Source organism: Hetaerina americana, unplaced genomic scaffold, assembly GCF_022747635.1.
Source record: "Hetaerina americana unplaced genomic scaffold, ioHetAmer1.1.p SCAF_10, whole genome shotgun sequence".
Taxonomy (NCBI): Eukaryota; Metazoa; Arthropoda; class Insecta; order Odonata; family Calopterygidae; genus Hetaerina; species Hetaerina americana.
The window spans coordinates 4014239-4590954 of NW_027286070.1; the positions used below are offsets into that span (position 1 = coordinate 4014239).

General features: G+C 40.5%; 3 protein-coding genes and 1 non-coding gene across 5 annotated transcripts; 2 read left to right on the forward strand and 2 right to left on the reverse strand.

Moving 5' to 3' along the window:
- Window positions 1–8819: 8819 nt before the first annotated feature.
- On the reverse strand, window positions 8820–260328 carry LOC139699656 (glycerol kinase 5). Of its 2 annotated transcripts, none has more exons than XM_071598200.1 (10): window positions 259478–260328; window positions 200742–200835; window positions 167084–167253; window positions 147024–147194; window positions 109467–109724; window positions 80880–81006; window positions 40403–40602; window positions 37839–38002; window positions 14625–14758; window positions 8820–10268 (listed from the first exon to the last, which is right to left on the reverse strand). In XM_071598200.1, exons 1-10 carry the CDS (start codon window positions 259625–259627, stop codon window positions 10123–10125), a joined length of 1614 nt encoding a protein of 537 aa, XP_071454301.1. In that variant the 5' UTR covers window positions 259628–260328; the 3' UTR covers window positions 8820–10122. The 2 variants fall into 2 exon arrangements, with proteins under 2 accessions (XP_071454301.1, XP_071454300.1); XM_071598199.1 differs by having other exon boundaries at window positions 109467–109727.
- A 26539-nt stretch (window positions 260329–286867) lies between these two features.
- Window positions 286868–335203, reverse strand: LOC139699682 (trimeric intracellular cation channel type 1B.1). The gene is made up of 8 exons (XM_071598202.1): window positions 334863–335203; window positions 301958–302114; window positions 300116–300211; window positions 298882–298970; window positions 294873–294960; window positions 293952–294072; window positions 289245–289496; window positions 286868–288026 (listed from the first exon to the last, which is right to left on the reverse strand). Exons 1-7 carry the CDS (start codon window positions 334981–334983, stop codon window positions 289266–289268), a joined length of 903 nt encoding a protein of 300 aa, XP_071454303.1. The 5' UTR covers window positions 334984–335203; the 3' UTR covers window positions 286868–288026; window positions 289245–289265.
- An 8013-nt stretch (window positions 335204–343216) lies between these two features.
- Window positions 343217–381201, forward strand: LOC139700189 (endoplasmic reticulum metallopeptidase 1-like). Its single transcript, XM_071598774.1, has 15 exons — window positions 343217–343321; window positions 345915–346319; window positions 350325–350535; window positions 354585–354712; window positions 355748–355879; window positions 356052–356172; window positions 356787–357110; window positions 357530–357759; window positions 359794–359980; window positions 365166–365350; window positions 366889–367044; window positions 367648–367856; window positions 373008–373126; window positions 378327–378517; window positions 378763–381201. Exons 1-15 carry the CDS (start codon window positions 343310–343312, stop codon window positions 378937–378939), a joined length of 2787 nt encoding a protein of 928 aa, XP_071454875.1. The 5' UTR covers window positions 343217–343309; the 3' UTR covers window positions 378940–381201.
- Window positions 381202–518830: 137629 nt separating this feature from the next.
- Window positions 518831–518902, forward strand: TRNAG-UCC (transfer RNA glycine (anticodon UCC)). The gene has a single exon. It is a non-coding gene; the product is annotated as a tRNA-Gly (tRNA).
- The last annotated feature ends 57814 nt before the right edge of the window (window positions 518903–576716 follow it).

Sequence of the window (576716 nt, forward strand, 5' to 3'; positions counted from 1 at the left end):
TTTGACTATATTAACTATTGACTTATTTCCCAGAACTTCTCTGATGTAAGACCATATTGTTTTCGGATTGTCTTTCAAAATTTCCACTAATCTTTACCTTTTGAATTCGTTTAACGCTTTTCGAAATTGTCTCAAGTTATTCGCCCCGGATATCTTGTGATCATAAGTGATCGCATTCCCATCGTTGCGAGCGGTATGCTGCACTTAAGCTAGCAACATCATTGACTACACTTTGCACCTGATATTTCAAAAATTCTTTAATGCAGTTGGTAATCTCATTCTTTTGTCGTTAGAGATATCAATCCCAATATTTTTCATCTTGGCTTTTGGCGTTGCAATACTTTTCTAAAATCCGCGGTGTATCGTCTAGGTTCCGTTTTTTATCTTTAATAAAATTTACTGGTAAATAAATATTGGAAAATTACCGCAAAGTCTCTTTTTAGGCACAGCGTTTCCTCTCTACCATCCATAATCCGACCAACCGTGGAAGACCTCTCTCCTTCTCCCCTTTCAACGAGGCACCAGCTCGAAGGGAAGGGTGGGGAGATCCAAGGGGAAGGGGGATTGGTAATTCCTACCTCCTCCCCTTTCCACAATCCGCGCTAACCGATTGGCGCCGAGCAGTTGGCGGCCGTGGCCCAATAAAAGGTTATTTTGCAACACCAGACCGTGGACGAGGGATTGAGGTCACGCCGTGCATTTCATCTCCCGGGCACAGCCTGCGTCGGGCGGTGGGTGAGATGCATCATGCGAGGGCACCACCGACGCCTCTGCCGCTTCACGCACTCTCGACCCCCCTCACCCACACCCTCCCACGGCCGAAACCTCGATAGGACGGCGTGCGAACGGATGCCTCCGTATTTATGCATGCGCATGTGCATAGTCTTTCATTCAGTAGAATTTTGGGGTTTTTAACCTGTTTTCTAGCAGATGTGAGGTCAGATCTGTTTTCTATGAACGTTTGCTTTGTTTAGTTTTACAAATATTGGAAATCAGGATAATAGTGTGTGTGTATATATATATATATATATATATATATATATATATATATATATATATATATATATATATATATATATATATATCCTGGGAAACCATAACCGGCACAGGGAAAGGAATTGGCCCCCCTACCCTGATGTGTGAATTTCACACGCCGTGTAGGGATTAGTACTGGGTGAACTCTACCATCACCTACCAAACCGACCTTCGGGTTGATTACTGTGTTTATGATTTATATATATACACACACACACACACATATATATATATATATATATATATATATATATATATATATATATATATATATATATATATATCCCTGTCTAGGAAATATTTTTACATTCGTGATCTGCTTGATTCCGCCTTCCCCACCTCTCCTGTGTTCGTCGTTTATGTGTGTTCCTATAACTTTTCCTTATATCTGTTTCTATACAAATGAGTATTTGTTCGCCGTTTGGCGGGATTTCGTGTTTGAATGTGATATATATATATATATATATATATATATATATATATATATATATATATATATATATATATATATATATATTTAACTAACAGACCAGAGGGCCTGTGTCCGATTCCCGAGCCCGCCCCCCTGGCACCCTCAGCTTCACCCAAGCTATGTAATTTTTCGGGCACCAGATCTTCTCGAAAAACTATATCCGGCACAGTGCAAATGTCTGGCCTTCCTATCCTGATTTTTGGATTTCACGCGCCATCCGGCTTAGTATTAGATGAACGATGATCATCGCCTACTTGTATCTTGTGTCTGCATTTATAAGTGTATGTATATCATGTGAAACATATTTATCAATACAAAGAAGCCTTTCTTCTCCATTCTAACACACCCTATTTTTTTTAAACTGGTGTGAGTGGCCTTATTGTCGGACTGTCGCGTGTTTGTTTGTGCGCGAGGTTATGAATATGTATTCTCGAGGATACGCACAAGGATAGGGAATGCATTGTGAAGCAACCTCCGCATTGGGGGTTATTTCTTTCGGGTGTACGAATGTAGGCATTCGCCTGACCACTCGCATCTCCCCTGCCTCGCCCCCCCCTCCCCCAATGAGCGGGCGGGAGGGGTGGGAGCGAACCCATCATCCACTGCGCGTGAGATCAGCACACACTCCAGGCCGCTGTCATCCCTCCCTCCCCCCCGCCTCCTCTGTGCGGCCTTTGGGAGGATAGGCCAACCGCCCAAGGCGACCTCCTCCGTGAAAACGACATCAACAGCATACACACACACGCTCTCTCTCTCTCTTTCCACCTTCATCTCCCCAATCAACCGCCATTTTCAAACGATGGCACTCGCGTAGCCCTCCGATGGCGTTCGTGAAAGTATTCCCACCGTCATCGCACGCCTTCCATACATATTGTGGCCCCAAGGTTGCCAACGTTGTCCCAAGAAATCGATTATGATCATAAAACGTAATCGCGCAATCCATATATCGATAGCATTAGTAAACCGGAACCTATAAAATCGATTTATCGATAATATTAGGGAGATTAACTTATCTTCGATGCCAACTCAAGTCTTTCTTGTCAGACGTGATGCCCTTTTTCGCTAATTAGAGAAATCTAATTTGTATGATCCGCGTCTGCTATTGCTTTATTAATTTTTATGTCGATGTCATTGCTAGCGTAATTGATGTCGCCAGTATGCTAAAATAGGATGCAAGAAATGATTTTTGATAATTCAATGGCAGCGGTTATAATGCATATCTTTTAATGCGGCAAGTCTTCAAATTAATCATAAATAATTGCATCTTTCGCTTCACATTTAACACAACCGTTTTCCTTGAAAGTTTTGACCACTCTTGTTTTGTAATGTTGGATGGATCGTCAGCCAATTCTGAGTGATTTCCCTCAATGTGCTGCTGGATATGAATAAATCGCGGCCAGAATCATATGTCCGCTGAATAACGTTAAATTTCCTCGATGTTTGTTCTGGTTGTGGTGCTGAATAAATAAATAACATTATTTCTTTTAAATACATGTAATTTTTCCTAGAATTTTCCCCTTAAGCAAATATTTGAAGCCATAACTCTCTGTGGGGTTCACCTCACGACTCTCTGGTCATTCCTTAACTCTTCCCGCCTGTCCTAGGTCATAATTTACAATCCCCTCTCCCCCCGTTCTCGTCACGTGAGCTGCCCCCTCCCACGCATGTTTTCCACACTCCGAACTTTTCATCGTCATCAAACTTGACCGAACAAGATTGAAATTACCTGAAATACATAACGATCGACTCAAGGGAATTATCCACGGTGATTCGATGATCGATTATATGCGATTCAACCAAAATCATTTTGAAGAGAAAGATTAAATTAAACAATATATATTGATGGATGGTTGCATTATCGATTAATCGAAAATTGAATACATAATCAATTAGTGTGCACCATGACTGACACCCCTAATCGAATTGCAGCGCTATGGAAATTAACGTCTGCACTGAGGCGATTGTGGGTAGGAGGCGGAAACGCGCTGTTCCTCCCGTTTCGTGATTTCAGTAATGCCACGATTTGTGTCGTTAATGCGCGCCAAATAGGTGACAAGCTTATCGGTCACGGGTTTCCGTGACCGCTCAAGTTAAATGACTTCCGAGGTCTTTTGCATGAGCAGTGAATAAGTGGAAAAATACTCTTGAATTTTCGCCGTAATGTTTTCGATGTAATCCCAAATGCTAACTCGTCGATCCTTTTCTTCTGTTTTCACGTTGCTATGCGAAATAAATACACGAGTGCCCGGAAATTGTTCTGGTAGTCCAGCATTTCGTTAGATACCAATTGCGAGATCAAAAATGAATATTTTGTCCATCACCATGGCCATAGTATTACACCTACATGCTTCTCACGCATTGCGAATCATTAACTCATTATTTTGTTGATGCGTTACTATGATATTTGAAATGAACGAATAGCCGGAAAGAGTTCAATAGAGATTTGAGAATAATATCTGTGCAGATATCGATGCATCGTGTTTTCGATGTAATTCCACCTACCTACTTTTCATGCATTGCGCGTCATACAATATATATCGCTGCTCTTTTTTTCATGTTTTTACGTCGCCAGGTGAAACAAACGGGTGCCTGGAAATTCTATTACACCTTAATTTCGCTACAGATTGGATAATCCGTTCGTTTCGTCCATTCACTAATTGCTGCGATTCGGGTAATTTTCTTTGAAACAACACATTCATTAAATGCTTTCGAGTAGGAGTTTAGGTGATGTCAGTTGTCTCTCTGGAGCGTGTCCGCATAATATTGGGGAGGAGCGGCTTAGAACAAAGGGTTTTTAGTGTGTAGAGCTCCAAAACAAACGAGGGTTTCCCTTATACAGAACATATATGTATTCCTGTCGGGCGACGCGGCGGGTGATGAAATGGCCGCGCTAACGACGTGGTAAAGAGGCTGCCGCCGCAATGCCCTCCAGAGCGAGCGACCTTCGTTTCTCGTCTCCTTACTTCGAAATCTGCCGCACACTCTCTCCCATTCTTCGTACCACGCGCGATCGTATCACTAATCCTTTTTTTTTTTAGTATTACAATCCTAGAATTGGTCTCTCCTCGGGAGTTTAATGCGGTGGTTTCCCGTTGCCTTCCGCATCGCAGTACTTCGGCCGATTCCGTGAACTTCACTCTCGCCCGAAGCTGTGGCAGTTGATGCCGCGCCGATCTCCTTGATCTGCGCCATCATTACCTTTTACTGAGAGCTGCTTCCTCTCAGTAGTGGGGTCATTTTGTGCTGCGTGTAAAAGTCGTCGACCGCTGCAAAATATTCTCCCGCAAAATATCCAGAAAAATATTATCCGTGCAATGGTCTCGAACCGGCGACCAAACGAAATGAGAGTCGAACCGAATCGGAATCGGAGAGTCGAAGACGCTACCACTGGTCCACCCCGGCCCCCCATCACCAATCATGGGCAAAACTAATTACCCATTAACATATCCCAACCGGTAAATCATAATACTAACCACGAAGCTGTACCACAAATGCGCAAACACGCATCAGTCTTCTCCCAAGACTCCCTTCCCCGGCGAAGATTAACCTCGTTTCAAGTTATCACAGGAAAATCACTCACCTTCATTTATTTCTCCCAAATTGTCACCTCCTTCCATACTTCTCATCGTAGTAGTAGTAGTATTTAGAGGAGGCGACCGACAACTGAGGTCATTTGCACCATAGGAAATGGACAGGAAAGGATGAAGGGTGGAGAGAAACCCGGCGTCGGCATTAGCCTACTCTTTACGAAAGGCGCCAAGGGGTCCGCAGCTTAACGTCCCATCCGACGGACGGCGTACTCACTCAAAGTGCCCTCCACAAAGCACCTCAAGTAGGGATCGAGATACCTCTGAAAACTATTCAACACCCACGGGATTTGAACCCGGGCCCTCTGGGTGGGCAGCCAGTACGATAGCCACCGCACCATCTCGATCCCCCCATACTTCTCTCGTCACAGTCACACATTCGTGCATTCCTTCATACACACACTAGTGCCCCCGAGTATTTTGAATATCCCTCTCTCGTCTCCTGACACTCTCCTCGTCCGCATTCACTTTTCGTGAATCCCTCGGTCTTCACCTTTTCCTCCCTCTTTCAAACCATTAACTCGTGTTCTCCTCTGATTATTTAAAAACAATGCTTATTAGACTCTCATCCATTCTTTCTCGGCGTGACCAAAGTAGAGGTGGACAGTCCTCTCATGTGTACTTGTCAACGACCGCCCACTTCACGTTTTCTCACCAGGCACTCACTCCTCGCCACCCCCAATGGGTACCATTCCCCACCCTCTCCAATGAGCACCATTCTCCACCCCCTCTAATTGGCACCATTTCCCACCCTCTCTAATTGGCACCATTCCCTACCCTCTCTTTGGCACCATTTCCCAGTCTCAAATGGACACCATTCTCCACCCTCTCCAATGGGCACCATTCTCCAACCCCTCTAATTGGCACCATTCGCCTCCTTCTCCAATGGGCACCATTCTCCACCCCCTCTAATTGGCACCATTCTCCACCTTCTCCCATGGGCACCATTCCTTCTCTGCCTAACATAAATACACTTCGGGTACCCTGTGATCGCTTTATTGATTTGAAATTGATACTCCTTCCGACAGCTTTCAACTTTCGCTTCCACGCAGTAGTGTGGGGAGACGAGATCAGAAACAGCTTACAAGTACTTGACCAAACGATTCATTCAAAGGATAATTATAAGATCAAGCTGCAACTAATATGGAGTGGAGATGTTCAGCTTTGATATTTTTGCGATAGTCGATAAATATGCGTGTAAACGCTCAAACTTACACATAATCCTACAAATGAACACAGTCACAGCCATTAGGGGGATTAGAAGAGTTCAGAGGTTCAGATATTTAAATTCAAAAGCGGCAGCACAAAAAGGCATCGATTTAAAATTACATGGTAGTAAGGTATGAACTCTGAATTTCCAGTACCTTCAAGGGGGTGAACGTAGGGATGGTTTAGTTGGCGGGGACACCGAAGTACTTTTTCCATCGTGTCGAGCAATATTCTTGCCCACTCGTGCCTCGACACCCTTAAAAGGTACAGAGGTCTTCATCTAAGCGCCTTAGCAGAAACAAAATTTCAATTTCATAATTATGAGTTGAAAAGTGGCTGGCAATACAATTTAATCGCGAACAATTTCGCGGTTTCAGTTATTTAATTGTGAATCATCTTGTATCTTATTTCATCGTATCTATAGCAGATAAAAATGAGATTTTTTTTAAATTTAAAACGAAAATCCATGTATCCTGTGACTCAGCATACGTATGTATTGTTATGGAAAGTGACATCTCCATTTCGGCGGAAGTTACAAGGGGCGATTCTGAGGGAAGCTTAAGTCAAACAAACTTGAATCAATTTCAGCGAATGCGAACTTCAATAATTTTTCTATATTTATTTTGAGTTTCTCTGGCAGACGACATTTCAATGTAAGAGCATCAATCTGTAAATTTAATCTTCGCTTCTTGAGTGATTTCTAGCCTAGCTCCTCTAATATTTTGGATATGCTACTAAGTTTATCATGATTTTTTTTGCAAATCTAACTCCTACGCGCTGCACGCGATTCGATTTGGAAATGAACCCAGTACAACCACATATCATGCTGTAAATAAATACCTTAACCGTATAAATAAATGCTTAAAAGTCCGCACGCTAAGAAAATTTAGCATATTAATCATTTGCATCAAAAGAATATCTCCCAGAACTGGACTTCCTTCAAACGAATGCAACAGTCCTAGGATATTTTAAATGAAAACGTTTTTTTCTTCAACTAGGGAAGTGATTCAATTCCCTTCGGAAACTCACGTAGAACTACTGGCGGAAACAAAGGACTAACTTAGGGAAAAGCATAGTTGTCTCCAAAGAAGAAAACATCCGAGTTCAAAATGAGGTCTGACGACATTTAAAAAATTCTTGCTATTGCTATGGAATCATTTCGTGAAAAATTGTAGAACTATAGTTCAATGTATTATTGTGGGAGGAAAAGGTAAGAAAGGTTGCAGTCTGCCGCTTAAAATGAGATCCTATTTTTTTTAAAGGCATTTCAAGTGTTGTTCAGACGCCAAGTAGGTTGATACAATGTTAGAGTCGTGGAGCATGCGCGAGCAGCGGGGTCGTGTGGTATCGCCATCACTAATGCCATCTGACGGATCCCTCGCAAACCACCAAAGTTTGTACCCGAAATCCTGGGTTGCGAATCGCCTTCCTGGAAGAATTGCGCGTCTTGCAGCAGAATGAAGACGGGGACAGTTTTGTCTAGACTTGTCGATCGGCCGTCCTTACCTCTCGGCGCCAATATTCCGTAAATTCCATCCATTTAATCCCCCCTAAGCGACTGACACCATCCTCACCCTCCAGGCAGTCCCTCCAGTCCCCAGGAAGAGAGAAGTGTGTGTATATATACGAGTATCGTATAGTAGTAGTTTTGAGGGGAGGCGACCGACAGCTAAGGTCATTTGCGCCATAGGGGATGGATAGGAAAGGATGAAGGGTGGAGAGAAACCCGGCGTCGGCATTAGCCTACTCTTTACGAAAGGCGCCAAGGGGTCCGCAGTTTAACGTCCCATCCGACGGACGGCGTACTCACTCAAAGTGCCCTCCACAAAGCACCTCAAGTAGGGATCGAGATACCTCTGAAAAATATTCAACACCGCCGGGATTTGAACCCGCGCCCTCATGGTGGGAAGCCAGTACGTTAGCCCCCGCAGAGTATCGTATGTATGTGTATATATATATATATATATATATATATATGTATATATATATGTGTGTGTATATATATGTATATATATATATGTGTATATATATATGTGTGTGTGTATATATATATATATATATATATATATATATATATATATATATATATATATATATATATATATATATATATACATACATACATACACACATGGAATATGCACGCATGGAAATATGCACGCATATTTCACATGGAAATAGATATAAAGAAAAGGGATAGGAACAAAGGGAGAGGACGAAAACAGAAGAGGTGGGGAAGGCGGAATCAGGCAAACCACCAGCGCAAAAATATTACCTTGACCAGGACTTGAACACCGGATCTTTCCACTAGCTTTATCGATGCTCTAACCAGAGGTTAGAGCATCGATAAAACCCGATCAAGTACTAGTCAACTCCTGCGTGTGTGTGTGCGTATCCAATGCTTTAAATCGAACGCTGCAGATCTTTCGATACATGTTCATCGAGAGCTGAAGGTCTTCAGAATTAAGGGCAGAGGTCTTTGGAGTTGGCAGGGAAATTAACTTAAACTTCGTGTATACGGTAACAGCAATAATTTATTTAATACCTCCCTTTTTTACACACATGATGAAGGCAATAAAAAAATAAACCTTTTTGACAATACCCGCGGTGCAATCATGTTGCACACCATAAAGACTTTGGCACAAATAACCATACATATGGAATTCATTTGGAATTTTCGCTTTGTAATGCGCATATTCAAACGATTCGTTGGAATTACTACGTAGAAAATCAGCAGGTTCCCGTGTTCGCTAACAAAAAGCTACCATCTTAAGCAACAGAAGATATTCGTCGTTTCACAGAAATGCTTCCTTACGTCGGCACCCTCATATATATATATATATATATATATATATATATATATATATATATATATATATATGTATATATATATATATATATATGGGTGCATCATTAGCACTGAATAAATAGATGAGTGCATTCCTTTTCCCCAATAAACCCCTTTAAATCATTTAATCTATTATTCCTCTCGTAAGGCACATCTAGAGATAGTCCAAATATGGACTGGAAATATGACTTTCTTCCATTCCCGGCTATTTCCGGAGAGGACATTAAAGGCGAATAATATGAATCCAACGACCGGAGGCATGTATAGCGTTTGCGTGCATTTCTTGTATAAAATTAATTAAAATAATTGAGCTGAGAAAATGCACATCACAGCCAACATACACAACCAACTGGTAATCAAACATTGAAAGACATTTGATTGAATGGCCTCTTTTTTTTGGAAAATACCCAGCTCTAAAGATATATATATATATATATATAAATGTAATATAAAATCCACGTGAAGCAACAAATTCTTGCCACGGAGCATGTGCATATACGATATATACATATACATATATATTATAATGATATCGTTATTGAAGCCAACTAACAACAAAATATTTTGGTTCAATAATCTTCAGTGATAAAAGAACAATATAATGGTAAAAACGACTCCAAAACAACAGTGATCACAGCCAAGTTTTTAGATGTCTTTCTTGAAATTTTATATGCCTTCTTCATCTTTCCTCCCTTGACAAAAAAAAGGCTTCCTTTATTCATTCATTTGCCCTTCCCAAAAAAAATGGCGAAGGGCCAAATTAAATGCGAATCAAATTGGTGGATTTGACCAACGCAACGTTTTCACGCCCGTTCGCGGTTTGACCAATCAGGAGGATGCGATGGCCAGCACTGTTGCGCTGCACCCGAAACACTTCCCGGGGAAGGAGGGGCGCCTATCGCTGAGGACGACGCCAGCGAGGGGGCCGGCGTCGCAATCCTCCGTTGGTGGGGCTGCCAGTCGCGCCTTCGTCAGCTATACCACCCCATGAACCTCTCGACGGCCCTCAGCCACTGCTCCATGGTCCTCCTGGAGGCCTCGAGGGCCCTTGGATTGGGCTCGAAGACTCGGTCCACTTTGCGGTGGGCCTTGACCTCGTCCAGCGATGACCAAATCCCTTTGTTTCACAGGGAACGAGAAAGAGAGGAAAAAATGTATTCAAGTTCCACGCTGGACACGAAGTCCGGGGCGGAACATAATATTATTAATATTGTGAACGCATGCGCAGATAAAGTGTTCCGGTGCAACAAAAATCCCTAGCATCACAATAAAACTTATGGATTTATCATAACAAATCTCTACCACAAAAAATAATCAAACCAGACAAAATATTGCACCTACGGGAAATATACAAACACCAAGAGCCATAACAAAAAATCTCTATCTCATTGAAAACGGATTCTCAATCAAAAAATCCAAATTCAATGCTAGCCATTAGATAATCAAAGCAATGTACACTGTCATTGCAATTACAACAATTACACTCCATAAACCCCGAAATCACACTGTACGAGTCATTATCGCAAAAAGTCAATGCAAATTTTTGGATCCAATCTTTTGTCCTGTGGCTACCATATTCTTATTCTGAAAACTTCCAATTGTTGATGGGATGGGCTCAAATAACTCTTCAGGGAACTGGTTCCATGGCACAATACTTCTGTTTAAAAATGAAAACTTTTTTATCAATATTTTTTATTGTCTGATTTTTATTTTAAAACTGTGGATGTTTAGCCCCTTAAAATTTGTTTTTTTTTCTATTTACTTCTTTAAATGTTCGCACGCTTTGTCGTCGATAGCCATTTTTTACATCGCACTAAATCCACTCATCTTTTTTCTATTTTGCTAACTCTCTCATTTGAGGAATACCCAACGTGTCTCTTACGCTAAATTATCTCTTATGCTTACGGAATGCACATCTGGCTGCCATTCACCGTACTTTTTCTATCTTTTCAATGCGTCCCACTTCATACTATCCCGCGTACACTCATGTGCAATCCTAGAGTACTTGTCAAAAGAATGGAACCAGGAAATATGTATGTATGTGTGTGTATATATATATATTTAAAAATTTAACAATCAATATACATCCATTTCAACAATTTTCAGCTAACTCCGGAATATTTATGGATTAACTGACATCTCAGTGAATTATCGTAGCCATCGGTAATAAACATCCTTAAAATGTTCTGTGATAGATTATAGATTTGTGATATGTATATATATATATATATATATATATATATATATATATATATATATATATATAAACCATAAACACAGTAATCAACCCGAAGGTCGGTTTAGTAGGTGATGGTAGAGATCACCCAGTACTAGGCCCTATACGGCGTGTGAAAATTCACACATCAGGGGAGGGGGGCCAGTTCCTTTCGGTTATGGTTTCCCAGGAAGATCTAGTACCCGCAAAATCACACAGCTTGGGTGGAGCTGCAGGTACCAAGAGTGCCTTGCCCGATATATATACATATATATATATATATATATATATATATATATATATATATATATATATGCTTTCATAGACGTAACACGGAAGTGCCGAACATATATATATATATGTATAGTATTGATATAGAAATATATATAGAGAATAATAGATAGTTGTCTAATGCGAACAGAACATTTTGAGGATGTACTCGTATATTACTGATGTTTACGATAATTCACAATTGTCGTAACTGATGTATATTAATTATCTTATTATTTAAATATATCACTAAAACATAGTCACGCGATCAAATGACTTCGATAAGTCTATCAGTCTCTTGGACGTATTTAGTTTACCGACTGCACTCCACGTCTCGACGCGTCAGCGCTTTAGCTCGGCGTGATAAAGCGTCTTCCGAAGATTGCTTCATTGCGCTACTGACAGAGCCTTTTCCCGTCGAAATCGAGTCGAGTCCGACGAAGTCTTCGTTCCGATTGATTTCTAAATGCTATAGAAGGTCGACACATCGAACTTTGGACTCGTGGAAAAACATTTTTTTTTATCCATATCGTTTCCACTGAAGCAAAAGTTTGGTGCTCATTCTCCGGGAGACGGCATTTTTTATGTCTCACAAAATGTTGTCTCGAATAGCAATCCGTTAATGCTACGTGACAAACAGGAAACATCGGAAATCGAAAATAAATATTTGTCCGAGTTGGAAAGCAAAATTATTCTCATAGAAAGAGTGAGATCCGGGATTTTCCACAAGATATCAATGACAAAAAATTTCTGGATTATTTTAGGCAACTTTGTTGCGCCAGCCGTTGTTGTTGAACTGGATGTGTGAAGACGAAGGCTTCAAGAAAATAAGAGAAAAATTAGTAAAGGGATCTATTTGTTTGTTTTTTTTCAATTGCTAGTTGATGTTGTACTTCGCCACCACGCTTCGAAATATCTGGTTAGCACATTACTTCTAGTGTTGTTTATTTCATCAATTTCTTTTCAAGATTATTCCAAGGACAATACCAATGTTTGGTTGCAATGATTTTGCAATGCAATGATGTTGTAATGCAATGTTTTTTATTTTTCTGTTGCTACCTAATTTTGCCATTTTTTGGCGGTGGTACTGCTCAGAATCCATTCGAGCACCCAATTCAACAACCCGTTTTCCGAAGAATTAATGAGTTATCCACAGAAAAAAAAACTTTGCGCCGATTCCAATATGTGCTTTCATTTAAACAAAGAAATGACCAAATAAGCAAATAGGAAAACGACTCTTTTTACCTTTGAAAACAAGTCCCAGGAATACCAAGTGCCCATAGCTTCAATTCCTGGGCTCCCACTTTCCTATTTATCTCAAAGATGAACTAGCAGAGATATACCACCTTATAGACCCGAAGCATTTACGGCAATTTCAGAGGTAGACTAGTTCACGTGGCGGGATATGCGTCTGCTACCAAATGTACCTTTAGGAAATAGATAGTCTGTGCCCACTCGTGACCTCTCTTTTGAGTCAATATTGACTCCATTCAAGTATAGTATTATTAAACTCTCGAGCGCTTGGTTTCCAGAATGAACACTTTACTTACCGTACACTATTTCCTTTTCCAGTTTTCGATGATTTCCAATGTATATTCCCAACGCCGCCGTGCAAATACTAGCCAGTAAGTACTCTCTCTTCCCCCTCCCTCTTCGCATTGCTCCCTCAGCGAGGACGGCCTTCAGCGTCGCTCTCCGCCTCTCAACATTTCCGCAACCCGTCAATTCTACTCCACCCCCTTAAGCACTTGTCCTCTCTTCGCTCACCGTATTCAAAACTTCGTCGTTTGCCTTACTCCTCATTCGACTTCCCCATCTCCAGGCCCATATCTAAAAAAATACTGCTTCTTTCTCCAATGCTGTTCTCCTCCAGGCGATCCCTCAATCACGCCCATTTTCCACCAAAATACGTGAACTTATCCACCTCATGATCTAGCTCATCTACAATATCTACTTCAACATTTAACATGGCTGTCCTGCTTCTTGAAGGGATCATTATTTTGCTTCTTTCCCATCGTTATTAATCTTCACCCCACTTAAGTCACGCTTTAATATTGCTATGCATTGAACGATAACTGCAATCCACTGGCAGTTCGGCTAACTAATGCTTTCGGAGATCTGATAGTCAAACCGAAATACTGAGGTAACCATCTATGTACCTTCAATTTCAAAGCAAAATCCTCCCACGGAGCCCTAAAATTCCCACTTCTTCTGTCGTCGTCTTTGTTAAACTTTTGACGATTTTAACCTTCTCAAAATGACGAATTGGAAATCGGACAAGAGAGCGTCGATCAAGCGATCTCTTTGTTATTGGGCGACTGCAGTTGTTGAATCTGATCGCATTTAGTAGTTGACTGGTGAAAACGATAGCGATGAACGTGGAAGCCAGCAAGTAAGACCTTATAGCGGGCTTGATATATAAAGTCGAGCCACACCTCTGGGCTCCTTCATTGATGCCTAATTTGTGTTATTGTCTGGTATTGACATTTTTCTGGGATACCACACATGGCGGAATTAGGAATGAGTAAAGGGCACGAGATTTACACTGATTCCATTACCGTTGATAAAGGGTGACCTCTGCATTCGTGTATAAAACTAACTCTCCAGTTAATAAACTTGATATGAAATGAACCAGAGCAATCAGCCCTAAGATTTGATAGGCCAGGGTAGAGCTCCCTTGGAACTGAGCCCTATAGAGCGCGTGAAATTCAGACATTAATAGAGTGTTAATTAGACGGTACAGCCAGTTCCTTATTTCTTATTCCATTCCTTTTGCTTTTCAAGAATATGTGGCGCCCTGAAAGTAGCGCCCGGCTTGAATCGGAGTGACCTGAAATCGAACCCTGACTTTCCGGTCTGCAGCCTTGCCCACTCGGCTACCCCGCCCCACTTCCAATTAGAAATATAAATTAATGGTCACATGTGAAATGAATGATTACTCGGCAACAGAATTTGAGGGCGAAAGAAAGAAATATTTTAAGTGATTACCGGCGGAGAGTCCGGCCAAGTGCGCAGCTCCCATGACGGACGCCTCGACGGACGCTGACCGCTCGACTCGTACTCCAGTGGTGTCGGAGATCAGCTGGCAGATGAAGTCATTCGTGGACACTCCTCCGTCCACCCTGGAACGACGATGGAAGAATGAGGACGTGAGAAAGTGTTGAGGTGATGGAAAGAGAAACTAGATTCCCATGGAAACGTCCAAGGTTCATCTGGAGCCAAACAACTTCCACTAATCCCTCACGAGTGAAGCTCCATAAAAAAATATGATTCTCCAATAATGAGTTAATGATATCAATTCGATTTGTAGTTCATAAGACGCGAAATTAGAGGCGACTTGCTATCTTTCAGTCGAGTTGGCCCAACAATGTAGGTTGCCCACGCGCCAGAACACTTGGCGTCCGTTTCGACGGACGATGCACTATTAGTTCAAGTGCTCGTCCGGTAGCAATTGAATGTCCCTGGCAGCTCATGCGTGTAAACGCGTGTCGTGCGTAATTACGCTGGTCAGTTGCTGTTGACACAGCGCGGAAGATGTTCAGAAGTTACCAAATGAGGCAACATCCGTGTTGGTTTCACACGTAGTTTACACATTAATATACTCAGTTTCCAAATACGATCTAAAACCTACATACGATGGATAAATAAACCACGGAATGATTTTTCAAGGAGTATTTTCTAATGGAGAGTATTGCAATTCAACCCTTTATCAGTACATGAATAAGGTATGAACATTGGCAGACAAGTATCGGCCCAATACAGAGTGATGATGAGCAACTACATCTTTTGAATCTCCGGAATACCTTTTTGCCGTCTCTAATTGAGCAGCACGCTTGCGTCATCACACTCGATGAACTTACGAGTTACTCGTAGTTTCACTACCAGTATATGTACATATATATATATTTATATAATATATATATGTATATATATATATATATATATATATATATATATATATATATATATATATATATATATATATATGTGGGTCGCGGTAGTCCAGGGGGTAGAGCTTTGGACTGCTGACCGGAGGGGCCCGGGTTCGATTCCCGGGTAAGGCACCTGTAGCTCCTCCCAAGCTATATGATTTTTCGGGTACCAGGTCTTCCTGGGAAACCATAACCGGCACAGGGAAAGGAACTGGCCTCCCTACCCTGATTTGTGCATTTCATACGCTGTCGAGTTTAGTATATATATATATATATATAAATCAAGCACTTACCAGAGTAACCCTAAGTTTCTTTAAAATATCCGATTGAGGGAGATGAAAATTGATTTCCTTCAAGTCCAGAGCTGCGATGAAATTTGCATCGTTTTCCCTTGTAATTTCCATCGTCGTGTACGTCATTCCTTCCGCAGCAGGATCGCCGCCCCATCGTCATCACTACCGATCAAAGGCATACATGGTTTCTAACGTCGCGTACTTTTAACTTCATTAACACCTTCAATGAACATACATTTTTGGCTCATTATATTAACTATTACTCCGGAAATTAACTTATTGCGACTTCGTGACTATCTGGCGATTGGTATAAAGATGACCAGTGCTTCGTAAGCTAACATCACTCATGAATTCAAAAGAATACGTAAGTTGATAATCACGAAGTTAACTAGGTAATCTTCATCAATTAATCGTAACCAAAATGAAGCCAGTGGTGTTATTAATTTGTGGATAAAACTGCAAACAATGATGATAAGGATTTAAGGAAAATACGTTATTCATGAAGTCAACACAGTTTAATTTTATGAGTAATTGTCAATGGCAATAAAGCCAATTGAATGTCCAGATAAATTAGTAAGTTAAAACTACTTACGGAATTAAAAAAAAAGAAGATAAATAAGTCGATTATTCACGAACTGATGCATGACGCTAACATATACTAATGTTAACTTCGTGAGTAATCGACAGATGCAGAAAAAAAGAAGTGACATCGGGCGCAGGAACTGTCGAGATGACGTCGCGTCCGTCCGCGGATGCAGTGGGCGACGATTATCTCTCCCTCGTTCAGCGGTTAGCCGACATATCCGCAAACGAATTTCCTGTCGTCCCTTCCTCATCCCTTTCAATCTCCCCGCGAACTTCCCTTCCTACCCCTCCTCTCTCCCAACCATCGCCACCACCACCACCCCCGAGGAACTAGTCACCGGCGAAGGGAAGACATGCGAGCGAGATGAGGAGAAAGCTGCCGATCAATAAATTAAAAACTACTAAATTAATATCCCAGGTTATTGGTACATTTCATGCTTCTCCATTCTCTTTGAATATTTCCGCTCGCCATTTTGCCAGTGCATGTTTTTGTCATTAAAAATGGACGTAGGTGATTTCCACATTTTTCGGGCTGCGTCCGCGTATGTCGTTTAAATGTACAACAGTTTCGCCAGCTATCCTGCTGGCGTCCTCAGGTCAAGGATGAAAAGAAGCTTGTTGTCCCGTCTTATATAGGAAAAATCCGGCGCCAATACCGGGAAATTTCTTGGCCAATCAGGGAACGTCCTCATATTTGCGCGGAATTATTCGTTTCCACGCACTGTGGAGTGGATATCCATCCTCTCTGTTAAAATTTTTTGGCCTTTTAACGATTTCAATGGCCTCTCTGATTATTCTCTGGAAGTATTTTCCTTCTTTCGCTATTATTTTAGCGTCGTCGAAGAGAATAGAGTGTCCAGGTTCACTCCAGGCGTGCTCAGCGATGGCCGATGCTCTAAACTGTTTGGCCTTGGTTGCCCTCTGGTGTTCACTCATGCGTGTTTTCAGCGCTCTGCACGTTTCACCGATGTACCATTTGCCACAGGAGCATGGCACTTGGTACACGCCTTCTGATATTAACGGTGAAATTCCATCCTTGGGTCCGGGTAGGGTGTCAGCTATCTTGGTGACGCAGTTGAATCTGGTCACCACATCATGTTTCCTTAAAGCCCTCGCGATTCTTTCCGAAGTCCCTGCGATGAAGGGGATGGTGACGTAAGCCTTCGGACGTGGTCTGGAGTCTTCCTCTCTGTCAGGAACAGCGGTGGTTTGTCTCTTCTTTTCTTCCTTCTCGGCCCTTTTTTGGATCATATGAGCGCTGTATCCATTCCTTTGCAGGGCATTTGTCAAGTGTTTCTTCTCGTTGGCAATAGAATCGGAGTCACATATTTTATATGCTCGGCTGACAAGTGTGTCTACCAGTGAGGTCTTCTGACTGGGATGGTGGTGCGATGCAGCATTAAGGTAGCGGTCGGTGTGAGTAGGCTTCCTGTATACTCTGTGTCCTTAGGGATTCCGCGGGAGGTGAGTTCCGTGATGATATTCAGCGATTCCTCAATAGGGACGCTGGTGAAAAGCGATTCAACATCGAAGCTGACCATGAGATCGTTGTCGTGGATGGTGATGTTTCTTATTACGTCAATGAAATGCGTCGAGTTTTTTACGAAGCTGGGTGTCTGTCCGACGTGGTCCTGCAGAGACCGCGCCAAGTACTTGGCGAGTTGGTAAGTCGGAGCGTCAATCTGGCTCACAATCGGTCGGAGAGGTACGAGGGTCATCCGGAAAGTAGTACCCGTTCGTGCCGCATGAAGTGCTGACGACGCGAGTAGCCGCTGGACGAGGTCAGATAGCTTCAGTGGCTTGTCTGCCTTCTCTGAGCCAAGTTGCGTGACGCTAGCATTGCCTGTGTTGTTTCTGTGATTGTTTACAATGTTTAAAAAAATTGAGAACGCCGCCAGTTGTGAAGTGAGGGCAGTGATTAAATTCCTCAATGCAAGAAACGTTCGCCCATGTGATATTCATCGCCAATTAAAGGAGGTGTATGGAGACAATGTAATGGACGAGTCGTCTGTTCGGCGGTGGTGTCGCAACTTCAACATGGGGAGGGGGAACACACACGACGATGAGCGTTCGGGGAGACCGTCTGTCATTACAGACCAACTGGTGAGCTCAGTTGACGAATTCGTGAGGAACGATCGGCGCGTCACAATTGATGACATCTGTGAGCATTTTCCCAATGTTTCTCGAACAATTGTTCATGAAATTGTAAAACACCATCTGCATTATGCAAAAATTTGTGCAAGATGGGTCCCTCGCGTATCTCAATGAGCTGGCGGCGAAGGACTATGCAGCAGGAATACAGAAACTTGTCACACGTTATGACAAATGCCTTAATTTGCTTGGAGATTATGTTGAGAAGTAGTTTAAAGTATCCTCTTTCAAATAAAATTTTTTATGTATGTTAATATTTACTTTTGTGTCTTTATTTCACGAACGGGTACTACTTTCCGGATGACCCTCGTACATCCTTCTTGTGAATTTTGGGCAGGCCGTACAGTCTCGGTGGTTTCGGTGCAGTCGGAAGCAGGCGTCGTTGCTCTTCTTTTGGAATAAGCGATCGTTTAATGATAGCGCATAGGAAGACCTGTTCGAAGATCAGGATCAAGTGCTGATCAGGGAAAGAGAACTTGAAATTCTCTCAGAAGAAGAAACAGAAATTATGGCAAACACCAGCCACCTGGAAGAAAAGATTCAGACCCTATCAAGTCAAATCACCATCCTGACCCAGACTATGGCCACATTGCAGCAAGCCATACCAGCCTCGCAGCAACAAGTTACCGCGCCAACTTTCGCAGCACTTCGACCCACGACCGCACCGGGACTGGACACGCCTAGCAACCAAGAGGTACTCCAGCTTCTCACCCTGCTCAAACAGAATATCACGTCTATCCGCTTAAAACCCAGAGACGTGCATGAAATTGAGTTCGTCTTGCACGTGGGAGCGGAATATGAGCAGCTGTCTGAAGTGCTCCAAAACATTATTTACAACAGGGCCAGGCTCCTGTTAACAGTGGCAACGTACGGATGGCCGGAAGCCCTTCGTCTAACACCTCCGGTTCCGGCCGAAATCCTAAGGCTACCGCCGGGTTTCCAACCCCAACCAGCGCAGAGACAGCCCCAACCGGCACTACCAGAGACGCAGCCCTTTCGACGCAACCCCGGCAGGGGCCGGGGAACCTCAAGAAGGCGGCAACAGCGATCCTGAGTGCCCCATCCTGCAAATCCTGGACAGACCTCTCACCCTGGATGAGGATGCCCTGCTCCGCTGGGTCGACTCTGGGGAACCCGCTGACACAGAGCCCCTCCCGGCGGAGGACAGTGATTCGGGATGTGGAGAGGACGACGAGGACAACCCAGAACCGGTATCGGAGCCGGAGCAGGAGCCCGAGGACGACGACTCCGACGCAAGACGCTGGCTCATCCCAGGAGCAGCGCGAGTCACCGCCACCGCCCCTCCGGAAATCCCGGAGAACGAAGAGGAAGAGCTACCGGAGGACTTAGACACCCTCTTCGAGGAACTGCACGTCACCTCAGACACAGTCCCAGCGGTCGCGCCTATCAAGCCACGTGAGTACAATCGAGTGGTTAATTCAGTGATATCAAGAATTGGTGCGTCACTGCCTAAACCCAGGCATGCCCCGTTCGTATCCAGACCTACCCCAGTGTCGCCCGGGATGACGGTCTATCTCAAGGGCCTCCAAGAAGCAGGTATAATCGTACCTTGGAAAGTGAAATGTAGCTTCAAATGCTTTCTCATACCCAAGTCCTCTGGGGGTGCGCGTCTGATATATGATTTATCCCCATGGACAAAATTTTACGTCACCCCAAAAATTTTCATTATTAGGTCCGGGTCGGGCAATCGCGGAAATTCCTCCGAACGCCTTCTTAGCGAAATTAGACCTGACTAGTGCTTTCTATCAACTTCAAATCCATGTACAACACTGGAAATTTTACGGAATCAAGTATGGCAATAGCACTTATGCGTTCACTCGGCTCCCTATGGGACACTCTCTCTCCCCTGCCATATTGCAGCGATGGGCGGAAGATTGTACAAATATCGTGAGCAAACATTTTCAGGTCAACATCATATGTTATTTAGACGATTGGCTCATCTACGCGCAACATAGATTTTGCCCCTTCACAATCATCGATTACCTAGACAAAGAATTCGGGGTACAAATTAATATGTCTAAGAGCATTACAACATTAACTACATCCTTGAAATACCTAGGGGTAATCATCGATACGGAAGACAACACTGTGCAATTGACTAGCAGTGCGCGGAAAAGAGTTTACAGTGTAATACCTTTAATTCCCCGGTTACGTGCAGTGGACATACCCAAAGCAGCAGGCTATTTGGCCTGGGTTTGTTGGATACTAAGATTACCAACCTTCCTCATCAACCATGTGTTTAGACGTGACATTACTTGGTGGAACGAGTTGCAAACGAGCGAAATATTTAATAGAAAAGTGGCCCTACCACGGGCAACAGAAGACATCACCGTTTACACCGATGCAACACTCGCCCAAGGAGGAGTGGTGATCGAAGAATGGAACATCTCCCAATCCTTTCCCATCCCTGAGCTTTCATCTATCAACGCGTGCGAGGCATATGCCGCCTTAAAGGGTCTCGAAATGACTTTTGACTTACTAAGAGAGTTTAGACTGTTTAACATATGTATAAATATGAAGGTGGACAACTCCACCGCTGTGTATTCATTGAAAAAAGGACGTGGTATTATTTTCGCTCTAAATCCTATTCTCATAAACATGTATATGTCTTTGTTAATAAAGGAAAATCAGTCACATGCAGTGACCTGGTCACTGATTCCAACGCACGCCAATCTGGCCGATGCGCCCTCACGGGCCGTGCCTCCTACGCCCTGAATATGCGGAATCGCGCCATCTTGACGGCTTTCGTATATAAGGACGGACGCGCGGCCATTCGAGGTCGGTCCAGATAAATAGAAAATTGGCAAAACAAGCGAAGGAATCAGTGGCCAGCAGCAGTCCTCCTAAACTATTTTCATTGCTGACCTGGTTTTTCTCAGATTGCCTATTATGTGGCCTATTCATTGTTTCTTATCGTTTCACTTTTATTGCTGCCATCCTTTTTTTTAATGTATCTCCTGTGTCTTCCTCAGCAGTTCATTTCACTTTTCCTTCAACATCTTTTGCCTTTTGGATTGAAATAAATATGTACGAGGGTCATCCGGAAAGTAGTACCCGTTCGTGAAATAAAGACACAAAAGTAAATATTAACATACATAAAAAATTTTATTTGAAAGAGGATACTTTAAACTACTTCTCAACATAATCTCCAAGCAAATTAAGGCATTTGTCATAACGTGTGACAAGTTTCTGTATTCCTGCTGCATAGTCCTTCGCCGCCAGCTCATTGAGATACGCGAGGGACCCATCTTGCACAAATTTTTGCATAATGCAGATGGTGTTTTACAATTTCATGAACAATTGTTCGAGAAACATTGGGAAAATGCTCACAGATGTCATCAATTGTGACGCGCCGATCGTTCCTCACGAATTCGTCAACTGAGCTCACCAGTTGGTCTGTAATGACAGACGGTCTCTCCGAACGCTCATCGTCGTGTGTGTTCCCCCTCCCCATGTTGAAGTTGCGACACCACCGCCGAACAGACGACTCGTCCATTACATTGTCTCCATACACCTCCTTTAATTGGCGATGAATATCACATGGGCGAACGTTTCTTGCATTGAGGAATTTAATCACTGCCCTCACTTCACAACTGGCGGCGTTCTCAATTTTTTTAAACATTGTAAACAATCACAGAAACAACACAGGCAATGCTAGCGTCACGCAACTTGGCTCAGAGAAGGCAGACAAGCCACTGAAGCTATCTGACCTCGTCCAGCGGCTACTCGCGTCGTCAGCACTTCATGCGGCACGAACGGGTACTACTTTCCGGATGACCCTCGTACCTCTCCGACCGATTGTGAGCCAGATTGACGCTCCGACTTACCAACTCGCCAAGTACTTGGCGCGGTCTCTGCAGGACCACGTCGGACAGACACCCAGCTTCGTAAAAAACTCGACGCATTTCATTGACGTAATAAGAAACATCACCATCCACGACAACGATCTCATGGTCAGCTTCGATGTTGAATCGCTTTTCACCAGCGTCCCTATTGAGGAATCGCTGAATATCATCACGGAACTCACCTCCCGCGGAATCCCTAAGGACACAGAGTATACAGGAAGCCTACTCACACCGACCGCTACCTTAATGCTGCATCGCACCACCATCCCAGTCAGAAGACCTCACTGGTAGACACACTTGTCAGCCGAGCATATAAAATATGTGACTCCGATTCTATTGCCAACGAGAAGAAACACTTGACAAATGCCCTGCAAAGGAATGGATACAGCGCTCATATGATCCAAAAAAGGGCCGAGAAGGAAGAAAAGAAGAGACAAACCACCGCTGTTCCTGACAGAGAGGAAGACTCCAGACCACGTCCGAAGGCTTACGTCACCATCCCCTTCATCGCAGGGACTTCGGAAAGAATCGCGAGGGCTTTAAGGAAACATGATGTGGTGACCAGATTCAACTGCGTCACCAAGATAGCTGACACCCTACCCGGACCCAAGGATGGAATTTCACCGTTAATATCAGAAGGCGTGTACCAAGTGCCATGCTCCTGTGGCAAATGGTACATCGGTGAAACGTGCAGAGCGCTGAAAACACGCATGAGTGAACACCAGAGGGCAACCAAGGCCAAACAGTTTAGAGCATCGGCCATCGCTGAGCACGCCTGGAGTGAACCTGGACACTCTATTCTCTTCGACGACGCTAAAATAATAGCGAAAGAAGGAAAATACTTCCAGAGAATAATCAGAGAGGCCATTGAAATCGTTAAAAGGCCAAAAAATTTTAACAGAGAGGATGGATATCCACTCCACAGTGCGTGGAAACGAATAATTCCGCGCAAATATGAGGACGTTCCCTGATTGGCCAAGAAATTTCCCGGTATTGGCGCCGGATTTTTCCTATATAAGACGGGACAACAAGCTTCTTTTCATCCTTGACCTGAGGACGCCAGCAGGATAGCTGGCGAAACTGTTGTACATTTAAACGACATACGCGGACGCAGCCCGAAAAATGTGGAAATCACCTACTCATCGCCGCGGAAACCTTCGAACGAACAAAAATGGACGTATTTTGCAATTTTAGGCGTCATTGCATTTGGATGTTGCATACTCTCCCATCACTGAAAGCTAATATCTAGTTCACTCAATGCGTTTTGATTAACTATACTTGAGTACAACTTGGAAGATTCTTCATTAATTTAATTATTCAGTTGCCAAAGTGCAACCAAGGGGAAGAAGAATCCGAAAGCATTTTGGTCGATCGTCAGAGAGGTTCAGGGAAATAAGTCCACTGTTAGTTCAGTCAAAAATGCGAAAGAGTAACCAGTAGTTTGGAAAAGGCTAACTTATTACATTCCTTCTTTCAAAGCGTCTTCACTAATATCTCACCGAATGCCTCCGATAGATAACAAAATCCTACCGGTCAACCGATGCCCGATCTCGAAAGATCATATAATCGAATAGAACGGTCGCTGAAAAATATTAATCCTAATAAATCCTCCGGGCCCGAACAAATACCCGCTCGTATATTTAAGGACCTACCTAGCTTCGGAAATTACGCCGTATCTAGAAATGATATATAAAGAATCGCTAGTAGATTACAAGGATTCGCAGAGATTGGAAAACGGCTAATGCAACACCAATATTTAAAAACGGAGATTGAGAGGAACCGAGTCATCTCAGACCAGTTTCTCTAACAACTATATCATGTGAGATCATGGAACAAATTGTTGTCATTTCAAAAGTGGGTCACCTAGATAGATATTGGGAATTGATGAAAAAACAACACTGTTTCCAAAAGGGTCAATCCTACGACACAGAGCATGTGCTTTTTATTCATGATATTCTTACTTTGGCAGAGAGCAATGTTCCATTGGACGCCTTTTTCCTAGATTTTAAGAAAGCCTACGACAATGCACCTCACAGTAAACTACTCACAAAGCTAAAAGCATATGATATAGATAAAAATATCCATGGTTGGATTAAAGACTTTTTAAATGGACGGGTACAAAGAGTAGCCATAGATGGTATAATGTAGAAGAAGCCACTTCAGATATTCACCAGGGAAGTGCAATCGGACCTCTTTTATTCCTTCCTCACGTAAAAGAGATCAACTCCGCGGTAAGATACGTTTATATGCCGGTGATGCCGTGATTTACAGATATATCCTTAATCCTGAGGTTAAAGATGCTTCAGCAGATGAACTTAATGCTATACAACGTTATTGCGACACTTGTAAAGTAGAATTAAAGTTTAAAAAGTGCCCGAACGCCGACTGCACCGGGAACACCGAAATGGAATGTGTAGACTCAATTAAACCTAGGCATTTTATATTTATTATTAGGTTATTTTTTATTTTTATTATTTTACAAATTATACCTAGGCGTTACCCTCACTCACGACCTCTCCTGAGTCAAATATATATATATATATATATATATATATATATATACATATATACATATATAACGATTGTACGGAAAAACTCACACGAGCGGCACAATAATGGGCTGACACAAATAGAATAGAATAGATTCTATTCTATTCTATTTGTGTCATATTGTGTCAGCCCATTATATATATATTTATATTATATATAGATATATACAGGTTAAATTATAGATAAAATATCTTACATGAATTGGAAGGATGTGTCTTTAGTAGTGAGGTTGAAAACATATACTACCCCCAGCGTACTACGATATGAGAGATCATGATAGTAAAATTACCGAGATTAAATGTGGAACAGATAGATTTAAGCACACACCCTAGCGGTGGCTTGCAGGGTACTAAAAAACGCAGCGAAGAAGAGATATGAAAAGGATAGGTGTGTGTTGGACGAAATGAAGCGAAGAAAAAATGATGCAGAATTGGAGAATGGTTGGTGATATAGTTTTGGATGGTTAAAACAAATAAAAATATCTCCTTTGTGAATTTTTTAAGATATCCGGCAAAAGTGTCTAGTTGAACGCCCACTGGACTCCTTCATTGCTGCAAAGAGGAATGACCGATTTTCATCTTCAACGTTTTTTTCAACTCCCCCAAAACAAAAAAGCACGATAGCGGTTGCACATGAATTTTAAATGATGATTTCAGTATCAAAACGAACCGTGTCCGTATAATAACACTCATGATTGTATATTCCAGTCAGGTTTCTTGGACCAGGCGGTATACTGCGGTCTTGAATGGGGGATAAGGCTGCATCCAAAATAATCTCAGTTTTGAAACTCTTACTCTCAATTAAAATGTATCATTTTTTTGGTACAAATATATCATTCGTCGAATCAAAATATTCGACCCGCATCGTTCCCCTTGGGGCACTCCGGAACAGGGTCACAGGGTCCGCCCCAACGCGCGATAAATAGTACGCCGAGCATTGACGTCACCACACTCATTCCCACCGCGAAAATGCAATTGCCGAGTTGCCTTGGAGAAGGGGCGACAACAAAGCATTTGCTGACCTTAGCGACATTCTGTGCTCCCGCAAACAATGCACGTTTCAGCCATCTACGCCATTCCTTTTAAGGGGTCTCCTTGTGCAAAGTATCTGCAGACACATGGCCTGATAATAGAATATACTTGCGTTTCTCAACTCCAAGTTAAGGGTGTGAATGTGCCTTTCCGATAACGTCCAATGGCTACGAAAGTACATTTTAAAAGTGGGTGTCCTATGATAGGGTTCCCGAGGGAATGATTTTATCGTCGAACCGTCTCATTATGAAAAAAATGCCTCTCTGGGTACCAAATCGCTAGCCAAATTGCAAAATCTGTAAAACTCGAAGAATTATGCGCATGTTCTGTAGAAATGAAAATATGACACATGTTACATATATTAAAATATAAGAATATTATTACAATTTTATAAGTGGACTTATATCTCGATAGGTCTTAAAAACCACACGCTTGGCTTGATGAGTGAACGTCACATGAGTCAGCCCTACCCTATCGTATATGACGTGTGAAATCCACACTTTAGCTGGTAAATAAGGGGGCGGGAGCAATTCCTATCCCTGCGTTCCACTTTGATATCCTAGAGGGATACATAAGGCCCGAAAAATCTCACACCTTTGTGAATTGAATGTGTCCATAGACATCACCAAGGAATAGGATAGGAATCAGAACCAGATCCTCCCGTTCGGTAAATATATTAAAAGAGGGAAGAACTTTAAGGAAATAGAATAGACGAGAAAGATACGGAAGAATGCCAAAACAGTAAGGAGTTCAAGAAAGTGTAATGAGTTGAATAATAAACTGAGGCGGGAAAGTAATGTGACAAAAAAGCTTGGTGGAAGACGCAGTGAGAGTATATTTCAAGTTTGCAAAGGAAAGGTGACACTGGTGCGTTGTGCATGAAGGTGAAAGTACTTTCAAGTAGTAAGACGATAAAATCTGTGCATACAATCAAATAAAGGCCAGGAAAACTATTAAATGTAGAGGGTGCGTTCCAAAAGTAATGCAGTTATTAAAAAAAAATAATTTATTGAACAGATTTGGACAAACACTTAAAATTCTTCAAAGAACTGTCCTTGGGCCTCGGTCTTGGGCTTGTACGAAGAAGGATTGAACGGATGTCGAAAAAATACATAAATATATATGGTAAAAATAAAGTTCCGACCAGCTTAAACATTGAAAAAGGATATGAACTAGATGGGGACTAGAATACGTTCAGGAATACTTAATAATAAGATAAAAATTATATTAAGAGAATCGAATTCACATAGAGCTGTTGAGTAGATGGCATCCCAGTGAAAATACTCGAGGGTACAATTGTAAATTAGGATTGAAGTTTAAAAATTTCGTAGTGATGAATTTTTGGAATAAGAGCAAATACCTACCGATCGCTTATCGTATCATGAATACCGAAATTGAAAGAGTAGGCTCCAGTAAATACTTAGGCGTTACCATCACCCACGACTTCACCTGAGGGAAACACATACGGAGAATATGTGGGCAAGCTAACAGGAAATCTGGATTCTTTAGAAGAGTGTTAGGGAAATGATCATGGCAAATTGGTTAAAGAGAAATGTTACCTTTCTGGTTAGCCCTTATTTGAAATATAATACTAGTATATGGGATCCTCATGAAGTTGGATTGATTGCCGAATTAGATCGCAGGCAGCGTTAGCTAAACGTTATGACACAATAAGTAGCGTATCAAAATTATTGGTTGAGCCAGGTTGGGAATCATTCACAGAGCGAAGGTTAAATTACAGATAAATTCACTTTCATAAATTGGAAAGATTTCTCTTTAGCGATGATTTTGAAAATGTATCGTTTTCCCCATGGTACTACGGCAGGATAGATCATCGGATTACTTTAAAAAACAGTCACAAACACCCAAGCCCTATGTAGAAGAAAAACCCACCTAGCGGGCATCAAGCCCACGTTAACCCCCAAACCCCCGCACCGAGGCTGGCAGTTTAAGTGTAGACCAGATAGATTTAAGATAGCCTTTTTCCAACGAACGATAATAGATCAGGATTACGTTGTCCGATCGCGCTAGAAGGAAAAATCAAATAGGGTCAAAAGTAGTCTGGTCTGTAATCACCCTCTGCCACACACCCTAGGAGTGGCTCGTAGGGTACTATGTGATGTCATCTAATAAGTGTTTGTCTTATCCCATAATAAGGAAAGGCAGCAATATTTGAGGACTACAGAAGAATAAGTTTGATTTCGTACGCAGCTGAAGTGGTTCTCAGGATCATTTATAAGAGGATGGAGGTCAGGGCAAGTAATTACTCAAGGGATCAGTTTGGGTTCACGAAGGGGGGAGTCACCCGTGATGCCATAGCAGTAATGAGTTCACTAATAGAGAGGAACACAGAATAGAATACATTCAGGATGTATTTTTCTGTTTCATAGAATTCGGGAAGGCGTCCGATGGAGTAGATTGGGTAGAATTAATGAATATAGGTTTTGATTGAAGGAAGAGGAGTCTTATGCGCCACCTGTAAATTCCTTAGACTGCTCAGGTTCGAGTTTGGGACGGAGAGTCAAAAAAGAGAGGCAAAATGTATAGTTTCTCATTTTGTGAACCTTAAATTCCAGTTAGGTAAGACAGATACCATTTAATTTCTCAAAATTCAGATGTATATTAGGCTTCCATATTCTTTCTTTCATAGGGATATGGACTCGGTGAAACACTCCGCACATTCGCGGTTATCCAATGGCGTCTTTTGACGAACTGATATGGAACCAACTCCGCAAAATCTAGTTTTGGAGTTAGGGCTTCTTTCGACGGATCACTCGAACGTATTTGTTGCATTTGGTAGTCGTGCCATACGATCTGACAATTACATCGCGTTGTCCATAAAGATTGTTTCAATTTCTATGCTGTAATGTTCAGGAGCCTCAAAATCGACGAACTGTCATATGGATACATTCGTCGTCATGCATTAAGGAGCCAAACTGCGAACCCTTAATTCAGATTCTTCAACGAAGCGTTCATGCGTCATGCGTTTTACCCTCCAAGCAGATGTGTTGATTCTAACTCTTGGTAGGCTTCGCGTCGTTTTTTGTCTTTCCATTATTAATTTTTTTATGGTGCGATTCGCGCGCTAAACGCTGGACAAAGGTGGCGTCTTGTGTGTTTGTGCGTGGGTGTGACAGTGCGCGCGTTCGTTCTTTCCTCGTGGGAGCCTTTGGTGAGTCGAAGGCCTCCGTCATCCGGGAGGGACCTTGGCCGCTTCAACAGGGGAATGGGGGGGGAGGCTATTAAGCCGGGCTTGAGCCCCGTCGAAGCGAGGGATTTGTTGACCTGAGTGCGTGCGGACAGAGTTTGTTGATTCTACAAGAGCGGCGGCGGAATTATACGAATGCATACATTTTTTCCGCGAGCCATTTCCTGCCTGCCGTCGGAGCAGCAGATTTCTTTCTCTCTCTCTCTCTCTCTCTCTCTCTCTCTCTCTCTCTCTCTCTCTCCGTATATGTGTACATATGGGTTCGATCGAGTGCAACGAAGAGCAGCTAGGTTTGTGAAAAGTATTAGTTAGTAGCCGATCCCGGTGGCGGCGGGGTAACGTCCTCGTCTGCCATTCCAAGGGTCGCGGGTTCGATTCCCGCCTGGGTGAGTTTTCCCGCACCTAGGGCTTGGGTGTTTGTAAATGTGACTATTGTTATCGTTGTTAATAGTTCGATGTAAAGGCCAAAATGTGCTGTTTTCGAACTCATACTGAATAAATAAATAAATAAATAAAATAAATTATCATGAACAAGTTAGCAAGGTCAAGACACTATTGAAAGAATTAGGATGGGAACCATTAGTTGAACGTATGTTTAAATAAAGATTTAATTTATTGCGTAAATTTGAGGCAGGTTAGTTATACATACATATATATTACAAGCCCCCACTTACTGTGGTATATCAGATCACCAACGTAAAATTAAGGAGCTTAATTGTAGAACGGATAGATTTAAAATATCTTTTTTTTCCTCGAATAATTAGAGGTCAAAATATGATATGACAGCGATCGTGTAGGAGATAATTTGAATTGGTAGTGTATATATTTGTTAATGTCCTGGATGTTATTCTTTTAATTTAATAGAGCTATCTTTTTAATAGATCTACAGCATGGTTTAAATGTATATAGCCTGTTATTAAATATTGTTGCATGCAAGTACTTTATTTCGTGTGATTAAGGTTTTTCGAGTGGATGAATACACTGATATTTGTGTAGAGGTAACGTGATTTGGTTTTGCATGTTGTTCTATTCTTTTTTGCGGGTGTTGACCTAATACCCCCCTTTTTATTGCCTTGCGGGTTTTTGGGTAGATGTAGATTCCGGGTGATACCCGTAGTATGGTAGACACCCTTAGCTACACCCAAGCTATGTGATGGGACACCATAACCCGCCTTATCACCCTGCATGCGTGAATTTCACACACTTTGGAGCTTTGAACTAGTTGAGCTCTATCTTAGCTTTTCCTACAGGTTATTAACTATGGTTGGTATTACTGGTTTTACTTTTACCATTACTTTTTTCTCTCAACATTGTTAGATTAAGCGTGAATACTCTACGTACTCATAAAATTCGGTCTAAGTTTAATATAATCCCTGCTTTTTGTTGTTGTGAATATATGTCAACTGTGGTGTAGGTTTGATTTTGCAAGGATTTTGTGATATCCTTAGGTATCATTCCCATTTGATAATACGCTGAGCGATCAAATTCGAGTTGGTACGTATCGTTTTCAAAATCGGATTCAGAACTGCCGTTGTAGCATGGTGAGCTATTGATTACTACAAGTTGTACTTGTGGGTCTATTTGGCCCAGCACAATCTATTATCCTTGGTTACGCATATTGAAATAGTATTTGTTGGTATTCTGCAATCAGCGATTCTGAGTGGAATACGGCAGCTTTGTAGCACCGCCGCCTGCAGTTATCCTCAATAACGGCTGTCGTCGTGAATGCATTTACTGTAATCGTTTTTTTTACATACTGGTCCTGTAATGCAATCATAAGACCCTCACTATACCAAAAATGTGCTAATATAGCCGACCATTTGCTTTATTCTTCCTCATCAAGATCTTTTTACTACCTAATTCCTTGTAGTTCCTTCCTATGGAGTGCCTCTATGGCCAAGAAACCCAATTGGTTTTTGTAGATGTGCTTTTTCTGTTATACGGACAAAAGGATTTCTTTTGAAATATAGCGTGGTAATTGTTATCAAGGCATATATTTTTATGCATTTCGGAGGAAATTATATTATTATGTATATATTTGATGGATTGAGGATATTTTTATGATATATAAAGATTTTATACCTATAACTACTCACACTCCTAAACTGTGGAGTAGTATGGTGCTATTCACGACGGATACAGGTTGGTGATGGATACATGAAGTTATTCCAGTTATATCTACTTTTAATAGGGCCACTATTTTAAATGGTGTCCAGTTGATAATATCAAAAGAGTATAGAAGGGGACAGGAATTGCATATGTACTTATAGATTTGATCATTCTCCTAGAGGACATCGTCGTGTTAGGGATATGTCTGCGTGAGAAATATAATTATTATCCCCAATTGGACTCTTGCTGGACCACAAAAAATACAAATTTACAGACTCTGTTGTTTTTTCCTTTCTTTGTGTATAAATAAATTTAATTTTTTCTGATGGAGCGCTAGTTTTTTCATACCACCAGAAGTCTTTCCGACCTTGCGTTTTTCCGCTTGGCCAACCCACCAATCACCGGGGGATTTTTTTAATCATAAACTTCCTTTTATGTCATTCCTTTGGGTCTTCCTTGATTGCAGCGATACATTTCTTCTCTTCTCTCAATTTTAGCATTACCCCGGTTTTCGTCAATACACAAACATTCCCAGTTAGTCTGGTTGATTCGTATCTTTTAAACCGCGCTGGCGTGTCGCACAAAAGAATGCAAAAGGCAAAGAGCAAACAAAAATAAGAGAAATTCACGCTAACATTAAAATTTAAATTGACGGGGATATTATTTTTTATTTAAAACAAAGTAATTTTTGGCGATTAGATTTTCATATGCGCAATGCTTTTCAGCTAAAATCAAACAATCGAATCGCCGATTGCATCCTAAATGGCCAAAACCGTTGTTTTAGATTGTGCGTCGGCTTCGTTTATCGACAGAAATGCCAATATAAAACAAAAAATTATTTTTATTGCACTGATCTCAATTCGGGAAAAAATCCTCAAGAGCCCACTACAATCAAAAGCTGGAGCTGCGAATCAAGATCGGCTCCAGGAGCAAGTTCACGTGCGCGTTCAAGACACGCGGGCGTCTATGGTGGGAGAATCCCTTACCCTGAGGGTTAAACCGCCGTAAATACACAATTGAATATTCTAAATCCCAAATATTCAAAAGCATATCATATTCTGGAATCTCATTCTCTCATTACTGATTTAAAATCTCAATATTTCACATTTTATCGCAATGTTGAATTCTCAGCCACATTACGACACTTCGCCAAAAAGATATATAATTAACTTTACCACACAATAAGGATGCAATTTAAGGTTCTAATGATTTTGCAAAGGCAATATTTTCGTATGGTTTGAATTAAAAGATTACGATAAAAAATAACATTTCATACGAAAGATTTTCAGGGAATATTGGTGCCACCTATAACATGAGATCAGTGCGCAAAATTGGCTGAGTATTTACACAGACAAATGTTGTGAACTGTATTAAATAGAGGTCAGCTAAATTCAACGAAAATGCCCGTTACTAACCTTCGTACATATAATATTTACGGGTCCATTGTCGGGAGGGCAATTATTATTGTTAGAAATAGCAGTCTACCGGTTCGGGGTAAGTTTTTGATAGACCCTGGCACTACACATTACTGAAATCATAAGCCCTAACAAACATGACTAAACAGGTCCCTAAATTTCATTATACATACAATCGCATCGCCTCCGCAAACTCTCCATATCCTCGCACGGCTCTTTCCGTCTTTTTTCCTTTTCTTCATTAGTTTCTCACTTCAGTTTATTGCTTAGCTCCTACTTTCCTCTCCCTGTTTCTTTGTTAACGTCATTCCATTTATTTATCTCATCCTTCTTCCACTCTACTCCACGGTTTCCAACCGATTTTCAGATTCACAGTTCATAATGTTTAGTTCGCCGTTTTTTCCTATTCCTTGTTTCAGATATTCCCACTATCATAAAAAAATGGTCCAGCCTTAATCAAGGCTTATGTCGGACATACCGCAAGAAAATTGAAGGGAGAAAGTAAACTAGATGCTTCACTTCGCATTTCACGATGCGTCAATTGGAATACGCGGGAATAATATTTGTGATAAAATGAGACGCATTAATAAACGAGTGAAATAAATTTCAAATCATGGCCGCTGGATTCGTGAATGATTGTCAAGGAAATAGTCGAAACTGTCCCTAGGCAACGGAAGGTTTATATGACAGGGGAGAAAAAGCCAGACGTGTTGGAGTTGGACTACTTTTTTCATGCCTGAAAAGGACATTTCTCCAATGATTTTCATAAATGCTGGAATGGGAAAATATTTCCCCCGGCACTAAAACAGAGCAGATAAGCTACATCACTGTTTCTGTTCACGAGATCCTATCCTCAACTCATGTTAAAAATTCTGCCTTAGAGGAAAGCCGGTAAAAGAGATGAAATACGTACACATTTTCGATTTTGTCACAACTGGTACGTGACACGCATGCATTTGAGTTCCTTTTAAAAAGAAATGAGAATATGACTGGAAGTGGAAAGTTATGTCTCCATGAAATGATTGTTTAATCATTGAAAGCTTGTCAATTGAAGCCAAACGATATATATTCCCAGCTGACACAGGGTGATCGCAGTTTCCCAGAGCTCAAGACGTAAGCAAGTCCTCTGCAATACAAAGGTCAGCTGAGAGACGTCAGCCATCCAGGCTAACAATCGCCATCTTGGCTCACTTTTTTCTTCATTCAAACACGGCAGGGTTACCTCAAGGTTCGGCGAATGAACGTTTTTCGTAACTTTTTCTTGTTGATTGATCACTTTTCCAGTGCTATCGTCGGAAGAATTCATAGATCACGCTGCAGCATATTTCACGTCGAACACTGTTCTTAATAAGTTCTCCAGAACTTTCATCACATGAAGATACACGTAAATGCAATGTTGCACATCCATCAAAACCATTCCTTCCTAAAACCTGGTGCGGCACGTGCGCGAATCTGCGAAAGTACGTTACGGGGGCGATTAGTGAAAGCGGATTGGGTGTTGGGACGCGTGGATCTGTCACTGGCCGTGGCAACTGAGGCGAGGAGATGATGGAGCAACCCAGAGAGCAGTTCGAAACGGATTAAAAGGGAATGGTATAAGACCGAACGTTGTTTTGACGAGAGGGATAAGAAGAGAGGAAGAGAGAGAGAGAGAGAAGGGGGGGAGGGAGGGTGGCGAAGAAGGCGGGAGGAGCCTCATTTGACATTGATATGGGTGAGAGAGTGGCTCGTCACGGGAAGGGAGGGGGGAGAAGGGGAAGGGAGGAAGATGGAGGGAGGGAGTAAAATAAACAATCCTTGGGATATAGAGCCAACCAAGGACCCTCCCCTATTCTCTTTCGTTCGGGTGAGGGAGTGGGAGAGGGAGGAGGGAAGGTGGCGAGGCCAAGAACAACAGCAGACTGTCTGGGGGCGCAGCGGAAAGGGGAGGGGGAGTGGCGAAGGAAAGAAGACACGAGGAGAGGAACAACGTCATATCGATATCGTGTCTATATCTCCTGCAGACATCGACATGAAAGGTGGCATGCAGAATGAACGAAAACGGACGCATGAAATGTTGGCTGTGGAGAGTTTTCATTGAGGACGAGTATTTCGGAATGAGAATAAGAACTGTCGGTTTCTTGAAGTATCGTTTTGGACGAACAATGAGCGTCATTCTTGTAGCTTATAGCCTCTGTTTGGAGACCACTGAAGTACAGATATTAATTCACGGCTTGAAAGTTCAGTTGAAAACAATATATTCGAACAGTTTCACTAATTATTAAGGGAAGTAGCTGACACTTTGATAGGTGATTTGTGCTTGTAGTAGGATAGGTGTCGTTTTGAATTCTATATTCCTCTCGATTAGTGACCTCATTACTACTATGGCATCCCTGGTGCCTCTCCCGTACCTGATCCCAAACTGATCATTCCTTAAGCAAGCATTTGCCCTCCTCTCCATCCTTTTGCTGATGATCCAGAGAACTATTTTAACTCTTTTTGCAAAATTAAAATATCAATAAAATATCACACAGTCAAACTGCCCACCGGATACAGCCTTCCATATGCAAACATTCCATATCCTCGCACTGCCTTCCTCCACGCTTCTTTCACTCTATTTGTTTCCCGTCTCAATTTATTGTTTGACTCTTTAAATTTCCCTTTACCTAACTCAGTATTTGCTTTCTTCCATTTCCTTCTATCGTCTAATAATCTCGTCCCTAATCCATTTTTTCCTTGTCCTTCGCCTATTTCAAGTTTTTATACGTTCATTTGCTTTTTTCGGTGTCCATTTTTTTATTTGTTCCCATTTGTCCTTTGTAGTATCCAGCATCCTCTCCTTATTCATGATTTCCTTTAAAGCCTGCGGATACTCATTTTTTGTCATTCCTGTTTATGCTCCTCAATTCCATTTCCTAATCTGTCTTCCCTATTTCATCCGCGTATAGATTTGGTTTCCGGATATCTAAAGAATTTATGAGATCTATTTATTTATTCAGTATTAGTCCGAAAACAGCACATTTTGGCCTTTACATCGAACTATTAACAACGATAACAATGGTCACATTTACAAACACCCAAGCCCTAGATGGAGGGAAACTCACCTAGGCGGGAATCGAACCCGCGACCCTTGGAATGGCAGACGAGGACGTTACCCCGCCGCCACCGGGGTCGGCAATCGAGATATTGAGAAGGGTCGAATGGAAGGGAAGGATTGCATGATTTTGAATAAGCATAGTGGGATATTTTTTGTCCGGTCTTGAACAGCAGTCCATCATACCACACCTTATCAAAGACCCGCCAAGTACCAAATAGTTCTGTTAAGCGGTCTATTTTATGAACTGTTGATGCTTTCGCTGCGAAGCCGAATTGTTTCGCTCGTAAGAAGAGGTAAAGGTAGGAATTCAAGGCGGAAAAAATTATTTTTCTAAAAGTGTACTTATTGAAAAACTACGGAAGATTTGTCTATAATTTTCTAGCTCGGATAAGGATTCATCCAAAGTCCCTATTCTAACTGGTTCGGTCCTCTTCTGTTTATTCTTTTTCGCTGCCGCTGTCATTTTTGTTAGGTAGGGATTTCCTGAGATGACGACCTCGCAAACCTTGCCTCTCCTGCTTCCGGGAGCGACGCATGGCCCATCGGGCTGAGTACCTTAGTAGTCAGGACTCATTTTCTCCATAGTGCTCATCACACAATTCTAGTTGAAAAGTAATTGTGGTGCTTTCTCGTTGCCTTCCTAAATAGTGCTTTTAACGTGACACCATCACTCAAGTGGCTGCCCCACTTGGGTCAGACGCCTTAGCAGCCCCCTCAAGGAGGAACAGACGCTGCGCCGACTACCTTTCGTCTGATTCCTACCCTTCGACCTATTTCGACCAGGAGAAATTATCATTAGTTCCCCAAGTCCCGGTCACAGTTATTACCTTTGTGCCAGCGTTATAATAAAATTAATGGCCTTTATCTAATCGTTTGAGTTTTGCGTGGAATATTCGATCTTTCAGTGACCCCCGGAATAATATTTCAAGTAAACCAAGACGTTTTCTGCTCGTTTATTCTAAGGTTGCTCGCGAAGTGGGTGGGCATCTCTCTCTCGTACAATTTTTAATTCAGAATTCATGTTTTGCGAATACAAGACACATACTCAAGGCGAGAGACCTAGTGAAATAGCATCTCTCTACCGGACCTTATCATGGTAATATTTCCCCCACCATCCATTCGTTCGCTGTAAGTATTCTTAAATAAAGTTCCCTACATTTCTTTCCTCACGTTTGGTCCTCTATAAAGTGTGTTTACAAGGTGTTTCACCAGGACTAAAATCGTTATGTCTACCAGATAATATGCGTGTAAATGTTAAAGAATTCCCTTTCCTTAACATTCAAGGAGATGTGCATTTTTTCAGATGTAATTGGAGACTTCACTCCTGACGACATTTTTTAATATTGTAATGGAAGTAATCGCAATTTCCAAAAGGTTTGCTTTAGTCATTCCTCTTTATTGTGAATTCAGGGATGACCAAGGTCCTCCTTCCTAAATTACTGGCGTCGAATCTATGGACCAGACCATTAATACCTGGTCACTCGAGTTTTCTGGGTTAAATACATTTTTTGGCGAAAACTGTTTCGACCGGAAGACAAGTTATCTGGTTTCCCATTGGATATTAGCTTTAATCAGTACCCACGTTTTGAAGGTCTTAAGTTTGCCATAAAATGCAGGATGGCGCATGTTACCCAACCTCATCATGGAAAATCCGGCAGAATTAACATTCGAAATTAATTAAAAATAGCAATTTTCCACAAAAATAAAATTTAATGCGACCGGTTTCAATGTTACTACATCATCATCAGGTGTAGTAACATTGAAACATCAGGTGTAGATGTAGTAACATTGAAACCGGTCGCATTAAATTTTATTTTTGTGGAAAATTGCTATTTTTAATTAATCATGATATTCCACCATATCACGCCTGAAACGTCTCTTTTTTTTTTTTAACATTCGAAATGTTGGCGACACGTACCATCGCGTAAACCTCCAGCGGATTCACCGTGCAAACCTTTCGTAAACTTTAGAGATTAACCTACTTACCGAATGGCTTTGAACTCCATGGCAACCTCCTTGAGCAGAACCCGGTAGAGTTGGACCACGCGGAAGGCGATCGCCTCCAAGATGCTCCTGACCACGTGCGACCTGGACGTTGACGGCCGAAGCCCGATGAAGCCGGCAGCTGCCCGATGGTCATTGAACGGCGCCTGAAACACGAGAAGAAGAAATGTCTGGAACGCGAATGAGTGACAAATGAACGGAGGCCGAGCTGTGATCCCTTCCGATCATCTGCGTGGCAACGGACCTTGATCACACCAGGATAGAGCCTGGAACATGTGCACGCTTTTTGGGCAGTGCACCCCAATATGCCATACGTATTCCCAAAAGCAGCCATTCGTTCTCCGTAGACCTACTCTCACGTGAATAATCCTGTCCCGGCTGATGATGCTTACCGCGATACTTAAGGAATACAGTGATCAGAATGGAAATGGCAAAGAAGTATTTCTATCAGAGGCAAATGGTAATTGCATATAAACGAAGAACTTGAATACGGAATACATTCTTTGTTGCAGATGTGAGACGTGGACGATAGAAGCAGCAGAGGAAAGAAGAAGGCTTTGGGAATGTGGTGTCACACCGAAGAATGTGGGGAATGAAGTGGACGGACAATAGTAATGAATGGAGAAGTACATCGGAAGGAGTGGTGGCCTATGGCATGGGACACTCGTAAGAGGAAAGACAAGAGGGAAACTAACCGGACAAACGACTCGAGGCACGATATTTTACCAAATACCACAACTCAAGGAAACAGAAATGAGAAGAACCACAGAAGAAGATCCAAGTATGAACTGATAGAAAGAAGCAGCCGATAGACAGGAACGCCGATCTGATCTTCGAAGCGGGGAATGAAAACGGTGGCGGGGAGATATACAAGAAACTCGGAAGATTTGCGCCAAACCATTCCTGCTCGGATGATACGTGCAGTATCGTTTAATCCGCTAGGGGTTTTTTCCACTCCATATTGTGGTGAACACGTGGAGGAGTCCGAAGACCTTGTCGGTGAAGGGCGTGGAATGGTGGACAGTCGGGATCCCAATTGGCGAAGACGCCGAACGGCAACACAAAATCATCCCCTTTTCCCCGGTTTAACGCTCCCCAGACCTCAAACTCAGCGATATTCCAACAGAGATTGTTTCGCCATGCCTAACCGTGAAACGTACCAGGGCATGCCGAAGGCCAGGTCATGTTGAATTCCAGAACAGAGCAATAAGGGGATAAAAGGGAGTTATTGCAAGAAAGATAGCGCTACAACAGTCTATCTTCCATTGCGGGTCTATACGATTACTTGTGTTCAGGAGTTAAAGTGGATATCTTTTCTTTCCATTTCCCTCACCCCTTAACCTTTCAATCTGATGTTTGCACTCCCTGCCAAACACCTTTTTTTAGTGGATCGTGGGATATTTGGGTTGATGTGTAGATGTACATAGATGATAGCAATATTATCTCGCGGTCATTTGAAAGAACTGAGAAAAAATGACCATACTTTCTCCCCAAATATTCTCAAGACTAGCATGAAAATCCATAAAAAATACTCAATTTCCATTAAAATATGAGTTTTATGGAGACTTCATAGAAAATTAGGGAAAATTCAATCACGGTAGGTTCTCTCGTATCTATATCGGAAAAATTAGTCAGTCAGGTGCGTACTGGATGGTCCGCGATTGCGGCTCTGACTGGCGCCGCTCGGATTATGGTCAGGAAGGCTATTCAGCATGGGCATGGAGAAATTATCATGCCTCAGCAGTGACCCACAATTTTAGACGTCACGATATTCACTGATCCCAAAGTTTGGAACTAGATCGAGTAGAGCAGCTAGGTTTGTGAAAAGTTGCTATGAACAAGGTAGCGGTGTCACGACACTATTGGAAGAATTAGGATGGGCCCCACTGGTTGACCATATGCTTAAATACAGGCTCAACTTACTGCGTAAATTTAAGGCAGGTAACTTATCTGAGGATGTTAAAGACATATTACCGGCCCTGACTTACTATGGTATATCAGGTCACCAACGTAAAATCAGGGAGATTTATTGTAGGACGGATAGATTTAAAATGTCGTTATTTCCCCGTAACATAAGAGATCAAAATAGATTATACAGCAATTGCGTGGGCGATAATTAGAATTGGTAGTGCATATATTTTCCGATATCCTGCATGTTGTTCTTTTTATTTAATATACCCTTCTTTTTTACATTTCTACAGCATAGTTTGAATATACATATACTGTTATTATATATTATTGCATGTAAGCACTTTCTTTCGTGTGATCAAAATTCACTGAGTGCATGATCAAACTAATATTTGTGTAGACGTAACATGATTTAGTTTTGCATGTGGTTTTATTCTATTTTACGTGTGGTGACCTAATACCCCCCGCTGTAGCTTACGGGGTATTATGTAGATATAGATGAGATGTTTGCGTCTACAAGAATGGAAAGTCACCGAGATGTGGCGCTGCGACATCGAAATCTATCTACGTTTTGTCGAGGGAGGGCAATTTCGCGGGCATCATTACTGACGAGGTCCCCACCCGCATGCAGTGCCCACCTGTAGTCCGGCGAAGGCGGGCACGAAGAGGGCCCCGCAGGAGTCCTCGACGGTCTCGGCGATGCCCGACGACTCTTCGGGTCTCGAGATGAGTCCCATGGTGCGGGCCCACTCCACCAAGCCCCCGCAATCGTTACTGGAGCCCTCGGCCATGTACGTCACGTCGCGGCCCACCTTCCACGCCACCTGTGGGTATATACCTGCAATGAACGGAAGTAACACGGGGATGAGTCCTCGGTAGGGGCGTGTGGCATGGGGTGTTGAGAACAACCAAGCGACCCCAGCAATCAACCCGTGGGTGTGAAGTGAATTTATGGCGAACCAAACGTAGCATATTTATGCATGAGAATTCTTTTGCGTTGGGCATAAAGATAAAAACGCGACATGATAACAGTATTTAAGCCACAAAAAAGAAATGGTAAACGTAGTGCCTGGTGTGAAAGGAGGGTAAAACTGGAAAGTGAAGTCCAATGTGTCACACACAAACGCACACAGTCTAGGGATGCTTTCTGTCACACTCAATTCAAACGGGTTAGAGTTAAGTTCCCTAAAATCCTTAATAAGGATTTTCGAGCACTTATTTCATACGGTTCCACCAGAGTGTTTTTGAAAGCGCGGCACCCTGCGGTTGCGTGCGTGCGACTCGCGGCGGAAGGCACACCAGATTGAGAGAGTGTCTTCCTTCAATTTTTATTTAGTTTTGTGTTCGAATACGATGAGGGATCTCTGGCGGTACGGGGGGTAAACACAACCTGAGTGTGTTTGTGCTTGCCACTTGACAGCGGTCACTGCGTTATTTTTTAGTATCCTGCAAGCCACCGCTATGGTGTGTAGCAGGGGGTGAATACAAACCAGACTAATTTTGACCCGGACATGACACTACCGCGGTCGGACATTTGTTCTTATGATCCTCTTTCGTTCGTGGAAAAAATGACACCTTAAATCTATCTGTTCTACGCTTGGTCTTTATACTTTTATTGAAATGATCTCTCCTACCGTAGTACGATGGGGTTAATAATACATTTTCAACATCACTGCTACAGAGACGTCCTTCCAATTTATGCAAGAAATTCAATCTGTATTTTCACCTTCGCTCCGTGAGTGATTCCCAGCCTAGCTGTTCCAATATTTTGCATACGCTACTAAGTTTACCATAACAACGTTTTACAAATCTAGTTCCTCTACGCTGCACGCGATCAAATTCAGTAATTAATCCAACTTCTTGAGGATCCCATATAATTGCAGCATATTCTAAATGAGGCCTAACCAGCGACAGATAACACTTTTCTTTGACCTTGTCGTCATATTTACCCGGTACTCTTCTAATAAATCCAAATTTTTGTTAGTTTGCCCACATGTTTCCCGTAAGTAAGTGTTTCACCCAGGTGGATCGTGAGTGAGGGTGACGCCTAGGTATTTAATTGAGTCTATAAATTCCATTTCGGTGTTCCCGATGCAGTATGCTTTCGGGAGGGAATCGCTCATTGTCTCTATACAATTGTCTCTGGAATATGTCAGTTAATTAAAGGTTGAGCTGTATACTGGTGAATGGAGAAGTAAAAGTGTGAATTGGGATCCCGCGTCAGTGCTAATTATATCCAACGTTTCTTTTCCTCTAATGGGGACTCCGTCAGGATTGAATCAACCCCGACGAAGTCTCCAGCAGACAAGAAATTATCAACACCGACCGGCCCCGGGAACCCCCCAAAAGACCTCCTTGCTTCTTTCTTCCATCTTGCTTCTTTCTTCCATCTTGATTCCATCTTTTGTCTGATGCCTTTCATGGAATGTGCATGCTCTTGAATTCAAACGCAAATCCTTTTCCTGTTTCAGCCACAAATCTATCCATTCGTCAGCTGCTGCGCCAAGCACGCCCCTCAGTGCAACACGCTCTCGTTACTGCGGAAACGGCTTTAGGAGGTGACCGCATTGACGCAGTGATGACTTCTTCTGCTCTGGGCTCTCACCAATGCTGTCGGAGGTCAAGCGACAGTGGTTCTCGGACTGGGAGTATGGTTTCCAGAGACGTCACTGGTGAGAAAACTTTTATCTATTTGCTACGATGTAATGGTCCCGTGATTTTTTTATTTCCCTAATTAGCCCAGGACGTGCGTGCTAACGTTGTAATCTTTGTAACGTCATGACAGATAGTTCGAAAAATATGACAATTACTCGTAGATACTGGCAAAGAAAATGAACGGAAATTAATGTTTATTACGAGTTATTTTTCTCTATTTCCGTTACTTTCTGAGATATGTGACTGTATTGTCAGCACCGAAAAAAAGTTTCGATTTGACGGGTAGATGTCACCCCGTACGCTGACTAATCACAAGTCATTCATGCTTTGTATAATTTTACGTTCTGGGCACGATACGCTGCTTACGCAAGAGGAAAGCCCCGGGAAATGACGATATACCCAATATCGTCATCCGGGAACTTCCGAATGCAGCGGTGGCGTACCTGACCAGCATCTACAACGGCTGCGTCAGGATTTCCTATTTCCCGACCACTTGGAAGAGAGCGAGGATCATATGTCTCCCGAAGACGTCGAGGACGGAGGTGGGACCCGGAGACTTCCGGCCCATTTCTCTACTCGACGGATTCGGGAAGATTTACGAGAGACTTCTGCTGGAGCCGATAGTAGGTTTCGTCCGAGAGGCTGACATCCTCCCGGATGAGCAGTTCGGCTTCCGCGAGCGGCATTCCACGGTCCATCAGCTGGTGAGAACCACGGACTTCATCACGGACGCCTTCAACAGGAAGATGTCGGTGGCAGGCGCATTTTTCGACGTCAGCAAGGCGTTTGACCGCGTCTGGCACCAGGCACTGCTGTTGAAGATGCGGAGACTCCACTTCCCGACGTGGATCATCGAGGTGATCCGCTCCTACCTAAGAGACAGGACCTTCGTCGTTTCCTGGTCTGACTCGTTCTCTGGGGTGCACCGGATCTCCGCTGGTGTCCCCCAGGGTTCGGTTCTCGGGCCAGTATTATTCAACATCTTCTCCCATGACATTCCCAGGAGTCATGGGAGGCACGAGGTCCTGTCACTATACGCGGATGACGCGGCGCTCCTGTGCAGCTCCCGGCGAATATCTTTCGCCGTGGAGAGGCTGCAGATCGTCGTCGACGAGCTACTTTCGTGGTATCGTCGCTGGCGGTTTGCAGTCAATGCCGGGAAAACGAAGGCAATCGTCTTCCATACCGGCAGAGGAGCGCCGACAGAAGAGGAGCTGTCGGTGAATGGAGTCACCCTTCCGTGGGAATCCGAGGTTCTCTACCTCGGAGTGCTGATGGACCGGAAACTCCTTTGGAACGCCCAAGCGCGACGTGTCCGAGGGAAGGCCTTCGCGGCGCTTAACCGGCTTCGGCCGATTATTCGTCCGGGGGTCCTGAGCTCGGAAACGAAGCGTCGACTGTACCGAGCGTGCGTGTTGCCTGTCATCACGTACGCAGCGCCGGTATGGTCAGGAGTGCCGAAGTCTACCCTCGCTCTCATCCAAGTGGTGCAGAACTCTGCGCTACGGTGCATCTTGGGATGCGGGCGCTACGCCCGCGTGGAAGAGATGCACCAGGACGGGAACATGGAACCTCTGAACGTCCTTCTTCCGGAGCTGTCTCGAAGATTCTTCGAGAGGGCTGCGGATTCAGACGTCGCCACCATCCGACGCCTCGGAGAGATCCAGGTTTCAACGTGGGACCGCTATAAGCGCCCCATTGCAAGCATGGATCGCCAAGATGCCCTCCCAGCGAAGAAGAGGCCCAGGCTTCAGTAGCAGGGATCGCCAGAACGCCGTGACAACGCAGAAGACGACGCCCTGCCTTAGAAGCCTAGGCGGCTGGAAAGGCAACACAGTGGAGCCCCGACCGGAGTAACGGGGGTCCGTCCACGAGAATTGGCAGGACGTCAAGTCTGGGCACCAGTTCCAAGTTAACTCATTTTTCAGCAAGTTTGGACCGAAAAATAGCTTAAGTTATAGGTAAACTATAGGAAGCATTGGGTAACTGTCTCTACGCTTGTTTCACTAGTGAGAGAAGGGGTAGTCGGGTTCGTTGATACTTCGACAAACGTTAAGAAATTTCGGCAACTGGTAGCACAGCACATTCTTCTTGGCCCCGATCGTGGAGAAATCTGACACTTGGCTCGGATAACTAAGGGGTGGTCCGGAGAGTTTACTTACGACCACCTTTTCCATCCAAGTTTCCGTGCCCGGTGCAGACAGATCGTTTTAATCGCTCTGTGATGGAGGCATAGAAAGGTTTCGGTGTCGTCACTTCCTAGACTGCGAATGTGCTGGATCCTGTCGTAGTGAATGAATCAGACTAGTCCCCATCAAACATGCGATAGCGTTTTATGGTTCAGAGCGAAAGGAATTATCTTCCATTCCCTTGCCCCTACCAAAACACCTCGCTTATAATTAGAAGTTCTACAATCACTTTGGGAGTCGTGGCCACACAGGGCGGCGATAACTGATAAATGACCTGGGAGTGTGGGATGTCCCCCAATCCTCGACTCGAGCGCGGACGTGTCCTGGAGGACTCTGTCGAGGGACGTAGGCGGGTTCGTCGCGTGGGAACCATCCCTACGGCAAAATGCCCATGGTGACAGTGTGCCCCAGCTACGTTTTGGCGCATCACTTTGACTGTGTAAAGGGTAAACCTCTTTGGAGGGCCGTCATGATGTCAATACGGTCATTAGTATTTCTACCACATCTTTATCCCTAAAAACATCGTATTCTGCCATCATATTTCACGGATGGCAAATATTTTCCCATCGCATTATCAAAAGGAGAAATTATACCAGGGGATTACCTGGAATTGATGAAATAAATTACAGGCTGTTAATTACTTAATTTCATTAAAAAAATTAGGAAGATGCTGAAACAGAAGGTCATTGTGAGGCAACATCTACATCTACTCAATACCCCGCAAGCCGCCACAAGGGCGTGTGGCGGGGGGTGTTCTGGCACCGCCCGTAATTACGAAAAAGTTGCTAGTCCTTCCCCCTGCCTAATAGGCAAATGGGAGTGCAGAGAATGTTCGTATACTTTAGGAATCTCGCTTGCATATTCTCATTCCACAGACTGGAGAAATTGATAATACGAGTACTTACCCAGTACTTTCCAATTTTTAAGCTCAATGATGTCTTACGTGTGATTTATTTGAGTCGTTACTGTGCCCTGTGTTTAGAAGTTGATTGGTGCTGGAATGTGGCCCATGAGAAACTCTATTCAAGGGCAATATATTGGTACGAAGAGTGCTGTGAAATTTTAATACTCGTTGATGGGTACCAATTAGCATCTGTGGATTTCAAAACTGAAACATGTGCGATACCCCTACTGTTATATCGTTACCTTTTCGTCTTGACCAGCTTGAATGAATGCGTTGTAATGAAGAGAAGAGAAGAACCATATCTTGAGAATGAATAATAATAATAATGAATGTATACATTCGCAAGCAAATGCGCATGTGCAAAGTGCATAGATGCACACGATCGAACACTCTCCCCAAACCTCTGTGGTGCCCTCTGTTGTCGCCCGTCGTCGGTGGGCGGGAAAATTGGTGGCAAAGGGGGGGACCGGGAGGTGGGCGAGAGGAATCCCCGAAAATAAAACTGACGGCGATTAATGGCGCCTCGACAGCACCACGTCCCCAACGCTTCTCTCGGAGCCTCGCCGAGGGAGGGCATCGCGCTCCCCCCCCCCCCTTGCAGCGAAAAGGAGGGCGGCGAAGAGAATTAATGGGGACTACTCTCCCCTTCCCCAATCCACTCACCCTCTTTTAACTCCATCCCGCCCTGTCCTACCCACAGTATTCACCTTCTTCACCAAGCTTAAAAAGTGTCGAGTCGAATAGTTCTCCATCCCACTCGCCGGAAGACCGTCGATTCGGTGCCCCTTCGATTCTCAACGTGCTTCCTGAGTGAGTGTCCGTACGTGAGCCCATTGCGCGGAAGGCAAACAAAACGCACGCCATCAACTCCCATATGCACGTGGCGAGAGTTGTTTTCTTTTCGTGGTACTGGCCAATCAATACCCGGTGTGAGCCGATCATTGTTTGATCCAGTCACTTAATCAGTAATCATAATCTTTCGTTAATTAACCATTATTTACATTTAGTCGTGATTGTCACCAATACTGAATATTGTTGGCTATATTTTCAAATAATCGACTCAATATTTTCATAACTGATTAATGTTTATTTTGGCTAGGATTACTGAAACAATGATCAAATAGAACATTATCTGGGACCAAGCATTGAATGCTGCGGGTGACACCGAGCCTAACTAAGCTCTGTGCTAATGTGAGATATTAACCCATTAGAAGTTTATAATAAAGCCACGGCTCTTCCCGACCGATTGACCGGCATCAAGTTCCGATCAAGCTTCAAGGGCTTACGGAGTCGTCACCAGATATAAACTCAGGCCCTCAGATCGATGATCGTATCCAGAAAACGCACTATTCTACGACAGAAATGGAACGTAAAGCACCGGAGGAACCATTTCGGTTTTTGCTCGAGAATATTCTTCGTTCTGCCGGAGAATCTATTCCAATCAAGCCTTTCACACTTTTCAACAGAAACAGTTCGAATTCTTATCTTCCAAGGAGTTTTTTGCATATCGGTATCGAATATCTTTCTTTCCAAGGATACTAATAATCTTCTCGTTCGTTTTGCTTACATCTCAATTTAAACTGATTCATCACAACAAAATTTGCCGGAGTATGTTCATAATTTGAGTGATTAACCACACTGCACGTGTGGTCAAAAAAAAGGCTATAAAATAATGCCATATTATTGGTGTAATACGCGCCTAATTACCGCTGTTGATGAGGAAGTTACGTATTTTTTACAAGAAAGTACAAGTTCGTACGTATTAATAACTTTTGAAAAATCGCTAAACAAATTAGATCTTATTACAAGGTCTGCCCCAAAAGTAGTATGACTTATGTTTTACCGGATAGACAGACGGACGGACGGACGGCGCTTTATCTGGCTGGGTTCGAGGGAGAGGAATCTCAGAAAAGGCTGGAGACCGGTTGCAGAGTTGGCTCCCCTTTGACCTAGCGGAGTGCGGATCGCTCGTTTGAGAAACCTCTATAACGTGATCTCGATACGTGCAGTCATAAACCGGTTATTGGGACAGCGCTACGCCATCAAATTTTGGGTGAAACTGGGCAAAACCGGGAAAGAGACTCATGAACATGCTCAAGACAGCTTACGGCTTACGATGATGTCGACAACCCGCTGGTAATGGTGTGTGGATGCACAAGGGCGCTGCTTCGAAGACTTGAGTGAATGTGTCAATTCTGGCAATATATTTTTATAAATCGACTCATTCCTACTACTTTTGGGACGGACTTTCTTTAGGTCTGAAGATAGAAAAATATGCATTTTTGCCTTATTTAGTTGTTTAATTTACTCTACGGTTTTTCAAAATTGATAATCAACTGATTTCACTTTTAAACGGAGAAAAACATTAAAAAATCCCCGGAATTATACGAGCCAAGGCGCCATTTTCCTCTCCACGACATGTAACTTGAGAATTTTGGGGCTCCTTAAAACATTTACGTCTTCGGAGGTTTAAAATTATGCCAAATTAAAGTTGTACCATAAACTAAAATGTTTTATCAGTATATTACTCGTTAGTTTAAAAAACTGGGGTATTGCTCCATATTTTTGATAACGTCTTTCCATGAACGTATCAATGTATCTTAACCGGTAGACCAACATTAATTTTGATATTTTTTGAGAAGTATTTTTGCAGATGGGAAAAGAACGATGAAAATAGGTTATAGAAGCTTCCAAGCCGCACCGAGGAGGTCTCCTCTCGGCACGCTGCCGAGCGGCCTGTCTTGAGAACGCCTCCCTTTTCGCTCGATGGTCGGACGCTTGCGGGGAGCGGACACAACCAGCGAAAGGATTGGGAGTCACTTGAGAGAACGCCCCCTTTATAATTAACCCATTATCCGGGGCGAAGGCGAGTGGAATCTGGAAACTGTTGACAGTCGATAGCCATTCGGGGCTTGGGGCTCGATAAGTCTCGGACGATAAGTAATGGGCCCCTTGTTGACGAAACCACGTGGTATCTGAGGGCAAACAATCCTCTGTTGACCATCGAAAGTTTTCGCTCGACGTTTATCAATTGTATCTTATCGCTCGATTAGTTGCCCGTAGTTACATGCCGAGCTGGAGCCACGGCACGCGATTCGCCTTTCGGCCCTCAACTTGGGGGGGAGGAGGGGACGTGGAGGGGATTTTCCACAAACACCTTAATACGGGCGCGCGCAGCGCAAGGAATCCGGCAACAATCAATTTTTCTGCGAATACGATATGGGAGTATCCCAGTTTCCTGTCCAGACGGTCGCCCTCTGCTCTACCGTGAATGAAGTCACAATTCGCGAAATGCTTGCAATCGAATTAGTATTCTATTTGGTGAAAGGTTTTTCTGCCTTCAAAATCGAATAACACCCGGAAGAGGTGCTCTGAATGTTTTACCAAAGCATACACGCATATCGAGTGTTTTGCGCTGCGGATGTTTTTATAATTGCTCTGTCCACGTCAGTTTAACCGTGCTTTGTTCTTAAAAAAGAGGATCGGTTTGAATGCGGGGTATTACGGACGATACGAACTGTCTTCGCCGAAAGAAAACATTAAATATGAAGGAAACAGTCGAAAGATTAATGAATGAAACAGGAATTTTATTTGTATGCAAAAATTTAAGCGCTTTCCCTTTCGGGAGTTATAAGTGTTTATATAAAGTTCCAAATATTTTCAAATTTCTCGCGTGAAGGTCAAAATGGCATCTAGACTCGGACACATATGAAAATTGTTGATAGGTTTCTCAGTTTAAACTTGAAGCAAAATGTCGACGTAGAATATTTGTGTATTCTTATGATAAAAAAAGCGCTTTTCAAAGACTAATATCCGACTTATTATCATAAACTAAATGACTTCCTCAGATAAAAAAAAACACGAGATGCGAGATTTTGAGGTCCATCTCAGCAAAGAATGATAAAAGAACTGAATGAGGGACAGAGTAATATCACCCCATTTGTGATAAATACCGCTGATGATGTGCGTACCGCACCTGAAGAGGTGGGCGAGAAGAGGGTGGTGTGGGAAAATCAAAACACACATTTCACCAGTTAGGGACTTCTTTAAGATAGTAACGCACCTAAGTGTTGCCATGGTAGCCAACGCAAGGGTTGTGTTGTTGGGGGCGATTCCATTAAAGCCTGGAAGTAATCGTTTTGCACAATAATCAATAGTTTGTAACAGTGTGACGTGTTATGCGATAATTGACTACATGAGCCTAATTGACAATAAATCAGTTACATTTATAAAACAGTATTTAATTTACTGTTACTATTCATTCCCATTATTCTTAAGACTTCCGTTTCATGTAATATTCCTTGACGTCTATAATGTAAATAGCAAATTACTCCTCAGGGTACATATTATTATAGAGAATCTACCGGCCATGGGAAGTTTTGGATGGACATAGATAACAAATTAATAAGGGCAAATATACGTATGGAACAAGATAATATAGGGAAGCTTCACTCAAGCAAAGACGGACCTAAGAGACTTCATAGCATTACCCGTTTTAAAGTCACCATTAGTGACCAGAATACACTAAGGTTAGATAGTTAGACAATAACATAATTATATATATAAACCATAAGCACAGTAATCAACCCGACGGTCGGTTTGGTAGGTGATGTTAGAGTTCACCCAGTACTAAGCCCGACAGCGTGTGAAATTCACACATCAGGGTAGGGGGGCCAGTTCCTTTCCTTGTGCCGGTTATGGTGTTCCAGGAAGATCTAGTACCCGAAAAATCATATAGCTTGGATGGAGCTGCAGGTGCCCAGAGATACTTACCCGGGAATCGAACCAGGGCCCTCCGGTCAGTTGTCCAACGCTCTACCCTCTGGACTACCACGGACAGCAGCAAACAATATAGATACACATAAAAAGAACACTCACACGTTATTTCTTAATAATTTCGACGGAAGTTAGCTCCGTCTTCCTCAGAAGAAAGGAAAGTGATATAATTGCAGGTGGGCGCAAAGATCCCTCACATTCTCTGGAAACGAAAAATAATCAGGGACCGAAATCCGTACTTTGGTCTCACTCTGTCCTCAACGTATTCAAAATGGGAGAATTAATTTTTATTCAAATCGTCAAAGAGCACAGCTGCACGGCGTTTGATGACGCTGTACATCTTTCGTCGCCGATAGCGCATTTATCTTTCGCTAAGATAAATTATTTAAAATCGTCCACGACGTTGCCCAACTTTGACGACGCACTTTCTTTTGCCGGCGGCTGTTCTTTTATCTTTTGCTGAGATAAATAGTTCGGGCGGAAAATGAAAAGGATTGGAATTGCGTGACTTTATTACACCCGAGCGAAATAAATGGAAAATGCTCTCAGAATCCTCCTAAGATTGGGATAATCTGTAGGAGGAAGGATATAAAGGAAAAGTGTGGAGGGAAATCCGGGTTGTAGCGGCTTCGGTGTACTCTCAACAGCGAAAGACAGCAAAGGAACACTCAATTTAACGTTCCATCCGACGTTCGTTGTAATCCACTCAACAAGGGTTGGGGATGTCGCCGAAAATCCCCACCGCCACGAGTTCAATCTCGGGCCCCCTGGAGTGAGGACCCGCCAAAGGGAGCCCGGGCGGGTCCTCGCCCGAATCCCGATCCAGGGGTGGTACGTATTGATACACGCATCATGCTACGTGAGAATCATTAATCGTAATCATAGAAAATGTTATCCCTTGCAGGCAAGAGTGGAGCTCACTGCGAAATAAGCCTTAGGGCGTGCTTTTATAACTAATTTTTCACAAAGTACCCTGAAAGCCACTGCTAGGGTGGGTGGCAGGGGGTGATTGCACACCAGAATACCCTAAACCCAAAACACCTTCCCTCTTAGCACGGTTGGACAACGTTATTTTGATTGAATTTTATTGACATGATCTCTCCTACCATAGTACGAGGGTTAATTATATATTTTTCTAAGTGATCACCGTATTTACGGTCACTTTCAACATATCTGAGACATTCAGCGAAACCAGGATTTGTCTTACTAAAAATAAGTTGAATCAGGGCCTGCATTATAAGCGTTCTCCATGAAATATTTTGAATATTTAATTTGAAATATTGATTAACTCTTCAATCAATTACCACAATTCGATATTATGATCCACATCTACATAGTATTTGCAAGCCATTACCAGGGTGGGTGGCAGGGGGTGATTACACAAAAGAGATGAAATCTATATATTTACTTTTCTTAAATGTTAGCTATCAATAAAAATGCAAACCATTCAAAATGATGGAGGCAATGTTAATTATAGCTACATGCCCTATGGTATCTAATGGCAAAATAATTCCCTGACGGGATGAGCATAACCACGAGAGCAGTAAAATGAATATTGAATAAATAAATGGCAGAGGGAAAAATCACATTTTGAATCTGTCGGTCCTAAACTGGATATCTTTAATCTAATTCTAATGATCTTTCCTACCGTAGTGCGCATGGGATAATGATACATCGCGTAAATTACCTCTTTCCGACTTATACAAGACATTTAACCTGTAAATTAACCTTCGCTCCGTGAGTGATTCCCAGGCTAGCTCCTCTAATATTCTAGATACGCTACTCAATTTATCAAAACGATGTTTTACAAATCTAGTTCCTCTACGCTGCAGACGATCCAATTCGGCAATCAATCCAACTTCGTGAGTACTCCTTTTACTAGAAGCATATTCTAAATCAGGCCTAACCAGCATAAAAATCTTTCTCTTTCACCTTCGTATCACATTTACCCAGTACTCTACTGATAAATCCTAGTTTTTTGTTAGCTTGTTGACATATTCCCTGTATGTGTTTCACCCAAGAGAGGTCGTGAGTGAGGGTAACCTCTAGGTATTTGATTGAGTCTACAATTTCTATTTCGGTATTCCTGAAGCAGTAGAGGTTCGGGAGGGAACTATGTAGTTCTATACCAAAAATTCATCACGTCGCACATTTTTGAAGTTTGACTCATTCTCCCATGAGTCGCACAAAATATCCGTATTCAATTCTATAGCATTCACGGAACACACATTAATATGGAGAAGGCAGTTCCTTCCCCTGTTCCGTCGATTGGTTTACCATGAAGTTCCAGTATTAGTCAGGGGTTCGAACTCGGTGTCCTTTGGCCAGTAACTGAATCTTACCCATACATTACTCACTCGGGCACCTATCCACAAACACTAGAGATTAGGGAAGGCAGTGAGTTCATTTTTACAAATTTAATTGAAACCTGATACGAATTTACCGGAGGGGAATCGAGATGGTGCGGGGGCTAACGTACTGGCTTCCCACCCAGAGGGCCCGGGTTCAAATGCCGGCGGTGTTGAATATTTTTCAGAGGTATCTCCATCCCTACTTGAGGTGCTTTGTGGAGGGCACTTTGAGTGAGTACGCCGTCCGTCGAATGGGACGTTAAGCTGCGGACCCCTTGGCGCCTTTCGCAAAGAGTTGGCTAATGCCGACGCCGGGTTTCTCTCCACCCTTCATCCTTTCCTGTCCATCCTCTATGGCGCAAATAACCTCAGCTGTCGGTCGCCTCCCCTAATTACTACTACTACTACGAATTTACTGCGTCATATACAAACGCTTAAGGAGTACCAAATTACTGCTTACCTAATGCAATTAAGATGTTTGTACATATGTAATAGGATAAAGTACTTCTATAGTGCAGTCATGTACGTACATGACATTTTGCAAGTGGAAAATTACTTTGTTAGGAGTATTCAATATCAATCCCGTCAACCATTTTCATACCAATAGATAGAATAATCCTTTTTAGTCATTATTCCAGTCGTCAATCCACCGATTTCCAAAAACCTCGTTCTAAATAAGCTCCCTTAAACTTTGAGTCTCACACCCTCGAAGCGAAATTGGTCCATCAATCCTTTCTGTAAGACAGGCTGATGCACCAAAAAAAAACCTTAGAAGTTTTGTATTTGCTTCAAATACCCAAAATGTTATTTATGCGTTTCAAAAATGCATATTAAATGTAGTTGTAACATTATTGACCTATTGTATTGTACCTTATGCAAATTATACCGTACTTTTCCATGTAAAAAATGTACAAAAATTTTATACCCATCTATTTGTATTGTATACAGACTAGAGGTTAGCATCTAGGCCGGGAATTCTAGGCTCTGATACTTTTCGGAACCAGTACTTCGGACCTCAAGCCTTGGTACCGGTACGTCGATACCGATATCTCGGGCAAGATTCCTAGTAATTACCCGGTACGGAGATACCGCTCCCCGCGTGCCGACATGAACGATAGAGATTGTGAATATCGTACGTTGGTTTGGCACATACCCTTATTGGGTTTTTGTAATTGCCTCTTTAATATGTACTGTATCTCTTTCTTGGAAGGTCTGCTGCAGAACTATAAATATAGGGTGTTTCAAAGCTAATATCGTGTTTTTAAGACTTTGTAGTAATCATTACATAAAATTACAATTATAAGCTATACATAAAGAGGAAATCAAGCAATTTTACCTGCAAGTGAACAATACCATTTGTTAGACGGCAGACATAGGCGAGTTCTTCCCAAACCTTGATCAGTGTGTGAGGAGTAATTGTTGCAACAACTGCTTCAATCCTGTGGGTCAGCTGGTAGCGGAGGCACATACACATGAATCCCCAAAGGTAATAAACACATGGTGCGAGATTGGGTGAAAGTGGAGGCTATGCAATACAAGCTCAGTCATCCGGCCCCTTGCGGCCAATCCAGCCGTCGGGTACAACGTCGTTTAACCAATCGCGCACTGAGTTATGCCAGTAAGGCGGCGCTCTTGCTGCAAAATTAATTTCTCAGGTTCAGCTTCTTCCAATGGAGGAAAGAACCACAGTTCTAGTACATCAAGATAAGAAATATCAGTTAAGAATTGATTCACCGAAAAAGGAAGGCCCATGAAATCCAATATTGATTTTGGAACATCCTGTATTATCATTCTATCAATCTTTCCGAGACTGCTTAACATTTAAATGTGTCCTAAAGTATTTAAATCCCCTAGGTCCACCGTTGTTTCCACACGTAACTCTGTTCCTCAGACTAATTTAACCGCACGCCGCGACCCCGGGCGTTTCGTGGGGCGGGAAAGTGGTGGGGGGGGGGGGGGCAGGGTTGCTCCACGACAGGGTGAGAAACGGGAGCAGGGAGGTCGCGGAAAAAAAAACGAAAAAATAATTAAAAGCACTGGGAGATGGATCCCTGGCAGGGTTGGCGAACCCGTTCCACGGGCGCACCACAGGAATATCCGAGAGCCCACCCACCCTGCATCGCGCGCCGCTCTTTTGGTCCCCCGGGGGGAGTGGGGGGCGGGAAGGGAGAGAGAAAGGGTGACTCATTTCGAAGGGGAGATCCTCTTCTCGCGGAGGGAGTCGGAAGGGAGGAGCGGGATTAATTGCGGACAGTCCCCCTTCTTCTGTTTCCACGTGGCTTGTCTCGCAGCGCGCTTAGTGGCGATGAGACTCCGCTCCCGGCGCGGCGCGCGGTCACCGCTCTTCCCTCTCGCGGCGTTGAGGCCGTCTTTTCTATGCACTCTTCGGTGACTGCATTCGGAGTGTCCATTCACGGGATGAGCACCAAGGTACTGAGTCTCGGATGAACCACGATCCAAATCGCCCTTAGGTCTCTGTGCAAACGCGTTCCTTTCGTGTTTTCGTTGACGCAAATGTTGACTGAATAATGAAAACGCCGACTCCGACGCAACAATGGGTTGTGAATATGCTCCACCCATTTAAACGACGCGCTGTCATGCGTAAGTATTTCCTCAGATCAGTCCTCCAATAAGCATCGCGGGAATATGTCTTAAATGTTAAAAAGGTAAAACCGCCATTGAAACAAGTAATAGATTCGCTCGGATATATAAACCTTTGATTTCAACCTAAGAAATAAATGATTATGGTGTACAATCAGTTTAAAAAGTATGTTGGTGACCGCCGGGTCGAGAATTGGGAAAACGAGCGCCTCCATATTCCTGGGTACTCCTATTCCTCTCTTGTGGCGCGGAAATGTCATTTCTTTTAATATTCCAAATCCCCATGTAAATACGGTCCGAAAATGCAAAGTAAAAATGAACATTCAGATTGCATATCTTCTAACATAAAATAATGTGAGAATGAAACATAATATCGAGAAAGGGGAACGTGAACTACTGTTTTGAAGGCTTAAAAAATAGAGCATCGCTTGGAAAGGTGTATCGACTTAAAAGGAGACTATGTTGGAATATAAAAATAAATTTTAAGAAGAAATGTCTCGTTTATTTGCTAGGACGGAATTTTTCAGATGACCCTCGTGTGTATTTATACTCGTATATAGAAAAGGGTATGTGTGTGCGCATATATACAACCTGAAACACAGTAAACAACCCGAAGGTTGTTTTGATGGATGGTGGTAGAGTTCACGCATAACTAAGCCCGACGGCGTGTGAAATTCACACATCAGGGTAAGGGGGCCAGTTCCTTTCCCTGTGCCAGTTATGGTTTCACGGGAAGATCTGATACGCGAAAAATCACATAGCTTGGGTGGAGCTGCAGGTGCCCAGAGAGGCTTACCCAGGAATTAATTTAACATTTGATAATTAATTTATATTTGTCATTGGAATGGAGTGCCCGGGAATTGAACCCTCCAATCAATAGTCCAGCGCTCTACCCCTGGACTACTACGACCAACATATATATACAGGTATATATACAGGGTTCGTCCGGAAAATAAGTGTACTGAGCTCAGGAAAAAAAAATTATTACACTTTTACATATCTTAAGCTAATATTCCTCAAAATAGGACCCTTGTGAGTCGATACACTTGTTCCAGCGGCGTTCCCATTCCTGGAACGCTCCCGCGAAGGCATCATCGGGAACATCTCGAAGACACGTCGTCACGGCCTCTCTGACGGCGTCCAAAGTCCCGTATCGCGTTCCTTTCAAACTCCTCTTTATCTTCGGGAACAGAAAGAAGTCCGGTGGTGCCAAGTCCGGGCTGTAGGGCGGGTGCGGCAGCGTTGCCACGCCGTGCTTGGCCAAGAAGTCCGACACGACAAGCGCGGTGTGAGACGGCGCATTGTCGTGATGCATCCGCCAGATGCCAGATCTGTAATTGCTCCCTAATAATCTCGTGCACTATTGTTTTTGGCACATTACACTGCTCTGCTATCATCCGAACACTAAGACGACGATCAGAGTTCAGTACATCGCGAACTTATCGCACATTTTCGTCGGTGAGTGTCGTTGATGGGCGTCCAGGCCGTGGTTCGTCGTCGACCTCTTCTCTGCCCTCCACGAACATCTTGTGCCACCGAAAGATCATGTTTCTGGACATGGCTGACTCCCCGTAAGCCTGGTTAATCATACCGACAGTTTCGGTAGACGATTTCCCAAGCTTTACCGCAAATTTGATGGAATAACGCTGCTCCAAAAACTTCGGCATCGCGTTCCGTGACGTGGGTCGAAGCGTGGAGGTTCGCGTTAACAGAGCTCCTCACTACACCACAGCTCAGAGCCGACTGCCTTTTTCAGCGTCGCTTGCCAACATACCCCCCTCCAATCGCAGCCCATCAGAGCGGTGCTGGGCGCGCCTGGAGCGGCGGGAAAAAATCAGTACACTTATTTTCCGGACGAACCCTGTATATATATATATTTATTTATGTTTATTCGTACATATATATATATATATATATATATATATACACGTGTATATTCACAAATACTTATTTCCTTAGGTATTGATTGCATCGACCGCTTATAGTGTAATATCGTTTCCCGCTAACATGTACATTGAGCATGTTTGTTTCCACACAACGCAGTTAAACAGGAACTTACTCCATACTGAATTTGTGGAGCCCATGCACGTTTGTTCAGGCATTTTAAGTGAGTGTTTTTCCCTTTTTCCCTCGCCCCTTAAACACCCTCCCTCTCCGTTAAACCGTTACCCATACCTTTCAAGTGGATTTCGAGGTATGTGTGTAGATGTTAATACCCTAATAAAAGGACACATTTACATGAATTTCCTCACAACACCCAGGCTAACATCCCACAAAACGTACAATAAACATCATCTCCGTGTACCTACTTCCTCCCTTCATATCGTCCAACCTCCCTATTCTATTCCTGCCCATTCTTTGTTTGCCTAACATTCTCCCCTATATCACTGTCTCCAACATCCCACTGCTAAGCAATATACTTTGCATCCATTTATCCTGTCTCCTAATGATTTCTCCCAGCACTCCCCTCCCCTCTCTTCCCCTCTTAGCATGCCTTTAGCACATGCTCATTTGTTTTACTTTCTTTCCACGTCACCTTCTCCATCCTTCTCCCCAACAACATTTCCAAGGCCTACAACCTACATATACCTATCATCCTGCTTCAATGACAACGTTTCCGCGCCGCACATAACTACGCCCCATATGAAAGTTTAACGACCCTTTTCTTAACATCCTCACTCAACATCCCTTTCATCAATTCCAACCTTCTTGTGAAATCTTCTTTGTCTAACGCAATTCTTCTTCTTGTTCCCCCACTACTTCGACCATTATGGTACCAAACACTTCCTTACTTAGCCTTTCCCTTTATCGAAAACCACATGCTCTCTGTTTCATATATATTTATTCTCACCCCAAATCTTTCGCACTGAATTTCCACTTTACTCATCAATGCTTGCCTTTGCTGACTGAATTACTAAAGCTTGGTCATTAGCAAGCCTAACTGAATTCATGAATTCCCCGCAGACTTTCATTTCTATCTCCAGTTCTTCTCTCGCCTCTTTAATCATGTCCTCCTGAAATGACTTAAACAGGACAGGTGAAAATGGACAACCCTGCCTTACACCTCTTTCTAACACTGTCCATTCGGACTTTCAATCCTCCGCTCGCACCTGAGCAGTCCGGGGCACATATGTAAAGGTGATAGATTAGCCTCCCATCCCTCCGATCTATTCATAATTTTTTGCAATATATTCATTAGTTTTTCCCAATTCACTATAAAAGCTTTTATGAAATCTAAAAAAACAGACAATACATACTAATTGTATTCCGTGTTCGTTTCTATTAGTGGCCTCATTACTGCCATATCATCACGCGTGCCTTCTCATTTGAGGGATGTTTTATGGACCCGCAATGCACATGGGCAGGTCAGATGACATGGATGAGAAAAATGAAAAAGATATGCTTGGACAGATGTAAATATAGTTTTTATTCCATTTGTCTTAGTATTTGCCCCTTAAATAAGTTGCCGCGAATAGCGCGCGGTAAAAACGATATTTATTAAAATATCTTTAATATCTATCCGACTGACAGTCTCTCTTTCTCTCTTATTTTGCGACAATTTTATTTCCTCCCGATGTAATTCCGGGGCTGAATCCAATTCTTTAGATCCGATGTCAAATCACACAATTGGTACCTTTGCAGGTATTTTAATCTTGCTCGGAGTCTTTGCAAATCTACAGACTTCGTACGACTAGCTCACGAATCTGGCCGCCCTTCTCCTTACCTTGTTGCAATTCTGTATTCTCAGTCTTTTGAGATGGATCCCATCCGCTCGCTACATTCTCCATACTAGTGAATCATTAAAGAAAAATGACGCGCTTATTCGAACTTCATTTAGTTACTTATTTTATGCAAATATTTATCAACTCATCATCGTTTGTTGAAAATAACCAAAAATATTAGGGGGCAGCCAAAGCACATCAAATTAACAGTCAACCTATAGAATCGTATTTTTTCAACTATTGCCAGCATGGCTCAGCAGGTTTTTAGCGATATTGGATGGAATTACAAAATGGAATAAAAGCTATGTTTACATCTGTCCATGCATATATTTTTTATTTTTCTTATCTATATCGTCTCACCTGCCCATGTGCATTGTGGGTCCATCAAATATCCCTATTTGGAATTGAGAAATTCCAAAATTGCATCGCAAATAGGTTCCCTTTCGCTGCACTACCCACTCTGAAGACAATAATAGTCTTCAAGCGGGCGGCCAATTGAAGCCAAAATGAATTTGGACGGCCTTCAAGATTTCGCCACCTTCGAAAGGAGCTTTTGAAGTCTTCTCATTGGCAAATTATCACAACTTCACCAATTCGAATAAATATCAAATGCATGACAAATGTAACGCTTCACGACCCCAATAAGCCGGACGGACTATTTTTTGGAGCGAATGATCTTTTTAAGTAGGCTCATACATTTTTCAAATAAAAAGAATGCAAAAAAAATTTACACCCTCTTTGAAGAAAAAAATATCCCATGTAGCAGTCATTGCAAATATTTAGGCATTTGCTTAGTTAGGGATCTTGGGTGGGAAGTCCAAGTAGATAATTTGACACGGAAGGCATTTTAAGTATTGCATTGGGTAATGAGCAATTTAAAAGGAAGTCGCGTAGCCACAAAAGAAAAAGCATATTAGGTACTGGTTATACCTATCCTAGAATACTCGTCCATAGCCTGGGATCCATATGAGGTGGGGCATATTAAAAAGATAAATTCAAATAAAAGAAAAAATTCAAAGAAAGGCAGGAAGATATGTACTCGGAAGGTACAAAAGAACAGATATTGTCACGGAAATGTTAGATATACTGAAATGGGAGTGTTTGAAAAATAGAAGAAAAAGGAGAAGGTTAGGCGCGATGTATAGAATTGTTAAAAAGGACGAAGCGTGGGAAGGTTTATGGAAAGAGATAAAAAAGCCTAACTTTAAAAGGGAAAAAACGACCAAAGTTTTAAAATAAAAATTTGGACGCAAAAACAAATAAGAAAAAATACTCTTTTTTTAAATAGAACTATTATTGATTGGAAACAGCTGCCTGGAGGTTTGTTTTTTAGCCCTTTCCATCCAATTTTAGAAGTTTTAAGTATCAATTTAAAGCAGCTACTGGGTGATAAACTTCATTGTAGTTATTTAAATATTGTTTGTATGTGATGTGGACGGCATTTTGTATGTGATGTGGTAAAGCCATTGTATGCAAGAATATTTGGTCTCCTATCTGTTTTTCTAGTGCGTGTATGTATGTATTTTTCGTTGTAAGAGTGATCATTGATCAAACTTGCCCGTAGCCACAAGGAAAATCGCCTAATTGCAACGTAATTCTGAAATAAATAAATAAAGTAGCGAAAGGAGTACAATTGAAATGACTCAATGCTCCCTCAAATGGCTGGGTTTTACAAATATAAACACTTTTTAAAATTGACATACTATGAAAACTGCTGCATTTATTGTCGCCATATTATTAATTGTTTATATTCTGTATTTTTTCGGGTCGGACCTCATTACAGTTTACCTTAAAACGTAAAGAGCATCAAAATGATTCAAGCCGCAAGTTTAGGAAAATAACGCGCACGTCTTACAGGTTGCTACTTTACTGATGCAGATGAATTTTCAATGTCCTCGATTGAATCCAGTTCAATGGACCGATTTCTTTGCTATTCGTTTTGGGCACGCGATGAACTACCACAATAAGCTATGATAAATATATTATCTTGAGCATTTATAATATGCGCTCTTCTGATATCACCGCAAAAGCCTGCAATTTTTAATCGGTGGGAGCAGAAGTAATGAGGTATGGAAATCCAAGAAGGAATATGTTTTTTTTTCTTGATATATACGAGTTTTGTCCGAAATCTATCCGACCTGCGATCACATCTCCGCATTGGTGCTAACCTTTGTCACACGGGCCTGGGCATCCTTCGAAGTAGTCCCCATTTGATTGAATCACACGCTCCCAGCGGTGCTTCCAGATCTTAAGGCGGTCCTAGAACGCGGATTTTGTAATGGCCTTTATCTCGCGAGTCACATTACTCTGAATCGTCGAACCGCTTTCCTTTGAGCGCCATTTTAAAGTTTGGAAACAACCAAAAGTCGCAGGGAGCTATTTCGGCACTGTGCGGTGGCTGGCGAAGCTGTACAATCTTGTGTTCCGCCAAAAATTGCTGCACAAGGGTCGCTGGATGCGCTGGCGCGTTATCGTGGTGAAGAAGCCCCAGTCACCGCTTGACCAGAGACGCAATCGTTTTCTTTTCACGGCATCACGCAACCTTTTCAGAACTTCAACGTGATATTCTTTGTTGATCGTCTGACCTTTTGAAGCAAACTCATAATGCAGAACACCTTCACAATAAAAAAAACGCTGGTCGGATACTTTCCGGACTCATCTCGTAAATGAAGTCCTATGCATTAATGAAGGAGGCTTGCCGGGAGACCCTATCTCCGATAACGAGGGTTTCCTATACTGGAACCCCTTCATCTAAGAATTACTGGGAGAGAAACATAGAGGTGGAATATTAAAGGGTTTCCGAAGGGAAAATCACTTACGTCCGATTAGCTTATTCAAATTATCACCCAGGAAGACCTATCGGGTGTGTTTAACGTCCATAGTTTTCTAATTTCATTGGTAAAACTTTGATCAGGAATTCGATCAAAGCCAATTAGGGGTCCTTCGCCATCATATCTCGCTCGTAGAGCCAATCGAGGAGAAAATAAACGACCCAAACACTCCCAAGGTTGCCAAAGCAACCTGTGAATACGGCACGACCGCAATAAACAATCGGGGAGGCGTATCTTTGTACGGTTTGTTTGGCAAGTTAAGAAACGACGACACCAATACCAACGGCGCCGAATTACGAGAGCGGATTCTATTTTATCGTAAGGATGGCTAGGTGAGATCTTTTTGAGAGAAGGAGAGGGGGAGAGGGGAGGGAGGGTGTGGGGGAGGAGATGGAGATCGGAAGTCGGGATTGGAAAGCGAGAATGGGGATAGCGCCTCAAGAAGACAGGTGGAGATCACCATCGTGTCCCGGGTCTCGCCTGATCCAAAAGCGGTGCCGACGAATTTCCTCCCCTGACCAAACGGCTGCGGTTGGTGCTCGTGGTCGAAACGGTGGACGGCGAAACGTTTGCGCCGATCGAAAATGTCAAGAACATTTTATTGTTCCGATTACGTCACTTTTAATGGCTCACACTCCGATTCTTGAAAGATTTCATTGTTAAAACTCTAGTGCAATTACAAACTGACGCGATTTTAAACTGAAATCGAAAAGTTCTGGCTTCTTCACGGCGAATGCAAAACTATTACAAACTCGATATGAAATACATGAGTAATAATTAAGCCACGAAAACATGAGCCAACAACATAAAATCCCAATTTTATCTTAGATGCGAGTTGTATTCCACGTTGGATTCATGCAGAAAGCGCGTCTAGACACATATGCTCTTAGAATGAAACGAATAAAAATAATTCAATTGCAGCACAGGGTATAAGACCTTCGGCCCACATCAAAGGAATGAAATAAATTGCGCAGTGTATCTCAGCCAATTACAGGCGAATTTACACAATAGGCATTGAGAATATTGCCAACGAATACTAACGATGAAGTTTATAAAACATGGTCGGGGGGGGGGGGATAGAGGAAGTTGTTGGTGGAAATCCGAATAAGGCAGGAAAAATGGAAAGAGGAAACATTGAAAGAAGGAAGGCGGGGTAGGATGTCTTCGAAGGACGCGACAGAGAGGGGAGAATGGATTAGGCAATCGGGGAGGAGAAGGAAAGATCGCCTCTTTAGAAATTGGCATGAAGATAAAACTGTCAAAGGAGACAATGTGGGACAAACGAGAGGAGGTCTACGTTATATGCGAACATGTCAAATGATTGTCACCTATACCTAATATTTGTCAGGGTCTGTCTGAAGCGTGCCTTCAATAGATAGATCACCCAAGGTGATCACGAAGCCCATACCTGAGAGAGATGGCCTCCGGCTATCAATTAACTGAACCCTTGCGAAAAGCGTTATTTATCTATCGCAAAAAGAGTTTTGCAAAAAAGAATACTTAAACTATCGTAGCATAATAAGAATTTAGTAACATTTTGAAATAAATTTTACGTTACGCATAACGAATACCTTACTTTTTGTTTTCCATATCAATCGCTATGGCGCTAGTATCGAGTATGCGAAATATTGCTCATTCCTCAAGTCGCTAAAACTCGTAATAACTATTCGTTGCATTTTTGGCTCCCAACTATCATACATGCATATGTAACCTTAAAAAAAAAACAAATTAAGAAAATCCCTAAATATATTGAGAATTCGCAGACTGCTGGTCAATGGGTTGTTGGTCAGTTGACATTAGCGTTCTTCAGCAACGATGCCAGTACCACTTCGATTGACGTCATGCGCGGTCTTAGCGTTCCTGAACTCTTATCAACTAAAGATTAAATTGAATGCTATCAAAGCATAAAGAAATGATGCAAAAAGTGAATTTTTTGTGGGGCTAATTTCGATGGATATTGATAAACATATTCAAGTGATTGAATTGTACGCGCCACGCCATCAGTATGATCGTTTTTATAAAATATATTTTGACAAAATCGTTAGTCAATATCATAATTAGCTCACCTTGATTTCTATTCAGCCAATTCGATATTAATTTGACTCGCACAAAGCTTGTGCACATAGATAATCGTAAAGCACGGATTTCCAGCTCGTATTCGAGCCAGAACCGTGACCTGAAATGTGTTAAATGGCCTTTTTGAGTTCTAATGGTGGGGATAAGCGTGGGCCGGCCGTTGCAGTCGAGGACCGTTTCATTTACCGCTAAGCCTACGGCGGAGGAGAAGGAATAAGAAAGGGCTGGGGGTGACGGTAGTGGCTGATAGCAATTTAATCTATAAATGGGATTACAGGCTTTCAGCGGACGCTTGGCCGCTTCCACACGCCGCAATCTCGAGAATGCCCTGCGGTGCGTACACGTGCCACTCGCGCACGGTGTGCACCAACCGAATGCGGCTAAACTGCAACTAAATACCGAAATATGTCAAGGACGGGGTTGTATTTCCTCAAACGAAATACTTATACAAAGACAAGATACAAACGAAGACGTAGAAACCCTCGCGGCGTTCAAGTGGGCGTCGGACTTCCACCGCTATGCTCGCGGGCATGAACAGTCATCAACCTCTGCACCTGCGACCCGTTCCTCCAAGCCATGAACCAATTTACGACTCCTCTGGAAATAGTATCCCTTTTGTGTCGTATGAAACCTTTACTCTTGCAAACTGTGTAATGCGTGAAAGTTGACAAGTGCTACGCCATTCAGTACCATCAGACGACCCCGTAATGTGTTTAAATTTCGAGCATTTGTATTTATTTATTGATATATACCCTCCAAGCCACCGCCGGGGTGTGTGGCAGGGGGTGAATACGCACCAGAATAATTTTACCAAACATGACCCTACGGCAGTCGAACAATGTTATTATGATCCCCTATCGTTCGTGGAAAAAATGGTATCTTAAATTTATCTATTCTACACATAATCTCTTTAATTTTACTAACATGATCCCTCCTACCGTAGTACGATGGGGACAATCATACATTTTCAACATCACTACTAAAGAGGCACCCTTCCAATTAATGCAAGAGTTCGAATCTGTGATTTAACCTTCGCTCCGTGAGTGAATCCCAGCTTAGCTGCTCTAATATTTTGGATGCGCTATTAAGTGTATGGTAATAACGTTGTACAAATATAAGTCCTCTACGCTGCGAACGATCCAATTCGACAATTATTTCAATATCGTGAGGATCCCATATTAAGTGACTTGATGTTTCGAGGTGGAGTACCCTGGGCCAGCTTTCTTCCTGTAACAGTCAAACCCGGTCGTGATAAGGTGGATGAAAGGGACCGAACACTGGCGGTGACTTACAGGGTACTAAAAAATACTTGTACACCGACTCTTGCTCGCAATAGCCATTATATTCGCCTCATGCAATACTGCGTTACATGTACTGACTTGCGTCTGAGACACAAATGCTGACGCATACATAATTATAGAGATGTGATAAATGGTAAGCATTAACAAAAGCTATGAATTTATCTCGATAATCACTGTGAATGTCGACAAAACATATCTTTTTTGAAATGGCTGCACATCGAGGCTGGCTAGGAATACGTGGATGGCCACGTGGAAGTAGAGGAGTGAGGGACGGGAAAGGTCAATTAATTGTGAACAACAAAGGCAAATGACCGATCTTATAACTTCTTGCCATGAAGATGCAGCCTCGGCTGGCTCATCTGGCCTTTTCCCTTTTAGAACGCCGTAAGGCTCTCCGCCGCACTTTGACCGTTTTAACCGTGATATACTGCTCAATACAATAAACATAATTTCCATAAAAATACCCTCGCCCCCCTTCTCGCAATGGCCGAGATCTTGCCGTAACCGTGCTCGTTTTAGGTAAATCGAGTTTGAGCGATGCGGCGATCACGTGACCAATCGGGGCGAATGGATTGGATGCATGCGATGAGGGCGGCGCGATTCCCTTCCAGTGATTGGGTGAACGACCTCCTCGCAGCTCGCTACCTCCGCATAAATGAGCAACAATCGGTCGCCTTGCGCTTCGTGTCCTTCATTTGTCGACATCGTCATGGACACTCGCCCGGAAAAAGCACGCTCTGCGGGGATGGGTGAGGGCGTGGCAGTCTAGTGGACAGAACGCTGGACTACTGACTTGAGGCTCCGGGTTCAAATCCCATGACTTTGGGTATCCCCTCGGTAGTATCATCCAAAACAGTTATCAGATCTCAGTGGGGAAACAGCATGCCGTCTTGGGAAAGGAATTGGTCTCCCTTATTAACACACGGTTTAGTTTGAGGTTAGCTCTGTATTCAGCTGTGATATCAACATGCAGGTTGGTTGCCATCATCACCGTACACGTTATAACTTACAGATGGCTTGCACAGGTCATGAATAGACATATGCTGTAGATATCGTGAATTTAAAACATTCACTTCCTGGAAATACTCGTCCAAATGACTCTTCATGGGTTAAGTTTTCATAACAACTCGATTGACTGAAGGTGTGAGCATTTGTACATGTATTGAAATCGTATGAGGTTCACATGATAAAGACTTTGTTTATTAAGTGTTTGCTTGTTTATTTAGACCTTTCTCGAGCAAACAGTATGCCATTATCGGATTAGAGTATTGCGCGCTGGGGTTATTGTTATTGACAAAAGTGTGCTACTATGCAAAACTGTAAACAAGGTACCAAGTCGCGACAATGCCACGCAAATACTATAATTTGGAGTTGGAACGAAGACGCCGCGAAATTTTGAATCCCACATAGGAGAGAGAATATCTTTGGATTTCATTAGAGTAAGAGAGGGAAATGTTACTTCTGTAAACCATCTCAAATCTTTCGCATGGGATTCACTCGTCGATGCATCGAGTGAGAAGGGGGAAGTCGCGTGCGAGTCGGCTATCTGGATTTTACTCGAACGATGTGGGGCGCGGAAACTTAGACCGTGTGACGCGGCCTTTAATCGAGGCGCCAGTGTGTGTGTGTCCCTCTGTTTGTCACGTGTTGGAAGTCCTTCTGGCTTGCAGATTTGCTCTGTCACCAACCGCAATGGATATGAAACGTCTGTTGATTTTTTTAAAAGCAGATTAGAGGAAAGGAAAAATAAAAAAAAAAAATATATATATATATGCGTGTGTACACACACACACATATACATACATACATATATATATATATATATATATATATATATATATATATATATAGATACGCACATATATATACACATATTATATATAAATACATATATATGCATATACACACACACACACTCACACACACACACATATATATATATATATATATATATATATATATATATATATATATATGCATATTTATATATATACAAAAAAATGTGAAGAAGGCACGAGTGGGGAGGAGCTGAGGGCGACCTCCGATGGGTCTCACGAAGGGTTTCGCAATTTCTCCTCCTTTCCGGTCTCTGCTGCGTGGATTGCGTTCTTCACTTTTTTTTGTCGTCCCCTCCTCACTCATTCCCCCCATCTCCCGTCGCTAGTGAAGTGCGTCCTTTTGAAACAAGGATTTTTCTACTTCTTAGAATACCGACCCGTCAGTTCACACCCTTAAATAGACCACAAGGGATTGCTGGAACTAAATTTAAGTGCGGGAACAACGAACGCTCTTGTTGGAACATTCAAGTTTGATAATATTCCATGTCACCGAGGAAAGAGACTTAGTCTAGTTCAAAAAAGTTTTTTTGTTTTCCGAAATTGATTTTTTACTCAAAATGCTTCGATAATAACTGTTGATTAAGTCTCAAACTGGATGGAAATATAAATAAATATGTGGAATATATTAAGTTTCTCTCTTTTAGCCAATCGGGGCCTTTCGCAACCATTCGTCTTTCTCGGTGTGACTGTCGGATTTGGCCGGGCGTGGAGGGGGATTCAGTTGGTGATTCCACGTTTCGGTCGCGTCCCTGCGGACTGCTTCAGGCGCCCAGCGGAAACTGCTGCACTTCGAGTCAAGCTTAACTCTCGCTGTCCCGCCCCGAAGCAAGACATAACACCAACACGGACACCCTCAGGGTCCTTTCTCTTTTCTGACCGTCGGCCCTAGTGACCGTCGCTTTTGTTTGCACACTCATCACCGCCTACTTTCTCTTGTTTACAGCGATGAGTGCGTAAACAAAGGTGACGACGACGGACGCTACACACGAGGGTCAGGAAAAAAAATAGAACAGGGATAGGCGGCGGTGACCGGTTATCGCTATTGCCTATTAACTTTTCCCAAGACCGTTCGACTTTGACGTGGAGCCAGAAATTTCTGTCTCCCGAATGCAATAAAATTTGATTGACCTGACTAATCACCTAGATGCTTACCCAAGGCCATACATAATCTTTGGAGGGCACGAGATTGTAATGACAAGCCGACTTCCTCTTCTCGTAAGCATTCCTAAGCCACCAACCCCTAAAGATTAACTGGGGAAGCTCATCTTAATGGTTAAGGCCCTTGTAGCGTTCTATAATTTATATTAAACCTTAATATGGCTGCAATGAAAAATTTTCCAATTTTTCTTCCGTCAATTGCTTTGATAGTATTCCATACCAACGCGTACGAGGGTGGTTCAATAAGTTCCCGTGTTTGACGACAAAGGGCATTCCTGAGGAAACTTTATGTTATCATCGTGTGCTGCCATCTATCAAACGACGGTGAAAAAAATTTCAGACTGATTTAAAGGTTAATTTCGATTTGGCAGCCATTCGAGTAAGATGTGTTTCGTGTTTCATAATTTTCGCTAACATGGAAAAAGAGCAGTACCGTTCGGTAATTCGCTTTTTGTTTTTGGATGGGAAGAAATGCGAGGAGATAAAAGCAAAGTTGGATGCTGTTTATGGGGACATTTCGCCATCTATGACCACAGTTAGATATTGGTTCAACGAATTTAAGCGTGGGCGAACATCTGTTTTTGATGAAGAGCGACCAGGACGCCCGGCAGACGTGGTTTCCGAGGAAATCATTCAAAAAGCCAACGCCATGATTCTCGCTGATCGAAGAACGAAAGTGCGCGAAGTAGCAGAGGCGTGTCGACCGGAACGGCAATTAATATTTCACATGATAAATTGGCGATGAAAAAATTGTCTGCCCGATTGGTGCCGCGATTGCTCACGGTGGACAACAAGTTGATCCGGCTGTCAACTTCGAAAACTGCATGAACTACGTTATGAATTGCTGCCGCACCCCCCGTATTCACCCGATCTGGCTCCCTGCGACTTTTTCTTATTCCCTAACATGAAGAAATGGTTCGGGGGAAAAACATTTAGCTCAAACGAGGAAGTTATCGCAGAGACAGAGGCGCATTTTGAAGAGTTCGACAAATCCTATTTTTTGGAGGGGTTAAAGACATGGCCGGAACGTTGGGAGAAGTGTATCTTTCTAAAAGGGGAATATGTTGAAAAATAAAAAAAATGTTTTTGAAAAAATGGTTTCTTCATTTCTAACACGGGTACTTATTAAACCGCCCTCGTACTATGTCAACGGAACGTCTAATTCCGTAATTATTCTGATTCAAGTTCAGCTTTTCGATTCTGAAAGAAAACGCACACATTAATGATCCGGAAAGCTCGCAGAGTTTGAATGGACCTCATTTTTTCCCGACTCAAGTGAGTGAACACGTGTACTTGAATGACTCTTCGCCGGATAGACCTATGAGGTGCCTCCGATTCCCAATGCCTCCTAATTTTCCTGGCAATGTACTCACACCGTGAAGTTGGAACTTCTTTTACCCTTCAACGTAATCTTTCTGAAGAATTACGCACGTAATTGTTTTTGAAACGTTGACTCCATGGCTGCCGAGGACGCGTCCCAAACGGATCCCTATTGCCCACTGGAAGGACCGACTAATGGTCCGTGACCCCGAGACTTACTTCTTCTGTTCGATGTCACACGTAACGACGTTATTCGCCCATCTTCTTCTTTGAACTGCCACGCACCCACGAATGCACATTTTTATAACGCAAATCCACAGTACACCCTAAAACCGCTTGTCTCTCTCTCAATTGACGTTGAATTTTGATGGATATGTTACAGCAAGCAACTGGAGAAAACGGACGATCGCACGATATCTTTGTGCACAAAACGACGCCATTTTAAGTATTTAATACGCTCCTCACTCAAGTGACAGCTATACGATCAATGTGCAGTGTTGCTGTTCAGCCGTCTACGTCTTGTCATAAATTCATAAAAAGAGTGCCCCCGTATTTTAAGGTCAACAACATCTTTCTCTTCAATCCCAGTCAAGAGAAAAAAATGTTGGGATGCCTTAGATATTGAAGGTGCATCGTGGATGGAGACTATTCATTGAGTGATTACCACTTGTAACAGTGGAATTTGGAAATGGAAAGGAAAAGTGGAATTTTATGAATAATTAGATGCATTTATCCAAAAAGGGATAAAATTATGCGTTGATTTGTAGGTCTTTCGCAAAATTTTCCTGAATGCATGCAATTGTTGTATGGAATCGATACAACTCCTTTGGCTAACATCTTGTATTCGCTAGTGACGCGTGAATCGACTGCCAAATAGACTACTGTCAATGGTGCTGTAGTTTGTAGAAATAACGTCATTCCTGAAAACTGAATTTTACATTGGCTCCATGCTGAGCGACTGACTCCAATTAAGAAGACGTGCATTGCTTTCCAACACAACTACATCAGTCGACCTAAACGTTTGTTCTAATGATTGAGGGCAAGAGGCGCTGCATACTAAGTTCTCTAAGCGTTAAATGTGTCACGTGCAACGAAGTATTTCTGAGACCTTCCCTTTTCCTGAATAACACATTGGTTTTTTTATTATTTGTTTTTTAGTACCCTACAGGCCACCGCTAGGGTATGTGTTAGGGATGAATACACTTCAGACTAATTTTGACTCGAATACTTTTATCCCTACTGCAGTCGGATAATGTTATTTTGATCCCTTATCGTTCGTGGAAAAAATGACATCTTAAACCAATCTGTTCGACTCTTAACCTCTCTCATTTTATTGACAAGATCTCGCTCGCCTAGCGTAACGATGGGAGTAATTAAACATTTTCGGCATTATTGCTAAAGAGACAACCTTCCAATTTATGCAAGAGATTTAGTCTGCTATTTAACATTCACTCCGTTAGTGATTTCCAGCCTAGCTGCTCTAATATTTTGGATAGGCTACTAAGTTTATCATAACAACGTTCTACAAATCTAGCTCCTCTACGTATATGCTGCATACGGCAATCAATCCAACTTCGCGAGGACACCATTTCATGAGGAACTTTTCATCAAATTTATCCAGTACTCTTCTAATAAATCCTAATGTTTCGTTAACTTGTCCACATATTCCCCGTATGTATTTCACTCAGGAGAGGTGGCGAGTGAGGGTAACGCTTAGGTATTTAACTTAGTCTAGACATTCCATTTCGGTGTTCCCGATATTGTAGGCGTTCGGGAAATAATTGCTATTTTTCCAAGAATTCATCACTACGCAATTTTTTAAGCTAGGCTCTAGCTGCTAAGTGTCGCACCAGCATTGCATAGCATTCAGGTCGTCTGATAAAGCTGCTGTGTCCTCAGGATTACGGATATCTCTGTAAACCACTGCATCGTCGGCAAATAAACGTATCTTACTAGTGACTACGGAGCCAATGTCGTTAACGTAAAGTAGGAATTAAAGAGGCCCGATAACACTTCCCAGGGGGAACCTGAAATGACTTCTACTGCATTGGAGCTAACTCCATCTATCACTACTCTTTGTACCAGATCATTCAAAAATCATTAATCCAACCGGATATTTTCATCTTTGCCGTATATTTCTAGCTATAGGAGTAGTTAACTATGAGTTAATTTGTCAAAGGCTTTTTTAAAATCTAGAAAAATAGTGTCCACTGGAACCTAGCTCTCTCCCGAAATAAGAATATCATGAACAAAAGGAGCAAGTTTTGTCTCGCAGAATCTACCTTTTCGGAAACCATGCTGATTTTTCATTATTAACTCCTGATTATCGAGGTATCTCACGATCGAACTAGCAACTATATGTTGCATAACCTTGCAAGAAATGAATGTGAGGGAAATAGGTCTGTAATGGCTCGGTTCCTCCTGGTCTCCATTTTTGAGTATTGGTGTTACGTAAGCTGTTTTCCGATCTCTGGGAAAACAGCGACTTCTTAAATATTATTTCTAGATACGGCGCGATTTCCGAAGCTAAATCCTTAAATATACGAGCGGATATTTCATCGGGCCTGTAGGATTTATTAGGTTTAATATTTTTCAGCAAAGGTTCTATTCCATTGCATGAGATTTCAATTCTGGGCATCGGTTGACTTGCACGATTTGGTAAGCTATTGGTGACCTTTGGTGATACATTGTTGAAGACGCTTTGATATAATGAATTTAATAAGTTAGCCTTTTCCAAACAGCTGTTTACTCTTTCGTCTTTATCATTTTTTAGTGAATTAACAGTTGACTTAATTTCCCTAAACCTCTTTAACGTACAATACTTTAATGACCAAGGAAATCGCAATTGATCAACAACGGGAAGACTGGAGTCTAGAGGGAAATCTTTGCAATGAAGCGTATTTTTGTCCATTCCTGATACTTTGTCTTTGAGACAATAGGATGGATTAAAATTGGAAGCCTTACGAGCTTCAACTAAGTGCACAAAATACCATGCAAACCTCCGGAGGGGCATTTGGCGTGGGGTGCCAGGGCACCAGGCATAAATGCGCACCTTCGCAATAGCATGCATGAATATTTAAACGTAAAATGGCGCCAGTCCGTGTGTCTTGTGCATGCAGCATGCAATAATTTGGAGTTGTTCTAGTCGAGGGATTTAAGTTTTGCTCTTGCAATCAAAGATGCCGGGGGCGTGCTTGGGTTGAAATGATGGCGTGCGAGGGGAGAGTTGAGCGCTTCAATCTGCCCAAGACTGCTACACCAGTCATCTCTCAATTCCCAGGGTGTCGCGCAGGAGGGAACTCGGTGGTCCTGAAAGTTTCGCTGGTCTTCGTGCCCCTCTATCTTCGTAATCCCTAAGTCCTCTCGTGCCCCTTGTTCCTCCAGCACAGCCTTCTCTTTCCCAGGGTAACGTTTTCAAAGAATTGAGCGGATATTCCTCAACCAATTAAAACAAATCTACTGCTTCTGCACTTGAATTTGGCCGCAAATTGAAAATCTAAGTGTGTAATCGGATGGGAAAAGTCAATTGGACGGTAAGGAAAAGAAACGAGGAAGTTCTCGGAATGATAGAGGAAGAGAAAAGGTTTTTCGCGAGAAATTCAAATAAGGAAGGAAAAGTGGATACAGGAGATGGATGGATGTATTGGGAGTCAATGAATGTTGGAGACAGATCGGGTAAGCGAGATGGAGGGGGGAAGGAGATAGCCAATAGACAGGCGCGTAGGCCGGGGAATGAGGGGAGGGGGAGTGTATGCGGAGCTGAAGGGTGGTTTATTGAAATACGGTGTGCATAATCGCCCTACGAAAGTATGAGAAATAAAAGGAAAGGAAGAGAAAAGAAGAAACAGTGTTTTTTTCCGTTGATTGAATTTCAAACAGTGCATTCGTTGACTAAGTATCCATTGTCGCAAGGCTATTCGAGATGGTTTTCCCGGGGACAGTTCTGGTGTAGGTTCTGTGTCTTGTCGACACAGTACGCCATTCAAAGTTGGGTCAATTTTTTGGCATTCCTCTCGATGAGTACTGATCTGCGAGGAGGAGTCGACTCCAGCATATGCGTGCGTGCGTGTATCTGGGCCTTGTGTAGGAGAGGCATGGAGACAAATTCTTGAGGGGCGAGCATCCGGCGAAGGGAGGGAGTAGTTCTCCGGAGGAATGTCCGGCGAAACGAGGTTGCCAACGAGGAAAATCCTCCTCCGACGCGAAAAAGCTCTCTCTCTCCTGCCCCTCCCTCCCCTCGTGGATTTTCACCCCCTCCCACCCCCTCCCGCCCCCTTCCAAGCACGTCTTGCACCGTCCGTCGCGCCACCCGAGGGCGGCACACGCGGCCGTCGGCCAATCAGGGAGACAGAAAGACGGTTGGGCCGTAAGAACTTCCTCCATGCCATCGAAGAGAATTCCACGCTTTGCGGTCGGTGGAAGATTTTCCCTAATTCGGAAGGACGGTTAGCCTAACCTCCTCCTCCCCCCCCACCCTCCTTCATTCCCTTCCTGCGGGGAAAGGTCATCCGCACTAATTTCGAAGTTTTTTTCCCTTTTATTTGTGGATTGGTATTCCTCCAGTAGATTGCGATTGTCAAAAAGGAGGTTTTTCGCAGAAGAGGCTGCATTTTGTCACTGGTATCGGACTTAACTTTGTGAACATTCATCATGAGGAATAAGACCAACTTTGTAAGTTCACGGAAGTGTATTAACACATACCGTTTTTAATATTATTGAGTGAATTGACGAAGTTTGAGAAGGCATTAGACGAGTTGCCTGAAAAAGTCAATCGGAAATCGGACGAGGAGAATAAATCTCCCGAAAAGACATCTGGCATTGGAAGAGGGGAATTAATTCGCCGCAAATGGAATCAAAATAGTAAAATGCAAGAATGGAAGGAAAGAACAATCTTCAAGGAAAACCAAGGATGCATTACAAGAACGGAAGACGGCAGCGAATAGATAAACTTCGGATGCAACATACGATTTAGAAAATTGGATTTAAAGATTAATCTCGAGAAAGTAAGTTATATCGATTAATATAGAAGATAGAGGGTTTATCGTTAAACAGGAAAAAGAACGGTTTCATCGATTAAAAACATTGTTATCAATTAATAACGGATTTATCGATTGATATTGACCGTATATAGCATATCGCCAAAATCATTGACGGAGAGAAAAGTCGAGTACCAAAGAGAAGTGTTGCTTTCACTATAGCCAAGTGGAATTCTATCACGGAAAAACGATAATTCGAAATCTCTATGGATTAGTTTTTGATTCCTATCTCTTACGTATTACTCGACTTCCAGATCGAAAGTATGGCGGTGGTCCAGTCGAGTATAGAGTATGAATTCGAGGGAACAAGTGACTGGAAATGTCCGCAAGAAAATGAGAGACGAAAAATGCACGGAAGGCCTGTGGCATCAGAATAGGGGAACCTATTCGGCCCATGTCGGAATAAATAGAGGAAGGTCACGGATGGATAGCAAGAAGTATGTAACGCCAGGGAGTAGGGAAAAGGTAGGTATCGGGTGTATCGAATATCGATAATATGCGGTTTATTGATTATTATCGACAATATTGCAGCGACAGTCTTGAGAACAATATCGTCGATAGAGAAATCATCATATTTTAATGGGACATTATCTCTATTGTCGTCAAATAGAACATTTTCGCGTGCAATTGGAAGATGAAATTGAAAACACTTATAGCCCTAAAAGGCTAAATTAACTCGACAAGCAATCTAGTGATCCGGGTTCGGATACCGTTCTTGGAGGATGGTTTTCCCAAAGCGAAAACTGTCTTCTTTTCCTGGTCTGAGGGTCACATATTGTTTTGCACAACCAGGGAACTTCCAGACGCACCCTCGCCAGCAAACACTCCGACTACAGAGGGTTCTCGGAGAAAAGAAACCGCGTGGAAATTAGCACCACCCCCTCTTCAGAGAAGTCTCCCCCGCCCCACCTCCCCTTCCCATCCACCAGGATTACCCTAACATTGTTTGCAAGGCTTTTGATCTCTGCTCTCAATTCATGCTATCTAGGGTGTTGACTTTTGCAGTTCGTCTTTGCTAATTGGTTCTCCAAATAGTATAGTGTTACTAAAATCTAGAGGAAGCCAGGAATCCTTCCAATTGTGCCCTTGGTGGTGGTTTGTGTACATTTACTTCACACGCCGAGATGGGATTTAGCAACCCATCGTGAAGTTCGCATCGATGCCAGCCAATAGCCTCGGCTTCGTTCACTTGCAACACAAATTCATTTTCCACGGAAATAGACGGTAAACGGATGGTGGGGTGGATAGTGTACTGTTGACGACTCTGAGGAGGGTCAGGGTTCGAATCTCGGTCATTGCTGAAGTTTCCACATGAACCCCGATCCATAATCGGTGTGCCACGTGCAGTGAGTGCACTTCTGTGTCAGGTGGAACGCTTAATGATGTATGACCGCTTCGTACCTCCCATTTTTAAGAGTCGGCCCAACACCGACGCCCGGCTCCTCTCTCCAACCATTCCCTGAAGCGCCGCCCCCCATTCCCTTATCGGCGCTAGGGGTATTGGCAACGGTTGAAAGAGAGAAATCAAATCGCCAAACGACAGACGGAAACGGACACAAAATCAACGCCCTCTCGTCAAAGACTGCGCGCGCGCGCACTCGGGGGTGGTGTCGCAACAATGCCCCCGCAGTGTCGCAACAATGCTCGCGCGGCCTTGGCACAATAAACTGTTCGGGTCGGGGAATGCCTCCCGCGCCACTTGCGACATTCCATGCGACGGACAGATTTTTTCGTTTACTCGCGGGGGGAGGATTGCTTCTTATCGGTCGGCAACGCCCCCTCGTCCTCCGGCACTTATCTTCAGGGTGGCCTTCTCCCCGGAAGACCATGGGGGTGGTCACTCCGAGGGCAGCAGCTGAGGACTCAAAACCCGCTGCGCACACACGGACACAAACACCCGATTAGGGGCCGTCCAGATAAGATGCCAGTGTCTGGAGGACACTCCTCGACCCCCTCCCCCTTAGTCCGAACTGATCAGTTTTCATAGACCCCCTTCCCCACTCAGGGATATACTATAATACATACTCTCTCAGTCGTTCCCTTTCAATGGTAACTCTAAATTAAACTGTTTCGGTTTTGACAGTGCTTTCCCTTCGGGTAATGTATGTATATGTTCGGATCCGATACTTGAAAGAATATGTTCAGGCTGAAAAGGTTGGAATTTCGCCTCCGTTGTCAATTACCGTAACGGCATAGCGATAATTTTCCCTCACGTGTATTATTTGAGCAAACATGGGCCCAGAGGTGATTCTGTTAAAAAACTAAAACACCTACCCATATATATATAATATATATATATATATATATATATATATATATCTATATATATATATATATATATATATATATATATATATATATGACAGATCAAGGCGCAATACAAAATGTTTCAGCATCTCTACGAGAAAATAAAGAAAAGATAGTAACAACTCTCCACTAGATATCTTTTCCACTACTTATCCAGTGGTAAATAGTTACTATCTTTTATTCATTATGTTCGAAGTCCACCACGTCACGCCCGAAAACTACTCAATTTGATCTCTGCTGGAATTTAAAACACGAGTTTTAGAATGGAAAAAGCTCACCTCCGGTATGGCGGCATGGACAATTTTCTCCTCATGAAGGAGAGGATATTGACGAAAAATATTAGACACGATACGACTTCCAAAAGAACACGATTTGGTATTCGATTCGATGAACATCGATCAATTGTGAGTCGACTACTGTTTGCATTTGGAGCTTTACTTTCTGCAACCCGCAAACGTTGCGCATGGCAGGGGATGTTACGGCCACTATCCAATGGAGAAAATTAGCATTTGGGTCATGAAAAATATAAGAGGGCAATTTTGCAGGTTTTCATTTCGGAGCACTTCAGATTTTTATGTCTATTATTCTATGCTCTGATGGAATCTGCAATCAGGTGACCTGGATAATAGTTATAAAAAACGCATTGGATCCCGCAACGCTTTTTCTTTCACGCCATTTCTTATTGTGGTGTCGGCAACCATCGTACCTATAAATATAAATCTACACTTTACCCCCGCAAGCGGCCACAAGGACGTGTGGCAGGGGGTGTTAGGTCACTAGCCTATCCAATTCAATAATTAAAAAGTAAAATTAAACAGTAAAATCGACTCATTAAAAAGGGCCTGCTGTTATGCGACGCAGTCACTAATTACCAGGTAGCATTACAGTCATGCAGGACGGCAAATTCACCAATGCATTTGATCTACAAACTTATTAATTCATACGAAAAACGAAAATGACCGACATCCGCCGAAAGGGCGTCAGCCATTAAGTGAGTTAAGGAAGTGATGTAACTTGTATATTCCAAATTATTTTCAAGAGTGCCTATGTATTTCCGTTTTAGTGTTTCTTCCTTGTGTTGTTTTCGCAAATAGCGCACAAAAAACTAAATCTAACATGTGGTACCTTTGCTATAGTTGGAATCTGGCTCTGAGAATTCAAAAAACTAAAGTTTCTTATCCGAGATCCAGTGGTTAAATGGGTGATGCTTTGTTTTCTTTCCTATGAATTTTTCAAGGTTCTGGCGGATTCTTGTTCAATTGTTCAATGAGTGTTTTTTTCAGATGGATGCCGACAAGCTCGCTAGATACTCTTTACTGGTGACTTAATCAAGAAAAAGAGCACGCCTCCTTCACTTGTTCATTGTTACATTTGCCAACTATAAGTATACTTACGTTTGATGAAGGCCAGCTGTTTTAGCGCCCCGCCGCAAATTGTTTTCCCTATTTAAGATCGGATGCGATGGTGACACAAAAGTATTTTACGTGGTCTGCAACGATCATACGTACACATTATTTAGATTGCTAATTTAGTACCCTGAAAGCCATTGCTAGGGGGTGTAGCAGGGGGTGAATACAGACCACACTGACTTCGACCCGAATATTTTTACCCCTACCGCGGATGGATAATGTTATTCTCATCCCTTATCGTTCGTGGAAAAAATTAAATCTTAAATCTATTTGTTCTACACTTAATCTCTTTAATTTTATTGACTCGACCTGGCCTACCGTAGTAAGATTGGTGTATAATACATTTTCAGCATCACTGCTGAAGAGGCATCCTTTCAATTTATGCATTTAATCTGTAATTTAACCTTCGCTCCGGGAGTGATTCCCAGCCTTGATCCTCTAATATTTTGGATACGATACTAAGTTTATCATGACAACGTTTTACAAATCTAACTCCTCTACGCTGCACGCGATCCAATTGGGCAATCAATCAAACTTCGTAAGGCTCCCATTTATACTAGTAGCATATTCTAAATAACGCCTAAACAACGAAAGATAACATATTTCTTTGTCCTTTTCAACACATTTACTCGGTACTAATCTAATAAATTCTAATTTTTGTTAGCTTGTCCACGCATTCCCCGTATGTGTTTGACTTAGGAGAGGTCGCTAATGATGGGTAACGCCAACACTCACGCGTGATGGCGACGCCTAAGTATTTAATCGAGTCTACACATTCCATTTCGGTGTTTCTGATATAGTAGGGGTTAGTTTTTTTTTTAATTTTTAAGAAGTGCATGACCGTACAGTTAACAGTATGTAAATCTAGACCCCAATCTGTACTCCCAATATTGTAAAAGTCAATGTTCATTACCTGACGATCTTGATCCTTCGCTATCTCCCTGCGGATTACAATGGTTTTTAAGTCTTATTATACTTGTGTCATATGATTAATTATTCGCCTGCGTCAGCATCAAATTTTAGTGATACAGATTAAAGTATTACGCGTTAAACCTCGGCACAGACTTCTTGCAATAATCCAAAAGTCGTCCATTGTGACCAACTCCGTCGGTTCTTCACTACTGTTAGCGAACCAGGATGATAGTGCAATTACAGTCTGCTTCACTTTCAAGTCACATATTCCATTCTTGAGTACCACATCCTCGATGGAGATTCAAGATCAGTATCTTCAAAATTGTCGTCGAAGTATTCTGCGTAGTTCAAATCGCCGTCACTTTACTTCTTATCGGATAACAAATCGAGTGAACTAGGGGAGTTACGAGTATTATGTGAGAAAACGGTATTCATTGCTTTGACAGTTCTATCGCTAAATATACTTCAGATAAACTTACACACTAAGATACGTATATTATTATTAGGTAATCTCCCGGTTAAGGTAGGTTTTTGGATGGACACAACTACCAAACAAATATTTTATTACTCCTAACAAAACACAAAATCCATCATCCTACTCTATATCAGGTCCCTCTTCATCTCTGAGTACTTTTTTCCTCCCTTCATCCCGTCCAACATCCCTATCCTGTTCCTTCCCTTTCCGCGTTTGCCTAACATTCTCCCCTCTATTACAGTCTTTAACATCCCGCTGCCGGTCAATACCCCCTTCAGCCACTTTTCCTGCCTCCATAGGATTGCTCCCAACAAACCCCTCTCTTCGACCACCATACCAAGTACTTCCTCATTTGTTTTCTTCTCTGTCCATTTCACCTTCTCCATTCTTCTCCACACCCACATTTCAAAAGCCTCCAGTCTACGTCTATCCTCCTGCTTCAATGACCACGTTTCCGCTCCGTACATAGCTACGCTCCATATCAAAGTTTTTACGAGTCTTTTCTTAACATCCTTACTCAACGTCCCCGTCATCAACTCTCTCCTCCTTGTGAAAGCCTCTTTGCCTAGCGCAATTCTTCTCCTTACGTCCTTACTACTTTGACCGTGTTGGTCCAAAACACTTCCAAGATACGTAAACTGTTCTACCTGCTCTAGTTCCCCCCCCCCTTTTTCAATGTTTATCTTAGCCTTTTTCTTTCTCGAAAATCGCATAACCTTTGTTTAAGATACGTATATATACTACTATACTTACTAATATACATTCAAAGCTATACTTACATAAATTAAGGCAAGTCACATATTATTCATAAAACCTACATTTCGCCTTATTTATTGATAAAAACTGCACTGTGGTTCTGCGGCAGCCAATATCCAACTGATCGTTTCAAATATCGCACTGAGAAACTCATAAAAATATTCGGGACAATGCGCCATTTTCCTCTTCAAGACAAAAAAAAATCGAAAACACAGGGTCCTTCTAAAAATTTGCATCGCCGGAGTTTTTTCACGCAAGAAACCCGCATCGTCCACGAGGACGCACACTGAAGATGGATTTTTTATTAATGGCTGGTTACGGGAAAACCATTGAGGAAAACGCAGCCATTAAAACTTTCAGTGGAAAAGTTATATTTATAGATCCATTGTTGAAATTCTCAGAATATCTACCCCGGTGGATTGATTGTTCGACATGAGGGCAGGAGGGAAACACCCCAAACGAGCACGTTGCATAGCAATTCCATGGCGCCGTTCATACCTGTGGCGGAAGCGTGCGGGGAGGGCCCGGTGTTGAGGTCCAGGAAGGCCCCCGTTCCCATGGTGACCTTGAGATCCCCGGGGGCGAAGCAGCAGGACCCGAAGAGGGAAGCCGACTGGTCCGAGACCTGAGCGGAAAGAAAAAAGGGGAGGAGGATGAGAAACCGGCGCTTTAGAGAGAGAGGGGTGGGGGTGAGATGAGGGAGACGAGAGTTCTCCGAAGCAGCAGTTCTCCGCTAAGGAAGAAACTCTTGAGCCTCAAAAGGGGAGTTGGGCGGGGGGTGTTAGGGCACCAGGCATAAATATGCACTTTCACTCTAACTTAAATAAAAACAAACGCTTCTCTTTTTTCTTTTGATCTAATTTATGTCATGCCTGCCAAACTAGTAGCCATGAAGGTGTAAGGTGGAGTGTTCTGCGACGATAACCTCCCTAACGTCATTTTGTTTTATCTTTTTTATGTATATCTACCCTGCAAGCAACCGCCAGGGTGTGTGGCAGGGGGCGAATGCACACCAGAATAATACACATCACTTAGCATGTCCTGAAAGAATTAAAACCCAATTATAATTCAAATGGTAGGTGAAGTGGTTTCACGTCCAAATTACCTTTGATGTTCTGTCTTACTGTTTTGAGGCATTTTAAATATTGCACCGAAGCATGAGTGTTAATGTAGTGTCAAACTAAAAAAAGTGCGTATTGATAAAGATAGTGAATTTCAGATAAAGAGCAATCCCCTCCCGAACTCTTACTGCATTGGGCACACAGAAATGGAATGTGTAGACTCCATTAAATACCCAGGCGTTACCCTAACTCACGATATCTCCTGGGCGAAACACATACGAGGAAATTGTAGACTAGACAAACTAACTAAAAGTTAGGATTTATTAGAAGAACACTGGGTAAATGTGATGAAAAGGTCAAAGAGAAATGTTATCATTCGTCCGTTAGGCCTGATTTAGAATATGCTTCTGGGATACTCACGGAGTTGGATTAATTAACGAATTGGATCGCGCGCAGCGTAGAGGAGCTAGGTTTGCAAAACGTTGTTATGATAAACTTAGCAGCGTATCCAAAATATTAGAGCAGCTAGGCTGAGTATCACTCACGGAGCAAAGGTTACATTACAGTTGAGGGTAGAGAAAGAAACTTTGCACTTTCACATAAAGATTTATAACTCCACACGACCATGGTTTCGATATTGTGCATCATCAACAGGTGACATACATGAAAAATGATGCGCAGCACCCGATGATGGTGCGCATAATCGAAACCATGGTCGTGTGAAGTAATTAATCAGTATGTGAAAGTGCAAAGTTTCTTTTTCTACCCTCATCATGAAGGCATTCCACAAAGTTAAGCCTAAAACTGTTATGTTAAATTACAGATTAAATCTCTTGGAATTGGAAGGACTTCTCTTTAGCAGTGATGTTTAAAATGAATTATTACCCCAATTGCACTACGGTAGGAGAGATAATGTAAATAAAATTAGAGAGATTTAAGTGTAGAGCAGATAGATTTAAGATGTAATTTTATCCACGATAGATAAGGGATCATAATAGCATTGTCCGACCGCGGTAGGTTCATATTTGGGTCAAAATTAGTCTGGTGTGTATTCACCCCCTGCCACACACCCTAACGGTAGCTGGCAGGGTACTAAAATAAAAAAAGAAAACTTATTATCCAACTCGTTTGCGACTCAAGCAGTTATTCACGCATTAAATATACCGGCTCTTCTTTATTTCAATTCTTATTTATTTCCTTTTGGCATTTTTACCAACTATCATCTTGCGCTCTTTTGTTAGTAACATTTACTCTCTGAAGTCACAGTCACTCCCGCTTCTGGCTGGGGGTTGCGTAAGACTTAGAAGGAATTAATCATACGTCTGACCTAAACTCTTTCCCGTCGATCGCATAGTTTTATGTCAAAGTGAGGTGTTCTTTCATGCACAGAAACATGGCCCGCCGCGAGTACGTGCGTGTGTCATGGTTTTGCGGAGTGGCGATCACGTTGCCGCTTTCTAAAATAATAATCTTTTTAGCGGAAGATTAATTTTTTAAATTTTTTGTGCTTGCATTTTTTTCATTTATGGCGTGGGATCAAGATTATCTCTCCGGATTTCAATTTTCTATGCAGAAAAGTTGATCATTGCGTTCTGTTTTATCTCGAATATATCACGACTCTCGATTTGAGAAAGGTTTATTTATTTTACCTATGCACCAAAAAAAATTGGGAATTTGAACTTAAATTGAAACAGACAATCAATTAAAATTCATATTGTGAGATGCTCAAAAATACGAATTTGAATCACCCATTATTGCATGGTTGTGAATGGAATAGTTTTAGTCGACTTTTGTGAAATTTTGCTAAACTTAGTTTGAAACGAAAAGAACCGATTTTGGTGCGCTTGCGATATGGGAGTCAAACACTATCCGGGGCGAATAACTGTCCAGTATACTACATGCCACCAAGTTAGCTTGAGTTTTAGAAATAAGTGACCCGATGATGTTTTTTCACAGAGATTTGCTATCATTGCAGAATTATTTTGATTCGAAACGATCGAATCGATGCAAACGTGAATCAGGCCAACAAAAGGTTTTACAAGGAAAGACAGTTATCAAAGGCGCAAGTGTCCATTTGTGAGTCCTCTGAAGAGAGTCTAAAATGTAAAATGGGACTATCAAATTCGCATGCAATTTGATTCAGTCAGTAAGTAAAAACTGCTGCTCATTTTATTAATCTTTAACCTTGTCGTCGCATTTCCACAATACTCTCCTATTACATATTACTTTTTTCTGGTTTGCCGATACATTGTATTCCTGTTATATGTAACATCCAGGAGAGATCTCGAGTAAGGGTATAACCTAATTATTTAATGGATATTACACTTTCTATTCTGTATCTTTGATACAATAGGTATTCGGGAGGGAGCAGCTCTTTTTCCATAAATTCATCACTACGCACTTATTTAAGTTTAATTATCATCGCCAAGGATCACAATAGCGTTGTTTAGTATTCAGGTCATCCGCTAAAGCTGCTTTATCCTCAGGATTACAAATATCTCTGTAAACCACTGCGCCTTTGGCAAATAAGCGTATCTTAGTCGGGATTACAGAGTTAATATCATTAACGTAAAGAAGAAATGTCATAGGTATACCTAGATGTTTTATCTCTCTATATGTAACCTTGTGAGTAGCCTGCCTGCAACGAGATACTTTTCAAAAGACTTTTTATCACCAGAAAAGCGTATCCACTGCAAAATATGTTCTACCGAACTCAAAGTTTCATGAAGCTAGTTCCTTATGTGAGCTGGTGTTGATCAAGTGTAGATCAGATAGATTAAAGATGCTATTTTTTCCACAAATGATAAGAAATCAGAATATCAATATCGGTCCACAGTGAGGGGGAAAAGTATTTTGGGTCAAAAGTAATCATATTGAATCATAATTACATTGTTAGACCGCGGTAGGGTCATTTTAGAGTAAAATTATTCTGTTTTGTATTCACCCCCTGCCACACACCCTAGCGGTGGATTGCAGATCACCAATTATCAATGAATGTATGAATCTATACTACATTTCCATTTGGGTAATGACGGGGGTTTCCCGCGGCTGTGATGTCACGAGCGCGTAATTGTCGACCATCCCCTATCCTCCCTCCCGTAGTACAACCCCGTGCATTGTCCATGAATCACTCGGACGTCCTACTCCCTCCTCCCACCTAGCGCGTCTCCCCTCGGGAAGGGTGCGGTGCCTGTCTGCCCCCGACAGCCAGCCAGCCAGCCTGTCTGGCCCCCGGGGCCTGGTGGTGGCGCCTCACGCCGTGGCACGCGACGGTAGTCGCCAATCGAACGGGCGCCTGGCGGAGATGTGGGGGGGACGCGCCCGCCTTCGCGTCCAAAAATGAAAATATATTAGCGCACGCCAATAATAGGAGCAAAGAGAGCGGTAACCATTGCGGAACTTGGAGCACTCTAAACAGAAGTGATACCCGTTTTTATTTATTTATTCATGTTAGTACCCTGCAAGCCACCTCTTTGGTGTGCGGTAGGGGTGGTATACACACCAGACTAATGTTGACCCGAATATGACCCTAACGCTGTCGGACGATGATATTCCAATCCCTTATCGTTCTTGGAAAATATGACACTTTAAATCTATGTTCTACACCTAATATCTTTAATTCTAATGACATGGTCTCTCCTACCGTAGTACGATGGGGGTAATAATACATTTTCAACATCACTACTAAAGAGACTTCCTTCCAATTTATGCAAGACCTTCAACCTGTAATTTAGCCTTCGCTCCGTGAGTGATTCACAGCCTCGCTGCTCTAATATTTAACAGATCGAAGAGCTATATATATATATATATATATATATATATATATATATATATATATATATATATACATATATATACATATATCTTATATATCTTCTTTCTTATGACTTCTATATCTTCAGATGAAGACGGATTGTTTCCGTCGAAGCATCAAGAAATAACGTGTGAGTGTTCTTCTTTTTTTGTGTTTCTATATTGTGTGTTACTGTGTATTGTACTATTCGGCACTTCCGTGTTACGTCTACGAAAGCATATATATATATATATATATATATATATATATATATATATATATATATATGAAATTAGCAATGCAATGCAAAGTATTAAGCAATAAGCATTAATAACAAGTAATGAGCAATAAGTTTAGAAATAAATAGCAAGGAATGTAATAAATACACAAAGATGCAATTAGGGTAAATTAAGTAGGATCATTAATGTAACAGAGAGCTTATAGTTAAAGGATAGCAAGTAAATCATAAATAAACCATTAGAGTTACCAAAGCAACGATGATAAAATTGTATAATAAATGTCTCTGTAGACTTAATAAGGGTAAGCATATGCAGGAATCCTCATAATGTATTGTATTTTATAATTCCAATAAAACGACATTTTCCTTGAATGAGCCATGAAATTGAATAAAAATTGGTTCCGAACCAATCGCCCAGGTAGGACAAAACGCCCACAGTTTCCTCCATATTTTATCGAGAAAGAGGACATCTCCCCGGGACAAGCGTCTTCAGGCGATAAATGTCGGGGTTTCTTAATGCCCTTTCGAAAGGAAAACACACGCATACGCAAGCGACACGCCCGTGCCCTTATTCCGTGACCCTCCACCTTGTCCTAAATTGCGTCAATCGCAACTCAACGCTCTCCCCCCCCCCCCCACACCCTACGTACATAAATGTCACGTAGGAAACGCTCTTCGATTGAAATTTCTGATCCAACCATCCGCCCATTATCCTTCTAATTCTAATCTCTACTATTGGCCCTCCAATCTCATTCCTTGCACGCGCCGAAGGTAATGATTGTACAGGCGAGTGATCTGAACCGGTCCGTTTGCGACCAACCACGTGCGTGTGTTGCAGATGAAGGGTAATGATGAGCCTGGCAGATGAGGGAATGTAACGCGCAAGGAAATTCATTGAATCAGCAGTTTAAATTTTGACGAATTATCGATTTTTTGAAAAGTCTCGAGGACAAAATTAACAATTAAAATGTAATTCTGTAACCCTGGGTAACAAAAACTATGAGAGATAGAGAAGGAAATTAAGTGTGCACTCATAAGAATAAATCATAAACAATTTTAAGTGGTCCTGCCCTTAAGTAAAAATGCTGTGGGGCTTCTAAACATTACACCAGAGCATCCTTTGAATGTTAACGAATCCAATTAAATATTGATAACTGTAATTTTCACTTATCTTTTCCAGTAATCTGTCCGTCAACAAAACTAATAGGCTCTGATATACTTTGCTGGTATCTTAAATAAAAAAAATATTTAAAAAGTCAAAGAATACCCTAATTTTTTTAAAGACTTATATTTATCACACTATCGTAACAAGTTCGTTTATGTATTAAAATGCACACGCCTTTCCTCGTTATTTCGGGAACTAAAATGTGTATAAAGTCCCGAAATGTTCCCAATTTTTTGTCATGAAGGAGAAAATTGCGCCGGGACTCAATTGTGTTGGGCAACTTTTGTTGCATTCATTAGTTTACACTTAAAATGGATTTGCTTGCATTGGCTGCCAAAGAGGCATTATGTATCGTGATTGTATGCATTAAAATATCCTATAGGTATATGTATGCCTATCTTTCAACATATATTTATAAAATAAAATATAATTTTGAAATTGATTTTTACAAGCAAAGAATATCATTGCTATCTTCCTTAGCAATGGTTAATAAACATTTCACTATACGGCCTCGATTTGACTGAATTTTGTAAATAAACTTTTAGGAATGTTAGAAACTTCGTTGAACAGGAATATTATGAACTATTGATTAAAAATAAATGTTGATTTTGGGTTCACAAAGCTAACTGAAGGAATGTTTAGATTCGTGGATCCGTACTTCGCAAATACTGAACCATCTTCAAGACGTCCTACAATTTCGCAAGACAGTTCGTCGCACTTTTATCAAAGCTTAAATTCGTTGATACATGCCTGCCTCGCGGCCTCCCCTCCCCAATTACGTCACGCTCTTAATCCACGCTCGCGTTATACTATTGGCAATGCTTATATCGGAGGGTCGTATCGTATGCATACTTAATGTGGCCGGCCTCGCCTCTAAATACCACTCACTCTCGAACGGACGGATGTTGCAGTGAAAGAGGATGATGGGTCTGGCCACCGTCATCCAATCACGGGAACGGCGAAAGTTCAGCCGGAACGAAACACACGAGTTAATGTCATTTGCCAGCCGCGAGCACAGAATGAATGACTTGGTGAGGAGTCCCGGGCAAAAAAGGAAGGAATAAGTGGCTGCTCGCTTTTTTAAACGTCGGAGAAATATATGTTATAACGTATATTTCTCCCCTCTAATGGCTAAAATAATAAAATAACGCCTATACCTAAAATGCGTACTACAGGATCAATTTGCAAGTTTTAAGCAAGAGAGTATAATCATCGAAATACTGAGGATACGTGGAATCGCTTCCTTGAGATCTCGCGCTCAGCAGTCAACAAATTCATTTTCAGTAAATGTATAAAAGATAGCACGGAACCTAGATGGTACAACGCGGAAGTAAGCAAATGTCAGTAGCATTGCGTCGTCGAAGACTATGTCGCGACAAGATGAATAATAATAGGGATGATATCTCTAATGATAAAATAATTGAGATCACTTATGATTACAAGATATCAAGGGTGAATGCCAAGAGTGAATTTCGGAAAGCGTTAAGCGAATTCAAAACGGCTAGTTTTACATATGAATCCGGCGTTAGCCTACTCTAATCGTAAGGCGCCTAGGGGTCCGCAGTTTAACGCCCCAACCGATGGATGTCGTGCTCACTCAAAGTGCTCTCCACAAAACACCACAAGAAGGAATAGAGATACCACTGAAAATATCTGTCGTCACCAGGATTCGAACCCGGGGCCTCTCGGTGGGAAGCCGGTACGTTAGCCACCACACCATTCCGATCCCATTATTGCTCAAGGGTCTAGAACTATGGGGAGTGAGAGTTTTTTTTCCAAATTCGCTTGGTAATAATGCGCCATAGTTGCATGGCGGTCCTTGCAGTCCACTCGAGTTCAAATCAGTTCACAATGAATTAAAAAGTAGACAATCTGAAGCCTGAAGGATATTCGTGGGGGCGGCTCTGTTATAGCTTCAAAATAAAAAGAAGGACACAAAAAACAAATAAGAAAAAATACTCTTTTTTAAACAGAACTATAATTGATTGGAACCAGCTGCCTGGAGGTTTGTTTAAGCCCTTTCCATCCAATTTTAGGAGTTTTAAGAGGAAATGTTAAGCAGCCACTGGGTAATAAACTTCACTGTAGTTTTGAAAATATTGTTTGTATTTGATGTGGACGGCATTTAGTATGTGATGTGGAAGTTTGTTTGTATGTGATGTGGAAGTGTGATTGTATGTAAAAATATTTTGTCTCTTATCTGTTTTTATATGTGTTCGTATTTAATTTTCGTTGTAAGAGTTATCTTTGACCTAACTTGACCGTTGCCACCAGGAAATTCGCCTAATTGCAACGTAATTGTGTAAATAATAAATAAATAAATATTATGTCTTGATAACTTAACGTAACGCGAATGGTGGCACAGAGATCGCATCTTACATCTTATTTCAAAACGTGGGTTAATTTCTGGACATCCCTTGCTGACAACTCGCGGGATTTTCTATTGCAGCGCACATCTTAACAGTTTGCAGTGGGCAGTGTAGAAGAACCACCGCCTGCACACTACCACAACCGAATTTGTACTGAGTGTAGGGACATTTAGACACCAAAATGGTGGCTCCAACTCTACCCACCGCCACGCTAGGAAGAACTGTAAGTTACTTTCTGGTCAGTCCTTGTACTAGTCGAAGTCATTAAGTCGCCCAATCACGGGCGAGTACCTGTTCTTCAAGTTCTCCAATCACATACGATGGAAAACAATGGAATCGGTTTATTCTAAATAGCAAACAAAAGAGAGTAATGAGTTTACGTGAACGGCAACAAACAATAGAATTTAGCAATCGAAACAATGAATATTAGAAATTAGTTCCATTCTGCAATAGAGAAGCGCTATTTAAAATGTGCTCAGTTGGTTCAAAAACAAAACATTCAGCTTAAGATGAACTTCTTATCGGTTGATGCAATAGAAGGGAAACGTTTACTTGGAAAATATACGCCACAGTTAAAAATTGCGAACTTTTCAATAGACGTCAATGCCAAATTATACAAGCAATGTGTTTACAAGCAAAGAGTCCGTGAATTAAACTACCTACTTGTATATTTATGAATATAAATATTTGTACTTAAAAAAAATACGCTTCAATTGAACGGAATACGAGACGGATGAAAAATTAAGACGGCATTCCTGAGCAGGAGAGTGGCTAGTTTTTTCGAAGATATTCCCTTCCGCGTTCACAGCGCACATACTACGTAACGTAATAGTGGAAGTAGCGGCAGGTATATGTGTGAGCCCGGTGTGATGCCCAATGTGTCTGCCAGCGTATGCTTCTTCTGCGTATGCATGCTTCTCTACAACTGGAAAAATATAAGAGCAGCTTGGCTGGGAATCACTCACGGGACGAATGTTAAATTACAGAATGAATCTGCACAAATTGGAAGGATGTCTCTTTAGCAGTGATGCTGAAAATGTATTATTACCCACATCGTACTATGGTAGGAGAGATCATGTCTATAAAATAAGAGAGATTAAGTGTAGAACTGATAGATTTAAGGTTTCATTTTTTCCGCGAACGATAAGGAATAAGAATAATATTGTTCGACCTCAGTAGGGTCGTATTCAGGTCAAAATTAGTCTAGCGTGTATTCAACCCCTGCCACACATCCTAGAGGTGGCTTGAAGGGTACTAGATTTAAAAAAATAAAATGGCCTCGCTCTTATGCTGGAGAGAGACACTGGAATATATTCTTTTAAATGTTAGTTTCACTTCTCCGTGTTACATATTTTACCATCACATGGTGTGAGCATTGATTACGAGTATTACTTTTTTACGTAGTCATTTCCAAAATCTCTATTTATTCACCGGCACGCCGAGAATTTGGGTAAAGTATAAAATCGTTACGTCACAATTCATTACCTAACAGACGCTCCGTCCTATTAGAGTGAAGTAGTAAACCTATCGCAGCCCAAGTCGCCGCCAGACTTTGCAGGTCAGCACAGCACGCGTTTCACCTACCCGCTATACTCGGCGTGCCGGGGATTACCTACAGACCTTTTGGAAATTATAGCAGTACGCATGCGCGGATGGCCACAGCAATCTGACCCTTCATGCGATGTGACCTAGAGACCTCCTCACACTTTTCTTACGAAAGAGCCGTGTAGCAGGTGAAGGCATACTCTTTGTTGTTTAATGACTCTCGCACGTTGGAGGTGTTATTATAACGGGTGAAAAGGTTTTCCAAGACATTTAAAGAAAACGCGTGTAATGGCAAAACATTGAATTGAGCGGGTGTATGCACACAAATCCGAGTAAGATTCAAATTGGAAATAATATTTCGCCCCAGCCGAAATTGGAACCCAAGACCACTTGTTTTCCTCCCTAGTGTTTTGATCTAAGCAAGAGCTATTTGATCTAAGGAAGAGAACTTCACGTCGTAAGAGAACACAATCAATATGATACGCGGGGAGTGTAACAGAGCCCCTAGGTAGCTTTACGAAGTTGGTTTAGTGGCCGAATTGGATCGCATGCAGCGTAGAGGAGCTAGATTTGTAAAACGTTGTTATGATAAACTTAGTAGCGTACCCAAAATATTAGAGCAGCTAGGCTGGGAATCATTCACGGAGTGAAAGTTAAATTACAGATTAAATCTTTTGCATAAATTGGAAGGATGTCTCCTTAGCAATGATGTTGAAAATGTTTTATTACCCCCATCGTACTGCGGTAGGAGAGATCATGTCAATAAAATTAGAGAGATTATGAGTGGAACAGATAGATTTAAGATGCCATTTTTTCCACGAACGATAAGGGATTATAATAACATTTTCCCACCGCGGTAGGGTCGGGTGTGTATTCACCCCCTGCCACACACCCTATCGGTGGCTTGTAGGGTACTAAAATAAATATAGAAATAGCTTATGCAATAGACCAAATTTTTCGAATATAGAGATCGTGGGTTCGGATCCCGGTCCATGTAAATGATTTTCTTGAGCTGTGCAGTTCAAGAATTCGTATCAAAATATGGAAGAAAATATGAGAGGCGATTCTCTAGCCGTATTGCATTCCAGCCATCCCCCCTACTCCTAGCGCACGTGACTATGCATGCACGAACACCCGCACGCATGGACATATTCCTCAGCCCCTCCTTCCCCCACAATGCAGTGAGCGCGTTCAATTTCTCGCATGCCGTCTCCTCGGGGTCTGCGTATGACATTAGCCGCGCATTAGCGCGCGCGCGCGCGTGTGTGTATATTTATATATGCATGTCGCAGGTGTGCGTTAGGCCCTTTCTTCTTCCGCATACGTATTCCTCCCCTCTGCCCGCGGCGCGGGTGGAGGAATGGAGAGACAAAGAGTCGAGAGATGGCACTCCTTCGGCGAAGGAGAGACACACTCCAGATCCACGAAAGGTCAAATTCTCTCCCGTTTCTTATTCTATGGAGAAACATGGGGAGAGACGTTGGCTTCCATAAAAAATAATTAGGAGAAAAAAGAAGCGGTCCACTTCAGAGGATTCCCCGTGGTACCACTCCCACTTTCAATAGTCGCCGAGGAAAGCCACCTCGGGCGTCAGCGGCGACAGAATTGTCGGTTAGCTTCCATTATCATTCCACTATGTCCAACCAGGAAAATGCATCAACCACAAGCAATCCTTAAATAAGGTCAACACTTCACAACATGACAGCCTAAACCTCAGTTAGGACAAAACTATGTTCACCGCTAACAAAAGCAATGCATCGTTAGGGCGACTGTGACCTCAAATCCACCGTACTGTGCGAACCAGGTTCCGGAATCGGAATTACTACCTTGATCAAAAATTTCCCGGAATTTATTCAGAAAATTAAAAATACAAGTTTATTCATCTAAATCTATATTGTCCCCTTCAAAGTAATCCCCATCGACTGCAACACACTTATGCCAGCGCTTGATCCAATCCTCGAAACATTTTTTATATTCGGTTTTCGGTATGTCCATCAGTGCTTCCTGCGATTTTTCCATTACTTCCTCTCGGCTGCTAAAACGCGTTCCCCGTAATGGTTTTTTAACTCGATTGAACAGAAAGAAGTCACAGGGAGCCAAATCAGGTGAATTCGGTGGCTGTTGGATGGTATTTGTTGCATTTTTCGTCAAAAAATTACGAATAATGATAGCACTGTGCGACGGTGCGTTATCATGGTGCAAAATCCACGAGTTTTCTGCCCACATTTCTGGTCTCTTTCGGCGAATTGCTTCACGCAAACGTCTCATAACGCCCAAATAATATTCTTTGTTTACTGTCTGGCCTTCTGGCAAAAATTCATGATGCACTACACCGTTGTAATCCATGAAAACCGTCAGCATTGCCTTCTTTTTTGACTGAAAACGACGTGGTTTTTTTGGTCTCGGCTCATTTGGTGAACGCCATTCACTTGCCTGATGTCTGGATTGCGTGTCGTACTCATAAACCCACGTCTCGTCTCCAGTAATGATCCTTTTGATGAATGTGGGATCGGGTTCAGCCTCGCAAATCATGTCTTTTTGCGACGTCAACACGGTCTCTTTTTTGCATGAAATTGAGGTCTTTTGGCACCAACTTTGCTGCTACACGACGGAAACCCAAATCATTAACCACAATGTCTTGGGCGGATCCATAGGCCAATGTTCAAGTCCTCCGCTATTTCTCTGATGGTTAATTTGCGGTTATTGACCAACATTTCTTTTACTTTATCAATTTTTTCACCGACTTTCGATGTCGATGGTCTGCCACTGCGTTCATCATCTTCGATTGACTCACGACCACTTCTGAACCGCTCGTGCCACTGGTAAACAACCGTTTTTTTTAGAGAATCGTTGCCGAAACACTTTTCCAACATTTCCAACGTCCGTGCGCCACTAAATCCGTTTTTTACGGAAAATTTAATACAAGTTCGTTGTTGCAAATTTAAATCTATTTCTGCAATTGTAAAAAATCGCCAACACACACAGAGATAGATGTACTCTTGGCTACGTAACTTTTGCAAATGTCAAGTTATGACACTAAGATTTAAAGGGAATATCAACAACAGATGTACCAATGTAACAAAAAAAACAGAACTCAAATCGGAACGATGGGAGCGCCACACGGTGGTTATTCCGGGAACTTTTTGATCAAGGTAGTATATAGCAATTATTTCTCAGATTGTCACGACAGGAGGCATTCTCAACCAATATAGATGAGTAAATTCCCCCTCAATCCTCTCGGGATAGCAACCCGAGAATGATTGGTTTGTAGCAGCTCTCTAATCTATTACTCTATAACCTTCCTACCGGAAAAAACACTCCATATAAAGTAAATTCCTAAAACTCAACATCACCGATCCCACCTATCATCACTTCAAAATGCATTCCATGCCTCCGGTGGAACCTGCTTCCCAGGGAGAAGTAATAAAGAAACACTAACTTTCCACTGCTCTGATCTCTCTTCATCGGCTCCTTGCACCAACATCTCCGTCACCGAATTTACGCGAAAGAGTCATATTCGATTAGACGCTTAGACTTCGGAATGGGTCGATCGATTCGATGTTTTTAGCGCGTGCATCTACAATTCTCCCAGTGGCACGGCGAAGGGACTTCCATTTTTTTCAAATAATTATATTGACTGTTTTCATTAATTGTATTATGTTTGACGGTACAACGATACATTTCAAGACGACTGATTTTTACACTTTGGAAATAGTTGTAATGTAATGCGCATTAAGCGGATGACTACGTTAAAAGTTAGTACTATCGCGGCATCTCCCATAATTTCTTTGAATTTGTCAGAATTAAGTGTGAGAATGTCTCAGAAACACGTAAATGATCCCTCATTCTTGGGTATATTTGTAGTGTGAAGAGGGGCATTTGAAAAACGAGATTACTCTGAGGAGGAGGGATTGGTGTGCTCTTTCCGGGCGCTCATACAATCCTCTGCCTCGATCGGAGAATCGGATTGCCGCCTTGGAATACGACCCTCAAATCTACAGCGGTTTTTTCTCTTGGCCACCTAACGAACAAAGCCCAAATTACTTTCCACTAGGGGTTTCGGTAGGAGTAACGGAACGGGTCGGTTGTCAATTGTCGCCCAGTCCTATAGTTACTTTCATGTGAGGATACAATTTGCCCATATATATTCGCGCCGACGCGTTGCCTGCAAGACTGGACCTGTCGCGTGAACGGCGATCGTAGTCCTAACTCGAACGCCGGTGGGTCTGCCTGGCGGCACAGCCCGTGATGCACTCTACTGTTGTTGCTTGCTTCCGCCCGGTTCGAGGCGATTGTGATTTTTGGAGGGTATGTTACTCTGTTTCTGGTATACACAAATACTTACCTTGATTATATGTATATATAAATATTATATATATATATATATATATATATATATATATATATATATATATATATTATTTTTTCCCTCCGTCGACATCGGCAAGACTTTCGGGAAGTCAAAGAGATAGGAAAGAATTCGCACGTAATATGAAGCTAGGACTATTTATTCTTTCTACGTCGGCGTTGCACTTAAATGGTTTGCATATACGTTATCGAAGTCTTGCGTTCAATCCTCGTGCTTCAGTGTTTCCTAATCCACTAAAAATGCTGTTCATTCAACGTAACGGGTAGCTGTCCTCTTCGTTTAATCCCGAAATCGCTCCGTATCTGAGAAGTACAGCCATTCCGTAACTTGGACACGGAGGGATATTGCCAAGTTCGCATGTTACGGCCTCCACAGAGAAGCTTCGCAAACACTCATCAGTCTGAGACAAGAACATAGACGTACTGCAATGTTCCCCTTCTCCTTGGATTCCTGTCTGCAGCCCCTGGCAGTTCCAAGCGCCATGCTCCGAAGCCCTAACCTCCTCCTCTCCGCCCGGCCACTCCCCATTCCACTCTCCTCCTCATACGTGCCCAGGTCACGAAAGAACAACTCTGGCGGCGTCAATCGCCTCTTTCGATAAACTAGTCTTGGAATTTTTCACCTCGCTCATAATACGGTTTCCCGAAAAAATCCCCAAAGATTTCAATGAACTTAAGGTCAGCGTCGCGAGCGACGCCATAGTCGGCCTAGCGGGTTTTCTCAGTTAAAAGAAATTTTAATTCATTTAAAAATATTCCGATGAAAGCCTTGAAAATACCTTGAAGAAAAAAGTATTTATTTGAATAAAATACACTCAAGCATACCAACATCCTTTGTATCATCAGCAAGAATAAACCAAAATCATATATGAGAACATGGATTGTGAGGGAAGTATTCAAAGATCCAACCATAATTCACATTGATAAAAAAAAATAAATTTCCCTCGCCAATGAGTTCAGTATATTCATCCCATTGTGTTCCACGATGCTCGCATATCTCCATGGACACAATAGAAGAATAAACCGCCTTGTTTCAGGTTTGATGGTATTGAATTTGACATTATAATAATGAACAAATACACTAGTAGTAGCCCTTTTCCACTAGATATTTTTTAAAATCACGACCGGATTCGATGTACTCCATCATCTTTAGCTGAAAGTATTCAAATGAAGCTGAAGATGATGAAGTACATCGAAACAGGTCGTGTTAAAATAACATGAGGAAAATTGCCACTATTTGTTCATTACAATATATCAAGTTACAGGAACATATCAGAGATTGAAAACGGAGGAGGAAGAGAAGAAAGTTAGCGGGGTTAAGAAATTTTTTATTCATATTCTGTCGTTTTATTCGACAGGGTCGTCGTTTTAGGTTGGGATTAGAACTGCAGCAGTGAGTGGGTCCATCGAAAACCTGGCCTTAAGGACACGACTAATAAGTATCACTCACGAAAGGGTATTGGATCATGGGGAGCGATGGTCGTGACTCGATTCCGTTTCTGTTCATCACAGAACTTATCTAACAGCTTAGTTTATGAAAGTTCAAATTGTAAGGGTCATTTGCTTTTATTCTTGAAAAATGGGATAACATTTCCTCCAACAAGTTTTAGGAGTAATGATTTTCCATTGAGGTCATGACCTCCGTGACCCATTCACACTGAACTCCCCACCGTAGGCACATCCTGAGACAAGATGAATTCACTAGGGCAGTGGCAGTCACTTGGTGAGGCGACCGACTGCTGGAGAGGTCACCTCTACCAATTAGGAAATGATAAGGGTATAATTTAGTAGGGGTAGGATTTTCAGAGAATGGGAGAACTATTTTAGCATTGTTTCATCGATCAAAAATGGCTATTGATCTGTTTCTTCGCTATGTTATACTTGATGAGTCATTGATCAGACACTTGCCAGTGGTTGAAATTTAAACGTGAGCTGCCTTATGTACCAATTTATGTTACAACCCTTCGTAATTGCTTCCCTGGAGTCATGCAGATGCTCAAAATTTCCCAAATTATTCGATAATGACCTCTAATTCAAACTGCACCTAGGCTTAGGAGCTCTCTAAACTCTTAAAAATGCTTATAAAAATGATGCCATCATCTTTGTCCCTCATCCCTGAACCTTGGACCTTAATCTTCCGGCGCAAATCGAAGAATGCCGTGTACGTATAGCTCAGCGCGCGTCCTAAAGCGCAACAGGTGGAAGCGCGGCCATGCCGGTATGGACGGGATGGGGCCCGCGAGTTGGGTTCTGCCCGGAGGAGAATCTCGCGGGCAGGCCAAGGTCCCCCCAACCCACGCAGCGCAGCGGCCGTCTTCGGAACGACCATGCTATGCGATTGCTGCAACAACAATCACGTCGCTCCTTTAGATGACACTTGCAACTCGGTAGAAACGTTGATCCACAAAAAAACATCAGATGCAGCCAAAATCTAATGCGTGTGTGACACTATCGCATCGCTGCGATTGTCAACGATCTTAAGTATCATTTTCACTTTTAAGATCAAACGCAAATTCCAGGGATATTTACGGTGAAATTTATGATTTTCCGGATCCTCATTCGATAAAGGCTGACATTATGGCCTAGTGAGTGAGTGGGGTAGGGTTTCTGATCAGAGGGTTCTGGGTTCAAAAAACCCATATTAGTGTCTATCGAATGTCGCTCGATGTCGTACTTAATGTTAGTTGGCTAGTTGCATCCTCATACTATTTATAGTGCCGTAAGTAATAGTCTTAGTGATTGGTAAACTATTTCGTGTAGTCAAGGTTATTTTTCGTTTCGTTCTATTAATTTCGGATTAACAGTAGCTGATTAAGTGTGTTTAACTCCATTCTGTATTCATATTTCCTTATTTTTGCTACGTTTTTTATATTATATAGATTATATACATTTTTTTATTGGTTGTTCATATGTCTAGGAGTCTTGGGATTTCTTTTTAAATATAAAATAACCCATGTTTTTAAATCGTTTTAGCATAGGGCATGCTGAAAATCTGACATTATAAGTTTATATACACATTTATTGCAATTTGAGTTTACTCTTAAAATTGTAATGACATTAAACGGCCTCGCCTTAAGCAATATTTCGACCACTCGTTTTTCCTCACAAATACCTCCGTGCCTGCTCAAATACAGAATATAACGCTTGACTCATTTGAACATTTGAAATCGAATTTTGTGCTTCGAATTTCGAAATATGCGCTTCGAAATATGTAATCACTATCACCGCACGGTCCTCAATCGGCTTTACCATGTGGTGTCTGCTTACTGTATCCTCGATTCGTCGTCGGTCATTTTGAAAAATGAAGTCAGTGCCGCTTTCGGCGATTTGTGGGAAATTTTTAACATTAACTTCGTGGGAAATTAATTGAATGCATGGGGAAAGGAGCTGGCATTGGAATGAGTGTACTTCGGACGTGTTAGCGCCGCCTTTGGGCTTTTAAGTTCGGTGGCATGGCGAGATCTTTCAACGCGGATCGAAACAGCTTTCAGGTTGACTTCCATGATGAAATTTAGAAACAATTGGTGTGTAACTTGGATAAATGAAAAAGAAGGATAGGCGTAAGAATTATATTGAATGACGAGACCGAACAAAAATCTCTCGAGGTTCTGAGAATATTTTTAAACTTCCATTTGCTGTGCTCAGAGGAAATCGAAATTCATAAAACTAAATGTTAATTTGTAATCTGTAATCTTATGGATTTGCGAGCTGTGAAACTAGACAGAACGTTGCTACGGAAACTTGATGCGTTTGGGAAGAAATCAATATGCACTACTAATGCATATCAATGCCAGATTGCATATCGTAAATATACGCTGAAAAAGAGTTCTAAAACGTGTACATTTTGAATAATTCACTCATTAAAACTACCGAATGTATCTTCAACGAAAACAAATCAACGGATTGCATTTTTTTGTTAAACTGAGGAACACACCAAAAGTCACCAATCTCGCATTTGAGTCAGGGTGGCATTTTCCCCTTTTCGATGGAAAATTCGAATATATTGGGACTTAATAAACACCTTTCCACCAGAGGAAACGTGATAAAGCATGTTCGTCAACTTTTTCGGAAATTCGAAAATATTAAAATAATGCTTTTAATATTATAACCGAATGTTTCGTATTTAAAATAGTTTTGACTGAAGATACGGCCAACGACTGTAATAACCCATGCTGAACGTATATCTCTTTGGGGACAAATTAAAACTCAAATTCATTTTTATAAATTTACATTCTATCTGATAAACTTTCAATTGATCCTTTGGGAATCTCATCATAATTATTATGCATCGTCATTGGTTATGCTTTATGTACATAATTTTCACCCAAAATGCATTAATTGCGGCCGTCGCGGACACATTGATAAAGTTGTAACCTGTTCCTTGCTGTTTGCTAATACTGGCGATACACAAACAATGGTTAAGAGGGGCAAACACAGTCACTTGTGCTTGATTGTTGTTACTGAAACGGTCATTAAGGAATTGATTGTTGTTACTGAAACTACTGGTCGCTCAGGGCAGGATGGCTTCGGGAGAACGCGCCACGGCAACGCCAAATGCGTTTTCTTGGTCTTGATGGGGCAATCGAACTTTTGCGCGCATCTCGAGGTGAATGATGGCTGCTTACGTGTTGAGGGATACGCGCGCGTGAGGGAGGGACGGAGGAAGGAGGCATTCGGGCCGAGGATAGGCTCACGACTGTTCCATTCCCGTCATTCAAAGTGAACTGAGGGCATTCGTACTCGTGTCCCGACCACATTCTGCGGTTCCGTCCCGAGTAATGCCGCTAGCATTAAACTGCGCATGGGATTGAATTATATTTGGTGGACTTCACCCGAGCGAAAGTTTGCCAGAGCAAATTTGCTACGGCTAAGTTGGATATATATATCAGAGGCGCAATCATACATAGCGTGCGTGGCTGGCGTGGCAATCCACACGAAGCACGCGTGTACTGACCTGAAGCGTTTTCGAACCTTCGTCTCCGCGATCTGCAGGGACCATTTCCACGATGCGAGGATGTTATTCGGTATTCACGGGGAGACGGTGTCCGGTATCATGTTTCCAACCCGTCATTATCGCGAATGTTTCATTTTCACCAGAGCAGACCTATGAGATCATTTTTCAAGGCCTGGGGTGACGGGGCCCCAGGCGTTCGCATTCATGCACACACAGCGTGAAATTGAGAATTCACGCGACCAATAATACGTTTCAATATAGGGCATTGATTTGCGTCGGACAGTGACTCATAAAAGGTGATTCGGCCTATATATATATATATAACAAGCTTTGACAGCAACAAACAATATAAGAACACATAAAAAGATCACTCACATGTTATTTCTTGATCATTTCGATGGAGTTGAATTCCGTCGAAATGATCAAGAAATAACGTGTGAGTGATCTTTTTATGTGTTCTTATATTGTTTGTTGCTGTCAAAGCTTGTTATTCAACACTTCCGTGTTACTTCGACGAAATCATATATATATATATATATATATATATATATATATATATATATATATATATATATATATATATATATATGTATATATATATATGTATATATATATAATGGGACGGCACAATAGAACACAAATAGAATAGCAACATTTAAAAGGACACTCACACGGTAAATAGTTCGAGTTTTCGGCCCTCTCAGAGGCCTTCAAGTCCTTTTTCTCCCTGTTACTTGAAGAAGGTCTCTGAGAGGGCCGAAAGCTCGAACTATTTACCGCGTGAGTGTCCTTTTAAATGTTGCTATTCTATTTGTGTTCTATTGTGCCGCTCGTGTGAGTTTTTCCGTACAATCATTATATATATATATATATATATATATATATATATATGTATATATATATATATATATATATATATATATATATATATATAAATAGATAGATAGATGATGTAGAAGCACTCACGAGAGCAATATGCCATTTGAACGGCACAATAAAACACAAAATGAAATAGAAAACACGCATAAGGACACTCACATTTTAGATCGTTTGAGCTTTCCGCCTTCTCTGTTGCCTTTTTCAGGTCAGACTACATAAATACATAAATATATAATTCTGGGGATCGGGATGCTGCGGTGGCTAATCCCTTGCTTCTCACCCAGAGAGCCCGGGTGTGGCAGATATTTTCAGTGGTATCCTGATCCCCACTTGAGGTGAATCCCCACTTTCTAAAGGGTATTTTGAGTTAGTACGCCGTCCGTCGGATGGGACGTTAAGCTGCGCACCCTTTGGCGCTTTTCGTTTAGAGTAGGCTAATGCCGACGCCGGGTTTCTCTCCACCCTTCATCCTTTACTGTCCATCCCCTATGGCGCAAATGACCATAGGTGTCGGTCGCCTCCGCTAAAAACTATTTTCTACGGCATCATTCTTTTTTTACAATTACTTGCAAAAGTAGTGAAATATGATTTATCGTTGTTAAAATTTATAACAGTATAGATACAATTATCTTTAACAAATGATATTTATTGTTGAAATACAAATATTATTGAATGCATCGAATTGATGGCGCACGGTCAAACTTGACTTTCCGTTGCTAAGAAACCTTAATGCGATTGGGAAGAGAGAAATATTCATTCCTGATACAAGTAAAACCAAAAGTATTTCAAAATAATATTATTCACAAATTTTAGTTAAAAAAAAAGGGATCTTCTCTATGTTATCATGAAAATACAAAATAGACCTTTGCCACGTAATAATGAACAGTTCGCTTAAACTTTAAAATTAGGAACGCATTAAAAATTGCCAAACTTACGTATTTGAGTTTAGGCGCCATTTTACCCTTCACGAGAAGAAATTCGAAGACACTGCGACTTGTTGAACACTTAAGAACGTGGTTAAGTGGGAATACATAGGACCATATACTTTTTAGCAAAACGAAAATGTTGCATCATTCACTTCAATATTAGTTTTCTAAAAAAAAAACCTGGACAGTTATTTTTAAAATTTTGAATTTTTTTCCGGAATGCACATCTACAAAATACCCCGCCAGCTGCCGAAACGACGAGTGGCAGGGGGTGTTAGGTCACCAGACAATCTATTTCTACTCAACTACTCCCACACTCGCAGAGAGCACCCCGTGATCTACCGAAGGGGTGCGTGGAAGGGGGTGGGGAAATGTCACCAGCCACGCAACACACGGTGCACATTACAAAAAAAATATGTACACTACTCCACTGACTACTGAAAGAAGATAAGGAGTCTCTTTAATAAGGGCGTAATAACATGCAACGCAGTCGCTGATTACCAGGTGGCATTCTAATCAAGCAGGACAGCCAATTTACAAATGCATTAGATTTAAAAATAATATATTTAGTTACACGACACCCCACCACCCGGCAAGAGCGTGCGTTGGGGAAGATGTTAGGACGCTAGCCATGTATGTATTAAAAATAAATATACGTGCCAACACGAAGAACGCAACTAGTGCTCAAAACCTCAAAATAAATGGAAACTGCACGCAAGCATCACTTTTACGAGTTGTAGTCTTACTGATAGCATCGGACTCTATACAGAATGATGGGGTCATAGTTGACTATTTCAGATCCATGCCCCAAAATCAAATCAATGTATCGATGCTACTTTGGTCAAAATTTCAGAATATCATAGGGATTTTTCGACATGAGGAGGGCAGAATCACCTTGAACCCAGGCCAATGTTGTACACAATGGAAGCCTCCCATTTGAGACGTTGTGTGAAGGACAAGGAAGGAATGCCGCTGACATCAGCTGATTGAGAGATGAGCATCCTTGGCCTGATTGTGTTTCAAAATGACGAAATATTCAATCAAGTCTTCGTGAGTCCCCATGGGCGCAGATTAATATCAGCAGATGTGTTAATCCGCTGGCAATATTGGATACAAGAAGTACCTACCTGCCCCTAATAGGTATTTTAATGGCAATCGTAATTCTTTCTTTTATGTTCAACGTCTCGTCTCGGGTCGACGGTTTTTTACGAAATCGACACTCGGAATTTCAATCCGATCATCGGCGAAAACGAGGCTGGTTTCTATGGAGATAAAAGATACTTACATCATCCGAAGTATCGGCTTGTTTCACAGCGATAGCGAAAGAGGTTTTCCAGGTTTTCCAAGAATTTTGAGATTGACGCTCATCGATTCCATCTACTTTTTTTTAATATTGGTTTTTTTAAACCGGTCGTATACATGCTGACCGGTTTTCGGCGCATTTTCGTGAATCCATGCAATAAAGAACACGTCACATAACGGGTGATTGAATTAATGGGAAATGGCTTCGTGAAGGATTAAATAAATATGTTGAAAAAAATAAAAGAAGAGAATGCAAACGTGAAATGACGAAGGGACATAGGTTTAAAAAATAATAGTATTCTTTAAGAAAGTATTTCAGCTATCGAACTTTAATTGATTTGTTAAAATTTAGTAGATTTAGTTAAATGTTTATTTGGTTAAAATGCAACAAGAAGATAATTATTTTCGTATAACAAAAAACTAATTTATTAAGTGAATTAACCCATGTTTTGAATCGAGTATTCCTCCAGCATGCATAGAAATTTGGATGTTATTTAATAGATTTTTAATAAAAAATTTTCCCCTTTCCCTTCCTCTCACATATCCTATAACATTTCCACATGGTGTTTGCACCCCCTGCCATGCACCTCTTTGGTAGATCGCGGGGTATTTATGTCGATGTCGATTACCCCTAAGGCCATACCCTTTGAGGGCACAAGGTACTTTAAGCACGGTCCTAACATTCCTCTCTATCAATTCTTTTAACGGCCCGAGAAAATTTTTTAGTTTACTCGTATTCTTTTTTTTAATAAGAAATCCGACAAATTCGCACATTCCGTGCAGACACGTCCTTTTGAGTCATTCCACATTTGATTAGGCAAAGCAAAACACGGCTTTCAGCAGAGTTGGTCCCTCTCTCGGCGACTCCTCTCCTACTCCTCCGCTCTGGAACAACCTCTTCCGCACGTTGTCTCCCTGTCCATGCTCTTTTCTTCATCCCGGACCGCTGACGTGAATTAATTTCCCCTTAAGAAGGTCTCCTCCACCACATTCATCCCACGCTCCGGCACCACCAAGATCACGTGGTTAATATCAATTTGTCATCCTTGGTGGTGGAAGGTGAGGGCGTCTAGTTCGCTCCAGAGAATTAATTCAGCCATAAATGACGTCAATACCTCCGCTGTTGCGCCATCCCCAATGGAGATGGTGGCATTCCATTCTCATCGAAGTTCTAAATAGCAAAATACGGCCAACCTTGCGCGCGGCGCCATATTTGACGTACCTTCAGGTTGATTTATTAATCGGTTTGCATTATTTCACGCAGACTTTTTTATTTTGTAACGTTTTTTTTGATCGACGTAAAAGTTTAATCTTCCCAAATTTGGTATTTCTTTTGATTTAACGACGTGGTAATAGCAATAAACCAAAGGCCAACAATGGCGCCGCCTGCTTCGTTCACCGCACCTACTGGTAGGGCTTTGGTTCTTGCGAGAGCGAAGAGGCGACCTCTCGCGGAGGAAAATACCCGCTCCCCACCCTCCGTCACCCTTCGCGTCCCGAGAAAGGGGGTGGGAAGGCGGGAGTCACTCTCGCGGGCGCCACGGGCTCTGGACAGCGTGCCTCCGCGTCTGCGGCCATCGTCGCTCAACTGATTACCCTCCCGCGCGTCTCTCGTCGTCGTCCCTGCGTGTGACCCCCCGTATGCTGGGAGTCCTTGGAGCAACCCCCTCCCACCCTTCGCCTTCTCTGGCACGTGACTCCCGTGTTTGTTTTCTTACGGCTCTATTAGATGCACACGTACATGTTTACGATCATGCATTTCCCTTCCTGCGTGGGCGCCGTAAAAAAATAACAAGCCAAGTATTTAATTGCGAAAGGAAACTTAAACACTCGCATCAAGTAATTTCCTCCATTCTGGTGCTTTTGCCTTCTGCCTTCGTGATATTGCTGCGTTGATACTTAGATCCAATCCCGATCCCAAAGATTCCACATGTCTTTCGTGAGTCTCCTCGATCCCATTCGCTCGTTCGCCTTTCCCGGTGGTCCACCCTCTCCTCTCTCTCAACATTCACTCTTACGCGGTGCCCAGCAAGCCCCCCCTAGTTTGCGTGGCGGTGGGTGAGTCAAAACTTGGAAATCGATATCAAAATAAGGTTTAGATTAACTGTTGCTTACCAGTATATTTATAAAATCTTAAAAAAACAGAGATAATTTTAACTGGATAAATATCCTTACATCTCTTTCTCTTAAGTCGAACTGTCATTTTTCAATAGGTTTCAGTAGGATGTACTCCATCGGATTCGGTCTCGAGCATCTTATTTCAATTGCTTTTAACTTCTGCTGTCATTTTTTAGTCCATTCATCAAGCGTATCTATTCCTACTTCTTCCCCATTTCTCTTTACTTCAATGTTGCTGCTCTCCTCTGACTCTTCCTAGTAAACAATGTCGGCGGAGTACGAATGTTACAGCACGCATGTATTTCCCTTTTTTTTTCAAAAAAAGGGAAATACATGCGTGTAGTTTTATTCTTACCTCTACTATTCCCGTCATTACTTTCATCCAAGTCGACTTATCCGCTTCACCTTGAGCACTCTTCTCCACAATAATATTTGGGAACTTTTCAAATAGGTACTTTTCATCTTTCTTTATGACCATCCATGATTCGTTGCTCCAAGACGACAGGCTCCAAACGAAACATTCACCAAACCTCTTTCTCTGTTTTTTTTGGAATTCCACTTGCTTTCAAAAGCCCTTTCGCTTTTTGAAAAATAATGAAATGATGACACTCGTTCAATAGTTTTTACTTCTATGGACGTTGTCGTTGATCACTTCATTACCATTTACTCTCAACACTTTTCTTCTCTGGCACATTTTTCTTCACTCCGAATTCTTTCCTCACTCTTACGACACTCTCAATCGTATTCTGTACCACCTCTAGCATGAGCCACAGTACATGACGAAGTGTGTTGTACTTGTATCTCTTTTAGTGTAAAAATCTCCCCTTTGCGTGCGAGACAGGCAGTGCCTCACCAAACGTTCCCTCTCCGTCCCTCAAGTGCTGATCCGACTCCCGTTTGGTTTCTCCCTTCGTGACCAACTCAGCGTGACTTGTTTCTTTCATGCTTGTCCATTGCCATACAATTCACATTATCTCGCGAAACCGCTCATTTCCTCCGTCTGCTATTTCAACCCAAACACCTCGGGCAAACCACACACCGCATGCATTATTTGGTCAGCAGTCCTACCCCCGTCGTTCCCAATCGCCGGACGCGTTGGCTTGGGGTTGACGCCACTACGTATATCTGCTGCTACCGTACGCTTTAGTAATTCATTTTTTTATACACTCTGCGTGCTCTGAGCAATTTTCCTCCCGGTATCCGAAAGCCTTTTAATCCCTTCATTCATCCTTACATGTTTCGTAAACATTCTGCCTAGCCATACAAAATCGTCCACCTGTTCAGGCTGAAACTTTTTCATGGAAAAAGAGCAATTCCTTCCCGAACGCCTACTGCATCGGGAACACCAAAATGGAATGTGTAGACTCAATGAAATATCTAGGCGTTACCCTCGCACACGACCTCTCCTGGGTGAAACACATACGGGGAATGCGTGGACAAGCTGACATAAAATTAGGTTTTATTAGAAGAGTACTGGATAAATATGATGAAAAGGTCAAATAGAAATGTTATCTTTCATTGGTTAGGCCTTATTTAGAATATTCTGCCAGTAAATGGAATCCTCACGAAGTTGGATTGATTGCCGAATTGGATCGTGTGATTAGATCGCGTATTAGATCAGCTAGGCAGGGAGCTCACGGAGCGAAGGTTAAATTACAGATTAAATCTCTGGCATAAATTGAAAGGATGCCTCTGTAGCAGTGATGCTGAAAATGTATTATACACCCATCGTACTACGATAGGCGAGATCATACCAATAAAATTAGAAAGATTAAGTGCAGAAGAGAAATATTTAAGATTTCATTTTTTCTACGAACGATAAGGTCTCCGACCGCTCAAATTAATCGGACCGCCTGTGGAATCTCGTGCGGTCCCCTCGGAAACCTCAGTTCACCGCTGTCGACGGTACCGACGTCTAAAGAGGGCACCTGGGGCCCACAAGTTATGAAATCGTTCCAAATGATGATCGATCAGCTCAGGAAGAGTGCACTCATTCCATTCATTACTTAATGATAGTTAATTAAAAGATATCCACGAAATTAGGCCAATCCGTGTTCCCTGAAGCAATGGTCAAACGTTTACCTTCCCATGGGATGAATTTGCTGTCAAAGTTGCCGTTTCTACTCTACACCAGACATCGCCGAACATGTCCTTCCGCTTATAATAAGTCTATAACATTCCCCTAGCAACAGTCACATGCGATAAGAGTAAAAAATCAATTAAGTCGAGGTGGCCCTGTGATGAGTAAAATTTGCATTTTTTCTCATAGATCTTTATGTATTTTTTCTAAATCGGTTTTTACCAATCACACCATTTACATTGTCCATCTAAATTAATGACGATACATGTAAATTGCAATATCTTGCATATGGTATCGTTTCCTATCCCTCTATATCTTCTGAGGGGATCGAGATGTTGCGGTGGCTATCGTACTGGCTTCCCACCCAGAAGGCCCAGGTTCAAATCCCGGCGGTTTTGAATATTTTTCAGTGTTATCTCGATCCCTACTTGAGTTGCTTTGTGGAGGGCACTTTGTGTTGTTTTGTGAGTGAGTACGCCGTCCGTCGGATGGGACGTTAAGCTGTGGACCCCTTGGCGCCTTTCGTTAAGAGTAGGCTAATGCCGACGCCTGGTTTCTCTCCACCCTTCCTCCTTTCCTGTCCATCCCCTATGGCGCAAATGACCTCAGCTGTCGGTCGCCTCCGCTAAATATTACTACTACTACTCTATATCTTCTGAGAAAGTTATTTCTATCACCATTGATCATTAGGCTAACGTGCTGGTCCTTGCAAGCCGAGGAAAAATGTTATGAGAGTACTCTGTCCAAACAAATGCATAATCCGCGGAATGTGTTGCGAAAGCGTCAAGTGGGGTGGGGGACTATTGAAAGGTCAGAGGTGTGGAATTACTTCACAGTTCTCCTTTCGGTGGGAACTCGGGTGACATATTAGTGTTTCGGGAAGGTTTCAGGCAATAGGTAATTTGCCTTGCGAATCTCGCAACCCGTACTTAATCACTTCGGCGAGAATTACGGTTTCGTGGGAACTTCACGAGTCAAGTCAAAATGTGTTTATTCTCTCCTTTTCCACACACAGATCAAAGTAAGTTATGAATAGAACAACAAAAAACACCAATCACAGCAACATATCGAACACCGATAAGAGCAACAATGGAGATGACAACAAAAACACTGATAGCAATATTTACTAGATAACTGGAACAATAAAAACGACTGACAAGAACGCCCTGGTCTAGGAATTGTTCCTCTTTATAGATTGCTCGTGAAGAGTTTTCAATAGTCGGCGTCAGCGATTGTGGGATTTGAGGACACGACATGTCTTCGGGGGGAGTACACAGGTTTAGCATGGCCGATGCTTAAGTCAATCCCACGAAGCTTGTTACCCTGCTGAATTTAATAAATATGTGTGTGAATAACTGACAATATCCATTTAAATCCACGAACCAAGACAACAGCGGGGTTGAATTTAAATACACAGCAAGAGATATGATTGTGAACCGCAGACAACAAGATACCCTACGGCCTGAATATAGTACCGGCCCCTGGATTGACGCTTGTGATTGGAGAATATTATTAGCTACGAATCGATCAATAATCTCTACTTATACTTAAAGAGCTAATAAATAAATAAATACATATTTATATATACCCAAGCTATGTGATTTTTCGGGTACCAGATCTTCCTGGTAACCATAACTGGCACAGGGAAAGGAACTGGCCCTCTTACCCTGATGTGTGAATTTCTCACGCTGTATAGGGCTTAGTACTGGGTGAACTCTACCATCACCTACCAAACTGACCTTCGGGTTGATTACTGTGTTTATGGTTTATATATATATATATATATATATATATATATATATATATATATATATATATATATAATATAATTTCCAAATAACAATGCACTAAATAGTGCGGGCAAATAACCTCTGAAACTATCTTTTCTATATTATTCTGAGCCCCAGGAAGCACTCGAAGCAATGGAAGGGAATCCAGCTAGGCGTTTCTGTTTGGCCCTGAACGCACGCGGCGATAGTGACGTCATTTCCTAAATGTACATTACACTCTGGCAACTCAGCCACGAGTAGTCGACTTTTTTAAAAGGAGGAACCGAGTGTTTTTCCCGGTGAATTACGTCCTGTTCGTTCTCATTGGCTGCCGAAAAAACACCTGTGTGTTTTGAAGCTCCCCTTCCCCATCGAACGCAGGGAACGCGGCACCGATGCATGCGATGTAGCACCACCCATATTCAATCGACTCCCACGTAACGAAATCGATTCGCATCGACTGCGTCACACGGAGCGCGTCCGGAGACTCACGTGCGTGTCGTCATTCGGATACTCACAGAGCAGCGGATTGGGATGGGGTGACCCCAGAGGGCGGGGTCGGTGGTCCCGAAGGCATCCCCCGTGGTGTCCACCACCCTGGGCAGCATGTCGCGAGGGAAGTTGAATATGGTCAGCGCCCAGGAGGCCCAGTCCATCGTGAAGGGGTCGTAGAAGCCGGTGGCCGAGGCAGACGAGGGGTCGGTCACGTGGAGACGTCTGCCGGTCATCCGGTGTAGGAGCCACGTGTCCACGGTGCCGAAGAGCGCACCCTCGTCCTGCTGCAGACACAAACAGAAGAACAAATGAGGCGATGGTATGACGAGGAAATGTGGGTATTTTTTTGCATTAGGGAATCGATATGCTCGATACTCGACAATGACACGAAGTCTCTCCTTCACGGCTAATCCTAATGTCTCGGTGTACGTGTGGGAATTGGAAATGTCCGGAGCGGAGTCGTCGCTGCTTCGACAGGTTATGTTCGAGGAACGACATCATCGAGACCTTACTGAATGATCTCCAGGGAGAATGAGTAGGCTTGGGAGATATACATTTCGGATAGAAATGATAATTAACAATAGTGATTTCCACTATGGTATTTTTATTCACAAGACCCGGGTCTCAACACTTTCAGGGAAAATAACCCGAAGTGTTGAAACCTAAGTCGTGTGAATAAATTTCTATTGTGGATATCACGGTTGTTAATTATAATTTCTTCCCAATGTGGAAAGTTTCACAAAGTTGAGCTTAATACTATACTGTTCGCTTAGAAATACATTTGTTGCGCGCACAACAACACCGTGTATAGACAACAAATAAGAAACAATTTAGGCCAATTACAAGTGTAGCGTCGCGCACTCAATTGTCAGTAGTCTTTGGTGAATTTAGCGCCGTTATGGAAGTCGCCGCACTTAATATGGATGGCTTATCTCCGCTAAGTTGACGAAGCGTTCCATTGAACTGCCAGCAGGAGGCTGTCTAATAAACGTAATGTTGTCGAAGCAAAGGATCTCAAATCGTATAAATAAATCAACGTCCAATAAAGGTGATCTGCAACTTGAGATTTATTTATTATGTCAATGAAGATGCATGGTTCATTTGAAAGATAGGAATGGAAACAAATGGATCAAAATCCAGACAGGGAAGGAGAGTGCGATCAACAAATTCATATTGTTGAAAATCATTATCGCTTTGTTATTATTGTCATATTTCCCACAAATATGGCGCTTCAAATACGTACGATTTCCTAAGTTCCTAATTCGTGGTTGGATTCTTGAATATAAATTACATTAGTGCCAGTATTTATTGTGATTTTGCGTGCTCAAATTTGAACTCAATGTTGGATGTGGATGAATTTTTATGCTCTACACAGTACTGATTTGAACGATTTGATTTCAGCCCTCAAGGGTTATATCCTTTTCAAGCATGTCCGGGTACATGCTTTAAATGAAACATATTACTAACCGTGATTGCCGCCACCAAATGGTGGAAAATATTTCTTGAATAATCGACAATTTAACAGAGATGTTTACCCTTGAAAATGTAGGAATTGCGCCTCTTACAAAATTATTATAATGACATAACGACGACATTACTCCTAATATACTACGCAATATTGCCGGCATAAGTCACCTACATCATAATACAGGTGTTTTAGAGTTCAAACATGGCATTCCCGCGCTTTTTCGAGTTACACACAATGCTACAAACAAACACCAAGGTATCGCTTTCGAAATACCAGTGTAACTTTATGATAACACAACGTGTGATAATACAATTTTCAAATGTTTTAAACTTCAACGTAATTAGCGCTTTCTCACGAACACTTAGTTGTGATGTACAATATATGATAGTCAAAATAGCAGTGACCATTGCATTCACAAGAAGTGCCGATTTAACTAGGCATCGGAAATATGTATTAACCAGGATGGTATTGTAATAAGGAGCATTTATGTAGGCGGAGCAATATTAAATACAAAGCCTAAATTCATTCACTCATTGCCAATTATATTGTCTCTCTTAAGAGTAAGGTGTAACGAAGGGAACGCCTAAATTTACTACATAAGGAGATGAATTTATCATTAACTCGATCGACCAATTAAAATACAGGTGGAAGATCGCAGGGAGCATTAACCTTTGCCGACAAGTTAAGTGGTGATTGCGAGCCATCTTAAGGACGGACGGTGTACTTCCAACTTGGGGTGCACATTGTCACGAAACAGCAGCACCCGTTTCGTATCCGTGTATTCGGAGGGGTGTGGGGTTTGCGACGTGCAAACTCGAAACTTTGAGGTTGTGGGAGACTGGGAAAGGCGAAAGAAGCCAAGAGCAGGGAGCTGGGTATTGGGGGTGAACATATTCTCCCGCCGACGAAATCATTCGAACTAGAGCCCTCGACATTGGGATACATTACGAGTTTTTTAAATGCTATTTCCCTGCAAGTCACTGATAAGGTGTGTGGCAGGGGATGAACAAACACCAGATTAATTTTGACCCGAATATGAACCTACCCTGGTCGGACAATTTTCTTATGATCCTTTATCATTTGTGGAAAAAATGACAACTCAAATCCATCTGTTATACACTCGGATATATCTAACCGTAGCTCCTACAATAGTACGATGGGGTTAGTAATACATTTTCAACATCACTGCTACAGAGACGTCCTTCCAATCTATGCAACAGATTTAATCTATAATTTCACCTTCGCTCCGTGAGTGATTCCCAGCCTAGCTGCTCTAATATTTTGGATACGATACTAAGTTTATCATAACAATGGTTTACTAATCCAGCTCCTCTACGCTGCACGCGTTCCAATTCGGCAATTAAACCAACTTCGTGAGGATCCCATACTATACTAGCAGCATATTCTAAATGAGGTCTAAGCAGCGAGGCCATTTTTCTCTGACCTTTTCGTCATATTTTTTCAATACTCTTCCAATAAATTCATCCTAATTTTTGTTTGCTTGTCCACACATTCCCCGTATATGTTCCACCTAAAAGAGATCGTAACTGAGGGTCGTACCTTCCGCTCAAGACTGAAGGCACCATAAACTAATGTGGACTGGGAAAAAAATATTAGAGAATCAATCCACCATCCGGCCGGCGCTTCTCTTTTTTAACCAAATCTACGTGCTAAAACGAGTCTTCCTCCTTCCACTTTCTGCGGAAGACAAGATGTAAATAATCCCAAACAAAGGACTTTGTCGCCTGCATGCAGACGACAATGCTGACCATATTTAAATCGCAAGGGACTTTTCGCCTCATTTGTTTGTTTTCCTTCCGGGAAAAGAAAACCCAGAACCAGTGAGTAATTGCTTCGTTTATTTTCTAAAAACTAATCTCGAGTTTAAGGCTGATTTACGGTTTTTTTACGACTCATTAAGGCTGATTTACGGCTTTTAAGGTGAAGTGCTTACGTTAGTACCGAATTCACGATATTAAAAATCGTATAGTTTAAAAAAACGGAATTGTATTAAAAAAATGAGTCTATTTTCGGTACAGAATACAGAAATATTCCTTAGCACGATCCATTTTTCTCTCCAATTTTTACATCCAACCGCCAATCACAGATGAGCACGAAACTGCCAATTGTTGGGATGCTGGTCCCTTGGCCCCGTCTTCTCGTCAAGTCCTCGGGGTCCATTAATCCTCCGTTTTGGCTAACTTATTCTAAAGAGTTAACTAACTGAAAAGCCCTCTAAATGGTACATAATACGATGATTTCCCATTGCCTTCCAAATCGCAGTGCTACAGCCGATAATGCAAATATTTCATCTTTAAAATTAACTGATTCAGATCTGACGGCGTGGAAATGATGGATGCCGCTCAATAAAATGCCAAATTTGTAGTTTTGACGAGATTGATAAAGGTTACGGTAGAGAGCATATTACGTTCCTATGACTGCACCACACGGTGGCAAAACAAGCAATTCCGTTACCTTAATTAAAATTTGTTGAAGTTGCAAGTGTTCTGAAAGCTACTTCAGCTGTAAGGGGATAATGTATATTTACCGACCCCCTTAGATATCCACCTGCAGACACGTCCTCGCCACGCGGTGGCGTGGACTCGTCTTTTAGAATGGAAGTCAGAGGTAAACATCTCAGGTATGGGTAGGGAGGAGAATGAGGGGGGGCATAAAGTGGACAGGGAGGGAGAGGAATTGAAATGAATTTTAAAGACCGTGGCGATAAGGAGAGGAGAGGCAGGTGGGTGTGAGGGGGGAATCGCCTGTTTAAGGAAGTATCCAATGTTGGTTGATATTAAATGAAATAGGTTTTAATTAACATATAAACTTAGTCTTGACGAAATCGGACATGCCAATATCATTTGCAATGGAATTTATGCATACTTTCCGATTGCAGCCAGTAATTGAGCGTCTCTCTTCTCTTACTAGAGCCAATAGGATAACTATCCACCTATTTCTCGGTGTATTGCTGAGAACCTACTCTGGCGAAATGGAATAGTGTTACATTATATTGTATCTAGGATAGTGCCTATTGCGTCACTTAGTGAAAATAGCAAACTCCCAGTCTAGTAATAGGATATGTTCGCACCAAATCATGAAAATCTGAATTTAAAAAAATTATAATTGCGCTGTTTACAGGCCACCGGACGACAAAGATAATTTGGAGCATATAAAGTTTTCAAACGGGGGGGGGTTAAAGATAAAGCTATCAGCGAATCGCTATTGAATTCTTTTACGCTGAACTCATTGAATCAACTTGTCACTTCACCAACTAGGGATGATAATATTCTTGATTTCTTAGCAACGAATATTCCGGAAGAAGACTTAACTATGGAAACTATATAAGGAATTAGTGACCACAGTGCCATAACAATGTTTTAAAAATCTAGCTCCTCTACAGCGCAAGCGATCCAATTCGGCAATGAATACAACTTCATGAAGATCTAATATACTAACAGCATTGTCTAAATGAGGCTTAACCAGCAAAAGATAACATTTCTCTTTGACCTTTTCATCACATTGGCCCATTTACTCTCCCCATAAATCCTATTTTTTTTGTTCTCTTATCCACATATTTCGCGTATGTGTTTCTTCACCCAGTAGAGATTGTAAGTTAGGGTAACGCTTAAGTATTTGATTGAGTCTACATATTCCATTTCGGTGTCCCCGATGCAGTAGGCATTTGGGAGGGAATTGCTCTTTTGCCATAAAGTAAATCACTACGCACTTGTTTGAGTTTAATTCTGATTACCATTTGCCGTGCCAGCTTTGTAAAGCATTAAGGTCGTCTGATAAACCTGCTGCGTCCTCAGGATCACGGATGTCACGGTAAACCACTGCATCGTCGGCAAATAAACGTTACTTACTTGTCATTACGGAGTCAATGTCGTTTACGTAAGGTAGAAATCGGAAGGATGTATCTTCAGCATTGATTTTGAAAATTTGCGCCTGTATATAATTAGCACCATCGTACTATGTAGGTCGATATCATTTGAATTGAATTAGCGAGATTAAGTTTGGAAAAGATTTAAGACGTCATTTGTTCCACGATCGATTAGGAATCAGAATCAAATAACGTTTCCCCACCGCATTAGGGGAGAAAAGAATTTTGTGTCCAAAGTAGTCTGATACGTAATCACCCCATGCCACACACCCTAGTGATGGCTTGCCGGGCACCATGTACGAATGAATGGGCTACGATCGCTCGTAATTGAATAAATTGAAAATACGCTCTCTCCCGTGATTGGACAACTCACCAAATTCCGACTTCAAAGACACGGGACAACCCTCGCGTTCGTACGTGGACGTGGCGAGAGGCGCAAGATGTGAAGGGCGTGTCCACGCATTACGTTCGACTCCAAATCAAGTTACGTTTCTCGAGACGAGTTCTTAACGACGGCGTCCTTCTGTGCGAGGCGGTATTAAGAGGCGAGCGCTCTTTCGGTGACGACCGGGCTCGTCTCCAGACATTTCGAACGATTTCCAATTGGAAAAGGGAACGATTTTTTCGCTTCGCCAGACATGCTGAGTTTCGTGGGGAAATCCGAATTATGAGAGGGGAGTTGTCCTCAAGGGAGGGGGTGAGGCGTATTTAATATAATAGGGGAGTGGGGGGAAGGAGAGGGGTTTTTATTAATTCTGCCCTTTTCCGCCCGTCTCCCCCTCCAAACCTCCCTATACGACACTCCCCCCCCTCTCTCTCTCTCTTCCGGTAGTCAAAGAGGGAGGGGGGCAGATAGACGGCGTCTGTTATCCATATAATTAAACCGGGTGAGTCAGTCAACCACGGCACATAAAATGTGTTTCCAGATCAAACGTAAGATATCAGGAGTTCCTTTCTCGCGGTAGAGTTAAAGCCAAGAATTGAAAGAAGTGTGCAATCAGAGAAGATATAGCCTACACTCGGAGGAAGTCGTTGGATAAGATTAATGTACTTACTTTCGCGAAACTCCATAATATCTGTATTTCAAGCAATTATTTAAGAAGGGAAACACATGTAAATTTGAAATTCTCCGGGCCAATTTTTTAAATTTATTTATCGCAAGAATTTTCGGGCGCCATATCCATAATTGTGTAAATGAAAGTTGTTCAATGTCCTCATCCCTGAGTTCTAAGCCTCTGTTTTATCATGTAATGTTTTGGACTACAAGGGTAGGAGAATCAACTCGCGTGTTTAACAACAAACATTTCAAACTTGAGATGTTGATTATTTATGCGTTTTCAATTAGCAAATTCTACAAGTATACCAACTAATAGCTGTAGATTATTCTCCTATTCCTCCATTATTATTTATGTTTTTTATATTAGTCTCTTATTCCTCCATTCTACTCCAACATTTATTAATTCTTTCCAATTCCCTCTATCAAACGCCTTTTCGAAATCTATGAAACAAACAAATACATCTTGAATGTATTCTATGATCCTCTCCATTAGTGACCTAATACCTGCTTTGGTATCGTGCATTTCCTCTTAACATCCTAGGACCAAATTGATTATCCTACAAGTAATTACTTGCCCTGATCTCTATTATCTTGTTGATAATTCTGAGTGTCACTTCTTATATATATATTATATATTATAAAACTCAAACTTATTGCTCTTTAGTCCTCATTTATGACTGCGTTTCCCTAATTTTGGGGTGGGCAATGACACACATTTAACGCAATCTTTCGACCAATTTCCTCCCTCGGAAACCTATCCTTCCTATTTTTCCTATAATTTTAAGTTGTGCAAACCCTGCCACACATCCTGGCGGTGGCTTGCAGGGTTTATATAAATAAATTAAAGTAGTTCCACAGGAATGGTATCTATATCCACGGACTTGAATTAGCTTCCATTAACGTCCTTTTCGTCTCAGATCAAGTATTCCAGGATCTAAGCCATCCCAAAATAATGCCATTCTCTCTTTTTCTTTCTAAGTCCCGTTCTTTTGCCCGAATGTTTGACTGCTTCAATATGGCATTTATTTCCTTTTTCTTCCTTCTTCCTCGTCATATACTCTGGGATTTATGACTTTCTTGCTCTATTCCAATCAACTATTCTTATAGTTTCGTTTGTGGACTTTGATTTCTCTTTTTTGATAAGTAAAAATGTACTCTCTACACTGCGAGTAAATCTCGCAAAATTATTCTCATTAAAAAAGAATTTAGAAGTGTAGGTGACACCTTAACCAGACACTCCTAAATGTTGGACGTTTCACCAATTTTTATTCTCAAGGATTTAAGACCCTAAGTTTCACAATATCAAACACTGGGCGTCGCGTAGTGATCCCTGAATCATCTCAACAAAGCAATCCTAAATGAAGACCCTTTTCGCTTCGTTATGCTCCGATGAAATAAATAAAATAAATCTTTGGCTCATTGCAAAGCTGCATCTTTTTTCTAATAAAATTAGCAAACAAGTTTTCTTAGATCTCTCGACAACCAACCCTAGCCAGAATAAATTTCCTTTAAAAAAGGTCTCATTTCCCACGCTAGCGATCAGGCGGTCGGGGGCTCTTTCCAGCGAGGGACTCGGGGGATACCGTGTGTGGTCATAATTTCATGTCCGGGGGGGAAGGAGGCGTGCTATTGGTTGCATTTTGTGCGTCCTGTCTCCTCGCTGTCTGCCCTGGATAGAGAGGGTCGCGCACACGGGGTTGGGTGTCTCGCCCTCGGGGGAGGAGGCGCCGTCGGGGCGGGCCAGGGGCGACTGAAAAGGGGGCGGCGGGATTGAATTTGGGGTCTGCGTGGGCGGCAGCCCCCCTTCGCGTGACCCACGGCGCTTATATAAAGATCCTTATCGATACATACCAACATATATATATATATATATATTATATATATTATATATATATATATATATATATATATATATATATATATATATATATATATATATATATATAATATGCTTTCGTAGACGTAACACGGAAGTGCCGAATAGTACATTACACAGTAACACACAATATAGAAACACAAAAAAAGGAACACTCACACGTTATTTCTTGATAATTTCGACGGAATTCTACTCCATATTCATCGGAAGATATAGAAGTAATGACTCCTATATCTTCCGATGAAGATGGAGTAGAATTCCGTCGAAATTATCAAGAAATAACGTGTGAGTGTTCCTTTTTTGTTTCTATATTGTGTGTTACTGTGTAATGTACTATATATAAAAAAATATATACATTTCTAAAAATATATATGTTTGTATGTTTTCATATATACATACATATATATATATATATATATATATATATATATATATATATATATATATATATATATATATGAAATTGTGTTTATTTAATAGCGAGGTGAGAAGGTCGAAAAACCACGTTGTCCACGTGATATTTATATTTCATCTGACTTAGGGACTTCCGGCTTCGCAAACACGCGTTTGACTTGTTCACTCCGTGCATCATCTGGAGTATATTTAACAAAAAAGTAATACGCAGGAAAGATCATGTCAATAAAATTAGAGAGATCAAGAGTAAAACAAATCGATTTATGATGTTATTTTTTCCGCTAACGATAAGTGATCGTAATAACATTGTCCGACCGCGGTAGGGTTCATCTTCGGGTAAAATTATTCTGGAGTGTATTTACCTCCTGCCACAAACCCTAGCGGTGGCTTGATAGGTACTCAAATGCTGACGTTTCGTTAATAATGGATGCAAAACATGTTAGAAGGAAAAATCAATAGTCATTTTGGGTGGAATAGAGGGAAGCAGGATGTATCTGGATTTAAAGAACGGCTTAGTGTAACCCTAGTAGTGTAACTTAGAGTAGTTTTATTGTATCATTCAACGCCATGTTTTTTTAGGTTATAAATGCGGTAGACATCAGGAATCCATCAAAACACGTACCTTGACCAGTTGACTGCTCTTCATAATAATATTTATGAAAAAGAACATTAACGTTTATCTTTCTGAAGGTTGTCTTGATAGGTAACGATTTAGGTCATCTAATATTAAGTAACCCAAATACAGGTTGCGGAATTAATACATTATTGTTTTATTCTTATAGGTTCTCCAACAGTGAAGTTAGATTCTTGATGAACACTTCTTCATTGGACCAGTTTGAGTTCCATTGATAAAAATAAGTATTACCATAAGTTGCTGATACGATTCTGACACATGGGGTCGTTTTCCAACAACTAAGTTCCATTAATGGAAATAAAAAGCAACCAGTACTATAATTGTTAGTTTTAAAAAAAAACCATCAATCAAGTCAACAATCAAAGATTGTTTCAGGGAAAATCGTGAATCACTATTGCAAATAATAATGAATTAAAAAAAAGGCTCTGATGGGTTTAACAGGTGATTTTTGATGGATTGACAGAAGTGTGATGAAACTGGGTCAAACTTCGAAGGTCAATAATATGGATCCTATAGCGATAACGCCGGTCAAAGAAACGTTGGCGAAACCTAAGAATGGAGTGAGAGCGTTACTAATGAAAATAGTGCCTAACAGGGGCGCGTTTTATGGTTGCATTGATGAGACCCAAATTTTCCACAAGTCACCGTGACGTTAAGAGAGGGGACCAAATTATTCTCGAGTAGCCGAACGTCCTCAACTGACGCATGTACCTCCGCCGATTCCCCTTAACGTGTCCTTTAGCGCCTGATGGGGAGGACACCACTGGCCACTGCTGTTCTTCTAAGCCTTGCATACCACGACCATAAACTCATTAACACCTTGCACTACCGTTTGACCTCTTCTTACTCTCCGCAAGAACATTCAACATCCATTCATTCCGTTCAGCATGCCTCTATTCCCTTTCCCTCTGTCCTCACTCTGCCTATATTCGCTCCTCTAATGCATCACAGTTCCCAGGATTTATTATTTTAGTACCCTGCAAACCAACTATAGGGCGTGTGGTAGGAAGTGAATGCATATGCAGACTAATTTGGACCCAAATCTTGTTACCCCAACCGGGGTCGGACAATGTTATTCTAATCCCTTATCTTTCGCGGAAAAAATGACATATTAAATATATCTGTTCTACACTTGATCTATCTAATTTTATTGAAATTATCTCGCCTGCCTTAGTACGATGGGAGTAATAATACATCTTCAACCTCATTGCTAAAGAGACATCCTTCTAATTTAAACCGTAATTTATCCATCGCTCCGCGACTGATTCCCAGCTTCTCTACGCTAATAATTTTTACCCATTACTCAGTTAATCATAAGAACGTTTCACAAATCTAGCTCCTCCACGCTGCACAAGATTCAATTCGTCAATCAATCCAACTTCTTGAGGATCCCATATAATAGCAGCATATTCTAAATGAGGCATAAACAGCGAGAGATAACATTTCTCTTTAACCTTTTCATCATATTTACCGGTTACTCCTCTTCTAGTAAATCCTAATTTTTTGTTAGCTTGTCCACGTATTCCTCGTATGAGATTCTCACAGGAGAGGTCGTGAATGAGGGTAACGCCAAAGTACTGAATAGAGACTGAACATTCCATTTAGGTCTTCCCGATACAGTGGGCGTTCGGGAGGAAATTGCTCTTTTTCCAAAAATTTATCACTTCGCATTTTTGTAGGTTTAATCTGTCTCCCCTACTATGCCCAATGCTTCCTCATATGCTTTCAATTCCGTACACTACAGTTAACACTCTTCTCCACACTCACGTCTAAAATGTCCTTATTCTATGTACTCATTGCCATACTCTAGCTCAAACGACCAATTTTAGGAGTCATAGTTGCTAATCCACGTCCTTTACCGAAGTACGTATTCGCCAGTTTCAGCATTCCTGTCTCCAACTTTCTCTTTGCAAAAGTTAGAGTGAAATATGTTGCACTTTAACATTGACCATTTCTTTATTCCCTCATATACCCTATGAATAACATAACCTGAGTCAAACTGGGGGTGTCTGAAAACAGCGGAAATCGAATCCAGGTCCTTTGGTCAGTAGTCAAGCGCTTTACTCAATGGAGTACTGCACCTTAGTATGATTCATTGGTGGGTGATATCAATCTCAAGATCCAATGGAGTAAACTACAACTTGCCATCTCAGTAGGTAGATAGATAGATAATTTAGTACCCTGCAAGCCACTGCTAGGGTGTGTGGCAGCGGGTGAATACGCACCAGAATAATTTTCACCCGTATATGAACCCTAACGCGGTCGGACAATGTTATTCTGATACCCTATCGTTAGTGGAAAAGATAACATCTTAAATCAATTTGTTACACAGTTAATCTCTCTCATTTTATTGATATGATCTCACCTAGTGTAGTACGAAGGGGGTAATAATACCTTTCACCATTATTGCTAAAATGAAATCCGCCCAATTTATGCAAGATTTTTAATCTGTAATTTAACCTTCACTCCGTGAATGATTCCCTGCCTAGCTCCTCTAATTATTTGGATACACTACTAAGTTTATCATATTCGTGGATTCATGCATGTGAACAAAAGAATTTCGAAATCGAATTCTGAGTTCTGTTCGTTTTATAATGATATGTTCCGGCCATTTTGGAATTAAGATGGAGAATGTGATAATAACAATTTATTTTTCCGGCCATCAAGATCAGCTGTTTATGTACCAGCTTAAAAATAAGTGGTCCATCTCAATTTCATCTTCAGCTGTTTCTATTCGATCTGTCAAGTTTTCCCGGCAAGAAAGGAAGATGTTCTTAGAAAAAGTTGTAAATTCAAATGCCTGGGAAATGGGTCAGTTTTACGTTAACCCGCGAAAAATAAACCACGTCGTGGAGAGCGCACATGCGCAGTGGTAAGGTGGGTGGGGAAGGCGCCAGCACGCCGACAGGTCGCCTATCGAGGCGCCACCCTCCCCCGTGAGCGGGAATAAAGACGGAACCCTTTGGCGCCGCACGCGGCGGTAAGGCTTTATTTTCATTTCTCTAAATTCTCACCTTTTATAAACGAAGTCTCCCTTTCCTTGATTACTCAAGCGCGGCTGGCATCACGTGATTAGACGAGAGATTGTCCACCCACCGATAAGCGGACTCCAATAACCCACAATTCTATTACCAAGTCCTCTTTTTGCTTCGATTCGTACAGGTTGGTAGGAGATATTTGCTATACATCGAAAAATACCGCTTTTAAAATGGACTTACATGTCCATCAATCCTCATTCAAGAGACGAAATGGAAAAATACACACTCCACCCCAAATCTTCCCTAAATGCGATGGCAATGGCACTCTTGTCTCCATGACAGTTCGTCTCACTTCCCTATTCATTTTGTCCTCGCATTTGCCATCTCCGTCCAATTAATTTCCATTCTCTTATGATCCCAAGTCAAATTGTGCCTCTCTTAACGTCTGCCGCGGTCCTTCCTTACTTGGTCCATGTGGGCCCTCAAGAATCCTCGTCGAAGCCCTAACTTCTCCATTCCCATCTACTTCCTCCAGACAAATGATTTATGCCATAAGACCAGTGCCCTCTCCTTCTTGTCTCTTGGTTCTGAGGACCATTTCCCTTCTACTTCCTTCTCTTCTTATCAAGAGTTCCTACTCTTTTCCGTCCATCTGACTTCAAATGTCTACCTCAAGCAACACGCTTTTTTTTAGTTTCCTGCAAGCCTCAGCTAGGGTGTGTGGCAGGGGGTTTCTACACATCAGACTTACGTATTTGAACAGTGTTATTCTGATTCCTTATCATTCATTAAAAAAATTACATCTTAAATCCAACTGCTCTACACTTAATCTCTCTAATTTTAGAGGCGTGATCTCTCCTGCCGTAGTACCATGGGGGTATCAATGCCAAACAGACGTCCTTCCGATTCATTCAAGAGATTTAATCTGTAATTTAACATTCGCTACGTGAGTGGTTCCCAGCCTAGCTCCTCTAATTTTTCGGATACCCTAGTAAGCTTATCATAACAATGTTTTACAAATTTGGCTCCTCTACGCTGCTGCTCGCGATTCAATTCGGCAATCAATCCAACTTCTTCAGGATCACATATACTGTTAGCACATTCTAAACGAGGTCTAACGAAATATAACGTAAACGTATCACGGTAAACCACTGCACAAACGTATATTTCTAGTGACTACGGAGTCAATGTCGTTAATGGAAAGAAGGAATAAAAGAGGCCCAAAAACACTTCCCTGGGGAACACCTGAATGTGATTCTACTACATCAGAGAACACTCCATCTATGACTACTCTTTGTACCCGGCCATTAAATGCTTTAAAGGCTTTCATTCTTCCCTCGGTTGTTTTCTTAACGTTCCATTACTGGAGGAGTGTTTTGGATAGAAGTAGGAGAGGTAAGGCGAGAGAGAAGAGGGTTTTGAGGGAATATGGTTTGGATATACTAATTAGGCGTCACTGTAAGTGAAATAAGTGTACTCAGAGGATTGGGAATGCTGAGGGAATGGAAGAGACTCGAATTTCCTTACGTGAGATGGTGTGAGGAAAAAGGAGTGAGTTTTAGGGGAAGAGCGTAAGAGTTGCGTATAAAATTGCTTCAAGACTGTCAGGACAGGGAAATATTCTCAGAGAGTCTCAGAATCGAGAAAGCATTAATTAAAAAATTTATGGACGTCACCTGGGCGACAGAAGCACTCAAAAGGACAGGGTGGAATGAAGGAAATTAGCAAGACCACTCTCTTTTTATTGGACTTGGCCCATCCCTTTTGGGAGCCGCGTTCAAATGTGCCCATGTTTTCATTCTTCCAGAGAACTCTAACACAGGGTACTCTCTGCGACTCAACGTGACGTAAAGAGGGGACAAAATTATTCTCGAGTAGACGGACGTCCCCAACCGCCGCATCTTCCCCGCCGACCCTCTTAGCGTGTGCATTGGGGGCTGATGGAACGGGTTGGCGCCGCCACGTAATCACCTCGGAGGCGCCACTACGCCGACAGGTTAAGCGAGGCGCCACCCACCGTCGTGATCGAAAATAGAGGAGAAACCCTTTGGCGCCACACGCGCCAGTGAGCGGTTTTTTAAAATTTCATTTAATCTCATAGACGACTCCTGCAGTGAGAAGAGTTGGTGATAGGACTGAAAGTACATAGTAACAGGGAAACTCGAAAATTGGTAAAGGTTTGCGTATTATCAAGCATTATGTTGACAATCAGTCAATCACTGTTTCAAAGCACTGCTGAGAGCATTGAAAAGTCAGTTTGTTAGGAGTGGAATTAGGTTAGAGGTAAAAAAAACAATGGTTATGCGGTTTCAGGGAGTGTTGAAGGATAAGATAAACTTTTTAATTGGAGTTTATAAAATAGAGGAGGTGGAAAAGTTTACCCATATCTTAAGTGTTTTCGGTCAAAATGTTCAACGCACATTGTCAGACTCGTGCAAAGGCAAAGAATTGCGTTGGGCAATGAAGCTTCCAGAAAGAGGAGGAAGTGAAGTATGTGTGTGGAGAAGGTAAAGCGGCGGGGCCGCTATGGTCTTCCTTGCGCGTATCTTGCGTATCACATTAGTGCATGCGGAAGTGACGAGCAATGAACGTTCATGCAAAACCCATTCACGCGTGATTTGTAAACAGATATGCGTAATGCTAATATCAGTTTTTAACGCACTCGAAAGAGGTTCTTTTAATATGTTAAAATCATTCTCTGAAACTTATTATGAAGCTCTTCCTTTGTCATTAATGTTTGAAATTATACGAAATCGGCTGTGCCCTTCCAAGTTCGATGAATACCGTTTAAACCAAGGTGGGTGGTTTTTTAACGCTTACATTGATTTTTTAAAAATCTTCTTTGAACGCCCACGTGTTAGCTATCAGTTTTTTAATGAGATCGACTTTTATTAATACTGCACCATAATCAACCCATGACTCATCCGTTGTAGGTATTCCACCATTGCTGCAAATAATATATTTGATTTAGATGTCGATATCTGTTCAGACTAATACGCGAAGACCACTTTTATCATCGTCATTTGATGGAGTGCGTTTAAGATGGGACAAATTCATAAAATTTTACCAAGATGGAAGAAATACTTGACATCCCCATCACCCTCCGGGAATGTCTAAACATTATAGAAGATATGAATTGCAATATAAGTCAACATGCATGCATCATAGATTATATGCCTCTAACCTACATTCACTAGGATATAGGGCCAAAATTGTTCACACACACACAAACGCAAACAGACACGCACACGTACATTGTAAGCGCAACGGTCAATACCCGCAGTATGCTTGAACGTCGGACAATGAGGTGTTAGTGCGGGTTGATGACTTCCCTGTGGCTGAACACAATAGAAGATGTAGTCTCCCGCCTCCTGCTCCGTATCTAGGACAGACTAACGCGCCCCTCGCCTGCCAACTGATATGACGTCTACCTCCAAGAGACTAGATTTTGACCCAACGTCAATCCTCCGGACCGAGCACATAGTCGCGTACTTAAAAAAGAAATTTTAGTGAAAGGGATGACATCACAGATCGCGGTAGATCTCTCGCTGAAGTTGGTCGCGGGGACTATCTAAAAATGTCTCAAATGTGTTTCCTTTTTATTCTTTTTGGTGTTTCCCATTGTGAAATTGTGATGATAAACGTTGTGAATCGCGCACTGATGGATATGTTTGCCAGTTGTTGTCCGGTTTTCGCTTTTAAATGTGTGTGAGTGCGTGTAGACACACACACACAATATATATATATATATATATATATATATATATATATATATATATATATATATATATATATATATATATATATATATACATGGCGGGTCGCGGTAGTCCAGGGGGTAGAGCGTTGGACTGCTGACCGGAGGGTCCCGGGTTCCCGGGCAAGGCACTCTGGGCACCTGCAGCTCCACCCAAGCTAAAGTGATTTTTCGGGGACCACATCTCCCTGGGAAACCATAACCGGCAAAGGGAAAGGAACTGCCCCCCCTACCCTCATGTGTGAATTTCACACGCCGTATAGGGCTTAGTACTGGGTGAACTCTTCCATCACCTACCAAACCGACCTTCGGGTTGATTACTGTGTTTATGGTAATATATATATATATATATATATATATATATATATATATATATATATATATATATATATATATATATATATAGATGATTTCGTCGAAGTAATGCGGAAGTGTTGAATAAAAACTTGGACAGCAACAAACAATATAAGAACACATAAAAAGAACACTCGCACGTCATTTCTTAATAATTTCGACGAAATTCAGCTCCGTCTTCCTCGGAAGAAACAAAGGTACTCAGTACTTTGTTTCTTCCGAGGAAGACGGAGCTAAATTCCATGGAAATTATTAAAAAATAACGTGTGAGTGTTCTTTTTGTGTTCTTATACCTGTATTGTGTGTTACTGTCCAAGTTTTATATATACATATATTAATTCAAATGTAAATAGATATTAGGAAAAGGGATAGGAACACATAGAAAGGACGAACACAGGAGAGGGGGGGAAGCGGAATCAGACAGATCCCAAGCGCAAAAATATTTCCTTGACCGGGACTTGAACACCGGATCTTTCCACTTTGCCGGGCGGCAAGTGGAAAGTATAATACATACTATATATTTTACACTGATGTATCTGGATGTGTTATGTGTGCGTGTGTATATAAAAACCATGAACACAGTAATCAATCCAAAGGTCAGTTTTTTAGGTGATATTTAAGATTATTGTTTAGTGCATCATTTGTCCACACGCGGTGGAAAATCGTGTTTTTTCCGGCGTCCAATGTTGAGGGTATGAATCAAGATGGCGCTTTTAGTCATCCCTATTTCTCACTTAAGCTGTGTGTTTATTCTGCGACCGAATTTGCCTTCGAAACCTCATAGGGTAAGAAACTGGTAAACCCCTTATTCCCCCGTAAACACATCTAACTACCAAACTCTTGTTTTTTTACTATAGCCACTCTGTCGATCATTCTTTACGTTCCAATATCAAAATTCCGATATTTAACCTTCCCAAGTCCCTTCGCGCACTCACACACTAACACGTGCGCTGCAAGCATTGGTCATACCCAGCGCTCGTGAGATTGGGAGAGCTACGCTCCGAAGTATAATTCTGTGCGAACGGTTTGGATAATTTCGGGCCGAATGGAGCGAGGGAGAGAGATCGTCGACTCTAGGAGAGAGAGAGAGAGAGGGGAGGATGATGAGTGGGTGCTCCAAAGGTTGCCGCCAAATGCCACCAAGCGCGACAATGGAGTGATTACCATGGGGACTCGATACAAATCATCTGTCTGCGCCTCACTCTCTCCCGCACGCACTTCCAGGTGGCAGCACCTATACACACTCTCGCGCGCAAAACGGCGGACGGCGGTGAAAGAGAGTTTTTTTTTTAAGTGAACGAGTTCAGTGACCCGGAACCGTGGGTGCGGGAGGGGGAAAGGGGGGGGGAGAGGGGAAAGAGAATGGGGGTGGAGGAGAGGGCGAGCCAGCGACTGCCCTCAATATATTGCTCGCCCAGAAAACGCACGCGGTCGCATATTGTGCATGTCACCCAGACAACCAAACAACCGCCTGCTTACCTCGCCCAAGACCGGTGAAAATGATCCACGCCTTGATCGTTCCCGCGATTCAATTTTTGCGGCGTTTCCTCCGGTGGGTATCCAATTAATAACTTACAGCAGAGGCGCTAAATCTGTTTCCATCAGCGATGATGCCGTGGTCATCACGACTGTTTGCACTTTTTCATTTCCTAGTAATAATTTTTCAGAGCAATTACTTCGGAACCATTTTTTTGTACGCGTGGCTCTCCTGGTAAAATCGAAGACGTCGTCGTATTCTTCGGATATTATAGATTTAAAGCGTGAAAAATAGGAGGGCGCTCATCGAAAATATTTAATTATACAGTTCCCAGTCGTCGTCCGGGAAAACACTCAGGATTCCACAACTTTCAAAAAACAGCAAAATAAGAATGCCCAGGAATTATACTATATAATTAATCGTTTCGGGCGTAACTTAGTCGAATTGTTTCTATTATGAAAAATATCGAAGTAAAACTTTGCATATCCATGTATATGGAATAAACTTCAACGCGTTAGAGTTTATTTTATATGTATTTACAAAGTATTATTTTGACGTTGCTCACAATGGCCAGGAGTTAAAACTGTTTTTGTACACAATTTGCAAGGAATTTTAATGTCAAGTACCTATATTCAAAACAAATAAACAGCGTGTTGCTAACAAAACAAACCTTGGAATGCGTTTCAAATTTGAAATCTGAACCCAACAAGGAAATCCTCTCAATATTGCCGACGGAATCACGGTGGAATCAATGAACAATACGCACTCTGGTTTTTAGCACTGGGCCACGCGAAAAAGAAAATTCCAGTGAGGAGTTTTTTATGCCGGTGAACTTAAATTAACATTTTTTCCCGGAAGCGATTTATTTAATTCTTACATACAAGACAAAATACCTACGTTTATCCTCACGCTATTATCGCTGAACAATTCAAGTTGTTATACCAAAATGATGGGTGGTAATCATTGAGCCCATCCCGTATTATAGTGAGTAAATTTACGCGAGGTTCTTCGCCGTTTCTAACGAGAACAAAATCTTTATAATAAAAAATTTCACTTTCCTGATCGATTCCTTTATCTCAAGAATTTAATTTCGTAGATCCACGCACAATGTCTGCCGCAGTGGGTGGACAGCTGATAAGACATACATCTGACAGAGGAAGATCATCATACTTTTTAAATTCTTCACAGTGGGCAAAGTTCCCACAAATATGGATTTAAGTTTACGTGAACCCTTGAGAAACATAGGACGCAGTGGTTGAGATTATCCACCGTGGGAAATTTGTGCTCGGCAAGAGAGAGGAGAGTTTTCGGACAACCCCGTCTTTGGAGGACGTATTTTAAATTGTTTCAGTGTTTTTTTTCAAGGCGGTAGTCTTACTACTGAGCGTATAGCGCAAATGAGACGAGATATCCGCTTTTGAAGGTAAACCAAAGTCAACTCTCGCATGGGTGTCTTCTCTTCTGCGCTCTACATTCCTTGTATTATAATATATATAAAACCATAAACACAGTAATCAACCCGAAGGTCGGTTTGGTAGGTGATGGCAGAGTTCACCCAGTGCTAAGTCCGACGGCGTGTAAAATTCACACATCAGGGTAGAAGGGCCATTTCCTTTCCCTATGCAGATTATGGTTTCCCAGGAAGATCTGGTACCCGAAAAATCATATAGCTTGGGTGGAGCTAGAGGTGCCTTGCCCGGGAATCGAACCCGGGGCCCTCCGGTCAGTAGTCCGACGCTCTACCCCCTGGCCTACCGCGACCCACTATTATATATATATAAATATATATATGATTTCGTCGACGTAACACGGAAGTGTTGAATAATAAATTGGACAGCAACAAACAATATAGAAACACATAAAAAGATCACTCACACGTTATTTCTTGATCATTTCGACGGAATTCTGCTCCGTCTTCATCGGAAGATATAGAAGTAATCAGAATTCCGTCGAAATGATCAAGAAATAACGTGTGAGTGATCTTTTTATGTGTTTCTATATTGTTTGTTTCTGTTCATTATATATATATATAATATATATATACACACAATACATATATACTATATATATATATATATATATATATATAATATATATACACACAATACATATATACTATATATATATATATATAATATATATACACACAATACATATATACTATATATATATATATAATATATATATACACACAATACATATATACTATATATATATATATATATATATATATATATATATATATATATATATATATATATATATATATATATATATATATATCTTCGAATCAGAACACTCTTCGCTGACGCACAAATATATAAAAACATTGATTAAGATTTTTAAAATAGAAACACAAAGAAAGGGCACTCACATACAGGGTAGGACAATTAAATCCGGACAAATGAAACTTTCGTTTAAAAGCAAATGTAAAAAAAAATATAAATGAAAATGTATATCCTTTTACATCCAAGTCGGGCTATCTGTCAAGAGTAACATTACTTAATGTAACCCCCTTCAGCTGCAATGACTGCCTCAAATCTTGTCCTGAATCGATCGCACGGACTCTTTAAAACAGCACTTTCCATATCCGCGAATGCTGCTACGATAGCGGTGAGTAGATATGCGACATTAGTGTACCTTGTCTTTTTGCTAGCTCTTTCGACTGAGCTGAAAACATAATAATCGAGGGGGTTCGAGTCCGGGCTATTCGGGGGCCATAACTCCTTTGACCAGAACATGTCAATGCTATCTGAGAGCTAGTTTTGGACTAAATAACTCGTATGAGCTGGTGCACCGTCCTGTGGAAAGACATGCGTATATACATGCGCGTGTATGAGTGCGTTTGTTCCTTAACTGTTTCCTAGTCCTTTTTCCAGTAATAATATGTGTATTTCGCCATTCTGGTTGTATTTCCTCCTCTCATTATTCGTGCCTTTAAACACACTGCAGTAAGTGGTTAGCGTTAAGATTTTTTTCTTGTTCTATTATCGTTACATCTTCAGTTTTGTTCGCCCTTCCCCTGGCAGTGTGTGTAAAGGCATTCGGGGGCCATCTTCTTGCCCAAGAAAGGATAAGTTGGTTGTACCAAACCATGAAGATCTTAGCAATAATTACACCTTTATTGATTTTAAAGTGGTCTGGGAATACATTTGTAAGTCCGTGGTTCGTTTCCGGACGCCGGAAACAGTCTTTCTGTTTGGAATCTCAATCCTTTTACCTTCCCCTATAACCTTGCATTCGTCTTTCATGGGTTACCTTACCTTAGCGCACATTCTTGAAATTATAGTTACCTTTGAGCGGAGTTTATTGTGTGTGTATGTGCGTGTGCAAATATATGTGTATATACATACATATATGGTACATATAGACAAAAATATGTATGTGTATATATACATAAATAAATGTGTGTACATATACACACACAATGAACTCGGCTAAAAGGCAAAATAATTATTCAAGAATGTACGTTGAGGTGTGTGTGTGTGTGTGTGTGTATATATATATATATATATATATATATATATATATATAAACACCATTATACACTCATAAAATAGGCCCATCCCCTCTATGGGTATCTCTCCTTAAGTGTCTTCAAGGAGAATCGGATAGCATATGTTGATAAAACCATTAGCGTTGTCGCACTGCATTCTTCGGCCACCTGCATGACATCGCCATTCCTTCGTGCAAGTAGTCGATTTCCCCACACCGGGACACATTAAGACGCTTTCCCAAGGAAAACGAGTAAACAAATTCCATTTACGTGGGAGGTTCTTACGGATGGGAAAAATGACCTTGCGCAGTTTTTTTATTTATTTGACCAGATGGATTGGAGTGTAATCAAATGCATCGGATATAAATTACCGTTCGTGAATTTGAAACTACACTCGATGAAGGAATCAACAAGGGAGGCATAGGTGCGTGTGGTGGTGTGATAGGGGGGTGGGCGGGAAGGCATTCGAGTCGGTAGGAATATCGGGCGATGGATATGTCGCCGTGAACTTACCCAATGGATTACAATAATTACGGGAGGAATTTAAAAAAATAATGCGAGATATATGGGATGCAAATAAATGCATAAAAGCGAGAGGAATGCGACCTTCAAGAAAGGGGAAGGTTGCACAATTTCAGGTTGCAAAGGGGCATCTAACAGCAAATAGGGAAACCTGAATTGTTTCGGGCAGTTCCTGTTTTTGGAAGTGTCTCGAGTGAAAAACAAGAATTTTGCAAAAGAATCGCGGCGTTTGTGATGAAACCATCCTTCCCCATAGGAGAAAGTTCACGACAGGGACCTGAGTTAAAGTAGTTAGGTAAACATTGGTGAAAACTTCAGTGCGTATTTAACATAGTTTGGCTCGGAAACGTGGCCGCCGGGAATTAGGACAAAATGGTCGCGTCCAGAATGACAATGGTCGTGTCCCTTCGGGCGTTCTAGTGCTGACGCCCACACCGTCCGATTAAGATATAGGAGTGCATTTTTGATGGGAAGCACTTTGAGCTGATTTACCCGTTCGAATATGGATCTCTAGATCTTCAAGGCAGAATCCTATTTCCCCCCATCCCCTTTCCTTCATCGCTGACTTCCAGAAACGAACGTAGACTCCCTCGTAAAATCTTGAAATCAGAGAGGTGACAAAGTGGTCTCGATTGCCTTATAAACGTGACAGACTTATGGTCATCGAGAGATAAAAGTTGAAAGCTAATGAAAGGAATGTCCCCGCTCCGAATAAGGACGAATGCGCGGTCTAAGTTGATCGCCCGTTAATTAGTAATTATGCCCACGCCACCTTATTCACTTCGAAATGGCTCGTGATTCGTCGGTTGCCTTCCTCCAAGGATAGGCGAGGTCGGCTGCCTCCGTACTTTTCATTGAAAGGTACGTTTCAACGGTGAAAATATTTTCGTCACAATGGATTCCGGAAAAAAATTGTTGAAAGCTCCAAAAAAAAAACTCCCGTGGAAATGCCTATTTCAAATTAGTATGAAAATATTGTACTCACAAAAACAAGCATCAAGCGCAATCAATATATATTTCTTTCGATTTCGAGTTTTGTTTGAATCGGGATTGTTTCGGGGTTAGTATTTTGCATCGACATTTGTTCAATCGCTAATAATTTTCTGGCGCTTATTAACCTATAATTACTGATCATACAGCGCCAACTATCAATAAATTTAATATAAATGTTGGAGTACTATCAACAGAGTACCTAGAGTGTCAGATATAGTACCTATTTTAACTAGAGGCGTCGAGACCCCCTGATAAACCGGAAAGTGGTCAAATACGTACGTGCGACCCCGCCCTTTGTTGAGAGTTCACTTTTCTGAGTCTTGCTACGCATGGGCAACACATGATGAATCGGTTTACCTCAGGCGACCGCCAAAATGAAATAAAAACCCGCTGCTCATTCATGTTCAGTTGATTATTTTCGCGTAGCATTTGTGTGTAGTGTTGGGTTGTATTTCCAGGGATGGAATTGAAACCTAAACTGAATCCCTAAAATAAGCGAGCTTCGATTTATTTTAAACACGAATATTTTATTTAACAAGTACATTGATTAGAAACAACACGTCCCCATCAACAAATAGTGCCGTTACAATAATTTACACTGAAAAAATAGATCTGTAATGACATTAAAAAAAATCCCTTAACGATTGTATTGAAATTTTGTATCGTAACACCCTCCTCTTAATTTTATAAGCACAAAGCAAACTGTCAGAGCAAAGTTAGTGTTCCTTTTACTACTCCCTCGGAACCAGGTTCTACTGGAGACATGAAGTGCATTTCGAAGTGTTAATAGATGGTTTGGTGATCTTGATTTGTTGAAATGTACTTTATGTGGAGCGTTTTTATTCAATTTTTTAATCAATATTTTTTAAATTTTATTTTAATTTATTATTTCTTCAATTTGTTATTTTTATTTATCTTATTTTTTTACTTATTACAATACGTTGCTAATAAAATGTTCTTTGTTTTATGGATTTTTTTCTTATTTTTGTTTTTTTTAAACGATTAGCGATAGTTTGGAAGGTGGTTGATGGACGGTGGGTGTGTTTGGGTTGACGTTAATATGGTCAGTAAATCAGGACGGGTTGGTTGGTATAAGATGAGGAAATTCAGATGTGCTAGGACCAGCTTGCTTCTTTTTCGAAGAGGTTTTGTTTTTGTATGCATTTTAGTTTTTGCGGGAAGGCCATATTTGGTTTATTTATTTTAGGGTAAAGGGTGGTAGATTGAGGAAATTTAGGAGCTTTTTAACACCTTCATGAATCAGCCCTTTGATTGTATGTTGCCGATTTAGGGGTAAACGGCACTCGTAGCATTAAAACGCATTTCGCTGGGAATGTCGCAAATGGACCTTCAACTTGGATATCAATGAGTTCCTCGAAGCGGTTGCTTGACGATTGCTTGCAAAACTATTAAAATTCGTCGAGTACCCTCCCATCCAACTACGGGGCATTCACTTTGTTGACATCAACAGTCGGCAAGGAGACGGGCGATTAAAAATCCATCTGCATCTAACGTACTTGGGAAAGCTGCCAACAGAGTTGCCAACCCTCCCGTATTTCCGGGATATCCCACGTCTCACCATCTTATTTTTTGCATCGCGAAAGATCCCGTTCTGTTTTCCCGCGCGGAGAAATGATCTCATTAAACACTTTTATTTGGTTTCCTAAGTTTGGCAACGAACAGTTACGTAAAAAAAGATAAATTTCAAATCATGAAAAATGCACGCTTCCTGAACAGTACAAGTATACATTAAGTGTATAGGCATAAGCATCATTGTGAAATAGGTCGATTTATACTGAGTTGAATTTATATGGCGCATTTATATGTATTGCCTTCGTTCACAAATTTATGTTAATGTCCATTATCGACGCAGTATATTGTCAATTCCTTATCTTCTTCTATTTTTCCCGAGATAAAGGTTGGCAACCGTAGCTGCCAATTCTTGGAAGGTAACGGAATACATTTTTGCGCTGCTCACACGATTGGCATTACCTCGATGCGAAGAGGCCTAAGATGTGAAATATTGTATACAAACATTATAAAAATATTTCACCAGCTTTACGAACGCCAAATAATAAAGATATATATATAGACACAGATGCAGATTTTTAAACCATGGAGACACAAAGGAAGGACACTCACACAATGTTGTTTTGACGTTTCGACGGCTCGGCCGTCGTCTTCAGAATTGATTGGTTCTAAAGATTCAGAAATTGATTCCGAAGACGACGGCCGAGCCGTCGAAACGTCCAAACAACATTGTGTGTCTTCTTTGTGTCTCTATGGTTTAAAAATCTACATTGTGTTTTTATATATTTGTGCGTCGCCGATGAGCGTTCCATTTCGAAGGTATATATATATATATATATATATATATATATATATATATATATATATATATATACCTACCTTCGAAATGGAACGCTATATATATGTATATATAGAAAGAGAGAGAGAGATAGATAGATATCTACTGGTGCTAATATGGGTTCTAGAGCATGCTCTTAACACCTCGTAATATTGGGTGTAAATGGCCCGGTTCCTCATTCCCTGTGAAGGTTTCCCAGAAAGATCTGCTACCCGATACATCACACGGATGGGACAATGAAGCTGTAGGTGGACAGAGGTGTGCCCGAAAATCGAACCCGGTGCCTCCCAGTCAACATCCTCGCATTCTACACATTCGACCACCACGCCCCTTTTTTCGCAATCATCATCGAAATGTTTAGAGAGGACTGAACGAAAGAAGTGCAGACCTGGGAGTGCAACACTACTCATGGTGTACTTGAATGAAACACGTAGTTAATTACATTACGAGTACTTAATATGAACTCATATTGGTGCGCAAGAAGGCGTGTCCTCTTTTGACTAATAAAAATTCTTGTCCGTTTCAACATAACGGATCTGGACACCCCCTCAATTATCCCCTACCCCGAGACTGTTATGCAACTTACGGACTGCCCGAGAGTGTGCCGGTCCGGTGGACGGCGGTCTGCCGCGGGGGTTCACAAAGCGGAGGGGGGGGGTTAGGTAGCGGAGGGAATGAGTGTGTTCGGGGGTGCCAAGGGAAAGGGCTATTAAAAGAAGTGCCTGGCGGTGGAAAACCCCGACGGCCCGCAAAAAAAATAATGAGGAGACGCAAGAGAGAGAGAGAGAACATATACGTATAGATGGCGGGAATGTAAAAAAGTGAAAGCGGACGCGCGCCGTGCATCCGTAAGCGGGCAACACGGGATTCCCAACAGTCCCCTCTCCTCCACCCCAGAGGACAGCTCTCCCAACAAACCGCCCGCTCTCGGATCCGGGAGTATCGGGATCAATTGGAAGCCGATTCATTCATTCAGGAGTGAAACGTGCGCCCCGTGGCCGAAGGGTGTTTTAATGCGGGGGTGGGGATGATACCACTGCACGCACTACTGCATCATCTGGAGGACAAGACAAGAAGACCACCGGGGGAGGTGGCAATGGAGGCGGGTGTGGCTCCCAAGAGACGCTGATGGTCTATTGACCGCAGGAGCAGGGATTTAGCGTATTCCAAATATCTGAGAAGCTAGGCTGGGAATCACTCACGGAACGAAGGTTAAATTACAGATTACATCTCTAGTAAAAATTGGAAGGATGTCTCTTTAGCAATGATTTTGAAATTGTACTATTACCCCCATCGTAATACGGTAGGAGAGATCATGCTAATAAAATTAAAGAGATAAAGTGTACAACAGATAGCTTTAAGATGTCGTGTTTCCTATGAATGATAAGGGATCATAATAATACTATCCGACTGTGGTTGGGGGGAGAAAAGTATTTTTATTTTTTTCATTATGAGCATCCCACTTTTTTGTCTTAATCTCATCCAACTTTAGTTATTTCCCTTCTTGTTACTCACAGCTCCTCTCGTGTGCGTAAAGAACCGTATCTCGCTTTGATACTGTAGTGCATAAACCTATAATTATCATGATAGATCAATATTCGAATTCTTTTACAGAAATAAATTGCAACTAAAATTGAGAAATCTCAATTTTATCATGATGCATGGCTGATATGTAATCACCCACGGTCACGCATCCCATCGGTTGTTTGCAGGTTAGCACGTGGAATGGAATGTGGAATAGATTTATATTGTAGCTCGATATACATTTAGACATCCTCAGTTTCAACCAAGATAGCTGATTCGAGAAACAGCTATTCTTAGGGAAGCGAGTTGTGGCAGAGGAAAGAGATATGTCCCCCGCCCCCTTGCTACCCTCCGATTAATGCGTGGACACCCCTGGCTCAGTATTTAAGCGAGCTCTCTTACCAAATTAATCTTCGGATTGATTATCTTACAAGTTTTATTCCGAAGAGAATGGGTCTCACCAATGTGGAAGGCACCTCCGATCGCATGCCAACTTTTATTGGTGTTTCTTCTCGGGAGATCGAAAGATGGCATCCTGGGTTAATTCAACGAGAGATTTTCGATCGTGGTTACGATCAATACCACTTAATAACATCATCAGTCAGGTTGAGTCGCCTTCAAAACGATTGTAGTGTCGTGTATCCATTTTTATGGCTACTCCATTAAAAAAAATTAGGAAGTACCAACTCCATTAGTGAGATCGAAAAAAAATTACAGCCACTTTTAGGACTACTTTCAAAAGTAGAGTCATCTACTGTCATCTCATTCTGATTCCCATCTTAAATCTCAAATTGCTTAAGGTTGGCAATTAAATGACGAGAGAACCGCGATGTTTGTCTGTTGGAAAACGTTCCGTTTACTCAGAAAACTGCCGACTCATGTTCAAACCCTGAAACAATTGACGAATGAACTGAAGACCGAGTTCTCATGAATCGCACGGAAGACACCTAACTAAAGCTGGTTATGCGAAGTAACGACCCGTTACGTGGCTCAACGTCACGATGCGTTACCAGTCACACTCCATATAAACACACTCGGCTGTACATAATAATGTACAAAAATTATTTTATTATTCTTTCTCTTGCCCTGGATTAAAGTGAAAAGTTCTTGCTATCTAATATGAAGGTCAGCATTGCAATAACCGCTTAATCTGTTCAAGATATACTAGATGCTGGAAGGGTGATACAATTTACTTTTAGGGGCGTTCGATTTAGAAATTTTGGTGACTATTTCCCTCTCAACAGTCACGTCCAAAACCTATCAGTCACGGAGTTATTATAGCGTGAATATTAAAAGAAAAAAATTAACCAACGCCATTCGCCATGGTTTCCATAAAATTTAAGATTGAAAGTTTGAATCTTTTCGTGTCCATTGAGTGAAAGCACAGCGGCTATAAAGTATCATCCTCTCCAGTACGTGGCCTAAATATTCGAGGTAAAATCTAAAAATATTCGATATTTCTTCAATAATAAAGAAACTTGTCGTCATGTCCCCTCTAAAACTCCAAGATTAAAAAAAATATAATTCCCTATGAAACTGATAGAAAAGTAAAATTCCTCACCAACTATATCAATTTTGTTTCTGTTGCATGGACAATGCAATGAATTAAAAGACATTTCTGACAAATGTAGACCCACCGTAATCAACTTGGACTGACTAGTGGAAGCTTCAGATAAAGGAACGATATGAGCATTCTTTTTGCTGGTATGCAAGAGAGAGAGAGAGATAGATGTGAATTGTCTTTAAACAACAGAAATGAATTCTCATAAATTTTGTTTACGTTAAACGGCGGTGGTGATTTAATATCCACGTCGGATACCTTGCACGCGAGGTCTCCAAGCACGCTTTTCGCTTCGCCAATTAAAGGGTTCAGATTAGCGCTGATAGGCGGCACTTCACTCACTTAATTGTCGCTTGATACGGAACAAGTGTTTTCATGTCGTAGATATGAATTACTCCGAACACATTACCATCGGTATCTTTGAGATTATTTTAAGGAAAAAACATTTCAACTGGAGAGTTTAAGGGATATCTCACTTCACACTTTGTATCGATTGAAGCATTAATTTGATATAATAAAACAATGTGAGTTGGTTCAAACAAATGACGGGCATACATTCCGGTTGGATACCTTTACGCACGATTTTAGTAGGAGTTCACTCATTATCAGCCGGCCCCGGTGGCGGCGGGGTAACGTCCTCGTCTGCCATTTCAAGGGTCGCGGGTTCGATTCCCGCCTGGGTGAGTTTCCCTCCATCTAGGGCTTGGGTGTTTGTAAATGTGACATTGTTATCGTTGTTAATAGTTCGATGTAAAGGCCAAAATGTGCTGTTTTCGGACTTATACTGAATAAATAAATAAATAAATTAGTTGAATTGGGGTTAATTGCTCTGGGTGACTCCGGAATTATATTCTCCGGAAGGGCAAGAGACAACAAAGCCAATTCCTTTAATCTTAATTCACGTCTGCTCAAGCGCAAAGGAGATCTTCCTGTTCATCTTAGACTCCATGTGGCTCGTTTCGAGTGCCAACGGAAATAAAATTGAAGCCGTTCGCCCTCGATGCTATCCAGACACTGTATTCATGCGGGGCCAAGTTTCCTGGGAGGACGTGAGATGTGGTGCACTATCCTAATCCACGGACCCCCACTTGCACGGAGTGGGTGACGGAAAAACCCATCTACATATATAAAATACCTCGGAAGCCGCCGAAAGGGTGTGTGGCGGGGGGTGTTAGGTCACCACCCGTAAAAGAGAATAAAATCACATGCAAAACCAATAAATTCATACCAATCTACACCCATAGAGGCGTGTATGGTCATGCAAAAACCTTTTCAACTCATACACATACAAATACCTATATTTGGAACTAACATACACATGCACCTACGAATATACCTTATGTCTACGCGGCATTTAATCTTACCTGACTTGTTAATCGAATATCTTTACTATTTTTATAATGACTTTGAATTCTTACAATTATAATTCCTGATTGCCTAGGGTAAGAACGAATATTTGTGTCAGTCTGTACTAGAGTCTATCTTCCTTATCTTATCTTTGTGCTTAGTCTATTGGCTCCCGTCCCTTTGACCAACCCCTTCATCCCCTCCCCCAATATTTTACATTATATATACTTCGGATTGCCCTTACCCTTTCTCACTTCGACTTGTGTTGTCGTGACGATTCACCTTGGGTACGCTGAAGAGGGCTACTTTGTGGCCGAAATAAGCGTATTCGTATTCACCTTACTTATCCCTTTCCTTTTTACTTTTTACCCCATCCTTGACTTGTGACGTTAGCCAACTAATATCATTTGTACTTTGTTTAGAAAGGTAAAATGTTTACGGCTATTGGAGTTTTTCATTTATTCAATTATCCTTGTAGTTTAACCTAGCCAAATAGTGTGGGGCCATTATAATTCCTTTAGAGTAATTTTTAAACTCGTTTGTCCTGAACCTTTCTAAAATTGTAAGTCTCGCTCGTTCTCCTCGCATCTCAAGCGGCTCCCGGCGTAATTCTTCTAAAAGACCTGTCACGCTCGTATTCTTATCGTAACAATTTTAGATGAATCTGGCAGATTTTCTCTGGAATTTAGCAAACTCTTTTAGCATCACTTTCTCCAAAGGATCCCAAATACTTGCTGTGTATTCCAAATGTGGCCTAATTTGAGCGAAATATCACTGAGGGGTTTGGGGGAGGATTATGGCCCGCCGCGCCGCACGACCAACTGACTCTCCCGAGTAGACGTCCGTACACACTCCCGAGTTCGCGTGTAATATTCCGTGCCAGCGGTCTCGTTGTATGCAACTCCTCTCGCGTCACCAATCCCATCGTAAGTACGTCGGTAAAATCGCATACGGCGATGCGACTGAGGGCACACTGTTATCGAGACAAATGTTTTAAAATGCTAAAACAATTGACTGAAACAATGCGCGAACTGCAAAGAGTTCTTAACTTCGACGTTGAAATAAGAAAGGAATTCCTCCTCCAACTAAGAGATCAAAATATCCATCCAATTATGTACCACTGCTTCTGTTTATACTTTAGTGGCATTATCGCACACTCACCTTGAATACGCTACGCGCAGTACAGTCAACGAGACATATGAAACCCATAAACAGTAATCAATATTATACACATACTTTTGTATGAGAATGAAAACATAGATATATAAACTTATAAAATACAAAACTATACGTTATATCTTAATTTTCCAACTCTATCACGTTTTATAACAAGCAAAATATTTTTAGCCTGTTTATGATTCCATAGGTCTCTTTAATTGAAATACAGGTACCTGTATTAATCAATCGATTTACATACATTAATCAGATCTGACAAGTCATTACACTTTCCAAGGTAGTATTTCAATGGGAAATTATTTTCCAGAGTTAGTTTTTGTAGAATTGCATTAAGGGGCGTGGAAATGTTTTAACATAGTAATCATTTCTATGCGTTCCTCTTAATCTAACGTATGTGGCCGTATTAAATTATGTAGGTAAACCAAAATGTCAGCTTTTTTGCATTTTCAGTTTCAGTGAGTCCATATTGTAAAAATTCAGGAAGAAGGTATTATTTATACGATATAATTTTAATTTTTACCATACTGATGCGTTATATTCCGCATGAACTTGTACCGTGCACATTCTAAGATTTCCTCGTCTGAACTATGGCACACTCGGCCCTCAACCCAAACCTAAATGTAAGCTAGTACATATTCAAACGCGTGCGCCTTTGACTGATACGGCCATTCCAAAATTTTAATACAAAAACACAATTTTTTAAGAAACCTTTTTTAAAAAGATATTGCGGTGATTTCAAATCTTCATAGGTCGCAATTATCATGGTATGTGACGAGAATCTCTTTTATGAGTTGAACGGTAATGTTTCTGTGGCAACGGAAAGTAAACACCGCCCCGATATGGCGAGGAATATATCACTGACGCTTCGAAAGTGACGGAAATAAGAAACGCAAAAGATAGATTTTATTTGTTTTTATTCTACTAATACTGTTTGGAGACGATTCGTTGTCTTTTCAAATTATCCATTCTCCCCGTTCATATCCCCCGTGTATGTGTATATATATATATATGTATATATATATATATATATATATATATATATATATATATATATATATATATATATATATATATATATATATATATATATATGATATGATATTTTTTTGAAGCAGTACTCGATTCTGAGACCTGGAAGTTCCTGGCATCGTAGTCCCTAAAAATGCAGACCACCTTTACAAATCTATACTTTCAGTTCCTTGTGATATTTCTTCGCTTATCAATCACCACAGGAATTAAGGATATCAAAAACACACGGAGCAACTGCGTGTATCACATGTTACTTGAGGCGTGGAGTTTCTCCAGCTCCAGCTAGTTTCCTGTTTGCTCGAAATTATTTTACTCTTCAGTGCATACTTTCTACCGGACCTCGTGCGACATAAAATAATACCCACTCTTCGCTCCTTTCTCTGTCCCACATCCCCTCTTCCCGACCCTATCCACATCCCTTTAAAACACCTATCAATAACCCCTCAACCCGTTTTTCCTACCTTATCAGGATTTTACCGGATTTCTCCGCTCTTCCCCGCCATAAACACATCTCGAAAGCACTCGATCTACGCCATCATCCTCCTACAGATTTCAGATCCATCTGGCATTCCTCTTCATATTAAATTATTTAACGAAATATTTTGCTGACGAATTTACTTTGCGCGGATACCTATCATTAGGTGCATTCTATAATCAAAGGATCATTTCCAAACGCTATTCTTCTCTAATAGCCACTAATTTGTCACCCATTTTCTGCAAGACACTGTCCAAATATGCCAACTGTTACTTCTGATCTACTTTATTTCTTGACATTCCACGTTTAATTTAGCCCTAGGTATTCTATTCAGCAATTCAACTTGACAATATAAGAGAGACAAGATAAGGGCTGGATATTGGAATGATAGTTTACGGGAAATTCATAAAATCAGTTAGGTTTTCGGATGATCTAGAATTAGTATTTCAGTCAGACAAGGGTTTCCCAGCTCTGCTGACTGCATTTAAAAGTAAATGCGATAGGTATGATATGAGAATAAATATAAATAAAACAAAGGTTATGCGCCATTAGAAAAAGCGGAAGGCTAAGTTAAACGTAGGAGGAAAATAACTAGAACGGATGAAGCAGTAGAACTATCTTGAAGTCTTTTGGACCATGATGGTCATAGTGGTAGGGATGTAAGACGAGGAACTGCGTTTAGCTGGGTAAGAAGCTTTCACTAGGAGGAGGGAATTGATATCGGGGATATTGAGTGAGTATGTTAAGAAAATGCTCGTCAAAACTTTGAATAGAGCATAGTTATGTACGGCTCGGAAACGTGGTCATTGAGGCAGGATGATAGGCGTAGATTGGAGGCTTTTGAAATGTGGGTATGGAGAAATCATAAGAAGGCAGGAAATATGGATGAAGGGTGTATTGATCGGCAGTGGGACGTTGAAGACCGTAATAGAGGGGAGAATGTTGGGGCAGACGAGGAACGGGCTTAATTAGGACATGAATGCTGGACGGGATGAAGGTAGGGAGGAAGTATACAGTGATGAAGAGGGGCTTACTGTACAGGCTGGATGCTGGATGGCAGGATATCTTGTTAGCTAGGATAAGAAGAGCAATAATGATTTCAATTTATATAATACCTCGCAAGCCATCCCATGGATGTTTGGCAGGGGGTTTTAGCTCACCAGCCATTCTACTTCTGCTCGACTACTTCCACATACACGTGGCACCCCGCGAACCACCGAAAGGGCACAATGTTCAGTAACCTATTCTATGTACGGTTTGTAAGAGCTACGCTTGCCTTCGGAGCCATCTGAGAGCACATGGCGGGAAAGATGGCACATCTTTGATGGTGAATTAAAAGAACTTGGCTGCGTGGCATAAAGTTTGGAGAATTATCCAAAAGAAAAAAATATATAATCTACTTTCCCTATTATTTGATATAGGACAGTTCGCCAAGGGAATATATTGACAATGTCGATATGTCTTTTCATACCGATATGTTCGATTCGGTTAATTATACTCGTAAGGAATCGATATATCCAGGTTTGATATGACGACATGGACCATTCCTCGATATTGAGGGGACGACATGGACGAAAAAGATTCGAAACGATACGACCTCCAAATTAAGATTATTTGTATTCGATTCACTGAAAATCGATCAGTTGAGGCTCAATTTCTATTTGCATTTGTGGATTTCTTTCTGCAACCCGCAACTGCTGCGCATGGCAGGGTATGTCTCAGTCACTATACAATTGAGGAAATTCGCAGCTGGGTCATGTGAAATATAAGAGGGTAATAGAGCAGATTTTCATTGCGGAACACTTTAAAATCCTATACCTATTATTTTATATGCTGGTGTTATCTGCAATCATGTAAGTTAGATAATAGCTATAAAAAGCACAATGGTTTCCGTGAGCATTGTCACACATAAGGTCTTGGCTACCTAATGTGTTCCCGGCATCATGCCTATAAACATCTGCACTTTACCCCGCAAGCCGTCACAAGGACGTGTGGCTGGGGGTGTTAGGTCAACAGCCAATCTAATTCAACATCCGCTATACGTATAATGAGTATACAAGGTTTGTATACAAAGAATCGTTAACAATTTTTTTCCTGACGTGTGAGTGAATTACTGAATTCAGACCATCGGTTAAGTATGCTCATGATTGCAAAACGTATTGACATTGATAATATGACAGTGCACACCATTATCACTGAAAATTTGCCGATGCGAAAGATTCGAACTAAACTCGCCCCGTAAGTCTTGACGGACGACCAAAAGCAGGGTCAAGTGTCTGATTGCAAATACCTTCTGCAACGGCATCGCGACGATTCCCCAACCCACTTACAGTATCGACTTGGCACTAGCAGACTATTCCCTATTCCTAAAAGTGAAATCCTTCCTTGAAGGACGCAACTATGGAACCCTAAGTGCCGCCAAATAAACTTGCACGCGTACCCTTAAGGATCTTCCGCAATCCGCCTACCAGGGAGCCTTCGAGTCGCGAAAAAGTCGCTGTCAATTGTGTATCGACGCCCAAGGGATCTACTTCGGAGGACTTTAAGGCACTGTAGTATTTCAATGCAACAATTTAAGAGTGTAGAAATCATTCGCCTTGACTGGGATTCGAACCCAGATCCCTCAATATCCGGTCGAGTGCTTTAGCCAGTTAAGCTATCGAGGCGTCCTCTTAAACTTAGACTCTTAAATTGTTGCATTGAAATGCACATTAGCGGATGACTCCGTTAAAGGTTACTGTTGCAGCATCTCCCGCAGTTGCTTTGGAAATTTTTCACTGTAGTATTGTTTGAAATTAATCAATTTTTCCGAAACTTTTTATACAAACCATGTTGTAATAACTAATCCACTGGCTAAACCAAGAAGGCAAACAGGGAATCTCATCAAAAAGGACCAGATTACACGCGAAACAGTCACCAGTTACCAGTTATCAATTTAATCACATAGAACGGACCATTCGCAAATGATTAAGTTGTGCAACTTTATTTATTCCCTGGATAAGGGCGCGTGGCGGGGGGTGTTAGGACGCCAGCCATTCAGCGAGTCGTGGGGGAGGGATGCAACTGCATGCTCTCCACTATTTCCACCAAAGACCACTCATGTCCGTCTTAGTTGTGTTATCTTGTATTTCTGTCACAAGTATTGGGCGAGAAAGACGAATTGTTGCATCTCTATACGTTCTGCTGCCTATCTCTCTTATTTTTTGGAATTATATGATCAGTCTGTGTCCAACAAAATATTATCTTATAAGGTAGACCACCAATAATAATAATAATAATGCAACTTAATTTTGAGTTGAGGATATTCGTGTGAACGTGTACGTTCGGTTTGTGAGTCTGATTACTTAATATGCCAGTTTCCCAATTCTGAATTTCTCCAATCACGTGATATGTATTATGGCTCGTAGTCTGGCGTCGCAGTGACCAACAATTGCAAAAGCCAGGTTTCAAAGAGTTCTAGGAGAGACCGAATTAAAGTGGAAATGGATTCCAAAATCCATCTTGACCTTTGATAGAGTGGAACAGTTCGAAAGTGGGTTCATAATACAATACAAAGATAAATACGGAATATTCTTCGATTGGTCCACAGAGACTGCGACGTAAGGGATTAGAAACGTTACAATTATTGACTGATCTTGATTGGTTTAGGTTGTACTGATCAATAGGACGATTTGAGCTCACTGGCATAATTTAATTGAAGCTACGAACTTGTCATTTTTCTCACGAATGACTAGGAATATCAGAGTAACTTTGTCCGACCGCGATAGGGTCATATTCGGGTCAAAATTAGTCTCGTGTGTATTCACCCCCTGCCATACCCCCTACTGGTGGCTGGCTGGGTACAAAAATAAATAATAAAATAGATTCAAATATAATTCACTTTTCAATCGGCTATGCGTCAATGGTAGATTCAAAATAAAAGGACTTCTCCAATCCTTTAGAAGGTGCAGATTTGAAATAATACGCAAAAATAGAACTTCTCTTCATAGGACACCGCTAATCCTAACTTATTGATTAAATCATACTCCCAGGCATATAAATTTCCTTTTACCACAAGCAGTACATAGCCACGAGCATGAGAGCGGAAAAGGTAACTTGTTTGAAATTGCGAAGATTGGGTGATACGTATTAATTTCAAATCGATTTCCACTTTTATTCGATCGATCGATCGAATTTAATCGATTCTTTTGATTTCGCGATCCGATATTAACATGGCGTTGTCGTGTACAGTTACAGCCCTTAAATCTTGGGTTTAGGAGGGGCGTGGGGTGGGAGTGGAAATGTCAATGGGGGAGAGAAGTCAATGAGGGAGGTGGAGAACTTTGTTGGTTATTGTTCGATTAATTAAAACACCCATAGTTTTGTTTTGAAGATTTGATCAACTGTGGGGTTGGAGGGTAGGAAGGACAGCCATTTTCCTGATGGTTCGACTTGGGTTCAGGATGTGTACATTATGTTTATCGCTAACAACTTAAGCCGCAAACATGACATTGAGTTGTTCGTCAACAGGGTTTCCGGAAATCCGGGTACCCGGATCTTAGAAGCATTTAATTTAAATTGACCCGAAACTAAGCGACGGTCCGTGAATATTAATTACCACTAGCCGACCGTTCGGATCTGGCGAATTCGTGTTTCACGGTGCAGAATATGGCAGGCAGTAAGGGGAAAGTTGGTTGTGAAAATACGGCACAAATTTCGTCAATAATTTGGGAAACAACCTGCAGTCTTGAGCTTCCTTTAGGGCTCCTTATTCAGGGGCCCTGGGCGTTTTTCCAAAGATCTTTACTCAATTGAAAGGTGCCCTGAATTACATGTTTTTATTTTGACTTGCATTTTATAGGCAGAGCATATTTTGCATGCTCAAAAAATCAGCATGCGCGTGAAAGATGAGAATTCTTAAAAGGTCGTCTTCAAACCGGATCTTAAAACGAGGAGAAAGTCTTGCGTCGGTCTGTTGTCAATTCACGCCCGGAGCCGGATACTAATACGTATTCCCGGTCCCGATCATAAGATTCGGATACAATCGACTACGCAGACATCGAGATCAGGATTATCCGTATATTTTCATCCCTTCCGACGAAACGCCTGCGATGGCCTTTGAGTGATGACGTCGAGAGGGGCAGTACCGCCGTGGGGGTGAAAGCGATGCTGGACACCCGAGATAGATGGGGGGGGGGCACTCACTCACCCCTCGCTTGGCGCCCATGGCCAGGACGGCGGCTCCCAACTTCGGGAAAACCTCGATGGCCCACGCGAGCCTTGGAGTCACGTGCGAAGGTGTGATGTTGAGCACGCTCCCCGCCAGGAAGCGCTTGCTACCCGTCAAGCCGTGCAGCACCCTGGAGACGCCGCGGATCGCCTGTAAGGGTTAAGGGTAGAGATGAGGTTGTGTGGCATGGTTCCCACGGGGACATCTGGAAAGGAATGACACCAGAGGGGGGGGCAATAGTAGGATGAAACTTTCCGATACACGATGCATTCACAAATAGCGGCTTTTACACTCTATTTCATTATTTCTATGAGGGTCAGTCAGATTAAAACTATACACAAACAACAACCATCAGTCCGCGCACCAACAAGGACCTAACCCAACAACTGCGTGCGCCAATGAGTTGTCACTATGTAGTTCTCCTACCACAGCGATGGCAGTATCGATGCGTAAAAATCTAGCTTCTTTCTCATAAGTGGCTGTGTGTTATGGAGGGCGCTCGGTTTTCAATTGACTGCCCCTAATACAAGCACACTCTAAACCACCACTAAGGTGTGTGGCAGGGGGTGATTGCACACCACGCATGCAACATCAAAATTTTTTCTCAATATTAAGTTATAATAAATCTCTGCAAAGTAATTCAAATAAGTTAGATCATGATTACTATAGGTACATGCACTAAGGTATCTAAGTGAGATACACCTCTCTGCCCATAGGAGATGGGCCGCAGGTAACAAAATGACATTAAATAAAGCTAGATGGGATAAAGACAACACACTTTTCTAATTAGAATGAAAAAATGAAAAAACGTTCACCCCTCCAGAGCGGTCAAATACAGTTATTCTGATCCCTGATAGGTAATATAGATTGAATCTCTTGCATTAATTGGAAGGACGTCTTTTTAGCAGTGATGTTGAAAATGTAATATTACCTTCATCGTACTACGATAGGAGAGATCATTTCAGTATAATTAGAGAGATAAAGTGTGTAGAATGATTAGATTTAAGATGTCATTTTTTCCACGAACAATAAGGGATCAGAATAACATTGTCCGACCGCGGTAGGGGTAATATTCTGGTCAAAGTTAGTCCAGTGTGTATTCACCCCTTCCCAAACACCCTAGCGATAGCTTGCAGGGTACTAAACTATTTAAATATCCCTTATTGTTCGTGGGAAAAATGACATCTTAAATTAATCTGTTCTTCGCTAATTCCTCTAATATTATGTACATAATCTCTAAGACCACAGCACGACGTCACGGCGGAAACATATTTACGTCAAACGAAGAAGTTATCCCTAATACCTAGATGCCTTTGCTTGAAGACCTTCCGAAATCGTACTTTTTGGACGGTTTAAAAAATTTGGAGAAACGCTGGGAAGAGTGTATCGAGGTAAAATGAGATTATGGACAAAAATCTAACCAAAAGAATTTGTTTTTTATTCTTGTCCAAAGGATTTTTGAAATACCTAAGTACATCCAAGAGCCACATATACTATTGTAAATACTGTTCGAACACGGTTTGTTTCGATTCATCGAAATTCGCTGTCCTATTCAGTCGGCTCGTCAAAAGACTTCTCGAATCTTCCAAATCGTTTGAATGGGACATCTAAACGATGTAAACAGCGAACTATGTATTTATTATTTGTTATAAGGAAATTTTTAAATTGATAAACATAGGAGTGAGTGGTTAATTAAAGAACGCAGGTTGGATGCAGCAATTAGAGACAAGCGGGCGTGGAGGAAGAACGATTCGCTGTTTTGGTTCTGTCAAGAGAGAAAGGTTGACTTCAGAGCTGACATTGAGCGTTCGCAAATTATATATATATATATATATATATATATATATATACGAGGGTAGAAGAAGAGCGATTGATTGGTTTGGGAGAGGTGGGAGTCAGTACTTTCCAATTTGGAGACGCTCGGCCCACGAACGTGTCATTAAGGAGGAGCCTTGCAATCAAGTGATCTATAATGGCAATTTATTGGCTTAGTCTCATCCTCATCGATTTCCTTTTACACAGACCATACTTAATTGAAGTCGAAATAATATAATTAACTCATGACATAAACAATTGTGTCTATTTAATCATGGTATAATCAAACAAATAGATTGGAATTTTCAAAACGCAATCAGCATTTTTAGAATTCATGAAATTTTTCGACCAGATAATTTACCACTAACTGAGACAAAAACTCAGACTACATTTTTCAATTATGTCATTATTTGACAGGATGAAGTTGAAGATCCTCAGTAGTGCATTTCTCTAAATCTTTCTAAGTAAGAATAGATTCGCTCAAAAATACTAGCCTCGCACTTAACACTGGTATACAAGTCAGGAACATCCGCAGCGTTTAATTGAATAAACTGGGGTTCATCAAAGGAATATATAGTTGGGGGGAAATATTCGAATGAATAATGATAATGGGGGAGATGTGTTGTTTTGTTTGTTGGTTGTTAAGACTCCTTTCCTTTAATGTTAGCGTCGTAAGTTTGGTACCTTAAGCAGGGGGGAATCATGTTGTATTAAACAGGGAAAAAGAGATTATCCGCTTGTTTTCCGAGAAATTGTTATTGTTTCCGTTATTATTGGAAGAGGTGACTTGGGCGCACTAGAAGAACATGAATTCATGTTCAAATCACGTCTTAAACTTCGAGAAAACGCACCAAAAGTATGCCCACAATCTCTTTGAATCTCTATGCCCACATATTACGCTGTTAGGTTTGACCGCCATGAGAATTTAGGGAAAATCGACATCAGAATAGGCCTACTTATCAGGAATCCCTCTCCATCGTGGTCAGAACAGTAGTAAACAGGACGTGCGGAAATGTGAACTTCCCAAAATTAAAATTATGCGCAGTTCCACTAATCAAGAATCCCTTTAACATCCGGTAATCCCTGGCATCCTGGCTAGTGGCCCCGGATTCATAACTCGTGACGTTATTGTGGCGAAATTATCCTTTGCCGAAAATGAACAGCAGTCATTGCAACATATTCAAAATTGAAAAAAAATTAAGTAATCAAATGAAAATCGACGCATCCTGATTCGTCGCCGGTGTTCCAAATTATTAAAGTTCCTGTGGGGGTTGTGGTTTCCGGGGGATTTAATTTCGTTTGGTTCCCGGAAATTTCTGGGGCAGCAAATATCCTGGTACTAATTCATGGTACACGAGCGCGGAGATTCGAAGAGCTCACTTCGACTTAGCTGGAGCAATGACGTCAGCTGGGGGTCGAACTGGGTGCGGTAAGCAGGGAAGCGGGAACGGACAAGAAAGGAATGATCGCCTCTTCGTTGGTAGAGGAGTTTAGAGGACCTCACACACAAAAAAAACTACGACTAGACTGTTCATTTAGGCGCCTAAAACGCTAATCCATGTATTTAGGGAGGACGCCATCTTGAAGGGTGTCCAAACACGTTAGGCAGAGAGAGAGAGCGCAAATTTAGGCGCCTAATTTGGCCCCTACTTTAGGACACAAGAAGCGTATCCTAAATACGCCATATTGCAATCTCATAATTCCAAGTGCGACAAGCGAGGCAACTGGTAGAAGAATAATCGCCATAGCCGGTGTGTTTTTTATATGTTGGTCACAATAAAATTGGTTTTTCTTTGAGAGAGCACACTTAACATTCGTTTAAAAAACGAAACGCTTTATTAACGCAAGGTGGGAAAAGGTTGAGCTATCCTTAGGGAAGACAAATTATGTCTTCCGCATGAATGCAATGTAGAGGTAGATTTATTTGTTTGGTACTTCATTTCATGACTAAGAACATCGTCTTTGTATCAATGCTTAGTTCGTGGGCTTGTTAAATCTTATTTGGTACATAAATATTATGGAAAATAATCTTCAAGCGCAATGCTGTGTTTGGAGGGTATAAGTATTTTTGTAATGCCCTTAGTAAAAATAAAGCGACCCGCATGAATTCATCTAGGTAACCATAAGTCGTTCGCCAAACCTTTGCTAAAGGAGTCACCGTTTCACTACGTAAGCCCATAAAGTAATAAAACCAATAAAAATGAAAAAGCACCGCCAAAGTCTAATAGTAAAATAAATATTTAACTGAAACTAAGCTTAACTTAAAAATATGAAACATTCAGCAAGAAAAGTACGCATTAAAATAAATGAACTACACACGGCACAAAGCATATTTTAAAACAATTATTGGCAATGATTAATGACCGAAAAATTACCCTGGAGTAGAATACCGTATAATAAGATAAAAAGTTTTGAATCATTGAAATGTAATATTATCTGACCAAATAATTTAGGAAAAATATAAAACACGATAAATCTATAGAGTTAAATATATAGTCCGATAAGAAAAAATGAATACGAAACTAATATCGATAATCGTCCAAGTTACTAAATTAAAAGAAAAATGGAAAACTTTCACAAAAGATTGCCGCAAAAATTGTTAAGTGGACTCAGAATCACTCAAAAAACATTATGCGGTTTTGCAACTACACACAGATATTTGCACGAGCTATCTCAAATATCACACGGACATTACATTACATGCATCTGTTTATTCCTTATTCTTAGCTACATAGACGACAGTACTACTGCGTAGGGCATCCAAACTCAAGCAGTCTTTTCATTAGGCGCCTAAGATTTAGGCACCCACCTTAAAAGCATGCTCCCTAATGCCTAATCAGTTTGGACGCGACTTAAGTCTCTCGCAAGATCGCAAGGCCACCTAGAGTGAAATCCACGAAGCTGTATCGCTTCCGAATGGGTTAGTAGGATGAAGGGTGGGGGGAAAAAATGAAAGCGATGCCGCATCCTCTCCCTCTGTTTCAATAATTCCTCGGCCTTAAGTATGTGGTTTTCCTCTCACTTGGCGCCCTCCTCCCCTCTCCCCGCTCCACCGCCAGATGAAGGCTGCCCAGTGATGCAGAGGAGGGAAAACAAGCAAACAAATGACTGGATGCAGCAGTTCTCTTCCGCCGCGTCCCCCCTCTCCCCTGGAATAAGCACGCGAATGGGCCTTCGAAAGTGATTGAGCGGAGGTTCTGCTTGATCTATTTTGAGTTAATGGATTTTCAAAATATCATGATTACTGCAAGTCTTATATATATATATATATATATATATATATATGCATATATATATATATATATATATATATATATATATATATATATATATATATATATATATATATATATATATATGCATGTATATATATATATAAACACAGATGCAGATTTTTAGAATATAGAAACACAAAGAAAGGACACTCACAATATTTTATTTGACGTTTCGACAGCTCGGCTGTCGTCTTCAGATACTGAATTATATGTTTGTGTTTTTATATATTTGTGCGTCGCCGAAGAGCGTTTCATTTCGAAGATATTTTTATATATGTATATATATATTATATATGTATATATATTATATATGTATATATATTATATATGTATATATATTATATATGTATATATATTATATATGTATATATATTATATATGTATATATATTATATATGTATATATATATATGTATATATAACTATATAACACTGTTTGAAAGGCTCACGGACGTGAATAATAATGTATAACACTTGGCATTAGTGGACACAGACAAAAACGCACAGAAACACACAGAAAAGAGACTCACTATTTTTCGAATTTTCGGTGGTCGTGGCCACCTTTATCAAGGAAGAGAGGGACAGACAGCTCTGTCCCTCTCTTCCTTGATAAAGGTGGCCACGACCACCGAAAATTCGAAAACTAGAGAATATCCTTCAAACGCATGAAATGCACCGATTTATTTTGTACACAACATCTTTGAATCAAATTCGAGTCCCGAGAAAGGAATTGGGTTACCTTAGAACTTAAAGTCACCACGGAGGAACATGGAGGAGAATCAAAATGGGTATTTTAAAAATTATTCACCAGTGTAATTTTTGTGTGCAGAGCTTACAAAATTTGAAATGAATTATTTCCAACAGTGACCATGGACATTCCTCGCGGTCTTGAAATTAACAGGTTGCACAACTTGCAGCTGGAGTCATTAAAACGCGAATATGAAAGCAATTTGCAATGCTCCATTTTCATCCTTAAGTTTTTTTTTCTCCACGCGTGATGCAAAGGAAAGCGAGACGCGATTCGCTCGTCGAGTTTATTTGTTCTCTTCTATGTCGGGATGGGGAAACTGGTGGTGGAATGAGCGAAATGAGACGAAACTTCAAGGGGAATCCAGCAAAGAGAGATATCGAACTGATGTCGAATTTCAGGTATCCCCCAAATCAGTAATTACAGTTCCTTTCTTATCGATGCTTTTTTGTTCGCCGTCGTTACCAGACCGACCGCGATGTGCTTCGGACCCCTCTTTTTAAAAGCGCGGGAAAATTCCACGCACTGGCGGTGGTAGGCACGCACTAACGCACGCGCGGGCGTCAGGTGAGCGGATGACCCTCGGCCGAGTGGACCACGTGACGCAAAGAGGGTACGACGCAAGTAAACAAAGCGACTGCCCGTTGGCAAGGCGCGGGTGGGCGTCCGAAGGCAAGAACTACCGACCTGCCGCCCAAGGTCACACCGCGACGGGAAAGAAAAGAAAAAATCGCAATTGACTATTTCAGATATAAAAAGAAATATCATGGCGAAATCGTCATTCAGAGAATTCATTGTTTATTTTCCTTATTCCTGCAGAGTCGAAGCGATTCGCAGCGAATGCTTAAGTCTAAAACGAATTCGCCACTTCGATTAGGGCGATATGTCTCGATATAAGCCCATATCGACGCTATTCAAATGACAATGCCCTTATTATCTGCTTCCTGATTATCGATAATGCTGACAAATGTTTACGCTATCTAATTGGACTCACAAACATTCTTTCAAAATTTTAAATGAACACCCATGAGCACGCTTTGCGAAGCTGATAAATTCTTTTCGGGTTTTCAGCTACGAAGGGCAGTGTGTAACCGGCTAGAGGGATGTGGAAGAAGAGCATATTAGGCGTTCATGTTGGAATAAAAAACACTTGTTATTCTTTCGGTTGATTTAAAAAGATGGCAACGCGCGTTTTACCACAATATAGCGTAGTGCATTATGCTACTAATGCTAATTATGAGTCTTCAGTTCCCCACCATGCATGTACGTTTGCATATTTGGTCAATGAGAAATTTTATCGAATTACGACGTTCCCCTTTAAAATTTTCGAGTATTCACGCAACAGCCCGATGACTTGTGAGTCCGTATTTTTCATTGTTATTATTATATATTCCTCTTTATAAATAATAATACGAGAAAAATAAAAAAATCCTCTTTCCAAATAAGATTGCTAGAAAAAAATGACCGTGTTTCCCATTGGTACACCCATTGGTTTTTTTTGCTTATTACAGTGTTTGATTCGATACAGAGGACACTGCATCAGTATATGAAATTATTTCATTATCGGTTTTCGACTGTATCGATAAAGTATCATTTATTTCCAAAGTGTGTATGTCCAACACATGGCAGTAAGGGAAATATACTCTATCACTAACTGCTCGTTTTTTCTAATGCCAAAGCGCCCAAATGTATGGAATTTACGTTAGTTATTGCAAGAACATTATTTAATATTTACAGTTCCAGTTGTTTAGGAGAACATAAAAAATAACAGCTTGTTTTTCAGCTTTGATGAATCGAGTAAAGCCCGGACGTCACTGATGTATTTCCTTCATTTCCTTAGGTCACAAAGAGAATTAAAAATAGCTCAAAGAATTGCTGTTAGTTTATATATATATATATATATATATATATATATATATATATATATCTGTATATATAAAAATGTTAAGAAAAGGCTCGTCAAAACTTTGATATGGAGTGTAGTTATGTACGGCGCGGAAACATGGTCACTGAAGCAGATGGATAGACGTAGATTGGAGGCTCTTCAAATGTGTCTGTGGAGAAGAATGGAGAAGGTGAAGTGGGCAGAGAGGAAAACAAATGAGGAAGCGCTAGGCATACTGGGGGAAGAGAGGAAATTGTTGGGAGAAATGCTGCAAAGAAGACGGGGAAAATGGATGCAATGCATATTGATCGGTAGTGGAATGTTGAAGACAGTAATAGAGTGGAGAATGTTAGGCAAACGAGGAAAGGGAAGGAACAGGATAGGGATGTTGGACGGGATGAAGGGAAGAAGGAATAACATAGAGATGAAGAGGGACTTGATGTAGAGTAGGATGTTAAGTGGTGTTTTGTAACAAAATAATTATTCCGTTGTTGCGTCTTTCGAAAACCTACCTTAACCGATAGATTACCTTTATACATATATATATATATATATATATATATATATATATATATATATATATATATATATATATATATATATAATACATATTAATAAATTTAAAAAGTCTTGGATAAAATCTGTTTCACTTTTAAAGAATTAACGGGTTAAAAAGATGCACACATGTTCATACTTAGCTGTAGTTACAACTACGCGGATGATACGCACATACAGGGAGTTAGCGCGAAGAAGTATTCCCGCATAAATCTATCGTAGCCAAAATCCAAACGCATTTATAAAGTACGGGTGGATTCGGTGTGCTCGGAACAACTTGCAGGGATTGCAGCCATCCAAAATAAAATCAAAACGTGGCATAATATAACTTGTTTACGGTAATCACTGCTGCTACGTATATGCGAGGTTGTTCTGATGTGTACATCAGAATTATGCTACAGGATGGAATTCACATCGAATTCAGTTGTATATCCGAAAGCGGCGCGTGAAATTCACAAATTATGGCAAATTAGTACGTTTTTAATGGGCGAGTGGAGAGACAACTTCAAAACTATGATTTTAAGGCATATGAAATTCATACATTCATTTTTTTTCAACCTAACGTTGTGGAAAACGTTAATTTTAATTGTGATGTAAAAACTCGTTTCTTTTCCACACAACGACGCGTTCAATGGATAGCATCACTGTCACTGATAAGAACAAGCCATTGGCATTACCACCTATGACAGTTACCTTAGTTACAATGGCCAGCTGATATTAAATGCATTTTCGCGCCTTTGAAACGCGTCCACATGAATTTCTTGTTTCATCAGGAAATGGCACCCTTGTAATTTTAACACGGGGATATCCAAAAGCAACACCCGGGACCCTCCGGTCAGTAGCCAAGCGCTGTAATCACTAAGCTACCGCGCCGCGCGCTCTTCCCTGCGTCGCCGCCCTGAATGCCCTCTTTCTCGCATCCTTATCTTCATGCGGCCCACGCATTCGCCCCTTTGTCTCCCTCTTCCCGTTTCCTCTCCATGTCGCCCACCTTTTCCTCGACCTCCCTTCCCCGTGCACTTCCTCGTCTCTCGCGTAGGCCCGCTTTCAACAACATTACGCGCTGATCGTCATTCACTTGGTCAATACTCAAGAGCGGAATCATCAATTGATTATTTCCAAAAGTCGATCGAATAATATAATCTATAGCCATACTCATTGATTTCTCGCTCGATTGGGAGCTCGTTCCAGATTGGACCAAGTCAACACTGATTACTTTTTATTTCCATTGTTGATATGCAAAACAACGGTCCAATCAGGCATTGATCGATGATCAAACAATGGTGGTTGGTCGTTGGGGAAACCGAACCAAAATCTCTGTTCATTTGGTATCCAACCAATGTCAGCATCAATTTTCGAGGGTTCCTGTGGATCTTTCGGTTATTCTCTCCCTTAATGTACATTTCTATAGTCATCGCTTCTCAACCTCTTTGCTTGAAGTACCTCTTGTCATTTTCCAATAACCTTAACTACCTACCATATGCAGTACGATATCATTAATTTTGAAAGATATCTTTCGGAGGAAAATAGATTCCCATGGAAACAACCAATTTAATCATGTTTAATACGTTCTGTTAACATATCATACCATGAGCTTTGAAATTTCACCGTTCATGTAATAATATAAACTTTAATTAATATGCCCAATTTATTTCCCATCCCCTAACATCCTCGTCGCGTACAACAGAGTAATAATTGGCGTGAAACCATTTCGGAAAATCCATGGGCAGTAGTCACCAGCACGCCAAGAATTGATTGGGGAGATGTGACAGCTTTTTCGGTTCAGAGAGTACAATGAGATAAGATAAACTGAGGCGAGTGAAAAATTAGGGGAAGGAATCGTGGAGGAAGTTGCAGTGTGAGGATGTGAAAAGTTTGCAGTGGAAGGATGAAATTGATTCGCTATTAATGAAGGAGAAAGCACTGGCAGGAAGTAAGAAGGGGGAATATCCGGAAAATTATCAAAGACTAGCCAGGAAATTTATCAATTTAATTAGAAAATATCCGAAAGATATGGAAGGAATACGTACAATAATTTGAATGGTAGACAACCATAGACATAGAAAGGGAATATGAAATAGATGTCGATATAATATGACTAGGCATTCATGATTGCGAGATAGGAAGGACATTACAATGAAAATGAAATAAAATTATGCCGTTGTGATAGAAAACATTTCTGAGGATTTACTTACGAGTTTAGGAAATCTTGGGAGGAAGGGTCTTCATGAACCAACTCGGAGTATTTATGGGATAGGAAACTGGCCGGAAGATATTGTGTGATCAGTATTAGTTCCTATCCCAAAAAAAGAAAAGGCAGCCATAAGCGAGGATTACTGAACAATAAGTTTGATTTTGCACGCAGCTAAAGGGGTTCTCAGGATCAACAAGACGATATGGAGTAGAGCAATTGATTGACTGAGGGGACCATCAGTTTGTTTTCATGAATGGGAAATGTATGCGCGTCGCCATTGCAGTAATGAGATCATTAATACAGAGGAATACAGAATACAATAAGGATATATTTTTATGTATCGTTTCATTCAAAAAGACGTTTGGTTAAGTGAAATGGGTGGAAATAATGAATGTTTTGCAGAAAATAGGAGTAGATTAGAGGGGATAGGAGACTTCTCCGCAATCTTTACGTCTCAGACAGCTCAGGTGCGAGTGGTGGACGGAGAGTCCAGATGGGCAGTGTTGGATGGAGTAGTAAGACAAGGTTGTCCATTTTTTTATTATTTTCATTTTTTATTTTTTTTACCCATTTGACCAATGGTTTCCTGGGTCCGCTTTTTATTTTACTTCAAAGTAAATTGGGGATTCCTTGAGTAATACAAGGTTGCCCATTGCCACCGGTGCTGTTCAACGTATACGTATATGTGGAGGAAATTGATAAAGAGGCTTGGGAAGAAATGGAGATAGAAATGAAAGTCGGCGGGAATATACAAATGCAGTTAAAATTTCTGAATGAGCAGGATGTTGGAAGCCGGTCAACCAAGGGTTACTATCATTGCTGATCGCATTGGAAAATAAATGTGTTAGGTATGAAATGAAAGTATATTTTAAATAAAATGAAGGGTTAAGGTGTTTTTGAGAAAGAAGAATGCTAACTTGAAGGTTATGATATGAGAAGGACAAGCAATAGAACAGAAGGAAGTTTACCTGCCTCGGCTGTACTTTGGACTATGTATAAGGGAAGCGAGAAGAAAAATATAAATTGGGCACAGAAGTTTTCACAAGGAGGATGGGATTGAATACGGATTTTAAGAAAAGATCATTGAAATATTTTATTTGTAGTGTGATTTTGTACGACATGGTCATTGAATCAAGATAATAGGCGTATTTTGGAGACTTTTGAATTGTGGGTGTGGATCAGGATGGAGATGGTGAAATGGAGAGAAAGGAATACAAATGAGGAAGTGATAAAGGTATGCTAGGAGGGGGAGAAAGGGTTGGTGGAAGAATAGAAAGGATGTAGGAAAGATAGTCACAGAGCGCTATGATAAGCAATTAAATATGAGAGACTTCGATAGAGGGTAGGACGTTAGGCAAGCATGGGAGTAGGAATAGGATAGGCTAGACGTAATGGTGGTAGGCAGGGATCATGCGGAATTGAACAAAAGTTTTAAGTAGTTTTTGGGTGTCAAGGTGTTGTCAATCGGAGCCGAGGATTGTCGCGATGTTCTATCTGTGTAATCCAAAACTGACATTGAACGGTAATAACAAAAATAACATCAAAGGCTCGTATCCTAGCACCCCCTGCTACACGCCCTCATGCCACCTCGCATGTTTTAAAGTAGACGCAGGCATAGCTTTCGCCGAACTTCGTGGCCCTCCGAGCCCATTGCCCAAAGGTGAGTTTTCTCTCCTCGGTAGGTCCTTGGATTTGAAGGGCGCCTGCGGCACTTTGCTTATTTTCCCTCGACTCTCTGCCCCGCATCCGATTAGTATTCACTTTCGTGCCCAGCACACCATTTCTTTTGTGCATCCATTTCATCTTGAAGCCCAATTTTTGACGAACCCAATCATGACGAACGCCTCTTGCGCGTCCCGTTTAGTTTTTTTTTGTTTTGCGATTGGGAACAATGCAGAAATTTGATTGAAAACGACTTCGATTAGCAGATCGATATCGGTACTTTGTAATATATATGTATGTCTGTATATGTGCAATCGGTACTGCATTTGGTGACGTGTCCACCAGGTTGATACGGATACTCTAAAAACCGATTTGACATTAATCGATAATTATCATAACAATGGGCGATATCGCTCATCGATAATATGGAGGATTTTTATCTCTTGTGGCGACGTGAACAATATGGGCGATATGCACAGTATGGGCGATATTTTCGATGTGACGAAATGGAGTATTAATCCATAATACGAAAAGAGAGGTAAGTGAAAAATGAATTAACGCGTATGTATCGGGAGACATATTTTGGTAGATATGGACGTCGGTGATAAGATATGACCATGGTAAACATTAAACTTTGCTTATTTGCCGACGACGCGGTAGTTAAGAGATATATCCGAAGTCATGAAGATAAGTATCTTTAGCAAATGACCATAATGCTATACAACGTTGGTGCAATACTTGGCAATCAATATTGAGCTTAAAAAAGTGCGTAGTGATGAATTTTTGGAATAAAAATAGCATTTCACTCCCGAATGCCTACTTCATCAGGAACGCCGAAATAGAAAGTGTAGACTCGATTTAATACTTATATGCAGCGATTGGCATCACTCACGACCTTTCATGGGTGAAACATATACGGGGAATATGTAGACAGGCTAAAAAAAATTATTATGCATCAGAAGAAGTAAGTTGGGGAAATGAGACGAGAGAGCTAGAGAGCAATGCCATCTTTTGCTAGTATGGCGAAAGTTAACGACAAGGGATAAACGAAAGACCGTCGCTAACGACCGCGCCAGCGGGAAAAATGGCATTTTAAAAAAATTTATGTAACCTAGAATGTCGTAATTGTTTTACCTATCGCTTATTTTATTGTTTTTCTTGTTGCTAGGCGGTCATCTTACATTCTTAGAGCAGTATGACTATATCGTGAGGAATCCTATGCTGCAAAAGTTGCAATTTCTGTTCATTTATCTATATTCAATTTTCATCCTGACCCGAAATCAATGATTCTCACTAATTGTATTGAATCTGCGAGTACTTTTTCTATTTACCAAACTAATACTTTGGTTTCGATGCTCATTTTTTATCTGTTCCTGTTGTTGCATCATTTTTAGCTTGATTAAATCATCTTGCTTAGTTTTTGACCATGATGATTTTGACCTCGTAAGTATACTGTTTGGAAATAACAAAGTAAAGTGTATTTATCTCTGGACGGTAAATTCAACTCATCCAGCCACCGTTTACCGATCAAAGGTCGCTACTAACGTTATGTGTTCAATATTTGACACATGGGTGACACAGAAGACGATATCGTTCACATTTCGAGATATGCCGATGCCATCGAAATTGTGGAGCATATCGATGTGACTTGTATGACTTTGAGACCCATATGAATCGAGGCGGCCAAAATTGATGGACACGTTGTCATGGAACCCAATATCGTGCAACTCTTGATTCTTGTCCGTTGACGCAGAAGGAGGCGCGTATTTCGGAGGTTTTTTTTAAGAATTGGGTGTGGAGGAGGAATGAGAAAATTGAAGTGATCGGAAAGGTGAAGAAACGGAGGAACTCCAGGAAGGTTGAGTGAAGGGAGAAATTCAAAGAAGGCGGGAAGTGTGGATATAGGGGAGTGATCGGAATGCTGGTTACTGGGCCTTGCATAGGGAGATGAATGTTGGGTGGTGAGGTAAACAGGAAGATGATAGGCAAACGGTCAGGGCTGAGGGAACGTAGGGAGGGAGAAAGCTAACGGAGGTGGCAAGGGGTTTATTGAAACGTGGGGAATTGGATAATTTATTTGGTGTCCCGGTCGCCGGAGCATGGAAGTGAAGAGAGCCTAGTAGCGCCATCCATCACAAACATACCTGTAGCTAGGCCGCCACACTAGGCACTGCTATCTATGATAAACGGAAGGCGTGGGCATAGATAAGCGCAAGGGTTCCTCACTTGTGATGATCCACGTCCACGGTCGGACTCCGTCGGGGGTCAAACTGGGTCTCCGTGAAAGGAGTGGGCGCGGCCCCTCGCAACCCGAACGGGAGGGGGGGGGGCGTCCTAGTTCTCGCCTGGAGGCGGGGTTGGCGAGAGCGCGGGTCACCACCCGCCCAAATGCGCATCGCGGCGGGAGTCACGTTTGATCCGGCGAAACGAAGACCCTTTTCGGGGACATGGGAATCTGGACATCAAAAGCACCAATCGAGATATCCGAGAAAATTAAAATAACAACCCTCCAACTACCTTCATTTGGAGTTACCTACATAGTGCCTTATATCAAAATGGAAATAACTGATGAAAAGAAATACGCAGCCTAGGTATCCTAGGCCCGTTGATGTAGAACTGTTGTTGCTGTTTTGAAGTGTAAAGCTATGCGAATAGAATTATGGGTAGCCTACAAATCAAAGGTCCATCAACTGTATTCGCAAATGTATGTATGCACCAAACACGGATATGTATCCTTGATATCCATTGGGTGTACAGACATCATACGATGTGTATATTTCACGAATATCCAAACACTCCCATTATCATATCTAAGATTGGATGTAGACACACTTGTGGACACAGTAGGTGTACGTGCATGTATACACACATATTTACTGCCAAATCGGTCATCTTTATGGACGGCAAGCACACTTGATGAACGCACTTTTAAGCGATGAACCAACAATTGGGACCGACTAATTACAACGGTATTTAGCATAAAAAATAAGTGAAATTATTTTCCAGAAACTAAAATGTTGATTTTCCTGATTTTTTATCAATCATCTTTCGTTTGATTCCTAATGTTTATATCATTGTATATATACAGATATGTATATATATATATATATATATATATATATATATATATATAATGATATATATATTTTTATATTTTTTATATGTATAGTTTTATATTTTATAAACCAAAAACCATAAACACAGTAATCCAACCCGAAGGTCGGTTTGGTAGGTGATGGTAGAGTTCACCCAGTACTAAGCCCGACGGCGTGTGAAATTCACACATCAGGGTAGGGGGGCCAGTTCCTTTCCCTGTGTGTGTATATATGTATATATATATATATATATATATATATATATATATATATATATATATATATCCATCCATCCATCCAAAGATATGATTTTGCGGCCTAGAACATTTGATACAGGTTCATCAATTACGTACATGACTGCGGATATGTGCTGCATATTTTGGATGCTCATCCATTGCGCCAAGTTGGGGAGTATTAATTCCACTTCAAATCGACAAAATACGGGCAATCGCATCAGTTTTCCCCAAAAGTGCTCGAGGGCGTTGATTTTTACTTGGAAGCGTGCTCGCCAGAGTGAGCACGCTTGGCAACCCGAGATGCTGGTGGACCAGAGTTTGGGGGCAAAGGTTTCTCGAGTCCCTCGCGCTCTGGTCGAGGAAATAACGGAGAGGTTGTCCACACTGCGGCGGGGGAAGTGTTTGGCGGCTCGCGACACGCGCGCACCCTCCTTCGGCTGCCCTTGGAACTAGAGAAAGAACGGGGTCGGAGGGGATATTGAAAGTAAAGGGGGGGGGTGGAAGGGCGTGTATGTGTGTGTGGGGAGGTGCCGATGTGGGTTTGGAAGCGAAGCAGTAGCATCAAGGAGGAGAGGGATGCGCGGAGAGGGAGTGGGGGTGGAGGGAAGGGGTTCGTTGGCTTCCACGCTTAATTGCCGCTTCGTGTTATGATCTCTGGGAAATGGGCGCCAACGGTTCATCAGGTCCCATTGCCACTACTCCATTTTCTGCAAGCGGGGCCCCCCGAACCAAGAGGGGGAGGATGGGTATTCCCCTCGCTTCGGAGAGGATGGGCGGGTGCACGACGAGTGCCCATTTTCGCGAGGAGCAATCCGCGGACGCATCCAATCGACGCGATCCAGTCGATCGCACCCCCTTCGCCGTGCACCCGACGTACATCGAAGCGGGCGGAATTCCAGCGACGTGCCGTGGCTTGTAGTAGATTGGAAATGATGGAAAATGCACGATCAACCGCTTCACAGCTTATTTAGAGTTATATGGATTCGGACGATCACGCTGTAAATCATTCGTCAATGAAATGAAATTGCGTCTTTTTTTTGCTAATTTTCAATCAGAACTCCGTAGCCGTCAAAGTAAATTTTAATCCGTTTTCTTAAAGATAATGCCCAAAAGTTGTTCGCACCAATAATTAATTAATTATTTTCAAAAAAAAAGAAAAGAACAGTCCTCTTGATATTCAAAGATATGTAGATACTCATCTTTTACATGAATATGGTAAATCTTCGCGGAATTCATCGCTCGTGAATAGCTCGTTGCATTGAATTGCTTAGTACGTGTGTACCGGAATCAGGCAAACATTCCCGTCGAGGAGTTTCAGGGTGCCTTCCAGGCGCGGCAGACACGTCTCCGCAAGTGTATTGAAGCAGGGGGAGAGTATTTTGAAGAATTTTAAGCATTTATACAAGTAGGATGAATAAATCTATTTTTCCCTGAGAACGCGCATTACTTTTATAGTAGACCCTGCATATTCTCTCAGTGAATATTCGATTCGACTTCAGCTGATGGGTTCCTGCTTCCTTCAGCTCTAGACAATAGCCCCTGCACCCCATCCAACCCGTTTGTTCGAAATCCCTTCTTCCCGTTTACGGCCTCTTCCCTCTCTATTCTCATCCCTTTCTATCCGAGACCTTGCGAGAGGCCCCCGAAGACGCCTTCCAGGGCGCGTACCGGTCATGGCAGAGTCGCTGGAAAAAATGTGTATAGGCCCAAGGACAGTACTTTGAAGAATTTTAAGTGTTTGTGCAAATTTGTCCAATAAATTACCGAAAAGAAGTAATCGCATTACTTTCGGAACGCGCCTTGTACCTCTCAATCTTTCCCCCACACTAATCTCCCGCCCTCTTCCGAATTCCACTCTCTCTTCGGCTACCATGCCACCACCAAACATCATCTCCAGTTCTCCCGTCCAACCAACTACTACTGGAGCACGGCCATCCTTCTCAGCGCCCCCACATCTAAAAATCCTCCCATCTGCGTCCATCCCCTGCGCCTCGTCCCACGGAAGATACTTAAACAGAATGGGGGAGAGGGGTGCGTGAGACGACGGAAGTAATTGCCATCCATATCATTGGATTATGACACGAATGTTGCCGGTTACTTCGTCTATTTAGAAGACGCTCGAGAGAGTCAATTTAGTACTCGGAGTTAATGAATGCAAGGCAAAGAGGGGGTAAGGAGATTTATTCGAACCTGCATGGATTGCTAACGTTCAGGGGCTTGGATGGAGAATCGGGGTGGTCAGTGATGTGCAGCGGAGTAACAAGAGGCCGTGGACTCTATAACCAGTGGTATTTCTGGAGCGTGCACCTAAGACGCTGCATGGGCAAGGGATTTGAGGTAGGAACGAAAGTGGGTGGGGAACTGATGGCAAGTATTATTGATGAAAATGTGATAAAACTTAATTTAGCCAATCATCAAAGGGATTGCATTAATTACTAAGTGTATCCAATGTGATATGAATGGAAATTGAAAGAAAGTAATCAGATTCTTTAAGATTAGGAATACGAATTTTAAACTTCCAAGTAGAGTGTCATAAATTAGTGCCGGCGGAAAATTTAGCCGATTTGGGAAAATTTATTTAGAAGACAATTAGCGTAGTAGTGAGGATATACGGGAAGAATTTGGCCAGGGAAACTAGCATTTAAAAAGAGGTGGTATTCGACAAGAGAGATATTAAGTAAAGGAAAAATTTGCTCTGGAGAAAACTTTGCCTGCTTTTTTTTTGCCTGCAATGGCTGCAGCATTCGCTCTTTGTGGATAGAGGATGGGCATAGACTGGGGGCTAATGAGACGTGGGCGCGTAGGAAGCAGGAAAGAATAAAATGGACGGAGAGGAAGACAAAAGAAGAATTGTTGGGCATGGTATGGGAGGATATAAGGCTGTTGGGAGTAATTTGTATTCAGGACAGTGCGATGGATTTCTGTAGACTGAAACAGGTAGGAGAAAACATGAAATGTTTTTGCAAATAATATGTAAATCAAATTATTCCATCTATTAAACGAGTTTAAATTTCTTACGCAGCCATTGTAATGCGAAACAGTATTGAGAATAAAAATAAAACTTACAATGCACTTTTTTCGGCATTCGGATCGAAAATATTATTGGACCGGGCGATCCCTTGGGCATGAAAATCATCGGTAAAGGTTGAATATGTTCCCTAGATGTCCCGATTTTGAACACAGACCCTCCTTTCGCTAGTCCAGGGTCCTGATTTCTGGGCAACCGCCCCTCTCCAATAGAAAAACAATCGCAAAGAAAGCCAGTAAAAAATCGGTACGAATGTTTTGGCAGGAAACTGTTCCCGGTATCATTATCACTTTCCGCATGCCCATATCAATGTACGTATTTCACCTCTGAACTGGGGATTTATTTCGCAAATACAGATTCAGCGGCTAGGACAATATTTTGGAAGCTTGCCTGCTGTTATCCGGCTGCCCTATCCCCCTCCCCTTTATAGCTGTATACATTTGAAGTCGACCTTAGCGATTGTTTGGTATTCTTACGGTCCCATGAAAACGTCCAACTGAAGTCCACAATGCTAACACATGCCGTAGTTAAACTACATCCATGACACTGTGGACAATGCTCTTTCCCTTACAATAGCATATCTATATAGTAAATCTACATCTAAAATGCCACATTTACTTGATACACTGAAAGCAGCCACGAGGGTGTGTCGTAGGAGGTGCTTGGCTACCAGACATTGAAAATGTGTGTAGTTGGTGTTCCGTGGTTTTGTTTTCAGAAGAAGTTCTGGTAGTCCTACTTTGCTTCCTATTGTTCTAGCAAACTGTGCTACAGAAAAAGAATCCCATTTCTGTGTTCGGCAGACAATTGCTGAAAACTCTTTCTTACGATTTTCCTCACCCATTTAATATTGCAGGGATAACATTATTCCCTTATTGTCAGCGTTGAATTCATGATTTATTTTTTCTAGTAGTTTGAGTCGTGCATGTAATCTTCTTGTTTCCAGTGACTCCAAACCAGTGACTATACGGCAGTGGTAATAAAGCCACCCTTTCTGTTCATTCATAACGATTCTTCAGGAACCTAACGGCTTTTTCCCGTAAATGCGCAGCCAATTCGGGAGTTCTATAAAACGCTTCGACCCCTCGCCGGCATTCTCAATGACGGACACTTCAAAATACAACGTATTGGAAAATGACCAGTTCCGATGCCTAGTTTCCTAAGAAATTCAAAACGATATCCTCTTCAAAGCAACGCATCAGTAGTGCAGTAAGGTGGGCGAGGTCCGGGCGCCTTCTCTTCCCCGGAAATGTCTTCGAGTTTCTTGGAAGCACCAGACTCCCGGAATAAATATTTCGGCATCTAATATTTCGGTCGTTAACGGTTCTCGAAACTGCTAAACCCACGCCAACGTGTCCACTCCGATTCCACGACTTGTTCCTTCTCGTCGAAGAAAAAAGAAGGAGAGAAGACGAAGAGCAATAAAAAAAGGAGAGGACTGGAATTCGCCGCCGAAAAAAAAAACGCCACTCCGAGGAGAGAATTGGCGTCGCGGTCGTGGTTCAAGCGGTCTCCACCTCAGGAATCTGTGGCAGCACCTCCCTCACCTTCATCGTGAAGCAGGAGTTCCATTGCTGCGCGTGGCGCTCCGCTCTCACGTCCTTCCACGTGATGAAGTTGTGGAATGGGTCGCCCGTGACGCAATCCCACGTCACGAAAGAGCTCCTCTGCGTCGACATCCCCAGGCAGGTGACGTCACACGCCGCCACGCCCGCGTCTGCAAGGAGAGAGAAAGGGATGGGAGCCAATCAGGAGCTGCGAACCAAGTGGGCGGTGACGTCAGGTGACGTCATCCCCTCCCACTCTGCCCTCCATTCTCCAGACATTCTCAGCATAATTAAGATTGTAGAAAAGCCGAGGAACATGTTTCGTGGTCACGTGGTTCAACTGTGCCAAAGACTGAGAACTCTTTTGGGAAAGTTGAGCCATATAATTAATTCAGTTTAGAGTGTAACAATAAGAGATTATTAATTTTATGGAAGGATGAAACGTCAGATTAACTTATACGTAAATAATACACGTTTAAAATTGAATTCCATAACACCAAGCGAATAGAGAGGTTTGGCTCTCAACCCTTCACACATGTTGTACACCGATAATCGAATGAAAAACGGCGAATAATTAGTTGTTTGAGTGTAAAAATTGCTCACCTTGTTTTTATAATAAAAAACGAGCATTGATTGAGCTGTCGGCTCAGTAGCAGTACTTTCTAAGACAAAAAAGAAGTTTTTCTCAATAGAATTCGCTCGCATCAGAAATGGCCGGTTTCGATGAATGGGAAACAAGCCGATGACGTCGTAATCGGCCCGGTCGAACAAGTAAATCTTTCCAAGAAACTGCGGGAGATGCCGCGACAGTAACTTTTAACGGAGTCATCCTCAATGTATGCGTATTACAATACAACAATTTCAATAGCTTAACTGGCTGAAGCACTCGGCCGGACATAGAGGGATCCGGGTTCGAATCCCAGTCAAGGCGACTGATTTTTGCACTTTGAAATTGTTACATTGTAAGTAAATCATTCTTTTGGGTTTATGATTTCTCTCAGTGGTCAAATTAATTTTAACTTACACTATTCTGTGGTCACCAAGTCTTTCAAGTGTTGCTATATTTGGGGCGTCTTCGGATTAATTTCCTGCTAATAGATCAAGTATATTATTTCCTCTGGTAGGTGTTAGTATTAACTGGTTTAATTGGTGTGATGTAAAACACAAAGTAGTGACTTCTTGTCCTTGCCTTCTGCTATGAAACTATAGTTTTTCCAGTCTACAGATGGAATATTGGAATCCCCTCCGAATATTATTCTTCTTTGTGTAAATGGGAATCCAAACTACTCTTTCTATTTCTAAAATTGATGTATCCCTCTGATCGGGAGTTCTGTAGTAGGCACAAATGTTCTATTCTACTCGACCTAGGGATTTAATGGAGCACCAAACGCTTTCTATCTTACCATTAGAGTAGGATTCAATGTTGCCATCGTGAATATATTTAACAGCTATGAGCGCTCCTCCTCCAATCCTATTTCTCTGTCCCTTTTGCAAATTCGAAAGCCTTTAAGAAAAAACTTCTCCTCTGTGATGCCTTGCGATAACCAGCTCTTCATACCTATAGTTATATCGGCTTCGGTACTTCTTATCATATGGCAAAATTCGGCTATTTTGTTTTTCAAACTTCGGCAATTGATTATCGCACTTCCATCCCTCGTCCCTCTCTGTGGGGGGGACCCTCCCGCTACCTGCAGCGTTGGGTCACATTCCCTACCGGTGTCCTTGGGGGAGGAGACCGTTGTATGTAGCATGTACATGTGGTAGTAGAATTTCGCTTCTTGTCAAATTCTAGCTTGCAAGTTATTGGATAAAATTTTTACTGCATCCTAAGGTGTATTTATTTGTCAGTTGATAGTGTATGTATTTGCATGCTTGTAAGTTGAAAGGATTTTTGCATGAATGTACGTATACGCCACTGTGAGCATAGGTTTGCATGGATGTGTTAATTTTGAATGTGGTATTGTTCCCTTTTACAGATGGTGACCTAACACCCCCCGCCACACGCCCTTGCGGCGGCTTTTGGGGTATTATGTAGATGTAGATCACTTCGGAGATAGCTTCATCCTTGTACAATTCATTGCGATTTCCCGGTCCGATGCTACTTACTCTAAGAATTATTTTTGCCTTCTCATTCTCCTGTGCTGTCTAATCTTTTGTTAAATATTCCGTGATTCTTGTCGCAATTATTACGTAATGGATTCGTGCAATGCTTCTTAAGTGAATTCCCACTAGTTGACCTTCACTCTAACCTATCTAGGTTTGCGGTAACCTACCTAGGTTTGCGGATGATCAAGCTCCTGTTCATCCAAGTCATCCAAGGGGTTGCAAACATTGCTGAACGCATTGAAAAGTCGGTACAATAAACATGGGATGAGAATTAATGCAAACAAAACGAAGGTTATGCGGTTTTCGAAAAAGAGGAAAGCTAAATTAAATTTTAAAATAGGATTTTTTAAACTAGGGCCGAAAGAACAGTTCACCTATCTCGGAAAAGTTTTGGGACCAATATAGAGAAAGTAGTAGGGACATAAGAAGAAGAATTACTCAAGGCGATATAGGTTTCACAAGGAGGAGGTAGTTGATGACATGGACGTTGTGTAAGTATGTTAAGAAAAAGGCTCGTTAAAAACTTGATATAAAGCGTGGTTTTGTACGGGGCGGAAACATGGTTATTGAATCAGGATGATGCGCGTAGAAGGTAGGCTTTTGAAATGTGGATGCGGAGAAGGATGGAAAAGATGAAGTGGACAGAAAGGAAAACAAATGAGGGGGTGCTAGCTGACACCTTATCGAGTTAAAACCGGGCGCTTTTGTCAAAAACGAAAACTGAAAAAAGCGAAATCTCTGTCAAAGCTTTGAAGTAATGAGTGAAGTTTAGTATTAGGAAGTAGTATTAAGTATGTCCACACCATTCCCCGCAAGCTGCCTCAAGGGTCTGTGGTGGAGGGTGCTAGGGAACTAGCCCAAAATACTGAAATATTAGCCCATACTATTGACAAATATATGAATTGACAATTATTCAAAAAACTTGAACAATCACACACGTACATACCTATTTAAGATGCAATAGTTGGTGTTTTAAAATAAATCAATGAATATCACTCTATAAGGTGTGAATATTATTCGGGCTCTGGTGTGTTCGGTTTGGTTATGATTACATATGGTTTCGAGGGAAGAACGAGTAGTTGATCTATCTGTGATGGTGTCTTTTTCTTGTTTTATCCCTGCGATCGAATCTGCATGATATAATTTGGTGCAATAATTATTCCCTTAGTGCCACAAAGAAACTCGGGGTATCCTGTACATACTTAACAAAAGTCTCACATCTCGCCTCCTCTCTTCGAGTATCAAGACACTCCAAATTATCATTCCCCCACGTATACTCTTTCCCGTAGAAAATTTTAACAAACCTAGCTGATTTTATCTGAATCTTTTCCAATTCCTGGATTAACGCTTCCTCCAATGAATCTCACAATTGATTGCCGCGTATCCCAAATGATATCCGAAGCGAAGTAACTCCTCTCTGTTGAATTTTCACTACATTATTCTGCTAAATAATAGGCCTAATGAAACCATTCTTCGTTATTTATTCCTACCCTTCCTATTCTTTTGCAGAGTCACCTCTGAATAGCAGACGTCATAGACGTACGAGAGTCTGGAAGGCTGTGAAAATATCCAACCATGAGGCCCTCTCAAATTATTCATTGGACGCGAAGCGCTTCCCAGACAAATTTTTTTCAAGTTTGGCTGCAATGGAAGTATGAGGGTACTAACTCAGGAGAATAGGGGGGATGGCCGAGCAAATCGTATCCCAAATCCCGTAGTTTCCCCATTGCCAACGCATTTTTGTGAGCAGGTACGTTTTCCTGGTGAAAGAATATTTTTTTTCCTCTTCAAGCCAGGCCTCTTCTCGCGATTTTTTTGCATTAAGCTGATCAAGAAGGTTGGAGTAATATTTGCCTGTAATTGTTCTGCCCTTTTCAAGGTAATCAATTAACAGGATCCCTTTCGCATTCAAAAACACACTAGTCATGACCTTTCCAGCAGATGCGATCGCTTTCTTTGGCGCTGAACCACCGGCTTCCTCCCACTACTTCGACTTCTGTTTCGTTTCTGGCATGTAGTGGTGGGTCCTACGTCTCATCCATCATGACAAATTGCCGCACTAAATCGTTCGGTTCCCTCTTCAATCGGTCCAAACATTGCTGCAAAAATCGTTTGCTCATTTACTTTTGATCGGCATTCAGCAAATGCGGCACCCTTTTTTGCGCAGAGCTTTCGCATCCTCAATTCTTTGTGTACAAGATGTTTCGCACCCTTTCTTCCGATGTCCCCACGGCCTTAGCTATCTCACTCGCCTTCACTTGCCTATCATCTAACAGGATATCGTGCACCTTTTCGATGGTTTCCGGTGTGGTTGCGGTTTTTGGCCGTCCTTCACGTGGGTCACCTTCAAAGGATTTGTGACCACGTTAAAATTCAGCTGCCCACATTTTAACGGTTGATATTTAAGGAGCAGTGTCCCCGTACACTTTCCTCAACTTGGGATGAATTTCCTTAGGAGTTAATCTATCCAAAACGAAGAGTTTCATCACCGCACGAAATTCAAGTTTTTCCATTTTAACGAAAAACACGAAAGACGTCTACTGCAACTATACGTGTAAACGAACAATTTGAGAGAACAAGTTGAAACTTGTCTTAGGAACTAATAACACGTGCATCCAGACAGTAATCAGATATTTTAGCTGATTGGAATGCCAGCTCTGTGTCAGGCCGAGAACATTTCACCTTACCCTCATATGTAAATTTATGTACCTATGTGACTACGGAAGGGTATTCGGAAAGTGTAGTTATGAATCGACGTGTTAGAACAGTAACTAGTCAGCGCATTCGAGGAAGATTTCGAACCTAGAGCGGAGGAAGCAGAATACGAAGTAATCTAAAGAACTCCACAAGCAAATATGTAGACTGGGGGGGAGGTGGGGGGATAAAGATAAACAGATAAGATGATCAGGGGGTGGAAAAGGTGACGCGTGAGAGCGCTCATTGCGTGCATTGGAAATCCGGTCATCGAAGAAAGTGGATGAGCGTATATCAGAGCCTCTTCAGATAACTCGTGGAAATCTTTACATTCCCTCGATGGGCACCCTGTGTAATACTCGTGTCCTACGCGTTTAGGTGGGACGAGAGAGCGTAATCGGCCATTCAGGAAATAATCTAAAATAATTTTAAATAATTCTTCTGATGTAATTCTCGAGGGTGGGGGTGGCTTAGTTTATTGAGGATGCGCGAAAACATCTCAGCCTGTGGCTTTCCCTCGATCACCTTAAGAATCTCTGGCCCCACTAGTCCCTCCTATCGAAATCACGAATGGAATCATTTAAGGAAGGGAATTAATAAAAACACGGAAAAAGGGACGAAAAGAACGTCACAAAGACCTTATAGTGGAGCAGTGATCCACGCAAGTTTCACTAACCCGTATATTCTCAGCATTCAGGCGTGTTTATTCCCGCATCCGCGGCCCTCCAAGCGTGTTAAAAGCAAGATGGCACAGGTCTCTTTCAACGAAAGTGAATACGTAAAAAGGAAAACAAAAACGACACGAAGACCCTATTCACACGCAATCATTTATAGGCTAAACAATTATTACGTATCGCAGACCCCATTCACTCACGTGCCCCGACTTTAGGGGCATATTAATTCCCACGTCAGTGTTCTTCCAAGCGGTATAGAACATAAATTAAGGAAGAGGCGCTCTCTTTTATTATTCGAAACAAAAACATGTGACGGGTCACTGGATATATATATATATATATATATATATCTTCGAAATGGAACGCTCTTCGGCGACGCACAAATAAATAAAAACACAGATGTAGATTTTTAGAATATAGAGACACAAAGAAAGGACACTCACAATTTGTTATTTGACGTTTCGACAGCTCGGCTAACAAATAACAAATTGTGAGTGTCCTTTCTTTGTGTCTCTATATTCTAAAAATCTACATCTGTGTTTATATATATATATATACACACACACACACACACACACACACACATATATATATATATATATATATATATATATATATATATATATATACATATATATATATATATATACATATATATATATATACATATATAAACACAGATGCAGATTTTTAAACCATAGAGACACAAAGAAAGGACACTCACAATATGCTGTTTTGACGTTTCGACGGCTCGGCCGTCGTCTTCAGAATGGCGTTCTCGGGGAAGAGCGGAGAGGACATGTGCGGGGGAGAGGTGAGGGAAGGACAGGTTAGGGACCAATAGGAAATGCACAAGAGGGTGGGATGGAATATGTAGGCAGCCATATGATGCATTCAGTGGGCTTGGTTCAGCTCGGGTGGTTTAAATGTCTTGGCCACCCAAATATGCGCCATCTCGCGGGTTCTCACCTCTATTATACTAGCAGATTTGGGAAGGATTTCAATCAGCAAAACGGAGAAGCATTCATCAAAAGATTGATTGTGGGAAGCAGTGTGAGTAGGGATGGGATAATTAAGGGAGGTGGGAGATTTGGTGGAATATCGGTGGTTATTCATGCGGAGGGAAAATGTGGTCGTGCATTCGCCCACATAGAAGGCAGGGCAGAAGTTACAGGAGAGGCGATATATAATATTTTTTGAGGTACAGGTGGCGAGTGGTTGGGAGTTGGTACTGAGTGAGAGGGAGGGTCTTAAAAGATGACAGCATTTGCAGCGTGGGCGGTTGCATGGTGCGGATAGGGGCGGGGGAGAAACGGGGGTGCTTGCATTTGGTTTTTTGGACTTGAAGATGTCTCGCAAGTTCGACGGGCGTTTAAACGAAACAGAGGGACAATGTGGGAATAAAAGTGATGTGGACTGAGTGTTATTAATAATTGGGAAGAGGTCACGGATTAAATCTTTAATTTTGTGTGTTCCGGGAAAGAAAGTGGTGATAAGATTAGGGCATTTTGGGCGGTTTGGTTTGGGGAGGGGAGTGTATTGGGTTGACGGTTTGAGGATTTTACTGTTCAGTAATTTTTCAGGGTACCCACATCAACATCCACCAAATCCACATCCACCAAATCCACATCCACCAAATCTCCCACCTTCCTTAATCCGTCCGTCTATCCGAGAAAAAATAAGTCATACTACTTTGGGACAGACTTCGTGGCTCGCAATATCATTGATCAGTTACATACTTAACACAACAGTGTTACTCAATTAACAGATAATTGAGTATTGATATTCTATGCAATTAGTCAGAAAAGAGAGTAATTATAATAAGTTAGGATGTGGCGTGGTCAGCGTCGAACCCATGTGCCCTCTTCCCCGCGCACTCCTTCCCGGTCGCTGTAATCTCACGGTCGCGAACGCCTCTCACTTGGTTTGAATTGCCATCGCGATTACGTCATCGACAGCATCTTGCTTTGCGACGATCGGTGGAGGGACGCGCGCGAGGAAGAACCCCCCTTCCCCCTCTGCCCCTCTTGGGGAAAACGGAGGTGGGTGGGTGACGTCACCCCGTCACGGAGACCGCATCGTTTGAATTGTGCGCGCGTGGTGCCCGCCTTTCCCGCAGACGAAACCACGGCGGGACGTGGGGGGTTTGGACAAAACGCGGGCACCCCTCCCTTATGCGGATTGGTCTCACCTCACCTCCGTGTTCGGGGTAGAGTGGCCCGTTGACCGGGCGTGGGAGCGCTCTCTTATACGCGTTACGGAAGAACAAAGGGAAGTACGGTTGAGTCATCGAAATCTACTTTGAACGATTCGATTTCCGCACTAGAATTTCTGAAAAAAATCGGTGGAAATTAAATTTTTTTGTCTAATTACTCAAAGAATTCCCTTATAATTTGAACAATTTTCTGGCTAACGACTATAATTTTAATAGTTTTCAAAAAAAATCTGGGGGAAAAATATTTTTTGGAAAACTAAAATTAGTCCAATGTAACGTGTTTCTGTTTATAAAAGTAAAAAAAAAAGAAATGGAAAAGTTTTCAAATGAAATCAGAACCATTGAACGTTAACAGTTACGATTCTTTGAAAATAAATATCGGGGAATTCATAATTCTTTAACTGAATTCAGTTTAGTCATCGCATCGATTTTTCAAATTATAAAAAAAATAAATGATTCTCGTTCGATTTCCTTCCGTCATTCAAACCCGGATCTTCCTCTCGCAATTGAATTTTCCCGGAAAGGGATTCCGCGGAGGTCGGATTCCGCGGAGCAGCTTTCGAACACGCCCCCGCCACCAGTCACTCCCCCCTGCCTCTCACAGCACGCTAAGAAAAGAGACGCCTGCGCTGAAATCCTTCGATTCCGGAAGAGGCGACGAATGGAGCATGGCAACTGAAATTCACGCACCAAATACTCTTTTCAGAAAAGGAAAATTTTTCTTATATATGAACGAGCGGGTTTGAATGTGCAGTGTGTCGAAAAAATGTGAGCCAATTTGCAGAATTTGAAGCTTTTCACAATTACGGTTTTTACCTCAAATCGAAAAAATTACTTGCGAAACCCCGCACGAGTTCTAACACAACGCCATAGGGGTGGAGCGAACTGTAGTTCTATATCAACTAGACTGCGTGGAAAACGCTGCGGAGAAACTTTCTTCGCGCCATACAACTCCAAACTGAGTTCGATATTAATATAATTATATAAAAACTAATCATAAAAGGAATTGGCTTATTAAACGAAAGAGACATTGAATATTTAAGTTTTACTAATTATTTGCCTACTGGTTCGTTGTGTGGACGTATGTAGAACATGACCATGTTCTCCATAACTGAAAATTTTTCGTTGTTTCTAGGCATGGACTTCGGGAATTTTTCACATTCCTGGCCACTTCTACAAAATAAGGGGATTTTGATGAATAAATTATTGTACATCACTCGAAATTAGCAATGCTGCCTACTTAAATATCTATGTGTTGCAGTTCACAGTTATTTTATTAAGCAGCTTACTTTAGGGTGAAAATGTCACTACTCATAAATGTCTATTCATTAGTTAGTTTATTGGATGACCAATTCATCTACATCTACATGGGGTGTTCCCCGCAAGCCGCCGCAAGGGCGTGTGGTGGGGGGTATTAGGTCACCACCCGTAAAAGGGAACAAAACCTAATGCAAAATCAATAAATCCATGCAAACCTATACCCACAGTGACATAAGCATTCATACTCGTACAAGCCTATCAACTCACACGCACGCATGCATACAATTCTCCATACATGTGGCCTATCCCAGATTTAATGACCAAGTGAGTATCCCAGTTTCGGCAGGATACACACATACAGGTACTGTATATACTATATGTGTACGTGTACAGACACGTATATACGAGTATATGTATGCATGTATATACACACACCTACATACACACCCTAATAATACATAAATTTGAAAATTACTCCGACGAGCGACAATTTAACGGTCACGTCCTTTATATGGATATTATAGTATAATCTTGAAGGGTACATTATTATTTAGAGAGTACATCATTACAAGGGTACATTATTACAAGGGTAAATTATTAAGTAGACAGCTGCCGAAAAGGCAAAGTTCGATATCCCGGATTAGACCTTTAAAAGTTAACTCCAAAAGTGTCAGATCTTTTTCGGAAAGTTACGAAATGCGTTGGTTTCGAATTATTTCTTTAAGAGGTACCTTGTAAGGTTTATCTGTTCGTTTTTTGTAATTAGGTTTTCATTTTACCGGGAAAAATCTATCTATCTGCCTGGAATCTACAAGCCACCGCTAGGGTGTGTGGCAGGAGATGATTACACACCAGACATGAAGCATCAACAATAAAGACTTTCTTAACTTTTAGTTCCGATGTAGTATTGTAAAATAATAAAAATGATGTAGAGCATATTAGCCACAAGTAAATGCACTACGGTATCAAAATTAGAGCTTTGAGCTCAAGGGGTCATCAGTACGCACAATCCCTACCACCACGTCAAGGTTGTATTCCGTTACGAGCGGTTTTTCACTTGACTTAGTTATTTATATTTCTGTAACTTATTCTTTAAAACCCATTTGTTTAAGTTTTAACAACCTTAATATATCTTCCAGCGAATAACAACTTTATAAGTTTAACTCTACGCCAGATTAATGGAAATTAAAAGGAGATACGTAAAAAAGATTGAAGATTAGAATTGTATGAATGGTTCCAAGAAGTTTCAAGACTAACCTAAATATATACCATTGGTGTTAAATTCTTCTCGTATGAAGTTTTTTTTACTATTTTCGAGGTTTAAATTCTATCGAGGTTTTGTCCTTATCTTCGAGTTTGCTCATATTATACCTGGTAACTTTACCTTATTTCACAAATCTCCCCCATGCCATAATCAGCCCTCGCATACCTCTTCCGCCTTTGCCACAGTAGCGCATGGTTTCATAAACTATCTTCGGTTCGTCTCAGACTTTGCCCCATATTCTCCACTTGCAGAGAGTCTGTCTTCGACTAAAATAACCCTCTATGACCCTCTCGATCCACCCTCAAACCATTCATTCACTCTTCCTAACTCACATAAATACATCATATTTTAGTGAATCGATTCACAATTCATTCTCTATCGAAATGCCCAGGCGCGACGCCTCTTTGCGTACAAATCCGCGATTGGCGCACCAAAAATCTATATTATTTCATGGACCACTCATTCCTCAACCTAACGCTACTATATTTCCCATAGTCCGCAAGTATCCCATAACAGATAATTTCATTTCCAAGTAAAAATAACCGTCTCTGAATGCACATCGACATCTGCATAGTACCCCGCCAGAAGGGCGTGTGGCGGGGGGTGTTAAGTCACCACCCGTAAACTAGAATCAAACCACATGCAAAACTTACAAATTAATGCCAATCTACAAACACAAAATTGTATATCTTCATGCAAAAACCATTACAAATCACACGCATGCAGATACATATACTATCACTAACACATACATTCACCTACAAATATACCTGACGTCTTTGCAATGTTTAATTTTGTTCTAACTTGAAAATTAAATGTCTTTAATGTTTCTATAGTGACTTTGGTTTCTTACTATTATGATTTCTGATTGCTCGGGTAAAGAATGAGTATTTGTATCTATCTGTACTGGAATCTATCTCCCCTATCTTATCTTTGTGGTCTAATCTACCTGGGTAGTGTAGGGCTATAATAATCCCTTTACTGTCATTGTTAAACTCGTTTATTCTGAACCGCTTTCAAAGTCTCAGTCTGGCTTTTTCTCTTCGCATCTCAAGTGGCTACCAGCTTAATTCCCCTGAAAGGTCTGAAATTTAAATAAAACGGCGGATACCGCATCTACAAGTATCGAACCCGACCACATTCGATATTGAGCTCGAATAAAGAGAGTGGGCGTGCGTTAAAGTCGACCTTCGGAGGAAGCGGGTGGAGGCGGTGGGTTTAGTCGCCCGATGAGAATGATTACGACCGGTGGCTCTGGAGTCGGGGGCAAGGGGAGGGAGAATTGCGGATGGCTTCTTATCCCCCCCCCATGGATCCCCCTACCTTTTTTCTGACGAAGGGAGACCTCCACTGAGATCGCTCTTCGTCACGCGAGCCAGGAAGGGAAAGGTGGTCACCGCGATTCGCCTGACTCACACCTCAATACGACAAGACGATCGTCGGAATCGACTCGTGTCGTATCACGCTTGGGTGATCGACTCCACGCCACGCTCCCACAAACTTGCACTCGCCCGTTTCACGAGTTTTGGGTTTGAAATTTATTTTCTGAGCGAAAACAGTAATTATATTCCCTATTGCAATCAGTTTGGATTTTATGAATTCAGTCCATGGCATCACGCAGGCAAACTTTAACGGTCATCTCTTTTTTCTACGGATACACCAATGGCATTAATTATAAAATAGCGAGAAAAACAAATTATTTTCTGACGATGCGGTCATTTAAGATGTAATTAGCAAATCAAACTGCGAAGCTCCTCCTAGGAAGCTCCATTAGTGCATAAAACTGCGGTAGATACCACGAAAGCAACTTTTTTAACGAACTCATCCACTAAATGTGCAATTACAATGCAACAATTATAGAGTGTAAAAATCACCTGTGACCTTATCTGTATGGTACAGGTATTTCGTCGCAATTTCTTGTCGCTTAAAACCCTCAAAATCTCAGAGGGTAAGAGGACACCTTGGCAGCTGAGATATTTTTTAGATATCTTAGTACCCTGAAAGCCACCGCTAGGGTGTGCGGCAGGGGGTGAATACACAGGAGACTAATGTTAATCCTAATATGACCCCAAAGGTGGTCGGACAATGTTATTCCGTTCCCTTATCGTTCGTGGAAAAAATGACATCTAAAATCTCTCTCTTTTCCAAACTTAATCTCTCTTAATTTTACTGACACGATCTGGCCTACCGGAGTACGATGGGGGTAATAGAATATTTTCAAAATCACTGCTAAAGAGGCATCCTTCCCATTTCTGCAAGATATTTAATCTGTAATTTAACCTGCGTTCCGTGAGTGATTCTCAGCCTAGCTGCTCTATTCTATTTTGAATACGCTACTAAGTTTGTCGTAACAATTTTTTGCAAATATAGCTCCTCTACGGTGCCTGCGATCCAATTTGGCAAACAATCCAACTTCGCGAGGATCCCATATACTAAGAGCATATTCTAAATGAGGCCTAACCAGCGACAGATAACACTTTTCTTTGACTTTTTCATCAATTTACCTAGTACTCTTTTAATAAATCCTAATTTTTTGTTAGCTTGTCCACATATTCCCCGTATGTGTTTTACAATTTTCAGCAACAATATTTAAGAGACATCTTTTCAATTAATGCAAGAGGTTTGATCTGTAATTTAATCTTCGCTCCTTGAGTGATTCCCAGCTTAGGTGCTTTAATTTTTTTAACTGGCCAAAGCACTCGGCCATCCAGTGATCCTGAATCCTACTCAAAGCGAATGATTTTCACACTGAAATTGTTGCATTCTAATGCATATTTGGTGGAGGACTACCTTAATGTTACTGTCGTGTCATCTCCCGCAGTTTCTTGGAATTCGCCATCTCTAGTAAACGCTGTACTGCGGACAGCTGATGGAAAGCAAAGGTAAAAGTAAGGTGGAAAAGAAATTATCTCAATAATATTAGCTCTAGGCCTGCGAAGGGAATCTCCGCTTTTACGCATTTCAACGTAGTCGGGAGATACGCTTGGCTGACTTTGATCGCGCAGACTCGAACGAAAAGAATGATGTCATGGAACGGAGCCGCCTTTCCATGACGTGTCCCATCGAATGACGTCACCTCCCCTCCTGGAAGTCAGTCGTTAATCTTCTTCCCCTTGGGAAGGCGAGCGGGCCTTTCACCGACTCCGCTGGCTGGCGAACGGCCCGCGCACCCCTTCCACTAACTCACTCCGACTCTTCCCGGAATCGTGCGCTCTTAAGAAAGCGAGCAAATCTTGCGAATTTCATCTTGGGAACGAGCCAAATGATTCTGATGGAGATCTGGCGGATAATATAATACATACATCTCGGTTTCGGGAAAGGAAGAATATAGGAGATACGAGACTTGGTTGGAAAAAAACATTGAACGGAGTTTTGAACTCGTTAGGAGAGTCTTGATAATCTCTTTTCGTCAAATAAGAATTAACTGACTATATGAAATAACATTTCCTAAAGCTGTAAAGGGTTTTTTTTACACCACTGTTAAAATACAAAAGGAAGGAAAAAATGAGATTGGTTTGGTGATTTTAAGGGGAAAGTTAATGCCTCGTCAGTGATCAGACACATTCAAAATATTAAATATGTGTGTGTGATCACTGAACTGAAGGGTTCACTGAAAAGGAAGAATCACTGAAACCGATGGATTAACTTTCCCCGTAAACCACGACACCAATGTCAATTTTCACCTCCTTTTGTACTTTTACAGTGGTGTAAAAAACACTTTACGGCTCAATGAAATGTTATTCAATACCCTAAGTCTAAGAAAAGACCGTAAGAATCTCAATTTATCTTTTCAGATAAGAATGAAAGTGCCATTTGTTGAACATAACAGTTTCAGGTTTAACTTTGTGGAATTCCTTCGTTATGAGGGTAAAAAGAAACTTGACACTTCCACTACAGATGATGCGCAGCATCGAAACCATGGTCGTGAAATATTAAATCTTCATTGTGGAAGTGTAAAGTTTGTTTTTATCCTCATAATGTCATTTATTGGTATCTCCTCCGAGCATAATTTAAAAAATTTGGGAATACTACTTTAATTTATTTGATTTTATTTATTTTAAAACATTATTCACATACAGCAGTAACGCCAATTTACAGTGAAAAATATAACAAACATGAAAGAGGACAAAATACAATAACAGCATAACAATAACAACGAGAACCGAACATGGACCGGGGAAAATTTTAATTTATTGAAAGGTGGGATAAAGCTTGTGTGGTGAAATTGTTGCATGATAAGTTAAAAGGATCGGCAGTGTGAGGGAGTGAATTCAGAAGGGAGGAGAGGCGAAATAAAGGTGAGCGCTTGGTGAGAGATATTCTAGGAATAGGCAGATGGAGTAGGGATTGGGTGCGGGTGGTTCGGAGTTAAAACGGAGTTTCTCTATTCATACCCTTGGCTCACTAATGAATTTGACGAAATGATTCGATACTAAGTGTTTCACTTCGGCACTCTCTTCGGGTGGACTCGTCGAAGTAAATCACAAAGAGAATTTTCTTTGGTTCTCGCAAATTACATTTAAGAGGAAATATACCATAAGGGCACTATTTAAATATTGTTTGGTTTGTGTTCAATGCTCAGAAGTGGATTAAATTTCGTTAGAAGCCACATTAATCAAACAAATTAAATTTGCTAATTCATCCTTGTTTCCATGTTCATTCTTGTTTACTACTAGTCAATCCGACGGAAGGTTTCAAAAGCCATGCTATTAAATTATTATATTGGGAAATTACTTGGGAAGATTTACACTTTCATTGACAATCAATTCTCAGCCCCGACAAAATCTTAATTCTGCAGGTAATGAAGTATCAATTACAAAAATAAAAGATCACTGACGTTGATTATTAGTTGCTTAGGAACCACTGCGTACTTTTGTTTATAAATAAGGCAAATGTTACACATCTTGAGTGTACTTTTTAAAATATGTCATTTCAATTAAATACAACATACCATTGAATAGTGCCAGTAATGAATATTTCTTTCTTCACAAACACCTAAAGTTCCCTCGGCAACGATGGGTCAAGTTTTACAATAAGGCCATCAATTTGATCGCATTTAATGAATTAGTTTTCATGAATCGAAATATAATCATAAAAAAAATTGCACCATAGGTTTAATTTAAATATGATTTCCACAATGCCAGTCTAAACAAATAACATCACTCGAACTTCTCGTAGTCAACCACGAAAAAACTAAAACGCGTAAAACTGGGCTGATACGTCTCCATTCTAACGAAAGAAACGCTTGGCATTCTTGAGACGATGGCGCATTCTTTCTTGAAACACACTCCTTCTTTGAGAAATTATCGTCTGCTATACGCCAAGATTCTAGAAGTCGGCGATCGATTCCCGGGCCTCAGAACCGGAAAACCAAAATCAAGTGCACGCACGCACACCTTAGGGCGAAACACGCACGCACGCCTCGCAAACAAATTCGTACAAATATATACTTGTACAAAATTTCTTGTGCAAGCTTGTATACACGCTTAACATGAGGCCCTAGCATGGATAAAACACGGCAGAGACATTTGGGAGCTGCGAGTCCATCAACGGACGAGTGCTGTGCAAATATCCATACAGAAAAGTCGAATGGGGAGGTTTTATTTCTCGATGCCCAGTCAACTCACCTTGAATACGCGCGTCGATTGTCTGGGATACATTACAAAAGGATTTAAATTCGAAATTAAAGAAAATGCTTCAGAGAGAAGAAATACATCCTATTCCTATCAATTCCTCGCTTGCCTTACGTTCTCTCTTCTATCACAGCCGTAAACAACTAATCGCGAATCATAATCTACTTCTTCCATCTTTTCTGCCTCCTTTGGATTTCTTCCCACAATCCCATCTGCTCCCCTCTTGCCTTGTACTTGCTCGCGTGTTTTACTTTCTGCACATCTTCCATCCTTCTCAACACCCACATTTCAAAAGCCTCCACCTACGCCTATCATCTTGCTTAAGTGACTAAGTTTCCTCGCCTTACATAACTACGCTCCATATCAATGTTTTGACCAGTATTTTCTTAACTACGCTCCTTACTCAACGTCCCTGTCATCAACTCCCTCCTCCTTGAGAAGGCCTCTTTGCCAAGCGTAATTCTTTCCCTTAAGTCCCTACTACTTTGTTCATTTTGGTTCAAAACACTCCCGAAATACGTAAACTGTTCCACCTGCTCTGAATTTGACCTACTATATAAACGTTTAACTTAGCATTTTTCTTTCTGGAAAACCGCATAACCTTTGTTTTATTTATATTTTTTCTCATTCCATATTTTTCGAACTGAAATTCCAATTCATTCAGCTATTCTCGAACCCCTTCGCGGACTGACAAACTAAAGCTTAAAAATCAGCAAACCTAAATGATTTTATGAATTCCCTGCAGAATTTCATTCCTATATCTAGTTTTTCCCTTGCCTCTTTAATCTTTTCCTCCAAATATGCCGTTGAACTGCACAGGTGATAATGGAAAACCCTGCCATACTCCTCTTCCTTGCAGTGCCCAACCAGGCTCTCCATCCACTTCTCGTATCTGAGCACTCTGTGTACAGGCTGCGGATTAGTCTCCTATCACTCCAATATATTCCTATTTTCCACAATTAATTCATTAATTCCACCTAATTTTCTCTATCAAAAGCCTTTTCGAAATCTGCGAAACAAAGAAATACTCGCTCATACTGATTGCATTCCATTTTCCTTTCTATTAGTAGCATCATTGCTGCTATGGAATCACGCGTAGATCTCCCCTTTCTGAACCGAAACTGATCCATAAGCTATAAGCACAGTAATAAACCGAAAGGTCGGTTTGGTAGGTGATTGTCGAATTCACCAAGTACTAAGCCCGATGGCGTATAAAATTCAACATCTGGATAGGGGGGCCAATTCCATTTCCAGTCTAAACTGATCATCCCCTAAGCAATCATTTACCCTATTATCCATCCTTTTATTGATAATCCTAAGAAACACTGAAATTGTGTGTGAAATCAAGTCTGTTGTTCCATATTCCACACGTATTTCTGCCTTCACCTATTTTTGGTATGGGAACCAAAACTGATCTAACGAAATCTTCCGGCCAAAGTCCTTCCTAATAATTCCTCCAATGTTCTCCTAAAGTCTAAAGTAGTCTCACCAGGACGATTTACATTAAAACATTCTAATTTGATTTCGTTTCCTTTAACGACCTTCCCATTTCACAATCAAGTACTTATACCTGATCCAAAGCTATTCTCATGTACATCACCTTGTGACCGCAATGTCTAAACTTGGTGGCTCGTACGCTTCCGAAAAATTATGCAAGTTGATGACGCTGTTCCGAAATCTATGTATAACCATATTAGAGTCCAACTGATACCTCCCTGAATCCTCCGGCATTTCCTATATCCATTTACCTAAGCTTTTTGTGATACCAAAACTAAGTGTTGGTTATGATTAACCCCTGTCTCCTGCGGAAGAACTCTACTGCTTTCTCTCCGCTGTCATTTCTTGTGCCTAAACCGTAGTCCCCCAACTCACTAAAATTTATTCCTTCGCCTACTGTCACGTTTCAATCCCCCATCACTGTATTTTTTTCATTCCAGGAAAATTCGTCATTATTTCCCCTACTTTATCTTATACCCTGCAAATTCTTCCTCCTTATAATCACTTTTTAGCATCATGACTTCAATAAGGACCAAGTTTGTTGGTGTATATTTTACTTCTGCAAATAATATTCTATCGCTCGCTTGATCTGTATTTACCAAGTTTCTTCCTACCTTTCCGTTAATACTATTGCAATCCCTTCCTGGTTCTCTTTTCCTCCGCTGTATATTTTTACTCTACAGCTATCCTTCCAGTACTATCCCCTTCATTCTTTCATCTCACCTCGCACAGTCTTAAAATATGAAATATCCATACTAAACACCCCCTACGCTTGGGATACCTGTTTCTTGGAAGACGACCTGGGAGGTTGGATACGACTCTCTACTTCCGACGCGGTGGGCGTGGAAGTGCGTCACTAATTCGACCACGCATTTTGAATTCGTCGGAGGCGCGCGAAGGAGGGCGTGACGATTTCTCCGTTTCCCTCGACACGCCATCTGGAGGGACGCTATTGCTCATCTCTTTTGTTTCTAGAATTGGGATGGACCACTCTCAATGTCCACGCTCTGTAAGTCTACTGAGGTAGTGGTAGTATATGAGAGGTCTAAGCCGTTGATGCGCGATGATAGAGATATCGCTGAATCGGGAGGTCGGGATCAGAACGTGAAACCCTGGTGATGCAATTATTATTTTGAATGGATCCATGTAAATAAAATCAAAACATATTCAATTTCACAAATAGTCTCTGTTGTATGTTTGCAATACAACTGATTAGTGATGACACTAATGACTGAGATGTAAATGATTAAATATGGTAATATTGATGGCGCACTGTTTTCATAACTGACTTACCGCTTCCAAGAAACTTCTAAATGAGCGTAAAGAAAGAAGCGTTGATTCCTTTGATCAATCAATTACAAAAATGTATTTTATAAATATATACCGGCATCAAGTTCTGAAAGGTGTATATTTTAAAATAATAAGGCATTCTATTCTAATAATGAACAATTCCCCTTCGTTGTACACTGTATTCGCATTAGCAAATATCTAACTCTCTTAACATTTTGTCAATACATATAAGTTAAAAGCTAGCAATAAGATGTGTCAGCCAGGATTGGAACTCAGGATCCTCAGGTCAGAAGCCCAAGGCTGTGCTCGCCATTAAATTTGCTACGCTCAGATATTCATGAAAAGGTCACTCGACTACAAATGAGATCTCAAATTAAAGAGTCTTCAGATAGATAGATATTTTAGTACTCTGCAAGCCACTGTTAGGGTGTGGCAAGGGGTGATTACAGACCATACTAATTTTGACCCGAATGAGCCTGCCGGGTTGAGACCATGTTACTCTGATCCCTTATCGTTCGTGAAAAAATGGCATCCTAAATCTATCTGGTCCGCACTTAATATCTCTGAATTTTATTTACATGATATCGCCTACCGTAGTATGATGGGGGTTATAGCACATTTTCAACATCACTGCTAAAGAGGCATCCTTCCCGTTTATGTAAGATATTTAATCTGTAATTCAACCTGCGTTCCGAGAGTGATTCCCAGCCTAATATTTTGGATACACTACTAAGTTTGTCAAAAACAATGTTTTGCAAATCTAGATCCTCTACGCTGCACGCGATCAAATTCGGTAATCAATCCAACTTCGTGATGACGCTGAGAAGGACCCATATACTATCAGCATATTATAAATACGGCCTATCCAGTGACATATAATATTTATCTTTGATTTTTTCATCAATTTACCTATTACTCTTCTAATACGTCCTATTTTTTGTTAGCTTGTCCACATATTCACCATATGTGTTTCACCCGGGAGAGGTCGGGAGTGAGGGTAACGCCTAGGTATTTAACTTAGTCTACACATTCAATTTTGCTGTTTCCGATGGAGTAGGCGTTCAGGAGGGGGTTGTTCTTCTTTCAAAAATTCATCACTCCGCACTTTTTTAAGTGAAATTCTAATTGCCAAGTGGCACACCAGCGCTGGTTTGTTTTAAGGTTATCTGAAAAAGCTCTTGAGTCCTCAGGATTATGGATATCACGGTAAACCACTTTGGGGCGTCGGCGAAGGTAATGGATGGAGAGACGAAGTCGGAAAGAGAGGGCCGCAAATGGTTCGAAATGGACCGATATGTGCCGTGCGAGTGATTCCTTGTGCATAGCGCCTCTCAGTCCGAGGGTCAATTCCCCCCTCCTGACCTCCCATCGCGATCCCGCACGCGGCGAAAGAATCGCTCCCCTTGTACGATAACTCTTTCCATCCCCTTAGGTCAACATCTCCCCCCACGCACACATCGCATCGCAGTCTTCAAAATGCCATTGCCTCTCAATATAATCTCATTCATCCACTATTCCTGCCTTCTTTGGATATCTCACAACAACCTTCCATTGTCACCAAATCGTCCTTCCAGCTTACAAAGTACGTATTTCTTCAAATGTTTAACTCGGCCTCTATTTTAACTTTTACTATTCTTCTCTGTAAATACATGCATTTATCAAAATCCTCCATTCTATGCTTATCCTGAACACCGACAGTTTCCTAGTCGAAAAATAGTACGCTCCATACCAAACATCCATAAATCTTTTCTTTAAATATCTACTTGTGGTCTTTTATTGTTAACTCGCTCACTTTGTACTACTTTCTATGGCAAAACTCATTCTTGTTTATTTTAACGGCTGCGTCGCTAACCACTGACCAAACTCCCTCACTGCTTCGTATTTGTACCCTCTAACGCTCTCCCTAAATACGCATACCGATAACACCCACGACGGGGACTATGAACTTTGTACACGTATGCGACTGGAAAAATATTTCTAGTAAATGCACCGGGTTGTTACTTGGCCCACAGTTCCTTATATTACGATAAAAAAGGCCGAATCCTGTTAAGTTCTTTTAAGCATGGAATCCACGCTAATCAAAATCTTGAATCAATCAAATTTCCCTGAATTTTTACCGATTTTCTTTCAGATTATAGCGAGCAAAAATCATGAGAAAGAACAAGTGACGTTCTTGTAAAGAAAGTCAATGCCATTTTTTACCATTTCGATGTTTTGGGAAGCATTTATCTTTTACTAAACTTAAATTGTATAATTTCGCACGTCCAAGTTGGACGGGATTGTCATGGGTTTGATTCAATCAATCGTGAGAACTTCCACCACACTGTTCGGTTCTTTCAGAGCAAAAGCATTCTAAACACTTCAGGACTTGGTAATCAAGGGCCCAGAATGAGTTGGAATATTCATGATTGAGGACAAAAAATGTCGATTTCATAAAAGATCCTGTAGCACTTCATGCGTCTAAGAAAGGATATATAATTGGAGTTAGGCAAAATTAATTTGGAGACTGTTGCGTATTTCCTGTACAGCTGGAGGAGTCAGTATATTACCTTCAATTTTTTGCAACGAAGAGTATGGAATGGGCAGTGCGACAGTGACTGACTGAAAAAATTGGTCTGGGAAATTCGTACGTATTCCGCACTGTAGTCCATTAATGCAAAATTTTGCAGGTGGAGATGGATCGAACAGTAGAAGTTGACGAACATGTCTCACCACGACGGAAGTCTAATACAGGCAGAATGTACTAAGAACAATGGGCTTTGGGAGGTATTTCTCGAGAGACCCTGGGGCGTTATGTATTCACAGTTCTTGATATTATAGCAAGTACACCATTGAATATTTTGAAAGAATGTATCCGACATCGAAATTTAATAGCATTTGACTGCTGGGTAAGTCACAAAGAGATTTAAAAAAAAGTTGTTCGCTTTCTGAACAAGACCCTGAATGACTTCTAGTTAAGAAACAAATAAATTATCCTGGAGTTGATGTCGTGATATACGGAGATCCTTCATAGTCGTCTCTGTATTTGTATTCTCTTTGGATACACTATCATCAACAGTAATGAAAAATAGACTTAGACACAATACCGGATCGATGCAAGGAATGGGAATTAATGCTAATTAATTAAGGTAATTAATATAGGTAAATGCGCCGTTTTGAAATTTTTTGAACAAAGGAAGTGGGGAGCAGGGCATAAATTATGAAATAGAAGGTTCAGTGATAACTACGGCCGATTAAGTTTAATATTTGAGGATAGTTCTAACACCACGCCTTTCGTGGGAAACACATATCAGGACAAAATGCGGATCCGCTATGAAGAAACTCGGCTTCATTAAAAGGGTGGTGGGGAAATGTAATGGGAAAGTAATAGAAAGGTGTTATTTTACTCTAGTTAGGCCTCATTTTGAATGTTCCCCAAGCATTTGGGATCCTGGGGAGAAAGCTTGGCAAAAAGAATTAGACAAGGCCCAGAGAACATCTGCCAAATTCGTCAAAAATTGTTACAATAGGAAGACGAGTGTGACAGGCCTTTAAGGGGAGTTAGGTTAGGAACCACTTTATACATGAAAAGATCAAGCCAGATAGAGACTTTGAGAAATGTTCAGAACAAACGAGTTAAACATTGACACCAGAGGAATTATTAAGTGGAGAATTTAGTAGTTGCTAAAGGGTCGATTTCCAGTGGCGAGGCACCGCGAGTAGCAGCGAAAGAACGGCACCAATGTGGGTGGCATTTGTTTTTTATTCAGTTGCTTTTTTTATTGTGCAGACGATCGAAATTCGAAGGGCGCATCTGCTTCTATTTACGCGTCGTCGCCGCCGACCGTGGAGGAAGTACGTGTTTTGAAAAGGGACTCTCGAGATTGTTTGCTCCCACGTGACTCTGATCCCACCCGGCCTTGGAAAACGCGGAAGGCACTTCCAATTGTTGCGCAACAACGAACCACTGCGATGTCTCAAGGGAAATGTTAAACAATTCCCTTAGAGGACTGTTCTATACGACGACATATCGACCAGATCGATATGAATTTTCTAAGGAACCTACAGGTATATTTCGAGGATCGATAAGTGTCATCGATATTTCCGATATTTTTATGACATGGGGAACATACGTGATCTGCCCAAAAAATACGCGAACTGGTGCAATCTGGCGGTAATGACGCGGCCTATAGCCCCGCCCACTGGCGGCGCTAGTTGCCTGAGACCCTTGAAGGGGGCAAAAGCGATATAGACTAAATTTTGCAAAATAAAGTTTTAAGGCCTTAGTTCGCGTATTTATTGGACGGTGTAGTAGTTAATTCAAATATATATATATATATATATATGTATATATATATATATATATATATATATATATATATATATATATATATATATATGTTTTTATAATTATGACATGGGAAACAGTTCATTCGAATATATGGATGGTAAAATCTAAATCGTGAAATAAATTGACGATATTGTGCCGATGAGGGCCATATAATCAAGAAGATGCTATGGGAGATATTTTCGATTTAATGATGCAGTAGACATACGTATACGACGAGGCTGTGCATAATTGTTTAGACGTAACTGTCGATACGATATAGAGGTGATACAGCATGATCGTCATTACTCGATATACCTTAAAATTATCGCCATGCTAATATATCGTCCCTGCCGTTATATTTATATAATACCTTCCCTCGGTATCGCACTATGATTGGCTCAGAGTTTCCCAGGTCTTTGGAGGTAAGCTCACTCCCTCTAGCGGTAGGTTTGCCAACCCTCGTGTGGGTCACGCCTTTTGCCGTACACCGACTTCCGTATTTATCCAGCCAAGTGCCCTCTTTCATCTTTTCACATCAGGTAAACATTTAGAACATGCCGAACATAATAGCGTCGTTTCGATAAACAACATCAACCACCGGAAAATTGGTTGAAGTGAAACGATTTATCAATCAAAATAAGCAGGGTTAAACGAGGCAAGGTCAACTTTAGCGCAGTCACTCTGTTGATGCGCGCCCAAACACGAGACATTTCACGGCGGATAAATCATTCGCGTAGACCAGCTTCCGTCAATATTCAATTTCAATCGAATGAATAGTTCTAATATTCGTGCATAGAGCGTAGAAAATGCATAATATATTTTGACCTCAGAATGTTTCGATTCAAATATTATTGAATTTAAGATAAACCAAAAACTATTTTCATGTTAAATACATGATAATGTTTCAGCCTTAGCCCACCATGTTTCCTTCTATTTTCCGACCTTGGATAAAACCTGGCTCATTCGCTTCAAGTAGGGATCGGTGCCCAGGGTAAGAAAACTAGATACTTGCCCCTCAGTGCCAATATCTATGGTAAGAATCCTAGATACCAGCTGGTTAGGTACTAAGGCATAGGACGACACAGTTTCACAACCTTTTTCGAATCGCTAACCCATTTCATGGTTGAAATATGACCCGCTAACCCTTTTCCATTTAGAAAAGGGTCCATAACTGGGCGAAATAAAATGCAAAATATGGAATTACGGGTATTTTTGAGCCTTATTAAAAAACCATGATAGGGAAACAAAATTTAAGACGGGGATTAAAAAATCAAATGCGTTTAAAAACTTAACTTTTTAAAAAGTGTGCTGTATCAGCTGGCGACACCGCAGGAAACCCTTTGTGACCCAAAATAGGGCCACAACCCATTGGTTGGGAGACCGTAGCTAAGGACAGCATTCTTAGGTATCTATGCAATCGTCTTGGCACCCCTGGCAAGGGTTGGTTAGAGTATCAACCCCCGGAATATATGAATAGGCTATGTTCACATGTTGATGATGGTGTTTTCATCCGGGCGAGACAACACCCTTGGGATGGAATGGAAAGCCATCCTTGATCTGAATGATGCTGACATTGACCTCAATGAACGAAATATCATTTTATTAGCTTTAGTCTACCGGGCTAGGGATAGGTTTGTGGTGGATCTTAGGACTATAATCTACTGTACTGCGTCGTAACTAACACGAGATCCGTCCGGAAAGAATCCAACCATGAAATATTTTCAGAAAAAACCTACCTAAAACAATGAGGCTTAAGTCCCATTGGAAATACTCCCTTTGGAACCTTCTCTATTTTATCTTATTTTTGATTCTCTTTTATCTCGCTAACGTCTAGAATCGAAAGCCTTCAATCCGTATTTATCCTCCAGTCCCAACGACCAAGTTTCCGAGCCATACGAAACTACACTCCACTTTAAATTTTTCCGAGGTCTTTTCTTTATGTGTTAATTTTTTTATTGCAGGGCCGGCTAAGCCATTCGAAATGCAAGATCGACACTGCTACCTACCCACGGTAAGAAGACTAGATAAGGATGCCTCAGGAGCAAGGTAAGAAACACGAAGTACCGACACCAATATGGTAAATGTTCTAAATTTCTGTACTTTGGTACCTCGATAGAGAATCTAATACATTTATTCGTACTTAGTGCCTACGTTCACTAGTGCTGGCACCAACTTCCGGGTGTAGGACCAAAGTTTCCTCGGTGGAATCGCGTGAAGAGACTGACCTAGAAGCCTGAATCACGTTCGTCCCTCTTCCTCTTCGGGGGGGGGGGGGCGCACTCCCGTTTGCCGCGTCCATGAGGGCAGTTGGAGGCTAGGCGATTAGGGTTCCAAATGATTTTGGGGTCCATAGAGTTGCTCCCCATGTCTGAATCGAGATTTCATAATAAGAGTCTCTCGAGTCCAAATTTCGGAGGGGCAATGACGGCCACGGGAAGGGGAGGACTGGAATCGACGAAGGAAAATGGAAGGAGGGATTGCGTCACCCTTTAGATTGGTCACACCACGACATTAACTTAGAATGAATTTTCAAAAGATGATGAGCAGATATGGAAATTAGACTCTTTCGTTTGCTAAGAAGGCCGACTTATCTTGCTCACACCATGAGAGGGATTTCCGTAAGCTCCTCTGCCCGAATTTAAAACTTCCAGAATCTCCAGTTAAAACCAAATTCCGGAGATCGCATATGAAAATACACCCCCACCCTTCTCGACTTACGCCTAATTCGAGGAAATTAGATGGTTCCACTTCCAAGCGTGCGCACGGGAGTTATTGCTAAAAGAAATTGTAATTATACACACGACTATCAGTAATGAATGGAACAAGTTTGAAATATCGTATTAAAAAACACGATCACAACTATTTAAGGTGGAACTCTCATTGCGAAATACTTTCTCCATTAAAATGATTGTGGGAGCAAAAATTGGACGAGAAAACTCAAAATCAAGGTAATGATTCACACTGCATATTTTATATCGTCCTTATGGTTTTGCATAATGCATCAGTTTTCACTAAAATAAACTTATTTAGACCCTGAAAGGCCGATTTTATGTTGACCCTCGTGGTAGAGAAACATTCTCGCGATTTCCTTTACAATAAAAATAACTGGTAGTAAAGTGAAATTTTACGATGAAGTGATACTTCCTATGCTACGTGATTCACGAAATTTACTTGAAGGGTTTTTGTGTAATAATTATACTACCATAGAATTTACTCTTAAAGCATTTGGCCACAATGTGAATTCAGCTCATGCTATCTTGGCTTCCACGTAAACAAACTGATGACGTTTCCCACTCTTTGCCACACTCTTTTGAAAGAACACGCGTTGGCTAATGGCTGTGAATATGAAGTTCAGTAAATTCCTATAGCCAAAAATAAGAAAACATTAGAAAGCTCCAATAACGTTATTTCGGTCACCCGGTGACCATTTACGGGAATAGGTAAGGGCTTGACGTCAGTACCGTAGCACTGTTCGATGTCAAGTGTGCTCTACTCTTTAGAGTTTAACTGACTAAAAAATGTCCTGGTTAGCTTAAATATCAGAGAAAACATCATTATTACTGCAAGAATATGTAATATTTAGGCAGAAATAAATTCAAGTGAGTCCTAAAACACATCATTGCTTCCATTCCTTTGTAAATGCACCTATTTTTTCTACATTTCCTCAATTTCTCGTTGCAGCTCATTGTAATATGGCGTGCTTAACCCGATTTCCTTTGAATTCCCATTAACTCTTTCGTACAGTGCGAAAAATCGAAGAATATCTCGAGAGTAATGGAATTTCCTGATTCGTATCGTGGAACATATGGGCAGCGAGAAATAGAAGTGCAGTCTGTTGCAATTAACTGCATTATATACACTTATGTCTGAATGCACAGTAGTATCTGATAGAACATGGAACATGATTACCATAGCTAACACAGTTATAATAACGTACAGTAATCTGCGTACCTGAACAATGCATAATTTTACAGAAAAAGCATTTAGAATTAATAATGAAATTTTTCAGTGAACGTTTCAGAGTGTTTTCATTTTGTTTTAAATCAAAATATTTACGAATTTCGGCATTTTGGAGTTAAAAGAAAAGGTATTATACCAACTAGCATGCATTCGTCAGAGTAGGCAAGCATTTTATGAAACTACATCCTAGAACAATACTAAAACACGCATCCAGCAGTTTATTGATCATATCAAAACACGCACCCATGTGGGGACACATTAAGGGACAGAAGTCTAACTCTAAAGAATAGTCTTTAAAGGCATACATATATTGTACTTGTACGCCTTGCGTGCATTTTTACAAACGGAATATTAAAGGAAGGAATGCCGCAAACGCATTCTCAATTTCAGTGAGGTAGATAGCGAGGACTGCAGTATCTCTCCATACTATAATAATACATACTAGTGCCTCTTACATACATACTTTAACCTCTCCCCTACCTCATGCGTGCCTTTGTAACAATGGATTTTCACATTCATAATGTTTCACGTAATTTATTAAAAATCTTGCGGTTAGAAAAGGCGTTTCGTTCCTCATATTGCTTTTCATACGCCGAAAATCACGAATCATCTGCAGGTTCAGTGAAGCGATGCATCAAAGACATCAACAATCGATTGATGACATCGGAGGAAAGGGTTGCTAAATTATCGGAAAAATGGCGTCCTACGGAGTTTTCAGCTTCTTAAATGTTGATGTTCAATTTTGAATAACCGCATTACGTCATCTAAAACACGCGTCGAATAAAATATATTGTGTTCTCAGATCCCTTACAGAAACTGTGTTCTATTTATAGTGCCCGGTTAAATTTTGATTTGAAAAACTTTTGACGTGACGATGTTACCATTCCTAATAGGGGATGCTACGTAACGATTTTGAAACATATATATCATCTTCAAATGGACCGAATGCCGTTAAATGGGTTATGGGATGAACAGACTCTCTATAAGCCTCAAGTTGCATTAAATACGAGTTGCCTCGACCGAAGATTTGCTCTGGAGAAAGCAAAATTGAAATGCAGTGGTATACAGGTGTCCTGTATGCTACCTCCATCATTACCATGGGCAAACTGAAGATGCCATTACTGCTGCCATTGGCATAAAAACCAAAGTAATGAAACTTGCCTAACATATGGATTGCACATTAAGCTAACAATATGGCATAAGATTAAATTTTTACAAAGTAAAGTATACGAATAAAAAATCATGATCACTTTCAAGAACAGCTTTCATGATTCAGATCTTCATTAACATTTCACCATCCACAGAATGTAAATAAATTTCATTTCCTGTGGGTAAACGTTTCTTGAATATTTAAACCTTTCGAGGGCAATAGAAAACCCCGCTTAACACAACGGACTATTAGAGATGTCTCGAGGGAGTTGAAGACGCCGTCTAACATCCTCGTCTGCCTATCCAGAGGTCGCGGGTTCGTTTCCCGCCCAGGGTGTATGATATTGTCAAATTGTTATATCAATGTTCAAAGTCCGACGTAAAGGTCGAAGTGCTGTTTTCCGACTAATGCAAAATAAATAAATAAGTACTACAAAATGAAGAGTCTAAGAGAGTTAAGAGGAAGTATTAGCAGAACTGATTTTAACCAATATCAGGATTTATTAACTGCTTTTTATTTGCGCGCGCGGCAAGAGTCTTGAATATTTACGACTAGAGGATAGATTTACGACTAGAGGACGACTAGACGATATATTTATTATTAGAGGAAGAGAGAACGATTATACCCTCTCTTCCGAGTTCTTTAGCCATGAGACTAAATGGGTTTATTTTAAAAAAGACCTTGAACCACTAAAACAATAAAAAACAAATATCGCTAGCTCACTTTTTCTCGTCTATGTTAATAACAGACATTTACGGACGCTGTTTGCCGAATTTCGGTGGGATTGGCACGGAATCTGGAATGGCCCTGAGGCGAAGGAGACCGCGAAATTCTCGCTCGCCTTGACTCCTCTGCGCGTGAGCGGTCGGCCGGCCTTTTTAAAGAGCCCGCATGCATCGGATTTATGGACGATTCAAACTGAACCGAATTTTAGAACTTCTGTTGAGAACTCAGCTTAGGATTTCCGTATGTGAGCTCCAAATCTCGAATCCTTCGCAGTTCGAACGTACCATTTGGCGTTCTCATTCCTTACGTCAACCAATCGGAACAATTCGCGTGTTCTTTGATGATATCTTTTGGACTTACCGTGAGATGTGAAACAAGGTCAACATTATTCATGCTCGAAACGGATTCTGAATATTAATTGCGTTCCTTCCTCGTCTTTTGGTCATACATCGTAACCTGTTTACATTGTTAACGAGGATATAGTAACTTTTGATCACTCTTGGTGTTTTATAACGCGTAAGTAACATCGCTCGCGATTGAACCAAAAAACTACGTCTCATCTTCACGTCTTTATTTGAGGTCCTTTTCATCAACTCCTTCCGCGCTGAACAATTATCTTCAGCTTTTAAGCGGTTCTTCTTATTTTAATATCCTTAATGCATCGTCCACGTAAATACATAGATCTTTTGTATAAATTGGAATGATGTCTCTTTAGTAATGAGGTTGAAAATGTATTATTACCCCCATCGTACTAAGGTAGGCGAGATCCTGTCAATAGACTTAGAGAGATTAAGTGTAGTACAGCTATATTTAAGGTGTCATTCTTTCCACGAATGATAAGGGATTAGAATAGTATTGTCCCACAGCGGTAGGGGTAAAAATATTCGGGTCAAAATTACTCTGGTGTGTATTCATCCCGTACCACACACTCTAGTGGTGGCTTGCAGGGTACTAAAATTAATACTTAATTAAATACAAATACTACCTTCTTTTAGAACACTTCCTCAAATAAGTGAACTGTTTTACATGTTGTTTGTATCCCCGTCATCAACTCCTCGTAAAAGCTTCATCACTTAAGAAAATCCTTCTTCTAACCAGTATTACATTAGGATAAGTGAAGAGCGCACTACTACAGTAAGTTATGTTTGAAGTACTCATTAACAGTATATAACATAGTGGTGATCTCGCATGAAGAGGAGCGAACAGATCGCCCCACGTTCGGGATGGTTTTAAACCCCCCCCCCCTCCCTCTTGTTACAGGGGCATCCATTCAAAGCAAATACACTTCCCAAAAAACTGATAGCATTCCTGGATTCCCAGGTTCTTCTTTCCGTGGGCGCTTTCCTTTCCTCTTATGCCATTTAAACATTTCTATCCCAGGTCAAGCCATTCAAAAATGCTAACTCGCGAAATGCCTCAAAAGTCAAGCCGAAGTCCTAAGCAAAATGCCTAGAAGTCAAGAGTTATTATAGTGTCCCAGCGAAATAGAATGCGCGGATTTCGACCCGAGTCACCGTTTCCCCGAAAAGGTGGAAGAGTGACGTCATTTTAAAGGGCCACGTTCTGCCCTGATTGGCCCCTACCCGCTTACGACGTGACGTCAGACAAGTGACTACCGAAAGGCGTCTCAGGGCGACAGCATCGTAAGGCGTCGCGTTTTACTTAGGGCTGTGAAACATCAAGCTATCTCGAATGGAAATCGACTTGTCTTGAGGCTTGCTCGACATAGGGCCTGCGATAATTACATGTACGTCGACATCGGTGTGGATGTCCACTTCGGCGTTGATAGAGATGATGTTAAATCGATAATGATGTCAGCAGAGATATTGATTGGTCAAAGATTTAAAACTTTAAAACGACATACCACCTATAAAAAAGAATGAGTGCGAATTTTGCTTTTATTGCAATTTTTATAAAGACTTAAATTCCTATGCGAACGGGGCGACACAAATGTTTCATGAGTGCCGTTGAATCCGCAGCTGATAAGTATACCAATCCTAAAGATCATAGGTTACGAGCAGTTACTACAGTGTCCAAACTAATCACGGCAGAATATTGCTCAAAAATTGAACGAACAACCTTGAAATGGACTGGGGCATCCAGAAGCGAACGCTTTTCACCAAGGTCGTCATCATGGATTTTGATGTCGATATATGTATCGTTCTCGAAATTTGCCTAGACCTAGACTTCGACATTTCTAACATTTACCGTATCGACTTGAAAATGGCTACTGATATCGTCGATAGAGGTAGACTGAGGAGGAGTCGACATTACCCTAATATCGTACGGCTTAATATACGAGTACATGTAAATCTGACGTCGAGCAGATCTATTTTCAACTTCTTCCGACTACTGCATCAATTCAAATCCACAGAGAGCTATTTGTGAAGGACAAGGAGATCCAGTCGGTTGAGGGCGCTCGCCACTAATTTCAGGGCCCGGGTTCGTTTCTGGGTGACGCCTATGAGCACTCTTAGCCCATCACCCAAGCTACAGGATGTGGTTTTTATCGGTGCATGGAACAAGGAACTGCCTACTATAAACATTTGAATTTCACACTCTGTCGTGCTTAGTACTAAGTGAGCTCTCTATCCTCGCCTATCAAAACAGCCATTCAGGTTGATTACTGTGTTTTTCTTACATCTGTTTGTTACAACCAAAACGGGTGAGTAAATTTGCGAAAATATAGAGTAAAAATCTATGTTAATCTACAGAGAATAGTAATTTAAATAAATACCTGCCATTATATTCCCCGCATTTGTTTCATCCAGGAGAGACCGTGAGTGAAGGTAACTCCAAGGTAATTAATCGAGTCTACACATTCCATTTCGGGGTGTATTTTTCACTTGTTACGGTGGAAGAAACCTGGGTGTTTTACTTCACACATGAGAGCGGCCTTCCCCTTCGCCGAAACCGCCGCAATGCAAAGAACAACCGTCTGCTAGCAACCTCATGGCAACTTTGTTGCTGGGAATGGGGTATTGTTGGCCGATTTCAGAGCTCCTGAGGCCATAATAAACGCCAACAGTATTGTGAGACCTTTATGAAGCAAATCAGATAATCGATTCAGATCCGGATATAAGGAATGATGAGCGAAGGCATGAGCCTTCTTTACGACTACCCTCGCCCCCACGTCGCGTCGCACGTCAAACCGTCGCTCTACCGCGACAACAGTCTGGACGGAACATCATCATCCCTCACGCACCCTCTAGTCTGTGTTTGGCACCCTGTGACTACCACCTGTTCCTTAAGTTGAAAGGGCATTTGTTCGGAAGGCGCTTCAACGACGATGACGGGGTGAAAGATGAGGTCTAACGATTCCTCAACGACATGGCGGCGAGATGGTGTGACAGGGGAGTACAAAATCTACTCCAGCACCTATTAGTATCCACTAAAATTAACAGAAACATCAAAATAGGGGAACGTGCAACCTTTAAAATTATGTATTATTATTAAGCAATCTACCGGTTAAGGTAGGTTTTGGATTGACACAACTGCTGATTAAATATTTTGTTTATCCTTACAAAACACAATCCAACATCATACTCTGCAACAGGCCCCTCTTCATATCTGTGTACTTCCTACTTCCCTTCATCCCGTCCAACATCCTAATCTTATTCCTGCCCTTTCTTCGTTTGCCTAACATTCTCCCCTCTATCACAGTCTTTAATATCCCACTACCGATCAGTAAGCTTTTCATCCATTTTTCCTGCCTCCATAGGAATTCTCCCAACAAACCCCTCCCTTCGTCCACCATACCAAGTACTTCCTCATTTGTTTTCTTCTCGGTCCATTTCACCTTCTCCATTCTTCTCCACACCCACATTTCAAAAGCCCCCAGTCTACGTCTATCCTCCTGCTTCAATGACCACGTTTCCGCGCCGTACATGACCTCTCTCGATATCAAAGTTTTGACTATCCTTTTCTAAGCATCTTTACTAAACGTCCCTGACATAAACTCCAACCTCCTTACGAAAGCACAATTTTTTCCTGGCACAATTATTTTCCTTACGTCCCTACCACTTTGACAATTTTGGTCCTAAAAACTTCCTAGATACGTAATGTATTTCAATAAACTTCTGTTAATGTGCCTAAAAATTAAACACCTTACTTTTGGGATCGCCATCTTAGAACAGATCGCCTATTAAGTAGGTGTTGATAACGAAGACCAGCAATTTAGTGAAAAAATAGGAAGCAGGATTCCGTTTACCGGAAAAACTTTCATGAAAAGGAGCGTATTGATGACAGGGACCTAGGGTTATTAGACAGGTATTTACCTCTTAACTCGGTGGTAATTATGTGAAAAGAAGACGAGTACAAACATTAATACGGAGTATGGTTGTGTACGGAGCCGAAACTTGGTCATTGAGGCAAGAGGAAGAGGGTGGACCGGGTGGTCTTTGAGATGAGTGTGTAGAGAAAAAGGGAAATAGTGAAATGGACGGAAGGAAAAACAGGTCTTAGGGGTTGCGGGAGAGGGAAGAGGCTTGTAGGGAGAAATCAAAGAGCGTAGGAGAAGGATGAAGGGCACAGCAAATTGCATTGGCAGGATAGCAGCAATGCGATTGCTTGGCACGAAAATTTTGGCACACAAGAGATGAAAACGTTGAGGAAGAGGGGACGAAAGATACGGCACATTGCAAGGCATGAAGGGAAGGAGAAAGTGGCACGTGGATTTCAAAAATGGTTTATCGTACTTCAGGGTGTTAAAGTATTTATTTGGATTAATGATAGGTGGAGTTCAGAAGCGGAGCAGTTCTTATTTCAAGGCTGCAATAAAAGCCTACTGTCAGAATTTTAATTTATGATTATAATTGGATTTTTATAAGTTAAAAACTCAGTTTGGAGCTGGTGGGAAGGGGGGGGAGATGTCCACTCACCGGCTAGCGCTTCCTTGACGACGCGCACCACCGACAGCCAGAGGCCCTCCGGGTCAATCTCCACGCCTCCGTCGTCCGTATACATCACGTTCACCTGTTTAAAAAGGAAAATTTTACAATTTAGAATCGAAATACGAGGAGGATCGAAAATCGGTGTTAGGTATTAGGGAAAGGCGACCGACAGCTGAGGTCACTCGAGAAATTTCAAAGATCGGATTTACAACAATTTCACTATGAACTGCTTTCCCTCTATTTATTTATATATCAACCATTCAAACACAGTTGTCAACCCGAAAGTCAGTTTGGTGTTGGTGATGGTAGAGTTCACCTAATGCTAAGCCCGACGGCGTGTGAAATTCATACATTTGGGTAGGAAGGGTAGGTAGTTCCTTCCCCTGTGCCGCCCCTTGTGTTCCGGTATTCGGAAAATCACGCAGCATGGTGAAGTTGAATGTGCCTAGGATCGTGCCCGGGATTCAAACTCGGGTCTATTGCTCCCCGGAATTTAGAAAGTAAATTTAATATTTCATTTCTGTAAGACACGGAAAATTTTATTCTGCAATTTTCTCTCTAGAACATGGAATCATAGCCACTATTATCAAACATTAAAGAAATGGATTGATGATGTAATTAAATTATTATACATAAAAACCAAACTCAATCGTAAGGACAGTATCTCTATGGTCTTTAAAATAAAATGGAGGCGTAATGAACACTGAATTCGAAAAAAGGACGAATAAACTTTAAACATTAACTCTTAAAGAAATATCGTAGTTCAAGACCATCGAATTACGCGAGAGCAGTTTATCGAAAGTACTTAGCACTTTTGGAGTTAACATTCAAATAAACAATCCGAGACTGTGAAATTTTGCAGCAGCTTATTACAATGTACATAGCACCTGCTCAGCTTTTGGCATAAATCATAATATACGTCTGCAAATGTAATAATAATAAATAGTAATTGTAAATATAACAGCTAGAGAGAGAATGCCCTAACTTAACTGTTACTCCTCATTGAAGTGTATGAACTTAATTATGAGTAAAACGTGCTGCCATTTGTGTGCGAAAAGAGAACTATTTTTATTGCTATTTTTCGATCTTAAAAAATCCAAGAAAAGCAAGACCTAATCGAATTTAGCCTACGTTACTTCCTGAATTTTTGTACCCTATTCATAAAAAAAATTGGAGCACTTATTCTGAACCGTTTTGGCGTTATGTATCTCCAAATAAGTACACAAATTATTTTTCAGATTTTTTATAAAAATAGAATGAGGATATATGTTTGTGTTTTTATACATATATGATTACATTTATTTATTTATTAAATGAAACTGTTAAAACCCCAATGGTCATAGTCTTTCGTAGCTTTAATTTCTCCTTTCAATCCTAGTGAAGAGTACGAATATATATCAAACGCATAGGTTCCCCCCCCCCTCTGTCTCTCTAATACGATTGGGAAATGTGGACTCCGGCCCAACCGTTTCCAAGGAAGTGTCGCCCACCGAAAATGATCCTGGCCCTGATTTTGCCATGCATCATTCCTCTTTCCTCTCCTCCCGAATGTCCCAAAGCATCGCTAAGAGCTCCTTCCTTTGCTCCGCCGCCCCGAGCGAATGGAGATTATTATTCTGATTACTGTCCCGGAGCGCGTTCCCGGAAGGAGATTGGCTCTGCTATGGAGTCACAAAAGGAAGGAAGTAAGGAAGGGCGACCGACACGCTCGCTGGCAGACACCTCGGCCGACGGAGGGCGCTATATTTAAAACAGTTCCCGATCACCGTGAAGAGGCGGTTGCTGTTTGTGCCAGACTGGTCGTCCCTCTCTCTCTCTCTCTCTCACTGGGGTGTAAACAAGGGGGAGGAGAAGGGGGAGGTTGTTGAGCAAGGGTTTCCCCCTCCGATGGGGTGGTTGAGGGAGTAGGAAGTGCAACGGAGTCCAACGGGATCGAAGGGCGATTGGCGTAGGATATTTTGAAATCACGGCCATATAATACTTTCAAAAGTCAATCATGGGCGACAACTTTACCGTCCGATGATATTTGGGTTGCTGGTAGGTAGCGATCACACGCAGTGCCGTCTTTGTGTAGCTCCTAGAATGGTATTCATTTACTCAGTAAAAACAATCCTCGTATTGCAGCGATGCCAATTCAACTCGTATAATGATTCATGCGGGAGGATTCAGATTTTTTGGGTCCAACACCTACGTGAATGACACTTTAGCTGTGATTAGGTGTTGCCTCTCGGATCCGTTGTAGGATACCAACAGGAATTGTCACTTCGGTTGCTGACCTGAAGAAGTATCCTGCAACGGTTGCGAACCACACCACAATTATGGACCAACACGTACCTGGACTGGCGGAGGAAGAAATATGCTTACTGAGATAAATTCGAATAAGGCGGGAAAAGAAAAACCACGGCGCAGAAGTTGAATGACAACGGAAATGCGAAGACTGAGATATACTAGAGGGAAGAATGCTGTGTACATACGCGAGGAAGAGGGACATGCTGGACGGTACACAGGGAGGGATAACGTATACGTAGTTTAAATTAGTTTCTTTGTGATTAGGAAAGGTAGGGTCAGCTTCATTGCTACCATTGTTAAAATTTGTGAAAACCGGAAAAATAATATAATTGACAGGGTTCGAGCTGGTCTTTAATCTATTTATAACATTCCGCGCCAATTAATAATGAATTAATTTCAAAATGAAACAACGCATGCCATAACGAAAGCAGAATCTAATACAGCAAAAGTGACACAACAAGAAACAACAGCCATACTTTGTTACTGAAACAAAACAATTTGAGCGCGATATTCAGCCACGTTGCCAAACTGATCGCAGAGTGTAGTCTTTAAATTTTTTAAATGAGAATAATTTAAATTTTCGGTTGATAACACGCGCTGCCATTTCTGAAAATCGAAAAAGGATATATCGTGTCTTATTTTGTTTTTAATTGCCACTTTACCGCAAAATATCGAAACCTTTCACTGTCGACAGTATCCGTTTTTATTTCGTAGGAGCCACGATTGAGTAGATTGAATTCACCACGACTCTTAATTTTTCGCCATTCGTCCATTATGTTTTCTCTGTTAAGTGACGGATAGGGCATGACGAATTTTCACTTAAGATTACTGAAAAAGTTGGGAACGCTTGCAAAAAAAATAATCGGGTTTCAGCGAACAGTTATCTGCTTATAAAAATCCTTGCGATTTTTTAATTTATTGCACTCCGAAATAAAAGCGATAGCTTAAAACCTAAAGTAAAGTTGTAAGAATAAAAAGCAAGAGGAGGTGATGAATTAGGGACTGTCCCTTCATCTTATCTAGCAGAAGTTTTATCTTTATATTAAAGAGAAAAAATTAAAATTATATTATTTATATTAAAGAGATATTATTTAATAGAAATGTAATGAAACCTGTCACTCATAACACAGATACAATTTTTTTTCCCGCAAGAATTGGTGATTGGCATTGAGTATTTCTCCGAGTTACGGAATTCTCAAGTATCGTCAAAAATTGAATGCTGTCTATTATCTTTGGCCATAAAAGGGAAAAGGAAGTGCATGTCGGAAGTATTGCGCTGACCACATAAGGTATTTTTAAAGTCTTAATGCCCACTTCAACTCCCAGATGTCGTCATCATCGGACTAGCCACCTGATTTCGCTGCAGGTGTACACGACCGCGAGGTTGTGATCACGAGGGGCGAGATGGTGGGTGGGCGGTGCCATTGCCGCTAATTAATTATACGCCGCTCTGGAGGGGGGGAGGCGAGAAGGATCCCTCGCGCCGGCAGTCATCCATGGCGGGGGAGAGGCGGAGGAGAGAGCCTCCTATATGCAACACTTGGCAACTTCTTTCGGCGAAATATTGAAGTGTTGGGTTCGAGAAGGACATTCGAGAAAAGCTTTATTCTTGGGTTTTCCCGAGTAATTCTCAAGGTAGTCATGGAGCTAGGGTGAACAAATACGGTCGTTTATTTTATACTTTTTTTGGCAATGTTTCTTTTACAATTATTCCCACTTTCTGAGGTAAAAATGTCGTATTTGTTTATTACCCCTGACTTTTGAAATGTATGCACTCGAAATGTCGCTTATATTCATCCAGAGAAGTACGAGGGTCATCCGGAAAGTAGTACCCGTTCGTGAAATAAAGACACAAAAGTAAATATTAACAAACATAAAAAATTTTATTTGAAAGAGGATACTTTAAACTACTTCTCAACATAATCTCCAAGCAAATTAAGGCATTTGTCATAACGTGTGACAAGTTTCTGTATTCCTGCTGCATAGTCCTTCGCCGCCAGCTCATTGAGATACGCGAGGGACCCATCTTGCACAAATTTTTGCATAATGCAGATGGTGTTTAACAATTTCATGAACAATTGTTCGAGAAACATTGGGAAAATGCTCACAGATGTCATCAATTGTGACGCGCCGATCGTTCCTCACGAATTCGTCAACTGAGCTCACCAGTTGGTCTGTAATGACAGACGGTCTCTCCGAACGCTCATCGTCGTGTGTGTTCCCCCTCCCCATGTTGAAGTTGCGACACCACCGCCGAACAGACGACTCGTCCATTACATTGTCTCCATACACCTCCTTTAATTGGCGATGAATATCACATGGGCGAACGTTTCTTGCATTGAGGAATTTAATCACTGCCCTCACTTCACAACTGGCGGCGTTCTCAATTTTTTTAAACATTGTAAACAATCACAGAAACAACACAGGCAATGCTAGCGTCACGCAACTTGGCTCAGAGAAGGCAGACAAGCCACTGAAGCTATCTGACCTCGTCCAGCGGCTACTCGCGTCGTCAGCACTTCATGCGGCACGAACGGGTACTACTTTCCGGATGACCCTCGTATTTTCGTGAGGCGTACCTACTGTATCACAATTCTAACGGCTATTAATCGACGATTACTTGAATGATAAATAAGAAAACTATGAATTGCATAAAAACGCAATGTAAACCCTAATCATATTTTTTCAAAATACTCTAGTGGGAACAAATAGATTAGAAAGAAGCAGCAAAAGGATATGACTCGCCTAGGACGCTATATAGTATTATTACTAGTGGTTATCTTCCGGTTAAGGTAAGTTTTGGGTGGACACAAGCTAACACCGTTACAGCGACAATATCCTCTTCTCATTTAAGAAAACACAACCTGACATCCAACATTACAACAAATTCCCTCTTCAAAACGGTGTAAATTCCTCGTTTGGTTTGTTTTTCGTATCAGCAAGTCGAAGGTCCGTGGTTCAAGTCCCAGTATTGGTAACTTTTCAACGTTACGTTCAGGGCGCCTTTCGAACTCAAAAGTGACGGAATTCTTGCAAGATTGAAGGCTTTGTTGAGCAGGGGTCGCAGATTAAATGTTTGCATCGCTTCTGATGAACTTGGCAACCCTAAAAGGGATGTGCATTGACTTGTGACCGAAAACGTGGACATGAGAAAGGTGTGTGCTAAGTTGGTGCCGTAAGTGCTCTTGGACGAATAAGAGGAAACTCGCACGCGGATCTGCCAAGAGATTTTCAACCATGAGAGTGAGGATCCAAATGTTTTAGACAATGCCCCGCCAGACTTCTTCCTCTTCCCCCGCCTCAAATCCGTACTGAAAGGACGGCTTAGTGGAAGCGTTACGACAGGTCGTGACGAGGGATCTTAGCAGCATTCCGGGCACAGCTTTCCAGAAGGCGTAAGAGGCGTGGAAAACCCGCTGGCAGCGGTACGTGGACGCACAAGGGCGCTACTTCATAGACTTTTGAATAAATGTATCAATTTTTGCGATGCATTTTTTTCTCGACTCAGTTAAAATGATTTTTGGTAACGCCCGATATCGTCTAACGGATGCTTGCGTTCTTAACGTAAAAGACATACCGAGCAGCAACAGAGTAGTCGCTACGCATCGGGTAAGCAGAAAAAAAACAGTAAAACTCTGTGAATGTTCATCTCATCTCGTGTCGTCATGGTGATGATGCCGCCAACTACAGGTACCTGTATTCGAACAAATCGACGGAAATGGGAAGAACGATTCATGTGATATTTACGAAGTTCTTTCAATCATTAAAAAAAAAATTCTCATTGGTCGTCTTAAACCACACAAATACACCTTGATGCCAATTATATTGCCTTGTATATTTCGGCGAATTTGTCAGCTATCTCCGATAACCATTCCAGCTATTGATCATTCTTAATAAATCGACCGATGGCTGTATTGTTACCTTAAATTAAATTTGCAATTAACTTTTGCGATTGCTTGATTGAAAAGAGTCATACTCCAACGGTCAAAATAGCTATCAAAGGAACTATCGTAATTTTCTTTTCTTTCGTATGCATTACATCGTCATTTGATTTCCTATTGTCTCTTTTCCGCATTGATGATTTTCCACGAATAACTTACTTTTCGGCATTCCTTTTCAACGCATTCACATATCAGCAGGATATCCATTGCATTGGTGTCCCCGTGCGCCGAGATAGTTCTTCTCGGAAGCGCGCCAATATTCTGCGAAAGACCACTTGCGAAAGATTGCTTCTTGCCAATACAATAGTTGGACCGACCTTCACTTCCCATCATTGGTCGCCTCTGCACGGCAATCGGTTGCGAATCGGTTGCCTCGCTTCTCTTTCTCAGATATGAATTGAGTAAAAGAACACAAAATCCGCCCACTTATTAATTAATACAAATATGTGCTCTCCTCTCTTGCATCATTTGTATATAAAGTATCGGGAAAATTTTCGGAAAAAACATTTCTTAAGATATCGCCAAGCCAGGAACAACAGCTGGAGCTAGCATCGCTAATATTTGGCGTGAATTTACGTCCATCTGGTACATTACTGCCTTTTTATACTGAACAAATGCAGGACTATGCTCTTCCGGTTTTCGAAATGACCATCGATCATGTCTTCAGATTAGTTGTGTTCGCCCTGTGCGTTATATTTCGAAATAGTTCGATTCTTTTGGTACCCTAGAACAACTGTTTACGATATTTTGGCTAAGTATAATGCTTCGGAGAAGTCTGGGGAAAGTTTCGCTAACCCAGCAAGGAAATCTTATTCGAGATAACGCGTGCTTGTCCGGATTTAAGCGCCGCACCCTGTAGTTAGTCGCGAAATACACCCCTCCATGACTCAATTGAGTTACAATATGGGAAACAAATAAATATCGCCGCTGGAAAAAAGGACAATCAGGAATTCACAAAACATTTATTGGTATTTCTTTCGAAAATTTTACTATGGATTTGAGTTGTTATTGAAACTGTTTCATATTAGGGCCACCTGCTGAATAATTTTTATTCATAGAGAAAATTAAATACAGGGTCTCGAGTCCGGGTATCTATTCTCAACCTTCCATGAGCTAGGTGCACCGGGTGAACTAAAAATGCCATACCCCCCGCACCCACCACCCGACAGCTGTGGCGTGCGACATTTAGTACTTCAATTGCCCGTGGGAGGGAATCTGCTGATGCGGTGACGACGGGAGAGAGATCATAAAAAGAGCCCCCGCTAATTGGCCCCTCGCCACTGACCGCTCGGAAACGACCCCAAAGAAAGGAGGACGTCGTACGCAACAATGAGGCGATTGGGGCTGAAAGGGGGGGGGAGGGAGGAAGAGAATGGACGGTCCATTCACGCTCTCGAAAGAGAATAAAATAGGAATGGGGGGGGGGCAAACAATAACGCGGACGTCACACCGACGCCGTCTCGCTTTCGGGACTCCATTGTCGGTCGATCACGCGGACTCCTCTCTCTATTAGTTACGAACGAGATTAATGGAAGACCTCATCTGACGACATTTCCGCTGCCTTCCTTCCCCAACTACCGTCTCCTGATCTGCAAAGTGGGCATGTTGTTCATAATAGAATTACCCCCAAACCCCTGCCTCGAATGGGGACCTGCCCTTCCCCTATGATCCTGTCTCTTGACATGCTGTGGGCGATGCGAAGGCTCACCGCCCAGCATCCTGCCCCGTCGCCCTGGCGAGGACGAAACACCACCGCCAGCCATTCATCAATAGCGCACGCATTCATCCCTTCCCCACTCGTAAATTGTTCGTTCTGGGCTTCTCCTTTGATTGATGCATACGAGAGGAATATAAAATTTGGACGGCACAAAACAGGACACAAAAATAAAATAGATAACACGTAAAAGGACACTCACATGTTAGATTGTTTGAGCTTTCGGCCTTCCCTGAGACCTTCTTCAGGTGAGAGTGGAAGGTCACGGATGGGGAATACGGAGTTTGGGGAGGAGGCGCAGGGTATGCTGGGAAGGGTATTAGTGATGGCGGTTAGGCTGGGAATTTCAAAAGATCGGAAAGGTCATATATACGCGTATTTGCGAGTTCGCACCTCTATATTGGTGGCTGAATCAGGTAGGGATTCTGGGCTGGTTAGGCAGAAACACAGGTCGAAGGAAAGGTTGTGGGAATTGGCGTGTGAAGTGATAAGAACAGAAGAGAGTGGGACAGCATTACAAGAGTAGTGGTGATTGTCCATGCGGATTGACCAGGGGGTAATGCATTCACCTATGTAAAATGAAGAACATTGTTTGAATGACAAACTATAGATAATGTTTTTGGAGAGGTAATTACCGTGGAAAAGAAGTGAGAGGGGCAATGAGAGGATGTATGGAGAGGGGCGCAGATCTGATAAGCAGGAATGTTTTACATCAGGGGTGCGGGGTTGCAAGTTGGAGAGAGCTGAGGAAATTTTCAGGGGGTTTGTGGATCACAGCATGTTTTTGAGATTGGTGGGTCGTCTGTATGCGAGAGGGGCAATAGAGATGAGGTACCGACATTCGCGTGTTAGCTCTTTTATTTTTGAGTTCTATTGTGCCATCTAAATGTTTTATATGCATACGAGCATATATATATATATATATATATATATATATATATATATATATATATATATATATGTATGTGTGTGTGTATGTATATATATATATATATAAATATGTAAAAACACAGATTTAGATTTTTAGAATATAGAAACACAAAGAAAGGACACTCACAATTTGTTATTTGACGTTTCGACAGCACGGCTGTCGTCTTCAGAATCAATATATATATATATATATATATATATATATATATATATATATATATATATATATATATATATATATATATATCCCTCCCCGGACTACAACCTTGACGTGGTGGAAGGGCTTGTGCGTTCCGATGACCCCTAGAGCTGTACTGGCGGGAGTAATAAAAATTGCTCCTGGTAGGGTCACCCATGCCAGGTAGGTCGAAGGTTAGGAGCCAGACGAAAGGTAGTCCACGCAGCGTCTGTTCCTCAGTGAGGCGGCTGCAATGGCGTCTGACCCCAGTGGGGCGGCCAGTAAGTGATGGTGTCACGTTAAAAACACTATTGAGGAAGGCAACGGGAAACCACCTCAATTATCATTCCCAAGAACAATGTGATGGACAATAGAGATATTTTGAGTCCTGGCAACCACGGGGCTCGGCCCAATCGGCCGTGTGTCGTGCCCGGCAGCGGGGGAGGCAAGGCTTCCGCGGTCGTCATCCCACGAAACCCTTGCAAGGGAAAACCAGCAGCAGCAGGACAGAAGACGCAGGAGAAGAAGACCAAATTAGTTAGAATAGGAACGTGGAATGTTAGGACAATGATGAGGACGGGGAAATTGGAGAATGTTAAGCGAGAGATGGGAAGGGGAAATATAGATATTTTAGGTCTATGCGAGGTGAGATGGAAAGATAGCGGGGATTACTGGAGTGATAAGTATAGAATAATATACAGCGGTGGGGACGAGAGCCAACGAGGGGTTGCCATAGTATTAAATGAAGAGGTAGGAAGAAGCGTAGTCAACATAGAGCAGGTAAATGATAGAATACTACTAGTGGAGATAAAAGCAGAACCGACGAACTTAGTTATTATCCAGGTATACATGCCACCGAGCAACCATAAGGAAGAAGAGGTCGATAGGATATACGATCAGTTAGAGGACATGATTGCATGTGTTCCTGCAGGGAAACATTTGATAGTGATGGGGGATTGGAATGCGACAGTAGGCGAAGGAAGAGATGGTGATGAGGTGGGGGACTACGGTTTAGGCACGAGGAATGACCGCGGGGAGAAAGCAGTTGAGTTCTGCAGGAGACAGGGGTTAGTTATCACCAACACTTGGTTCAGACACCACAAAAGACGCAGGTATACATGGAAAATGCCAGGTGACTCGGGAAGATATCAGCTAGATTATATCCTGGTTAGACACAGGTTTAGGAACAGTGTGATAAATTCCCACAGCTTCCCGGGAGCGGATGCGGACTCAGACCACAATTTAGTTGTTATGAAATGTAGCGTACGTTTTAAAAAGATAAGGCAGGGGCGGCGAGTTAGAAAATGGAATGTAGAAGCATTAAATGGGTTGAAAAGAAAGGAATACAAACAGGCGGTAGAGAAAATCATGGAGGACGGTAAAGAGCTAAGTACTATTGAAGAAAAATGGGAATGTATCAAAAAAGGGTTGTCTAAAGCGGCAAAAGACACTATTGGAACCGTTAACGCTAAAAGGACTCGTAAACCATGGATCACGGATGAGATGATTACAAAAATGGATGAGCGGCGAAAATGGAAGAATATAAATACAGAATTAGGCAAAATGAAGTACAAAGAATTGAACAATAAATTGAGGCGGGCAACAAATAAAGCAAAGGAAGCATGGTGGAAGACGCAGTGCGAGAATATGGAAAGTCTGCAGAGGAAGGGGGAAATCGGTGCGCTTTACAGCATAGTTAAATCTTTATCGGGAAGTAAGGAAGGGAGATCAACGATAGCAGTTAGAGATAAGGCCGGTAAGGTAATAGTTGACGCAGGAAAGATCCAAGAGAGATGGAAGGAATATGTAGAAGACCTGTATAGTAAAGAGCTTAGACCAACAAAGTTAGACATTGAAAAGGAACATGACGTAGAGGAAGATAGCTTAGGTCCAGGCATACTAGACAATGAGATAGAAAGGGCATTAAGGGAGATGAAACTAAATAAGGCCGTGGGGGTAGATAACATTCCCGTGGAACTTTTGAAATGCTTGGGAAAATGTGGGAGGAAGAGGCTATATGGGCTGATCCGTAGTATTTATGAGGAGGGAATCTGGCCGGAAGACTTTGTGAGATCAGTTTTAGTTCCTATTCCGAAAAAGGTAAAGGCCACGTCATGTGAGGACTATAGGACAATTAGTTTGATATCCCACGCAGCTAAGGTTGTTCTCAGGATCATAAACAAAAGGATAGAGAGTAGGGCAAATGATTACTTAGGGGATGATCAGTTTGGGTTTAGGAAGGGGAGAGGTACGCGTGATGCCATTGCAGTAATGAGATTATTAATCGAGAGGAATATACAACACAACCAGGAGGTATTTGCCTGTTTCGTAGATTTCGAAAAAGCGTTTGATAGAGTAAATTGGGAAAAACTAATGAGTATATTGCAGAAAATAGGAATAGATTGGAGGGAAAGGAGGCTAATCCGCAACCTGTACATGTCTCAGACTGCTCAGGTGAGGGTGGGAAACGGGGAGTCAGGATGGGCAGTGTTAGGAAGGGGTGTAAGGCAGGGTTGCCCATTATCACCGTTGCTGTTCAACCTGTACGCAGAAGAAATGATCAAAGAGGCATGGGAAGAACTCGAGGTAGGAATGAAAGTGGGCGGGGAATTCGTAAAATCAGTTAGGTTTGCTGATGACCAAGCTTTAGTTTGTCAGTCAGCCAAGGGGCTGCAAGCATTGCTTAGTGAATTGGAAATTCAGTGCGACAGGTATGGGATGAGAATCAATATTAATAAAACAAAGGTTATGCGTTTTTCTAGAAAGAAAAAGGCCAAGCTTAACATTAAAATAGGAGGGCAAAAGCTAGAGCAGGTAGAACAGTTTACGTATCTCGGTAGTGTTTTGGACCAACACGGTCAAAGTAGTAGGGACGTAAGGAGAAGAATTGCGCTAGGCAAAGAGGCTTTCACAAGGAGGAGGGAGTTGATGACAGGGACTTTGAGTAAGGATGTTAAGAAAAGACTCGTAAAAACTTTGATATGGAGCGTAGCTATGTACGGAGCGGAAACGTGGTCATTGAAGCAGGAGGATAGACGTAGATTGGAGGCTTTTGAAATGTGGGTGTGGAGAAGAATGGAGAAGGTGAAATGGACAGAGAAGAAAACAAATGAGGAAGTACTTGGTATGGTGGGCGAAGAGAGGGGTTTGTTGGGAGCAATCCTATGGAGGCAGGAAAAGTGGATGAAGGGGGTGTTGACCGGCAGTGGGATGTTGAAGACTGTGATAGAGGGTAGAATGTTGGGCAAAAGAGGAAAGGGAAGGAACAGGATAGGGTTGTTGGACGGGATGAAGGGAGGAAGGAAGTACTCAGAGATGAAGAGGGACCTGATATAGAGTAGGATGATTGATTTTGTGTTTTGTTAGGAGTAATAAAATATTTGTTTGGTAGTTGTGTCAGTCCAAAAACCTACCTTAACCGGTAGATTACTTTAAAAAAAAAAAAAATATATATATATATATATATATAATCCCCAATTCCAATTATGGCCATTGAAGGATGGTTATTGAGGCGTTGTCGACATGAGTGGGTATGGGGCATTTTTATTGCAGTATCTGTGGTAGGAGGTATGGATAATAGAAAAGAGAGATGAAAGGTGCGGAGGAGGAATGAGGATCAAGGAAGAATGTGATTTTGGATACACAGGTGATGGACGAGTAAGTGAGGAATGGAAATACATCCCTTGAGCGTCGAAACACCTGTGCCAGCGGCTTTTTCACGACTCGAAGGCTCCCTGTTAGGCGGATTCCGGAACGCCCTTAAGGGTACGCGTGCTAGCTTCTTTGACGGGTCCCATGGTGATGTCCTTTGAGGGAGGACCTCACTTTTTGGAATTGGAAATGGTCTGCTGGTGTCGATTCGGGACTGTAAGGGGGTTGGGGAATCGTCGTGATGCCACTGCAGAAGGCCTTCGCAAGCAGACACTTGACTCTACTTTTGGTCGTCTGTCAAGATCTTCGGGACGAGTTTACTTACTGCATATCTTAGCGCCAAATTTTCTTAAACAATGGTGTGTACTACCATATTATCAATGGCAGTACAATCTGTGATCATCCGCACACTTGACTGACTGTCTGAATTCAGCACTGCACGCACACATCAGGAAAAAGTTATTATCGATAATTTTTATAGCAAACTTGTACATCCCCGGGATGATTGCTCGATCTGGTATTCGAATTGATTGAACAACGGCACAAAACGTCATGACGACTGATTTCATGAAATAAGCGAAAATGAGTTAGGTTATGATCGCTCCAAGTAAGTTAGGCAGCCTTTCTTTTTACGTGCGAGTCGGAGAGAGAAAAATAGCCTCATGCCGACTGGCAGTCCTATTGGGATTAGGCCCCTATGATGGATTAAACGTCCAAGGTAAAATGTGTTATCAGACGGAAACTATAAGCCGTAGGATTACTCATCGCACGTGGGTACGTATTAATTAATTTCCTTCCTGTGCGTGTGGTAACAAATGTTAACATTTAAAAATAGATGGGAAATTTGCGGATATTTTTCTAAAAAACTTTTTTTTATCTAGTGCCGGAGAAATTTTAAGGGTATTGGGTGAAGTGATTGGGCTGGTAAATAGTTAGTCATGCAGACAAAGGGTTGCAGTTGTTTCCGAGTGCTTCAATTGAGCGATTCCAAAAGTATAACATTAGGATTAATCGCAGATAAAAGAAAGTGATCAGATTCTCTGTAAGAAGAAAGGGTAACTTAAACATTAAAGGAACAAGGATTAAATAAGGGTATGCGGGTGAGTCCAAGACACTTTGGCTGCAGGAGAGCGTCCCCAGAAATCACCCTTCCTGCCTCCTTCCGCATTCTCCCCACAGACTTCTTTCCTCCCCTAATATCCTGCCTACCCTCCGGTCCCTTTTATTTTTCCCACGCTCACCCACACCTCAATAGCCTCCATCGCATGCACTTCCCCACAATTCCCCAGCTTTCCGTGTGCGCATGCGTGAAGTGCGTCCAGCCGAAATTGTACTTGAGAACTGTGCCCAGATTCGTAATTTAGGCGCCTAAATCGCTCGATTTACGGTGGACGCCATCTTGAAGAGTCTCCAAACTCGTGAGGTAGCTGGAGGGCGCAAATTTAGGCGCCTATTTCGACCCCCAGTTTTAAAACACGAGAAATGTATCCTGAATGCGCCATATTGCAACCTTATAATTCCAAGTGCTACAAGCGAGGCAACTGGTAGAAGCGTAATCGCCATGGCGGGAGAGTATAATATATTCTGGTCAAAATAACATTGGTTTTTCCTTGAGAGAGTACGTTTTTCCTCGTTGAAAAATCGAAAGGTTTTATCAACGCAAGGTGGGAAAAGATGGCGCTATCCTTAGGTTGGATTTCTTTATTTGGTGCTTCAATTCATGACTAAGAATATCGTCTTTGTATCAATGCCTCGTTCGTGGAATTGTTAAATCTTATTTAGAAAATAAATATTACGTATATTTTTTTCAGGTAATCTAGCAGTTAAGGTAGGTTTTTGGATGGACACAACCACCAAACAAATATTTTACTACTCCCAACAAAACACAAAATCCATCATCCTACTCTATATCAGGTCCCTCTTCATCTCTGAGTACTTTCTTCCTCCCTTCATCACGTCCAACATCCCTATCCTGTTCCTTCCCTTTCCTCGTTTGCCTAACATTCTCCCCTCTATTACAGTCTTCAACATCCCACCGCCGGTCAATACCCCCTTCATCCACTTCTCCTGCCTCCATAGGATAGCTCCCAACAAACACCTCTCTTCGCCCACCATACCAAGTACTTCCTCATTTGTTTTCTTCTCTGTCCATTTTACCTTCTCCATTCTTCTCCACACCCACATTTCAAAAGCCTCCAATCTACGTCTATCCTCCTGCTTCAATGACCACGTTTCCGCGCCGTACATAGCTACGCTCCATATCAAAGTTTTTACGAGTCTTTTCTTAACATCCTTACTCAAAGTCCCTGTCATCAACTCCCTCCTCCTCGTGAAAGCCTCTTTGCCTAGCGCAATTCTTCTCCTTACGTCCCTACTACTTTGACCTTGTTGGTCCAAAACACTACCGAGATACGTAAACTGTTCTACCTGCTCTATTTTTTGCCCACCTATTTTAATGTTAAGCTTGGCCTTTTTCTTTCTAGAAAATCGCATAACCTTTGTTTTATTAATATTGATTCTCATCCCATACCTGTCGCACTGAATTTCCAATTCACTAATCAATGATTGCAACCCCTTGGCTGACTGACAAACTAAAGCTTGGTCATCAGCAAACCTAACTGATTTTACGAATTCCCCGCCCACTTTCATTCCTACCTCCAGTTCTCCCCATGCCTCTTTAATCATTTCCTCTGCATACAGGTTGAACAGCAACGGTGATAATGGGCAAATAAATGATGGACAATACATGCACTATACACGTACGATATAGGAACCTCTTCCAGCTGCGGTTCCCGTTTGTGCAATGTACTTGCATATCAAGTTCTGTGCGTGCGCTTAATACGTTTAGTGTTACAGTTCCGCTTTCTTTTCGTTTTGAACAAAGTGCAGAGAAAAATCGTCCGAAGTTATTGTGGAAATTACACGTAGTTAAAAAAAAGGTGACGAGTTAGTTTGGCGTAGAGAACGGAGAAAGTAAGCTCGTACGACAATGCAATTCTTCACTACAAACGAACATCGACATTCATTTTTCAAGTCTTCCGGTGACGTGCGTGAACAGCATTCCTTCCATTCATGCCACGCAGAAACAGCAAACACACGGAATAAACAGTCTCACATGAAGACACACGCAAGTGGTTGTTTACGGTATAATTAATCGCACATCATGCGTGAGATCCGTAGCCCGCATTAGCAATCTTGATGATATTAGTAAGCAATTCGAATATATTTATGTATATATATATATATATATATATATATATATATATATATATATATATATATATATATATGTATACATATATACAAAATATATTTGGTATATAATTATTGTTTCTGGGTCGTATTAAAAAACCCAGGCTTCATTACCAGTGATGACGTTGTCCAAATAATCAGGGCCATTTTCAGTTCGGTGCAAAAGTTCCCTTGAAATTTCTACTCGGTTGGTCTTTCGTGACACGATCGGCGCGCAGAGGTTTGCAATAACTGACGTCCCGCCGCTTCCACAGTTGGAGAGCAGTGGAAGCGGTTTCGCGGCAAAGCTTAGTGTCCCCCCTCCCTCACCTACTCCTAGTGGTTTGATCCCACTCCAACTAATAAAAGCGGTGCGAAAAATTCAATAGCATTACTTTTGGAACACACCCCGTGTGTAGGTCACAATAACATCGGTTATTGCTTTGAGAGTACAACTTTACTCGGTGAAAAAACGAAGGCTTTATTCTCTACCTCCTCCCTTGATTCCGTCCAATATGATCTCATTCTTTTCCTTCCCCGCCAACTCTCTTTCCCAGCATTCCTCCCCATTACATTTATCATCATCTTAAGCATCCGTCACTGCCTGTCAGAATCTCACTCCTCCATCCACTTCTTCGGCCTTCGTATTTCTCCCAACAACCTTCTATCATCCTCTATCATGTCGTCTAAAATTTCCTCATTTATTTTCCTTCCCCTTCCGTTTTGTTTTTCTCCATTCCATTCCACACCCACACATCCAATCTACTCTAACAAATATCTCAAATCTACTCTAATCAAGACCTCCAATCTCCTAATACACTGGTTTAATATTTATTCATCGTACATCGTTGGAAAGGTTGAGCATTTAGCTATTTTTTTCATCGTTGCCTTGACGATCAATCACTTTTTGCATCCTTGTAACCAGCTTTTTAATACCGGCGTCGTACCTTCCTCCCGCCGCGTCGCGAAGCCAACTGGCGACTGTTTCTCCGATATAAATTCATCATCATTTAGTGTAAGTGTACGGTGAGAAGTGTAGGGACATCAAAAACGTGCGGAAGTGGTGCAGGGAGTTTTTTTATGGCCGGGAAAACGTCCACGATGAGCAGCTGTCGGGGCGGCCGAGTTTGCCGGAATTAACGGTGGCTTCAATTGACGAGATGGTGCGCAATAACCGGAGAATTACCCTTCATGAGATAAAGGAAGGCCTTAATAAAGAGAGTGGCTATTTCTCCGTGCAGAATATTGTGTCGGAGGTCCTCGGTTACAACTAGGTGTCTCACCAAAGGAGTGTGTTTGCATCATGACAATCCACGTCCACATGTGTCACATCAAACGACCACCCTACTCAATGAATTCGGCTGGGATATCATCGACCACCCTGCTTACAGCCCGGACGTTAATCCAAGTGACTACCACTTGTTTCCCGCTCTCAAAAAATACCTTGGAGGACAGAAATTCAAGTCAGACGAAGAAGTGCAAGAAGCAGTCGTCAGTTGGCTTCGTGACGCGGTGGTAGACAGGTACGACGCCGGTATTAAAAAGCTGGTTACAAGGATGCAAAAAATGATTGACAGTTAAGGCAACTATGTAGAAAAATAGCTAAATACTCAGCCTTTCCTACGATGTACGCAAAGTTGAGAATAAATCTGATTTTTCGTTAAAAAAATAAACATATTTTTTTCATGAAAAATCAAATTTATTCTCAACTTTGCGTACATCGTTGGAAAGGTTGAGCATTTAGCTATTTTTCTACAGAGTCGTCTTGACGTACATGTGCTGTAATTTACGTACAATGATGGTTCAGTCTCCACGTTGACAGCTCAGTTTTTTCATCTTGAACTATATAAAAAAATATATAAATGGACGTTTACGGTACTTTTTCGACGCTTTTACAGCACTTCACATCGCGTTTCATTCCCAACGAATGAAGAATTCACGGAACAAAACACGAGCGGGTGTGGTGGGCAATTACATTAGCTAATTGATCTCCCTTTTGTTTGCGAATGTGCATTGCAAAAACCATTCGGGTGAACGATTTATCGTGAAAGTGAATCATTAAAACCTTCATAACAGAAATGGAAAACTTTAACGATATGAGTAGAAACGGCATAGCGGCGAGGTATGCTTCTGTGAAAACCAAGAATAACCGATTCATTTTTTTTACGAATTTTCAAAATATCCACTTTGAAATCGACTGCTTACGTACATCTTGACCTTTTATAGTTTTATACTAGCTTAACACTAAAGCGAAAAATCGTCAGAATATGAAGAGAGATTTAGATTAAGAATTTTCAGGGTTGTTCAACATGTCCTTCAAGAATCTACTGGTCTTCCCAAAGTCATATACAATGCAGTCTAGTTCACCACTGATGATATCAGCGAATTTCCGACCCGGAAAGAAAAATTACAATTTTGTAAATTCCACTTAATATTTAATCGTACGACCCGAGTTTCAATACATACACGTAGTATCATCCTCTCGGTTCTATTTTCAAGGAAAGGAAAAGTCTGAAAATGTAGCTATCACAAATTAATACCAAGTTCAGTTGAGGGTCTCTGGTGAAATTGGCTTGCAATTCAGGAGTTCGGACTTTTAGCTTGGATAGTTAATTACCGGATGAATTACTGGCCTCTTCCTCCTCGTGTAGAAAACAGTCATCGTATTCGTCCATACCATGTTATCACTCACATAGAGACGGACGCATTATCCGCTGTTTATGATAACGCAGTTCATAATTGTGAGTTCTTATCAACCCGGACGTTATCAGTATTTTAATGGACATATATTTCCACGCGAATTTCGTTCGCTATATGAAGCAGTTTCGACGTGGATTCGAGTTCTTAGGCCTGTGACCTCAACTATTTCGTGAACTTTAAATTTTTCCATCGATCAAAACCATATTGTGGATTTTTGTCAATCGTTTCGGAGGAAGTCATTTCCATTGGACGTCCCGAATGATATTCATCATTTTTGGATATACGGCCACGTTTAAACTCATTTAACCCATTGTAAGCATTCGTAAAAACATGTGCCATGAGCTTAATTCAACTAAACTTCACTCTCTTTCGGTGTTAATCCTTTAAATAAGAAGTGTTTAATCACTGCAAAAAACACATTTTTGAAATTTTTCTCAATAAACAAAAGTTTGTTGCTTCAATCGCCTGTACAAATTGAGCCACGAGATAGATATAGCTGAAACTTTAACTGCAGTCTAGTGAGAAATGAGGCTTACTAAAAGCAAAAATTTCCCCATATTAAGAGCCCCATCTCTTGGATTTTTCAAGGAATTATTGAACAACCCGCGAACATATTTAGAATTAACTGTAAGAGGAGAATATTTCGAGAATTCTCCTTCATTTCACTTTGAGGAGGCAAAAACTCACATATTTAATGGACCTGATTAATGCATTGCCGTCCATTATTAAATGGTTTCCTTATCTTTGGTCCTTACGACAAAAATCACCTGAAAAAACTAATGCGATGGTTACATCACGCTGTATAAGTAACTACATACAGGTATATCGCTGTACGTAAAATTATCGCAAAACAAGAGGCACCTCTTCTTGAGTGTGATAACCTCAAACGGCATGCCTCCCGACAAGATTCGAGGCGGCATTCCGCGTCGTAAATGTTAACACTCTACGCAAGGCGACCCCTCCACGCTCCCCCCCCCCTTTCCTCCTCCTCGGCGCGACCGGGAGAGCATTGTCGAGGGCGCGCACCCCGGCGTGAGTGACCCTTTATCACTCTAGCATGCACTCGCGAGTCTCGAGATAGTGGACGAGGAGAAACGAAAGGAAAACGGGCGTGGATATGAAACGCGCCAACCCCGAGGATTCTCTTCCGACGGATTCCAACGCAGCGCAAAATTATAGCGGCAGATTTACGGCCACCAGGTGATACTAAAATAAAAGAAGAGCGATAGATAGCGTCACTTAGGATAGCGTAATCGAACCTTAGAGCCCGAAATAATTAAATCATGTTGAACAGAAAAATTTGACGAATTTCTCAAGCGCAACTACTATTGCATTATCTATTCTATATATATAAAGGAGAGTGTTTGTTTGTATGTATGTAATTTGTTTACTTTTTTGCTGTCATAGAAACAGCATTTTTCCAATTATGCCAGCAGGATACTTTTGCAAGAACACTATTGTATTCAGAATTGCCAAGATATTATACGTGGAATACATCAAGGAAAGTCTTTTGTAGAAGAAAAATGGGCAACTTTGATCCTGAGAATAATATTTATTCATGTGACGCATTGGGCCGAGTCTACACAGTCCATCCTAACAACGCCGAATGTTATTTTTTAAGAATGCTTCTACTTACCATTAGAGGACCTCGCTCATTTGCCAAATTAAGAACGGTAAACGGAGAAATATGTGAGACATTCAGAGAAGCTTGCCAGAATTTAGGGTTGCTAGAAGGAGATCAACACTGGGATGACTCACTGCGAGAGGCCAGTTTGATTTCTCTTCCAGGACAAATCCGAATTTTGTTTACCATCATAATAACCTCCTATAATCCATCTAACCCAAAAACATTATGGGAAAAATATAAAGAATCAATGAGTGAGGATATACTGGCTAAAGTTCGAAGGGAAAATCCTACTTTGGATATTACGTTTAACTCCGACATTTTTAATAAAACTTTGATTACTTTGGAGGAAAAGTGTATCACCATGGTTAACAAGACTTTAGTGGAACTCGGTCTTTTCGCACCTGTACAAGATCAACAGGGTGTATTTTATCCAGATTATATACGTGAAACTAGCTACAATGTCTTAGACTTAGAAGCATACATCGCGGATAAAAAGCCACTTCTTAATGAAGATCAGAAATTCGCGTACGAAACAATAATGGATCAAGTAGATAAACAAGAAGGAGGTATCATTTTTCTTGATGCTGCTGGTGGCACGGGAAAGTTATTTTTAATTAATTTAGTTCTCGCTGAAATCAGGGTTCATGGAGAAATTGCTCTAGCCGTTGCATCTTCAGGTATTGCAGCGACATTAATGGAAGGAGGAAGAACAGCCCACTCTGCCCTTAAGTTGCCACTTAATATTTCCCAACAAGAAAATCCCACATGTCATATCAATAAAAAAAGCGGCCAGGCACAAGTTCTTATACAATGTAAATTGATAGTATGGGATGAGTGTACGATGGCTCATAAAAAATCTCTTGAGGCCCTCAACGCAACACTTCAAGATCTTAGAGGAAACTGCAGTTAATGGGAGGAGCTCTGGTACTCCTGTGTGGAGACTTCCGTCAAACTCTGCCTGTCATTCCAAAATCGAATCCAGCCGATGAAATTTATGCCTGTTTAAAACATTCTGTTCTATGGAATCATGTCCAAGAAATTAGCCTTAAACAAAACATGCGAATCCTCTTAAGAGATATAATGCTCAAAATTTTGCAAATAAACTTTTGGAGATTGGAGAAGATAGATTAGTTATTGAAGCATCTGGTATGATAAAATTGTCATCAGATTTATGTGTATCGGTGAAAACTGTCCGCGATATGATACAAGCAGTCTATCCTAACGTTAATCAAAATTATAAAAATTTAGAATGGTTGCGAGAAAGAGCCATTCTTGCTCCTAAGAACGATGATGTTAATGAAATTAATAAGGAGATACTAGCCATGCTGCCAGGAGACGCGATTGAATAAAAATCGGTTGATACCGTAGTGGATGCTGACGAAGCCGTCAATTTTCCAACGGAATTCCTAAATTCACTTGATCCAGCTGGATTTCCACAACATCGCCTTATACTTAAAGTAGGATCTCCAATCATTTTATTGCGAAATTTAGATCCATCAAAACTCTGCAATGGGACACGATTGTGTGTGACAAAATTAATGAAAAATATAATCCAGGCAGTAATTTTAACTGGAAAAGGAAAAGGTGAAATAATTTTTATTCCACGGATACCTCTAATCCCAACTGATCTTCCCTTCAACTTTAAAAGATTACAGTTTCCAGTCCGGCTAGCTTTTTCAATTACCATTAATAAATCACAGGGACAGTCTTTAAAGTTTTGTGGTGTTGATCTAAGATCGCCATGTTTTAGCCACGGGCAACTTTATGTTGCTTGCTCCAGAGTAGGTTCGCCAAAAAATTTATATATTCTTTCTCCTGGATATGAAACAAAAAATGTAGTTTATAAACAGGTGTTAAATAAAAAAGATTCTTAAATTCGTATGAAGTAGTGTATTATTGTACTTTATAATTTGTTGTTTTTATTTATGTAGTATATTTATATTATTGTTTCTCCCTAACCTGTGCAAAGCCGGGTATTCAGCTAGTTTACAATAAGAGGTAGTATGTCGTGGTTCGAAAGATTTTGTACATGTTCTAACATGTAATCAAGAAGCGAATATTTGAACTAATATGTTTGCATGAATGTTGGCCGCTGCCGTGATACCCATGCGGTCCATATTCATAAAACCAAATCCGTGGATGTGGAGTGCAAAAAAAATTGATCGCAAATTACCTCTTGAACTTTCGTACGCCTCCACCAGTGACTACTATTCATTTAACATCTAGCGTTATGCTGGGTGAAAAAAAATCATAGGTTTTCAGTGCACTGGATGTTATTCCCATCAAAAGTTCGTAAACTTCCAGTTGCTGTTTAAGTTTCTCGCAACTTGATTTAAACTTGGAATAAAACGGACTTAAATATGGCGACCCGCTCACATTAATGGCAAGCGCATTCTATTCGATTGCGCATGCGCAAGTACTTAAATGTGCAAAACAAAAAAATATGACTTTCTTATGCCATGAATATACGCTGTTATCATGTGTATGATGTTGCTATCATCGACCAGTTTCCACGAAAATTGATATCCTCTAATGTTACTTCGGTTGTGCATCGCAATATATTATGTATCGTTTAATCGACGAAATCGTGGGTGAGCCACGGCGTCCAGTTATTACCACTCCCTACGATCATTTTTGTCAATGAACCGTTGGAATCTTTTCGCATCAAATAACACTCTTGCCCACGATTATTTTACAAGTTTGTTTTAGACATTGCACGACCGTGGACGAGGAGCATCCGGGTATTGAACAGAGTTTTAAGTTCTTTGAAATAAATACTCTCATCACTTGTGTAGTTTTACTAAGCTTGCGGGAGTATTTTTAATTTTGATTGCTTCTAAGGAGACGCAGTGGAGCTATCGGAAACCCAAACATAACTCGTAGAAAAAAATAAATTATTACTAATACACACATTTTTGAGTTTAATGACGATACGGAGATGGTATAATTTGTTGTCCGCGTAACATTGGCTGGCGAAACAGCATTGAGAATTAAAAGGAACGTCGTATTATTATTATTTAGTTACAATTAGGCTAATGGCCCGGTGTCAACGGTCCAATTATCCTTATAATGCACAAGTAGAAGATATAATATTAATAATAGATAATTTATTAAAAACAATTGCACTTGAAGATTCTCGAATTTCCCAACCGAAACGATATGCCGAACACTAATCGATGTCTTCTAAAGTCTCTTCATTTTATCCGGAACAACTAACTTTGAATTAATCCTTAAAAAAAACGATTTTCGGCCTCTTGCATCAGACTATAAACATGAAATGAATAACAACAGGTACAACCGCAAACACCCAAGCCTTTGGTGGGGAAAACCCATCAAAGCGGGAATACAAGGAATACCAGCACCAGAAAGTTGAAACGTCTGTTACTTCCCAACACAATCTCCTTGAAGACGCAACACGTTTTTCGCAACGCGTATGTCATGATCCCATGGCCGTCGAGATCTCTTCTATAGGGGTACCTCTTTCCCACTGGAAAAACCGGCTGGCGATCTCGCGGGTTATTTGTCATGAAACGACGTTCGGGCTTCTTCTTTGAACTGTCACGCACTCACATTTTATACACATCCACATAACACCACCTCATGTCCCATTCAATTCGAACGAGGAATATCTCAGGGTGCGCGTTGAAACACGCGAGTGGAGTAAACGGATTATTGCGTCACGCTCTTTACTTTAAGGCACTGCCATCTGTGTTTTGTAACCATAAGGAGAGTCCGCGTATTTTAAACTGAACCGTATCTTTATTTCTACTCAAAAGTCTTGAGAAAAACATTATTATTGGAATAACTTAAAACTTGAAGGCACTTCGTGTAATGGATTATTTTTCCCGCGCAAATCGCGACAGCAACAGCAGTAATTTTCACGTGTCCCCCGTCACATTCCATCGGGACAACTTTGAGGATAAGATCCTTATGTGAAAATTACATTCCCGAAGAAAAGAGGCCGGTACCGTCAAAGGCATGCACCTAATCTATTACTGCGCATTTTATTTCTTTCATGCCGTAAGGATGAAATGCAAGATTCATTTCTCCAACTGACGGCCTCGCAGTGACCAGACTGGCGTGCGTGTAATTTCATCCTGACTCGGGCGTCATGACGAAGGCCTCGCGAGCCTTCGCCATGCTTTATAAACGATAAATCATTTCAGAAGGAGTGAAAGTGACGCGGCTTCCACGCGGGCGAAACGTTGCTTCCGTTGCGTCGGGGCAAAGGTAAGCCATGCCGTGGTAGATCCCCGCACCCCGACCCTGTCGACCTTGATCGATGAGGCGACTAATTGTCAGCGAGGAGATAAGACGCGTGCCCGGCCGATACTATTATTTGCCGCCTGTGGGCCTCGGCCCAAAAACTGATTTCCTCTCTTTCACGGGCGCGCCTCGTCATTTAATATCACAATACGCGCTCGCTTGGTTTCCCAAGGATTTGAAGTGAGATTTCTTTCCCTCGAAATAGACTTCCTTTGTTCTATCATTAGTGTTGCAATCTGAACTCAAGGCTAAGGATTCTTTCCTATCGTACGCCAACACCGCATGGCCAATGTCATTTCAGTCTCATCAGAAGATTCCTTAGCAATGGTGGGTCAAGTTTCAAAATACACCGTCGAATAGATCGCAATGTATACATTATCTCGTACGAGTACCTATTGCCTTGGCTCAGTAATATTTCCTTCAAGGTAGTGTAACCATAAGTGATGACTCATGTCAGGTAATAACCGCCTCCGTCCTCACCGTCTCAGGGGTTGCGCTTCTTGATTGGACCGGGCGACACTGGCCGCATCCGGCGTGGGCCCGGTGCCGGGGGGTCGAGAGGGGTCAACTATGGGAGTGTCGAAGGGGAATTGGAGACGGTAGAGCGGAAGCCATTCTTGAAGGGAGTTCGGCCAGGATTACCTGCGCTGATATTAGAGAAAATGCTTCGATGTCATTCCATGTCGATATTTTTTATCTTCGACATTTCAAAGGACGCTTAATTTATTTAAAATTGTATAAAATAAACACAAATTAGCTTGCATAGCGGATAATGCTATGCCGTTGACCTTGAGCTAAATACAGTTAGACCTTGATTTGCACGCGGAATAGAAATGAAAAGCAAATGGAAAATACAAGTGCATGGCCCTCCACACACACACACACGTTTCACGAAGGTGACATCATCGTTAGTACCCCCATCTGAACCCAAACTGATCAGCATCCCTTCAGAAATCATTTGGTCAATCCTCTTCTTGATAATCCTGAGAAATACTTAAGCTGCGCGCGAAATCGAACGTATTATAGTGCATCCCTCACCTATCGCTGCCTTTCCCATTTCTGGGATAGGAACTAAAACTGATCTGACAAAATTCTCCGGTCAAATTCCTCCCTCATAAATGCTACGAATCAGTCCATAAAAACTCTTAAGTAGTTCCGCGGGAATGCTGTCTACCTTTTAATGATCCTTCTAACTCGCCATCGAGTATGCTTAAGCTAACCATTTTATGTCATTTTCTATACTTAAGCTCACTGGCTTAATATCTTTACCTGATGGTAAAGATATTAAGCCAGTGAGATCCCTTGTGTATTATTTTATTTTCTCTTTAATCTTTTCTGGATCATTTAATGATTTTTACAGCTTTATATTTGCTTGCGTACACGGATTTACTCTTCTCACTTCCTGCTAGATCTTTTACCTTTCTGTGGAGTGCACCCTCTTTCCTCTGTACGCTCTCTATATCCCCGAAGTGCGTCTTTCACCATGGTTCTCTTGCCCTACTTGTTTCCCACCTCAGTTATTAGAATAGAATTAAAAACCAAATACCCTTTTACACATAACCATTACCATAATCGTAACTAAACATATAGATGAAGCGAAAAATCAAAAAAAAATAGTATGATGATAAGCGGTGGCCCACGAGATGAGCACATATTTCCGATGGAGCCAATAACTGCTAAATGGATGGACCCAAGGGTAGGATATGCTTCGCAATTGGAATTAGACTTAAAAAAAGTTCGTCGTGATGATTTTTTAGGAAAAGAGCAAATACCTCCTGAACACCTACTGCATCGGGAACACCGAAATTGAATGCGTGGACTCGATTAAATACTTAGGCGTTACCCTTCCTCGCGAATTCTCTTGGGTGAAACATACTCGGGGAATATGTAGACAAGCTAACAAAACATTAAGATTTATCAGAAGAGGGATAAAAAGTTTAAAGAGCAATTGTTATCTGTCGCTGGTTAGGCGTCATTTAGAATATGCTGCTAGATCCTCATAAAGTTGGATTAATTAAAACTTCGTATCTTGAAAAATATGAGTGAATAGCGATTGGATCGCTTTGAGAGAGGAAGGGGATTGACGTATAGGGTAATACTTCCAATAGAAGATGAGGAATATTTTTAATTACAGGAGCAGAAGAGCATGCCTGAATCAATGTTTAAATTTGATTAATTTTCAAATAAGTAAAATGACGATTTCTTTTCAATTCGCCTGCCACGAAAGGAACGGCTTGCGAAGGACGCATATCCGGAAAGGTAATATCATTACTTACAACTCTCCATTATATCGCTTGCAATAGCTGAAATATTGTCGATTCATTGTCCTTCCTTATTACTTTACTGGGAAAAAGTTCTCACTTCCACTAGTTCCCAGAGGGATTGTCCTCTAACTAAGGCTCATAGAATTACGGTAGCAATATTTGAGAAATCAGTTGTCAAGCTTCCTCTCATGCTCCTGCAATGAGTTTCTGCGAACTCATATATTAATGGTAGCCATTATTCAACAACAAGCCATATTTTGAACTCAATTCCGCTCATTATTGCGTGTGAAACAATTGGTGGACCAAGACAGAGGCAGTCGATGTGCCAACTCTCACTTAAGATAATACTTAAACAAGAAAAAAGGAGGTATTAGCATAAGCTCAATTTCATAATAGTAGTTTTAAGAGAGGTGACCGAGAGCAGAGGTCATTTGCGTCATTAGGGAGGGGCAGGAAAGGATGAAAGGTGGAGAGAAACGCGGCGTCGGTATAAGCCTTCTCTTAATGAATGGCGCCAAGGGATCCGCCGCTTAACGTCCCATCCGACGGACGGCGTGCTCACTCAAAGTGCTCTCCACAAAGTACCGCAAGTAGGGATCGGGGTACCAGTGCAAAATATCTGCCGCCTCCGGGATTCAAATCCGGGCACTCTATTTGGGTAGTCAGCACGTTAGCCACCGCACTATCCCGATCCCCCTACGCTCAATTCATTCATCGGAAACTGAAAGTCTTACGCGTGTGCAGGAGACAGGTATATTAAAAGAACACGCGTACTCTGAACTGTTGCGTAGGTGATCTCTTGTCCTCCTAAGTGGAATAATGTATGCAGAACAAGCTCGTTCATGAATAATGAATACGCGCATGGCTCTTTCGCCCAGCAGGGCCATCGCTGTGACAAAGTAGTATCACGTATACTATATCCACTGCAGGAGCAACTAAAGGATTGGGAGGAAGTATATGAATTAAGTATTACAAACGATGCGAATACAGGGTTTCTAAATACTTAAGGCGAAATGCTTTCTAGTGTTGAGGTTTTATTCAAAATTGTATACATGAAAGAGGAGCTTCTAGAAGTGGTCATAATCAGGAGTTCACACCCAAAATCTTTCTGTAATATCCCGGAATACATTTTAAAACTTAGGGTTCCAGTATCTAACTTATCACATCAGGATTACATCAGAAGGTTTTAGTGCCAGGAATAGTTTTGTGGGTCTCCGGATCATGGTTCCAGAACTTGCGATCTAACAATTAGCTCCGGGAACCAATGTTCGTAAAACTCTCACGAAGAGTGAACCAGAGAATTTTAGCAATATAAATCACGAGAATTTCACGAACAGGGTTTCGTAACCGTAAACATTTTGTGGGCTTACGGGTGCACTTTAGTGGGCACATTTCGGAACCCATGCCAACAATGAGATTATAGAAACCACGGTTCCGAAACCAGACCGAAAATAAAGGTCTGATGTTTATGTTATAGAATTCACACCAGTACCTACAGAAAAGTGTTGGTTCTTGTTGCTTCAAGGACAGCGCTTCGGCCCCATGTAAAACCTCTAGTTCTACATGTGAACAGTCTCAGGAGAAACTGGTTTAAAAACTAAACCACCTTAGGCTGAAAAATAATCCCTTGATGCACTTCTTCGATGACTAATGCATTTGGTGTCCGTGGATCGATACAGCGTGTGCACATAATCGGCCGGTGCGGTTGTCGATCTCGAATTACCTCCCGCTCTCCTTCAAATTTCTCGAAACCAAACCAGCTCAACGAGAAGTGAATCGCCTTGCGGCAAAGACGTTCACAAATAAAACAGGATGACACGCCCTAGGCAGTTATTGTTCACGAAAAATATGGTATTTTATACATCGCCAGTGTATGCCACGGTCATCAATCTGGCGATTGGTTTTCCGTCAAACACAGATTCAAGTACACGTTCTTCCCTCGCACGATACGGAATCATAACAAAACGGAACGCAAACGCCCTAATCAATTAACGCCCACTGAAATCATCCAATAGCCGACATCCCCTCTATACCCCTTGTCCGCTCACCCCTCGTCCAGTACCTGAAGATGAGTCCTTTTTTACAACCCTATGTCTGTTTGTGTTGGCAAACGCCAAATATTGGTCTCGCTCCTTCGTTTATTTTATTAGTCGTATCGTGAGACTTTCGTAGAAAAAAATATACATGTGTATAAAATATATTAATATACGAGAATATTAAATATATTAATATATATAAATATATAATTTATGTATATTAAAATGCACGAGTGGATTAATAATTACGTATGTATGACTGTTACTCTAACATCGCCCGCCATACAGGCCTAGCATGACCTTGCGACGCGACGGTTTGCGGTCAATTGTGTGGATGTGGGCGTGTGAAATTCTCGTATTGATTGGGCAATGAAGAAAGAGAGGCAAGTTCTTTTGCTTCTATCACCCTGCGGTTTAGTCTTCTAATTGACCAGGAATACGCAACTATAGGATTTCAGACTGAGGTATCGAAAAGTTTCCCGAATCCCAGTTTAGAACCCGCAAAGGAAGCGACCTAACACTTTATCCACTGAGCTACGACAAAGTTCAACCTCCCTCCAATATCAAGTCAATCATTATATTCTTGCATTTTAGATGGTTAGTTGTCATTTGATCATTTATAATAAATTTTGGTCCCAGGCGATATTTGAACCAGATATTTTTTGTAGACATTCATCTGATTTTTGTATTCTTACTTCACAGGGTTGTAATCGCATTAAAGTGAGCATACATCTCCAGGCGTCTTCCATATATCCCAGAGTGGTTTTTCAACTACATTTTTGGTACCGCTTATTTGCAATGTTTTAAATTGTAAGGGAATCGAATGGCATTGGTAACATATTATCCATGCTCTAGGAAGAGAGCGCATTAAACAATTCCTGTGTTACGAGGCATATTCGAAAAGTAAGGGCCGTTTGGTAAACAAATAAATTCGTGTGAAAAAGTGTTTTCTCTCCGTTTTGTGTTGCGTTTCTCCCCCTCTCCCATCCACATTCAGACAATCCTCTCAGATTCAGTTGCCCGCGCAACCGCAGCCACCCTCCACGGACTTCCCCTTGCACCCCTCCAACGCCGCCTTTCCTTCTTCCCCTTTCCCTCGATCTTCTTCAAGTGTCCACTGTAGATCAAGGACGATACTCAATAAACCCTGCATCCCTCCTTTCCCAACAATAAGATGGCTCACCACCTGCATCACACCTTATCATCGCCATCCGCCCTTTCTCTACGTCTGCCTTGACGTCCTGTGCTTTTCTTTGACCCTTAGGAAAGAGCACCTCTGGATATTACTTCGCTCCGCCAAAGGGGATATTTCTCTCTTTCGGGCACGCATGCATCAAAATAGATAAATCTTCTAGTTATCATTTCCTATTTGCATAAATCTAAAATTCGTTCAACTACCAATGACTACTGCAGTCACGACGACTTGTGTTTCAAATAGGCTCAAGGAAAAATTCCAAAAAACAGCGGGAGATGGCGCGACAGTAACTTTTGATGTAGTCATCGACTAATATGCATTACAATGCAACAATTTCAGAGTGTAAAAATCATTCACCTTGACTGGGATTCGAACCCTCAATCCCTCGATGTCCGGCCGAGTGCTTTAGTCAGTTAAGCTATCAAGGCGTTGCTCGACAAGATTTTGGGACGAAATACTGTGCATACAGCATGCACAATGTTAAAGGCAGTCGAAGTCGGACATTGAGGGATCCGGGTTTGAATCCCAGTCAAGGCGAATGATTTATACTATCTGAAATCGTTGCATTGTAACACACAGGCATGTTTAGCGGATGCCTCCGTTAAACGTTTCTGTCGCGGTATCTCCCACAGTTCCTTGGAATCTGTAAAAGGTAAAACACCCTTAGTGTTTAAGGGATCCGAGGGATTCGGGTTTGAATCCCGGTCAAGGTGAATGATTTTTACACTCTGTAATTGTTGCATTGCCAAGAAAAAATTCTTGCTGTACAGCTCTGTGCATTACACTGGCAAAAAGATCCTTAGCTAAGTTCTTTTATGATAAATAGGAGATCACGGAGTCTATTAAGTTCACTCATTGTCTATCGAAGGGCACTTTTTCCCCTTTTTAAGTTCGAGCTTAGTCATCCGTTGGGGATTCATTCAGTTTGATTCTGCTCCTTGTTTTATATTTGAAAGCATTCAAGCACTTTATTATGTTTACTTTTATATAATTGTGTTATATATCCACGTGTAATCCAATAAAAAAAATATTTTATCCCAATAGTAGCCATCGGTTCACGAAACGGTGGCGGGTTTATTTACTAATACACCCAAGGTTGCCAGTCCTTACAACGATAACAGCACTACTGAGCTTGAACTAAGCCAATATTTAAAAATTTCTGTGTGTATACGTTACATCAAGTAAATTACACCGATAACCTAAATATGGTTTCACATATTTTAAATCCATAAGCATTATATTCTCCACATATGCATGGTAGATAATAATTCATCCATTAAAAATATCTTATATTTCAATTATTCTCAATAAGATCCCACGCAAAATAAGTTACTTTCATATGCAAATATTAAATAAAAACAGTACGCGCAGGCATTCTTTTCAACGCCGCGTGCTCAAAGTTTGGTGAAACAGACTCGTAATTGTGAAAACGGACGAACCTCCTTGAGGGAGAGGGCTGAAGGAGAAGGGCAAAAGCCATTGATGCCGAGTGGCGATTGACAGTGAACGGACGGCGCTTTTTTTTCGACCGCAGGATGTGCTGGAACTGTTTCAAGTGAGAGTGCTTTTTTTCGCACCCAAGCCCTCATCCCCACCCCACCCTAGCTGTCATACATGCGGCTGTGTGTGTGTGTGTGTGTGTGTGTGTGTGCGCGTGTGTGTGTGTATGCGTGTGTTTCCTCCCGGGCTGCCAGATGTCATTTGGCAGAGTCGCTCAAATCTGCCGCAAGAGGAACCGCTCCGATTGGACGCGGACCCAGTCGGCCATCTTGCCATTCTAGAGAGATTGTGAAGAGCTGGTCTGAAGGGCATCTGAAGAAGAAGGGACATGATTGAGAGTGTCTTTCAAAACAGCAAACGGGATGGGATATAAATTATCTGAGTCTGCATCCGCTCAGTACCAAGCGATCCAACGGCGGGGGTGGGGAAGGGTAGACGAGATTGTCTGGTCAGAATTCATTGAACTATGGAGGAAGAAGCCTATGGAATGGGAGATTAGGATTGAAATGTGAAAGTTTTTGTTTCGATTTGAGGAGAACAATTCACATTTAATGTAAAATCTTAAGCTTAGACAAAAAAGAAAGAAGCGGAATACGAAAATATGAGTATTTTCCAGAAGGAAATTATATAATTTTAAAAACAAATCTAGGAAGGATGGGTGAGAACCTAAACCAGGATACGAAATTTATTGAATAGGCCATGTTTATCCTTTGAGTTTAAAACGATGAGATGCCCAATCACGGGCGAGAATTTGCCTAAAACTACTCCAATCACTTGATGTCCCACGTAGTCCACACCCCAGCGCCGCGAGCGGCGAACAATGCCAATACGTTCGTGAGCTATGTAAACAGTTTAGGACACACGGCAGCAAGCGAGGGAAGTGCTTCATGGATCTTCGAAGTCCATTTCTTGAGCATCAATAGTGTGCCTAAAAACATTTCCACGGTAGGTTCAAAACCAAAATAACGGACAAGAGTTTTCATTTTGGTCGACATTTTGAAATTTTGGAACAAAGGAAGTGATTAACAGGACATAAGCTACGAAATAGAGGGTTCAGTGCTAACTAAGGTCGATCAAGTTAAATATTTGGGGGTAGTTATAACACCACATCTTTAATGGGGAGCACATATCAGGACAATATGCGGATCCGCTTTAAAGAAACTCGGCTTCATAAAACGGTTGGTGAGAAAATGTAATGAGGAAGTTAAAGAGAGGTGTTATTTTGCTCTAATTAGACCTCATTTGGGCGAAAATTTGGTAAAAAGAATTAGATAAAGTGCAGAGAAAATCCGCCAGATTCATTAAAAATTGTTATTATAAGGACACAAGTGTGACATGTCTCTAAGGAGATTTAGGCTGGGAGCCACTTGAGATGCGAAGAGAAAATAGCTAAAAGTAAGTATCTAAAAAAATCACTATATAGGTGTTTATTGTACTGGAGTGTGAGTATGTCTCTGAGGTGAGAATACTGGTATTAGATTCTACTCGTATAACATAATTGGGTACAGAGTACTACTTTTTGGGTAGATGAGAAGGTTCAGTTAACACATTTTCCTTTTACTGTTATCTGTTAGTAATATCATTATCTATGGTACACTAATGAGGATAAAAGGAAGACTTTACAACCCTTTTCAAACCTATTTCGATAACACTGACAAAATAGCTATGTACTGCTCGGCGAAGTGATACGTAAACGACCTGTCACAGTTATCGCCAAGTTTCTGGGAAAGAAGATAAATTCCGGGGAGCTATTCTAAGAGTTATGTCGCCTCGGAAGCAACTCCGCAATGAATGTCAGTATTCCTTATTCCCAGATGTATTTTTTCAACCATCGCTGCCAAAAAGTGTGACAAGTATATCGCCAGAAGAAACAGACCATAAGATAATACGTCGACTCACATTTTCCGCCAAATTCTGATGCCCTCAAGACTGTTCCCATGATCAATAACATAAATGGATAGTATTACCTTGAAGCAATCGATATCTACAAGCTCTTTCCAAATAAGAGTCCCGGGTCATCCGTTCGCTGGTGGCATCAAATAAAAAATATTGCCTTGAACTAATCATTGAACAGAATCTCCTCGATTACCGCATATACAAACTATCTTATTGGCTGATCTCGATAGAGCCGAGTCATTGGGAACAATGCGAGAATTTGAGCCGACTTCAAGGCCAAGTTGACTATTTTAATATTCCGCTCCGTACATTAAATGTGACCGTTTCGTTCGCTGGTCGGGAGTTGTGTGAGCGGGCAAAATGGATCCGGCACGGAACCATTGTTCAGTCAATCAATGTCTCCAACTGACTTTGGCACCGACCTACCAACGCGATGAGAAACTTTTCACGTCGAAGTGATGCGCCATAAAGTCGCTCGATGGACTACAAACATGACGCGATGGAAGGACTTGTGCTTTCCGATGATTCCCAGAGCTTTCCTGGCAGGAGCAATGATATTTACTCCTGGTAGGGGCACTCCTGCCAAATAGGTCGAAGGTTAGGAGCTATACCAAATGTATTTCACGAAGAATCCGTCCTCAGTGAGGCAGCTGCAATGGCGTCTGGCCCCAGTGTGGCGGCCATCGAGTGATGGTGTCATGCTAAAATCACTATTGAGGAAGGCAGCGGGAAACCACCTCAATTATCATTCCTCGATACAATGGTGTACGTAGATCTGAGTATGAGTCCAAGCAACTATGGGACTCAGTCCGCTGGGCCGTGTGCCGTACCCGGCAGCGGAAGAGGCAAGGCTTCCACGGTCGTCATCTCACCAAATATTTGCAAAGCGAAATCGACAGCAGCAGCACTGAAGGCACATAAGAGGACCTTAAAAAAGGAGACAGTTAAAATAGGACTTGGGATGTTAAGACAATGTTGAGGATAGATAAAATATGAAGTAGGATATAGAACGAGTAGTTATAGATATTTTTGGGCTCTGCGAGGTGAACGAAAAGGTAGGAAGAAATAAGCATAGATCAAGCGAATGATAGAAAATTACGTTTAAGTACAGCTGGTCCTGTAGATGTAAAGGCTGAACCAACGAACTTTGTCATTATTCAAGTCTACATGCCATGAAGCAATCAATCGCGGGGATGAAGAAATAGACTGGGCATACGATCACTTAGAGGATATTATCGATTAATTAGAGGAAGTGCTAGGCATGGCGGGAGGATTTTTGGCAAAAATTCAAAGACGGCAAGAAAAATGAATGCAGAGTGTTTTTACGAGCGAAGGGATGTTGAAGGCTGAGTAAGAGGGGAGAATTTCAGGCAAACGATGAAGGATAGGGATGTTAAGACTCAAGAAGGAAGTATGTGGAGATGAAGAACTGTTTAATGTCTGCTGTGGCATTGTTTTTTGTTAGCAGATGCTAACAAATGCATTGTTTGGTCGTTGTTCAGCCTGTGTCCTTCTGAAACCTAACTTGTTCGGTAGAATAGCAAATAATAATAATAATTATATGCGATGTTCAACTAACGAGATAGGGTCCATCCATTAATAAAATACATTTGAACTGGGTCACTATTCGAAATCGAAAATACTTTATTTGGTAAAGCAGAAATTTATACTGTCTTTCAGCCTGTCGGTGGTTTGTTTTTTCATTTGGTGCCACTAGCACAACTTTTGCAACTTAATATTTGCTAGGCGCATTAAAAAGATTAGACAAATAATACATTTCATTACAAGCCTAAAATTATTAATTACTATTCAAGTCTGTTTCACTAAAATCAATTTTCAGACATTAGAAGTTTGCATTGTTAAATAATCATGCTTTACTTATCTTTATAGAACACTATAAATAAATGAAAGGACTAACTTTGTAGTTCCACACGAAAACGATTTATTCACACGACCCAGGTTTCGAAGTAAAACTTCATCATCAGGTGAGCTCTCTACATTTGCAGCCCTTCTTATATATACAGCCAGGGCGGGGGTGGGGTGGAGATAATCAGGAAGGTTTGGGAGGGGTAAAGTCAGGATTGGTTTGCGTGCCGGAGGGGAGGGCAGTTTGGCGTCCCCTCCGCGATGTTGGTGGAATGTGGAGCGGGAGGGAGAAGTCTACATTGTAGAGCTCTCGTGAGTCAGCGGATTAGAGAGGGTTAGATGAAGGGGAGGGGGGGGGTGTCATCGGCCACCGTGAGGATTGGGACTTTAAGGAGGGGAGAGTGGGAGGCATACAGAAATTCGTTAACAATATTTTCATTTAAACAAACACTATTTAAAATTTCTAAATGTTCTAAGGCGTCTAATCTATAGCCTTTGCTTTCAACATGTAAAATTTCGAAATCAAAATCACTTTTATGGTTATTATCAATCAAATGCTTTGCGAATTGAGAGTTCATCTTTTTATTTCTTGCACATGCTTGATGCTCCTTCACTCGTTCTTGGAATTTCCTCCCTGTCTGTCCGATGTATATTGCCCCGCAATCGCACTTTAGCTTATATACTCCACTCTTTTCCTTATATGGGATTCTGTCCTTTGTGTGGGAGAGCAGGCCCCTGAGGCTTGATTTGTTATAATGGGCTATCTTAATTCTACATTTTGGAAGTTTCTGACATACTTTTTGTGAAAAATCGTCTAAATAAAGGATTCTGCGCCACTTGGCTGCGGGGTCCTGTGGCGGTTCAGTACTGTAAATATCTTTCAATGCCATTTTATTAAGTTTTTTGCGGTATAGTTTCTCTACTAGCTCCTCATCGTAGCCGTTGTTTCTTGCAATCAATTTAATCGTGTTAAGTTCTTTTTTGACGTTGTTTTGTGACATTGGGACGTTCACCAACCGGTGTATCATTGAATGGAAGGCGGAGAGTTTTTGCGAGAAGCAATGTCTTGACTTGAAATGGATAACTTGATCTGTGTATGAGTTTTTCCGAAAGATAGAGAAATCAAGCCGGTTGTTTAATTTTGAAATTTTTAAATCAAGAAAATTCAGTGTATTATTTTCTTCTACTTCACAGGTGAATTTTAGGTTTTCGTTCAAAGAATTTAAATGTGTAAGAAATAGCTGAATTTGCCTTTTGGAGCCTCTCCACACACAAAACACATCGTCCACATATCGATACCAACACAACACATTATTTGTTAGTTCGTTACACGAGGAGAACAAGTTCTTTTCGAAATGGTTCATGTAAATGTCGGCCAGAATCGGTGATAGAGGGCAACCCATAGCTAGGCCATTGGGCTGTTTGAAATATTTTCCGTTGAATTTAAAATAATTTTGCGAAGCACATGTCTGTAGCAGTTGGATTAGTTCACAGATAACTGGGTAAGGCACAGAATTCTGGATAAGTTTGGTTTCTGCAATGTCTATAGCTTCTTTAGGCGGCACACTGGTGAAGAGGTTGGATACATCGAAGGACACTAGGAAGCACTTGTTGGGGATAGTCACTTTGGAAACACGGTTGATGAAGTCAATGTAATTACGCACACCGTATTTTGCTTCAAATTTTGAATGCTCTCTAAATATGTCGTTTACTCTTCTCGCTAACAGGTGGTTGGGGGCTGTTACGTTAGAAATCACGGGTCTAATCGGAAATCCCGGTTTGTGAATCTTGGGTAACCCAAAGAACCGGGGTGCTGAAGGATTCATTTGGGTTAGCTTTTCTACATCATGCCACTTAAATAATATTGAACATGATTTTAACGAATTTTTGCACTCTTGTTGAAACTTGGTGGTTGGGTCTGATTTCAGTTCTTGAATCTTGTGCTCTTCGATAAATGTATTGCATTTCTCAAAATAATCGTCCTTTTTCATTATCACCACCGCGTTGCCTTTATCTGCTTTTTGAATAATCAGCTTTTCTAATTTAAGGCTGCTCTTGATAGAATTAACTGCGTCAAACTCCGGAAATTGTCTTTTAGTTTTAAAAACTTTTTGAAGTTGACCTCTCATTTCCTGAGCGACAATATGTTTTACCCCTATATTTTCTCTTTGGAGGGCTATTTCGCAGTCTACGGCAAAGTTTTTTACGTCCTTCATCGAGACTGGAATTTTTGGAACGTACTTTAACCCTTTTTCAAGCAAGCTTATTTCATTGGCTTTAAAATTGTGCTCTGATAGGTTGATGACTTTTTGTCCAAAGTGATTATTTGCAGCGACAGGTGATCCAGACGATTTATCATTAGAAACGGATTTGCTATCCTCCATGAGGGTCACTAATTTCCGATCAATGGTGGTTCTTTTTTCAAAGGCATTCATTCTGTAGATCCTTCTCACAAGCAAGACAGCATTAGAGCTTCAGAGAAAGAGATATGCTGTACAGATGATATCTTTATTTGTTAATACGAGGAAAGGAGTTTTCTCTTACTCTCCCATATTAACCTGAAGCATGACTTTCATACGTCTTACCAGTATTTATATAAATGCGCGGTGGGGATCGGGATAGTGCGGTGGCGAACGTACTGGCTTCCTACCCATAGGGCCCGGGTTCGAATCCCGGTGCCGATATTTTTCGGTGGCATCCCGACCCCTAGTTGTGGTGCTTTGTGGAGGGCACTTTGAGTTCGCACGCCATCCGTCGAATGGGGCGTTCAGCAGCGGACCCCTTGGTGCCTTTCGTTAAGAGTAGGCTAATGCCGACACCGGGTTTCTCTTCATCCTTCATTATTTCCTTTACATCCCTAATGTCGCAAATGACCTCAGCTCGCCTCCCATAAAAACTACTGTTACCAAAGTGCGCAGTTAGCTTTAAACAGGCCTATCAAACTCAACCTTCGGGTTGATTACTGTGTTTAGTTAGGCATAGATAGATATAAGTGACTTTGTCATCGTAACATTTCCTCAGTAGGCAACGATCAATTCCTCTCAAGGCTGCCAGGGGGGGTATTAGCATTAGCAGTATATACACAAATGAGAGCGTAATTTCTTGCATCAGTCCAAATATTTCCTTGGTGCCTCATGTGCATATCACGATAAGTTAGGGCATTCTAGGCTCATGGTAGAAATTATTTTTAAAAATGAACAAAGTTCACCAGTCTTCTGATGTTTATATTATTCGCAATTTGTTATCAAGATGAGGGAAACGGTGAAATTTCCCAGGTACTGTTAGGGAGTAAGATCAGACGATGGGGCAACCCCGACGCCCACCAATGGAAACAATTACCATGAATCAGAATCGAGTTTGACGCCTAGGGTATCATCGGTGAAATATATGTGTTGACGGTGAGAAATTTTTTCTGTTAAAAATACACCTACTCTTGATTAACAAATTATATTATTACATTTTAAGTAAGTTTAAGTATTTTCACCACTTGGAGTTGAATTGGGGTTGCAATAATTGCTGAGCTCATTAGAAAAATAGGGAGAGGAATGGGAAAGGAGGTATGGGATTTGAGTAAATGTAAACAGGACCAAAGTTTGAGAGGTTTTCGAGAAAGGGGAAGGCTAAGTTGAAGGTTGAATTAGACCGGCAAAAAAATAAAAGGGTAGAGCAATTGGAACAGTAAACCCACCCAGGAAGTATTTCACATATTGTTTGCGTTAGGCAAAGAAGCTGTCACAAGGAGGAGGGAGTCGATGACAAGGAAGTTGAGTAAGGATGTTGAGAAAAGACTAGTGAAAACTTGGATATGGATCGTGATTTTTATCGGCGCGGAAACAATGTTCGTTGAAGTAAGACTGCGGGCGTAGATTGTAGGCTTTGAGATCTGAATGTCGAGAAGGATGGGTGAAGATGAAAGGGTAAACAAAGGATGAAGTACTTGGCAGGAGATATGGATTCAGGGGATTATGTTGAGTGGCAATGGGATACTGAAGACTTGTACGTATGTACAGGAGAGAATGTTGGGTAAGCGAGGTACAGTGAGGAAAATATAAACTCATGTTGGAGGGAATGGAGGGAGGGAGGAAGGAAGGAAGAAAGGAAGAATGCGGAATTTCAGAAGGGTTTACCGTAGTGTGGGGTGATAGGTTGTCTCTAGTTAGGCGACGTTCTCAAATGTCGACTTGTTGACAGTGTCCATTCAAAACCCACCTTAAACGGTAGACTATAAATTCATTAAAGTTACATAGCAGGGGTAATAAGCACAATAAAAATAACAAGAAATAAGTTGATTTTTTCTCCAGTTTAAAATACTTGTTCTGGCCAATGGGGTTAAAACAACAGCACGAGACTTTGTACTGGTGCCAATGCGTTACTGTGTGAAAAAAATCGAGTTTACATCTTGTCGCTTTGTGACGATTTGTGTCATAAAAACTTCCATTTTGCAGCCATGTTTGATTCAGAGTTTCCTATACAAGAGAGTATGAAATGGAGCAGTAACTTCGCGAAGGTCACTAATAATTTGTGATTTTCTCCAAGGACTTGTTGTCAAACTTATACCGTAATTGTTAATTGCTAGGGTACCGATAGACCAGTCACTGAGGCAGGAGACGGGGGTTTTCTTTCAGTAGTCTGTTGAACAGAAAGGAAGGTAGGCGGGAGGGTGGTAAAACGCAACTCTGCCGGCCACTCTGCCAATCGATCGCACAAGGGCGGGGCGGAGAAGGAACGACCTCATCTCGCGGGACGGTCCGGAGGCGGAGAGCATCGCCGCTCCGTTTCCTCCGAGTGCGGACGGTGGCATTGAAGCGAGCACTTTCCTTTGCCCCCCTCACTTCCTTTTCCAGGCGACCTCCGACCGCCTGTTTATTCTCTCGCAGTCGCCTTGCGAGATACTCTTCTCCCAATGTCGATGCTAGACAAATACTGAGGTAAGGACGATTTTTCATATAAATGGCGGTATTAACTTTGGGTTAAATTTTAATATCGCTTGTATCGAGAATATACTGAAATGTCGATTAGTTCGAAAAACTTTCTTATTTTTGAATCGAAAAAGCAATGATTTTGTAATGTTATTCATATCGACTTTATTTTCAAATACTCGATCGCACGACTGTTTGATAATCACTTCCCAAAAACGCCCGCCAATATTAATATCAAGTTGACGACGATTTTACGTCGAAAGGGCGATAATTTACGTACAGATCGAGGCACATCGACCGTATTGGTTATATCGAATGTATTTACCATTTCGTACATCGAATACATCATCCATATCGAGATTATCAGCAACCCAAGGGCCATTTATTATCATTGATTACTAAATGAGGAAATGAGTAAGTAATAGAAAATAAAACGCCATTGGTACCAATACTCGTATTTGTACCAATATTTAATTTCTTCCCGAATACTTCCCAGGTTTCCTCAGCAACGGTTCATTTATTTCCCTAACACGCCTTCAACATCCGAACTACCAACGCTCAGGTTGTTCAAAACTCCGGATACTCCCTGGATGGTGCGAATCAAGGACATCCGAAAAGACGACGACCTTGAACCCTTCCCCGGAATTTGCAAAGGCGCACCTCCGTTGCTCTGCCGGGAAGAGAATCTGGGGAGAAGAGAAATGGACTCCTAGGGAGATGACCTCGAAGGGAAAACAACACACAACCGGAGAAAGGCTGCGAAATCGTATTCCCGAACAACCTTCCCCAAACCCTACACTCACTTACCAGGTTATGACCGTCAGCTGGCCTCTTATTGCGCCTACCTCTTACCCTTTAAGCCCAGAAATAACGATTCCCATCCACCAAGAGGACGTTCGGCAGGTACCTAGTTGTTAGGTCATCGGTCATTAGGACTAATGATGATATAGTGGGATTAGGGAGGGTCAAATTGTCGTCCATTAGGTTTCCCATTGTTTCCGTCATTTCGTGATTCCGCAGCGGAATAATCTATCGCTTCGGCGGTCAATGTCGGTTCCCCTATCAGGCACGGAAAGGCATGGCTGATTCATTTTCGGCAGTAGCCGCGTTCTTTCGCATCTTCCACCACTTATACACGTTCGCGAATAGGATCACTGCGTATCTATATCCACCTGGATGATTTATCTTTAAGATCAACTGTTTGAAACGTTCGGTCGTCATCCTTAGATACTGTAGATGAAGTTCAACGCTTATCGAGACTACCTTATGCCCACATAAAGAAATTGTTTTAAAAAAGAAATACTTTTCCCGTTTCCTGGACACGAGTTTCCCCTTAGAGCGGAACCCGAAGCCAACGAATCTACTTGACTAACTTGAAAATTGATCCCTCTTGTCGTTCACCTTGAACGACGAACATGACCAACGGACTTCGGAAACGTAGAAGTAAGGGAACATCTACTAAATACCCCGCAAGCCCGCGTTGGAACGCGAGCAATCGTTGAGACAGGAAATGATGTTTGAGCACTGAATGCAGAGGGTGGTGAAACCCGGTCAGGTTCGCTTTTTCAGAGACGCGGGGATGGGGTGTCGTCACCCGGGAGCTCAATGCGACGGGGGGAGTTGTGTGTGGGGGGGGGGCAGAGATCGCGGACGCTTCGCCAGGCGAAAAGACTCGCTCGGAGCGTGATACCGAAACCAAATCATTCGTTCACCCGAGCCACTAATACGGAGGTGTAGGATGTTGAGTCCAGAGGCGCGTCCTCATAGCATTACATTTTTTTTAAATAACCCTCCCGCTTAACAACCCTTCGGAATGTGGTTTGAGCTATTAGGCCAAACCTTTCTGACCGCCCCCCACCCAACCCCGCCCTTCCTTCCTTCTTCTTCTCGCGTTGGTTTCCATCGAGGGATGTCTCATCAAGAGCCCCAATGCGAGAAGCTCCGGGGACACAAAATTTTCACTTGGTTTATGTACCGACATACGAGGTCTGTCTAATAAATACGCGAACTGAGGCCATAAAAACTTTATTTTTCAGAATTCAGTCTACATCGACTTTGTCCCCTTCAAAGTACTCTCATTTCAATGCAACAATTTCGGAGTGTAAAAATCATTCGCCTTGACTGGGATCCCAGTCAAGGCGAATGATTTTTACACTCTGAAATTGTTGCATTGAAATGCACATTAACGGATGACTCCGTTAAAAGTAACTGTTGCGGCATCTCCCACAGTTTCTTTGGAAGTGCTCTCAATTCGTTGCTATGAACTTATTTCACCTTCTTTCCACTCTTTAAAGCACCCTTGGAAGTCCTCGACAGCTAGGTTTTTTAGTTGTCTCGTCGCTTCTTGCTTCATTGTGTCCACATCTTCCCAGTGATGTCCCCTCATCACATTTTTGCATTTTGGGAACAGGAAAAAGGTCGCAAGGGGCGAGATCTGGCGAATGAGGAGGATGATCAAGGACGGTGGTTGAATTTTTTGCAAGAAAATGGCGAACAATCAATGCCGAATGTTCTGATGCAGTGTCATGGTGAAGGATCCATCCATCGCCTTGAGTCAAATTTGGTCGCACACGACGCCCGCGATCTCTCCAACGCTTGAGAACTGTAAGGTAGAACTCAGCGTTTACTGTTTGTCCAGCAAGAAAGTCATGATGAACAACACCTTCTACATTAAAGAAAACCAGGAGCATGACTTTGATTTTCGATCGGCTTTTTTTGATTTTTTGGTTTGATTTAATCCACTTGAAAATGGGTGTTTTCTTCAGAGCATTATCACCACAAACAGCTGTCAACATTTCGGTAATTTCTTGATAACCGTTACCGCACTTCACCATAAACTTGATATTGATTCGTTGCTCCGTGGTTTCGTCAATTTCCATTTTCGACAAAATATAGTCCGCGTCATCGCCGCCAGATTGCAACAGTTCGCGTATTTATTGGATAGACCTCGTATATCAAATTAAGATTTAATTTTCACCGCTAAATATCCCAGTATATATGTAGTGTGTTAATATTGCTACTCATTAGTAACCGACTAACTGGCATATCGACATCAAATACCTTAATATAATGCTAAAAGATAATTTATAAAAATATGATCGTATTGCTGTTGATCAATACGGGTATTATGAAATATGATCTACCATTGCTAAGAAAGTTTTGAGTGCTTGGAATAAAAGAATAATTGATTTCTAATAAATGCTCAATTCCCAAAATAAAATTTACTAAGAGAAATGAAAGATTAAGATAACACACAAAATTCTAAGGAAATAATGGTGAGCAAAAAGACCCAACTCCCACTTCAAACGCACGTAGTAGGGAAACGCAGATAGATGAAATAAATGAGTTCAGCTCCCACGGAAGCGTAATCGATAACGGTAATAGAAGCAGGAAGGCGATTCTACGTATTTTAAAGGTATTTTTGGGACGGCTCCTAACAACTATTTATTTTTAAATTCGTACCGTTTGGACTTTCTCTTTCCTAACCCTTAAATTATTCCTTTCTTCATTTATTCGTAACTTCTACCTGCCCTCATGCTATCTACTAGAATAAGCCTGCTCTCCATTCCTACTTCTTCCCCGCTTTCCCGACTCTCTCTCTTTTTGTCTCGGCCCCCATAGCATCTTAATCTCCCTCTCAATATTCCCTCTCCATCCATTTTCTCTCTATTCTTTCCAGATCCCCCCCCCCCCGGCTGCAACTTCCTCTCTTCTCTTCCGCCCCATTCGCAACTTCGCCGTTTGCCTTACTCTCCTCCTCCTAACTTATTTTCTCTCTCATCATCTCCTTCACCACACGCCCACATCTCAGGACCCTCCGATCCACGCTTGTCCTCTTAATTGCCTAAAAGACCGGGTCTCACTTACGTAAAAGCACCACGCTCCGTATTAAAGTCTTCACCAACCATGTCTTCTAATTTTTACTCAGTAAGCCCGTTTGATTATCTTATTCTTGCAAATGCCTATTTCGCTATTTCCAATTCTTCCATTAATGCCCCTATCACAAGACCCCTTCTTCTCTACATTACTGCACAAATACACGAATTGCTCCACCTGCTCTACTTCATTCCCTTTGATATCTAAATTTATCTTTCCTACTTCTCAAGAATCTCTTTTTTTTATAATCCTTGGTTTTTCTAACTCATGATCGCAAGTAGATAAACAGTACAATAAAATTGGCTAAAAATGGGTTTCGAAACAAAAATGAATTGCCTACCGACGAACAATGCGTAGCATATACTCAAACGCGGAATTTTTATAAAATCCCACGCTTGGAAAAAAATACTGACTCATGGCAATAAAAGGAGGAGGAGGCAAGGAAAACAGGAAGCAAGGCAAAGAAATAAAAAAAATTGGACGTCATTATAATGTGATTTCGGAGCAAATGAAACTAAACAAGCCGAAAAGGGGGATCGAGATGGTGCGGGGGCTAACTTACTGGCTTCCCACCCAGAGGGCCCGGGTTCAAATCCCAGCGGTGTTGAATATTTTTCAGAGGTATCTCGATCCCTACTTGAGGTGCTTTGTGGAGAGCCCTTTGAGTGAGTACGCCGTCCATCGGATGAGACGTTAAGCTGCGGACACCTTGGCGCCTTTCGTTAAGAGTAGGCTAATGCCGACGCCGGGTTTCACTCCACCCTTCATCCTTTCCTGTCCATCCCCTATGGCGCAAATGACCTCAGCTGTCGGTCGCCTCCCCTAAATACTATTACTACAAGCCGAAAAGGAATGAGCAGGTGAAGGAAGAATAAAAGGAGAGGATATGCCTCATCAACGAAACAGGGAAGGATGAGGATGTAAGTTATTTGTCACATGACACATGTAAAGAAGAACATTTTTTAAACCTGAAGGTCGTTCGTTGCTCAAAACTCTGTTTACGAGTCCTCATTGTGCGCACACAGCACGGAGTCTACCACAGTAATGGTGCAGCATCTTTCACTGCCCTACGTTAGAGTGCGTGAGGACTTAAAAGTTCGATACACATGGCTTTTCAGATTGTGTCCACTGGACTTATCATTAGAATGGCAAGTTTGCGAAGAGGACTCCTAGTCTTTGAGGCCATAGCGCATCGCTAAGGCGAGGGGTCGTTCAGACTGTGGTCGGAAGAATGATGAAGAAACCAAGCTTGAAGGAGAGGAAAACTTGAGGACGACCTGCTATTATGATGGAAGGGGAGAGATAGAATTACGTGTTGGGGGAAATCTGCCAAAGGCAGGTAAGGTGGATGGAGAGGAAAGATTGAAAGGCAGCGTACGTAAGATCAGGAAGGCGGTGACACAGAAGGGACAGGGCGTAGGGTCAGGTTGAAGAAGGAAAGGAGAATGGGCTTCTTGGGCAACAAGAAGGCAGGCATGGGGTTCCAAGAAATGAGGATGACTATATGTGCAGAGCGGTGCAAAGAAAGAGGACGTTTTTGCGACTTTCAGATTCAAATAGCCGTCAGAGGGACGCTTTCTTCCTCTGCTATTTCGTCAGTCTTTGACGGGCAGAATACGTTGAATTATTGAAAATTAATAGTTTCGCAGGCAATATTAAAATCCTTTGGGAGGGAAAAGAAAAGAGGAATTCCGATTCTTATTCGTTCACATAAGACATTAAGGAATCAATTTACGTCAACAGAGAGATGATTGAAGAAGACACTTTGCTTTTCCACATAGAATTTTGTTTATTACGACCTAGGTTTCCTTACCGGCGTAACATCTTCGGGTGAAGATGTTACGCCGTAACGAAAACTTGGTCGTAATAAAAAAAAATTCTAATTGGATGAGCGAAGTGTCTTCTTTCATCATGAAGGATTTCCATCATGTTACGCCTGAAACTGTGTCATTCATTGAAAGAAAGATATGAAGACATAGACAAGTAACAGGGATTGGCGACAAGGTTTGCGGTCCATGGAAGTTGATAATGATCAATTTCCTAACTCGAGGGCGTTCCGGCTATCGTGCGACGCTCACTGCGCGGCAGTGGATGTGGCACCCGCGGCCTCCCTTGGGGTGCGCCCAAGGCGGCTCTCACTTACGCAAGAGAGGAGAGCGCCAAGTTAACCTCTCCTCGAGGTGTTCCTCAAGGATTTCCCAGGGCTTGGTCGCCACCGAGCTCCCTTTCTCCCGGCGGAACAGCTGATTAGTCTTTGTCTCCTCAGCTAAGCTCTCTTCCGCCCGCGCCTACGTGGAAAAGGTAGTTTTCCGATTTATCCCCGCGAAAATCTTGTTTTTCTCCGATCAAATGACCCTCGATATGATGAAACCCAGTGCGTTAGCAAACTGGTTCACCTTCCGCTCCAGTGCAATGGCATTTAATATACGTATGCATGTTTATTTATTCCATCAGAACGGCTTTAAAAACTTTCATTAACACTCATGTATTTAGGTTCGGGAAATTCTTCGAGTCTTATTTTCGGGAAATTTCACTTGGGCGAAAAATCTGGACTGCGAAAGGTTGGCGATTATTATGTATGTAAGTTAATTTTTTGTACGAAAACCAACAAGGCTTTTTCATGAAACTTCATATATTCCGGTATCTGTGTTTGAGAAATACTACATTGAACTAGATCTTTTCTTTGGAAGAATTCATTTAGAAAGTGAAATACGAGGTGCGAAAGGATAGTGATGTGGGAAGTAATGTTTTTTTTTACGAGAACAGCTTCGAGGATTTGCATGAAATTTCGTATCTTTAAGTTTATGGGCAAGATAAATAGATTGAGCTAGGTTTGGGAAGATTCATGGGTGGGGGGGGGGCAAAACCGCATCAAAATGCACATGGCATGAATACGATATCAGAACCTCTTCCACCTACGGTTCCTGTTTGTGCCATGTACTAGTAAACGAGGGTAGGCATGTCAACGCGAGTTAAACAGCGTGCTGTTATCGGATTTTTACCTTCACCTCATCGTCCGAGGTGTGATGATTACCCTTGAGACGTATCTTGAGTTGAGGAAAAAAATATAAATCGCAAGGCGCAAGATCGGCGGAATAAGGAGGGTTTTGTTTGTTGTCGTCTGTGGTACCCATCGTGCACAGATTTTACGGCATCGCAATTGATCAATAGTGAAGCCGACACGTTCATTAGATATTCCAATATGGTTTGCGATACCCTTTTGAATGATTCACCAATCATTTTGAAGCAAATCTTCGGCGAGTTTGAGATGTTTATCGTCAGTGGCAGTGATCGGACGTCAGCTGCGTGTTTCATCAACAATTATGATTTTTCCAGGCTCGCAACTACGAAATGTTACTATCCATCGATTTACAGTAGACCTATCATCAGCATCGTCGCCATAAACATCCTTTAAACGACGATGAATCTCAGTAGGAGTAATTTTCCTGCAGTTAAAAATTCGATAAAAGCACGCTGTTTAACTCGCGTTGGCATAGCACTAGAACTCGTATCCATACTTCCGCTTCTCAAAATACACTGGATGAATGTAGCGACCTTAAACCTGCGCATGCGTGATGAGGGGGGATGCTACTTCCACATGCCACCAGGAGTGCTTCTGAAGGTCATTTTGTTTGTGGTCTACAAACATGTGTGGATTAATTTTCAGCCTACCCTCGTATCTAGTTTTGTGTGTGTTCTCTATACGTTTTAGTGTTACAGTTCCACTTTCTTTTCGTTTTGGAAAAAGTGCAAAGAAAAATCGTTCGAAGTTATTGTGGAACTTACACGTGGTTAAAAAAAGGTATCGAATTAGTTTGGGGAAAGTAAACTCGTACCACAATGAAATTCTTCGCTGCAAACTCACATCGACATTCATTCAAGTCTTCCGGTGACTTGCGTGGAGAGTATTCCTTCCATTCGTGTAACGCAGAATCAACGAACACACGGAATAAACAGTCTCACATGAAAGCACTTGCAAGTGGTTCTTTACGGTGTAGTTAATCGCACATCATGCGTGAGAACCGCAGCCCGCATTCGACCGCCAACCCCTTCCGGAGACGAGCATTATTAATCTCAATGATTCGGACGATTATTACACTCTTGTCATACAGAAAGACCAAACAAAAAATGTTTTACGTACAACACATTCAACACTCAGTCCTCCTCAATCATCGAATTCCTCTTCCAGTCCTCTTCCAGTCACTTTCAATACTCGACAGAATAATATTCTTATCACTTTGCTCCCTATTTTCAGCGAATCTGAGCCTCGTCAGAATCGTTCGACAGTTTTACACACCCCATCATCCGAGCCCTTATTTTCGATAGTAGTGACAATATTGGCTTTTTGCTGAGTTGTATTTATACTTTCGTCCGCAATTCTTTTTACCACGAAATTACCATTATAATTTGTCAAATATGTTAATATATCGGGAGAAAAAGAGCGTGGGAGTACCTTCAGTAAAGAATGCTGGCAGTATATACATGTATAGTACATAAAAAATTGAATGTCTTTTTAAGGCAATCAAATTATAGTCGATATGCGTGTTATTGCCCACGTATTACTGCGTGGAAACGAAACTTTGGTGTGTCGGGGAGACGAGCACGAATGACTGAATGCGACGGGTAAGTGCTTATGCATTCGTGTTCGTGGTCAAAATTGGAAGGTGAGATAGGTGAGGGGGGGAGGAAGTGGTGAAAGTATTGGGTGAGCAATGGACAAGCGTTGACAGAATGCACCTCCGCTATTAATGGACGCCTGTGAGAGGAGTTCGCGTCTTTGGTTCGGTCACGTGCGGAGAAAGACTGGATGGGAGTCGAATCGCCAAACAGATATTACATACAAGAAAGAGGGAGAGAGAGAGAAAGAGAGGGAATGGTTTGAGAAAGAGAAAGTCAAGAAGGAAGAATGCAGTCGAAGAGACGCTCATATTCGAAGTCTTTGGAGTAGGAAAACAGGCATTACACAATGATCACACGAGTGCGACAGTGGCGACAGATTGATTGGAGGGAAGAAGGAGCCAATCAAGATGAAATCGGTTGAAGGGAGGGAGAGTGGGTTCCTGAAGCAACTTAAGATTTGCTTTTTTTTCGATTTCGCCCACCCCCGAAAGGAACAGCGTGAAGTTTGTCCTCGTATTTATCACACACACATCACACATATAAATAATATATATATATATATATATATATATATATATATATATATATATTATTTATATTATATATATAAACACATTATATCATTATGTATACACATATTATAAATGCATATTATTTATATCACACATATAAATAATATATATATGTATATATATGTGTATATATCCTAGCGCTTATCCTAATCATCTGCCTAACATTCTCCCCTATATCACAGTCTGCAGCAATCCCCTTTCCTCCTCCACCATGACTAGCACTTTGTTTTCCATTTTGTCCACATGACCTTCTCCATCCTTCTCCACACCCACATTTTGAAAGACTCCTATCTACGCATATCATCCTGCTTCAAATACTATGTTACCGCGTCGTACAATACTACCCTCCATATAAAATATTGACCGAACCTTCTCTTAAAATCATTACTCAAAGTCCCTGTGATCAATTTATTTCATTACATTTAATCGCTCATCACCATAGTGAGCAAAACTCTTTAAAAGGAAAACTTTAAATTAAGCAACTGAATTGACGAGTAAAAAATATATGCGGATTTCACGAAAACATTAATAAGGTAAAATATGTTTTGTCGAACAGATGAGATCTTCGGCTCAACTTGATGAGACAGCTCGTAGATTTAAACGTGTTTCATAAAATCCTCTAGGCCTTCAAATAAGTCATTTGATTGGCTACTTCACGTGGCTGAACCTAAAGCCAATGAATGAATGCGCATTTCATTTGTTTCGTAAACAATGCTAAGCAATCACGGTGCTCTTGTAAATATGCTCTTGCAGCCGCAGCCCTTAGATTTACATTATTTTGCAATAGAGTACTTCGTGTGTGCGTATGGATTTCCTAAAATGATGATGACGGGTGATGCATATTAACATTCAACAATATCACCTATTTATTAGCCCCCCTTGCCATATCGTCGTCCATAACCACTGTGCGTCCCAGAATCCAAATCTGACTGCTCATGAAACCCATAAAAATTGACTATTTTGAAATTTCTTCATTATATTTTGAATAATGGCAGGGTCCTGAAACACCATCGAAACGATAATGCAGGGAAAGGATGCCGCTCGGGAGGATTTTCAGGACTAAGCCCCTTCCTACGTTAGTCTGGCCAAGTCCCATGCTTAAGGCGGCCGAATTTTCGCCGCTCCATGAGTATTGCATTCACTAGAGCCCTATAAAAAATTATTCAGTCACCGTGCGCATTTAGTCTGAAGTTGTGTCCTTCATTTCGTTATCGACAGAGCACGTATCTAGATTTAGATAATTTTTGAACAACACACATTGCATCATATTCACATTTATGATAAAATTACGAAAACAACTTTTTTAAAGCAAGCTCTAGATTAAAAAAAACCGTCGAAATTCGTAATTAAATCATATTCACGTTAGAATTTAGCCAACATAGGGGATGGAAAACAAATATTTTCAGCTGCAAATTTGTGTTATTCCCGTAGAAATCTTTTTATTTTAGTTCGGGTGGCACGCATGACACGGATAGCGCTTCCAGAGATACGACTGAATGGACACGTTGCGTTGATGGGGGACTACTAAATGTGAAAATGAAAATATTTCAAGGTACAGACCATGATTTGAATGACTGGATGAAGGATAGTGTGGCGGAAATTTAAGGCTGAATGAGATCAAAATTCATAAGTTATTAGAAGCCTTTCAGTGTGGTGGTAGAGTGGAGGGGATCGAGGAAATGGAGTGGGAGGAGGGCGAAGATTATTATCCAAACCATTCCCCGAACACTACAAGGTTTTTATAATAAGTAACGGTACCAATTTTTCCCTGACGTGCGCGTGAATATCTGAATTCAGACGCCGTCGGTTAAGTGTGCGCATAATCGCAGATCGTATTGGCATTGATAATAATAAGACAGTCCACATCATTATCACTGAAAATTTGTCGATGCGAAAGTCCTGCACTAAACTCGTCCTGAAGGTCTTCATGGACGACCAAGTGCAGAGTCGAGTGTCTATTCACAAAGAATCCGCCTACCAGGGAGCCTTTGAGCAGAAGGAAAGCCGCTGGCAAAAGTGTGCCGACGCTAAAGGGATGCACTTCGAAGAATTTTAAGGCATTGCAGCAATATCTGAAATGAACCTACTATATTTTTCCGAAACTTTTGTCGATACTTTTTATACCAACCTTATAAAACAGATACACGTAACCAAGACGCCATTTCGATATCGTTTATCCAGGAATTTTGTTTTGATGTCCAAAATAAGCTCAGGTATAAATTCGACGGCGGAGTGCGGAGAAACAGGGAAAAATGATCAGAAATGGGAGACGCTGAGAGCGGGTTAGGGGGGGGGGGGAGAGGAGAGGTCGGGGGCGACTGGTGTTGGTTGGCGCTTGGTGTGGGGGAGTGGAGGCGATGTGCGAGGTTGCCGGGGATGATGAGAGCGGGGCAGCGGGGAAGCCATCCTCGTCTAGGTTGGGGTTTGGACGCCAACAAGGAAATGAATGACACAGCCCAAGTCTTCGGCCTCTTCCGGTCTCCATTTCTCATCCAGATATCTACTGCAAACTGTGGTGGCCTTTGTTTTCTTTGGGTTTGTTACTTTCAGGAGCTATGCCTCAGCTCAAGGCAGATGCAAAGGAAAATTCACCAGAACCGACAGAATGGAAGATTCATTTTCGATTGCAATTTCCGTCGTTCCTCTAGAAATGACTGCCGTAAGCGATGCTAGCGCTAACTGAGGGGACTGCGAATGAATTTCACGGCCTAGACCAATGACATCGAGACCCGAATGAGGGAATTTAATCCCACTGGAGTTCGAATCGCGGGGTGAGGGATCTTGATAGAACGAAAACTCACCATGACGATACAACCTAAATGGCAGGGCACTAAACGAGCGGTCGACGAGGAATTGCTGAGTTTGCAGGGAAATGGCCGAAAGAAACGAGCGATTTTGGAGTGTCAACCAAAAGAGTTTTGCAACTTCAATCTCTTTAAGAACTCTCCGCTTCAACTCTCTCCTGCGTGCCAAACGCATTTCATTTGTTCATTTTTATTTAAATAGTACTCTGCAAGTCACAGCTAGGGTATGTGGCGGGGGGTGATTACACACCAGGCTACTTATTACGTCATATCCAGTAATAAACATTCAAAAAATATCAGGAAGTACAATTCGATAAATCCCTCGAGGAGTTCTAAAGATTGTTGGTAAATCGTTAGAAGAAGAATGAGAAAATAACTCGTATTCAGTTGAAATTTCAATTACTGATTATTGCAGACGTAAAGAAAATTACTATCATATTTCATGTTTAAAAACTGTATAAACCCATGTGAAAAAACCCCTAATATTCTAAATGGCTGCTCAAATTATAACTATCGTTAAAATGTTTTGAAAAGACTCATTAATATTGCTTCTAATTTTAAGTAATTTTAAATGTGATACGTGTTTTATTATTCTTAGTACGTAGGATGACCGCATGAGTTTAGCTTCATTATTAAGTTATACCTTTCTTGGTAAAATTGTGACGTCTTAAGATTGCTTCATTTTGCGAATTTTAAAAATAAATTCGTAAAAAAACGACAGATATTACCAACGGTTACATATGAAGTGGAATGAAAATAATATTTACAGGTCTCATTCCAATCGATTTTCTTCAGTTAGATTAGGACTTTGGACCACTGTGAGTCGCTCCGATTTCAAGTCCTAAGCGATGATTTACTATACAATCAATGCTCTTAGTGAATATCGTGTTTGGTTTCCATGGAAATTAATTCCTTTTAAGAATTGTTTGCTTGGAATGTTCTACTCTTAGGATTTTGCATTTTATATGTTGCATTGCATTGTATGCAATGAATTGGCGCTGTAGTCTTAGCTACTAAATAGTTATTGACCTACTTGTGATTTTTTTTATGTATTTAGCTTCCTCTTATGAAGTTCTACGGATCATAAATCATTCAGTTTCTTTGAATTTCGTCCAACATTTCTATAGTACGGTAGGACACGTTGTTGCGCCGACATTGTTGACCTTACGCTTGTTGTAGTAATAAATAATTAATCAATATTGCTAACTCGTTGTAGTTATTAAAAACCGAAAGAGTAATGTTGGTGCTACACTTGGGAATTAGAATTAAACTTTAAAAAAAAGTGCTAGTGATGAATATATTGGAAAAGAGCAAATACCTCCGCTGACTGCCTTCTGCATCGGGAAACCTAAATTAAATACTTGGCCGTTACCCTCATTCACGACCTCTCCTGGACGAGACATATGCAAGGAATATGTGGACAAGCAAACTAAAAATTGGGATCAATTAAAACAATGATGGGTAAGTGGACATGACGAAAAGTTTAAAAAGCGATGCAAGTTGTCATATTTTAGGCCTCGTTTAGAATACGCGGCTAGTATACTATAAATGGTGTCCTCACCAAGTTGGATTGATTACCGTATTGGATCGCGTGCAGCGTAGAGGAGCTAGATTGGTAAAACGTTATGATAAACTGAGTAGCATGTCTAAATAATTAGAGGGGATAGGCTGGAAATAACTAACGGGAAGAAGGTTTAATTACAGATTAAATATCTTGTATAAATTGGAAGGATGTCTCATTAGCATAGATGTTGAAAGTGTGTTATTACCCCCATTGTACTACGGTAGGAGAGATCATGTCAATAAAATTAAAGAGATTAAGTGTGGACCAGATAGATTTAAGATGTAATTTTTCCCACAAACGATAATGGATCAGAATAACGTTGCCTGACTGCGCTAGCGGGGAAAAGTATTTTTTTGTCAAAAAGTAGTCTGGTGTGTAATCACTCCCTGCTACACACCCTTGCGATGGCTTGCAGGTAACTACGTAATAATGAAATGATAAAATAATAATAATATGATCTCGACCACTTTGTAGCATGCCACATAAATAATGCTGGCTCAAAACAAAGGACGCGGTAACGAGAGCTGAGTAAGTGAGGTTAGGCCGAGAATGGCGGGTCATGCTAGAGGGCATCAATTTCGGCGACCCGCGTCCCCCCCACCCCCATCCGCCAGCACCCTGCACCACTCCCCGCTGGCGGTGGTGGATCGATTCGTCTCGGATCGTGCATTTCCCCGAAGCGGTGGGCGGGGGGTCGAACCCGGGACCTATCGATTCGAGCGAAGCGCGCCAGACCTTCGGATTCCCAGAGACCATTTAAGAAGGACCGAGGACACCCGCGGTGCACGAGCGCCACAATGCACCCAACCGCTAGGATGATGGCAAGGGGTGATTGATATGCAGCCTCGAAGTTAAATGCTAGTCAACCTTAGAAAATATGAATAATTCAAATGATTGGAATTAATTTTCGATACCTAATTAGCACCGAGCGTGCAAGACAATCTGCTTCCCGGGAGAGGGTGATATGAAGGTTAAGATTAAAAAATGGCATCATACAAACAATTGGCTGCTTAATAATAATTAATGACATCTTAATTCTGTCGCTCCTGCATTTGATCTCTCTGTTCTTATTTTCATTGTTTCTCCTATCGCAGTAGAGGTGACGGAGCTGTTATTACGAGGTCCGTATATTTTGGACATTGCAAAAGAGACCTGTCTGAGAGTCATGCGAGAGATTTGTTTAATTTGTAGTTATGCGATCTCTCCGTGAGTGATTCCATTACTAGTCCCTGCCATAATCTGGTTGTGCTCCTAAGTTTATCATTGCAACGTTTTTGCAAATCTGGCTCATTTGCGCTGCACCCGATCTGAATCGGTATTCAAGCCGACGCAGGGAGGAAGCGTGACAACAAAGGGATGTCAGACTTATTCCACATGCTTACGGCTTATCCTGCAGGCTGCCACGAGGGGGTGTACTAGATGGGTCGTAGGTCACCAGCCATGAGGGTAATTGGTGTTTATTAGCATTTGGAAAGTTCATTTTGTCGTTAGCCATGTTTCATACTGCTACGTTCAAGGCACTAATGAATCTTTTTCTATTTAACTACGAGGTACCATGCAAGGAACCGTGAGGGTGCGTGGCAGGGGGTGAATCAACCCGATGGTCTGTTTGGTAGGTGATGGTAGAGCTCACCCAGTACTAAGCCCGACGGCGTGTGAAATATACACATCAGGGTAGGTGAGCCAGCTCCTTTCCCTGTGCCGAGTATGGTTTCACAGGAAGGCCTGGTACTCGAAAAATCACATAGCTTTGGTTGAGCTGAGGATGCCCAGGAATCGAACCTCGGTCTACGGTCAGCAGCCGAACTCACTACCCAAATATGCAGGTATATGTATGTATGTAAATATATATAAATAAATAAATAAAATTAATATACATACATATATATATATATATATATATATATATATATATATATATATATATATATATATATATATATATATATATATATATCCCTCCCCGGACTACAACCTTAACATGGTGGAAGGGCTTGTGCGTTCAGACGACCCCTAGAGCTGTGCTGGCGGGAGTAATAATTATTGCTCCTGGTAGGGTCACCCATGCCAGATAGGTCGAAGGTGAGGAGCTAGACGAAAGGTAGTCCACGCAAGCGTCTGTTCCTCAGTGAGGCGACTGCAATGACGTCTGACCCCAGTGGGGCGGCCAGTAAATGATGGTGTCACGTTAAAAACACTATTGAGGAAGGCAACGGGAAACCACCTCAATTAACATATCCAAGAAAAATATGATGGTCACTGCAGAAATTTTCAGTCCAGGCACCTATGGGGCTCGGCCCAATCGGCTGTGTGTCGTGCCCGGCAGCGGGGGAGGCAAGGCTTCCGCGGTCGTCATCTCACGAAACCCTTGCAAGGGAAAACCGGCAGCAGCAGGACAAAAGACGCAGGAGAAGAAGATCAAATTAGTTAGAATAGGAACGTGGAATGTTAGGACAATAGGATGCGTGATTTTGTGTTTTTTTAGGAGTAATAAAATATTTATTTAGCTGTTGTGTCCATCCAAAAACTCAACCGGTAGATTACCTATATATATATATATATATATACAAATATATATTATACATTCAATCGTTCTGTATGTGTGTTCCTATCTCTTTTCCTTATATCTGTTTCTATATATATATATATATATATATATATATATATATATATATATATATATATATATATATATATATAAAACATACACACACACACGCTTCTAAAGATGACCCTAAACCATGCCCACCCGATGCGAGTGGCGGCTCCTTTCTCCTTCATTCGACTGATCTTCATCAGACCCAAGGGCAGCTCTGTTCACTCTCAGTACCCTTTTCAATCTCGAAATCAATTCCTTCCTTTCGCGAAGGCTGACAGAAACACTTGCCGGGCACGTACTGTCTGAGAGGTCTGGCCGAACAAGCCTCTCGGCAGCAGTGAATCAATTTCATTCGTGATTGCTCTCGGAGTCAAAAATCAATGCATACCGTTCCGAGGAACCCGACCCTGAGAGTGACGTCGTGAAAGTTCGCTTTAAGTCTTAAAATGCGACAGCATTCGCGAATTTGAATGGCTGCCTTGTCGTCGCGTCGTAATGCGGACGCGCGATCTTTAAGCGCTCTTCAATTGTCTTGCGTCCCCAACCGCGTGCCGTTCTGCGATAACGCCGAAAGACTGAGAACTCCCTAAGAAGCGCTTCGGCAGATAGCTCAACGAATGATCGCCGGAAACTTGTTACCGAGCCGACTCTACTTTTTTAGTGCGATTCGTGGAAGCCGCTGGGTGTAAGGAATGCGACCACGCCGATTTCTAACACTTACATGCCATTCACCCCCTGCCACACACCCTAACAGTGGCTTGCAGGGTACTAATATAATTTTTTTAAAATAGTGTGATCGAGTAGGCGTACAATCTCGTTGCAGCTTCACTTTCTGTCATCTTGGAGGAAATGGACTTGTATTCTAATCGTCGCTCATGAATTGGTTTTTAGAGCTTGGTGATGTGTAACCAATATACCAATTAATCGATTTAGAGATTTAATCGCATAATCCTCCTATGCACCGTGTGCTATGTGTACTATACTGCACTAACTCTTAGGCATAATAATTGAGCGTTCGTACGAGAGCATTAGCGTGGTTATGACAGTTAAGTAATTTGACTATTTGTCTCCAATGCCGCGCCGAAGTAAAAGCGATCAAATGAACTAATTTAAAACCCCATTCTAGCGAACACATCGCATTCTCCTTAGACTACAACTTGGCCAAGTAACGCGGCCTCTCTCCCTCACCCGTTACCGCTCGTTAATTATGAGGAAGGTATAGTCGCATGATTTATTTATTTCCTGGATTAGTCGTACTTTATTTATATTTACGTTACATGCCCTACGAATTAGTATTGACATTCCGTGGCGAACTTTAAGCATCTTGTGCTAAATTTTGTACTTTGCGATCAATTCCCTAGATACAGCCAATATTCGCCCGTGTTGCCTACTCGAGACAAAGACAAACGCAATAGTTACCGGTGGCCGTTTTATCGCAATCAAAGTTCATTTTCTCGAGCTGCAATCGTGTGAACATTCCATATCAGCCTCCAAATCCACGCTATCATTGTCCCGCTATCGCTCCGATTGCATAATCTGAATGCGTAAGAGGGATCCCGTTTCGTAAAGTTTAAAGTTTCAAGTCTACATCTGCATGGCATCCTGCAAGCCACGAGCGCTAAGGTGTGTGGCAGGGGATGGCGAATGCACGCCATCCACATTAAATATCACGCCACATCAGTTTGAAACAAGCTGAGAGGATATGTAATTCTAATGATGAAAAGAAGTTTTCTGACCGACGAGAATTCCAGTGTTCCAAATTTTCAACTGCCATTTTCCCCCCGCGTGAAGCAAACTGCTCGGGTATTTGTCAATTCACAAGTAGTACCCAAAATAAATTACGGAACTTCTAAAATAATATAAATAATGGAAAGGTGTGAGAAGGAAATCACTGAGACCGACAGACTTCAAATTGGTAAGCTAGAAAGACTTATTTAAATCAACTTGCAGCTTTAAGAAACAATACCAAACAAATCGAAGATGACTATTAAAGGGAATGTAAATTTAACTTGAGATGGAGGGATGGGTGAGGGAGAGGGAAGAAGAGATGAGGCATGTCTAAGTGTCCAGGCTGGGCACACCAGGAACCCACCTGGAGCCGATAATAAAACTTTGAGACAAGGGCCACGGCTCGTCTTGTATGAGCGCAGTACTAGTTAGAAGCTTGATAATTCCCTTTAGTGCATAAACAAACAGTCCGTAAAGATATATAATCTCATAGCTTGGCGTTACTTGGTTCCCGAGCTCTTGGCGACGCGCGAAAGGTATCGCGAATGTCCGATTTTGGAATCGCCCCAACCGCCCTTGCCGAGTGTCTCGCCGAGGGTACACGACCACCCCCCTTGTGGACGGCGCGTGACACACTTAAAAACGGCGAGATCCGGAGCATGGAGAGGGGCGCAGATCACACACACACACAAAGAGGGGGGGTGGGTCGAATGCGGACTGGCAGCCGCCCACTCCGCCAGCCCGCGCGATACACTAACCTTCTCCAGGGCCGTCCCGACGGCGCACCCGCCTTCGTCGATCACGTGACACCTCACCGTGGTCGTCCCAACGTCTAGGGCCGCCACCAGGCGCCGCCTGAGGGCGTCGGCGCCGCCCCCCTCCTCCACGCGACCGCTGCCCGGTGCCATGTCCCCCTGGCCGCACTACACTCGCACCAAGGGTGGACAGGAACACGCCTTGCCTCACTCTCTCTCTCTCTTTCTCTCTCAATCCTTTGCGATCACCCTTCGACCTCTCACACACAAAAGCACGCGAATCACACAAGCTCCCAGTCGCGTGCTCGCAGCATTCCCGGTGCGATCACGCCAGAACACTGGATGATCACGCCCGTGGAGCCGACTGACCGCAGAAGCGTCGCTCGCTCGTTCTCTTTACCTTCCGCTCTTCAACTCTCGGATGGCCTCTGCTCTCGCCTCTGCAATGGTTGCGTGCGCGTGTTTACGCGTGTAGTTGTGTTTGTGTGTGTATTATTTAGGGCTCCCCTTCCCTTCACTCCTTCGTGTGCGTCGCCCCCCTCCCTACGTGCTATTGTTGCGTCCGCGCATGCGCACTCTCCCTTACGCGGCCCCTCGGCTTTGTTATTATTGCGTCCCGTCGGCTGGAAGGGAGAGGAAGGCCGGTTGCGGTAGGCGGAGCACGATCTCCCGGGCGCTCCGTCAATACGATTGCACCTCGAGGGAATGCGGCCCTCCTCGGCGATTGAATGCACTTCCGCCGTGGTCGTAGGCGTGTCCTACTTCCGGTGTCGATTGACGAGCGCCATCGAGCACTCACTACCCTTGCGACGCGCGGTAGAGGCCTTGTCCTCCCTCTCCCGGTAGAGGAGAGAGTGGGAAACAGTTGACTGTCTGCCCGCCGTCTTCCGGGGAAGAGGGCGCTTCGGTTGTGTGTGTGTGTGTGAGGCAGGAGGCGGAGAGGAATCGAGCGAAAGAGGAGAAAAAATAAAAAGAGATCGCTCCCTCCCTCCCTCTCGGCTCGAGTTCGGCTGTGCGAGGCGCGGTGGTTTTTTTTTATTTTATATTCCTTGCGGAAAAAATGTGTGCGGAGGGCGCGAGAGTCTGGTCTCCTTCGTTGACTGCCGTTCGTGCTTTCTGTTTTGCGTTGTGTGCGTTGAATAAAGGGAGTCCCGTGGTGAGAGAAGGCATTCGGGGGAGTCGGCTATGCGAGTGTCTCCTCCCGCGACACACGAGTGCGTCCGTCCCTTGGGCCGTGTTTTGCCCGTTGCCTGGGGAGAGGAGCGTGCTTGGCGTTTCGGGGAGGGTCGCCCGCCTTAATCGTCCACGCTAGTGAGTGTGCCGAGCCCGGGCAGCGTCTCCCGGGACCGGGAAACGCCGGGAGTGGATCGGAGATCGGGTGGGAGCGCACGATTGGCCGGAGTGCGAGGCCGTGAACTTCATACCCCCCCCCTCCGCATCCTTCCCTCTCGCCGTTCGCCTCTCGTGTCCGAAATTCGTTGCTCGTCAGCCGGCACACTCGTGCTCATACACACATACTTTCGCTAGTTTGTGTATACTATATTCGCACGTAGAACGTCACGCATCGCCAAATCAAGCATCGAAGGACGTCGCATCTATGTACTCTTCCGAGAAGGGATTGTGACGTCACGGCGGTGTTTCGTGACATCTCACAGTTGTCCAAGGATGAGAGCGATCTCGATTGGGAAGTTACTCGCTGCCTAATTTCCCCAGACATGCTGCAGTATGTCTGTAATCGGGAAAGGTTGAACGCAAAAGATCGAGGAAATTTGGCAACGTAGGAGATGGATGGGGTGCGACGTCACTCTTATCTGACGGATAAGAGTGGCGAGGGTGCGACTGTAGCTATGCAAGCCACGAAACACGCCTTTCCCATCATCAAACAGCACGCAAAGCTAGAGCTTTGCCCAGTTTCAAGAAATCTGTTCCGAAAACCCTCATTAAAGTAACGGCGAATTTTATGGATCAGTTCCGTAGAGTGGCAATGGTTCGTGGAATAGAACCGTGGTTTGAATGAAGCATCGTTAAATTCCAACAATCCTTTCCTCAGAATATAACTCTCGTTCGTATTTTTATATTTTCTCGTATTTTTTTTATTCTCTCTTTATTTTCTCGTATCACTCCTAAAATAAATGATTCAAAATTGTGAGAAAAAATAACCCCGAAGAAAAGTAAATAAATATTCAAGTACAAAGGCAGTCAAAGTCAGCGAAATATAACACATATTACATATTTTTCGATAAAGATTATTCAAATTCTCTCACATTCCTTCTTGTTCAGCTGCCGGACGCTAAAGCTTGTATATAAAAAACACTTGTTAGGATTAATTATTTTTTAGACTCCGTATCCGATTTCACGAAGGCCAATCCATCGATGAAGAACGCGTAATGTTGAGGAAAGTGCGCTCTTTCCGTGGTCAGTGCTCTCCAAATCCATTGACGAAGGCTTGAAAGTTGAATCGTCGCATCGAATCCCATGCCGGTGTGAATTCCGGATAGTGAAGGGGGGGAGTGTGTGTAAGCATTAAGCGGTGTCAGCTGGGGGGAGGCGGTCAGAAGGGGAGGATTGGTGTCGGAGAATACGGCGGAGAGAGCCCTGTGTGACCGGATACACATTAGACATAGTGGGACGGGAGAGGACATTAAATTGTGACACTACCGACTCCTGAATTTCTTCGCCTTCTTCTACAAGTGACCATTTTAAAAAGACGGTTTAAATTGAGAAATCTAAACCCACCACCCCCTTAATGCCCTCCAGGAATTAATGTTGAAAGCCTAGGTTAGAGAAAATATAACTGACACTACTGACTGACGTAAGGAGAAGAATCTTGCTCTTCGTCTTCATATAATAACGTACATGGACATTACAAGAAAATGTAATTATCTAACGTATAATAACATAGGCAGGGTCAGTCATATTTTCCTTATTCTCCGTAATAGCGTTTCGTCTCTTACGCGTGCGTAGTATTTTAAACTTAAAATACTGTAGTGCGTGTAAGTAGATACGGAAAAATTTTTCATCATTTAAATTATTTAGCATTTCCTTTGGCTAGAACGTTAGAGGAACATTCAAAGTTGATATTGCATTCCTGGTGTTGAATCAACCCCTGCCACACGCTCTATCGGTGGCTTGTAATTACACTATATAGACGCATATATTATGGGGATTTGGTTTGACATTAAATCATATCCTTTAAATCTTGAAGAGCATCGTCATCTTGGGTTATCAATGCGGACATTGGTTTACAGCAGCTTTCCCTTACCATCCCTGCTCTTACTATCCTCCAGTCTCTCTCTCTCTCTCCATTTCCTTCGCAGCTCTGACAGCTTCCACCACCTGATCCTAACAGTTCAATCTTAGTCTTCTTCTCTAATACTTTTGATTCATATATTTCCTACAGTCATCAGCAAACTACCGTTCCCCAGCATATGCCCAACTAGTTTCCCTCTTCTTTTCATGTAATTCTCCAGTTCTTCCCTTCAATCAGGACAAATAACAACACATCAACTCAATTTTTTTCTTTATATTCAAAAGCAATTTCCGCTGTTACAACTGTCATCATAATAAGCATGTAAACATGGATACATAAGATCTTCTTCAGAATAAAATTTTAAGAACATATGCCATGTACACTGAATAGGTTTTAAAGATTATGTACTTAGCCCAACCCGTCCGATCTCGCTACGTGGGAATCGGGTTCGTGCGTGCACTCATCGAAATTTGATTCAACCCAGTGATGGGTTGAATGATCGGGGCGATTGAACATGCGAAACGACAGACAGAGAGAGGTATTGAACACTGGCGATGCGACATTCGATGTCGACGTGATATTGGACAGTCACGTCGACATTTGCAACACTAACGTCGACAACGATATATCAAAAAAGGGTCGATATTGTACTGATATAGTGGTATCATAATTAGCAGTAGTCTAGTAGGAAATGGGATAAGTTTGCAACTGACGCAACACGACTGCACCCTGCCGAGCTCCTAAGCTCCAACTAACACGACACAAAATATAAGTGAACCCCATATTACAATAGCTCATTCTTTAACTCTGAGCCTTTCCCACCTCCTCCCTTGGTTGCATCCAAAATATCCTTATTATTTTCCTCCCTACATCAGCTATCTTTCCCACCAGTATCCTCCGCTCTTGACGTCTATCCCACTGCCTGTGAATATACAGGGTGCGTTCCGAATGTTGTGCAATTATTTTTTTAAAAGGCAATTTATTGAATAGATTTGCACAAACACTTAAAATTCTTCAAAGTACTGTTCTTGGGCATCTACACACTTTTTCCAACCGGTCTCAGTACCGGTACGGTACTGAGACCAGTTTCGCGGGAAAGCTTAGCGTCCCCCCCATCTACTCCAAGTGATTCGATCCCACTCCGATCAATAGGAGCGGCAGAGGAAATTAAATTGCATTACTTTCGGAAGACACCCTGTTTATCCTGCATCCACTTGTCTTGTCTTCTTCGAATGTCTGCCAACAGCCGTTTCTCTTTTCTATTACCATGCCCTCTGGAACTTAATCGTTTGTTTTCCTTCCCTTTCCTTTTGTTTTTTCCGTTCATCTTCTCACGCCCACATCTTGAAAGACTCCGGTCCACGATTATTCTCCTGCCTCGAAGACCAAGTGTTCCGAGTCATACCAAACTACTCTCCATTTCACTAGTTTTTTTCTCTGCATCTTTTAATGGGTGCCTGTCATCAACTCGATAACGCTTCCTTGCCTAACGCCATTCTTCTTTTTATGCCACTAATAACCATCGAACCCTCCGAATACCCGTCTCATAGTCAGGTAAATCGTTCTACCCGGTCTGGTTTGCGTCCTCCAGTATAGCATCTATATTTTCGTATTTTTTTAGTACCCTACAAGCTACCACTAGGGTGTGTGGCAGGGGTCGAATACACACTACACTAATTTTAACCCGAATATCTTTCCTCAACCGCGGTCAACGTTATTCTAATCCCTTATCATGGAAAAAAATCACATCTTAAATCTATCTGCTCAGCACTGAATCCCTCAACTTTTATAAGCATGATCTCGCCAGCCGTAGGACGGTGGGGGTAAATAATACATTTTCGACATCACTGATAAGGAGACTAGAAACTAGAGCAAGTGGAATCCTTCATCTACTTGGGCTACAGTATAATTTGGGATGGAAGAAGCTCGACCGACATCAAGCGAAGAATAGCCCAAGCAAAGAAGGCGTTCATTGAGAAGAAGCAACTACTATGTTCACAGAACGTAAGATTGCAAACAAGGAATCAGTTCGTCAAAACGTTCGTGGGGGGTATGGCATTCTACGGATCACAGATATATGGAATATTGGAAAAGTGGACCAGCGAAGAATGGAAGCATTCGAAACATAATGCTGGAGGAGAAGACTGAAGAATAAATGGACTGATAAAGTGAGGAACGATGAAGTATATAAAAGAGCTGAAGAGGGAAGGACTATATGCAGAGCAAAGAAGAACTAGATGGATTAGACATACCTTGAGGCACAATGGATTAGTTAGAAACATGATAGAAGGAAAAATTAAAGGAAAGATCCCGAAAGGAAGGCCAAGAGACAAGTACATAGGGCAAATTAAGAAGGACGTAAAACAGGGAACCTATCAGAGGGTGAGGGAATGAACACTAAATAGGGAAGAATGGATAGCTGCAGTACATCAATCTTAGGATTGAAATGCTGATGATGATGCTAAAGAGACATCCTTCCAATTCCCATTCCATTGGGTCGTGGATGTTGTGGTGTGTCTGATGAATTTAAGGCCACCAAGTGGGATTCGTTAGTCGATCCTCGCATTAGTCACGTGAAGCCACTGAAGATTTTTATGGCCCGCGCTGTTGAACGAAGGCAAGTAAACGAGCCCTTCTAGTTGAAAACGTTTGCCGACTGCAAACAAACCAATTCACACGTGTCCTCCATGTTTACGGGGGCAAACTCCCTCACGATGCGGCGTGGTTTTTTGTAAAATAATTTTTCTGCTCCACGAAAGGAAATAGATGTTTGGCTTTCCTGGAAAATTAAACATCAAATCAAATTAACAAAACAAACTGCGTGAGTCAGGGATTAGGATGCTGCGGGTAGAATGCGAACTTAAACGTAATGGAGGAAGGAATTCCCGTGTACGATGGGGCGACATCAACGTGTTTGGGCCTGAATATATACGAGGGCGGTTCAATAAGTACCTGTGTTAGAAATGAAGAAACCAATTTTTCAAAAACTTTTTTTTTCCTTTTTTAACATAGTCCTCTTTTAGAAAGATACACTTCTCCCAACGTTCCGGCCATTTTTTTAACCCCTCCAAAAAATAGGATTTGTCGAACTCTCCAAAATGCGCCTCTGTCTCGGCGATAACTTACTCGTTTGAGCTTAATTTTTTTCCCGCGAGCCTTTTCTTCATGTTAGGGAATAAGAAAAAGTCGCAAGGAGCCAGATCGGGTGAATACGAGCAATTCATAATGTAGTTCATGCAGTTTGGCGGCGACAACTCCGGATTAGCTTGTTGTCCACCGTGAGAAATCGAGGGACCCATCGGGCTGACAATTTTTTCATCGCCAATTTATCATGTAAAATATGAATTGCCATTCCGATCGACACACCCACGGCCTCTGCTACTTCGCGCAATTTCTTTCGTCGATCAGCGAGAATCATGGCATGGACTTTTTGAATGATTTCCTCGGTAACCACGTCTGCCGGGCGTCCTGCTCGCTTCTCATCAAAAACAGATGTTCGCCCACGTTTAAATTCGTTGAACCAAAATCTAACTGTGGTCATGGTTGGCGAAGTGTCCCCATAAACAGCATCCAACTTTGCTTTTACCTCCTCGCATTTCTTCCCATCCAAAAACAAAAAGCGAATTACCGAACGATACTGCTCTTTTTCCATCTTAGTGAAAATCACGAAACACGTCTTACTCGAATGGCTGCCAAATCCAAACTAACCTTTAGATAAGTCTGAAATTTGTTTCACCGTCGTTTGATTGATGGCGGCACACGATGATAAGATAAACTTCATTCAGGAACGTCCTTTGTTGTCAAACACGGGTACTTATTGAACCACCCTCGTACGTAATGGTCATTGGCTATACATACAATTATCATTGGCGACATGAAAATCAAATTAAGACTGAACTACCGTTACTAAAAGTTACACGAGTGTATCTGTACTCATAATTATTAAAGATGTCTGTTGCTCATAGTGCTGGAAGGTAAATTGTGTAAAATACAGGATCATAGTGATGACTTAATGTGAAAATTGACTCACCTTTGCCAAGGAAACTTTAAGTTGTTTGGGGAAGTAATGGACACTAATTTCTTGTAAAAGTCAGTTACCAAATTGTATTTTATTAAAGTGCGATATGTGGGACATGTTCCTAAAACATGAATCAATTCACTCATTTACTAATAGAAAATGTACCATTTCTCTTTGGGATTAATGATTAAGGGAGAACTTTAAATTTTAAACCGAAAAACGCGTCAACAATGGCCAAAAAAGTATTTTACTCGAGTCACCATCATTTCCCCTTCGTGACGATAAACACGAAAATAAAAGGGTTTTATAAACATTCATATCTCTGGAGATAACTTGGGAGAGCGTTTATATATTTTCATTGAACCAATAACATAAAAATTTTTTTTTAATTTTAGTTTAAAAAAACTGGGGAGTCCCTTGGCAATTTAAACATTTTATCATTCGAAGACACCATCATCGATCATAGTAACACTTGCTAAACATGTTTTATCCTGAAAAAACAATAAATAGCAAGGAAAAACAAATTCACTGGAACTTCCAGTTGGTAAACATTTATATGAAACTGCTTCGGTTAGTTGAATTGGAAGCAGTGTAACCTTAAAACAAAAGAGTTTGCCTGGAACTCGATTTTTTTTAGCAAGGATTGTCAAATCGATTAAATTTGAATCGATTTGACACCAGTCCTGTCGGGAAGAAATTATTTTGAGAGTACGCTCTATGTAACAAAAATATTGCATCACTTAAAAAATTATGTTTGTTACCAGCAGGCGAATTTAAGTCTGCTACGAAAAGACTACTGACTCCGCGCATCTCCTCATGGATTGCATTTTTTTTTAAATACCCGAAGAAATTAATGGATTGATGCTTTCCCTTAAGATTTGGGATTAATGCTTTACAACAACATGCATTTGAGCCAAACAGCGAGCTCATTTTGGGTTCCAAAATTCCTACAAACATAATACATTTCGTGACCGTTGAAACGATGCTGCAATCATCTGCTCATTTGGTTTACTTAAACTTCGCACAGCACTTATTTTATTATCGCATGAAACAAAGGATAGAATCATTGAAGAATTAATGGAGCCTCGAATTCTCCCATCGAAGCCAGTTAGGCGATTGCGTCAGCCAAAGCAGAGGACTCTTAGGTCAGTATGTGTTATGACGCGTATGGTTTTGCAACAGGTGGGTAGCCTTGGGACACCTCATCTGTCAGATGCAGCGCTGCCTTATATATATATATATATATATATATATATATATATATATATATATATATATATATATATATATATTATTATTATTGTGCCGTCCCATTATTGTGCCGCTCGTGTGAGCTTTTCCGTACAATCGTTATATATATATACATAAATATATGCCAGTGGCTATTTTTCAGCATAATCGCACTCGCATTTATGCACTTGTCCTATCTTTCTTGTTGCGCCCTTATTGGCAAAGAATTCTATGCCAGAATTCTACTCGCACCTAAGCATTTTGAGACGTACAGAATGCGGATTTGCCCCATATCCCTCCAATCAATTCCTGCTTTTTGCAATGTATTCATTCGTGTTTGCCAATTCACTCCATCAAACGCCCTTTCCAAATCTAAGAAACATACAAATACATTCAGATTGTATTCTATGTTCCTCTCTATTAGTGAACTCATTACTGCTTTATCATCGCGCGTGTCTCTCCCCATTCTGCACTCAAATTGATCATCTCTAAGTAATCCCTCTCTTTTTTATTTCAATGGTATCGGGCTCAACCTTGTGAGCATTCTTCTTGAGAAATAAGACAAACTTTGCAAATTCTCAAATATGTATTTAAATGGTACTACCGGTTTTATCTCATCATGGTACTTTCAGTACCTGAAATACCGTAGTACCATATTAATATTTTTTTGAAATTTACAAAGTTTGTCTTATTTCTCCCTCTCTTGTTCTCTCAACAACCTATCACCGCAAAACGTACACGCCTCGAGTTATCCTTAACCCCACCCCCAATGTCTCTTAATATTCGTATTCCCGTTAGTTACTGCTCGTACTCTGGTGAAGATGGGGTACCGGCTAGATATTAACATCTTGAGTGAGTTTTGTTATTTGTTTACTAATATTTTACTATTTTGACGAAGTATCTCCATATGTGCGCGTATTCGTAACTATGTGTGAAAGTATACACATAAAGTATATATATATATAATGTATGTATATGTGTATATATATGCATAAAGTATATATATAAAGTGTATATACATATACTATATATATATACTATATAGTGTATATATATATATATATACTACCTTGATCAAAAAGTTCCCGGAATAACCACCGTGTGGCGCTCCCATCGTTCCGATTTGAGTTCTGTTTTTTTTGTTAAATTGGTACATCTGTTGTTGATATTCCCTTTAAATCTTAGTGTCATAACTTGACATTTGCAAAAGTTACGTAGCCAAGAGTACATCTATCTCTGTGTGTGTTGGCGATTTTTTACAATTGCAGAAATGGATTTAAATTTGCAACAACGAACTTGTATTAAATTTTGCGTAAAAAACGGATTTAGTGGCGCACGGACGTTGGAAATGTTGGAAAAGTGTTTCGGCAACGATTCTCTAAAAAAACGGTCGTTTACCAGTGGCACGAGCGGTTCAGAAGTGGTCGTGAGTCAATCGAAGATGATGAACGCAGTGGCAGACCATCGACATCGAAAGTCGGTGAAAAAATTGATAAAGTAAAAGAAATGTTGGTCAATAACCGCAAATTAATCATCAGAGAAATAGCGGAGGACTTGAACATTGCCTATGGATCCGCCCAAGACATTGTGGTTAATGATTTGGGTTTCCGTCGTGTAGCAGCAAAGTTGGTGCCAAAAGACCTCAATTTCATGCAAAAAAGAGACCGTGTTGACGTCGCAAAAGACATGATTTGCGAGGCTGAATCTGATCCCACATTCATCAAAAGTATCATTACTGGAGACGAGACGTGGGTTTATGAGTACGACACGCAATCCAGACATCAGGCAAGTGAATGGCGTTCACCAAATGAGCCGAGACCAAAAAAACCACGTCGTTTTCAGTCAAAAAAGAAGGCAATGCTGACGGTTTTCATGGATTACAACGGTGTAGTGCATCATGAATTTTTGCCAGAAGGCCAGACAGTAAACAAAGAGTATTATTTGGGCGTTATGAGACGTTTGCGTGAAGCAATTCGCCGAAAGAGACCAGAAATGTGGGCAGAAAACTCGTGGATTTTGCACCATGATAACGCACCGTCGCACAGTTCTATCATTATTCGTAATTTTTTGACAAAAAATGCAACAAATACCATCCAACAGCCACCGAATTCACCTGATTTGGCTCCCTGTGACTTCTTTCTGTTCAATCGAGTTAAAAAACCATTACGGGGAACGCGTTTTAGCAGCCGAGAGGAAGTAATGGAAAAATCGCAGGAAGCACTGATGGACATACCGAAAACCGAATATAAAAAATGTTTCGAGGATTGGATCAAGCGCTGGCATAAGTGTGTTGCAGTCGATGGGGATTACTTTGAAGGGGACAATATAGATTTAGATGAATAAACTTGTATTTTTAATATTATGAATAAATTCCGGGAACTTTTTGATCAAGGTAGTATATATATATATATACGTTATGTGTATATATATATATATATATATATATATATATATATATATATATATATATATACGTTATGTGTATAAGTACAGCAATCAACGCAAAATCTAGTACCCGAAAAATAACAAAGCTTGGGTGGAGCTTAAGGTGCCCAGAGTGCCTTGCCCGGGAATCGAACTCGGGCCCCTCCAGTCAGTAGTCCAACGCCCTACCCCCTGGACTACCGCGACCCTATTTATATTATCATATATGTATAAAATAAGTCCTCAATGTGTCCAACATACGTCTTTCTTCTACGACTTTTCCTAAAATTTCCTCATTTCTTACTTCATCTGTCCATGTGGTTGAGGCGTCCTCGACAAATAATTTACCGCATACACAATAACTAATGCTTTCAATGGGTTTTAGGAAGAAAAGAGGCCCTATCACACGTCCCTGTAGTGCGCCGGATGTTACACCTACCTCTTTTGAGATTATGGCATCGAGTAATCTTGATGACATAATCATGCCAACGGAGACAATGATAATGGAGACACATGACTTCCGGTATTCAGTTAATTACCTTTCTGAAGGATATCGTAAGGTTATAGCCATCATATCATTTTGCGATAAGTCATTTTGGTGGAGGCGTTCTTGAAATCCAAAGATACTGCGTCCTCGTGTGTATTCCTGTCCCTACTGAGGTTAGCACACCATGAAGAAATCGTCCCTTATTACTATTACTGTCATCTTTTCATTGAAAATCCGTGGTAGCTTTTATTTATAATGTTCCTACTGAACACCGAACTCTGAACTCTTCCAATGCTTTTCAAGGTTCCACTGCGCATCGCGTGATTTATTTGCACAAAATCGCTTTGAACTCGGTTTATTAATCATACGAAAATAGGTCTATAATACGCAGAAAGGATATTACGTAAATAATAACGATATCCTTTAAGTATTTGCAGCATGTCTACATAAGGGACATTAATTAATTCCAGGAATCCTCTGTTAATGGGGATGATGTGAGCCATTTCATAACAGCGATTCACTATGACTTGAGAAATATTTTTTAAGGTGGCTTGCGATGTCCTGTGGCGAGTCCCGCCAGTATTCCAGGGAGTAATTTTACCGAAGCTTTGGCTTCATATGTTTTATTGTCTCGGATCTCCTTTGTGTATTTGTTCTGCCCATCAGAAGGTGCTGGAAGGGATGCATTTGATGAATTAGAATATGTATTTTCGAGGTTCCAGATTTGTTGATTCAAGGACGTATTTACGCCGTCTGTATCGATTTCGTTGTTTTTACTTTGGTACATGCAGTTGGAGTCTCCACCTTAAGTCACCAGCGCGTGATCTGGAACGATTTTCTTGTAAATATTTAAGCAGAGGAATTTGTTTCAGAACGTACGCCGGACTTTGTACATTAATTTTTTTATTCTTTTCCTATGCTCCGTGAGTTTATACTTTGACGTTATCAGCTGGTTCTTATAGTTTTCTTTTCAAATATTTTAAAAAACTTGTATAAAACTTTCCCTGCCATCTTTACGTCATCATATATCCTCAATTGTGTCAATATATTTCGTTTACCAAATATGATTTCGTGGAAATGAATGTATTTCAAGTTGACGGCCAGACATCGACATGGCAATAACTTTTCCGTCATAGAAAGCGAAATTGAGAAGATTGGGTGTCCCGAATCATCTCAACCATTCCGCTTCCTAAAACTAGTTTTTAATAGAGTAGGAAATAATATAACTATTTTTCATAAAACTGATTCGAAGCTCTGGGAAGCACCATTTTATTTTTCCCGTTAAAATATGAAAATTTGAGTTTCAAGCTTTGGGCTAAAACCATTAAATGGATAAAGAAGGGGATCGAGATGGTGCGGGGGCTATCGTACTGGCTTCCCACCCTGAGGGCGCGGGTTTAAATCCCGGCGGTGTTGAATATTTTTCAAAGGTATCTCGATCCCTACTTGAGGTGCTTTGTGGAGGGCATTTTGAGTGAGTACGCCGTCCGTCGGATGGGACGTTAAACTGCGGACCCCTTGGCGCCTTTCGTAAAGAGTAGGCTAATGCCGACGCCGGGTTTCTCTCCACCCTTCATCCTTTCCTGTCCATCCCTTACGGCGCAAATGACCTTAGCTGTCGGTCGCCTCCCCTGAATACAAATACAACATGGATAAAGAATTGAATTTCTCGATTCGGTTCTCTAATTTCCGTATCTCCCGCAGTAAATATGCTCCCAATGCACATCGTCATTATTATACGGACTACTAGTCTTTCTACTCTTTTGAACGTGGTCACCGTAGTAACCCCCGTTTTCGCAGAGGACTCATTCTCCATTATGCAGAGAATGGCTATAATACATCCTACCCTCGATGAATGAAAGATATCTAATCAGAACTGTGCATTAAAGTAGACGCTATAAGATGAAACGAATAGACAATTCCTTCACTGCGCTTTGCTCTATGAGGGAGGGAAATGGTTTAACACCATACGGATAAAGAATTATGTTCCAGACAATTATCAAATACTGCTTTATTCTTTAAGTGAGTCATTTGGTCTTAAAAAATATTACGTCACCCTGAATGTGGGCGGGGCGAGAATCTGACGGTAGAGGGGAAGGTAATGAATACAAATAATATTAGACTGGAGTGGTGTGATGCGCGTAACCAATCAAAGAAATCCATTCGCATTCGGAGGAGGCAAATGGTCCACCCGGTCACCATGGCTACGGGCAAAGTGCAGTGCATCTGTATGATATCGTTGCGTTCGTCGTCGCCAAGCCAGAGAGCGAGCAAACAAAGGACGAGTCTCGGTGGTGGTGGTGGTGGTAGAGGGGGCGTGGGATCAAGAAAGAGTTATTTAAGAGTCTCCCACCCCAACGATCTTTTTGCCCTTATCAGCCCTCGATTTCAAGACTAAGATCCATTTTCGGAGCAAACACATGCGTTTGTGCCCATTCGTTTGTTTCACAGGTTACTCAAGAATACGTTGCAGCAGTGATGCAAGCGAAGTGTGACATTCGATAGAATGATTTCTTTCGACAGCCCGGGATCTATTCTCGGGTGATTTCAAATGTATGTGTGGATGGTGCCCTAACACTCCCCACCAAATGCCATTTTGGTGGCTTGCGAAGCATTGTGCACACGTACATATATGTTTTGTTGCAATCCTCTCATCCATAAGTACTGAAAAGAAACTAAAACCTGATTTGTCAATACAGAAACGACGCCGAGGAAATCAGTAGCCATTGTCCTGTGTGCTAAGTTTTATAGCTCGAGTACATACATATGACAATAGGCTCTCAGGGGTTTTGATAAATATTTCTATCTGTCTATCTTAGGTGGCTGCCCATTTGTTGACTCGATCTTGGCTTCTTACAAAACATTTTATGGTGAAATACCAAGAAGATATTTTGAAATTTTGCTTAAAATTGAACAAGTATGTTTAAAGTATTAGGAACTAAATAATGCATTTCTTATTTTCATGAAAAAAGATTAAATAAAAGACGATCATATTGATGGTGCATTGTGAAACTTGAAACACCGTTGCTAAAGGAGCTTTAGATGTTTGAGAAGGTGACAATAGTAATTTTTCATCAGAAAATAATGTAAAATAATAAATTCCTCATATAAAAAGAGGTTGGTATTGAAATTAATACTTTATGCCTCATTTAGTGCCGAAAAATAAACTGGTTCAATAGCAGCTTAAAATCAACGCATCGCTTTACCTTTGAACATTGAAACGCATTAACAATCGCCAAAGGTTTTTGAAACGAGTATCCACTTCCTCCTTTCACGGGAAGATATCCGAAAATACTGGGATAATATAAACGCTAACATATCGCCAAAGCGCCATTTTTGAATGGATAACGCATTAATTATAATTGTCTTTGGTAGAATGTTCGGAAGACCTGCGATTATTCGTACCTGAGGGCAGAACCACCCTAAGGTCGAGTTCGGCGTCACCTCTACATTTCTTATCAAAATCAACTATCTGGGACGATTACTCAGTAAGAAAGGACGCAAATATCAATGAACACAATGGAAAAATCTTTTGTGTGTTTAAAAGTGGCAAAATCACAATTATAAGGCTATTATTTCAAAATTGATTCATAGTTATTTAGAAAATCACTCGGCAGATAAGCGTAAAATACGCTTACTATCTGTCGACCATCCGGTGGTTTACAGAGATATCCGAATTTGTACAAATTTGCCATGCAACTGCTATTCAATGCTATACAATGTTGAAGTAAGATCTGGTGCTTTCCCGGCGTATTTGATTCGTGAAGGATTTTCGGGTCTTCCACCGGCCAATATGGAACCCTTGACCCGGTGGAAGACCCGAGAATCCTTCACTATACAATGTTGTTGACACACGTGAAAATTAGAATCAAACTTAAAAAAGTGTTTATTGATGGAATTGGAATTTAGTATTGGAATAGTTCCCTCCTGAACGCCTACTACTATATCAATAGTATTGAAAGAGAAATTATAGACTCGATTAAATACTTAGGCGTTACCCTCACTCATAACCTCTCCTGGGTGAAATACACACAGGAAATATGTGGACAAGATAACAAAAAATTAGGATTTATTAGGAGAGTATTGGGGAAATATAACGAAAAGGTTAAGGAGGAAAGTCACCTTCCGCTAGTTAGGCCTCGTTTCAAATATGCCGCAGGTATATGGGATCTTCATGAAAATGGATTGATTGCATGTACTTTTCAATATGGAGTAAATAATTAAAGAGGCATGGGAACAAGTGGAAATAGGAATGAAAGTCAATAGACAATATATAAAATCAGATAGGTTCGCAGATGATCAAGCTTAAGTTTGCCAGTCAGCCAAGGGGTTGCAAGTATATGCTGAGTGAATTGGAAATTCAGTACGATAGAAATGGGAAGAGAATAAATGTCAATAAAACAAAGGTTATGCGGAGTTCCAGAAAGATTTCTCTTCAAGCTACACATTAAAATGGGAGGGCAAAAACTAAAGCAGGTGGAGCAGTTTAAGTATCTCAGAAGAGTTTTGAACCAAAATGGTCAAAGTTGAATAAGACGATGGATTGCGTTAGTCAAATAATATTTCACTAGGAGGTGGGAAATGATGACAGGGACGTTGAGTAGGGATGTTAAGAAAAGGCCCGTCAAAACTTTGATGTGGAGCATAGTCATGCACGGCGCGGAACATGGTCATTGAAGCAGGAGGATAGTGGACTGGAGGAAAACAAACGAGGAAGTGCTAGGCATGGTGGGGGAGGATAGAAACAAAACCATTGCTGGGAGAAACCAAAAGTAGGCAGGACCGATGGATGCAGAGCACATTGTTTGGTAATGGGATGTTGAAGATTGTGATAGAGGGGAGAATGTCAGGCAAACGATGAAGAGGCAGGAATAGGGTAGGGATGTTGAGACGGAATGAAGGAATTATTCGGAATTGAAGAGGAGCTTAGTGTAATGTTAAATGCCAGGTTATGTTTTGTTAGGAGAGACGGGAATTGCCACTGTACTTGTTGTTTGAAAATTAATGTAATAAAATATTATATTAATTCCCCAGATTCTAGTTTTAAAAAAATTAGATATTCCTTCGAAGGTCAAGTAATATATTTTCATAGGTGACCGTAGACAGTGTTCTTCAACCTGGACAGCGCTATTATTGAAACTTCCGAGGGCTAGAGTGAGAGATCTTTTTGGAGAACTGTTCATTTTTTATGTTCGATTGTGGGGAATGAGCAGAGGCCGGAGAATATAACGAAGATATGAACCCTCTAGATGGTGACCTTTCCCCTCGACAGCTAAGATGAGAGAGGACGCGGTGACCACTACTCAACCGTCAAAGAGGCGACCTCCCACGCCCTCGCTCGCCCACCTTCTTTCTCGCCATTTAAGAGATTCTCGCCTTTATAGATAGTACCGTGTCAATTCGAAATGCGAACCATATCCATGGGACATACTGCATAATTGCAGCTGTGAGCGAATTCGGGTTTAATAAGGTCATTTTTACACCGTCATTTCAATTATTTCATGTATTCACACAACTGTTATCTGATTGCTCTATTTTTCAACATTATGGAGTATCATACGCTGGACGTGTATATTCCATTTCAACGAAAATCAGGAGCTGTCGTAAATGAGGAAGCTCTTGATTTTTCTGCAAAACACTTTGACTACAAACATATAGGCAGGAAATATTTATGAGAGAGTTTTGATTATCTTAAAGTTTAAAACTTAAAAAAAATATTATTTTACATTTCATGTCATTTTAAAAATTGAATGGGAATTTCTTTGGAATGCGACACCATGGTGAACTATTGTGAGGGACTCGATGAAGGCCGGAAGTGCTTTATCTTAGCTCTATGGATTGGTGTTTAACTGTAGGTGACCGATTCCGGAAGCACTGAAAAGTTTGTCTTGAAATCTAATAAAGGTAATGTTAAATCTTGGACAAGACGATTTTGACCAAATTACTGGAATTGTACATGTATATGTGAAAAAAGGTCATCATTTTGCCATTACGAAACTGGGATTCCAGCTGAAATTCTGGTGTCTTCCAAATTGAATGTCTTTGTTTAATCGTGACCCAACAAAATTGCTCACTATCTCACGTTGGGGAAAGCGTAGTTAATCATATATTTTGAATGGAGAGCAAGTAAGCATGTCTGAAATGCCTTGGCTGAGGTGAGCGAGCTGTCTTTTGGCAGACGTGAAGGAAGTCACTCGTGCAGTGTCAATCCCACTAACCACTCTCGACAGGGGTCGACCCTCCTCTTCAATTCACCGATTGACACCATTTCGTTCAACTGGGAACACATTGCGATTTAGTTTACCGCGATAGCCTCTCGATCGAAAAGCGTCCGGGCAATTTAATGTAGTCGACCTGTATTTAATGCAGGTTTTTAACGGTCCCAAAACAACTATTTCCAAATGCGTATTGCGTGGACTTTTTCTTGTTTTCCCTGTATTGTTGCCAAATTCATTAAGTACATTCTAACTCCCTTAATGCCATCAAGAAAGTCAATTCTCCATTTTTAACTCCAACCCGCTTACACGATGTTCTTTCCCTCCTGCGTCACGACTCCTTACTCTTAATGTGTATTTCCTCTCCATTCATTTTCTCTGTCTCTTTCGGATTTCTCCCACCATTTGCTTCCCACCTCTCTTCTCTTCCACCATATTCGTAACTTCGTTGTTTGTCTTCCTCTCCGACCAACTTATTTTCTCTCTCATCTCCTCCATCCCGCCCACATCTCAAGAGCCTCCGATCCACGCTCGTACCCTTGTCCCAACAGACCCGGTCACTCAACAAAGGCCTCCGCTGTTGTTGGATTTTTTATCGCGTAGCCTTCAACTCGAGCGGTAGTTCATTATTAGTCGGAGAGATCCGACAACATTGGACGCCATTTCAATCGTTACACATTGATCAAAATATTCTATAAAGGCTTAGAATAGCTGATTTCAGTGAAGAGTTCCACATGGAAATCCGTCGTTTATGTGTACACCCTTTGGAGTACTGCATTCAGTTTCACTGTCTACTGCGGTCAGGCTCGATGTTTGATGCTGTCCATTTGAAGTATACGTAAGAGGACCCATCCGGTGACCGGAGAGAGAGAGAGTGAGCCACGGAAACGCAGTCAGGTGACATTGGTCTGTGTCTCGTGCTGGGGTTCAAATATTGCATATGCACATAATTGATTTTATGCCAAAATTACGATTATCAATCATCTGAATCGTCGTGAAAATCATTACTTGTTTATCAAATCATAATGTTTAAAAAAAACAATCCTGAAACTATGCTATCCTAATACGAATAATGGGGATCCTGTAAACTGAATTTTAAACTACGTTTTGCAGGCACGTTATTTTCTCAGACTTGGTGTACCGATCGCTTTGGCGCTAGTATCGAGTGTATCTGACGTATCTGAATTTAGATGGTTGTAGGAAAGCGTAATGAAAAATAAAGAAAGAGATGTGACTATGCGTTAGTTAGGGCACATTTGGACTACCAGGCAAGTATCAGGGATCCATGGGAGAAAACGTTTGTTAAGGAGTCGGAAAAGGTTAGGTTTTCTAATATATTGCTACAAGAAGGGAGGTAGCGTGACGGGTATATTGGATGATTTAAGGTCGGAATCCCTTGATTCATGATGTGATCACGTAAGATATAAGACTTTTAGAAAGGTACATGACACCTGAATTGCCTTCGTCGACACGAAAAGAAATATTATGAACCTATCAGACATGATTAATGCATTCCCGGCAATAATTAAATGGTTCCCTCATCCTTACAACAGAAACCACCTGAAACCATTTAAATGGTTCCCTGGTCCTTACAACAAAAACCGCCTGAAGAAAGTAATGCGACGGTTACATCACGCTGTATAAATAACTACATATATCGCCGTACGTAAAATTATCTTTTTAAGAGGCACCTCTTATTGAGTGTGATAACCTCAAACGGCATGCCTCCCGACAAGATTCGAGGCGGCATTCCGCGTCGTAAATGTTAACACTCTACGCAAGGCGACCCCTCCACGCTCCCCCCCCCCCTTTCCTCCCTTTCCTCCTCCTCGGCGCGACCGAGAGAGCATTGTAGAGGGCGCGCACCCCGGCGTGAGTGACCCTTTATCACTCTAGCATGGCCTCGCGAGTCTCGAGATTGTGGACGAGGAGAAACGAAAGGACAACTGGCGTGGAGATGAAACGCGCCAACCCCGAGGATTCTCTTCCGACGAATTCGATCGCCGGGTGATTCTGAAGTAAAAGAAGAGCGATAGGCAGCGTCACTTACACAAATTCAAACACTCCTTCTTCCCTCGAACGACACACGCAATCATAGCATAACCGAAGCCTATAGACCGAAATAATGAAGTCATGTTGAACAGAATAATTTGACGAATTTCTCAAGTACAACTACTATTGCATGACTTACAATTCGAGGCATGTCGGTGCACGAGAAGGCTTATATACGATCTAACATGTATTCATGAACCAATATTTCTGCGTACTTGGCTGATGCCGTGACAATCACCGCAACACGCCCTTAAGATGACTTGTGGGGTGTTATGTAGATGTAGACAAGAAGCGGGGTGGTCACATGGTATTGGGCAAAACTGCGAGTATTGACACTGCTCGCTGGTGCTGTTTTTACGGATGCAATTTATACCCATGTAAGGAGGCATCATACCGTTTCACAGGTTGCGCATTTCATTGAGTATGCGAGGCAAAGTCCGATGATAGGAATTGAAATTTTAAATCCTGGAATAGATAGAACGTTTGCTGAAAAACATTATCCCTAAGAAATCCACAGGGCCCGATGTAATACCAGCTCGCATGTGTAGGGAATGTGCGTCGGAAATTGCGCCGAATCTAGAAATCATATTTAAGAAGTCTCTGGTAAATTATAAGTTTCCCATTGATTGGAAAGCAGCTAATGTAATATAATAATGGTCAAACTTTGCACTTTTCCACTAAATATTTATTAAAACCACGACCGGTTTCGGGGTACTTTATCATCTTCAGTTGAAGGTAACGATGTACATCATAATTGGTCGTGTAAATAATCAAAATCTAGTGGACGGTGCTACTATTTGGTCATAATTACGTTCAAATTCCACAACGTCATGCCTGAATCTAAGTAATTTGTTGGCTAATGTAACCCATATACGAGGGTCATCCGGAAAGTAGTACCCGTTCGTGAAATAAAAAGACAAAAGTAAATATTAACAAACATAAAAAATTTTATTTGAAAGAGGATACTTTAAACTACTTCTCAACATAATCTCCAAGCAAATTAAGGCATTTGTCATAACGTGTGACAAGTTTCTGTATTCCTGCTGCATAGTCCTTCGCCGCCAGCTCATTGAGATACGCGAGGGACCCATCTTGCACAAATTTTTGCATAATGCAGATGGTGTTTAACAATTTCATGAACAATTGTTCGAGAAACATTGGGAAAATGCTCACAGATGTCATCAATTGTGACGCGCCGATCGTTCCTCACGAATTCGTCAACTGAGCTCACCAGTTGGTCTGTAATGACAGACGGTCTCTCCGAACGCTCATCGTCGTGTGTGTTCCCCCTCCCCATGTTGAAGTTGCGACACCACCGCCGAACAGACGACTCGTCCATTACATTGTCTCCATACACCTCCTTTAATTGGCGATGAATATCACATGGGCGAACGTTTCTTGCATTGAGGAATTTAATCACTGCCCTCACTTCACAACTGGCGGCGTTCTCAATTTTTTTAAACATTGTAAACAATCACAGAAACAACACAGGCAATGCTAGCGTCACGCAACTTGGCTCAGAGAAGGCAGACAAGCCACTGAAGCTATCTGACCTCGTCCAGCGGCTACTCGCGTCGTCAGCACTTCATGCGGCACGAACGGGTACTACTTTCCGGATGACCCTCGTATTTAAAAATGGAAATAAGGAGGATCCGAGCAATAATCGGCTTCTTTCCCTCGCATCTATATTGTGCAAAGCCATGGAAGATATAATTGTTTGTTCAATAGTGAGATACCTCGATAGTCAAGAGTTATTCTTGAAAAATCAGCACGGTTTCCTTAATGGTAAATCCTGCGAGACAAAATTGGCGCTTTTTACTCATAATATTCTAAGTTGAGGAGAGTCTTTTTCAGTGAATGCGGTTTTTCTCGATTTTAAAAAGCTTTCAGCACCTCGCAGTAAACTACTCACAAATCTAAAAGCAAATGGTATGGAAAAAAATATTCGGAGTGGGATTAAAGACTTTTTGAATGGCCGGGTACAAAGAGTAGTCGTAGATAAAGTTAGCTCAAATTCAGAAGAAGTCACTTCAGGTATGCCCCAGGGATATGTAGTGGACCTCTTTCATTTCTACTTTACGTTAACGACATTGACTCCGTAATCACTAGTAAGATACGTTTATTTGCCTAAGGTGCAGTGGTTTACAGAGATATCCCTAAACCTGAGGATAAAGCAGACACAGCAACTTTATCAAATGACCTAAATGCTATGCAATGCTGGTACGACACTTGGCAATTAGAATTAAACTTAATAAAATTCCGTAGTCATAAATATTTGGAAAAAAGAGCAATGCCCTCCCGAACCCCTACTGCATCGGGAACACCGAAATGGAAAGCGTGGACTGGATTAGCTATTTAGGCGCTACCCTCTCTACTGCGTTCCTCTTCATAACCTCTAACATAACCGGGAAACATTTAGACAAACTAGCAAAAATTGGGAAGTTTGTTGTCGTTGCATTGTCTAACCTCATTTTAGTGAGATTTTATTGTTGTTTGCAGCTCGTCACGCATACGTAGAGGAGTATTTTACACTGAGATACCGAAGGGAATGGAGCTGTAGTTAACATTAAGTACCTATATTATTTGAAATATTCTAAATGTTTATTCGAAGGTAACAATTAAGAAAAAATCAATTTTTGATGTCGCATGTCTGGTTTTACTCACTGTCATGAACCCCAGCGGTGGCTTGCGGGGTACCATGTCAAGGACAATAATAATTGGTTAAATGCCCATTGATAACTTAGGTAATTAAAAACGCAAGGCTATGGTAATAATGAGTGTGAACACGCCTCTACTTACATTCATTACATTCAACTTCCTTTTACATTATGCAATGGCTCGAGTAGACATTAGTTCAGACATACATTGCGTTTCTACTGTGCTCACTAGTTTTCCTTATAATGAAGAATTTGCCTGGCTTTCATGCATAAAAAAGTCAAAACTTTTTATTCATAAACACTAAAATATACTACATTCGATGTATTCAGGCTTAAGTTTTTGGAAATACATTGGATGACGCCGATGCGTTGAAACTAGCCTTACGCAATGAAAAATTTGTAGGAAAGATATACTATATTGTTTTGTCTTTTTACTTGAGTGACTTAAATCAGCATTTCTAGGATAATTATGATAGGTCTCTGCTCATTAAAGAGGTTTTGGGAAAAATGTCAACAAAGTAAGTGCAACACAACTATTTTTTTGTCGATGAATAGGAGACTTAAATGCCGGGCAAATTGTAATTAGTGTAGGTGATGTTAGACTTCAGCAGATGGCGTGAAACTGTAAATTGAGATAATTTGGCAAAAAATTGTATTATTATGAATAATGAGACATTTGCATAGAATTGAACAAAGATGATTTTAACGAAAGATTTCAAGTAACAAAAATACATTCAGCTAAGAAAAACAGATATTTCTCAAATTAGTTTGTTTGCAGAGCCTTCAATTAGAAAACACATGAATGAAAAATATGTATCAATATGGTGGCAGCTTATGCATTCGTTTATTTATACGGTAAAGAGTTTTTGACCATTTTATAATACATTAAATAAAGATATAAAGGAGACGACCAAATGGTTCAAAGAAAAAAATTAAAGCTGAACTAGAAAAACTTTGCAGCAGTGCTCATTACAAGTTTGAATAGGACACAGGAAAAGGTGTTGACACCAATATTCGCGGGTGGGCAGAGGGTTTATTTCGAGTTTTTCTTGCACCCTACCTTGAAGACGCGTTGAATGCTTGGGACCCACCACAGAAATACTTAATTCTGTAATTAAACAGGATGTAAAATACCTTTCCCATGGCGTGAAGAATCATTGAAAGAACGAACACTAATCGCCGCAGACGAAAATGCAGCTAACGAATTGACCTTTCCAAATGCCATAAATCACCCACTACCAATTATTTTAATGGGTGATGACCTAACACCCCCTGCCACATATCATCATGGCGGTTTCCAGAGACAATGATGTAGATGTAGCACCTGCCACACGTTCTCGGGTGGCGGAACACATTAAACCTAGGCATTAAGAGTTTTTCCTCATTTATTCTCATTATTAAGTATTTACCGTTGCATTGGTAGAGTTACAAGAATAACCCAAAATGATAACATTATTTTGGAATTGATAGCAGGAAATAGATTCTGTTGATGAAGATTTGAAGCGAAAAATTGCACTTCGGGTTCCCACGGGCGTGACTCTCCTCTTCTTCAACCTCCATTTAATTTGCATTCTCTTCGCAGGCTCGTCCGCATGGGTGCGTTACCAAGGCCACGTTGTAAACAAGAGGGCTACATACGCGAAATCTCCTCCCGCTTTATTGCTAGATAAAACACCCACGAAAGTGGTTCTACCTCTGGTCGGGGGCGAGCCGCCGGATGTACTTGGTAACCGGATCGGTCACTCTTGGGACCTGGACGATTACGGCCACCTGTGTACGTACGATACGGGCATGGGATGACGCACGAGAAATCTCCAGTTCAAAAAACAGAGGTATGCATTGAGTACTTGTGTTTCGTGTTCCCGTGAAAATTAGTACCAGACGCAGAGGAGAGGTATGTGCATTACACCAACGATATCATAATAACAATATGTTTATTCCTCCTTTTGAATCGTTCGGTTTACAAGTCTACCATAAAATATACGCTTTCAAATTAAGGATGTCATAACGGTTTCAAAAGGATTATTTGACGATTCGCACAGCCATTTGGTGAAAAACAATTCGGTTTGGAATTGAAATACACGCGACGTTTTAAAGATTTAAAATATCTGCAGGAAGCACATCTTGATTCGAGATAGGAAAGGGTTTGAAGCACTACAGAAATTTTAATTGAGTAGCATAATTGTGTAAAATACGTATAGCCAAGAAACCATTAGCGTATTTTAAAAATTCCAAAACAGCGTATGGATCAATGAATTAATTCATTTTTCTCACACAGGAATTAAACATCCTTTGGAAGAGCAGTGGACAAGTGCTTTCCCCTGATTGGACCATCCTATTTTAATCCCCGCTAAGGTAATACCTTATGTCCTCTAGTGCTAAATTGCCTTTGGGGGTGGCTAAGATAAAGAGCCGATTGTATATATCTATATTGTATATAGAATAGTGGTTCTTTTGTGAAAGTTTCACGGACATATATAATAGGATATATGAATTTCATAAATGCTATAGTATATCCATTTTAGCATACCCCCACCCTCTGATCCTCCATTTAAACTCAAAGCAATAGAACAAGTGTTCATCTGGCTCCTGAATTCCTAAAATTGCCCAGGTATTAATATAAGACGTTAATTACCCCAATCTGCACATATTTTCATCCACCCCCATCACCTTCCATATTATCCCCAACCTTCTAAAAATCCCCCTCATAACTCTTCCCCTTCCAACTCTTCCCCTCCCAACTCTTCCCCTCGCAAACCTTTCCTCACCTTCCCCTTCCTTCCATCTTCTCAAACCCCGTCTTTTCCTCAGTTCTATTCTTCTCTCCCTTGAGAAAGGACCAGCAAAAATTCGAGACTGAGTGAGTTTCTTTCCTTATTTTGTGTGTTTCTGTGTTTTTTCTTTGTCCACTACTGCTAACTTCATATATTATATATATATATTTATTTATGTATTTGCTTATTTGTATGTATGTAAGTATATGTATATATTCTATGAAAATCTTTAGGGTGTGAGTAATAAATCAATTGATGGAGCAAGATGGCATTGGCTAACACAAATATAGGTAGAAACATGAAAAAGGCAACACATCCTGTAATTTTAGGTGACATAATCACCTTCTTCTACAGAAAGGAGGAACTGAGAAGAAGGATGAAACAAGAGGAAGGCAGTGGATGGAAGGGAAGGGGAGAAAAGGTTAGGGAAGGAAAGATTTGGGAGAGGAGAGGAAGGAAAAATTGTGGGGATTTGATGATTTATGATAGGTTAGCAGGATGTTTGAATGTAACAGAGAAGCATTTGGGAAAAAGGTTAGATGTTGGATAGTGGTTCTTGAAGATGAGGTAGAGGTTTTTTTAGGATGGATCGGGATGGAGAAAGAATATGCCAGAGACATGGGTGGCGCAAATTGATGGAGGAGGAAATGGTGTAAGTTTGAGAGGGTTTTATCAAAGGAGTCAGGATGATTGCAGATTCTGTGTCCACATATAGAAATAAAGCAAGGGATGCAGAGTTCAGTATGATAAGGGTGCCAATTATTATAATGGAGGCATCATTGTTTGTTAGTTGATTTAATATGCATAGAAGTATGTTCTTTTTTGTCAATTAGTGATATGTTGACATCTAGGAAGGTGATTGGGAGGAGGAAATGGTAAAGGTGAAGGTAACAGGATATCAAGAGAGTTGGCATGATTGCAAATTCTATGCCTGCATATGGAAATGAAGTAAGGGATGTATTGTTCAATGTGATTAGTGTGTCAATTATTATAATGTAGGCATCATTGTGTGTTGGTTGATTTTATATGCATAAAAGTGTGGACTTTTTTTGTCAATTAGTGATATGTTGACATCGAGGAAGGTGATTGGGAGGTGGAAATGGTAGAGGTGAAGGAAACAGGATGAAGCATTGGGGTCAGAGAGACCAGAGAAGGAAAATATTGTCAATATGAATACATGCTTGCCATTTGGCAGGTTTTCATGCTTGAGTGTGTGTGTGTGTGTGTATATATATATATATTATATATATATATATATATATATTATATATATATATATATATATATATATATATATATATATATATATATGTCTATTCTTCCTTGGTGGGTGAAACTGTCCCCTGACGCCATCTCTTGGCTGAAAGAATCGGGGCGCTTGGCGACATATTAGACCCACGGATCTCAGGGTAAATTGACTATCCTCGATAGCTCAAGTGGTTAAGAGCATCCGCCCGGCAAGTGGAAAGATCCGGTGTTCGAGTCCCGGTTGAGGAAATATTTTTACTCTTGTGATCCGTTCGATTCCGCCTTCCCCACCTCTATTGTGTTCGTCCTTTATATGTGTTCCTATCCCTTTTCCTTATATCTGTTTCTGTATATATGAGTATTTATTCGCCGTTTGGCGGGATTTCGTGTTTGAATGTATATATATATACTATATATATATATATATATATATATATATATATATATATATATATATATACATATATACATATATATATACACATATATATATATATACATATATATTTTTGATTATTTACTACCTTTATCAAGGAAGAGAGGGAAAGAACTCTGTCTGAGAGGAGGGACAGAACAGTTCTGTCCCTCTCTTCCTTGATAAAGGTCACGACCACCGAAAATTCGAAAAATAGTGAGTCTCTTTTTTGTGTGTTTCTGTTTTTTTGTCTGTGTCCACTAGTGCTAAGTGTTTTCTACATTATATATATATATATATATATATATATATATATATATATATATATATATATATATATATATACACTTCTGTTTCTTCCGATGAAGACAGAGCTAAATTCCATCGAAATTATCAAGAAATAATGAGTGAGTGTTCTTTTTATGTGCTCTTATATTGTTTGTTGCTGTCCAAGTTTTTTAGTCAACACTTCCGTGTTACCTCGACGAAATCATCTATATATATAATACTTTAATATCACACACATATGTATAAGCTTCCATAGGGTTGTATATATGAGTGTCACTATGTATATAGACACAGAGCAGCCCCCAATGCAGAGTTACACAATGACACCACAGTAGTTCGGGAGAAAGGAAACACCAAAAAAATTTATTTGTCACTTAATTGCATTGTGCCTTGTTTTTTAATCAAAACATCAAAAAGACAGTCACCTACATAAAATATAAAATACATGCAATGATCAAGTGTCAAATCACTTCCATCAGTGTGCACAAAACCACAACAGTCCTTTGTAGCTCTAAAGTACAAACTTCTCACTAGTTTCAGTTAATAAAACGTATAAAAGATGACAGCACCATTCAGCACACCTCAAAATATTGTACATTTCTGGGATTATGGAGGGGATGACACAAGCGTCCATTTTTTCTGAGCCAAGAGAGCCGCATTGTTTCAACCGAAGGCGGCTGGAGGGAGGGAGGAGCGGCACCCATTTCCGGCTCCATCCTCTTGGTGGCTCAGAAGTGACGTGACGCTCTATGATCACACGGCATAAGGGCAACCAGAAAACCATGTCATTAGTTGCCTCATGATTTTGCAAAGCAGCGCTCGATACTCCCTTGCATGAGGAAGGAAGGGACTAACAATGGCGATGGCAACAGTTGGCTCATTAAAACAATAATCTATAAAATGTCTATTAAAATAAAATGAAACTAAAATATTCCCAGGGGTACAGTTGTATTAGTTGGATAAGAAAGGGAATGGATAATTAAAATTTAAAAATGTGTGAACATCGGATACTGTTCATTTTTTTACGTGATGTTAAAAAAAAGAAAAGTCTGCAGACCTTCGAGTATGATCTCACACACGCATGATTTCAACATAGAACAGATGTTCAGTTGTCAAAAATTATAAAATTGCATTAGCCCAAATTAAAATGTTGTCATACACAGGTTGGATTGCACACATGCCCTCATTTCCACATCTTTTTTTGTTTTTCTAACCCTTCAAGTTGTTGTATACTGCTTGTTTCACAGTTCATGACATTGCCATATCGTATCGTATGGCATTTCGTTTTGTTATGAAATATGCCATAGAAATTTTAAAAAATAATCTTGTTTCAGTGACTAGATCTTCATCTTTGGCATCTCATTCTTTTGATTCTCTGGTTTTCTTCAATTGTTGATGTAAACATTCTCTCCTGCCAGGTCCTCTGGTCCTTTGGTTTTATTCATATTTCACCATATACTCCTTGATATCATCCTGTTACTTTTAAAAGGAAACCTGTAAGCATTTTAAATTATCATCAGTAAAAATTTACCAACCCAAACATCTCTAAATAGTGTGGGTGCAATTAATTTTTCATTTTGTCAAATTTTAAAGTATTATCGTAAAAATATTCACTTTTTGGAAACCATTTTTCTGATATTGAATTTGTTAAATCTTCTTTGATTCAGTTTCATTTGTCAATATATTTTTAGATCAATATAATCCAATTCTCAACTAGTTTGCCATTTGTATCTATATGGCCAAATATACAAAAATCATAATTCTTTTGATATTTTATTACAACACCGAAGGAAATTAAAATACAAAATGGCTAGGTGCAACCAATTTTTTGTGCAACTTCACATTCTATATCTTTAATTTATTACACAATATTAAATTTTTCTTAAAATGTGTTTGAATTTTTGGTTTAATATTCAATTCAAATTTTCAAAAACGACATTAAAAATGAAGCTTCACTTGTTTCACCATGAATTTCAATACTCCTTAATTGGGTATTTTCAAGGACTTAGTAAATATGTAATAATCTAAAAACTGATCGGCACCTGATTCAGCAAGTAATAGTTTTTGCATTTGCACTTTTGCATGATTCGTTCTTTGACCAAATGAATATCTGACGACCATGATTTGGGATGAAGGAGTTCATTGAGAGACAGAAAAACTCAGTTTCATCCATCCAATCATAAGACATGCAAAAAAAAAGAAAAAAATAACTATCGGTCAAGTGAATTTTCCTTCAAATTAAGCCATTTACTTATAAAATGAAAATACTGAGAATTTCCTATCATTATTAAACATTTCTTCAGATTGAGGTCAGTGAAAAAGTAGTGTTGAATGAACACTGATAGTCCGTTGTGGTCAAGGAAAGCTAACACTGCCATGGCAAACATGATAAAAGCAGTTATTTTTTAATGAATATGGATGCCTTTTAATTTTTAAAAGGAAAAGCACTTTGTTTTTTAGCGCATATAACTCAGAAAGTTAGTGAAAGATAGGAGAAGAGAGAGTACTGTTAAAATATTTTCGGATTATTTTCACAGAAAAAGAAGGGTGATTGCAATATTTAAACTCATAGTCAGGAATGGAAAGGAAAACTATTTGAAGGTATTTATTTGCTAGCTGCATAAAATGTTTTCCTGCTCCTTTGGAGTAGTGGTTGAGTGTAGAGGGTAGAGGGATGATTCTGGAATATGATGCAATTGATGTTGCACTCACCCCACATCGGCTCCTCCCTCATTAGTCTTTCTTTTTGGCCTCGGAGGATGTGGCTGCTCCACCGCCCCCACCTCCACTGCCTGCACCACCCCCTCCAGCACCACCCCCAGCACCACCCCCGGCTGCTCCACCAGCCTTTCCACCCCCGAGGACCCGTTGTAGCGAGTCCCATATCCCACCAAGGAACAGTGCGCAGAACAAATTCTCAAACGGCAGGAAGGGGTCATGTATACCAAGCAGAACCGAAGAGAGCTGGAAAGTAAAGAGAGATTATGTTAATGGGTGGAGGACATGGATTGGTGGGAGGTTATACATATGCAAGAGTAGAGGAAAATGAATTAGTGAAATACCCCAAAAAAGTTTTCAAATCCATCCAAGCGAAATATGAATTTTGAATTTTCCATCACAGCCGTCAAAGGCACCTTAATTCCCATTATGAGTCCAAGGAGAATAGATTTGGAATACATCTTCTGTGGTGACAAGTCTTATTTTTTGGGACCCATATTATTAATGGTCTTGTAAGGAACTTCTATGCACTATTTGGCAATATAAAAGCAGTTTCCTTTGCCTTAAACCAGCTCTCCCAAACTTACTAGAATAGACATCACATGATTGTGATATTGGCTTCCATGGTGATTCTACTCAATCTCTCTCTATCTTTGGTATTTTCTCTCAAGTTCCTAATGCTTCATACTCTTAAATCATTCTCCACATCCAGGATCAATTTCTATTTGGCCTACTTTTTTCTTGGGCCTCTGATTCTTTCTTGCATCATCAATAATGGTATCCTTGCCTTGTACAGGAGTTAGATGGTAGAATAGACTCTGTAGTCTAAATCTCACCCCAAAATAAAAATACTCTATCTATCCATCTATTTACATTCATTTGATTTCACTAACCCAATTTTCTTCTTTTGGGGTCCACAAATCTAACAAGATCTTCTTGATGAAGAATCTTATCTCTTTATGTATTGCCTCCTGCTCTCCATTTGTCCCCAATTCAGATGGAAGTGGATAATTGCCTTGTGATTCTTTTTTTTCCAATTTGTAGCATTTTCACTTCTCTTACATTATTTCCCTCTTCCTTTCACTCCACTCATCTATTCTGCAGTAATGTCTACCAATTTTCTCATGTGAGCATCCACCCACCGAAAGTCCGTGAAGTGAAGTAAGCTTCAACGTGACTGCTATAATTTATGTCATTTCTTACTGCTACAACGAGTCACCCTTCCCTCTTTCTAAAGCAGACCAATTTACCTGTGTGCATTCATTTTACCTATTCCAATTCTTTTGTGGGGTTCGGATAGTGGTGTGGCTAATGTACTGGCTTCCAACCCAGAGGGTTTGGGTTCGGATCCCGGAGATGGCAGATATTATTTGGTGGTTTCCTGATCTCCACTTGAGGTGCCTTATGGAGAGTGCTTTGAGTGAGTACACTGTCTGTCAGATGGGATGTTAAACTGCAGACCCCTTGGCACCTTTTTTTGAGAGTAGGCTAATGCCAAAGATGCCGGGCTTCCCTCCACCCTTCTTCCTCTCCCATCCATATCCATACCTAATGGCACAAATGACCTCACCTGTCAGCCACCTCTCCTAATAACTACTAATTCAATAGAATGGTTTGAAGCATCACTTTGTGGAAGCGATTCATATCGGAGGAGAAAATACTTTTTCTTCCATGTATATTTCATTATTCACAGTCTAGGTTTCGACTTACAAACTTGACCTGATAATGACTTTGTATGTCAAAACCCAGGTGGTGAATAATAAATTATACGTGGAAGAACAAAGTATTTTCTTTTCCGATAACTACTAATTCTTCATTATCTCTTTTCATTACCCTTGCCACAAGTAGCCTTATTAATCATCACATAACATTCTTCACGCATTGCCGCTTTACTTCTGATTTGAACTCAATCTTAACTTGAAGAAGTCTTCTGGTCAAACTCCTCCCACATAAGTGCTGATGAAAAAACATTAAAATTCTTCCATTAATTTTTCATAAACCCTTGAGTAATTCCACAGGGAGGTCATCCATCCATAGTCTCATTTGTCATGACCACTATAGCCTGGAAAGTATGCTGAGAAAATCTATATCCTCATTTGCTGGTCCCATTCATTTTTCCATGCTTTGTCTTGGACATTCATGAAATTATGTAACTTCCATTTTATCAACGTGGGAAGTGTCACAAAAAAAGAGCAATTATTGGCACTTTGAAATTAGAAAAATTTATTTAAATGAGTTTCTTGTTAAATTAAGGGTGACGATGTATGACATATTAAAGAAATATGATATGAAATATCAAACATAACCTCTTGCTGAAAGTGTGTATGCAAAGAATGGAATTTAAGCTGAAATTTCAATGAGGCAACAAGAGTAAATTTGGTATTCAATTTCTGGAAAATCGAGAATATCGTTCAAAAAACTACCTTGATATCATCGATCTTTTTCTATTGGAAACACATTTATGTGCATGTTTCCTAATTTCAATGAAATAAATATGCCAACAAAACTAACCCCAAACACCTTATATAAGTGATAACATTAACCCTTAAGCTTTGTGAAATGCAATTGTAGGTATACAGGGGTCACTGTGGGGAACACTTTCTTATAAATTTGATCATCTCTCACTTCAAGGACCCAGAGAATCTTCTCAACTCTATGGCCCAAACTGTTTCTTTCTTCAAACCAAGAGAGAGAGAGAGAGAGAGGGTCACACCTTCCCGTCCACAACTGGTCCCTCCCTTTCATGTTAGGGCTTGCATTCTGTCATACCACAAGACACAACCACATATTCCAACCTGAGCACCACCTTCAATAAGTAAAAATTATACGTGGTGGAAAAGCAATGAATTTACTCACACTTTGGTGTCCAATTGATCAAATTATCATCAAGGAAATCATATCATATTCATTTTTTATAACTTCTAAAAATTAAAAAAATTAAAATCTAGAATTTTAAGTTCCACTAATGGGCCACCAACAAAGGAAATATAAGGTATCTAGAGCTTTATGAGGATCTTTGTCCACCAGCTTTGCCTTTACTTATGGAAGAGATGGCGGCACTATATCACCTCTCTTCAGTACAAAGCCACAAGTATATGATTGGGCTGGAGTGACCAGGTGAAGAGTTTGATATCATGAGATCCTGGAATACATGTTATGACCAAGCACGTACATACACCAGCTATATGGCCAGCCATATACGAGGATAATTGAAAAGTTCTTGGAATGGAATAGAAATAAATGACTTGCTTCAGTGAAACTTATTTACTTTTCAATTTAATCTCCCTGTGTACTTATACACTTGGTCCAGTTATGTTGAAATGTCTTGATCCCATGTCGAAAATTAGATTCCTTAAGGCCTGCAAAATACCAATCTGCTTTGGCTGTTAGTTCTTTGTTTGAAGAGAATCTCTGTCTACGGAGGAATATTTTTTGAGAATGGGGAAGAGATAGAAATCTGATGGAGCCAAATCAGGTGAATAAGGTGGGTGATTCATATCTTAGTTCATGTATTTTTGCCATAGCAATGACATTTGTGAGGGGGGGTGCATTGTCCTGCTGAAATATGACTTTCTTCATTGCCAAACGTGGCCTTTTTTCATTTATCTTTCACTGTTGTGGGCCCAGGAAGTTAGAATAGTGTTGTCCAGTAGTTGTTTGACCAATGAGAAGATGATCCATCAGCATAATCCCTTTCACATCCCAGAAAACTGAAGCCATAACCTTTCCGGCCGACCGTATTTCCTTTGCTTTTATGATGGTGGTGAATTGACATGCTTCAACTTCTTTGATTGCTGTTTTGTACCTGGGGTATAATAGTGAACCCAAGGTTTATCTGTGGTCACAAACCGGCACAGAAAATCTTGTTTGTTGCTCTTAAAATGGGTCAAAAATTGTTCAGAAATTTACATTCTGATGTGTTTATGATCCTGCATCAAGAGCCACAGATCCCATCTATCAGATAATTTTCTCATATCCAATTCCACTGTTAAAATGTGATATGCCCATTCAGATGACATCCCTACAGCTTCAGCAATTTCAGCTTTTTCAGTCTGTGATGCTCCATGACCATTTTATGCACTTTGCAATTATTTCTGGGATAGTGGCACATTTTGGACGGATCATCATCTAAGCTGTCCTGACCAAAATCACACTTGTTTGTCCACTTGGCAACAGTTGAATATGAGTCCCCAGAGAGTGTTCTGAAAGTTGGTATGAATTTCCTTTGCTTTCATACCTGTCTTTACAAAGTATTTAATCATTGCTAGAATATTACTTTTTTCTATCTTCACAAATCACTGCACTGGAACTACAACAGAGGGACATCCGCACCACAGAGAACTGTGCATTATATGTTTACTCATTAAGGATTACATATTATTACACAGGAAACTCCTTGCTCTAGCACCAACACCTGGTGATGCTTCCGAGAACCTTTCAAACTAGCCTCGTAAATTATGGATATTGATCACCAGTGGAGTGATGTGTTCGAAAAATGCAAGGGAAAGAGTTAAAAAATATCAACCCCAAGGGAGGACCCATGAAAAAAAATGAAGAGGCATGTATCAGGCATGCAAATAACTTTTTGGCCCTAAGATGGAATAACTCTCTCAGAAATGTTTGTTTGCAGGGAAGGTTCAGATGCATCTCCATACTTTGAATGATGGTGCCGTTATTATATCTAGGCGATATTTTACTTACCTTGAAGTACACGAAGAATATCACAATGCCAAAATACACAAGTGCATGGGGAGCTGAGATCAGCTCTGTTTTCTTGTCCAAGACAAATATGATTGAGGCAACCAGGCAAGCCTTGGTTGGGCTGTAGGAATAAATTGGAGAAAATCGAGATTATCAATCCTTGTCATCAAGATAACAGAAAATCAGTTTTTACCCGATAAAATTACATATTTAGAGTTAACATTGTAGTGATATTAATTCTTGGAGGGTACATGTATATTATGTGTGACAAAAACCACTTTTCTGAAAATTCCAAGATTTATGGTTTCCAACGTTCATCTATTTTACTGAATAATTACTTCACTGGTCTCGAAGACCTCAGCCTTGATGGCAACATGCTAGAATGTTAGCAAAAATGCAAATATTATGCCCAGTGAAATGTAGCAATGCATGAGAAATCAAATAACCATGGAGTCATGTGTAAACATCACATAATCCTTGGAAGCAACTTCTTTAACATTGATAAATATCTTTCTTGCAAAGTAGTCAAATGAATTGACTTCATGAAGCCTGATTATGTTCAAATTCATGTAAAAAATGAGAGTATAACCAATTTATATGTGGTTTTCAATGAGCCCTCTTATGTGCAAGGATTTTCTTAATTTCCATTCCCCTCTAGAGCACTGTCTTCTTTTTAAAACCATGGACATGAAAATGCTAAATTATGACTCTCAAAGTATTCAAGCAAGGAAGACCATTAATTAGTCGAGACATATCAGGTTCTTCACAGATGTCAATGCACATTCCATCTTCATAATTAAAGGTTAGTGAGGGATTGAGATTACAAGAAATAACTGAGGTTTCATAATGTGTTTGAATATATACTATGGTTTTAGGATATGATTCCTTTGAGATATACATAATTGTTTATATTTTACTCACAAGCTGGGTTGCATGAATTCCATGGCAGTTGGAGTCCAGACACCTCTTATTAACCGTTCAAAGAGTTTCACAAATGCTGCTCCATTACCTGCAATAATAATTCATACATTAAGTGTTTTTCTATGAAATATCAAGAATAAAGTTGTGCATGTGATGATACTGCTGCATAAATTTACATGTATTTATGGCATTATTTATACATTTTCCCTTTTTGCTGATCAAATTTGTTGACTGTAATAGTATAATTATTGGGAGAGGTGACTGTCACTTTTAGGGACATCAAAACCAACTTCAGGATGTATACTACATATTTTCAAGGTCTGAGAACATGGTGGTGGTATTACAAATAATATAATTTAAAATTGATATCAATCTCACATCATCACAAACTTGCAAAATATTTTTTCCCCAGGAAGTTGAAAACATATCTGCATCATTGGAATTTTGTGATTTTTTCCCAATCTACCAAAAATTCCTGGAAAACAAGTTATGAACACTGTCATTTCATTTTTCAATCTTCAGTGTTAGTTCATAAAGAAATAATTATCATAAATAATCATGAGTAGTTTCCTGGTTCAATGGAGAGAAAGTTTCAGGAATGACATTTTCTGTCCACATAACCCCTGATTTTAGTAATTTGGTAAAAGGTAGGACTTTCAGGTAAAGGGGGAAGAAAGATGGAGTGAACCCCAGTGTGGGCATTAATCTAATCTATCAAGGGGAGGTCCTGAGAGGGTGACACAATTTGATGTCTATTTTGACAACTGCATGCCCCACGTGACGTACTCGCTACTGGGAAGCCAGTTAGGAAGTCCTCTTTTCTTCCACCAACACATTATACCGAGGGCTTCTTCGCACCGATTTCTTGGTGTCATTCTAGACAACCAGCTCACTTTTCAGCCGCACCTCGACTTTTGCCGTCAGAAGGCAATGGTTGCAAGGAGCCGTCTCGGCTGCCTTTCCTCCGTGATTTCTCCCCTGAATCACGCCGACAGGATGCGAATTTACAGGTCAATCATTCGCCCGCAGTTTCTGTACGCTTGCCCCGTGTTTGCCATCCGGAAAACGCTCTGGCGTCACCTTGAAACCATCCAAAACAAGGCTGTTCGGTCGTTACTCCAAGTGAGTCGCTTTACTAGGATGGCCGACGTGCGAGCGGCGCATAAACTCCCATCCGTCGCGGAATTCATTCGCTCGAAAGTCCCGTCTTTCAAATCCCGCCTCGCACCGTCTGGAAATCCGCTGCTACAAACCATCTGGGACTATGATCCCGAAGAGAAACACACTTATACACTGCCTAAAGATATTACTCGCCTATGAGTCTTTACTATGTCTTTTAATTTTAAATTTTCTTCATAGTCTTAAGCCGCTTCACGGCCGGACGGATCTCTTCCTCCGTCCTCCAAGTTATTTTAGTATTATTTTATCCACTTCACGGTCTTGCTGTCACCCGCTCCTCAAGCCCAAGTGTAATTTCCCGCTGTGGGAAATGGGCGACCCTCGCCACCGCTTCCATTTTGTACCGCTCTATGCTCAGAGTGTGCCGGTGGGCAGTTAGTGCTGTTAGTGACGTACTTTTTTTTTTCTTTTTTGTAAAAAGCCGTTCCCTGTCGGCTTTCCTTTCTTGTTAGATTAAGAATTCATATTTTATTCCTAGTTTTAAGTTTCACTTTCTCGCAAACCGCACTTCCACCTCAGCCATGTTTCTTTCTTCAATGCCATGCGTTTCTTATGTACAATTACCGGTAAAGGTGGGACTTCACTCACCGGGACGGTTTATACTTGCCCGCTTGGGCAGTCAATGAACTTTTGTGAAGTGGTGTGCTCCTGGACATTTCTGCCACCCCTGAGATTTAAACATGGTTCCTTGGGATGGAAAAACTGCTCAATAATCCTCTCATCTACCCAGTCCCACCTTTTAATATATATTTGGAGGATTCCAGGTTAAATTCTAATTCATTATCATTACATTTCTTATGTTAAAAGTGGTATTTACAGCCTATATATGTATGTGCTTGAAGCATGTTTCACTATCTCAAACAGCAAGTCATTTATTGAGGAATATTTAAGAATAATAATTCTATATACTTCTTCATAAACAAAATCAACTGAGTAAAAAAGCCCTCCTTCAGTTTTATAGTCCCTACAGAATGGATATGAAGTCCCTGAGTGAAAGCATTTAAATTATGAAATCATGGCTCATCGAGTGGTACATTCCCAACCAAAGAAAAATGTATCAGTGATTGATAAGACAGGGCATCTCAACAGGTCACAAGATCGGCGTAAGTCTATAGTATTGTCTGTCTACAAACATTAATGTGGTTTGTCAGTCAAACTCACTGAGAGTTAGGTAAATTTGAGCATTGACATCTGTAGTACAATGAAGTCCAAAACATGTAGATATGAAGAGATGAAATTTTGCAAAGTGAACAGCAAAATCTTGACAAAGAGACACCATATTGCATATTATCATGGCTGATAAAAATGATGTGTATACAAATGAGGGCAATGAGCTTATCCAGAATTTGAGGGCAATGAGTTTATCCAGAATTTGAGTGATTAATTTTCAGTACTAGAACATACTAAAGTGACAGTTGCCAATATTCCACATTGCTATGATATACCTGAGTTCTCATGATAATATGGAAAGCAAAAAGTACAAATCACAAAACTGGCAAAATAAGTTGTCATATATAAAAATGTACTAGTGGTATACTTCACCAGTATAGTTTATTTCCAAAACTAAAAAATTAGAGAGGATACAAGCATAATTTTTTTGGGATATAAGTATATTTCTTCTGCAGTTCGAGAAAATAAAGACTCTTAATTTCCCTCACCACCCATTTCTAGAACATGCTATTCAATGACTAAGTAGACAATAGAGAGTAAGCCCTAGGCACTGAATAGTTTTTTAAATGGAATATCAAGGGTCACTGCCATAGACACATAGGATGTAGTCACAATTAATGCAATTCAATAGTCCAGAATTACCAAAAAATGTTTTGTATCATAGTTGGATTGGAGGAGAAGACAACTATTTTGGACCCATTGGCCAATAGAGGAATTATCATCAACATTGATTTTATCAATCAAGCATGTGAGTTCCCCAAGAGTGAAAAAATATATATTTTTATATATGTTTCTTCTTTTCAATCTTTATTATATATTTTCAATATATATGTCTAATCGATGATGTTGAAGCACTCTCAAGAGCAATATTACATTTGGACGGCGAAATAGAACACAAATAAAATGGATAACACTTAAAAGGACACTCCCATTGTAGATTGTTTGAGCTTCCAGCCTTCTTCAAGTAAGACTGAAAATTTTCGGAGAGAGGTTAGGGGTCTGGGGGGGGGGGGAAGGGGAGGTGTAGGGAATGCTGGGAGGGGAATTAAAGATGGCAGTTAAGGGTGGGAATTTTAATTGATCGGAAATCTAGTATATACGTGGATTCTCAAGTTCTCAACTCTATATTGGTGGCTGAATCAGGTAGGGATTCTAGGATGATAAGGGCAAAACACTGGTCGAATGAAAGGCTGTGGGAATTTGCGTGCGAAGGGATAGGAAGCGAAGAGGATGAGGCAGAATTGCAGGAGTAGCGGTGATTATTCATTTGAAAGGATAAGGGGGAAATGCATTTGTGCAGCACCACAGCCACTCTAAACAAATACAACAATGCACTTCATTTTACATAGGCAAAAGGGCGAAGTATTAGGGGAAGTATATAATGCAATACTTTTTTGGTAACAGATAGGGAAGAAAGCTTATAAACTAATTCAATGCCAGAAAAGAATATTTCAGTAGAAATATGAAATTTCCACACAGTCTCTCTTCTGGAACAGCAGGAGGAAAAGTGGCAAAATTTTAAGTAACTATGCGATGATGAAAAAATATATCGTTAATGTTATTATTTACTGACTCTATCTTAAGTAAAGTGATCAATATTTAAAATAAATCTAATAGCCAAACAAGCACAACTGTGATTTATGTTCTAATTATATCTCACCTTTGAGGGTTCCTATCAATATCATGATGACATAAGCATTAGGATAGAGTTTTCCAGCATGAGTGACACCATCATAAACCTTTTTGCACCTGAGAATGAAGAGAGTACCCAAAGTTATTATGAGGAGTATCCATCCATTACACAATCCTTCACACAGCACAAAAATCTGGAGGTTCTGTTGGACTGATTGATACACAGCCCTTTCAAACTATTAAGTAACTGCTCTCTAAGGTATTACAGAGTAATGGCAACAGCATGCCTTTCCTCCGAAAAACAGTAATTTTTCCAAATACAAGGATCATTGCTTTTTCTTTTTATAGAAAGCAGAGAATTCATGCTGCCAAACTTTAAATATCATGAGAGGAATATAGCAAATATATAGACCAATAATAAATGATGAATGTAAAAGAGTCCTTAATAATCTTTCAGAAACCAGATTAAAAATCTACCAGGTCATATCGTGCCCCAGGGTCATGAGGTCACCAATACCCAAATGAGATTTTCCAGTCCAATATTGACTGTATAAAGGCAACATTAAATCAATAATTTTCAATTTTCGCACAGTTGATTCTGAGTTATATTATGATAGTAGATAATTTTATTTCCCTTTGTAAATACTGACATAATATGGCAATTTTCAATCCAAAATATTATAATAAGATTTTTATTGATATGAAATTTCCTGCCTCATTGGCAGCAGGGTAACGTCTTTGTCTGCATACCCAAAGGTTGTGGTTTGATTTCCACCTGAGTGGGTTTTCCTCCATTTAGGACTTGGGTGTTTGTAATTGTGTCCTTTGTTGTAATAATAATTGTTTATAATCCGATGCAAAGGCCAAAAAGTGATGTTTTCCAATTTCAGCTAAATAAATAAATCATGATCAACACAGCAATGTCCGTTTCTTCTGCAGTAAATGATGAATTGGCAAACTAAGTTCAATATAACTCTCAATAAATATTGGTCACCAGAGTGATAGTTCGATTCTTTCCTTTATAAGTCACATTATAATCCAGCATTTTTCTGAGTTGTAAAAAAATCTTTCTTCAAATGGAAAATAGTATTTTTTCAATAACTTTGGTGGCCTTATAATAATTTTGCTCTTAATGAAGAGAGCAAACAACTATCTTCAACTTAAATGTGAAGTCATAACCCTTTCCCTGGATAACAGACTATATACACCTATGAAAAAAATGTATTGGTAATTTACTAGTCAGACAGGGCAGTTGTTCTTACCTGTAAATTTCTTTCATCGTGGCACAAATCAGCTTTATAGGTAAAAACTTAGCTACTTTGTAGCCGATGTCAAATGGTGTGTAAAATATGATGTACCTAAAGGAAGAGAAAAATATTTATGAATGATCAGAATAAATAATATCTCAACAATAACATTACAAGCAATATCCCTTACTCCACTTGGATGGTTTGGTTTCGGATGATCCTTTGCTGTATCAAGTTACTCAAATGAAGCAGGGAGTTCCATTAAAATCGTGATTTGAAACTTAAATTTTGCAAGTAATTGTTATGTATTTATTTATTTTTACAGTTATCATTAATTTGATAATGGTCTTTTTTATGATGACTCTAAGACTTTACATTTGCTTTCATCCCTGCTCTAAGATTAGCAAAAAATTTCTGAATTTCTAAACATTTTGTCACCCTAATTAAATATCAAAATCATAATATTTAGCATCAGTTACATTATTGAATGTTGACTCTATAACTGAATAAGGAACTCAAGGAAAAACTTCTATGAAATCACTTCACATCCATCAACACCAGTAGGTAAAGAGATCACAGGTATCCCCCATCCCCAGTACAGCATACTGTTGTTGCTATTCTTATCTGTTTGGATGAGGCAAGGACCTCAATTTTTGCAGATTCAACTGAGTGAAAGCAGAGGAACTTGAGTAATTAGGATAAACAGTTGTTTATAAGTAGAGCATGATCAACTTAAATCTTTTAGAATCATGGGAACAATCCCATATATAAAAATTTGGCAAGGAATTGATTTTGAAACTGAATGCTTTGTATACTTCTGAGTAATTTAGATATTGAACGTAAAACGTAATGGACAAATTACCTCCAGGGGCTTAATTCTTCAAGCCAAAAGTCATTTTAAAATCATGATAAACGTTTTTGAATGAACTTAATAATAAAATTCTAAATCGAAAGGGCTATGAGATTCTCACATTGTAAGTGATGGGACATCTTTTTTTTTTGTCAATCAAAGGCTCTTTAAGGAGGCTGTACCTTTATGGTATAACATTAGACAAAATATTGAATTCACCACTATGAGTGGACAATTTTTAGTTTTTCAGTGCAAAATGCAGCTGAATGTGTTGCATAAAATTGAAGCAACTCCCACAGTAATGTGCTGAGAGATTATATTTATTATTTGTATTTTACCGTTCAAGGTAGGTTTTGAATGTACACAGCCTATACGATGGTACAGCAATACATCCCTCACCTCTTCATCAAAACACACCCTGATACCTGACATTCAAGTAAACCCCTCTTCAATTCCACATACTTCCTTCCTCCCTGCATTCCATCCAATATGCCTATCCCACTCCATCCCCTTCGTATGCTGAACAGTCTCCCCCTCTATTACAGTGCTCAACATCCCATTGCCAATCAAAATCCTATCTTCATCAATCTTTCCTACTTCTTTATGATTTCTCCCAAAAATCCCCTCTCTTCCCCTTTCACCATGCCTAGCACTTCCTCATTTGTTATCCTTTTTACTCACTTCACCAAACCCACATTTCAAAATTCTCCCATCCTCACCCTTCATCCTGCTTCAATGGCCATGTTTCCGTGCCCTACATAACCTGCTGAGAGATGTAAACCAACAAAGAAAAGTAGCATTTATGCTCCAGAGATTTGTCAAAAGAGCTCCGAGACTGGATTTAGGAGTTGTTTTCATATCGCATCATTGCATCCAAATGTCCTCCATTGTAAAGCGACACTTGTGGAGGCGAACTCCCGGGAATCGCGTTTGTCGGAACATTTGTTGATTTGAGAGTGACGTTCGCTTGAATTGTTGCAGGTTTACGGGCGTTTGGGTGCTCTCACCAGACAACGGTGGCCACGACCAGCTGCGGGGTGTTCTTGAGTGGTGCCAGCGGCGGCTCACCGAGCAGGGCGTTGCACAGGATCCCTCCCGCGAACACCACGAGCATCGTGGACAGCCAGCACGATATTGGGTGCTTCCTGGAGAAGGCGAGGGCTCCTGTAGAAAAAGCAGACCGTGAGGATCGGGGGTGGACGACGGTATGTTTCTCACCATCTCGTTCCAGAAAAATTATCATACCATAACTTTACACCGCGATTACAAATAGTTTAACCTACCGTACTGTCACAGAAAAATTTATCACAATTAATTCGTAATGTGTACCTCAATGTCGACGAGAAACCTCTTTCTATGTTAGCCGTGAACTCGATGCCTATGCTAGTACGCATTGACATAGTGATGGATAGACGTCGCCTATCATTTTCAAATTAGAAAATATCCCATATTATTTTTGCCTTCAAAAGAGTTGAAAACGATATTTATCTCGTTTTAAGTTGAAATGAACCCAAAGATGTCCTTAAATGTTTCTAATCTGGTCGAAATTTATTCATCACTCCCATTTTATCAATAGTTATTTCAGTAGTCAATAGTCAATAATATCGCTTACATATTTTTTCCTACAGCAGTGTCCATACGTTTCTGTAAGTGATTTGATGACAAAAGATACTCATATTGGCTGCTTTTAAAACCAGGATTTGTGTAAATTAATATATTTAATAAAATCGGATTTTCATTTTAATTGATCTAATATTTGTCATGGATGTTTGTGATGGAAATGGAAAAAATATTTTATCGAAAAAGTTATCTTTCGCTTTTAAATTAATTCTCTCCCGCATTTATATGAATTAGAGATAGGCAAAAATAAAAGAATTTATTATGCATGTATTTTTAATATTTAAACATTATTTTTTAAATTTATATTAAAATTTTAATTCGATTGTAAACATTTTCTTCCTCTTAAAATGAGTGAGACATAATCATAATGAAGAAATGAAAGCTTACTAAAGTCAAAAGAACCCTCTCCATTATTTTAGAAATAACTCGGTATGGCACTCCTGCGCCAGTATCACCTGCTTAATTTAAAATGAAGATTGTCTATTTCGGTATTACAACTCTCTTCAAAATAAAAACGAGGGGCACACAGTTTTGCGCGACGCGCAATTACTGTTGCCCACCAGCAGAAGGGAGATGTAACACTTGCGAATTTGTTAACTCTATTGCTTTAAGTCCACAAATCATACGTAGAGAATTTGGAGACACTCACTAAGAAAAACACGGCCCAGGAAATCTGAGCTCTGATTAACCTTTGCTAAATCTTCTGCATTTCGAATGATTTGGAAGTTTTCAAAATATGCATTTCAAAATGTCTTTCAAAATAAAATAAAGTCAAAATACCAAATATTGACTTGGATGGAACAATTTCATTATATAATGACAATAATAAATATTCCTCATAATATGCATGTAACGGCATAACATATATTATAACAGTGATGATTAAATATTATACAAAAATAGTATAGGTGAGATAGCACCCAACTTATCTGCATTTTATACAAGAAAGGATTAGAGAGAACTTCACTGGAGAACGGGGGGCCCAACGAAAAATCAGTATATACATGTACGTTCAGTGCGCATGGCGTTATACTCGATCTCATGAACAACATATCAAAAGTCCCCGGCGTCTATGTTTTTCCGGGACCTGAATCCCCATTGTCCCGAAAATATGCTTGGCGACATTGAGGGGCATACCTTGCCTCCAATATCAGTTCGCTTTGACATAAAATGGTCTCCAGTGGAAGATGTTTTCTAAACTATATGAAATGATAAAATACATGACTGTTTTGTGATAGAACAGCGTACGTGACGATATGTACCCGCCGAATGAAAATATTGTTTTGTTGCTGACACAATGGGTAAAGATGAAAATATGTACAAAAACTGTATTTCCCATTCATTTTCCTATACAAATATATGGTTGACTTATTTTTCTGACTAACCGTTTCGAAGCTGCAGTGATTGCAACGGCACGCGAACGCTGACAGGCACGGTGTGCGGCCCAAGAGGCGATGGCGACAGAGATAGATAGATAGATAGAGGTCTTAATTTTGGTGAATTTGAGAACGAATGGTCTCTTCTTCCATTTCACCCATCGTCATGTGCATTATATTACAGAGAGGCAGAGGATTGTGCATAAGTGTGTGTGTGTGTTCGTGTGTTAGTTTCATTTGAGGGCATCGCCAGTTCGCATTCATTTATTAAATAATATTGTAAAACGATCGTTTTCAAATCGACGCTATGTAGAGAAGAAAGAAGCGTCAGCTGTAGAACGTACAAAATCCTTTTCAATCTTCATTCTAGTGAAATATGTGTCACGTTTTGTATAATTATCGGCTATACGTGTATTCTTGTTCCTTAGTTCTCATTTATTTTCAGTTATAATTACTCTTCAACTAAGACATTTGCGTATCTTGCATGAAATACTTTCGATTTCGGTGATCTATTGAGGGTGTGCGCACGCGGAGAAAGGACTGACGATGCCGGAAGAAGCGAGCGTTTTGAGACAAGATAGGGTCGCAGATTTACTATCGTACATTTCTCATTCAAAGAGTTTTGCGAAGTTGGACGCTGCTTTCTTTCTTAGACCACTCGGAGACGCACAAACATGGTTCCAATAGAAGACGTTTGGAGATAAGAGCCAACGAGACGCGAAATTACATTTTAAATTCTCCCATAGATACGGTCGTTGCAAATTTACACTCTTAATTGTAAAGAGACTGACTGAAATTCACTGAAAATAGCTTCCTTGCCAACACTTCTTGCACGATTCCGAGGTGAATAGTTAAGCTGTGTAGATTATATCTGGATTACTGGAATGCATGTCATTGAAAGGTATTTTGCGCACACCAGGTATTGGAGTGATTTTAGCCTAAATCATTGCATGCCGTAGCTATCAAACTTGTGTACTACGCACCTATGAGACAAAGGAAAACAGACCAATGAGCCCAAGGCATGATAGGGGAACAATGGCCTTCGGGAGTTTCTGGGGAATACAGGGAAAGTGGAGGCAGAAGATTATATTGTGTGACCGTAGAATGCTGAAAATACTGATAAAGAGAGAGGAGAATGTTGGTAAAGCGAGGTAGAGGGTGGAAGAGAGACTGGGCGCGTTAGATTGGACAAGGAAGAGGGGTGAAGGCGGTTTCTTTGTAAAGTTTTGGGCGCCATTTTTAAGTGGTGTTTGTTAGACGCGCCGCATTACTTATCACCTGGGTTTATTAAAATCCTTTTAATAGATGCACTGAGGTAAATAATTAAATGAATATAGCATTAATTAGTGAATTGATGGGTTCTTCTTGTTCGCCCACGTTTTCTTTTCCCCGATAGACAGGAACAGATATTCACGCTGCGAGAATACGATAAATAGTAGAAAGCAGTGAAACACAACAGAAGGTGGATTCAGAAACTTAATTCAGGAATCACTCAAAATAGTGGAGCCATTACAAGGGCGAAATTTTAACCGTTATGCCAAAACTTCGCTATTGTCAAGGAACGACGGTTTCAAAACCTTAGCGGATTTTCCATTCAGGGGAATGATAGCAGCGAATGAGGAAAAATATGACGTCCTGATGGTTTACCAGTGAACGTTCGGTGAAGCGAAAAGAAAACATGTGAGAAACGCGTGATTGCAAAGACAACTTCCACCTTCTCTTGACCGATCACCAAATGAACGAATCATCTTTAATCGATGCGACCGATTCACCCTGAAACAATGTGAACGACTCATTTTGACTCCTCCAGCAGATGCGTTCCCCTTTAAGAAGTTCCGTCGAAAGTGTATGGATGTTTTGTAGGGGTGTCTCGTGAGTCGTACTAGGTCAGGGACGCGACCCCTCACCAGATGACAGTCGTTCGTAAGGGCTGCCCGTCTTCGTACACTGCTCGGGAAAGTTTGGAACTTCGATGTGTTCGAGAGGATAGCGGCCGAAAAGTGACGTATATTCCACGTGACTGCCCAGCTTATGAATGGCGGTGGTTATCTGGATAGCTTTTCAAGAACTGGGCTGCGAGGGGTCCGGTTTTCCGGTGATCGGTCTCCTTTTACAGATCAATCAAAGATGTCCGGGCAATATTTTGATCATTGTCTATGTTATTCCAGTAAAAATTACGCATTCATGTACGTGAATGCGTGTATTTACGCACCCTTACATACATGACAATTATAAAGCGTCCTCTTTTGTGCATCAAAATATCTCAATATGTTCCGCATTAAGAGCACAGAGATATGTTTATTCTATTAAGGTAGGTCTTGGAAATGGCGAGATCTTGACAGCGCAGACATTGTAAACTCACAGCATCGGCGAATTGTTATAGCTCAAAAAAATTAATCGGGATTTATCATCCGTAAGTCGGATTGCGAGCAGATGTGAGTGAGCATTGTGTTCACGTATCGACAAAGCCCCGCAGGCAATCCCCATCCGCGGCTGGCGTCCACAGCACCCTCTGCCATATGCCCCGGAATCGCGTCACCTTGAGGGACCGTGCGGGGGTGCTATCGCCCCCCTCGCCTCAGATAATGGTCTCTCCTATGACGATATGGCCGTCGAGGGAAGGCTGTGGCCCAGCGTCGCCGTTGCTCCAGGTTCGGGGTAGAGGTCAGTGCCACTTCGGCGCCCCACCTCCTCGACACTAGTGCCCCCAGAGACGGGGATCGATTCTCCGTTCCCCCGGGAGGGGAGGGGAGAGGGTAGGCGAGCGAGTAGAACGTGACGAGCATTGGGATAGGACGGCGACAGCGGCGGGAGTTAACTAGAGCCCTGGCAATATCAATAACGTACGTATTAGGGCAGGCATCTCGACAACAGCTAAGGTCATTTGCCTCAGCATGTTATCCGCCACATATCAAAGTCTTCAACATCGCACTGCCAATCAATATGCTCTGCATCCATCTTTCCTGCCTCCTTCGGATTTATCTCTACAATCTCCTCGCCACCTCCTTCATACGCCGCACTTCCTCATTTGTTTTCCTTTCGGTCCATTCCACCTTCTCCATTGTTTTCCACCCCCACATTTCAAAAGCCTCCAATCTACTTCTATCATCCTGCTTCAATGACCATACTTCCACGCCGTACATAACTACGCTCCATATTAAAGATTTTACAAGCCTTTTCTTAACATCCTTCCTCCCTGTCATCTATTCCTTCCTTCTAATCTTCTTTGTCAAACGCAATTCTATTCCTTTTATCGATAATATTGTGACCATTTAGGTCCAAAACACTTGCGAGATGAGTAAACTGTTCCATGTGCTGCAGTTTTTGCCTATCTGTATTAATATTTAACTTAATTTAATATCTAAATATTATGTTGCTCTCGTGAGTGCTTCTACATCATCTATATATGTATGTGTATGTAAATAGTCTTGAAGAATTTGGTTGTGGCACCGAAAATCTAAATCCTGTGTGGCTCTCTCTTGTTTGTGAGCTCTGTATTTTGTTTCTTGTGTGTCACACCTTCGAGATCACGTATCTCATCCTCTTGGGCAGTGATTTTAGTTTGTCATTCCGTACACTTCCATTGTAAACGTGTTTAATCTGACGCGCAAAATACGATGCTTGTTAGAAGCTGCACAATACTTGGACGAATGCGAAAGATCTGTTAATTCTGTCACACATTTTCGTTTTTCGATTTAACATTTTCATATTTTGCATTTCCATTTCATCAGTCATTCAAAAAAGTTGACAGATTGTGAAAAAAATTAATCGCAGAAATTTAATCTGAATTCCTAAATCGTCAAAAGTAAAGAACCTACATTTAAAAATGAATGACATACATTCTTTGCATAAAACGTATCGAGAAAAATTTATTTATTTAAGATATTATAGCTACAATGCCTCAAAATTCTTCAAAGTACATCCCTAGAGCGTCGACACACATTTGCCAGCGAATTTTTCATGGCTCGAAGGCTCCTCGGTTGACGGATTCCGGAATGTCTTTAAGGTAACGCGTGCAAGCTTCTTTGAAGGCACTTAGGGTCCCATGGTGATATCCTTTGAGGGAGAATTTCACATTTTGAAATAGAAAATAGTCTGCTGGTACCAAGTCGAGACTGTAAGGAGGTTGGGGAATCGCCGCGATGTCGTTGGAGAAGGTCTTCGCAAGCCGGCACTCGACTCTGCTATTGGTCGTCCGTCAAGAACTTCGGGACAAGTTTTCAAGGGACAGATCTTCCGCATCGCCAAATTTTCAGTGATAATGGTGTTCACTGTCATTTTATCATTGCCAACACGATCTACGATGATGCGTGCACTTAACCGACGGTCTGCTTCTGCTTCAAGCACAGGTCAGGAAGGAATTGTTACCGATACTTTTCATACAATCTTATTATGAACGTTCCGGCCAAAGGGGTCAAGAGGGCCAAGCTCGCGAAAGCATTCCTGGGAGTCCGCTGCTGGGGTTGAAAATGTAATATCGAAAATTTCGAATGTAATATTGAAAATGTAATGTAAGGGCCCCCCCTTAGAGCGAGCACGTTGTTCGTTAGAACTGGGACAGTGCGCGAGAGGAATTGAGGGTTGGGCGGGCATTGGAGACAACGGTCGGCTTTGGGGGGGAGGGGGCAGGGTCGGCGCTTGGAGGTCTTCACGTCGCCCCTTCCCTAAAGAAAAACGAATGGAACGACGGAAGGGTGACTATAACTGCTACGTTTCCTCCGCTGCATCCAATCAATCTCTATCCCCCCGGACACTCAAATCATCGTGGCCACAATAGAATCGTGTCCCTCTACACCTCAATCCCTCGCTTTGAGGGTCTCTCATCTCTTTATAGCTATTTATTAGAATACAACACATAACATATTCCTAGCACTGATTTTCTCCTGAATCTATCTCACCTCATCCTAACCCACAACTCCTCCTTCCACAATAAACATTATCTTCAGGTTAAAGGCTGTGCAATGGGCAGTAAATTCAGACTCTCATTCACAAACTTCCACCTTGGCCTCGCTGAAAGTAACTTCTTTCCGGCTACCCCCTGCAAGATCTCCTATGAGCAAGATATAAATACGAGTACCGATGATATATCCCTTCTCTGGCCAAATAGCATGGATTTTCTTGAAAAATTCATTTCCTCCCTCAATAATTTCTCTTCTCTCTCCTTAGTCCCCTCCTACTCTACCTCAGAAATCACTTTCCTCGAAGTTAATAAATCTCTCACAATCAAAACTTCCACATCTACTGCCCACATTTAACCCAATAACAAGCAACACCAGCTGCCACCCATCCTCCGAAACTTTCACGCGCCCAAACCTTCCCGAGGCAACAAATTGCCCACCCTCTCCATTGGCACAACGTACTTCCCACGAATGCAGTCACTCAGACATCTCCTCGAAGAATTCTTTCCCGTTCTGACCAAACAAAAAACAACGGCAAGCATATTACCTTAAATGTCCCTCCATCACTTTTAAACGATCAATCTATCTCCCATTTTGAAATCCGCTACACTCCTATCTAATCCTCCGCTACCCGCGTGCCAAAGAGAATAGAATGACTGATGGCACAGCTTACCTACGTATAACATGTTTTTCCAGTGCTTTTTTTCCATATTACCTGGCTTTTCGGGGTTAAAAAGCTATGAACTCAGGTTTTCCCAGTTTACTGGATAGTTGGCAGCCCTGAATAAGATAAGTATGATGTAAAATCCGTTGATAACACCAGCTATTGATAATAAAAATAATTGATAACATCTCAGGTCGATATAGACATTTGTAAAAACCAATATATCGAGCGTCGATAATAATCGTCTGTGTTACGATTAGGCTGATTTTTACGATACGGAGAGAGAGAGAGAGCGAATAGAGACCAAAAATACGGTAAAATTCAAATGACAAAAATAGATAATCTATCTACAGTGCTAATCTGACAATATTATCGATTGACGATATAATCGATGCGGGAGATATTTTCAATACTAGTCGATCACCTCATCATATCTAGTGATTTTTTATACATATTTCATATCTAAAATCGATATTGTACGACAAATATCGCAAAGCCCCACAGCCTTTTAAATCCATTCTGCCGTGACATTTTGTCTCTTTGCAAGGAACAAAATGAACTGCCCAAAGCCATTATTTCAGTTTAGTAGATCTTGCGATGATTAGGAGTATGATATTCTACTTACTATGATACACTCATTATATAAACGCGTATCCTGTCATCTATACACGCAGCATTTTCTTGAATGAAAAAAAGAGCCTAGTGTAGGTCGGGCTAGAACCTGACCGCGGGATGAATCCTTTTAAGGTTTCATGAAGAAAAAGTTTCCGCTGTTACGTGGCGATTATCGCGTAAACGAGGTTACTTCAGAGACCATTACCGCGTAGGTTTCCTCAGAATGCTTGGGAAGCGTATTCTCAATCTTAAAGGAGAAAGGATGAACTGTATCACACAAAAAAATTCATTGGACAAAACAGTGAGATTTTTTAATTGGATCTAATTTGGATTGAATTAGTTTTAATATGAAATGAAAGGCTTTAAGATTTTAAATAATTCCACGAATAATAAGGGATCAGAATAACCGCATTCGACCGTGTTGGGGAGGGAGAGGTATTTTTCTTCAATTTTCATTTTAAGTAGCCTAGTATGTTGCCATTACTTCATCTAACCTTAGTTTATGGTACTTGTTACTTATAGCTCCTAAGGTATGCTTAGAGAAGTATATCTCACTTAGATGCCGAAGTGCAGGTGACTTTAGTTATCATGATTTACATTATTCGTATTATTTTACACAACTGCACTGAAACAAAAAATAAATTTTTGATATTGTAAGCTTGTTTTTAAATCACCCCCTGCCACACGCCCTAGAAGTGTCTTGCAGAGTACCATGTACATGAAGAAACTGTGGGAGTTGAATTTTTGGAATTAGATTATAAAATACAACGATAATAAAAAATTGGCTCCTAAAATTTAAAAAAAACCTGGCTTATTCAATTGTTCCCGGCTCATGACCTTCATGGTCAGTCTTTTAAATATGTAAGATGGTACGTATACTCTTCATGTTAAAGTCTTTTACAATGCTTTCTCTCTGTTTAATATCTACATCCTTTTGTAAGTAATTCCTCGTTGAATGCAATTGACTCCGCTCCTAATGCCCTTGTCATTATTATTCGTCCATTTCCGCCCAGATAAATTCCGGTTGCCCAGGCACGAGAACTTTTCCAGCTGTTCTGCATCCATCTCATTTTCTCCAATCCCTGCCCTACCACTCTAAAGTTCGACTTAGCCTCCCGACTTTGAGTTTCTCCCAACTACCTCCTCTCAAACTCCAACGTGCTTGGCACTTCTTCCTTCGTCTTTCTTTCCTTCCGTTATATTATTTTCTCCTGATATTTCGGAGAAAGTTGAGCGAAAGAGACACTGGGAGAAATATTTCGTTGACCAATGAAGAATGTGCAAAAAAATGGATTTAAATATAGTGATAACCATAAGCATAGTAATCAACCCGAAGTTTTTTGGGTGATGATAGAGTTCACCCAGTAATAAGCCCGACGGCGCGTGAAATCCACACATCAGCGAAGGGGGGCCAGTGCCTTTCCCTGTGCGGGTTATGGTATCTCAGGAAGATCTGGTACCCAAAAAAATCACATAGCTTTGGTGGAGCTGCATGTGCCCAGAGACTCACCCAGGAATTGAACCCTAGCCCTACCGTCAGTAGTCCAACGCTCTAACCCTGGGCTCCCGCGACCCACTCATACTTTATGTAACTATAAAAAATAACTCCTTCACCCTGCCCATTCTGCTGGCGGTATACACACCTGTGTGTGTATATATATATATATATATATATATATATATATATATATATATATTCAAATACGAAATCCCGCCATATGGTGAACATATATATATATATATATATATATATATATATATATATATATATATATATATATATATTCAAATACGAAATCCCGCCATATGGTGAACATATATATATATATATATATATATATATATATATATATATATATATTCAAATACGAAATCCCGCCATATGGTGAACATATATATATATATATATATATATATATATATATATATATATATATATATATATATATTTAATCGTACTTTATAAATTAGCTTGAGGAATCTGTGTAGTGCCGTTAATCAGAAATGTGAAACTTTATTGATGATAAATCAGCATAAATGAAATGAAAATAAAGCCAACAGAAAGGGTATTTATATCCCTTGAGGCTCACGTAGTCAGACCCGGACCGCTTTAAAGAATCGCCAGATTACGTCATCACATTGACAGTGTATTCTTCTCTTGATTGGTGCGATAGGACGCAAGGCATATGCATTGTACTACTCTGGATGGAGGGGCGGTTATGAGGCAATGGGTGTGGTTGAAGAAGGCGGCTATCCAGTGGGAGGATGGAGTAGAGCATGTGATAGGACAGTAAAGGCCCCTTATCTCTCTCTCTCTCTCCCTCTTGAGATCACTTTCCACTCGAAGGGAACCTTTCAACGCCGGAGCCCAGTATTATTTAAAAGCCACGGTTATGAAATTCATTCGCCATGATGCGCCGGCACTTAGAATGGCGCGATACCTACGGTGGTTCGCTGATAACAGTGGAGAGAGGCCGATAGAGAAGCCACAGGACGCGGTGAAAGGTGTATTCGGTTGGGGATTCATCGGAGGAAAGAAAACTTATCGCCGTGGCTTTCAATTAATGAATACGTATTTTGACAGCGGGAAATGAATAAACGTTCACATTTTTATGTAGTTAATTATGAAAAATCGATTTTGAAATGCCCACTGCGTCATTTTCAATGGTAACAATAGCATGTTGTTATCTTGATCAGCCGGGTTCTGTTACCTTGAAAATGACGCAATAAAGGCGTTAAACTCGCTTGTTGATGACAAATTGTTTGGGAATCTATCGTTTTCTTTAATGCCATTAGTCACATAGTGAATGGAGGGCGTTGGACTAATGAGCGGAGGATCCGGGTTCGACTACGGGTGACGCCTCTCGGCTCCTTAGACCTCACTCAAGCTGTGTAACTGATACAGTACCGGGTCTAAGTCATGGGAAACCAAATGGTAACAAAGGGAAACGAACCGGCATCCCTCCTCTTACTACCCTGTTCATGCGTGAAATTCAAACGCCTTTGGGTCTGTTTGGTGAGCCCACCTATCGAACCAAACTTAGTTAGGATAATTGTGATTGAAGAAAATCACTGGATTCCAGGCGATAACGTACGGGTCAATCACTAGTATATTGGCAGCGTGCTATTACAGTCCTGAAGTTCCTTCAATGGAACGCAGCCCACTCCAGTTGCATGCTTGTCCAATGGACTACCAATACAATAACAGAGAAATAAAAGGCTTCCATGGAAGGCAAATGATTTCTACAGATTTCGAGGTAAGAGAAGAGAACGTAGAATTAATGAAATCTTGGCAAGTTAATGTATTGAAACTAAAACCATTAAAAACTTTAAACTTATTTTTAGATGTGCCTAAATAATCTACACAAATATAGACCAAACTTACTTTATTTATTGGCAAAAAAAATCGCCCGGAGCACTTTAAAACATGCAACCCATAATTATTCCCGCCTCAGCCAAAATATCTCGCTCTGTGACAAAAGAAAGCCGTTACTTTATTTTACTCCCGCCAAACTTTTAAGTGCTTATGATTAATATTTTTGTAGAGTCATAAAATCTTGATAAACATAACAGTTTCAGGTTTAACTTTGTGGAATTACTTCATTATGAGGGTAAAAAAATAAACTTTACACTTCCACAATAAAGATTTAATATTTCGCCGCCATGGTTTCGATGTTGCGTATCATCATTACCTGATTGATATCACCTGATGATGATACGCAGCATCGAAACCATGGTCGTGAAATATTGAGGAAGTATAAAGTTTCTTTTTTATCCTCATAATCATAAAATCCTCGTAATGGGTACAATATTATTCCTTCTCAAATTTTCGTGCGCCTAGAAATTAACGATAGCAATCATGATTCGTCCTGATGATTCTCCTCAAATGAAAGTTAAGATGAGCAAGAGATCGTCTTTACAGTATTACTCGAGGCATTCCCGATCGAAAAGCGATGGTATGCATTCACCTGAATTCAGGGGTGTGCCTGGGGTTGCCGGTTTACAGGGGCAGCGACGATTGTCTGAAATGTCCCGAACCGCGGGGAGAAAGGTCATGTCCCAACCGCATTACACGTACGTATGAGCTGGCAAATTTGGTCAAAATTACGAGGGTGGTCTGAAAAGTTTCCGACCTAACAAAGATACAAGACATTTTTTCTGAAATTTCTGAGGCCGGAAACTTTTCAGACCACCCTCCTACACATCTGGCGGTTAATCTGCCTTGTTGAAAACAAGCTAAGCCAAATTTCCAAAGAAACTGCGGGAGATGCCGCAACAGTAACTTTTAACGGAGCCATCCGCTAATGTGCATTTCAATGCAACAATTTCAGAGTGTAAAAATAATTCGCCTTGACTCGGATTCGAACCCAGATCCCTCAATATCCGGTCGAGTGCTTTAGCTAGTTAAGCTATCGAGGCGTCCTCTTAAACTCCGAAATTTTGGACGAGTATTGCCTTCAAGATTTCCCTTTTTTTCGTCCGCTGCTTAAACTTTTAACTTTAAACTTACGCGATTTAGACTCAAAAATCGGTAGAAAGCTTTCAGACAAGATATAAAATGGCAGGAAAAACGTGGTTTATTAGTTTCAAATATTAAAAAGGCACGGGGGAAAGCGCAGTATGTTTTTCACCCGCGCGAATATCGCGTAGTATTATTCGCTGCGATAACGCGAACTAACGCTGTCTAACTGAAATTATTTGGGGTACGGAGCAGGTGACCTCGATGATGGGTCCACCAAACGGTTGGCCGCCGTAGCTGCTTAAGGGTCTCTCGCAGTATCAAATATTGGACTTCGCCAAGACAGCTCAGGAGAGAGGTGAGCTAATTTACTGGTTCTTTATATCCAATCGGCGTGGAAGGAATGGCCGAGAGAGAAACACGAAAGCGTCGAAGCGGATCCAATAAGAAGGTTGGGGAAAAGTTGGCGAACCCATGCGTGAAAATGGCGAGAAGTTTATTGCGGAAACGTTTCGGGCCTTAGGAATCTTGGGTAGCAATTGTGTGCAAAGGGAAAACACTCCTCCGAACTAGGTTCTGATTTGAGAGGGGGTTGTATATTGAAAAAAAAGACACCTTCCTTTTGTGTGCCCCGTTTTATAAGAGTGGAGTTTTTTGTAAAAAATGAAAGCGTCCTTTCAGAGAAAGCCCAAACCGTGCTAATGAGGGAGTGACCTCCCTCCAGGTTTCTGAGGCGCGCAGACAGGTGCAAAAAATACGCTCATCGTTAGTAGGAGTCTTTTAGACTCGGAAGAAATATTGGTGGAACACGCGGCGCGGTGAAATACGACACTGAGTATGACTGCTTCGTTCGAAGAGTACCATTTTATTCTATCTCGTTTTCGCTCGGTTTCATTTCATCGACAGTTACAACATTGGGGAAAATAGTATGCCTCCCAGCGGGGGAGTTTTATAATGGCTTCAATCTAAAAAATTAACTTTCTCTGGAAAGACTTTGTGGAATTGTTTATTGTGAAATTTAAAAAACAGCTGGACTTTGTCTTTTTTTTCGTAAATCTTATTACTCACGATCCAGGGTTAATGCACTCTCCAGATGATGCCAATTTTTTTGGTCCAAAACACTTTCGAGATACTTCAACTGTTCCAACTAATCTAGTTTTTGCTCTCCTATTTTAAAGTTTAGCTTAGCCTTCCTATTTCTCGGAAGCCAAATAACCTTTGTTTTACTCGTATTTATATTTATTCTCATCCCATTAATATCGCACTGACTTTCCGATTCACTCAGCAATTCTTGCAATCCCTTGGCTGACTGACCAGCTAAAACTTAATCATACGCAGATCTAAATAATTCTATGAACTCCCCAGAAACGTTTGTTCCTATCTCGAGTTTTTCGACGCCTTTTTCCCCATTTCTTCGAAGTATTAGTTGAATTGCACAGGTGATAATGGATAACCCTACAGACAATTAGATGAGATACTGATTTTATCCAACATTCATCTCAATTTATGAATGCTATGGCATTGTGCGTGCCTCTCCCGTTTTAGAGCCCAAATTGCTACGTCGTTATTCATCTGCTACGTAGTTATTTTCCCCCCACTACATTAGCGTATTCAATACCCTGAGAGCAACTTAAGCTGCGTGCGAAATCATTATTAATGTTCTGTAGTCCTCATATATTGCAGCCTTTTCTTTATTTGGATGGGAAATATGAGATGATGACACCTTGCGCCCAAATTTCTCCATTCTAAATACTGATAATTAATGCGCAAAAACTCTTCCTTCGACCTTTTTATACACTTTAATATCTCCGAGAAAATGTTGTCTACCCCCATGACCTTATTTGATATCAATTCCCTTGATACCCTTTCTTTCTCGCAATCAATTATACCTAATTCTAATCTAATCATATCTACGTCATATTCTCTATCAATGCCTCAACTTGCCGGCCTTCTATGTTTACCATTTAGGCCATTTATGTGTCCTCTCCCTCTTCCTAATATTTTCCGGTTAAATTAAACATTTTCCGGATTTATCTTGGTTCGCTTGTATGGATATTCCCCCTGACATCCTGACAGTGCTTCTTACCTACCTTAGGACACCTTCCCACCCTCCCTTCTCCCTACCCTGACAGTCCTACCTTCCTAACTGCTAGCTTACCAATTTCACCCTTCCTTTGTAAACTTTCCCTATCTTCGTCTTCCACCATGCTTCTTTCGGTATATTTGTTTCCCGACCCTGTGTATTATTGAACTATTTATACTTCCTTCTACCTTACTCTGTATTTACATTCTTCCATTTCCTTCTCTCATCTGTCTTTCTAAATCATCTCGTCTGTAATCCATAGTTTTCCTGTCCTTTTTCTATTTACTGTTCCTATAATTTCGCCGGAGGCTTTCGATATCTCTTTTTTTAATATTTACATTTTTGTTTCATTGTATCTGTCTATCTTCCTCATTTCTAATTTTTGTCTACAGCCTGCTGGTACTCCTTTATTGCGGTTCCGACTATTACTTTTTCATAATCACTCTTTCTAGTGATAAGAGTCCACATCCGCTCCTGGGAAACTGTGCGAATTGATCACGCAGTTCCTAAATCTGTGCCTTACCATAATATAATATAACTGATATCTTTCTGAGTCACCTGGCATTTTCACTGTATACGTACGCCTCTTGTGGTGCTAATGCTTATAAGTGTTCGTTTTGATCAATCCCCGTCTCTTTCCGTAGTTTATTGCTTTCTCTCCGCGGTCATTTCTTTTTTATAAACCGTGTTCCCCTACCTCACCACCATTGTACGGACACGAGCTACTACATACAAATGATAGGGGATCAGAATGACTTTTAACAACGGCGCTAGGAAGGGGGGGGGATATTTTGTGCAAAAAATAATCTGGTGTGTAATCACACCCTAGCGGTGCCCTGAGGGACACCATGTCGATCTGTCGCTAATTTGTGACTTCATGAGATCATTAAATGGATTTTTCAGTTAGCTGTCTTTCTTAATGATTCAATAGGATCATCTTAATAATTCAATGGCCGGCCTCGGTGGCGGCGGGGTAACGTCTTCGCCTACCAACCCAAAGGTCGTGGGTTCGATTCCCGCCTAGATGGATTTCCCTCCATCTAGGGCTTGGTTGTACGTGAATGTCTGCAATATAATGTCTATAATGTAGGGTTAAGTGGAAGAAGGGACTATTAGTCTCAACCTCGCCCAATTAAGTCGATAAATAAATAAATAAATATAATAGCAAGCCAGTTCATTCGCTTATGAAAATTCGTCCACGCCGCATTATAAGGGCCACGTTGCCACCTTGCCACCCTGCCACCATGTCATGCTACGGAACGGCGTCGTCGGTGCAACGATTTTCGTCGACGAGAGATTCTGAAACGATTTCGAGAATCGGCCTATACAGCACTATTTTATAACTCGACAGGACTCGTTAGCGAATGTATTTGACTCGTTATCCCTCTTATCGATTTGATAGCTTGCACTTTCACCTTCGAGAGACTTCGTCGATGCCGAATATAAAGACTTGTCAGTCGCCGTAACTATTCCGTTTAAGAATGGCGTTTACGGCAAGAGAAATATTTGCTCAGTACGATGATTTCTGTTACCGATGAGCTTATAGCAAAATCTTATATTGGTTACAAAAAAAGGGCACGGTAGCGATAAATTCTCCTCAGGATTACCTCTGGCTAGTAAATTGCTGCCGACGTTTCAACAGGTGACTCGTCCATCTTCTTCAGGGCTGAATGATAGGGCCAAATTCAGTTCTGAAGATGACCGAGGGGCGTCTGTTGAAACGTCGCAAGTAATGGGGAAGGTAACCCGGCGAAAATTCCAAGAAGAATTCACGATGAGCATACGCCGGGAAAACATCAAACCCTTCAAGGTACAGCAGCGCCCGCTATTCCGTAACAAGTTAAGGCTCGTAAGGGGGATTTTTCGGTTCAACTTCTTTCTTAAAGAACTGAAAACATGCCAGCTTGTTTGCATTCAAATTTTCGTTGAAGCCGAACGTAACGAATGCAGTCACCGTAAGCGTCTTTGTCTTTCCTATCGCAAGAATGACGTAATCGGCGAGAGAGATTCGTCGATTGGGCTGATATTTTCATCTCCGATGGCGACCGAAGAGTTTTGATGACCCAATGGCGCCACCAAAGCGGGAATCGCTTTCTTGTTCTCGACATTCCGTGAAGGAAGGAGAGCAGGGGGAGATATCCCTGAGAGGGAGAGAGTGAGTGCTTCTTATTTAATGCTCGCGTTCCTCCGGTCGGCCGAAAGGAAGAAGGACGCAGTCATACGTAAATGCCCATCCGATCCCATAATATGCGCGCCACTCAGAATGCCTTGGGACTATTCTCGGAGGAAATAGTTTCGATATTTTCGTCGGAGGCGTCAAGATGCAAGAAGCACTTTCGCGTTCTCTCGCCGGATGAGAGCGGCGGACCGTTCTAGAAATCAATCTCACGGCGGCTCCCGGATTCGCTGTGGGAATGGGAGATTCGAAAAGTGAGGGTGACTAGAACCTTTTAACTCGGTGCGCAAGCTCGGGGAACATTTCGTCCTGGGGGTGTGAGGAGAATAGTGAATTTGAAGGCTTTAGAAAAGTGGGTTTTTTGTGGGGGGGGGGGGGATGACGAGAAAATTTGAATCCACGGAAAGGAAAAGATAAATGAGTGCTTTCTGGGCGTGGTTGGAGGGGGAGAGAATTTTTCATTCGGAGAAATTCGAAGAAAGTAGGAGAAGTGGATGCAGTAAATACTGAAGCTGTGGGATGTTGGAATGCTGTAGCGAGTTAACTCAAAGGACTCCATTTAACATTTTACTGAAAGACGACATTAATCTTTCACGTCACAAAGTTAGTATTAAACTCGCCGTAAATCGATGGCATCCATTTTCATATAAATTCATCTACAGCGAGTGTTGCTTCTTCCAAATTTATGCCCATTCAGTCGAATCCTAGAAATTCTAAATGAATTCAAAAGATTATGCTATATTCCCTGTACGCCTTCGATGTTTCCCAATATAGATTGAAAAGAAAGGAAAATCAGAGCTTTTAAGATGCTAATGATATCTATGCGTTAACATCGAAACCGGGCAAGTCACTTTATTAAATATTATGGAATATTGCAGTGTGATATTACTTTACGTATTTAAGTTCAACTCCTTAAATTTGCAACGCCAACCGTCTCTTTCATCCAAGGTAGGTTTAATTATCTATCCATTGAAATATGTGCATAAGATGTGGAAGTGTTCATTTACTAGTCTGAAATGAAGATATCCTCTTAACTCTTTAACACAACATCAACGATCCCACCACCTCACGATGCTTTTACTGTCCAGGTTGGTGAAATTGGGCTTTGTTTTGGGTATCGTTAAGGTGTTTAGGTACCGAGTTAGATGGGACTTCGGGAATTGTGGGGACCACCGTTAACGTGTGGCAGGCACGAGTTTTCGCCGCGGTCGCAACTAGAATGCACAACAAAACCAATGCAGAGCTCTTCAATTCCATGGCGAACACTGCCGAAATAATATTTTGAATTAAATGAAATGTTAACTGTTGAATTACGACAACTAAATTACCAATGAAGTATAAACGTAGGTAAAGTATGTACGGAAGACTTTCAAAGACTGTTTTACGGCTCGTGATAGGTTTCGGAAAGTTTTTTTTTTTGGCGCTGGCGCCAAATTTCGAGCAAAGATTGCGCTAGGTAAGCGCTTGTATTGGCAAAATTGCAAAGGCATTTCAATGTGATGACTAATTTCACGCTTGGGACGGCAGGGTTCTGATGTAATTTTTGCCATCACAATGAGAAAGCGGTCTTAGGCAGACAATTAGAGTAATGTTCTTTTTATTTAGTCACGAGAAACCAAACATAAAATAAATTCTATAAATGGAACACACATTCTAACACGTAAATGTTAATGTAATGTAGCACCAATGCAACAAAAATCATTTTTCCCAAGACTAGCAATAATAATTGGTAATATCCATTATCTCTCGGTTGAAAGTTTTAATAACTTGACTTTTCACACTAGTTCTGCCGTATTTCTTCTTCCAAAACAAGTATGTTGAGCATGCGATCATATGGACGAAGCTTATACCTACCATGAAAAACATAATTGAAAATATGAATTAATGCCCCAGTTTTAAAGAACTAATATTTAATATATTGATGTATTTTTTATAAAAACTTTATTTTATAAACTCACTTCCCACGTTACGTCTGGATATATAATTGTTTCAAGTCACCATTCATTCGAATTCCTCTTCGTGATGGGGAAAATGGCACTTTTTCTCACATATTTTCTGCGATTGTTGATTAAAAGTTTAAAATTAAAACCGTTGATATTTTATTGTAAAATAACCAGTGTGTTTTTTCATAGATTATTAAGAAAATGCGTTGAAATTGGTGATGTACTACGAAACTTGGCTCATTGCTGTGAGGAAAAGTTATGTTTTTGGAAAGAAATTAATATTTAGTACACGTAAATATAAATTCGTGGATTACGAGTATATTCAATGGATATGTTAAAAGGTAGTCATAAAACATATACCTTCTTGTTACTGCTTTACCAATGACAACGTAATTTTCTAAATTATATATGAGAAAAATGTGCAAATTCTTTAGTTAGCAATATTAAACACATACTAATGTAACTTTTATTAACAGTAATTAAATTTTTTGTATAGATTTGAAAAGAGTATTTAAAACCCTGAAGTCTCCAGAAATGAAACCCCAACTTCGTCAGCAGAGAGCCAACCTCGGTTACGTGTTGCCGTCACGTCCGCGCCACTTACAATTCGTCATTACTTACTTGTATGTCGTCATATGAAAACTATCATAACTCCTCAGTGTACCACTGCACTTTTTAATTCTTCATTTTTCTTTATATCATTATATGATAATACTTTCTCGTGACGACTGCAAAACGACAGCACTCTTGGGTCGGTTAGCGGAGTGTCGTGCAAATAAAGTTGTGGGTGTAATGTATTAGTGAATTGTCGGTCCTGCATGAACGGAATGTTACCCAGTATAAGTCTTGTTTCCTTTTGTGTCTTTCCATCTTTTATTTGTCTTATATGTTCCTTTTTTATGTCTTGTCATGTGATGTATAAAAAACCAAGAAACCCTACATTTGATGGGAAATTAAGAGTCTCAAGAGCTTGAGAGAGAAGACAAAGGCGGGAAAAGTATTGCTGAACCATACGAGGTGATGAGGAGGCGGAAGGAATACATTTTAATGGTTATTTAAACGGGAGAAAATATACATGAAAGTGAATTGGAACTAGAGAAAGAACACAAAGTGGTCGATGATGGAAAAAGGTATGAAGTACTTGAAAGTGAAGTAAAAGCATCCGTAAAAGAGATGAGGAACGAGAAAGCAACAGGAGTTAACGAAATTCCAGTTGAAATATTGAAAGCACTCTATAGGAAAGGGAAGGAAAAATTAACAAAGTTGGGCAACGAGCTTTAGGAGAAAAGACAATGTCCTTAAGACTTCAAGGAAACTGTAATGTTCCCATAGAAAGGAAGAAAAATACTAAGAAATGCGAGGAAAGCAGAACGATAAGCCTGATATCACATATGGCTGATGTAGTTTAAGAACGATCAACAGTAAATTGTATGGGAAACTAAAAAGTGTTGATGGGAGAAAAAAAATATGGATTCAGACGAGGGGGAGGGACGAGGGATGCAAATGGTCAGTTGAGAGTAATTTACAAAATAAACATGGAATAGAGCAAAATATGTTATGTTATACACTCTCACTTATAAAAAAGCTTTTGATAGAGTTAGATGGGACAAAGTAATGATGAATGTGAAAAGTATAGACTTGATTGGAGAGGTATAAGACTGATAAAATACCTGTATCTAAGTCATAAAGTCAAAGTAATAATAGTAACAGACGAGACTGGAATCGGAAGGGATGTAAGGCAAGGATGCTGCCTGTCACCAACCCTAATTAACATATATTTCGAAGATAAAACACTGCTTCGATGGAAGTAGAGGAGTGAACATCGGAGGGAAAAGAGTGAAGTGGATGAGATTTGCTGATGATACGGTTGTAGTGGCAGGTAGTAAACAGAAAGAACATGGAGTAAATGTGAAGAACATGGAGTGTTGATATGCAAGAAAAAGACTAAGGGTATGATAAGAAAAGGTAAAGGGGAAAGGACCAGCATCACATCGGAAGGCGAAGTGATCGATCAATTTGACAGAGCTTTAGATATCTGGGAAATGTCATCACTGAAGACATGCCCTGTAAGGGAATCGTGTCAATAATAACTATGGGGAGAGAGCGAATTAAGGAGAAGAAGAAACTACTGTGCAGATCTTTAAAAAAGAGCGGAGAAAGAGATTGGCACGATATTACCTCCGGAGTGTGATGCTGTACGGAGTAGAGACATTGGTTTTGCGGAAAGATGAAGTAAAAAGAATTTAGATGCCTATGAAATATGGATCTAGAATGGGATTGATGGATTTAGAGAATGGGTGAATAGAGTAAAGAATGAAGAGGTGCTGCGAAGGATTGGAAGAAGAGAGGCAATTGATAAAGATAATCAAGAAAAGAAAGATGAATTGGTTAGGACTAATTTATACGCCTGTATGAGGAAGGAGTGCCTAGAGAGGACTGCGTTGAATGGAATGGTGGAGGGGAAGAGAGGACGAGGGAGGTGCGGGGGCTGTCCAGAGAGTAACTTAAGTTTCGGCCTAGCGTGACTCTGGGTTGGGCTATGGCCACCATATTAGTGTATCTAAACGTCCCTACACTCAGTACGCATTGTGCTGTGGTAGTGTGAAGACTGTGGTCCTTCTACTTTGCTCACTGCGAACTTTTAAAATGTTCGCTGCAATAGAAAATCCCCCGAGTTGTAAAGTGCGGTCTGCGATTAGGTTTTTACCGACAAAATACCGCTAGCCAAATGAAATTAATAGGCAACCTTATGAAGTTTATGGAGACGGATTAATGAATGAAGACGAAGTGAGGCAGTGGTACATTCTCAGTTCAAAAATGGCCACGCCAATGTTCACGACGAGGACCCCAGTGGCCTTGCCTTGTGACAGATGAACTGACGGATGGCTAGTTCTGGGAAATTCATGACATTTGTCCATTCACTGTTAAACTAACAACACCATGGACGCACAACACTGTCACTCATCACTGAGTCGATGCATAGTACAAATTTCCCGTTGAATGTCAACAGCTTTGAAGTTTATTGCCAGTAAAAACCTTATCACCAAACGGATTTTACATTTGGCGGGAATTCCAATTGTATTGTTAATTTTGACTCGCTACTGTAAACAAAGTACAAGCGGCGCGGCCTTCCAAACACTGCAGCTCGAGGCGTACTGCCCTAGTATGGTTTTCTATACAGCAAACATTCGGCTCGCCCCAATTCTTCGCTGGCTTCGAACCGTATATGATGTTGGAAATGGTTAAGATTTGGGGAAAGTATGAAAGAACCAAGAGGATGGGTGAATGACTGGAAGACGTGGAGATCAACCACGAGGGATTACAGTAAAATTAAAACAGTACTAAAAGACAACAGTACTAACAGACTAAAATTGTAACAGTATTACAATTTTAGTGCGTATAACGGATGTTGCGTTAATGGTGTCCGATCGCCGCCTTCCATTTGCCTTTTCGGTGGATGGCGGGGTGCCAAGCGTATGTATATGGAATTTGTGGGGTAGATGTAGAATAGCTGGTAACGTATCAACCCCTGCCACACATCCTTGCGACGGTTACCGGGGTATGTATAAATGTGCATTTTTAAGTTTCAATATCGACATTCGAAATGCCATACCACATTAAAATGTTGATATTTTACGACCATATATAGTACAATCGACCATATCGCCATATGGACAATATCATCCGAATTATCGTATCGGCTGTAGCGTCCATGTCGTCATATCGACAAATGACTATCGACCCTCGGTGTATCGGTTCGGTAGAATTTTCTTAATCACTATAGAAAATATCGAAGAGATGTCGATATATCGTCATGCCGCCCGTCGCCAAACCCTAGGGGACTGAGTCGGAATTTGTTGTACTCTGATATGCCTGCTCCCTCGGTGAGGTGGTCAGGGTCGCACCCCTCAGATACGTTAGGGGCGGAATCCTTAGGTGGCCTGCGAGGGGTGTGTGTGTGCGTGGGCAGGGAGGGAGGAGATCTTGGAAGTGCGCGAGTGGGGCGGGGGATCGTAGTGTTGGGGGGTGGGAAGGGGAGTGCGGCCGCTCGAATGATTCGTCTCGCCGACTGGGCCCACATTTTTGTTGACACTGGAGAAACAAATGGAACTCCAGCGGGCGCAATCGTGTGGGAATCATGCGCTGGGTATTCAGCGATTAACACTTGCGTGATATCCGTCGTGCATTCATTCTCACGCTTCTGCAAACTGAATCTTGGTGGCGGGTACGTGGACCGCGGAAATAATAGTTCCCAATTATTCCGCATGAGGGGTGGTAGCACTGTTGGGCATGTCGCGCTCGGCTACCGACTGCTGGAGGCCAGCTGCGATTCAGGGTGTGAAGGGGGCACTCACTGCTTCGCCAAAGCAGCGTGATTTTTCATTTTTCGGTCTCTCCATCTTCCCGTGATTTATAGGAAGGTGGGAAAAGCACCAAGGACATTAAAATGAAAATCGCTGGTGTAGAAGCTTATACAAAGAGACAGAGAGAGAGAGAGAACAGACAGGGACCTTACCATAAACGACAAAAGAATACCTTCGCATCCACGAGTTCTTATTGTCATTGCTAATATTGTATATGGAGCTTAGTATTGTAGCTATCATTATTTTTATTGTCAGTAAAAGTAAAAATATTGTTGATAGCCTTGTTATCGTCACTATATATAGTATTATTATTGTTGGTATTGTATAACGAGCGTAGTATTTTATTGCTCGAAAACTTTGTCATTCAGGCGAGATAAGTGGCGCAGACAGGAAGTCACAGAGATACTATATGTACGTGGAGAACGATGGAAATGGTAAAACGTGACGAAATATAAAACAAACGAAGAAGTGCTACGCATGGCAGGAGAAGAGAGAATGCAGTTGTGAGGAACTCAATGGAGAAAAGTAAGGTGAATGCAGGGGATTATATTGAGTGGCCGTTGGACATTGAGGACTGTGTGATGCATACTCGTAGATGGCGAGAATGCTAGGCAAAGTAGGGCACGGTGAGAGAACTGAGGGAAACAGAAGCGTGCTGAGCTACAAAATTTCCATTGTGATGTGAGGTTATCGCGTGTATTTGTGGTGTTAGGCGAGGCTAAGAAGTCTTGGAGTGATTAGACCCTGGAGCCATCAAAAATCTACCGTAACCGGTAGATTGCTCCTTCCTAATAGTAAGAGATCTCCCTGGCAAAAACCAAATGTTGACACAGGGAAAGGAACTAGCTCCCATTATTTCCGCTAATGTGTGAATTTCATACGCCGCGACCGTTTGAGGCATAGTATTTCAAAGGAAATTTTAACTGTTTTAAAGAATAGTTAATACGGCCATTTAAAAACTATGTTGCTATTATTACCTACGTCTCTTACATACCTTCTCGATGTTCGTCTGATTTGGGTAATTATATGTTTTAACATGGTACCACCGAACCACAGTGTCTTCCTGCACTCCATTTGTAAATAAATGCACAATTAGTCGTGCCCTGACCTGACCCATAGATTACTGTGGTTGATTGATCAATTGCATGCCATGTTCTAAACTTAACCGATTCCAGAGTGACATATTTTTGCATAATTGTTCCTTTTTTTGGAAAAGCAAAGACCGGTGTGAGGCCGGAGCTAGAGGAGGGCTCCGATTCCGAGGGCCTTGCGCCGTCCATCTTAACTTGAACGTGAACGCGGCATAATCTTCATAACCGAGAGTTCGAATCCTTTTATGGCGACGGAGGCGGGAATCGCGAGTCATTAAGTTTTTTGTGAGTTTAATAATCTTTCTGATTTTTTAACACCCTAACGAGATAATTGGATGACCTCATTCAATGCCGGCACTTATTAGTGAGTGAGAGTAACTACTATATCCCAGGTGATATATGTCCTTTCCAGATTATACGTATACTTTTAACTACTGTCTTTATTAAAACTAATTATGACTCGATTGAATTCACGTTAATTATGAAAATGGAACTGATGAAACCAGACATACTATTATGTCTCATTGATACGCACATCGAAGATCTTTAATGTCATATTTACCAAATGTCTTCGAAATGTACGTATACGCTTTCAAAAGTCAACCTTACATGCATCTATAATAATATAACGTTAGGAGACCTTAATTTGAAGTCCATTGGGCGAATTCTTTCGACGATAAATCAACGGACATGTTAGGGTGTTATTAGTGAGGAAAAAACGAAAAATTTGAATTCCAAATAATCATATTAATTATTCTTTAATCCAAATTCTTGTACACAAAGTTACGCCTTCGCTTATTCTGTAACCGGCGCACTTATAGAACGTATTGTAACCCATGCCTAATTCAAGTCCATTGTATCGTTCATAACTATGCCGTACGAGCGACATACTTACGATGCTCAACCAATTAGAAATACCATATATTTCCTGATGACTTACAATTCCCCAAGTGCCAATTTACTTTAAATTATTAGAAGTACCCAACTACTTAAAACCTTTGTTTTTCCTCTCGTTATTGGCTCACATAAGCCTTAGCTTTCTCCCGCGATTGGGTATTTTGATAACAAAACTGGAACATTTCCCAACCCCTTGCGTTCGGTTATGTTTCGTGGCTTTGACCCAACACTTGAGTTTCCATTGCTTCTATGTTCATTAAGAGCCGGAATTATAAATTGTCCATTTAAATTCGCTGGGAATTCAATACTACTGGTGTGCTTTACATTTTCAGGCTTCACTTCGTGGAATTTTGAGACGTCCGTATTAAATGAGTTTGTAATTTTCCACGCACTTTATTTTCAAGTATGTACGTACAACCCGTTTTACAGACTTGCGGCATCATCGGGTACCATTGTAACGCGTTATACCTGAAAATAAAGTCAGTGGAATATAACAAGCTCCTTTAATATGGACGTCAATACTAATTGTTTTGAGCTTTTGGATTGTGGTCAGTCCTCCCCCGGCTGTGGAATTCCGATTATAGAGTGTCTCACGGCCGCGTTTCTTAAGCTCTTGCACGGATCGATGTAAAAATCGTCGCTTTCGCTCTGCTTGCTCCTGCAGGAGAGAGAGTCGAGGAGAAAGGATGCAGGAGCGCGCATTCATTCCCTTTCGTGAACCGCGTTTCATTCGCGAGATCGCGCCATTGACGCGCTTTCCTCGTCCGGGAGACAGACGGAGCCGTGAAAGCGCTAAATGAATTCATGCGGCCTCCCTCCTTCGTGGGGCTATACCCGGACGAAATGTTTACCCTATCGAAACCCATTACGATGCCTCATGCTGGACCCGCCCTCATTTAGATCCCCTTCCGACTCCGGAGTTTCGGGTCGGTGCGGTTCGGCGGCATCTCGCCCCGAGAAGGACCCGGATTCGAATCCCGGAAGTGTTGGCAGACTGTTTATAAAGAGTCATACCGATCCTTCCTTTGGTTTCCACTTGGATCACTTACCAGAGTAGTAGATATGCCGGCCGTCGGATGGGACGTCAAATTGTATGACCCCTCGGTGGTAGGCTAATGCTTCCACGCCGGGTTTCTCTCCGTCCCTTCTTCCCCCATTCCCTGATCATCCCACCCCAATCGAGTTACCCACATCCATTCCCCCATTTGTCTCAAATGACCTCTCAAGCCATCTGTCGCGCCGACACCCCCCCCCCCAATTAATAACCAATACGCCTTAAGGGCCCTCGAATTTCGATTCTCGAACCCTAGCATTTGCGCAGTCATGATGCCTCTCTGCTACGAAGTTTAATCATTTTAAATCATCAACAAATCACACGATTAAGGCACACCTCACATTGGTTTGGGTGCGCTGATGAATGCTCTATCTTCAACTGTGAGCTGTGCAATAAATATTAACAAACCTGCATTTTTGATCAGGACTTGTTGGTGCTTTGTTCTCGTGAGAATGAGGTGAAAACTACAAGCGCCATCTCTAGGATTTTTAAGGAATTATTGAACGACCAACGTAAATGACTACAGGTAACTGTGTCATCAAACCTATTTCTCATGTGACTCATTTAGTACCATCTTTTTAATTAATATTGACAGATCATTTTTCATACTCCTCCATCGTCTCAATACAACAATTTCTAAGAGTAGAAATCATTCGCCTTGATCGGGACTCGAACCCGTTTCCCTAAATATCCGACTACGAGTGCTTGTGACATTGTATGCACGGTATCACGTTACAACATCCTTTAAAGCCCCAAAAATTTTGAAGTACGAGAGGACGCCTCGGTAGCTTAATCAGCTAAAGCACACGGCCGAAAATTGAGGGATCCGGCATCGAATTCCGGTCAAAAGAATGATTTTTACTCTCTGAAATTGTTGCATTGAAATGCACACTTAGACGTTATGGCTCAGTTAAAAGTTACTGTCGTAGCATCTCCCGCAGTTTCTCGGAATTTTCCCTCCATCATGTTCGTAACAAATGACGAACAGTCTCTGTGAAAAACTAATGTATAATATGTATCTTATCATAAAGGAAGTATATTTGTGAGATTTTCGATAATATCCCGTACCGTGATGTTCTATTCTAATTTAAGGTAACCAATATTGTACCCTTTGGATTATTTTTGTACTCTTCTTTCAAGAGTACAGAGCATTACTGTGATACCCTGAGGCTTTTTTGTAGATTGAACAACACTCAGGAGTTAATAAACACAGTCCCTAATAATAAGGAATTTTGTTTCAAAATAAATTCAAATTCATTTTTTTTACAGTTGACGCTTCTTTTGTATTCCTCTGACGTCAATCCAAAATGTTTTGCGCTCATATTCTACATATTGATACATCATTTAGATTTGAAAGATAATCGTGTTGTCCATCCCACTCTCCAAATACCTTTGGGCCATCCCACCGATCAACACAAGGATCGCCTCTCTCATAGCATTATGAGAAGCGCTGATTGGCAACGAAGATTTGACGAGGCGTTTTAATATCGTATTGAAACGCTTCCTTTCTCCCTCGAAAGATTCCATCGTATGCACGCAAATAATGGAAAATTTGATCAGTCGAATTTTCAATATAAAATATTGATTGACACATGCGTACCTTTCAATGGGTTTCGCAATTCCATTTCACCTGGGTCGTGCTTCGAGCAAGAAGCGTGGCGCTTCGCCAATCACCTTAGGCTAGCGTGAACAAACCACAAACAAGTTTTCACTAAAAACAATTTCCAATCCGTTGCAGAGAGATCGATTGCCAAATCGAGGGTTTAAGTTCGAGATTCCGTCGTAATGTGGGTTCTTCACGAGTTCTAACTGATTTTGATCGGGTAAACATTTTTGCAAACGCCATCGGGAGCAGGAAACTGATGTATGCCAAAGAATTTGAATGCCCATGAACAGAGACCAAAGGAACGACCTCCACAATCGAACTTGAGTCGTGTTGTACTTCCACTGAAAAAATTACGTTTTGTTGATTTCTATCAAAACCTGATTGGTGATGACTTGCATGTTGATACTGAAAATGGTGTTTTCTGTGTGTGACCTGGTGGTCTTTTAACTAAATGACTTGTTCATGTTGTGCCCTACCGACCGGTTACATATCACCTTCCCTTGAAAAGACACGTATCGCATGACGTATTACGTACTTCGGTCCAGCGCAACAGCAATTTGCGCGTTCCTACAATACTTTTCTCTATATCAGTGTGCACATTCGCGGATATGTACGCATTAGTCAGTGACCTTTTCCTTCCCATCATATCTCCATGTTTTATTGATAAATATTCACTAATATAGACGTTGTTGCCATAAATATCATAAATGTTTTGTGGGACAAAAAGCCATTCAGTGGAGACATTTGTGCTTAAAGATGTCCTATTTACGGACCGAATTACGTTGCTCATATGAAGAAATGTTGCCTTCCTCTAACCACTGTTTTATTTAAAAAAAGCATAGGTATTCAAATGATACAAGAAAAACTAATACAATGCTCGAAGGATGTTAAATAATGTAACAAATATTTTCAACATGGCAGTACGTGTAACATGAATAATAACCAGAGTTTAACTCGTATAGACAATCCTTTGAGTATGAAATCAAAGCTGCTGGAAAATTTAAAACAACGCACCACAAATCAAAGGATGACAATTTATTTGTCGAGCCTCGATCTGCTTGTTTATTTGAACCATGGCAACAGTCAACAGCGATGATGTACTTTCGTGCCGCTTCGCAATGGAGAGTGGTAAATCAAAAAAAAACCAGGAACTACACTGAAGGAAAACGCTAAAAACCGTAAGTTCTTATGATGATTTATATCTGTAGGTGAAACATAAAGATTGAATTGAACAACTGCCAAAAGTACAGATTTGAATAGTAGATTCCTTTTCTTTTGGAATGAGGCTAACTATAAGCAAAAATAAGTTCATCACTGAACCTAGATAACATGTTTTAGCCACTATTATGTATTTAGTTGTATAAATGTGTGTGTATATATATATATATATATATATATATATATATATATATATATATATATATATATATATATAATGGCCATATCGTCGTACAATAAGTTTTGCGCGGTGAACTAGAACGCGATTACAAATATCTTTTCAGATCTCGTATCAATGACAGAGATTGACACCTTTTACTACATAATTTTATCAGAGAATGAATAGATGGTAAATAGGGGAGCACTGATTTCCAATCATTTAATTAGTGAACTCATACTGAAGATGTGTAAACTCTTGCGTGTTTAGTTTAACGTAGTGAAATAATACATTAGGTGGACATTTATTTTAAGGTTTCTCCCTCGTTTCACTAATTACTTTTTGATCAATATAATCTCAGATAGTATGAATAAAAAAGATCGCATAGATTATTCATTTAGCAGTACTTTTATTGATGTTCCAAGACAAAACATGTTCATTACTAACCGGGAGCAAATCGTAATATGAATTAATATCAATGGATTTCAAAATGGGTTTTATGTGATAATAACATCTTAAGGACGGCATGACTAAAAACAAGATTCTGGAACTATACCCATCGAGGCCATAAGGCTCATTAAGTGTAAACATTCCGACCTCAATTAAATCGATGCATTCTTAAAGAAAAAGTTGCGAATTGCAAAATTTTAATATCACTTCAAATCTTACAGATGTATTCCTGTAAATGTAATTCATAATTTGGGCTGCTCCTTCGTTTCCAGTACGATCCAAGAAAGAATTGGAGTGTTATTGAGGCGGTCTTCCGAACCCGTGTGTTTTTGATGAACGAATCTTCCGATCCGCTATCTGCTTTTCGCCAGCCAATAAGTGCTATCCACGCCGTGCGGAGACCAACGCGAGGGGGGACTGCGAGCGGGGTGGGGGGTAGGGGCGAGAGAGCAGGATATATTTCAGCATGAGTTACGGCGGCAGGATCTAATTAACGGAAATTCCCATGCACACTGGATTACGCGCAATTTTTCAGAGGACGAGTTTCTTTCGAAATCAGGCTTCGTCGGGTATCACGCCATCGCAAGGTCCGATACAGATTATTGAGCACAGTACGTATGTAATAGACTCATCCGCATCTCACTTCAAATGATGATTGCCCCCCTCCTAAAATGCCTTCACAACGCTACCGTTTACTTCTCGAAAATAATGATGATATTTCCATTTGTTGCATTGATTGCAACATATTGTCAGAGATTGATTAGCAAACAAATTGAGTTAACACATAGGACACAAATTCGTTTGCAAAAGACAAAAGACTATTTGGATAGGTTCGTCAACTTTCGATAAGGAGTAGTAGATACGATACATGCATAAATTCACAAGGAACTTCTTGGTCAGAATTCGTCTGTATACTACTGTATAACAATGAAGCAATTGCAGAGAACTTTAAATAATCGACATTATTCATAGTTCGATTTACTCACGGAAAATGCTTTTAGTTTTTTATTTCAATTTCGGGAGTACATACAATTCATCGTGGGTTCATGGGTCAAGTTATTGCAGACGATAGCTGCTCCATGGTGATGACTGCGTGCGTGGATTTTAAGGCCGAGTCTTGCTGTGGGACGAAAGGATTATTAAAGTGTCTTTGGTTGATAAGAATGGCACGGTGTAGGGAAGGAGTTAATGAGTCATAAGTTGAAGAAACTAGAGAGCAACAAGAAACACGGATTAGTAGCTGTGGGAATGGCTTTCTGAGGCCTGCTTTTGAGGGGGATATAATTATTTCAAAATGATCGTGTTCCTCAAATATTATTCCGTGGGAAAACCTCAATTGTCTGCACATATTTTTCTTGATAATTAGCCGTGTTTGATAATGGTATCTTGACAATGCGATAAGTCGACGCCCGTTGTAAGAATGAGTAAGTCCGACAGAAATGAATCTATGTAGTATGTTTTATTTAGGACTAGTACGAAGACTCGTAAATGGTCCTCGATTCTAACGAACAGTTGAGGATTCAAGATCAGCCTAGGGTGGTATTCGAGGAAATGTAACGAATTGTAAGAATGAATTCTGAGACGGGAACATCTTATTTGTGAATGCATGCGTGCTTTCCTATTAACCAATGGAATGACGCTTTCTCATTATCCAATGGAATCTTCTACTGCGACGGGCTCATGGAATATTAGAATTTTCCGGACCGTCTCAACGTTCAGTTGAACAGTCGGCACGAGTTTCAGTTTCGCATCACGTCTGGAAGTGGTCTAGAGTCGTTATCATGTTTTGAATCTTTATATACTTTCAAAAGCCTTATATCAGCATGATACATGATTCCATCCGGACGTTGAGGCTCCAGGTTGCTACTAGAAAAATAACTGATTCGGGAGAACCGCCATTAGAAATAAATAAATGCATTTTTATGTATCTATTTCAATATAAGGCCAAAGAAATGCTCTTAATGGAACAAACCAAAGATATTAATGACACTGCCAATTAGTAGTATGATAATATTCGAAACAAAATTTTAGTGTCCTTTTCAGCATGTATCCAAGATTGCCAACTGTAAAAATGCATTATTCTCTTTGGTATGTTTTATTTCCTTAGGTAGAATTAAAAATCTGTGAGGCCACATAAACAAATTATGGCTGGAATACAGGCATATTGGGATTGATTAATCGTACATTTCCTCTTCTGAAATCGTACTAGTTATAAATGTAGGTCCGTGCTATTCTCCCTTTTACTGGACCACGACCAGTGTGAGTCGTGGGGAGGCCTTCCTCCCTCACGCAGCGCCTCCCCCCTCTCCCCAGGGGCGCATCTTGGGTCGAAAATACACCCTCAAACCCCTCCCCCGACTCTGTCGGGGCCTTCTGACCTCCCCCCACCTTCTGCACGCGGGGGGGGGGGAGCGGGGGTCCGCCTCCCTAGAAATGCTTTGGCTGAACCGCGCTTGGCCGGGTTTCAAGGCGAGGGGAACAGCAGTAGACTGAGGGGAACACACTCTATGGGGAGATGTTTCAGGTGATGAAATTGGATTATAAAACTTGTCTGTCCTTCTCAAATCCTTTTCTTCCGGGCGGGGGGAGCTAATTGGTTCTACCGTCCCCACCGACCGCTAACAACTCAAACAATCCAGTGGAATCGATGCCTCAATTGTGGAAATACGCATGCACTACAACCCCATGGAAAACTCTTTGGATCGTGATTGATCATTTAATTTTTTTTTGGAACGGTAGAACATATTTTAAGAATTATCCACATGAATGCACACGCGCTAATGTTTTGACTCCGGCAAATGTTACTAAGATAAACAGGAATATAGATCATTCTCGCTCGTCTAACTTTACATAGTTTTTTTTATTCATTTCCAAACAATTAGTTTTAAATGTTTAACTTTATCATTTTGCCATTAATTATCGCCCAAATAATCAACAATTAAAAAACTAGCCTAGTCATTTCGAATCCTACGCAGAACCATTCAAGGGTACCTCTGGAGGGTATATCCTTTGGAGCAGTTTTTAGAAAATCGACAGCGGTGAAAATATTTTACCATTATCAGCAACGGCTGTCTATGTCAGAAGAAAATGAATGCACGGTGCGGTTGAATTTCAATGCAATAATTCAAATTCCGTCGCTCCTGTTTGAGCCTCTAGTCATAACCCGGTACTTTCTACTAAGAATAGCAGCGGGAGCAAAGCTGGCGGTGCTGCCGCCTTGAACTTGCCGGAAGGCACTCACCGGGGCCGAGGTCCTCGCGGACGTGAAGGGCGCAGAGCACAGAATGGGCAATGTCGAAGTACGGGAACATTTTCAACTTGGTGACCTGGTTGGCCAAGTCGAGGAAGGCTTCGGGATCCATGGCTGCGGTGTCGTTGTTTATTCCTTCCTTGAGTGTTTCCTCCTGTCCTCTACACCAACAAAAAAAGTTCCGTCCGCTTAGCCCTCTCTGCTAAGAACCCGCCCCAACGGGTCGCGCGCCCGAAGGAACACTCACGCGAGCACCACCACCACCGCGGCGGCCGCCAACTGCTGCTATCCACTGCTCCGCGAACGCCTGCTGCCGACTCCCGACGACGCGACAGCTATCTTGCTCACACGCACGCACGGCTGGTTCCGTGTTTCGCCGCGGGTGGCTCGCTGTAAGCTTTTGTAATCGATTCCGTTCGATTTACGCCGCTCGTTTGTTTACGGGAGAAGAGGGAGTTTGACATTGGGCAGTGGAAGGTAATGCTCTTTAAATATTTGGGACTACTTTGGTCAGTGCCTCTATTGCTCGGGTCTTAAAGTGAGCGGAGTGAGAGATGATTTGGTCGGACTTAGAGAATCATCCTAGCCCAAGGGATTCCTCCAGTTATGTGGACTAGGTTCATCTGTTACTTTCCAAAGGATTGTCTGTCCACAACTACCCGCATATTCATATAAAGTAACAGCCAATGCGTGTTAACGGGCACCCTTAATAATGCATTTCTATGTATACTTTTAATTATCTATTTATGCATTATATTCAATGATTTAGCAGCATGAAATAAATGTCAACGGTAAAGCCACTTATGAAATTGACCTTGTTGCATTGGTGATTACACGATGAGATGAATGTTGTTTGGCATTTTTTTGGAAAAAGAGATATTTTTGGTTTTTAATGTACTCAGCGAAAATTCTCATAGATGTACCGTATTTTCCCATCGATAACGCGCACCCAGAACTCTGTAGTTATCATGAATTTGTGTTGATACCGCGCGCCCAGAGCTTCATAGTCTTGAAGGTGTATGGATGCCGCGCATCTGTACATATACATGTATATGCGCGTAAATGTATATATGTGCGTAAAAATTATATATATATATATATATATATATATATATATATATATATATATATATATATATATATATATATATATATATATATATATATTATATTGGGTGTCAAAATACGTCGATATCCATATATTAATACATGGTAACAACCAATGAATACATGAAATCATTATTGCCTGTGGCTATATCTACCGTAAGCTTACAGAGGATTAGAGTCAGTCGATTGAAATTAATTTAAAACAACAGAAGGATAAAAAAATAAACAATATTTACAAGCCAACACAAAATGCCGCCTAACTGCTTTTTCGCTATGATTCGTTAGTCGAAACGAGATATAGGTTTATGCGCCCGTTTATTTGCTATGTAAATTAACTTTCAGCAAATCAAGCACAAAAAATAAGAGAGTGAATGGAATAGAAATTGCTTCTTTTTTTGCTTTACTTCGCTTTTTTAGTATCGGCGCTGAGCTGTTCTAGACACCCACCAAGTTCTATGAAAGTGCCGCCTACATAGTGATTGTTTCATACCTGAATTGAGTTAAGCTTTTTAATTTGGAATTTTCTCAAGAAAATTGTATGCATCGATGTATAACCTAGAAGTCACAATTTCGCGAAATAAAAAGGAAATCGCGAGGCTGCCTGGATTTATCCATTAATAAATCTTTTAAATCAAAGTTACGTTCTAGTTGGGGAAAGTGGATGATGCCTGGTATGAAAGACTACACAGAATCGGGAAAGATTAAAAGAGTGTCTTATGAGAAATAAGCCGGTGGATCCCGGAAAGTTGTCAGAGTGACTTGTGTAAAAAATGGATTTGGAAAAGCTTGCGGCAATATTTAACTTCGGAGAGTAAACTCAGTGATGTCTGAAGGGATAATAAATGCACTTAATTTATTTTATTGTGATTCAGGTGACGAATTTCTTGGATTCGTGTGATCTACCTATCCTATCATATATTTATACGTACGTGTATATAATACGACGTACTCTACGTATACGTGAAGTATTATGTATTAGAATGAAGAATTACTACTTATTAGAATAAATGAAATATAGAAATTATGTCTCTTCTTTTTCTCATGGATTTATGAGATGAAACAACTTAAACAGTAGCAGATCTGTATAAAATAGAAGGCAATTAGAAATGCATGCCTCCAGACTAATTTATATTTGCGAGACTCTTCTTTAAATTACTGTGTACACAAGTATGTAAATGTTTGGATTTTTTCAATGCCATTAAATATCGCGCATCGTCATTTTTCTCGATCATCTGAACATTTTTGTCTAGATAAAGTTTGCTTTATCAATGGGAAAATATGGTAATTACTCTGTGAAAGAAAAATTTGAAGCTTTAAAAATTTAGGATGTCATATTTGTCATTGATGAGCATTGGAACATTAAAGTAGTGGTGTTAATTTGTAGTTATGAATGGTCTTTTTTCATCAGTGGTTAGATATGCTTTCAGATATGGAATCTAATAATTCAACTTTAACCCTCTGGGTTGTATGCCGCATATATGTATATGAACACCCTCTGAACTTCGAGCGAGGTCATTCTTTGATTTCGTTATTTTCAATGCTATGGCCTAGTAATCCCCTGCAAATGGCTCAATATCACCAGGAACACTCATGAAGTTAAGCATTTTTTTTCAACATTATTCACTCAATAACAATGAATAAGAATAAAACCACATAAGGAAACTAATATATAACTGCCTTTTGAGTGTAAGAATTAAGAAGTGTAATTGTCTATAGAATTGAAATGATTCATTTTCCAGATAAAAGTTATTATAAGAGTGGACTTTGATGTCTCTTTATTTTCTTTAATCTGTTTCATCTGTGACATGAAAGCTAGCAAAGTAGGTTTAAACTATCAATTTCTTAATTTTAAAAAACCATTCCATATTGCTCTATGACTGATGCACCTTAAGTCATTATGCCTAATTAGCTATTTCCTTTGAGAGGAAATATAAAGTCGTGGGAGAGAAATGTAAACTTTTCATACTTGCAAAAAGAGCTCAATTTGTGTACAATACTGAATAGCATATGCTGTTGCAAGAAAAGTATTTCAAGTTTGTGGATGAAATTAGTGAAAATTTAGTTAGAATATTCTTATCAGGTCTTCTCTTGGTCAAGGAAGGTTTTGTATGGACTCATATTCCACAGCAGTACAAGTAAACTTGCCTCTCCTAATAAAATAACCTGACATCTGAACCTAAAATAAGCACCTCTTCAATATTGCATACTTCCTTTGAGCCTTCATTCCATCCAATATCCTTATCCTATTCCTGCATCTTCCTCGTTTGCCTAACATTCTCTCCCCTCTATCAGAATCTTTTACATCCTATTCCCAATCAATATGCTTTGAATCCATTTTTCCTGTCTTCTGATGATTTCTTTTAACAATCCCCTCTCCTCCTCACCATGCCTAGTACTTCCTGGTTTGTTCTCCTTTCTGTCCAATTTACCTTCTTCTCACTCACAACTCAAAAGCCTATAATCTACACCTATCATCCAGCTTTAATGACCATGTTTCCATACGGTACATAACTATGCTCCAGATCAAAGTTTAACAGAACCTTTTCTTAACATCTTTGCTCAAAGTCCTTGTCGATCAATCCTCTCCTCCTTGTGAAAAGTTCTTTGTCCAGTTCAATTCTTCTCCTTAAGTCCCTACTTCTTTGATCAATTTGGTCCAAAACACTTCTGATATAAGTAAACAGTTTACCTACTCTGGTTTATGAACTCCCATTTGAATGTAAATCACAGATTCAGGTGTGATCTTGTGGAACTGTTCCATAATAACCGAGATGAAAATTCTTTCAATTTTCCAAATAATGAAGATTTATTTTCGACTAGTTTTGATTTACCATGAAAATGATGTAGTGCATCAAAACTAGTCGAAAAGAAATCTTTATTAAGTGGAAAATTGCAAGAGCTTTCATCTCTGTGATCCTATTTTAATATTTAATGTAGCCTTTCTCTTTATTGAAAACTGCATAACCTTTGTCTTGTTTGCATTTATTCTAATATTATACCCGTAGCACTGACTTTCCGGTGCACTCAGTCATGCTTGCAATTCTTTGGCTGATTGACTAATGACAGCTTGATTATCTAAAATTTAACTGACTTTATAAATTCCCATCAACTTTCTTTCCTACCTCTGGTTTTTCCCATGCTTCTTGCATCTATACATTGAAAACCAAAGGTGATAATGGACACCCCTGTCTCATTTCTCCTCCTAACACAGCCCATCCCAACTCTCCATCTACTAATCACATCTGAGCAGTCTGGGGCATGTGCAGGCCCTGGATGCCTGTTAATCCTTCAATTTACTCTTACTTTTGCAACACATTCATTAATTCTGACAGGTTCATGGCATGTTCGATTCCTACCTGGGAGGGTTTTCCTTCACCTAGGGCATGGGTGTTTTTAATTGTCTTCAATATTTAAATGGGGGTCGGTGGATGAAGATGGGACTATGAAGTCTCAATCTTGCCCCAATAAAGTTAGTAAATAAATAAAATCTCCTTTTTTTTTACTGAAATCACTCCTCAAGTATGCCGTGTCCAGAGCATTTAGTTTACATTTGTGATTAACTTGGCACTTCCAAATTTGGCTTCTATATATTTATATGGGTGAGAGTACACTTTTACATACTCCCACCATCTTTTGTAAGCTTTATTCCCAGACATAAAAATCATCTCCTTGCCTAATTTTTTCATTGTTAGGACTCATTTCACAATCGTTTTTTCTATTTTCCTTATCAGACCCAACTTTTACTTCAGATGCAAGGAGTGTTATTCTTAAAACTTTATTTGAATCATGCTCATACTCTATCATCATCATTTCAATCCTTGGGTTGATTTACTGCAGCTACTACATTCTACTCAATTTGAATGCAAGGCTGCATATTCTAGGGAAAATAATATGGTGGTTTCCCATTGCCATCCACATCGCAGTACTGAGGCCGTACCATGAACTTCACTCTCGCCCGCAGCTGTGGCAACTGATGCCGCGCTGACCAACTCAGCCAGCGCCACCAGTTCCATAAAATGGAGAAACTGCTGCCTTTCACCATGGGTTCAGTGCAACTTTTTAGTAGGAGTCTATTTTTCTCGTTACCTCGTTCCAAAATACCATTATTGTGTTTTTCCTGTTGATGTGTGGTTGGTTCATTCCAAAACACCATTAGCAAGCTTTTTCTAAGCTGAAAAATGTTCATCATTCACAGCAAAATCGAGCCAGCGAACTTCAGCTCCACAGGCAGACACGCTACCTCTTGTCTACCATGGCCCCCAAAAAGCACATTAATCAACCTTAAGGCCGGTTTGGTAGGTGATGGAAGAGTTCACCCAGCACTAAGGCCGACAGCATGTGAAATTCACACGTTAGGGTAGGGGGGCCAGTTCCTTTCCCTATGCCGGTCATAGTTTCCCAGAAAGATCTGGTACCCAAAAAATCACATAGCTTTGGTGGAGCTGCAGGTTCTCAGAGAGGCTTATCCAGGAATCGAACCTGGGCCCTCCAGTCAGTAATCCAATGGTCTACCCCTGGGCTCCCGCGACCCACTCGTACTTTATGCAACTATAAAAATGAACTCCTTCACTCTGCCCATTTTGCTGGTATCATCCACTGAGGTGGAATTTGAAAGAATCTATCTAAATATTCATCTAAATCTATCTAATTCTTTAATGTGTGCAATGGAAAAGTAGAGCATTTTCTCTTGAGCCAATACTGAATTTAAACCCTTTTAGTTAAGTATGCCAAGGGTAATTTAAAAATGACATATATTATCTAGCTGCTGCTTTGGAAACTTGTAAATTATTTGGGAATGGAAAATGTATGGTTGATTATAGAGATGGATGGAGCTTTTGCTAGGCCTCATGCAACCGCTATTTATTTATATTGCCCCAATATATTTACGAAAAAGTATTTTTTATCAAAAAATCATATTATTTCATTGGACATAATTTTCAAATGCTAAATGCATGTAGTCATATGCTCTACAAAGAATTTCGGTAAGCAAATATACTATTATTATTTGTATTTTTGTGTATTATATGTATTATTTATTGAAATTTAAAAAGGGGCCCTCTGAGGGAGACATCTCAGTCTGAGGTATGAAAATCTGCCTTAGCCAGCAATGGGCAAATGTTCCAGATATGCACAAATGGCATGCTTTCATGGCACCTCATTACTTCTGCTGTATTGAGGGGGTGGGGGCAATTGCTATAAAAAACTATCCCAGATGCATGCATAATTCTTTTTTAATTCTTTTAACAGTTGGTCCTCTTAAGGATACCCAAGGATCAAGTTCATAGCTGCCTCCTCTCACTTATGTTGAGCAAATGCACTGACCAGCATCATACCAATAAGGAAGGGAATGCCAAGTAAACTGAGACTTCAAATTTTGTGCAGGGATGGCTGCCAAGACTTTCGGTGATGACGAGGCTCTATTCCAAGATCAAGTAAGTTCATTTTTGCACATTTATCCTACAATTACTTCCCACATGGCACATGGAGAAACTAAACTATATGCTAAAGTATGAATGCTCATGATAGTACAAAAATGTATTTTACAATGACTGGAAGAGCACTTGAGCAAAGAGGTGATGTTGGTAGACACATTATTCTGTGTGAGCCTATGGTTAATGTTATGTGGAACAACAAGTGCTAGAAGTGTAATGATTGTTTACCATGTGTATAATTGCTCTTTGGCTTAAGTTAACCATGTAATTTGCCATATTTGAAATGATTATATGCCTGAATAAAATTAGACGTACCTACTTGATAAAAAATCTTCGTTCATTTGCAATCATCAAGTGCATGTCCACAGTCATTACTTACATCTATGTACATCTTGCACTACAATCCACCATGAGACTGTATTGTAGGGGATCTTAGGTCACTGAGTGATAGAAGGGTACTTCTGAAATTATGGTTGTATTTACTGTCAAACTTAAATGTGGTAGATTGAAGATCCAACGAAAGGTTGCCAAATTATTATAATCTTGCAGCATTTAAGCTCCATTAACCACTGTACATGATAACAACACTGAGCTAAGAGCTAGCATTTAATTTACAGACAATATTTCACCCATGTACATTCTTTATCTGTGATGTCATTCGTCTATTTATGGTAACCATCATGTATCTAATCTCATTTATTATCTCACTCAAAATTTGATATTTAACAATTTTTGTGAATCTTTATTGATCATTATTCGCAAACTAAGATGTCTGGGATAATGCTTTAAATTCAGAGCGTTAAACAATTACTAGAATGTCATAACACTGAAAAACTCTCTTAATCAACCGCCCCTCTGAAATATGTAAATATATTTTAAATATGACATATGAACTAAATATATCCAATGTATTCTAGAAGGTGAAAATAAGTTTCGATTGTTTAACTAGCGGCAGTGTAGTGTTTAATTTGTGCACTGGATAGAGTTGATAGCAAGCAGCGCAGGGTATATTCATACAAAGCTATGAGGTCACATTTTCATGTCATAATTGATTTTTAAAGTGAGTAAATGCTGCAGTGGATTCTAAATAAAGTTGTACTTTACAATCCCAAATAATACGCTTAAACATAAATATTTATCAGGTTCCCATCCTTTCCAGTTAGCAAATGCAGCAAATCCAGAGGCCTTGATTTCTCTTGGTATTGATGAAATAGGGGAGCTCACGTTCTGGCTAAGTATCAAGTCCTACAAATGGATTTCGATAAACAGATTACCATCGACTGTCATCGTATTTTTAGCCTTTCCATTTATAGCGCCACACTGACCTCGATGGAGTGAGAAATAGAGCTATAAATCGTTAAAATAAACTAATATTAAATACTTGTAATACAACTTCACATAATTCAGAATTTCATCCGGACGTCATTAAAACGCTTCCATGTATGGCTAGACTGAACATAAGAAGGTTTAATCATGAATAAAGATACGGTGTGATTTTCGGCGTAACATAGACGGAAAAATTAATAATTAAAATGACATAATATTGATATATTCATGAATCGAATGTAATTATATTTTTCCGCTCTTCAAATCCTTCATTGTAAATATATTTAAGTAAAGGTTATGGGTGCATTTCTTATCACATTTAATAGCAGCAGTGACTCAATAATTACAGGGCTCAGTTATTAAGATCGTTGATCTAAGGATTGTCCACTTGCCGCATTTCGATATCGCATTGTCGATAAGCGGATTTGTTCGATCACTATTGGTTGTTTCATATCGTCGTTCTCTTGTCGCGCGCTAAAGGTGAAAGTCGTCTGTAACATGAGGCTATCCTAATAATTTCTTCTTAGATCCAGGAACAGGGGGGATCGAATGCTCGAAAAGCCCTAGATCGGGATGTACGACAAGGTACATGTATTTTCTTAATATAATTGTTATTTTAATTCTGGCCCTGCATCTAGGAATTACTATTTTACGAAAGTTCAGTGTTAGGATTCGAGAACGATTTTTTACTGCAGACGTGAATTTTTGGTAGTAAATGTCCATAAAAATGTTTCATGGTTGCCATCAGTGAAAAGAGGAAAATATTGTTTTTGAATGTGTACGCAAATACATTCCTACCTGTTTTCATTGATAAAAACTTAGAAACAATATGCCATTTATTGTCAACGAAAGAAAATTGTTTCTTAGTATTCCGAAAGATCTGGAATTTTGATATTGGCAAATCTGCCAAAAGATTTTTTTGTTTCGCAAATGTAGTGTTGTATGTAACATTTTTGTTCGCCGTAACTTGAATAGGATATTATATATGAAATTTTATATTTCTGGTGTTTTCTTGGAGCCTTATCATTAACTTGTATCAGTAAATAAGAATCACTTTCAAAATTACACATGAATGCTCTTCCATGCACCGGGTTTGTTGCAGTAGTACTCCTTATACATATTAAACGTACTCCTCCTATAAATGTTGTTAATTAAGAAATTATTTAAAACTCTGCATAATACTTAAGCCTGTCAAATAGCTCGTTCAGAACTGCAGTCAAAATAACAATGAATACTCTTTGCAATTTAGATTTAAAGGTGACATCTTCGTTTAATATATGTACACCCTTCATTCCTGGAATCTCCAAGAGGGAGGTAATGTAATTTGCAAAAGGAGGGATGATTAATCATGAATATCTTTCAAAATAATAATGTGGTTAGAGAGAGAAGAAATATTTGTCCATTTTGCAAGAAAGTCCAGAAAACCTTGAAAACTATTGGAAGAATTCTCATGAATTGAGGGATTCCAGTCTCTGTGGGGTTAATAGGACTTAAACTGTATTGGCTGAGGGTCTGTACTACCTTTCCAAGAGGTGTTATTGTACATTTGGGGGTTGGGTGTGATATGATTAGGATGAATAGAACTCACACCACCAGATTAGTGGATCGTGCTGCCTTCTAGTTATCATTTTCAGTTCCAAGATCAGCCTTGCATCTCTACAATTTGAATTAAAGAAGAGTATAGTCCTGTAAAATCCCTTCTTAGCTTAATTTAGAGTTAACTTTTTAGTAACAGAAGTTAAGTTACTGTTTCGTCATGTAAAAATGGTCTATTGTGGCAAAATTAGTAGGAATTAGGGATAAACATTTAGGATATTCTCACAATTATTTCTAATTAATTTATAATCAGTAATGAGGAGTAACAGAGCTGTCAGTAAATATTTTCTGCAATCCACTCAAGTTTTTTGGAAAGACCAGTACATTTATGTACTTAATTATGAATTTTTATTTCAGCAGTAGTAGTTTTTATGGTAGGCAACCAATAGCTAAGGTCATTTGTGCCATTAGGGATGGTTGGGAAAGAAAGGGTGGAGAGAAGCCTGCTCTTGTCAAAAGGCTCCAAGTGGTCCGCAGTTTAACCTCCCACCTGACAGACGTTGTACTCACTACAAGTGCTCTCTACAAAGCACCTCAATTAGGGTTTGGGATACCAATGAAAAATGTTTTCTCCAGGATTTGAACCTGGGCCCTCCCAGTGGGAAGCCTGCATGTTAGCCACCACACCATTTTGACCAACTTTTTTTTTCAGTCATAACACAATATATTTCAAATAAATTTTTTGCTATCATTGCCATATTTTGGAGGCTGAGCACTCTTTGGTTATGGGAATTGTCTAATGAAGCTTACCATTATGCATCTTCATTATTCAGTCATTTCTCTGTTTTTCATACTGGGGTGTGTGCTATAACATGTTCTTCCCTCTTATCAATATTCAAAATCCAATTGCCAATCACAATACTCTGCATCCATTTTTCCTGCCTCCTTTGGTTTCTCCAAACAGTCCCTTCTCCTTCTCACCATGCCTTGCACTTCCTTGTTTTCATTTCTGTTAATTTCACTTTTTCCATTCTTCTTCACAGCCACATTTCATAAGCCTGTATTCTATGCTTATCGTCTTTAAAAAAAAAACCTTAATGTAAAATCCCTCGAGTATAAGTCAATCTCTTTCATCAGGAATGATTTTGACCCTGTAGAATTCTTGCATTTCAGTGCACATCAGCAGATGACTCCTGTTAAAATTTGCCACATTTCAGACTTTTCTTTGAAAAGGATAAAGTTTCATGCAGATCAGATTTCCTGCCCACATCTGATTATGTTAAAAATTGATTGAGATACAGCATTGTAACTAAGTTTTTAGAAGAAAATAATTTTAATGATCTAATATGCTTAATTAAAACATAAAAATGCACAGTTTATGGATGAAACCCTGAAGAAATACAATTAACAATATGCCTGTCGTCTCATGCAATTGGAATAATGAAATTTTACCAAAATTGGAGGTTTTGATTGCATTAATTTATGTTTTATTTATAATCTTGTAAAAAAACTGCTGTGGTTCAAGGATTAATTTGAAGTTTCATTGTAATGGCAAAAGAGTGATTTGAAAATAGAGCTAAATGTATGTCCACCATGGAAGAGAGAGGTTGCTATTGTATCAACTGTGCTTTGATTTTAACAGGCTCGTCGAGGGCTGAGGTTGAGGGTAAAGTCATCTACCTCAGAGGAAGAGTCGAATCTTTTTCTCCGTGAGCCCAAAAATGGAACTGATGGGAGATACCCTGCAAGTGGGCTCTCAGGGCGGCACATCTGCAGGTCACTCTACCTCCCCCCTTTCTCGCCCCTGGCCTTGATTGTGTCGTTTGCATGCTTTGCCCTGCTCACTGCCTACATCCTTGCCATTCACATGCACCTCCCTGAGCCCATCCTCATTGAGAGTGACAAAACCATGGGTGGCAAGGAGCGCTTCATCGCAGGCAGGGCAGCTCGCCACCTCTCCGATCTGACTGCGCTGGGTCCACGCCCCACAGGCTCTCGGGAGAATGAAGAACTGGCCGGGAGACAATTGGAGAGGAAGGCAAGGGAGGTGAGTGTGTCTTGCACCATCAATGCACTGTTAATGGGAAATGTTGATACACTCCCATGCCCACAGTTTATCCTCCAAGGTTACATGAAATAAACTTTTAGTTGCTGTACCATTCTTTGTATGGATTATTGCCCAGAATTATTTTATTACTCCCCTCTACATATTGCTAATACTGAAAAATTCCTTAAGCAATCACTCGTGGCATGTACCATGCTTACTCATGGAGCAAAATACATAAACTTGAAACTGTTGGAGTGCTGGAAAAAATTGTTTTTGATGTTCTTTAATTTTCTATGCATTAATCTTGATGTGTAGTATAGAGGTGGACAAGAGAGTGTTAATTTTGCTCGGTTGGGCATTATGATATGAATCTATTTTATTCCCTTAAGTTGTGCAATTTGATGAAAAAGGCTATAAGCGGTGTAGATGGGCAATACTTTGGTAGTCAAAAATGGCTAGTGTTAGGTGGCATGGGATTAAGTATTAATAATAACCATAATATTGTGAAGTTTGTTCCAGACTTATACCACATCAGCCATTCTTTAACAGTTGAAGAGAGAATGTTTCAGTTCACTAAAAAAAGTGTGGTGTAACACTTTATAAGTTTGACAAAAAGCCGCAGTGTGATTTCTGAACAAACAAGTAAGATATGTTCACAGTGTGAAACTATTCATGTTGATTGTGAGCTGAATACAGGTCCATTGATTTGCAGCAGGGTGCTTTAGTCAGACTAGCTGCCCAGGCACCCTCTTTTATTTAGAATTTCACCTTGGTTTTCACTGGTAACTTTTATGTTTTCATATTTTTTTAATGTGTGCTCATATTTTTTAATACATATATGTAGCTGTTTTCAGTGTGAGTGTGAACAGTAATAGGACTTCCTCCTTTCATGTCATTATGCATTTTAGATAAGCCATAAAATCAGTCATTACACTGAAGTCATTAAGGGAGTTGACTATGACCGATTTGCATTACCTTGGGTTACTCTCTGACTGATATGTCACTTCAGATTCTTTGTTGAAGTGATTTTTAATAGTAACTGCGTATGTTTATCCATATTCATTTTTGTTTGCGAATATTCACACCTAATTCCTCTAAGTCCAACCCATCTACACCTCTCTTCCCCTAACATACCTAGAATTTCTTCCTTTTCCTCTCTTTCCGTATTATTTTTTCCATTCTTCTCCACACACACACTAACAGATATGATGCATTGACAAATTCTATAATATGTACTTCCTTGATGAAAATTATGATATTATATCTTCAACTGCAACTTGGTTCAAGCCAAAGGTACCTAATGATATGTGTACAAATTATAATTACAGCCTTGCTCATTGTGAATTATATACAAGAATCATTGGTTTGGTGGGGCCTTTAATTAAATCATAGGAATTTTGTCAACCTTGAAAGTTCACCTGATGAGTACAGCGCATACTTCTATATCATGCAATTGATTCATAATTATTGAAATGAGCATATTCCCAAAAATAATTGTATCTTGAGTATCAGATGCCAAAAATCACTTTTCACAAGTTTCATCACCATAATGAGATAGTATTTGTACGGCTTTCTCTGAGCTACAGATGTGCTATTATTCAAGAAATCTTTGTCCAATCTTATTTAGCCATAGCCACTCGTTGATAATATGAAGATAGCTTTCAGAGGGAGGGGGGGGGGGGAAGAAAGCCAGTTAGGGGTGTCAATAGTATTGAACGACAAGGTAGGAAGCACTGGATAAGTGAGTGATCGAGTATTATCAGTAGAAGTAAAAGCTGAACCAACGAACATAGTCATTGTTTAGGAATACATGCCACCACGCTATCATAGGGAGGAAACAGTTGACAGGGTATATGATCAGTTAGAAGACGTAATTTTGGATGTTCTGATGAGAAATTTTTGATATTCATGAGGGATTGAAGGAATTTATAAGTAGATGAGGGTAGCTTATGTCGAGGCATACTGGGTAGCGAAATAGAAAGGGCATTGAGCGAATTGAAATCTAACATGGCTGTGGGGGTAGATAAAATTTCTATGGAACTATTTACAGGTTTAGGAATATGTGGGAGGAAGAGTTTTTATAGACTATTTTGTGGCATTTACAAGGGAGGAATGTGGGTGGAAGATTTCATCAGAAGTGTTAATTCCTATTCCAGGCAGCAATATGTGAGGACTGCAGAAGAAATAATTAAACTAAATTTAGATTAAAACTTGATAAATTCAAGTGAGAGTTAGGTGGTGTCAGTATTGACTGGACTGAGCTTAATTCTAGTAATAAATTCAGTGCAAAGAGTAACATTTTCAGTGAAATTTCCAAAGCAACTTTTATGTGTCTAATTGTGCATGTGTTTACATGAACATTCATGACTTGGACATTTTTGCTTGTAAGCATTATATTTTTATAATTTGGCTATCCATTATTAATATACTCTAATTGAACTCATTTTTTCGGAGTTCAACTGCACCAACTGATATGTTCTGTTGAAAAATGTAGGTAATGAAGTAACCACCATGAGTTTTATGACAGCTGACACACAACATGGGATTGTGGTCCCATGGTACCAAACAACTGAGTAACAAAACTCACTTTCTCACTCTAGCATGAGGTGCAGCTCTTCAGTCTTTCAAAAAAAGTCAGTTTTGTTGTTTGGGGAATGATAAAATTCCAAAATATTGAATTAAATCAGTTGATGGCTATTTTAATTGCCAGGATAATTCAACAGCTGGGTTAATTTGCTCATTCTGTGGTTGAGAAAAATTATTTCCCCGGGGTGAGAGTGGGTTAGCTCCAAAATATTTGCCTCCTGGCATCTTACTCTCTTTAGCCAAATGTGTTTTCAAGTAATCGGTTCATGTCAGTTCATAAGTGTTTCTCTTGTGAAGCAAGTGCTGTAATACTCCTTTGGAAGTCTAACCTGAGGTGCAATACTTATCACCATAAAAAGGTTCAAAAGGATTTAGATTAGGGAAAAAGGGCAGCGACTGGCAGGGATTGCCAATCAGAGAGGCCCTTTCTAGCTGTATGTAACATGGCTGTTCTAGTCTCACAGTGTGGGTTCTCAGCCTTCCTGCCATATCATCTGGATGGTCGATATTTCAAACACAAATGAGACCATGGACCACTCTAAAGTTGCACACAGAGGATGCCAATAAACTATAGAACACAGTTTGCACCGATCTCTTGGGTATTAGTGTGAATACAATGCACAGTTAAGTGCCTAAGAATCTTTATTGGGTAAAGTTATCCTCCTTAAGTTTACATGATCATGGCACTGAAAAAGGGGCATTGAAACCTGCAGCTTATATAATACTAATCACCAAGAGGGCTGGTTTCTTAATTTTATTCAGTGTTGTTCCAATGAACAAGGTTGAATTTACAGTGGATATCTTTTTGTGTGGCATATTATGGGTTGAGAAATGTCTTGAGTTTGGAGTTATTGTAAGCCTTCTTTGAAATTTCAGTGGAATCCCAAAATTAGATGGCTTTTTCTTCATGCAAATTTTTTGCTCCCAGAAAGCACTTAAAATGGTAAAAGTTGTAACAAAGTTAAAAAAATAATAACTTTGAGACCCTTCATGGATCAAGTCAACTGATTTTTATAACAATTTTTTCATTTTCCTTGGAAATTATGAAAATAGCTTTTCCTCCTTTTTACATCCTTGGCAAATAGTCAAGCCAAGGAAGGCAGGCTACTGATTTGGGAAGACCTCTGCAAGAGCTGCCTAGAGGGAGAATTCCCTACTATGCCTGAACATGACTGCACACTTTCACTCTGGTTATTTTTGGGTCACTCCTCGTATACTGGGCTGGTGTAATCACCCCAACTCATGCTTAATCAAACATACTCAAGCATATGCTGTGACCAGGAAAGTGTTAGTTACATGAATGTTCATTGGCAATGACTTATCTGTATGTTTCGGAATGCAAGGCTCATTGAAGAGCACAGCCTGCACAGGGCTGCATGTACTTACACCTCATACCGAAGAATGAATCCACCATTTCAGTTTGCGAGAGTTGCATCACCGGTACATCGAGTGGAGGTGGATGTGCAGCGACCCAGTGGCTCCTTCCCCCTGCGGTTCCTGGACGGGCTGACCAATGTCTACCGCAATGTTCAAAATGTTATTGTTCGAATTTCCAATAAGAATGGAGATAAACCTTCAGCTTACAGTCTTCTTGTCAACTGTCACTTTGACACTGTTGCGGACAGTCCAGGTAAATAATTATTAATCTTTGAACACTGCATGATCTTGGAAAACATTAATTGGGAAATTGAACAAATTACGGGAAAAAGACTTGGTAAAACTGAATAAGAAGGAGCAATAAACATCACATGATTGCTACTTAATCTGAAATGGGAGTTACTGAAGCCTGGAGAAGGTTGGTTGGAATAAGAACCCAGATAAAACTTATAAAGACGGCTTTACTCAGGAACTTTAGCACTCGCATAAATTAAATTACTCCATACTAAATTGATAGATTAAAGAGTAATGGCCAAGTGATATGAATCCACACAGTGGTCGCATGGTGGCAGGACCAATTGGAAACTGTGGGAGAAGTCAGGGATATTGCTTCAGCCTGCGTAAGTGGAATTTCATAATTGAGGGATTATCAAGGGTCATTAAAACTTTTTCATTTAGGTTTTTGCAGTAACTAGTAGTTTCTCAATCTAATTTTTTCAGGATTTCCTGATGCATATTTAGCATATTTTCAAAATTTATTTTGTTTTGAAAATTTGCTCCATATGCACAGCGGGAAATCCTGGAAAAATTATGCAGTGAAAACTTCAAACCTAACAATTTTTAAGGAAGATTAGACATGTGTGGTCAAAATAGATTACTTTGATGGATAATTATTATTATTATTATTACTGGATATGGCTGTATTACTGGTCTTCAGATCAATGTAGATTTTGGGTGGACATGTTTACACAATGGTACAATGTTAATTCATTTGCCTCTCCCACAAAACACTACCTGATATCCAACACTACCAAGTCTCGCTTCAATTCCAAATTATTCGTGCCTTCATTCCGTCCGACAGCCCTGTCCTATTTCTGCCCCTTCCGTGTTTGCCTATCATTTTCCCCTCTCTCACAGTCTTCAACATCCCACTGCTAATCAATATGCTCTTTCCTGTCTCCTTATGATTTCACCCAGCAATCTCCTCTCCTCCCCAACCATATCTCTATGACCTGCTCGCTTGTTTTCATTTCTGTCCACTTCACCTTCTCCACACCTCCATATCAAAAGCCTTCAACAATGCTTATCATCCTGCGTCAATTACCCATATTTCTGTGCCATGCATAACTACGTGCTCCATATCAAGGTTTTAATGAGCCTTTTCTTAACAACACTACTCAACGTCCCTGTCATCAATTCCCTCCTCCTCATGAAAACTTCTTTGCCTAACCAAATTCTCCTTATGCCCCCACTACTTAAACCATTTTGGTCCAAAACACCTCCAAGATATGTGAATTGTTCCACCTGATTTAGTTTTTGCTCCCCTATTTCAATGTTTAGCTTAGCTTTTTTCTTGCTGGAAAACCAGATTACATGTGATTTATTTATATTTATTCTTATCCCATGTGTATCCCACTGGCTTTTCAATGCGCCAAGCAATGCTTGCAACCTTTTGGCTGACTGACAAACTAAAGCTTAATCATCAGTGAATCTGATTTTGCATATAAATTACAGATTCAGGTGTGAGATGGTGGAACTGAAAAGTAATAACGGAGATGAAAACTCAAAATTTTCCCCTTGATAAAGATTTATTATTGACTAGCTTTGATGTACGACATCATTTTCAATTGATGTAGCACATCTTTCATTTTCAATGTGAAAAGCTTCACTTGAAAATGATACGATACTTCAAAACTTGTCGATAATAAATCTTTATTAAGTGGAAAATTGCAAGAATTTTTGTCTCTGTTATGATTTTATGAATTCCCTGTCACCTTTCATTTCTAGCTCTTTGCTATATAATAATTAGTATCATCTGTTGCCATTAAAATTACAAATTTATTTTACCTAACCTGTAACATTTGTGTAAACATTTTAAATTAGTTTATCACTGACAATGTTTTAAATTTTAAATTGCTATTCATGCCAAAACTCAAATAAATAACCTTCAAGTGAGGTTTATCATTGTGAGACACACAAAAAAAAGGAACAGATAAAAACCTTCCGTCCTGTAATATAAATTAATCCCAATTTAAGCTCCTATTGCAGTGCATAATATAGTTAACATGTTAAAAGCAATTGAATTTGCGTGCATTCAATTTCAATTTTCGAAGTTGATTAAGTCTTGGGCAAGTATAGAAAAATATTGTGATTGGATTTTGCTTTGGAGGGTGTACTTCAAACCAATAGGTTCAAGAATTTGTTTTGTCCTTACTCAATTCATGATCACCAAATTAATACCAATCTCTTGACAAGTGTACTCCTCCAGGCAAAATGAACCTAGTATGGTCCAAACAAACTTTCTATTTCATTACCCAGGCAACAAGTCATTAACTTGTTAAGTTGGATTCTGGATCAATTAAGTAATTAAGTAATAAATTCATTGTTGACTATGCTACATTTCTCATTTTTCTTATAAAATGAAGTACTAATAAGTCATGCCTGAAACCATCAATTTTCTTTTGCTGTATTTATCCACAAACCCTCAGGGTCCATTGATGTAGACATTTAGTATTCACGGATCCCTGGAATCCAATTACTTAATTATTTCCCATTCCTTATTGATTCCCATGTTAATAATCACTTCATTAAATTTACATTTATTGATCTTGGATGAATACTTACATTATCATCACCTCTAGAAGATTTTACAGTTTTTGAGTAATTTTTTTTTGTTCTGTTGAAGTTCTTCATATTTAAATTTAGGCTTTACAGATAAATTGGTTAGTAAAACACAATCATTTTTAAAAATAAAATGAAAGTTTGAAGCTACTTCAGCTTTGATAATTATGTGAATTTAAATTTGTGAAAACTCCAAAAGTATGAAACAGTTGCAAAATGACAAAATTCCATCTGCAAGGTGACTGTTTGGATGAGACAGGTTAGGAAAGAATGAATTAATGTTGACATTAGTAACAATTTTTTTTTGTTCAGTGTTTGAAGTTTGATCACCTTTTGGTAAATGTTCATATGATCGTGAGCATTCCGGAATGTAAATTGATTTGTTGCATACATTCTTGTTTGTCCATAGTAGCGACAGTTTTCCATATCCATTTTCTGCCTAGCAATTATGGAAGAAGAAACAACACGTCGTGATGCACTCAAAAGTTCTATTACTTATGACCTAAATATGCATGCTACGTTACTTCCTCTCAACTTACTCCATGGCTGGCATTCTCTGCTCTTGGGCTGACTGGCAGGGTGTTATGCAAATTAAGTTGTAAGGGTAATGTATTTGTGAATTGTTCATTCTTTATGAGTAGGTTGCTAACTGGTAACCATTTACTGAGTTGCAAGTGTGTCCACCCTTTTTTATGAGTTTCTTTAGTTTTATTCTTAGTGTGGTCAGGAGAGTAGTTAGTGGGTAATATTCACAATGTGTATGATGGATCTTGCATTAATGGTGTCTGGTTTTTCCCGTTCCACGTGCCCTTATGGAGGATCGCAGGGTGCCATATTTATGTGGAAGTGGTGGGGTAGAAGAGGAATGGCTGGTTACCCCGTCATGAATTCTTGTAACAGCTGATAGGATAGTGTGTAGATGTAAATGCAGAAGCTTAAAACAGTCTCCTATCCATCAAGTCTATTTCTTTATACAATGGAACATTTTTTTATACAATGGAATGGTGTATTTTAATTTAATATATATTTAATTTGTTTTTCAGTATCAAGTTACCTAACTTGTAATCATTGAAATGAATTAGGAAGATGTTGAAGGTCAAACAGTAGGAGTTTTTAACTTGTGTAGTGTGTAGATGCCAATCTAGGGATTAGTGTGGATGTTTTTAGGAAAATTAAGCTTCATATTCTGTTTATGTTTTAGAAACCCTGCATTTCTTTGAACTATTGGCTGGATTTTCATGAAAAAGTTTTTAATGTCTTCCATGGAGGAGTGCTCTTGAGATGGCAAACATTTGTCCATGTAAGCCTGAATCAACATCATCCTTCTATCCTATATAACCCTATATCAATATGAATGGAGTACTTGTGCGACTTGGCAAGGCACACATCTCTGTCATAAGTGGCAGAAAATTTCAATCTTCCATGTACATTACCTCTTTATTTCATTGTTCATTACCCTAGGTGCAAGTGATGATGGAGCTAGTTGTGCTATCATGATGGAGATCCTTCGTGTGATAACTCAGTCAAATCATCCTCTCAAACACAACTTAATTCTTCTCTTCAATGGTGCTGAGGAAAATCTCATGCAGGTTAGTTGGTGTTCTGCACTATGAAAATCATCTTCTGATTTAGGTATATTGTAGTTTTGTCTTGAAATATTTTAGCTATTTATTAAAAAAATTTATGAATTTGTGGCTCGCACCTATGCCATGGCTGGTTTGCAGTTCCTACAGTTAATATTATCCTATATGATGAGATTTCTTCAGTATTTTAATCTAACCATAATTGTGAAAAGTTAGTATTTTTCAAGTGGGATCACTTCGTGTTAATATCTTAACCATTTGGATTGTGGGTTTGAACTGTAATAATGACAAAAAAAATTAAAAAACTATTTTGTTCATGTCCGATCACATTAGTCTCCTATTGATTAACTAGGTGCTTTTGAATGGATAGCAAACCCTGTACTCAAACTATTTGAACAAGTGTGAACCATTTTATTCTCAGGCTTTCATCAGCCTACAAAATTTCAATTTAAATTTTCAAATTTACCAAAGCCTCTTAATATTTCTGTATGCACAGATTCTAAAAGTTAAGATTATTTTCGAGCTTTAGTATGTACATTGTGTGTAATTCCCGGAAACAGTTTTAGGAGCATATTTTGCTTGTATTTTTTTCTCAGTGTACTAGAGTTGGCTTAGTTTGTATGGATCTGAAACCTGTTGAAAATTTCAATTAAACATTTAACTTATTTACCTCATACCTACCTCATGAAAGTAAGATCATAGGGGTGAAAATTTACAATTAAAAGTATGAACAGAGTTGGTGATGAATTGGGTAGAAGTGAGTTCAATAAGAATGACTCCTAGTGAATTGCTATATCATCAGCTATAAATATATTGCATGTTTTGGAGGCATTGGTATGCACTTATAATAAATTACAATTTTATCAAAATAATTATGTCAAACCAAGCTGCTTCTCAAGTTTTCTGGGAATCATTTTTCATTTCATCTGCATAGGTTTCTCTCTCTATATAGTCTCAGTCACTTCGTATTTACTTGTCCATTTACTTTGGATGAGATGTCTTTGAATATTTTCATGATGATGATTCAAGCATTACTTACAGGCATCGCATGGTTTCATCACGAAACATCCATGGGCCAAGGACATCCAAGTTTTTATCAATCTCGAGGCCTGTGGTGCTGGAGGCAGAGAGATCTTGTTTCAGGCTGGACCCGGTCAACCATGGATATTGGCAGTCAGTGGTTTTATTGATGACATCTAGATTTTAAAGAAAGAGGAGAATTGATTGAAATTCACTGATGAGTTTTTCCTTAAAATTATTTTCATTGTTGAAACCTTTGCCTGAATTGAAGTATTGAACATTTGTGATGCCAAGGTCATTTATGCCTATTTGCTCTTCTTTTTAGGCTTATGCTGAATCAGTTCCGCATCCCTATGCATCTTCTCTTGCTCAAGAAATTTTTGAAAGTGGAATTATTCCAGGGGATACAGACTTCAGAATATTCAGGGATTTTGGCAACATATCTGGTTAGTTGCACTCGTCTGTCCTTTTCCAAAGCAACGGAATCACTTAGACTTGTTAACTTTGAGGACCATGTGTCAGATTGGCCACCAATGTCTGACGTTTACAGGAATCATGTGCCTTTTTGAGAGGCCTCCTGAATTGGGATCTGAATTAAGACTTTTAAACTTGCTTACTGACATCCAAACCTTTTCTGAATGCACATGATATGTAGTGATTAGGAGTTGACTCATTCAACATGTGAATGTTGACAGCTGCTGCAATCAGAAGCTTGACTGCAATGTGGGCTCAACAATAATGTGCCCATCCATTGAACATCTTTTTATATTGTGGAAGAAATTGAATGTTGCTAAGTTTTTCTTAGCATGTTAGCATATATTTACTACTAAATTGCTTTCTAGTTGACATTTAAGGAATTTTGGTTGAATGAATCATTTTATTTTGTGACTTGTTGTTAATCAAAACTAGGTTTTTTTACCTCGGACAGCCAAAATTCTCATGGTTAACCCTTAAACCAATACAATGGTCATTGCAAGGCAGTGGAAAAAAGGGACAGACTAAAAATGCCTCAAATGGTTGTAGAAATTTGGTATGGAGTTGACTCTAATTGAATTTGCAGGTCTGGACTTTGCCTGGTCTTCCAATGGATATGTGTACCACACTTCTTTGGATTCAGCTGCTGCCGTGCCAGCTGGCACTCTCCAACGGACAGGTGACAACATCCTGGCATTGGTGCGGCATCTGACATCATCACCAGAATTAGCACGCTCAAGAAAGAAAGATCAGAATCTCTTGAAGGCTGGTCAACCTGTCTACTTTGATATCCTGGGGGCAGGAGTGGTGCGGTGGCCCATGATTGCTGGTGACATCATCTCATTGGCATCCATTGCTGCTGCAGTTCTTTCAGTCATCTCTTTTGGCCTGGCATCATCTCGTGATCAAGGTTATTATTCATTTCCTCTTTGATTACATTTAAAACATTGCTACAACCTGTAGCTCATACAATATAATGTAATTACAGAGAAACTTTTGCAGTTTGCTGCACCATTGGGCAACATGCTAACTTCTTTTAAAAGAAGGCTTTTATGACTGCTGTGGCATATATGAATTAAACCCCTTCATACCTGGACCTTGAATCAGAGCATTTTACCCTCTTTAAATTATGCCACCTAGTTAAGCCCTGGTAGATGTTGTTATAATTGTATAATTTGGAGTTGGATTCAATAATGCTATCGTATTATAATTATTGGGATGCAATCCAAGCATCCCTTGATTAAAATGCCTAAACTTTCCCATTCAGAACTACTGTAGAGCTTTTCTCAGCACAAATTTTCTGTATAACACAGCATTCCTGTCCTGCAGGCATTACATTCCGGGTGTCAGTAAGGCAGCTTGGCTTGTGCATCTTGACTCAGATTGGGTCTTGTCTGTTGACGCTAGTTGTTGCCGCCACCATCTCCACCTCACTCTCATTATTGGGCAGGACAATGAGTTGGTTTGCCCGACCAATATGGATTGGCGTATTGTATGTCATCCCTACATTGCTGACACAACTGCTCATGGTTCTTTTAATCTCAAAGTGGCAGAAAAAGGTAACATTTAAATTCCCTAATATTGATAATGAACTAGAAAATATCTAGTAACTAATGGATTAACCAGTTTTGTTTTGCAGGATTAGCCCTGTGCCATTATTTTGATGTTAATAAAATGAAATAATATGCTTCACTTCACGGAGGACTTTGTTTATAGATTGTGAGAAGATATTTAATAGAGTAAATTGGATAGAATTAATGAATTTATTACAGAAGTTAGGAGTGAATTGGAGGGATAGGCAACATCTGAAACCTCTACTTGTCTCAGACTGCTGAGGTGTATGTGGTGGAAAGAGAGTCAGGATGGGCAGTGTTAGGAAAAGGAGTAAAATATGGGTGTCCATAATCATCCATGCATTTCAACGTATGAATGTTGTTGGGTAACTATTAAAATCAGGTTTGCAGATAACCAAGCTTTATTTAGCCATCCAGCCAAGTTGTTGAAAGCATTGATGAGTGAATCGGGAAGTCAGTGCAATAGGTATGGCATGAGAATAACATTAAACAAATCAAAGGTTATGTCCTTTTTGAGAAACAGAAAGAGAAAGGCTAAGTTATGTATTAAAATTGGAGATCATAAACTAAAGCAGGTTGAACTGTTTGCCTATCTTGGAAGTGTTTTGGACACGATGGTGACAGGAGAGAAGGATTATAAGAAGAAGAATTGATTTAGGCAAAGAACCTATCACAAGGAGGAGGGAATTGATGATAGGGACATGTGGGAATTGTGAATGGAGGAGAAGTAAGGATATTGAGAAAAGGCTAGTGAAAAATTTGACTCGCCGGATGATTCTGTTTGACTCAGAAGCTCGGGTGTTGAAGCTAAATGTTCCTCATACATACAGGGTTCATCCGGAAAATAAGTGTACTGACTCATGGGCTGGGCACGCCGCTCCAGGTGCGCCCAGCACCGCTCTGACGGGCTGCGATTGGAGGGGGGTATGTTGGCAAGCGACGCTGAAAAAGGCAGTCGGCTCTGAGCTGTGGTGTAGTGAGGAGCTCTGTTAACGCGAACCTCCACGCTCGACCCACGTCACGGAACACGATGCCGAAGTTTTTGGAGTAGCGTTATTCCATCAAATTTGCGGTAAAGCTTGGGAAATCGTCTACCGAAACTGTCGGTATGATTAACCAGACTTACGGGGAGTCAGCCATGTCCAGAAACATGATCTTTTGGTGGCACAAGATGTTCGTGGAGGGCAGAGAAGAGGTCGACGACGAGTCTTCGAGAGGTTCCCGATGATGCCTTCGCGGGAGCGTTCCAGGAATGGGAACGCCGCTGGAACAAGTGTATCGACTCACAAGGGTCCTATTTTGAGGAATATTAGCTTAAGATATGTAAAAGTGTAATAAATTTTTTTTCCTGAGCTCAGTACACTTATTTTCCGGACGAACCCTGTAGATTGGGGTTTGGGGAAGGATGGAAACAGTAAAATGGACAATGGATAGAGAATGAAGCAAAGAAGTGCTCGGCTTGGTGAAAGGGGAGGGGACGGGGGATTGTTGGGAGAAATCTAAGGGAGGCAGGAAGAAGGGATACAGAGAATTCTGATTGGCAATGTAATGCTGAAAATTGTGACAGTGGGGAGGACATTGGGCAAGCAAGGAAAGGGCAGGAATAGCATAGGGATCTTGGATGGAATGAAATGAGGATTAAATGTGTACAAATTTGAAGTAGGGTTTTTGTAGTGTAGGGTGTCAGGTTTTGTCATCTTAGGTTAGGCTAAGAAATGTACACGGTTGCAGGCTGTGTCCATCCAAACCTACATAAAACTGAAGACTACTTTTATACTACAGTGGAACCTTGCTTAGGGAGCATAATTCTTTCCAGAATCGTAATCATAATGCAAAATGCTTGTTAAGTGACAATTTTTCTCATTTAAATTCATGTGAAATATGAAAATACATCCCATGCCAAAAAATGGTAGATAAATTGTATACAATGTAAATTCAAATAATTTATATAATGTTGATTTTCTAATGACAGAAATAAATCTGCAGCCAGTAATTTCATACAAATTTTGTTTTCTACAGGTATTGGGCACAGTGTGGTCTGTCTTTTGGAAGTACTTTGATGCAGCTCTGATAGTGTGGTGTGTCCTGCTTGCTGTTACTGCAGTATTTCGTCTGAGGTCAGGATATGTTATTTGTGCCTGGGTATTATTCCCTGCCATTGTGTCTTACTTGCTGCGGCTGATTCCTGTTTTTAGAGATCTCAGAGGTTAGTGTGCTCTCTGTAATAGGCTTGTTTAGTTACTACTTAAATTATACTCGTCAGGACTCCTGTAATGCTTAATAACTTTGTAAATGTCAGATTAAAAATGTACCGCATTTTGTAGAATATACCAAACTGTTGGATCACTTGGGAACTTAGGAGAAAAATAGGCTTTTGTAATATTTTAGTGCATGCCTATAAATACTAACATTGGCAATTGTTGGCAGGTGTTGGAAAATATTTAGTTTTTGTAGTGCTTTAGATCATCTTTCATATTTGATGCATTATCATTAGTACTATAGTATATTTAATAAATGAAAAAATTCATTTGTAACTGCAATTATGACATTTCAGAAGTGTTCGAGTGTTCTCATAATTTGTGCAGCTCTTGCATAGAGTCAAAGTTGTCAGCTCATGATGAAGCCTCCCATGCTAGTAAAATTGAAGGATAGCCCTGCTTGTTTGAAAGTTCATGGTCCCTCCATGCATGGAATGTCAGTAAGAAGAGGGGAGCGTGGGAGAGTAGTGGGGGGAAGGTATGGTGCTTAAAGCAGATTGGACATCAGCAAGCAAGCAGTCTTGTAATGGTATTTTGGTTAATATGTACTACTATCCCAGAGAGAAGTGGGTTGAGGGATTGGCATCAGATGGATGTCAGTGTAATAGCACTGTTGGCTACATAATCACGTGACAGCGAACAGTGATACAGTGATGGTGCATTGGCATTTTCCCGGTATTAAGCCCTTAAACATAATTTTCCAGTTCGGTGGCTGAAATATCAATAGAGGGATTCCAAAGAAACTGTGGGAGATGCTGCAACAGTAACTTTTAACGGAGTTATCCCCTAATGTGCATTTCAGAAACGCCATTTTCAGAGTGTAAAAATCATTCGCCTAGACAGGGATTCGAGCCCAGATCCCTCAATGTCCGGTCGAGTGCTTTAGCCAATTAAGCTATCGAGGCGTCCTCCGACAGTCTGTTTCTTCCTTTTTTTCTCATTGCTCTATTGTATTACCCCCTTTTTGCATGTGGTATTGATCATAGGTGAGACAACTGCTCTAAGGCCATTCATTCAATATCTGAAGTTTTGCTGGTATATGTTTTTGGATATGAGCCAGACAGTAAAATAAAATAAAAAACTATTTGGAAATGTTAGCATTGTTAGAAATGATATATTTTCTCCCTTACTATGCACTTAAATATATGTCCAATGAAAATAAAATATTTTCATGATATGTGGTACGTGGACCATAGCAAACATTTAATTGCTCTGGCGGTGTTTGTCAGAATAAATTGTTTGGAATGAATTTTCATATTACAGAAGAGGGAGCAGGCTGTAGGGCTAGGCAGTTTATCCAACACCTGCATGTACAGCTGCCTGTACACCTCATTTTAAGTGTAAACTGTGATAACCTAGTAAATAAATGGTTAACTGTTTTGCAGATAAACATGGCTGAAAGTTTTACACCCTTGAGTCATTTCTATTGAATATTTATGGAAGAGGTAATGCCCCTAAGGAAATGTCTATTGTATCTAATTTAATACTGATTAGACTACTTTGTTTAGATTCAGCGTTTGCTTTTAATTTTTGCAGTGGCTGCTCATGAATGTAGGCAGCATGTTGTAGTACCTCCCTGTTATGGAAGAATTACTTGTAACAATTTTGAGATTCTTTCTAGCATTTCAAGCATCATAGAAAGTCCGTAATGTCGTTGAAAAGTATTTCAATGAAAGAAATCCACTTAAGAATTCAAACAAATTAGTTGCAACTTTTCAGAATTCAACTTTCCAAAATTTGTGAATCTTTAGCAGCATGAGTTTTATTAAATTATTTCCCCAAGAAAACATATTTTTGGTATCAAGTATGATGCCATTTATAAAGTATTTAGCAGTGATGCTGTATTGGAGTTCTTATCCTAATCATGTCTACTTTTCATGGTGTAGAGATGGGGTCAATTGGAATGGGTACACATATGTGCTGATTAGCAAATACTCCAGATACTAATTTGTTGTATGATAAGTCCATGAATCCTATTTGGTCATTTCAGTAGATATTTTAGATTCAATTTAGATATGTATAGACTTATGGATCTTTAGGGAAGAGAAAATGTCCTCTGATAGACTTATTCAGGGCCTTATACTACCTTGATCAAAAATTTCCCGGAATTTATTCAGAAAATTAAAAATACAAGTTTATTCATCTAAATCTATATTGTCCCCTTCAAAGTAATCCCCATCGACTGCAACACACTTATGCCAGCGCTTGATCCAATCCTCGAAACATTTTTTATATTCGGTTTTCGGTATGTCCATCAGTGCTTCCTGCGATTTTTCCATTACTTCCTCTCGGCTGCTAAAACGCGTTCCCCGTAATGGTTTTTTAACTCGATTGAACAGAAAGAAGTCACAGGGAGCCAAATCAGGTGAATTCGGTGGCTGTTGGATGGTATTTGTTGCATTTTTCGTCAAAAAATTACGAATAATGATAGCACTGTGCGACGGTGCGTTATCATGGTGCAAAATCCACGAGTTTTCTGCCCACATTTCTGGTCTCTTTCGGCGAATTGCTTCACGCAAACGTCTCATAACGCCCAAATAATACTCTTTGTTTACTGTCTGGCCTTCTGGCAAAAATTCATGATGCACTACACCGTTGTAATCCATGAAAACCGTCAGCATTGCCTTCTTTTTTGACTGAAAACGACGTGGTTTTTTTGGTCTCGGCTCATTTGGTGAACGCCATTCACTTGCCTGATGTCTGGAATGCGTGTCGTACTCATAAACCCACGTCTCGTCTCCAGTAATGATCCTTTTGATGAATGTGGGATCGGATTCAGCCTCGCAAATCATGTCTTTTGCGACGTCAACACGGTCTCTTTTTTTGCATGAAATTGAGGTCTTTTGGCACCAACTTTGCTGCTACACGACGGAAACCCAAATCATTAACCACAATGTCTTGGGCGGATCCATAGGCAATGTTCAAGTCCTCCGCTATTTCTCTGATGGTTAATTTGCGGTTATTGACCAACATTTCTTTTACTTTATCAATTTTTTCACCGACTTTCGATGTCGATGGTCTGCCACTGCGTTCATCATCTTCGATTGACTCACGACCACTTCTGAACCGCTCGTGCCACTGGTAAACGACCGTTTTTTTTAGAGAATCGTTGCCGAAACACTTTTCCAACATTTCCAACGTCCGTGCGCCACTAAATCCGTTTTTTACGCAAAATTTAATACAAGTTCGTTGTTGCAAATTTAAATCCATTTCTGCAATTGTAAAAAATCGCCAACACACACAGAGATAGATGTACTCTTGGCTACGTAACTTTTGCAAATGTCAAGTTATGACACTAAGATTTAAAGGGAATATCAACAACAGATGTACCAATTTAACAAAAAAAACAGAACTCAAATCGGAACGATGGGAGCGCCACACGGTGGTTATTCCGGGAACTTTTTGTTCAAGGTAGTATATACATACACACACACACACACACACACACACACATATATATATATATATATATATATATGTATGTGAATATTTATAAAAATATATAAAAATAGACCCAGTTTTATATGACGGGTGGGAGTTAGGTTGATTTGAGTAGGTTGCCAATTATTGCCCTTCCTCGACAGTGCTAAGGTTGTGACGTCAGAGCCCAGACAATCCTTTCCAATTCTGGAGCGTAAAATTCTTCGATGCCGTGACGTGGAAATTTCCTCTATTGTCGAGACTCGATAACTTTGGAGTCCTCCACGAAAAACTCTTGAGGGTTATTTGACTGACTGCCCTTATTCCGGATGTTATCCCGAGTCAACAGAGGGTTGGAATTCATATATATTTCTGTGCCGCCATCGCCAGGAATTCTGTCGAGAGATTGGTAGTCTACAATCCCACCCAATCATCCCTCTCTAGCGCCCGTTGCCGCCTTGTACGCGGACCAGATAGCTCTCCCGTCCATCATCCATCTTTAATCGGCCTTCACGTACTTTTATCCATTTTTCTTCCTCTTTGCGACTTTAGGGACGGGGAACTCAAGTTTCTTGGTCGTATCTTAGTTATTTTTTTCATCTTCTTGCATTCCAGTTCTTCATGACCTCTCTTAGTATGGCTGCGGTCTCTCATATAAGTTGTTGATGTTCATTTTTATCCTCTCCTATTTAATTTACCTTCAAACTTCTCTAAGGATGAAAATTAACTCTTATTTAAAACAAATTTTTTTGCTAAAACGTATGTAAGTGTATGCCACCTTCCAATTCCTTTTCGGGGATTTTAAGTGCATATTTTTTTCCTTCCCTTCACCCATTAACATCCTCCGTCTCTCTTAATTTTTCAGTTCCTTTCCACCTGGTGGTTTTAACCCCTGCCACATCTCTTTTTGGTGGATCGCAGAGTATTTGAGTAGATTAGATGTATATTCTACCTTTTAAAATCCTCATAAATTCATTATGCAATTTGGCAAGCGTTTTTTACTGAAGGTTATTAGGTTTACTGAATGAAGACTAAGGTACAAGTATTATGTTTTTTGGAGGTTATTATTTAATATTCGACTTGAACGTTGAGATTTTTTATCAAAGAAGAAGCTCATTTGTTTCATTATCCATTGTAAAACGCGTTCCTCCATGAATAGATTGTCAATCGCTGCAATGGTTTGGGTCATAGTATCAACTGCCGCGTGTCAATATCGCGGGGTACGCGGTTAGATGTAGACTGCCGCCTGTTATTCCGGGAACTTTTTGATCAAGGTAGTATTAGTTAAAATGTACAGGAGTTAAAGCCCTAAATTATATCCCATTCTATACCCAATGGAGCTTCCAGGTCTTTCCAGTAAGGTATGATTGGGAAAGGGAAGGCTATGGGTGTAGTTAAGTTTCTTGTACATAAAACAGTAGAGAAAAGGTTAAAGTAGTTATTATGAATTATGGTCTGAAGTCTGAGGGTGAAGGCTGTTGTTAGAAGCTGGTTATGGTTTTTTCGACATTTGCTTATGCTACAATATAAATTTTTTAATTAGCATTCGTTGTTAATTTATATTTGTAATTTAAAAATTTGTTGCCATGTATTTGTTGCCATGTCTATTGTGCAGAAGGTTGAGATGCATACTTTGGATTGTGTTAAGACTGAGTCATGTGATGCATAAATTGCATTCTGGTAGTTCATAGATTTTTCTCCCTCTCATATCAGATTGGCGCTGGCTCGTGCTGTACCTTGCATTGTTGGTTCCACCATTTGTCATTACGTCGTACCTGGTTGTCGGAGTGCTGTCTCTCTTTGTTCCCATAATGGGGCGCATAGGCTCTGCCACCAATCCTGATGCCATTGTTGCCATCCTTACTGTTGTCCCATATTCCTTGATACTCACTTACATGGTAAGTTGCGAGTACTTAAATATTTATATTATTAAGATAAATATGCTATTTTATCTTTACTATTTTAAACAGAAAAAACTGTAAGCACTTGGAAACATCCAAGCACCAAATTTCGAGATACCTAGTTTAAATAAGGAAAAATATGCTTTTGGGCTTCCACCTGCCTTAGATGATGCATAATTAATCGTGATTTGGAGAATATAGTTGCTTAATGTATTCTAAGAAACTAGTCTTATCTACATACTTAAACAAATTAACAGTTAGTGTGAAGTGCTTTTGGATGTTAACACACCAATCCCATTGAAAATTATATTTGGAAAAAAAATATGATAGCTCTCTTTACTCGTATGGTGCATGGCTAAACAGTGGATGCATATTTAGGACTCAAAGGAAATGTAAGCATGAGTTCTCCATCATTTCCAAGACAACATTCTAGAAAGAGACTAGCTCTTTGGAAGGTGTGTGGTGATGTTAATTAGCAGGTGAAAAAAAGGTATCGTTGTTTTGGTAGTTCATCATGGCAAAACACTGTGCACTGTAGACTCTCGTTAACATGTTTCCACAGTGACCTAGAATTCTGAAGGTAGTGACTAGCAAAAGGTGCAATTAAGTCAGGGTGGACTTTCTATAGCAAGTTGCTGTTGTAACGTGGTTACGTGACATTCATTGTCGTGGTTAATTTTACCTGTTGTAACTTATTACTGTGTGCTCTATAGCCCATTGGTGATAATAAATGGTAAAACCATCCATTTTGTTGATATTATGAAATATGTACATATTATATGTATTTTTATTGATGCATTTCCTTTTCATGCATTTTTGCTTTAAATTGCTTTCTACTTACATTTTTTTTTACCTGTCTTCACCTATACAAAATATAATTCTATGCAATTTTGATCTCTATATTTGAGAAAGAATCATTTTACAAACATTTTTTTGACAAAATGCCTCTGGAATGTCTTCTTATGCATGGACAAATTTTCTTGGTCTTCCATCGATTGTGCAAAAGAGGTAACCAATACATGCTATCCATAGTTATTTACATGCATTGAGACCTTTATGAATGCATGAAGGAATGGAAGCAAGGAGAACATGCACCATCATCAAGGAGCATTCTAACGGCAGTTGACCACCTTGCATGGAGAGCGCTGGGAATTAGTCTTTGATTCATTGTACTTGTATTTAGCGAGGCTGATTATTAAGTTACATTATTGACTGTTTCATATTAATTAAGAATGCATTCTGGTTTTTGAATGAAGCCTTTCAAGGCTTAATTTCAAAATCAGAATGTGTTAAATTTGTTCCAAGTATGTTTATAACTCTTCACCTCATTATGTTGCTTCATTATGTACAGAAATTCAAAATGCCCCCGTAGCCTCTTTTCCTACCAAGTGAATATGCGATGGTTCACTCATCTAAATACAGTCAGGGCTTTGGAGGGCCTGAAACGTAGGGCCATGTTTTTGACCTCATCCAGAATTAGTCTGTTTTCCATCCGTATATGTTGTTTCTGCTTCTGATGTGTGTGTGCAATGCAGACTCCCCTTGTTGTGCTGGTTCGGCGTCCTGCAGTGGTGTTGGGTGTCCTCGGATCAGTATTCACTCTTGGCTTTGCCCTGGTCTGCTTCACTCCTCTTGGGTTCCCGTACACTGGAGATGCAAGGGCACCTGCCCCTCAACGCATCATGATGATCGTAAGAGGTTTTATTTTGCTTCAGTGTTCTTAGTAACTTGGCTATTTTTATACTAACATTCAGTGCCACCAATAGATACTCATGTGGAATTCATTAAAAAAGATTACATCCGATGTGCATAAAATTTTTAACAAATTCTTATGCTTAGTAATAATCTACTGGATCAGGGAAGGTTTTAGATGGACTCTGGGGCTGCACTCAGCCATTGGTAACATGACATAAAAAATTCTGTTGTTGTTATTAAACTTGTGATTGGGTAGGTAGCTACCAGCCTTTCAAGACATACCAACTGCTTAAATAAGTTCGTAATTAAAACAAATATTTCCCCAATTATTCATTTATATTGAATTTATTATATTTTATTACCTCAGAGAAAGTTTTAAGTTTACTTAAAAACAACTTAATTGTAGTGGTATGCAAATTGTCCATCCAGGTCCCTATTTTCATGTGCATTTATGCTAAAAATTATTTTATGTTGAAATACTATGACTGGTATGTCTTTGTAGTTGGTCTTGTTTTTGATTTACCATAACATGTATGCGATGGTTACTTATTTAGCTATCTCTGGCCATTTATGTAATAAAAGTCCTCCCTTGCCCCTAGCATTCGGATCGAACATTCCATGACGTTCAAGGGAACATACGGAGGCATGAGACTGGCTATTGGTTGGTGGACATGGACCATAACAGCCCCAGCATCTTGCAGAAGATGCACCCAAACCTGCTCAAGGGAGCTGTGCCTGTGGAGGATGAATGCCTTAAGGAGCTCTACTGCGGGATGCCTTACTTGATGCCCGTGCTCACCTTCATCTGGTTAGTTAAACGCAAATGTGCAAACCTGTTGTTGGGTTTACCATTGTAAAATTATCTGCTTCACAGTGAAAATTGAAAGGAAGAATTAATTCCATTATTCCCTTAACTAGGTCCCCATTCTTTATACCCCTCTGCTTGTACAATGAAACTCTGATTTGTTTAGACTTGTTCCCCTTCCAGGAAACCTAATTCACTCTACTATATCTACATCTACTTAATACCCAGCAAGCCGCCACAAGGGCATGTGGCAGGGTTGTCAGGACACCACCCATAGTTGAGGAAGAAAAAAAAACACCACTTGCAAAAGCCACAAATTTATACTATCCAAAAACAAAACATGGTATACATTCATGCCAGAACACCTACAACTCACACACATGCAAACACTACCAGCTACTACCAGCTAACATACACATGCACCTACAAATATACCTAATATCATTGCAATGTGTGATTTTGTTCAGACTTGTAAATTCAATATTTTTAATATTTTGAAAGTTCCTCTCGGGTCTTCCACCAGGTTATATCGTCCATCTCGGCCAACGTTTCGATGTCTGACTCGGTCATTGTCTTCAGGGCTTCTGAATGCTGTTTGCCACTTTTTCCCCCGTATATATATATGATTTTCCGCCCAATCAGGTGTTGATTGGTTGGTGGAATGGTGCGTATCAGGGCACCTTCCCATTGGCCGCCCGTCGTTTCTGGTTTCCCCCCATTGCTCTAAAGATTTGTTTCCAGGTGTTGCTCAGGTAAAAGCCCGAGTCCCTGTTAAAATTATGTTTTCGAAAGTGGATCTCGATGGCCTCATTAGTGAGTCGGTCCCAGTATGTGTTGGATCGGCAGATAATTTTGGTCCCCTCCCACATTTTTTTATGGTCCTTGGTAAAGCTATGGTCCGCCACTGCTGATTTCTCTAGTTGCCTATTTTTTTAGAATTTCATATCCAGTGACTAGTTTCTAAGTGGTTGCAGAAGAGTTGTTATAGCATAAATCATCTGATCTTGAAGATCAGCTACACAAGAGATGTAAACAATTATACCACATTAATTATGGCTTCTTACGTATTTCATGAATGCTTTTTTCTGCCTGTTAGTGGTGATGGTAAGGTCAAATACTGGAAGGAAATATCCTCTGTTCCTCATCAGTTCCATTATTGAATTCATCCACTTTACCATCCTCATCAGCTCAGCAAAGACCAGTCACACCAGAAAACCACATGTAACATTCAGGTTCTGACAAACAAAAACTGCATATTTAGTATGCATGCATTAGCAAGTGGAGGTGTGTGATCAGTCTAATAGGGCCTCCTTGCCCTCTCCTCTTCTCCCTTCTCTCAGCATGTGTACCTAGTCAGCTAGTGGAGATGTAACTAAGTCAGACCCAGGAACAATAACTGAACTTGGCCAAAATACATACTTTGAAGTTGTGAGTTGGGGATGGTGAGTGGTATGTTGCTATATGAATGCACTGATGATAATAGAACACCGACAGCCACCACAGAAAGAAACCCAAAAGTTGGTTTTATTGGTGAGGGTAGATACTATATTTCCACATATTAGGCCCTAAATGAAATCCACACATCAATATGACATTATATATGTATACAAATCAGCCAGTGGCTGGTTTGATACGTGAGGGTATAAGGCACATGATACTAAACCTTCTAAAAACTGTCTACAATCCACACTCCACACTGGGCAGTAAAAGGGGGGTACATCATTTCCCTGCATTACTTGAAGTTTCCCAGGAGTATATGGTACTCTCATGGTACCAGATCTTCCTGGCTCATCACATAGTGCAGCTAAGGGTATACAGAGGTATGACCTGGGTTTTAACATGGCCCCAAAAGAATTTCCTAGGTTGAATCCAAGTCCATAGTTCTAATCCACTTCCCACTGAGCTATCATACCTCCAAACTATTTGCTAATCAAGCTGATGATAAAAAATGCAGTTTTAAAGTCCTCTCTAAGGGCTAAGCCCTTCCCTTACCTCTCTTGTATTTCTTATCTTGTCACTACTGGTGACACACAAGTTTCTTCTCTTCAATGAGTTCACATCTTTCCTTCATTTCATCTTAAACTTGAGTGTTCAATTTCCTCTCGGTGCAGCTCATTCTAGTGTTCCTTCTTCATATCCTCATCACTGCTGCCACAAGCCAATCTATCTCCTTTTCAACTGTCCAGCCTTCAAACCCTTACATGGCACAGACCAAACAAGGGACTTAGCAAAAGCCTCCCTTGTCGCAGTTCCCATACACCTGATAGGTAAGATATATCTTTCTTATTCTTGTAATCTTGTTTAGCCAGTGCTATCCTTTTACTTCCTTCAGAATTACACCTGTTGTCCTCGTTGATAATGCCTCCCTAGTAACAGAATTGATTTATATGCTCATTTGTAGGGGGTCTTAGTTAGCATTATATTTACATTGCTTTTAGAGGTATTCTTGCCTATTAGTGGAAGTTTTGTTTTCATGACGTTTATGTTTAATTTTTGCCTTCTGGGTGTGACTGCCAGTGTATCCAACACCCCCATTCATGTCCTTCACTGAATTTGTGACAAGCGTAATATCACTGGTAAATTTTATGCTGTGAATTGGCACTGTTTATTTTTGCTCCTTTTTTTAATTTTCTTTCAAGTTGTCAATTCCTTGCTAAATAAGCACGTTGAAACAATTCTGGTGAAAGGTGGCATTCCTGTTTCACACCTTTTTTTATTTTGCTGATCTTCCACTCCCATTCAAACTTATCAGAGTGCCCAACTTATGAAGTAATAATGCAATTTTTGGGTGTCCCAACAATTGAGATCATTTGAAATGGTTCTTATGAATCTCTCTGGTCTGGCATGGTTATTATTAATGGTCAGTCACATGTCCTTTCAGCCAATTCCTACTTTTGCATACATTCAAACATCAATTTTTAATATTCTTTCCAGTATCGTTCATAATGCCAGGACTGCCTCTCTGACCCCTCTGGGAAATCTGAAACCAAATTAATCCTCAGAATGCAGCAATTTCAGAGTGTAAAAATCATTTGCCTTGACTGGGATTCGAACCCATATCCCTCGATGTCTGGCCGAATGCTTTAGCCAGTTACGCTGCTAAGGCATCTTCTTACCCTGCAAAATTTTGGGGGCTCCAAAGGAACAAGATGTTTTGATGAAATACCGTACATACAATGTCACAGGCATTCGTAGGCGTGTGTGAAGCTCCATATTCCACGAGGTTATAGCCAACTTTAAACACAATGGTGTTTTACCTTTGACAAATTCCAAGAAACTTTGGAGGATACCACAACAGTAACTTTTAACGTAGTCATCTGCTGAGTGTGCATTGCGATGCACCAATTTTAGAGTGTAAAAATAATTTGCCTTGGCCTTTGTCTTTCCAAGTGTAAGAGGATACCTCGGTAGCTTAACTGTCTAAAGCACTCTGCTGGACATGGAGGGGTCTGGTTTTGAATCCTGGTTTCTTGGAAATTAATCTTCCCTTGCATTGGGATCTCTCTTGCTTTTAATTCTTTCTAATGTTCAATAACATTTTTGATAACTGGGGTATAGGATAAAGCATTCTGTACTTAATGCAGTCCATTTTGCATCTGTATCTACCATGTCATTATTCTAAAATTGTTGTATTTTCATATAATTTTAAATGTTTTTTGCTCACATATTCTCAACAAGATTGGAGACTGTGTATTTCAAGTATGAATTGCGGGAAATTTGAAACTTGTTCTTTCACTGAATGTTGTGCTCTTTGAACACCATATAATGGCTGGATCACAATCACTAGAGTCTTCTTGCTGTTCATTGTGCTAGAGTTAATAATAGCAAATATGCCATCAGTAAGATGAGATGCACATCTGCATGGATCTTCCTCAGAAAATATGTAGAAGGTAGTGGTCACCTATGAAGAAGGAACAGTCCTGCCAAAGTCTTGTTTTTTTCCATTAATATCGGCATTTTAATTGACCTCCTTTTTTGTGTAGGTCGGCTGTTTTCTGCTTCAATGTTATCACTTGAGTGTTTTACTTATACTTTCACTGAGGTATGAATAATATATGCTTGACTACATAATCAACATTAGCTATGTTGAACTGATCCAGTTATGAAGGTAAAGCTGCACATTTTGTGGAAACACCATTCACTAAATTGAACTAAAATATGGTACTCCTCTCTGATAGTATTTTGGGGGTTTCAGTATTGCTTTCAGTTTATTTTGATTAATGTCACCTCCAAGGGGAATACTCCAGAGAACACCCTGGAAAGTTTAAGGTGTACATTCCAAAAATCTTAGATGATGCCTTGCTGTTTTCAATTTTTTTGCCTGCCTGTTTTGTCATTTTGTGGCTAATTCCAAAGGTAAAGTGTTGTTTGTGAACCTTTGGAATGAGAAAAAATATTCATGTTCAAATTTTTTATCAAGTGGTACATTTTCGAAGTTACTGAGATTTAAAAAAAATATTTTGTTTTTGAAAAGAGCAACTGCAAATGATTATTTTGTTTGCTGGCAGAAAGATTGAAGTAAGATTGGATGTAAAGGTTTGGGGTGAAGCTTGACGGAAGTTTATTTTAAAATAGTACTGGCTTTATTTTTGGTGAATGTGGCTACCTCATGTGTTTGGTTCTCACTCTGTGTGTGTGTGTCTATGTCATTCTCTTTACGTTATCTCTTTGAGTATATTCCCCCTGCTTGCCCAAAATATTGGTAGAAAACGTAAAGTGGGTTATGTGTATGCGCTTAAAAAACAATAAAAATATTAGCTCCAGAATTAAGTGCATGTGCTCTTAAAGTTCTCTCTTGATGTTAATGGTCAATTTCAGAAATGGGTTGGGGGAATATGTTCAGAGAAATATGCTATATGTGTATGTACTCTGGCTTGAATTTTTGTTGCAGGTGGTTTTTTAAATGTGCCCTCATTGGTTTGCTCTTGCTTATATTTAAACCTATTATTGTAAATACATAAGTATTGTGTATCACTACTTCAGCTAACTATTGCTATTTCTTAAAAGTAAACTTGACATTATTTTTGGCCAGTTATTCAAAGCACTAACTGATATTTGGCTTGCTAATTTCCTCTGTGTCTAATTGAATCGTGTAGAAATTATCAGTATTTACTATTCTGGTAAGTACTCTTTGTTATTTTTTTATTTTCTTAGGAAAACACATTGGATATCAGGGCCAGCCATCAACTTATCAGGCAATGAAACAAAGTTAGAGCTGCTGTCTCGAGAAACTTTAGCAGATGGCAGCATAAGACTTACTTTGAATGCTACAGGTGAGGAAGTTCTTCCAAGGGGATGCTTCTTTTATTTTTGCATGCAGATTTTTGGTGCCATTCTGCAAATTGCCAGATTTCACTAACTTCCAAGTTGCCCCACAAGGAGAGAGTCATTGGTTGGAAATTCCCTCACCTCCATATCTAAATCACTGTTTTTCTTATTCGTGAGTGAGTTAGCTAACCAGGTAGATCATGCGGCCATTCAAGGGCAATTTTCTGAGTTATGTGCTTTCCATTTCTCTCCCTCCCTTTCATCTTCAGTCATAAACTGGACTGACCCGTGTTTTACTTTAATTCAGGCTGGTCACTTATTTGGGGAAATTTGGAAAAAGCTGATAATTGTTCAATTTCTCTTAAACTTCAAGAAAATATTGGGCATATGGCTGACCCCGGTGGCGGCGGGGTAACGTCCTCGTCTGCTGTTCCAAGGGTCGCGGGTTCGATTCCTGCCTGGGTGAGTTACCCTCCATCTAGGGCTTGGGTGTTTGTAAATGTGACCATTGTTATCATTGTTAAAAGTTCGATGTAAAGGCCAAAATGTGCTGTTTTCGGACTAATACTGAATAAATAAATATTTTAAAAAAATTAAGATTTTGATTTGTGAATTGGGAATATGATGTGGCAAATGGGAATTTCTGTTGAGAGGCATGCCTTTTAGTTATGAGATCAATTTTTGTTTGCTGTAGACCGTCATGAGTGGAGAAGTTGGCAGAAACATACAATATTTGGACTGATTTCATTGATACCGCTGTTTCACAAAATGAATGTTGTGATCCAAAAAAAAATTCTCATTTAGATTCTAATTCTGGGGAGGAAAATCTGGGCAAGCAATGTCACATCATGGAGAAAATTAGGAAAATGTCAGGAATGGGAATATGTGACATGAGTGACCACTATGTAATTGCTCACTCCTGTAATTTCTCTTTGAATATGCATGTGTTGTGATTTGTTTTTGTGACATAACTGTGGGAAATTGCTTATGCTTTGCACGAATGCCACTTGCTTTTGTGTTATAATTGTCTTGGTAAGTGCAGAGTTACTCAAGTGAATGCCGGGTCAAAGAAAAATCAAGTGATAGTACTGTTGTCAGAACTGAAAAGCAATCTTGCATTTAAATATTTGAAGTAATATGAGCAGTAGGCATTTCTTCTCTTGGTGAAGAATGTTTCCATTTCATGCCTCAAAAGTTACAAAAGGGTGAATGAAACAAATAAAACAAGCACATTTTTGAAAGCATTAAACTTGGTTTCTCTTTTAGAAGGTGTCTTGATGATATCTTCACCTGCTCCACTGTGGAAATACATATAAATAATGTGTTGAGGGTATAAGTCACTCAGCTATATGACAGCTAGGCCAATAGTTTTTTGAGCATATTTCTCTTCAGGGTTTTGAGTTTATGAGTGTGAAAAGAGGCATTTACTGCTGAAGGTACATTTTATCATCTTAATTTTTAAATGTTAATAATAATAATTTTTATTGAAACAAAATTAAATGAAAGCTTTCATGAGATAGTTGAATGTTGAGGAACTGCATTAATGTGTGCGTCCCTGCAATGAGGGATATGTGTATGTGTATGTATGTCAATGTGGGTCGTGGTAGTCCAGTGGGTAGAGCCTTGGACTACTGACTGGAGGGCCCGGGTTCGATTCCCAGGCAAGCCACTCTAGGCACCTGCAGCTCCACCCAAGCTTTGTGATTATTCGGGTACCAGATCTTCCTGGGAAACCATAACTGACACAGGGAAAGGAACTGGCCTCCCCTACACTGATGTGTGAATTTTCACACGCCGTATAGGGCTTAGTACTGGGTGAACTCTACCATCACCTACCAAACCGACCTTCGGGTTGATTACTGTGTTTATGGTTTTTCTATGTATGTATATCAATGTAGAAGCACTCACGCGAGCAAAGAGGGACTCAGAGAAGGCTGAAAACTTAAACTTTCTGCAATGTGAGTGTCCGTTTATGGGTTCTCTCAGTAAGTCTATTACAAATCATTTACTGAATTTTTCGTTACAAGTGTTTAAAAATCTTCAAAATAGGCTTGTTTTGTGTGGATTCAACGGCCCTAGTAGGACTTCCAGCTCTCGAATGCATTAGGGTAGGCCTCCTTCTGAATGTCCTTTAATGCCATGGTGCAAGTTGCTTTGATCCCATCCGTTGTCCAGAAATGCTTGTCTTTTAGGGGTGTTTTGAGGCGTGGAAACAAAAAAAAGTCTGAGGAAGCCACGTCTGGGCTGGGGAATCGTTGGCACCCCTACGTTGACCAAGTAGTCAGTGATGATTAAGGCTCTGTGGGCCAGTGCATTGTCGTGGTGCCACTTCCAGCTGTCAGCGATGTCCGGCCAAATGAGTTGAACCCTGCATTTCAGTCTCTTTAGTATTTCCACGTAAATTTTGTAGTTCACAGTGGTTCCAGGTTCTACAAACTCGTGATGAACCAGCCCGTGGATGTCAAAAAACATGATGAGCATGATCTTGATCTTTGATTTGCTCATCCTGGCTTTCTTTGGGTAGGGGACGCTGATGTGTGCCACTCTGATGATTGTCTTTTGGTTTCCATATTCAAACTCCCAAGTCTCATCACCTGTAATGACATCCAAAAATTTGGGATCACATTTGCACATGTCGAGGTTTTCTTGGCATGTTTCAATGGGACATGACTTTTGATTGTTTGTGAGCACTTTTGGAACCATTTTTGGGCACACCGTCTGCATACCGATATGGTTCGTAACTATCTGATGAACTTGAGTTTTTAGAATGTTTAACATGTCGGCCATTGAATGAACACTTAATTATCGGTCTGAGTTCAACAGTTCCCTCACTCGCATCACATTGTCAGCCGTGGTGGTCATGGATTTCTGCCAGGCATGGTCCTTGTCGTCGACCTCTTCCCAGCCTTCCAAAAAGGTGTTGTGCCACTGAAACACTTGCCGATCTGACAGGGTATCTTCTTTGTAAGCAGTGTTGATTGTAGAAACAGTTTCTGTAGTGGTCTTGCCAAGTTTCATGCTAAACTTGATTGCAAATCTTTGTTTTAATTAGCGCTGTAGTTTTACTTGCACAAGATCTAAACATAACTCTCACAGACAGGCCCGGTCCCTTCATTCTTTACTTTCCGTGGTAAATGAAGTTACAAATTATCTCCAAATATCCCCTTGTGATTACATCATCAAAGTCTTATGTCAATATGACTTCTGGTTAAACGATAAGCATTGTAGTCTCTGGTCTCCAGGACGAAATTTTTAGTTTCCTGGAATATAATGATTTAAATGATCAAGTGTTTCCAAGCATTGAACATTGTTTTGATTAAATTATGAACAAGTTGCCTTTAGTTTGGCCAAAGGCTGGCATTTTTGTAATTGGGCATTAAAAGCTAATATTTGCAGGTTTTATTCATCCTAATTGTTTTTAGCAAAAGCATGCTTTGTTTTGATATTGGAAAATGACCGACCCAATTATTTTTCCTTCATCTCATCCTAGTAGCCTTTTTAACACTAACGGTAGAACCTCTTGATTCTCCACATAATCTGCTGATTTGATCCCCTCCATTCTTCTCCATGCTCACATTTTGAATGCCTTAATTTTTCTCTTATCCACTGCTTCATAAAAAAATGCGTTCCAAACTTAAGATGTCGTCATTCTCTTTGAAGGCCCCACACCCATCTCGTTCTTAAGCAACCCTTTCATCCTGTCGAATGCCATCTTTGCTATTTCTATTCTTGCCTTAGCCTCCTTGCATTTAAAGTTACATACCACCTAGGCATTTCCTCAGTTTTGGAACCTCTTCTCCTGCTCAATGCCCACTCCAGGTATTTAATCCCTATCCTATTTTCAATTTAAATGTGCATGGTTTTGATGTTTGCTTTCTATGTCCTCATTCTCTCTCACACCTCTTCTTAATCTTTTCTGTCATCATCTTCAGGATTGGATGATCTTCCACAGTTCTCACCATATTGTTGACAAACTTCATAAGTATTATCTTTCTCCCTCTGACATTCACTCCATCTTTTCACCATCTCTCCAGATTCTCTTTTGTTAATCACTTCCAGGTGCATCACCAAAGGTTCTCGTCATGTACAGCACCCCCATGCGTAGCGTACATGGTATTAATTGATATAATGTAAAAGTAAATGAAACAACTTGGCAAATTAATCATAGGTCATTATTCAATCATTATTTTGCCAATGGAGTTGGTCATTCACAGATTAAAACAGCTTCAGATTGACAGGGAAGCTATTTAACAACATCATATCAAAATCCTTGGAGCATAGGTTGTTATAAGTTGTTCCTGCATCTGTTTATACACAAAGTGAATGTCCTCTTTGCAACTGGTGTGAGGGTGGTCACTATTTCAAGGATAGCCTTCAATGTTTAATTTAATATTGAATGTTGTGGTCTCAATGTAAATGCAGGGGAAAGGGAGAGATTCCTGATCTTGAAGTGATAGTATCCAGGGGTGTGTAATTGGTCAAAGGTTAATTATTTGAATGTCTCAACTTGCAAGGGAAACATATTTCTTGAAAATAGGTCAAAGATAGGTTGATAACTGGCATCAAGATCTCAATCCTTTTCTATTAATGTTGGCCCATGACAGTCAGTGCTTTAAATCTTGAGGCCTGAGGGGTTCATGAAAGGCTAAGTTTTGCATTATAAGTGAGTGGATAGGAGTGATATGTATGCATTGGGTGGTCCAGTGATTGGACTTGAGGGCACAACTCTGCACTCATCGAGATGATGCAGAGGTAGAAGGCAGTCCTGTTGGCAGTAGCATCTCATTGCAGAAGACTGTAAATTGTCTCCTCCCTTCAGGGGTTTTATCATTAAAAAATGAGTTGAATGTGCCTGTATCTCAAATTATGCCATGGAAAACAAGGCGTCTTTGTAAAAACAGTACAAATGACCAATGAGTTGATTACTGTAAATATGCCCTTTGAAAATTGCTGTACATAGGATGTAATAGTAAAATAATGTGAAAATCTCATTATACACATTTTTCCTCTAGACATGACGGTGCTTCTCCTTCGTCATTGCCAGCATGGTAATGCTTGGCTATGCACTCCAAAATGTATTTCACTAGAATTCTCCCCAAAATATGCAAGTGAAATTTTACTGTACTTTGCTCAGGTTGGAGTCTTTAAATGCAATGGAGTCCAGTGTGGGAGTAATGATGGCATACCTCCATCTTGTCTCTCTAGGTCCAGATCACATGGGCTTGATGCTGTCTCCCGTGCACGGGGTGGCACTCAAAGGATGGAGGCTGCTGCTGCCCGAGGAGGGTGATGGTGGGCCATTGAGCGGACCAAAGTGGAATGGTCGGGACACGTACTTTGTTTATTATGGCAGGGCCTCTTCTCCTGAGCCATGGATATTCTCGCTAGACCTTTCGGTAAGTGACCCTTTGACCATTGTGCATTCTAGATTCCATGTCACATGGAATTCCATTGCAAAAGACTTGGGTTCCATGATAAATCTTTTTTTGTAAGGTCTCACCTTTAAGAAATGAGATTATATGGAAAATGTAAGGCTAAGGTGGATGAGTGACGTTAAATTAGAGCAAGCAGGGCATTTTAACTCACTGCATTTGTTACAAGTTGCATTACCTGGCAATACTCAATCGTTTTGTTCTTCCAGTTGCTGGATGGGAGACGAGCAGACTTCCATCCGTACTTGATAGACCTGGCCCTTACAGGGCACTTGATGCATGGGCCTTTGAAAATGTCTCCAGAGTTCCGAATGTTTATAAAAAAATTTCCAGACTGGACTGTGGTCACTGCATGGACAGCATCATACAAGTCATGGTATTTTTGAAGAGTTGCTGAAAAGACAATTGACTCGAGCGTTTTAGGATTTAGGTTCTTAGCATGGCAATTTTTTCCAATCTTTGCATATTGGCAAAAAGTGCTTACTAGAAGGTATAAACTTTAATTAGTCGGCAGACTCCTTTAAATTATTGTATTCCATTGAAAATAGGTTGTTTGATAACTAGGGGATTTGTTCTGGAGTCAGATTTTGGTCTAGAGCTATCTAGCCTGGATATCACCTGTTAGCTGAAATAAAGCCAATAGTTTTGTAAAACAAGGTGGACGCAAGTATTTTGAGCAAGCTAGGAGGAATTGCATGGATTAAGGTTTAGTGAAATTTTTAGAGCATATAATAGCCATGTGAAGTCTCCTCTTGATTTGAGCTTTCTGCTGAGGCTGTTTTCTCTCCTTTATTGGGTCAGTATTACATTGTTAATTCCTTTTAAAGATATAGATACTAATATTTTAGGTTAATTTTTAAATTATTGCCATTTTGGTAATTTATTCCTCATGATGTAGAGGTAGTTTATTTTGGGAGTCTTATCAAAGTGCAATTCAAAATTCTGCATTAAAATGCTATTAAAATACTTGTTCTGGCTTGCTGAGCGACAGTTTTTGTCCTCAGAATTTGGATATTTAAAGCCTTAAAATGATTTATAATAATATAGTCCATTTTGAGATATCTTGTTTGTCACTTTATGGACACATGATGCCTGCCTTAGTAGGAATTTTAGGGCATTGGATTTTTTTCTGTGGGCAAGTTTGAAAAACTGTCCAGGAAACACGTATAAATGGCTTTAATTCATCATGTTATGAATAATTCAACATTTTCAGAGCAAGTAAAAAAAAGACTGCTGAAGAGCAAATGTGGTTATGAAATAATCCTGCCAGTTAAGTGTAATGTTTCTTCCACCAACTGCTGTTGGTCCAAATCAGCTCTTTACCTCATTGGGGATTTTGAAAGAAATCATGAAAATGGATGGTTTATGTTTCCCTTTGCAATAGTGGCAGAATGAGAATTGTTGAAGGAACCTTCAAGGAGGGCAATCAGTGCTGTTGGTTGTAATGGAATCAAAGTGGGAGCGGTTTCTCAAATTCTGAAAAAAAGAAGTTATTCTGGTATCTTCTCCTGTCTTTAAGTACCATTTTGACATGATGACACATTAAAATTAAAAAATTCATGTATTATTTTTCTGCCCTTGAAAATTTTCAGGCACAGTTTGAAAAAAGGAAACATTATATCAATGCTTGTTGTATATGAGGTGTGTCCGAAAAGTTTCCAACTTGTGTTTTTTTAAATTTAATTTTTATTGTGAAGGTGCTGTGCCTTATGAGTTTGCTCCAAGAGGCCAGACGATCGACAAATAATATTAGGTTGAAGTTCTGAAAAGATTGCGTGATGCCAAGAAAAGAAAACGACCACGTCTCTAGTTAAGCGGTGACTGACTTCTTTGCCATGATAACGTGCTAGCACATTCCTCGAACACTGTGCAGCAATTTTTGGCAAAACACAAGATTGTACAGCTTCGCCAGCCTCCGTACAAGGCCAACCTAGCTCCCTGCGACTTTTGGATGCTCCCATTATTGAAAATGGCCCTCAATGAGAAGCGGTTCGACGACGTAATGACATTGAGACAAGTGACACCCAAGCTGATGGCCATTCCAAAATCTGCATTTGAAGACTGCTTCAAGATGTGGAAGCACCACTCGGAGCGTGTGGTTCAATCAAATGGGGACTACTTTGAAGGATGCCATGGCCCGGATGACGAAGATTAGTACCAATGCGGAGATATGAAGGCAGGTTGGATAGTTTTCGGACAAACCTCGTATGTTCACATCTCAGAATAGAAATCCCGTCTTCTTTGAGTCGGTTGAAAATGGCGTTTTGATGATGTTTAATGAAGTCATGAAATAAGATGGCTTAATCTGGAACAAAGTTTTCACCCATAATCAGAAAAAAGCATTTAAATGTTAAAATGAAGGTCATGTTTGTAAATTTTATGGTTTTGATTCTCATGGGTCATGTTAATTAATTGCTATTGCCATCTATAAGAATGTCAATGCAATTATCTTCTTAATTTTGCGTCAACATTTAGTGGTTTAATGCTTTGGTAAATTACGAAACTTTCATCCATTTTCTCACCGTAAACAAATTGGAGCCAAGGATTTGAGTCTAAATTTTATACTGAAAAGTGCAATGTACCTTAGTTTAAAAATTATCTCCAAACATATATGGTGCATTCAAATATTGTCATCACATTATATTTTCTTATTTTTTGCAGTTTTTTTAATTGAGTTATGCTTACAAAGTGTAAACCTTGATGAAGTAAAACCTCATAGTGCATAGCAAATCGCTCACTGAATTCTCAGTTCATAAAGCGAGAGGAAAAATGTATATCATGTAGTGTTTTACGTTTTATTACCGGTGATTTTGGTAAAAAGTATTAGCATTAAAACTGAATGATTCCTCTGTGCAAAAATTATGCACAGATTGGGATATGAATCTGGATCCCTCAATTTTTGACCCATGTGAGTTAGCTAGTTAAACTAACAAGGTGTCCAACTGATAGTGTGGCAGGTTCTGGCACTTTGCCAAAAGTTGTGATTGTGGTTTGAATCCTTACCTAGATGAATTTTTTTTATTTACTGTTTTTTATGTTAAATTCTCACATTTATGTTCACATCAATTTGTGACTCTGCTGAAATGGTTGTGTTATTTGTCGCAGGTTTTTGTTGTAATTTGCTTGCATTGGTTTACTTGATTTTGACCTTTAACAGAGATAATGCTTGGTATCAAAAGCAATAGCAGTATAAATTTTACTTGCCTTTTGCTTGAAACACTTGACAACAGACAGGGCGGCCTTAGGGTTCAAAGCTCAGGATCAGGGAGTATGCCTCTGAACTATCTCAGCTCCTCACCTGATCTGAGTGATTTTCTCACATACCGAATCTTTCTGGGAAACCTTAGATGGCACAGGGAATAAGGAACTGGCCCTCACTCTGTTAATATGTGAATCTCACACTTCATTGGGCTTAGTGCTAGGTGAGCTCTTCTCTCACCTCTCTAACCTCCTAGTCAATAATTAGCTACTTTTGGAAATTAGCTGACCAAATAACTGCTGTGGGTGTTGGTAGTTGAATCGAATTAAATTGAGATCAATAATGCGAAATACTCTGTACGACTAGTATCACAGATAAATCAAGCTAGGATAACTTAATATTCATATCTCTGTTGAATGCATCAAGTGTGATAAATTGTGGTATTTGCCATGAAGATGTTTGGAAGGAGGTCCACAGTTTACCTATGAGTAGAGCTTTACCAGTGCTGCTTTCATTCACATTTGCAAAATTGGTAGTATTTGGGCTTTAATTAAACTAGAAAAGTGAGTACCTATCTGATAGATTCTTGACTAAAATACCTTTTTTTTTAATGTTGATCAACTGTTGCTGGTCCAGTTAGGCAGTTGGTCTCATTATAGCTATGCTGAAAATCAAATGCAAATTCAAGGGCAAAATGGACCATGTGTTGATTAATAATGATTATTATTATTAATTTGTTCAAAGACAAGTGTTGCATCAACGTATGTGTAAGGCACATCATCCATATCATACATAGAAGGAACAATTGTAGCGCATACAATAAGAGCAATTTGAAAAGAAACAGTGTAGAGAAATAATATCAGTAATAACGAAATGTAAATGATTCATGCAAGTGATGCATTAGAATATAGCTGTAGTATACAGACAATAAAGGAATAACACAATGTATAGTTTATTATCTAAATACTTGCTGAATAATATTTTTTCTTCATAGAATGTTTTCAAAAATTGGACTTAAAAGTATGAATTGAGTTAATTCCTTTTAAAATCTTCTTAGAATTTATTAAGTCTCAGACCCAATTTTTCAGTACAGAATTTACTAGTAGAAGTGTTTGAATGCAACTGTGGAGTTTACTGCTATTCCTGGTTTTGTGCTTACATAATGGAGAATAAGGTGATAGTGAAATAATTCAAGTTGGTGCATATATTCAGCTAGACAGAAAGAATGTATATGCAAGTAAAGGTAGTTGCAGGTTGATGAATAATGGTTTAAATTTGTGGAAAGCTTCTTTTGCAAATCATTCCTTACATAGTTTTATACTGTTGCAAACTTTCTCTGTATGATTTTAGTTCTAATCCAAGTCAAAACCCTCACTGCAAGTAATAGGGAATCGGCAAACCAAACCTTGTGTACCAAGTATGAGCTTTGAGGACATTTGAGTCCCCTTTTGGGACATATGGTCTGCAAAGTTCAGAGATGCAGACAAAGAGTCTACTCCTTTCCTTGTGCTTACTGGGGCTTCCCTTTCATAAATTGAGAATGTAGAAGATTAAGCAGTCGTTAAAATTGATGGTAATTTGGATCAATTAATATAGGTAATGGTGGAAAAGAAAATACTGGCATTTTATGACTTTTGAGGTGTTGTTTACGATAGCTGACAGTAGAATCTCCTCTATTGGGAAGTTATGATCACTAAATGCTGCCGCAGAAGTGTAGGCCAGATATTTTATCTCATTTAAGGAATCAAATGAAGTTAAATGGTTCTCATGCAAGAAACAAAAATAATATTTTATCCCTGGTCTACAGTAACCATTTGAAAAAATCACGGAAACCTCACATTTTACTATTAAATTTTACGTAATAATCTTCTTCAGCATACTTGCCACACAAATCATTACACCAAGCATGAATGTAACTATCTTTAAAAGCTTAACTGTGCTCGTGCTCATCCAATAAATGATAATGATATGGAACCAGTTAGTAATTATAAATTATGAAATTAAAATAAACCAAAGCTGTAGCTTAAATGAAAAAGTTCTTCAGTAGCTTGCTTATGTGAGTCTTTGGCAGTTTCTAGTGTAAAATATTTTTCTACATCGGGGAACTTGATTGGATCATCAGGTGTCACATTGCTTGCTATTGCTTTTTAGGGTGATACCTTTGTGTAACTAGTAAAGCACTCTCATGCCACACATTTCAGTGATAGAATTGTGACTTCCCCTGACTCTGTGCTTGCTCTTGCTTTAAGGTGGCCAAAACATTTCACAGGGTTGCATCATTCATTAACTCATTGTGAGTGGGCAAGCATTCCTCGAATCACATGAAACTTTTTAAATTGCCAGGTTCAAGGCTGTCCTTCATGTTCTGCCATGGCACAATCAGCATCTAACTATATCTTTGATTAATCTCTGGTGGGAAAATTTGCCATGTTTAAAAAGGTTGGTGTTATCAAATGCTTTTGCTCTTCTCTCCAAGTTGAATGGCATCTCATTCAGCTGTCATGATGTCCTCTTGCCTTTTGATGGGAACAGGAGAGGGTTGCAAAAATATGAACTAGGCGAGCGAAAGATCCAAGATGTGCAGCAGTAGAAGTATTGTGTGGTGAATTGTGAATTTTGGAATCAATCATTTTTACAACTATTTATGCTGTGCATTTTCCAACATTGTTAATATTGTTGTAGCGGATTGTAATTGGTTTCTTAAATTTTCAACTGTTTTTGCAGATATTTGCCATTGATGAAACTAAAAATAATAAGTGATTTGAGGGCCTTGCAATTGCTGTATTTTTTAGCATATAAATCATAGGGCCAGTCAACTGCTCATATTTTGAACTTGCATGCTAGCGGATCCCTTGCCATTGGAAATACTTGCTGTGATGTGGCTACACTGAATGCATATCCCTGAAAGGGCTTTTATGCTATGAGCCTGCATTCTCCTTCTGTACATCGACCTTGCAAAAGGGTGTCAGTTTGACTGATCCCAATTCATAATCTCTTAATCTACACAAAACCCTCGCCAATCATTGAAAGGAGATTTCCATTGTTCATTCATGTTCCAAAGCAAAGTTGGGAAAAAGTTTATTTGGGTTTGCATGTGCCTCCTAAAGGGCTTTTCTTGGTTGTTGTTGAAATGCCTTTGACCTAAAGTGGGCATTTTAACATGTTGGTTGAATTCAAATGGGGGTCCAGGTAAAAGTTATGGGTTATTGCATACTTCTGTGAAGAGCTTTATACGGAAACAGATTCTTCATGTACATTTTTTTATTGTAATGGTGCCAAACAATAAGGGACACTGCTCACTCTAAAGAACTGACCATTTCATCAAAATAATTTTGAAATTTTTTAAATGGCTGCGTGTATGATAGCTCGTTGGTAGTGCAAACTTGAGTGCCACTTCTGGGTGAATGATGTCAAAATGTTTCGATTGAAACTGTGTTATTCACCAGAGGAGGAAAGGAGATGGGGGGGTGGTCAAAGTGCTTTCCTTAATCAGTGGCTACCACTGTTGGGACCCATTGCAAATGCAGAAAAAAATGCATGTCTGCTGTTTTCATTTTGAAGGAAATTCCTTCGTGATAGTTTTATTTTTTTATGAGAATTCAACAAACTTTTTTGTGCTTTCCATTTTTTCAGCTCTGATTGCATATATATAATGGCTGGAGCGACAGTTTCAGTAAGTGTGTGATGATGAGTGTGTGTTTGCCATAGGTTTTGAGCACTGCGACCACATTCCCGGCAATAGAGGCAGGAGGGTCAAAGGTCATAATGGTTTTCACTTACTGGTCGACTTGTGTAAAAGGTATTAGTTACATAGTTAATAATTGTGGGTTATTTAACACCAATTCACCAAAATTTTTATGGCATTTATTTCAAACTTAATGTTGCATAGGGCCTAAAAACCATGACTAAATAGTTTGCTAAAATTTTTGAAAGTATTGAAATACATTTTTACCAGAGAAATATTCCAATCATTATGTGATAATATTAGAACACCATTAGAATGATAAGTGGAAAGTTTTAAGTTAAGTTGCGCGATGAATTTGTTGGTTGATTAGTTGGTCTCATGTTGTTTATTGTTGTTTGTTCACTATTGATTTCTGTTATTGATGGCTTATATTTATATACATTGTTTTTTTAGTGCAAATTTATGGATTGTTGGCTTTATCAGGTAAAAAGATGTTTATTAATTATGAAATACTAAATATTATGTTTATCATTAAAAATAATTGATCATACAATGAGCTTTGAGAATTTTGAAGTTTTATCATTTTTTAAATGAATTGTATAGGCTGTGCGTCAGTTTTGACCTCTTTGGTGAGTACACCATTATCCATGCCTTTATGATGTTGTTAAAAATTGTTACCTGCACACAGACATATGTTATGCTTGGTAATACATATCACTACCAGAAAGACAAAGTTGTTAAAGTTAATGTATTGTTATGTTATAGTTTTAGAATAAATTATATAAAATAACATGAAATATTGGTTAGATTTCATTAATATTTCCCCCTCCCTTATGAAACCAGAACCTATATTGGGTTAACCTGGTTGGTGCTCTGTGAATAATGCTTACTGTCTACAAATTTTCACCAATGGTAATGGGTATTTACTGTCATTTAATGACCTCACTATTATTTATTTAGTTAACGATGTGGACTGATACCTCTCTCTCTCTTCAATAAATCAAGTAAGTATTGTAATATCCCATCGATAGTTCACATCTGATGTATAATGTGCTTCCGGAACTTTGCAGTTATCATTAATTAGTATAGATACCGGGGCTGTTTCACCCATTGAAGGAGAACTAGATGACGCACGGGAGGAAAGGACAGTGGGTAAGCAATCATACAACATCATAGAGAATAGGGACAGTGTGTATCATGGCATGCATAGTCAGAAGAAAGAGATGAGCCAAATTGGCCAAATACACATTCAAGCACAAAATCCTGCCATATGGCGAACAAATATTCATTCACATGGAAATAGATATAAGGAAAAGGGATAGGAACACTTGGAAAGGATGAACACAGGAGAGCTGGGGAAGGCAGAATTGTACAAAAATTGGAAATAAGCACTTAAATGCTACAGTGACTGTTGAATGATATACTGAACATTTAAAGTCACTGATGCTTCCTTAAAAATTCTTAAGTCTTCAAAGAGTAGTGCAATGGATACTCAACTGTGAAATGTGTGCTTGTATCTTTGCCTTCCTTTTGTACCCGGTATGTTCCTGCTCCCCCATGCTCCACTGTTCCTATTCTCTATCACGTTGTATGATTGTATACCCACTGACCTTTCCTCTTGTGTATTGTATTTCTTCTTTGGTGGGTGAAACAGCCCCCTGGTGCCATCTCTTTGCCAAATAATCGGGGCACTTGGTGACATATAAGACCTGCAGTTCTCAGCGTATATTACTTTTCCTCGACAGCTCAAGTGGTTAGAGCATCCGCCTAGCAAGCCATTATTTCAACGCCAATGCTAGATGATGAGGAAGAGTTAACTTCAGAGAGTGAACTCAGTGATGTGCCTGAAGAGATAATAAATGCACTTAATTCATTTAATTGTGATTCAGGTAATGAATTTCTTGGATTGGAGTGATCTACCTATTCTATCATATATTTATACGTACGTGTATATAATACAATGTACTCTATGTATACTTGAAGTATTATGCATTAGAATAAAGAATTACTACGTATTAGAATAAATGAGGTAGAGAAATTATTTTTCTTCTTTTTCTCATGGATTTATTAGATAAAATAACTAACAGTAGCAGATCTGTATAAAATACAATGCAATTAGAAAGACATGCTTCGAGACTAATTTATTTTTGCAAAACTCTTCTATAAATTATCATGTACATAGGTTTGCAAATATTTGGATTTTTTCAATTTTCATTACCTAACTCGCATTGTCATTTTTTTCGATCATATGAACATTTTTGTGCAGGTAATGCCTATTCCTAATGCTATTGGTGGGAAAATACGGTAGTTATTTTCATCATTATTTTCATATATGTGCAGAAGTGCTACATGTTGGCATTAAGAGTTAGTGCCACAAACGAGAATTAAAACCATATACTATATTCCAAGAAAATGACCATGTTGTCAGAAAAAGCTTTTCCTTTCACAATGAATTATATGGGAAAATGTAATATGATTCGGAACAGTTTTCTTTATAGTATACATGAAGGATTTTAGTTACAAGAAAAGGGACTTTCCCTAAAATAAGGTTAAAAATTATATCTTCCTATTATTGACCAATATATTAGGCCAAGATTAGCCGGTTAAGATTAAAGGTGGTAATTTTTTGTTATTTCATTTTTTGGTGGAGTTCATTAGTAAAGTATTTAAAGCCAGTAAAGTTCTGGGACACCCTAACATAGATAAATATTCCAATGCAACAATCGATAATGCAAGTTGCGGCATCTCCCGCAGTTTCTTTGGAATAGATAAATATTCTTTGTCCTAAACACATGAAGTTACGTGCACGAAAAAATGTGCTTGTCATAGTAACTGTAGTATTGGTCCCAACTGAAAGTAGGTGTACTACTTCCTCAAATTTAGCCCAACTGCCATTGTCAGGTGGGGGCTCAATGATTGTTGAGAAAACCGAATTGGAACTTGAAAGTTTCTGTAATAGACAGTATATCATTATTGAATAATTTTTATGGTTTCTAGAATTTGGATAACAATAAAATTGTTGTATTGCAGTAATAGCTATTTAAATTATGACAAAATTATCATGTAGTCTTGGTCATTCATATATTGCATCCAAAGGAACTTGTCTCCCATTGATAATCATAAGTTAATTATGTTTGTTGTCATGAGCTAAAAATTCTAGTGCCAACACTTCCATTCAAACTTAATAAGCTTGTGGATCTAAAATTCCTGAAAAGGGTGATTTTCCAGTTCCAAGACTTCCAAGATTGTGTCTGCTGAAGATGATGACTGAAGCTGTGTGATTACCATAAGGTAATGAGCAGTCAGATCTTAAAGTTAATGGACTTACTGATCCATGCAAATAAGTTTACAATTTCATAAAGTGTAAAATTTTGTTGCATGAATATAAATGTGCTATTGGCGGACCAACTTATGGCAGAATACTAGGCTGTTTACCAAATTGATTCCATCCACCACTGTTTAAAATTCAAGCGCTGCATGACCAAGCGATGATTCACAGGACTGCAGGATGCAAAGAAGAATATGGCCTATTAATCTTAGGTATGGATTTTATTGAATTTTATGAATTTGGGTGGGCACTTTGAACTGTGGGTTGTAATATTTCATCTGTAAATCTCCTTGCTGTCACATTATTTTGTGATATAAATTATCTTAACACTTTTTTGAGACTACCCATTACTCCAATTAGATTATTGCAATGGATTATGTCACTAATGCTTCGGAAGGCTCATTTTTACTGTAGCCACCTTTATTGTGCTTCATGAAGTGAGCAATATTTAGATTAGGCCTTTCTCAAGAGTCAAAACAGTGGAGCGGACCAGCCAACATTTGTATGTCTCTAAATTTGTGCCATGATTCTAGTTCTTTGATTCTTTCAAATATAGATTTCTCATTGAAAATGAGAAATTTTTACTCATTCCCATTTTCTCAGGGAGTCTTAAGGGTTCTTCAGCAAAAGTTTTTTAAATTGGAGTTTGATATTTCAACTTGCATAGTTGTCCACATTATTAGCCAACATTTTGTTATGGGGCTGTGATAATTTGAACATCTTCAGCAGGATGAGAATTTGTCTTCTGTGATATCACCATTGTTTATATTTATAGTATACTAATTTTTAATTCGAAAGAAAGAGTTTGGCCATATTTTTCATACTTTTATTATCTTATTCAATGAAAGTATTTAGTTTTCCTATTCTAGCAAACTAAAATATGCTGTAATATTTAATTTTGCATATCTCAAAGTAGTTTATTTGAATTTCATTCCACTGACTGACATCATTGAAATCATAATGAAAATATGATCATGAAATAAGCACTTAAATGCTACAGTGACTGTTGAATGATATACTGAACATTGAAAAGTCGCTGATGCTTCCTTTAAAATTCTCGTCTTCAAAGAGTAGTGCAATGGATACTCAACTGTGAAATGGGTGCTTGTATCTTTGCCTTCCTTTTGTATCATTAATTTTGTTTTGATGGCCAATACATGTTAAATAGAATTACTTTTCCATCTCCATCCCTCCTTAAATGTTACGTGAAATCCATGGTGTGCTAGATAATGCAAGTTGAGCTCCATTTATACAAGTAATTGCTCTTATTCAGGACCAGTTGTGACCAAATGAAAGGAAATGTCTCTTAAGTTTTTCAAGTAATGAAAGGAGCTGCATGCATTTGAATAGCAAAACATTTTAAATTTTGAGTTAAAAAAAATTCAAAATCGGTCAAATTTTTATATTCAGTTGTTTTCTTGAAAAAATTTTTCTGCATCACGTCTTTTCTACATGCATGTCATATTATAACCCTATAAGCTCTTTGTGTGGAATTTATTGTGAATTTCATGCCTTTTCATGCAATTAGCCCATACGATTGATGTTCCTCCTGGGCGGCCACGTGCCTGAAAAATTTGAAAACGTTCTGGGTTTGGAGTGTCTGGAGGATTCAGGAAATATCCTGAAATTATTTTATGATTAGGGTCTTATGTATTTGTTTATGTACTAGCAAATTTGCATTGGTTGCGCTGCCATTGTGGAGCACGCTTACTTCCCATATGGCCCACTCTCTGAATAACCGCCTGATATTGTTCAAAGCCTTATGCATATTTACCCTGAATTCATTTATTTCATGCGAGTGCCAAGCTATTAAGTAGGATAATAGTTTTGCAACTTCTCTGTTGCTATCTCATTCGAAAGAAGGCAAACTGCTCTTTGCTCTCACTCTAATCCCCAGAAATCCCATCTATAATAAAATCTTTACCCACCTATCTCCAATGGTACAAATGATATCAACTGTCCCCCAGGAACTACGAGTAATTTTTTGAAAGTAGAGATAACCCTAGACTGATGGTTGTCTCTCATTTGACCCATTCAATTGTATCTCATTTCTGTGCGTTGTTGACTTCATTTTGCTGCAGTGTCCTCACTCCCTTGGGCCTTATAGTATATATGTAGTGAGTGTTTCAGTTTATATTTCCATCTCTGTTCAGAATGCCTTTGCATCTCTTTCCTTCTGCTGGCAGAGTTCCTCGGTTGATTTATCTACCAAGGCATGTGTGAAGTTTCTTAGATATTTAAAGTTTCAACACTCTAGGGCATGAACCTTCCATGCTGGCCATTCCTAACCTTTCAGTTCCCCAATTGGTACAATTCTGTGACTTTTCCTATTACTGTCTTAGTCCTTAGCCTTCAAACAATAGGAAGGGGCTCTGCAAGCCAGCATACCTGCATAAACTGGCATCTGGAATTAAATTGGCAGTAAATTCAGGCACATGGAAGATCATTTTATTAGTCTCAATTTTAGGTGTATAATAGTGTTTTTGCCTCATTTCCCAGTGAAAATGTGCAACAAAATGTATTTACTCCAAAATTTTTCATGAGATTATAGTATGTTGCTAACTGTAGGGCTTTGGTCTACAGAAAATCATGATCATTATTTCACTGATTATTTGGCACTTAGGAGAATGATGTGGTTTTACTTAAATTTGAAAAATGCAAGCAATGAGACATTGAGACTGAACTAGAAACCACAGCTCAAAGGCTGAAGTCCTCATTATTAAGAAAAGGAAGTAATTTTGTGTTCATTGATTCATAATAATGGAAAGAATCAGGGTAGTCATTCTTCCTTGCAAGAAAATTTCCTCTTTCTTACATCTCTTCTTCTTCCTCTTGTATTGTTGTTGTTTTGGTAGCACTGGCCAACTATCAATACGTAGGGAAACCTTCAGATCCTGAAGGGGACTTGACAACAAGGTAATCACCACGTAAATTAAAAGGTTACTGGATATTAAGTTAGGTGAAGGTTATGCCAGATCGAATGAAAAAGTGAAATATTTTGCAAATGCAAAGAAAGGCATGTAAGAGGATATGCTTGAAGTTAAAGAGGCTGAATCTCTGAAGATAGTGTAAAATATTAATGAATCCAAAATTATTGGAAAGAAGAAGAAAGGGAAAATCAAAAATAATGTGAATATAGAAATGGAGATTGAATAGAATACAAATTGACCATATAAAATATGGAAATAGTCAAATCCGTGATGGATAACACTCAAAATAAAGGCTGAAACAGTCAACTCTAATTACTATACTATTGTTATAATGTAAGTAATTATTTTATATAAAATTGCTATGCAATGCAACATCTGAGTAACATTGTGAACTTCATCTTGGAAAAATTTTGGATGTTGAAAATGAATCAGACCTGGATGATGTGTTGGTTACAAATCCAAGCTATCAGTCCATTAAAAACTTCTGATTGTGAACTTATACAGTGATTTATAATGATGATAAATGTATTCCAAAAAAATAAAGTTCACCACTTGTGATTGGGCCATAAACCACAGTGGTGATCCAGCAAGTTGTGTGTGCACAAAGGTGCGAATGGAAGGTAACCAATGAATGCCAAGCTACAGGAGCAGTCCTCTTGAATTCCTGCTGAGTTACATCATCTGCCTTGTGGCCATCATAAACAGGTCTCCTGGTTGGAAGCCTAGAAGCCAGAGGTGACTAGATGTGGCACAGCCGTATCAATTTTCCTCGGCTATGCCGACATCTTGCCTACTCTGCCACTAGTGTACCCACTGGATAATTGTTTGTAGTAGCTCACTTCTCCGTATTTGAAATCTGAAAAACAGAGGGAGGAGAGAGAGGTGATCATCACAGTAATCAACTGACATTGTTACCTGCCTGCCTGCTTACCCTGAACCTAACCTCAAGGATTTCAAATGTGCAAGGGTCTGTTCATTCCCTTTTGTTACCATTCACTTTCCTGTAAACTTAAAAATTTTAAAATTTGGATCTCTAAAGGCATCCCCTGGGATTTGTACCGGAACCAGATTTATGTTGACCTCTGAATCAGCAGCCTCTGCTATCTATCTGCTGGTATATATCTACCATCCTCTCTGCCATCATATCATGAGACAAAGAGGTATAAAGCTTCTTTTCATGAGCCTATTCAAGTGGAGAGGGTTTTGGAGTTAACTCAGAATTTCTCAACGTTGAAAAAACTTAGGAAATACTGTCCTTTGAGTTTATGGTGCCCACATTGTAGTTCACCGAAAGGGTACACTATTGGTGCCAGTACTCAATCCTAACAGCCTAATTGCTATTACTCCATTTCTCAGCAACTTCTGATGTGACGGCACCAAATATATAAGGAAGTTGCTGGTAAATGTATTTTATTGAGTTGTGCAGAGAATTCTTGTGAACTCTTGGAGAAGAGGTTTGGTTCCATATTGTGTTCTTATTCTTTTAGTGGGTCATAATTAAAAATTAATTTTTATATTGGTATTTATTGGTTTAGGTAGGTTTTGGATGAACACAGGCTGCACAATGGTACAAAACTGATTCCTTTTCCTCTTCCTCAGAATGCTGCCTAACATCCAACACTACAATAAACCCCTCTTTAATTCCGCATGCTTCCTTCCTCCATCCCATCAAACATCCCTATCTTATATCCCACCATTACTTGATTGCCTAACGTTATCCCCTCTATCACAGCCTTCAACATCCAATTGCCAATCAAAATACTCTGCATTCATCTTTCCAGCCCCTTGTCCCTCTCCCAAAAAATGCCATTTCTTCCATTTTTACCATGCCTAGTACTTCTTTGTTTGTTTTCCTTCCTAGCCATCTGATTTCTTAGCTGTCCCATCCTTCTATCCATCCACATCTCAAAAGCCTCCAATCTATGCCTATCATTTTGCTTCAATGGCCATGTTTCCATGCCATACAAAACCATACTTCATATTAAAGTTTTAATGAGCCTTATCTTAACATCTTTATTCAGCATCCCTGCAGTCAACTTTCACCACCTTGTGAAGGCTTCTTTGCCTAATGCAATCCTCATCCTTATGTCCCTACTACCTAGCCCATTTTGGTACAAAATATTTCCTAGATTCAGAAATCATACCGCCTATTCTAATTTATGAGCTCCTATTTTAATATTTGATTCAGCCTTCCTCTTTCTCAAAAATTGCATAGCCTTTGTTTTGTTTACATTTATTCTCATCTCACACCTATAGCTCTGACTTTCCAATGTACTCAGGATAGTTTTTCACCCCTTGGTTGACTGACAAACTAAAACTTGATCATCAGCAAACCCAAATGATTTTATGGATTCCCTATTGACTTTAATTACCATCTCCAGTTCTTCCCATGCCTCTTTAATCATATCCTCCTCAATTACATTGAACAGTACTTGTGATAATTGACAACCCTGCCTTACTCCTCTTCCCAGTACTGCCCATCCAGACTTTTTGTCCACCACTCTCACCTGAGAAGTGTGAGACATGTACAGGTTGCGTATTAGCCTCCTGTCCCTCCAATATATTTCTATTTTCTGAAATATATCCATTAGTTTTTCCCTATTCACTCTATCAAAGGCCTTTTTGAAATCTTCAAAACAGACATGCACATCCTGATTGTATTGTACCTATTCCTCTCTATCAGTGACCTCATTACTGCAATGGCTTCATGCATGCCTCTCCCCTTCTTGAACCCAAATCAATCATCCCCTAAGTAATCATTTGCCTTACTCTCCATGGTTGGAGTGATGAACTTAACTACTACTTAACTGTGAGTGGAATCAATCTTATTTTCTTTAGTCCTCTCATTTGGCTGTCTTTCCCTTTTTTGGGTAAGGAACTAACTTCTTTTGAACCCTTCTGGCTTATTTTCTTCCCCATAGATATTGCAAAGTTGGCCATAAAAACTACTCTTTCCATGCTTTCCATAACCCTTATGCAGTTCTGTTTTATTTCGATGGGTTTATTTGTTTTCAGCTCTTTTGTCCTTTCTATCTCTTAATCAAGTATGCTAATACCAAAGCTGTCCCCATCTACAGGGTTCGTCCGGAAAATAAGTGTACTGAGCTCAGGAAAAAAAAATTATTACACTTTTACATATCTTAAGCTAATATTCCTCAAAATAGGACCCTCGTGAGTCGATACACTTGTTCCAGCGGCGTTCCCATTCCTGGAACGCTCCCGCGAAGGCATCATCGGGAACCTCTCGAAGACTCGTCGTCGACCTCTTCTCTGCCCTCCACGAACATCTTGTGCCACCGAAAGATCATGTTTCTGGACATGGCTGACTCCCCGTAAGCCTGGTTAATCATACCGACAGTTTCGGTAGACGATTTCCCAAGCTTTACCGCAAATTTGATGGAATAACGCTGCTCCAAAAACTTCGGCATCGCGTTCCGTGACGTGGGTCGAGCGTGGAGGTTCACGTTAACAGAGCTCCTCACTACACCACAGCTCAGAGCCGACTGCCTTTTTCAGCGTCGCTTGCCAACATACCCCCCTCCAATCGCAGCCCGTCAGAGCGGTGCTGGGCGCGCCTGGAGCGGCGGAAAAAAAAATCAGTAGTCAGTACACTTATTTTCCGGACGAACCCTGTATGTCATATTCCCTTCTCCATGTCTAAGTATGCTTTTCTAATATCATTTTCCACATCTCTTGAATCTTTCCTGGCTCCATGATTTTCCTGATTCATCCTTAATAGTATGAATTGATATTACCTTCTTCATTCCTGATATATCTTTCAGCACTCTGTCCAGCACACCCATTTAAAATTCTCTATATCATCAAAATGTGTCTTTCACACACTTCTTTAGCTCTGTTAGTTTCCCAACTCAGTTTATCAATTAACTCTTGGTTCTGCCATCTTCCGCATTTTGTGTTCACTTTTTTCAATTTACTTCCCTTGTCAGTCTTTCTCATCAGGTAGCCTGTAATCTTTGATTTCATTGCCCTTCTCTATTTAGAATTCAAATATATAGTCACATCTATCAACAACCATTCAAGAAGCAATTGTCCTTGCTCTCACCAGAATCGGTCTCGGGGTTGGTAAGATTTTTCTTGTAAAAATAGCCCAAATCCTAAAATTTTCAAAAGCGAATTCGTCATTTTGTAAAGCTGTTTGTCTAGTTAAAGTGAGGAAGTACCTTTGGAAAGTGCAACCTTCAGTTGCCACCCATCTTACATTCCGGAGGGGTGGATTTTGTCAGATCAATCGTTGAGGCAATTTATCATATTTTTAAATGGTTGTCTTATATAAACAACTCCAATCAGTTCTCTCTGCAACTATATTCCCCATCTTGGGAAATCAATTGCAAATCTGTTTCAAAATGCTCCGTCAATAGTGACAAGGACGACTGTTATCTTGAGAACTACGCACCTAGGTAACTCTACGATTAAAGGAAGTAATAAAAATTAAAAGAAGCAATAGGAAAACACAGATAATTATTGTAGTTAATGTATTCACGCCAGTTAAATTTCATTCCTCTTTCCGATAGATGTTTATCTTATTTTTCCCAGACCCATGGTCTTTTTGAATACAGCGGGGGCGGCGGAAAACGCGAGACAAGAGAACGAATGAATCTTAGTGATGCGACTTCAAACTGTTGGGACAATGTAAGCGGTAGTGTTTGGCACTGTATATCTCATTAACACCTTGTTTGTGTTCTCGAAAATATATTGGGTACTATTTTTGAGGCAGAAATGTCTCTGGCAAGATTAATCACCAGGGAGTACACCCAGCGTGAATACAGAAGAGTGGAGGACGCCCTCCAAAGAATCCTCATCAAGGTACTATTTCATGGCCACATTGACTTGAAATGCTTTATTTACCAGTTTTACCCTTCATTTGAGATACATACAATTTATTGGTTGTATTCTCATCTTCGTTGTCGGAATTCGATTAGAATGAGTCCGTAGGTCCACGATACTTGTTCATCTCTGTATACTCAATGCCACGAACGGATCTTCTATACGCTCTAACCTAAAATTTAACCAAATTTTGCTCTACAGACAACACTTATTCCTAGACTGAAGGCTATTTCCGCATTCGTGTTTTATTTCACAAACCCCTTATTGCGGAGGTAGATGTGCGGCTAATCGTAAAACGAGGCTTTTTCCTTCCGCTCCCTGAACCCATATACGTACACTGGCTTTTGATTTGTGTAGTGGCTGAAGTCAACGTCTGTCATATACAATACGTAGTTGAGTCGGTCGGAGTTGAATCATTTTCATGGATGTGTAGATTCGGTGTCTTTTGTTGGTCTACGTGGAACAGAGCGGTCGATCAATGAGGTGAACTGATTGCCTGCGTTATGCGGCGGTGGAGTTGAAAAACACCACACAAGCCCCTTTTCAATTCGTGCCTGGCAAAATTGGTTTTGTTGTAGCATTTAATAAACGGAGACGTTGGCCATTCGTAGGTGAAAATAATTGAAGGATGCTTAAATTCTGTAATGGAGTGCGACCATGCCAATACTATATAATGATGAGGTGGTTTGTTGGTTTGCCGTGGTTACCGCGCTCCGAATGATGCTGGGAAAGTCGCGCTGGAAGCACACATTTTTCACTTTCGACAGAGATACGACAAACGGTGGTTAGAACTAAATATTCCCTTCCTTTTACCCCATTTCTGTCAAAACCTCGAGTCTTCATCTCAATTCTTTGATATTTTAAAGAGTAGACAAACGAGTAAAATCCTCTCGTGTCTTCCGCCAGGTTAGTGCCGAAATTGCTGCCAACCTTTCGAAAATAGACTCCGTCATCGTCGTCATGGGTTCAGAAGCCCCAGTTTTCGATTTGTCGGAAGCACTGACCCGAGACACTAACAGACAGTCGAGACACTAACCCGGTGGAATACCCGAGAGCATTTCATAAACAGATGCGCCGGGAAAGCACAAGATCTATTGATAAACGACTTATGCCATGGATGGACATTTCTTTCTATTTCTGTGGTTTTTTAATTGAGGAAAACAGCCATTCCTGGAGTTGAGCCTGAGCTTCTTGGGGTTTCCGAAATTTCTACTTGGCTCCAGCACGACCTGAACAACCTGTAAAGATTTCAGCTATGTAATACGTTTGCAAGCGGCCAAGCGGATTTTCCAATAACTTGCTTTGATATACTATATTTTGCAAATATCGAGGCCGAACTGAATCTTCTTCTCGCCTCATGAAACAGTAGATTTGCCTAATTTTATGTATCGATTTCCCGAGGCCCGTACTCGAGAGACCTGCTTCATGTAACTCGAAACGATTGTTTATTCAAGAGTCAAACTTAACACAGTCTAATTTAGAACTTTTTTCAAATGAAATTCATAATAAGTCCAAACTTTTTTTTATGACTTCTTCTAACAGCATTCCCTCTTATTGAATGCTTCTAGACATGCCACATTTCTCCTTCTGGAGCTTTTGTCCAAAAATCTACGTACCCAGTGGGTGGAATTGTTCTATCCGCTCTAATTTACGAACGCCTTCCTACTTAGGTGTTTAGCTTAATCGTGAAACTGCTTGAGAACATACAAATGCCCAGAGCATTGTTTAAGATTTGTAGAGGATTGAACGAAAATGCAAAAAATGTGCTGGAGGGGATTGTCATACATTAGAAAACCTAAAAAAAATGACATAAAAATTCACATAGTTAAAGACTGTACACTCCTTTAAGCACATAATTCATTGCCTTTAGTTAAATTGCATACCTATATATTTACGTGAAACTTAAGGATATTGAAAGTTAGGAAGGTAATGCGAAATTGAATACGGAATAAAATAAGTTCTTTGTTAGCAGTTAAAGATAAGTCGAGGAAAATAATAGTTTAATAGAAAAGATCCAAGAAAAATAGAACGAATATATAGAACTGTATGGTAAAGAACTTAACCTAGTAATATTAGGTATAGAAAGAGAAAACGAGTTGACGAAGAGAGCTTAGGTCCAGGCATACTCCATGATGAGATAGAAAGGGCATTAAGGAAATGGCCGCGGGGGTAGACAATTTGCGGAAATACTTTAAGTTTTAGGAAAATGTGGGAAGAAGAGTCTTTATGGACTAATTGATGGCATCTATGAGAAATAATTCAGGACTGCAGACTATGCCTGATCAGTGTCAGTTCCAACTTCATAATAATCCACAGTGAATTACTTACGAACGTAATTTTCGGCGCTACCATTGATATACGAGCAGTCACCTTTTTTGCAAGACGAAGCATGCTTAGATATGCGGAAAATGTTTTTCCCTGCGATTAACTGCCGATCACTTCAACTGCTTGTTGAAATAAAGTGCACCACTGTGGAAATCGTCTGGTATTTTTTTAATTGTAGTGTTACCAAAATACACAAAAAAGTGACACGAAGCAAATATTTCAAAACTCATCTAACAGGTTGATAGATGCCCAAGTCATTCTTAAGTCGCAATTTCATTACCGAGCATTTGAAAAATGTGGTTATGTAGATCAAGGATGATTACAATTCTTTTTTAATAAGAATAAGCGAAATAATTAAAAAAAACCTAATGCAGGATTCCTCCTTATGCTTTCTGATACGAGAGATATGACTAGTATACGTATCCTCTCTTTACGTAGTCTGTCGCTTTGAGGAAGATTTATTGGCAATGTCTAAGAAATTTTATGTATTCGTGTACCTCTCAGCAATTCTTCCCCATCTCTACATGTTTTTTGCCGCCCTCGGTTTTCTTGGTAATTTCTTCATACTTCAAAATTGTCTTAATTATGTCCAAATATTGTTTGCTCTCTGCCCTCACCTTTCCCGCTTATCCCTAACGTTTACCCTCTTGATTAACAACCCCCTGCCTGCATCTTAAGTATACTCGACATTTTTTCTTCTTTCCACCTATTTCGGATGTCTTACTGCTGCTTCCTCACTTTTCCCGCCATGCTCCGTGAGTTATCGTGCACAGAAAGTGACGGCAAATGCAGTCAAACCGAAAGTCACGTCTGACCAAGGGCATGAGTGGATTGATTGCACGGTGTGTGTCAATAGCGAAATAATCGAGCAAAAGAATGAAATCCTAAATCTTGGCAGGATGTTCAGGAATTATTGTGGGGTAGATGAAAATATTGGTCGTAAAGGGATATTGAATTCGATACCTAAACCATTATTAATAGATTTGCATATAGTAATACTAGACGTCTATATTTTGTTTTATAAATAAGTTTTAACCACTTAGAAAAATATTAATGCTCTAAATAATATTTGGTGTTATGTAATGTTATTTTCTCAAACAACGACAAGACTGAACCCCCATCCCTCACAAATCCAAAGCCTTCATCCGACCTTGCTTATTCGTGAGCACATAAGGGTCGCCACAGCAAACCTTCTTCTATAAACGGGCCGCACTACAGGTGTTTCTCGCAATCTGTGGACCGCACCAGGAAAGTTGTGGGCAATTAGAACCAATTCGTGCGATTCAATTATTTTAGTCATGCGTTATTAGAAAGCTACGAAGCAAACTTTTTAATTCAATGTGGCAGCAAAATTAAGTTTTTCTTATAATTTTCAAGCCAAAAAAAAAAGAAATTAGACTTTCAAATGTCTAATACCTATCGTTTAACTTAAAAAAATCAACCTCGGTGGTGACGGGTTGCATCGGAAGCGAAGTTCACCCCCTCGGAGACATGGCCCGCACCGAATCAGGCATGGCATGGCTAGCACTCGATGGTTCGCCGTCGGAGAGAAGAGGGCCTCCGCCTCTCTCGCTGGAACCATCCATGTCCTCTCATTGTTCCTACCCCCCTCCTCTCCCATCCGATCGACGCACGTGACCGGAAGTACGTCAGCTATCGGATCGAACGCGCCCCTACCCTTGCCCTCCCTCTCTCTCTCATGTTTTCCCTATTCGTCGTCTCTGTTGAATGGCAAATAGGGCGCACGGGTAGGGTTTATTAAGGGACACACATGCCGGGGGCGAGAGGACATTCGTATTCAGGGAGTGCTGCTTTGCCCCCACCCCTTTTGTCGCCCGACTCTTTCTTCGACGGGAGGAAGCGTGCATTTGTTTTTTTTTAATTTTTAATTTCGTCCCCAAATATGGCGATAGAATGCAGAAGAGGGAGTGCGTGTCTAGGCGCTTTCCTTTAAAACCCTGAGGACCTCACCCTGCTCCTCGATCGTTCGCCGTCTCCAAAGAAGGCCCGCCTAACAGTCCACGCTGCGGTCGCTATTGGTCGTTTCACGCCGAATGTGAGAACATGTATACACAATTGGACATAAGCTGGCTCCGAACTCAAGACGGATAACTTATAGATATGCTGAAAATTTCACCGAATAATCTCTAAACATTGTCCAATTAAAGTTTTTTATAACAAAGCTTTACGCTTCCGCTTTCCCGTATTTTTTCTATCCTTAATGAAAGGGTATGTGTGCTCACTATAAAGTGAGTTATTTACAGATAGTGGAAGTATCATTAGTAAACATAGTTTATTTCAATGTGAAGTATTGCCCCAATTGTACATTTGACAGAGTATTGAAATATTTTCATATTCGCAAAAAAATAAAGGCAGCTTCCCAGGATACCTCCGCAGATGTGAATGTTCTTCCAATGCTCTCGAAATTTTCGTCGTGAAAGGAGAAAATGGCCCCTCGATTCGAATACGTTAAGCAATTGTTGACGTGTAATCAATTGACAGTTAAAAAGATCAGCCGCTGAAGAAAACAATTAAGTTTTTTCCATGAAAATATTTTGTAAAAAGTACGCAATTAATGACTGAATTCCAACAATTACTTGTAAAATATTATCTCGCATTTATTTGTGACAGCAATTATTTTTGTTTTCTTCCCAAAAGCTTCCTTAGCAACGGTGGGCCAAGTTTCACTATAACCCGTCGGTCCGTTAACATTTCATAAATTATATTTCAGGGATATACGTAATGTCTCAGGGACATTGATAATGTTATAGTAGTATTAGGGGAGGCGACCGACAGCTAAGGTCATCTGTGCTATTAGGGATGGACAGGAAAGGATGAAGGGTGGAGAGAAACCCAGCGTCAGCATTAGCCTACTATTTTCGAAAGGCACCAAGGGGTCCGCAGTTTAACGTCCCATCTGACGGACGGCGTACTCACTCAAAGTGCTCTCCACAAAGCACCGGATCGGGATACCACTGAAAAATATCTGCCACCGCCGGGATTGGAATACGGACCATCTGGGTGGAAAGCCAATACGTTAGCCACCGCACCCTGCCGATCCCCCAGATAATGTTATTCAGGAACAAAACTTAGTACATAAACACTGTTATATCTTTTACTTTATATCAACCTATTTTACGTATTGAAAGTGATTGAAAAGAGTATCTATGTCTCTAGAACTTTTCCTAGTATTTCCCCAAGAACTTCACCTATAAGACCACCTCAAGCCTAAATCTTGTATCACTTAAAGCAATGATGTGTTTTCACTTAGAGTGGCCATTTGGAAAAAAATAGTCACATTCTCGAAGTTAACCAGTGGATGGAATCCATTACTTCACACGAAGCGTCTCTAAATTGTTGGAAGTATATCGGGGCCACGGTGGGATACACTCGAGTGGTAGATGCATGATTTAAAGTACTCGAAAAAAATGCAATTTTAACGCTTGCTCGGTAAGCGAGAGTACAACGATCAGGGAAATGGACTGCAGGAAATAGCTGTTGGTAAGAAATCTTTTTTGTGTCTTAAAATTCTTGATAGTAGAAGTATGAAATCCAATATCACGTACGATCTTCCAGAGCATAAAATGACAAGGACTATTATTATTGATAACACTAATGCCCCCCCTGCCACACACCCTCGTGGTGGCTTCAAGTGTTAAAGGTAAGGATGTTAAGGAGCTCGTCGTTGGTTGACTTAAAACCTTCCTCCCACCCGCGGTTGTATAACTTAACGAGTTCATGCCTTATACTCGTCCTAGAATAAAGATTCTTTAAAACATGAACATTAACCATGTTTTGAGTTACGCCATCACGTCCTCTTTTTCAACCAAATGTCCTCCCTTCCTTTCCTTAACATTTTCAGTTACCTTTGTCGTGCATTTCAACGCCATATTTAAGAGGAGGTTCATAAATGACACCATATATATTTTTCCAAGCCTCGACGGTTGGGGAATGTTGACGTCAGAGCCTTGATGAACGCCGATACGAGACTCGTGCACTCAACAATCGGGGTTTTCCGAGACCGTTACGTCATGAGCCAGATATTGTTGAGTTTAGGACATTTCCCACTCCTTGTTGATCACCATCTTTTGAGGAGTGTTTCAATTGGTTTCACGTTCGTGGTTATCATGTTTCAAGTTAAGTTCTTATGTTGTGTTCTTACATTGAACGGAGTCGATCTAAAATATTTCTTTCGTGCATCAAATTTAATCGTCCATTGAGTTTCCTTCACTATTGATGCAAATTGCAATCTTTTTTTCTCAATTTGTGTGAGCATTATGGCGTCCGTCCGCGAGACTTTTCTCGCGGTAACACGGCAGACAAATCGAGAAAGAATATGTTTCAAACTTCCGTCATAGTAGAAAATATTCCTAACAACTTCACATATCGCGCACAGCGTGGGCTCACTTTCGTTTTCCCCACATCATTTCATTCATCATTAGTTCCTACTTCTTACCGGCGATCATGTCTTAAGAAAATTCTAATTCTCTTCCTTCCTCTTTCCGCTTAGCCGACATCCTCCCTTCTGTCACAACCTCATCAGAATCCATTTCAATGTAATTATAAAATAAACGTACCTACGGTCATGAAACAATAAAAAACGAAATAACTGAGACCATAAACTTGATTTACACTAGGTTTGTAAAGGGGGGGAATAAAAACAAAGTCACTAGAAAGGGGAAAGACAAGGAACACACTAGACCACTTGGGTATGTTATGAAATCAGTGACCCACGCATACCTTAATTACCCAAAAAAGTAAAATCAACAAATAATGAAACAAACTTACAACCACTCGATCATTAGGGTTTGCTTAGGGATATCGTTTACTCTCGTGAATCGCATTCACAAACACCCAGGTTTTACAAGGATATTTCCTATGCCAGGGACCCGTGGTACTCGCACAGAAATAAAAAGCAATAACAATCAAAAAGAAGAAGGCCCAAGTTAACGTTCGCAATCACTGGGGTGTGTTAGACCTTTGTGAATCGCACTCACTCACTCTTTCAGGTTTTACAAGGATTCCTCCTATGCCAATGACCCGTCAATTACACAGATGAATACGAAATGATGAAACGGATGTGCTTACGTTTTCGCTCATTCACTCAATCACTCGGGTGTGTTCGGAAACAGAGACCTTTGTGATTCCTAAGTATACGTTCAGGGTTTACAAGGATTCCTCCTATACTAGATACTCATCTATCACACAAAAACCAATAAAACGGATGGACACGAGTTCTCGCTCGTTCACTCAATCACTCGGGTGTGTTCAGAAACAGAAACCTTAGCGAATCATGCGTACTCACACTTGCGGGATTTACAAGGATTTCTCCCATTGGCGCATGCATTTTTTGCTTCCCCATAAGTTGGTTATCCCGATGTAATTTTTCTGTATGCGGTTAGTTATTTGTCAATGCAGGCTGCGGAAAAATATTCAACCCAAGTAAGTACTTCATTTTAACCTTGTTATCTAGCATCGACGATCAAGTTTCCCAGGTATATAATAGGTACATTCTTTCTGCAGGTAAATTCTTCTACCTAAACTAGTTTCTGCCTTCCTACTTTTATCTTCTACTAAGCCTTCCTATTCCTTGAAAACTTTAAAAATATTTTATTTCAGAAAGTGGCGGAGAACACGAAGTATTGCGATAGGACTTTGATTTTGCTTATGACACGAATGACAAAAATGTAACAAAATTTATGGGTTAGGTTGTCGTAGTCGTAACGCTGCGCGTGGTTTAGGGGAGGAAAATCCTGTTAACTTTGAAGTACCCTTTATTTCGTTATTCATAAAAATCAAAATACTGATTTTATAAGACCGAAGCCGTGATGGACGGCGTGTCACAAAAAATTGAGCCCCCCGTAAGAGACGGAAGAGGAAATTTCACCTGGACTATTGGTACTAGGAGAATGAGAGGTGTACTTGGTAAGGAACGAGAGTTTGCGAGTGAAATGAATTGTGAGATGAATGGTGTCTCATCCTTTTTTGTGAGATCCCTCAAAAAGAGTTAATTGAGTGGAATAGTATGCGGTCGAGATGTTACGTTTGTGTGCGAAGTATGTCTATCGTCATGGAATTCTGGTTGAGGCGTGATTCTGAAAGAGTTATGTGAGTTGCACGCAAGAAAGTACGAGCCCCTTAGGCTGTTTGGGATTGTATGAAAGCTCACATTCGAAGTTTCCCTCTTGCTCCTTTGGCTCTGGTGGATGACGATACTAGAAGCGTGATTTCTGTCGAAGATTGAAGGAATTATCGGATGAATGGAACTCTGGCGAGGGAATTTTAGTGGATGGAGACTTCAACGGCTGGATCGTCGTTATGCGGTACAAATAGAAAGAAGGAGACAAAATCCATTTGATGACGCCGGATCGAATTTAAATGGATAGTGAATATTTATCGGGTGTAAGTTTGGGAAAATCAATGCTTGCACACTTGATGTAAGCATAGTCTATTCATTTTTCTACTTGAAGAATGAGTGAATCTGAGAACAAAGTTGATTTATATATAATGTATATATAATATGACATACCGAGTGTGTTTGTTACTGAAGGACAGGAGGGCGGTTGACTGCGCTGAGCGTGGAGCAGACCTCCAATTGATGGTCTCAAAAGTGAATTTGTGGAAGGAGATGATCGATCGTAAGCTGAGGCGGAACGAGCACTTGGCAGTCAGGGTCAAACAAATGTAAGACCATCAGGTGAGAGTTCGGTATGAATGCAAGCACAAGGATAATCTGTATTCGGATCAGACGCGTTTAGGCGAATGTGTATCGGAAACGGAAGTACTTAAGAGAGAGTGGAAGGAATAATTGCCGAATGTGTTGAGGGTGTTGTAGTATACGAGGAGTGAGAATGAAATGTAATGAAATGCCTGGGGTCGAATGATTCGGCGAGTGGCCATTGGGCAGGACAAATAGCTGACCCATGAAATCGCAATGGTATAGCGTATTTAATTGCCGGGCTCCTCGAGTATGACGCTTACTGCACGTAATAATCATAATTTAAAATTAATGTCCGTTATATAATCAGAGATGTATTGTTTATCGATAGGGCAATCGTCGGGTCGATCTTAGATCATAGCGAATAGAAAATTAGTGAGGTATTAATTAAGGTAAATAAGAATGAGCGCTTTCAAATTTTGCTAGGATCTCACGTAAGTGTCGGATCGTAAGCTGACTTTTTGTTTGATGTCAAAAACGATTTTTGATCAAAACAGTACAAATTAAGAAATAATATATATATATTTCACGCAAAACTAAAGAACTTAGTATTAAATTTTTCTTGAGGGAGGAGGTCATGACAGCGCTCACCTCTTAATGGTACCATGTCTCCATCAGCACTCTTTGACTTGAGTTGGCGGTATCCATGGTGTCCATCGCTCCGCTTCGAACCACGACTCATTTCCATGGTGATCAGGGAGGCTGGAAGAAAGAGAGATATTGTTAAGTTCCCCGAACTGAAGATTGGCGTGTACTTATTATTTTCCTGGTATCGACCGTGATTCTAAAATAAACATGAAGGTGGGGAGGGTACACCGACGCATCAATGATTTTCGGGCATATTGAGTTATATCGACTGCACATTGTATCGAATACATCATCTCTATTGTCATTTAAAAAATAATAGGGCTCTGTATTTTGGGTACATTTTCCTCTGGTGACTTCCGATTTGAAGTAAATATCGAAAAGGCCATGATGCGTCAATATGGAGGCAATTATCTGACGAATCTGACTTGACTTTTTACCGTGTCAAATTAAAAGTACATTTTTCGATACTGACGTTCAACTTATATTATTAAAACGTGGCGTAGTAATTCATTGTTTCAAGTTTTAAATGCTTTCTCCGGCGATTGGCTGAGCGGAAGGGCTTTGAAATCCGTCGGTCCTTCCTCTTCCTCACCCCTCTTCTTGCTCGTTTCCAGGGAATAATAATAAGCAAGTTTGCATTGTCGACTATCTCCCCATTATTTATTTCTTAGGGGTCTTCTTTTGTTTCGAAGGGAGGCAATGCTGGGAGTGGCGATCCCGCCCGGTGGATGGGACAGCGGACCATTGCCCTTCGCGACATCGCCATAATTTCGATGTTTTAATCACATCGACATGACCGATGTGGTTAAATATAAGGAATAGGTACACTGAGCGTCATTGCTGGTCTTTTTGTGCCAATGTGTACGAAATGTTATATCGACTTATTAGACCTTTTTTCAATGGTCATCAACGGTCAACTTTGATAATTTGTGTCCGAGGATGATTTACATTTATTTTATTAGCAGTGGAAGTCTACCGGATTGATAATTGGTTTTCGGTAGACCTTGATACAACACTTTACTGCAATTATGAGCCCTAACCAACATGGAACAAAATATCCTTAAACCAATTGCATAACTACATATTGCAATACCTCATCATTTAGCTCTGCATTCTTCCTTTCTCCCTTAGTTCCATCCAAAATGCCTATTCTCCCTTAATCCTTCCATATTATTTTTTCCATTCTTCTCCACCCCTAAATCATAAAACCCCCTACTCTCTTACCTCAAAGGCCAAGTTTCCGAGCCGTACGAAATTGCGCTTCATATTAGAGAGTTTTCTTAAAATCCTTAATCAACGTCCCTATCAACAACTATCGCTTATGTGTGAAAGCCTCTTTACCTAATGCACTTCTTCTTTGAATGCCCTTACTACTATACCCACCATTCTCCAAGACACTTCCTCAAAAGGTGAAATATTTAACCTGTTCCAGTTTTTACCCCACATCTTTAAGGCTTACTATGTTAAGCTTTCTACTGTTTGGAATTCACATTACCTTCGTCCTGTTTTGAGTCATTTTCATTTCATACTACGACTAGTAGTAATGATTGTGTCTCTTTGGCTGACTGGCGTAACTAAACCTTGACCATCCGCTAACGTAATCGATTTGAAGAGTTGCCCACCCACCCCTCCTCCAGAGAAAGAGCGCAATTAGGAATTACTCTCTTCGAGGTCGCTCTTGGGAGTGGCTTTGTTTCTCGTTCTCTTGAGAGCGCGAGGCGTCGCTGACAACGGGAGTAAATAAAAGTCCTCCCTCGCATGTTTGCCTCTCCAGTTCTGCAAACATTGTTGCGTAGCGTTACGCAATAGCGGCGCGATGAGCGGTTCTAGCCGGTAAGCCACGTGCCACGCACCTTTTAGCCGTATGGAATTTGGTGCGTTCCATCTGCACCCCTAAGTCCGTTGCCAAATCCATCGAAATAAATCAGGCCTTGGCGTTGTACGTATTATTTCCAAAAAGCGCATCTGCGGCAACCGTGCAACGGAGGAAGGCGAAAATGATCGTTATGCTGGAATTCCGTGGCTGTGATTGGTTTCCGCTACTCAGTCTATGGTTGCCATTGGTTGCCAACATAAAAAGAATTTTCTCCTTTTTCCAAATTCCTGGCATCCTGGTGAATGCCCAGCGGGCTTTGGACATGATGGTGCCTTTTTATCTTACGGTAAACTTCAGTGGTGATTTGGAGACGTTTTTACATGACTCCGAGATTTTATAAAAATTGAGGCATAGAACTTTCAGATGTCGCACCACGTAATTGCCATTTTGTTATTTTTTAGCAGCCCGATGATGTAATTACAAGTAATTTTGCGTTCCACTCCTCCATTATCTCCAAAGTATCTATTATCCATAACATTCACACAACTATAGCTGTCTCCTATATTAATTAAGGATTGTCATTTCTTGTGTGACATTGGGATTCATCGAGGCGTCAAAATTTCCTCATTTTTCTCAGCTCCAAATCGCCGAGCCTCATTTCGGGTGTTATTAAATGCGTTTCGTGACTGCCCGCTGAAAAGACGGAGGCTTCTATAAATTCCCGGTTATTGCATACTCCAACACATGGATTCATTGTCGAGGTGGTGACGTCAAAAGTCGTCATTGTTGAGACTCGAAAATTTAGTCCTAACCAAATAGCTTTCCAGTCAGGAACAAGATGGTGCTGGTGCCTTTGGCTGATTCCGAGGGGAAGAACGAGTGAGTGAGGAGAAGTTAATTATACAAGACGGTAGATAGGGAAAATGCGATTTGTAATACTGTGCGAAAAGAAGAATCAGATGGCTTGGATAATGAAAACTTGAGGCTCATTGGATTGGTAATGGACATAGTAAAAATAACAGAACTCATGAGAAAAAATATAACACTACGAGTATAAGACTCACTCATGCATATTTTCAAAATTTCCCTAAAGTATCTCTGAAATGAGTCATGGCCATTCTCATTCTTTCTAAAAAGATCGTTTTTGTTATGGGCTCTTGGTATCTTGAGCGAAAAACATTATTTAAAATTTACCACCTCATTATTACATTAAATAAAAAAACTACCTTAGTGCTTTAGACTGATTTCAACAGATTGCTTTAATGTTTTGTTTTTGTGAAAGAACTGCACATTACTTCTCACATTACCATCGCAGATGTCAGTTTTTAAAATAGAAAAGTTTTACAATCGTGGAAGGAAAATGGCGACGTAATTAAATGCTTGGTAATTGTTAACGATTTAGGTAATTTAAAAGTTAAATTAATCTGTCTTTGGTCATTAGACCCTAATTTTAACGATTTTTTTGCAATTAAATAAGAGAAAATACAGGTATTAACATTTATAAATTAATGAAAGACAAGGTACGTAGATTATTTTTAAGAGGTGAGATTCCCATTCACTATTTAATATTACTTTCTTCTCAAACACTTGAAACTTCATTAGCAACGGTTAGTCAAGTTTCACAAAATTCTATCAATTTTTGTTGTACTAATAAATTATCTTTTAGGAATATCCGTAGCACCGTAAAACCAATATCATTATAAAGGTGGTACTGTCGGTTATGAGATTTGAACCGCCAGTTTTGATCTGACGTGTAGAGACAAATACAGATAGTATTCTACATCCTCACGGCTCCTCACGGCCCTAACCTCCTTCAAAAGATAACTCGGCTCGAGCTGTTCGACCCTCCCGAGGTCTCCGGCGTTCATGGCTGAGCGGAGCGGTTTAGCGTGGGTGAGATACAGACGCCGGGCTAGGCATTAAGGAGCATACATTTGGGTGTATTTGCAAAACTGTATAATGGTTTTGCGTTATTCTGAGTTCTTTTTACAATTTATGCGGCTATCATATATTAAAGTTTTCCATTTCTTTCTTTTAATTTAGTAGCTTGGGCGATTTTTGGTACTAGTTTCGTATTCATTTTCTCTTAATGGACTATATGAACTCTATAGATTATCCTTTTTTATACTTTGCTTTAATGATTAGGTCGGATACTATGACATACGAGTATTACATGCATGTATCAATAATTCAAAAGTTTTTATATAATTACGGTATTTTACTCCAGGGTAATATTTCGGTCATTAATCATTGCCAGGAATTGTTTTAAAATATGCTTTGTGCCGTGTGTAGTTCATTTATTTTTATGCGTACTTTTCTTGCTAAATGTTTCCTATTTTAATGTAAAGCTTAGTTTCAATTAAATATTTATTTTACGATTAGACTTTGTCGGTGCTTTTTCATTTTCGTCGGTTTTATTACTTTTTAGGGCTTACGTAGCGAAACGGTGACTCCTTTAGCAAAGGATTGGCGGACGACTTATGATAACCCAGATGAATTCATGCGGGTCGCTTTATTTTTACTAAGGGAATTACTAATTACTTACACTCTCCAAACACAACTTTGCGCTTGAAGATTATTTTCCGTAATATTCATATACCAAATAAGATTTAACAAGCCCACGAACGAGGCATTGATACAAAGACGATGGCAAAGACGATTTTCTTAGTCATGAAATGAAACACCAAACAAAGGAATATGTTCTTACCTATACATTTCAAATATCTCTATCAAATAACTTGATAAAATAAAGTTATCACAATAATCTAACTAATTGTATGCGAAAGACGTCAAATGTCTCCTGGCTATGGAAAGCTCCACCAGTTCTCACCTTGCGGTAACAAAGCCTTCGTTTTTTCAACGAGTAGAAGTGTACTCTCTCAAGGAAAAACCAATGTTATTTTTGACCAGAATATATATATATATATATATATATATATATATATATATATATATATATATATATATATATATATAATAAACTCCCGCCATGGCGATTATTCTCCTACCAGTTGCCTCGCTTGTAGCACTTGGAATTATAAGGTTGCAATATGGCGTATTTAGGATACATTTCTGGTGTTCTAAATACGGGGGTCGAAATAGGCGCCTAAATTTGCGCCCTTAAGCTACCTCAAGAGTTTGGACACTCTTCAAGATGACGTTCACCCTAATCGAGCGATCTAGGCGCCAAAAGGACGAGTCTGGACGTAGCTCAAATGCCATGGAAGGAAAGGGAACCACAGTGGATATATCGAAATTAAGATGTCGATTCGTGCTGCATATATCGTATTTCTGATATTGAATGCGTGCTAAGGAAATCGCTGTGTTTTCGCTCCAGATTTTGCAACAAATCAAGATTAAAACCTACATGATCGATCGCGCTAACGTTTTCCTTAACGTCTTAACTTGAGGCGATTCAGTCTCCAAATCTTATAATCGCTGTGAGATATTCGGAAAATGTCACCAAAGGATCCCTGAAGATAACCTCACGCCGGCAGGTCATAATCAGCTAGAACGAACACTCTTTTCATCAATTCTTTCTTTGTAGAATTTTGGTGCACACCTTAATGAGGACAATTTGGCTGTTTGAGTTACCGAAACCACAGTGATGATAACGAAAGTTTTATATGTCACATCTTCGCATTTGTCCCTCGGATATTTTTCTGCGTTATCACAGACTACTTTTTATTCTTCGTCTTGTTGATTCAGTCTGAGTTATCTCAATGAAGTCGGTGATATAATGCCAATGCTCTCCACACTGCCGTGTCCTTACGTACTCCTCCTCTGTCACAGGTACCATCTTTTTTAATGCAATCATTTCTGTTCATCTGGGACTTGTAACAATCTTTTCATATTTCCGATGACCACGACTTAAATATACCCCGCGATTGACCAAAAAGGTGTGTGGCAGGGGGCGTTAGCACCAGCTGGAAAGGGTAAATGATAGGGGAGGACATGGGAGAGGAAGGGAAAATTGAAAAATATTCAGTAGAAAACTATTAAAAAATGTGCAAATTTGTATGCACGCTGGAGGAAGACTTAATTCAAATCAAGGGTTAATTTAACTAACAAATTAGTTATTCGGTAAATGAAAGAAGAATTCCACCAAGTAACGTGTCTTAAAATTAGTTATTTGATATTTGAAAGAAAGGAATAAAAATGGACCACAAACATTAATACGACAAGCCTCTACCATGGTATGACAGAACGAGGCACGTTCTATCTTGCCATCACGAGGTACGTCCCAGGCGAAATGTGTATCGTTGTGTATTTTTTCGCGAAAAATGTCGATGTAAGAGATGGAAGATGGTTTTGATGAAATGGGTTAGGCATAGGATTTCTTTATTGCAAATGCAATTTCAAATTTCAGAACAATCCTGTATGAATACGTATTAATTGATTAAGAATTATTCAATGGAAAGATTCAGACGATGTTTCCCTATCGTCATTTGCTGTTTTATAAGGGTTCACAAACTTTGAACTGGTTGAAGTTTGAACTCCAAAGGCACGCTTTAACTTCTTCGACTGAACGGAAGCAGGCTGGGTCCTGGGCCTTTAGGCGACTCCTTGACTTAGCTTCAACAACCTTTTGTTGATCCTCAATCACTTGGTTGCTTTAATTAATTAATTACTCTGTACATTTATTCATAACAGTCAACAATATTCATAGATTGTTGAGTCGATGTAAGTTTTTCAATCCTTAACTTAAGGTGGAACTCCTATCACAAAAATCTTGGACAAGGCAGCTCGACTTATCCATGGATTTTAATTTATTCTTTCCTTGTCGGCCCCGGTTGGTCGGTCGAAATTCACGCACCATGGTATTGGGGCCAGTTCCTTTCCCTGTGCCGGTTATAGTTTCCCAGGAAGATCTGGAACCCGAAGAATGACATAGCTTGGGTGGAGCTGCAGGCGTCCAGAGTGTCTTGCCCAGGAATCGAACCCGGGTCCATCCGGTCAGTAGTCCAAGCCCCATGGACTGCCGCGACCCACATATATATATATATATATGTCTATATATATATATATATATACTACCTTGATCAAAAATTTCCCGGAATTTATTCAGAAAATTAAAAATACAAGTTTATTCATCTAAATCTATATCGTCCCCTTCAAAGTAATCCCCATCGACTGCAACACACTTATGCCAGCGCTTGATCCAATCCTCGAAACATTTTTTATATTCGGTTTTCGGTATGTCCATCAGTGCTTCCTGCGATTTTTCCATTACTTCCTCTCGGCTGCTAAAACGCGTTCCCCGTAATGGTTTTTTAACTCGATTGAACAGAAAGAAGTCACAGGGAGCCAAATCAGGTGAATTCGGTGGCTGTTGGATGGTATTTGTTGCATTTTTCGTCAAAAAATTACGAATAATGATAGCACTGTGCGACGGTGCGTTATCATGGTGCAAAATCCACGAGTTTTCTGCCCACATTTCTGGTCTCTTTCGGCGAATTGCTTCACGCAAACGTCTCATAACGCCCAAATAATACTCTTTGTTTACTGTCTGGCCTTCTGGCAAAAATTCATGATGCACTACACCGTTGTAATCCATGAAAACCGTCAGCATTGCCTTCTTTTTTGACTGAAAACGACGTGGTTTTTTTGGTCTCGGCTCATTTGGTGAACGCCATTCACTTGCCTGATGTCTGGATTGCGTGTCGTACTCATAAACCCACGTCTCGTCTCCAGTAATGATCCTTTTGATGAATGTGGGATCGGATTCAGCCTCGCAAATCATGTCTTTTGCGACGTCAACACGGTCTCTTTTTTGCATGAAATTGAGGTCTTTTGGCACCAACTTTGCTGCTACACGACGGAAACCCAAATCATTAACCACAATGTCTTGGGCGGATCCATAGGCAATGTTCAAGTCCTCCGCTATTTCTCTGATGGTTAATTTGCGGTTATTGACCAACATTTCTTTTACTTTATCAATTTTTTCACCGACTTTCGATGTCGATGGTCTGCCACTGCGTTCATCATCTTCGATTGACTCACGACCACTTCTGAACCGCTCGTGCCACTGGTAAACGACCGTTTTTTTTAGAGAATCGTTGCCGAAACACTTTTCCAACATTTCCAACGTCCGTGCGCCACTAAATCCGTTTTTTACGCAAAATTTAATACAAGTTCGTTGTTGCAAATTTAAATCCATTTCTGCAATTGTAAAAAATCGCCAACACACACAGAGATAGATGTACTCTTGGCTACGTAACTTTTGCAAATGTCAAGTTATGACACTAAGATTTAAAGGGAATATCAACAACAGATGTACCAATTTAACAAAAAAAACAGAACTCAAATCGGAACGATGGGAGCGCCACACGATGGTTATTCCGGGAACTTTTTGATCAAGGTAGTATATATATATATATATATATATATATATATATATATATATATATATATATATCAATGCATTCGTGAACAACACAAATCAAACCTTTTTTCCCTCTTTAAAATAATCTCGTTGGCTTCTCCTCACCTAATTCCACAACTCAACGCCATAATTTCGTCTGCCCTACGTTCCCTCCAACAAAAACGTCAAACTCTCCTTAAAAAGCTGTCCAACCTGTACATTTCCTACTTCCGAGTTGGTCTCAAAATTCCACACTCTCACCCTTTCCCGCCACCTCCTCCTCAACCACCCCCACTCTTTCAATATAAGCCTGACCTCCGCAGCATTTACAACCTTCCCCCTCCTCCCAAAGGCCCTCCGGTTTTTCCAAAACGCCAGCCACCACCGAACAATCCCAACACCCCCCCTCCCTCCGACAATGCCCATGACATTGTAAACCTTTCAAACACCAGCCTTTCAGACAATGAAATATCCGTTCTTAGTAAAGGCCTATCCTTCTCCCCTACACCAAAAATAAACCACATAAACATACTCACTGATACCCTCAATTTCTGCCGAAACCTTCGATGGCGCGCCTTCTGGAAATCACAAAGTAAACCTTTCAGTAACTTAAAAACCAATCCCGCACTTGACAAATTCCGCCCGGCTTCAACTCATGAGCCAAAACCCCTTCCTAGTAACCATCCTGTCGAAATTTTTATACGTCTCCTCATCGAAAAAGTTTCCAATCAATCCTTCAGAAAACATCTCAGACCGAAAAATAACCTCTCCATGAACGAACGTCATGCCCTAAAAACCCTACAGTCCAATCCTAACATCGTTGTTACCTCCGCCGACAAAGGCTCCTCTGTTGTAATTCTGAACACCAAAGATTATATTTCCAAAGCCCTCGCTCACCTGAATGATACATCCACCTATACCACTCTAACCAAAAACCCAACACAAACTTTCCAAACCGAAATTCGGTCTTTTCTCCTCCACTCCGGACCAGAAGAAGGCCTCACCTCCCAAGACATATCCCTACTTTCACCCCCAAACCCCAGAACACCCCAGTTTTATCTCCTCCCAAAAATACACAAACCCAACATCCCCTGTCGTCCTATAGTTTCCAGTTACAATTCTCCCACCGAAAGAATCTCCGCATTCCTTGACCACCACCTACAACCACTTGTTCTCTCCTTGCCCTCCTTCACCAAAGACACGTACCACTTCCTCGACCGTCTAAATTCCGTCTCTATTCCCTCCACATCCAACCTACTTATGGCCACCATCGACGTTACCTCACTTTACACTTCTATTCCCCATGCAGAAGGTTTATCCTCCCTCCGGCATTATCTCTCTCTACGCCCCCTACCCCAGCGCCCCTCAACGGAATTTCTCCTCAATCTTGCCACTTTCGTCCTAACTAAAAATGCATTCACTTTCCAAAATTGTTTTTACCTACAGACAAAAGGCACAGCGATGGGAACGAGGATGGCACCATCATACGCCAATCTCTTCATGGGCCATCTCGAAGAGACTTTCCTGTCACAGCAACCCCTTCAACCTCTTTTCTGGGTCCGCTACATAGACGATATTTTTATTCTCTGGACACATGGCTCTGATTCTCTCAACAATTTCTTATCCGCCTTAAATTCATCTTTCACTGTTAAATTCACCTCTTCCATTTCAGACTCCACCATCACCTTTCTTGACACAGACATCTCACTTCAAAACAACAAATTCACTACTTCAGTACACATCAAAGCCACTAACCATCAGCAATACCTACACCACACAAGCTGTCATCCTCAACACACGAAACGCTCGATTCCTAACTCTCTCTCTATCCGCGGACACCGAATTTGCAACACCACAGCCACTCTCAACAAATACCTTGCCAATCTACACCTTGCACTCCTCAAACGCGGTTACCCAGCAAAGTTGCTACGAAATAAAATCCACCGTTCCACCCGACCACACACACCACACAATAACAAGCCCACATCTGACGCAGGACTCAACCTTTGCACCACCTATTACCCCGGATCACACAGACTGAAAACCCTCCTTAAAGAACTGTTTCCAATTTTACATGACAATGACGCGACCTCATCCTTACTACCCCAATGCCCATCTATCGCATACAGACGACCCGCCAATCTCAAAAACCTTCTGAGATCCACCAACCCTTTGGCGCCCCCCCGTGACAAATTTCCCAATATTTCCCCAACATGCAACCGCCCCCGATGTAAAACCTGTCCTCTTATTATGCCTACTCCCCTCTCCCTACATCCCCTCATAGCCCCCCACCTCGTTCCCACGCTAATTGCCTCTCAAAAAATATTATTTATCTTTTATCATGCAAACATTGCACTTCCTTCTACATAGGTGAATGCATTACCCCCTTATCCATCCGAATGAATAATCACCGGTACTCCTGTAATTCTGCCTCACTCTCTTCTCTTCCTATCCCTTCACACGCTAATTCCCACAACCTTTCATTCGACCAGTGTTTTTCCCTCAGCATCCTAGAATCCCTACCTGATTCAGCTACCAACATAGAGGTGAGAACTCGTGAATCCGCCTACATACTATCCTTCCGTTCCTTCAAAATTCCCACCCTTAACCGCCATATTTAATTTCCCTCCCAGCATTCCCTCCACACCTCCCCTCCACGCCCATAACTCTTTCCCCTCTCCTGATCCATAGCATATTTTCAGTCTCTCTTGAAGAAGGCCCCTGAGAGGGCCGAAAGCTCGAACAATTTACCGTGTGAGTGTTCTTTTAAATGTGTCTATTATTTTCTATTTGTGTTATATTGTGTCAGCCCATTATATATATATACACACACATAAACATAAAAAAATATATATACACACATAAATATATATATTTATATGTGTGTATATTATATATATATATACACATAAACATATATATATATATATATATATATACACACACATAAACATAAAAAATTATATACACACATAAATATATATATTTATATGTGTGTATATTATATATATATATACACATAAACATATATATATATATATATATATATATATATATATATATATATATATATATATGTCAAAATCGCTATGTGGCATCTGGATTAGCTTTGCCCTTACGGCGGAATAATGACATGGTCGCGTTGAAAGTTTTTTAAATCGAAATTAAACCGGACAAAATTGAACTGTTTCTGTAAGGTATCTTTGAACATTATATCTTTTTTTGCGACGTATGGTTTTAGAGGACGCCATCTTTCCAATAATATGGCGAACCATTTCCTCCGATGTGGGGATACGCGACCAGTGCAGCAACTATGGTGAGTCGGAATACCACGTGATGTTGGCCAAAAAAGTGTCGACGTATGTAAATTTTGGCTCACCTTGATCAATTAAATCTTTCAAGTGGACAGATACAAAATGAGGAACGCACGCGCAAACACAATATATATGTCGATTTCTTATATTTGTGTATGACTCTAATATGGATGTTATTTTTCGCATATTGACGTCCGTTTTACAAAATCTTGATTTGAAAGCTATTCTAATGCAAAAATCTAATTCTAAAATTCTTATCCAAATTCCTTTTTGTTATATGTAATGCTATGGAAGTTATGACACTGCCTCGGATACTGTACTTGGCACCGCTTATATTTTTTGTATTGCATTAGCCGTTTAGGAATGATAATATATTTTCCAGTATTATATCTTAATTAAAGGATACAGGTCGTGAGAGGATTTTAGTATTTTGCAAATGTCTTGCTATGATTCTTAGCCAAAACACTTGCCTACAGGTAAGGTGTGCATTAGTTGCAGTTCCTTTCAATTATTATTTCAAATAAACTAAAAAAATAACATTGTTAAATAAACCCATATCAGCTCGCTACATTTTTCTATTCGCATCTAAAAAAACCTGAAAAAAAAGGAATTGTTAAAGATTATAGAGGATCATGAGGGCCGAACACAAAGAAGCTAGGAGTTCCTGCGCCATTGCCCACACACTTAAAGGGTTATAGTCGGATGATCTCCCTTTATTGATGCAATCTTTCACTGTAGTGGTGAGTTTTGTCTTTGCATTTTCACGCCAATATTTGTACTTTTTCCTGTTTAAATACCTAATTTTATCGATTGTTTTGTCTTGTAATTTTAGTCTATTCACGGAATAGACTTTCTGACCCCTTGTATTGTATATGAGTTTGAAAAGAATTTGCATAAGACGTTAATATAATATGGCGCAGCCAGAAGGCTTTCCTTAAGGCCTTAGTTCCTGTAAATTTGTGCTTATTATGATATGAAGTCATTCGTGCAGATAGCTTATCAATATTCTATGTAAAATGGCCTACTTTAGGCCCGGAAAGAGTTTGAAGACAGGTTCGTGAATTATGTGGTTGCATGGGGAGTATATGATAGAACGACGATAAACGCCGGTAAACAACTTTTGAACTCTCTTTTGTGACGACTTCAAAAGCATTTTTTTTTCCTCTGATGGTGTTTTCCTTGGAGATGTTTGGCGACTATTTTCAACTAAAAAAATTTCTGTCTCTCTCTCTCTCTCCCGACAGCTTTAAACGCCTTGGCGGGGATCATTCGTTGCGCCGCACACGTTTTTCGACTTTTGACTGAAAATTTGTGATTGAACAAACTCGATACGATTGAAAACTAATTGTTTCAGAATTTACTGAAAGAATTAAATTAAGTGTCTTCCTTGTCAAATGAATAACGGAGGAATCTCATTGTTGAGTTGCAACGCACAGAAGCATTGCCTAAGTTTGAAAGATTATGATTAAATAGGAGTATCTCCACTAATATTTTTTGTCTGCTAAATATTTTGATGACACTAGGATAACCGACTATTTTCAGATGAGAGAAAGTGATTCAGCTTCGTCTCTCGAATTTAGGAAAAACTTTGAGGGTGCTTTTGTGAGGATTCGCTAGGAGACTCGCGTATTATAATCGTTCAATTAATTAAGAAACAGAAGAACTTTATTCTTAGGCCAAGTTTGTGATGTTGTTTTGTGTTAGTTTCAGGAAGAAATAAAATTTTGTAAACAATATCAGGATCTACTTGGTGGAAAAAAAGACGAGACATTTGAATAGAAGTTCCTAGTTTATTGTTCCTTGCAATAACATTTCGTTTTAATATTTCCAATTCTAATTTTAAAAAATTAATGCTTACATTATTTTTTTCGTTGTCTTTTCCTTATATTTCGTCATGAATGCAGTTAGTTTAGACTTGATGATACACTCATTGGAAAAAAAGAGGCATATTATTAACTTTTTTATGGACAACAGATGTAACTTTCAACCCTGTTTACCGACGAAAGCTCGGTCTTCCAGGAAATATATGCAGTTTTAGCCGAGTAAATTAAAAAGTTAAGTCCCATTAAAATTTATTTCATTAAATAAAGTTAGTTCAGTTGTAATTTTTTACTTAATCCTCGGATTATTCAAACAAAAATATTTTCATTAGCGCGAAAACCCATATCGGAAAACATCTATTCCCATTTCCTAAGAAAGAATCAATCACTATGGAAGCCAAAGAAAAGGGACACTTTCTAAACCAGAGTAGGAGTGCTTTGTTGAATTTGAAGTCTTCTTATTCTATCTCCTTATAGATTGCATTGGTGCTAGCCTGAAATTATTCGTATGAGGGCCCTCTTCCTTCTGGCTAATTAACTTTTGGCGTGTCAAATTTTACTCTTTGAGTGTTTCCTAATGAAATAAACGAGTTGCGATAAATCTACGCAGAAAAATAAATGAACAAGCTAAGGGTGGCTGGAAAAAGTTTTTACTGATTTTTTTTAAAGTTAAGGCGTTGATACGAGGTGATGTTTTGTTGTCACCTAATTTTCTTTCTCAGGACTGAGAGCAAGTGGATTTTGGTTGAGCTTAAAATACGCGGACATTCTTTGTACGAATGCCAAACATAGATGGCTGCACCATGAACTGAACAGGGTTCGTATAACTCCCATTAGAGTGAAAAGCGAATTCAATACTTAAAAGGGCGCCCTTTAGTGGACAAGGGCAGCATGTTATGGTTCGTTTTCTCCACTCATATGGTTTAACACTCACTCATCGAAATGAATTGTACGAATTGAGTAAGGGACAAGCGTGATTGATGATGGCGTTATGTGGATGTGCGTTATGAATTGCGCGTGACTTTTCAAATAAGAATAACTTCGTAACGCGAGACAACCAACCCAACCAGTCCGTTCTTCCAGAGGGCAATAGGGTTTCGTTCTGCAGAAGCGTCCTCGGTGGCCATGGAATCATGTCGTCGACGTTTTAAAAAATGCGTCTTCTGGGATATAATGCCGATAATTAAGAGAAGTTTCAAATTTCTAGTGTTAGTAGTTTGTCGGAAATATATTAGGAGATGTTGGAACTTTGGAGTGAATGGAATCTACCTGTAATCAGGACAAACGACCGCCTTTCTCTCACCTGTGTCGGACATGGTTTCCCTGATGGAAGATCTGGTACCCATCAAGAAAATGCCATCGCTTGGTTTCTGATACATGCGTATAGGCTTGTCCAAAGGCACCACCCAGGACCCTCTAGCCAAAAGACGAACCATCCACCTACTACTACTGCTACTGACACCACGTGCCACCCATAATATGCATTGCAGTATACATAATGTAATTTGCATGTACGTGTCCCCACTCCCTGCCACATCCCGGAGGCAGGCGCTACCGTCTGGTGGTGGAAGGGGGTTGCGGGCCAACCTTTTCGCGCCTAACTGCTAATGGGGGGCACAAGCGAGGGAGGACCGGATCACGTGACCCGAGCCGGCGCGTCCTTCCGCGGAGAGGCCTTTGCCCACCGAGAGCGATGTATGTGCCGGTCGAAATACGTCCCTGCACCCGGGTTTCGGCGATTACCGGCGGTTCGAGCGATAGGCAGTTGAATCGAATCAATCGATGAACAAACAGAGTGCATAATTTGGGAGAACGTCTTTGGGATACTCTGATATATCATTGAATCAGTATTATCGATACGATACTGTATCGAATCAAGTACCCTCATGAAATAAGCCGAAACTTGCAATTGTATTTGACATGGAGAAACGATTTTGAGTACGAGGAATGGAAGACATCTGTCAGCAGTGATTACCGACGATTTTTTATATTTTAAAATCGTTATTTGATATGCTTTTTATCTATTTTTGATTACAATTTGTCCGAACAAGGCAGTATTATGAATTTATGGCGTCTCACATCACAGCACATAAAATAAGAGTCACACGCGCAGAAAAATCGATAAAAAACAAGTTTAGCGAAACCTCGGAAGAGGGGAGGCGATTATTGGGCGGTGGCATTGAGTTGCGTTGGTAAATACGCTAAGAGGAGAACGAAAACAGATAAATGTTTATGTGAATTGAATTCACGATTGGAGAGAAGAGAACGGAGGATATCGATCGAGTTGATCCACCATTGACTCGGAATGACAGAGCGCGAACAATTATCAATTAGTAATCCAATACGTGACATTCCTCCATCACTCTACTTAACTATATAAATGCGTAACTCTCAAATTGATGGATACAACAAGTTTGCTCGAGGTCGAACTTGGCTAAATCGCAATCGAAATGTCGAAATCGAATATCAAAATCCCTTTCATCAAAATCCATAGGTCCACATGTTTGGGATGAAATTTACTAACTAGAATGGATCGAGTTATAACACGTGATAAGGTAACATAAGTCTTGAAACCGAATAAGGCAATCGAAATGAATATCTCAAGGCAGTGATAGGGAAAATTGTATACCAAAGTGCTCTCAAAGTGTTGACGAAGAATACTCCGAGAGGGGGAAATTATATCCAAATCAAACAGTCGCTATAGAACGGCGAATTACCGCGGGAAGCAGACTCCGATTCCGCGTCGCGTCGAATCCACGGCTCCATGTAGCAAACGAGACATGCGGATATGCTATGAATTATATTACACGTAGGTTCGCAAAGGTTGTGGCAACTTATTTTCGCCTCATGAATCGATGAATGTGGCAAGCATAATCTGCTGAAGAATGGCGAATATGGCGGAAGAGCTCTGAAGTGAGGATCGATTTGATTTTACAAGGGCTAGAGAGGAACGCCCTGATCTGTGCGAGGGCGTGATGCAGGGCGCAGATGAAGCGACCTGGACATATCATGGAGGAACTGTAAGTCCGCGAAGGAGGGCATACCACGATAGTTTAGTGAAGACTTGATGATAGTGAAGGAAACATAGAAAGGGGAAGAATTACGGAGGAAACTCTGGATATATTTTAACATCGGCAAACATTTTTTATTTTTCAAAAGTCTTCTCATTGTATAGTTTCGTGAATAATCCGTCAATTGACTAACGGAGTTAAATAAGAACGGCCAAAAGGACCAAACTTAACCCAAAAGGTTGAGACGCTATTCGTGAAGGATGAACAAATTGCTTTCCGTTGGAGGTTATCTTGCATTTGAATTCGAAGTCTGTTTCGAGATACGCAGTATAGTGCAAGGACTGACGGTTTCATTGGAACGATGAAATCTCTAGGTTGGTAAGTTTTTAGCAGCGTAGTGGTATGAGATGATTTGTCTCAAGATTGTAAAGTCCGTGAGTGAAGAAGAGGTTGGAAAGATATTCGCGCCATCGTATAAAAAGGTGACAATTTTTAATTTAGTGCAAGGAAGATAAGATGTAATGAAGGCTAGTGGGCCACGAAGGTTAATTGAAAGAGAGAAATTGCATGTCTTCCTCGGTGGAGTAATTGGGATGAATTGTTGGGTAATGCGAAATTGTAAAATCCTAAATAAAATAATATCAACCGCATTTTAGACTATGATTAAAAAAATATATTCTTTCAAATCTAAGGGGGGAATTTTTACAGAGTGAGTTCATCATTTGCTACTGTGTTACGAGGGTTCTTCGCGGTACCCTGCATACAGGCTTTTAATCCAGGGTGATGCCGCTGTACAATTCCGTACTTAAACTCGAGTGATGCGATTTTCTGACAGCTAGAACTTCGCGGAATACTGAATGGCGGCATGTGGGGAAAGGAACAAATTTGCCCTCGCGAATTACCTGTGGTTTACGCACGCCACCGAATAAGGCTCAGTTCAGGGTGTGTTCCAACCTCATCCAATCAACAACTAAATTTCAAGTTGATATACCACGGCTTTTTTTTTTAATATCGCGAAACGTGTATCGTTGTATAACTGTTTATATTCCCACCCGTGAAAAATCACGAGTTTCAGTGATTACTCCGTCACGCTGAAAAATACGAATCCCCAGGTGTCCTTTACAGACATCTTATTTGTGTCCTCACCAACCAAGTTGAAATTCCCATATTGATATTCAATCAAAACAAATAAACGACTCTTTGCCAGAAAATAACAAAAAAACCATAAGCAATCCATTCCTCACAATATTACGAACGAACTCACTTTGGTTTTCAATATATGCAGATTCTATGATTGACCTGCGAATTTAAAATGCGGTCATTCAGCGGATTGGGCGTTTTCCTTTTTCGACTGGAATGGCAACATAAAAGCTGGATTCCTACCAAATTATCTCTAAAGAGAGTTTTAGTCATTAGAATATTCTTCTTTTCCTAGTTTTATCCCTTACTTTTTCTGCAGTAGAAATATGTTTGAGTTGACCTCTCATGCTGGTATCATTCGGTAAAAAAACATTTGAAGCATGAAAGAAAACCCTGGATTTTTTAAAAGTTAACATTTAAGAAACCTATTACAATAATACTTACGAACATAGTTGTGGAAATACATGTGCAACTTGCAGTTTTACTTCGGGAAATATAATACTTTTAAGTCCAAGTATTTTCGATTTTTCCGTCGTTGAGGGGAAAATGGCGACTTGACTCGAATATGCATGGCCAGTTGTCGACCAGATTCTCAGTTTGGAATTTAAGGGACCCGTTGATAGTCAGGAACCGTCTTAATTTAAAAAAATTAAAAAAAATTAAATGAGGCAAAAGGTATTCATTTTAAGACTAACTTCCTTCAACGTTTGACAGAACATAATTTCGGGATTAATTACTTGTTCTAAATTCGGCTTACTAATAACAAACAATGCTCTTTTCCCAAACATTTAATACTTCCTTAGCAAAGAAGAATGGCGCTTCACATAACGCCATAGCCATGAATGGATTTCATAAATTGTCTTTCAGCGATAAACGTCATGTTTGAAAAACTTTGTGAAGCCCACAAAGATTATTTTACTTTCTTGACCCAGGTTTCGTCTCATGCGAAAGTCAACTTCAAGGTTTCATTTTATATAAGTCTGAATCTAGGTGGGAAAATGAAAAAGTTTATGACAGCTTTACTAAGTTTATTCCATTAAAAAAAATGTGGTCCTGTAAATAGACGCTGGCAAATATCAGTACGATACTTTCTTTAATGAACCACGTGTGGTACGATCGACGCGCGAGTCGTATCTCTTTGGCGACGATGCCGGGGCGAGTTCCTAATTGCGTGCCGATGCGGCATAAACTCACGATTCCACACGTGCGCGTAGCCCGCGATAGGCCCGGGGTCACGTGATCCGTGAGTCTTCACGACCGTTTGAACGCGTTAACTTCCTCCACCGTCGCGCGCCGTTCGGGCTCCTTCCAAGGCCCGTGCCGCGTCACCAAAATCCAGCACACTCGCACACCGCGCGCGAAATCGTTGCCCTTTGGTGGGCCGCATTATTATTCAGTGGATCGCTTCCCTTTCCTTCACCACCACCAACCAACCAACCAACCACGGTGGTTCCCAGGTAGTCCCAGACCCCGAAGATTTGGTGGCTGGGCTACCGATTAAAATTCGAAGAAACCGTAATGGCTTTGTAATTCGCTGGTTTTTATGCAACCAAGTACCTCGATATATATATATATATATATACATATGCGTATGTTTGTATATATAGATGATTTAGTCGAAGTAACTCGGAAGTGTTAAATTTAAACTTGGACAGCAACAAACAACATAAGAGCACATAAAAAGAACACACACGATGAGCCTTCCCCACCTCTACTGTGTTCGTCTTTTGTGTTTGTCCAATCCCTTTTCCTTATATATATTTCCATGTGAATGATTACATGTTTGCCAAATGGCGGGTTTTCGTGTTTGAATGTGTTTATATTTATATATATTTACACATACAAATCAGAGTCTCTCTCACGCCTAGCTCTGGAAGTTTCCATGCAAATTGCCGCGTCAGAATATCGCTAATAAACGTACCAGCTTTCATCGGTCACGACACGTTTGAAAGAGTTCCAAACCAGACCGCGTTATAAATTGCTATATTTAGCCCCTGGACTAGTGAAAAATGCTGGTGTCCATTTTGCAAAAAAAAACTCTACCATCTTTCCCTTCTCGCGCTTTATCCCTTCCTCCTGCCTCGCCCACAATGTTTCCGTTTTGTGTGTTGCATGTCCAAAAATAGAAGCCATAAGTTCAGTACAATTGTTTTCTGTTTTGAGAATTGATGATTTTCATCTGTGTATTTTTTGTCTCGTGTTTTTCCACTGGTAAACACTGATGCCTACAACCATTTCGATGATGTTCTTTGATTGGCCAATGATCTTATACGGAGCATGCGTACGCTTTGTAACCCTGCATTCTCTAAAGATACTAAAATAATTAGATGACGCAATGCACATTTTGCAATCCTTACAAGGTGCTAATATGTAGATTGCTCCAATGTCAACATTTAATGAGTCATGTTTTGTGCTCGTGCGTGAAAATCGAGGTTTTCGAATTGAAAATACTCTAACGTTTTTCTAATTGCATATTATTGTATGTTTAGGATAAACTAAAACGAAGATTTAATCACCCTGGGTTTGGTACGATGGGGGCAGAGTTCACCCAATGCCCACCCCTATGAGGCGTGTGAAATCGGTCAATTAAAAGGAAAATAAAGAGGTTTATCTGATTCCTTTCACACTGACAGTTTTCCAGGAAGATCTGATCTCACAGGCTAGTTCTGTATAGGGGTCGTCGTGATATTGGGGCCGAGTCCTCCGCCCGGCAGGCTCCGGCAATTGGGCTGTCGATAGAAGTAATGGAATATCAGCCAATAGGAAGTTCTTTCCATCGGCTTTTGAATTAAACACCTTCCCACTAATGTCTCGAGGTAATGAACTCACTGGATATTTTAATGTTGTGATGAATGGACTGCAAATAAGCCGCGGTGACGTAGTAGACAGGGCGTTTGGCTGCGAACCTTAGGATCCAAAGGGTAAAAATCCTGGGCACCACCAGCACGTTTTGCGAAATCACAAGCGCCACTGGGAAAGGAGCTCGCATTTTCATTACCCTTGTTAGCTTTTGAATTACAGAGGCCTCATTGCGTAACTCTATGTGTGAAAATCAATTTCCAGTTCAATTGCTATGATTGAATAATAAGGGAATCGGGATTGGTGCGGTGGCTATCGTACTGGCTTCCCACCCAGAAGTCCCGGGTTCCAATCCCGGCGGTGTTGAATATTTTTCAGTAGTATCTCGATCCCTACTTGAGATGCTTTGTGGAGGGCACTTTGAGGAAGTACGCCGGCCGTCGGATGGGACGTTAAGCTGCGGATCCCTTGGCGCCTTTCGTAATGAGTAGGCTATTGCCGACACCGGGTTTCTCTCCACCCTTTATCCTTTCCTGTCCATCCCCTATGGCGCAAATGACCTCAGCTGTCGGTCGCCTCCCCTAAATACTAATAATACTTGAATAATAAATTGGTTAAATAAACTGATGGATAACAAATAAAATGTTGGACGAAAGAACTGCATCGGGTTTGTTTCCATAATTACTTCACTTTGGCGTTAAAACTCTGTCACTGTCGAAGTTTGATTGCGTGTATACTTTCATGGATGGGCCCTCGGGGAATGATTTGAGGAATGTGGTTAATCTCGACAGTGCCGAAGTTGCTACGTCACGGACTCGGTAAATGACGAAGTCTGTGCTTCAGAATGGGGATTTATCAAGGGCGTGTCCAGAACACGTCGGAATTGATGTCTGACCCCATTTCTTGTCTTTACTCAAATAACAGCAACAAGATAGTGCACCTTATGTGCATATGTGTGAGTTTCTTTGTACGAATACACGCATACACCCATGTTTTGTCCATACAAATTTATTATTCGCTTATGAAAATTTTATTTTACTTCACGCCAGTTTTATTTCTCCCCATTTTTCTTTCAATTTGAAAGCTTTGAGGCGAACTCACTATCAACGAACTGTTGCCTAAATATGAAGGATAGCAACCAACAGTCAAATATCTTATAATGCATAGTTACCTATGCGACGACCTACGCTGTGAACTCAATGCATCAACCCAATGTTTAACTGTTCCGCGGGGAAAAAGTGTTTTTTGTCATAAGTTGTTTAGTGTGTAATCACCCCTTGCCAAACACTCTAACGATGACTTGCGGGGGTACTAATTAATATAGTGATAATAATGTGATGTAATGATTAACTATAACACGCCGACCGTCTTCCGCGGGGGAGGAAAACCGACCGCCGACTTGATCGCGAAGGCGACCCTTCACTTTTGCACTGACCGGGCGATGGTGTGGGAAATCAGTTAGTCAAGTCACCCCTTTCAAATTCCCCCCGGGGCCTCATTCTCCTCCTCGGTATGCAGACCTCCCGTTTTCCCCGAGTTCCTTCAAAACCCTACGATTACGGCTACGGGTCGACGATCGAACTCCCGATTTCGACTCTCTCTTTCATGGCCTCTCTTCGGATTTGGTTCCAAGGATCTTGTCTAAGCTCAATGAGGAGCGCGCTGTTTAGGGTTCGAAGGATGTTCATTCAAGTTCAAGATCACTTGGTAAGTTCGCGCGCTTCAACCGACGTTGGTTTCGGCACCGTGCGCCGTTAACTAACGAGGTGATGGGGAACTCGCTGCCGAAACTGCTATTGCCGGTTGAAATAGATATAATGTGCAAATGAGTCGGACGATTTCAATTCAACACAGCGAGCGCAAATACCATCATTGCCATAGTTACATACCGTTATTGGGTAATCTATGAGTTCATGCCATGTAATGCTGGTACCATTTGAAAATGGCGAAATCCTCAAATCACTGCCTCGGGTGAACAATGATTTTTACGCACAACAATCAGTGATTGTTTGTGAGGGTCTTGATGTCGTAAACTTTGTTGTGGTAACGTCGAGGAAGGACGGAACCACGGCAGTGTAGAGACCATTGCCGAACGATCCCCAGTCCCCAAGAATTGGTTAGTGCCAGGAGTTGGTCGCTCTCGCCTCTTGGATTTCCAGGGATACTCAGTGAGAGCGTGCGCGTGGTCACTTACCTCTTGGGCGCTTCGGCATCCCGCGGCGACAATCCCATCAATGGGTAACCAGTGAGTACAGGGCGAAGTTCCGAACACTTCCGAAGGGGCAGGCGTGTCTTCGGACGGACGGGCGAACGAGTGACTGACAGGAGGAGTGTCGGGAGAGGATTATGGGAAGAGGAGACACATCACGACTCTTTTTCTTGAAACTGCCACCCCTCCCCTCTCCTCCCTTCCCCTCTCCAACCCCTTCCCCCCCTCGCCCTCACGTGCGTGCACGGACAGAGGGTAGCTGCTGTGCAACACGCGCGCGCGCTCCTCTCTCCAAGGCGCTTCAGAGCACGTCTTGGTTTCCTCTCCCCCCCCTCTCCTCCCTCCACTTCGCAACCACCTGCAAACAAACGAAGGGCTACACCCGTAAGGAGACCTCTCCTCTCCCTCCTCCAAACCCCTTTCCATTCCTCCCCAACCTACAATAATCATCAGCTCCGGAGCGCTTCGCCCCCCCCACCTTCCCCCGTGCACCGACTGCGCCCTCTCCTCCTCCCGAGCCCCACCCACGCACAACCCTCTGCTCCTGGATATTAGCGCCTCCCCGAAAAAAAAACATTTCTCCTCCTCCTCCGCCTCCACCCACCCGCCATCTCCCTCCACGTCCAATGCGTCCAAAAAAGACCAAACGATTCCTCCTTAGTCCTTTCCCTCCCGTTTCCTCCGATTGCCTTCAAGTATCTTCCCGATCCCTTAAGTGATTCGCCGCACCTCTTCCTCTTTCCGTGATTTCCCGACGAACAGGCCATGACTAGATGCTATGACGTCACGGACGCCATGTGTCGGTTTCTTAATTGAAAATTAGAGTTTGTCTTGGGTTGGTAGCCTGTGAAAATAAATCTGGTCACCCGGCGTCTGGTTACGAGTAGCAGCGATTCTACAAGATACCGATACCTGGTTACCAGTATCCAGAGTTACGTGTGTGCTGGTACGTATGCTAGGTACAGATAATCGGTACCAGAAACTAGGGTAGCGATACGATGGTAAGGTGAAAAGTTCTCGGCCTGACACAGAGATGGCGTTACAATCAGCGAAAATTTATGATTCCTGCCTGGATATACGTGTTATTAGTTCTTAAGACAAGTTTCAACTTGTTCTCTCAAGTAGTTTGTTTACACGTATTGTTGCAGTAGTCGTCTTTCGTGTTTGTCGTTAAAATGGAAAAACTTGAATTTCGTGTGGTCATAAAATTCTTCGTTTTGGATGGATTAATGCCTTAGGAAATTCCCCCGTTGACAAAAAAGCGTACGAGGAATATACTCCTTCGATGTCAACCGTTAAAAAGTGGGCAGGTGAATTTAAATGGCATACATCCCTCGAAGATGACCCACGTGAAGGACGGGCAAAAACCGCAGTCACACCGTTTTAGTTACCTGTTTCTCGGTGCAGATGTCTAGGGCACGATACTGACTATTTTTCGCTACATATCTACTGGTATTAATCCACACTTGAAAATATACCCAATATCGGTATTTTTCTACATGTTGGCAAGGGTGTATGTAATCGGTTGACAGTGCCATCTCCTCTACTCTCGAGAATAACGGCACTGATTCGTAATTTGAATAACGCTGAACGTGACATATTTGGATGCAATATTAATGGGCAGTGTTTTTTTTATTTTGGTGGATAAACAATTGTACGTGCTTAAAAACCTCGAGTAATTACTGTCTAAGTGCCGACACCTAAGTACTGTTAAATAGAGGAAGAATCCTGGGTTTTTTTCGGTATTTCTCAGTCGCATGTACTCTTATACTATATGCTTACGGCACGCGACCACTTTCCTCGAATATCTTCTTTGAACGAAAAGCTTTTACCAATTTTATTGAAATGAAATTAGTGAATTTCTAATTCAACACACACTTTATTTAGAAAAGTAGATAAACTTTGGACAAAGAAGCACAAAACATGTGTAAAGAATAGGAACATAACATCCCTCTTTGCAAAGCACCCTATCGAATGTGACCACAAAAGTGATTTTGTGACCGAAAGTCACCATTTCGAAAATTTAGGCCATAGACTCGATACATTGGAACAATTAGAAATTTTAAAATGCATCCGTAGTAAGAATGAACTTGCTAACGATATTTTGTATCCCTAACACCACCCCCTCCTAGATCTACCACTCTGTCACGTCCAGTAATCCCCGCGGGGGAAATCCCCCTCCGAAAAAAAACCCATTAATAGCAAACGATTGACACCGAAAGCTGTAACTCCCCTTTTTTCCCATCTACATTTTAACTTTTTTTACCCACCACCCTTCCTTCCCCCTCACTCTGATCAACCCCCCTCCCCGCTCTGAAGGTATGTGTACAAATTGATGAGGGATCAGAATAACATTGTCCGATCGCGGTAGGGTCATATTCGGGTAAATATTAGTCTCGTGTGTATTCACATCATACCACACACCCTAGCGGTGGCTAGCAGGGTTTCCTAAATGCCCAGATCCTGTTCTAAAAAAAAGTGTGTATGGATTTACAAAGTTACTTATTTAATTTCAATATGTTATGTAAATTACTGAAAGTTACGCCAGAGACAACAAATTCCTATCAACTTATTTACAAATACAAGTATATCTATCGCTATCGGGAGCAAAGGAAACAATGATGGCAGAAATAGGACAAGGGACACGCTTAGGCCATTTATCTAGTCTAAAATTGGTTTTGTAGGCTGAATAATAATCACACATGATTGAAAATTCAGGTATACTGTGATAATATCGTCATTTTTCGAGACAGGTCGCGTAGATTAAGCATATTTTGTTTACATCAAAGTATAAAGTCTAGTTGTTTTTTCGCCGAGGATGTGAGTATAAAATACATAAGCTTTTTCCTAACATTCGTACTCATTTCTATTTAGAGCATAAGATTCAAATGATTTGCACAAATTCATTTGTTCCAGCTTTATTTATTATTTTAAACATTTATTTGAGTTCTGAATGTCAGACCTCCGAGTTATCTTATTCCTATTCGTAAATATGTTCATTCCTTCCTACATTTCCTAGCGCTGGATTCTTCCGTCGCCTGCATCTCGTTGCTCACTTTTGGCTTTCCTCTGCAATTGCTCCCATACTTATTTCCTTTAATTAAGGTTTTCGTTAAAATGCCATCCCTTAGATTAGTATTTTTATAATTATGAAGAAATTTCGCATAGCATGCTGGACGGATGATTAGGCGGAAAAGAAGAAGACTGGTTACGCCTCGCGACCAATTATTAGAGGGAATTGATCAGTACAATAATACATTCGAAGGAATTGTTGCAACAAGCCATAGTGGCAACAACTTTAATTTCCGAGTGCAATTCCTCTTCTTGATTGGTTTTTCCACTCGGAATTATGAAATTGGTCTGCCGAATGGGAAATATTTAAATTTGGGGAATACTTGTTTAGTATTTTCTAGCATTTTAAATTATTCAAATCCAACTGGGTGAAAGTCCTCTAGGTGGTAATGGTCGTGGAATCTAAAAACAATGCTGCCCATCCTTTTCACATGAAGTGCCACTTTACATGTTTCCGACAATGCAGTGGTTTACCGTGATATCCGTAATCCTGAGGACTCAGCCGCTTTATCAGATGAACTCAATGCTATACAACGCTGGTGCGACACTTGGCAATCGAATTAAAACTTAAAAAAGTGCGTAGCGATGAATTTTTGGAAAAAGAACAATTCTCTCCCGAACGTCTACTGCATCGGGAACACCGAAATGGAATGTGTAGACTCAATGAAATGTCTAGGCGTTACCATCAGTCACTATCTTCCTGGGTGAAGCACATAGGGGGAATATGTGGACAAGCTAATAGAAATTAGGATTTATTAGAATGAGTACTAGATAAATGCAATGAAAAGGCCAATGAGAAATGTTATCTGTCATTGGCTAGGCCTCATTTAGAATATGCTACTAGTATATGGGATCCTCAGGAAGTTGGATTAATTGCCGAGTTAGATCGGGTGTAAAGGAGCTAGATCAGAGTAAAGGAGCTAGATTTGTAAAACGTTGTTATGATACACTTAGTAGCGTATCAAAAGTATTAGAGCAGCTAGCCTGGGAATCACTCGTGGAAAGACGATTAAATGGCTGATTAAATCTCTTGCATAAATGTGAAGAACGTCTCTTTAGCAGTGATGTTGTAATGTATTGCCCCCATCGGTAGGCGAGATCATGTCAATAACACCATAGAGATTAAGTGTAGAATAGGTAGATTTAATATGTCATGTTTTCCTCGAACGATAAGGGATCATAATAACATTGTCCGACCGCGGTAGGGTCATGTTCGGGTAAAAAGTAGTCTGGTGTGTAATCACCCCCTGCCACACACCCTAGCGGTGGTGTGCTGGGTACTAAAATATCGAAATTTTTTCAGATACTACCATTACCCAAAATTACAAAAGATACTGTTGGAAGGCAAAGAGTTTCTTGAATAGTATGGTGAAAAAGAATTTAGTTATACTTAAGGGTGCTATATTCTTATGCATAAAAACGCCAACCAACGCTCTTCCTCCCCTTGCAGTCTAGCCTGCATGGCCAAATCTCTGAATTCTTCTTCCTTCGTTGAAATACTCCTAATCACCCTCCCCCACCACGCCTTCCCTTGATTTCCTTTCCATCCTTTTTACTACTTCTATAATTCTCCACACTCGCATCTCGTATTCCTCCAGTTCACACTTATCCTCTTGTCCCATCGTTCGAGTTACCGAGCCATACAAAGGAAACGGTCTATGTGAAAGTGTTCACTTTTATTTTCTTTACTTCATTATTCCGGATTTCTCTTGATTATGTAGACGGTACATTCAATATTGAATAATTTAAAAATAAATGATAAATGACGTTAGTATACAAAGCAGAGATTGAAGCTTAATGCAAACAGTAGAACTATCAGACCATAATCCATGGGTCTCTTAGGAACTGTCTATACCGGTAAATGAGACCTAGGTGTTAATTTAACCCTATATTCCATATACATCACTATGTTTTGTTCGAAGGAGTGTTACAATACGTAACATATGTATACGAATCAGGGACAAAATTAAGGTTCAAAATCGATGGAAGACTGACCAGTCTTATATTGTTTGCTTTCATTTAAGTTATTTATTTCAGTACCCTGAAAGCCACCGATAGGGTGTGTGGCAGGATGTAAGAACCTTTTGAAACGGAAGAAACCTTTTTTTATTTGATTTATTTTCTGAAAAATCAAACGCGTGGCTGGCTCTCATTATTCAGTAAATCGATATTGACATTCCTTTATTTATTTATGTAATTGCTTATCCCAAATGACGCAAAACTCTGATATTAGTTATTTCAAACACACCCCTCCAAATAATTTCACCCTTAGTCGAACCTCAACCAAGTCGAGTCTTTCTTGAACCCTTAAAATGGCGAATCTATCCCTTTTCATCGGACTCCTTAGTCCTATCGTCAAGATAAAATGTCAAGCATCGCTCGATTTATAATAGAAATAATTAAAAATGAAAACTGAGGAATAGTGATATTGTATAGGATCTTAAATGTCACTTATTTATCCACCATAATCGAGTGATCGGTTTCACTGACTCGACTATTCACACGGCAGTCGATTGTGAGCCATTACGGGGTCATACATCAACTTTATTCATTTGAATCATTTGAAGAGAAGTAAACCTAATAAGTCAGTCAGCTTTTCAGACATCAGTCTAATTGTTGACTGGCTGGGAAGGGTTCAAAAGACCTCCACCTCCGAGCAATTCTCCGAGGGAATGTCTTGAGGAATTTCGTCGGTGGACAGAGCGCTTATTGTTCGCGATCTTTTTCGGTGTCGCGGGCTCTTTTCGTTCCGGATAGTCGTGTGGTGACGTCATCAGCGTCGACATTTCTACGTTTCGCTAGCGCTTAGCTTAGAGACGGACGGAGGCCAAGACTATGGATTCCATTCGCCCAGCGCCTGCCCAAGGAAGTATTTTCCGTGGGCTCATTCTCTTTGCATCAATCTTGGACTCCTCTGGTCGAAGAAACATAGTTGGAGAAGAGCGCTTAGTGCCAATTGCGATTGTGAGCTGGACAGAGGGGAGAGATTGTCATTTTCAAGCATCGACGGTCAGTATTAAAGAATTATTGATGTGGTGACGGGAAGTAAATTGACACGATATTGATGTGTTGTCGGTAAGAATGTCGATGGATATATCGAGAAAATTCTCCACGCGATACATCGAGCACATCGTAGAGCGACTGGATCGTCCACGTGGATTACTCGTATTAGACATACGAGGGTCATCCGGAAAGTAGTACCCGTTCGTGAAATAAAGACACAAAAGTAAATATTAACAAACATAAAAAATTTTATTTGAAAGAGGATACTTTAAACTACTTCTCAACATAATCTCCAAGCAAATTAAGGCATTTGTCATAACGTGTGACAAGTTTCTGTATTCCTGCTGCATAGTCCTTCGCCGCCAGCTCATTGAGATACGCGAGGGACCCATCTTGCACAAATTTTTGCATAATGCAGATGGTGTTTAACAATTTCATGAACAATTGTTCGAGAAACATTGGGAAAATGCTCACAGATGTCATCAATTGTGACGCGCCGATCGTTCCTCACGAATTCGTCAACTGAGCTCACCAGTTGGTCTGTAATGACAGACGGTCTCCCCGAACGCTCATCGTCGTGTGTGTTCCCCCTCCCCATGTTGAAGTTGCGACACCACCGCCGAACAGACGACTCGTCCATTACATTGTCTCCATACACCTCCTTTAATTGGCGATGAATATCACATGGGCGAACGTTTCTTGCATTGAGGAATTTAATCACTGCCCTCACTTCACAACTGGCGGCGTTCTCAATTTTTTAAACATTGTAAACAATCACAGAAACAACACAGGCAATGCTAGCGTCACGCAACTTGGCTCAGAGAAGGCAGACAAGCCACTGAAGCTATCTGACCTCGTCCAGCGGCTACTCGCGTCGTCAGCACTTCATGCGGCACGAACGGGTACTACTTTCCGGATGACCCTCGTACATATGGTTAATCGAAGTCGTGGCCATTTGCTAAAGGTATTCGCGTTTAATAGCAACCATAGGCGGTAGCGCTGTCCGTGAAACAGGTGGAATCCATGATGCGGCGGCGAGGTATATGTAGTTGAACAACGTTTAACCGGTGTGCTCTTGCTTCTCTGGCGATTGCTTTGGTCTTCCTCTTCACTTATAACTATATTTTATTTATTATTATATTTACTATTTACCTTATATATATATATATATATATATATATATATATATATATATATATATATATATATATATATATATCGATTATACGGAAATACTCACACGAGCAGTATAATATTGGGACGGCACAATAGAACACAAATAAAATAGTAACACTCAAAAGGACACTCACACTGTAAATTGTTCAAGCTTTCGGCCCTCTCAGAGGCCTTCTTCAAGTAAGGCAGTCTTACTGTAATATATATTTTATATATATATATATATATATATATATATATATATATATATATACATATACATATTTTTTATATGTATAGCTAATTGCATGAGGCATCGTCTGTATACTGCACCTTCTTCACTTTTGAGTATTTACGTAAATAAGGGCCACTTCATCCGCCGTCCATCATGACACCAACTAGCTTGGATTTGGATTGATCGCGGTTAGGTTTTAGAACAATATCCAAAGTTTTAGAATGGAGTATCAGACGAACAATTTCGAGTTTTAGCAGCCTGGAATCAATTAAGACAGACCTAACTATCAAACGCATTGCTGCTCATTTTGACAGTAAGCAGGCAATATCTAAAGTAATATTAAGAAAATAGTAAAGCATGACACCAATTACAAAAGTCATGTGGGAATGAAAATTTGAAAAATCAATTTCTCGGAAACTGTGAGGGCTGGAAACTTCAACCATAATTGTTTTAAATCTCTTAAAATGTTCTTTCAGTAAATTCTTAGAATGTAAGTCTTGTTTGAGACTCTTTGAGACCGAGAAAAAAATTAGTTTATGGACTAAAAATTTGATTTTTTCAAATTATCATATTTTATATAACTTGAAATGGGAGCTAAATACCTTTTTCCAACTTTTCCATTCAGTATCTCTGTTTTGGTTGACTGTTTAGTTCTGCTAATAACTTTATTTCAGATCTATGGCACAGGTACCTCTCGAAATTGACTATCAAATTTAAAAAAAGGAAACTGAAGTTCAAATAGTCCTTTTCAGCAAAGAAAAAGTACGGACTAAATTACCAACATGTATTTTTTTGGAATTTTGGCCGATGTATTATTTTAAAATCATTCTAACTCCAACTCAGGCTTCTTAGGATAATTGACTTGAACTGGTAAGACATTCCAATAAAAAAGCCTAACCAGTTATCCTCAAAGACGATATACCTGTATAATACAAATAAATATTGTTTTTTTATGACACAGACTCTTTTTGATTCTACTCTGCCAATTCTTGGTATCTTACAGATATAGTGTTGGAAAACTCTTTGGAACAATTGCGTTATATTAAGAAAATCGAGACCCGCAATGGTCTCGCACAAGTCAGCTCTCGGTTTCTACGTAATTCAGAGTCCAAAAATTCAAAGTAGCTTCGAGAGATATAGACAATAAGGTAGTTGACCTATCAAGAGATTAGTTTTTGAAACATCCCCAACACATACCACGCAAAGTATCCCTCCTTTTGCCCTCCACCTTTCTTTTCGTTGTCCTCATACCTATTCTTGATCCTTACACCAGCCGTCCATTTAGTCTATTTCTTCCTCCCCACCGCTTTGATCTCACATTTTGCCTTCTTTATCGCGGCTAATATTTCCCATCTTCCCGATCTGCATAATCTCAATATATTCACCAATCTAAAAATTCTGCATTTTACGGATTTACCCCTCCCATTCCTGCTTACATTCTCCCATCGTATTTTAAACATTTCTCAAACATCTCCAATTAGGGCAAACCCGCTTGCATCAAGCGTGGACGATTTGATGCAGATATACGAAAATAATACCATAACAAGCGAAGTGGTCTTGTCTGATAAGGAGGATGGGAAGAATTACGGCATGATAAGTATGAAATGCGAAATAGTTGAACAAAGCGGGTGAGTTTGTATATCTATGTGGAATATCAACGAAAGATATTGAAAAAAGTGCGTATCCTGGAATAAAAGTTGAGCGAGAAGTGGTCATTTGGATATTTGTCACAATTCACGAATATGGGAGTGTATGTCTTCTCCCACCATTGAATCGGAGGCAAACATGCACCATGTCAGTGGACTGCTTTGAGTGCGTATGGGGTAGTGTTTGTGGAGGGAGGGTGTGAAATTAGTGGGTAATAAATGAATCTGGATTGAGTGCACTGGTGGAGGCGAGTGTGAAGGAGTGAATGTGCTTCGCTGGCTTGGTCACGTTGAGAGAGGTCACGAATGAGTGCCAGTTAATCAAGCAGATGGGTCGATGAAAAGTGAATGACTGCGGAGAGAAGGGCAGAGGTCGAACGGACTTCCAAAAAGACGTAAGATATTAGAAACAAACTGGTATCTATGTATTGAGCATAGCAGGAATGTTGAAGAGGCGGAGAGAGTATGTGAGATGTGAAAGTATGGAAGAAATTGATGTCGTAGATAAGGGGGAAGTTTACTGACTCAATGACTCGGATTCAGGCTTTTTTGACTTTTCATACCCCGAAAGAGGATACTATTAAATATATAGAACTAATTGAATTCAATAAATATGAATAATATTTAGGAAGAACAATGGTTAAAAACGACTTGATATACGTTTTCACTAACGTATTTTCATAGCACAATTGTTTCAACAAAGCATAATTATAGCAAATTGCGCACTTGATGAAGATATTTTTATGTTGGAGCTGTATATTTTAATGAAAAGACACCAGTGGACATGCCTATAAAGTCATTTTACTTGATATTTACAAACTTTACAAGTGTTGCCAGTCAGAGTGACTGCTAAATCCATTGACCTCGGTAACTTAGTAAGGTCTCCTTCCATTTCGTTTAACACCGCCGTCTTTCGAAATCTATCTGACAACGACTCAGTAATTCTCAGTTTTCGGAATAACGTTTCGCTATGCTTGCCGAGGTGGTGATGTAACAGGCTCTCGGTTCTTATTTAATTTAAATTAAATGTTGAAACTGTGAAAAATATACCATGCCCAGTTCAGGGACTTCGTGCGATGACGCTAAAGAGTTCGCGCAAGGCGATTTCCCTTGAGGAGTCGTGATTATTCGTCTATTTAAATGGAAACAATTGACTGATGAAAGCGAAATGTATTCAACATGTTTGTCTTATGAATATTAGGGGCAACAACAGGGTTGGAGAAAGTTGTTCCTGGAGAATTTCACAGATACACCTGGCCACCATTGTCGGCAGTGAGGCTAAAATAATACAGGGATCCATTTGAAAATAAATCTTCGATAAACGGAATACTATATTAGTTTCAAGAAAAAGAAGGTAGTTAGGTTCACATGGAATAGGTATGCTAGCATTAACGTTTAAGTTAACCTTCAGTTTAACGAGACATTATGAAAAATTAAATTTTGCAACTTTGTTGCAAAATTTAATTCTCCATGTGGTATTGTTCCTTTTTACGGTTGGTGACCTAACACCCCCCGCCACACGCCCTTGCCGCGGCTTGCGGGGTATTATGTAGATGTAGAAAAATGGCCATTGAGTGAAATCAGGATGCATTAGTATCCTCTTGTATGGTTGATGCCGAAAAATGTCCAGTAACGAACACTAGTAGTGACATGAACGCTACCGTGTAGATGTAGATCTTAACTAACTGTTGCTTAACTAACATTATCTCTCTTAATATACAGTCTAAAAATATCACAGCTTCACTCAATATCTCCTTCATCCAACCGCATCGGAATTACTGTTTAAGCCGACATGCCGACCCTGGAACAAAGCCTTCAATTTCACCAACTCGTCGCTTCACATATGTACTTTCCGCCGCCTACACGGTGTGCAGAGGTCCACGCAATTTCGTAAGTGCCGTGCCGACGGCCAGATATGATATGTTGGATATCCTTCCACTTCCGAGCACCGACGACACACTTCGATTCATTGTGTGACGGGAGGCCTTTCTTGGGCAAAGGGCGATTCGATTCCGAGTTGAAACCTTCGCCCTTCTTATATAGGCTTTAAGCCTAAAATTTACACCCCTGCATGCGGTGCGCAGGTGTGTGGCAGGGAGCGATTCCCGATCAGAAACTCTTCATACAATAAAACTCGTACAATAAAAAAACTCAAAACATAGGAACTAGAAGAAACATTTTCTGATCCAAAATGCTGCAGTAACTGAACCAATAAATAAATAAATATTAATTAGATTATTTTCGCCGTGACACTCACTTTGATATAACTAGATATTTGGCATCAAATAATTGATATAACTATTTAAACATGCTATGTGGTTTCCGAGTCGAGAATAAATATCCTCAAGAATATTTTGCTGGCAACATTTATTACTAAATAAATAGCATTTAAAGGCCATCAAAGTCATAATTTGCATTAGACGGAAATCTTCCTTAGCCAGAATGCCTGTATCGGTAGAATTTGAATGTAAATCTGGCTGGTACCGTAACACCCAAATACCACATACCCTTGAGGCGACTATCGGAGTATTGTGTAGATGTAGATGTAGGTGTTTAATAGGTTTTTACCTTTAATTACAATCGCCAAATCACGTTTCGGTTTGTTATCATCGTTGAGACGCCATGTTCGCTTCCCCGTGTATCGGGACTCGCACATTTCACAGCAATCACCCGAAACTCACTCCGCAACGGCTGCCCGGCGAGTGGCGTTATGTTTGCTCCGCAATTACCTCTCCTCCATGACGACGCGTGACTGTTTCAAACCGTCGGCTAATTGGGATTGGGACTCTTGCAGTGAAAGAGCTCCCGCTTGATTTCGCTTGGCTCTTCTTCTCCTTCCGACTTAAGCGGCCGTGGGAGTTGTTATTGGAGACAAGCGGATCTCTCAATTTCTTCGCGAATGAGAGGCCAAGGAGGAGAGGCCAATGGCATCCGGAGCGGATTAAGGGAACCCTTACGAATTGTGTCAATAAAATGTGGGAAATACAAGATTCCATTTTTCAAATTATGGCGTAAATGCGCAGGAGTTCGTGAGAATTTCTCTCTTTGGAGTCCTTTTGGGCACGACACTGCCTACAACTCGATGGGTCGGATCCCTAAATCCTAAGAAAACGAAGGGAGTGAGGTTATCAAGATAGTATAAGGCTAAGATAAACTTTAGGGGAAGGGTCTAGACCAATTATAACCCTTCACTTATCCAGTCTCTAAGACAGGAATGGATAAAGCAAATCTGTCAGGCGTGATTGATTTTATTGGAACGTATTCTTTATTAAAATTGAAAAAAAAACATTTGCCCGTTCATGATATTCTTACTTCGGGATAGAGCAATGTTCCAGTGGACGCGATTTTTCTATATTTTAAGAAAGCCTTCGACAAAGTACCTCAAGGCAAACTACTCGCAAAGCTAGCAAAACATATGGTATGGATAGAAATATCCAGGATTGGATTAAAGGCTTTTTGAATGGTCGGGTACAAAGGGTAGTGATGGATGGAGTTTGCTTAAATGCAGTAGAAGTTACTTCAGGTGTTCCCCAAGGAAGTGTTATCGGACCACTTTTATTCCTACTTTACGTTAACAACATTGACTCCGTAGTCATTAGTAAGATATGTTTATTTGCCGATGATGCAGTGGCTTACCATGATATTCATGATCCTGAGGACACAGCAAATTTGTCAGATGGCTTTAATGCCACAAAACCCTGGTGCGACACTTGGCAATCAGAATTAAACTTAAAGAAGTCCGTAGTCATACATTTTTGGTAAAAGAGCGATTCCGTCCCGAATGCCTACTTCATTTGGAATTCCAAAATGGAATTCGTAGACTCAATAAAATACTTAGACGTTACCCTCACTCACGATCTTTCCTGGATAAAACACATGCGTGGAATCTGTGGACAAGCTAACAAAAAATTAGGATTTATTAGAAGAGTACTTGGTAAAAGGTAATCCCGGTCAAGGCGAATGATTTTTTCACTTTAAAACTGTTGCATTGTAATTCATACTAATTGGATGACTCCGTCAAAAGTTACTGTTGCGGCATCTCCCGCAATTTCATGGAAGCTTTCAGTTTTCAAGGACCTGTATTCTATATGAGCCCTACCAGTGACAGATAACATTTCTCTTTGACCTTTTAATCACATTTATCCATTACTCTTCTGATTAATCCTAATTTTTTGTTAGCTTGTCCGCACATTCCTCGTATGTGTTTCACCCAGGAGAGATCGTATGTGAGGGAAACGCCTAAGTATTTAATTGAGTCTACACATTTCATTTCGATGTTCCCAATGCAGCAGGCGTTAGGGAGGGAATTACTCTTTTTCCAAAAATTTAAGACTACGCACTTTTTTAGGTTTCATTCTAATTGCTTATTAAATGCTTGTTTGGAGGAGAATGAGAAAATAAATACGGACGGAAAGGAAAACAAACGAAGAGTTGATAATCTTTGCCCAGCAAGAGATATAATTCAGTTTTTGGCCAAGATTGTCGCGGAGTTCTGCGGTGGATGGCAGGTTTTACGGGATGGGGAGGCGTGGTAGCCTAGTGGGTAGAATGTTCTGGTACTGACGGAGGGGCTGGGCGAGTGGCGCCCCTGGACATCCTCAGCTTCACTCAAGCGATGTTTATTCGGTGATATTCCAGGGAGAACCAGGGAACAAAGGGATGGGAACTGGATGGATGTAGAATGTCTGAGTTACACACGCCGTAGTTCCTGGTGAGTTACACTCACCTGTCAAACGGACCCTCAGAGTGATCAATGCTCTTGGTTGAATTCGAGGGATTATTGAAAGGAACTCAATGTCGGCAGTCACCATTGTGACTTGTTAACCATGGGTCGTTGCGTATCCGTAAAAATTAATAATAATTTATCTAAATTGGGAATTTTCTGGTTAATATGAACATCCACGTCGAGGCGTTCATTAATGCCTAAGAAAAAGTAATTCATTTAATTAACTCCCAAATATCGCATGCCTCCTGTTTGAGAGTGCTAGTAGTCCTGTAGACAGAGCGTTGGGCTTACTGACCCAAGGACCCGGGATCAATTTCTGTTGACGCCTCTGGGCACTCTAAGCTTCACCCAGGTTGTGGGATTTTTTAAGGCACAAAGTCTTCCTGGTAAACTTCAGGCGGCACATGGAATAAGGAACTGGCCCCATTATTATCCTGTTGATGAGTGACTTCACAAGCCGCTGGGCTTATTACTAGGTGTGTTCTAGCTTCACCTTTCAAAGAAACCTACGGGTTGATAGATGTGGTCACCTAGCCGAACTTGTACACACTGAAGGAGCAACTCCTACCTAGTCTATTGCAACATTAACTATCGCCTCCTGGTAGAAGCCAACGTTCACACTACATTAGTGCCCGACTTAAAAAATCTTAGGTCAGGTTATATACCGTCTCTGGAAGTTGACTTTAACCTTCTTTTTAGACCAAAACTCAAAGTTTTATTACCGCTAGGTAAGTTCAAAAGCGACCATTAAACTGCTTAATAATTAGTAGATGATATTACTCTGGTCACGATTGTCTCATTCGCAAATGAGAAATCTTATGTCAATAAAATAATTAGTCATAATAATTCATAATTATTCATACATACAAATATATATTATTACATAAATATATAATATAAATATATATAAATATATACATACATATATATATATATATATATGTTTATTATACATATATATTTGTATGTATAATATAATATAGGTGGTCTGAAAAGTTTCCGACCTAACAAAGATACAAGACATTTTCTGAAATTTTTGGGGTCGGAAACTTTTCAGACCACCCTCGCGCACGCACACACACACACACACACACACACACACACACACATATATGTATATATATATATTAGTTCAACAGATTCAGGCTTGAGGTCGTGGAAGTTCATCATAATGAAATAAGGACAATTTGCACTTTTCCAGAATAAACTGGAAAAGTGCAAATTGTCCTTATTTCATTATATATATATATATATACATATATATATATTTTTTATATATATACATATATATATATATATTTATATATATATATATATATATATATATATATATATATATATATATATATATATATATATATATATATATATATATATATGCATACATATTTCCATGTGAATGAATGTGTTCGCTAAGCGGGGGGTTTTCGTCTTTGAATGTGTATTTGGCCAATGTGTCTCCTCTCCTACCTCTGGTTATGCGTGCCGCGAAACGCACTGTTCCTGTCCTCTATAAAATTTCATGATTGCTTTCCCTATTATTCTTCCCTCTTGTATCGTCCATTTCTCCTTTGGTGGGTGAAATAGCTCCCCAGTTCCATATCCTGGCCAAAGAATCGGAGCAAATGATTGCATACAAACCCGGCAGAGTTCATCGTAATGTACGATTCCTCAATAGTTAGAATATGCCTGATTTCACCAAGTGTCTGTTTTCGCCAGCGACCTAGGCCTTGGCTGCCGGGATTTGAAGAGCGGCACTGCTGGACTCACTCAAAGATCGAGATTCTGATCGTGTTTTTTTTCGTGCGGCGGTTGACCGCCAAGCTTTTCTTGAAGCGTAAGGTTTGACTCTTTGTCGTTCTACCGTTGGGAAGGCTTCGCTTTCGTTTTGTTTCCTGGTTTGAGACCTTATCTCTGGCTATAGATCTTAGACTCCTTCTATTTTGCTACCGCCAGGTGGGTATAGTGGGCAGTGAGCGTACAAGAGTGTTTTTTCCTCTGTGGAGTGTTCATTCTGTTGGTTCCTTTTTCTTCTTCACGCAAGCGTGCTGAAAATGATTTTTTAAATAGCCGTGCACCGCGTAAACACGCTCGCCTTGCAAGTTGACGAGAATCAAAGCCCCCTACCCCGTTGGAGGTCCACCTCATTACGCTATAGTCACTTGGTCTCGCACCCGAAGAGATAGCAGCAATCCAATTCGGACAAAATCCCAATTTGGTATTCTTGCAGTTGGCAACCGAAGCTAAAATGACTAGGATGTTAGACAATACTCCACGGAAGCTACCGTTTCCGCCCTGAAGTGACCAGAGGGAAACACTATTGACAAGACTTCCGGTAGCCCATGTAATGACAGGGTTATTTGTCTCCCCGTGGGGACCCCATTGGAAGACAACAGGCGAGTTCCAAAGTTTTAAAAAAAATCCATCGCTCGTGGGAGAACAGGTTGGAGGGAGACAAAATGGCGCGTGTAATGACGGGCACCAAAGTGGTGCGGATGACGGTCGAGAGGAATATCCCCTCGTACCTCCACATCGGCGGCAACCGAGCCATAAGAGCGAGCAAATGATTTTTCATCAGCGCCGGACTTGCGCCCGCTGCAACCAAGAAGGCCACGAGCGCAAGACCAGAGCTCAGAAGCATGGAGAGAAGAGCTATATGGAGGCGATGGCGATGGCCTCCAACCCGAACGCCCCCGTGAAGATTGACGGGCCTGAGGTGCTGTGGAGGAGAGGACGCAGTCACTGCTGGTCATCGAGGGTGCGGCCCCAGCTGCTCCCATTGGTCCCTCGAATCCCCCTTCACTTGGAGGAAAATGTCAGCGGGAGCAAAAATCGTCCACAAAAGAGAGAGATCCGAAAAAGAAGAGAACAGACGACCCTGAACTCCTAGTCTTGATTACCGATCTACAAGTAGCTACCACCTCCCCTATTTTCACACAGCCTCCAGCTCCCGTCTCCGTGACCCCGTCATAAGAGGAGGGTTCGTTTTTCGCCCCTCCTTCCTCCGCCCACGTTATCGACGATCTCTCCTCGCTATCCTCGATTCATGGGCTTCAACACCCTGAGAACCCCTGGTGACAGGTGAGTGGGATGCATCTTATTGCGATTTTTTTCCATCTCCAACCGCTCGCCCCTCGACCCTTTATCATTAATAATAAGGGAAACCTCACCGACTCCGGAAGTCGACACATATACAAGTTTCGCGACGAAATCCTAGATATCCCATCATCCTCAATGGAGAACGATGGGATAAGGCCAGCGCTCCTCTAGAGGCGGACCACATCGAACTATCTCTCCTAATTTTTTACGACCGTACCCCTGCGGCAGATGACCAGTCTTCCACTCCGACCATCCACGAGGCCCTCCGCCGAGTCCAACGACCTTCTTGCCCCGTGACGGCCACCATCGGTGCTCTCTCGAAGAAAACCCCCCGTGGAACGCTGCCGAATTACCCGCTCTTCGAGGAGACCACGGCTGACTCTACCTCTTCGGACAAGGTCGGGGGGATGGATGTGGCGACATGCCACGCCCTCCCTCGTCGATCCGTCGGACGAGGCGTCCTGGGAAGCAGCGAAGGACTTGTCGCCCGAGGTTGAGCCGCGACCGAAGCGACGTAAACCACGACCAGAACTCTGGTAAGTGATGTCTAGTACCCACCCGGTGCAGGGCAGACTTTGTCCGTGGTTGATAAGTTTTTTTTGCAGAATAACTGAGCTATCATCGATAATTTCAACTCTATCATCGATAATTTCTTGCAATACATAATTTATCATTGTTAATTAAAATATTTCTCCTATTATCCGAGGATCTTGCTTTCCTTTGTATGTTTCCGTACGTTCAACGTATGTGGCTGAATAAACCTAATATGTGTGTGTGTGTGCACGCGTATATGTATATGTATATATATATACTATATAGTATAGTATATATATATAGTATAGTATAGTATATATATATATATAAATATATAAAAAACACAGATGTAGATTTTTAGAATATAGAGACACAAAGAAAGGACACTCACAATTTGTTATTTTACGTTTCGACAGCGATGATATTTTCCTCCTTTGGTCCCACGGACGCGAAACTTTATCCTCTTTCATTTCCTCTCTCAACTCCTCCTCCTCAGTATCATTCACTTCTTCTATATCCGACTCGAATATTACCTTCCTAGATATCGATATTCACCTCCAAAACAATACGTTTCACACTTCAGTCCACATTAAACCAACCAATAAGCAACAATATCTTCATTTCGACAGCTGCCATCCTCCTCACACAAAGCGCTCCATCCCATTCTCACTCTCTATCCGTGGCTTCCGTCTCTGCAATAACACCCCCTCCCAACAGAAATACTTGGATCAGCTGCATGAATCCCTCAGAAAATGTGGGTACCCCGAAAAACTGCTAAACAGTAAAATCCTCAAACCGTCAACACAATACACTCCCCTCCCCAAACCAAACCGCCCAAAATGCCCTAATCTTATCACCACTTTCTTCCCCGGAACACACAAAATTAAACATCTAATCCGTGACCTCTTCCCAATTATCAATAACACTCAGTCCACATCACTTTTGTTCCCACACTGTCCCTCTGTTTCATTTAAACGCCCGTCGAACCTGCGAGACATCTTTAAGTCCACAAATCCAACTTCAAGCACCCCCGTCTCTCCCCCGCCCCTATCCGCACCATGCAACCGCCCACGCTGCAAATGCTGTCATCTTTTAAGACCCTCCCCCTCACTCAGTACCAACTCCCAACCACTCGCCACCTGTACCTCAAAAAATATTATATATCGCCTCTCCTGTAACTTCTGCCCTGCCTTCTACGTGGGCGAATGCACGACCGCACTTTCCCTCCGCATGAATAACCACCGATATTCCACCAAATCTCCCACCTTTCTTAATTACCCCATCCCTACTCACACCGCTTCCCACAACCAATCTTTTGACGACTGCTTCTCTGTTTCGGTTATTGAAATCCTTCCCAAATCTGCGAGTATAATAGAAGTGAGAACCCGCGAGATGGCGCATATCTGGGTGGCCCAATCATTCAAACCGCCCGGGCTGAACCAAGCCCACTGAATGCATCAATTGGCTGCCTACATATCCCCCCCACCCCCTTGTTCATTTCCTATTGGTCCCTTTACCTCTCCTTCCTCCACCTCTCCCCCGCACATCCTCTCCGCTCTTCCCCGAGAACGCCATTCTGAAGACGACAGCCGTGCTGTCGAAACGTAAAATAACAAATTGTGAGTGTCCTTTCTTTGTGTCTCTATATTCTAAAAATCTACATCTGTGTTTTTTATATATTTGTGTGTCGCCGAAGATCGTTCCATTTCGAAGATATTTTATATATATATATATATATATATATATATATATATATATATATATATATATATATATATATATGCATGCACAGACAACAACTTGTGCCACCCAAAAACACCCGTTCAACCCATGGCGCTATCACCATAACCTGCATTGGGTATGTCATGAGTATCTTTCCTGGTTTTTCCCTGTTTTCCGTTAAATTTTGATGGTGTAGCGCTGTTCCAATAACAAGTTCATGACGCAGCGTAACGATGTCACGTTATAGAGGCTTCGCAAACGAACGATCCGCACTCCGCAAAGGCTAGGAGGCTACTATCACCAGCCTCCAGCCTTTCCCGAGACTCCCTTTCCTCGATCCCAGCTAGAGAAACCGCCACCCGCCCGTCCGTCTATCCGGGAAAAAATAAGTTCTACTACCTTTGGGAGAGGCCTTGTATTTCATATCGACTGGGTCGATACGAAGTATGGATCATAGGTTCCGTGTTTGATATGGTCGATATTGTTTTACATAATTCATGGACGATATCTACATTATAAAATATAATTGGTGTTTTTGACCTGAACTTTGCCAGCGCTCCCCGGCCACTGGGCTGGGGTATGCAGAGTCCGTAGAATAAGTATCGTGACTGGTTCGCTGTAGCCTATACAGAGCGGTGAATGGTGGTCCGACCGGTCGGCTCGATAGAGGGGTCCCCCATCACTCAGGCGCAATTTAGTTCAGTCACCTCCGGGCATGCGTTGAGACAGGAGGTGGATTTTTGTGACGTGTGATTGTGTGTGGTGTCGTCACGCCAGCATGGAGCGCACCGTCGAGCAATGCTACGCTGAGAAGTTTTGCGTTTAACTCGGGAAATCCGCGTCGGAGACCCTTGAACTCATTAAACAGGCTTATGGGGATGGTGCCTTAAGCCGCAAAAGAGTTTTTGAGTGGCAAAAAATGTTTAAGGAAGGCCGGGAGCTCGTCGAAGACGAGCACCGTGTTGGAAGCCCGACGACCGCTCGAACCGATGCTCAGGTGCCCAAAAGAGAACAAGGTGCCCAAAGGTTTTGGGTTCTGACGGGCGTTTAACCATCGCCCTTATCAGTGAGGAGACTGGCCTTTCAGTCGGAACCGTCAACGCCATTGTAACAGAGGATCCTGCGATGAGGAAAGTGTGCGCGAAGCTGGTGTCGAAAGTCTTGAGAGAGGAACCAAAACTGTCGCAGGTGGAAATTTCGCAAGAAATTTTGGACTGCGTCCAGGAAGATGAAGCTTTTCTCGAAAACATTATTACCTCAAAGGATAGCTCAAAAGGAGCTCAAAGGATATCGGTTAGACTTCACATGGTGGCCGTTCAAGCGGCGACGACAAAAGCTCTCAACAGTATTCCGGAAATCGACTTCCACCGGGCTTTTGACAAGTGTTAGACGAGCCGACCTAAGTGTATCGATGCAGGAGGAATTTATTTGGAAGATTATTAAGTAATTTTAGTGATAACTGCAATAAACTATGATTTTTGGAACCAGTCCCGATACTTATTGTACGGACCCTGTATGTATGTATATATATGGCGTGCCACGAAACGCGCTGTTCCTATTCTCTTTGATTTTTTATGATTGCTTGCCCACTGACCTTTCCTCTTGTGTGTTGTCTCTTTCTCCTTTGGTGGGTGAAACAGCCCCCTGGCGCCATTCCTTGGCCAACGAATCGGGGCACTTGGTGACATATACAGGGTTCGTCGGGAAATAAGTGTACTGATTTTTTCCCGCCGCTCCAGGCGCGCCCAGCACCGCTCTGACGGGCTGCGATTGGACGGGGGTATGTTGGCAAGCGACGCTGAAAAAGGCAGTCGGCTCTGAGCTGTGGTGTAGTGAGGAGCTCTGTTAACGCGAACCTCCACGCTCGACCCACGTCACGGAACGCGATGCCGAAGTTTTTGGAGCAGCGTTATTCCATCAAATTTGCGGTAAAGCTTGGGAAATCGTCTACTGAAACTGTCGGTATGATTAACCAGGCTTACGGGGAGTCAGCCATGTCCAGAAACATGATCTTTCGGTGGCACAAGATGTTCGTGGAGGGCAGAGAAGAGGTCGACGACGAACCACGGCCTGGACGCCCATCAACGACACTCACCGACGAAAATGTGCGAAAAGTTCGCGATGTACTGAACTCTGATCGTCGTCTTAGTGTTCGGATGATAGCAGAGCAGTGTAATGTGCCAAAAACAATAGTGCACGAGATTATTAGGCACCAATTACAGATGCGAAAAATTTGTGCAAAGTTGGTGCCGAAAGTGCTTGTCACACCGCGCTTGTCGTGTCGGACTTCTTGGCCAAGCACGGCGTGGCAACGCTGCCGCACCCGCCCTACAGCCCGGACTTGGCACCACCGGACTTCTTTCTGTTCCCGAAGATAAAGAGGAGTTTGAAAGGAACGCGATACGGGACTTTGGACGCCGTCAAAGAGGCCGTGACGACGTGTCTTCGAGAGGTTCCCGATGATGCCTTCGCGGGAGCGTTCCAGGAATGGGAACGCCGCTGGAACAAGTGTATCGACTCACAAGGGTCCTATTTTGAGGAATATTAGCTTAAGACATGTAAAAGTGTAATACATTTTTTTTCCTGAGCTCAGTACACTTATTTTCCGGACGAACCCTGTAAGACCTGCAGATCTCAGAGTAAATTAAGTTTCCTCGATAGCACAAGTGGTTAGAGCATCCAAACGGCAAGTGGAAAGATCCGGTGTTCATGTCCCGGTCAAGGAAATATTTTTATACTTGTGATCTGTTCGATTCCGCCTTCCCCACCTCTCCTGTGTTCGTCTTTTATTTATTTCTATCCCTTTCCCTTATACCCCTTTATATCCCTTTATATCCTTTCCTTATATTTCCTTTATATCCCTTTCCCTTATATCCCTTTCCATGTGACTAAATATTTGTTCGCCACATGGCGGGATTTCGTGTTTGAATGTGTGTGTGTATATATATATATATCTTCAAAATGGAACGCTTTCTTCTGATGACGACGGCCGTGTCGTCGAAACGTCAAAACTACATATGTGAGCGTCCTTCCTTTGTGTTTTTATGTTTTAAAAATCTACATCTGTGTTTATATATATATGGTATTATTTATATATAAAGGCCGCAGCCTTTCAATATTAGTTTAAATGAAGGACTTTTTTATGCCATTACAAATCGTTCGAGGTTAACGCCGAAACAGGAATACTTTATTTCCGCAGTAAATTGGTAGGTAAGACCACTACAAGGGAAGGAAAATTGACTGCCAAAACAGAACGATTAGTAGGAATTCTTATTCCTTTGAATTGTAGTAAAAGTTGGTAGGATTAAAAAGCAGTTTTTCCAAATATATCACAATTCCACGAAATTAATTCGCCGACCTTAAACAGAAGAACAGGTGTGTAGCTAAGTATTGTAAAGGTATCAGACCAACGCCTAGACGCATCTCCCCCCTTTGCTGCAAGCATTAAGAGCATTGGCGACGATTATCGTAAAAATCACACCATTAGATTTAGTGTCGATAGCTCCGTCCGTTCTTGCAGTCGACGGCGTAACCATAAATGGAGGCCTTTCCGATACGGCCTGTGGACGTGGTCATGGCTTTTACCGGCGAAAATGACCACACGCACACACACACAAAGGGCACATCCCCGCCGGGCTCAGACCTTCCCTCAGGGCCGAACAAAGGAAGGAGACGTTGTGCCTCTGTGACGGCGTCTAACTCGCGTATCGTTGAAAATATTAAGACGTCGTCGAGAATATTGTTGGCGCATAATATGAATTATGCTTCATCTGCGTATTCCAATAATTTTTCAGAATAAGGGTTAGTACCCAGTCAGCCTGTCTTAAACTTCTACTTAACTTCAGCAGGGAGATGCATTTGTAGATTTGGCGAATAAATCATAGGACAATTATATGGAATGGAACTCTTAATTTGATTCTCACATGAAACACACATCTGAAACGGAAAATTCTCGAAATTCACGCAGAATTGAGTTCTTAAAAAAATATTGTTAAAAATATTTATCATGAAATGTTAACCGAAAATCTGTTTTTGATTATTTACAAATAATTAAATAAATCTATGGGTTTCCGCGGAAACTTTGAATAATTTTTAAACAATTTTCTATTGTCTATTTGTATTTAAACGAACGAAACAACTGTGGTATGAAATACTAGGCTTTCCAATGTTATTGGGGAAAATATTGCTGGAAAAATATTGTGCAAGTTGAAATACGTATAATATATAAATATTATGGGGAAAATTTTCTCATTGTGTTTGTAAAATCCTTGATTTATCTTAGACAAACCTAAGGAAATTAAGGCACATGAAGTTAAAAATCACTGTCTTTTTTAGGCCTGATTTGAGATAAACACTATCAACTAACGAAGGTAGTTCATTAGAATTGAACTTGAAATATGAAATTTGGGCTCGTATGCGTGTGTTTTGTAAATTTCGAATATAACGAGTTGAAACCACATGACATTATGCAATTTATTCGATACCTTAAAAAAATTCATCGCGAGTCATTCTTTTATCGTTAAATTTTGGCGTTTTAGTTTCCTTTTTTGAATTGATAAAAAAATAATCATTACCCACAAATATTCTTTTCAAAACTAGGGAAACACATTAAGAATATTATTTTTTGTATTGCACTTGGTTTATACCTTTGGGCGAAGTGCGGTGATACAATGAAGAGTAGATGACCGTTTGCATGGAGAGTGGAATCGGGGACCAGGGACGAAGGGTTGGCGCTCAACCCCCATTGAGAGACTCATATTGGGTCATCCAACTATCAGCAACACAGTTAATGTTTAGTTTGTCAACCCAAAGTAAATGATCCTGCAGCTTATGAATGGTGAATGATTGGGTAATATATATTAATGTAGCCGAGAGAAGATACGTTGTGTATGTGAAATAAAACTATTTTTAGATTAACGAAATAAAAATCAAGCACACTGCACCCAGGATAATTCATCCACCTATGCAAGGATATGGAACATTATAAGGTGAATAAATGAATCATTAATTATATTTATGACAATAACTAATGTTTATAAAAAGTCACTGAAATACGAAAGAATATGAGAGAATTACTGATAAATAGTGAGTGATTTATTATTGAACAAGTAATGTATCAAAGATGTCAAAGATGAAGTCGAGGAAGGGCGCTGTCCGGATGTTGTAATGCTAAGAGAAGGATTCGAATCATCAAACGGAAGACATTCGACGTTTTAGTTTTTGAGGGAAGATATCCGATAGGGCGAGACGTCACGAGAAGGTCTCGGATGAAGGGACGACTCTCCAGGCGAAAAACACTACCTCAAGTTTAAGATGAACATAAGAGCGTTCAAGAAAGAGAATTTGACGGAAGATGTGATGTGCTTGAACCGTAGGAAGTGGAGAAAATCAGTGGAAGGGATAAAATTTCCCTTGGTGAAATACTCGTAAAATAGGTCTCCTTCTGCCGTATCTAGGGGACGACACGAAGGGTGTGCATATGGACCTCGTATTCGTGAAGCGTCGAAAGTTTTGTTGCCAGCCGCCATTCTATGTACTCGGGGTAAAATATGTTTACCAGCGGGCAAATAATACCCTAGCACACGTCTATCTGCCACTATATACGATGGAAGAGTAACAAACAGTTGAGCGTAGCTGATTAGGAGCATAGTAGTCCATTGGGTAGCGTGCTGGAGATATTACTGATGAGGTCAGTTCCGGGTGACGCCCATGGGCACCCTCAGCTTCACTCAAGCTGTGTGAAATATATTTCGGGTACCAGATCTACTTTCTCGGAAATTAATGGAGGCACAGGGAAAAGAACTGCCCCACCCCCTCTTATTGCTAATACCAGTTGAATGCGAGGATATTACTCTCCGCATAGGACCTAAAAGTAGGTATTATTAGTACTGGGTATACTTTCATCCATCAAAACATCGTTCCAATTGATTACTGCGGCAGCCGATTAAAAAGAATTCCGGGGAGGACATTAAAAGCATAAGGGATCAACTCACCAAGACTTATCAACGAAGTGTTCTTTTCTAAGGATTCAAGGCTTGAACCAAAGGCGAATCAGAGGAGAGGAGGCGTATAAAATGCGGTGCTGTACAAAACAAAGTTTATGAAAATGAAAAAAGAAAAATTAAAAAAATTGAAAGATTGATCCTCCCCTGCCAGATCTGGACCAATCAACGGTCAGTCGATATTCAGATCTTTTAACGGCATTGTTGCTATCGAAGAATGATGAAATTTGTCTGTGCATGTAGTCATAGTAACAAAAGAAGAAGCACCTAGAAGAGGGACTCTAGTTAGCTATACAAGTAGATAGGAAGAAGGGCTGATAAGGATGTTAGCTAATGCGCAGATAGGGATGAAAATGCTAAGCCTCAGGTTAACGAAAGAGCACTTACTTGTTCCTTTATCAATCTCACTTTGAACGATCTGCCGATTTGGCCTCTGTATGCTAGGCCACAATTTGTTGCTTGGCGCTTCAATCTGTTAATACCTGATTGGAAGCGTATGCTGCTTTAATTATTGCTTATGTTGGCACCCTTGTTCGCCATGGTCCACTGGGCTGCTCTGAGATGAATGAATGATAGATTGCGATGATGTATTAGTTTGTATCATAGGCTAGGGGTATTTTTTGCACCATTTGTAGATAATCAACTGAATTTGATTGAGGGAAGATTACTTTGGATATTTTAGTACCCTATAAGCCACCACCAGGGTGTGTGGCAGGGGGTGAATACACACCAGACTAATTTTGACCCGAATATTTTTACCCCTACCGCGGTCGGAAAGTGCTATTCTGATCCCTTTTCGTTCGTGGAAAAAATGGAATTTTAAATCTATCTGTTCTACACTTCATCTCTCTGATTTTATTCAGATGATGTCACCTACCCTCGTACGAAGGGGGTAATAATACATTTTCAACATCACTGCAAAATAGACGTCCTTCCACTTTGCGTTATGGATTTAATCTGTAACTTAACCTTCGCTCAGCGAGTGATTTTCCAGTCTAGCTCCTCTTATATTTTGGATATGCTAAAATTTTCATCATTATGTGGTCTGTGTGCGACGGTTTGTGGTGGATGGAAAACTCATGTTTGGCCACCCAATGTTGATATTCACAGGTGCAGGGAAGTTAATTATTCCTGTTTGGCTCTCATCCGATATAGTTGGTGGGAATCACCGCCTGGGTAGCCCTTGCGAGAGAGGAAGGTAATAAAGAGGGGAGGAGAAGGAGAGGTGGGAAGAGTCAACTCAATCAGTATAGGTCCGATCGGCCGGAAAGGTCATGGCGACGGTTTTTTGGGATGCTAATGGCGTCATCATCATGGATTTTTTAGAAAAAGGAAGAACGATCACTGAGAAATACTACAGTGAGATTGGACCGCTTTTGGAGACGGCCGGATTTGGCGAAAAAGAAGGTGCTGTTTCACCACGATAACGCACCAGCACATTCACCCGGAGTTGTCGCCACCAAACTGCATGCACTACGTTATGAATTGCTGCCGCACCCCCCGTATTCACCCGATCTGGCTCCCTGCGACTTTTTCTTATTCCCTAAAATGAAGAAATAGCTCGCGGGAAAAAATTTAGCTCAAACGAGGAAGTTATCGCCGAGACAGGCGTATTTTGGAGAGTCCGACAAATCCTATTTTTTCGAGGGGTTAAAAAAATGGCCGGAACGTTGGGAGAAGTGTATTTATCTAAAAGGGGACTATGTTGAAATCAAAAAAATGTTTTTGAAAAAATGGTTTCTTCATTTCTAACATGTTTACTTATTGAACCGCCCTCGTATTGCACGTGAACATGCTACAATGCAGAGGAACGCCCATGTAGAAGTGTGGTAAATACTAAGTTATTAATAATCGTGGATATCCATTATTTCTTCAAAGTGACGCCTCGTACTATAATTTTTACGGGAGAGAAGTATTACAGAAGAAGGCTCAGTGTGAATCATTACGAAAAGTATGAAGAGTAAGATGTTATTGCATGGATCTTCGAAGGAATGAAGAGATTGGTAGTGGATCGGAATAGGATTGCAGATGACATCGCTGATATGTAATTAAAGGATCAAAAGAACCTGAAATAATCTTCGAACACAATAAAACAGCTACCTCAAGGATATGGAGAAGCAGTGCAGATAAAATACGAGCTGGAAGAAAATTTGGAATCCCAATATGCGGAAGAGAGAATTAGAATAAGAGAATAGAGCATGCAGTGATGCACTAAAACATGACGGTATGAAGAACAGTACATCACTCAAACTCAGTAACCATTCATTGTTTAAGAGGCGGTAAATGTACTTGAAGGAGATAAAGTATCAAATAAAGAAGGAGTATGCAAAGCAATCTTGTGGAGTTGGGTGCTCCATGGCTCGGATACATGGGCCTAAGGAAAATCATATAATTGAGACCATCAAAAACCAGATGCTAGATGCGAGTGGTAAAATGAGTTTCTTCAGAGCGCGATAAAGGGTGCAGGTGAGTTACTTTGTTGATGACTGCAGGGAATGGATTGAATGCACCCATTGAGACGGTGCGGATTTCTCAGGAGCACAATAGCAACAATGTATGTCCCACTTGAAGAAGACGTAAAGACGAACTAGTGGGCCAAATGACGGGATCCAAGGAGGAATGGCCTTCAAGATAGTGAATCAACATTGGGCAAAAGGAAAAATTGGTATCCGGCCAGAGGAAGGGCTGTAGTATGGACATATTAATTTCATATGGAACAGATCGGTATGAAATATATTCAGGAACTGATATCCTAGGACAAATAGTCGTCGTAATATCTTACGAAAGATACTCTGCGGAAGATATCTTAGAAAGTCGATCAGGTGATGCATACAATATGGAATGCTTAGGCAATATTGAAGATATATTCTTCCACGCGATAGTAAATATGTCGCCTCTGTAGGATGGCGGCTATGTCTTTGATAGGCCATGAATTTGAGGAACGTAATGGACGATAAATTCGATATTCATCGATTTACCTGATATTATGAATACAATATATGTTTCATAATCTCAATGTGGTGGATACGTATTTATCTATATCACTGATATTATGCCTCAACCTTGATTTTTCTAACATATCGGCGCTCGATACTGGAAAATTGAAATCACACAGCCTTAGCCGGAGGTCATAAGAACTGAGAATCGGGTGGGGGGGGCGCGCGCATAATGTGTATGTGAACAGATAATCTATCTCGAAGATATACTCTGTATTCAATATTGACGATATATTCGATATCCAATGAGACCGATGTTATTACATCGTTTGCGCCCGGAAATTCTGTATATTGTCGATAGTGCCGATATTCTCGATATATCTCAGCATATGAATGCTTCATATATATCGATACTGGATATTGAGCATCCCATCACACCGCCCTCTAGAATGAACGGGAGACCTAGTCGATGATTCGTCTCCTCTGAGGCCATACCGCCGGCGCAAGAGGCAGTCTTGGGGAAGAGGGAGGGGGAGGGCGATGGGTGGGGGTCGTTGTCACCCCCCCACACACTTCACATGCCCGCACGTACCCCGGTGACGCGTCGGAAGGAAGCAGGGTTGCCAACCGTCCCGCAATTCCAGGTATCTCCCATTTCATATTTCGCCTTCCTTTTTCATCGAATTTCACAACCCCTTCCGAAGCTTCCGTATTTGTCCGTCAATTGGGAGACCCCCCCCTGCGGTTCGCGATTTCCTTAGCAATCGCACCACCAACAGGTGTCTGAAAACCCCTGTGGAGGTTAAGCACGCCAAATCATTTCACGCGTAATTATTGGTTCAGTCGATTATGAGTGCCAACGCCATATATTTATTTGTTATTCTGTTTTTTGACTTCAAAATCTCGATACCGATTTAATTTAAAGATCAAACCGTTTAAATATTAATTTTAATTGTTGTCTCGGAGCACCTAAAAGGCGTGGGGTTTGAGTGCGCCATTATATCCGCTTATTTGGTACCCAGCCACTGGTTTCTAAATTATTCAATCACCAATGCCGGATATAGTCTACAGCATCTACCTTAAATTACTGGAATTTCACAGTTCTAACTTATAGATATATCTAAATTCTCCTCACCATATTAATGTATTGTCAATCTCGGTTTCAAAGTGTTGAGAGAATTTTGCAGAACTACCCCAAAAATTTTGTGATAATATTCGCCACTCTCCAGCATTGCCTCGAAAATGATTTTCAATGCATTGAAACTGCGGCCGACAATGCGTTAAAATTCTGCGGGAAGGTTTCCGAGTATCTTTTATCCATCACCAATGTTGGCTTGATGCATTGACTTTGTTTTTGATATGTTAACCCGCTATATTGACAATGTTCACTTGGTATATACCTGTTTTAACGATAGAACTCAGTAATTTCTCTATTTTTAATCCATCTGTTTTGTATTTCCGTGTAAAAAACGAAGTAAAATTTTAGCGTATCCGAGAGGAAAAAACATTAAAATGCGTAAAAAAATAAATAGACGAAATTTACTAAAAAAATATGCTTGATGCTACCGAAAATTTCAAGGCAATCGTGCCTTTTTTTAAAAATCTGTTTTCGTTTCTTGGTCATATTTGACTATATACTTATATCTATCGTCTTCATTTCCACGAGTTTTCCCATAAAACTGGCCATTGAAAACCCTCGTTCTTGTACAAATCCTCCGTCCCCAGTTTACCGTTTCTTCAAAACAACTTAGTTTGAATTCATTTCCACGCAAAAATAATAAGACCATGCTTCATTACTCGATGGTATCTTCCATGACGTTTTGAGCTTGCGAATTGTTCTCTAAATTAAATTAAGATCGTTCCAACTTGAATATTTGGGGCCATAGGTATGTAGAAATTCTTTTAATTGATTTTGTGTGCATCAAATCAAAAATGTTCTTTTAATTACCGAATACCACACTATTGTTCACAGGTACTAAAACTTTCAATGGATTTTTACTATAGTCAGGTTACCCTTGAAACTACTGAGTTAATGTCAAGGGGGGGTGTGATTCGGTGAAATTTTCAGAATCCCTCCGCGATGTTTCTTCCGCTTGAGGGCAGAACCACCCTAAAATGGTCGAGTATGAAATTTGCTGTGCGCAGGCGCATTGGGATTCGTTGCGTCGCCATTCATGTAAGAATCTCGCCAAGTTGAGGCGGACAGCATAGTGTCCCCCCTCCCCCGACTGGTGCCCTCCTTCTTCGCCCCCGAAAGACACCGTCTCAGGGAAGGAACCTGATTGGCCGAAATCTCGTAGATACGATACGCCGGCAAGTCTTAGCGTCATGGTCTCCAACAAATCCGATTAATTGTGTTCTGTGATTATGTAGACAGTGACTTCCTTCCCACCCACTTGGAGCACGTGGTGGCTAGTCACTCGTCTTGCCATGAAGGTAGGAGGGTGGATCGATTAATTGACAGTGTATAGTCTCAGTTGGGAGAGAGTAATTAGCACAGGTAAAACTGGTCGCATATTAAGAAATTGTCTTTGAGGAGGACGAGCGAAGCAGTGAGGACGTTTCGTAAGTCGAAGAAGTGTTTATTAAGAGGTTGAAGTTGACGACAGGCATCTTAATTAAAGATGTTAAGGAAAGGTTGTTGAAAACTATCATATGAAGCGCAGTCTTGTATGGCTCGGAAACTTGGTCGTTGAGGCAGGAGAATAAGCGTAGATTGGAGGCCTTGGAGATGTGTTTGTGGAAAAGAATGGAGGAAATAAAATGAACGGAAAAGAAAACAATTGAGTTATAGGCATGATAGGGGATGCGTGTGGTGCCAAGGTTCACGGAAACAAATTCCTTATCCGTTAGACTACTGCCAATAAATATTCCCAATTTCACCAACCTTCTGTTGAACCTCGATCATTTCATCTACTCGTACAACCACATCTTATCAAGACAAGGTAGCGCCAAGTCCCTTCAATATATTGTTCAGAATAATCAACAATATAAATTGATTTTTTGGCTTTATGGATTTTTCACGGCCACTAATTTAAAGATTCCATAAAATGATCCCTTTAATAGTGAAACCAAGATCATGATCGAAGCGGGAAATCATCTTCGATCGAGCGCTGATTTTTGTTGGTGGCTTTAAACTCATTTAGTAAATCCGATGGAAACACGAATGTCTTTTTACGATTTTACGCCGTCACATGACCTAATTTCACGACATGGATCGTGCGTTGACCTTAATACGATGATATAAATTTTGGAATTTATTAATTGAATAGCAAGGTTTTGCTCGGTACATCTCAGAGATCAAATCTCCTGAAATGAAAGACATCGATGACGTCTTGGAGAAGCCACGAAACAAGGAATCGTGTACACCGTCGCTTGTTGGCCCTGCACGAATGGAACAGCACACTTGACGATATGATACCTACTTACGGCACACGCAAAAGTTGACCTTACCTCACTGCAGTCGACTCCTGCACGATTACTACCCTACAAGGGTCTCTTCTTGGGCCCTAATGATTTAACTCAGTCCTTTTTCGGGGTCAGAATCCATTGCCCCCTCGTCGACGTCAAACGTGGACGTTCTCGACGTCATTCTAAGGCAAAGGGCGGATGCAATGTGTACGTACACACTCACACACACAAAAACGCCCTCATTTAATTATGAAACAACACGGGAATGTGATGGGACTAATGAGAATGGTCCAGATATCACGGGAGTATCACCCAAGCCTCCGCAAATAAATTGAAATTTCAATGATCGGAAGGATGCAGGTTAAAAAGTTTGAACCATTGATTCGGATGCGATGGATTCAGCATTCTAGTTTTTAGACCACAATGCTTCACTCTTACATTATAAATGATTAATTGAAATGTGAAATGGAAAAACTATGTATCTTTTAAGTATGAAATAATTGTTGTGGAATTCGTATTGCATTACTTTTATATTGTATCGATTATTTTGTTTTTATTATAACTTATGTAATTGGGGTTACCTATACGCGTTAAATAAATTATTTTATTAAATTATTGTTTCCACGGCAGCGCACACATGACTTGATTTTTTTAAGTATGTTTAGCGTGGAATAATCATAGAAGAAGCTGGTATCTCCATTGAAATGCATTTAAAGTGTGAAGTAATACGAAATGTTTCGGAGAATTAATATTTAACAGGTTGATGTAAAATTTTAATCTTGGTGAAAGATAAATACACTAATGCCTTCCCGCGTTACTCTGGGAAATATGAGATTGAATTTCTAACAGTTTCGAATGTATAGTCGTGAATAGACTATTTTACTCGATGAAGATCTACGGTGGTGCTCACGTGATTTGGTGGCATGCGCTATTCCTAGCAAAAAAATAATCTCCCCATTGATGGCAGCGCAGAAGAAACCATCATCTTCGACATTATTACCCATTACAATATCCCAGGTGTTTGTTCCATTTCACGTTTCTATATTCTCCTTAAACTTCTCCGCTTGACCTTTCAGTAATATATATTGCATTTTTTTTGTAATTAAAAATGAAAGTATTTTGTGGTTATGGGCTTTATTCTATTTTTATGTTTTCTCACTCTGACATCATGAAACATGAACATCATGAACATGAAAGTTAATATCTGTTTCACTTAATGTGTTTGGATAAATTAACAGAGTACAACGTGGAAGATGCTTTATTAATTAACTTATTCAGTTGTCAAAGGGAGTTTTGCAATCAATTGGAAAAAGAAAGACGAGTGTCGTGGCGTTTCCATGCAATGGACATTGCAAGGGAAAAGAATTTTAAATCCCAGCAAATACTTGTAAGCGTCAGAACATTGGTTCCCTCCTTCCCAGAAGGGCTCTTCTGCTAACGGATGCTAACTTCCTCACTCCAACACCTGACCCATCGCTTAAATCCCCTCGAAATGTGGATACTCAACAAAGTAGGATCTGGTGTACATGATGCTGCCCCTTGTTGAACAAGCTGTCGACCGAAGGAAGCGGTCGGTCCCCATGAGCCTCCACTTGTTGTAGAGATGGGGTGAGCTGGTTACCATTTCGTCCATTCTCCTCCGACAATGCTAACATCTTCATCTACTTAATACCCCGCAAGCCGCCGATAGGGCGTGTGGCGGAGGTGTTAGGGCACCTCCAATAATTAAAAAAAAAAATTCAGGCCAAAGCAACAAATTCATACAATCCGCAAACAAAACATGGTATGCATACATGCAAGAACCCTTACAACCCAATTATATGCAAACACTCTAACTACCAGCTGACATATGTACACATGCACCTACAAATATACCTGATGTATTTAAAATGCTTAATTTTGTTCCGACTTGTAAATGAAATGTTTTTAAAATGACTTCGGTTTCTTACTATTATGATTCCTGATTATTCAGGGAAAGAATTAGTATTAGTATCTACCTGTATTAGAGTCTATTTCGCTTATTTTATCTTTGTGGTCTGATCTGAGTAAGTAGTGTGGGGCCATTATAATTCCTTTAGTGTCATCGTTGAACTCGTTTGTTCTGAACCTTTCTAATAGTCTAAGTCTTGCTTGTTCTCTTCATATCTCAAGTGACTCCGAACCTAAATCCCTTAAGAGACCTGTCACACTTGTGTTCTTATTATAACAATTTTTAACAAATCTGGCGGATTTTCTCTGGACTTTATCTAATTCTTTTTGCCAAATTTTCTCACAAGAATCCCAAATACTTGCGGCATATTCAAAATGAGGTCTAACTAGAGCAAAATAACACCTCTCTTTAACTTCCTCATTACATTTCCCCACCACCCGTTTAATGAAGCCGAGTTTCTTTAAAGCTGATCCGCATATTGTCCTGATATGTGCTCCCCACGAAAGGCGTGGTGTTAGGACTACCCCCAAATATTTAACTTGATTGGCCGTAGTTAGCACTCTATTTCGTAGTTTATGTCCTGCTCGCCGCTTCCTTTGTTCCAAAATTGCAAAACTGCCTATTAGTCTATATTAAGCATTGATCTCCATTCCTAGCACCAATCCGAGATTGTGTCTAAATCTCTTGAGAGTAGCTCGCGATCTAGTTGACTCCTTATTTCCCTATACGAGTATCTTACCGTGTCGTCAGAAAATAATCTGAGATTGCTACTAACGTTTGCGTCTTAGTCATTAATGCATATTAAGAATAGAAACGACCCTATTGCATTTCCCTGGGGGACGCCCGAAGTTACATCTCTATCCGTTGAGCACAACCCATCGATGACTAGTATTTGTTTGCGATTTGACAAGAAGTCTCTAATCCAATTAATTATTTTTTCATTGATACCATAGCATTTAAGTTTATGAGACAATTTATTGTGTTGGACTTCTAGCAACACTGCATCGAATTGGGTTGTTTTCTCACGATCTAATAAACATCAACTAGTATGTGCGACCATCCTGCTTGTTCGAGGGGGAACTGAGAAGTTATCGGCCTGATGATGAAAAAGGCAATTTATTTTCCAAAAAAAGTTTTATTTTTCAACGTAATCGCCTCTATTATAAATACATTTCACCCAGCGGTGTCCAAATGACATTATCCATTATCCGCAGTGTTCATCCGGAAGTACTGCTTAGTACTCGTCTCAGCCACTTCTTGATTGGACGAAAAATGTTGACCGGTGAGAAGACTGTTGAGTTTCCGGAAGAGGTGGTTGTCCGAGGGAGTCAAATCCATAGAATTGGGTGGATTTTACAGCACTTCATAGTAGTGCAAATACCTTAATTTTCCCATGGCCAAGACACTTTTGTGAACAGGTTCATTGTCCTAATGGAAAACGGTTGGTTTCGTCTGTAATCCGGGGGTCTGCTCTCTCGAATTGTTACGTCCAGATTCGTTATAAAGCTAGAATAGTACTCCCCACTTATTTTTTTTACCTTTTGCATGATAGTCGATCAACAAAATGCCTTTCGCATCTCAAGAAACCGACGCCATGACCTTGCCGCCGTTGACACCATGTTCGCCTTCTTAGGGACTGAAGAACCGGCGTCTCTATCCAATGCATGGATTTTTGTTCCGATTCTGATGTGAAATGACGAATCCATGTTTCATCCACTTTCACATATCTACGCAGCAAAACTCTCTTGTTTTTCTCATAGTGCGCCAAGGGTAAATTAGTAATTATTTCTTCTAAGTCATCGTATACCCTATCGACTTCTTCCTCCCTATAATTATTTTTGCCATAATGACTAAGTTCGTTTGGTTGAGCTTCTAATAATATTCTATTTGTCACTAGTTTTATGCTTTCCAGGCTTCTACCTATTTTTGTATTCAATATTATTGCCACCCTCGCTGGTTTTCTTCCCCTCTACTGTATATTACTTTATAGCTATCACTCCATTAATTTCCGATATACTTCCATCTGACCTCGCATTTATATTTTCATAAATAATTGTTTCCCTTATTTTTATAATGAATAATATAAGTGGCATTGAATAACTGATTAAATTTTTTTTTAACGAACTGATATTAAAAGTGAATATTGCATTCAGATGACATTCTCGTATATGGCAACATCGCTGGGACTTCCAGTGCGTTTTAAAAATTAATTGCTGAATTTATAGGGAAAATCGGTAGAGCATGTTCACTTTCCTGTATTTCTTTTGCAGCGGAATGAAGGAATGTGTTTTTAACTGCATATTTATGACTCTATTATGACATAGCTCTTTTAAAACTAATATAGTGACGCACGATTCTCCCTCATCGATCATAAATTTCAGTAATATCCAATAAATTTCAATTTGGTATGAAAATACACAATGTCAAGGAAATACAAGGGTAGTTTGAAAGGTTCTTGAAATCACCACTAGATGTCAGCGCTAGCTCAACGAGTTTTCCGCGTAATAATGGGTAATCCTAATGAGTAAACGTTTACCAGTCCTCTGCGAAGAGATCTGTAGTGTGGATGCCTCTCTGCTCTTCCCGTGTGGTAATTTGTGAAGATAGTAAAATTTGAGATTCGAGCATTCATCAATGCTTCGTAAAGAAAGGTTTGAAAGCAAAGGAAATTCATGTCGACTTTCAGAACACTCTGGGGGACTCTTCTCCTTCATATTCGACTGTTGCCAAGTGGAAAATCGAGTTTAAGTTTGGTCGGGGCAGTTAAGATGATACCGACCACCATTTTGACCGACCACTACGCGGATCATCATCCGCGTAGTGGTCGGTCAAAATGTGCCACAATCCCAGAAATTATTGCAAAAGTGCATGCAATGGTCATGGAGAGTCGCAGACTGAAAGTGCAAGAAATCTCTGAAGCTGTAGGGATGTCATCTGAGCTGGCATATAAAATTTTAATGGAGAAATCAGATATGAGAAAATGATCTGCTAGATGGATGCCGTGACTCTTGACGTAGGATCACAAAAGCATCAGAATGGAAATTTCCGAACAATTTTGACCCGTTTCAAGAGCAACCAACAACATTTTCTCTGCCAATTTGTCAGCACAGATGAAACTTGGATCCACTACTATACCCCAGAGACCAAACAGCAGTCGAAGTAGTGGAAGCATGTTGATTCACCACCACCAATTAAAGCAAAGGCAATACGTTCGGCCGGAAAGGTGATGGCTTCAGTTTTCTGGGATGCGAAAGGGATTCTGCTGATAGGTTACCTTACCACTGGTTAAATAATTACTAGAAAATACTATGCCAACCTCCTGGACAAACTGCGACAAAAGATGCACAAACAAGGCCAGGTTTGGCAAGGAAGAAAGTAATTTTTCATCACGATAATGCACGCCCACACACAAGTGTGGTTGCCACGGCAAAAATACGTAGATGAGAACTAAGTTACGAATTATTGCCACATCAGATTTCCATCTCTTCCCCAAGTTCAAAATTTTCTCGGTGGACGGAGATTCTCTTCAAACAAAGAACTAATAGCCGCAGTATACAGGAATTTTGCAGGCCTGAAGGAATCTAATTTTGTAGATGGAATGAAGACATAGGAACATCGCTCGACCAAGTGCGTTAGTGTACAGGGAGACTGCAGCGAAAAATAGAAAATTTTTTCCAAGAATTTTTCTGATTACTCTCGCATTATGTACGTATTTATACCCTCCTCACATTTGCACGATGGGACCGCCGTAAATGTTATTCTGCAAGCACCAATATCGTCGGAAATTGCCCCCCCTTGCATCGGTCACGCGCCAATCCTTCTACGAGGGTCGTCGCCCCCCCCTTCCAGTTGCTGGCGAATCAATCGTCTCCGGGGCCGGATGTCCTTCTTCCTGCCTTTGCTTTGAGGTCCGTTCCAGCGACCAGGGGCTCCTTCCCTTTTCGGGGGTCCTCTCAACCGCCGCTTCCTGGCATCGAGGCGGGAGTGACGTGAGTCAGCCATCTCCTCCTCCTTCGCCTCTGGCCGGCGCCAACATGACCCCGGGGGCACCTACCCCCGCTCGCTCAAAAGACCCCCCGCGGTTGATGACCATCCCCACGTGGACACATCGCTTTTCATCCTCGCCCGTGACGTGAAATTCACGCGACACAAGCGACAAAGCCTTCCGGCTCAATCAGCGTGGAGATGGACACCAGGGCATCGGAGACAGTGAGCAAGGATCGTAATTCGACGCAATGGAAGCCAATGACCTATGACTGATTTAAAAAAATCATGAGAGACATATTTTTTTTCCCCATTCACCCTTTGCTACGCCCCCAATTCAGAGGATGGATTACCAGCAGAGGAGCTGTAACCCGCAACAGTAGTGCGTGTTACTGGCTACCATTGATAATTATTTACTAATTCCATCTATGAACGCTTGAATTTTAAAATAACATCAAGCAGATATGAAATGTCACTTTTTGTCTTGTTAGTTTAATGGTTTTTAGTTTGACGACACCAAGGGGGAGATTTGTTTATTAACCTTTTTATGTGAGTCACAAACATGATATCGGTTCAATCAGGTTATGGGAGTGGTATTCTCTCTTTTGACAGTAATTTTAGAAATTATAGGCCAAAAAAATTTGAGAAACTAAGGCTCTAAAAGGCGTGAGTAATCTTTTAATGTAATGAGCATGTATTATAACAATGAATTTAATTAGGAAATGCTGCAGTATGCTCCTGTTCTTAGAAAGGGGATGAAAATTTACCTTCTTCTGATTTGGGAACCAAATTGAATGCCTTGAAAAAATCTGGTTTCTTATCCACCTACCGCTGCCTTAGACTATTCTTTGTTTTTGTTGGTTGACTTTTTAAGATCTATTATGATCTCTTTATTTCATTACTTGGTATATTGGTAAAACCTTGGTATATACTCAACATTTTCCACTGGTTGACTGCAGTTTGCCTAATGCCACAAACAGAGTTTGACTGACTGCCAGCATTGGCCCTGGAAATTATTAAAAAATGACCATATGCTGTCTAATTAAATGGGGTTATGTCAGGCTTTTGGTGATTTCATGTTCCTTCCGAGGAATATAATGTGTGGAATAAAATATTGAGTTCCCTTCTTTGGAGTAAAGGAAAGTGAAAACTTTATTGTACAGGCTTATGAATTATTTCAACAGGCTAAGGGCTAAGGTTTAAGTTATGCAGTTTCTGTAGATCTTCAAATGCAGAGGGGGACTTAAGCGATGTGGGAGCTCTTTGAGCTTTATTTTCAGCTCTGGTAGCCATGAATGTCAAAGCATTAGCACAACAAAAATGGCATGAAGTCGATTTAAAAAGTCGCCACCCCTTTTTATTTGGTGAACTTTTTCCTCTTCAGGAGTGATGAACTCCAGTGCACCATTGATGCCATTAGCTTCTGTTTATTCTGATAACTACAAATAAATTTAATAACAAATTCCTTGATCAGCTTGATTGGAGGAAGTTGACCTATTTTGAGTTTCATCTAAATAGTCATCATTTCATTAGCTGGCTTGCATATATCCAAAATCATTATTTTTGCATTGTTTCAAAATAAATAAATTATGGTAAAATAACCACATGCTTACCTTGACAGTATACATAATTCAGATATGAAGTTTTGGGGCTTTTAAAGGAACAAGATGTTGTGACGAAATACCATACATACAATGTCACTGGCATTCGTATTCGTGCGTGACGCACCACAGTCCACGAGGTTTAAACCAACTTTTAAACACTTATGCTGTTTATACCTTGAAATTCCAAAGAAACTGCGGGAGATGCCACAACAGTAACTTTTAATGGAGTCATCCACTAATGTGCATTTCAATGCAGCAATTTCAGAGTGTAAAAATCATTTGCTTTAACCTTGTGGACTGTGGTGCATTGCCCACGACTACGAATGCCTGTGACATTGTATGTACGGTATTTCGTCACAAGATCTTGTTCCTTTAAAGGCCCCAAAATTTCAGAGTTTAAGAGGACGCCTCGATATCTTAAGTGGCTTAAGCACTTGACCGGATATTGAGGGATCTGGGTTCGAATCCCAGTCAAGGCAAATGATTTTTACACTCTGAAGTTGTTGCATTAGTAGTAGTTATTTTAAAGGAGGGGTTGACAGCTGAGGACATTTGCACCATTAGGGATGGGCAGGGAAGGATGAAGAGTGGAGAGAAACCTGGCATCAGCATTAGTCTACTCTTAGCAAAAGGTGCTGAGGGGTCCACAGCTTAACGTCCCATCCGACACATGGCATACTCACTCAAAGTGCTCTCCATAAAGCACCTGAAGTAGGAATTGGTATACCTCTGAAAAATATCTGCCGTCTCCAGGATTCAAACTCTCTCGGTAGAAAGCCAGTACGTTAGCCACTGCGCCATCTCGATCCCCTTCTTCTCAATGTTCTGTAACAACCAGGATTTACATTTTATTGTAAATCAAATGTCATACAAATGTTTACATAGAACAATCAATCCTCTTGTACATAAAATGGATCCACACCTTTATTTCATTTGCCATTCTTTCATATCATTTAATTTTTCCTTAATGCTAGCATATACACATATTTATGCATAGTTTCAGCAACGGTAACGAAATAGGATGTTGATACTAGTGAGGCAAATTTAATTTTACTTGATCCTCCAATTGGAATCACAATTAACTGTTTCAAATACTCACTTCTCTTGAGAGCAACTTTAAATAAATTTATTTTGCAATTAATGCAGGTTGCTTAGGATTCGCTGAAATGTTATAAATTAAAATGAATAGCTATTTGCTGAGTAGGTAGCTTGGTGCAGCTTGATAGGGTGAAAAGGATGTGACATTTTAGAGTGGATGTGATTTATTTATTGGAACAGTGTTCCTCTTTTTGTCATGCTTTTACCTAATTAGCAATTGTCATGCTTCTGTGTAAGCCCTACTTAAGGACACATAAAAGTAACTCTCCCTGTATTTTTGAATTATCACCTTATGTCCTCATTATTCACTTTGACTTCCTGTTTACCTTCCTGCTTATCTGCTTTCATGTCTGTATTTCTTTGCATACAGTGCTTACCTCATTCCTGTTTTATGGTTTATTATTTTCTGCATTCATGATAAAATTTTGGAACATTTGCAAATTTTGAAGCACACAAACAGAAAGTGGAACAGTTGATAGCTATTTGAGTACAAATGTATTTAAGGGATTAGAAAATTTATAAATTGCATGAAAATTTATTCTTGGATTTATTAGAGATTGGAAAGAAATCAAGGGTTTAGAAAATAAGATTGATTCAGAAGACCTTGGGTGAAAAGGGATTTTTGCTGTTGTCACTTCATACGACGGGAAGCAGCTTTTGATATTTGAAGAATTAAGGATTTACAGACTTTTTGATATAAAAACTTTTGCTTCTCGCTTTGGCTAATTTAATCACACATTAGGATGGGATATGTTTCTGTTACTGCTTCCTGCTGATACATTTTTGCCCCTTAATCTGCTGTTCATTTGTTTAGGGCAATTTTTAAGGAAGTACCATTTCCACAGCATCGAAGCAGGGATCACTCAATCTCAGTCACAGGGAAATGATCTTTCATTCCTAAAATTTGTGATTGAAGTATTGATACTTAATGTTTCCATGGTAATGCTGTCATAATTAAAACACCATCCTTGCCTGAATCAAATCAATCTTTGAATCTTTTAAAATGTATGGCTCATACTTAAAAATTGCACATCAGAGGATTTTGAGCTCTTACAGAGTAAAGAGTGAAGGAAATGAATGACTCAGAGTTAATGGTTAATGGTGTTTACAATTTGTGGATAGAGGAGAGATTGTTAAGTGATATTTGAAGAAACAGGAAGTGTGTTACGGAGATATTGAGATTCATATTATATTTGCTAAAAGCTGACTTAGCAGAGAAGATGTTAAGTGTATAGGAGAAGTAAAAGAACAAGTTTTTTAGATGGCATGAAGCCTATTAGATAGTATGAAGAACCAATGGAGACAGCTATGTGCAAAAAATAAGAATTTAGGGCTGGTGAATGCTCATATGATATAAAGTATGATGTCGGGAAACATTAAAAGCCTGCATTTAGCTGATAGACTAGGTACCTACCTATAATGATAGTGAAATAATTCTGGAATACTTGCTCTGGTTGGCCCATTGATGAGCAATTATACCACCATTATCTTGTCCAGTTCTTCAGAATATCACATAGCTTCTTAATTCTGCGGCCCTTATTGAATTCCTTTTTGATTTTTTACCATTGTTTCTAAGGTGAAAACATGGTGGAATGCAAACATCTCACCCTCATCAAACCTAAAAGTAAATTTTCAAGTCCTTTAAAGATAATCTTTAACGTAATGTTAAACTTTCAAAGTTACATGCTATATAATGTAGACAAGTAGCAAGTATTACACTTTTTTCCATCATCTGAAAATCCATGCGCGCAAACTACAATAACTTGTATTTTAGTGTTAAGAAAGAGGCTCTACAAGTCTTTCCCATGTTGCTACCTGCCATCCACCCACTACCAAAGCCTCATGAGTTACCACTTTCTCATCCACTTTTGAAACTCTTGTCACACTGTGGACATTTAAACTTTATGAACACATCACAATAGTGCATAAACATTTGATTTGGCACCAAAAAAGCCAATATGCTGGAAACAACATGCATGCCTTACCATAAAGCTGCTAATACTGATTCTGGTGGTTCTATACTTCTAAAATTAACAGTGGCTTTGTGCTTTGCTGGAGTACTTTGACCTTTGACATAGATCAGACTGAAGAGCACTAAAACAGCATACAGTAAACCAGGAGCATGATCACGTCTTCAGAATGTTTGTTCATTACTGCTATTAATATGACTGATAATGCATATTCTGTGACTATTCTTAAATTTCATAACATGTTCTACAAAATGAGATCCATTGACAAATCATTGGTCAACTGAGGCACAATCACCAACTGTGCTAATAAGAAAAATTGTGGCATGATGATAACACTAAGAAAAAGATCCACATCTGTACCTATGTTGCCCAGGGCTCACAACTTGGAACTTATACCAAAAAATATTCAGGGAAACTAGAAAGGATTGCCTTTACATCTTGTTTTATATATACATATATATATATATATATATATATATATATATATATATATATATATATATATATATATATATATATATATATATATATATATATATATATATATATATATATATATATATGTATTTATACGCCGTTTGGCGGGATTTCGTGTTTGATGTGTATTTGGCCAATGTGGCTCATCTCTTTCTTCTGGCTATGCGTGCCACGAAACGCACTGTTCTTTTCCTGTATGATGTTGTATGAATTCTAACCACTCTCCTTTCTTCTTGTGTATTGTCTATTTCTCCTTTGGTGGGTGAAACAGCCCCCTGACGCCATCTCTTGGCTAAAGAATCGGGGCGCTTGGCGACATATAAGACCCACGGATCTCAGGGTAAATTACATATCCTCGATAGCTCAAGTGGTTAAGAGCATCCGCCCGGCAAGTGGAAAGATCCGGTGTTCGAGTCCCGGTTGAGGATATATTTTTACTCTTGTGATCCGTTCGATTCCGCCTTCCCCACCTCTATTGTGTTCGTCCTTTATACGTGTTCCTATCCCTTTTCCTTATATATGTTTCTGTATATATGAGTATTTATTCGCCGTTTGGCGGGATTTCGTGTTTGAATGTATATATATATATATAAATATATATATATATATATATATATATATATATATATATATATATATATATATATATATGTGTGTGTGTGTGTGTGTGTGTGTGTATATATATGTATGGCTGTATATATATACTGTATAATATATATATGGCTGTAGGGAGAAATTTGAAAAGGCCAGGGCAATTGGATGCAGGAGATTATACTGTAAGATACTGAAGGTGGGATTGAGGGAGAGAATGCTGAGAAAGCAAGGTAAAGTAAGGAAAATAATAAGCGTTTTGGATTGAATGGATCAAGATTGGAAGCATGAAGTTATGCTCAGCTCAAGAATGAGTTATTTTAACATGTTTTATTTTTTATTTACACAATTACGTTGCAATTAGGCGATTTTCCTGGTGGCAACGGTCAAGTTTGGTCAAAGATAACTTTTACAATGGAAATTACGTACGTACACATAGAAAAACAGATAAGAGACAAAATATTTTTGCGTACAATGAAACTTCCACATCACATACAAACAAACTTCCACATCACATTCAAAATGCAGTCCGCATCACATAAAAACAATATTTTAATAACTACAATGAAGTTTATTACCCAGTGGCTGCTTTACATTTATACTTAAAACTTCTAAAGTTGGATGGAATGTAGTGTAGGGTTTTAAGGATAATTGGAGTCATGTTATTCAGAGATTTTTAGTTTAGTAGTGTGTACTGCTAGGGTAGATCAAAAATTTACCCTCACCCTGTTACTAATAGTAATAATAATCTGTCTAGGCCTCTCAGTTTGACTTTCATAATGCCAACATAGCATTCAGAAGCCAGAAAACACAGGCATGTAGACTCCTGAATTTCAAGTCACAGTTAGGGGAACCTCTTGTGTATTGTTTTTTTTTACATAATGTAGTTCCCAGTATTACTTTTTGGAAGTGATCCATGACTCCAAGAATACATTTTGGATTTCCTCATCAAATATTTACTCAGATGATCTAGGTTTCAATACATAGCATCATCATCAGGTGTACATGCAGGAATTGCATTTAATATATACCCTTGGCAGATGGGGTGGGAATTGTGGATGGTGATGGTTATAGGTGGGTGTAAGGTAGGGTGGGGGGGGGTAGAACCATGGGCTAGGGGGTGAAAACGTTGATGTAGGAATGTCAGAGTGAGTGGGGGTGAGGTAGTTTGGTGTTTGGGATGCAGGCATCCCATTGCACTGAGTGACTGTTTAGCAAAGTGGGTCTTATGGTTTTCAATCAGGAAACAGGCTCTATACTCCATCTCTCTTTCCTTTAACATCCTTCTGGTTTGGCTCACATACACTGCTGAGAACTAGCACTTGAGCTTGTACACTCCTTGTTTCCTGACTGCGCTGTGGGATTAGTACATCTTTTTACCATTCATTGTACCTGCTTCCTTGTACTGAACTGGAACTGATGAACATCATTAAAAAATTCCCTAACAAAAGTAGTCCTGGTACAGATGGTATCCCAGGGATTGTGATAAAAAAATCAATTAATTCTATCAAGGAACAGATACTCTTCCTAATTAATAAATCCCTACAACTTGGTGTTCTTCCTGATGCCATTAAAATTGCCAAAGTTGTACCACTTTATAAAGGGAAAGGTAGTGAGCAGGATATGAATTCTTACCGTCCAATATCTTTATTAAACCAGAAAGGGAAGCTATTTGAAAAGGTCTTCCATAATCGACTTACATCATTTCTTGAATCTTTTAATCTCTTGTCTGGCTCACAGAATGGTTTTAGGAAATGCAGATCTACATCTACAGCCACCTATCACCTCGTAAACCTAATACTCTCAAATCTTGATAATAGAATTGAAACCTTGGGACTATTCTTCGATTTTTCCAAGGCTTTTGACCTAGTTAATCATCAGTTACTCTTGTCCAAATTAGGACACTATGGCATCAGAGGTATCCCTTATAACTGGATCAAATCTTACCTCAGCGCAAGGCACCAACAGGTTATTTTGTTAAAGAACGGTACTAATTTTAGAGAGATGACATCATCTCTTTAGTAATAAAGGACTACTGTATTTCTAAGCCTTACCTATTAAGACACAAAATACAAGCTCCTGAATCCATAACTTCTCATAACTCATGAATACTCTAAAAGCCTACACTACAGTAAACCATTCTGAAACTCCAAATATTTCCTGACTCCCTTGATTCTGTCCAACATGCCTAGTCTTTCTCTACCCGCCCATTTAGGCCCAGCGTTCTCCCCAACATGGTGCAGTTTTTAGGTATTCCATTGAATTATTCCCAGCAATCTTCTCTCCCCCCTCACCATTCCTTGCTCCTAGCTAGTTTTCCTTTCTATCCATTTCACTCTTTCCATGCCCCCATCTCAAAGGCCTCCAGTCTGCTCTTTTCCTCCTGCTTCAGTGGCCAAGTGCAAAACAATACTTCATGTGAAAGTTTTCACTTATCTTTATCAATGCAAAGGGTCTAATTTCTAATTTATCTAATACTCAATTTCCTAGTCACCAACTCCCTCCTCTTTGTAGTAGTAGTAGTTTTTAGGGGAGGCGACCGAGAGCTGAGGTCATTTGCGCCATAGGGGATGGATAGGAAAGGATGAAGGGTGGAGAGAAACCCGGCATCGGCATTAGTCTACTCTTTACGAAAGGCGCCAAGGGGTCCACAGCTTAACGTCCCATCCGACGGACGGCGTACTCACTCGAAGTGCCCTCCACAAAGAACCTCAAGTAGGGATCGAGATACCTCTGAAAAATATTCAACACTGCCGGGGTTTGAACCCACGCCCTCAGGGTGGGAAGCCAGTACGTTAGTCCCCGCACCATCTCGATCCCCCTCCTCTTTGTTTATGCTTCTTTGACTAGTGAAGCTCTCCTGATTCCTCTATTAGTTTGTAAACATTTTCTGGATTGGTGAAATGCTCTCACCTATTCTCGTTTATGCCTCCAAATATAATGCTTAGATTGGATTTCATGTTTCTTGAGGGCCCTATTACTCTCATTTGCTTTTCACTGATTCTCATTCCATATCGATCACACAAAGGTGTAGATAATTGATTTTTCTGGGAGATGAGGATTCAACTAGCCTTCAGCGTAAGGCTATCCCATTGAATGTTGGGCTAGATTGAGTGTTAAGTGAACTGTGATCTATATAGGCATCCTAGATTTTGAAATATTTCTTATCTTGCCATAATTTTTGGTTTGGAATACAAGTTGGGGTCAGAGAAAATAGGCAATAGGAACAAAATGAGTGAAAGTATTTTCACCAGAATAAATAACATTCATTAAGTGTACAACTGACAATTAATTTTGTTTCATCACTAATTAGGAGATAAATTCATGTAAAAACCTCCAAAGGCATCAATGGCTGCAAACGGTGGATTCAAAGGAATTATAAACTATTTAGTTTTATCTGAAAATATGAAAATTCAATTGCCTATTATTGGTATGATAGTTTACACTGGAAGTGGGGCCAAAATCTACAGAAGAGTTCAAATGTTTAGATGGATGTCTTTGTTGCGTACACAAATTATACTCATTGCACTTGAGGATCCTAGATTTGTTTGCCCTGATTCCTTCTCCATATATCTTAAATAAATTTAGTCTTAGTCTTAAATTGGTTCAGTTCCCCACCTTTTGCTATCACACCCATTGCTGGTGTTATGAAAACGGAAGAAAGCCCTGATAAACTCTCTTGTGCTCAGCAAGCTAAGATTTCAATTCTATTAAAAAACAATCTAAAACTGTAATGTAGACTGCTAATTTGTGCAACTCTCAAGGACAATGGACCGATCAGTTTGGGCTCTTTCTTTGAATTCTAACTATTTGTTGGACCATAATTGTGATAAACAGCTTTTAGCAAACATCTGTTCCTTTATCAAATACATTTACTAAGGTTTTCTAGCACCTGATCTCTGATATTTCTTTTCATGCTCAGTATCATCAACTGCCTCCATTGACTCTCTAAAACACAGGGTGGGCCTCTGAGGGATTTTGCTCCAAGCTTGGCCTACTCTGAAGACCTTGGCTGTCACCAAAAGTGGTATGACAAAATCTTATTATAGATTAGAATGCCTCAATGAGTTTTCCTCTTTTTAGATGTCTCTGATGAACTTCTTGGGTATCATGATTTAATTATCAGCGCTTCTGTCAATGACTGAAGAAATTCTGAAAGGCCAGTGACTGCATCAAATCAATCATTGAGTTGCACCAAGTCTTTTCAAGGGTTTTGTGGCATGGCTAAATTAAGAGAGCAAGCTGAGCAGTGGAGGTAGAGAGCAGCATAGGGTGTGTGTGTCTGACTCCAGCTTCTAACCCTCTTGAGTTTTTCTGGCATAGTTGAGGTCCCACCATACCCTTGCCCATTTGTCCCTTGAACATTTTATAATTAACATCTAGGAGAATTTCATTTGAATCATTGAAATGAATGAAATGCAGAAAACCCTAGCCTCAAAGAATTTGCCAATCCAAGTCAATATACAAATCCTAATGAGAAGTCTGCTCAGTCCCAATGATGACTGCAGTCTTGGCATATAAAACCAAGGTAAACTTTGGTTTGTTCTTTTTTTCAACACGCTTGTTGAGAGCTATTTCATTACATGACTTCATTATTTCATTTTGTATGGACTGTTGTACTTAACTCTTTCTCCAGGATCTTTTAAAACTGTTTTTGACTTAATCTCTACATTGGCATGATATCTTAGTAAATATTATAGATTTCATAGCATATCTTTAGGATATCATAGATATCAAAGCATAAAAGTGCCCTTTGTAATGATCTGGCTGTTCCACACGGTCTCTCTTGCCATAATCCGTACTTCCTCTTCTAGCAAGTTCTTATCTTCTTTACAAAATAATGGCTGCAATTACAAATAGCAATTTATATCTGTTCTCAACTGCATTTCTTAGTTTTTCACTGTTCAACTAATTGGTAACAGAATTTGCAGGATTCTCAATCATAGATAAGCAGTGATCTGCAATATGAATACAATTCTGATGACACTTGTGAGCTGAGTGATGATCAAAACAGTCCCCTGCTTTCTTTAGTCAGCAAATTTTTTACATAAAGAGCCATGAATCTGTGAGTATCTGAATCCAGTACCTGACTCTGCAAAAAGTTATACAGTATTTACAGTAGGCACACCTATCTTTGACACCAGAATAAGTTAACTGTAACTTAGCTGAGTGTGCAATTAAGATCTCTTTGTTTTTTTTCATTGATTTATTTGTTATGCGATTCTATTCTTGGTTACTTGATGCTTAAAAATGATTTAACTCAAGCTGCTTTTAGTGGACTTTTTGATGGTGTTAGAAGCGTTATTACTCTAGAAATGAAACAGAAAAAATGAGTTAATCCTAGAGTTGGCACCTGTGACTTAAATGCAATTCAATGATGTAACAAATTGCTTCCCTGAGTCAACAAAAAGCCACTGTAATGTTATTGTTCACTTGTTCCTCAGAGGCAAATATCATGAAGAGGCCGTCCCCATTCAAAACAAGTCAGTTAAGCAGATGAAGGATTTGATTGCATGTCTCCTATTTGTCTATCAACATGGTATCCTTCAAGCCACCACTAGGGTGTGCGGCAGAGGGTGATTAAGCATCAGGTATGCGGCATCAAAAATTAATTTCCCTCTTGAGGAAAACAGAATGCATATTTGGATGTTGCTGAACATTTTTAGATGGGTTCATGATGTTTATTTCAACTGAATATCTTCCTCCAGAGAAGTGGTACCTCAAAGATGTAGGAGAATTAGTAGAAGGCCTTTAAATGCTAATGCTTTGAGCACCAGTGATGATGCATCTAGCCAAGCGGGGCAAATGGAAGGATTTTTTTCATGGCATACATTTTTCTGAGTGTTAATAAGTGCCATTCTCTTGCGATTGAATTTTGATACACGATATACTTCTGCCCTTTGCATCCAATGTATGGATATATATTTATTCTCTTCATCTTCAACCTTGGAGGAAGTATTTAGTTACTGGAGAGGTGTGCAATGTGCACTTTGTTGAAGAATGGTATTATCAACAATCCTGCTTTTGCTTATTCCAAACGATACTAGATTTGCAAGATTCTAACTTATTTTGAAATCCATATGCAGATAAACTATGAAAAAATAATTAACTTTTCTCTTAACAAATTTGGAATAGATGCGACCATAACATATTAGTGATTGGTTTTGGCAATAAACTTCTGCTGTTATGTCCCAGCTTTATTTATAATACTGTTCAATATTGATGCCTCTGTCTCCCTCTTAATCATATACATCAAAAGCATGTGGTAATTGAGGGGCGTATCACACAATAAAGTTAGGGTCTTACATATGGTTTATTCATTTATGTGCTTACTTTCAATGTATGTGTGTTATTTTTATTAGGGAGGGTTCAGAAACACTCACCCCTGCCCCTAATATCTACACCCCTGCTATCCCACTGATTCTGTAATGCACCCAGTAGTGTTTCAATCCCTTGAATGCCTGGATAGCTAGAGCCTTTCACCTGCAAATCTAACTGAGATGATTAGTTCTCCACCCTCTTTCATTCTTTTCTCCATGCCTTTTCACATGTCCCCTTACAAGACAAACTACACCGGTGGAAAAATAAATGATAGCAAAAGTCATTCACTTCCTATGAAAACTCGGTGATAAGTACTAAAGGAATACTATAAAATGTGGGGTTTATGTAGAACTTATGATATCATATATTGTTTTTGCAGTATTCAGAATTCTCAGTCATGAACTCAAAACTGAAGTCCTTGATTACAAATTATGATCAACCTCATCCAAGATGCTATTGTCAGCCTACTGGGAGCATTGTTAGAGTTATGCTCAACTTTATTCTGACATAATTAGAATCAGGTAATCTAAAGTAATTGAGATACGGTCCATTAATTGCACTGAGATAATGACCATTAGCCGAACCATGGCATTGAGTGCAAGGTTGACATTTTTTTTAAGGTAATCTACCGGTTAAGGTAGGTTTTTGGATGGACACAACTACCAAATGAATATTTCATTAATCCTAACAAAACAAAAAATCCAGCATCCTACTCTACATCAGGTCCCTCTTCATCTCTGAGTACTTCCTTCCTCCCTTGATCCCGTCCAACATCCCTATCCTGTTTTTTCCCTTTCCTCGTTTGCCTAACAGTCTCCCCTCTATCACAGTCTTCAACGTCCCACTGCCGGTCAATACCCCCTTCATCTACTTTTCCTGCCTCCGTAGAATTTCTCCCAACAAACCCCTCTCCTCGTCCACCATACCAAGAACTTCCTCATTTGTTTTCTTCTCTCGATTTCACCTTCTCCATTCTTCTCCACAACCACATTTCAAAGGCCTCCAGTCTACGTCTATCCTCCTGCTTCAATGACCACGATTCCCCGCCGCGCCTACGCTCCATATCAAAGTTTTTTCGAGTCTTTTCATAACATCCTTACTCAACGTCCCCGTCATTTACTCCCTCCTCCTTGTGAAAGCCTCTTTGCCTAGCGCAATTCTTCTCCTTACGTCCCTACTACTTTGACCGTGTTGGTCCAAAACACTACCGAGATACGTAAACTGTTCTCCCTGCTCTAGTTTTTGCCCTCCTATTTTAATGTTAAGTTTGGCCTTTTTCTTTCTATAAAATCGCATAACCTTTGTTTTACTAATGTTGATTCTCATCCCATACCTGTCACACTGAATTTCCAATTCACTCAGCAAAGCTTGCAGCCCCTTGGCTGACTGACAAACTAAAGCTTGGTTATCAGCAAACCTAACTGATTTTACGAATTCCCCGCCCACTTTCATTCCTACCTCCAGGTCTCGCCATGCCTCTTTAATCATTTCTTCTACATATAGGTTGAACAGCAACGGTGATAATGAGCAACCCTGCCATACACCTCTTCCTAACACTGCCCATCCGGACTTCCCGTTCCCCACTCGTACCTGAGCAGTCTGAGACATGTACAGGTTGGTTGACCATTATTTGTAAAATAAAGATTAATCATAGATATTATGTTGCATATTTGAGTAAGAGATTTTCTTTTACTCTTTGTATTAATCGCGAAAGGGGAAGATGTTGTTTGTGAGCTCATTAATGTTGTCTTGTACTCTTTATGGCAACAGTTTTTGCTTTATATACGTTTTATGGTGGTAGTTTGGTAATTTTTATTTGGTGGCCTGTTGGATAAACAAATAAAATAAACTCATCCTCAGCAAGCATAAATATAGCTGCAAATATTGAGTAATGGCGACTTTGCATCACTTGAGTTGGAGCAATATGGAAGTGTTCTCGCTGCGTCACAACATGTGAGTGCAACCGCAAAATCACTAGGCGTCGACGATTACTTAAAGAATTCCTTCCAGAATAGACGTGCATGGGGTCAAGGGGGTCGCCTTTTATCCCGGATGAAGGCGTCATCCCCCCTTCCACTCCTCCATCCTCCCTCCCCCCTAAAAGTCACGCCACCTCCGGCGCCTTTTGCAGTTGGCAGGGAAATTTTCAGTTCAGGCATTCGCCGCCTTTAGGATGGTGTCGCCGTAGATTGAGCATAATCGAGGACTCTACAAGGGCAATTGTTGGCGATTCAACGGAGATGAACTCCTCGTATTGTTATCTGCGTTCCGAACTCTTGTTCAGTCTCTTTATCTCCGGCAACGAGGGTTACATATCCATCACGTGTTCACTTTTCTCCAATTAAAAGAAACCCTAAACATCTCTTATACGTTAGATGTACGTATCATCACGCCATTGGACGACCTCTGCTGTGTTATCCCGGTAAGATGATTGTTGAGGGAGCGAGTGAACGTGGCGTCGGACGCAGACAGTAAATCGTCCGATTGCTCTCCTGCTGCGCAGCGGCCATTGTTGGCTGCGCCGTTTGTGCGTCGTTTCGCCGGACGACGCACCACTCATTGGCAGGAATGGTCGATATACTATATGTCAAAAATAAATTCGATGGCTTCGGTCGCTGCCATTTGAGCGTTAATTTAGGCGAACTTTGGAACGATACGCAGCCTTCCACAAAAAATATCAGCAAATGCCTAATAATTATTAGACAATAAGGTGGTTATACAAGGTCTCCCCAAAAGTAGTTGCTTGTATCTGCACTTTCGGGTTCTCCATCTGTGTTAGTTGTCTTTTGGTGATTACAGTTTCGCTAGCCATCCTGCCGGCGTCTTCAGGTCGATGGCAGGTGACCTTAGACCTGAAGCCGCAGGTAGGATGGCCAGCGAAACTGTTGTCACTCGAAGACAACTAACGCGGATGGAGAACCTGGAAGTGCACATACAAGCTGTTCAACGCCACGGAAACCCTCGAACGAGTAATATGAATAATTATTTCCCGGATAGACGGATGGAATGGCGGTGGTTTCCCTGGCTGGGCTCTTGACGAAAATCTTGTAAGAGTGAAGTCTTTGTTGGACAGGGTTGGCAGATTAAGTGTTTACATGGTTTCTGATGAACTTGGCATCCCCAAAAGTGATGTGCATCGACTTGTGACCAAAAAAATGAGAATGAGAAAATTGTGTGCGAAGTTGGTGCCGAGAGTGGTCTCGGGCGAGCAAAAGGAAACTCGCATGCGGATCTACCAAGAGCTTCTCGACCATGTGGGAGAAGATTCAATTTTTTTAGACAATTTCGTTAATGGGGGTGAGACTTTTTCCTCTTTCCCCGCCACAAATCCGTGCTGAGAGGTCGTCATCAAGGCGCGGTGGAAGCGTTACAACAGGCCGTGACGAGGGTGCTTAGGAGCATTCCGGGCACCGCCTTCCAGAAAGCGTACGAGGCGAGGAAAACCCGTTGGCAGTGATATTTGTACGCACAAGGGTGCTACTTCGAAGATTTAAAGGAGCAATGAAAAAAAATGAATTGCATTCTATTGTACATAGACTAGGTCAAATATAGAATACATGTTTACAAGTGCAAAGGTTTTAAGATTGAATGGTATTATTCGATAGTCATATCCTAGGTCATCGCCAAATGAAACACGCTAATATTTATTATGTTGTTTAAAACTATGGACAAATGGAAGCTATGGAGGTAAGCAAATGACAGCCAAATTATCTCAAAGATGCAAAGGCATAGATTAGTTCATATCATTTTTTATGAAATAAAATGGAATGATTATGCATTGAAAAATAAAATGTTATAGTACTCGAAGGTTATTTTCATTATATTGCTTTTGGGTACACGTTATCATGAGTCGACTGCCTCTTGGGACTCCGTCACTTTCATTTAATGTTTGTTCGTGGCTCTTCGGGAAGTTCGAACTACTGGAATGGCTAAATGCTTGGAGTAGAAATGTGAGTGATTGAAAGGCTATTCCCAGCATAGTAGTTGAGGCAGGAAGTATTGCATCAGCGTAGCCACAAGGGAGGGTGATGGGGAACACGGGGGAGCGGGAGCAATTAGGCCAGATAGATAGAAAGTAATTTCCACGTGAATGAGAATAACAGCTTCAAACAAGGCAACAGCTTGCATGACAGGTAAAATCCTGAGAAAATTTAAGGCAGCTGCAATGGTTGATTTTTCCCTACTGATTTTCCTAGGGGTTTTTTGGGAAAAGTAGGGGAAGTTTTTCCGCTACAGCATGTATGGAAAAGGTGTTTATCCCGGAGGCTTCGTTTGGCCACTTCCATCATCCGATTAAGGGGTGGGGTAGAAGTCGACGAGGAGGCAGTTCAAGGTATTTTTTTCGTTTGAGGTAAACCTTAAGATGTGTGCTCTTGCTTGCAGATATGATTTATCTATTAGATATGAACGTTTACTCATTCGCTCATTGATTTCTATGATTGATGCTAACTAGAACATGGCAATATTATTTTTGAAGACGTGTCAGAAACATCCAGTGCTGTTAGGATATATATTCCGCGAAAGGAACAACATGTCTTTACTTACGCAATACTCCTCAAACCACCGAAAGGGTGCGTGGCAGGGGGTGTTAAGACACCAGCCACCAATGCAAAAATATGAATGCATGCATGCGAAATATATATTAGTTCATAAACACGATCACGTCATGTCTATATACGACATATAATAATGAGCGATTAATTAAATGGTTAATTGTTTCTCTTTGAGTCAATACATTCGGTGGGAACTGGGGTTTGATGTTATGATTACGTATCGGAAAAGGTAACGACGAGCATTTGAATATGCCTGTTTTGTTGCCTATTTATCTTTTATTGCTATCTAAGGAGGTAACCCTACCTTGTTATAATGACAATGAACTGAGTCAAGGAGGCAGTTGTTAGACTTCATGATTGACGTTTATCAGCTGACCTATCTTTTGCAGAGGACTTACGAGTATTGGTCGAATATTAGCGATGGTGAGGAATAGATTGGGATGAACGGAGCCGATTAACTACACGATATCCAAAGCTCATAAATAATTCAGGCGAGATTTCCCTCCTTTGATCGCGGGAAATGGCGTTTGCAGCTTTAATCGAATCTTGTAAGGTGGACGTGAGAAAAGAATTGGAAGAATTAATATGCCTTAATTCCGAGAAACTGCGATAAATTTCCCTTCTACAGCTTAAAAGAAGTCGTCAGCTGGTGCGCGCTCCAATCCGAGAGTTTCACATTGAAACACATAATTCACCTCAACCGGGAATCGAACCCATGTATCCCTCGATCACCGACCCAGTGGATTATCCATAATAATGTCATCGATACCTACCTATTAGGAATGCACTATATTACGCGAGAACGGTTAGGTTGCTTATCATATATTTTGAAAATTATGTAAAAATGGTAGGTATTCACAGTTTCATAGATGTTTCGCAAAGCTATTTGTTAGCACTGTAATTATTTATGTGAGGATCGTATTAAGACGAGTGTCGGACATTTTGTGATTACGTCATCAGCCGAGGGGCTTAATGGACATATTCGCGGCTTGTCCTATGAAAAATCATTTTTTAACTGAAGGAATGGATATACAGAAAAATAGGTAACGTGATTCATTTTTAAATCCCTTGTCACTTTGTCGATAAGATTGACAAAAAGCAGAAGCAACCTTTTGCGCATTTTTGATACACGAGCACGTATCTATTTGAATCGTATTCATTTTATTGTGTACTTATACATATATATATATATATATATATATATATATATATATATATATATATATATATATATATATATATATATATATATATATATATATATATATATATATATATATATATATATATATATATATATATATATATATATATATATATATATATATATATATATATATATATATATATATATATATATATATATATATATATATATATATATATATATATATATATATATATATATATATATATATATATATATATATATATATATATAATGGGCTGACACAACATAACACAAATAGAAAAGAATAGACACATATAAAAGAACACTTGCACGGTAAATTGTTCGAGCTTTCGGCCCTCTCAGGGGCCTTCTTCAAGAGAGACTGAAAATATGCTATGGATCAGGAGAGGGGAAAGAGTTATGGGCGGGAGGGGAGGTGTGGAGGGGAGGTGTGGAGGGAATGCTGGGAGGGAAATTAAATATGGCGGTTAAGGGTGGGAATTTTAAAGGAACGGAAGGATAGAATGTAGGCGGATTCACGAGTTCTCACCTCTATGTTGGTAGCTGAATCAGGTAGGGATTCTAGGATGCTGAGGGAAAAACACTGGTCGAATGAAAGGTTGTGGGAATTGGCGTGTGAAGGGATAGGAAGAGATGAGAGTGAGGCAGAATTACAGGAGTACCGGTGATTATTCATTCGGATGGATAAGGGGGTAATGCATTCACCTATGTAGAAGGAAGTGCAGTGTTTGCATGATAAAAGATAAATAATATTTTTTGAGAGGCAATTAGCGTGGGAACGAGGTGTGGGGGCTATGAGGGGATGTAGGGAGAGGGGAGTAGGCATAATAAGAGGACAGGTTTTACATCGGGGGCGGTTGCAAGTTGGGGAAATATTGGGAAATTTGTCACGGGGGGGCGCCAAAGGGTTGGTGGATCTCAGAAGGTTTTTGAGATTGGCGGGTCGTCTGCATGCGATAGATGGGCATTGGGGTAGTAAGGATGAGGTCGCGTCATTGTCATGTAAAATTGGAAACAGTTCTTTAAGGAGGGTTTTCAGTCTGTGTGATCCGGGGTAATAGGTGGTGCAAAGGTTGAGTCCTGCGTCAGATGTGGGCTTGTTATTGTGTGGTGTGTGTGGTCGGGTGGAACGGTGGATTTTATTTCGTAGCAACTTTTCTGGGTAACCGCGTTTGAGGAGTGCAAGGTGTAGATTGGCAAGGTATTTGTTGAGAGTGGCTGTGGTGTTGCAAAACGCTCACCTGAACGATACATCCACCTATACCACTCTAACCAAAAACCCAACACAAACTTTCCAAACCGAAATTCGGTCTTTTCTCCTCCACTCCGGACCAGAAGAAGGCCTCACCTCCCAAGACATATCCCTACTTTCACCCCCAAACCCCAGAACACCCCAGTTTTATCTCCTCCCAAAAATACACAAACCCAACATCCCCTGTCGTCCTATAGTTTCCAGTTACAATTCTCCCACCGAAAGAATCTCCGCATTCCTTGACCACCACCTACAACCACTTGTACTCTCCTTGCCCTCCTTCACGAAAGACACGTACCACTTCCTCGACCGTCTAAATTCCGTCTCTATTCCCTCCACACCCAACCTACTTATGGCCACCATCGACGTTACCTCACTTTACACTTCTATTCCCCATGCAGAAGGTTTATCCTCCCTCCGGCATTATCTTTCTCTGCGCCCCCTACCCCAGCGCCCCTCAACGGAATTTCTCCTCAATCTTGCCACTTTCGTCCTAACAAAAAATGCATTCACTTTCCAAAATTGTTTTTACCTACAGACAAAAGGCACAGCGATGGGAACGAGGATGGCACCATCATACGCCAATCTCTTCATGGGCCATCTCGAAGAGACCTTCCTGTCACAGCAACCCCTTCAACCTCTTTTCTGGGTCCGCTACATAGACGATATTTTTATTCTCTGGACACATGGCTCTGACTCTCTCAACAACTTCTTATCCGCCTTAAATTCATCTTTCACGGTTAAATTCACCTCTTCCATTTCAGACTCCACCATCACCTATCTTGACACAGACATCTCACTTCAAAACAACAAATTCACTACTTCACTACACATCAAAGCCACTAACCATCAGCAATACCTACACCACACAAGCTGTCATCCTCAACACACGAAACGCTCGATTCCTAACTCTCTCTCTATCCGCGGACACCGAATTTGCAACACCACAGCCACTCTCAACAAATACCTTGCCAATCTACACCTTGCACTCCTCAAACGCGGTTACCCAGAAAAGTTGCTACGAAATAAAATCCACCGTTCCACCCGACCACACACACCACACAATAACAAGCCCACATCTGACGCAGGACTCAACCTTTGCACCACCTATTACCCCGGATCACACAGACTGAAAACCCTCCTTAAAGAACTGTTTCCAATTTTACATGACAATGACGCGACCTCATCCTTACTACCCCAATGCCCATCTATCGCATGCAGACGACCCGCCAATCTCAAAAACCTTCTGAGATCCACCAACCCTTTGGCGCCCCCCCGTGACAAATTTCCCAATATTTCCCCAACTTGCAACCGCCCCCGATGTAAAACCTGTCCTCTTATTATGCCTACTCCCCTCTCCCTACATCCCCTCATAGCCTATATTACATGTATTCTCCAGCATTTGAACTCCTTCGGGCCTCCGAAACTCGAGTCCGTCCACATCTCAAGAGGCGAATATCGAGAGCCCTCTTGACGAAAAAGGTTATCAATACGGTGTATATCGCCATGAAACACATGTAATCCACACGAACATTAAAGTATTTTCTAGGAATTCTCACGCCGAGGGCTTTTCTTCCGGTTAGCGTTGGCATTTTTTAGGATTCACGATATTAGTTACCCTTGATCAAAAAGTTCCCGGAATAACCACCGTGTGGCGCTCCCATCGTTCCGATTTGAGTTCTGTTTTTTTTGTTAAATTGGTACATCTGTTGTTGATATTCCCTTTAAATCTTAGTGTCATTACTTGACATTTGCAAAAGTTACGTAGCCAAGAGTACATCTATCTCTGTGTGTGTTGGCGATTTTTTACAATTTCAGAAATGGATTTAAATTTGCAACAACGAACCTGTATTAAATTTTGCGTAAAAAACGAATTTAGTGGCGCACGGACGTTGGAAATGTTGGAAAAGTGTTTCGGCAACGATTCTCTAAACAAAACGGTCGTTTACCAGTGGCACGAGCGGTTCAGAAGTGGTCGTGAGTCAATCGAAGATGATGAACGCAGTGGCAGACCATCGACATCGAAAGTCGGTGAAAAAATTGATAAAGTAAAAGAAATGTTGGTCAATAACCGCAAATTGACCATCAGAGAAATAGCGGAGGACTTGAACATTGCCCATGGATCCGCCCAAGACATTGTGGTTAATGATTTGGGTTTCCGTCGTGTAGCAGCAAAGTTGGTGCCAAAAGACCTCAATTTCATGCAAAAAAGAGACCGTGTTGACGTCGCAAAAGACATGATTTGCGAGGCTGAATCCGATCCCACATTCATCAAAAGGATCATTACTGGAGACGAGACGTGGGTTTATGAGTACGACACGCAATCCAGACATCAGGCAAGTGAATGGCGTTCACCAAATGAGCCGAGACCAAAAAAACCACGTCGTTTTCAGTCAAAAAAGAAGGCAATGCTGACGGTTTTCATGGATTACAACGGTGTAGTGCATCATGAATTTTTGCCAGAAGGCCAGACAGTAAACAAAGAGTATTATTTGGGCGTTATGAGACGTTTGCGTGAAGCAATTCGCCGAAAGAGACCAGAAATGTGGGCAGAAAACTCGTGGATTTTGCACCATGATAACGCACCGTCGCACAGTGCTATCATAATTCGTAATTTTTTGACGAAAAATGCAACAAATACCATCCAACAGCCACCGAATTCACCTGATTTGGCTCCCTGTGACTTCTTTCTGTTCAATCGAGTTAAAAAACCATTGCGGGGAACGCGTTTTAGCAGCCGAGAAGAAGTAATGGAAAAATCGCAGGAAGCACTGATGGACATACCGAAAACCGAATATAAAAAATGTTTCGAGGATTGGATCAAGCGCTGGCATAAGTGTGTTGCAGTCGACGGGGATTACTTTGAAGGGGACAATATAGATTTAGATGAATAAACTTGTATTTTTAATTTTCTGAATAAATTCCGGGAAATTTTTGATCAAGGTAGTATGCTTGAAAACGTAAATATTAAGAAATTCGAAAACATTTTTTAACGCTCCGGAGCTTCATGGTATATTTTTCCGAAATACCGAGACTCGAACGTAAGAAAGTGGTGTAAAAATTTATATGCAGTGAAATTTCTACTTCTGTTTTCACTTGCATACAACGCAATTATTAACATTTTGAAAATATACGATTTTATGGTATAAATATAATGGAGGAAGGATAGATTTCCGACGGAAACGAAATTCAAAATTGTAATCATTAGGACCCAGTATCAAATCGTAATTGTAATCCGCTATATCCTCAAAATTTCTGCATTTAGTCAACCCTTTTTGAAATGATACGGTGGTAGTTTATACGACTACCGTAAATTTGATCATAAATACCACATTTTCATTCGTTGCCATAACAACCATCTTTCTCATCCGACCTCATTACATATATTACCCTACACTTCAGACCACAATTTGGTTTGATTGCGTTCGACACATGAATCGCAAATTCAATCCAAAATATAATTGTTCCAGCAGTTATAACCCAGGAGATGGCGTTCGGTGATCGTGAATTATGACTAGATATTAATGAATAACCGATTTTAATGGCACCCGCCAAATAGCACATTTGAATCATCGATTCAAATTGTTTTGAAAACTCGATTGATCGATTGGCGCGCTCGATCGCCAGAAATCCCTTGTGTGTTAAATTGGGGTGCGATGTGCTGCCATCGTCCGTCACTCACATTGAAAAGTTTGCGAACGAACGCATTTTCTCACGTCAACTGTCAGTCGAAACATCACCCCATCCCCTCGGATAAAAAATGCGTGTGATTGATTTCCGGATTTTTTATTCATTCGCGTTCGCTTCGCGCCAACCTTCCCATTCCCTTGCCCATATCTCCCCCCTCCCGTGGGTGTTTGCGATTCGATATGTGCGCATTGCTTCCGACCGCAGACGGGCTCCAACCGCGTCGGCGGGTTGGGCTGTCGTCGCCACCGGCGGAAATTGAAATTCACGGATATGATTTGCGGAGGACCGGACTGCAGTCAAACTTTCTCCCTCGTCGGAGGAACGATTGAATGGTCATCTGTTTGGTGCTTTCTACCATCTGAAGAGGGTTTTTAACTCTTGCACTGTGGTGTGATGGGTAGATGCTGATGCTTTGGATAACCTTCCCGAGTGCTTGGTGCTGCAGTGTTTCATCGCATAAGAGTAGTTAGTCTCTAGGTGCACGGCGACCATTGCCCGCGACTCCATACTTTTAGAGTATTACCATTCCAAACAACCAGATGTCACAATTCAAAAAACAAAAGACTCATTCTCGAAAAGCAGTTTTTCTGAATAAATGCACAAAAACATTTAAAATACTCCGAAAAAGTATGTTTAAGTATAAATTGTCTATTCTCAGCCACTGGTAGTTTCCGTACCACGTTAAAAATGCCAGTAGTTATTGGGCGGGGTGACCAACAGTTGAAGAGGTCATTAGGGGGATAGGGTGGCCTAAGTTGCCAGGAAAATGATTTTCAAGGAATGGGGAAGAAGGGGTGGAGAGCAATCTGGTGTCAGCACTAGTAATCAGTAGTCTGCTATTAATAAGGATAGGTTCCAAAGGGGTCACGCAATTCAACGTCCCATCCGACGGACCGCGTACCTACCACTCTGGGAAGTGCTCTCTCTCTACATTGGTACCCCAAGCAGGGGGCGGGATACCACTAAAAAAACTTCTGCCCCGCCGGGATTCGAATCCTGGCCGTTTTACGGGGTGGGAAGCCAGTACATTGACCCCTGCAATAGGAATCCCTGATCCCTTAGATCCAAAAACAAAGCACTTGTCACAGTTATAGTAGGGCGGGGTTCTTTTCCGGAGAATAAGGTTTTCCTGAAGCGGCGGATCCACCCTTCACACCTCGCGAAATTCATAAAAGTCGGCTTATCCGTTGTTCGCCCCTTGATTTCCTTTTTCGCCTGCTTCGTGTAAATCGAGGGAAGGGGGTAGAGAGAAAAGTGGGATTTAGAGCCAATATGTTATAAAATAAATTTACTTATAAAGGTTTTTTATTTATTCAGCTGGGACCACAATATAGTAAATGTTAAGAATAGACAAGTGAAAACTTTAGTGTGGACTGTAATACTACACCGCTCGGAACACCGGTCGTGGAACTAGGATTATAGGCGTAGATTGAAGTATTTTGAAATGTGGGCGTGGAGATAGATAGATAGAGGTCTTTATTTGGGCGATATTGACACCTAATGGTCCCTTCTTCCATTTAACCCATCGTCATACACATATTATATTAGTCATTATATAAACTTATAGTTACATTCATATGTACACGTAAACACATATGCACAGACATAAATTCATTTAGCACAGATTTGCACATCGAAAAGAAAAAGTATATATATATATATATATGTGTGTATATATATATATATATATATATATATATATTATATATATATATATATATATACACACACACATAAATATATGTACTTTGACACGCGCCATAGCAGTATTTAGTGCTTGGGTTATTCGGAAAAACATTCGCAAAACCCGCTGTGCTACTATTTCATCGGTGCAAGGGGAGTATTCGGACGGGCGAGAGCCGGCCAGGAGATGTCAGGGCTTCTCTCCCGCTGTGCGGTACAAGGGATGTCTCCAGGCCGCAGTGGGAAAGGATTATTTGAGAGCTTTGGTTCAAAACTCGGCCGCGAATTAAACGGCGCTCATGAAGTTATTGCCTGCTTCCGCGAAAACTGTGCTTCCATTTGCAGAACGTTTCGATCCATTAATTTCCGTGCAAAGCGTCGTCCATTGTTGTCGCATTTCGCCTGCATGGAATTTTCGCCCGAGGTGAATGCCATTGTGTGTTGGAAATCGCGACAACAATGGACTTCATCTGGATTGCCACTCGTCTAGTGAAAATTTTCGTAACAGTCGACCTGGGAGTGTTATTCGTTTAGGTCTTGAAAATAAATTTAATCTACAATATCGGGGTCGTGATGTCACAATACGTCCTTGCAAGTGAAATTTAGCATTCATCAAGGCAATGACGTCAAAATTTTATCATAGCCGAGGTTCAAAATTTTATAAATAAGTTACAAGTTTACAAATAATTCGATTAAATGCGTTTGATGAGTAAATGAAAACTTATAAATTTATATTGATTTTATTCCCGTTACAAAAACATAACTACGTCGCAAATCGGTTTGAATCATAATGGGTGATCCTATTCATTTAACCAACCTCAGTATCTACTGTGTACGAGTATATATTTTTTTTACTTTCGTTGGTCCTGCCAACCTCGAATTCTATTCTGATATTGTTGAATGTACGAGGTGTATTCAAAAAGTATCGCGGTTTTTGTGTTTTTTCAAAACTTATCTATTTATTCATGAATATCTATTTTGTTCACTTCAAAGTAATTCCTATAGGATATTATACACTTGTGCCAATGTTTTTTCCAATCTTCAAAGCAATTCAAATCGTTTTTGTGATCTTGTTCACCTCCTCCTTCGATGCAGTCTTTATCTCGTCAATCGTAGCTTAGCGTTGTCCTTACATGGGCCTCTTCAGTTTCGGGAAGTAGAAAAAGTCACTGGGGCCCAGATCTGGGGAATACAACAGTGGATGCGGCATCATTAGTGTGTTGTTTTTGGCCAAAGCCAGTGGGGGCCAGATCTGAGGAATACGGTGGCTGTGGCATCATTAGTGTGTTTTGTTTTTGGCCAAATATTCGCGCACAAGTAACGATGTGTGAGCAGGGGCGTCGTCATGGTGGAGAAGTCAATTTTTGTCCTTCCTAAAATCCGGGAGTTTGTAGTGGATTGCTTCGCGCAAATTGCGCATAACCTGTAGGTAATATTCCTTATTTACCGTTCTACCCTGTAACAAGAACAAACTCATGATGCACCACGCCCCTGCAATAGAAGAAAACTGTCACGTTCGACCGAACTTGGCGCGATTTTTTCGGTCTTGGCTCATGATGCAGCTTCCATTGGGATGATTGAGCTTTATTTTCCACGTCATAACCATAAAACTATGATTCGTCACCAGTTATGACCCTCTGGAGCAAATTAGGGTCGTCGCGGACAGAGTCCCCACCCTGTCGGTCGCCTCCACTGAATATTCCTACTAATACTATGAGTCAATCGATATGTTTAGATCCTCATCAACTTCTCTAACGGTGATTCGACGATTGGCCAATACTATTTTCTTCACTTCATCAATGTTTTCGTCTGTTGTTGACGTGCTCGGGCGTCCCGCACTATCTTCGTCGTTCACATCTTCTCGGCCCTATGAGAACATTACGTACCACCCATAAATGTTGCCTCGGTCCAACATAGCTTCCCCATATGCCACAGTCAACATTCGGAATGCGTCCGCGCACTTAATTTCGTTTTTCATTCAAAATTTGGTACAGATTCTTTGATCCATTTTTTGGAACAGGCAAAAATCGAAAACAAGCCAAAACCCGTCCAAGCAAAACAGCTGTGAACAATTAACTGAACATTCGAAATGGAGGAACTTTTCGACATAAGTGAAAGACAAAAGTACCAACATAACGTCATAAAAAAGTCGAAAATCAAATACACGTAACCCACGGAAATTCAAAATTCGCGATACCTTTTGAACATACCTCGTGTGTATGTATATATATATATATATATATATATATATATATATATATATATATATATATATATATATGTACACACACACACATAAAGGTCTCATATCTTCCACTATTCTTAATTGGATTTTTGGAGCGGAGCCACAGAGGTGTGCATGTTATTGAAAAATGGCCAAAATGTTCACTCGCGATGAATTGGTTTTGGTTAAAATCTAAGTATTTCTGGTTTTATTAATAAAAACGTTGTGCACAAAATTTTTGGTGCCGAATTAAATAGTTTTTAAAATACAATTCCTAAAAAACCCATCGCTTTCGTTTGAAACCCGAAAGGAAAATCTTTCATGGGAGTGAACTTTCTTTCTATATGTATATATATTTACTTATTTATATACTTTTTCATTAAAAGGATTCATGCTTAATAATTTCAAATGTGAAGAATCGATTTATTTAGCGTGGGACTCGAGCAGTGAACGACTCCCCATTGTCGCCTCCTCCTCAATATATTTAATATGGCGAAACGCGAATCCGTTCAATTCCAGTAAATATTTCTGGAAAAAAATCATGCACTCGAGAATAAACAATAAGATGAGTTGATGAGGATTTGGAGACCATTCCTTCATTTCACCTCGATTAGATACTTTGAAAAACGTTCTCCAGATCCGAATTATGCAGCAGGTTAACTAACATCAATTGTTGAATCGTCTCTTGCCGTAAAAAAGGAAAACCTCTAAGAGAAAGGAATCTGCAGACCACATTTTTATTTTTTATTTGATTGACTACTTTTTTGTATTCATGTCGTAAAAAAATTTTCAGACAGGCTAAACTGGACGGCATGAAGCCATCTCACGCGAACCTAACTGATCGTAGGGACGTCATTTTAGACGAAGGAAATATTTGTAAGAGAAAATTAATGCGGGGCAAATAAAATTATAGGAGTGAATATGAATTAGAGTGTTCAAGAGTGTTGTCCAATCCGAGTGCTCAATAGAGTTTTCACGTCAACTTACAAAATCGATGGGGTCTTCTCACTGAAACTAATTGCGTCTGAGTCGCGGTCCAGGATAAAATTAATCACGGAGGCATGATTCATTTCAATTCAAGCTGACACTGGTGGTTCGGTGTCACTTAAAAAGGCCAATTCAAATCGGATGAAGGGAATCAAGTACTTTCATACAACACAATACTACGCAAACCGCCGTCAAGGCGTGTGTGTGTGTGTGTGGGTGGCGGTAACATTTTGGCGCGAGTTTTTATTGTATAAACACGCACGCATACACATATATAATCAACATCTGCGCGAAGGATTATATTTCACTTCGAATTGTGCCGTTATATAGACGCTTTTCAGAAATATTCTTAATTATTGAATATGTCTGAAAGGATAAATTCAAAAGATCGAGTTAAGGCCTCGTATCTGAGGAAAAATATTACCGTCGTCATGGAAACACAGACGTGTAATCTATATATTATTCGAGATATGCGATATTTTATATTTTAAGAACGTAAACAATATTTTTTGTCACATCGATTATTTCTTTCGAACCCGATTTCATTTTGTATCTACGGCCGATATTAGAGAATTAAAAACGAGCATTTGTACATTTATATACATCTATTTGGTTTATAGATGATTATAAAATGAATTTAAATTTTCCTTCGAGAGTACACTCTTAATTTAGGTATCAATAATTTTAAGACCGTTTGTGGAGCGTCTATTTCTATAGTTCTACGTATTTTTCTATGCTGAACCTTAATTCGAACTTGCAGTTGCCTTCAAGCGTTCGTACGTACATAATATTTCAGGAAAGGACCGGGTATGCAAAATCTCTTTTTGACTGGGCATTAAATATCAAACGTAAGTGTACATTGACAATAAATAAGACTGATATACTCATCATGCTACAGATGTAGTAAAATTTATGAAAAGTTCGCCCTTTTAAACAGAATGATCGCATATCCAGAATAACTTGGGTGACTGACGGTACCGTTTGGAATGAGTACGTGCCAATAATTATCCTATCTATTATATGCGTACGAAATATGCTACCTGTTGTAGTACTAAGGATAAAAAATTTTATAAACCTATCCTTGACGCAGAACGGGCTGTATTCGGGCCGCAGAATTAACTTTGAAATTAGACGCGATATAAGCGTACGGGGGCGATTCGAGAAGTAAGGTCTCCTATTCTTTTCATGAAAAATCAAATTTAGTCTCAACTTTGCGTACATTGTAGGAAAGTTTGAGCATTTAGCTATATTTCTACATAGTCGCTTTGACGATCAATCACTTTTTGCATCCTTTTAACCTGCTTTTTAATACCGGCGTCGTACCTTTCTCCCACCGCGTCACGAAGCCAACTGACGACTGCTTTTTGCACTTCCTCGTCTGACTTGAATTTCTGTCGTCCAAGGTGTTTTTTGAGAGCGAAAAACAAGTGTTAGTCACTTGGATTAATATCCGGGCTGTAAGTAGGGTGCTCGATGATATCCCAGCCGAATTTATTGAGTAGGGTGGTCGTCTGATGTGACACATGTGGACGTGCATTGTCATGATAAAAACACACTCCTTTGGTGAGACACTTTGTTGTAACCGAGGACCTCCGACACAATATTCTGCACGGAGAAGTAGCCACTCTATTCATTAAGGCCTTCCTTTATCTCATGAAGTGTAATTCTCCGGTTGTTGAGCGCCATCTCGTCAATTGAAGCCGCCCTTGATTCCGGCAAACTCGGCCACCCCGACCGCTGCTCATCGTGGACGTTTTCCCGGCCATCAAAAAACTCCCTGCACCACTTCCACACCTTTTTGATGTCCATATACTTCTCACCGTACACTTCCGCTAAATGGCGATGAATTAATATCGGAGAAGCAGTCGTCAGTTAACTTCACGACGAGGCGGGAGAAAGGTACGACGCCGGTATTAAAAAGCTGGTTACAAGGATACAAAAAGTGATTGATCGTCAAGGCAACTATGTAGAAAAATAGCTAAACCTTTCCAACGATGTACGCAAAGTTGAGAATAAATATGATTTTTCATGAAAAAAGAATCGGAGACTTACTTTTCGAATCGCCCTCGTATTTTCTACCCAATTTTTCTGGATTCACCACTCAGGCACCAGTGCTTTATCAAGGCCCCCCTGCCCTTAAATATGGATATGTGTACCCCAAGTATTTGAAAGTTTCTCCAATTCATAAATCTGAAAGTAGATTAATATGATGGTAGATTCAGTGACTGATCTTTTCACCCAGGATTTCCGTAATTTTTCCTTCACAAATACTGTTTAACATGGACTCATCAAAAGGTTACCTAAGTATTTAACTAGCATATATTTAACAAACTACTAGAGTGATATTTTCAAATGTTTTCTTTTCTGTGAAAAAATATTTATAATTCTTCTAACGTGACCTCCGATATAGGCATTTGAAATCCCTGGAGGTTCTTTAATAAAAGCGAAAAAATGGCATCTTTATTCAAATAATTATGGCAAATATTTATGTGTTTCTCAGTTGGTTTTAAGTTATCAAAAGCGATTGCGTATTTTTTATTAAATAAAACGAAAGGTACTCGTCTAATGAACTTCTGGCAGTTATTAATATTAAAAAGTGTGCCTATTGAGTTTTCAAGATGATGTAGCTGACTTTCCGAACATTTGAAAATTCCCTGTAGACAGGAGTCGTTTCCAAATTACCTTTCAGTGTTATCCAATTTTTTAAATGAATTATCTTTCAGCAATAATAGCAATATCCTTAATTTGTTTCAATATTAAACTTTTTGTAAACAAGTAATTTTAATCTGTATGCATTAAGACAAGGGTACGAGTATTTTATTTTTAATTCATGGAGCCAGACGTGTCCAAAACATCTTTTATCTTGCACATTTTCCAGTGAAACATTTTCATTTTTAAATGTATTCCTGTCTAAAATTACCCCAGTGGGTTTATGGAAATTACTCGGCAAATTTCCATTCGTAACGACGTCTATGCCCGACCGCCTTGGCTCAGTAAGATAGGTAATTGCCTGGCCGACTCCATTCTCTCCCGCCAGGAGCGGAGGTGCTCATTTACGTAACTAGAGAGACCAAATTACAAAGTACGGCCGACTGTCGAGGTCTGCCGCTGTTGTCCGGGGGCGGAGCACTGCGTCCCACACGAAATTATTTGCCTGGCGTTTTATCTTAAAAAGTAATGAAAAGTGAAGTTTAGAGCATTCAGGTCACCCGCATAAACGGGAAACACTCGCAGGGAATGTCAATCTTTCGGATAACTCCGGGGATTCGATGGATGTCTTGTGGGTATCGGGAGATGACATATTTCACGTAGGAAAGATTGTCGTTTTTAGAGGTGAGAGAGTGAGAGACGTTCCTCTCCCGCTCCCGTATGCAGAGGGGATCCAGTACATACGTCCATACTCAAACACTAATTTCCGGTCACTTGGCCCAAGTTAAGCCAAACTTGCTTCAAGACTGAATTTCTTAAAAGGGTTGCCGCAATTCATTCATACTCTAATTCCCATGCCTCATGAGATGACAAACATACTCAAGTTCAAGTAATTCTTTGATGTCATAGGAGTACTTTTTATCAATAAATATATCGATATCCCACTTACACCATGTCGGAAAATGTTAGCTGTAGTTGTAATTGTCAGTCTGCCCACTTTTAGGTTTGATTTCAATACAAATTCACTTTTCAAGGTTTTTCTATATGAATTACACATATCTAATGAATCCAGGAAAAACCAAGCCAAGTCAAAACAGAACCGAAGAACTTGGTCATTATTTAGGTATACAAGCCATCAAGCCATCATAAGGAGGATGAAGTCGATAGAGTATATGATAAAAATAACAGTTTCAGGTTTAACTTTGTGGAATTCCTTCGTTATGAGGGTACAAAGAAACTTAACATTTCCACCATTAAGTGGAAAGTAAAGCTTTATGGTAGAAATGATAAGTTGCTTTTTACCATCACAATAGAGTATATGATCACTTAAAGGATATAATAGGGTGTGTTCCTGCAGATAGACATTCGATAGATAAATATTTAGATATTTCAGTACCCTCCAAGCCACCACTAGGGGTGTGTGGCAGCGGGTGAATACATACCAGATTAATTTAAACCCGAATATGACCTCTACCGTGGTGGGACATGGATTTTTTGATCCTTTATTCTTCGTGGAAAAAATGACATCTTAAGTGCTTTGCTCCTCCCGCAGATCTTAGATCGGGGAAACCTGCAGATCACTCTCAACAAGGATTAAAGTATGTGACAGGGCGACGGAAAAGAAACAATTTAACTTATAAGCCGTCGCCGAGCATGCTTGCTGAGCCGGGACAGATCGTCGATCTTGCGGATATGAAAGTATAAGCAGAGGTTATGAGCTATTTCCCCCGGCAAATCCGCGGGGCACTTGTAATCATAAAAATACCACGAAACATCAACAGGGACGATGGATATCCATTAAAAAGTGCGTGGAAAATGACTATCCAATCAGAGCGCGGTACTTGACCACCAGCCAAGTGGCCTACCTATGCAAGGTGGGCAAGAAAGCTTCCAAAAACACCTTTGACCTGAAGACCCAGGATGGCCAGCGAAATTGTCGTCACCTGAAGACACCTAACGCGGATGGAGAACTCGAAACTGCAGAGACAAGCAGTTCAACGCTAAGGAAACCTTCGTACGAATATACCTTATGTCCACGCAACGTTTAAACGTATCCTTAGATGTGAATGAAATGTCTTTAATATTTCTATATTGATTTTGGTTTCTTACTAGTGTGATACCTGATTGTCAGGGCAAAGAACGGGTATTTGTATCTATTTGTACTGGAATCTATCTCACTTTTCTCATCTTTGTGGTCTGATCTATCTAAATAGTGTGGGGGCATAATAATCCTTTTTGCGTAATTGTTAAATTCGTTTACTCTGAGCCTTGTTCAAAGTCTTGCTTGTTTTCTTCGCATCTCAAGTGGTTCCCAGCATAATTCCCTTAAAAGGTCTGTCACACTCGTCTTCTTATTATAACAATATTTGGCCAATCTGACGGACTTTCTCTGTGCTTTATCTGATTATTTTAGCAACACTTTTTCCGAAGGATCCTAAATGTTTATTGAAAAGCAAACCCTTTGAGTAATTAGTGGATGTAATTAACTATGGCTCCAGAGGCTCCGGTCTACTCGCTGACCGTGTAACGCTTTCTGCTTACTCATAACGATTTTTAGGGGAACGATCAGGGTTCCTCAAGTGTTCCTTACTCCTTCTCAAGGTGAGGCCTATCTGGATCGTGAAAAAACAGTATGTCTCCTCACCTATTTCATTCCAAGGCTTGACCGCTCTTTTCTCGAAGTCTCTCTTTGTTGCAAATTCGCAAATATATCGAACGAAACGCATTTGGCGTACGCGGAGCGAAGGACCGGTGAGAAAGGAAACTTTGACGGGAAAATAATCTTTTTTTAGATTGTTTAGTCGGAGCGACGTAGAACGTATGCGAATTCACCATGATTTATTTCCCAAAATGTTCTCACCCGCGCTTGAGCATGTAAGTGAGGTCACCGCCAGGTGACCTAACAACCCCCGCCACACGCCCTTGCGGCGGCTTGCGGGGTATTATATAGATGTACATGTAAGTTCGCATTTGAGCATGTAAGTTCGCGAAATGCGAGTTTCGGAAGAAATCGATTCCGTTTCCACCAGAGGGCAAGAGGAACGTCGTCTTAAAACTTTTGCAAAAACAAGTTCAGCTTTCAGTCCAATAGTTCTTCGATTTCCGGGAAAGGAGAAAATTTTGTTTGCTCAAATTAAGTACGACGAATATAACTACAACCCGCCCAATCGTATAAGAAAGAGTTCACTGTTGACCACTGCCGTCTCAATTCCGCAAGGTTTCTGAGGTCGAAAGGTCAGGTGAGGAAGGTAAACCTCTGTACGACCTGGCCCATGGCCGGCAGGTAAGGGATAATGGCATGGGATGTTAGCACAGCAGCCAAAACCAATGCAATGGCGACAAGAAACGCCTTCACTTGAATATGTTGTGATGATACTGATTGCAATGAATTACAGCGTTATTAAGGTGGATTGATGTTGACTACATGTACATATGATTATGGGCACATGAAACATCTAATGCTTCTGAAGTTCGACTTATAGATATGTTTTTCCTACTGCGAAAGGCTACGGTCTTACGTATGTTTACATAGTTATTGAATCCGCCCTCGTAATCCCGAAACATATTCATGTTGGATTGTGAGAATTGGCTCACCGTTGTTGCTACGGACGTTTTAAGGAATAAACTGATATTGATTGCTTTTGAAAATCGATTACCAAATAATATATTATTTCCAAAGTTCTTAATAAAAAGTGCGCAATTCTCCACATTCTATAAAAAGTACACACAGTTGTTCTTTGGCAGCCAATGATAAAGATATCGCTTTAAAATTAAGCTCAAGCACAAATAAACAATGGCCAAACTTACTCGAGTCGCCATTTTCCCTTCAGACGATCAATTCGTAAACCTTGGGGTTTTATAAACATTCAGATCTCCTGAGGCAACGTGGAAATCCGTATTTATTTTCACAAGCCACGTCGTACCGTTAAACAAACAACGAGAGAGAGAGAGAGAGATATTTTAAGTTAAGATAAAAAAATAGCTAGGATATTTTGAATTTTTTCATTGGTAGAATCACGGAAAGAGACGGGGATTGGTTGAGCAAAATAAACGGACGACATTGCTTCGAATGATAACGGTTTAATTTGAATTCACACGGCACGCTAGACGCAGATGTTCTTACAGTCGGTGGGGGACTGGTCGTAATAATTTTTATCGAATTTTCATGAAATGAGTATCCATTTTTTTTGTCAATTCAAATCACGTGTTGAATTTTTTCCCATTGGTTTGCCGTCGTCCTTGATTGGAAATTGAAGGCCCACATCCACGCACCTAGTCACCGGAGAAATCGATTTGTTTTCATTTGGCGAGGGAGATTGTATCTTTGCAAAGATAGGGCTATAAAGCATGATTGCCTCAGGTCAAGGTTAATGGTGTCCGGGTGGTGTGGCGAGGAGATGGAGACCGAAAGACAACATAATAAAGCTGTTTAGAGAGAATTAATTGGAGAGCAATAATCCTTTCTTTTCCGATCGGATGATATTCTTTCATTCGCGGAAAGAGAAAAGGCGCTCTCACGGGGAAGAGTGGACTTGAATGAGGGGTCATAAGGAAGATACGTGGAGGTATATATCAGTCTTAATCTTTTCATGGATCAGAAGACCTCGTAATTAAGTGTAGTAGGGTATCAACGTTCAGCAATGGTATGCCATTTAAGTCGGTCTGATATACCCAGCCATCTCCGGCGCCTATTTACTCGCGGGCAACGGTGACTGGGGTCGACGGTAATGGGGTACGCTGATGGCCTCGCTCAAGATTAGTCAATGACGACCTGGAAATCGGTTTGCTGATGACGCCATCCCAATCTGTGTGCTGACGATACGTTTCGGTCAAGAGCTATCGTTGAGCTAATTAAGAGGGCTAATTAATGAAATTAGGAAGGAACTGACAAGAACAAGGCACAGAAAAAAGTCTTAAATAATCGCTAAGAACATGTAGAAATCGTGGATTTTAAAAATCGAAAATCGTGTTTTGGCAGTTATTGAGAATGCGATATTGCATTGAGTCCTTTAACTTCAAAGTAAATACAAATACTCATATTTTAATGTTGTAACAGAGGGAACGAGTCGTAGGCAATAAATTTTTACATGCCATGCGTAAACTGCAAACCTTATGTAAATCCAACTGGATTAAAACTGATTTAATGGCATGTATGAAGGCGGTTCAATAAGTACCCGTGTTAGAAATGAAGAAACCATTTTTTCAAAAACATTCTTTTGTTATTTTTCAACATAATCCCCTTTTAGAAAGATACATTTCGCCCAACGTTCCGGCCATTTTTTTAACCCCTACAAAAAATTGGATTTGTCGAACTCTCCAAAATACGCCTCTGTCTTGGCGATAACTTCCTCGATTGAGCTAAATTTTTTTTCCCGCGAGCCATTTCTTCATGTTAGGGAATAAGAAAAAGTCACAGGGAGCCATATGGTTACGTTATAAAAATACACCATACATTTAGTGCCGATCGAAAACCTTTGAATTTGAAATACGTCGTCGTCCTTATAAATGCATCGAATACTTTTCATCAGTTTGATGCAAAAACTGCCACGTTTTTCCACACTTTTCATACGTATTTTTCCATAGGAGAAATCATCGTATTCTAGAAAAATTCATCTTCTGAATTTCAACCGAATTACATATCTTGAGGTCACCAGAACACCCCGCCGTGTCCTCATGTGATAGGTTTTTATGGGCGTGGTATTTCAATATCTATCAACTTTGAGTGACGCGAATTTTTATGTTTAATATTAAATTAAGTGCAGATGATGAAATATTTTATTAGTTTCGACAGAACCACAGGAATTAAGCTACTTTGACTGTCTGAATTGGTTGACACCCCTTAAATCATTTGAAAAGAGCAGGAAGTCAGATATACAGTTTTATTCCACTGATACGAAATTTTGAGAAACTTGAATTTATATTTGTCAATAGAATGGTTGAAGGCGGCACATTATTGAAGCGATTCATATCGGAAAAGAATATACTTTGTTCTTCCACATATATTTTATTATTCACGACTTAGGTTTCAATTTACAAAGCAGGGCAGAATGATGACTTTGACCCTTGATGATGACTTTGTCAGTCGAAACCTAGGTCGTGAATAATAAAATATGTTTGGAAGAGCAAAGTATTTTCTTTTCCGATATTTATATTTGTCTTTAAGAATGAATGCATAGAGATATTACCGTTGGTGTGAACCCAACACACCGATATTTGATTGAATTTACTCATTCTATGAACATCCATGTACTTTATCACGCCCAAATATAACCACGAAACGTCGTTCGTGAGAGTTTTCCAGTGTTTGTTTGAGCCAATTTTTTACTTCATCTTATGGACCATTTTTTTGGTAATTTACAAAATTCATTTTGGTAATGATTCACAAATGATAAGTATCTCCGACTGATCCAAAATGTTAGCCGCACATCCTAAGATTCGGCCTCGCCAATGCGAAATTAAATCTCTCCACATTCGCAGCTATTCATGTTTTGGAAGACTTTCCTTGCCGAATAATTTCACATATTGGTTCATTAATAGGTATGCGTATAATGTATAATTCTGCGTCGAACAAATTATCAATATAAAGTACAGCGTAATATTTTCTTCCTGAATTTTTCACGTCATTCATATTTGGCAAGGAGAACAGATTTCAATGACAATAACAATTTCATACTCATTGTATAATTGAAGTGCATAACTACATTTTACTATTGAAGTTTATTAAATTGGAATTAATGCACGCCATTGTTCTTCTTAATAATTTAGAGATAGTTATTGCTGGAATTTTGTTCCTCGAAAACATAGTTATCTTTCCACCAAAGCGGTACACACACTGTTAATGTTTTCCTGCGCAGCAAATACTACATATACTGTACTCTTATAGCTGTTAATGGATTAGGGTTTTAAAATTCGTAATTTTCCGGAGTGTCACATGGTGCGGTAATTGAATGGTAGCGAATCAATTATTCGCTGCTCCTATCCATTGGTCAAGTAACTGCCCTCGAGGCCGTTGAAAGAAAAGACGATTCATTCTCAGAAGAAAGGCGACACGCCAACAGACTAATGGGCCCGAAACCAAGGCGAGGGCGAGTGCTTATTTCGACTGCAGTCCAATTGTTCCGACAGTGACTTGCCTTCATTGCCTGAAGATTGGTTCTGAAGTCACAAATTAATGAATTTAAAATGTATGAAGCATTACTAATCCTAGTTTAATTTTCCATATGAAACGAGTCATTACTAAGCAATTAATTAACTTAGCAACGGTGCTGAATGATGATACCGTGTCTCAAAATACGAATGCCAAGGCGGGAGAAATAGTTATGTTTTTGACAAAAATTGGGATTTGCCTCAAGGCTGCCATGTTTGAATTATATTAGTTTTCATTTAAATTAAACAGAAGTATTTTCTTCGTTCCAGACTCCATCTTAAGGGGATGTATCGTTTTCTTTACTGATATTCGAAGAAATTACGTTAGTTACTTGTCTCACCCCGTTTAAAATACTTAACCAAGAGCCGTCCTGAACGCTAGTGACGAATTATGAAGAGATTGAATGTTATTTACAAATATCAAGGAGACTCCTCGTAATAATTATGCTTTTTCACGATGAATAAAGACTTCATGAAGAAATACATGTCCTTGATTGATGTTATTTTGCTTCAAATATTGAAATAAATGTCGTAATAATTGTCGCGGAAGTCACTGGTGCTGTTGTACCGGTAGATTGTTTGATTACCAACACATGGTCGCAATAGAAATGATTAGATCAAGTTGGCAACGGGAATGAAGGAGCTCATCTGTTCATATAAGCCTCCCTTTAGTCTTGCCTTAAAATCTAGGTCATACCCAGCATAGGGCACACATCATTGACGATGGATATTTAGTTAATCGGACAATGATACTCGGCCCCTAGGTCTGGAAAATGATATTCTAATTTCTGCATATTTTATTAAAAGGGAAGTGCGTATTTCTTTTGCTTTCAGCAAATATTTTTATTGGACTTTTGTGTCCCAATAAGTCCGCCATCAAGGACTTCAGGGGACATTAAAAAGAGAGAAAAATCAACATGCAATCCTACGATTAATTTATCACCAGTTTTTCTACACAGGAATGTTTGAAGGCCCCTCTTCAGCTGATTACTTTCTTCCTCCCTTCATCCCGTCCAACATCCCTATCCTGTTCCTTCCCTTTCCTCGTTTGCCCAACATTCTCCCCTCTATCACAGTCTTCAACATCCCACTGCAGGTCAACACCCGCTTCAGCCACTTTTCCTGCCTCCATAGGATTGCTCCCAACAAACCCCTCTCTTCGCCCACCATACCAAGTACTTCCTCATTTGTTTTCTTCTCTGTCCATTTCACCTTCTCCATTCTTCTCCACACCCACATTTCAAAAGCCTCCAGTCTACGTCTATCCTCCTGCTTCAATTACCACGTTTCCGCGCCGTACATAGCTACGCTCCATATCAAAGTTTTTACGAGTCTTTTCTTAACATCCTTACTCAAAGTCCCCGTCATCAACTCCCTCCTCCTCGTGAAAGCTTCTTTGCCTAGCGCAATTCTTCTCCTTACGTCCCTACTACTTTGACCGTGTTGGTCCAAAACACTACCGAGATACGTAAACTGTTCTACCTGCTCTAGTTTTTGCCCTCCTATTTTAATGTTAAGCTTGCCCTTTTTCTTTCTAGAAAATCGCATAACCTTTGTTTTATTAATGTTGATTCTCATCCCATACCTGTCGCACTGAATTTCCAATTCACTCAGCAATGCTTGCAGCCCCTTGGCTGACTGACAAACTAAAGCTTGGTCATCAGCAAACCTAACTGATTTTACGAATTCCCCGCCCACTTTCATTCCTACCTCGAGTTCTTCCCATGCCTCTTTGATCATTTCCTCAGCATACAGGTTGAGCAGCAACGGTGATAATGGGCAACCCTGCCTTACACCCCTTCCTAACACTGCCCATCCTGAATCCCCGTTTCCCACCCGCACCTGAGCAGTCTGAGACATGTACAGGTTGCGGATTAGCCTCCTTTCCCTCCAATCTATTCCTATTTTCTGCAATATACTCATTAGTTTTTCCCAATTCACTCTATCAAACGCTTTTTCGAAATCTACGAAACAGGAAAATACCTCCTGGTTGTGTTCTATATTCCTCTCGATTAATAATCTCATTACTGCAATGGCATCACGCGTACCTCTCCCCTTCCTAAACACAAACTGATCATCCCCTAAGTAATCATTTGCCCTACTCTCTATCCTTTTGTTTATGATCCTGAGAAAAACTTTAGCTGCGTGGGATATCAAACTAATTGTCCTATAGTCCTCACATGACGTGGCCTTTACCTTTTTCGGAATCGGAACTAAAACTGATCTCACAAAGTCTTCCGGCCAGATTCCCTCCTCATAAATGCTACGGATCAGCCCACATAGCCTCTCCCTCCCACATTTTCCTAAGCATTTTAAAAGTTCCACGGGAATGTTATCTACCCCCACGGCCTTATTTAGTTTCATCTCCCTTAATGCCCTTTCTATCTCATTGTCTAGTATGCCTGGACCTAAGCTGTCTTCCTCTACGTCATTTTCTTTTTCAATGTCTAACTGTGTTGGTCTGAGTTCTTTACTATACAGTTCTTCTATATACTCCTTCCATCTCTCTTGGATCTTTCCTGCGTCAACTATTACCTTACCCGCCTTATCTCTAACTATTAGCATAGCTCTTCCTTTCTTACTTCCCGATAACGATTTAACTTTGCTGTACAGCGCACCGATTTCACCCTTCCTCTGCAGAATTTCCATATCCTCGCACTGCGTCTTCCACCATGCGTCTTTTGCCTTATTTGTTGCCCGCCTCAATTTATTGTTCAATTCTTTGTACTTCATTTTGCCTAATTCTGTATTTATATTCTTCCATTTTCGCCGCTCATCCATCTTTGTAATCATCTCATCCGTGATCCATGGTTTCCTAGTCCTTTTAGCGTTAACGGTTCCAATAGTATCTTTAGATAACCCTTTCTTGATACATTCCCTTGTTTCTTTTATAGTACTCAGCTGTTTGCCATCCTCTATGATTTTTTTACAGCCTGTTGGTACTCTTACCTTGTCAATCCATTTAATGCTTCTAAATTCCATTTTCTATCCCTGCGTTAACTTTTTGAAACGGACGCTACGTTTCATAACAACTAAATTTCGGTCAAAGTCCGCATCCGCTCCCGGGAAGCTGTGGGAATTTATCACACTGTTCCTAAACATGTGTCTAACCAGAATATAATCTAGCTGAAACCTTCCTGAGTCACCTGGCGTTTTTCGTGTATACTTACGCCCTTAGGGGTGTCGAAACCATGTTTTGGTGATGACTAACCCTTGTTTCCTTTACTATTAAAAAAAATCTATATCAGTGTCTTACGTATTTGTGCGTCGTCGAAGAGAGTTGTATTTCGAAGATACGTACGAATTGTAGCCGGTATAGAGAAAGGCACGGATTCCCTACGCTGATGTGGGAATTTCACATCTCATTGGACTTAGTACTGGACGAACCTTACCATCACCTAACAAACCGACCTTATGATTTATTACCGTGTTTATGGTTTGTATATTTTTTCTATATATATATATATATATATATATATATATATATATATATATATATATATATATATATATCAGTTAGAGGACATGATCGCGTGTGTTCCTGCAGGGAAACATTTGATAGTGATGGGGGATTGGAATACGACGGTAGGCGAAGGAAGAGATGGTGATGAGGTGGGCGACTACGGTTTAGGCACGAGGAATGACCGCGGGGAGAAAGCAGTTGAGTTCTGCAGGAGACAGGGGTTAGCCATCACCAACACTTGGTTTAGACACCACAAAAGACGCAGGTATACATGGAAAATGCCAGGTGACTCAGGAAGATATCAGCTAGATTATATCCTGGTTAGACACAGGTTTAGGAATAGTGTGATAAATTCCCACAGCTTTCCGGGAGCGGATGCGGACTCAGACCACAATTTAGTTGTTATGAAATGTAGCGTACGTTTCAAAAAGATAAGGCAGGGGCGGAGAGTTAGAAAATGGAATGTAGAGGCATTAAATGGGTTGAAAAGGAAGGAATACAAACAGGCGGTAGAGAAAATCATGGAGGATGGTAAAGGGCTTATTACTATCGAAGAAAAATGGGAAATGATCAAAAAAGGGTTGTCTAAAGCCGCAAAAGACACTATTGGAACCGTTAACGCTAAAAGGACTAGGAAACCATGGATCACGGATGAGATGATTACAAAGATGGATGAGCGGCGAAAATGGAAGAATATAAATACAGAATTAGGCAAAATGAAGTACAAAGAATTGAACAATAAATTGAGGCGGGCAACAAATAAGGCAAAAGACGCATGGTGGAAGACGCAGTGCGAGGATATGGAAATTCTGCAGAGGAAGGGTGAAATCGGTGCGCTGTACAGCAAAGTTAAATCGTTATCGGGAAGTAAGAAAGGAAGAGCTATGCTAATAGTTAGAGATAAGGCGGGTAAGGTAATAGTTGACGCAGGAAAGATCCAAGAGAGATGGAAGGAGTATATAGAAGAACTGTATAGTAAAGAACTCAGACCAACACAGTTAGACATTGAAAAAGAAAATGACGTAGAGGAAGACAGCTTAGGTCCAGGCATACTAGACAATGAGATAGAAAGGGCATTAAGGGAGATGAAACTAAATAAGGCCGTGGGGGTAGATAACATTCCCGTGGAACTTTTAAAATGCTTAGGAAAATGTGGGAGGGAGAGGCTATGTGGGCTGATCCGTAGCATTTATGAGGAGGGAATCTGGCCGGAAGACTTTGTGAGATCAGTTTTAGTTCCGATTCCGAAAAAGGTAAAGGCCACGTCATGTGAGGACTATAGGACAATTAGTTTGATATCCCACGCAGCTAAAGTTTTTCTCAGGATCATAAACAAAAGGATAGAGAGTAGGGCAAATGATTACTTAGGGGATGATCAGTTTGTGTTTAGGAAGGGGAGAGGTACGCGTGATGCCATTGCAGTAATGAGATTATTAATCGAGAGGAATATAGAACACAACCAGGAGGTATTTTCCTGTTTCGTAGATTTCGAAAAAGCGTTTGATAGAGTGAATTGGGAAAAACTAATGAGTATATTGCAGAAAATAGGAATAGATTGGAGGGAAAGGAGGCTAATCCGCAACCTGTACATGTCTCAGACTGCTCAGGTGCGGGTGGGAAACGGGGATTCAGGATGGGCAGTGTTAGGAAGGGGTGTAAGGCAGGGTTGCCCATTATCACCGTTGCTGCTCAACCTGTATGCTGAGGAAATGATCAAAGAGGCATGGGAAGAACTCGAGGTAGGAATGAAAGTGGGCGGGGAATTCGTAAAATCAGTTAGGTTTGCTGATGACCAAGCTTTAGTTTGTCAGTCAGCCAAGGGGCTGCAAGCATTGCTGAGTGAATTGGAAATTCAGTGCGACAGGTATGGGATGAGAATCAACATTAATAAAACAAAGGTTATGCGATTTTCTAGAAAGAAAAAGGGCAAGCTTAACATTAAAATAGGAGGGCAAAAACTAGAGCAGGTAGAACAGTTTACGTATCTCGGTAGTGTTTTGGACCAACACGGTCAAAGTAGTAGGGACGTAAGGAGAAGAATTGCGCTAGGCAAAGAAGCTTTCACGAGGAGGAGGGAGTTGATGACGGGGACTTTGAGTAAGGATGTTAAGAAAAGACTCGTAAAAACTTTGATATGGAGCGTAGCTATGTACGGCGCGGAAACGTGGTAATTGAAGCAGGAGGATAGACGTAGACTGGAGGCTTTTGAAATGTGGGTGTGGAGAAGAATGGAGAAGGTGAAATGGACAGAGAAGAAAACAAATGAGGAAGTACTTGGTATGGTGGGCGAAGAGAGGGGTTTGTTGGGAGCAATCCTATGGAGGCAGGAAAAGTGGATGAAGGGGGTGTTGACCGGCAGTGGGATGTTGAAGACTGTGATAGAGGGGAGAATGTTGGGCAAAAGAGGAAAGGGAAGGAACAGGATAGGGATGTTTGACGGGATGAAGGGCGGAAGAAAGTACTCAGAGATGAAGAGGGACCTGGTGTAGAGTAGAATTTAGGGTTGTGTTTTGTTAGTAGTCACAAAATATTTGTTTGTTAGTTGTGTCCATCGAAAAACCTACCTTAACCGGTAGATTACCTTAAAAAAAAAAAAAATATATATATATATATATATATATATATATATATATATATATATATATATATACATACATAATATTTATACATGTATATATATAATTTTTTTAATCAGCAATATTCTAAACGAACTACTACTAAATTATTCGAGTTTATGCTCTAGCTATGAGTCGTTTCAAGTTAGTCTCCAATTCACAGAGCCTGTTGTCAAGCCAAAATTACCCATTGGAGAAAAAGAAATGCCCAAAAATTGTCGATATCAGCTGAGCTGCTTTTTTCTTCTTCCAAGGGATTGGGGATGCCATTATCTGTTGATTGCGGTCGATCATTTTTGTTTTTAACTTTACGAACGGTTAATCAAATCTGCCACGAAATTGCGGGGTTGGATGTCGAAGTTCTTGGGGAGGGTTTTGGATTCATTCGTCAGTGAATTCAGGCGGATAGCGCTCGAGTAATTAATTAAACCTGGAACGCGCGGAAGACGCGCCTTTGAAAAATCAAGAATCAAATTGATTCGGCGGACGGCTCGTCATCGCCACGTAGTTGAGAACTTGGTCGGTAGATGGATCCCATTGCAAACTCCCCCCGAGCGTCTCCCCTGGGATTTTGATGTGGATCGTAATGACGTATCCAAAGCCTCTCGTCTTTAAGGGGCGATCATCTTGGAAGCCCTTGGAGGCCTTTGAGATGTGGAATAAGAGAGGAGGGCGCAGATATCAATTTGCACCGAGAGGAAGACGAATTTCGAAGGTCCTACCTCTATCTCGTATATCAGTCCTAACGGAATACTAACTCCTAATGAAGCACGTTTCTTATTGACTGTGGTCTCCCCTAGCAATTACTGAAAACATATTATTGCGCCGTTGCCTATTTAGCAAAGTGATGGTATTTGCCTCAAAACGTATCAGGGTCATAGCCTAACAATGAGATTTCGTCACATATTTATTTTGTTGCATATTTTACGCGAGTAGTATTTTTTTAAAAATCAGCATTACCTACATTAGTTGCCAAGGCACATACTAAATTTTTTTCAGCATAGATAATCGGCATTGCAACACGAATATTGGAGTTCAAATGACACACTTCCAGTCTTCGTGCGAGCCACTGACTGTATTACCAAGGCGACGCTTTCCAAAAAAGTACCAATTCACGTCATATATATATATATATATATATATATATATATATATATATATATATATATATATATATCATTAATTGTGACAAAAGCACTGGATAGTTCGCACTCTAAAATCTTTTAAAAATTATCTTAAATATTTTACATCTATGTGTTTATTGATTTATGTCCAAATGGCAATTATTATTGTATTCGCAAAAAAATCCTACACTTAAATAGGCGCCAGAAACATCATATATGTAATTACCTTGTCACTTGATATTTCCTAATAGTCCATTTAAAAAAATTAACAGAATAAATATTGCCACTAAGCATACATGTATTTCAACTCATTTGCCACTAATGTTGCTACCCCAGTGAATATACGTAGTTTTTCAGCGCACACAGTTCTCCGTAAACGTAGTGCGGAAATTATACACATTTAAACTTCGGCATAAAGTTCTCAATGTGAAATCCGAAAGAGTCAGAATAATAAAGTGGCTTCAGGTATGTGCGTGTTATCGAGAGGTAGGCAGTGTGAGCGAAGGGTGATCGGGAGGAATGGGAAACAAGTCGATGCACTTGGCACGAAGGCGGCAGATTTGTACACCGGAGCAACACGGGACAAACGGGAGAAAGCCCATGCGATGACGAGATATCATCCGATTTGTATCCACGGCAACAAGATTTACTTTTATAGCTTCCTAATATGGAGAAGGCCTCCAATACAGCATGTTTTGTGAGCGGAATTTCTCATCTAGCGCACATGCCTTGTACTTTTCAGGAACAGATCGAACCCCATACCCTTGATGATATCTCCCCCTGAGTGCGGACGTAGGTTGGAAGGGACGACCAAACGTTTCGTCCAAGAATCGAAGAGGGACACACCCCCACGCGGATTATTGCGTAATCGAGGCATCGCCGTCCCCAGCCGACAATTATAGCCTCTCATTCACGTATTCGGACTCCATTCAACCTTCAATTTCGCAGTGGAAAAAATAGGTACCACGCCTGAATCTTACTGTAAATACGGCCGCCTATGTTTGGGAGTTTTAAGTTGCCCACAATTACGGATATTGCGGAACATCCTCACCTACTTGCAGCGTAATCTATTGGCCACCACTCGGGAGTATGGCAGGGGGTGATTCCACAGCATATGCAACGTGGTAATAAAATATTTTTAAATGTTAGCTATTAGTAGAAATGTGATGTAGTCTTAATAATGAAAACAATTTTTACGATATTAACAAATATTTTAAATGGTGTGAAACATTTTTGCAATGTTATTCACTAAGGTACCGTTCGTAATACTTCTGCATGAATGCGAGCTCAGCTGCTAGAAAGTAGAAGAGTTAGATAAAATGATTAAAATTAAAATGAAGGTTCAGATAAATTAATGATCACGCATTTCGCTCATTGGCATACGTAGATTAATTTCATTTGGCGCAAATTCGTGGGAAATGTTTCTCTTCCTTATCTCTCCTGGGAATAATTAAAATTTTAACACGTAGTTTGTATATTTCATCTCTCTTATCTTATTTTCATGGTTTCTCTTATCGTAGAGGGTAAGTCGGTGCAGACAGTGGTCCATTTTTGGCACTATCGCGGTAGAAGCCAGCTATCTATTCGTACAATGGACTCACTTTGAAGTTTAATCCTTGTTCCGTGATTGACACATCGGACGCTGTTCCTCATTCCTCTTAATTATTTGGATTTGGGTATCGATTTCTCACTCACACGAGCAACACATGATCCCTCCAGAGTTTAGTTTGTTTGCGATTTTGTATTAATTAACTTATTTCTGTCATCATCATTGGTCATTCCAATTCCTAAGATTGGTTGACTGCAGCCCTCCATTCTACCCTATCTGATACTAATTTATTATACCTATATCTGTATATTTCCTAATTTAGTTGGCTTTAGATATTCATTGGTTGCGATGGGTCTGTTTACGAATTGGCCATTGCTGGAGTCGATACACGTCTGCATTCGAAACTGATTATGACGACAAGAATCACCTTTCGTATTTTTTATTTTTTATTTGAAAAAATATTCTTTTTACAAAAGAACCGATTTTATCGAAGGTTTGTTAAGTTATTGATTGATTAGGATTTTAAGTCTTAAAAAAAAATATTAATCTTTTTTGGCCTTTTATTATTCCCAATATGAATTCAATTGTATTTATTAAACAGTGCTCAATCTTGCTGTCCTTTTGACGATTCTTGTCCTGTAAATGCGCATATGTTTACAAGCGGCAAATGTAAATCATTAATTAATGGTACAAAAATGCACCCCATAACAGTTGTTGCTTTGCCATAAAGGTATTGGGTACGATACAGGAAGTTCGAATCGTGGTATGTGGTGTTCCCTGTTGTTTCTTTAGCGGATTATGTAAGGAGCAAAGGAGTTCCATTATAACATTGCCCCATTCCGCATTTGATTTCACTTAAGGTCTCCTTTATGGGCTTGTGAGCTCTCCGCTGGTAATGTAATAATTATTATATTGCAGATATATAGATGTCTCCCTGTGTCATCAATACACTCGGCAGATCCGCACTTAAGTCCACTAAGTCTCGAATGGAGACTCCTTCCTAGTAGTGCTCGTAGTGTTCTCCAACCCAGACAGTCTAATGATAGGTATCACGACGATTTCTACAGGGTTCGTCCGGAAAATAAGTGTACTGATTTTTTCCCGCCGCTCCAGGCGCGCCCAGCACCGCTCTGACGGCCTCGATTGGAGGGGGGTATGTTGGCAAGCGACGCTGAAAAAGGCAGTCGGCTCTGAGCTGTGGTGTAGTGAGGAGCTCTGTTAACGCGAACCTCCACGCCTGACCCACGTCACGGAACGCGATGCCGAAGTTTTTGGAGCAGCGTTATTCCATCAAATTTGCGGTAAAGCTTGGGAAATCGTCTACTGAAACTGTCGGTATGATTAACCAGGCTTACGGGGAGTCAGCCATGTCCAGAAACATGATCTTTCGGTGGCACAAGATGTTCGTGGAGGGCAGAGAAGAGGTCGACGACGAACCACGGCCTGGACGCCCATCAACGACACTCACCGACGAAAATGTGCGAAAAGTTCGCGATGTACTGAACTCTGATCGTCGTCTTAGTGTTCGGATGATAGCAGAGCAGTGTAATGTGCCAAAAACAATAGTGCACGAGATTATTAGGCACCAATTACAGATGCGAAAAATTTGTGCAAAGTTGGTGCCGAAAGTGCTCAGTGATGATCAAAGACTCAATCGTTTGGAAATCGCGACACAACTTGCGGATCACTGCAAAAATGATCCACATTTTTTAGAGAACGTTGTTTCGGGTGACGAGAAGTGGATCTTTGAGTACGACCCGGAGTCGAAGAGACAAAGTGCGGAGTGGCACACCCCATCATCACCCCGTCAAAAGAAAGCTCGCATGAGTAAATCTCGGATCAAGGCGATGCTCATTGTTTTTTTGACAAAAGGGGAGTCGTCCACTACGAATTTGTACCTGAACGACAAACTGTAAATGCTGCATTTTACGTCCAAGTGCTCGACAGGCTTCGAAAACGAGTCGCCCGCGTCCGGCCAGCGATCAAAAACATCTGGCGGCTGCATCACGACAATCTCACACCGCGCTTGTCGTGTCGGACTTCTTGGCCAAGCACGGCGTGGCAACTCTGCCGCACCCGCCCTACAGCCCGGACTTGGCACCACCGGACTTCTTTCTGTTCCCGAAGATAAAGAGGAGTTTGAAAGGAACGCGATACGGGACTTTGGACGCCGTCAAAGAGGCCGTGACGACGTGTCTTCGAGAGGTTTCCGATGATGCCTTCGCGGGAGCGTTCCAGGAATGGGAACGCCGCTGGAACAAGTGTATCGACTCACAAGGGTCCTATTTTGAGGAATATTAGCTTAAGATATGTAAAAGTGTAATAATTTTTTTTTCCTGAGCTCAGTACACTTATTTTCCGGACGAACCCTGTATTTGTTCTAAACACATTATTCCACTAAAAAGAGTGCAAATGTATCCCGGTACGTTCCATGTTCAATGCCGTAATCTGCTTCTACTTTCTCGAGGACCTCGTATTCATCGGAAGGATTTTCATCCTCGCTAAATACGAGGGTAAGGTGAAATGTTCTCGGCCTAACAGAGAGATTGCGTTCCAATCAGCGGAAATTTATGATTCCTGCCTGGGTGAACGTGTGATTAGCTCGTCAGACAAGTTTCAACTTGTTGTCTCAATTAATTTGTTTAAACGTATTTATGCAGTAGACGTCTTTCGTGTTTTTCGTTAAAATGGAAAAACTTGAGTTTCTTGCGGTCATAACATTCTTCGTCTTGGGTGTATTAACTCCTGAGAAAAATCATCCAAAGTTGATAAAAGTCTACGGGGACTATGCTCGCCTTCGATGCCAATCGTAACACGTCTCCGTACATATTTGTCATTCGAATATCCCCCCCCCCACCGCCACCATTTGATCAATGAGAAGACAGGAAAGGTGACGACTTTTTCATGTCAAGCGAAGACTCCATGCATCTTAAATGTAGGAGAGAGTGAATTCAATTATTGCGAAGGGTTTATTTGGAAATAAATGATTTTCCATCGGGGTCATCATCGGTCGTCAATCCGCGGTTCGGTTCAATGGTTTTCCCCTCTTTGCCCTCCGTCTTTCGATAACCATCCCCTCGGGCGCCTACTCTCCTCCCGATACCTCTTTCCTTCTCTCATCATTAGTCCTCTCCTCCCGTTTTCTTTTCTCGCCTGGATGGTTCCTTCAAGTGGCGACACGTTGCTCTCGACCATGTGCACGTGACAAAGGGGAATGACTCTGTGCTGCTGTTGCTGGGAAACTGCGCCCTCCCGCCTCCGCCTCCATTCCCGTCCCGTGCAATCAATGTCTCAATCTGGTGCTCGCCGTACGTTTTCCACCCAGGCATGCCCGCTCCGCTCCACTGCGATGCTCTCTCGGGTCGCATTATTTGCATTCGAGATTTCTGTGACCTCCGATGTTTTGTATCGTACGGGAAACTATATATATATATATATATATATATATATATATACATATATATATCTCCCCCTCCCATGGACTACAACCTTGACGTGGTGGAAGGGCTTGTGCATTCCGATGACCCTTAGAGCTCTGCTAGCGGGAGTAATGATAATTGCTCCAGGTAGGGTCACCCATGCCAAATAGGTCGAAGGCTAGGAGCCATACGAATGGTAGTCCACGCAGCGTCTGTTCCTCAGTGAGGCGGCTGCAATGGCGTCTGACCCCAGTGGGGCGGCCAGTAAGTGATGGTGTCACGTTAAAAACACTATTGGGGGAGGCAACGGGAAACCACCTCAATTATCATTCCCAAATTAACATGATGGACTATACCCAGATTTTGAGTCCTGGCAACTACGGGCCTCGGCCCAATAGGCCGTGTGTCGTGCCCGGCAGCGGGGGAGGCAAGGCCTCCGCGGTCGTCATCCCACGAAACCCTTGCAAGGGAAAACCGACAGCAACAGGACTGAAGGAGCAGGCGAAGAAGAAGACCAAATTAGTTAGAATAGGAACGTGGAATGTTAGGACAATGTTGAGGACTGGAAAATTAGAGAATATTAAGCGAGAGATGGAAAGGGGAAAAATAGATATTTTAGGTCTATGCGAGGTGAGATGGAAGGATAGCGGGGATTACTGGAGTGATAATTATAGAATAATATACAGCGGCGGGGACGAGAGCCAACGAGAGGTTGCCATAGTATTAAATGAAGAGGTAGGAAGAAGCGTAGTCAACATAGAACAGGTGACGGATAGAATGTTACTGGTAGAGATAAAAGCAGAACCGACGAACTTGGTCATTGTTCAGGTATACTATACATGCCACCGAGCAACCATACGAAGGAAGAGGTCGATAGGATATTAGATATACTTTCTCTGATTTTCTTTAAATAGATTAATTTTTCAGTTATATATATTTGACTTGCAGAACTCCTTAGGTGTATACTCTTTCAAATATTGTTAGAAAATTAATTTTTATTTCCAATGATAGCAATTTTGTTCTCCGTAGCGGTGCTTGAAAAAATGTTTCTCTTAAATGGCGGTTCGCACTCAGCCTGGTTTTTAATGGCGCACGTCAATGGTCGCTCACGGGTATTTGAATTTCTGCATTAATTATTTATGAATCAATTTTTAAGGTTTACTATGAAAAACTAAGGTTTTATAAATATTGTTTAAACTGAAGTTGAATCTTCAACTTGAAGTTACAAGTGTTGTAGGCTATTTTACATTGTTTTTCAGTGTTCTTTTGAAAATCCAAGATCGTCGGTATTAAACGCCTGCAATCGACTTGCGATGCCAAATAGAAAAGCTCGAGGTCAACTCCTCTGCTAGCCTTATTTTTTTCACTGCTCGCAGTCATTCGAAGCTCCTTTTATCCGCGTGCCTCACAGTAGTTCAGCTGGGCTTTTTTTAAAAAGGTTTTTTTTTATATTCCCGTATATACTTTTTCCCCAAGGTAAACAAATGGAAACTTATACTGCGACTTTTTGCATGCACAGTGGTCTGGTTGAGGGTCTTTGTGTCTCCATCTATGGAGAGGCATGTTTAAGCCAAGATTTGTGGACTTGGGTTACGAGTTTTTTTATAGTATTTGATCTTTTTACTTTCATTTTTATTTGTTTTTCTTTATTTTTTAGACTTTTTAGTCGCTGATTATCAGTCAAAAGCTCTTGGTTGTCTTGTGACATGGGATACAACGGACATGTTCTTTCACGTTGAATGCAGGAACATATTATTAAAACCCTACTTAGACTTGATATGACCACATATCCTCGTATCATTCACACTCCAGTTTCAGCCAATGAGTAATGTTTCAATCCTCCTAAGTTAAGCAATGGGAGCTCGGCAATACCGTTAATTACTTTGGGTTATACTTTGATCCTACTCTGGAAATGTAAAGTAATTTTGATGCACTCTTGTTGTCACATGGTCCTCTCGTTTTTTTGCAGTTTTTCATAAACTGTTTTCAATTTTGAAGATGAGAGTATTGCAATTTTGGGTCACTAGTGGCGCTGGAGTACGAACAGCATTCGCACGTGTTTGGAGAACTTAAAAATTTCGACTCAAAGCTGTGCGTGGGTAATTTTTTCACATTCTGTTTCAAGTATTTTAAAAGACAGTGTGAAAAATTTCAATTCCATCGCAGATACATACTCAACACCAAATTAAGTTGCATTTCTTATGTTACAGAGTGCCTTTAAGTTATAACGTCTCTACAATCTCTATCTACTTCGTACTCCGCAAGCCGCCGCAAGAGCGTGTGGCGGAGGGTATTAGATCACCACCCGCAATACCACCCCCTTATGGAAAATATAGTACCCTCTTTTAATTGTATTTTAACGTAGATAATTATAGGTTTCATGTTGCATTGGCCCCTAATTGTGGATCCCGTATTTATTTCTCAAATAACCTCAGTCATTGATTCTTCCGTTGAAGTGTAAGTGAGGCCAAATTTTCCAAAGGAGAGTTCCCATGTTACCCAATCATACCATCAGTGGTCTAATTGTTTTCCATCTTCCCTAGGATCCTAGTTTTTCTGAATAAAACATATTCAACAGTGGTATGTTGCTACATACGAATGATTTTTGCTCTCCGTGGAATCGTTTCAACAGCTCCAGTTGCTCCAGCACCGCTTCCAGTCGGAGAGAACAATTGCTTGACCGACCTCCTCGATCCCGCATCCCGGTGGGGAGACCCAAGTCAGTGTCTTTTATACTGGAGGGGGTATATTGTGTGTACTTCCGACACTTATAGGGAAGTGTGGTACAGAAAGAAAGGGAGGATGCGAGGGATACACGGGGCTCGGCTGAAGAGGACTGAGTGGCGAAGCGCAGCGAAGAAATAGAAGTGGAGTACAGGGATGTCCGCAAAGGGAATAGGTACAATTATTCAGACGAATTTTTTCGCATTTGTATGATGCTTCATCCTCGCCGTGTGAGTTTTCACCGGGTGGAATTTTAGACTAATTTCACTGCCGTTGTATAATGGACTGTTGACCTTCTAGTTATGATATTGTCCTTTGAGTCATGAACATTTATTTACAAGAAATGTACTTTTGGCACCAAGCAAATTGTTTCCTCTGTCGAGTCGACGGTCAATTCATGGCGTCGGTGGTGTAATGGTCAGCATAGTTGCCTTCCAAGCAGTTGATCCGGGTTCGATTCCCGGCCGACGCACTTTTTTTTACATTTAAGACTATGATGGAAGAGGATGTGTGTACAAAGTTTTGTGGGTATCTAAAATATTGTGTCTTTTAATTGTTTCTGACGAAGTACTTGAACCTAGTAGCTGAAAATTCTGGTTCTTTTCGATTTTTCCTAGCAAACGTCATCTGCAACACCGTCATTGCACCTCTTTCAATCATTTGAACGAAGAGTTTTGATAGAAGCGTGTTTAAACACGCGAATGATGAAAACGGAAGAGTGATTAGACGCTGTTCTTGCGCATTGAATGACGCCATTGAAAGCGCACTTCTTACTCCATCGGTAGCTATAGGAACCCCGTGCACTATACACGGTGCTACAAGCTACGTGTTGTATTCATAAAGATTTCCTACGTACTTTAATCTCAACTACGTCTTTAAATCTGCTCTCAGTCCCCAAGAAAAAAAATGGGTTACCCTACAACACACCTCGTCCTACTTCCAAATTTAACAGACCTTTTTTAAAACTTTCCAATCTCGGGACTTGGAAATTATATTGCATATTTGATGAACTGGCGTGGGTAGAAAATGGCTTTTGCCACTTATCCCGCTTACCACTTCAACTTTGACCCTCCTCCTCCTGTCCCCTTCACCACTTTCCCACCTATCGCCCATTTTCACCCTTCCACTTACATATTCGCTCCGCGTCCTTGGCTTCGGCCACCTTGGGAATGACTTGCTAAAAGTTGACTCCAGGGTCCGTTGAACTGTGGACCATACTAAGTGTCCTCTCCTCCCCAAATATCTCACGGAGTACCACAAAATCTCGGCTTAGACCTCCAAGTTTGTGGCCAGGTTCACTTTCCGTGGCGTGCCGTCGCTCGTTAATGAGGCGGAGAGGTTCACCCTATGGGTCGGACGAGGGAAGGCATCGTTTTGCGCCAGATACACCTCTCGTCTTGAGCACGCATCGAGCACTTCCGAGAATTTCGCGACTTATCCGGGGGTTGAGACGGATTAAGTAGACTCATGGGCATAAATGGAAGACCTACAGTATGAATTGAATCCTGTTTATGTTGTGCGGATAAATTGGCTCGGCGAAGGTGGATGTTGCCGCTAGCTTGGGTGTGTGTATGTATGTCCTATTATACATATATATATATATATATATAAAAGCACAGAATTAGATTTTTTTAAATAATGACGACGGTCATGCCGTCGGAACGTCAAAACTACATATGTGAGTGTCCTTTCTTTGTACTTCTATGTTTTTTTTTAAATCTACACCTGCGTTTTTATATATTTGTGCTTCGCCGAAGAGCGTTACATTTCTAAGATATATATATATATATATATACACACACACATATATATATATACTCATTCACATAGAAAATAGGTATAAGGAAAAGGAATAGGAACACATATAAAGGAGGAACGCAGTAGAGGTGGGGAAGGCGGAATCACGCAAATCACGAGTGTAAAATATTTCCTAGGCTGGGACTTGAACTCCATATATATATATATATATATATATATATATATATATATATATATATATATATATATATATATATATATATATACAAACACTCGTATAAGAACACATAACAAGAACACTCACACGATATTTCTTAATAATTTCGACGGAATTTAGCTCCGTTTAATTATTGCATAACGTGTGCGCGTGTTAGTGTACATTACATAGTACATGCACCCCGTACAATGTACGGTGTAGCTATCTGCGTTGTATTCATTAGTTGTTCTTGCGTATTTTGAGCTGAATTTTGGCTTTCCATTCACTCACTCTACCGAAAAAGAAATTAATTATTGGGATGCCTCAGACCCTGAAGGCACCTCGTAAAATAGTCTTGGCACCCCTCCGACGCCAATCTGGGTTCCTCAATCTCACTTCGTAGGATCAAAGGTCAGCGCTGAGTTACATTCATCGCAGCGTGGGCAGGGATTTTTTCTTTCGAGAAAATGTTGTTGGATGGATGAAATGTGTTCTACTCTCAGGAATACAGCGGCAACTCCCTCCAGCCCGCCACTTCCGCCTGAGGAAGACCACTGGAATTCCGAATTAATTGAGTAAATGATATAATAATTGCAATTCTGTCTAAAGTATTTATTTTAAAAGAGTTTAAATTTCGCAAATTTTATCGAAATTAAACAGATCGAAGGAAAGGAAGTGTAATTTAAAACATTAGGGAGGAATAATTTAAACAATGATTTGGTGTCTTGGAATAGGATCATCAATACAATATTAAAAAGATTTGTTTGATGATAAATGATTTTATTTTTCAAGAATATTCACCCTTTTGCAATTCAAAATGAATACAAGATTTAAAAAAATGATACGAATCCAACTTAACTTTAATCGTCATTCTAAAGTGTAATATACAGATTGAGGGCATTTTGCAAAAATTGAAATATTATTACATACTCAATTCAAAAAGAAATTTATTTAAATTAATTTCTAATGAATTCATTTACCTTTTGTTTTCGTTGCTCATTAGAAGAAAATTCTAATGCTGAGATGAAGTGAAAATAAATTACTTCTTATCACCGGGTTCATAGAAAAACTGCCCGTTTCGTGATGAGCCGTCGCGAACGAACAGAAAGAGTCACATTATAATTGTTTGATTGGCTGCGACACTGGAAGCACTTCTAAGTCCACGCAATTCCCTGCAAGTCGCCAAAAGGGTGGGTGGCCGGGGGTGCCAGGGTACCACTCGTAGAATGTAACAATGTACATGAAAAACCGGCAAAAAACATTCTAATGCACATCTAAGCATACGTATGCATTAACGCGAAACTTATTTTAACTTAAGATTACATGCAGGATTTTAAATACTAGATAGAAGCATCAAAAGGATATGGAATAGAAGGTTGATCACCTATTGGATGACAATGGCGATCTCAATTACGCCTTAATAGGTCTTAATGTACGAGACGGGTTAATAAGTGGGAAGCTGTCGAGGGAAATGAAGTAAATGAAGAGTAATTGGACATTATAAAAGACGAGACGCATTCGATGCATCTGTGTTTATACCCGCATCTATAGAGGGTGATGAGAGTGAACGGTGTAAACCTGAGTGGTTGGTTTGAAGTGAAGCGTGGTGGCGTGCAACAAGGCCGTGTGATTTTTATGAAAAAATATGTCATGGATGAATGCATGGATGAGAGGTGACTGGAGATTTAAATCTACCCGTCCTTATTCAATTCGAGAGTGCAATTGGTTGGCTGAGATCCCAGCGGATTAGTGAGGGACCCTGGAACAGATTTGAAGTGAGAAAACGTAGGGAATATGCGGATAAATTCGAAAGTGGTCGCGCCAGTAAAAGGGATAAATGATCTGATTGTGAGTGCAATGGACGAGATTATTGGATGCCGTTGCCTCCTTTGAGTATGAATACGATGAAAGTCTTAGTTGGTCTTTCATATTGGATTTTCAATATGAAAATTAAAATGAAAATAATTAGGGATCGATTTCGTGTTTTGGCTGAATTTCCGATGATAGATGATAGGTCGTATAGTGAACAAAATAGACGACGGGTTATGTGGGTTGGGGTAGTCCATGGGGTAGAGCGTTGGACTGCTGACCGGAGGGGCCCTGGTTCGATTCCCGGGCAAGGCACTCTGGGTACTTGCAGCTCCACCCAAGTTAAAGTGATTTTTCGGTAGGTACCAGATCTTCCTGGGAAACCATAACCGGCCAGGGAAAGAAACTGGCCCCCCTACCCTGATGTGTGAATTTCACACGCCGTCGGGCTTAGTGCTGGGTGAACTTGAACATCCCCTACCAAACCGACCTTCGGATTGATTACTTTATTTATGTGTATATGAATATATATATATATATATATATATATATATATATATATATATATATATATTCATATGTACCATATAAGATATACGTAGATATATATCTCTTATATATATATCTCTCTCATATATCTTGGAAGAGGCCATTTCAATAAAACTCATTGTAAATGAATGAAGACGAATAAAAATAATTCAATGAATATGTATATATATTTTTTAATTTACTTATTCATATATCTTCATTCATTTACAATGAGTTTTATTGAAATTGCCTCTTCCAAGATCCAGTAGGAACGTGGAAGGTATATATGCATCGTAAGTTTATATGGAATTTCGAGGAGAATTTAGTTGCTATAAAATTTCCGCAGAGTTGCAGGTTGCTATTCCAGTGAGAATGGTCGGTTATCCAGTATCCACTTGGAAATGAGACCATTGTCGGGATTATAGTCCTGATTTTTGTGGTTTCAATCTCTGATTGATTTCAACTTAGCCCTCCAACGCGATCCCATCTCCATTGACTCTAAACTTCTGATTCCCGGGCCATGTAACCAATTCCATCTCTTGCCAGATTCCTTTGCTCTCCTTCGTGAGACGATCAATCCTCCCCCATCATTCCCTTCCGCCCCCAGAGCCTCTATTGTCCGACGATAAACCCTAGCGCGTATTCGCACCAGCTCCTTCCTACTCTACTCTTCTTCCCCCGAGTGTGAAGGCTTCTGGAACAATTCCAATGAATGGAAAGCTCTCTCCCTATCCGTAGATCTGCTCTCAATCTAAAATGGGGTGTCGAATTTCGGTGTCGATCTTTGATTTTGGAGAGGAATTCGATCGGGGTAACTGGATGACCTATTGTTGATGAAATGGCGGACTCGGACTATTCATACCTGTGTTAGGATTGCGATGTTATCTTTTGGAATCCTCTTAAACTTCTTAGGCGTTGATTTCTCGGGGACTCCAAGTAATTTTATCATTTATCGCCAATTTCGTCTCGGGGTACAGCAAAGGTATATTTTTGGCCCGCTGGTCTTTTCACTTGATATAGTATTCATAACTGCTTAACGTTTTACTAATCCACCTGGCCCTTCTTATCCCCATCGTGATCCATATTGGCATTTTAATTGGTAGGAATGTCGTTGTATTGTTCATTTTTCATTGGTTGACTTTTATTTTAAAATCCAGGAAAAGTTCCATCTTCTGGCGATGTATGCCAATCCCTGCTTCCTTGTGAGTGTAGCGGCTATCGGTTTACTATTGTGTGCGTGTGAAGCGTGTTTCTTCGCGTCTATCAGTATTTGGTTTTAGTTCCATCAGCGATTTGGATATTTCAGATGAAGCAACTGTGTCTCAGATAGGATTGGCTATTTCCGTGTGGGTGATAACACAGTGACCGTTTTCCACCTGGATCTATCAATGAGACTTGCAAAAGGCGCACTTGACATACGTGTATAATTGACTATGATTGATAGTCACTTACGACCTATTGATTGTAATATCCTCCTTATTGTATGACCTTCAGTAGCCTTCTTTGAAGATGATTGCGTTGGTTCCGATAGCCTTTAGCAATTAGCTAGTTCACTCAGCGCTTCGAGAAAACCATTGCCCTTAAACAAATCTCCGGAAAATCCGACGAAGAAAGAGACCTCTTTTTTTCTGCGTCTTAATCCAGTGTGCCGGGTTGCGCAGACGTCATTTAGGGCCCATTTCCACATTAATTTGTCCAATTCTAAATTCCAATCATTGGCGAATGGAGCAATCGCTCCATTGGTTGGTTAATTGGAGGGATGTTATCGTTTCGCCCGGTGATGGGGAGAGAGTGATGCAACAGAGACTAATTGAATATTGCTCATTTCCGGTGCATTGCGAGCATCAACGATCGATTGAGAGATGAAAAATTGATTGTGTCTGATAGAAAACTAGCTAACTTAAGTGGGCTGATGGATATTTGAAAATGACCTTGGAAATAAAGTGGAAAAAAGACTCTTTAAAATATTGCATGAATGTTATGAAAATGGCAAGATACCTGAAGACTTTGTTAAAAGCAAAACTATTATGGTTCCAAAAGCGGGGAAGGTAATGGAATGCATGAATTATAGAACAATTGCTATTGTGTTACATGCTTCCAAGGTTCTTTTTTTACATACAATAGGGAACAGAATCAATTAGAAAGTGGAGGAAAATGTCGGAGAAGATCAAATTGGCTTTCGGGAAGGTAAAGGAACGAGAGACACTATATTGGCACTGCGCTTGATCCTGGAGAGAAGACTATATATGAGCAGGAAAGTTTTCCTTGCCTTCATTGATTTGGAAAAAACCTTCGATACTGTAGACTATAAACTTATGTTTGAAACAATTAGGAGAAAAGGAATATACTATAAAGACAGGAAACTCATATTCAGCTCTATCAGAAGTAAGGTACTTTTATAGAAGTAAAGGGATGTAAGAAAGAAGCGAAGATTAGAGAAGGAATAAGACAAGGATGTCCACTTTTGCCCTATCTATATTAATGGAAATTTATTGATCATTATTTTGAATTATGCATTATCAAAGTATTTTAAACCAGTAAATACTACTAGGGACAATCAAATGAAAACCGAACACATGCCATAACACACACACACAAACACACACACACCCAGTCTGCTAAAAGATAGATGCTAGATTTTCACGTATCGATACTGCCATCGCTGTGGAAGGATAACTGCGTAGTAACGACTCACAGGTGCGCGCATTTGTTGGGTTATGTCCTTACTGGTGCGCGGACTTATTGTAGGTGTTCAGTTTTCATTTGATCTTCAATCATACTTTGAGTAATTGGGCATTTCACACTGATTCCGTAGTCGATGGCATCCTCAAACGCTATTTGCAAAAATGCTAAGATAATGGAAGAAACCGTCAACCCTTAAAGTTCACAAACCTTAATAAACATTCAGTCGGCGAACAAAGGGTCCAAAGTACAAACGCATTTACATTTCTTCCGGACACAACTTCAAAAGCATTATTAAACTTTCCGATTGCCACGTTGCTCATATCATCATTTGAGGTAAGAAAAGTCAAAATCTTCAAATGGATATATCGAATTTTCATTTTTTCTCAGACAGAGAAATATTTAGATGTAACTCCGTTGCTATAGGAAATCTTAACCTACACAAATTTGATTTAAAGATAGTGAACATATGCCATTGGTAAAAGAATAAATTGAAAATATTTTGAAAAAATGCCGTTAGTGAAATGTATGTGAGAAAGATGGGTGTGTCTAAATCTCACGCGTCCTTCACCTTCCCTTTTGGCTTAGGCGAAGTAAAACAGGCTATATTTTAAGCTCTTTCAGATAACTTACGTACACCACTGTTATATTTTCTTCCATACTGAACTATCGTTTCATACGTGCTTCTTTCGCTTTTGGAACATTAATCATACGTGTGCGTTCCTTCCAATACCCCTACCCTTCTGAAAAGTCTCCTTCGCTATATTCACCTTTAGTGACTTTCAATGCCTACCCTCAACCCCTTTCTATCTATCTATCTCTCTCTCTCTCTCTCACACACACACGCCCTTTCTATCATTTGAATCCTCCTCCCTGATATATACCAACAGAAAATATTATAAATATAATTCACGTAGGCTAGAGCTCACCTAGAATTCACGTCTGGTATTTTGGACCCTTCAAAAGTTTATCTATTTCGAATTTCAGGAAACTGCGGAAACTGGGACAGTAACTTTTTGATGGAGTCATCCGCTAATACATGGAGGTATCTGGGTTATATTCCCGGTCAACGCAAATGATTTTTACACTCTAGAATTGCTGCGTTGAAATTGTATTTCGATGTTAAACAGTTAAGTTGGGAGAAGCTGGTGGTTTCATTGAAAGTCATCGTGAACGATCTTTAAAAGTGAGTCAAAGGAGACGTCTCAGGCGTGATATGGTGGAATATCGTTATTAATGAAAAATTGCCAAATTGTAATTAATTAAAAGTGAGTACTTCTTTATTGGATGTCCTGGAATAGGAGACAGGAAGATTATATGCATTAAAAAAAATGTTTACTAAAGGCTAGTTATTCGTATTATACGCCAATTACGGAATTATTTGAATTTTGTTTTTTAAAATGTTTATCATATCTTATTCAAAAGCCTTGAAAACTTCAGCTCTTGGTAAAATTTACACTTATTTGCGTAATTAAGTTTTGCGCTAGCAGGCATGTGTGATGAACTTTGGCGTGAATTCTCCCGCAGGTTGCCCGCCCCCTTCGGCGATTTTTAAGTAGATTTTTTTCTTTCCCTTTCCCACACACTTTAAACACCCTCTCTTACCCTTATCCATCGCCCTTTACATCTGGAACTTGCACCCCCGTCCACACACCTTTTGGGTTGATTGTGGGGTGGTTGTGTAGATGAGTATAGATAACATTGAGAGTGATATAGAGTATGTGTACATATTATAAGGGGTCCTGTTCCCCTCTTGAACCACAGCAATTGGAAAACTCGCGCCCGACAGTTAGAACTTGTTGAAAAGTCAAGTGATAAAGCGACTGGCTGGTGACTAGTGACTTAACAGCTCCTTTGCCACAAGCCCTTATGGAGGCTTGTCCGGGAATGGGGCGTGAATTAATGGCCACACACCCGGTCGGGGGAGAGGTACAGTGTGTCGTCTCGGTGGACAAACCCTCTTCTCGACAAACATAGCCCTTCCCCTAACTCGTCTTCAGGGAATACGTGTTGGAGCGCGCGATGTTTCCAATGGAGCTGGTCGTGCGAATGTTCCGTGTGAATGCAAATGCGAATACAATTACGATGAACTTTGATCATTATTTGGAACAAATTGCGTGCATCTAACAGCCGCGATGCAGCGCTTGTTGTCATGGTGTTGTGTGTTTTACGCGACGCGGAGAGTCTCTTTCTTGATGACCAATAGCCGTTACGGGAATACATCCCCATACGTGACACGGCATCCGCACGTACAAATATGCTTCTTTCACGTTTGCCAAGTGTCATAATCGCAATGCCCTCTTTCAGGTAAGCTCTTCACAACTGATTGACTGCGGTTTTCGTTAACGCATCCATTTAGCATGTAGAGGCATGCAACAGATCGATAGAATTAATTACAGGTGCATCAACGTATTGGGTCGTGTCATTCCTTCCCTCGATTCTCATTAGTAAGAGTAAAATGCATTACAATGACTCATAGTAAATAAATTTAGCGTGTTCGAGATTTGTCATTCATCATTACCTTATCATTAAAAGGTGTACTACATTAAAAGCAAATCTGCATTTTTAAATGACATAAAATTTATAACAGATTCATTTTCCGGAGGAACTGTGGAACTCTGTCCATAAGAAGGGGGTAGCTATACTAAGATGTGGCGTGATTGCAATGATAGTTTGAAACGGTCACCGTTGTATGTAAGACAACCTATCTCGAGGCGAGGATAGGTTGAACAATAAATTGCACGTTCAATCTACATGATACCCCAGAGCTGCCGCTAGGGCGTGTGGCAGGGGATGTTAGGTCACCACCTGTAAAAGAGAAGAAAACCACATGCAAAATAAACACATTCATGCAAGCCTATACCCACAGTGATGTATACATTCACGCAAAAACCCTTTCAACTCACACGCATACAAATGTATATACCATCATCTAACAAACAAATGCACCTAAGAATGTAGTAAAATTTTATCCAATGACGTGCATGCTAGGATCTGAAAAGTAAGAAGACGAAAATCCACTATCACATGGACATGCAGTATACAATGGTCTCCTCCCCCAAGGACACAGGTAGGGAATGTGACCCAACGCTGTAGGGACGGGAGGATCCCCCCACAGAGAGAGACGAGGGGTGAAAGGGGAAACTTAAAAACAAGAATGGATGCTCCTTCTTATGGGTGGACAGGTTGGAATGAGTCGAGGCGCCATGTCCCGTTCCCTGACTGGAACCTACAACTCGTGGGATACATCGCATTACTAGCGAATGTGAGCATTAATTGCATTGATGTCGAAAGTGATTCTTTGACGCCACATGAAGTCTTACTTATCTGTTTTCGCAATGTCTCGAAAGACAATCCTTAAAGTGATATTATGTTGTGACAATCATGATAAAGGTTGAAATTAATCTCGATTTTAATGCTAAAAAAATTGGAATTTACGTGAAACATTGATGTATTCAAACTACGAGAGCTTTAGCTGGCTTCATACTTGTGAGATTGTGTGAATTTTCGTAATTGCAATCATATCATCGAGTATCTTAGCATTTGGGAAGATCTTTGCCCGAAAGTATTATTAAATAAGTTGATAAAAGGTGATATGTTTCTGTTGATACGATTGATCGTATTTTCGTATGACGGAACTCGTCCGGGGCCCCCTCAACGGAAGGGATCGGGATAGTGCGGTAGCTAACGTGCAGGCTTCCAACCCAATGGGCCCGGGTTCGAATTGGAGGTGACAGATATTTTTCGCCGATCCTAAGAGACGCTTTGTGGAGAGGATATTAAGTGCCGTCCGTCGTATGGGACGTTAAGTTACGGATCCCTTGGCGCCTTTCTTTAAGAGTACGCTAATGCCGCCGCCAGGTTTCTCTCCACCCTTCATCATCACCTATATATATATATATATATATATATATATATATATATATATATATATATGGGCTATTCTCTAATGGCGTTAATTACCTCAGCTGTCGGTCACCTCCCGTAAAAACTGCTAGAAGTTGATCCCAATTATTCGGTCTACAATATTCAATGGTAAAATATTTATATACAGGGTCGCACCCAAAAGTGGTAGGACTGATTTTTTTTACAAGAATTTTATTGACGATATACTTACATCGACTTAATAATCTTCAAAGTATGCTTCTTGAGCTGCTACACACTTAGTATAACGTTGCTCCCATTCCCCGTACGCCCGCTGGAAATTTTCTTTGGGGATGCCGTTGATGACCCTCGTCGAAGCCTCTTGAACGGCCTTTATCGAGTAAAAACGTCGTCCCTTGAGCTGTCTTTTCATCAGGGGGAAGAAGAAGAAGTCCGGTGGTGCCAGATCGGGAGAATAGGGCGGGTACGGCAACGTGGCAACGCCGTATTTGGCCAGGGGCTGTCTGACGACGAGCGCGCCATGGCAGAATTTTCGGCACCATCTTGGTGAACACCTTGCCCATGGCCAAAATCCTGTGAAATAATGCGTTGGACGTTGGATGCAGACAGACCCAACTGGTCTGCAATTTCTTCACTGGTTAAGCGTCGGTCTGTGTTCAGCAGTGTCCTCACTCTGTCCACATTCGTGTCGGTTCTTGCCGTCGACGGCCGTCCGGAGCAATGGTCGTCTTCAACGAGCTCCCTACCCTCTTTAAACAACTTGTGCCACTCAAATACCGTGGAACGGTTTAAAAACAATGTCCCCATAAGCCTGCTTGATCATATCGAGGGTCTCAGTTGCCGTCTTCCCGAGTTTCGCACAAAACTTCACGGAATAACGTTGCTCTAAATTCAGATTCATTTTGTTTTTCGACGCGGACAAAAAACTTGCTTCACTAAAAACGGTGTCCTCACTCAACGACAGCCCGCAGGCGACTGAGGTTGGTGTCGGTCTGTTGCTAAGAGCCCCCTCCAACTTACCCTGCCAGACAGACCCCCCTCCACCGCTCCGTTCGCGCCAGAGAAAATCAGTCCTACCACTTTTGGGTGCGAGCTTGTATGTTATTTTCAGTATAATGAATAAAATATAAACAGAAATTTTGAAAGGAAGATGATTGATATTCATGAAGGTGCCTTTATCACCTTATAGAATTTGGGTCAAAAAGTCTTTAATGTTTGGTTGGTTTGACCTTTTTAATAAAATATTCCAATAAAAAAAATTACCTTATTAAGTTCAGCTGAAAGCCCTTAGTTGTGTATGAGAAGTTATGATAAATTTCTCGAAAATAATTTTCGAAAATAGTTAACTCAGCTAAAAAATGCGAAAGTGAACGACACTCTTGAAATTACATCAAATACTCTGAAACATCACAATTGAGTAAACCTTTCTCCAAATCCGTGTTTTTCCTCGCCCCCTTAATCCGCTCACTCCCTCGAACCCACTCTCTCTCCTCTCTGCACGGAAATATTCAGCATCCGATCGTGGCTCCTAATGCTCCAACTCCACACTTTCTATGTTCATTTTATGATTTTAGATTTTCGGCCTTTTTTTTTCTCTGTAGAATGTTTCAGAATTCTCCGTCGTTTTATTTTGCCTCGCAATGATTCGCCTCCCACGTTAAGAACATCATAAGAAAGTACGAATTGTTTGAATGCTCGGGATAAATTTTTGATTCACTTCCGAATCCCTTTTATCTTTCAAAAGACGTGTACTAGATTAAGCATTATGAAAATAATACTTTGTGCAGCTTTAATTACAAGTTCTTGGAAAATAATCCAAGAGCCACCCAACATTTGTGTTTTGCCGGGCGGTGATGATAATATTGGAGAGGCATTGCTTCGAAGTGAAAGATTTTAATGATTTACTTTTTGCTTCCTTAATTTTAGATGACGGCATAAAAGAGTGACCCTAACTAATTCGAAATACTTCCCCTTTGACATGTTCCTTTACCGATATATATTAATGGTTGTTGCACTAATATTCCCTGCCACACATAAATTTAGCGACTATTAGGGTATTAAGTACACGTAATTCATAACTATTTCCTTCTATTTTTCTGAATATTAATACACGTTCTGCAGCAATTGAGGCACTTTAAATAAGACTACAATGTTTTAATTAGAATTGGCAATTTCCTGCAGAAGTAATTTCAAACCGATCCGACGTGAAAATAAATACAACTCCAAATCCTTCACTTCCTAGGATTTCCTCGTTTGTACTTCTTTCTGTCTATTTCCCTTTTCAATCTTCAACAACACATATAAAAACCTCACCCATAATTTAAATCTACAATATCCCTTGCCTCAGAAAACAATTTGACAAACCGTCAAATGTTGTGCACCATGTTAAAGCTATAGGTTTACATTTAATTACGTATTTTCTAAGGATTTCCTTCAAGGACTGCCTCCTCTCTTTTATAAAAGCTTCTCTAGATTACGAAGTTATTCTTTTGATGCCCTAAAATATCAGCGCAGTAATAATTTTAAAACATTCAGCTAAAACATTTCTTTAGGAGCAGAACAGCTATATCTTCTCTACGTAGTTGAAGCACCACACCTTTAATGATTAAATTAGTCATCCTATTCCTTGAGGTATTGTTTGGGTTTGTATTCGTTTCATTGATGAAAATCGTCCATATATTGGAGAAAATACTTCTTCCTTCAATGAATAGAAATATGTAGGTATTTTATATATACCCCCTCACCTCGGGGCCTCGAGACTGATATATCTTTGGCTGTAGACGTTGCTGTATATACGTGCATGGATAGTCAGTATATATACGTATACGGAACGTCAGTGTATTTATACTAATATAGGCGTTAGTGTATGCATCGTACTCGTATGAAGGGAACACCAAGAATCGAACCGGGAACCCTCACCGACGCCAGCAGAAATTCGCTTCGGCCACTCGACCACCGCGGCGCAGGAGGCATGACGGTAGAATCAGGAGGGATTCTCAAAATTAAGACCGATTTGTATTTGGGAGGCGCGGGGGATGCTTTTTACCCCTCTCCCTTGCCCCCCCCCCGTCTTCCTCCCTGGGAGTGGCGACGACGGCGTTAATTGGATCGAATCCGCGAAGAAGACTTCTCCGTCCGCCAAACTCCCCACACCCACACCGGGTGGGACGAGAGAGAGAGAGGGGGGGGGCAGGGCGCTCTTAATCTCATTGAGATGCCACACCCCCCACCCGCCCCCATTTCAACCCCTCTCCATTGCAAGGGAGGAGGCGGGAATAACTTATCTCCGAACCGGGGATATATATTCGGGGAGTTCGCCTCTCACCAATTAAGGGAAACGTTTCATTTTTTTTTCCTCTCTATTTCGAACGAATAAGGATAACTTCGGTGTTCCAGCGCAGTCTTTCTCCTTTTTGTTTCCGCATTTCTTGGCTAGGCGAAGGCGATATCTTCTGCGGGAACTCGCGGGCTTCTGAATATAGATATTTTATTTCTACTGATTTAGGTTTTGAAATTCAATCGGTCCCTCGAGGTCTTAAGGATTTTAGAAATCCTTTGGGATTTAAGGAAAGGGCTTGGTGATATTAAGAGTATTCGAAAAATGTTTAATAGGACGTTTAAATTTTCCAGCGTTTCGTTTGGACGGTGGTTTGGCTGTTGTGGTTTTTTTTCAATGGAAACGGTTAGTTTATTCAATTTGTTGATTATAAAGAAGAATTAAAAAAAACTTCGAGATGGCTCAAATAGTCGAGACCCCGAATATGATAATAAATTGTTAGTGTACTTATAAACGTTTTTATTATCTTTTTCCGATGGAAAATAGTTTTTTCAATGGAAGAGGAAGAATATCGTGATGCAAACCGTGGACGCTAAAGGACCTACTGGCCTCTTTTTCGTCAAAAGATGGCGCTAAGGAGCTGTTGCACCCATTACCTGAGGAATGGACGAATGAAAACACAAGAGGAAAGGATGACAGGGAAGAGAGTCAGTCCTACATTGTTGTGAATGGTAGTCTTAAAGAGGCGCGTGAAGTCAGAAGATGAGCCATATTAGGTACATTACATGAGGTAATGAGCCATATCTACCAAAAACACATTCAAACACGAAAATCCACCAAATGGCAAATATATAAAAAAAATATATTTATATATGTATGTATTTTTTATGTATTTACATATATATATATTTATGTATGTATGTATGTGTGTGTATGTGTATATATATATATATATATATATATATATATATATATATATATATATATATACTCCCCTACTCCCCTCTCCCTACATCCCCTCATTGCCCCCTCACCTCGTTCCCACGCTAATTGCCTCTCAAAAAATATTATTTATCTTTTATCACGCCAACATTGCACTTCCTTTTACATGGGCGAATGCATTACCCCCTTATCCATCCGAATGAATAATCACCGGTACTCCTGCAATTCTGCCTCACTCTCTTCTCTTCCTATCCCTTCACACACCAATTCCCACAACCTTTCATTGGACCAGTGTTTTGCTTTCGGTATCCTAGAATCCCTACCTGATTCAGCCACCAATATAGAGGTGAGAACTCGTGAATCCGGCTACATATTAGCTTTCCGTTCATTCAAAATTCCCACCCTTAACCGCCATCTTTAAATTCCCTCCACACCTCCCCTCCCCGCCCATACCTCTTTCCCCTCTCCACAGCAACAGCATATTTTCAGTCTCTCTTGAAGAAGGCCTCTGAGAGGGCCGAAAGCTCGAACAATTTACCGTGTGAGTGTCCTTTTAAATGTTGCTATTCTATTCTATCTGTGTTATATATATATATGTATGTATATATATATATATATATATATATATATATATATATGTATATATATATATATATATATATATATGCACACGAGTATAGGTACATTGAGTGGAAAAGGATAGAAACACATATAAAGGACAAACATTGAGTAGAAGTATGGAGCGTAGTTTTGAACGGAGCGGATATTTAGTTGTTGAAGCAAAATAATTTGCGTTGATTTTCGATGGATTTTGGGACTTTGGTTTGGATAAGGATGAAGAAAAAAAGAATGCTCGTAAAGGAAATTAAATGAAGAAGCACAAGACATAGCAGTGGATAGGAAAGGATCGTCCAGAAAAAGCAAGTGGAGGGAGGAAATGTTGATGCTGAGCATTCTGATTGGCGATGAAATGTTGAAAACATTGATAGAGGGTAGCACTTACGTGAACAAGTATAAGTTAAAGGAAAAAAAAGCAGTGAAATATATATTTGGACGGCCACGTGAAAGCACATGCGCATGAACAAGCACTCAGGATCTGAATTCGATACATTCCATACTTTTAGAGCTCTGGATTCCAGATTTTCCACCGACGCTTGATAATTAGGGGAGCGACGACCTGGAAACTAAAGAAAAAAGTACCCATATATCTGGAAACGATCGCGTATTGCATTTCAGTTCCGAAATATTATTTCATCGCTCTGTGAACGGTAGCCAATTTCGGAGCGCAGAGATGAATTCCCGCCAGCTGGTCACTGGACCCTGGCCAGTGGGAAAGAATAAAAATCCATACATTAAAATTGATCAATCTGCATGAAACGCTCATTTGAAGGTTTTAGCGAATTAATTCTGTATTCAGTCTTTTTTCTTCCTCGTTATTTTTAGTGGACACTAAAATATGACAGGCGGGTGTTCGGTCATTTCAATACGAGACCCAATTAAAGGCTCACTGGTCTGTGATATGGATTAGAATGGCAATCCATGCTGGTTTTGGCAATCGTTTTCCCATCATTATCCTCTAATATCCCTTGCACACTCTTGTGCGTACTTAAATATACGAATAGATTAAAGCTATGGCTTTAAATTATTGTAAACGATGATTCAATAGACTCGACCAGATCGATGTGCGCTAGTGAAAGGTTTAAGTTTATCATGGGGCGAATTAATATTGTCGTTTTGACAATATGTGCGAATTATTCGTTCATTTGATCACGTAGATTGATTTATTAATCGTTTCATTAGTCTTTGCACATTGTTCGTATGACCTGCATAGACAATTCGGGCGGTACTGCACGTAACGACAATGGGGCAGATATCCCTGTAAAATGGGACCAATTTATCTATATTTGCAATATGGAATGGAGGTTAGCCAAAAATCCTAAAAAACCTGGAAAAATCCTGAAAAAAATCTTGAATATGGGAGTGGTAAAGTTATTTTACTGGAAAATAGACAGTGAAAAGTAGATGAAAAATAATATTTTTTTTAATTCCATACGAAAAATTCGGTTGATATTTGTTTGAATATAATTTCAATATTTTGTATGCATTTTTCCAGAAGATAAAGCATTGATTACGTCGCACTTATATGTGTGTGGGGAGGGGGGAGGTGTACTTCTTGCAATGGGAGCATTCGTGCTTCTAGAACAAATGGCTACAGAACTATCCACCGACCGTCGCAGTAACACCACAATGCGTAGAACCGAGCGGTAATTGTGAGGCAGCAATTCTTTGTGCGAGAATGACACAGCGCATCATAATAGTAATGATTTTTTTCGCTGACACAGATGCCCTACTTTTTTTGAATTTTGTGTCTCCAGAATGTCAGTAATGGATAACGAAAAACGTTTGAATTACCACTGCGTACTTGAAAAAAAATAAAAAATCTCTAATTTAGGACGCCGAAACCACTGAATATGTCGTTTCCCTAATGTAAGAGGCGGGAATTTCATTCAGGTGAACCATCAGAATTTTGAAAATAGTTCCTTTTAATCGATGTAATGCTGGAAAAGGCCGTAAGATGCATGGATAGGTGGAGAACTGTTTTCAAACGGAAATTAATCAGTGCATCGGAGAAACGAGGAAGTGAAATTGGCGGCAAGTAACCTTAAGAAACGATTTTTAATCCCTGAAAGTCCGGTAAATATCTGTAATCAGAAAGGATATATTTTCTGGCGAACGTTGAAATTTTTGGACCCTGGCGACCCTGTCAGTGCTCTCGTTATTATCGTAGTACATGTAAAATATAGGGTATGAATTCCATTTGAGATAATGGTGATGCAAATCATGTAATTTTCTGTCAATTTTGGCGAAAAGCAAAATACTGTCGATCCTTTTCAGCATTCCCGTTGTGGCTTTCACTGCTCCCAACTTTCGGTATAGATCGCTTTAACCTTTATTCAACGATGTAATCGATTTTTATCGTCACCACGATAAAATGGGTGGTGAACGTTGAAATGTAAATACTAAAAAGTACACTGCTGCTATATTTCATCAATCACACAAACAGGTGCTTACGTCTATGGCATCAAACATAACGGAAGGTTGATTTTCGTTTAAGATAGCGCTCACGTGATGCGAAGCCCTTTAACGGCGGCGCCAATGCTAACATTCGCCCTGCTCCGGATACTTCTGGTCCGTTGGTAAAAGGTTTGATTCTCATATCTATGACCGTAAGCGTACAACATTAAAATTGATATGCCACCAATGATGTTTCGTAGGCTGTTTAGTGAAATGTTGTCGGGGAAATAATGATAATTTGTGCTGATGAAAGACAATGTATAAAATAAAATCAGATTGATGGCGTACTAGGAACTTAACTCGTTAGGAAGTCGTTAAGGAGGCATTCAATTTTTGAAGAGCATACGATTTCCATTGCGAAAGTCAATTACGAAATCACACTAAATTTTTGCAAGTAGGAAGGTAGTCTAAAAGCGTGCCTTATGCATTTGTGACGAATTGAACCATGATTCATCAGCTGCTAAAAATATGAAGGTAACTTCAACTTGTAGCTGATGAATCCATCAACAATTATTAATTGTATTTGAATCAACGCGTCATTTTTACCTTCACGACGAGATATCCGAAAATGCTAAGGGCTCAAATCCCTTTATAAACACCTATGGTTCCCGAGGTAACGTGGGAATAATTTTTTATAAAACACGAAAATATTATATTAATTTATTATATATAGAACTCGAAATAAATAGCGGTTTGTTTTGAATAAAGGTCACAGCACACATGACACCGTCTTCTTTAAGAGCTAATGCTGAACAAAGGCATTGCCATACATCAATAATTCCGGGAAGTTAGAGTGGAATGAATGAGTGAATTTTATTGTCCTGGTAGTCTTCATACTCTAGGGACAGATATTCATGTTGTGGTCGGAGGACAGCATTAAATATGCACAATAAAATTAAAAAAAAATGACAACATAGTACAGTGATACAAAAGAGTAATTACTGACACAAAAATGGCAACTTATTGAGGACAAAAACTTATTCAAGGATAACATATCATGTATCAAACTCGAACTGAGATGCATACTATTGAGAAAATGGTGTATCATACGTAATGAGTCATGAGGAATATTATAAATATATTTATATCACAACGAAAAATTAACTCAAAATAAAAGGAAAAATTACACATTAAATAATCAAATAGGTGATTGAGACTGATATATAATACTATACCAAATTTAGCTTGCATTACAATGTATACATATAATATCCGTTTAAAATTTCTGATGGAGATTGAAATTTTACAACCATTTGGCAATGCAATCTGTATTTTGCTACCCGCTACTACTACTACTAGTGAATATAGGGGAGACGTCCGACAGCTGAGGTCATTTGCGTCATTGGGGATGGATGATAATGGAGAAAGGGTGGAAAGAAACCCAGCGTCGGAATTGTTCTTCCCTGAACGAAAGGCGTCGAGGGGTCCGCATTTCAACGCCCCACCCGACGAACAGCGTACTCACTCAAAGTGCTCTCCACAAAATCCCTCAAGTAGGGATCGGGGAAACACTCAAAAATATCTGTTCCCTCCAGCAATCGAACCCGTGCCCTCTGAGTGGGAAGCCAGGACGCTAGCCACCCCACCATTCCGATCCCCCCCCCGCTACTACGAATGAATATTAAAGGCTTTAAGATGTTAACTTAAGTATAGAATAGCCTGGGTGTCTTCTTGTAAACGCATCTCTGTTTGGTGTGATAGCGAACATTTCTCTGTCTTCGGTCTTCACAACTTAGCCATCGTAGCATTGGGAAGTATGGTAAAATATGGCCGTCTGTACTCAGTTTGAACGTAAATCTAAAAGATGATTTTATTAGGCTCTTTAGCTTTAGATTGATGTCCAAGGTAAGGTCATACTAATGATATTCGGCTTTATTCGGGCGAGATTGGAACTCTGGCAGTCCCTTCTTCCATCTAACCCTTCGTCAAATACATTCAATGAAAATATAATTACATTTGAGTGCTAAATGATATATAAAAAAGAACTAGATAATGGCAATCGATATACAATGAATATGCATAAGTACAAAGAGTTATAAATATATGCAAAATCGTAAGAAAAACGTAAGGAATAAGGCTTTCGTCCTTGATAAAAAAACCACACTGAAGGAAAACACAATGAACAAACTAAATTAAAAATAAATCAATAAATAAATAAAAAATAAGAGAAGAAAAAAAGGACAACTGGTATACGCATATGAATGTGGAGAAATATTAATTAAATTAAAATTTATGATTAACAATGCATAATTAAGAAATATTAAAGAAAAAAGTGAAGGTAAAAAAATATTACTACAATATGATCAAATGATAAATTTTTAATAACGAACAACAACCCATTACAAGCAGTGAGATTTAAACTGTAAGATTAATATGGAAGTGGATTATTTCCGACTAATAGTTGTATGAATATGGTATGACTGTGAGCTCCTGAAGTGTTTTACTTGCAGTTCTGTCGTGATTATAAAGTGTCTTATGTAAGGTTCTTTTAAATGATGCGATTGAAGCAGCTTCCCTCAAAGCTGGACTGAGTTTGTTCCACTCGCGGAAAGTAGCAAAAGTAAAAATTTATGCTATACTGTACAAAGCATCAGCATTCAAGAATTGGATATATTAGATCAGTGACAAGGTGTTCCCAGCTATGAAGTGGAAAGAGGTTTTCCTTTATCTTCAGTTGTCATGGGGTTGAGTCAACCCTGCTGGGTAACGAATGATCATAGTTTTGCGAGGTCAGACTACTGTTGAAAATAACGCTTAAATTGTTGATCGTATTGACATACCTGTATAGTGCCAAGGTCCCATTTATTCACCAATTACATTTAAATCTGTTTTTCTAACAAATATTGCGCTACCAATAACAATCGCTCCTGTTTTTGAAATCTTCAGTAAAAAATGAGTTTGGTCTGTTATTCACAAATATATGTGGCATTAATATTAGAATGCGCAGAAAAATAAATCCCCCAAAATAATTAAAACCCTCTTATTACTTGAATTTCACATTTTTAGGCTTTGCTTTGTCGAATTTCTTCTTTAGTGTGCAAATTAAATCGGAGAAAAAATCTACATAACATTGTTTTCTCTTCAGTCCTGCTTTGATGAAGTTTTCATTATTTCTTGAGGTAGTTTTAAACACCTCGGGACTCAATCACTTCAATCACGTGAAAACGAGGAAATGTAATCGGTGCGAGTACAGATCGGATTTTTCGTTGCTGTGCGCGAGACGAAGCAATAAAAAAACGGGCTCGGTATGCAACTCGCAAAAAATACTGAACCATAGAACAAGCGTTGACACTCGCGAAATGACAAGGACAAGGATTGATTTGAATTCTCATAAAGTGAAGTAAAATGAGATCAACAAATGGGTCATGCGCGATGGTCATGTTTCCCTGCAAAAGGAATCAATTCTTTCTCTGGTAATGAAATTATTTGGGAGTACTGCCCCCCTAATTATTTTATTGGAGCCAAACTCAGGTAAATATGCTAGAATAAGCATGAACGTAAACTAAAAGCGGTAAACCAGTGGAGTGTTTTCGCGCTGAAAAGAGGAGAGGTGTGGTGGGGGGAATGAAAGTGGATTACGAAAGGGAGCACATTGAGCTTCGATTTCGAAGGAGGCTGGAACGTGATTGAACGAGTCAATGTGTCCCCTGTTAGCTCATGCATTAATAATTACTAGTGGAGTAGAGTAATGTAACATCAATCGACGTGCATTGCATGAACAGGTATGATGTGGGAGCACAATTTTTAATGAACTCTTTAGAGGTTCAATTTCATTTTTTGAACGGGGAACATTTTTTGGACCAACTTCTTAAAGTGTCAATTTTTGAAACTACTCAATATCCACTGAACTCACTCCATAATTTAATGAATATCCGGTACATAAAACGGATGTGTGTGGTTATATGAACATTATTACAACTCTTATTTTAATGCGCACGTGGTATGTGTAAGTTGTTTTGTGAGAGCGACCTGTATTTCTGCCCCATAATTCTTCTGGGGTCGACAATCGTCCACTACCACATGCGTATGCTTAAAATATTTGATTTTGCACGTCGATCTATGGTAAATCTAACGCAGTAAGACCACGTTTAATCATCAAAACTTGCTGGAGTGACATAGGATTGCAAGTTGTGAAAATTTAATGAAAATCAAGGAAATACTTGATATGTCGATTCCTTAGGTTCATCCGGAAAAGCGTGTCCATCTCTCGGATCTCTTCAGAATCAAATTTATACCGTTTTCAAAGTCATTTAAGCAAAAAACGAATGTAATAGATTGAAGGAATAAATAAGAATAAGTAATCATCCTGATTGTCCTGACAAATTAAAATTTTCTGTTTCAGAAAATATTGGCCTACTCTATTTTAAAAATTCACTTATTTTCATTTCGAATTATATGTTCGATGCAAAATTTGGAATTATTTTATTACATTTATCAATCCAATACATAATATCCAAAATTTTTTAAATGCGTGTTGGATATTAGATGTGGTCTCTATGCAATATGTTGAAGTTGAATATGCCTAGTGTAGCATATGCGCAGCGACTCTGTAGTTTAAATTCTAATTTTTCCATATTTAAGACATCTTCGGGTACGCTCGTTGCTAGCAAATCAAGAATATTATCATCTCTAGTTGATGGAAAAAGAATGTCAGAGCGACTCGCATGTTACTTTGTCTTTATCTTATATTTTGAAACTATATGTGCTCCAGTGAATGGATGGGACATCGACATCTCCACCAATTATTAAGTATCGTTCGTTGTTTTGGGGTGAGAAACTTTTGATTTGCTTCTGGAGTTCCAGTATTGAATCATTTCTATCGTGCGGTGACCTGTAAAATGCGCATGCACAGAGTCTTTTGGGTTGAGAACTTTTAATTGAACGCCAAACATTTTCCAAACCGTTATCTGGAATTACGTGCCTCAGTCTTGCTGACGCAAGAATTCTTAACTGCAAAAAAAGACACCGCTCCCGACTCCGTTTACTCCGTCACTTCCACAAACGGAAAAGGTTTTTGGGAAAATTCGATTTCAGCGGGTAAGCTCCAGCTCTTAGTCCTAATAATTATATTTGCACCTGTTCGTTGAATAAGGTGATTTTATTCAGTGACTTTATATTTTTATAATTTAATTCAGCGAATTTTTATTTTTTTACCAATAAATGTAGAATGCAGAAGATGCTCTAGATTATCTGTTTGATTATGAAAAATTGAAGTAGACTCTAGTAAATATAAATAGCCTCTTACCAATAAATCTAAATTGCAAAAAAGTTATGATCATTCACCCAAGGGAATTCCTCAAATGGTTTTCTATCGGCTTTGGTTGTTTACCATCAAATGTTTATAATGTTCACTCTTACTTACGCGTATGATGTTTTTGACGAGCGAAATTCTAGAATATAACTTGCGATAGTGAGATAAAAGTAATAAATTTTCAGATATTTATTAAAAATAATTATTCACAAGCTAACCTCTGCTAATTACTACACATATGCAAAATTTGATTTTATTCAGCCGTACTATAGTTGTTATTATTTCAATTTTTACTTAAACTGTTTGGGATGCCGTACATCTTAAGAGATACAACAAATGCACTAACGTTTTCGGTTGAACTCAATTGAAGCCGGTGGTGTACATGTATTGTATGTACTTATTACTTATGGGTGAGAGTGTAAACTAAGTGAATTGCATTGGTGATGGCCATTGTGATAGAGATAATGAATAAAAGTCGAATCAGCATTTAAAAGACATAACTATATGAGAAAGAATAACGTGTGGCTTACTTGTATACACATACATTAGACACTTTACATCCGTAATTCCCTTAAAGGACCTAATTTTCAATGCCTATTTAAGTCTTTCCTGTTACCGGTTAATTCACGAGGCATGTTCAATTAAAGAGTTGTTATTAGTATTTATTCACATCATTGATGTGCAAAAATTTATCTTTGTGTCATGAGTGTATTACATTTTTGTGTTAATGGGTAATGTAATGTGATATAAGGTTCATTTATTTGATGACCCCAGTATTGGGTCAGCGGCAGCCGTTAAAATTTGAAACGTTCTGTTTTCGCTTGAAAAAATCGTCGGCCGAGTCCTGTCCGTATGCTACGCACACGAAGCTTGTCGAGAGTCTTCCCTTCCCTATTGCACAGGTAATGGCAATGGTTTACTATGTTTAAAGAGCTAAACAACCAATTACAGTCTTGCCTCGTTCATTTTCCTGTTACCCGTTAATTTATTTGATGACACGTCACTGGTTTGGAGCTCATAATTTTAAACCGGAAAAAGAATTTTCGGAAGAACTGCCCAAAAGAAAAGGAAAGCAACTTAAGAAACAGGCTTCGAATTATTTTAGAGTTTATCCCAATGGTAGCCATGGAAAATATTTCAATATTTAGAAGGGTGGTCCCAGAAGTACCCGACCCAACAATATTCTTTGTGCAAGAATGACCCAGAGCAATCATATTGGTATTGATTATTTTCGCTGACCCCCGAAGCCCTCCTTTTTGTGAGGTTTGCATCTCCAGAATATCTGTAATGAAATAACGACAAAAGTTTGAATTTACGTACATCAATCTGCGTGCTTGAAAAAAGTCAAAAATTTCCAATTTAAGACTCCAAAAAACCACTGAATGCGAGTATATGTAGAATTCCAGATGGGCACACAATCCACGGCGCTGTGCTTGAGCGAAGGTATTTTCTACCTCGAGAAAAAGAGTTAAGAGCTGTTCGAGAGAGACGGAAGAATCAGTATTGACAAGGAAGTCGTACCTCGACTCGGCGCGGCGTGCCTTTTCACTGTTTACCGCGGAGGCAGACGGTTTACAAAATGGAGTCCTGGCGCAAACTCGTATTACGCAGTGCCTTCTACGTATTTACCAATCGCGATGCTCACTGCTAGTATGTGAAAAACATGTTTGGCCTCTTCCTCCCAATCTTTCTCTGTCCTGCTTCTGTATACCAATTCCAGACAGGCGTACATACTATTAGAGGTATGGATTTGACGTTGAAAAGTGTGCCGTGACGCGCTTCGGTTTGACAACGTGGCGCCACCGTGAAGAAGTGCGACATTGGTGGAATGTGTGATGGATGTTTGAAAAACGATGATGTGACGAGTGAAAGCGCTTCCATAAACTTTCCAAAGGCGAGGAATGTTATTGGAAATCTATTGGAACGAGAAAGCGTACCCGAAATAATGCACGAGTGTGACGGAGATTAAGGAAGTGAAACCTCTAAACTGAGAAAAGCCCAGTACGGATGTAATTCGTGAATGAAGGATTCCCAGCATGAAGAACCAACTCTTCTTCACCTTTCTCCTATTCTCGGTGACTGCGTGTGGAGGTTGGGGGCGGCTGGGAGCGAGGAGAGGAGGGAAGGGAGAGGTCACGCCTGCGGTCGACCCTCCGAGAGGCGATCCCACGGCCCGTCGGAGGGTCAATCGGAGGTCAAGATCAGTACGGCGCATCTCTTGCCCCGAACGACGGGGGCAGGTCTCCTTCCCCCGACTCGCCCCGCTCCGCCCCGCCCCAAGCTATTCCCTCCCCCGCGGGAGAGACGAATGCGTACAATTAAGGCCGCACCACCCTCCAATCCCCCCGGCCCCCCAGTCTATCATGCTGGACTATAAACAAGGCATTTTTCATATCGATCAGCTCAATGGAGAAAATAGGAGATGGATTCGCTGCCCGATGTTTATATTGTTTTCGATACATCAAACATATTTAGCTTCCGATATAACATATTAGGGCGATATTTTCGCCACGCCTTCGACCCCTAGACTGGGTTGCGAACCAGTTCGGAGGTATACAAGTCCATACCAAAAGTAGTAGGACTGTGTTAACTAAAAAATGTATTGCCCAAATAAAAAAAGTCTCTCAAAAGTCTTAAAAATAGCACCCTTGTGCGTCCACGCATTGTTGCCAGCGGGTTTTCCACGCCATGTACACCTTCTGGAAGGCAGCGGCTATAATGCTCCCTCGTTACGACCTGTTGTAACGCTTCCACCGAGCCATTCTGACGTCCTTTCAGCCCGGTTTTGAGGCAGTAGAAGAGGAACGAGCCTGTTGGGGTATTGTCTAAAAAATTTGAACCCTCACCCACATGGTCGAGAAACTCTTGGCTGGTCCGCGTGCGAGCTGACTTTTGTTTGCCCGATAACATTCGTGGCACCAACTTGGCACACACCTTTCTCATACCCATATTTTCCACCATAAGTCGATGCACATCACTTTTAGAGATGTCATGTTCATCAGAAACCATGCGAAACCTTAATCTGCGATCCCTGTCCAGCAAATCCTTCACTCTTTCAAGGGTTTCGTCACTTTTTGAGGGCGAAGAGTGTAATTTTCTCCACCCTCCGGAAACAATTTGTGCCACTCAAAAATACCCGTTCTACCGATGGTGCTATCACCATAATCTGCCTTGGGCATGTAATGAGTCTCTCTCCCGGTTTTTCCCAGTTTCACGCTCAATTTGATGGTGTAGCGCTGTTCCAATAACCAGTTCATGACGGAGCGTATCGAGGTCACGTTATAGAGGTTTCGCAAACGAACGATCCGCACTCCGCAAAGGCTGGGAGTCTACTTCCACCGGCCTCCAGCCTTTCCTGTGACACCCCTCCCTCGACCCCGGCTAGAGAAACCGCCGCCCGCCCGTCCATCTATCCGGGAAAAATAAGTCCTACTACCTATGAAAAATATTTATTTAGTAGCTGTGTCCATCCAATAACCTACCTTAACCGGTAGATTACCTAATAATAATAACTACCTTTGGGAGAGGCCTTGTATTTCTTATCGACCGGGTTGATACGAAGAATGGATGATAGGTTCATATTTTGAAATGGTCGATATTTTCTTACATAATCCATGGACGATATTGACGTAAGATATAACTGATTTTTTTGCATGAACTTTGTCAGCACTCCCCGGCCAATGGTCTGGGGTATAAGTCGGGGAATTGATAACGGAAACAGTGGCATCGTCAGTTTTTGATCACCACATTCATTCAGGCTGATTAATGGACCTTATTTCACCTGAACTGCATTCTCCGTGTTATCCGATCCTGTGCCGGTTCCTTAAAAATTAATTGGTTCTTCGAAATTAATCTCCAAAATAAAGATCCATCGTCTAATGATGACCCCTTCTGACCGTCACCACAAACTTTCCTTTTAGATTAACTTTTCTTTCTAAACATTTGGCCAATTCAAATCGTTCCCCGTTTTGTTATAGTTACCATTTAACTTTTTCTATAAAATTTTCTCCTTATCAGTTGTTCATTTTTTACTTTACCATTTTTCGCAATGGTCATGTTCAAATATATTTCTAGATATACGAGTATATAGATCTCGTCGTCTTCTTTCCTGACCGTTCATGTTTTTGTTCCTTGTGTATAATACAGAGTTACTAATACGTGTAAAACTTTGCCAAATCATTACCTCAGTTGTATATGTATTCTTGTGCCTTTTAGCAGCTGTTTTAGTTAAACAAAAACTTCTTTTTCCTTCGGCAATTCCACTTACCACTTCCTCATGCCAAATTTCATTCTATTGGATTTACACTCTCTGCTGCCATTCGGTCTTCCTCTCTACTTCACCGTCCCTTCTTGCACTATTTTGGTCTTCGTAATATTAATTTTTATCCTGAAACCTTTTCTCTTTACAGCTATTTCATTTTCGGTGAGTATTCTTTATCTTGCTTTGACATGCTTTCATATTTTCACCTTCTCTTCCCCCTAACCTCTCTCCCTCCCCCTCTCTAATACACTTCTCTCGAAGGGAGCAGCGATGGCTCCAAACGCAATTTGCTACTCAACTCAAAGAATCCTCGTCAAAACCAGAGAAATTCTGTTTCCTCGCGATGGGAGGCCCTCGATCTGTTCAGAAATATTAATCGTAACTGGGGGAGTCGATTGACTTCCTCGCCTCGGGTCGTTCTATTTTATGAATATTCTCTGATGTCAGCGAAGATAGACACCGCAGACTGGGTGAGGCACATCTTTCACCACCTACGTGGGTCTCACCATGGAATAATGTGGGGCACGTAATACGATTCACATAGTCACAACTCGGGGCTAAGAATAGATAACATAATTGATACCGATACCTGGCAATTAAAAAGTCCTTCCGATAACCGATTTCGATATCCGCCATGTCGTACAAATCATTTCGCCGAATATACGTCCAAACCTTATGCATTCGAACCTGATCGTCTCGACGATATTTGATTTTGATATCACGTGTACTTACCGTGATGCAAACACTTCGTTGCGTTGGATATACTTTCATGCCGTGTGCCCGTGGACATTAGCCTCATATCGACACCTCATATCGATATCTACTGTATTGTGCATATCGTCACGTTGAAACATACGTGAAACGTTGAAACGTCAGTGTCGAAAATAACCAGCTCGATATTGGATATACAGGGTGCTTCAAAATGAATATCGCGGTTTTAAAACTTTAAAAACTGTTAACGGGTGTTTCTTAACTTGATGCGCTAGAACTGTGGCTATTTAATCCATTGGAAGAAGCTGAACCTGAGAACTTCATTTGGCAGCGAGAGAGTGCTCCGCCTCACTGGCAATACTCAGTGCGCGATTGGCTAAACGACGTTGTACCCGACGGCTGGATTGGCCGCAAGGGGCCGGATGACTGAGCTTGTATTGCATAGCCTTCACTTTCACCCAATCTCGCACCATATGTTTATTACTTTTGGGGATTCATGTGTATTTACCTCCGCTGCCAGCTGACCCACAGGATTGAAGCAGTTGTTACAACAATTACTCCTGGCACACTGGTCAAGGTTTGGGAAGAACTCGCCTATCGACTCGATGTGTGCCGCCTGACAAATGGTACTCACATTGTTCACTTGCAGGAAACACTGCTTAAGTTGCAGTTTTATTTTATGCATAATTTAGAATTGTAAGTTAAATGTGATAAACACTTCATAGTCTTAAAACCTCGACATTCAATTTGAAACTCCGTGTATAATCCCTGCGTTGTTTTACTGCTTAGGTATTTTTCAAATAACGATTTCATCGCTGAATGTAAGTGGCCCGTCCTGCTCCCGTTGCTAGCAGGCCCAGATCGTATGAAGTTATCTATCTATTAATGGTGTTTTATTGTATAAGACTGTTTTAAATAACCGCTCTTGATCAAAGACCAATGTATAAAACTTATCGATACAGCTACAATAAAACTAGTAGTCACTTTGACTAATTACTAGTTTTACTGTAGCTGTATCGATAAGTGCTATAGATTTAATTTATTATACAATGTTTCAAAGAACTGCGGAAGATGTCGATATAGATATTTTTATGAATATTTACAGTCTTTAGTACGTAACAGTATTTCGGTTGTAGGTGAACTTTCGTAACCGGTTGATGGGGTGGATTGTTTAATTTTTGCTGTTTATTATGCTTTTGATTGTTTAATTGTTTAATAGTATCGGCCGTGCATACTTTCGCCTTCCCGCCGGCATGCGTTACTACCGATCTTTTTTTCTCAGAAGTATCAAATTTTGCGTTCTCATCGGTAATATTAGGTAGCAAGTGGATATATTCATTAATTAGGAATATCAATTATATCAATTTTCATTTCAATTAACTATTCGAAGAACCTGCGGGATATGTCGCGACATTAACTTTTAACATCTCGTGGGGATCACATATCAGAACAGTATGCGGATCCGCTTCAAAGAAACTCGGCTTCATTGAACGGGTGGTGAGGAAATGTAATGAAAAAGTTAAAGAGATGTGTTATTTTGCTATAGTTAGACCTCATTTGGAATATGCCGCAAGTATTTGGGATCCTTGGGAGAAAATTTGACAAAAAGAATATAGTCCAGAGAAAATCCGCTAGATTCGTTAAAAATTGTTGTTATAAGAACACAAGTGTGACAGGTCTCTTAGGGGATTTAGGCTGGGAGCCACTTGAGATACGGAGAGAACAAGTGAGGCTTAGACTTTTAGAAAGGTTCAGAACAAGCGAGTTCAAAGATGACACTAAAGGAATTGTAATGGCCCCACACTACTTAGGTAGATCAGACCACAAAGATAAAATAAGGGAGATAGATTCCAGTACAGATAGATACAAATACTCATTCTTTCCCTGGACAATCAGATATTATTGAATTTAAAAGTCGGAGCAAAATTAGACATTGCAAGGATATTAGGCGTATTTGTAGGTGTATGTGTGTGTTAGTTTGTGGTTTGAATGTTTGCATGTGTGTGGGGTGTATGTGTTCTTGCATGAGTGTATGCCATGTTTTGTTTGCGGATGGTATAAATTTGTGGCTTTTGCATGAGTTTTTTTTCTTTCTTAATTACGGGTGGTACTCTGCCACCCCACGCCTCACGCCCTGGCGGTGGCTTGCGGGGTATTAAGTAGATATAGATGAACATAGTTATCCACTAATGCTCATTACAATTGAAAAATTTCTAATTTCACAAATCTTTCGCTTTGACCGGGATTCGAAGCCAGACCCCTCGATGTCCAGTCGATTCCTTTACTTACCCAAAAATTTCGAAAAGTAATAGGACGCCTCGGTACCTTAACTGGCAAATGCACTCGGCCGGACATTCGATTAGAATCGGGCAATTTATTGTTTCAATTTTTTGGGGTTACTTATTTTTAAACCTCAGTACAATTTCGTTGATTTGTTACAAAATACAAAATATGAGTTACATGCCATTCCTTTCCGCCGTTCTCGCCCAGTGAAGATAGATACGCATATTCGTTCTTGCCTCAGGCAAACAGGAGTCATACTAGCAAGAAATTGAGGTCGGAGTGTCAGAGCAAGCCGTTTGCCAATTAAGGAAGTAATAGCGGCCCTATCGCTAAGGGTGACTACTGCATGCATTTCAAAATAAAGCATCATGTACATGCTGACCCCAATATTGGGAAATGGTAGGAAAGTTTTAAGATTAATGTATATCGTACCCTTCTGTCAGTCCGTTTTGGCCATTCCTCTGGAGGCGGAAGTGGCGAAGGACTCCTTTTGAAAATCATCGCCTCATATGCCTCCCCTTGTTCCCATTCTTGTTTTCAACCGTGCCCTTATTACTCCCAACCATTATCTTGAATGGGGCTAATTTGCCACTCTCCGCCATTGAGTTCCTACCTCGGTAATCATAGGAACTACCCCCTTTCGCAAGAAAGCAGAGGGCGACAGGGATTCTTTTCGAAGCTGCAGACGTAAAACTAATTTTGCTAGGTCACCCAAGTTTCTTAATATTTTCTCGAAAATGTCGAAAGAACCGAAAATGAAACTGTTCCAAATAAATATTATTCTATTAACTATGCTTGGATGTATTGGAGAGCTGGTTTTTTGTCGTGGTAAATGGATTTTGTTGTTCCTTGCTATTCTCCCTCAATTGATGGTGAATTTTGATTGGCGTGTTAAACCACGCGAACGGAGAAATCGGCCGATTACACACTGCTCTCGAGCACAAAATGACTCCATTTTAAGTATTCTGAAACCCTTCTTGCAATTGAAAACCCTTCTTGCCCATTTGTGAACGGTACGGTGCAGCCATCTATATATCGTATTCATAAAGATTTTCCGCGTATTTAAACCTAACCACACAATTTTTGCACAACCGGGGAAATAAAATGTGTGAGCGTAGAACTTGAACGCACCACGGATGGGGAGTAAGGGTATGGATTGCAGTACAGGGGTTTAGTGTAGCGGTAGGAGGGGCTTAGAATTGTGGCAGTACCCAGTTAATGAATTCATCACAAATCTGCCTTGACCGCTAGTTTACTGTTAGTACGAGGGTCATCCGGAAAGTAGTACCCGTTCGTGCCGCATGAAGTGCTGACGACGCGAGTAGCCGCTGGACGAGGTCAGATAGCTTCAGTGGCTTGTCTGCCTTCTCTGAGCCAAGTTGCGTGACGCTAGCATTGCCTGTGTTGTTTCTGTGATTGTTTACAATGTTTAAAAAAATTGAGAACGCCGCCAGTTGTGAAGTGAGGGCAGTGATTAAATTCCTCAATGCAAGAAACGTTCGCCCATGTGATATTCATCGCCAATTAAAGGAGGTGTATGGAGACAATGTAATGGACGAGTCGTCTGTTCGGCGGTGGTGTCGCAACTTCAACATGGGGAGGGGGAACACACACGACGATGAGCGTTCGGGGAGACCGTCTGTCATTACAGACCAACTGGTGAGCTCAGTTGACGAATTCGTGAGGAACGATCGGCGCGTCACAATTGATGACATCTGTGAGCATTTTCCCAATGTTTCTCGAACAATTGTTCATGAAATTGTTAAACACCATCTGCATTATGCAAAAATTTGTGCAAGATGGGTCCCTCGCGTATCTCAATGAGCTGGCGGCGAAGGACTATGCAGCAGGAATACAGAAACTTGTCACACGTTATGACAAATGCCTTAATTTGCTTGGAGATTATGTTGAGAAGTAGTTTAAAGTATCCTCTTTCAAATAAAATTTTTTATGTTTGTTAATATTTACTTTTGTCTTTTTATTTCACGAACGGGTACTACTTTCCGGATGACCCTCGTATTAGTAATAAATGATTATCTTTCGGAAATTGTTGGTTTTGGATGGTTGCACTTACGTGTCCACTACAATTCTAAGCTGAACCAAACACGATATAATGTAACCCTATTATCATATCATTTACATCTATACGCTACTCCGTGAATTGTCGCAAGGGTGTGTGGCAGGGGGTGTTAGGTCACCAGCCAATCTACTTGTACTAAACCACTTACATGTGCACGTGGCACCTCGCGGTCCACCGGAAAGGGCTCTTGGAAGGGGGGTGAAAGGACACCATTCACGTAATACCCGGTATCCGCATTGCGAATAATATATTGTTAGTAAAAAATCCATTGTCTTGCTTTGAGAAGACAAATAGGAAACCATTAAAGGGGCATGCTCACAGGCAATGCAGTCACCAATTTCCAGGCAGCTTTCAAGTAGTAGCAGTATTTAAGGGAGGCGACCGACAGCTGAGGTCATTTGCGCCATAGAAGATGGACAGGAAAGGATGAAGGGTGGAGAGAAACCCGGCGTCGGCATTAGCCTACTCTTTATGAAAAGCGTCAAGGGGTCCACAGCTTAACGTCCCATCCGACGGACGGCATATTCACTCAAACTGCCCTTCACAAAGCACCTCAAGTAGGGATTGAGCTACTACTGAAAAATATTCAACACCGCCTGGTTTTGAACCCGGGATCTCTGGGTGGGAAGCCAGAAGCATTCAACCCATCGACAATTCACAAATGAATTAGATCTAGCAATCCATATGCCAGCCGTGAAGCGAGTTGAGGAGGGGAAATGTAACTTTTGTTATGTTCCCAACTAACTAATTCTACCAGTGCCTTCCCATTTCTTAGCGTTTCCAACCGGATTTGTTGTCACGGAAACATGAATTTTCAAATCTCTCTCTGTTATGCTGTCTAACTCACTCAATTTTGTGGAATAGTCGATCCTGGCGATCTGATTAGAAGGCTGAATTATTCCTACTATCCCTATTTGATGAATACGGGCTTCTTGTAATATCGGATTCAATGGTGACACCCACCTATGTATTTCACGAGGTCATCCGAATACTCATCCGATACACCATGTGCGTCTTTTTTAGGGATTTTGAGTGTGTTTTCCCCTTTCCCTTACTGCTTAGACATCCTCCTCACTCCCTTGTCCCTTAAACTTTCCACCTCGTCGCTCGCACCACCTGCCAGATACCTTTTTGGTGGATCGCGTGGTATTTCTGTGGATGCAGATGTATTAAGAAACGCTTGACGTAGAATTTAGGCTGTCGAAGCGCTAATTAAACCTTCGGTGGAAGGGATTTTTTTTACCCAGAGCTTGGAAAAACACAATCAGAAAATGCGATCATAAATTTAATTTCTCACAAAAGGCACGAGATCACTGGCTGTTAAAATCCAACTTTGAAGCTAAAAATGATTTCATGTAATTTTCTTTCATCTAAATAAATATCAAATCACCTTGGTTACACTATTTACTCATTATTAGTTTGCAACGTGTGCTTGATCATGTAAAATCCAGTCAATTTTTGCATCCTTTCCTCGCATCTATTCTATTTACTTTATATCGGCAGTTTCAATCTTTGCATATGGAGAATTGCTTTTTCAAACGGAGCATTTAATTGAGGGTACCGAAATAACGCAATATCAATGCATCAATCTTGTTTACTCTGAAGAGAGTTATTCATATTTTTTTTCTCTTCGGTCCTCCGCTGAAAATGTCACCTAAAAAGTGATGAATTATATTGCAATCATATATATGTAACTTAGTTTATTGTGTGACGCTGGGCATTCCAAATTTTATTTATATACACATATATATGTATATATATATATATATATATATATATATATATATATATCAGTAATTTTACCACAAACGTAATGCATGAAGTATTATTTGACAAAACGGTATAGATGCAGTTCGATTTTATTCCATCCAGAAACAACCAAGCAAGGAAAACCAGAATTCAGGGTACATTAGATTCTTCTGAGGTCATCACAAAAAACTGTTATGTTCTAATTTTTGTCCCCAAAGTTTTCTAATATGTTCATGAGAGAGCTTGGAGGATTTACATTCCAGTTCAATATTATTTGTGCATCACAAAAATGATGAGTTTTGGAATTTACCGTCTTTTCTAGCGATGTAAAGTCACCAAAGGTCCTCACAAGCATTGCGTAAGGATGTCCATTTATCGCGTTATTCGTAAACTCTACTACCAGAAACTTAAGAGATTTGTTGAGGCAAACAAAAGAAAAAAACGTGCCAGAAGTTTTTATGGATATAATTTTGTAAATGAATATTGTGCTTGAATACATGCGAACTATCAGAACATGCCAGAAGGAGTTACGGCTTTCTGTCTGGAATATCCACTCATATATTCATATCTCTCTTCGCTACCGAATTTAGATGGCTGTATTTTTTGTATGATGCCAATACTTAAAAAGGTTGTGGAAAGGGAAACTTTCCCGTAGTTGTGGAGAAATTTATGGCCCAGTATCGGCTTTTCTCAAACTCCTCCAGTCGCACACAGGAGCGTTCCCCTCCTCGCCATTTCTCTTCCGTCTTCTGAATTCTTTTCTTTGCTTCGTTCTTGACTTACTATTAGAATGGCCACAATGACCTTCCATTTAATGTGTTTCTTTGGAAATTGAACTGTTTTAATTTCCTTGCTTAGTTAATTTTAATTGTCTGTTTAGTTTAAATGTTTTACTTGGTACGAAGGACTCTACCATTCAAGGTGAATTTTGGATGGACACAGACTGAGCACGCCCACACTTACTTAGCCTCGTCAGATAAGACATACTATGACAACGGATGATGGATTAAACCCTTCTTCCAAGTCCCCATAATTCCTTTCTCCATTCATCCTGTCCAACTTGTCTGTCCTTTTCTCCCTCCTTCCTCGTTTCCCTAACTTTCTCCCCTTTATCAAAGTCTTCAGCAGTCTATCACCAATAAAAGCGCTCTACATCCATCATTCCTTTCTACCTTAGATTTCTCTCCACAACTTCATCTTCCCACAATGTCTTGTAGTTCTTATTTTGTTTTCTTTTTCGCCCATTTCGCCTTTTTTCCAGCCTCCAAACCAACATCTCTTAAGCCTGTCGCCTTGATTCTACGAACATGTTTCTGGGCCGCACAGAACCACGTTGCATATTAAACTTTTCATATATATTATATATACATATATATACATACATACACATATACACATACATACATGTATATGCATGCATACATATTTCTACATAACATACATACATATATATGCATACATACATATGTATACATACATATATATAATTATATATACATATGTATATACTTGTATATACACAAGTATATATATAGTCTTCGAGATTCTTTTGCTACTCGACATAATCCCATGCATCCATTTTCCCCGCTTTCTTCGAATATCCACCGTCGAACTCCTTTCTCGTCAACCCAGCATCACCTCATTTTTTTTTCCACTCCTTTCATTTCCCTGTCACCATCGTCCTCCATACGTACTTATATCTCATAAACCTCTAATCTACGCCTACCCTCTTGCCCCAACGTCCATATTTTTAAGTCGTACGCAATTATGATGGATATTAAAGATCCCACTTTCCTCTTATTTTTAAACTTTACCTACTGTCTTCAACTCCACCTTTTTGAAAGCCCTTTTATTCGCTGCTGTCCTTATCTAATGTCCTTACTGCTCCGTTCAATTTCACCTAAAATACTTTCCACACGAGGGAATTGTTCTACTTGTTTTAGTCTTTGCTCTCCAATTTTATTTTTTAAATCTGTAATAATATAAAAATCAGCGTTCTATTCTCAATACCCCGTAATGAATTCACAAGTCGAAGCCGTAGTCGCGGAATTAAAACATTTTAGTTTAATAAAACTTTTTTTGTAATCTCGCTGTGCCATAGCCGAGATATGTACGTAGTTTCCTTCTTCCAATTTTTTTTGCTTTTTTTCCCCCTCCATTGGCTTCCCCGTTGCTGCAGAGTTCATTTGAGCTCGGCAGTTGACGGAGGGGGGGCGGGGCGGGGGTTGGAAGTTGGGGGGAATGGTGGGGGAGGGATGGAGACGAGGGTGGGGTGGAACCCGAAATGCCGGCTTCGGTGCACGTTCGGTGTGCATTTGGTGGATACATTCCCCTATAAAACCCCTTCCCTCACCCCCTTCCACCCCCGGCGCACCTCACCCCGCCTTTAGGGAGGGGGTGGGTGCTCGTAATTGCCTCGAGTTAGCGCCCTACACACACTAAGGCACTCGCAGTCCCCCCTCCTCACCCCCTTAATCCCCTCTCCCTCCGCTCTCCACCCGCAAATTACAATTTGAAGTCCTCCTCCTCCCTCCCCTCCCTTCATGCAGCCCTCCACGACGATAATTAGCGGCCGCCGGAGTCTCCGGGTCACGTGACTGTCTCCCATATCTGCCCCTCCCTATTTCCCCCTTTGTTTAAATAATCACCCCACCCCACTTCACGGAGGAATTTTCCAGCGCTCACTGCTCCAATCCCCTCTCAAATCCTCCTCCCTCTGTCACCTACCAAAATTCCGGGTCCAGTCACCTCATTCAAGACACCCAATCCTTCAGGATACGCACATACGTACTTAGTTGTTGAGTTATTTTCTATGGTCGTTAATTTTCGTAACACTCACACCTCGGTGAAGCACGTTCGCTGGAGAAAGGTGATGATGGGAACTAAAAGAATATATTTATGGTTAGGACGGTAATCAACCACAATAGCCAACCCTGAAGCTGGGAGGTTCTCAGAGTTTTATTCTATTTCATTAACCGACACACGACTTTTGATTGGAGAATGACGATATAACTTTGGTCGACTAATATCATTTAAAGTGTTCGATTATGAGGTATTTTTATGTTAAGAGTGACTCTTGAGATACATTAACCTGACCAAAGGAAAGATGAGTTTAGGTTTAATAAGATTAGAAAGAAACGTCGCTGGATAAATCAGGACAGTAATGCAAGGGACTGTACAAAACAATTAAGATTCTTTCATTAATTCCTTGATTTTCGTGAAAATATTGGAGCGAAGAATAATGGGCACCTTCTATGAAGAAAATAGGCATGACAGTAATCGCGTAGGAGATAATTAGAATTGGTGGTGTATATATTTGTCGATATCTTGCATGTTTCTTCCTGAATGTTATTCTATTAATTTATTAGACCCACCTTTTTAATAGTTCTACAGCATGATTTCAATGTACACATCCTCTTATTAAAATTGTTGCATGTTCTTTCGAGTGAATAAGGTTTGTTGAGCCCATGAACAAAATAATATTTGCGTAGAGGTAACATGATTTGGTTTTGAATGTGGTTTCATTCTAGTTTAAGGGTGGTGACCTAACACCCCCCGCCACACGCCCTTGCGGCGGCTTATGGGGTATTGTGTAGATGGAAATGTAGGAGACATGGGTGAATGTAGAAATAGACAGGAGGGAGGGATTGGAGACCCGAAATTTCAGTTAGGAATGAAAATTTAACTTATGTAGACTTTTAGTAGTTAACTCTAAAAACCAGCTCAGTGAAACGAGATGTAATTTATTTTAATCGATTAAATTTAAGAGTAGAAGGCTAAGTAAATTTAACGAAAATATATTTATTTCCGCGAAATTTAATGCCAAATTATTTCTCCGTTTCTAAGAGAAATTAAAAATCACTATAGCAACTGAAGCACAGATACACTTCTAAAATTCAAAGTAGAGGTGCCAACTGTGAAGGTGGTGAAGACATCTCGGTCTCTGTTTTCCTTTTCCCTCACACTCGTACCAACCTTTAAGTGTTCTTTAGAGATTTCACCTGGCTTATTAATTTTCAAGGCATCGGGTTTTAGAGCAATGTTTTTTTGCGATTAGCATTCCGATTTTGACTTTTTTCGGTTGCTACTCTGTCGTTTTTTTCAATTTAATCCAAAAAGAAAAATAAATTAACGATAAAATAGCTACGAGTTTCTCGACGTATAAATTTGTGTGGTAGGATAATTCTAACGCATTAATACTGCAGTCTGATGATGAGATAGCCGGGGGGGAGGGATAATCCGAATGGGAAGTGAAATAAAAGATGCCGGGATATAAAAAGAGGGGTTATCTGTGGTGGGTTGAAGCGTAGCTTGTTGCCAAGAGCGTTCAACTACTGACCGGAGGACCTGGGGTGTGACGCCTGCCGGCTTCGGACCCCCACCCAGCATGACCCAAGCTGCATGATTTTTCAGGGTACCAGACCATAATCCTGGGAAACCGCAGCAGGCGGCCCAAGGAATAAGGAACTTGCCGTCATCCCCCCCACCCCCCCTTATAACACCCTGCTAATGAGTGAAGTTCCCACGCCGTACAGGGCTTAGTACGAGGTGAGCTCCAATCTGGCTCTCAAAGCAGCATTCGGGTTGATTACTGTGGTGGTCCATGATCCCGGGTGTCTTTCGGCTTATGCGTCGAGGATATTCGCGGGGATGGAGAGTGGAGGTGGAAATGGATAAGGGCGAGGGGGAGATCATCAAGATTTAACTGCATACGGGAGTATTAATTAGGCGTGCCGCCGAGGGGATTTCACATTTTGCTCGGGCTGATGCGTAGCGTTGGTAAATGCGTTAAGTGTGGACTGTGGATTAATGAAAGGAAAAGGAGGAAAGTAAAGGGATCATTCAGATTCTCTCCCGTTTTCTCAATGGTTTTTTTTTCTTTTTTTTCCCTTTTGTCTTTTTTTCTTCACTCTTCATTGACCATCTCCCAAATAACACGCGCTTGGATTAAATATTCTAAAAATTAAACTGTTCGCCCGTCTATGATCCCTGTTTGTGTTCACCAGTGTATACAAACGCCTGGATCCTTGAAACAAATATATCCTTCCTATTTTTTTATGCGCGCACCTTGTGTGTAATCACCCCTTGCCACACACCCTACGTAGAAGTGATCAGCAGGGTAGCCATGTGGAACAATTGATGTCATGGAAGCCAAGTAGAGACGGGAAGGGAGGATAAGTAAGCACCTCACTTTTGAGCATAGTGCTGTATGACGCCGTAACTGTACTCAAATTGGAAGAAATATACAGGATACAGGTACCTGCAGACTGCTACGTTTGGGAATGTGGGCGTGAAGAAGAGTGGATGAAATCAAATGAATGGAAATGAATGCTGACGACGAATTTGGCACATAGCTGGGGAAGAGTGAACGTTTTCGCACGAAATTCGAATGAGGCAAAGTTAATGAGGAGATATTTGAGATGCAGAGGGGATCTCGAAGCCTGTTTATTGGATTCTCAAAAGCAGAGAAAAGTGAAATTGGGAGGGAATACGATTTTTAGACGGCGCGAGGTAAGATGAGATGAAAAAAACCTGCCGGATGCCAACGCCATGTGTCAATTTGTTTCTCTTGAAGGGACTTTTGAGGGTAAATTCGTATTTGTATCCCCGGAAAAATTTAGATTCGCTTTTTTATACCTTTGACATCTCAAAATCAAAATTGTGACGCATTAATTTTCATCAAAGAGTTTTCCCTGGACTATAATTTGGTCGGTCCAGTCAGTAACCCTAGAATCATCCGTGGTGGTCATTCATATTCTTCCTTGTGAATCGGGGTGGTCAGTGACGGCACACCGTAAGATTCGGTAGAGTTCTGGGAAATTTCGGTTAAATTCCGGAAATTTCATGAAATTCAGGTTTTTTTCCAAAGAACGCCAAGTAAATCATTTTTTAAATTATTTTAAAATATGTTTTTTAACTCTGAAGGGGGAAAATTTTTTAAAACATGGTATTTTACGTGGAAGTCGAATGACAAACAGCCCCTCACGACAGCAATATTTATAATTCGAAAGAAACACGAAAGAATCATAAAATAAAATATCATTGACAAATGACGACCATTGATTCGTAAATATTTCAGAGAGGGAAAGAATTTTTCAAGTTCAAAGATTCTGAGGAAATGGCTGAGGAAAAAATAGCTCAGAAATAATCACACATATTTCAAGTCATCTTCTGCTTCAATGGCAAATATATACTCATTATTCTGCGCACAAGTCACTCAAATGATAGCAGTATCAATCTGCTTGAGGTGAAACACAAGATTTCCTCGAACAGGACCAGTTCAAATCTTGCCTTGACTTGCAGAAATGATTTTGACACCACGCAGCTAGAGTTTCCCAATTTATTTGTTTGAAACATTACCATTGCCCAATAATTCTTTTGAGCCAAAATATTTGTCAATTTTTCAAAACAGTGTGTTAAGAAAATTTTCCCTTTTAAAAGCTAATTTTATTTGAATGGAATCCAATACCTTTCACGTAAAACCATAGATAACAGATTTTCAAAGTTTTTTCTGACATTTATCAATTGCAACGGAATAATACATACCTTGATTACAACATTTCGGTTTGATAATGCGTTGGGAAATAAAAAGTAATTATTTACAGCTCTAGGAAACTAATTTAACAATTAATAATTTGATTTTCAAAATAATCAGTATTTATTATTCAATTTCTTTCTTAATGTAATCATTACACACTTGCCCATTCCATCTTAGCGCTCATTCGCTCTGATTTTCTATTCATATTCCGACTAATGGCGTCGTACGTTTGGTTTCTATCAGACGCCTTCGTTGTGGTCCGGCGCGCTGCCACGTGGACAGTGGCCATGTCTAATCCTCTTCAGGTTTAAGCAAGAGATCGATCTATCGAAATAACTGCGAGGGCTAATGTGAGATGGTGGGGATGGGGTGAGGTAGAGAGTGCTGGCTCCTTTTGCGTGTTCGGAGGATGATGAGAGGATGGATTGTCGTTTGGTTGCCGGGGAGGAAGAGGTGATGGAGAGTAGCCGCGGAGGGGATGGAGAGGGGTGAGGTGGAGGTGGGGGGAGAATAAATGAAGGCCTCGGGCAGAGGGCCAAATAGTTGCCGGGGGCGACATCGGACGGGCGGCGGTTTTAAACGTCGCGAGTTGTCTGGAGCGGGTCGGGTGAAGAGTCAACTCAAGTGCGATGGGCAAGGATCGCTGCGCAAGGGGTTCTCGAAGAATTTTTAAAGGGTATGGGATAGGGTGCCGGAGACTGGCCAGTCCCTATTTCAATTCTCCGGGATGGTTACATTTCCAACTGCAATCATGCTCTGAAGGTGTCTCGGTCCTCAAATATACGTGTACATGTTACCGCGTATCTATTCTGAAAAATGTCACTAAAGCGCGCCTAACTGTAGCTTCAAACTATTGGAAATTTTAAGAGCTGAGGTTTCAAGTCCAATTTATTTGACTTTTGGAAAAAGCATATTCTATATGGACCAAGCATATAAATATGATTTATGGTATGAAGTGAAATGCTCAAACAGTCAACAATGTGAGTGTCCTTTTACGTGTTATCTATTTTATTTTGTGTTCTATTCTGCCGTTCAAATATAATATATATATATATATATATATATATATATATATATATATATATATATATATATATATGTATGCATGTATATATGAATATTTATAAAAATATATAAAAATAGACCCAGTTTTTTATGACTTGTGGGAGTTAGGTTGATTTGATTAGGTTGCCAATTATTGCCATTCCTCGACAGTGCTAAGGTTGTGACGTCAGAGCCCAGACAATTCTTTCCAATTCTGGAGCGTAAAATTCTTCGATGCCGTGACGTGGACATTTCCTCTATTGTCGAGACTCGATAACTTCGGAGTCCTCCACGAAAAACCCTTGAGGGTTATTTGACTGACTGCCTTTATTCCGGATGTTACCCCGAGTCAACAGAGGGTTGGAATTCATATATATTTCTGTGCCACCATCACCAGGAATTCTGTCGAGAGATTGGTCGTCTACAATCCCACCCAATCATCCCACTCTAGCGCCCGTTGCCGCCTCGTGCGCGGACCAGATAGCTCTCCCGTCCATCATGCATCTTTAATCGGCCATCACGTGCTTTTATCCATTTTTCTTCCTCTTTGCGACTTTAGGGACGGGGAACTCAAGTTTTTTGGTCGTATCTTAATTATTTTTTTCATCTTCTTGCATTCCAGTTCTTCATGACCTCTCTTAGTATGGCTGCGGTCTCTCATATAAGTTGTTGATTTTCATTTTTATCCTCTCCTATTTAATTTACCTTCAAACTTCTCTAAGGATGAAAATTAACTCTTCTTTTAAACAAATTTTTTTGCTAAAACGTATGTAAGTGTATGCCACCTTCCAAGTCCTTTTCGGGGATTTTAAGTGCATATTTGTTTCCTTCCCTTCACCCATTAACATCCTCCGTCTCTCTTAATTTTTCAGTTCCTTTCCACCTGGTGGTTTTAACCCCTGCCACATCTCTTTTTGGTGGATCGCAGAGTATTTGAGTAGATTAGATTTATATTCTACCTTTTAAAATCCTCATAAATTCATTATGCAATTTGGCAAGCGTATTTTAATGAAGGTTATTAGGTTTACTGAATGAAGACTAAGGTACAAGTATTATGTTTTTTGGAGGTTATTATTTAATATTCGACTTGAACGTTGAGATTTTTTATCAAAGAAGAAGCTCATTTGTTTCATTATCCATTGTAAAACGCGTTCCTCCATGAATAGGTTGTCAATGGCTGCAATGGTTTGGGTCATAGTATCAACTGCCGCGTGTCAATATCGCGGGGTACGCGGTTAGATGTAGACTGCCGCCAGAAAACCGTTGAAATGTATCTAACTCTAAGGAAGTGATCACCTGCAGTATCTCCTATTGGATAAATAGAATAATAATAAAAGCGATTGTAGAAAATCAATGTATTTTAAACCTGGTTTTTTTTCTTTTGCTAAATCTATTCTAACATTGCCGAAGCGAGGAAACACTATAAATTCATGTCTGACTTGAATGACCAGTACTGCCATTTGAATTAACTTCAGAGTTTATGCTTAACTATAGAACGGAGAAATCATAGAAAAGTCTGGGATTTAATTTGGGTATGGAACAGCAGTTAAAGTCGGATACTTTAGGACAAATCACGGAGAGAAAAATAGTTCCTCTAGGTCCATCGCCTTTTACTTCATCGACCGACTTTGGCGCAAGACACATAAGGAGCTCTTTCAATAAAGCACTGCTATTTCGATAGTTTATTGCCGAATTATTTCGATCGCCTCGGCAAATTATGACGATGGTACGATAAATGCACGCGCTAATCCCAGCGTATTCTGGAATTGACAAGATTAGGTCCATCAGAATGCCAATATACTGCTGTGGATTCATAAATTTTAAAGGTTTACTTTCATTCATATATTTTTAAAACTTTTGTGACAGACTCTGCATCTATCGTTTACCCTCTGTTTTCTGTCTATGAAGCATTGCTGAGGTACCGCCATGTGAGGTCATCCATTGCATTTTGTTAAATCATTTCCTATATTTTATGCATAAAACACTTTCAACTTTTACACGCTAGTTTCTATTTTTAATTTCGTAGCCTATTTATGCCAGTAAAAACTAGCGTAAAAAATATAATTAGTGCTTAAATTTCATTAAATCCATGAATGAAGTTCAGCGGTTAACTGTACAACGTAATAATTGCTTAAACAGATGAAACATAACGTTTATGGTTTTAGCTAATGTATAGAAGATGTGCTGCTTCTTAATATTTGGAGGGTTTCATGATTAATTCCAGCATAGTGCTTTAAATATTCAAGAAATTTCGTGAGCAGAAAGGGTGTCAGTGTGGAATTACCATAATTGTTGGTTTACGGAATGCTGGCAACTATTAATATTAAGACTTCACTCTTAGAACAGAACATTTTTATTTCTATCATTCAGTATCAATTAAAAATTTGTATTTCTAAATATTTACACATTTTTAGACGGATTAGTGCTTTGAATGTCATATAAGGTTTTCTAGAAAAGTATATTGTATAAATTTTTAAGTTGGTAAATAATAATGAAAAATAAAAATTATAAAAAACATGGATTTTTCCTAAAAAAATATCGAGTTGAGCCTTGCGTCTCACCAAGCCCTCATAAGGTATCAGACCTTTCTTCGAATTAGGCCGTGCTAATTCTCCCTTCTTCAGGTACAAGGTAAGTCTCGCGCTTAGCAAGTCGGACGATACTTGGATGGAAACGGTGCTTTCGCAAAGTCAGATTTTGCGGTAAGTCATGGATATACGTGATTATTTTACCTGAAAACTCCAAGGCGTTGAGGAAATATTCGCAACATAAACATATTGCAGTCTGCCTTTTGATTGGGTTGAAATCCCAAGTTTCGTTGGGACTACGAGGATATGCGATCCCGGAATCTTCCGATCAATAGACGGTCGTACTCCCCACCCACCGTACGACTCGAACCGCCAGGAATACGCATGTTAATATAAATAAACACACGCTAACACAAGCATACACACTGTTCCCCTCCCCGGGTTTGTTTTTCTGGGTTCGTACCAAAATAGTCCCGTGTGCGTTTCCTGGCGACCGCCTTGGGACGAGGTCCAGGGCGCGGCGCGTTTGTCGCCCGAGGCTGTCATTTGCGCTGATTGGCCGTCGGTTTTAACACGCCGTCGAGCGCTGCGTCACCGCCGCCCTCTTGAGTTTTCCTAAATTAGCCGCCGTTTGTTGCGTCTTCCCACGCCACACACACCCTCCCCTCTCCCTCAAACCTCGGGGGTCAATCGGCTGTTCGCGGTCATCTCGTGAGATGCAGAACACAGAAGTGGGGTCGCCTCACCGAGTTGACACACCTGTCGAGCCGGACTGGATCCTGTACCGGACTTAACTATTTTTTTAAGCAGTTGCTTGGCGCCTATGGCCCTTAGCACAGCGGTGATTGGAGAACTATCGCGAGTTTTCCGTTTGCATCGATGAGGGCAGCAGAGCCCAAATTAAGATTTCGTCATACTGATGGATTTTCGGGGCAATTACAATGAAAAAAGGAAATTCTGACGTTCACTACATACCACTAATCCTCACGTTGACCTTTCAACGTAGGCTTTCTATGACCTGAAGAAGAAGGCTGGAGATAAAACCTTAAATGTTAGCTATTATTAAGACCAAAACTTAAAAATAATTAGATAAATTGTTGGCTAAACTAATTAATTTTATAGATAATTAATTAACTAAACTATATAATTTAACAAACATTGTCGACTAGGTTTCATATAATTCAAAATTAGGCTCGGCATTTAATTTTGAAGATTCTCGTTTATCTCAAAAGACGAAGCAAATAATGGTTATATATAAGGCATGACAGTATTCTACTTACCTCTAACAAGCTCTTAACGGTTGTTTTTGTTCACAATAGTTAGGATATTAGTTTGCTTATAAAGGTAGAGTTTTGGGGGGCAATAAGCAAAGCAGCAGATAAAATAGGAGATCCATGTTTTGGCGAAAGAATTATTTGCAAGGCGAATGGAATTATTGGTAGCTACGGTTGTGAAATACGTATAAATTTTAACCAAGACTTTTACCCAGAGGGTGGCGTTGCATGGATCTAGGGCCTGGCCTGGTCAGTCAAGGGGATGTGCGTAGACTGGAAGCTTTTTGAGACGTGGGTGTGTTGAGGAGGCTGGCGAGATGAAAGTGCGCTGAGAGGAAGGCCAGCGGCGAAGGTCTGGAGAGAGGAAGTTGCTCAATGAGAAATACTTGAGAGAATGATAAGTGGGAGGAAGAATTATTATGAGGTGAAGTGAAAATTATTGATAGGGCCGTGTTGTGGAAGGGGATGTGTTTGGGTAAGCGGGAGGAAGATAGAAGTAGTGGCTCTTCGGAGATGGCATGAAGGAGTGGTCGAAGGTACGAAGAGGGAAATTATATACAGTTCAAACAGGAGGGAGTTCACGTGGTAGAATGCAATCGTTTTTAAGGATCGTACAGAATCAAGGTTCAATTAAAAGTGCGAACAAAATTACTACAATATATCCATCCGGAATCAATGCATAGGCTAAACCATGAAGATTTATATTGACCGAGGCATACATAGATTGGTAAATATTTCCATGAAAAAATATACTTCTGCAAATGAGTGAGGATACTTTATAGATACTTAAAAAAACGAGTTTTCTAGTCATTCATGAACATGATGTTCAAATTATAGGTATTTGAAAAGACTATGAAAAACGCATCCAGGTCTTGAAAGGAAGGGTTTTTAAGTGCTTCACCAAGTGCTAAACTACCCTTTAACCCACGACTAAGAAATGAACTAACGATTTTTTCAACTCATAAAAACAATAATTTGATTTACCAGAAACATATCTTAAACTTCAGTCCAGAAATACGAGAGACAAATTAGCTCTGGCTGACAAAACTGGCCAGTACAAATTCACTCGTAATGCCAGTGAATTTGTTCACAAATTGCTAACACTCAGCGGTACGAGGAATATATAGTGTACAGCAATTTTCTAGCGAGCACATAATGAATTCAGAGCATGACCTCTCTCAGGGCAGCATTAATCTCGTTAAACAAGTACCTGGCCATATGCTCGATCTTTTTCAAATGCTTTTTCATTTAAAGAGGAGCATGAAAAAGATATTTCAGAAAACCATAAAAGATATTTCAGACGCTATTCATTGTACTCCTTTGTGTAGATATTAGGAATACGTTTTAAGGACTAAAAACCGTTTCTTTTCCGAGCCTTCTTATTGAAGGTACATTAAAATCAAAAGGAAGTTTCGTTCGTCCTTTCTTAGTTATTTTTATAGTAATGAATTCACAACCGTAATTTAGGCTTTTTCTTGGGCTAAATTGTCGTCGGATAGACATCTGTTGATGCCATTTCTCCACCCCCAGTATGTCCTTCTTCCCTTAGCAACTTCTGTCCCATTCCTCCTCCTTCAAGATTACTTACCCTCTTCATTTCCCTTCCCTTCATTTCTCTCCCCTCTGTACTCATTAAATAGTCATGCCTCAGAAACCTACCTTGGCCATCCTCTCCCTCATCAATTTCATCAAAGATGACCCTTCCCCAACCATTTTTAGCATTTTGTTATTACTTCGATTGTTCGCTTCTATTTCTATCAGTACATTTAATACTTTTCGCTGACTTTCATTTCGTTCATTCCTTCACAGCTACATCTTAAATATTTCTAGATGTCTTTCTTAATAGAAATAGTTTCTGTTCAACAAAGAAACGCGTAACAAAAAGGCACTCTGGCAAATACTGTGAAGTCTTTGCGTATTTGCCTCCGGGTCAGGGTAATTTTTTTGTTGAAGACTTTTTGGTGACTGACCCCGCCATCTTCTTCAAGACCTTGACGGTTCTCATCAGCGTCCTGAGCGTACCTGACACCCTGACCTGCAGGTAAAGTTGGCGTCAAAGATGCCGTCGACCATGAATCTGAAGAGATGCTGAATTTCTTCAGGGAATTGAACTCGGAAGTGAAGCGGGTGGGTGGTGTCGAGAGGGTTGACGTGACGCTCTCGATCTGCAGCCTTGTCCCGGGGATTGACCGTGGACCTCTGATTTGGAGCCGAGTGGAAAGCATCCATCAGAGGTTGCATGCTCTCTGCAGGGATATAAAATTCAAATGAAATATGAAATCGCAAAGTGTTTATTGGGTTTGCATGTTGTACTATCTTTATTTTCTCTAGTAGAAGTTTTGGGCTATGATTGTGATATATTTTCAATCTCATGTTTCACATGCTTCATAAAAAATGCGCTACTTTATTTCCAGAAACTTTCTACGGCAAGAATATAGTATTCAACGGCGGAAGAGTTTTCAAATGAGGAAGTAGCATCCCACCGTAGACTGGACTGACGGAGGCTCACTCTAGGGTGAGTGTACATAATTAATTATAGTAAGGTTCCTGGCATCATGGTTGGCCTAACGTTGCATCACTTTAATAAATTGTATGCGCTGTTTCAGTCACCTTATTTTATTATAGCATTTTTCAAGGTGATTAAGATCAATTCCCAGTCCTCCAGACTGAATAGCCTTTCCAATTAAATAACTTTATGATGTTAACATCTAGACGGACCATGTCGTCGCGTGCAGTGTTGGACTTAACTTAATATTTCTGAGTAATTAGGCAACTCTGTAGGCAGTGTGGAAAGTGGACCTTGACGTAAGAGACATCCTTTTTAGAACCAAGTCTATTTTATACACTCCTGGAAAATGCTTTTGAGATCAATTATCTTTTTTCACCCTCTTGCTCCAAAATAATACCAAGTTCGGTGAACGTTGTACTTTATCTAGTTTTGTTTTTCTGTTTTAGCTCAACGCTTAACTTTTTCGAAATCCTTTTAGCCCATGATTTTTTAATGATCATCATTCCGTACCTATCCCACTGACATTCCAACGCGCTCAATAACACTTGAGACCCTTTGGCTGACTGACGAACTTAAGCTTAATTATTCGTAAGCCTAATTAATATTATGAAATGTCCACCGCCTTTCATTCCTATCTCCAGTTCTTTCCATGCCTCTTTAATAATGTCCTCTACATATGCGTTTGACATCACAGGTGATAACGGACAACCCTGCCTTACATCTCTTCTTAGCACTGCCCATACGGATTCTTCGTCCCCCACTTGCACCTGAGCCGTCTAAAACACGTTTTAAGTTTCGGATGAGTCGCCTATCCAATCAATCTATTCCTATTTTCTAAAATTAATTCATTATTCTACCCAACTCATAACATAAACCGTTATCTTGAAATTTTTGAAACGAATACATTGTCATTGTACAATGCTCTTAACCCTTCAATTAATATAAATAATTGTTATTGTGGTTTTGTTTGTGACTTTAGACATCCCTTTATGATATCTGTCCATCTTCCTTCTCTTCAACCTTTTTTTCCGTCACGGCTCATTTCGCTTGCATACATAATTTACCGCAGACAATGCATCACAAGATTAAACTCCTGGATAAACGGTTAAAAAGTATAAATAAATAGCGATAAAATTTATGCATACAATATCTTAGGACTGACATACAGATTTACACATTAAATTTGTTGGTTAGTTAAATGAATAACTATAACACAATACGTATGTACAACAACACCCATACAATAATAATAAAAATTTCAAGGGAAATATATTTTCGCCATATACTATATTTCCAAAATCGAACTTTGTTTTTGATTCCGATACTTTTTCTTGTAAAAGTTAACATATTCCCATGAGGTCTTTGCAATTTTCGATTACGTTTATATTGGTGCTCAATTTTTTACCCTAATTACTATGTTTTTAGACCAGTAATTGCCAACCAAATTAGCTGAATACTAACTACTACCCCCAAAAAAAACACGTCAAAAGAAGTTTCTCCTCTCGGTAGCTGAAGAACTTCAGTGTGAAACCATAAAAATGATCCCCTGATCCAATTTCATCACAAAATATTGTGATCTACAGTTGACGATTTTCATCATTTTAATCATTCTATCGCGTGTGGACTTAAATTTTGGTAGTTAAATATTTGACGTTGGGGCTTTTCTATGAATGAGGATGTACGTTATTCCAGATAAGGTTTTACGGACTGAAATTCGGACGCCATACTTCCAAACCCTTACTGCCATTGCAGCCACGTATTCCGTACATATGCCTACGCAATTATTCAACGGAAACCTGTTTTTGTAAAATTATTCATTCATTCCCTCGTATAGATAATGCTTTTGGCGGTTGGATTTGAGCACCCGTATTCCTTAGGGAATACAGCCCGAATGCAAGGGTGCGATGAGGTCTCGCAAACTAGTTCGTTTGTTTTTAAATTTAACGAAGTTTTATATTTGTTTTTTTTTAATAAAAGGATAGGAAAAGGAAGGGAAAGGGATAGGAACACACACAAAGGAGAAATGTTAGGGCCAATTAGGCCAATGTCTACTCAACGCCATCTCTTGGCCAAAGAATCGGGGCACTTGGTTGCATTAAGCATGGCAGATCTCAGTGAAAATTACGTCTCCTGGATAGCTCAAGTGGTTAAGAGCCTCCGCCCGGCAAGTGGATAGATCCGGAGTTCAAATCCCGGACTAGGGAATATTTTTACATTCGTGATCTGCTGGATTCCGCCTTCCCCATCTCTCCTGTTTTCGTCCTTTGTGTGTGTTCCTATCCCTTTTCCTTTTATCTGTTTATATACAAATGAGTATTTGTTCGCGGTTTGGCGGGATTTCGTGTTTGAATATATATATATATATATATTTAAAAATTTTATAATATGAATATATATATATATATTCATATATATATATATATATATATATATATATATATAAAATATATATTTATGGATATATATAATGTATATATATAATATTATATATATAACTACACAAATATGTAATTACATTTATATTCGAAATGGAACGGCGACGCACAAATACATAAAAACACAGATGTAGATTTTTAAAACATAGAAACTCAAAGAAAGGACACTCACTTATGTAGTTTTGACGTTTCGACCGTCCTTTATGTGTGTTCCTATCCTTTTCCTTATATCTGATTCTATATAAATGAGTATTCATTCGCCGTTTGGCGGGATTTCGTGTTTGAATGTGTGTATACAGGGTTCGTCCGGAAAATAAGTGTACTGATTTTTTCCCGCCGCTCCAGGCGCGCCCAGCACCGCTCTGACGGGCTGCGATTGGACGGGGGTACGTTGGCAAGCGACGCTGAAAAAGGCAGTCGGCTCTGAGCTGTGGTGTAGTGTGGAGCTCTGTTAACGCGAACCTCCACGCTTGACCCACGTCACGGAACGCGATGCCGAAGCTTTTGGAGCAGCGTTATTCCATCAAATTTGCGGTAAAGCTTGGGAAATCGTCTACCGAAACTGTCGGTATGATTAACCAGGCTTACGGGGAGTCAGCCATGTCCAGAAACATGATCTTTCGGTGGCACAAGATGTTCGTGGAGGGCAGAGAAGAGGTCGACGACGAACCACGGCCTGGACGCCCATCAACGACACTCACCGACGAAAATGTGCGAAAAGTTCGCGATGTACTGAACTCTGATCGTCGTCTTAGTGTTCGGATGATAGCAGAGCAGTGTAATGTGCCAAAAACAATAGTGCACGAGATTATTAGGGAGCAATTACAGATGCGAAAAATTTGTGCAAAGTTGGTGCCGAAAGTGCTCAGTGATGATCAAAGACTCAATCGTTTGGAAATCGCGACACAACTTGCGGATCACTGCAAAAATGATCCACATTTTTTAGAGAACGTTGTTTCGGGTGACGAGACGTGGATCTTTGAGTACGACCCGGAGTCGAAGAGACAAAGTGCGGAGTGGCACACGCCATCATCACCCCGTCAAAAGAAAGCTCGCATGAGCAAATCTCGGATCAAGGCGATGCTCATTGTCTTTTTTGACAAAAGGGGAGTCGTCCACTACGAATTTGTACCTGAACGACAAACTGTAAATGCTGCATTTTACGTCCAAGTGCTCGACAGGCTTCGAAAACGAGTCGCCCGCGTCCGGCCAGCGATCAAAAACATCTGGCGGCTGCATCACGACAATGCGCCGTCTCACACCGCTCTTGTCGTGTCGGACTTCTTGGCCAAGCACGGCGTGGCAACGCTGCCGCACCCGCCCTACAGCCCGGACTTGGCACCACCGGACTTCTTTCTGTTCCCGAAGATAAAGAGGAGTTTGAAAGGAACGCGATACGGGACTTTGGACGCCGTCAAAGAGGCCGTGACGACGTGTCTACGAGAGGTTCCCGATGATGCCTTCGCGGGAGCGTTCCAGGAATGGGAACGCCGCTGGAACCAATGTATCGACTCACAAGGGTCCTATTTTGAGGAATATTAGCTTAAGATATGTAAAAGTGTAATAAATTTTTTTTCCTGAGCTCAGTGCACTTATTTTCCGGACGAACCTGTTTATATATATATTTTTTTAAGGTAATCTACTGGTTAAGTTGGTTTTTGGATGGACACAACTACCAAACAAATATTTTATTACTCCTAAAAAAACACAAAATCCATTATCCTACTCTATATCAGGTCCCTCTTCATCTCTGAGTACTTTCTTCCTCCCTTCATCCATAGTACGGTGCGGAAACATGGGCACACTACGATGGCATACTACGCTCCATATCAAAGTTTTCCGGGTCTGCGCGGTCCGGGTCTGACTACGTGAGCCTCAAGGGATATAAATACCCTTTCTGTTGGCTTTATTTTCATTTCATTTATGCTGATTTATCATCAATAAAGTTTCACCTTTCTGATTAACGGCACTACACAGATTCCTCAAGCTAATTTATAAAGTACGATTAAATATATATATATATATATATATGTGTATATATATATATATATATATATATATATATATATATATATATATATATATATATATTTTTTTTTAAGGTAATCTACCGGTTAAGGTAGGTTTTCCGATGGACACAACTACCAAACAAATATTTTGTGACTACTAACAAAACACAACCCTAAATTCTACTCTACACCAGGTCCCTCTTCATCTCTGAGTACTTTCTTCCGCCCTTCATCCCGTCCAACATCCCTATCCTGTTCCTTCCCTTTCCTCTTTTGCCCAACATTCTACCCTCTATCACAGTCTTCAACATCCCACTGCCGGTCAACACCCCCTTCATCCACTTTTCCTGCCTCCATAGGATTGCTCCCAACAAACCCCTCTCTTCGCCCACCATACCAAGTACTTCCTCATTTGTTTTCTTCTCTGTCCATTTCACCTTCTCCATTCTTCTCCACACCCACATTTCAAAAGCCTCCAGTCTACGTCTATCCTCCTGCTTCAATGACCACGTTTCCGCGCCGTACATAGCTACGCTCCATATCAAAGTTTTTACGAGTCTTTTCTTAACATCCTTACTCAAAGTCCCTGTCATCAACTCCCTCCTCCTTGTGAAAGCCTCTTTGCGTAGCGCAATTCTTCTCCTTATGTCCCTACTACTTTGACCATGTTGGTCCAAAACACTACCGAGATACGTAAACTGTTCTACCTGCTCTAGTTTTTGCCCTCCTATTTTAATGTTAAGCTTGGCCTTTTCCTTTCTAGAAAATCGCATAACCTTTGTTTTATTAATATTGATTCTCATCCCATACCTGTCGCACTGAATTTCGAATTCACTCAGCAATGCTTGCAGCCCCTTGGCTGACTGACAAACTAAAGCTTGGTCATCAGCAAACCTAACTGATTTTACGAATTCCCCGCCCACCTTCATTCCCACCTCCAGTTCTTCCCATGCCTCTTTAATCATTTCCTCTGCATACAGGTTGAACAGCAACGGTGATAATGGGCAACCCTGCCTTACACCCCTTCCTAACACTGCCCATCCTGACTCCCCGTTTCCCACCCGCACCTGAGCAGTCTGAGACATGTACAGGTTGCAGATTAGCCTCCTTTCCCTCCAATCTATTCCTATTTTCTGCAGAATACTCATTAGTTTTTCCCAATTCACTCTATCAAACGCTTTTTCGAAATCTACGAAACAGGCAAATACCTCCTGGTTGTGTTCTATATTCCTCTCGATTAATTATATCATTACTGCAATGGCATCACGCGTACCTCTCCCCTTCCTAAACCCAAACTCATCATCCCCTAAGTAATCATTTGCCCTACTCTCTATCCTTTTGTTTATGATCCTGAGAACAACTTTAGCTGCGTGGGATATCAAACTAATTGTCCTATAGTCCTCACATGACGTGGCCTTTACCTTTTTCGGAATAGGAACTAAAACTGATCTCACAAAGTCTTCCGGCCAGATTCCCTCCTCATAAATACTACGGATCAGCCCATATAGCCTCTTCCTCCCACATTTTCCTAAGCATTTTAAAAGTTCCACGGGAATGTTATCTACCCGCACGGCCTTATTTAGTTTCATCTCCCTTAATGCCCTTTCTATCTCATTGTCTAGTGTGCCTGGACCTAAGCTGTCTTCCTCTACGTTATTTTCTTTTTCAATGTCTAAGTTGGTCTGAGTTCTTTACTATACAGTTCTTCTATATACTCCTTCCATCTCTCTTGGATCTTTCCTGCGTCAACTATTACCTTACCCGCCTTATCTCTAACTGTTAGCATAGCTCTCCCTTTCTTACTTCCCGATAACGATTTAACTTTGCTGTACAGCGCACCGATTTCACCCTTCCTCTGCAGACTTTCCATATCCTCGCACTGCGTCTTCCACCATGCTTCCTTTGCTTTATTTGTTGCCCGCCTCAATTTATTGTTCAATTCTTTGTACTTCATTTTGCCTAATTCTGTATTTACATTCTTCCATTTTCTTCGCTCATCCATCTTTGTAATCATCTCATCCGTGATCCACGGTTTCCTAGTCATTTTAGTGTTAACGGTTCCAATAGTCTCTTTTGCGGCTTTAGACAATCCTTTCTTGATCATTTCCCATTTTTCTTCGATAGTACTAAGCCCTTTGCCAACCTTCATGATTTTCTCTACCGCCTGTTTGTATTCCTTCCTTTTCAACCCATTTAATGCTTCTATATTCCATTTTCTAATTCGCCGCCCCTGCCTTATCTTTTTTAAACGTACGCTACATTTCATAACAACTAAATTGTGGTCTGAGTCCAAATCCGCTCCCGGGAAACTGTGGGAATTTATCACACTGTTCCTAACTCTGTGTCTAACCAGGATATAATCTAGCTGATACCTTCCTGAGTCACCTGGCATTTTCCATGTATACCTGCGTCTTTTGTGGTGTCTAAACCAAGTGTTGGTGATGACTAACTCCTGTCTCCTGCAGAACTCAGCTGCTTTCTCCCCGCGGTCATTCTTCGTGCCTAAACCGTAGTCCCCTACTTCATCACCATCTCTTCCTTCGCCTACCGTCGCATTCCAATGCCCCATCACTATCAAATGTTTCCCTGCAGGAACACACGCGATCATGTCCTCTAACTGATCGTGTATCCTATCGACCTCTTCTTCCTTATGGTTGCTCGGTGGCATGTATACCTGAATAATAACTAAGTTCGTCGGTTCTGCTTTTATCTCCACCAGTAGTAATCTATCCGTTACCTGCTCTACTACCTTGATCAAAAAGTTCCCGGAATAACCACCGTGTGGCGCTCCCATCGTTCCGATTTGAGTTCTGTTTTTTTTGTTAAATTGGTACATCTGTTGTTGATATTCCCTTTAAATCTTAGTGTCATAACTTGACATTTGCAAAAGTTACGTAGCCAAGAGTACATCTATCTCTGTGTGTGTTGGCGATTTTTTACAATTTCAGAAATGGATTTAAATTTGCAACAACGAACTTGTATTAAATTTTGCGTAAAAAACGGATTTAGTGGCGCACGGACGTTGGAAATGTTGGAAAAGTGTTTCGGCAACGATTCTCTAAAAAAAACGGTCGTTTACCAGTGGCACGAGCGGTTCAGAAGTGGTCGTGAGTCAATCGAAGATGATGAACGCAGTGGCAGACCATCGACATCGAAAGTCGGTGAAAAAATTGATAAAGTAAAAGAAATGTTGGTCAATAACCGCAAATTAACCATCAGAGAAATAGCGGAGGACTTGAACATTGCCTATGGATCCGCCCAAGACATTGTGGTTAATGATTTGGGTTTCCGTCGTGTAGCAGCAAAGTTGGTGCCAAAAGACCTCAATTTCATGCAAAAAAGAGACCGTGTTGACGTCGCAAAAGACATGATTTGCGAGGCTGAATCCGATCCCACATTCATCAAAAGGATCATTACTGGAGACGAGACGTGGGTTTATGAGTACGACACGCAATCCAGACATCAGGCAAGTGAATGGCGTTCACCAAATGAGCCGAGACCAAAAAAACCACGTCGTTTTCAGTCAAAAAAGAAGGCAATGCTGACGGTTTTCATGGATTACAACGGTGTAGTGCATCATGAATTTTTGCCAGAAGGCCAGACAGTAAACAAAGAGTATTATTTGGGCGTTATGAGACGTTTGCGTGAAGCAATTCGCCGAAAGAGACCAGAAATGTGGGCAGAAAACTCGTGGATTTTGCACCTTGATAACGCACCGTCGCACAGTGCTATCATTATTCGTAATTTTTTGACGAAAAATGCAACAAATACCATCCAACAGCCACCGAATTCACCTGATTTGGCTCCCTGTGACTTCTTTCTGTTCAATCGAGTTAAAAAACCATTACGGGGAACGCGTTTTAGCAGCCGAGAGGAAGTAATGGAAAAATCGCAGGAAGCACTGATGGACATACCGAAAACCGAATATAAAAAATGTTTCGAGGATTGGATCAAGCGCTGGCATAAGTGTGTTGCAGTCGATGGGGATTACTTTGAAGGGGACAATATAGATTTAGATGAATAAACTTGTATTTTTAATTTTCTGAATAAATTCCGGGAAATTTTTGATCAAGGTAGTATGTTGACTACGCTTCTTCCTACCTTTTCATTTATTACTACCGCCTCACTGAGGAACAGACGCCGCGTGGACTACCTTTCGTCTGGGTCCTAACCTTCGACCTATCTGGCATGGGTGACCCTACCAGGAGCAATTTTTTATTACTCCCGCCAGCACAGCTCTAGGGGTCATCGGAACGCACAAGCCCTTTCACCACGTCAAGGTTGTAGTCCGGGGAGGGGTATATATATATATATATATATATATATATATATATATATATATATATATATATAAATACATACATATATTTATATACATATATCGTGTTTATACGTTTTGTTTATACGTGTATATATCGTTTTATATATACACACATTCAATTACGAAATATATATATATATATATATATATATTTCGTGTCGTGTTTGAATGTGTGTGTGTATATATATATATATATATATATATATATATATATATATATATATATATATATATATATATACACAAGTAGTCCGGGGAGTCCATTAAAGCACGGAATGGGAGGGAGTCCATTAAAACACGAAATGTTCCTATCCCTTTTCCTTATATCTGTTTCTATATAAATGAGTATTTATTCGCCGTTTGGCGGGAAATACTCATAATACTTAATAAATACTCATTTATATAGAAACAGATATAAGGAAAAGGGATAGGAACGAACGATAAAGGACGAAAACAATAGAGGTGGGGAAGGCGGAATCGAACGGATCACAAGAGTAAAAGTATTTCCTTGACCCAGACGCGAACACCGGACCTTTCCACTTGCCGGGCGGATGCTCTTAACGACTTGAGCTATGGTTTCATTTAGTTTTATTCGGTCTAGTATGTTACACTGCTAGTGTTTACATTGTACACATTGTCAGCTTGCAGATTATGGTTACAGAATATTTTTTTTCTTATTATGGTTACACACTTACATAGGCATAAATTCATATACATTGCATAAAACAATTGTGACCACGAACAATACTGTGGAAGGAAATAATAAAGGCACGGTTCACAAAATATTGAAGGAAATATTTGGATTAGCAACGGAACATTAGATTTGGTTGGAATTATTGATAGCTTTGCAGCACAGTTATTCAGAAAAACAACTTTTTAACCACGGACGAAGTGTGTCCGGTACCGGGGGCAGCCACAACCGTTCCACCAATGCTTGCATGCCTTTAGCGGAATGTTTATTCGCGGTTCTCATCTGTGTGAATTCCACGATTGGGGTGGTCATTATGAAGGATTTGAAGCTCGGAAAGAGCCGAAGGTTCAAGGTGATCAGAATCATGTCTGTAATGGCACCACCACCGAACACGTCCCAGGTTTTATAGATATTTTTTAGAGCTTCCCATTCTCTGATTTTATCGTTGCA

Excerpts from the sequence above, each read along its gene's own strand:
- LOC139699656 (XM_071598199.1), bottom strand. The coding sequence starts at position 259,627 with ATGGCACCGGGCAGCGGTCGCGTGGAGGAGGGGGGCGGCGCCGACGCC. Across the intron at positions 147,195-167,083 it reads ACTCCTGCTTCACGATGAAG|GCGATCCGCGGCGTCTCCAG; the intron begins GTGAGGGAGGTG and ends TAACCCTTACAG. Across the intron at positions 109,728-147,023 it reads CCATGGGCGCCAAGCGAGGG|CAGGACGAGGGTGCGCTCTT; the intron begins GTGAGTGAGTGC and ends TTGTGTCTGCAG.
- LOC139700189 (XM_071598774.1), top strand. Across the intron at positions 354,713-355,747 it reads CTGAGGAAAATCTCATGCAG|GCATCGCATGGTTTCATCAC; the intron begins GTTAGTTGGTGT and ends CATTACTTACAG. Across the intron at positions 359,981-365,165 it reads TGTTTTTAGAGATCTCAGAG|ATTGGCGCTGGCTCGTGCTG; the intron begins GTTAGTGTGCTC and ends CTCTCATATCAG.
- LOC139699682 (XM_071598202.1), bottom strand. The coding sequence starts at position 334,983 with ATGGATCCCGAAGCCTTCCTCGACTTGGCCAACCAGGTCACCAAGTTG. Across the intron at positions 298,971-300,115 it reads ACGATGAAAGAAATTTACAG|GTGCAAAAAGGTTTATGATG; the intron begins GTAAGAACAACT and ends CTTCATTCTCAG. Across the intron at positions 294,961-298,881 it reads ATTGATAGGAACCCTCAAAG|GTAATGGAGCAGCATTTGTG; the intron begins GTGAGATATAAT and ends TTATTATTGCAG.